General features: G+C 45.7%; 1 protein-coding gene and 1 pseudogene across 2 annotated transcripts; both read left to right on the forward strand.

The window, feature by feature from the left end:
- The first annotated feature begins 71,230 nt into the window (after positions 1-71,230).
- ZFPM1 (zinc finger protein, FOG family member 1) lies at positions 71,231-396,344 on the forward strand. Its single transcript, XM_078670312.1, has 10 exons — positions 71,231-71,793; positions 234,526-234,657; positions 244,407-244,502; positions 325,625-325,758; positions 365,145-365,247; positions 369,367-369,576; positions 375,298-375,522; positions 379,464-379,559; positions 382,336-382,485; positions 387,360-396,344. The coding sequence occupies exons 1-10, from the start codon at positions 71,754-71,756 to the stop codon at positions 389,798-389,800; spliced, it is 3,627 nt and encodes a 1,208-aa protein (XP_078526438.1). The 5' UTR covers positions 71,231-71,753; the 3' UTR covers positions 389,801-396,344.
- On the forward strand, positions 263,486-266,946 carry LOC144799116 (lysosome-associated membrane glycoprotein 1-like; annotated as a pseudogene). The gene is made up of 2 exons (XR_013603751.1): positions 263,486-264,153; positions 266,367-266,946. The product of XR_013603751.1 is annotated as a lysosome-associated membrane glycoprotein 1-like (transcript).
- Positions 396,345-576,716: the final 180,372 nt, after the last annotated feature.

Genomic DNA, 576,716 nt, shown 5'->3' on the forward strand with positions numbered 1-576,716 from the left:
ACTGGCTTCACCATTTAATATCTGAAATTGTGGCAAGGAGTGCAGACCCAAAACATGTAGGAAGGCAAACAGGAGATAGATGGAATCCTTAAAATAATTTCTGCCCTGGTATTTACCAAAGCCACGTTTCTGTCCATCAACCTTGGTTCTTTCCTAAAAGAAAAGTACATCCTGAACTGCTGAACTGATAAGTCCTCTGTACAGAAACACAAGCAATCACAGATCTGTTTCAACCCAAAACATGTATGCAAGAAACGTGTAATAATTTTTGTTAGGAAAACTTTTACCTATTTAATGTTGAGGGAGACCTCTTATTCTCAGCATTGAAAAAGAAAATACGTCTGTGTTAAACTTAAGAAGCATTTTCCTTTTCAAAATCAAAGTTAGATTTTTTTTGTTTTGCTGTAACGTTCTGCACACTGTGCTTGCTGACAACAAAGTTGCTGAGAGGAAAACAAAGTGAAAACCTACCACACCTTTTTCACTTTTGAAAAATGGAAAGGGGATTGACTCTGCCCCCGAGCACCACTCAACAGAGGAGAGGCAGTGATGGAAAGTGGATAATGTCCCCTTTACAGCAATGTCTCTCAGTGGTGGTTTCTGCATGAGGGTGGTGGGCATCACACCCCACACCCGCTGCGGGCCGTCCAGGAAAAAATAAAATGGCAATGAAAAGATTTCATCGCCATTTTCTTTTTACAGTTGTGAGCGCTGCAGCAGCCAGCCAACTCCGAGCCCAGAGGCGTGCAGGGTGGGTCCTCTGCTCCCGATTGTCAACAGAGGACAAGAGCAGTGGCTGACTTGATGCTCCAAAGTGCGCATGTTACTTTGGACAGCTGTCTTGTGGTGGCCAAAGTGACATGCGCACTTTGAAGCTCTCCACTCAGCTGTCTTAGCTAAGTGGACACTAAGCACAGGCCTACAGGGCATGAAGGAGCATCCTGACAGCCCACTCCATTCAATCCTGGTTCTGCTCTCATGCTGGCTACCAGGATTGATTAGGGGAATTGAGGAGAGAGAGCAGAACACAGCACAATTAGGACGTCGGAATCATATAGCAAACAAGGTAAGTACTTATTTTTTCTTTTTATTTACACTAACCTTGCTTGCATGCTCCTACCTATGATCGATTTGCCCCCCACATTTCACAAATGCCAGCCGCCGCTGCTTTCTCTCCCTGTTGGGACCCAGCTTGAAATCGCTTTCACCTTGAGATCCCTAAGCAGAGATCCACCCAACTAGACACCAGGGATTACTGTTTGGGGAGGAGCTGCACCCCCTGGAATGGGCCAGTGTTCCCTACTGGGCACAGACTTTTGAGGGTGTTTGGGATGGTTGTGGCATGGCTTACTTCTAGTTGGAAATACTTGTGTTCCATGAAAGTGGTGGGTTCGTCAGTGGAAGTGGTGATGGTGATGGTCTCTCTATGAATGATTGCGAGGCCTCTTCCTGGTTTGTGGTGCCTGTGTTGGCAGGCAATTGATGGTTGTGGCGATGGCTGGGGTGGATGACGGGTTGATGATCCTATTTCTGTGAAGAAATAGGATGTCAAGAGGGTGCATTTCGATGAGGTCTCAGACCAAGGAGAGCTTGCAGAGAGATCTGGTGCTTGCTTGTTTTACTTTGGTGAGGCGTGCATGGCGGGTGGATTAGAAGTGTTGCTGCAAGAGAAGTGCCATTGTGTTCGTGATGAAGGTCCTATGATGGAATGCGGTATGGCATGGAGGCAGCTTTCATGGCAGCATCCGGTGTGGAGTGCTTGCAGGTGAGAGGATGTGTAGGGGCGGAGGTGGATGAACCAGGGTTTGTGGCATTGGGCGCTAACAAGCACAGACGGGCTTGCCTTTGGCATGCTTTTAGCTGCCATTAAACAGGTCCTGGGAGGGGGAGGCGTGTGGAACGCAGGGTTAGGGAGGGGCAAGAAGGAGAAGGCATGAGGACGATGTGGGAGAAACAGGTAAGGAGAAGGGGAGGATGGAGGTGGAAAGCGCAGGAGGGGATAGAGGGGCATATTACCAACGATTAGCGATATTTATCGCTAACGATGCTTAGCAACAAATTTTTTAGCGCTAAGCATCACCGGAAATTATCGCAGAAATAACTTGCTATTAGCAAGGTTTATCTCAGAAGTGATAAAAATCCTCGCGCTAACTGCCAAATGAGAGATTATCGCTGGAAAACCAACGATAATCTCTCAAAGTTTGGTGTTAGCTTGATGATAGGGGCTCACAAACTTAGCCATTATATCCACCTTCCATAGGATATCATGGCTAAGTCAGGAAAATACCAGGTGTAAAAAAAGCAGTGCTAACCGCGGTTAGCGCTGCTTTTTTTATCACTAACAGGGTTAGCGAAATCCTTGATAATAGGAGAAATGTCGCTTAACAACATTTCTCCTATTATTTTTCTCTGGAACGCCCCCTTTGCATCTCATTAGAGATGCAAGGGGAAGCGTAGAGAAAAAGGGTGCTAACATGCGAATTTGCGTGTTAGCACCCTGTTACTGATAGGGAGATCAATTTATCTACGCTTTCTTGGCTTTTAAAGCCATAAAAGCAGAGATAAATCCCTTGATAATATGCCCCAGAGTTCCTGGAGAAAGGGGAAGAAACATGGGAGAAAAGAAGAGAAAAACAGTCACTGGTACACAAAGGAGTCGAAGCACAAATGAGTACGAAAACAAGGTGAAGCTCAAATAGGCACAAAAGTGAGGTGAAGCAAAACTGAGAGGAGCACAAGCGAGAGTGGAAAGAAGGTAGAATGGCGGCGTGTGCGAGATGAGGGTCAAAAAGGCCAAGAGTGAGTGATGCAGATTGGCTGAAGGTGAGAGCCCAAAGAAGGAGGCACAAAAGGTATGAGCATGAGTGGGCAACAGACCAGAAACCTAAGGCAAAGTGAAAAGGGTGAGAGAGGGGGAGTCAGAAGCAGGCACAGGAGAGAATGAGAAGAGGAGTGCAGTAAGGTGTGAGAGTGAAATTAGCAGAGCGGTGAGCAGGAGAGCAGAAAGACAGCAGAAGAGAGGGAAAAAGGAGGGACCTTGAGGCAGAAGGCCAGGTCTGAAAGGGCCTTAGACTGGTCAGAGTGTGGAAAAAGGGCGCAAGCAGGTCAGATCGATTACCCCTTTTCAACTATTGCCCGGCGATAGCCGCCTCTCACCCAACTCAAGGTTACCAAATGAAGAGGCAGGCGCTGGAGACTGGAAGGCGGGAAACAGGAGTTTATTCCGACGGAGCAGAACACGTCAAATCAGACAACAGGGTATCTTCTCGAGGTGCTCTAACCGCATCTCTGAGGCCTGGCCTCTTATACACAAGTTTTATGGCTTTATTACATTTATGACATCCGTGGTATTGCTTTGAAGTACGAAAAAGGCATCTTTGGAATCCCCGGTTCAGGCCCGTTCTCACACATATCTACAGTAGGGGTCCCCACCCAACTCTCAGCATGATGGCTATCGTGCAGCTGGACATTCCGCTGGGAACAGGAATGCGGGCGATCGGTCGGATCTAGTGGTGTGAAGGCATTGATTAATCCCCGCTCCTTTAATGTGAGGCGAGGTCCTACTGTAGGGGGCAATAAACTGTATCTGTTGGGCTAGGTGATGGCCTGGGATCAGGCCGGACAATCGGGCAGGGAGGAAGAGGTTATCAAAAAGGGCCTGTTCTATGAATGAGATGAAAGAGTGGGAGGGTTCAGCGCAGGATGTGGCTCGGAGGCAGGGTCGCGTTGGAGGTGCGTTTATGGCCCAGGCAGGAGAGACCGGGGGCTGTCGGGGCGCGGGGGATGCTTGCGAGGCCGGGGGGTGAGGGGGAGAGACGCGCTGGCTATTGGCAGTGGGCAGAGAGACCATGGTTTTCAAAAAGATGGCTGCTGTTGTAAGTGTATTTACAACAAGGGGTGGTGATGGACAGAGTCTCTGAATTAAGCAGAGTACTCTCACCCAGTCAAGAGATCAGGGCTAGATCCAACACCGTTTTTTAGCTCATTGCACCATCCCAGTTTCAGAACCTGGCTGTATGCAAATTAGTCTGTCCCTGGCCCAGTGCATCATGGGAACAGGGCAGACCAGACTACAAAAGCCAATTCTTACACTGGGAAGGAAACAAGCTTCCGGGGACCGGTTTCTGGCATTACAGCCGTCTTCGGCCCGGCTTGCTTGAATCCTGATGGTGCAATGAGCAAGGGACTCACAGCTGTTGTAAGTGAGCGTGAGTCTGAAAGGGGACAAGATGGCGCCGATAATGTTGACATCGCAAACCAGATTTTAACAGTCCTCCCTTTTCAACATATCTAGCCATTTGGTCTAGTCGATATCGATCTTCATTAAATCCTCAACCTCGACGTCGTACAATGCTCTCATGCGTTCCTTGTCAAAGTCCAGAGTCTTTGGGCAGATACAGTTTGCACATAGTGAGCACAAAGGCGGCAGGCATTGAATTCCTAGGCAGAACCCACATAACACAACAACGGGTATCAGTATAATTGTAAACAACCTCCACCCCCAGTTCTTTACAGTACTCCAGAACCATCCGCCAAGCGACCATTCTTCTTGTTCCTGGTGGACTTCTGAGGAAAGTCTGTGGAGATGTTCAATGGCTTTGTACACTGAGGGTGAATTGTCCGGTATATAGGTGCAGCAGCTAGACCCTATGATGCGGCATGCCTCTCCACGATCTGCTAGAACCACATCTAGAACAAGGCGGATCTGTAGGGCCACCAAGCGGACCGCTTGAAGCTCGGCCGTGTTATTTGTGAGGATGCCAGCTGTAATGTTCATGGTTGTTTCAACTGCCTGGGTCAAATGTCGGATGGCACGGCTGTTTGCCATTGGACCCCAGAGTGGAACAAGTCCCTTCATTGCGTCCAGGAACTGTGCTCCGGCAGAGTCGGCTTGTTCAATGTCTCTCTCTCGTTTTTGTCGGTGGTGGTTTGCAGATGCCACATAGGTCGGAGGAAGGATGAAGGCAATATAGCAGGTACCTCCCCAGCCTTTTGGGAGCCAGGTGTAGGCTTTCGTACCGCAGACAAAGTACATGTTTGGAGAAGTGACAAAATAGGGTGGGTCAGTAGTGTCCAAGGTTCTGGTGATGTTGCAGGCACTGTGACCTACAAATTGTGTCCCGAGGCCTTTGATGCATACAAGGCCCGAGATATTGACAACAGATAGGGCCACAGTCAGGGTGGCTGCTGTTCGTTTCCGGGAGGAGGTAGAGAAGGTAGGTCTGGCCGGGTTGTTGAACACCTGCATTTTGACACGCTCTTTGGCTGGGATGTCCAAGTGAACAGAGGTGTTGGACGTCAGTGGGCAAAAGGGTGCGGTCGTTTTTTTTGTTTCATTCAGCCAGACCCCTTGATAAAAGTGCGACATGGTTTCGCTGGAGATTGTCTTATCTTTGTAGCTCTCTTGCAGGAGAATCAACCAGGCGAGGCAGGAGCCATGAACAGAGAATGGTTGAGGGGATGAAAGGGATGGAATGACCAGTGGCATGCGGAAGCAACCCGCAGATCCAGCAGTTGGTGGCATTGGCGGCAAGGTTGTGCTGGTGCAAAAGTTGTACGAAGGAGTTATTCCAAAACTCATTACGTCTTTCTCGGAGTTGAGGTGAGAGAGAGATCAGGTGGTGTTCCTTCACGGTGACAGGTAGTACAGTGGCTAGAAGTGTCTCTTGTGCTGGTGAGGTTTCTTCCAAGATCCAGAGGGTGGTCATGAGGAGGAGACAGAAGAGAAGGGTAACGAAGAAGTCAAGTTTCTTTGAACTGTGCATTTTGTCAGTCTTTGGGTTTCTGTAGTGGGTCTTTGGATATCCGGTCGCTTCCACCATCTTCAAGTCGGGTGCTTCCATCATCTTCGTATCGGGCGCTTCCATCATCTTCAAGGGGGCTCGGTAGTGGGCAGAACCACAAACTTCGTTGGCTTCTCTCCTGGCGACCTTAGTAGCGTTAGGCCACCGCTCTGAGAATATAAATTTAGTCAGTGGTCTAATTTAGCCGAAGCTCCCTCCTTTCGTCGCAGGTTGTACCCTTCTCTGGATGGCACAGTGGGGTCGGGATATGTTGCCAGTTCTAGCGCGTCTGTTTCCGGGTAGCAGCTCAGGGATGGTCGATCTTTGTTCAGGAGCTCTTCTTGCGTGGTCACGCCTTCGGTTGTTGTCAGATTCGACGAGACCTTCTTGCAGTGGTGTGCGTGCAGCCAATTGCGCTTTCCCCCACTCGAAGAGCTGTTCGGGTGGTGATCAAAACTTGCCAGGGGCCCGTCCAGCGGGGTTCCAGACTCTTCTCCCGCGGGAATTTCCGAATTAGGACGAAATCTCGAGGCTGGATGGTATGTCCGGGGCCCCTGGAAGCATCGGGGATGGCCTGCAGCACCTGATGATGAATAACAGACAGCGTTTTAGTTAGGTTATACAGATAGTCAGACATTAGGACGTCCGGGATGTCGTGAATAGATGTCGGTTTGGGTGCAGACCAGATACTCATGGGTCGGCCAAAAACGACCTCGTAAGGGGTCAAGTGGTGTTTGGTGGGGGTGGACCCATTGACAGCAATGCCAGGGGAAGAGCGTCTGGCCATTTTAGTCCTGTGGTAGCCATTATTTTTGCCAGTTTTAGTTTCAATGTGGCGTTGTGTCGCTTGACCAGTCCAGCTGATTGGGGGTGAAAAACTGCGGGGAATTTCTGTCGTACCCCCAGCCCCTTCAGGATAAGCTGGATAACCTCGGCTACGAAATGGGGGCCATTGTCACTCCATAAAATACGACAAAGGCCGTAGCGAGGGAAGAACTCTTTCAGTAGTACTTTTGCAGTGGCCATGGCCGTGTTGTCACGCGTCGGGTAGGCTTCCACCCATTTGCTAAAAGCGCATACAACAACAAGTACATACTTCAGTCCTTGACATCTCTCTAATTGGATATAGTCCATCTGTAGGACTTCAAATGGATGGTTGGGACCCCAAACCCTCCCCGGGGTACGACAGTTCCTTTCCCAGGGTTGTGTTGCAGGCAGACTAGACATTGCTGGACTAATCGTTTGGCTGAGTCTGCAATTCTATCGTTATGCCAAACTCGGGAGACAAGTTCGGTCATAGGGGCAGATCCTATGTGTGCAGGGGAATGGGCCATAGTCAGTATGGGGATCAGATACGAGTTGGGTAGCAACCATTTGTTCGTGTCTTTTGTCCGCCAGCAGCCTTCATCGTCTTTTTTTTTCAGAACAAGATTTTATTGTGCTGTTGAAGAGTTACATAAAACATACAGCGTCCCGAGTCCGGGAGGCTGCGAGCATGAAGGCAAAAATCACATTGTGAGACAATTCAAACAGCCATTTAAACACAAACTCTAACCCTAAATCCCTCCCCCCAGCACCCCCCCTAGTTTCCCACCCGAAGACCCCCCAGCCCACCCCCTGCACAGCGTCCAATCAGTCCATATATAAAATACAATACAGTAGATGAAGTGTGGAACCCTCCTCACCCAGGGTGCATTGTCCAAGTGTCTTTCCCCCGGTTCATCACTTCCTGGCGGCTCCAGCCAGAGCCCCCTGTACTCAGCCCACCTTTTCCAAATTTTGTAGTGTTTCCTGGGGCAACCCTGGCTCAAATATCGGGCGTTCCAGGCCCATAGAATAGTCCAGCCCCTTCTTCCACACACCCAACAGGGGAGCTATGGGATCCTTCCAGGCACGGGCCACATCCCTCTTGGCCACCACAAGACCCAACAACAGTAAGTGGCGTTTATAAACATTCCCTCCCACCTGTTCCAGGACATGAAGAAGGCCTAGCTTTGTGTGCGAGGAAGGTCCCAGCCCAGTACCTCTGACAAACAATTCCACACACCCGTCCAAAACTTCCGCAGGCCATCACACGCCCAAACAGTATGTAGGAACGTACCTGCCTCTTTACCACACCTCAAGCAAACGGGGACGCAATCAAGCCCGCCTTCCAGAGCCGTTCCCTAGTATAGTATGCTCTGTGCAAGTATTTAAACTGTATAAATCTTAGCCTGACTGCAATGGCCGCACCTCTTGGAGCCTCCAGTGCCTCCCTCCAGTCTTCCTCCTCTAATGCTCCCAGATCACTTTCCCACTTGGTCCGCAGAGAGTCTAGGGAGGTCGAGCAATGGGAAACTAACGTTTGATATATAGACGAGATTTTTTTGGATTCTAATTCTCCCATGAAGACCTTTGCCTCCAGGGGGCTGAACTCGGGCAACGAGTCCAGACCCCGCAAGGCAGGGGCAATGGCGTGACGAAACTGCAGATATTTAAAGAATTGGGTCTGAGGCATGTCGTATTCCTGGCGGAGTTCCTGGAACGACTTAAGAGTCGTTCCCCGGACCACATGACCCACGGCAGAGATACCGATCGCATCCCAGCCACGGAAGCCCTGCAAAGACAGCAACTCGCAACTGCCCATTCTGCCACAACGGGGTCTCCCTCGTCAGTCTGTTCCACCACCCCATTCTACGAAGCGCGCCGCGCCATATGCGGAATACAGTTTGCGTGACGGCCGGGAGCCCCCTCCTTTTAACCGCTGAATACAGTATCGTATGCAGCGTGTCGGGATCCAACAGGAAGCGCTCTAGGGCGTAGGTAGGGTCACTCCGCTCCCCATACCACCATTCATTTAGCACCAAGAGGTGGGAAGCCTGGTAGTAGGACAGGACATCCGAAGTCGCTAGCCCACCGCAATACGTGGACAAAAAGCATGTGCGGAGCGCCACTCTCGCCGCCCCTCCCGCCCAGAGGAAAGTACCAAGTGTCGAGTTCACCAGTCTGAACCACCGTGGTGGTATAGGGTACGGATGATTTTGTAACTGATATAAAAGGCGCGGAAGGGCCACCATTTTAAAGATGGCCGAGCGGCCATAGATGTTCTGGGGCATGCGGGACCACGTAGTCATGTCAGATCGGACACGCTCCCATACCGGCACGACATTGCGAGCCCAGGCGACCCCCGGAATGTCTGTTAGAAAGATCCCCAGGTACATAAGGCCGCCTCTCGCTTCCTGCAGCGCCCCGGCCCAGGGCCCTAAGTCTCAGCGCTCCGCAAGCACCACAGCTTTGATTTGCGCAAATTCAGGTGGAGGCCCGACACCTCTCCGAAGACACGCATGATTTCAAGGACTCGTGGTCCAGACCTGTTGAGGTCTGTGAGAAAAAAGAGGACATCATCAGCGTATAGTGCAGGCCTGTCGGAAGGTCCCCCAGTCCACTCCACGCCCCGCATCTGTGCGTCTATGCGGACCCACGCCGCCATGGGCTCCATGGCCAGGGCAAAGAGATATGGTGAAAGGGGCAACCCTGTCTGGTGCCTCTACCTATGGGAAACGGAGCCGACACCGCCCCAGCCACTCTCACTGACGCCGTGAGATCTGTGTACAGCAGATGAACATAGGATAGGAAGCGGGGCCCTAGATTTCAATCGGGACAGAAGTGCACGGAGGTAAACCCAGCTCACTGAGTCGAAGGCCCTGTCTATGTCGGCCAGTAAAAGGGCCGCTGGTATCCCCGCTGTCCGGACCGCCTCCAGTACTACCTGCGCACGTCGAATATTGTGGCGTGTCGCCCTGTGAGGCATGAATCCAGCCTGATCTGGGTGCACGAGCGCCGTGATGTACGGGAGGAGGCGATTAGCTAACGCCTTTGCTAGAATTTTTGCTTCGGTATTTAATAACGATATCGGTCGATAGGATTCGGGTCGGTCCGGAGGTCTCCCTGGCTTGCAGAAGACCACTATTTCGGCATGCCGCCAGTCCCTCGGAAGCCGACCACAATCTCTGGCTTCTTCAGCGCTCTACCATAGTGGGAGCCCAGTTGAAGGTGAAATGTCTTAAAAAATTCACAGGGAAATCCGTTGGGCCCGGGGGCCTTGCCCGTATTTATTTCTCCGAGGGCCGTACCCAGCTCCTCCACCGATAAGGGGAGGTCGAGGGCATCTCGCTCCTCGTCCGAGAGCGATCGCGGCGGGAGATCGGCCAGGAACTTATCCACGTCGCTCGGCGAAAGGAGTTCCCGAGGGGCGTATTGGGTCTCATAATAATGCGCAAATGTGGCCGCCAGGGCCGACGGGGCTGTCATTGGCTCACGCGTTTCGTCTCGTAGACAAGGCAGAGACTGCCCGTGAAAAGTGCTTTGACATAATCTATAGAGCATCGAGCTGGATTTATCTCCCCACTGGTATATCCGACTCTGAGTCGCCAACCATAACTGACGAGCCTCGTCCAATTGCAGGGAGGCATAGGACTGTTGCAACAATAGAAGGCGTCTCACTTCTTCTGCACTCCCACCAGCACCGCATCTATGTTCTTGGTCCCTAACATGCTCGGCCGCTAGAGCCAAGTCCTCCCCACGCTGCCTGCGGGCAGCCGCACACCAAGCAATGTCCACACCGCGCAGCATGGGCTTCAAGGCCTCCCAGAGGGTCACGGCATCCATATCGGGGTGATAATTTTCGCTCCAATAGTGAGCAATTGCCTCTCTCATATGAGACCTATAGGGTTCTCGCTGCAGGTGCCACGTGGAAAGTCGCCACCTGAACGGCTGCTGCCGCCTGTCTAGGGAAAGGTCTAGTAAAACTGGGGAGTGATCTGATAAGCCCCGTGGTAAGATTTGCGTGTTATCGACCCTCCCGACCCAGGCCAGGGGAACGAACAGGTAATCGATCCTAGAAAAGGACTTGTGCACTGGTGAGACGTAGGTGTATTCGCGGTGTTGAGCATGCTGATGGCGCCACGTATCAACCCACCCCATGCCTCTTACCATACCATCCAGTTTAGTAGGTGTGTCCGATACCACCTCCCCTCCTAACCTGTGTCGGTCCACTCGAACATTCATCACGTCATTCCAGTCCCCGCCAATGACTGCCAGAACATTCGGGATCTCAGCCCACACTCCGAACAACTTTTCTATAAGGGCACATTGCAGCGGGGGAGGAGCATATACACTCCCAAAGACGATTCGTTCCGTCCCTATCGTGCCCTGGATAAAGACATACCTGCCCTGGGGGTCAGCCCACAGAGTTTCATGGGTGTAGGACAGCCTGCGATGCACTAGTATAGCCACCCCCCGGGAGCCTCTCACAAATCCCACATGAAACATTGGTGGTAGCCATATCTCTGAAGGCTAAGGGTCTTGGAGCCCATGAGGTGGGTCTCCTGTAAAAGCAAGACATCGGCCTTGTCCCTCTTCCCTTGGCGTAGGACCGCCCCCCTTTTAATTCTATCTAACATTCCCCGCACATTCCAGCTCACAACACGCAACAAAGCCCTCTGTTGGCTCATGTCGGGAGTTTCAGCCGCCATCTAGGGATAAGAAGTCAGGTAATTCATGCGGTAGAGGCCACACACATCCATCTCGTATTAACAGGATCCAGGAAAGCACTGTGCAGTTAAACGTGTCCCCCCTCCCAACCCCCCCTCGGAGCACCCACCCACCCACCCCGCAAGCCCACAAACCCCCACCAACATCCCCCCCACCCATCTTCTATGCTGCCCACAACTGTCCCCCCACCCTCCCACCCCATACCTCAGTAACATTGAAGTACCTGTCGCGGTATAGATAGTCACAAGCCCCCAACGGGAGGCCAATGTCCCACTATGCCAATGGATCCCAACCAACTATCCACCCAATCCCAACTAACCCTTAACCCAACTAGCTACTCTACTGTTCAGAGTGACGCCCGCCCACTTACGAGCATCCCCTAACCTGCGTTACATTCTCATAGTGTTGGCATGAGTCACGAAGCGTGTCGCCAGTCTCCTCGGTCAAACTGCACGATCGGCAGGAGCCAGAGAGTGGTGCAGCCATCCAGGGAGACATTTAGTGGAGCCAGGGCAGTAGGTATGGTCAGGGCCCCGGCGCCGGAACCTCGTCTGCAGCATTGCCCCCCGTCACTCCATCCCTGGGCGGGCGGTTTCTCTGTGAGCGCGCCCTCCAGTTGCTCCTACTGCGTGATCTTCTGGGGGTCCTCGGGGGACCGGTCGCCGTGGAGGAGTCAGAGTCTCGTCTCGGAGGGGTATGAACCTTGACCCTCACTGTCTCGTCAGTCCATTCAAAGACCTCCTCCGGGGTGTTGAAGAACTGTGTCTTAGATTGGAACACCACTCTCAGGCGGGCCGGGTAGAGCAAAGCATATTGAATTTTCAGTTCTCTCAGCCGTGCCTTAGCCGCAGTAAAGGATTGGCGCTGTTGCTGCACCAATTTAGTATAATCGGGGAAAATCAATATTTTGTAGTTGTCGTACATCACCGGCTCCTTGTCCCTCGCCTGTCTCAATATGACGTCGCGGTCATGATAGTTCAGGAGTTTGGCAATGACCGGACGGGGGCGAGCTCCTGTTGGAGGCTTCGGGAGAAGAGCGCGATGAGCCCGCTCAATAACGAAACACCTCGACAAAGAGTCCGGAGGGAGCCATCTCTCTAGCCACTGGGCGAGGAAGGCCTCCATATTGCCCTTCTCGCAGTCCTCCGGAAAGCCCACGAATCGCAGATTGTTTCTTCGCGCCCGTCCTTCAGCATCCTCGATCCGGCGCGCCATTCCCTTCTGTATCCCCTCCATAGCCGCCACTTTCCTCTTTAGGACCACCACATCGTCCTCTACATCTGTGATTCTAGCTTCAGTTTCGGTTATTCGGGCCACTGCGTTGCGTAGATCCTGACGGAGCAGCGTGACATCGGCCCCAACTGCCCCTATTTTTGCGTCCAGTGTATCTCGTGACTGTGTTATGGCCACCAGGAGAGCCGCGTTGTCCGGGGCGGTCACCGGTCCCGGGGGGGCCACCAGACGCTCCGGCCCCACCACTCGGTCCCGTGAATTTATCTATGGGGCCCTGTTTCGTGGCGCCTCCACTATTGCCGCCCGCGTCATTGTGGAGAATAGTCTGTGGCACAGTGTCCCAATAGCCGTGTGTATCTGCCCACCTTTGATGTAAAGCCTCCGGGAGACGGTATAGCGCCCAGGTGTGTAGCACCTCTTCCAGGTCACCAGGCGCAGCGGCGGGGCCCAATGTGTAGCAGTGGCAGGACGCACCAGGCGAAAAGTGTCTCAGCAAAGGGCCCCCCTCACACACACACCCTCCGAGCCTCGGCTTAGATGGACTATAGTCCTCGTGTATGACAGCAGCAGAGAGATCCGGGCGTTGGGGGTATTGCACAAGAGCCCCACGATCTCCCCTTCTGGTGCTGCCGCAGTTAGGCACGTAATGGCCGGCAATAGAAGGGGGGAGAGTCCCTCAAGTCGAGCGGTGCCACAGACAGAGGGGGGGGGAAGGGTCCGATCTGAGCCCAGCGGGCCCCAAGGGTCTGGGCCCCCTCGCGGTCCGAGCTGACCGCCGAGTGGGAGCCCTTTGTTGTCAAGGGAGGTCCCCCCCTCCGCACAACTGCCCAATGCCCAGCAGCCGCTCACCCCGTTATTTCGGCGAATCAGCAGGCAGGCCAGCCCCCGGGCTCCTCCGCCGTCCTCGGTGTCCCTGTGAGCCACCGGGGGCTAAGCCAGGATCAGCAGCGCCTCCACCAGTCGGGCTCCCACAGGACTCGGGGGCCCGGCTCCGGCGTATGGCGCAGGTCGCACTGAGACAGGGTCCGCCTCGCTGCAGCGCACACCCGCAGCTCCGTTACCGGATAATGTCCTCCACTACCAAGGGTGAAGCGCCGGGCCGGGGGGACCCCGCGCCCCAGGGTGCATCCGCCCCAGGCTCGGTCGCGATGGCCGGTCCAAGTCGCAGGGTGGCCCCCAGCGCCGTCGCACTTCCGGCCGGACCCCGCCGAACTCGTGGGCCCGGCTCCAGCGCGCGAAGAAGGCCCCACCGCTCCGGGTTGTGTTTCGCCCGTATTATAGGTCTGTGGTCGCCCAAATCGCCACCGGGGCTCACTCTCATGCAGCGGCCAAGGAGGGTTGAAGCTGGAAGTCCGCAGGTCAGGGCGATGCTGGAAAGAAGTGAAGGATATTAAGGCGGCGGGACGGAGCTCATTCAAGCCACGTCCGCCATGGTAGCCGCCTCGGCCACGCCCCCCCCTTCATCATCTTTTAATCCCACCCGTGCCCATTCAGTCAATTCGTGTGGTGAGCTGGCCATTTGGATGTCCCTAATAGTTACCCTAGTGTCCGTCCATTTTTCTGCTTGTGACCTAGTCACGTACATGTGAGTCGTCGTCCTATTCTCAGCTGTGGTTCGGGCAGTGATGTCGGCCAGTGCATTTCCCTGTCCAATGATGTCTGTCACCTTTTTGTGTGCTTGGCATTTGATTACGGCAAGTCGTTTGGGGAGGAGAACCGCTTCAGTCAGAGCGGAGACTAGATCTCCGTGCAGGATGGGTGTGCCATGAGATGTCAGAAATCCCCTCTCCTTCCATAAGAGCCCAAAATGATGAACCACCCCGAAGGCATACTGGCTGTCCGTGTAAATGTTTGCTGTCGTCCCCTTTGCTAGGATACATGCTCGCGTGAGGGCAATCAGTTCTGCCGCCTGTGCGGATCGTTGCGTGATGCGGGCGGTTTCGACTACAGTTCGGGCTGTGGTAACTGCATAGGCAGCTGAGGTGGTGCCGTCGGGGAGTTTAATGCAAGAGCCGTCTACCCATAGCTCTCCGTCAGGGTTTGGGAAGGCAGTGTCTCGGAGGTCAACTCTACTCCTAGTCTGTTCGTCCGTGAGGGTCACAAGGTCATGTATAGGGGGGACATTTGGGTCATTTTCGGGCAGAGGCAACAAGGTGGCTGGGTTCAGCGTGGTGCATCTTTTCAGCGTGATGTGGGGTGCAAGCAGAGTCAGTTCGTATCCAGTCAGTCGTGCGCTAGTCAGGTGTTGCGTCTTAGTTTGGTTCAGGAGGGTGTCAACAGCATGGGGCACTAATACCGTGAGGGAATTCGAGAGTACGATCCCCTCACTTTGTCGGATAGAGACAGCAGTGGCAGCTACGGCTCGAAGGCAGGCAGGCAAGGCTCTCGCTACGGGATCAAGAGTGGCAGAGAAATAGGCACATGGTCGTTGCTTGGGGCCGATGGTTTGAGTCAGGACAGACAAAGCGCATCCCTCCCTTTCGTGAGTGTAGAGAGAGAAGGGTTTGGTATAATCGGGGGTTCCTAGGACTGGTGCAGAACAAAGGGCGTCTCGAAGTTCTTTGAGAGAGGATTGGCATTCGGGGGTCCAAGGGAGCGGGAAGGGGACATCTTTAGCTAGTAGAGAAAGCAGTGGCTTTACAATGAGGCTGAAGTTTGGCAACCACTGCCGGCAGAAGGAGGTGAGGTCTACCAGGGAGCGGACTTGTTTCTGGGTCTTTGGGACAGGGGTTTCTAGAATGGCCTGAATTCGATCGGGTGTAAGCTTTCTCCTGTCTTTGGACAAGAGGTGGCCTAGGTAGGTGACCTGGGGTTGGCAGAATTGCAACTTCTTCTTGGAGACCTTGTGGCCATTTTCCGCAAGGAAGTGCAGGAGTTGGACAGTGGTAGTGACTGCAAGTGGGGTGGTGTCGGCCGCCAAAAGGATATCATCGACGTATTGTATTGTATTGCCATCCGGCAGCTGAACGGTGTCCAGCTGTCTCTTGAGGGCCTGGCTATAGATGCTGGGATTTTCAGTGTAACCTTGGGGAGCTCTACAAAATCTCAATGAGCGGGATTTTAACATGAAGCCGAAAAGGTAGCGGCTGTCTGGGTGGATGGGGATGGAGAAGAATGCATTCTTGAGATCGATTACAGTGAAGGTGGTGGCTGTGGAAGGAATCAGGGTCAGAATGGTGGTGATATCCGAGACTACGGGGTACTGAGGTACAACCACTTTGTTGACCCCTCGAAGGTCGATGATGAAGCGGTACGCTTTCTCATCTCCCTCACCCTGCTTCTTTACAATGGGTAGGATAGGGCTGTTGCAAATATTGCTGACTACTTCCTCTACCACTCCTGCCTCTACCAAGGACTGAATTATCTTTACCATTGCCTTCTCACCTTCGGGCGATATCCGATACTGTGGGAGTTTTGGGAGTATCGCATCTTGGCGAACAGTTATGTGCACAGGGTCAATCATCATGCGTCCTACGTCAGCGTCAGTTTTGGCCCACAGATACAGAGGTAGAGAGTCGAGTAAGGATGAGTCAGCGTCAGAGATGGAGAACATGTGTCGTAAGGGATAAGGCGTGAGCAGAGTCGGGTTATCGTACAGAATGACTCGAACACCGTCCTGTGAACACCTAATAGTAGCTCGGAAATGCTTCAGTAAGTCAAGTCCCATAATGGCATCGGGGGTGTTGGAGGAAAGCAGAAACGTCGTGTCAGTGGGGTTACTGTCCAAGTCGAAGGAGATCGGCACGGACAAGGGATTAGTGGAGGGCGTTCCATCAAAACCTATTGATGTTATGTGTAAGCCAGACAAGGGTGCCCTTGGAATCAGTCGTTTAGATAACGCACTACGTGTCGCGCCAGTGTCTACCAGAAATGGAGACTTCGTACCTAGGACCTTAGCGGTGACATAAGGACCTTGCTGGTCAACATAGAGCTCGACTGGATCCCTCCCTTGCCCTTGGCAGTCCTATGCGAAGTCGCGGGCATCGTCACAGTAAGCCTGCTGGCATTGGTTCTGTCGGGGGCGGTCAAAAGTGTTCGGTCTGCCTGGTTTGTCATTGCTAGTGTCGTTTGTGTGCCCTCGTCCCTGTCCTCTATTTTTCGGCCCATCCGCTACGTCTTTTGTGTCTCTATTTTTGTACATATCTAACAGGACCGGACACTGGGACTTCCAGTGCCCAAATCCCTTGCAGAACGCACACTGGTTGTCGTCAATGTCTGTCCGTCCAGCATAGGGCGCGGGGGTACGGTCTTTAGGGGGTGGATTTCTAGGGGCAGTCGAATGGTAGTGTCCTTTGTACGGTTCCCTACCTATCGTCGCTCCTTGCAATTGAGCGATCATTACTCGTTCTTTCAAGTCCTTTTTCTTTCTCTCAGTCGCTTTGTCGTTCTCATTCTTTTGTCGTTCGTAGTATTGAGCCATCTGAAGGATAGCCGTGGGTTTGGAGGCAGCCCAACTACTTTCACTAGTCTGCAGTTTCTGCGAGACTTCTGGAGTCAGGCCCTTTACGTAATTCTGGACGAATAAGTGATATCCGGTTGCAGAGGTCATGTCCTGGCCACTGTAATCGGAGAACACCGTTTCGAACCTGGAAAAGTATTCTGATACGTCTTCCTGGGGTTTCTGGCAGCAGGCCGTTACTATCGACCAGTCCACCTTCTTTTCTGGGACTATGGTTTTGAGTTTTTGTACGATTTTGTCTGGCAGGTCTAGAATTGATTTCAAAGGTTTCTGTCCGGGCTCTCATTGCTTGTCTATGCCATCGAGTTGTAACCAGGTATGTCCGAACAGCTCAAGGTGGTCGACTTTCCGGATTAGCTTCCACACATCAGCTGGTAGACACAGCCCGAAAAACAAGTCGATGCCCGGCAGGGTCATAATCGTCGACCCCAAGGCGGTACCTAATTCTGTGTAGAAGGCAGTGGGGTTCTTTCGTAGATCAGGCAAGGACTTTCGAACAGTCAGGATGTCTTGCCGATCCCAGGGTTGGTAGACTCAGTTGTACATTACCCTCCCCCTCGCATCTTGGTGGTTAATATCGTCGTGTGTTCCCTGTCCTCGTGAGGGGACCCAATAAGGAGCTGCTTCTCTTATCGGCATCATGGTGTTAGTTCCCTCGGTTTGAGGTACAGTCGCTACAGGGGTCGTAGTGCTAGCTTCTAATCTTTGTCCAGTGAGGTGGCGGGAGACTTCAAGCGTGCGCGTGAAGAGGTCCGCACATCACACTCACCTCCGTCTCCAATGTCGACTCTTCTATACAGAGTCGTTAGGCTTTCAGGACCTTTGGCTTGGTACCGATCTTCATAAGCATTAAGGGTGTGGTAACAGAAACGTGTAACAAAGTGTCGTTTGTGGTTATTGGCATACGAATTGCATATATCTGTTACGTAATCTTCGCTTTCTTTCCGTTCCACTAGCGTCTTTACGATTTTATCAATCCCTGCTCGTTCATTCTTACTCAATCGATTTAATCTACCGGAGTCTTTCTTCTCAGTGTCGGGGTCATCTACTGTTGCTGCTTGCGCTGCGCTGAGTACAAGGGGCTCGGCCGGTGCGGAGGCCGTGAGGACCGAGGCTCTGGTACCGCTCTCATCTGTGCTTGGGGGTTGCGTGCGTTGCACTAGGGGTTGGGAAGGGGCGTATGGAGGGGGCATGTAGATGATCGGGGGACCTAGCAGTAGATCATCGTTCGCTCGCTGCTTCGAAGGTAGCTCAGGGTAAAGCGTGGCGGGCATTCTAACGGGACACTGGCTTGATGTTTCAGATTCTTGTTTTAGTTTAGCTTCCTCTCTTTCTTTTATTTCTTCTTTCAACTTGTTCGCGGCTAAATGAGCTGCTTTTCGTAATTCTTTTTCTAGTCTGACTTCATTTCTTTTCTTTCGCTGTTCTGTTTCTTTACGCCACATGCCAAAACTATCAAGCATAGTGGGCGTTGTTTTATGGTTACGAAGGGCTGTTTCCAGCACGCTTCTTTTAGTATCATCGAAGGATCCTATCAGTGGCCACTGACTTTCCTGATCCTTTTTAGTATATTTATGTCATAACTTACTATAAGCTACGGCGACTAGTCCATACTTTAAAAACATATCCTTATTAGGGGTGCCTTCCAGAGGAGCCGGATGACCCACCTCTAATAAGCGGTCCGGGCTGAACCAACTACTGAACAATGGGGAGAAGATAGGCATGACGGGTTACAATGGGGACAAAAGTCTGCACTACCTATCCTTCACTACTTTGCGAAGACTAGGCAGAATATTTCTATTCTACAGTATTCGCAAATAGGGAATACCCAAAGAGAGAACTAATTCCAAACAGTCAATGTTCGGACAAACAATCAATCAATCAAATGAGGAATAAAATAGGCGCGACGGGTTACAACGGGGGCAAAAGCCTGCGCTACCTACCCTTCACTATCTGCAAAGAGAGAGGGAAATTCCTGTTCCTCCCCGTTTGTAGGCAGAGAAGATCCTTTCAAAGAACCAATTTCGAACAGTTAATGCTCGAACAAACAATCAATCAATGGAGAGGGAAGTAGGCGCGACGGGTTACTACGGGGGCAAAAGCCTGCGCTACCTACCCTTCACTATCTGCAAAGGGAGAATACTCCTATCCTTCCCCGTTTGTAGACAGAGAATCTCTCAGAACCAAACAATCAAATGCGTAATACTAGTATTTTCCAAGACAATCAAACAATCAATTCGCAATTCGTCGTCTTACACGACCTTACCCGGACCGCATGGATAGTTTCTCGTCTTCCGCTTCCAGCGCCTGATCGTCCTCTATTTTCCGTAATTGCTGTGGCACTCCTGATGGTTCCCAGTCAGGACCGTAGATCACTCGAGAGAGGTCTGCTCGGAACCGGTGAAGTTCGGATGATCGGCTGCCAGACGAGGGTCTATCGGGCAGGAGCTCTTTCCCGATCATTGCAGTCGTTCACACTGTCGTTGGGACCTCTCCCACTGGATCCACGTGTCACTGATGGGCCCCACGTTTGGGAAGCCAATTGTGGAAAAAGGGCGCAAGCAGGTCAGATCAATTACCCCTTTTCAACGTTTGCCCGGCGATAGCCGCCTCTCACCCAACTCAAGGTTACCAAATGAAGAGGCAGGCGCCAAAAGTTTATTCATATTTCATCCAGTGATACACTGGATGAAATATGAATAAACTTTTGGTGAAATTTGGATTAATGTTCTGCATCATTGTTATGCTTACACCATCGCTGTGCGCCTGATTTTGGGGTGAGAGGTCGCCCCATTCTTTTGATTTATTACATTTATGACATCCGTGGTATTGCTTTGAAGTACGAAAAAGGCATCTTTGGAATCCCCGGTTCAGGCCCGTTCTCACACATATCTACAGTAGGGGTCCCCACCCAACTCTCAGCATGATGGCTATCGTGCAGCTGGACATTCCGCTGGGAACAGGAATGCGGGCGATCGGTCGGATCTAGTGGTGTGAAGGCATTGATTAATCCCCGCTCCTTTAATGTGAGGCGAGGTCCTACTGTAGGGGGCAATAAACTGTATCTGTTGGGCTAGGTGATGGCCTGGGATCAGGCCGGACAATCGGGCAGGGAGGAAGAGGTTATCAAAAAGGGCCTGTTCTATGAATGAGATGAAAGAGTGGGAGGGTTCAGCGCGGGATGTGGCTCGGAGGCAGGGTATGTTGGAGGTGCGTTTATGGCCCAGGCAGGAGAGACCAGGGGCTGTCGGGGCGGGGGGATGCTTGCGAGGTCGGGGGGTGAGGGGGAGAGACACGCTGGCTATTGGCAGTGGGCAGAGAGACCATGGTTTTCAAAAAGATGGCTGCTGTTGTAAGTGAGCGTGAGTCTGAAAGGGGACAAGATGGCGCCGATAATGTTGACATCGCAAACCAGATTTTAACAAGAGGGCCAGTACAGGTAAGTGGGTGCTGGGGCCTAGGCAGACTCCTGAAAAGTGGAAGCTGGGTCCTAGGTAGAGTCTTGAAAATTAGCAAGCATAATTGAGGCTAAAGGACACTTCAGATCTATTAAAAATTACTTCCATATTTGATTATGGATTATATTCAAACACACAGTAGTATGCAGATATATAAAACAATAACACTGACGAATAGGAACATTGATTATGTTTCCACAGTCTCTACATAAATTACCATTTTAAGAATTCAGAATTTTGTCTAGTTTTTAAAAAATGTATCACTTTTTGGGTTTCTTACCTGTATCCACCGCAAACTGCAAATTGGTTCAAGCCATAACAATAAGAACAAGCATTGAAAATGCAATAGGTCTCGCAATAGAAGAGTTTGACATTTTTCGTTTTTCAAATGGATGAGTGGCGTTGCGTGGATGAGTGGCGTTGCGTGGATGAGTGGCGTTGCGTGGATGAGTGGCGTTGCGTGGATGAGTGGCATTGCATGGATGAGTGGCGTGTGTGAGTGGCGTTGCGTGTGTGAGTGGCGTTGCGTGTGTGAGTGGCGTTGCGTGTGTGAGTGGCGTTGCGTGTGTGAGTGGCGTTGCGTGTGTGAGTGGCGTTGCGTGTGTGAGATGTGTGTGTTTGTGTGTGCGGTTGTGTGTGTAGTTGTTTGAGTGGTTGTATGTGTGAGTGGTTGTTGTGTGGGTGGTTGTGTGGGTGGTTGTATGTGTGGGTGGTTGTATGTGTGGGTGGTTGTATGTGTGGGTGGTTGTATGTGTGAGTGGTTGTATGTGTGAGTGGTTGTATGTGTGAGTGGTTGTATGTGTGAGTGGTTGTATGTGTGAGTGGTTGTATGTGTGAGTGGTTGTATGTGTGAGTGGTTGTATGCGTGTATGGTGGTGGGGTAGGAAATTAAACAGCAATCGAGTTTTGCATGCGGTGAATGTTGCCATGTTTTCGCCGTGCCCTTGTTTATCCCCTTACCACATTTGCCCTGGAGTTTCGTTGGCTGTGCAATTTAAGGATATCCCTGCCTGTCTTGGCCCCCGGTAGCAGGGAGGAGAGCGCGCCGGACCAGTCGCGTGGCACTGCTATGGACCCCCGTGTTATTCTTCGAGAGCAGCGCTGCTGATTGCCTCAGCAGACGTCCGGGTAATTATCTGCAGGTGGCGTTGCCTAAAGCGCTGCCATTATTATAAAAATATAGACCCATGACAACATATGAAAAAGCCAACACACAGCACGGTACTAATAAAACATAGTTGAAACGCACTCACATGTGTGCGAGAGGCAGGCGATCATGTGGAGAAGCGTCCTCGGTTACAAACACCTCGTGTAACTAACAGCGGCAGCATTTTAAAACATTGTTTGCACTTTAAAACAAAGAGATTACGACAAACATATGTTTAGTTTAGAAGAAAGTGCCTGTATTTTAGCCCACCTTAACAGTACTACAACAGTGCGTTATAGAAGCCAAAGGAGGGTAGGGCTGGGGGAGAGTCAATGGCTGCAGCGCTACCCAGCATGAACCCAAACATCCCATGTACATTATAAACGCACCAAAGAAGACGCAGCCTTGGTTACAAACACCTCGTTTGACTAAGGCGAGAGGGGGAGGTGGGGGTGCAACTCTGTGTGGCTTGTGCTCTCCTGGCGCCTCTGGTCTGTTTACTGTTAACACATGGAATTCCAAAGCAATCATTAAGCCGGATGGCTCCGTCTATGTTGGGCACCACTGGCGCCTTTTGTCTGTTTCCAGCAGAGAGGAAGGAGCTGGAGAAGCAGGAAACTGAAAGTACGGCCGGCCACCGGCCAGCCATGAATGAACCCCTCGGTTGCCTGCACAAAAATACGGGCATCAGAAGCAAAAAAAAGACGCTGCGAGGCAAAGAGAGAAAGGGACGCGGGCTCATGTTTGTTTGAGGAAATCAGAGTTTAAAAACGAAAGGCACTAATCTCTTGCTCTTTAAGTTCTAGACATGGTCGTTTTTTATGTTTAAATCAAAAGAACTTTTGGCATGCTTGAGATACTGTAAAGAAACATACGGGCATCAGAAGCAAAAAAAAAGACGCTGCGAGGCAAAGAGAGAAAGGGACGCGGGACAGATAGAGAAAAGAAGAAACGGGTAAAACAAGACGGAGGGCATTGCTGTGGGGAGGGGGGAGGAGAAATGCGACACGGCGGGCAGGGGAGGGGGCGGAGCGGGGAGAGCGGCATGAGGGTGTGAAAGCAGCAGGGGCCTGGAGTGCGGCTAAGGGAACTGAAGAAACGCGACACGGCAGGCAGGGGAGGGGGCGGAGCGGGGGTGTGGGAGGAGTGCGGCTGAGGGAAAATACATGCAAGCAGGCGGCTGGGGGCATGTGCACGCGCTTTTAAGCTCAATGCACATGCGCATTAAGCTTGAATTTCACGGGCACTGCAAGGAATCGCCACGATTCCTTGCAAGTTGGTTAAAGACTGTTTAAGCCCCAATAGTCTCGCAAGCTCGATGCGCATGCGCATCGACAGGCGAGACCTAAAAATGGCCTAGCAGTTAGACAAATAAAAAACCTGTGGTAACAAAGTGTGTTTCTTTCAGTACTCTGCTTGTTCCTGAAATCTGGGAAGATGGGGATATTAGCACAGCAAACTTTGTGTTAATGCCACGTTAAGGGGAAAATAACATGCTTTCTTACCCCCCCATTTTACCAATAAACCCCCAAATATTGCTACATTTTAGGTATTTTCTCTATACCTCCAAGGGGAATCTGAAAATTCTGTGTTCCTTTAAAATCCCAAAGATGTGGAAAACAAGGACATAGATTTGTCCTAGATACCTTTTGTGGGGAAAATATTATGAAGGCTTAAGTTTGAAGTGCCACAAAACGTTAAAAAAGCCTCAGCATCAACAGAGTTACCAATGTCAGCCTGTCCAAAATACCAGCAATTACAAAATTGTTAGAATATGCACACTTTTTAGGGCTTGGGCTCATGCACTGCGCAGCAGTGATGGGCAGCGAGTCCTATTCCGGGCATTTTGAAAATGGACCTTCAAATTCCACACGCTCCTGCATGTGGATTTGCAAGGTCCAATTTCATAGGCCTTCGCGTGCGTGCTGCTTTTATACAGAACACGCAATAGGCCATAGGCGGTCGCGTAGCTCCGCCTATGGCCTAGTGGTGTCTGTTACGCGCACCAGAGGCCATATGTTTTGAATTATCGCAGCTTGACAGCCATGATAATTCAAAACATATGCTCGCAGTGGCGCCCGCGCGCGCACCACTGCAGGCTTTTTTTTACAATTGGATCGCTTTCGTGATCCGTTGAAGTGCCGCTTGTTTATTTTCTGTCTGGAGCAGGTGCACGCTAGCAAGGTTGTCTTTTGTAAATCAGAGTGATTCAAGTTATTGGTGGTCTTGCTAGGTGGCTGTCTTCCAATCAGTCCGCAGGAAAGAATACACAACGCTTCACTTTAATTACAAATACATAAATTCCCCAGTACACAACAAAGGAACAAAATGGGTGCAGCAGGACGGAAATTGCACGGCATATTTCATTCTGTACGGAATGGAAAGTTTTTCCAATGCTGTCTCCTTGCATTATCTCCCAGCGACTCATTAGTTCCTCTTATTAACCAAAGCACCATCTTAGAACAAGAACTGGAGGCTTCCAGGTAAGCTGTGGGTCCGAGCACAGGAGATGAAGCACGCTACTTGCATCTCAGTATGATACAGGTCCAGTAAAAAGCATTACCGTCTGCAGCATCTTAATGTCGTCTAAGGACTAGCACTGCTTCAGACATTTTCTTCTGCCAGAACTATGAAGAAAAAATATACTTTACAAAAATGTAAGCGCCGATAATTTCTTGTGCAAATTCATAAATTATTTTATTTTGACAACACGATTTTGCATTTTCTGAAGGATGTACCTTGCTTGAGCCTCTTGCCATCCGTATGAATTATCATCAAGGACATAAAATGCTTTCGCATGGAAGCTAACAGTTGCACCTGGAAGCTAACAGTTGCACCTGGAACCATATTACGTGAATGCCCAGGCAGCATTCTCCTCGGTTGCTTTCGTATTACAGATGGGCTGTAAATAAAAACGAAGCATTTATTGCACGGGAGCGCACGTGCACTACGCAAAATTAAGGGAGAACTGGCAAGCAAGTATGGACCCATGCAAAGGAAACTTCTTTGCCCCAGCGTCTGCTAAGTATTACAAAAGAAGGGCAAAGACACCCTTTGTAAACAGACACACTACCACCTCGTCTGCAGAGTGTAACACAAACGAGCTAGGATTTAGCCAATGCGTCTTTGCTGTACAAGCACTGTGCAGCTCAGCATAGCCACTGAAGCATGGAGAAAGATGTTCATTTTATTCATTAGTCAGGGTCAACCTATCCATTCAAGCCACAATATTGCAGTAATATATTTACTGGGTAGTGCCATGTAAGCATTCTTTCCTGTCTCCTTCTTCACTCCTAACTCTATATGTTGGTCGTTAGGTGTGCAGAGCCATTGGCGAGCAATATGAGAATTTGTTAGGTTATATATTAAATTATCAAACTCCATTTGTACATCTAAACTTAGCAGGATGGAGGTCTTCGATGTGGCCGTGGAGGATGATTTATTTAATGAAGTTTGATCAGACAAAGACACTTGCTGAATGATTTACAACCTTAAAAGGCACCAGTAATCCAAAGGGAACGCCAAGCTTGGCCAAAGAGAGTCCTTAAATGAATCAATAAAAATAATCAGAGTAGAAAAGCATGGTGATGAAATGAAACTAAAAATTCAAAAAGCTCTGTCCATACTCTCCCTGATAGTTATTTGCGCTGGGCCAAAATAACACATTTGGTGAAGCAGAAAGAGATAAATAAGACAGATAAATAGTTGAAGACAAAAAGAAAATGAGGACCAAAACAGAAACAAGACCAAATAAAGCAAACAAGGACACCGTAAAGGGAAAAACAAATTCGTCATTTTTGCCCCCAATATGACATTTACTTCTACCATTCTACATCTACTGGTGGGTGAGTGTAGTGTGATTTAGTCAAGATGGCTTCCACACTAATATCCTGCTGCTATATATGTGAGGTCCAATGAGTCAAAGAGTTCACACCTCTATTTTTATCGAAAATAGAAATGAGTCTCATAGGCCATCAGTGATTTTTAATATAAAAGCCCTCGCCACATGGTTAAAACCATGTTACAGTCTCAGACCACAGCGTAATAAACAGATGACAGGTTTCATTGTCAGTAAAAAAAAGTTTGGAAAATTCATCAGGGGTAGAGGACCAAACTGTACACCACACATAAAAAGAAGGGAAGGGTGAAACAAAAAGACAAGTAGGGTGGTCATTCTAGACACATGCTATTGGGAAAAGACCATCAGTGGGGATAAGAACCCCACATTCTTATATTTCCACATCACCACCAGGTGAAGGCCTACCAGTGGTCAATGGGTTCACTAGCTGGATCTATACAACAATGTTGAAGCACCAAAAGAAACAAGGTAACTTATTAAGGCATTATATTGAACCCGCACATTTGTACAAACTCATGATATTTGTAAAGTCAGAATTCCAAAGCAAGAGTCCTATGTAGCATAGTTTAGTGAAGTAACATAGTTTACAAGCACGTAACAGAGCAACCCTCAACCCATTAATAAATCCCATTAGGACCAATCAATAGAGTAGTTTGAGGTGAAGTGCTAAACCATAAAAATGCATAGAGACATGGTCATAGAGGCTTTAAAGGGGATGTGCACAATCTAGTACTCCTCTCATTGGGATAGTGACAGCAGAGTGAGAGTGACAGCAGAGTGAGAGTGACAGCATAAGTGACAGCAGAGTGAGAGTGAGAGTGACAGCATGAGTGACAGCAGAGTGTGAGTGACAGCATGAGGAGTGACAGCATGAGTAAGAGTGACAGGAGAGTGACATCAGAGTGAGAGTGACTGCAGAGTGAGAGTGACAGCATGAGTGACAGCAGAGTGAGAGTGACAGCATGAGTGAGAGTGACAGCAGAGTGAGAGTGACAGCATGAGTGACAGCAGAGTGAGAGTGACAGCATGAGTGACAGCAGAGTGAGAGTGACAGCATGAGTGAGAGTGACAGCAGAGTGAGAGTGACAGCATGAGTGAGAGTGACAGCAGAGTGAGAGTGACAGCATGAGTGACAGCAGAGTGAGAGTGACAGCATGAGTGACAGCAGAGTGAGAGTGACAGCATGAGTGATAGCAGAGTGAGAGTGACAGCAGAGTGAGAGTGACAGCAGAGTGAGAGTGACTGCACAGCAGAGTGAGAGTGACAGCAGAGGGAGAGTGACAGCAGAGTGACAGCAGAGTGAGAGTGACAGCATGAGTGACAGCAGAATGAGAGTGACAGCATGAGTGACCACAGAGTGAGAGTGACAGCATGAGTGACAGCATGAGTGAGAGTGACTTCAGAGTGAGAGGGACTGCAGAGTGAGAGTGACAGCAGAGTGAGAGTGACATCATGAGTGAGAGTGACAGCAGAGGGAGAGTGACTGCAGAGTGAGAGTGACAGCAGAGTGAGAGTGACATCATGAGTGAGAGTGACAGCAGAGTGAGAGTGACAGCGAGAGTGACAGCAGAGTGAGTAACAGCATGAGTCACAGCAGAGTGAGAGTGACAGCAGAGGGAGAGTGACAGCATGAGTGACAACAGAGTGAGAGGGACAGCAGAGTGAGAGTGACAGCAGAGTGAGAGTGACAGCATGAGTGACAGCAGAGTGAGAGTGACAGCATGAGTGACAGCCGAGTGAGAGTGGCAGCATGAGTGAGAGTGACAGCATGAGTGACAGCAGAGTGAGAGTGACAGCAAAAGTGACAGCGAGAGTGACAGCAGAGTGAGTAACAGCATGAGTGACAGCAGAGTGAGAGTGACAGCAGAGTGAGAGTGACAGCATGAGTGACAGCATAGTTTAGTGAAGTAACATAGTTTACAAGCACGGAACAGAGCAACCATCAACCCATTAATAAATCCCATTGGGACCAATCAATAGAGTAGTTTGAGGTGAAGTGCTAAACCATAAAAATACACAGAGACATGGTTATAGAGGCTTTAAAGAGGATGTGCACAATCTAGTACTCGTCTCATTAGGATAGTGACAGCAGAGTGAGAGTGACAGCAGAGTGAGAGTGACAGTATGAGTGACAGCAGAGTGAGAGTGACAGCATAACTGACAGCAGAGTGAGAGTGACAGCAGAGTGAGAGTGACAGCATGAGTGACAGCATGAGTGAGAGTGACGGGAGAGTGACATCATAGTGAGAGTGACTGCAGAGTGAGAGTGACTGCAGAGTTAGAGTGACTGCAGAGTGAGAGTGACAGCAGAGTGAGAGTGACAGCATGAGTGAGAGTGACAGCAGAGTGAGAGTGACAGCGAGAGTGACAGCAGAGTGAGAGTGACAGCATGAGTGACAGCAGAGTGAGAGTGACAGCAGAATGAGAGTGACAGCATGAGTGACAGCAGAGTGAGAGTGACAGCATGAGTGACAGCAGAGTGAGAGTGACTTCAGAGTGAGAGTGACTGCAGAGTGAGAGTGACAGCAGAGTGAGAGTGACATCATGAGTGAGAGTGACAGCAGAGGGAGAGTGACTGCAGAGTGAGAGTGACAGCAGAGTGAGAGTGACATCATGAGTGAGAGTGACAGCAGAGTGAGAGTGACAGCGAGAGTGACAGCAGAGTGAGTAACAGCATGAGTCACAGCAGAGTGAGAGTGACAGCAGAGGGAGAGTGACAGCATGAGTGACAACAGAGTGAGAGGGACAGCAGAGTGAGAGTGACAGCAGAGTGAGAGTGACAGCATGAGTGACAGCAGAGTGAGAATGACAGCATGAGTGACAGCCGAGTGAGAGTGGCAGCATGAGTGAGAGTGACAGCATGAGTGACAGCAGAGTGAGAGTGACAGCAAAAGTGACAGCGAGAGTGACAGCAGAGTGAGTAACAGCATGAGTGACAGCAGAGTGAGAGTGACAGCAGAGTGAGAGTGACAGCATGAGTGACAGCATAGTTTAGTGAAGTAACATAGTTTACAAGCACGGAACAGATCAACCATCAACCCATTAATAAATCCCATTGGGACCAATCAATAGAGTAGTTTGAGGTGAAGTGCTAAACCATAAAAATACACAGAGACATGGTTATAGAGGCTTTAAAGAGGATGTGCACAATCTAGTACTCGTCTCATTAGGATAGTGACAGCAGAGTGAGAGTGACAGCAGAGTGAGAGTGACAGTATGAGTGACAGCAGAGTGAGAGTGACAGCATAACTGACAGCAGAGTGAGAGTGACAGCAGAGTGAGAGTGACAGCATGAGTGACAGCATGAGTGAGAGTGATGGGAGAGTGACATCATAGTGAGAGTGACTGCAGAGTGAGAGTGACTGCAGAGTTAGAGTGACTGCAGAGTGAGAGTGACAGCATGAGTGACAGCAGAGTGAGAGTGACAGCATGAGTGAGAGTGACAGCAGAGTGAGAGTGACAGCGAGAGTGACAGCAGAGTGAGAGTGACAGCATGAGTGACAGCAGAGTGAGAGTGACAGCAGAATGAGAGTGACAGCATGAGTGACAGCAGAGTGAGAGTGACAGCATGAGTGACAGCAGAGTGAGAGTGACAGCAGAGTGAGAGTGACTGCAGATTGAGAGTGACTGCATGAGTGACAGCAGAGTGAGAGTACAGCAGAGTGAGAGAGACAGCATGAGTGACAGCAGAGTGAGAGTGACAGCATGAGTGACAGCAGAGTGAGAGTGACAGCAGAATGAGAGTGACAGCATGAGTGACAGCAGAGTGAGAGTGACAGCATGAGTGACAGCAGAGTGAGAGTGACAGCAGAGTGAGAGTGACTGCAGATTGAGAGTGACTGCATGAGTGACAGCAGAGTGAGAGTACAGCAGAGTGAGAGTGACAGTATGAGTGACAGCAGAGTGAGAGTGACAGCATAACTGACAGCAGAGTGAGAGTGACAGCAGAGTGAGAGTGACAGCATGAGTGACAGCATGAGGGGGAGTGACGGGAGAGTGACATCATAGTGAGAGTGACTGCAGAGTGAGAGTGACTGCAGAGTTAGAGTGACTGCAGAGTGAGAGTGACAGCAGAGTGAGAGTGACAGCATGAGTGAGAGTGACAGCAGAGTGAGAGTGACAGCGAGAGTGACAGCAGAGTGAGAGTGACAGCATGAGTGACAGCAGAGTGAGAGTGACAGCAGAATGAGAGTGACAGCATGAGTGACAGCAGAGTGAGAGTGACAGCATGAGTGACAGCAGAGTGAGAGTGACTTCAGAGTGAGAGTGACTGCAGAGTGAGAGTGACAGCAGAGTGAGAGTGACATCATGAGTGAGAGTGACAGCAGAGGGAGAGTGACTGCAGAGTGAGAGTGACAGCAGAGTGAGAGTGACATCATGAGTGAGAGTGACAGCAGAGTGAGAGTGACAGCGAGAGTGACAGCAGAGTGAGTAACAGCATGAGTCACAGCAGAGTGAGAGTGACAGCAGAGGGAGAGTGACAGCATGAGTGACAACAGAGTGAGAGGGACAGCAGAGTGAGAGTGACAGCAGAGTGAGAGTGACAGCATGAGTGACAGCAGAGTGAGAATGACAGCATGAGTGACAGCCGAGTGAGAGTGGCAGCATGAGTGAGAGTGACAGCATGAGTGACAGCAGAGTGAGAGTGACAGCAAAAGTGACAGCGAGAGTGACAGCAGAGTGAGTAACAGCATGAGTGACAGCAGAGTGAGAGTGACAGCAGAGTGAGAGTGACAGCATGAGTGACAGCATAGTTTAGTGAAGTAACATAGTTTACAAGCACGGAACAGAGCAACCATCAACCCATTAATAAATCCCATTGGGACCAATCAATAGAGTAGTTTGAGGTGAAGTGCTAAACCATAAAAATACACAGAGACATGGTTATAGAGGCTTTAAAGAGGATGTGCACAATCTAGTACTCGTCTCATTAGGATAGTGACAGCAGAGTGAGAGTGACAGCAGAGTGAGAGTGACAGTATGAGTGACAGCAGAGTGAGAGTGACAGCATAACTGACAGCAGAGTGAGAGTGACAGCAGAGTGAGAGTGACAGCATGAGTGACAGCATGAGTGAGAGTGATGGGAGAGTGACATCATAGTGAGAGTGACTGCAGAGTGAGAGTGACTGCAGAGTTAGAGTGACTGCAGAGTGAGAGTGACAGCATGAGTGACAGCAGAGTGAGAGTGACAGCATGAGTGAGAGTGACAGCAGAGTGAGAGTGACAGCGAGAGTGACAGCAGAGTGAGAGTGACAGCATGAGTGACAGCAGAGTGAGAGTGACAGCAGAATGAGAGTGACAGCATGAGTGACAGCAGAGTGAGAGTGACAGCATGAGTGACAGCAGAGTGAGAGTGACAGCAGAGTGAGAGTGACTGCAGATTGAGAGTGACTGCATGAGTGACAGCAGAGTGAGAGTACAGCAGAGTGAGAGAGACAGCATGAGTGACAGCAGAGTGAGAGTGACAGCAGAGTGAGAGTGTCAGCAGAGTGAGAGTGACAGCAGAGTGAGAGTGACTGCAGAGTGAGAGTGACAGCAAAGTGAGAGTTACTGCACAGCAGAGTGATAGTGGCAGCAGAGTGAGAGTGACAGCAGAGTGAGAGTGACAGCATGAGTGAGTGACTGCAGAATGATAGTGACAGCATTAGTGACAGCAGAGTGAGAGTGACAGCATGAGTGACAGCAGAGTGAGAGTGACAGCATGAGTGACAGCAGAGTGAGAGTGACAGCATGATTGACAGCAGAGTGAGAATGACAGCATGAGTGACAGCAGAGTGAGAGTGACAGCAGAGTGAGAGTGACCGCATGAGTGACAGCAGAGTGAGAGTGACAGCAGAGTGAGAGTGACAGCATGAGTGACAGCAGAGTGAGAGTGACAGCAGAGTGAGCGTGACTGCAGAGTGAGAGTGACTGCAGAGTGAGAGTGACAGCATGAGTGAAAGCAGAGTGAGAGTGACAGCAGAGTGAGAGTGACAGCAGAGTGAGAGTGACAGAAGAGTGAGAGTGACGGCATGAGTGGCAGCAGAGTAAGAGGGACAGCATGAGTGACAGTGGAGTGAGTGTGACAGCATGAGTGACAGCAGAGTGAGAGTGACAGCAGAGTGAGAGTGACAGCATGAGTGACAGCAGAGTGAGAGTGACAGCATGAGTGAGAGTGACAGCATGTGTGACAGTGGAGTGACAGTGACAGTGAGAGTGACAGCAGAGTGAGAGTGACAGCATGAGTGACAGCAGAGTGAGAGTGACAGCATGAGTGAGAGTGACTGCAGAGTGAGAGTGACTGCATTAGTGACAGCCGAGTGAGAGTGCCAGCAGAGTGAGAGTGATAGCATGAGTGACAGCAGTGTGAGAGTGACAGCAGAGTGAGCGTGAATGCAGAGTGAGAGTGACTGCAGAGTGAGAGTGACAGCATGAGTGACAGCAGAGTGACAGTGACAGTGAGAGTGACAGCAGAGTGAGAGTGAGAGTGACAGCATGAGTGACAGCAGAGTGAGAGTGACAGCATGAGTGAGAGTGACTGCAGAGTGAGAGTGACAGCATGAGTGAGAGTGACTGCAGAGTGAGAGTGACTGCATGAGTGACAGCCGAGTGAGAGTGTCAGCAGAGTGAGAGTGATATCATGAGTGAAAGCAGAGTGAGAGTGACAGCAGAGTGATAGTGACAGCACAGCAGAGTGAGAGTGACAGCAGAGTGAGAGTGACAACATGAGTGACAGCAGAGTGATAGTGACAGCATGAGTGACAGGAGAGTGACAGCATGAGTGACAGCAGAGTGAGAGTGCCTGCAGAGTGAGAGTGACTGCAGAGTGAGTTTGACTGCAGAGTGAGAGTGACTGCAGAGTGAGAGAGACTCAGCAGTGTGACTGTTCCAGAGAGAGCAGTGTAATCTTGTGCGCTTACACGGTGCACTGACACACAGGAGCTAAAACAAAGAACAGCTGAACACGGTGAGGGGAGCAGCAAGGAGGGGACGCTCCAACCAATCAAGCGCAACTACTCACAACCTACTGTACGATTACAACACAGGCCAAAGGGCAGAGCTAGGTCTTTTCGCATTACATAGGGTGAGCAGTGTGTGAGTGTGTAGGGTGCGCAGTGTGTAAGCGTGCAGGGTGAGCAGTGTGTGAGCATGCATGGTGAGCAGTGTGTGAGTATGCAGGGTTAACAGTGTGTGAGCGTGCAGGGTTAACAGTGTGTGAGCATGCAGGGTGAACATTGTGTGAGTGTGTAGGGTGAGCAGTGTGTGAGTGTGCAGGGTGAACATTGTGTGAGTGTGTAGGGTGAACAGTGTGTGAGTGTGTAGGGTGAGCAGTGTGAGAGTGTGTAGAGTGAGCAGTGTGTGTGTGTGTAAGGTGAGCAGTGTGTGAGTGCAGGGTGAACATTGTGTGAGTGTGCAGGGTGAACAGTGTGTGAGTGTGCAGGGTGAGCAGTGTGTGAGTGTGCAGGGTGAGCAGTGTGTGAGTGTGTAGGGGGAGCAGTGTGTGAGTGTGTAGGGGCAGTGTGTGAGTGTGCAGGCTACGAAAACCCAAACTAAGTCCACCACACAGACACACATAAGACCACACACATAAGACCACACACATAAGACCACACACACACCACACACACACCACCACACACACACTCTCACACCACACTCTCACCACCACACACTCACCACCACTCATCACCACACACTCACCACCACACACTCACCACCACACACGCAACCACACACACAACCACACACACACCACCACCAGCCGTCAGTGCACGCTTTCACTGGGCACAAACACCACCAGCCGACAGTGCACGCTTTCACCAGGCACAACCACCACCAGCCGTTAGTGCAGGCTTCCACCAGGCACACACCACCAGACGTCAGTGCACGCTTTCACTAAACACACACACACCACCAGCCATCAGTGCACACTTTCACCAGGCACACACAACACCAGCCGTCGGTGTGCGCTTTCACCAGGAACACACCACCAGCCGTCAGTGCACTCTTTCACCAGGCACACACACCACCAGCTGTCTGTACACGCTTTTACCAGGCACACACACCACCAGCCGTCAGTGCACGCTTCCACAAGGCACACACCTCCAGCCGGCTGTGCACGCTTCCACCAGGCACACACACCACCAGCCATCAGTGCACAATTTTTACAGGCACACACACCACCAGCCATCAGTGCACACATCAATTGTTAACACATCCACAATTAACTATTGTAGCAATTGCAGTATGGTGCACTTTACTCTTAAACATATTCATCTAAAGTGCAGCATGCCACCATTGCTACAATTCCAATCCAACCCACATAATTCCACTACACACCAAATGCATACACTCCATAACACATGGCTAAAAGACATTGCCATTTACAATGCCATTAGCTCTAACTCAAATAAATACGAGACCTATTGCATTTCCAATGCTTGTTCTGCCATGCTGTAGTCCATGTAAAATACCTCTTGGATTTCCTAAAAAAAATTGAATAGAAAGTTGTGGTAAGAGAGTGTAGAAATCTCCTTCAGATACACTCAGTTCTAGCAGGGAATTTTCATAATTGCGTGTGGCGCTCTGCTTCATTTTAAATAACGGTTCCCTTAATGGCGCTTCAGATGTTGATTTTGATTGTTCACTTACTCTTTATAGTAGTTTTTAGCTACTTCGCTTGGACTAACTGAAGTTTTAAATTTCATCATTTAAACTTTTTCAAATATGTATATTAAATTGTAGAGGTGTGCTTATAATTTTCGGACGTCACTTTGTAGCTAGCAAAACTGCTGATTAATGTGCTCTCATCTTGATTTGGTCTAAAAAGAAAAATGAACCACAAGTAGAAATGTTATTTTCTCATGATTTCTTTACAGCTTAGTTTGGCATGAATAATGATGTTTTGTTTTCCAAGTTAATCTAAGATACCCCACTACCCTAACATTATATTTTCGAGTATCTTTATTAGGTGGGACAAAAAGGCAGTAGGCACATAATTGTGTACTTTCATATAAACAGAACCCAACATCATAATCCCAATGGAGGAAACGCCGCCTTTAAGTAATTATGTTGCTGTTTCCAACTGGCCAACAGGCTTCTTGAGCCCACGGAAGCCATCTGGAATGACTGGCCAGTTTGACTTCCGGCCGCCGTAATCGCAATACGGCGGTCGGAAGTCAAATCAAGGATGACAGTTAGAGAGTGTCCGACCTATGGGGCCTATTAGGATGATGGGCGGACTTTGTCCGCCAGCCATCCTGTCGGACAACAGGACCATCAGCCATAAGGGCGGGGGTCCCGTCCTTGGAATTAGGATGCAACCGCCACAGTGGCGGGTGCATCCCGCATTTTTAACATTGCGGCAGGCGGTGCTGAAAGCACCGCCCGCTGCAATGCTAAAAAAGCATGTTGTGCGTTTCAAAGCACAACATGACAGGCACCGCGCGGTGCCTGCCATGTTGCACTTTGAAATGTGGGGGGTACCATAGGTACCCCCCATGTGCACCCCCCACCCCCCCAGAGTCCCAGGGGGCCTGCAACGGGCCCCCGCAGGGAGTCTCCGCATGCCTTTCCGTGGCGGCATTGCCGCCACAGAAAGGCATTCCCCAAAGCCCATCCTAATATGGCTGGCGGTGTCTGATAGACACCGCCACCATATTAGACCGAGGCAAGTCAAGGTGACCGAGGCGGAAAAGTGGAGGACGGTCTTTCCGTCCGCCGCGGACCCACCAGCCATCCTAATGTGGCGGGGGGTCATTTCTGTGTGGATGGCGGGCGGATTGCCCCCGCCAGGCCGGCGGTGGCTACCGCCAGCCTGGGGGGACAATCCGTCCGCCATCCAAATGGGCTCCTATGTTCGGAGGCTTTCTGACTGACTTCCTAATAAAGCCCTAAGTGCTCTATTTTATAAAAGGGAAAAGTTCTGCAGCTTGGGAGGCATTTGTTCTCTTGGAATTAAAGTACAGTTTCCAGAAAGTCCTCATTTTCAATGTGCTATGGAATGTCACATGTCTAATTTAGATTGAGTGTCCAATTAGAATCACCATTATCCACTAAATTATGATGAGTTCTTAATCCAAAAGATCATATGAGTATTTGGGGCTTCTGTAGCCTGATACTCTTACCACCAAAAGAAATTGGATGACTTCTCCAAAAACAAAATAACGGGATGAGGTGGGGGGTAATTTTCATTACAATAAAAAGTTTAACAGTGCCTGTTTTTTTAATGTTAAAAGTGAAACAATTATTGGGTCAGTGGAAAATAACGGACCAGGTGTCGTATTTTCAATGCCTGATATGTATATATATATATATGCATCTTATAAGAAGACATGTAATGCACCCGGTTTGGTGATTTAATGATCCTGGATTCTGGACTATACAGCATACTTCATATTATCTGCCATAGATGTATGCTTTCTACCTCATATATTTGTCAAACACTGGTTATGATTCCTTCCAGTTGGGGGTCATTTTTTGTGTAATTTAAAAAAGTGCTTATCTGAAGTCATATTATTTTAAGTTGTCCCAAAGTTTTAAGTGTGCTCCACAGCATAATAAAACCTGATATCGCCTACTCATACAGCAGATAGAAATATAGGGTATATTCTGATGAAACCATTGATTCGCAGAGAACATTTCAGATCTACGGCATTCATCCAGTCATTTGTAAAGGCCTGACCTGTAGTCTCTTACCTTGTCCGTTGGGGAAAACATCTGGGATCAATTGCCCTTCAAACATTTACCCTATACATGCATTAGCTGTCCTTTGCTTGTTTCATTGGATACATATGAATTCATTAATCTTTGAATTTATGAAAGACTGCTTTCATACATTTTGTACATGTCCAATTGCTGTGGCTTTAGAACTTTAATTTTAGTTTTTTGTTGTCTTCTGTATAAGAGTTATCAACATTCTCTTACAATAGTAAATTCATATTTTTATGTTTGTGTTTTATGTAATCAATAATTTGAAGTTTTCTTCATCATATATCCAAGTAGTTTCACATATTTATAATCTTTGGTTGGAATTCCATTAATGATGGTCCCATGTTTTTCATACACTATCGGTAAAGATTCTGTGTATCCCATGACAGCGAGATTTTAATTTAACACCTTGCATCCTGTTCTTTCATCAGTTCAAAGGGTAATGTATGTCTTTTAGTCTGTAAGCAAATTACTGTTTGAAAGGGGTTCACTGTTTATATGAGAACACTTTGATGCACACTTCTGATGGGTATGTTGTTCTTTGTGAATTAATGTAAACAATATTTGCTTGTTGGCCAATTATCTTTTAAACTTTACTGACTTTATGGGCTCAAATTGATAGATTTAAATGTATCCCTGAAATAATAAAAAACACCCAAACTAGTATTGAAAGGTGTCTGGATTTATCCATAGCACCCTCAAAACTGGTCTGTTCATTTACTGATCTCATGATGCATATAAAGGTGGCCCTTACCCATAAAAGTAACGGAAAGAGTCCTACCCAAAAGAGATGGTTCAACTCTACCTGTAGCAAAGCCAAGAAAGCCCTTACCATTACTCTTAAAACTCGGCCACGCGATCAAACCCAGATCGCCTTACTGCGTACCCAGTTTAAATTGGCTAGAAGAAAAAGGGAGAGAACACTAAGGGAGGAAATTTGGGAAAGGCTCGCTCAAGCTACTATGGCAGGTGATAGCAGAGAGTTTTGGGACATATTCAACTCACCATTTTTTAAGACCCATAGGGACCCTTCGTTGGATACAAACATTGGGGAGGAGGAGTGGATAGAACATTTTGTTAATATCTTCTCGCCCACTGACCCCCCTGCTCGTTCTTCATCTGTTCCTCTAAATAATAGGAAGGTAATCTTGTCATCATTCTCGCTCACTGTGGTTAGGAGGGCCCTATCGTTATGCAGTACAGGAAGAGCCCCAGGTCCAGATGGTGTCCCAATAGACCTCTTCCAGGACAACTACAATCTTTGGGTTCCTCTGTTGACCAATGTTTTTAATAACATAGCAATAGTAGCCCCCCCCTTTCATCGAAGACAAGTATAATAGTTCCTATCTATAAAAAGGGGGACAATAGTAGCCCTAAAAACTATAGGCCTATTTCACTTTCAGACACTACCGCAAAATTCATGGGCTGTCTGATTTTAGCCAGACTTGAGACTTGAGCAGATGATAAGAATATATTAATGCAAGCCCAGTATGGGTTTCAACAGGGCAGAGGAACTGTAGATCAGTGCCTCGATCTCTAATTGATCATTGACAAATATACAAGGGCTAAGGGTGGGAAAATCTATCTTGCCTTTATGGACCTTTCAGCAGCATTCAACTGTGTTTCCCACCCAAAGCTCTGGTATATCATGGTAGAGATGTGGATCGACCCTCCAATAATTGACTTCATTCGGCAACTGTACACGGAAGCATCAGCATCTGTTAGATACGGGAAATGTACCCGTCCTTTTAAGGTCCTTAGGGAGGTAAGACAGGGCTGTGTCCTCGCACCGTTCTTGTTTTTCCTTCTATACGAATGGTGTGGGGAATGCCCTTTTGGGTGTAACCCCTGATCTCCCCTTGTCTGAATCTATCCAGCTCCCAATTCTAGCATATGCAGATGACGCAGTCCTTACCGCCAGAACAGGAATAGGGCTGCGTCGCCTAATTACCACCTATGCCGCCTTCATGGACTCAATTGACATGAAGGTTAACCAGTCAAAATCTTTTGTTGTCATTGCCGGGGGGGTCACCGAGGAAGATTATCACACCTCCACACAGAATCAGGGAAAATCGAGGTGGTGGAGTCTTTTCCCTATCTTGGGGTACTCTTCGACAAGAATCAAACGTGGTCTTGATTAATCAATGCAAGGGCCATGGGACTGGAAAGGTGTTTGGGAGCATTAAAAGCATTTACCTCCAGGATGGGCATGAAGCCTTTGACCACTGTTAAGCAGATTTATCAAGCTAAAACAAAATCTGAGGCTTCATATGGAGCGGGTGTCTGGGGGCTGGCCCGCCACGAACAACTCCAAATTGTTGAAGATAAGTTTTTTAAATCCTTGATCTCCCTTCACAATCAACATCTAATTTTATACTCCATACTGAGTTGAGCCTACCCCAAATTACGGATTCAATTAGATTGGCTCCTCTGCTCCTGTGGTTTTCAATTTGGAGAAGAAAAACTCTCCCTTTTACTCACAGTATAATAAAAGACTGCCTGAGCCTTGAAAATTATGAGAGAATTAGATGGATTAATTACATCGAGCGAAAATTGATGGAGTTGGGGATGAAAGTATTGTTTGCAGACCCGATGTCTTGCAGGTCAATGCCCAAGCAAAGACTGGTCGACACCTTTATGCTGAAAGCCCAGTATACTCGTAGGGAGAATAACCACAGAAAGCAGTCTATCCTGGTTTACCAACCACATTTACCTATTTGGGAAGGTGATTGCCCTACCTAGAAGAGGTTACACTACCGCAACATAAATTTATATTACTTCGATTTCACGTAAATCTGATCCCACTAATGCTGGGGTTTCCATCAAAACTTATAACCATTCGGACTTGATTAAATGCCCTTGTGACAAGTCCTCTGCCCAAACAGATCTCCATATACTGTTCTTTTGTGGTCACTATCATAAAGAAAGGAAAAGGTATATTGTACCACTCCTAAAGAGCCATAACATTGTCCAATGCAGGGTTGCACTATTCTTCTTAAAATCATTACCAGACCATCTAGTTTGCTTCTCACTAGCCTCATTCCTTTGGGCGTGTAGTAAAAGGCGAAAGACCTTGGGGATATAAAACTTTTTAGGGAAATCTATTTGACTATATATACTCTGTATTTTAATTTTTATTTGACATGGCAGCTTTTAGTACTTATAAACTGAAATTTTATAAGAATGTTTTAACTCGTTTTTATCAGAATTCATATGAACTGGTCACCATATTTATTTATGAGAACTGTCTTTCTTTTTTTAGATGTATTGTTGTTCCTCTACTTTTATGATCGTACCTAAGAATGATCGAATAAAGTTGAAATTAAATTGACTTTAAGCTACAATATTAACAGTCAATTTGTACCATGCATCATTGATTTCTAATGACATTAGCTCTATTTGACTTATGGCTTGCACTAAGGAATTGAGCAAATATGTTATGACTTCCTCAGAACTTTTTTATTTTTTAATTCTTGCTATTGATAAAGCTGACTGCAAATCGCATTTTTCTCGGATTTGCACTTTTCCACACAGCATTTGGTGCCTTTAAATAAACCAATTGTAATTCTTTGTATGCATTTTGCTAGTTGTTTGCCATGGCAAATATGGTGCACAAGTGTGCATAATACATTAATAGGTATTTCTGGCAAGTGAAAATGATGTATATGCTTTAGCAGGCACTGTGATTTAAACAGGAGTGGCCTGTTAATTTAATCGTAGGACTGTTTGATCGTAGATGTATGTTGTTTTTTTATTTTGTCAGTAGTGAATGGCTTTAGAATAGATGATAAAAAAAAGAATAGTCTTCTAGAATACTGCAAATGAACTGCATTCTCTTGTGGTATGTGAGCTCTTGTTTACTGTTTTGTTCTTGTTGTTTTATTTCTTCCACAGTTCCAGGAGCATGAACTGTCTTAAGTTTACTCTATAGTCCCCGTCAGGTATATGAAGAAAGAGCACTGAAGTTCTGGTGATAAGTTTCTTCATCAAGATACAATTCCATTTGGTGGTGTTTAATTCTTCACCTCAGGTTGTTAGCAAGTAAGGCCCTTTTTAGCATCTGGCTAAAGACAGCTTTAGCTGCCTGTTGCAAACGCTAATAAGATCAGTATAGGGCCATTGCATATCATGGATGGGAGTCACTGACTTTCATTATGTTTTTGGTAAAGTGAATTTGTCATTTTCTAGTTCACAATTACACATACATATAATAATGGCACCAATTTGTGCCTACTGTGTGTATTACAGGCAATGTAAGCCATTTTATTCTTCACATGTGTGTTTTTGTAATATTTAATGGTGTATATAAAATATTTTAGGTTACTTGCAATTTAAGACGAAATACGCTTTTTCGGATTTTCAGATTTTACTGTGGTTGCTTGCCATTTTTTTTTATAATGTTTCTTCCCAATATTTTATTAATTTCTTTGTTATTTGTCTGTATTCATTTTTGTTCCCTCCTAATTATGTGTCCTTTGGTTGTGCAGGGTAACAGAGAGGTGTACAGTACACATTTTGCTGTTTGTGGTGACGACTAACGCCTTATATTTAATGGCATGTTTCTGTTTATTATTTGAAGTATCAATTGCTATTTTTAACATGTCATGAGTCTTTTTCTATAGTGTAAGTGTCCTGCTGTGGGCAGAAATGTTTGGGACACTAAAGGCTTAGTTTAATACTCATTTTTAATGTTTGACTCTAATGTGTACAGTTGAAGTGTTACAGTTGATATTCATAATGTGTAGTTTGCTTCTTCCAAGTTGGTAGGAAATATTCTATTTTTTAATTCTAGTTGTTGGGACGATTATGCATAATCACCTGTAAAGGTTTGAAACTATGGCTACGTATATTGGTATATGCTTGCATTATTTACTGTACGTAGTGGTGGAAAGCACTTTCTATGTCCTGTATTTTTTTTTACATTTGATGTGAGTTTGAGGTTAAATGAAGTATCAACTGTTTCTATCAACAAGGTGTATATTTTGGCATAGGAAATTGCTGATGAGGTGGTAATATATTTTGGAAGCACGAGTTTTGTAATTCTACAATGATGGTTGATAGTGGCTAACTATAGCGTGTATGAAGTATTAAGTTGTAAAAATGTATTTTTTATAGTAGGGTTAGTTTATACATATGTGTATTGTTTTTTTTCCCTTTATTAGTGCTTTTACATTTTTTGGGTATAAATTAGTGTAGTTTGCATTAACATTTTAGACATCTATTGTATAACTTTTGGGCACGTATTTTGCCATTTTTAGGTCTTACCTACCATACAGTGCAAGTTGTCTGGTGGTGAAAAACCTATTGCCAGCATACAGTGGACTTAGAGCCCATCCATTACTTAGCATTAGTTGAAATTGTTGTAATTCTCATTTGCCTGCTTGCTCTTCATTAGTTTTTGTGGGTTTTACTTTTTTGCTCTTGCATAGACAGCGCATGCGCTGTTTCTTCGAGACGTATTGTTTTCTTACAGTGGGATTAGAGCCTGCCCATTACATACCATTGGTTGACTTCATGGTCACTCTCATTTCCTTGCTTCTCGTTGTTCAGTACCTGAGGACACCATTTCCTCTTCGCATGTTTGTCACCCCCTTGAAGCATGGCTCAAGCACGGATTCATTGTTTCTTTATTCTCCTTATGCTACTGACACTCGATTGTGGTACTTTTCTCTTTTACTTGGCGTTTACCACTCCATGATAGTGTGTGCGCTTTTGCTGACTCCTTCATGCCCTTTTCTCATGCTGCATTCCTCATTGATCTTTGCCCCCTTGCTCTCTCCACGTTGCACTGGACATGCTCATGTGTGCTCTTCCCCTGCCCTCTATTTTGCCTCTGGCCTCTCAATCCCTCCCACCCTCTCCCTAGTTGCTTTATTTGTCTATTCTGTCTGTTTATTGCCGCCGCTCCATTTAATGTTACTTTCACTCATCATGGACTTGGTATTATGTAAGTCAGGTAATACAGATTGGCTTTGCCAATGCTTGTTATATGTAAGTTATGTATTTATCATATATATGTATAGCGTTTTGTTTGTACATTGACACATGCTTTGCCTCTTAATAAATCTAGATTGCATATATTTGGCCGTGTTCAAAAGCAAGTCCGCTGCAAGACGCTCCATTCAGCGGGGGTGGCGTGTGGTGTCTTGGGCGGACCCGACCAAACAAGTATGTTGCAAATGTTCAGAGTACAAAAAAAGACATACACACTCAGGAATGCATATAAACTCGTAGTTTATTTAAGAAAAAGGCACCAGCTTATGCAACCTGTTTCAGCCCCACGGCCTTGCTCACACATACATGTTCATGTGAAACACAATTTTTAAACAGTGGATAAGTGGTCAAAGAAAGAGGATTGCATACAAGTATAATACAGGGAGTGTAACAAAGTCACCATCTTGTATGCCTCAAATCACAGTAGCTGGCATTATGAAGCAGTTTGAAAACGTGCATATACAAACACAGGCTGGAATAAATAATGCAGCGATTAATGAAAATAATAGATTTTAAAAAATGTACACATAAATGTTATTCGGTCACTTCATAATCACAAATGAATAGTGCCATATAATCATGTCATACAGCATCAGCATTGGGCATATGGTTCAATCATATATCTAGCACATGGTTATGGCGTGCCAAATGACAGCAACAATGTCACCCCAGTGGGCTTAAAAAATGACAAATTTCAAATCACAAAAACAAGACTGAACATATAAAATAGTGCTAAAGTGGGCATGTTAGCAACTGTGTTAGTACCCAAGCGGGATTGGACTGCGCACATCTACTTGCTCAGATGTCAGAACTAAGCTATCATCATAGGAGTATTGAAAACATCTTGCAATCGGGTGAGTTACAGGTACACATGTACATCTAATTTTAGCCGTGTATTGCTACTACAACTCCAGGGTACACTCTCATGTGAAAAAATGTATGTAAATGTACTAAAGCTGATAGTGTCAAAGAACCATACCCTAAACACCACCCCAGTGGGCATACGAAAAAGGTTGACAAGTAAAGATCCAGCTGTCAAACATAGCAGTCTCATTCCATAAATCACAAGGTAAAAATAATAAGCATATTGGAAAAGTAAACTAGAAATCAAATCCTCCTCTTGTAATTCATCAATTCTCCTGCTGAAGAGTAGGGTAAGGTGCCCACACTGGGACAACCACTCCTCACCCAAGCAAAGCCAGGTTCAGAGAGTCACTTCAACGCCTCCTGAAAGATAATGAAAAAAAAGATACATTAAAAACATAGCTACCCACATTTGCTAGTCAAAGTTAAAATCATTTCACTCTAGCACCTGAAGGATGATCAAGCTTCACAAAACAAAAAGGCCAATTAGGTCAAATGAACATGTAGTTCTTCATCAGGGTGCAAACCATAGGGGGATTTGGTATTCGAATCAATTGTGCATCAGGATTCTCTCTTCCTGAGCTTCAGAATCCTATCACTCCCATGTAAATCCATCTTCACCTTCTTAATTCCAAAGAAAATCAGCAAATTGTGGCAACCGAAATGGAATTGCTCGAAATATCTCACCACTGGGTAGTGTTTTTAATGATTGGAGACAGCTCACATATGTTCTAACATGCTCTTGCTTGGAGGGTGGATTGTGCTACCAACATGTTTAAGTCCACACAGGCACTGTAACACATAGATAAAATAATATTACCAAATGTGATAAATTGTGAGATGTTCTTGCTTATCTTAATGTGGGGCACCCCCTAATCTTTTTGTGTTTGAGCAAGCCTTACAGTTGCCACAAACATAAAAATGTCAAACAAGTTCAAACTTATTTGATCAATCTCATTGGTAGCAGTAATTATATCAAACCGAATTAAGGTGTCCCACAGTGATCTGCTTCTCCGATATGTGAGGTCTATCCCCCACTAGGTCATCTATGATTGTGTCACACTTTAGCAAATTTCAATTCTCAGGATTATATTCAGGACGAAGTTCAAGACGTGCTGCACCATCCACAAAGGCCTTAACCAATTAGGACCTGAGTATTTGGCGAACAAATTTGTTCCCTATGTCCCCACTCGCGCCCTCAGATCCTGCCACCAAATGTTATTGGTTGTCCCTAAGATAACTAAGAGCAGGTTGGGTGGTAGGGCTTTATCTGTTGTGGGTCCCAAATTATGGAACTCACTTCCGCTGTCATTGAGGTTGTGTAAAGATCACCTTCAATTCAGAAAATATTTAAAAACCTTTCTGTTTGGTTTACTATAACTGGCCCTATGCTCACAGCATTTTTAATTATGTATTCTTTTCAGTTTCTGTACCGGCAGTCACAGCGCGGAGATACTCCTCTGGGAGTTTATTCATAGCGCTTTACAAGCCCATAAATAAATAAATATATTCACAGTGGTGGATTCACTATCAAAGGTAGTAATTAATCTGACAGAGCCCTACTCATCGGCTAGGGCCTTCTTACTGGGGCCAAACAATATTTCATTTCTTGACTTCATTTGAACTCTCTTGACAGCCCTGTTTAGGACCCACTCCGGATAGCCATGTTGCTTGAACCTCTCAATCATGGTGTTTTGTTCTGTTTGAAAGTCTTCCTCACTGCTACAGTTATGTTTGGCTCTGATCATATGTCCTTAAGATATACTCAACTTGAGATGGTTGGGGTGACTATTAAGAATGTTGCCCTAAGTGGGTTCTACGCAGGGCTGTCCAGAGTGTTAAGATGAAGTTGAGAAATTTAATTATGAAAATCTATAGACATCCAGCACAAGGGAATGCCTAATGAAAAATGTGAACTATTTTGTAACCAAATGCCGTCCCAAGAGATTTCCTAAAAGAGTTGCTCTCACTTGACAGATCAAACCAACAACCTTGATGCCAATACTGATGAAAATTCAAAACACTTTAATGAATGGCGCAAAGACAATCAAGCAATGCGGCTATAAGCTCATCAATAGCTTTTATTCCAATGTTGCAAATTGATTTTTTGTTTGCATATATCAAAAGGGGAACATACTAATACATACAAAACACAAAATATATATAAAAAACTGTTATAAACAAATGTCAATGACCCGTCATACTTCAAACTGCTTGCACACCACTTACAATCAAACTCTCTCATTCACTCCATCTTCATTTGATTACCACATTCACCACACACCACAATAGTCCTTTGGGCCAATATGACTCAATTCCACAGCCTGTGGAATGACCCTACCACCACCCAAACAAAGCAATGGTTAATTCTATTCTTCGTAGTGCACGTTATAAAATATTCACAACAATTTTACTTTTAAATAAAGAATTATATTGAATGTGTGCCAAAAAAACAAAAGTTGTTTCAAATGATAATTGTTTGGTGGTAAGCAACAACCGAGGTCTACGCGTTTCAAACCCCCTTGATGACGGGGTTCTCATCAGGACCAAACACCACTGTGGAGACAAAAGAAAAACAGAGCATTGGGGGATCCCTTGAGAGATGGTAACTGGGTGTGACAAAGGTCCAGGGAAGACATGGCTTGGCAGTTCGGGCTGGACTGTTCCCATGAGGCACAGGGTCAGACTGATTTGCATATGGCCATGTCTGAACTGGGGTGGCGGAGTGAGCTAAAGAACGGTGATGGATTAAACCCAGATCAGTTGACTGGGGGTGAGTGTTTGTATTGTCAACGCTCCGTCCATCACCACCTTTGGTTTTTCTGTGACAAAGGTTGGTCTACTTTCACAAGTTGAGAGTGGTTCTCAAGGTAAGATGTGAACCAATTCAACACTGTTCCTTTGAACCAGTGCAAGCTTTTATGGTGTGTTTGAAGATTTTGTTGTTGACAGCATTGAATGTCCCCAGGTCAGGAAGAATAAGAAGTCATGAGCTTGCCCTGGGCATGATTTCGTAGTGCATCATCAGTTATTTGTAGGATGGAGGTCTCCATACTTAAAATGTTCTTGAGACCAGGTTGGAACTCATCAGGTACATCGCTGTCCTTTATGAATTGGCTAAATTGCATGTTGACACAGGTTCAATGATTTTAGCTAGGAAGGGGAAACCTGAGATAGGCCAGGATTGGCACTCGAGCTCTTTAAAAGTGGGGATATTGGACCAATTTGCAGGCAGTCAGGAAAAATCCCCTCTTGCAAGGAGAGATTAATGAGGGTAGCCCAGTGAGGCAAGAGAGCATTCCACATTTCTTTAGCCTGTTCGGCGGGCAGACAGTCGAGGAAGTGACTAGAAGACGGAGCTTAGAAATTATTTTGCAGAGCTTACGTTGAGATGTCAGTTATTGGGGGATTTCCTGATGAGAATGCAAAGATTGGAGGGCATGCAAGGGAAGTGATGGTTTTGATACTGGAGTCACGAAATCAGGAACATTATTCCCAAGTCATGTATGGTTTGGATGTTTTCAAGGTCATCCTCGGTTTAGTGGCAGCTTTGACAATCTTTAAAATGTTGGTGAGTCTATTTTGGCAAGAGAAATCTGAGACCTGATAGATTGATTTGGGTCTTAAGATGTGTTTTTTGGATGGTCGTCTTGAGCAACAAAGGAGTTCAAGATTTCTCCAAGAAGGATTTTGTGCCAGGAATATTCAATAACTTAGTGTTACTTTCTTCATTAAGGGCTTAAGAATATCCTGAATGTATAGTTTTACTCTTAACTCGTTTCACTTTCAGGAGTGTTACATCATCCGTAATGGCCATTAGAGTGTTGTTAAAAAGGTGAATTGTAGAGTTTAAGTCCTTTTATTTTCTAGAAAAACGTTTGTATGTCAGGTATACCACTAGATCTTGTGATTAATGTTTCTAGTGTATTTGATCAGTATTTTAGTTCTATTACATTGATCACATGTAAAACTTCCCCCCAAACAGACTAACCACCTCCAAGACCCCCACCAAGACCAAGGCCCTTTATCCTCAGTGGCATGTATTCCATCATCGGCTTTAAGCCCTCAGATAGCGAGTGGGCTAACTCATACAACTGGAACAATGAGGCAGGGTCTTCTGTTAAACCAGCTGCTGTTGCAGCACCCAACCCCGAAATGCTTCCTGTTCCTTTGCCAGCCTGCAGTAAGAGAGAGCGTAAACGTCAGCGCAAACAAAGAAACAAATTAAGACTAAACCCAACAGTCGAACTACCTAAATTATTCCCACTGTTTTCAACCGCTGCTAATAAAAAAGCCTTAAGTGTCACACAACCACCACCAATATCAACAAGTTTCTGTGAAAACTCACCCATGATCGACTTAGCCTTAAATGCCAGTCAACAGACTTCTGCGCGTCGTCATGCCCAAAATGCTTTACCCGCGGAAATAGTGGCGCCAGAGCCACAGGTTGGTACTGAAAAAACTAGTGGTAAATTTAACGCACTGATCATAAGGAAGACGACAGATACGATAACTCAACTTCAACCAGCTTCCCCTTTAAGTCTTCTTCACACAGAAAAATCAAACACTGGATCCAATCCCTTAAAAGTAATTTTTAATAACATATCAATTCCACTCAAAGACACCCAGATATCTAGGCAAGGTTCATGAGATTCTCCCCAATTCCACCTGGGATCAGACTTAGGCTCCTTAACTGATGTAAGAAAGTGGATTATTAGTTATCGAGGATTCAAGTACTTCCCAAGTAATATTCCAAGATCTTGTCAGGTCCTGTATACAAATTAAATTAATAAACCAGAGCTCAGCCCCTTGTAGCTATGACACACAGCAGACCGGCTTAACTTAAGGAAAAATGTGTAAAGTGTTCAGCAATACCAATACAATTAATAAGTCAAAACTTAACACAATAAAAATCCCACAACTTATTTCTAAAAATAGAGAAACATGTAATTAGACAAATGACACAAAATTCTAAAAAATAATTTGAACTAAAAATATGATTTTTTAAATTTAGGGCAAAAAGCTCCCAAAAAAACGAACACGTCAATCTGAAGTCACAGTACATGGCTGACTGGAACCTAATTGCAATTTCAGGCGACCACGTTGGAGCAGAGGTTGAATACACCAAGCAGACTGTGCCGGTCAAAGATTTTACCTACTGACCGTATCTGAAAAGGAAGTCAAAAACCTCCAGTGGGGCAAGGTTGAAGGCTGTATCTAGTGAAGTCATTGGATGAGGTCCAGTTGAAGCTGTTAGTTTTAGTGGAGAAACTATATGTGGCAAAATTCAAATTTCACGGCCACACATGGTACAGGTCCTCCCTTCAGCTTTTCACACTAACCACAGACAGCAGACCCAGGTGTGCAAACATTTTCACTTTTGCATGACATCCTCTTTGCCTTACTGCAAACAATCCAACAGTGAACTATTGTGAGTGATCGCCAACATGGCGGAACCCATCATCCCTACAGGAGGCTGGTGGCCGTGTCAAGGATGTGTCTGGGGGAATGAGCTATTCCCTCATCCTCAACAACACCAAACTTGTTGATGGGACCAGCTCACCCTTTCACATGGGTGGTGTCAAGATAGCTTCGCTGTGCCCTGGGATCAAAAGGCCTCTTCTCCTCACGTATCTCTTTACACTTAACTATTAGTGGGTAAGCCTCGCCTAGGCCGCTTTTAAATTAATGAAGTTCCTGAACCCTCCCTAGCTGCCATTCCTGGTCTGAGATCCGTGACATACTTTGCATCCAACTCTTCCTGCCAAAAAGCCCAGTCGATTGTCTCTGTGAGCAGTTTTGATACCTCATTTTGAGGAAAGAACTGACATGAGGCAACTTCTGGCATGCTAATGCAACTACTTAAGAGACACTGGAGGTCTGAGGGGTCGACATGGGAATCTAGGAACTGTGACCTCTAAAAAGGGATGATTACATCATCACATTATCCCCAGAGGCCTCCAACGATGTCCATAAAGAATAGATAAGGTCTGGCTGAGATAAGGCATGAGGACCATCAAAGCAGGGGTGGAAGGCACCCAAGTCAAAGAAAAGAGCGCCCTGCTTCCATTCCTGAAAATGCTGTTCAGTATACAAAGTGCGAAGGAACCAGAGGAATGCCAAGGGAGAGGGATCTGGGTGCAAAAACTCCACAGCCAGATTTACAATATCTGAACTCCTTGACTGTCTTCATGCTTTTAAACAGAAACTAAGAGGAGAAATAAAAAGGGACATGGCACACAGCTTGCAAACGTTAAGACAGGATATTGGAGAGTTTAGAGAGTTAAGACAAGATATGTATGTAGTTGGCGATATATTGTAAATGTGGAATCAAAACTGGACAAAGTAGAAAATACACAAATGACATGGGCAGGCAGGCTGCAGCAGATGTAAGCTAAACCTTATTTGGCGCTGTTGAGAGCGGAGGAGTTGGAGAACTAAACCAGAATGGAAAACCTGCAAATATGGGACTTGAAGGAGGGAGTAGAGTGCTCCGACATTACGACTTTCATAGTGGATTTGTGTTCATTTCTGTTTGGGAAGGACCATCCAGAAGTTTGAATAGGCAGTGCATTGATCAGGTCCACACAAACAGCAGCATGATCAAAGTCCACAAGATGCGGTATTAAGAAAATATTGCTACTTGGAAAAAGAGGAGCTCTTCCAAGCATCCAAGCACAATACGGAGATTGTGTTCCATGGGGAGTCGTGTCTGATCCTTCAGGACATCTCTCAAGCTACACTGCAGCCATGTAGAGCCTTTTGCCCCATCACAGACAAATGAGAGGAAAGATAAAGTTAGATATCAATAAATGTACCCCTTTGGGCTGGCGTATGAAGTTGAGAGTAAGACCGGGCAGGTTGCACACATAAGGGAAGCGGTGCACAACTTGCAGCTGGAGCTGGAAGATGCAGAGGGAACATCCATGCTAATGCAGACCCTTAGGAGGCCTGGAAGATGATAGATGCGAATAGACAAGCAGCAGACTGAAGCGGCAGAGATGACACGATCGTGGCTACAAGACACAGAAACACAAATGCCAGTAATGGATGTTGTGCAAACTATTGGAAGACTGTTGTTGATGATGAACTTGAATATGATATCTCTAAGGGAAATTGGGCTAAAAAGTGGCGCTGATATCACCTAGTAAAGATTGCAAGTGGGGGTGGGAAAGAGGCAACTTTAATGTTTTAGAATGATAAGTAGAGCAGCAAACATGGCAAGGATGGCTGGGGTTGGAGGCGCCGAGAGCGACTGGAAAGTTTATCCATGATTCATCTACATCAGCTACCCGGTGGGATTGAGTTGCCTCAGGCTACACTGATGAGGATCAGAGCATGTCACTTAGTTACCAGTGGGCTGATCCACACGCACACAAATAGGGTACAAAGATGGGACATTAGGTTATCTGGTTCTAGGGACCTATTCCCAAACGTTTATTATATGTCGAGAATTCTGTTTGTTTCGGTGGAAGGGGGATGGTTGGAGGAGGGTGAAAAACAAGGGATAGACAACATTGTGAACGTGGATACGGGTTGTGAACTAGGAGTTGACCATCAGTTGTATGCTACTGGGGATAGACATGTAGAGGAGAGAAACAGTGGTGAACACCCCCATGACAATTTAAATATAAGTGAAGGCATCATCATTTAATGTGAAAGGGCTTACAGCTAGATTCATCATTATCCCGTTTTGCGAGTCCTTAATAGCGATTCATAAGGAATCGCTATTAAGGACTTGCAAAATGGGATTCATGTAGGAATTGCAAAAAATATTGCGATTCCTACATCTTCCTTATTTGCGATTAGCAAATTGCTAATCGCAATTAAGGAATAACTCCCCATTCATTCCTATGGGCCTACAGGCCCATAGGAATGAATGGGGAGTTATTCCTTATTTGCGATTAGCAATTTGCTAATCGCAAATAAGGATGCGATTTCAAGGGTGCCAGGGGTGTCCAAAGGACACCCTGTAGCACCCATGAAAAGCAAATTTACACAGGTGTTGCGCACACACATGTCCAAAGGACATGTGTGTGTGTAACATGCAACAGAGAAAAATGCACTAAAGTGCTTTTTTCTATTTTTTCGCTATTCTGACTTCGTGGTAAATAGCGGCCAAAAATTGCGAATTCGCTATTTAAAATTGGTTAATGAATTGCATTTAAGGAATCTCAAATAGAGATTCCTTAAATGCCATTCCTCGCAAATATGCAATTTTGCAATTAGCGATTTTTGCATTTGGGATGATGAATCCCAAATGCAAAAATTGCACTCGCAAAGGGCCAGATTCTCAGAATCTGGCCCTTTGCGAGCCGTTTTCGGCTTGATGAATCTAGCTGTTAATGCCATGGCGAAATGGGGTGTAGTATGGAAATATTTAAATGAGGCCCAGCCTGAGGTCCTCTCTCGTTAGGAGACTCGCCTACAGAAAGTTGATCAACATAGCTGATCAACAGGGTTCAAACTCCAGTGGGTGGCCATATTCGCAGGCTAGTCATTCTTATTAAATACTGGTATTTCATTTAATTTCATATTGGAGGAGAAAAAGGTAGACACACTAAAGGGACAGGTAATCACTATTGCTTTAATATGTATGATGAGCGCAATGCAGAATACATTTGTGAAAGAATGTTTAGATATTGTAGCTGGATTCAACAGAGGAGACATTATTATGGCAGGTGTCTCTGATTATTGCCCCATTTGGGACCCATACACAGAATATGAAGGACGCAACCTTTTGTCTTAAGAGAGACATTATTTCAAACAGAACTATGGCAACAGATAGAGGATATCTGTAACAGAGAGGTAGGGAAATTGGACATCTTTAAGGCTATGATTCAGACGAAATCTATTTCCCTCTCAGAACACCCGAGGAATCTTCAGGCTGAAATTGGAAGAGGAATTAAGGGAGGACGAAAACCAATATAAGGAACACCCCTTAATGCCCCTGGATTGGAAAATGAGGACAGTTAGAGGACAACTGTGGGATGTATACACAAACAGGGCTGACGCCACCTCTTACAGTTGAAACAAAAGGCAAATCTATCAGGTGATAAGATATGAACACCACTGGCGAGACTTTAAGGAGGGAAAAGGGAAAGAGATTATAATTACAGCAACTAATGGAATGGTATTGACATCAGAGGCCAAAAAATCAGATGAGTTCTGCAGATTGTGTGCCTCTATGTATATGAGGGGCACATGTAGTCCAAAACGTTCCCAGAAATATCTTAAAGAGGGCGAGGCTAGCCTACCTCAAATCACAAATCTTCAAAGGGAGAAACTGTGGGCACCCATAAGGCAGAAGGAAATAGAAAAGGCAAAAAAAAAACCTCAAGCCTAACAAAGCACCAGGTCCGGGTGGGCTTATTGGAACCTTCCAAAAGCTATATGCTGAGAGACTAATTCCAAGACTAACCAGCCTCTTTAACTGCTGTGGAGCTGAGGGAAGAATAACACCCTTGATGAAAGAGGTGACCATTGTGGTTCTTCCAAAATAACTTTTACTGTGTGCTGCATTTCGTTTTTGCTAGTGTTAGGACCCTGGGCACTTTACCACTGCTGACCAATACTAACGTGCAAGTGCTCCCTGGGTAAATTGTATTGGTGATTGGTTTATCCATGATTGGCAGATGTGATTTTCTTGAAAGTCTCTATTACAGTGCATGGTGAGAAATCGAATGCTACTAGTGGGCCTGCAGCACTGACTGTGCCACCCACATGAGTAGCCCTGCAAACATATCTCAGACCTTCCACTGCAGTTTCAGGGAGTGAAGTTTTCAACTGCCATTTTGACCTGGCAAGTACACCCACTTGCCAAGCCCAAACCATCCCTTTTACTACATGTAGGTCACCCCTACGAAAGGCCCACGGCAGCCCCATGGGCAAGGTGCATTGTATTTAAATATTTAAATATAGGACAGGTACTGTTGTGTTTTACATGTCCTAATAGTGAAATACCGCAAATTTCATTTTTTACTACTGCAAGGATTATCTCTCCCATATGGTAACATGGGATTGCCTTTAAATATATTTTAAGTGTAATTTCCCATTGGGAACAGATAGAGATTTGGAGTTTGGGGTCTCTGAACTCACACTTTAAAGGAGCATCTGTTGGTGAAGTTGGTTGTGTGTTTGAAGATGCCACATTTAGAAAGTGGGTCTTTTCTTGCTTAACCATTCTGCGCCTCTGCCTGTCTGTAGAATCCACGTCTGGGCAGGCTGACAGTTGGGCTTTTGTGCATTCACTCTAGATTGTCACACAAAGGGAGCTGAGGTGTGCCCTGCATATCCTGATGGACCATCACCAGGCTGATGAGCCTTCCTGTGTGTGGGGTTTCGGGAGGTTTCTCGAAGAGATTGACTGACACAGGTGCTAGGGGTAACGAGGCTTTTATTGCTTTGCACAGTCTACGTTTCTGAACCGGCACTCGGTAGAACGGGAGTGCTGTGTCTGGTTCTTCCGACGCGTTGGGTCCCGCTCCCGTCCTCCTTTCCCACTGCCTCCTGGGAGTTGTAGGCCGTCTCTCCGCCGTCTCGATGTCCTCTCGGTACCGGCAAGGAAAAAGAAACAAGTCTCAGTGATACTGTCCTGGTATGAGGACTCAGTGCAGGGAAAAAGGGGTGAGGACGTCACACGTGCACTTTCAATACCCTCTCCGAGTGTAGGGGTTCAGTGAGGGGGGGGGTATTAGTGCTATGGAGGGGCTTGGGGGTGTGCTCTCAGGGAGGCTTGCTCCGTCTAGTGCCTGCCCACCCGCTGAATCTTGACCGTACCTGGTCAAGCCACACTTCGCGGGAAGTGTGGCTGGGCGGAGCGTTTTCCCGTTGGCCTCCCGGCTTGATGGTGTAGCTGCCGTCTCGGTCTCCCGGTGTCTCTGGCCTCGGCACCTCCGCCCTTGGTTCCTCAGACCTCCGCTCCTCCTGCTGGCCCTCCTTGTCTGACCTCCGATCTTCCTGTTGCTCCTCCTCGTCCGACCTCCGTTCCTCCTGCTCACACGATAACCACTCTCCTCCGCTCTCGCTCCACTCTCGCCACCAGTCTCCTCCTGCTCCTCCGGGTGTCTCGCACACCTGTGTGGTTTTTGGGACGGGTTTTACCTCGGCGTAGGGGGTGTGTCCCAGGACTGGTTCCGCCCAGTTAAAGGTGCAGGGACGTAGTGTGGTCATCTCGGGCCGGCCGCTGATGACGTCAGGGGTTTTCCATGCCTCCGTGTGCTGAAGAAAGAGAGGAGACACATTACTAGGCAGGCCAGGGGGGCCCGCATCCGGGTCCCCCTCGTCACACTGTGCTATAGGGGTGGGAGAAGTCACTGACACCTAAATAGGGCTGTGCCTGTCATCACACACAGCAGTCTGCACCCGCCTATAGTGTGCCTGGAGCTAGGTATGGGAAACGCAGGGCCTTGTGCATTACAAAGACTTTCCTTTGAAGTTTTCCTACTTCAAAGGTAGAAAGGGGTATAAGTATTGACCTCTAACACTCCAAAATCAGAACACTTCTGGACTAAGGACATTCTGCCAGGAAGAAGAGCTGGATGTTGTCGGAGGGACTGCCACTCTGCCTGTTGCTTTGTTGTACTGGCCTGCTGCTTCTGTCTTGGGAGTGAAAGGAGTGGACTTTACTTTCTGTATCCTGCTTCCAAGGTTCTCCAAGAGCTTCTGTGTGCTTGCCTCCTGTTAAGAAGTCTCAGGGCCATCAAAGACTTCACCTGCATCTTGCTAACAGCACCTGGACTTCTCTGCTGGGAGTCCTGATTGCCAAGTGCTCCCGAATCCAGTTCCTGGGCCTTTGGAATCATGTAGCTGGTGCTGCAACTCAAGATAAGGAACATTGACCCTACCAGCAATGCCGCTGCCTGTACCGGAGTCGAGGGCACCTCTCCTGAAGAGTGTGATGTACCGCCCTGACATACACCACAGCCCTGGTGTTGCCAGCAACAGCGACTTATCAAAGTGGACTTCGTAATTCAGGCTGCTGAATGCACCAGAGGTGAGGGCACCGCTTGTGAAGTGCACGACGCACCGCCCCGACTTGCACCCCAGCTCCAATCTCCCCGACAGCACCCCACACTGACCCTGTGCCACCGCCTGCACCGAAGCAGAGGGTACCGCTCGTGAAGAGCACAATGCACTACCCTGACTTACACCGCAGCCCTGACACCTGGCAATGCCAGTGTCTCAAGCTCATCATTTCAGAGTCAATAACCGACATGGGTGACCTCCACAACTCCTCGACCCCGCACCATCATAAGGAACCGCCGCCTCACTTCATCACCTCCCCTGAACAGCAGTAACAAACCGACTCCACACCGGCACCAGCGACACCTCACATCCCCGATGCTGTGCAATGTATTTGTTTTCGTCGTTTTCAAGGTACTGTCACTGAGGGTTTTGTTTTATTCATATACATATTGGCTATTGTTCTAAACCGGTGTGGACTCCTTTAGTAATGTTTTTGCAGTGTTACTGTGTGTGTATGTACAAATGTTTTACACATTGTCTCTGAGAAAAGCCTGACTGCTCGTGTCAAGCTACCAAGGGTGTGAGCAGGGGTTATCTTAGCTGTGTGACTCCCTTACACTGACTACAGTGAGGGTCCCTACTAGGACACAGTGCAAACTACTGTCAACTAGAGTCCCCATTTTTAACAGATGGTATTACACCCCAAAGCGACTCAAAAGAATCTACCTGGGGTATTCCCATTGGTTAGAGAGGCTCTAGACCTCAGGGCACAATGCTGCACCAACAGTGGAAGGCCCAGCAGCAAAACCATTTAGGAGGAAGTGCTACATGCATTACAGAGGTCACTGGATAGGCCAATGCCACAGCACCATGCTGATCCCTTCAGAGGCGGTTGCTCCTCACGCTGCTCCCTGCTCTGCTTGGCGCTTGTGGTATCGTAGCGCTATAATTCCAGATTACTCTCTGCTAGCTCGCATTGCTCCCACAATCATTAGTGCCTGATTGCTTATTATATTTGTATCATAGCGCTATATTGCGAAAGTGCGCTTTCACGATCTTTCAATTGTGCTGTGCTGTGCTGCCATCGCCTTAATATTTCATTTGTGCCTGATTGTGCCGGTACCACTGCCATTTTCATTCATGTTAATTAAGAGTGTGCCCCAATCCTCTTTCGCTTTTGGCTTGCTGCCATTTTGTTGTTTGTTGTTGTGCCTCCCTGCCCGGCTCTCCACCCCGCTCCCGCCTCCCAGCTGCTCCTCCCTCCCACTGATAGTTTAGGCTCCACTCTCCCGTAGTAGCGCTGTGACCGTCCTGATCCCTTCAGAGGCGGTTGCTCCTCACGCTGCTCCCTGCTCTGCTTGGCGCTTGTGGTATCGTAGCGCTATAATTCCAGATTACTCCCTGCTAGCTCGCATTGCTCCCACAATCATTAGTGCCTGATTGCTTATTATATTTGTATCGTAGCGCTATATTGCGAAAGTGCACTTTCACGATCTTTCAATTGTGCTGTGCTGTGCTGCCTTTGCCTTAATATTTCATTTGTGCCTGATTGTGCCGGTGCCACTGCCATTTTCATCGCGTTAATTAAGAGTGTGCCCCAATCCTGTTTCGCTTTTGGCTTGCTGCCATTTTGTTGTTTGTTGTTGTGCCTCCCTGCCCGGCTCTCCACCCCGCTCCCGCCTCCCAGCTGCTCCTCCCTCCCACTGATAGTTTAGGCTTCGCTCTCCCGTAGTAGCGCTGTGACCGACCTGATCCCTTCAGAGGCGGTTGCTCCTCACGCTGCTCCCTGCTCTGCTTGGCGCTTGTGGTATCGTAGCGCTATAATTCCAGATTACTCTCTGCTAGCTCGCATTGCTCCCACAATCATTAGTGCCTGATTGCTTATTATATTTGTATCGTAGCGCTATATTGCGAAAGTGCACTTTCACGATCTTTCAATTGTGCTGTGCTGTGCTGCCTTTGCCTTAATATTTCATTTGTGCCTGATTGTGCCGGTGCCACTGCCATTTTCATCGCGTTAATTAAGAGTGTGCCCCAATCCTGTTTCGCTTTTGGCTTGCTGCCATTTTGTTGTTTGTTGTTGTGCCTCCCTGCCCGGCTCTCCACCCCGCTCCCGCCTCCCAGCTGCTCCTCCCTCCCACTGATAGTTTAGGCTTCGCTCTCCCGTAGTAGCGCTGTGACCGACCTGATCCCTTCAGAGGCGGTTGCTCCTCACGCTGCTCCCTGCTCTGCTTGGCGCTTGTGGTATCGTAGCGCTATAATTCCAGATTACTCTCTGCTAGCTCGCATTGCTCCCACAATCATTAGTGCCTGATTGCTTATTTTATTTGTATCGTAGCGCTATATTGCGAAAGTGCGCTTTCACGATCTTTCAATTGTGCTGTGCTGTGCTGCCTTTGCCTTAATATTTCATTTGTGCCTGATTGTGCCGGTGCCACTGCCATTTTCATCGCGTTAATTAAGAGTGTGCCCCAATCCTGTTTCGCTTTTGGCTTGCTGCCATTTTGTTGTTTGTTGTTGTGCCTCCCTGCCTGGCTCTCCACCCGCTCCCGCCTCCCAGCTGCTCCTCCCTCGCCCCTCCACCATCCACATATGACAGATGCCTTTGCGCGCAGCGGTCGCGCCCAATGCGCCAAAGGCGCGCCAAAGGTAAGCCCGTCTGCGCCTGGACCGCGCCCAGGGCCAGACCCCCTGGCCCCCGCAATATCCACTCCGCCCGCATAACGTACAACTACCCTCTCAGCCCTTAACCCCGGCCGCACACCACAATGCTACCAAGCCGCCCCAGGACACACCCATGGACCCTTCACCTGCCACACCTGCAAGTTCGACTGCATCAAGACCCACACCAAACCCACATACTCCAAACAGGGCTCCGACACTAACCACCTAAAGTGCATCTTGCTCAACACCCGCTCGGTCCACAGACACTCCATTGAACTCTGGAACCTACTCGACACTACATCGCCGGACATCGCCTTCCTTACAGAAACCTGGATGAACGCCTCATCAGCGCCCGACATCGCCATAGCAATCCCGGACGCCGACATGATCATCCGAAAGGATCGCACCAACCAAACAGAAGGAGGCATCGCCATCGTCCATAAGAACACCATCCGCATCACGACCAGTTCCGATGACAACCTCACAACCGCCGAACACCTTCACTTCCAGATCCACACTGACCCCAAGACCACACTCAGAGGTACCCTCATCTACAGGCCACCATGACCCCGCACACATTTCTGCGAAGACATCACTGATTTCATCAGCCCACACGCCCTCCCCTCCGAGGACTACATTCTACTGGGAGACCTCAACTTCCACCTGGAAAAGGAAAACGACAACAACACCACCACTCTTCTGGACAACCTGGCCAATCTCGGACTCAAACAACTTGTTGACACCCCCACCCACTCTGCCGGGCACACGCTCGACGCAATCTTCACCTCCAGCAAACACATCTCCTTCGATCACACCACAGCTCTCCATTGGACGGACCACAGCTGCGTTCACTTCAACTACAAAAAGACCACGACCCACAACACCCCACAACCTATTCCCCAAAGAAATTGGAACAAAATTACCACCGACCAGCTCTTCACATCGCTTCACCAAAACCCTCCTGCAAAATCATCGGACCCAAACCTAGCAGCCACCAACCTCACACAATGGATCACCCACAGCGCCGACGAACTAGCACCCTTGAAAAACCATCAAATCAAGCAAGGTAGCAAAAAAGCCCCCTGGTTCAACGATGACCTTAAGAAATCCAAGAAGTCCTGTCGTACCCTCGAGAAAGCCTGAAGAAAAAACCCAACCACTGACAACCTGGCCACCTTCAAGAACGCCACCCGCAAACACCACCAACTGATCCGATCCACCAAGAAATCAGCATTCAAGGATCGACTAGACAACAACGCCCATAACAGCAAGGAACTATTCAACATCATCAAAGAATTTACCAACCCCACCGCCGGCACCAACGACATCACTCCCTCCCAAGACCTCTGCGACTCTCTATCCACATTCTTCCACAACAAAATCGCCGACATACATAACAGCTTTGAAAACCAGTCCGAAGACCAGTCCACTCCACCCACCTCCGAACCAAAACCACACTCTAACAACCTTTGCGCGTGGAACCCAATCACCACCGAAGAAACCATCCGCCTGATGAACTCCATCCACTCAGGATCGCCAACCGACCCATGCCCCCACCACATTTTCAACAAAGCAGACTCCATCATCGCACCCCACCTCCGCGATGTCATCAACTGCTCCTTCAACTCCGCCACCTTCCTGGAAAGCTGGAAACATGTCGAACTCAGCGCCCTTCTGAAGAAACCCACAGCAGACCCCACTGAACTTAAGAACTAGCGCCCCATCTCACTCCTCCCATTCCCTGCCAAAGTCATTGAGAAAGCCGTCAATAGTCAGCTCGCCGCCTTCCTTGAATCCAACAAATCCCTCAACCCCTCACAGTCCGGCTTCCGAGCCAAACACAGCACCGAAACCGCACTCATCGCAGCAACAGACGACATTCGCACTCTACTGGACAACGGAGAAACAGCCGCCCTTATCCTACTTGACCTCTCCGCAGCCTTCGACACAGTCTGTCATAGCACCCTTATACAACACCTCAGCAACATCGGAATACAAGGAAAAGCATTGGACTGGATCATCTCGTTCCTCGCCGGAAGAACCCAAAGAGTCCGCCTCCCCCTTTTAGATCAGAGGCCACCGAAGTCATCTGTGGCGTACCACAAGGATCATCACTCAGTCCCACCCTCTTCAACGTATACATGAGTCCCCTCGCATCCATCGCGCGCCAACACAATCTCAACATCATCTCCTACGCAGACGACACCCAACTGATCCTCTCACTCACCAAAGACCCAAACACCGCCAAAACCAACCTACACGAAGGAATGAAAGAAGTAGCTGAGTGGATGAAGAACAGCCGTTTAAAACTAAACTCGGACAAAACAGAAGTTCTCATCTTAGGGTCATCCCCCTCTGCCTGGGATGACTCATGGTGGCCACCGGCCCTGGGAACCGCACCCATACCTATGGATCACGCACGTAACCTGGGCTTCATCCTGGACTCCTCCCTCTCGATGACCAGACAAGTCAACGCCGTCTCTTCATCATGCTTCAACATCCTACGCATGCTCAAAAAAATCTTCCGTTGGATCCCCACCGAAACAAGAAAGACGGTAACCCACGCTCTGGTCACAAGCCGTCTGGATTACGGAAACACCCTTTACGCCGGAACCACAACCAAACTACAGAAAAAACTCCAACGCATCCAAAACACCTCAGCCAGACTCATATTGGACATCCCTCGTCAAGCTCACATTTCCGGCCACCTGAAAGACCTCCACTGGCTCCCCGTCAACAAGAGAATAACGTTCCGTCTCCTCACCCACGCACACAAAGCCCTCTACGACCTAGGACCCGAATGCCTCAACACACGACTGTCCTTCTACACCCCCACCCGCCAACTACGATCGTCCTATCAAGCCCTCGCCGCAATTCCGCGCATCCATACATCCACCATGGGGGGGAAGATCCTTCTCCTACTTAGCGGCCAAAACCTGGAATTCTCTCCCCACCCAGCTCCGCCTTACACAGAACCACCTCTCCTTCAGAAAGCTTCTAAAAACTTGGATATTCGATAAGTAAAGCACCCCCCCTCCCTCAAGCGCCTTGAGACCCTCTGGGTGAGTAGTGCGCTATACAAATCTTTGAACTTGAACTTGAACACCTATCGGTTGTGGTAATGGGACTGAGACCATTGGGCTACAAATGCTTGGGCAACAAGTGAGATGTATAGTTCTCTAGTGCTTGGGGGCAGCAAAAAGGACCATTGCTTCATACTGGAAAACCATTGATATGCCTCTGGGAACACTGTGGTACTATAGCGTATGGTCACTATTGGCAGTGGGAATTCATCAAGGAATGTATGAAGATGGCTGAACAGTTTAAGTTTGCAAATCGTGATGTTGATGCAGTGTGCAGCAAATAATATGCTGTTACCGGGCGGCTTGTAGATGATGTTGAATTTTACTGCTTTAGTGATTAAAGACTTCATGTCTATTGTACGGCATTGGAAAGTAGTCCAAGAATCTGCTCCAGCCCATTTACAATGGATTAATGATTTGTGTACTATTTCAACTCTACTGCCAGTTTTTCCTTCCCTATGATCGGGAATTATATCATAGTTGGGGGGAATCAGAAGGTCTGTAACAGGTTGAGAAATACTGTTGAGCCAAGATTCTGTCAAAAACAAAGGTCCATGGCAATGATCTAGACAACGATCTCAGTCTTGTGTCGTATTGTCGGTCTATGGTTGTGGAGCATGCAATGACGGTTGGTGGTTGGTGAAGATATGTAAGGACCACTCCTTACATATCTTCGCCAACAGGAATTTCAAATAAATTGCTATAGTTAATTCCTCTAATAAGGTGAATGGTGAAAAATATGTACATTAAATTGCATATTACTGATCATGAAGTAGGAACGTTGAAATGTATGTTGTAGCACCCAGCAGTGGCTGCTCCATTATAGCAGAGGAGCACCGCCTCCTCGCCACCACCAGAAAATAAAACGATAAAAAAATGGGTTTCAAACCCGTTTTGCTATTGTTTTATTTTAATCCCAGTCGCGGCATGCATGGCTCACGGGGGGGGGGGTGAGGGGGTCATGCAGGCTGGGGGGATGGGCGAAGGGTCGTGTAAGGAGGGGGGTCTTGCGGGGTGGAGGGTTTCAATAATAAAAAAAATTACAATTAAAACCTACCTTACTGTTGGCCCGGGTCCCGCGTCTTCACTGCTCGGTCTGCTCCTACTCTCCTGCCTGCGGCAGGAACAGGAAGCAGGCAGCCTCCCTTTCCTCCCCTAAGCCAATCACAATGCTCCAGTGGAGCATTGTGATTGGTTGGCCCGCTGCCCAGCCAGGGGTTGTAGGGGATTGTATGTTCTCCATGTAGGCTGCAATGCAGCCTGCATAGAGAAGTGCGAATGCGCCTGAACCAGTCATACGTACTCGGAGTGGGCAAACCACTCCTGCCTTGCCTGGGCAGCAGCGCCCGCCAACCTGCAATGCAGAAAGAAATATTAAATGGTAATAAACAAAAGTTATTATCATTTTATGTTTAGGCTTTCTTGCACTGCGTGAAAGCCGTGAGGCGATGCTCCTCCGCCTTAGTGGGGGAGTCGCCCCTGTTTAATCCCCTGGACCCACCCCCGGGACTCTCATGAGTCTTGGGGGCGGTTACAGGGGATGACACTGCTGGTGGGGGAGTGGTGGGCACTCTCTTCATTGCGCATGAGGGTTTGACCGGCCGTTTCAGGCCGGCCGAACCCTTGTGCGCAGTGAAGCTGGGGCTGGAGAGAGCAGGCATAGGCTTCCAGTCTGCCTAGGAGTGCAAGTTGCTGGCGCTCAGGCCAAACCCGATGCTTTTTTCATGCAGTGTCAGGATTGGCTGCAGTGCATTCTGGGAGCCTGTGCCTAAAAGACGGAAGAGCACGATGCGGTGGGAGATAGCGGTGGCAATCGGGTACGTTTCTTTTTTTCATTTTTTGTTCCCGCACCCTCCCCACCTCCCCACCTTTCTCCTCACGCCCGGCCTGCCCCACCACTTTGGCAGGGGAAGGGCAACTACTGGTAGCACTCATAATTATTCATAGTTTATGTGGGCGAATGTGGTACTCAGGCTTGGAGTTTGTCCATGCTCTCTTTAGGTTACTATGTTAGTTGGTGTGTGTGTGTGCTTGTGTATCTTTTAAAAGGTTTGTGAGCATTAACATATGTGACTTATAACACCCATCAGGACTTTGTGTATGTCTATGTGTGGCTGTGTGAGAAGTGAATCTTGGGCCCATCAAGATGTGGGATATGTCCAAGCCAACAGTGGAAATGTGTGTATCTTGATGTATGTGATGTTCAGGGCTTATGGTGTATGTGTGTTTTATAGGTGTTTGTTAACATTACAAAATGTATGTTATATCACTCCATGGGACTTGCAGTGTGTATGTGTGAATGTTATGATGCTTATACTGTGAATTTGTGTGATTTTTGTCAATACATTGCGCATTTACGAGCGCCAGTACTTAATTTGTAAAGAAATCATTGCCAGGAGTCAGACCCTTTTCAAGAGACCATAGGAACTTGCACCACCCATTGCGCTACAAATGACAATTCAGACTTTTTATACATAAAAATTATTTTCACCTGCCACCCAAGCTATTTTTGTAGCTTTGGGTGGCAGACATTAGTCATTTTTTTGTTATGTATATTGTCACAAATGTGGAGAAACAGCGCCACCATGTGGATGGCTGTCATAAGCCCTGGTGTTGACAATGAAGTGCCCGTGCTGAGCACCAGAAACCACCTGCTCAAATTAAAAAAGGCTGAGCACCATGTTGCTTAGCCTGTAGCCATTTAGTATGCTCATGTTGAACCTAGCCGCTTGGCCTTTTTCTCTTTTAGTGGAACCTGCCTAACTTTCATGCCTGGAACAGCAAAGCGACAATTCATTGTTGAACTAGCTCAGTGTCTGGGAGCTCCTTTGCTCTTTTTCAAGGTATTTTGTACTCCTCTCGGGAGAAAGCCACACCTGTTAACACCACTACGGGGCAGATTCCGATACATCGGTCAGGAACTGTGACCGACCGTCCCACTGTCGTCGGTTACGGCCCTGCAAGTACGATGGTCATAATCCTATGTCACACAATGGGAGCATGCATTTCGGGCGGAATGCATGCTTGCATTGTGAAATGGAGGTGTGCAGTTCATCCCTGCACCCTGTGGCCGGCAACCCAGGGTGCCTGCCACCGGGTGCAGGGATCTACAGAGGGGCACCATAGGTGCCCCCAGGCTGCCATTCGGCTGCCTCGCATCCATGGGGGCCCTACTGGGGTTCCCAAAAGACAGTTTCCAACTGCCTTTTCGTGCCGGCAACACCGGCACAAAAAGGCAGTGAAAAACTGCCATCGTACTCCCTCGGTCATAAAGAGGCGGCCGGGGGAGTACTGAAGGATTTCCGGACGGCGAACGGGCTCTCTGAGCCTGTCGTAAGCCATCCGGAAATCCAAGTCGGATTCCTTTCTGACCGAGCCCATCTGAATGGCTCGGTCAGAAAGAAATCCGGCCGGCACATTCCGATGCAGGCAGAAGGGCTCTGAACGTCGTTCGGAGCCCTTCTGTCCAAAATCAGAATCGGCCCCTACGTTTTGGCTTCAGGCACGTGTGTCCTCTTTCCACTGACTATGTGCGGAACATGTATAAATGTTTGGGATATTTGTGGAGGAGTTATCATTAGATATTCACCTGCATCGGGGAGGAGAAGGGAGATCTGTGTCTCTTTGTTTATGCTTATCTTTTCATAATTGATGTTATAGACTTTAAATTAGACTTATAGACACTTTTCATCCATGATACCTGCTGGGGCATGAGCCTCATCTTGCTAGTGTTGTCTGTGTGTATTTGTTTTGATATCTGTAGTCCTTATTACTCATGATCAGTAAATATCCTGGAAAAAAAAGAACTCCTGCCTACTCGGTACACAGGCTTCGATACAACTATCCATACTTTGCAAACTTTTGTCCCTTGATTGCAAAGATTTATGGATATAAACAGCACTGGTGCATGCGCATTGGACATATAAACATTGCCTTATATCTCCAAAATAACGGGATGGAAATTCACCAAAACAAGAAAAAGCACAAAATGATGGAAGGGCTGCCATGCCACAAAAATGATGTGGACTTTCTGAGGTTTCATAAATTCTAGCAGGACAAATCACCTATGACAAAAATCTGGTTGCTTCAAAAAGTCACAGGTTTTGGGTCCTTCCTTCTCTACCGTCTGAACCATTTGACCAGTATGCACCAAATGTAACACGTTCAGAGTTTTAATTTTGAATGCAGTTTTAAAAACCAAGATTGTTAATTGTGTAAATATAAACAAGAATCTTTAACAAATATTCTCTGTGTATGTCCAAAGTTCATGGCAGAAAGGAAATATTGACTGAAAGAAATATTTATAAAAATGAACATTCGAACCTGCAGAGAAGCGGTAACCACTTTCTTAGGCAGTTCTTCAATCCCCCTAGCCTGCAGGGGGTAGAACTGTTAAACCTGACTTAAAAGAAATAGGACAAGTCTCTCCTGAACCCTAAATAGATTTTAGCACTTCAGAATAGTACAATAAATTGTAATAATGCAACAGTTCGTAAAAAGCTGAAGCACTTTTTTCAAGGACAAAGCACTTTATGGACAATAGAATTGAATCTGTTTATTAATTATCAAAAATGATTCACCATTGTAAATTTTTGATACCAGGTTCACCAAGGGATTTTATTATGATGTCTTATTTTAAGGTCAAAGCACTTCATGGATACTAAAATCTAATTCGTTTTTATCAAATGTCCAATAATGATCCATTGTTTTACATTTTTATAATAGGTTCATAAATGGATTCTACAATGATATTTTATGTATGTATGTGTGTTGTCTTGGTTAATGATTTTAAAGGACTGAACACCAGAATAAACTAAAATGAATGTAGTTTAGGAAATATTTGTCAAAGAGGGACAAAATGATCAGGGTGCAACAATGAGGCTACTCATGTGCTAAGGTGTCAACCTTCACTACAGAGATACTCTAGAATGGATAACACAGACAATAGCATCCGCTATCAGGCCGCAATGACTGGGGCTCAAGGACTTTTTCAATGACAAGTGAGCATAACCAGCGATCTGGTCATAACTCACGGATACCCGTTTTTGTTACATACTTTCTTCTGCAAACCACAACACCTAGGAATATTCACAAATAATTTGACTAGGCCGGTTCATGATTTTTAGGATGTTTTTGTTATTATTCCAAGATTTATATTAGCCTTTTTGAGAAATGCAACAAAGTATTCAAATGTTTGTTAAAAAAACTGTCTCCACATTTTCTGTGACATTTTTGGATTGAAATAAGGAATTAAAGTATGGATTGCTCCAAGAAACAACACTGAGTGTGCTAGATAAAAATATGTAGAGTGTGTGTGTGTGCACTGACAGAAGAACAAATGTTTGAACAAGCCTACAGCACAGGGAACTTTTGGGCTTGCTGGTGACGTCTATGGCTCCCCACTTCGGGGACACTGGGGTTGTGACCTGCAGTCAGTGCCTGGTGCCAAGGAGATGGACTGTCCATTGTCCAGCGCAGAGATTGCTGGAGTGTGGGCTGGGCCATCGTGTCCCGGGCTGCGGGTCAATGGGGATTTGGGGGGGGGGGGGGGGCGGCCGACCAGCGGTATGCCCGCCCCCACCGGGGAAGTTTGGGGCCAGTAGGGGAAAGGGGGGGGGGCACAAGGTAACAGCTTAGAGGCTGTTGGGCTGGTTGGGCTGGGGGTGGTACCATGGGCTCCTTTTGGGCTTGTTGGGCGGGGGGGGGGGTTTAAGAGCGGCCATTTTGTGTCACTGTCTACCATTTCAGTGGCAGTGACACAGCAGCTGGGCTAGGGACGGTTGGGGTTTTTAAATTTTCGGGCCGTGGAGCTTGGCTTGGGCGTCGCTCTGTGGTGCGAGTAGTGGGCGCATTTTGAGCGAGGAGGCTGTGGCGATAGCGTCGGCGTTTTTCTGGTACCTGGTGAAGGCGGCGGTGTTGCGGCATCACGGATTGCTGGCGAGGTGCGGCGGAGACAGAGCGGCAGGACCATGTCGGGGCTGGCAGATCCGCGTGTGCAAGAGATGTTGCGGCTCCTGGGGGAGGCGGGCCGCATGACCTGGTGCGGCCCGACATACAGGTGAGGCCGCCGCGGCGCGCTTCGAGCGGCGCCGCCGCGGCTGTGTTGGCCTGTGAGCCGTCACGGGTGCGGAAGGCTCAGGGCGGGGGGGGGGTGGGGGCAGGGGGGAGGAGGGAGGCGAGAGGCGGGGCCGGTAAGCGAAGTGGCAAGGCAGGAAGAAGCGGGTGCGGGGGGTAAGGGGGCCCGGGGATGCCCGGTTCTTGAGTTTGATGGCGGGGCCGGGGGGCGGGAGGGGGTGGTGAGGGAGACCCCCGGGGGCGCTGGCGTGGTTGCGGGGAATGCAAGCGAGGGCCGGGGGGAGTTGGAACGCATGTGCAGGGTGAGGGGGTAGGGGAGGGGAGGGGGAGGATGGGGGGAAGAGGGGGCGGGGTCCCCGTTACTGGTGGAGGAGCCTGATCTGGAGGGGGGGGAAGGGGTGGGGTTGGGGGACAATGAGAGTGGGGGAGCGAGCTGAACTGGGGGTCCTCCTCGGGGGAGGGGGCGAGCATGGTGGGCCCGAGCCGGTCGCCGTCGCCGGGGAGAGACTGTGGGGGAGCGGGGAGGGGGTGCTGGGGGAGCGGGCTGGGGGGCGGTGGGCATCAGGCGGCGCGGGTCCGAAGAGCATGGCAGTGGGTGGGGGTAGTGCGGTGGGGGAGGGGGTTGGGGGGTGTTCGGTGGGGGTTTGGGGGCGGGCTGGGGGAAAGGGGGTGGGGGGATGGCGGGGCTGCAGTGGTTGGGCCTGGGGGGAAGGGGTGGGGTGGGGGCAGGTGGTACGGATGGGGGGCAGGGGCACCCGGCGAGGCGGGGGGACACTCCGCGGGGTGGGGGAGGGGTGCCCAGCGGGGTTGGGGGGGTAGCATTTGGGGGGCGAATGGGGGGCATTTTTTCCCCGGCATGCTGGACTCCACTTGTTTCCCTTGGCAGGAGCTGATGGCACGGCGCTTAGGTAAGCAGCATGCGGCTCCAGTCCACCGAGGGGATGGGCCGGCTCTGCCTTGTACGGGCGGTCGCGCTCCAACACGGGACCTGGCAGGGGAGCACATTGGACGGCGGAGGGATGAGTCCCCGCCAGCCCCCCCGAAGGGTCGCGACGGTAGAGGGGTGCGCTTTGGCGCAGCGGAAGCGAGTTCTACTTTGTTCTCAGCTGCAGTGCGGGGGAGAGTGTGGATTTGGCTGATTTGATGTGCAGGTGTAGAGAGAAGGCGGGGTTGAGCCGGCTGGAGTCCCTTGGGGGCGGCCGGGAGGCAATGGATGTTGGTGTGCGGGAGTCAGAGGAGGAGGGAGAGATTAGGGAGGGGGAGGTGGGACGAGTAACCTTGTTGACAGTGTGTTGCAGGTACACACATGGCAGGACGTGCCCAGAGTGACGGCCCCCTCAGCTCCACTGGTTAGGCGGCGGGACCCGGCGCGGACGCCGACCTTAACGCCAGGTAAGGTTGGGGACGGAGCAGGGAGTGTTGCGGGCAAGTGGCGATGCGCGCAGGTGTCAGTGGGGACGGATGCTGGTGGAGAGGATTGGAGGCGGCTGGTGAAAGGTCGTTACGTCAAGGACACGGGGGTAGGCATGGACAGGGGGGCGTGGCTGTGGCTGGTGGGTCCGGAGATGGGTGAGGGGTGAGTGGGAAGCCGGCGGCGGGTGGCGCGAAGGCGGAGGAGCCCGCGGCCGGGGGGAAGGAGAGTTGTCTGGTGCCGGTGCGCAAGCTCCCATACATGGGGCTGACGAAGCCCCTAGGGGCTCACTTATCGCTGGCAACGAAGGAGAAAATATGAAAGGGGGAGTACATAGACATGTTGAAGCTGTTGCACAGGGAATTGACGTCAAAAGAGAGGTCCAAGGAGGAGGAACAGGAATTGGCGAGGCGCCCCAAGGTGCTCCTGACGATCGATAATTGGTCGGTGGCCTTCCTGATATACGCTAGCGTATATTGTGAAAAGTATCCGGATCGTTCCATCGCGTTGTTCAAGTACATGGACGTGGTGCGGAGGGCACAGGTGACATATGGGGGGTACGCCTGGTCCCACTATGATGAGGAGTTCCGGACGAGAATGGCGGCCGATCCAGAGGCGAAGTGGGGGGAGCTGGATTCTGACTTGTACCAGCAGACGATGGGCGGGGCGAAGTTTGGTCGCACCGTCTACACCGTCTACACAGCCAGCGGTTTGCCACTCGTGCTGACCCCCTTTTCGACCCCCCCACCCACGGGGGGGAGGGCAGGGGCAATCCACCGGGCAGACTACGGTCGGGGCATGCTGGGACTTTAACAAGGGGGCGTGTGGCCGGCAGGTGTGCCGTTTTCAGCACGAGTGCTCAAAATGCGGGCAGAGGCACCCAGTGGTACGCTGCTGGGGTGTCGGAGGTCTGCCAGGGCCTTGGGAAAAGGCTTGTACGCCGGTTAGGCTGGAGAGGATGGAACCTTGGCTGGCGGCATATCTGCGGGCGGACGATGCGGCCGTGTTTCGCCGGGGTTTCCGGGAGGGGTTCAGGTTGGGCTATGTGGGCCCACGGATTGCGCGCTGGGCGGACAATCTGAAGTCGGTAAATGCACACAAGGGAGTTGTGCGGGAGAAGTTACTCAAGGTGGTGAAGGAGGGCCGGATGGTGGGCCCCTTCGCCGAGCTTCCTTTGCCAGGTTTGATCATCTCCCAGATTGGGGTGGTGCCCAAAAAGGAGCCGGGGCAGTTCAGGCTCATACAGCACCTGTCGTAGCCAGAGGGGGAGTCGGTGAATGATTTTATCTCGGCTGACCTCGCATCCGTGACCTCGCATCCGTGTCGTACTCGTCCGTGGATGTGGCGCGGAAGCTTGTGGCGGCGGTGGGCACGGGCGCAATGATGGCGAAGTGTGACAATAAATCAGCCTTCCGCCTGCTCCCGGTGCACCCGGAGGATCACCAGTTGCTGGGGGGGTCGAAAGTCGCTTTCGAGTGGCGTTGTTTTCCTAGTTGAAATTTTGTGGCGGTGGTCAGTGCTTCCCCCCCCCCCCTACTGGTGGGCCCCAATGGGGATTTGGGTAGTGCGGCCGACCAGCGGGAGGCCTGCCCCCACCTGGGAAGTTTGGGGTCAGTAGGGGGAAGGGGGAGGGCACAAGATGTGGATAGCCTGCTATCTCACAGGGGAATACCAGGAAGGGTTCCCTAAGCAAGCGCCGGGAAACCCACTGCGGGTAGCTGTGCGCTATATAAGCTCAACTACATTTACATAACAGCTTAGAGGCTGTTTTTAAATTTTCTCACTCCCTCCTTTTGCTTTGGGGGTCACATGGTGTGAGGGGAATTTTGCTCTTCAGAGGGGTTTTCTTGGGAGCTGGTGCATCGGGGGATTGCTGTTTGTGGAGGGGCTAATTTTCGTGTCGCTGGAAGAGGTGCTGGTGTGCTGCGCTAGTGGTGGCGTTGTTTTCCTAGTTGAAAAGGGAGGGTACTGCAGGAGGCCTGGGCTGTTTGGCAGGTGATGGGGGACACTGAGGTCAAGTTATAAGTAATTAGGTAGTGGGCCTGTTACAATTGGGGATGTTGTGTTTATGTTGCAATTTTGGGGAACATTATTAGGGGTGGGGGTGGGGGGCTGTTAGGCATTTGAATATTTAGTGTGGTTTAGTTTTGTTTGGCACAGGCCAAGGTTGGGGTAAAAATGTTAGGGTGCACCTGCTTCCAATAAATCAGCCTTTGTCACACCAATTTTGTGTCTGTGGTCAGTGCTCCCCCCCCCCCCACTGATGAGCCCCAAATGGCATTGGTAGCAGACGTCTCTTCGGGTGACGTGATTCTCCTCACGAGGGCAGGAGGGTATGCTTCAGAGTACGTAAAGAGTACCATAGCTAGAGTTGTCTGGGTGGCGCTGTCCGTCTCACAGTGATCAAGGGCTGCCTGCCATTGGTTCTTTTAGATCTCTGTCTGAAGTGTCACAGATCCATGCCTGAATATTTCAAGCAGTCGATGTTTCAGTTGTGCATTGGGGAACTTGTCTGTATGTTAAAATGGAATACAGGACTACAAGTCCCACAATGCAAAGCAAAACCTGAAATGTTTGTGCTTTTCTACAATGACTCCGAGGACCTTATGGCCTCTATGTTTACATGTAGAACTAGCAATTCAAAATAATGTTTACATGTAGAACTAGCAATTCAAAAACCATGGATCCGTAGTGTGCTTCCATACCACTACCTTTGGGAAGACCTATCCCTCCTAGGCAGAACGTAGCTTTCTTCGGGTGGCAGATGTCTCTTCAGGCGGCAAAGCATTGCACTTTACAGACTAGAGAGACAAGCAATGCGTGGCCGTGCATTGGACTCTCTTCGAAGCCGAATTACACCTATTTTTCTCCAAATTAAATGAACCCTTTCAGACTTGAGCTACTGCAGCTATTTCCGGTAGGAGGGGCAATAATGCCAAAACCAACCAGCTGTCAGACCACGCCCCCACGCTCAAGGGCACGCCCCTTTGGAGTGTTCGCTCGAAAGTGTTTGATACATTTCAAGGTTCCATTGAGAAAGTAGCGGAGGAATCAAAGCGGCGGCGATCGCGGGGCTGGGAGCCGTGGGACTGGCATCGCGTGGGGGGATCGGAGCACCCGACAGGCGCGGAGGATCCCCTGGTTATTCGGCAGGAGGTGGGAGAGCGCGGGGTACCTTCCCTCTGCTGGACGAGGGGCAGCCGGGCTACTCTAGACTCGGAAATCCCCGGGAGTGGTATATCCATTGCCCAGGGCACCCCTGGAGATCACCAGAGCACCCTTTACCTGGCCTGCAGCCCCCCACCTTCAGAGACCCCGGGGGGCCCTCCGCCAGCCCTGCTGCGCCCCAGTGCTGCCCCTCAAGCTCTGGCGCGGGGGGGCGGACTCGGAGCACACCCTGCTCCGGGGAGTGGGTGCCACCCATGCCTCGCGGAGTTGCCTGACCCCCGCCCTGGGAATCCCTTCTGGAGGCTCCGCGAAGCCAAACTCCTCCGAACTGGCGGCAGCAGCAGCGACCCGGGCCGAGCGCAGAGAGATGTCCAGGAGGAAACAGAGCAACCCCCGGCAGATCAAGCGTGAGTACCTGCCTCCGTCGGGGGCGCCTGGGGCGGGGAGGGAGGGGGGCTGTCGGTGCGCCCTGTGCGCACGCACACCTTAGCTGCTCCTCACACCAGGGACCCCACGGCAGGTAGATTGGGAGTACCTACCCGAGGATGGGGTAAGAGAGGCTGTTGCATGGGGGGTCGTTGCGGGTGGAGCAAGAACCAATCTGTGGATTAGGGGGTCAAAGGTCATTGAAGGGGGTGGGTGTTCATGGAGTGGGGTCAGGAGGCCGGTGTATAGAGAGGGGGCAGATTGTATGTGTTGGGTGTCAGGAGACAGTGTGTGTGGGGGGCAGGTCGGTGCATGGGGTGGGGGAGGTCAATGTGTATATATAGCGTTGGTGTCAGGAGACGGTCCGTTGAGTGGGGGCATGGAGTGGGAACATGTCGGTGCGCTGGAGGGAACTAGTGTATCTGCTCTAAAGCTGCCAAAAGACACCCGATCGTATTATAACCGAAGCATGTTTTTGCTTTTCCTTTCATTTGTTATCTGTAACGTGTTTTTGAGAGGACATCTCTTCTGCGTTGGTGCGTTCATTGGTTTTTGGGAAAAGGTATCTCCTTTCTCTTGAACCGAGTGAACTATATCACAAGTTCCTGGGTTACATATAGTCGCGAACAACTTTTAAACTTTAATTTATTCATTCTGGTCAGATACTAATATTCAATACTCCCGCGTTGATATAGCACCCACATGCCACCGGAACTGCCTCGGTGTGCTGGAGCGCTTGTACAAACCCACGCCCTTTGTGCCTTATCGTGGCAACAGCCAAGCTTTGTAAACTAGGCGTGCTTCGGAAGCACAATGTGTTATTGTATGTTGTTTGTGAAGGAGGGCCCCCTCCTCGCTCCGCTGGGTAATGCCCCCCCCCCCCTCCTCCACCCTCGAGAGTATCTAGCAGACCTTGGCCCCCCCTCAGATCCCTGGCTGGATAGCAGGCCCTGATCAGCTGCCCTGATAGCGCTCACATATTCCATTAATGCAGCAGCGCTGATACGATCTCAGAGTCGGGACAGGGGGCCGGGGTGCTTATCTGGCAGCCCCGGCTCCCATTCATTGCATTAAACAGAGCGTCTGGCTGGGGGAGGAGGCTTGAAAAATGCGACGCTCAGTAATTTATCCCCCCCAGTCTCTCACAGCTGGCACGATGGTATCATGCCTCCCCCGAGATATTACATTTTATATTTTATTTTTCACATGGTGCCCGGGTCCCCATCCGAGCTGTGGTACGGGCCACTTCTCAACAGCAAGGGCTTGTTTTGAGGCGCTTGCCGCTTCTATGCGCTGTTAGTGACACAGCTGTTCTGAGGATAACACTAAAGTGGACGGCACGGTCCACCAACCCACCGAGATGTGAAAGAGACAATAATAGCTCTGCCGCAGGCGCACGAGTCCGCCAGGCTACCTAATACACTCCTGGAATTGGAGAAAGTTGGCTTCTGAAGCACGAGACGCGTAATGGGGGAACAGGTTTTTTTCCCCGGAAGGGGGTCGTGGCGTCAAGTGGCCCTTGCGTTGCAGAGGCATGGTGTGTCACCTACAGAGCAGGCACTAGTGAGGAACCTTCCCAAAGCAGGAACTGTGATGGGATATGTGCTCCCGCTACCCTCAACACCCCCCCCCCCCCCCCACACACACACACAACTTACTGAAACTGCAGGTCGCCGGCTCCCTGTGCCAGATTGTACACTGATAGGAAACAACAATTTGGAGACTGTAAAATCAGCGAGCGATAAAAACGAGAAAACCCGAGCCTTATCTGCCCAGGGATATAATTGCAATCCGCAAAAGTTTCTTATCTGGCTGTCTGAGGTGCCTGCATGGGGGGGGGGGGGGGGGGTGATGTGGAACGGACGCCCCTGAAAGGGAGGGGTGCGGGGCTCCCCCAACTCTATGTCTCGGTCTTCACGGCGGGGGTATTGATAAAGCCCCGAGCTGTAACCCGCGCCCAGGGACGAGGGGTGTAGCCGCTGCTTTGGGGAGTCAGTGTTAGCGCTTCTTCAGTGGGTGATGTGTTTTGGAACCTGAGCACGTGATCGGCCTCTTCGGACGAACCCCACTTGTGAAAAGAGGCGCAGAGACAAACATGCCGAAACAGAAGGATGCGCGAGGGTTTCTAAGGAAAATATGAAATTGCACGCACTCTCGTTACAGTGCTCGTGCGCTCTTCCCTTTTATAATTACTGCATCCGGGCCTTAAAGTGCCGGCACTCTGCTTGCCAAATAAAGTGTATTTACTCAGTACCTGTCCGGGTAAAGCGTAGCGGACATCTAAAAGGGAAACGAGGCGCTGATCGGATGTCTGTTAATAAGGAGGCCGCCACCGGGACGATTAGCGGGACTTCTGACCAGACATCACTCGGGACCAGAGCGCCCACTGAGGCAGCGGTTCCCGATCGAGCATACCTCTGTCACTTTGTATGAATACACATGGTCATCATCGAATAGACTACCGACAGCTACCATTTTCAGTAACAACTTACAATTATCTCTCAACAAAGTCCCATCCTCATCCTTCCTGGTCCAGTACCGGCTCATGAAATTTTCTTCCAATCGCACTTTCGCTACAGCGCGTCTTATTCATCAGGCCTTCCCACTGACCAATCTACCGACACCCTGACTGGGTTGGAATTATCACCAGTCGTGGGGGATTACCCACCTTGTCCATTGCGGATCTAGCCCTGATGATTTGGAGTGCACCCCACTCCAATGAAACACGTGTCGTTGGCGCAATAAATACAAATGCCAATACAGACTGCCCTTCTTCATTGCTTCGAACAACACTAAAAAAAATTAATTGTTGATATTGAGAATGTGTGTGCACAGGTTTTGTTTTCACAACTTGTATAAAGTGATGTCACGGTAGTCCGACTGTACCCTGTATATGTGCCAACGCTTGCTTGTGCAATACCTGTACCTCTGGATACTCGTATTAATGGTACCTAGAAACTTGCCAGTATGTATTTGTGAAAAATACATACCTGGTGGGTGTGTGTGTATGTATATATATATATATATATATATATATATATATATATATATATATATATATATATATATATATATATATATATATATATGTATATGTGTGTGTGTGTGTATATATATATATATATATATATATATATATATATATACAATACTTTTGGGATGCACATTATCTCTGGCTAGTGTAATAACGCACCTGTACGACCTAGTACCTATTTATATGGTAATGTATATTTTTGAAATACGAGCACCGGTAGATATCATGAATATCGCACCTGTGCCACCAGGTCCATATAGCTGTGCATGTGTTCACTTGTTAAATAAATGGACCCCATAGATAGTGTATCACACTTTATTCCAGGTGGTTCATCTTGCCATACAGACATGTGCTTAATGAATACATGTACCACTGCCAGATGTGACGTCACACATGTACCAAGAAGTCTTCTTGAGTAATTTCTACCTCTGTGTTGTGACTAACCATAGCAATTGTACCTGACAGGAGTACACCTGTGGAACACATGCACCACATAGATGTGCAGGTGTAGTATATAGATGTGCAGGTATACATACCTGTGGAACACATGCACCTCTGCGTAGTGTGTTACATTTGTTGTAGATGGCCACATAGATGTGCATGTGTAGTATATAGATGTGCAGGTATACATACCTGTGGAAAACATGCTCCTCTGCGTAGTGTGTTACCACAATTTAGTAGGTTGGACATGTAGATGTGTAGGTGTATTCTTGTGGAAGACATGCACCTGTGAGTAGTGTGTTACCACATTTATGGTAGGTTGGCCATGTAGATGTGCAGGTGTATTCTTGTGGAAGACATGCACATGTGAGTAGTGTGTTACCACATTTATGGTAGGTTGGCCATGTAGATGTGCAGGTGTATTCTTGTGGAAGACATGCACCTGTGAGTAGTGTGTTACCACATTTATGGTAGGTTGGCCATGTAGATGTGCAGGTGTATTCTTGTGGAAGACATGCACCTGTGAGTAGTGTGTTACCACATTTATGGTAGGTTGGCCATGTAGATGTGTAGGTGTATTCTTGTGGAAGACATGCACATGTGAGTAGTGTGTTACCACATTTATGGTAGGTTGGCCATGTAGATGTGCAGGTGTATTCTTGTGGAAGACATGCACCTGTGAGTAGTGTGTTACCACATTTATGGTAGGTTGGCCATGTAGATGTGCAGGTGTATTCTTGTGGAAGACATGCACCTGTGAGTAGTGTGTTACCACATTTATGGTAGGTTGGCCATGTAGATGTGCAGGTGTATTCTTGCGGAAGACATGCACCTGTGAGTAGTGTGTTACCACATTTATGGTAGGTTGGCCATGTAGATGTGCAGGTGTATTCTTGTGGAAGACATGCACATGTGAGTAGTGTGTTACCACATTTATGGTAGGTTGGCCATGTAGATGTGCAGGTGTATTCTTGTGGAAGACATGCACCTGTGAGTAGTGTGTTACCACATATATGGTAGGTTGGCCATGTAGATGTGGAACACATGCACTTCTGTCTTGTGTGTAACTACATTTATTCAAGGTGGGCCACGTAGACACTCAGGAGTATATGCGTGGAACACATGCCCCTCTGCGATGTGTATTATCACGTTCATATAAGATGCCTACATCCTGACGGAACTTGGAAAATGGCGGGTAGGGAGGCTCAGGAAGTGACGTTTTGAATAGGAAGTTACACCTTCGCTTCCCGAGTGCGTACCTCTGTGCGTCACGAGTGCCAAGGATGCTGCTCCCTGTCTTTGTCTCGCGTGAAGTGAATGAGTGTGTGTATTCGATGGATGAATAGACTGCAATAAAGTACAGCGCATCCACGTAGCATGGCTGTACCAATCTGGCCTTGTGCGCGTGACAGTTTTCAAGTCCAGTGTTGCACCACAGATTCACACGTGTCGCCACATCTGCCCCGATCACCCCGCGCTCGTGGCCTCCGTGCCCCGATCACCCCGCGCTCGTGGCCTCCGGCGTACCACTGCCTGCGCTGGAGCCTGTAAGTGACACCGAGTGCAGTGTTTGAAGGCGCCTTGTATCCGGAACCAGAAGTACTGATTCCGGTCTGGAGCCAGTCAGTGGGCGTGGCACTTTGACCTAGAGAGGAGTGCGCGTCATAATCCATGCCCTGGCTACATGTCTGTGCCCTGAGGCGGGAGATAAGCGCCGTGACAGAAACTCTTGGCCGAGGTGGAAAGGTCAGCCAGGCACCGAGCCCAGGGGCCCCTGAGGCAGTTGTGAAAGGATTCAGCCCGTCTGAAACATGCAAGTAGGAATGACGGGCTGGTCAAATAATGAGTACTTCAGTGAAATGTGCCTCTGCACTCCATGTCTGGTTATATGTGCATTAAATATGGGACCACGCACGTGCAACTGTGTGGTATCCAGTATCAAGCCGCATAGTTTTGTTGCATCATAGAGGCCGAGTCCACAGGCCAATTCTGGCACCATAGTAGGTGAAGCTACAACCGGGAGTGGCCCCAGGCCGACCCGGGCAGTATAGAGATGTTGGCCAATGGCTGATTCTGCCCTCACTGGAGGCCAGGCACCAGGCCTAGCCTGACTTCATTGGAGCCGAGACAGCAGGTCTGCCAAGCGCAGAGTATCGCGAGGCGCGCCCTTAGGACCCGGCACCTCTGGGCCCCGCCCCGCAGTTGTTATGGTTGGGTGGCCGGGCGGCCGGCCGCCCCTTCTACTTCCGGGTCACGGGCGGCGGCGCACATCCGGAGTGGTGGGGGGCGGAGACCTTTGGCCTATTTAGGGTCGGGCACCTGTGACCGGGGTCTCTGTTCCCTTCACCACTCCAAGACTGCGTGCTGCCCCGTTGCTGCCTTCTCCGCGAGGACCGGCCTTTGATTTTAACTCCCACCTACCCGTCCCTGAGATTAAAAATGTTTTGAGGGGGGGCGTTGTTGCGGAAATGTGACCTGCGAGCAGTAAACAGTGATTGATGGGAGGCCGATTGGCGGACTCCATAGGCCAGCTCTGAGGGGGGATATGGTAAGCTCTCCGCTGGGAGGAAGTCACCACCGGCTGGGGAGGCTAGGGCGACAGAATTCGAGCCTCCTGGGCGTCCCAGGGCAGCCGGGTGGTAGAGGGGTGGGCCCTGGTAATACCAGACAAGGACCAGGGGTGCGGGCCCACCACTCTAAGGGGCAGGTGCACGGCACCTGGCATAGGATACCCAGTGCAAGATGCGAGCCAGATGGGGCTCCTCCCTTAGGGCTGGGAATGTTAAGAGGAACATAAAATCTTTGGAAAATGTGATTATGAATATCAGATATGCATGTTATTTGCTTGTCATGTTTATTTAATGTGCTGATTAAACATGGCCTTTTTACCCCACAAGAATCTCTTGGTTATTGCAATGTGGGGAATACTGCATGTTTGTGTTCATGTCAAGGGGGAGGCGGGGGCAGAACTGGAGGGTACGGGTCCTATAGTCTGATGTCATTGGAAGCGAGGCACCAGGCCGAGTCTGATGTCATTGGAGGCGAGGCATCAGGCCGAGTCTGATGTCACTGGAGGCCAGGCACCAGGCCTAGCCTAACCTCATTGGAGGCGAGGCACCATGACGAATCTGATGTCACTGGAGGCCAAGCCTGACTTCATTGGAGCCGAGACAGCAGGCCGAATCTGACGTCATTGGAGTTGAGGCACCAGGCCGAGTCTGACGTCACTGGGAGCCAGCCAGCTGAAAATGATGTCATACAGGGCCAGTCGACATGCCATGGCTCTGAACTCCGTGGTAGCTGAATATAACATGATATTGTACGCTTATTGTTATTTGACCCTTTCTAGGAATACAATATGTGATCAACCAAAAGAGCTTTAAGAAGCACACCTTGGAGAGCGAGGCTTTGGCTACTCCCACATCTAAAAAAAAAAAAGTGCCTGTATTTACATTTTTGTCTTGTGGCAAGTTTATGCCGAATATAACCGGGCTGAGATGGTTACGGCGACATGCCAACGATCGAGGCTATACATCTGACCTGTTTATTATGAAAAGTTATGACAATGATACCAGGCTTGATATATTTATGGTAAAAAACATGATGTTAAAGCCAGTAAAAATGTAATCGTGTATTATTATCACAGTGTTTTAAAGCTTGTGGCCATCTATTGTGTTAGATGGACTCGCACAAATGAGTGCAGTAGGCAAGGGGTTTGATGTTGGACCCACCTGGCGATGACAAACCCTGTGTACAGAGGATATGCCGTTAGTTAATCCCCGTTAACCCGTCTAGGGTGTGGATATATGCTGGTTTGTCAACTCTAATTTTGCACATATTTGCAATTTTATGATTGGATGATGGTTGCTTTGTGGGAAAGTATGGCCTTTTTTGTTGTAGGCCTGGATTGGTTATGGTGACAAGCCAATGAGGAAGGCTATCTAGAGGCCTAGTTGGTTCATTGGCACAAGTTATTTCCGATGCAAAGGTAGTAGGCATGACATTTTCATAGGGAAAAACAGGTGTTGGAGCCAAAGGGTATTTTAGGGTGGATTAGGAGTATAGTGTGATTAAGCCTGTTGACCAGTATTCTGTAAAATGAGATGTCAGAGATAACAATAGTAGTCTTGGGTTTGGTGTAGTTTATCCCTCCCCTGACCAACCCTTTGGGGCTTCTGGAAATCATTGTTAGGCCCTTTTAATAGGGAGAATATCTTGATTTTGCAGACTGTAATTTTGTACATTTTTGCAATTTTACGATTGACTGATTTGTTGCTATGTGGGAAAGCTTATGCTCAGTTCTGTAGGCCCGAAGTTGTGTTGTGACAAGCTAACAAGGAAGGCTATTGGCTTGACTCGTTCATTGTGAAAAACTGTCTTTGTTATGTAAAGTTTAAAGAAAACCAGCAGACCTTATTTATTCTTTTATGAAAAGCATGGAATGTCTTAGATTACTCTAGTAAGTAAGGTGTTTGGCTACACTCTTATAAACCTTGGAGATTTAAGATTTTCAGTTTGTCCAACTTTGTTATGTACTCTTAAATGGGTAATTTATTGTTTTGACAACTTTAATTTTGTCGATTTACTGCGTTATGGTGATATGCTTGTTGCTTTTCTTGTGGGAAAGCTTGTACTTAATTCAGTAGGTTTCAGTTAGTTATGCTGATAAACTGATGACAGATACTACCGGCCTGATTGAGTCATTGTGGAAATGTTTTCAAGCTGCCCTGGGACTAATGTTTATTTTGCAAAGTTATGAAAAAAACAATAGGCCTCGCTTATTGTGAAAAAATATGTTATGGCCTATAGGTGTTTAAGGTAGATTTTTAGTACACCGTGTTAAGGGTCGTAGACAGATAATGTGGGTTGGGCAGGAAAGTACTACAGGCAGGGTATTGTGATGTCATAGCTTTACTGTTACTGGTAATAGTATTTCTCCAGTGTCACCATTGTGACAACAGCACATCCGTGATGTCATAGCAGCACTGTTCTCTCAGCTCGGAAGTGATCATTATGTTTCTGCTGTTGCAGCACCTTGGAGCATTCTAACGACATTATGAGAAACCACAAAGCCATTGGCTGAGAGGTTGCTGATGTCCTTCGTAGTCTTTTTCTTTAATGTTTGCAAACATTACATATTTACAGTTTATTTATTGTTTAACAATCCAATAAGGGGCTGTGGTGACGAGATAAACCTCAAAGCGAAAGTTTGTAAATACCACCAGAACCCAGACAAAGTATTTTTGGACCATAACACATGGTGGCCCTTTTTAGGTTTTGCCTGCACAGTGCTTGTGTTGTGCTTGTGAAATCTATTGTTTTCGATATACATCTTAAAAAGGGGCTTACATCCCACCCCCTTGCTTTACTGGCTTTTCATTAGTTCCTGTGCTTGCCACTTACTTTTTCCTTCCTTTCTACTAGCTGTAGCATATTTCCTGCATTTACCAATGCTTGTTCCTAGTCTGCTTCTCTTATCAGTTTCCCATAGCCGAAATATTGTTAACATCCGGTTCAGTGGAACCATTTTTTTTAATAAAGTTTTGCCTTTTTCAGTTTTTTCCTCTTGTGTGATACTTTAAAATTAAATTAACAGATTTATATAGCACAGTTTATCACCTGGAGAGATTAAGATATTTGCCCAGAATTTCGGGACATTGCTCCGCTGAGACTTGAACCGGGATCCCCAGCTGTACCCTGTCCTCTTCCATGATACCTGTCAGGGAGCTCTTTCCTTAGTCCCAACGTATTCTTTCATGAAGTTTTGCCTCTTTCTTCTTTTTTGGCTTGCGTGATACTTTAAATTAGCAGATATATATCACTTAGGCAAAAGCGATGCATTACCAATGCTTGTTTACCTTTGTTGATTGAGACTTTCCATTGGTTCACCTTTTGTAATTCATGGTAATATCAATCATGTGAATCACAGCTTTGAATCCTCATATGCTTTTGCCATGATAGTAACACGTCATATGTATTTTGTGTATCACTAGTGTTCTTTATGAAGAGTGTTCCCAAAACTTAAAGTTCACACAAAAATAAGCCAGTCCCATGAATCACACATTTTCCACCATTCGAACACCCTAAACATTCCCTAAAGCGCAGTATAAAAATGATGCAACAGGAATGTGTTCTGGTTCTGTAGCACACTTCATCTGAAGTATTTGTAATGTCTTGCTGTTCCTGCAATGTCTTATAGCCCTATGAAGTGTACACATTTTTGTGCTGGGTGATGTGCTATGGGCCTGTTCTACCGTTACTTGGTTTCTGGCGACCTTTATAAACCCCTACAAATGAGATCATTCAGTGGCACATAATGTCCAAAGGCATGTCCTATATTAGGCTCTCTCACACTAAATCTATTTTGTGACATTACCCTTAAAGAACTAATAGGGCAGTGGGATTATTATATTCCTTGGAACAGCCGGTCTGAAATGTTGATTATAACTTTGGACGTTTTTGTTTTATTTGCAGGGTGCTCTTCATCCTCTGTGCGTTAAATGCTGCACTAAATTGGAATTTGGGAACATTTATTTTTCTCATGAATTACCTTGCCTCTGATAAGGCTTTTATGCCATGGAAGGAGATACTCCCTCAAAAAAAATGTATTGCTCATTGGCATCTTGTTTTTCTTGGGGTGCAGATCTCCTTTGACAAAACAAAGTGGCACTACAAATGGTTATCTCATCCAGAAATATTACTTTTTTCTGATATCCCAAATCTCATTTTGGTTTGTCAATTCAGGATGTCTCACTTTAGGAAAATCACAGCTGTCGGGCCGTCCTGTATATCTTTTTTTTTTTCTTCTGCAGGGGTGGATCTCATCAGTGTGACCTTACACTAATGTAGAAAGAAACACCAAAACAAGGTTGCATGGCATTGTAGGAAAATCCAACGAGGAGTTTGCCAGCATGAAGAGGGCAGGATGGAATATGGGATGAACAGAGCTCTGATTCGATGCAAGATATATTATCCTCAAAGAAACACTGTATTGCTTCCATGATCTCTTCCTCATATGAACCCTTTCAAACTGATGCGGTGTGTAAGCTTTAAGACGGAATCAAAGTATTAATCCAACTGATGTAGACCTGTCCAAAGCTGTGAGTCTTTATTTCATGCAGTACTCATATCTGATATCCCATGGGGTGTCCCCCAGCCATGGAGATAGCACCTGCAAGTCTGAAAAGGCTGAAGCAACCAATAATCTACCATACATTTCTAGCCAATTACAAGCAAGTACATCCTGAATTTCCTAGGTCATGTAAAATCCTCCAGAGGTAAGTTGCAAAACCGCATCAGAGCTTTGTGAAACCTCCCAAACTCCTCTTAACCTGCAGTCATAGAATAAAGTAATGAGCAGGTGGAATCTGCTTTGTGCTACAGCTGAGAAGACCGTGTCATTATCCTTGACAAAACCAACTGGGCACCAATCTTCTCCTGAACCTCTTCCAGGAAGTGACCTAATCTAGCACATTCTGACTTAAAAGATTCAAACCTTGTGGCACTTTATTTCTTTCGAGTGAGCAATATTGCACCCAGTAAAAGACGATACCATGTTGGTTAGCACGTGTTGTATTATCTTAGTCCCACACCTCAGAATTGGGTATAACACAGTAAAACTCCATGTTTTTTCTGTACCAAGTTGCAGATCCCTGAATATTGTAATATTCGCCCTCACAAATTCCAACATAATTGACCATAGGGACTTAGGCATTGTTGGAGCTGGTTGGTAATTTCACAAGACCATGTTAGGTCCAGAGAAGAATCTAGTGGTGGAGTTAATCACGAGGGTAGCAGGGGACATTAATTTTTGATGATGGATTCTCCTCTTCTGGGTTTAGCATTTCCTCTAGAAATCTGACCACTTTCCATCAGCACTGAACTCTAAATCGGGCTACAAGACAAAATCCTCGTCCTCTTACGGAACAAAGCCTGGTACCAAATGTACCCAGACAGTAATTTGCCATGTGTCACTGGATGAGGAAATTATTAAATTGGTCTGATCCGCTCCGCCCTCCTCCTCTCGGCGTCTTAAGACCCTTAAAACCCTGATGTATTGATTGTTTGATACATGCAGAAGCGGGTAACATTCTGGGTCCCAGCTAGGTCTTTTGTTCTGGCAACGCTCAGCCTACCAGATTTCGAAATGCTTAAACACTGTGGTGGATCGTCAGGAGCACAAGGTCCACACTTCTAGAACACAGCCTCTCCATCCAGGAGGCAGGAGACTAACTCCCCAACCCTCTACTTAGATGACCCGGCAGAGCAGAGAGTAACACCAGTGGCTGGATTCTCCTTTGTGACATGCATTCGATTTGTGTCCATCTTTCCCTCTACTTCTGCTCTATTAATGACTCCTGTTCTTAACTTTAGCTTGCCTGTCACCGAACCTGTGCTTACCCGTCTTCTGCCTAGCTACTCTGGCCAACCTAACCTAACACGTGGCATGTAGCCACCAACCCACATCCACTGTCTTTTGTTCTAAGCCAAAAGAAAGCTCCGGTATAGATCTTAAAAGTTCCTTTTTTTTAAAAGGGAGAAAACTGCAGACTAGCTAATTGAAAGCCTCACTAATTAATGTAGCCATTCAAAAATATATCACATTTATAATTCTTATAAACTCTGAGGTCTTATGTGTCTTAGCAGTTTGACTAAATACATTTGGTAGAAATCCAGACCTCGAGTCCAGAAGTGTTCAAAAGTTGGTGGCTGTTCTTTTTTCACACCCTATTAGGAAATATTGAAGTGTAACATTGGACTAGCATTGCAGCATACTGTCCATGTGTTAGCATTTCACTTATAAACGTGTTTTGGGATTTATAGAAATACAATAACAGGAACATAGGACAGGGCCATTACTCTCCAGCCATGTCCACACCTGCATCTTACTTTACACTCCCAATTGTGTCCTTCCCTCTCGCTAATTTTATGCACATTGTGTAATAAACTCTTGTGTTTCATTGTTAGCTATTCAGTCTATTGCTGCTCCCAAACAAGGACAAGGTTTTCGGGGTGAACCTTCATGGACACCTGCCCAATGAAATTGCCATAATGTAATGTTATCTTTCACTATTCAGTTTTGATATTTCTGTTTCACTCATTTATAGACTATGGGCTATTTACAAACTCCATGTTTTATGTTTAGTAGTACTACTAGCATACTACAAGATGCTATTCACAAACCTATGTACGGAGACTTCTTCCTCGCCTATCTTTTCTGTGATGGGACCTCCAATCCAACTGCGGAGGTCACTGCACTAAAGTCTAGGATTTAATCGGAACAGGGTCAAGACTGATTTGCATATCAATGGGTCCAAACCGTGGTGGCATGGTGGGCAAAAAATACGATGGAATAGGATGTGGCCTGAGTGATTGCCATGGCAGAGAATAATTCAAGCTTTCCATTTATCACCTTGTTTTTGATACCCCAAAAATTGAATAGCAATAAAACAATATTATTTTATAGAATATTTTTATAACTTTTTTAAATTAAAAAATGTGGAAAACTTAATTCTGCACATCACTTTTATTGGTTTTTCATTATATATATAATCATTTTACTTTAGGTGGGAATTTTTAAATATATATTTAGAAAATGTAATTGAATACATTTTGATTAATTAAATGTTTATTGCAAAGAGAAGTAGTGTTGCACCATTTCTTATCTTGTTCCACATATCAATTAAATATACGACCTTATTTTACATGAATGTTGAACATTTCCTGTACTTTACTATGGGGAGATCTCCACCTTGGTGGTGAGGGCATATTCCTACGTGAGAAACGGTCCCAGTAGTAACTTTACACTTAACTCCGGCCCTATTTCCGGGGTGGAGGCATTTTAGTCTACACTTTGTGGTAAATGTGCACTAATGTAAGAGTAAATTTACAAGTGCTGGTTTACCCATATGTAACTTTATCTTGACAACAATCGTGTCGGCCAGTTGGCAGGACCTTTTATCACCTGTAGGAGGTGCCATATTTCCCGCAGAAGCACTAATAAGGCCCTGTTGATAAGGGAAGTGACGTAACAATGCGCTTGCCCCTCCGCTTGCGGTCGTGTGTTAGTTAAGCGTTTGTCGTCTGCTTTAACTTGGTGATTGTGGGAGAGGAAGGTGGAATTGGGAGAGACGGGTGACAGAGGGGATTCGTGCAATGGGGTGTAGAGGACTACATTTTGAGTGAGAATTTGTCTTAATGCCCCAAATGTCCGTTCTTTTGCCCCGACACTAATGCTTAATCGCTTTGAAGGGTCGAAGAGCTGACCTCCCCTGCTGTATATCTCTGAACTGACCTTCGTTGTGTCTGTAAGGTGCAAGAGTTGCCGTAAAATATACATTTATGGAGGTTTTTTTTTTAAGTGTATGTAAGGTCCAAGACTGCCCTGCGCAGTCTAGTGTTCACGCACGTAGTCGTGCGCCAGCGCGGACGTGGTACGTGGCGTCCGCGCGTACTATAAAATAAAGGAGGCGTGGTCTCGGAGTTAGTCCGGACCACGCGGAGAAGCAGCAAGGTGTCCGGAGTCCCTCTGTCCAGCGCAGCGTCACCGCGCTGCGCCAGCACTCACAGGGGGGGCCCCACAATGGCGACGAGGGCGAAGAGTGCCCACGCTGCGTGAGGAAAGGCTATCTCGCCTGCACCGCCGGTGCGCCCAGGCGTCCCCGACCTCCTGGGACAACACGTGTGTCTGCCGAGTGCGGAGCGGCCGGCCCTGCATCTCCTCGACGGCGCAGGCTGGCCTCAGTGCTTTCTGCCTCCCAGGGGACACTTCGAGTGCTTTCGGCTCTGGCACATGATGGGAGCAGGACTTGATCAACCCGAGGTACCAGCGCCGTGCATCTGCTCAGGGCCACAGCTACTCCTATGAGCCCCTCCCCCGCGCAATCCCAAGCAGTGCAGCCAGGGCTCCAGCATACTGCCCTCTTCTGGCCACTGAATTGATTTCTCACCTGGCATTAGTCACCTGGCTCGAGATCCGCGCCTAGGAGGCAGAGGATTCACACAACCCTCGCCCCACGTGCCAGTGAAGCGGAGGCTAGTCGCACTGCGTCATCATGGCGTCCATCCCCCCAATCGAGCCTTTTGTTGTTGACGGGGCCCCAGCATCCCTGGCCCCTCGCTGGAAAGACTGGGTTGAGAGGCTCCAGTTCTACTTTGAAGGAGCAGGGACGGGGCGCGACCGACGCAGGGCGCTCCTCTTGCACCTGGGAGGAAAAGATATCTACAGGATATACAAAACCCTGGTAGAGGCCACCCCTCGAACATATGTCACGCTCCTCAACGCGCTCAATGCCCATTTTGAGCCGATGCAGAGTAAGGACTACGAGCGCTTCATCTTCAGGCAAGCGCGTCAGGAAGCAGATGAATCCCTCGATGCCTTCCATGGTCGCCTGAAGGAACTCGCGAGCACGTGCGGATTCCAGGATGAACAAGAAGAAATCCGCGGCCAGATTATCCAGAACTGCTACTCCTCTGACCTGAGGGTAAAGATCCTCCAGGAGGACGGCAAGCCCCTGGCCGACATTCTAAAGCTAGGCCGTTCAAAGGAATTATCCCACGCAAGGGCGTCGCATATGGAGGCAGCGCTTCACAGACCAGCAAAGGCAGAGCAAGTTCACGTGGCAGAGCACGTCAACGTGGTGAGACCGAAGCAACGCCCGGCGGGGAGAGGAAGAACGCCAGAACGCCGGAAAGAGTGCGGATATTGCGGGGGCGCACCACATAGAGCACAAGACTGCCCGGCACGGGGGAGGAAGTGCGGGTCATGCGGGCGCATGAACCATTTCGCATCGGTGTGCAGATCATCTAAACCCAAGCCTGAAGCCGCCCATGCCATAAGGGAAGACCCTGAGAGCGAAGATATGGACGATGACGCTCACAACTATCCGGTGCACTATGTGTTCGCCATAGATCAGCCTTTGAGGAAAAAACGGCGACTCCCAAAGTGCAGGATAAAGGTACTAAACCAAGAAGTGAGAGCGACCATTGACACAGGGGCCTCGATAGAGCTGATGGCGGCAAACGTCTACAACCAACTGCGAGACAAACCACTCCTGAAACCAGCCAAGATCAGAGTCTTCGCCTATGGACAAAAGACACCAATACCGTTAATAGGGTGCTTCCAGACAGACATACAGCACCAAGAACTGAGGACGCCAGCCACCATCTACGTGACCAAAGAAGGTAGCGGGATGCTCCTGAGTGGCCAAGCAGCTGAAGACCTACACCTCATCTCGTTTGCCATGGCCGTCTGGGAAGAAGAGCTAGACACACTCCTGGAAGAATTCGAAGACACATTCAAAGGTATTGGATGCCTCCGAGGCAAAGAAGTCTCTCTACACATTGACAAATCCATACAGCCAGTAGCCCTCCGTCATCGACGGATAGCATTTCACCTAAGAAAGAAAGTGGAACAGGAGTTGGAGACCCTTGAAAAACAGGGGATAATCGAGAAGGTCAGCGGGCCCACCCCCTGGGTGTCGCCGATTGTGGTAGCGCGGAAGCCCAAACAACCAGGACAGGTCCGCATCTGCGTCGACATGCGCCTCCCTAACGCAGCGGTGAAGAGAGAAAGACACCTGACGCCTACCATAGACGACATTCTAGGAGAGTTAAACGGAGCGAAGTGGTTCTCCAAGATGGACCTGAGATCAGGATACCACCAGCTACCTCTGCACCCGGACTCCAGGTACATCACCACTTTCTCCACTCACGTTGGCCTCCGGCGCTATCGGCGACTCAATTTTGGAATATCAAGCGCTGCAGAGGTCTTCCAAAACACGATTCGAGAAGTATTGAGTGGGATCACAGGCGTCCTAAATGTCAGCGACGACTTGCTGCTATACGCCGATACAGTAGAAGAGCACCACAGAAGGCTCAGAAGCGTGCTACAAAGGATCAAAGACTCAGGCCTTACCCTACACAGAGAGAAGTGTCAGTTCCTGCAGAACACCATCAGCTTCTTTGGGTACACGTTCTCCGACAAGGGAGTAGCCCCTGACCCTGAAAAAGTGAAGGACGTGCAAACAGCCCCAGCGCCGAACAACACATCAGAAGTTCGAAGTTTCCTCGGGATGGTAAACTTCTGCGGGCGATTCATCCCCGACCTATCCAATCTCACCAGGCCACTAAGGGAGCTCACCAAGTCCACCACCCCATGGCAGTGGGGGGAAGAACAGGAGCGGGCGTTTCAGAACACCAAGGCAGCCCTGTCAGCCAACACGACCCTGTCGTACTTTGACCCTTCCAAGGCGACGAACGTAGCAGTGGACGCCAGTCCCTATGGACTCGGAGCAGTGCTGACACAAAGCCAAAACGGTGAAGACTGGGCACCCATAGCCTACGCCAGCAGGTCCCTGACAGAAACGGAACAACGCTACTCTCAGATTGAGAGGGAGGCCATTGCGATCCACTGGGCCTGCAGGCACTTCCACGTTTACGTCTATGGACATCCGTTCACTGTTTCCACGGATCACAAGCCCCTACTCCCCCTGTTCCGAGGGTCAGTCTCGAAGCCTCCCCCGAGAATCGAGAAGTGGATTCTACAACTCCAAGAGTATGACTACAAACTGGAATTTAAGCCCGGTGCGTCCAATCCGGCCGACTACCTCTCACGGCACCCCCGAGCGGCAACCACCCGAGAGAGAGAAGATGCCGAAGAGACAGAAGAGTATGTACAAGTCATCCTCGAAAGATCACGCCCGCTGCCCATGAACCTTGACATGATTGTGGACGCAACCCGCAAGGATGAAGTCTTGCAGCTAGTGAACACTGCCCTGAGAGACAACGACTGGAGAACACTCCAGGCCTCGCTGAGTCAGAGGACACCGGAAGCCAAGCGAGCCCTAGAGACCCTCTGCAGGGTAAAGGACGAACTGTCAGTAGACAGTCAAGGGTGCGTACTTAGAGGACCACGGATTGTGATGCCGGCGAGCCTGACTCAACAAGTGATCGAATTGGCACACCGCGGCCACCAGGGAGTGGTGAAGACAAAAAGTAGACTCCGAGCCAAAGTGTGGTTCCCGGACCTGGACATGAAGGTCGAACAAATGGTCAAGGAGTGCCACTGGTGCCAGGCCGCAGGTCCACCCGAACCGCCACCGCCGGTAATCACCGAGGAGAACCCCGAGAGACCCTGGGAACGAGTGAGCGCCGATTTTGGACACCTCCCGGACGGGCGGTACATGCTCGTTGTCATTGATGACCTGACCAAATACCCCGAGGTGGAGATAATACCTACACTCACAGCCAAGGAAGTAACGACGAAGTTCGAGAAACTCATCGCCACCCATGGCATATTCGACCTGGTCAAGACCGACAACGGGCCGCCATTCCAAAGCCAAGAATTTGCGGACTATCTCCAGGAGTGGGGCATCCAGCACAGGAAGGTCACCCCCAGGTGGCCACAAGCCAACGGGGAGGTAGAACGCTTCATGAGGACCCTCAATAAAGTGATTCGGATTGCTCATGCAGAGGAGACACCCCTGGAGAAAGCCATCTACACGTTCCTGAGGGAGTACAGGCTGACACCCCACCGTACCACTACAGCGGCCCCAGGGCCAGCCGCCATGGGGCGAATTGTCCGAGACACGATCCCCCACCACCACACCTGGACCCCGACGGAAGCAAACCCTCAGCAGACTTTGCTCAACAGAAAGCGATCAAACGAGTACGCGAGCGTCCGACGCCGAGCCAAGGAATCATACATTGGAGAAAGAGATCGAGTATACGTGCGAGACCGATATCCCGGAAGCAAATTCAGGCTCCCGTTCGAACCCAGGCCCTGGACTGTCACCCGCAGGACAGGCACGATGGTAACGGCTCAACGCGACGGAGAAACCGTCACCCGCAACGTGTCCTTCTTCAAGCGGGCTGCAGTCCCGCCCAACGGCATGCCCAGCAGAGACCCGGACAGAGCAACACCAAGCCCAACGACTCCAAGCACCAGATCCCCGGTGAGCGGGGACAACGACGCATCAGACCAGCCAGAGGCGAGCTCGCCAGAGTCTGAGAGGCCCGGCATAGCCAGTCGGTGTCCCTCCGGGGATGAGCTGTCTCCAACCCCAGCCCGGCAGGTCACCCCGAGGAGAACACTGTTTCGAGGTGAGGCCGCTGGCTATGGGCTAAGAAGAAATCCAGCCCCCTCATCACAGCTGGCGGACTTTGCTGTGGACTGAGACTGTGCACCATGAGCGTCAGACTGGTAACAGGCCTGCCGGCCACTTTGTTTGTTTTTCCACATGTTCACCATTGACTCTCAGTTTGCATATTGTTTTTTTTTCAATAAAGGTGGAAAGGAGTGTAAGGTCCAAGACTGCCCTGCGCAGTCTAGTGTTCACGCACGTAGTCGTGCGCCAGCGCGGACGTGGTACGTGGCGTCCGCGCGTACTATAAAATAAAGGAGGCGTGGTCTCGGAGTTAGTCCGGACCACGCGGAGAAGCAGCAAGGTGTCCGGAGTCCCTCTGTCCAGCGCAGCGTCACCGCGCTGCGCCAGCACTCACAGGGGGGCCCCACAGTGTACAAGTTTTCTAGTTAAACTTATGTGCAGCCAACTTTCCATGCTTTATAACGCTACTTTTATTTTAGGAATAGTTAGAATCATGGGCTACTTTGTCAATCGGTCTATAAACCTCTATAGCTGACATGGCAGTGCCTGAAATCCGCGAGAAAGCTCAGTAGATTAATGCGCCTGCTAGACAGATGTGTGCATTGAAAACTCGCAGGTCTCCGGTTTAAGTCCCAGAGGGGCCCAGTTTGCATTTCATCCATCCGAAACACCAACTCTTATGCATAACAGTAGTCTGTGCAATCTTTGTCAAGAGGCAATGCCAAGAAGAGGCATTATATAAGCAAGCTGCAGATTCGCCAACCGTCTTGATTAATGGCTGGCAATGATATCTTGTTCCCAGCCTCCAATGTCATACGTTGTCTCAAGCAGTGTTAAACTTTGTACACAAAAACAAGCCTCACGTCATCACAGCGAGATTTGAAAACAGCTTTGTTTACGTTTATTGGAGACCTGGAAAGCGCTGTGAAGTCACGGAGCATTGTTGTGCTGCACTTCCGGTGCCTTTCCTGTGCGCTTGTGGGGGCCCCAGGCAAATTCGAACAGGTGGCGCTGGAGCGTGCACAAGACGTGAGCCTCCCAGGTGGGGGTGTCAGGCAGCGACGAAAAAAGAGTCCTTGGGGCTTCTCTGATAGCCACTCTCTATATGAGAGATAACACTGACTGTACCTTGTTGTTTTGGGATTTTTTTGGCAGGAGGTGACGAGCCATACCAGTAGCGTCTGTATTCTAGGTTTTGCGCATGCGTCCTTGGCCACTGGCTATGCAGTGTTGGGCATCACTGTCGGAAAGCATCGAATCAGCGTAGCCCTAACACACCACGTGATTGGTGGGCTTCCATGCTTCCTGCTTAGTTTGTTGTTGCACAGAAGAGTCTTGACTTTGATGGGCACCTGAACTGGGAGATAAGGGGAAGTGTTTCCCATTGGTGTTTACTGATAACCAATTGTTTGCTTCTATACAGTTTAGGGAATGTCTTACTACTCCCTTAGTATGTCTGGTGTCCCTCATCCAGAAATCTTTAGCATGCAGACTCAATCAGTAATGAATAAATAAACGAGACATTTTCCAACACCTGTGGGTATGGGCGTCTTGTACCTGTAGGGGTTTCTTTGTGGCTTGTGAAATAGTTACCAGGAGCAAAGTCGCTGGAAAGCTTAGAAGAAAGTGGGTGCTTGTGCTATGGCCCACAGCTGAATGGACATTTACTCCCCTGCACCTTAGGGCTGCCTCATCGCTCTGGGAATTCAGGAAAGGACTCGAGACCTGGCTGTTCGAATAAACTAACTGCCAGATTCATCAAAGACCCGTTTTGCAAGTCTTTAATAGCGATTCATAAGGAATCGCTATTAAGGACTTGCACAGCGGGATTCATGTAGGAATTGCAAAAAATATTGCGATTCCTACATGTTCCTTATTTGCGATTAGCAATTTGCTAATCGCAAATAAGGATGCGATTTCAAGGGTGCAGGGGTGGCCAAAGGACACCCTGTAGCACCCCTGAAATGTAATCTACATTGGTGTTGCACACACACATGTCCAAAGGACATGTGTGTGTGTAACATGCAACTTAGAAAAATGCATTTAAATGCATTTTTCTAAGTTTTTGCTATTTACCACGAGGTCTGACCTCGCGGTAAATAGCGGCCCAAAATTGCGATTTCGCAATTTTAAAATGATTCATGAATTGCATTTAAGGAATCTCAAATAGAGATTCCTTAAATGCAATTCTTCGCAAATGTGCGAATTCTTTAATGGCGAATTTTGCATTTGGGATGATGAATCCCAAATGCAAAAATTGCACTCGCAAAAGGCAAGATTCTGAGAATCTTGCCATTTGCGAGTGCAATTTAGCTTGATGAATCTGGCTGTAAGAACCTTGAAGCAGCTAGCAACTCAGCGCCTTGAGACCCTCACAGGTGATTTGCCACGCTGTACAAATCCTGATTGATTGACTCCAGATGTGTAAGGATAGACCCATGAGGCCAGCTATAGTTTTTAAATATATTTTCACTATTTTTGAAAACGTTGCATAATGGCAAATAAAAATGTCTATAGATGCACTTACAAAAAAAAATGCAAATGCTCCTAGTTTTTGTCACACTTAAAATCTTGTGAATCAATTAAAAAGTGAAATAAAAAATCGCGAGCAGTGTGCAGTTCTGTGAATATAGACACATCGCAGAATCATAAGGTGACATAAAAATAAAAATACATCTTTGCACTCTAGACTTTAGAATTCTTCACTATGAAACGGTCAGGTCTATTGACTTTGCCCCCATCTGAAAATATGATCTGAGCGCTCAGCTTCCGAGTTAACACAAACCAGGGCCTGCTTCTAAGCCCTATCAGTATGGGAGATCTGTTTTTGTCTCTCTGAGATCAAGTCTGAGCATCTTGCTGGAAAAAAAGCAGAACAGAAAACTTGAAAAAAGCCTAAGATATGAATCTGCAGAGAGCTTTTTACAAGTTGGCTGAAGTGATACTCGCATACTTGTAAGATAATGGGGTCGCCTCTGTGTTAGAACTGGATAGTTTGGCCCTTGTTTTCACCCTACTTTTATGTTCCTCGTATATCAAACGAGGGCAGGGGCCTTCGTGCTGGTGCATGCTGGGAAGCACAGCTCTGACCGCTGGAAGCTGTTATCTGTTTTTGGCTATCTTCATCTGTTTGAGATCAGCAACAGCTCGGTTATCAGTTCTTTGCATCTCTGAATATAAAGGAAGGAGCCGGAGAAGCAAATAACAGGCTCCACCACCCCTCTTTCTGCAGTACAAGTCCCGCCCTGTCCAAGGCAGCTGGCAGAGCTCCACCCCTCACTCCCAGGCCTTGTGCACCTGGTAGACCCAGAACCCACCAGGTAAACTGGGAGTTACCCAGGGACACCTTATTCCCAGGGCCCATCATGGCTACTGGCAGCCCAAGCTCTTGCTCTAAGGCAGCTGGCATGCTCTGCCTACTCTGGGGCACATAATCCTGTGCCCGCCAGGGCTAAAGGCAGCCCCAGATCCCTCCACTGCACCTGGTGACTGTACCAACAGCATTCCAATCCCTACCTGCCTGCAGAAACTATCCTACTTCTGACCAGCCACATCCGATCAGCTAGCAACCACTGCACAAAAGCATCTCCCAGTTCAAACCAGCAACCACCGCACTGAAACAAGTTCCAGTCAAAAACACATAACCACTGCACTGAAAACAGCCGCTCCAACCAACATCCACTGCACTGAAGTAGGTTCCACTGCACTGAAAACAGCCGCTCCATCCAACATCCATTGCACTGAAGTAGGTTCCACTGCACTGAAAACAGCCGCTCCAACCAACATCCACTGCACTGAAGTAGGTTCCACTGCACTGAAAACAGCCGCTCCAACCAACATCCACTGCACTGAAGTAGGTTCCACTGCACTGAAAACAGCCGCTCCATCCAACATCCATTGCACTGAAGTAGGTTCCACTGCACTGAAAACAGCCGCTCCATCCAACATCCATTGCACTGAAGTAGGTTCCACTGCACTGAAAACAGCCGCTCCATCCAACATCCATTGCACTGAAGTAGGTTCCACTGCACTGAAAACAGCCTCTCCAACCAACATCCACTGCACTGAAGTAGGTTCCACTGCACTGAAAACAGCCGCTCCATCCAACATCCATTGCACTGAAGTAGGTTCCACTGCACTGAAAACAGCCGCTCCATCCAACATCCATTGCACTGAAGTAGGTTCCACTGCACTGAAAACAGCCGCTCCATCCAACATCCATTGCACTGAAGTAGGTTCCACTGCACTGGAAACAGCCGCTCCAACCAACATCAACTGCACTGAAGTAGGTTCCACGGCACTGGAAACAGCTGCTCCAACCAACATCCACTGCACTGAAGTAGGTTCCACTGCACTGGAAACAGCCGCTCTAACCAACATCCACTGCACTGAAGTAGGTTCCACTGCACTGAAAACAGCCGCTCCATCCAACATCCACTGCACTGAAGTAGGTTCCACGGCACTGGAAACAGCCGCTCCATCCAACATCCACTGCACTGAAGTAGGTTCCACTGCACTGAAAACAGCCGCCCCATCCAACATCCATTGCACTGAAGTAGGTTCCACTGCACTGAAAACAGCCTCTCCAACCAACATCCACTGCACTGAAGTAGGTTCCACTGCACTGAAAACAGCCGCTCCATCCAACATCCATTGCACTGAAGTAGGTTCCACTGCACTGAAAACAGCCGCTCCATCCAACATCCATTGCACTGAAGTAGGTTCCACTGCACTGAAAACAGCCGCTCCATCCAACATCCATTGCACTGAAGTAGGTTCCACTGCACTGGAAACAGCCGCTCCAACCAACATCAACTGCACTGAAGTAGGTTCCACGGCACTGGAAACAGCCGCTCCAACCAACATCCACTGCACTGAAGTAGGTTCCACTGCACTGGAAACAGCCGCTCCAACCAACATCAACTGCACTGAAGTAGGTTCCACTGCACTGGAAACAGCCGCTCCATCCAACATCCACTGCACTGAAGTAGGTTCCACTGCACTGGAAACAGCCGCTCTAACCAACATCCACTGCACTGAAAGAGGTTCCACTGCACTGGAAACAGCCGCTCCAACCAACATCCACTGCACTGAAGTAGGTTCCACTGCACTGGAAACAGCCGCTCCAACCAACATCCACTGCACTGAAAGAGGTTCCAGGTCGGAAACATAACCGCCCCACTGAAATCAGCCTGTACAACCAATATCCTCTGCACTGAAAGTGGTTCCAGGCAAGAAAGATAACCACTGCACTGAAAACAGCCTCTCCAAATAACATCCACTGCACTGAAAGAGGCTGCAGGTCAGAAACATAACCACTCCACTGAAACATACTGCTCCAACCAACATCCACTGCACTGAAAGAGGCTGCAGGCCAGAAACATAACCACTCCACTGAAACATACTGCTCCAACCAACATCCACTGCACTGAAAGAGGCTGCAGGCCAGAAACAAACGCACTGCACTGAAAACAGCTGCTCCAACCAACAACCACTGCACTGAAAGAGGCTCCAGGCCAGAAACATACCCACTGCACTGCCTCTCCAAGCAACATCCACTGAGCTCAAATGAGTTCCAGTTCAGCAATCGAAGCACCTTGCAGTGCAATAAAAAAAATACACATTTGATCACAACATCCCCATCTCTAGGCGACAACCACCTAATCACTCAAAGGAGCTCATCTGCTCAAGAGAAAAGGAAGGCACCGGAAACTGAGTCCGTCGTCATCACTCAGTCCTATTGGCAGCCAGTGAACCCAAGATTGGTCCAAGAGTAGTCCATTCCAAATTCTGCCTCCACGTTCATTGGGAAGCACATGAGTAAAACGCTCACTCAGAGCACCTCGAGTAGCCTCTTCGTGTCGATAGTGGCTGCAGCGGTCCTTCTTGCATGGACAACTGGTTATCAGAGGCATTGAGGACATCTCGTTGACATCCCCAACATCCTACCTCATCTTTAATTTTGATGGCTCCACCCCCCCCCCCCAACCTGTACAAACTTTGTTGCTACCACATCACTCATCATTGTTCTCATAGGTTTCCTGGCTAGCCCCGTGCCTGGCCCTGGACTAGGCCCGTGCCTGGCCCTCGACTAGGGATCTGTGCCTGGCCCTCGACTAGGGATCTGTGCCTGGGTCAGAATATAAAACCACTATCATTCCAGTATTCCTGAATGACTTGGTGTTGCAGGCATCGACCAAAACGTTTACCTAAGCCCCAACAGATCCTTGCCTCTGCCCCCAACACAACTTTTGTCTTGGCCCCTCCACATGCCCTTGCTTTGCCTCCCAAGTCAGAGACCCGTGGTGCCCAAAATATCCTACGGCGTCCCACAGAGAGGCAATGTTGTGACCCCTGATCGACCTTAGATGGACACCGCCCACCCATGCAGACTGCCATGTAGCCCCCAATCAACGCCTCATACAGAATGTGTCCAACCTTGTCATTGCCTCCCAAAAGCCCTTATCTTTAACCCCAGAAATCTGTCTCGCGCTTTCTCTTTTGCTCTCGCTCGCTCAACCTTACTCTGTGTCTCTGCTCCCTCGCCCTGTGTAAACACACCCCTGGATCCTGTAAGGTCCCCATCACCCCCGCAACTCATCATAACTTACTCACCTGGTGTGAGCGGAAGTTGGTGATGTGCCTCTGCTTCCAGGTGTGGTTGTATTTTCATGGTTGGCGGTTTGTGGGTCAGCCCACTCCCCTGAGAACACTGGGGGAGACCTGTACAGTACAATGGCAGCTGGCACCACGTGTGATCTGCGTTCAATGAGATGAAAAACCACAGCCAGGAGGCGAGAGCTCCCTCCGGTGCTAACTGCAGAGGGGAGCACACACGTGAGGTACTTCCTGCAGAGGGGAGCACACACGTGAGCACTTTTCCTGAGGTACTTACTGCAGAGTGGAGCACACACGTGAGCACTTTCCTTGAGGTACTTACTGCAGAGTCGAGCACACACGTGAGCACTTTCCCTGAGGTACTTCCTGCAGAGGGGAGCACACACTTGAGGACTTTCCCTGAGGTACTTACTGCAGAGTGGAGCACACACGTGAGCACTTTTCCTGAGGTACTTACTGCAGAGTGGAGCACACACGTGAGCACTTTCCCTGAGGTACTTCCTGCAGAGTGGAGCACACACACGTGAGCACTTTCTCTGAGGTACTTACTGCAGAGGGAAGCACACGCGTGAGCACTCTCCCTGTGGTACTTACTGCAGAGGGGAGCCCACACACGTGAGCACTTTCCCTGAGGTACTTACTGCAGAGGGGAGCACACACACGTGAGCACTTTCCCTGAGGTACTTACCGTAGATTGGAGCACACACACGTGAGCACTTTTCCTGAGGTACTTACTGCAGAGTGGAGCACACACGTGAGCACTTTCCCTGAGGTATTTACTGCAGAGGGGAGCACACACACGTGAGCACTTTCCCGGAGGTACTTACTGCAGAGGGGAGCACACACACGTGAGCACTTTCCCTGAGGTACTTACCGCAGATTGGAGCACACACACGTGAGCACTTTTCCTGAGGTACTTACTGCAGAGTGGAGCACACACGTGAGCACTTTCCCTGAGGTATTTACTGCAGAGGGGAGCACACACACGTGAGCACTTTCCCGGAGGTACTTACCGCAGATTTGAGCACACACACGTGAGCACTTTTCCTGAGGTACTTACTGCAGAGGGGAGCACACACACGTGAGCACTTTCCCTGAGGTACTTACTGCAGAGGGGAGCACACTGTGGGGACTTACTTCAGAGGATCACACTTGTCACTCTTTTCAGGTACAAAGCGGAGCACCCTTGTGAGCACTTTCTTATGTACACCCCAGAGGGGAAAACACTCGCCAGTGCTCTCGGATACTTACTCCAGAGTGGAGCATACTTGAGAGCACTCACTCAGACACTACAGAGGGATCACACTCGCAAGCACTTTTCCAGATACTTAGTCCAAAGTGGAGAACATTTGCAAGTTGTCTCCCAGACGCCTTCTCTAAAGGAGCGCCTACTCACAAGCGCACTCTCAAACACTTTCTCCTAAAGGGAGCACTCGTTCAGTTACCTTGTCCTAAAGGGAACACACTAGTGCGAACTCGCGCAGGTGCATACTCCAGGGGGGCGCGCACTCGTAAGCACTCTTTTAGATACTTAGGCCTACGATGACACACATGTACTTACTAGAGATGAGAGCACACTCACAAGCAGTCTTACAGATGTGAGTCCCAAGAGCAACACACGTGCGAGCAATCTCTGATACTTACTCCAGAGTAGGGATCACTCCTAAGCTTGCAGTCCAATATTTCAAAGAGAGCACACTCGTGAGTACTATTTCAGATATATACTCTAAGGGGGGGCACCTATGCGAACACACTGATACTTACTCCAAAGGCAGGCACTTTCACAAGCTTTTCCTCAGATACTTACTCCAAAGGGGAGCGCACTCTCGTAAAAATACTCCAAAGCAGAGTACATTTGCGAGCAGACACTCCAATACTCACTCAGGTGGAGCACTCAAGCAAGCACTCTCTGGTATCCCAAAGGGGGACACCCTTGCCACCGGACTTTCAGATACTTACTCTAAAGGGGAGCACCCTTGCGAGCCGACACTCCAAGACTTACTCAAGGGGAGCACTCTGATACTCCAAAGGGACACCCTTTCCCGCAGTCTCTTTGAGACTTAGTACAAAGGGAGCACCCTTGCGAGCAGACACTCCAATACTAATTCAAGGGGAGCACTCATGCGAGCAGACACTCTGATACTCCAAGAGATGCACCCTTACCAGCACTCTCTTAGAGACTTACTCTAAAGGGGAGCACCCTTGCGAGCCGACACTCCAATACTTACTCAAAGGGAGCACTCATGCGAGCACTCTGATACTCCAAGGGGGCACCCTTGCCAGCAGTCTCTTTGAGACTTAGTACAAAGGGAGCAGCCTTGCGAGCAGACACTCCAATACTTACTCAAGGGGAGCCCTCCCTGATACTCCAAGGGGGCACCCTTGCCCAGCGCGCACTCCAATCTTATTCAAGAAGAGCACTCAAACGAGCACTCTCAGATACTCCGCTGGGGGGCACCCTTGTTAGCAGTTTCTCAGATATTTACTACAATGAGGAGCACCCTTGCGAGCAGACACTCCAATACTAATTCAAGGGAGCACTCATGCGAGCAAGCACTCTGATACTCCAAGAGAGGCATGCTTACCAGCACTCTCTTGGAGACCTACTCTAAAGGGAGCACCCTTGCGAGCCGACACTCCAATACTAATTCAAGGGGAGCACTCATGCGAGCACTCTGATACTCCAAGAGAGGCACCCTTACCAGCACTCCAATACTCACTCAGGTGGAGCACTCAAGCAAGCACTCTCTGGTATCCCAAAGGGGGACACCCTTGCCACCGGACTTTCAGATACTTACTCTAAAGGGGAGCACCCTTGCGAGCCGACACTCCAAGACTTACTCAAGGGGAGCACTCTGATACTCCAAAGGGACACCCTTTCCCGCAGTCTCTTTGAGACTTAGTACAAAGGGAGCACCCTTGCGAGCAGACACTCCAATACTAATTCAAGGGGAGCACTCATGCGAGCAGGCACTCTGATACTCCAAGAGGGCACCCTTACCAGTACTCTCTTGGAGACTTACTCTAAAGGGGAGCACCCTTGCGAGCCGACACTCTAATACTTACTCAAGGGGAGCACTCATGCCAGCACTCTCTAATACTCCAAGGGGGCACCCTTGCCAGCAGTCTCTTTGACACTTAGTACAAAGGGGAGCACCCTTGCGAGCCGACACTCCAATACTTACTCAAAGGGAGCACTCATGCGAGCACTCTGATACTCCAAGGGGGCACCCATACCAGCACACACTCCAATACTTATTCAAGGGGAGCACTCTCTGATACTCCAAGGGGGCACCCTTACCAGCACACACTCCAATACTTATTCAAGGGGAGCACTCTCTGATACTCCAAGGGGGCACCCTTACCAGCACACACTCCAATACTTATTCAAGGGGAGCACTCTCTGATACTCCAAGGGGGCACCCTTACCAGCACACACTCCAATACTTATTCAAGGGGAGCACTCTCTGATACTCCAAGGGGGCACCCTTACCAGCACACACTCCAATACTTATTCAAGGGGAGCACTCTCTGATACTCCAAGGGGGCACCCTTACCAGCACACACTCCAATACTTATTCAAGGGGAGCACTCTCTGATACTCCAAGGGGGCACCCTTACAAGCACACACTCCAATACTTATTCAAGGGGAGCACTCTCTGATACTCCAAGAGGGCACCCTTACCAGTACTCTCTTGGAGACTTACTCTAAAGGGGAGCACCCTTGCGAGCCGACACTCTAATACTTACTCAAGGGGAGCACTCATGCCAGCACTCTCTAATACTCCAAGGGGGCACCCTTGCCAGCAGTCTCTTTGACACTTAGTACAAAGGGGAGCACCCTTGCGAGCCGACACTCCAATACTTACTCAAAGGGAGCACTCATGCGAGCACTCTGAAACTCCAAGGGGGCACCCATACCAGCACACACTCCAATACTTATTCAAGGGGAGCACTCTCTGATACTCCAAGGGGGCACCCTTACCAGCACACACTCCAATACTTATTCAAGGGGAGCACTCTCTGATACTCCAAGGGGGCACCCTTACCAGCACACACTCCAATACTTATTCAAGGGGAGCACTCTCTGATACTCCAAGGGGGCACCCTTACCAGCACACACTCCAATACTTATTCAAGGGGAGCACTCTCTGATACTCCAAGGGGGCACCCTTACCAGCACACACTCCAATACTTATTCAAGGGGAGCACTCTCTGATACTCCAAGGGGGCACCCTTACCAGCACACACTCCAATACTTATTCAAGGGGAGCACTCTCTGATACTCTAAGGGGGCACCCTTACCAGCACACACTCCAATACTTATTCAAGGGGAGCACTCTCTGATACTCCAAGGGGGCACCCTTGCCAGCAGTCTCCCATATACTTACTCCAGAGGGAGCACCCTTTGTGGAGCTTGTCTGCCAGCTGAAGTGAGATCCTCTCCTGTGTATCTCAGCTCTCTTTTGCCCAGTGGTAGATTATGGAAATTGATAATCTAATGAGTTTTGATTTCAATTGATGATGAAGCTTATACCTGACTCCCCCCCCCCCCCCCCCCCACCCCCCCCCAGTATTATCAAAGCCGAGAGAGCAGCCCCGGCCGCTGCAGCTGCCTGCCTGTCTCTTTGTTCTGCTTTTAGCGAGATGTGACGGGCTGATAAGGGCTGGGAGCGGATTCTGCAGAGATAGGGCCTGAGCACTTTTATTAACTTCAATCATGAGAGTTATGTGGAACTTGTTCAGCCGTTACCGTGGGCTCCGCCAGATAAGGGGGGCGGGTCCTGGGGGCAGCTCTGATGCGGGGACCATACTTTACACCCTATGCCCCCACCCCTCACTACATCTATAGAGCATCTCTGTTCATATCCAAGCAATTCAGCGGAAACCTATTTTTATTCATGGACATTTTAAAGCGCCAACTAGGCCCATAAGGCATCGGGGCGCTCTGCATGGGTAGGAATATTTCGTGAATAGGCAAGTTTGGCAGAAGGGTCATTCATTTAAATGTCGAATCAAAAACATAAAGTGATGAATGATGGTGAATTACCAGCCAGCACAGTTACACGTTTTACCGAGTGGAAATTTGCACCTGGTAACATCTTTCACTTTTCAGCACACATTTGGTACATATCTGTAAGATGTCTGCGGAAAACTGCCACGGGTGGTGTCAATTGCTTGCACTAAGGGCCCATTCATTCTTGGACTTGCCTGTTATTTCCCATTCTAGCCCAAAAACGTATGATTGGTGTTTAGTGGTGTTTGTGTACCGTCTCCAGTCGGTACCACTGGACTTAATACAGAGGGAGAGGTGTGGCGCCGCGGCCAGGGCGACTGACGCTGGAATCTGGGGATCAGGGTTCGATCCCCGGCTCCGGCGGCAGGTTAGCCCAGCACCATGTGACTCTGGGCAATAGCTTGCTTAATCTTCCCGACGGCCCCCAGCGCCTAGAGACCCTAACGGGTGATTGTGCGCTTTACAAATGTGGATTATTATTATTATTATTATTATTACCACCCCACGTTAGATCATCCTGTTAGAATGCGTATCATGGGCGGGGCCACTGGAATTGATTCTGTGGCCACAGCGATTTTTGCATAGCTATGGATTTGCCGCATTTGCCACATAATCCATCATCTGGTGCATAATTTGAAAATGTTAACAAAAAAATAGTTTCAAGTTCAAACTGATCAAAAGTTACTAAAAACGCGGCGACGCTTGTTGCTGTGCAGTGGATGGCAGTTCGCAAAAGTTTGACTGTTCACCCTTAAGTTTCATATACCTTTCAGTTGCATATTGCTGTATTTGGGTGTTAAACTAGTACTAATACGGTGAAGCCTTTGTCCATTGCTAACGTGCAAAAATGGCAAAATAATGAACTGATACAATCGCAAAATGTGCCGCACCATACCGAATAAATTGCATTTTTGTTTTGCGTCAATTAGTCGTACCTGCCGCATAACTTGGTCCTCCCATGCCGCATTATTCCAGTTGCATGTGTCCTCATATTAGGGTGCCAGAATTTTTAAGCCAAAAACGGGGACATTTCACGAAAATAGAAGAAGTACTACAATTTTACATCAAGCGATGAGAGCGCTCCTCGAGAATTACAGAACAGGCAGTAAGAACATACATAAAGTGCAATTTTTATACCCATTTGCTTGCCTGTTAATTAAATTGCTTTCTTGAAACAACTGCTAATTATCCCTGCTTTGTATAACATAAAAAAACACATCCCACCCTTTTCAGTCGACCCTCTTTAAAAACCGGGACATGGGCTAAATTTCTTCAAATGGTTAAAAACTGGGACCGTCCTGGCAAAACGGGGACATCTGGTCACCCTATCATACATGCAACCACATCCACACAGGGTTCACTCAGGAAGCCTTGCATCACACCTGGCCCCCAGCCCAGTGCCACGCGGTTCCTGTTGTGCGGGGACCTTTCCTCCACACACATGCACACAGGCAAACTGGAGTTGGAAAGTGGCGGTAGTCGCAGGAGCCGGGCTGCCCGCTCTTCCTCTGCTGTGCTCGCAGCTAGATGTCAGCTGCTGATAAGCGCCGGGCCCTGATCCCCATTCTGATAAAGATTGCCAAGCCCGATAAGCGCCGCTTATCTCTCCCCAGCAGGCCCGCGCTGGATTCCCTTACAATAACAAACACTGCAGATGACAACGCACAGGGCTCCCAACAATCTGTCCCACCGCTAATGTGATTAATGCCGCCGCTTTTTTTTTTTATTCCGTGTTGGGATGGATGGTGGGGTCAGGGCAGGGAGGGGCTGCTTACATTTGCACTTTTTTGCACACGCAAGCACTCTGAAAAATGTCACCAGAGAGTTATGAGAATGTTTTTTTTTTCTTGTCTTTTTTCTCATCAGGCCTCGGCTGGCTGCCTTTTTTTCAGATTCTTATCAACATTTCTGTTAATTTTTTTTTCAACAAATATGTATGAGAAAAACAAACTGAAGCCGAACCATGCTGCAGATATTGTTGAATGATATTAGATTGTGGAAGATAGGGCTTGCTGGATTCGGTTTGTCTTGTTCAGTAGAAGGTTGTTTTTCATGTTGCTGTAGTTTTTGTCTTTTTGTAACACTTGGTGGTGAAAGGGGGATTTGCGTGTGAACCAAGATTGCATATCTATTTTTTAAAAATGTATGCATGTGAACAGCATTATGAAGTAAAGCATGAAGAGAACCACAGCACATGCCTACATAAGAAGCATAGGGTGCTCACCTAGGTCAGATAAATGTATGTGGGGCCTGGAGGTCCCAGGTTTGTCTCCCAAAAGGGCTAATTCGGTTGCTATGTTCAGAGGTAGATACATTGGGTTGCATTTTGTTTGGTAATGATAATGGAAAAAAAAAATTCACAGTGCTGCGTAGCCGCAAGACTGGCAGCAAGCACTATTTAAATAGCGACCACTGCTAGAAATAACACTGTCCACCGGAACACACCGATTTTATATAAACAATGGTCCTGTCGGGTAAAAACGATTGCTTCAAGCTTTTAAAATTAATTCTCACAGTGATTTGTCGTGTTGCAATATTAATTGCTCTGTATAAATCAAATGCAAATCCAAAACAACAAGTGGGGTATAAACAAATTATTTTATGAATTCAGTTGCATTCATGAATACCCTGTTTCAATATATACATTACAAATTAAGTATATTTAATAAAACGGCGCATCAGACCAAAAGTGATCGTGATATTGAGTGTGCAGTGATCTATTGTGCAGTGGTGATATAAAATTAATGACATATACAAGTGAAGGGGAAAAGGGGCAGGATGTTGGCCAAAGCGATATTCAATTGAAGTTATTCCTCTGTGCCACAATACTCTCTGCTGGTCCAAGGGCTTTTGCCGTTGACGTTTCGACCCTAGTAACGCCCGATTCGCGGGTCAGAGCGGTCTTCATCAGGACTGGGGGGTGGGAAAAGAGTGATGTCACCTGTTGGGTTAATTAATATAGCATCAGGTAAGGATTTGCACAGTATGTAGGTTAAGAAGAAATGTGGCTCGTGATTCTAGACTCGCCTCTGGGGACCCAGAGGGGGTGCACCCGGGCTTGACTTGTGTGGATTCTTGACGATAGTACGCTTTGATTCCAGTGGAGATTGGATCTCTGAAAACATATATGGGCGTACCAATCAATAACCTATTTAAACCTTTTTATTATAATAGCCCAAAGCATGAATTGGACTCTTCACTTACCCTAATCCAAGGATACACTTGGACTACTTGGTCACTCAATTTCTTCTAATGCGTCTCCTCTGCACAGTAAAGGAAGGAAATGGGGGATATCCATTAGTTCAGTCCACCCATTCTGGTATTTGCCCAAAGTGTAAAAACATTTTATGCTAGAAATATTATTTAAATGTATTGCGCTAGATTTTAATGGCAAACCAAAGTTAAAGCAATGCCCTCTTTGTAATTTACTTCCAAAGCGCTTCTGTGCTCGTTTGGTGCGGTTCATAGTTAGGGCTCCCACTTTTCCGTTTCTACTGGTTTTTGCATAGAAATACATGTGGAAAATATCTGCACTTGTGAATTCGTGGATGTAATTACATTCAAATATATTTATGGGTATATATATTTGTGTATGTATATATATATATATATATATAATCACAAGTATCCACTCCGTCCACTTCCACCAAGAACCTCGGCGGCGAAGAAGGAGAAGCGAACCACTTCTTTTAGGCAAGATGTTTTATTATAACCTTTTCAGCAACCGCATTCGACAGATGACGCGTTTCGGGCTCAGGCGCCCTTGATCACAACATATATATATTTATTTATTTACTTTTTTTTATATTATCGAGAGACATTAGCTCTTCTGTTCATGATGTGGATCATGGATACCAGGCCAGTAGCTTGGCTTGTTTGAATTGGCAGAGATGGGTGCAGTATTGTGTGCCTGTTTCTTGATGTCGAAATGCCCGCTCACGGAATGGTGGGCTTCTTGGAGACCGTTTTCTTAAAGAAAAAGCCATTCAAAGATGCCGGTCTTTGTCTTGTCATCACCGTGGCCATATTGGAGTGGTCTTAATTGAAGGAAATGGATTCCAGGGAGATCGCTGGTGTATGTGTTATGATACACTGGTGACTGTTTTCAAATAATTGTTAACTTAAATATACCGTTCAAAGGTGGCTAATGACCATTTTCATATAGTAAATAAATGACCATTTTCATATAGTAAATAAAAAAAACAAAAGTATGAGCTAGCACCAAAATAAGCATGCGGCCCAGGAGCAGTATGAAGCAGCAGGGCCCTCATCAAAAATGATAAAGGGAAAAAACTGAATAATGGAGCATGGGGAGCAAACTATGAGCAAAAGTGGGGATATGAACAGAGAGAATGGGTGCCAGGAGCAGAAGAGCAATGATTAGGCAAGACGTGCAGTAAGACTTTGGGAGGCATGAGCAGAGCGGATGGGGCGCAAGAAAGCAATGGCCATCCAAGGTGCAAGAGAACAGAAACCAGATCAGAAATAGAGCATTGTACGACGTGCACTGCCATAGTGTGCTGACACTTGAATAACAATAGTTCCCTGATGTCTGCAGTGGATGGATACAAGGCAAGCCAACTAATTAGAAACATTGTAAAGAAAAAATAGGCGGGCCAGAGAACGAAAACCACAAAAGAAGCATAGAAATCTGATGGACAAGAAAGACATTCAATTAAGGGGAAGGGACTGCCTCCAAGACTTATATATGTATATATTTGAATGTGTTGGTCACAATAGGTTTCTGGCAACTGTAGGAGAGACCTAAAAAGGGGTAACATTTCTAAATGAAGTTTAAGTATCTGCAAATGTTCACACATGCTGGTGTGGCAGTACTAATGTTTTCAGGCGAGGCATTGTTTTATTGTATTGAAAAGTGTTACTTGAGCATGTACTCCTCCTTTTTTATGTCTAAATAAGCAAGAAAAAATCCCAATTCCTTTGTAAGAAGAGATGTTTTACATTTTTTTTTGTAAATTCTTTTCATAATCCACCTCAAAGAGTTACATCCTTGCTTTTCCAGATTTTCTTTTGATTGAATTACTAGAACTGCACCAGCCGACATGTGTTTCACCCTCAGTTGGACCAGGGCTTTCTCAAGGCTTCTTAATTCATTAGTACATATTGATTAATCCCTTTCAACATGTTTAAAATGTAATTCAGTCTTCAAATGCCCATCATTTGTATCGATATTTCTATTGTGTTTATGTAGTCAAAGTCCCGGGTCAATCCCTTATGTTGACGTTGTGGCGGTCTGACGTTGTTTGTTTTATTGTATATGGCTACCTAGCGCATTGAAATCCTCAGACAGAAGTGCAAGCGTACATTTATCATAAATATTTTTTAAAAGGGTACATATCTTAAAACCAGTGGCCTCACTTATTCTACAACATTACAAATTATGACAGAACCACAACACACGCCAACTAACCTTAAATGTGCCTTAAAGTGGCTATTACTGCTCCAGCAGTATTCCCCACCACCAATTGATATATAATATAGTATTTGTAGAAAAAAAGCAGTGTACATAGTTAACAAGTGAAAGGAGAGGTAGCTGTGTTGTGGACGCTTAATGGATTGTAACATAGTGCTCCTTAACCGCATGCGTGCGGCGGCCATTTTCGCGCTGTGCGTCATTTTTAAAAAAGCCGCGTTACATAACGAGCTGAGCTCGTCATGAGCATGCGAGCGGCGCAACTCATGACGAGCTGAGCTCGTCATGAGCGGGGAAGGGGTTAAAGAGGTGAACCTTTAACTCTTTCCTAAATTGGTGCAGAGTTGTGGTTGTCTTGATGGATACTGAGATGTTGTTCCAGATATTGGGTACGCAGATGGAAAGGGCAGACTGTCTTCTTTTTCTTTTTTAAGCTTCTTAGACTCTGATGGTGTCCTGTGTGCAGAGGGCCACCAGAAATGGTGGGCTTGTCTGAAAGACCATCTGAGAGGCTGGATATGATGGCTTTATAAATGAGGCAGCTGGTTTTGAGGATATTGCGGGTCGGCAAGGGGAAGTCAGCGGAATAGCATCAGGATGGTGGGGTGAAGTGATCATATTTGCTCAGGATCTGGGTAAGTTGTACTGCGTAATGTATGATGCCTTCAAAGAGTGCCAATCAAGAGCCTTATAGACCATGGAGCAGGGCGTTACCACCATCCGTATGCAAGTATATGAGAGTTTGAACAGCAGTTCTGTAGTCTTTTCGGAAGCAACAGTTTCACTTTCTTTAGACGAGAGAGCTGGTACCAGGCCATCTTTGTTTTTCTTTTTTTTGTCAAGGTGTTCTTGGAGTGTGAGGTTAGTGCCCTGGGTGAATCCAAGCGACTTGCCATTCAGTGAGAGGGGGTTCGATTATGTCAAAGTTCATGTCATGGAGGCAGGTTTGTACTATTTCTTGTTTGCTGTTGTTGTGTTCAGCCAAAAGTGATTGCTTACAGGTCAAACAAGCATTGGCAAGGGAAATAGGTCTGGCTTTAAAGGAATGCTGTATGGTAATGTGAAGAACTGTAGAATAATATCGGGCCAGGTTAAAAGGTCCGGTAACAGTTGCACTGGCAACGCAACCTAAAAATCCATGTCTCTCATCTGTGCTGCTGCCAGGGAAAAACAACATAAATCATCTAGTTATCTAAGACAGTTTAATATAATTCTGTATATAATATAATATAATTCTGAAGGCATGCGTGTGCCCCTGAAAGTTCAAGCTTAGGCAGCTGGATAAATAAACAAAATGATCACAGCTGTGTAGAAGGCAAACACTTTTTTGTGGAAGTTCACAACGTCTGCTCAATCAAACCATGTACTGATGGCTTTCAACATGTGGGTGAGTTGAAGCCCCTCTCTCGTGATGCTCACATACTTGTCTGGCAACAGCTGTGCTGTCAAGCCAGCCCATAAAACGTATTGAGGAAAGTTTGTTGCTGCCATTATCCTAAAAGTAGAACTTCTTTCATGAAGATTCTCTGCAGGAAAGAATTGAAAGATGACTCTTCATCCTGCAAGGAACTTACTCCGGGATATCAGGATCTTCCCATTACCTGTTGTGGGACCCCCTCCAGCCAAAAGCCTGGACAGTCTTCACTGGGCCAACAAAGCCTTCAGAGGAGTTAGTTCTGGCTCATTTACAACTTGGTTTGTTTAGCAGTCTTTGCCAACGTGCTCATGGACATTTCTAACGGGTCTAGGTTGTTCCTGCCCACAAAGAGATCTCTACTTCTCCCCAGAAGCTTGTGCGAGGGACCGTCTCAACCAAGAAACCTATTTTTCACTGGTCAGGGCTTGTGAATGAAGTACATAAAACACTGCTCCTTACCATGCCCGGACTGGCCATAGCGGGCACCGGGCAATCCCCAGGTGCGCTGCACGGGTGGGGGCCGGTTTTGGGCCCCTGGGGACCGATTTTGTTACAGGGCCCTGTACCAAAATCGTCCGAAAACCGCCCCGGCAAAGAGCTCGGGGGCACCTCCACCTCCGCCTGTACCCCTCCCTGCCCCCCCCCGCCCCCGAGTGGGGAGGGGGGGCGGCCGAGCACTTTGCCAGGGCCGGTTGTGGTTCCCAGTCTGACCCTGCTCCTTACCCATATGATAGAACCATTAACTTATGCTCTTGCCTTCTTTAATTATATTCTCTGCCAACTTGCTGTTCCTCTTGATCTAAAGATGAGTTGTTCAAATTACAGCAGGCCCAGTTGACCAGCTTATTATTTGTGTGACCCCTTCTGATCCAATATCGTGATCAAGCATTTTAGGTTTCAGGTTGGCTTCCATTTACCCAGAACAGGGGGTGCCCGGGTACTTTTTATTTTCAACGATAGAAACATTAAGTATCTTTCTTGAAACATTTAGTGACAATAGCTACATAACTGGATGTGTTTGAGAGGACACATATTAAAGGTGGTTGTCGGAGTTACTTGATGGTCCAAGATAGGGTCCCTAAGACCTTTCTGAAGAGATGTTTGACACTACCATTCTCATTACTGGCCCACTAATTAAGATGGACTGCTTGCTGCCCTTCAGTTTTCTGTTGACGGCATCCACATGTATTTTGTGACATTTTGTACAGAAGTGGAATGCATTATCTCCGGATTTATTTGGGTTAACCATGCTCCCAGGCTGTAATTACTAAAAAAATAGATGTTGCCATTGGAACTGGTGCAAGCACTAGTATGCAATATATATATATATATATATATATATATATATATATATATATATATATATATATATATATATATATATATATATATATATATATATCTTTTTTAGGGAATTTTATATAGCACAAACTTGATCCCAAGGTATCAGCACTTTACATAACACCAGTTGTGTTACATTAGGACACATTCATTTTTGTTAGGCAGGGGGGGGGGAGGGGATTTAGTGATTTGCCCAGAATCGCAGGATGTTCAGCGACTCAAATCCAGTTCCCCAGGTTCGAGGCTGACCGCCCCAGCCGTTAGGCCAACTAATGTTTGACTAAATACTTAGAAATCGGTAAGAAGGGATTTGGTGGTCATTTTCAAAAATAACCTTCTAATGATTGACCCCTCTTTTATTAATGGGGCAGAGGAGTTGTCACATTACTGGGTGGGTGATGGTACCAATTATTTTTAAATACATCTAGCTGTGAGCAAGGCGAAAATCAGCCTGAATGAATCATTTATGTGGAGAATAGCCTGCAAAATAGGTGGAACAGAAGTGACGTGCTCTTTTGAAGCATTTATAACTTTTGTCTTTGAAAAGGCATTGTAAGAAAAAAAAATACAATCCTGTTTTCTGGATACACACCACAGCCCATGTACCTTTGGGGAGAGTCTCTACAGAATCCTAGTACATTCAGAAGCTGTCAATATGTGAAATTCTGTCCAGCAGGGGTGGGGAGATGCAAACCAATTTTATATAATACTAGTATTTTTAATTTGTTTATGGATTTTTCTTTATTCCTTCTGGGTAGCAGTTTAAGGGGCCATTGGTGGCCCACCCAGCAGACTAGAACTCAATGCAAAGCTAACGTAACATAGTGTTATAAGAGATTATGGGATACAAGCAGCCAAGCAACCATCTCCCTTCAGGCAGGAGACATTCCTTGTGGCCTAAATTGTTTTTGTGTGCTTAATTTTTGTTCTCTTGATTTTCATCAATTTCCTTTTCTGTCAAATTACATACAGACTCATTTTACTTTGTTGTATTTTTTTTTAGATCTGGCTTCACAGTACAACTGTCTTTTTTTAAAATATTGGCACTAATTCCATAAAATAAACATAAAGTCATAAAGTGGGCTATTGGTCCGGCCAAATAAGTATATCTGTCTCACCTGCTGCTGTTGGCTGTTTGATGGATCATTCTGCTGACTGTGGAGTGCTTAGCCTGTAATACACAAAAGACACTTTTTTACATCTCGGAAGTACTATGAATCATCAGACGTTGAATTCTTTATCTCAATTCTTTATCTCAAATATGCATTGTATACGGAAAACAATCAGTTTTTTTTCTCTTTCTATTTTATTGACTCAAGCTTTTTAATCTCTTGGTCAGAACTCAAAATGCAAGTAAGCACGTTTGACTTGGACGGTGGTTCTTTTGTGATTTTATGACCGTTTTCTGGATTTTTCAGTTGAATATTTTGGCCAATTTCTTGCACCCTTTCAAACTTTAAATTTTTGTGCTAATTTTGAAAAAATCCCAGGTGGAATTTCCAATAATGGTGCTATGTTCTCAAGTGGAGGAGACCATGGGGAACATCCCATGGCTGATTCAGCATGTGTTAACCCTACTTCCGAAAGCAGCAAACTGGCAATAGATTTGTGTGCACCAAATACAACTTCCACTAAGTCCAACAAAGTGGGTAATCCTTGTGCTGGAATGAGAATTGCTATGGCTGTGCTTCTTGCAGGGAGAGCCTACACAATGTCCTTGTTGCAGTCATGCATGAAACAATCTGAACTAGGGGGGATCTCTCACCGCCCTATGCTAGGACCATGCTGGTCCTGCCAAAACTTTCTAGAGAACCATTTTGAAGGTTATTTCTTGGACTTATGAATTAAGGTAAACATACGTTATCCACTGTGGACGGGTTGCGTGAGCTACACTTGACCCAAATGCGAATTTCGTTAGGCAAAATGTGAGTTGAGGCACTTGTATTCAGCTGGATTGCAGTTTTTCCAAAGATGTAGCAATGGGCGTACTAGTGGATGCAGAGAGAAGGAAAAATGGGCACAAGTCAAGAGTTACCACCATTCACTTCTATCTCGAATAAATGTGTTTTCAGTCGCGCTACTAGCCAAGCTGTGGATGTAAATGGAAGGAACCAATTAGTTGTGTTTTCAAAGTATTATTTTTGGGCATTCTCTCTCTGTAGATCTCTGGTCATTCCTTTGGGGCACTTAAGACTGTTTCACAATCTCATCTATTTGTCTGTGTAGCTGGTTATGTATGTGTTTAGAGAAGCGTTTAAGCTTGTGCAGAGTTTATTTGGATCGTGTGGACTCCAGTTTATCATTAGAAGCAGGCCGCCTTACCAGGCTTTATCTAGATCTCCCACATTGGCGGGTTTACATGCAATCTGGAAAACCCGGACTGGATGAAGACACCTCACTGTTGGCAGTAGAAAATGTAGAAATAAAGGCGTGGCCCAGTAGCCAGGCACTCCAGGCATAGCACCGAAGTGGACTCCTTTCAGCCAGCGGTGCACATATGATCAGGCAATGCGCCATCACTCAAAGTCTAGATGATTGCAAAGAGAAACATCTCACAGAAAGGGGGGCCCTTAAAAGGAATGGTGTAATGACATGGGCTCTTACATGGAGGCTGGGAGAGTGCTATATAGCGGCAGAAGCTGCCCTCCCATACTTGAGAAGGTATAGAGTCCGGAAAGTAGATTCCACAATCTACTCTTGGTTTATTAGGACAGTAAAATTTGTACGTACATCTTCTCAAACCTGTCCTATAAACCAAGACCAGATCGTGGAATCTTCTGCACTGACTCTATACCTTCTCAAGTTTGTGAGGGCAGCTTCTGGGAGATGCCAGGCAAACCACAGTTTGTTTCCCCCCATAAACATAGGCGCAGTTGGATACCACCTATCACTCGTCTGGAGTATATATTAAAACATGGCTGCTTCAGAAGATGTTGAATGCTATTCCGCACCTTATGGGGGCACATTCATGAATTACATCTGACCGTATAGTGGTGTCGAAGCACTGTGCTCACTGACTCACGCCCCAATTCCAAATCTTGTTTACTTTTTTTTGTAAATGTAATCTGTGGTAGTAAGCGACTGATCTACTGCCACAAATTCTCTGTTCACAGACTCTGGATCATTGGACACGTAGCGTACAGATCAAAATTACAAAAATGCCTTCGTTCCATAAATAAGGTTGATAGTCCACATACAGAACTGTTAGCTCTGAGCTAGGAATGTGGGCATTCCAGCAAAGGGAGGAGAGAGATGTTTCCATGCAAACTGTCAATACCGAGGAACCCGAAAACTTGTGAATGTTCACAAATATTTTGCTTCTAGCTTCGTCTTCTGGTAAAGCACTTACATGTATGTCTGTTGATAGGGAGGAGCAGGGGCATTACCAGGGTGTAGAAGGAAAAAGTACACCCTGTATTTAATGGGAGTATAAGGAAAAGGAGCACTTTGCACTGAAAAAATCGTTTTCCTGTGCAGGAACTTTTTTCGAATTAAAATATGCATTTTGGGCATTCCCACTTTGAGTATAAAAGTGTGCTGTGTCGCAAATCCACTGGAGCATCCCAGGAGGACTAAGAGGCTGCACGAGTCTTAGATGTTTGTGTATTTATATCTGAATGCCTATAGAATTGTGTGTATCACATAAAATAGGAAAATCTGCTAGATTTATGTGTATAGATAGATTGATAGATATATAGTGTAGATTAAAGTATTCTGCAAATCAGTCTTAAATCTTTGTACTCTTAGTTTTCTCTCTTCAGACTTTCCTTTTTTCCCGCCTTTCTACCTCGTGTGCCAGACGGTACGATCCTGCTTCCGGATTCCTGTTTAGAGCTGCGAGCCTGCGACTGATCTAAACTGCAGAGTTTAAACAGGCGAAAGATCCTTCTCGCGAACAAAAGTAATCTCTCTTCCTGGCACCGCGTGAAATGCTACCGTATTGTCCCCCTCCAGCGCCCTGCGGTGTTCCTCGGTAATCTCCCCACAAGAATGTCAAGATTCGCACTTGACCCGGAGCTGCTCCTCGGCGTTCTGTCTCGTGCGCCGGATGTGCAGACCAAGCCATTGTTAGGAAGGAAAGAGGGTCAATGTAGTCCTACTGTGGCTGGAGCGAGGAGCTGCGTGTCGGGCCTCTCTAGATGCGACTGCCAGCCACACCTCTCGGACAGCCCTCCTGCTGTATCCCAATACACGTCCTTATTTTATTTTCTGCTTCAGTGGTAAGGAGTGGCGTGGCTTTGTTAGGCGAACCACCGGCGGTGCCCTGCCCCCAACATCTGTTCTCCGCATTTCAGGCCTATATTCGTAGCTGCCCTCTGTCGCCATGTCACTAGGGTCGGCTTTAGCGAGCTTTGGACTATTTACGCAGTATTCAAGGTACCCTATGCCATGAGTATGACTTTTTAATCCTGGTTTTTTTCTGTTACAGGTACTAAGCATGCTGGGGCTTGTAGTTTCACCATCCCTGTTATGCGTATGGTTCTGCCAGCACAAGCGCCGGAAACCAGGACCTTCACGAATTTGGAGAGGGGGGCATTTATGAAATATTGTTTGAGCTAGTAGCACTTTTAATTCTGGGAGTTGTAGTTTTACTTTTACCATTATAAGCCTGCATCTACAACTTCCAGCGTTCACAGTGGTAGTGGTGAATCTAAGTCTGGCTGTTGGCGATCCCATCCTATGGTATGCGGCCATTTGGCTGCAGTGTATAGCACATGGCCCATTTCTATTGTTTAATAAAATCATCTCTCTGTAACTGCTCTGTGAGCTAAATTGCATCTAGGCATGTTTATCTTTTTAGAAAAAACTGCCCAAAGTTCAGCCGGTGCTCCTCTCTCATCTGACATTAAACCTCAGGTGTCCCTTGCTGGCTTTCTCGCAGTCTTCATTAATCGAGTGGATCGAGCTTGCAATTGAATTTCACCTTCTAAGGGGATCACTTGGTGTTTCTAGAACATTTAAAAATCATTTTTCTTTGCCTGTCAAGCATAACTTTTTTTTTTTGTTGCTATCTGTGTGTTGCTCAGAAATAACTTTTCAGAGTCTGAATCTGGTGTTAGCAGTAGATGGACGTTCCTTAAAGACAATGTCCTGAGCACACTAAAAGATTTATTTGTGCCGGGTTGATCTACTGCAAACACAAGGAGACAATGGACGTCGCGCTGAAACTTTTCAGACATTCACCCCCAGTCACAGATCTGGGTTTAATACATCATCATTCTTTAGCTCACTTTGCCACACCAGTTCAGACCCAGCTATACGCAAATCCGTCTTGACCCTGTGCCTCATGGGAACACAATATGGACTACGGTACTAATCTAATGTAGTCCGCTCCTGAAAAGTTTAAAGTAGTTTATTGAACACTAAATGACTACTAGTGATTCCAAGAGTTTGGGGGCGTTTATTTCAGTGGGTGGCTGCCTGAACAGTCCAACCCGAACTGCAAAGCCAGGTCTTCACTGGACCGGAAACAAGCATCCTGGGACCGATTTCAGGGAAACACCCCTCATCAGCCTGGCTAGCCTGAATCCAGTGCCAAAGTGAGCAAGGGACCCACGTCTGGGCATATCCTGCCAACTTAGGGCGAACAAAGCAAACACAAGGAGACAATGGACAGAGTGCTGAAACTTTTTAGACACTCATCCCCAGTCACAGATCTAAGTTGAATCCATCATTGTTCTTTGGCTCACTTCGCCACCCCAGTTCAGACCCAGCCATATGCAAATCAGTCTTGGCCCTGTGCCTCATGGGAGCAGTCCAGCCCGAACTGCCAAGCCAGGTCTTCACTGGACCGGAAACAAGCATCCTGTGACCGGTTTCGGGGTAACACCCCTCATCAGCCAGGCTAGCTTGAATCCAGTGGCAAAGTGTGCAAGGGACCCACGGGATCCACTAAGCAAACAGTGTTCAAGAGACTGAGGCAAATAAATTGGGTGATTGTTAAGACTTTATGGTCCTGAGCGCCTGCCCAATGAGAGACCGCTATTGGCTAAGATCTTTATGGAAAGTTACTCATTGTCATTTTTACCCAATTTATGGGGGTGTAATTCAGGTGTCAAGGCTAAAAGTTCTACATCTGATCTTAGGTGCACCAGCTTTCACTATACAGCAGGTCTACACACAAATATATATATCCTTTTTAGAATTGAGGCAATTGGGAACTTTCTCCATTCGCCACCTTCCATACTCTCCTGCTGTGGGGTGTTGCAATCAAGAATATAGGTATTGGGTAATTAGTCCTCTTTCTGCTAAAGTCGATCTGGAAATGAGTAGATCATTTATATCATTGCTAATTAATGTTAATCTTTGATCTCACAGTTGACATATAAACTAGTCTATGGATATCATGTGTGCACAGGCAGGGCAGAGATTCCTGGGAAATCCATCACACTAATTCCTTTATCTGCAAACTTTAGAGTGAACTGTTACCCTAAAGTAACGCACAAAATTTGTTCTGATTCCAATGTAGCACACAAAAGTTGATGGGAAACTGCTTTCAATAAGTCTAACCACTGGCATTAGCTCTGGGTAGCACACCAACCCAACTTTCCTTTCCTCACCATGCCACCGCAGTTTGGGCCCAGCTATATGCAAATCAGTCTTGATCCTGTTTCTCCGTGGAAGAGTCCAGCCTGAACTGCCAAGCCTGGTCCTTCCATACCGGAGCAAAAGTAATCCAGGACCAGTCTTGCTCTAGTTATGGGCTCATCAGCCAGGTCCGCTCACAAGCAATCCAAGACCTGTCTTGCCCTAGTTATGGGGTCATCAGTCGTCAGCCCGGGACAGCTGGGTTCCAGTGAACCAGTGAGAATGGGACACATGTCTGGGCATACCTATGCCACTTAAGGTGCTACATGAAACACAGAAGCGGTGATGGGAGGCTGCTTGCAATAAGTCTAGCCACTGGCAATCGATCTAGGTAGAACTCCAGCCCATTGATCTTTTGCTCACCAGGCCCACCTCAGTTTGGGCCCAGCCGTATGCAAATCAGTCTTGACCCTGTTCATCATGGAACACTAACGACTAGAATACAAACCCAATGCAGTCTACTCCTAAAACTGTTAAAACCTGTGTCGGGTCGGGGACAATCGATATTTGCCCGGCGGTATTGCCTCTGTGACCCTCTAGTTATTTAATCAATGAAGAGGCAGGCGCTGGAGACTGGAAAGCAGGAAACAAGGTTTTTATTCTCTCCGGAGGAGAACACAACGAAACGGACAGAAGGTATCGTTCTGAGGTGCTCTAACTGCATCCCTGAGGCCTGGCCTCTTATACACACGTTTATGACTTTATTGTAGATTACACATTCATGTTAAAGCTTTGATGTATGGAAAAGACATTCCCGGAACTCCCCTTTGGGCCCGTTCCCACACACATTTACAGTTGAAGTCCCCACCCTAGTCACAACAGGTGATGAGTATCACGCAGCCGGATATTCCGCCGATTCACGGAATGTGGGGGGTTTGATCGGATCTCATGGAGTGGGGGCTTTGATCAACCCGGGGATCCTTTGATGGGGGAAGCTTTCTATTGTACGGGGAGGGGCAAGGAATGGTATCGGCAGAGCTGGGTGTCGGCCTGGGAACGGGGAAGACAAAACGGGCACACGGGGAAAAAGGGGGTTTGCATCTAAGGGCCGGAGATCATGAAAGGGAAGCAGGGAGGTGTCGCGCTGGGAACAGGATGAGGGCCTGGGGCAGAGCAGCGCCGAAGAGGGGTTTATGACTCAAGGCAGGTGCAAGCAGGGGGTGGTCAGCGTGCAGGCTTAGTGAAGGCGAAGGGCTATGCCAGGGGCCAGCGGCGTGCAAATGGGTTCGTTCTGCTCGGGGCATCTTAAAAAAATGGCGGGCGCGCACGACAAAAGTGTGGCATCAGGGGAAGAGGCAAGATGGCGCAGATAATGTTCACCAAAACGTACTAATTTTCAACAGTCCTCCCTTTAACATATTCAAGACATCTTGCTGGTTCATTTTCTACTCGGTTCTATTGTGATGGGCATGAGAAAGAAAACGGTAGGAACCCTAGAGGAAAAGAGTTGTAAACAATACATTTTAACATTTCTAGTTTTTAGGAGGTGGGCCTATTTGATAAACTTTGATCAATTTGTTTAGCAGGAAAGTCATAGGAATGCAATACAAAAACGATTCTGTAGCGAGAGCAGCAAGCATATTTCATACTGGCAGGTTATTACATATATATCAGGTTCGGACTGGAGCATGATCAATACAATGGCGGCTGGGAGAGAAATGAGGTCTAGCAGAAACGGCGATTGGGGATGTCAAATGTTCGAAGTTTAACGAGTTCTCATCATTCTTTGTTGCCTTTCGTTGGCGCTGTTGAGCACCGGCGGTGGAGCTACAAGTCCAGCTCTGTTCTAAGTTCTGTGTTGCAGGGCACGACCCTTTCCTCGCGTTTCTGGTCGGAAAGGTCCTTATCGCCCTGTGTCCTTTGAGGTGATTGTCAGAAAGTTCAGATGGAAGAAGAGCGTACAAAACAGTCCATAGGGTAGGTCAGAGGAAAAGGGGGATGGAGCAAGGCCAAATTAGGAACAAACTAGGGGAACGAGAGACTTCAAATAGGCGGGCGTGTGACCGAATTCAGAGAGCGGGGACTTGTCGACCAACACTGGACATCGAGCAGGGGCATCAGGTCGACCCTTTCTTCTCATGTTGTCGAAAACAGTGCCTCGTCCTGCAGCTCTTTTCTGTCGTGGTCTCGCCTTGGCTAATGTCGCAGGTGTTCCTTAGTCTGCAGTCAGGCCTCGTGCTCCCACATCCGGTCCTTCTCTCCTCCAACAGCAGTACCCTTAAACAAGTTTGAAAAGACAGTCTTTAGAGAATTTGCAGATGAAGATAATCAAAAAGTCTATTTCTCTCCCAGCTCCAGGCAAAGAATGAAAATGCCCGTTATATTAGTGTTCACAACTGGCATATGAATGACCGGTGACGGGCCTGTTGGATTTACTATGACTTTCCTTTACAATTATTTATTACAGTCATGACAGTTCATCTGATGGTGACCCACCTTCGTGAGACGAACCTGGCAAAGATATGCCGTTCTCTAGAGTTTTACATTTACAAAAGGGTACTGTGAGTCGTCAACATGGTACTACACAGGTATTTTGCTGAGAGACGAACATGGCTAAACATTTCCTTTCTATCGATGCATCCTGTTTTTCAACTACTACGGGGTTCATTTCGATGATTTCTTTACCTTGGACTAGTCTGTTAACCTTGTAAACATCATTCTGGATCCTACGTAACCTTTTACAGCCCGATTACTTAATTAGGAAGGACAGGGGTTTTATGGGAAACAACCAGGGACATAGGAAACTTGTGGTAAGGGCATAAATCGACCCATCTCTCACAACCGGAAATGAGGGGTAGTTTCATAATTCCAGTTTTTGTGCGACTGATACAGGGGAGGTAACAGGGGTGATCATTTTTCCGGTTTGGGTATTGCGACAATTCGGGGAGGGGAGGGTCGCGTATTCTGAGGTCCTTGTTTTATACCATAGGAGCCGTTGACATGTAGTTCCCTTATTTCGGGTCAGATTAGGGAACCTCTGTCGTCTTACCTGTCCTTTCCCTTACGGCCCAACCTCGGTTCATTGACTTCTAGCGGAAAAGGAGAGGTAATGACGCGGCCTCAGGGTGATTGTATTAAAGACAAGTTTTTGTGCAAATACTGACGGTATTTGAAGCCAATTAGGTGGTGTGCTAGGGGTGGCAGTCTGCCAATTTCGGGGCTAATCACTCGGAAGAGTGGGAGTGCAAAAAGAGAGAGAGAGAGAGAGAGAGAGAGAGAGAGAGAGAGAGAGAGAGAGAGAGAGAGAGAGAGAGAGAGAGAGAGCGCAACGGCAGGCTAAATAGTACACGTGCAACAGAGAGGGTGGCAGTGTATTCAAGAAAGGCTATTTAGTGCATTACACAGTAAAAGGCATTCACGGGTCTGCGTTAGAATCTTGTAATCATGCAGTTTGAGCATTAGACAGGGTAGAGGGGACGTGCCTTGAGAAAAAGGAAAGAAGAAAGGAGGTACCATTTTGTCGCACTTTCTCGCATTCTCGGTCCTTCGACATGTTGGGTCAACGCCTCAGTCACACACACACATTCCCTCATGGTTTCGCATCATACGTGACATGGGTTCATTCGTCCGGTCTGGTTTAAGGGTGATCACTTTTTATCAGGTTGTGCTAATTTTTCGGGTTTATTCGATACGTGAGTAGTTTGCAGGCGTGCTTAGACACCACCTTGCGGCGCTAGTCCGCTTCGTGTATTAGACATGGCAAGGCTTCAGATCTTCGCCACACCTCGGCTGTAATCTCTGATGTAACCTGCAGAGGGAGGAAAAAGGGGTGGGGGAGACAGCATTCGCGCATATTCAAATACATGGATTCATAAGTCCTTTACTTACCTCTTACTCGTCTTTCCTCCTCGGGGCAGGGTCCCCGGGGATATGGTTTCTGGAGTCGAGGGGGGGGTAGTGTGTCCATATAGGTCGTGTGCGGGGAAACGTAAAAAGGAAACCAGAGGTGCTTAGTGCGAGGTATCTAGTCAAAGGATGTATCTCACTATCGGGATCCTTAAACCTCTTTCAACGCTGTGGCGTTCTAAGGTTCTTCGGTTCTTGGGTCAGCTCCGTTCCTTGATACTTTGGAACGTTGTACTTTATAACATTTACATTATTTCATTTCACCCTCCCTTTACATTCCCTCATTTACACCGTTCGTTTTACCCATCCTTGGAAGTCAAGGTCTTCCTCTGCGCGAGAGTTCATGGGTCAGTCGCGCACTTTGAAGGCGGAGTGTCGTGTTGTCGATCCGATCCGTCCTCCAGGGCTGGGCAACCATCTTCTTTTAACCTCAAAGAGAGAGCAGAGTAGGGTGCACAGAAAAGAACTTTCCCACCGATCCCTCATTTTAAAAATAAAGCATGCAATACCCGTCCATAGTTTCAAAAACTTTATTTTGCAAAATCATTTCAGCATGTGGATTATGAGGGTGCGGTCGTATTTGGCCGGTCGTAGCAATGGCTAAAGTGCGTACAGTGGGGGGTGTCGTTTGCAGCAAAAAAAACATCGGAAAGTTTTACTCATTCATTTGTAAGAAACTAAAACGTCTACTAATTGGCTGGGGGTTCGGGGGCACTTATTTTCATAATTTAGAAGCATAATCATAATAGTTGTAATCAGATTTCCTATATGCATACCGTACGTGTGCGTCGTAAATGAGGTTTACATCAGTTATAAAAATATAATACATTGTACATTTGTAATCAACATTTGTAACGGGGATCCTTTCGTACTGTTCGTCGAGTGAGTTCTCCTTGTCTTTTCTAGCCAAGTGTACAAAGGATCATATAAAATCTCAGAACATCAAGTTTATATTAGTGCGAAGGAACACCACGAGGTGTTCGTAAGTTCCGATTGATACCAGCGCCATTTTGGGCGGGGCCGGCTCAGTCCGGAAGCAGCATCAGGGGGAAATGTTTCCCATTACTGGCAGTTTGGACCAGAGTCCTTTTCGGCAGTTCTAGAATTCATGCTAACAGAAGGAGTGGCAATGTCATGTTTGTTTCGTTGGCGATCAAGGCAGCCGTCCCTTACCGGAAGCCTGCAAAGGCCGAAGGTTCCGCCGGGGACCTTTGTAGGATCTTCAAGGCTGCGGAGATGCTGTCGGAGATGGGGGCTCGTGCTCCAGGGGGCAAATGTTCGAGTTATGTTGCTGGTCAAAGTTACTCTAGTGGCCGGGGCCCGCCTTCCAGCGGACCCAGACGCCATTTTGAGGCCCTACAGGGGCCACTCTCGTCGAGTTTGCAAGAGTGGGAGAGACCCTTCGGAGTGAAAGGAAGAGGGCTCTGTTTTGTGAGAGCGGGACGTTCGGCTGGGGTGCAGCTGTGATGCCCCCACCGGGGGGGGGGGGGCGAGGGAGACTCGTCCGCATCGTCTCCTTCTCCCGGTGCACTCCATGCCGCTCCTTTTCATCGCCCCGCATGAAGGTCTCTCCACATCCGGTGTTCCCCAAGTCCTGTGCTCAGTGCTGTGGGAGTATGGCCACCTGTGGCGCGCATTCGGCGCGGCACGAGTATCAGTGCAGTCATTGCAGGTTCGGTGTTCCGAAAATATGGCCACCATTGCACGTTCGGTGCTGCGCAAGTACTGGGGTGCCACCATGGTGTGTTCGGTGCTGTGGAAGTATCGGCACCATCGCCTGACTGGGGGTGTTCGGCGTCGGCCGGGGGCTGGGAGACCTCCTATCGGTGGAGGTGGGAGAGGCTCGTCCGCGTCGCCTCTCCCTCCCAGCCCAATTTGGACAAATTGTTGTGGAGGTACGTGCAGGACATCCCGCCGTCCAGAGCTGCTGCGGCTGTTACGGAAGAGAAAAGGAAGAGGTGCCTCGTTCTTCTCTGGACATGTGGCGGGACTACTTAAGTCTATCCAGGCCCGTTGCGGTTGGCCGAGGAGACATGTGGCGGGACTACCTACAACTGCCCGGGCTGCTGGCTCCTGCCTCTCCTCCGGCTCCCCCATACGTTAAGATTTCCTGACCAAGAGTTGGCGGCCGGGCCCGCCTTATATGGGTTGCCGTTGGTTGGGCGTAGCCGTAACCCTGCCCTACTTTGGAAGGTTCCAGAATGGGGGTGGCGAATGTTCTGTTTGACTTTCATTTTCTACAGTTTACCGTTATTATTCCTTGTTTGTTGTGCTAAATTAAAAGTTCAAGTTCATTAATGGTCTACGGATTTTGTTTTACCATTTCTTTCTTTCCAGGTTGCTTTTATGCTAAGTTTCTGCTAACAGAGGTTGAGTAACACGGAAACACGTGTAGAGGGATGACGCAGATTTGTACATTACATACACACAAACTCAGACGGGGGACAGTACAAGTACGACATACAAAGACCCAAGACGAATATAAAACAGTTATTGGTCATAATTATCTCTTTCCGTCTGTGAATTTGAAACGAGGCTGGGTTCCCGTCTTGACGTTGCCCGACCTAGGAGAACTTGAGCATGCCGCTGAAATTTTCCTGGCGAAATCTGTGCCATCGGGCATAATCAAACGTGGTGGTTCTGTCTAGTCTGTCTATGTAAGTCGGGTTCTTCTTTGTCTCGCGCTTTTTCTCGTACTGCCGGTCTGTCGTTCCTGTCGGCCCTTTGCCTTTACTCACGCTCAGTAGAGTCGGGCATTGGGCTTTCCAGTGTCCGACATACCTACAAAAAGCGCATTGGTCTGGCCCTAAGTCTGGTCGTCTTTTGCATAGTCTCGGGGGATAAGTTGTGGGTAGCGGTGTCCTGGGGTTGTCCTGTCGGTATATTTCTCTACTTGGTTTGTCCTCGTCTTTTCTCTGTCGTTGCATAGCCTCTCTGCGCCACATACCGAGACTGTCGAGCATAATTGGCGTTGTCTTATTATTTCGAAGGGCTATTTCTAACGTTTCTATTTTATCAAGGTCAAAGGATCCTGCCAGTGGCCACTGTTTGTCTTGACTCTCTTCGGTATACCTGTGCCACAATTTATTATAGGCTATGGTGACTAATCCATAGTTTATGAACATGTCCTTATTAGGGGTGCCTTCTAGTGGAGCTATATGGTCCACCTCTAATACACGGTCCGGGCTAAACAGGCTATTAATCAGTGGGGAGAAGACAGACATGACGGCTCGTAACGAGGGACTAAAAAGTCAGCACTGCCTATCTTATCACTAGGTGCAAAGACTGGACAGAATATTTCTATTCAACGTTGTTTGCAGGCAGTGAATACCTCATGGATCAAAAAATAACAAAAAAGACCAATAAATAACAATGGGGAGAATGAGTAGGTCCGCAAAGATCTGCGTTACCTACCCTTTTCACTATCTGCAAAAAGGGTGGTCTCTTCCCTGTTTGCAGACAGGGAATCTCCAGGAAACAATAGTTTTGCGAACAACAGTTCAGTTTCAAGTAATTATTGAGTGGGGGAGAAAAAATAAGCACGGCTGCTGCCCTACCTATCCTCCACTGGTTGCAAAGAGAGAGCCCGTTGTTTCTCCGTTTGTAGACAGTGAATCTCCAAATAAATAAAGAGCAATACTAGTATTTTTAAACAATCAAACAATTAAGCAATTATTTCGCAACTTGTCGTGATTACACGACCTTACCCGGACCATGTGGACAGTTTCTTGTCTTCCGAATCCAGCGCCCGATCGTCCTCTTTTTCTCGTATTTCTCACGGCACTCCTGATGGTCCCCAGTCAGGACCGTAGATCACTCGAGAGAGGTCTGTTCGGAACTAGTGAAGTTCGGATGATCGGCTGCCAGACGAGGGTCTATTGGGCAAGAGCTCTCCCGATCGTTGCAGTCGTTCACTCTGTCGTCGGGACCTCTCCCACTGGATCCACGAGTCGCTGATGGGCCCCACGCTTGGGACGCCAATTGTTAAAACCTGTGTCGGGTCGGGGACAATCGATATTTGCCCGGCGGTATTGCCTCTGTGACCCTCTAGTTATTTAATCAATGAAGAGGCAGGCGCTGGAGACTGGAAAGCAGGAAACAAGGTTTTTATTCTCTCCGGAGGAGAACACAACGAAACGGACAGAAGGTATCGTTCTGAGGTGCTCTAACTGCATCCCTGAGGCCTGGCCTCTTATACACACGTTTATGACTTTATTGTAGATTACACATTCATGTTAAAGCTTTGATGTATGGAAAAGACATTCCCGGAACTCCCCTTTGGGCCCGTTCCCACACACATTTACAGTTGAAGTCCCCACCCTAGTCACAACAGGTGATGAGTATCACGCAGCCGGATATTCCGCCGATTCACGGAATGTGGGGGGTTTGATCGGATCTCATGGAGTGGGGGCTTTGATCAACCCGGGGATCCTTTGATGGGGGAAGCTTTCTATTGTACGGGGAGGGGCAAGGAATGGTATCGGCAGAGCTGGGTGTCGGCCTGGGAACGGGGAAGACAAAACGGGCACACGGGGAAAAAGGGGGTTTGCATCTAAGGGCCGGAGATCATGAAAGGGAAGCAGGGAGGTGTCGCGCTGGGAACAGGATGAGGGCCTGGGGCAGAGCAGCGCCGAAGAGGGGTTTATGACTCAAGGCAGGTGCAAGCAGGGGGTGGTCAGCGTGCAGGCTTAGTGAAGGCGAAGGGCTATGCCAGGGGCCAGCGGCGTGCAAATGGGTTCGTTCTGCTCGGGGCATCTTAAAAAAATGGCGGGCGCGCACGACAAAAGTGTGGCAGCAGGGGAAGAGGCAAGATGGCGCAGATAATGTTCACCAAAACGTACTAATTTTCAACAAAACGTTTTTAAGTATTTTTTTGAACACTAAATGACTTCTAGTGATTCCAAGAGAGAGAGGGGAGTAGATTTCAGTGGGTGGATGTCTGCACTAAGACCATCCATCAGAGCCCGATGTTTGAACCTGGAAAAATGAAGAACAGTTGAAGTGTAAAACCTGTTCCAAGTGAGTCTTGGAACATGGGGACGCCAGTCCGTATTCAAAGCAAGAGGCATAGGGATTTGAAAACTCTTCTTTTGCATACCATGAGCAAGTGAATACAGACAATACGGTTGGTCATAGAGGCACTCTATTTTCTGTAAATATCACAAGAACAGAAAGATGGCCTGCCCGTACTATAATCAGTTCAAAATTTATTGTGTATTCCCCAGTATTTATAATATTTGGATTAGATAAAACTGTAAAACTGGTGTGTCTTGTCACATTGAGCTTGAATAGTGGGGATAACCTACATTTTAGTTCTTTGCTGAAATACATGATTACCTTAGAGTGATTCCTCAGGGAACACTGTTTTCTCAATGGCCTTGATGACCATGTTCTTTGGAATACAGGGCTCCCCTTGTTTTTGTTTAGACTATAATCAGGGCCACTGGAATTATATGGCAGGAGAGGATCAAACTATGTGGCAGGGTCAAACTAAATTATGCAACAAGAAAAGGCAAATTTTGCGGCGTAATGCGGCACATTTTGTGATGGTATTATTTAATTGTTTTGACATTTTTACACTTTTTAACAGTTTGGGCATAGGCTTCACTTCATTCATGTAAAGAAAGTATAGGGGGACCCCTTAGGTACAAATAGGGACCAGGGGAAATGACAGAAAAACGTATTGCAATGTCCCTACGTTGGAGGATGATCAAAAGATTGGGTACCTACTAGGTAGGCTACCCACTAAGCAAATTCCTTTACTGGACACAACCACTAGAGCTCAATTGCAAATAGGTAAGTTCTCATAACAACAAGCTTTTGTTTCAATCATGGACATATTAGCATATCAATGTATAAAAGATTTCATGTGACAAGAAGCACTCTAAGTCAATTATTTGGTATATATAAAAATAAACATAAGTTTATTATACGTTTGTCTTGAATTGTTTTAAAAAAACAGGTATATAGCCTCGTGTATCTACCAATAGTAAACGGGTTGTTATTTAAGGATTAACTAACACAATGCCAGCGTTTCCTACTGGAATTATCAGAATCCAGAACGCTGTAGACGGAGGTGCAGGGAGGCCAGCTCTTTTTGTTCAGGTAAGAAATACTGAATGGTCGAACAGCTAGGTGCTTAAAATGATGCTATTAAATTTAGAAAGTTACCGCGCCAGCATTAAATTAATGCATCTATAATGGTTACTTTAAGTCCTTGTTGCACGCGTTCCTCGTTAGTTTAAAAGTAAACTGGACGGCACCGCACTGCAAGAGTAATGTGTGTACGATTTGAATAGCAATGCGGTACCGGCATAATATTGCGCTGCAGTCCCACTAAAATACGGGGTTAGTTTAAAAGCAAACTGAACGGCACCGCATTGCAAGAGTAATGTGTGTTCGATTAGAATAGCAATGCGGTACCGGCATAATATCGCGCTGCAGTCCCACTAAAATACGGGGTTTGCACCTACTATCAAAATACTGGTTAAAATGTAACAGGCCCCACTTACAGAATAATGTGTAAGTTTATAATAGGGGGTGGTTAAACAGCTATGAGAGCCACACTGGGTAATTTAAAACCCCGATGACGCTGTCATAAACCGAAAGTATGGAGGGCAATCTCGAGCGCCCACTTCCAATTACATAAAGATCTCGCTGTGAAATCCGCTGGCTGTCTAAAGGGAAGAATAAAACAGAATAGGGAGCAAATAATACTATCTCTGTACAATAGATGGCAACAAACTTAAAGATATTTTATTAATTTACAGATGGAATTGAAATCGCGAGCATTATAAAAACAGCCTATGAAGTACATGTATCAAGCGGCTGTAGCGATTACGTAAGAATTGCCATCGGTAAGTTGTATTCCTAATAGGTGACAGGCTAAGTAGCCACGAAATAGCGGTAAAAAGAGGGAAAATCACCAATTAAAAACAATAAAAGAACTTGTTTCTCTTAACTTGCAGTGTATACTGATGCAATAGTGCACAAATCTCCTGGTGGCCCCTCTGATACAGCGATAAGTAATCAATACTCACAATTGAGGTATTTATGTCGCCCACTGATTGTTTATTTACTTTTTATTTACCTTTTGTGTATAAACATAAGTGGATATTCAACTTATCTTTGGTCTTTATCTGTACCTCTATAGTGAAAGGTTTTTATCTCATCCCGAATATATGGGACGTAACTATCTTCATATGTGGACCCAAACCAGGACACATCTAGGCTTTGTCATCACAAAAGCCGGTTACTGAATAAATTGCGTATTCAGTCACAAAAACTGAAGGTAAGACATCTTCATATGAGTGGCCGGTTTATTGTTATACCCGCCCAAGAAATGAATAAAGTAGATCTCTTATTCCGGAGACTCCCAGTAATATCATTATTTTTGTTACACTCCTTAAGCAAATTCAATGGTACAACCATTAGCATAAAAAAAGACTGTTCCACACAACAACACTGTTTCTCAAGTTGACATCTCTCGTAATTGTTCATGAGAGGACACTAGGATAGATCGCTGAAATGAAATGATGTGACATATTAGGTGACAGCTGCTTTATTGTTTTTTATGGATGTGCACATGTTTGTCATGATATTGTAGTAATATTGTGTTTCTTTTTAGAAACTGTCCTGATGAAGGTTTTTTAAACCGAAACGCCGCGTCGACCTGTGTTCCCTTGAACATTTTTAAAAAATTTTTGTTTAATCTTTATGTATTTGCTGTATTTGTTGTGTACAATATACCTGTTTTTTAAAACAATTCAAGACAAACGTATAATAAACTTATGTTTATTTTTATATATACCAAATAATTGACTTAGAGTGCTTCTTGTCACATGAAATCTTTTATACATTGATATGCTAATATGTCCATGATTGAAACAAAAGCTTGTTGTTATGAGAACTTACCTATTTGCAATTGAGCTCTAGTGGTTGTGTCCAGTAAAGGAATTTGCTTAGTGGGTAGCCTACCTAGTAGGTACCCAATCTTTTGATCATCCTCCAACGTAGGGACATTGCAATACGTTTCACTTCATTCATACCAGTCTAACACCCAACTAGTGCAATACGCATGACAAAGGTGACCAGTCAACCTTTGCAAAGGACCTTACACTGGGCAGATACACTTGTCACCATGTTCTACTAACTTTTATATACCAACATCTACAAATTACGCAGCAGACAATGGATTATGTGGCAAATGCGGCAAGTTCACAATTATCTGGAAAACAATGCAGCTGAAGAAAAGCACAACTCCAGTATCCCCGACCATAGTGCACTGGTAGGCATATGTGCACATTTACCTTTTTCAGGATTATCACCTGTTAAAAATCTATAATCTACTTAAATTACGTAACAATCACGGATTTGTAATCAGTTCTGTGAATTATGGGTTCAGAAAGCAAAGCAGCTTGTGAAATAATATTGTGTTATATGTATTCTAATATTTTCATACCAGTCTAACCGCCAACTAGTGCAATAAGCATCACAAAGGTGACCAGTCAACCTTTCCAAAGGGCCTTCCACTGGGCAGAGACAAGTATGACCATGTTTTAGTAACTTTTTTTTAATTAAATCTGCTAACCATGCAACATATGATGGATTATGTGGCAAATGTGGTAGGTTCATAGTGATCTGGAAATCAGTGCGGCAGCAGAATCGCACAATTCCTGTGTCCCTGACCATAATAAACTGGTTGACACGGCACCTTTACCATTTAAAGGATTATCTGCAAAAAAATTCTGTAATTCACATGAATGACGCAACATTCATGGATATTTCACCAGTTCTATGAATTACGGGTTCAGAAACCAAAGCCTCTTGTGCTATAATAACATTGTGTTATATTATATGTATTCTAATATAGAGCCTTGAAGCGTTTATATAGTGCTTCGATGGCGAGCAGATACCCCGGTGGCACCGTTGATGTGCATGTTTGGAAGAGCGCGTGTTTGTGAAAGTAGTGCAAGAGATGGGAGACACGCCCCTGCATGCTTGCACACTTGCGTCAGGAGGCTTGCGCATTGTACCGTCCTTTGCATCGGCTGTAAAGGAGTCCGCCCTTTTTTCGCACTATTCTGCGGAACAGGCGCACGCGCCGGCCGCCTCTCCCAGCAGTGCCGAGGCGCAGCCCTCATTGGCTCCCCCGCTGTCTCCCAGGCTGAGGCCTGCAGGTTTCAGCTCCCTGATAATGCGGAGAGTTGAACTGGCCCCATTACTGGGCTGCGATGGTGGGGCCGATAGCGCCCTGATAATGGCGGAGATACCCCGGCCCCGGTAGCCAATCGCCTTCCCTCCGCTCCCATTAACATTCCCCACCACCGATCGGCGCGGAGCCGGCTATCTGCGCTCTATTTCCACTCCTCCAGCAGATAAGAATGGAAATACTGACTTCATAGCTCACTGATTAAAGTGTCTGGGTTTCTTGATAATACACAGATAAATTATGTTTTTCAAAGAGAGGTAGGGAAGGGAGGGGGGCAAAAAAAGGAACAACCTCAGGCCAGCCCCCACCCCCGTCCTTTTGTGCCCCGTTTTTCATTTCATAAAGCTTTTTTTTGCTGGGATTATTTATAAAGCATTCGAAATGTTCCAACCGAAGCATTATTTCTGTGATAATATGGTGGAAGGCGAATCATTAATATTAACTTAATAATAAAGGGCCACAAGTTTGTGTTCGAAGTGCTGTAAATAATAGAAGTGTACATTCGAGGGCCTCGTTTTTTTAAATTATAGATTTAGGAAGAATTTTGTCAGTGGTCTAACGAGGGTGCCAGGGCTCCTGACGTAATCAAGAACAATGCCCCATCCCCCAACCCTCTGTGTGGAAAAACATCAATTTTTGGGAGTTCAAAGGTCCCTTCAGAGTTACTGGTGCCACTGCACCTGCTGTACCATTGATAGCTAAACCCCGGAGTGGGTTCCACCTCACTCAGGAGCCTAGCTAGAGTTTGTACATAGATCTCTGCTTACGGCACTCAACCTGCTGAGCTATGTAAGTAGCTACATTCTGCATGGGTCAGTGAGGTCTCATTCTGAGAGGGCCATATTATGTGCTCTGACCTTGGGCCATATTAGAGGAAGGACAGTTTAAGAAATCTCAGGTTATCAATAATGCAGGGCCTTCCTTGTTCTTTCATTTAACTCTTGTTGAATTGCTCAATCCTTGTGACTTTCACCTTCTTGGCCACTGTCGTAAGCGCACAGTGCCAAGTGTATTTGCTCATGGCGCTTCAATAATAGTTGTTATTCTCACCCAACTCAATGGCCCTCCTGTTTTTTCAACCTCAGGAGGATTAAACGCTGAGTCAGCTTGTGGGGTTCCAGCCTTTAGACAGGTGCTCAACTGAAAAAGCTATCCATCGGCTACAAACATTAAACATCAGAGGGATTTTGCGAAATATTAAATTTTGAACATCCGAAATAAACCTTTGTCTTTTAACCTTTTTTATGAATAAATGAATTGCATACAGCGGTTTGTGGCTGTGGCACTGTTCTGGGTTTGTAAAGGAGAACACTCATTTAAGTTTTGAATTTCAAACTCGATCTGCAAATTTTCATAGCGTTGGTTGATTTTTGGTGGTAATCCTTTAACACTATTTTTGTAAAAAAAAAAAGTTTTCAATTCTGGGTGCCTTTTTTTTAGTATGTGTATGTAATATGTCTTCCTGAACAGCTTAAATTAAAATCATGTTACGATGACGAGTCAAAAGCTAAAAATAATAATAATAATAATAAAAAATTGGAAGCATTAGTTAGCTACCTAACCATAACACCTCTTGTATACGCTCCTCATAATTTCACACATGATGTCACATTTGATGTCAACCATTGTCTCATCAATTACACCAATGCTGTGGTGTCACGTGATCATACATGCAGATGAAAGCCTGCAGTTCCACTGACAACCAATAGGGTTATCACAGGACTTATGTAGAAATATTGAAATTCCCATGACATCTGGCACATGCTCCCACTGACATTATATAGAAACAAAAGCTTCATTTCTACAGCCGCAGGCAGATCTTCATAGAGACTTCGCGAAGATTACATTCTGCAGTAGCACTGACCGCCATGGGATGGAGCCCACAGCTATGGGTGGTGAGAAGGCTGCATTTTCACTGTTAACCAACAGATGTTCTCACAGATACAACAAGCTTACAGAAAGCCGCCGTAAGTCCTAGAAGTGCTGTTATGTACCCCCAAAAGTGCTGATGTTTTGAACTAAGAGTGCTTTTCCATGCCACAAAAGTGGCATCATATTTCCAAACTGTGTTCATAATCCCCAAAGTGCCATTAAATGTCCAAGAAGTGTTGTTGCATGCCAAATAAATGGTGCTCATACCCACCAAAAAAGGAGAAAAAAACGTACTCTTTGAAAGTGCCAGCTTTTACTGGAAAAGGTTAGTCATATCCTTAGACACACTGATAAACCTACATTCCTACCAGTATCTGTCATCTTGCTTGACCCATCCTTCACCTGTAAAAAGAGATTTCACTCATGCAGCAAAGGAAGAGAAGGATGTAGTGCAGTGGTTCCCAACCTTTTGACTCCCGAGCACCCCCTTTGTGTCACTACTGGAAGCCAGGGACCCCCAGGCAATTTGTACGATTTAAATTTCAAACATTAAAACAGTAATTCGCAAAAAGTACACAAACGAGTGCATCAAACATTTACTCAATTACAAAAAATTGTATTATTTGATATTGAAAAACATTTTCAAAGATGAAAAAATGTTTCATGGGAAGGTTGGTGCTGCATCTCGAGGACTAACTTTTCAAGGTGTGGCTTTATTTCATGCTACTAGGCTCCTGTTCCTACCACACCGGCACGGGATTCCAAAGCAGCCCTGGCAAATGTTTTCCGACCAGCCCCCGTCGAGTGCATACCAAGTGCAGTGAGTGAACTCAACCACTACAAAGGGGGCTTTCGGGGGCTCTCCCCAAAGAAAATTTGGGTAAAGCGTAGTAAATGATCACCTTTCTGTGCACCTGGATGCAACAATCTTTGTTGCGGCTCTTCAATGATTCCCTCACTATCACCCTCCAACAGTGCCTCTCTTCTCTCCGTAGCCCATCTCTCACATGCATTTTATTTGTTTTATAGTGCCTTTCATACCAGTGTAGGGTATCAGAGTACTTTACATCAAACATATACAGAGATAATGAATCATAATGTTACATAAGGTAAAGGGGTCTAACAAGTTGTAGGATTCACATGTCATCCATACTGGTGGGCATTTTTGAGAGTGCTTGGCCAGAAGCACAGACAGACTCAGGATTCACAACATAACACAGTGGTTAGTGTTGACTTTGATAATAAGAATGCATTTCTACCCAAACAAACCTTTTTTTAGCAGCATCAGGATAATGAAAGACTGGAAATAAACATAACTCACTAACCTGTACCATGCAGTTTGCATGCAGCTCTTTGAAGGCAGTTCACAGCTCACTGTGCTAGATTACGATTGTAACTTATGAACTGCGGAGTAACCACAGAATCTCTGTGACAAAAGCAGTAACCCACTGAGTTAGGCACATAAAATGCTGTTTTTTGCAGTGCACGGTACATGTTCTTTGCAGCAGGTATATTAACCATCTGTGCTACCTTAGATGAGTCGATCATCTAGTTGACTTGACACGTTTATTGTTGCCTCAAAACTGCTGATTATACAAGGAATTTTGCAGTGCTTTTAAAACTGCTGCCTGCAGACCCACTGGGAATGTGTCACGGACCCCTGGGGTTCTGTGGACAAGTTTGTGAACCACAGTTGTAGTGCTCACCATAGCTCGGAGGATGGCCTATGACAGTGATCGAGATGGTGTCTCTAGCAAACACAGCGGAGGTCGGTGGACGGTGGTGATACCCAGAGAGAACATCCAACAGTAACAGCCTTCATCAAGGGGCGGACTCGGAAAGGAAGTTGTTGGTGATCAGAAGGAAGGAGAGAAAGAATGAAAATAACAGAAGCAATGAAGCCAAAGAATACAGAAAGGGACTACGGGCGCTCACCTCAGTTGAAGTGAGGAAATATGCAGGGTCCACGCAAGGAAAGCAAAATAGATGGTGACTGATGATTGTAAAACGCAATCACAAATAATGGACCTCTCCCAAGGACTGATCATGGCCCTGGGTCAGGTCTCTGGCCACGGTGTGGTCACCTACACTCAGGAGTTTCTATTATTATTATTATTATTATTATTATTATTAATAAAGGAAATTTCTATGCAGAGAGCGCAACTAAGCCCGGAGGCATCAAGGCGCTGAGGATGGAAACCAGAGAGCTCAAATATCAGCCAGGGGGGAATTAGAGATAGGCTTCTTGGAATAGCCAAGTCTTGAGTGACTTGCGGAAATGTATGTGGGAAGAGATCACCTTGAGGTCATTAGGGAGCGTATTCCAGAGTCTGGGCGCAAGGAAGCGGAAAGACCTTCCACCCCATCTGGCCTTGGCGATACGGGGGACAGTGAGTAGGTATTTGCTGGATGAACGGAGTGTTCTCCCGGGGACATAATGGGCCACAAGGGCACGAATAGCCTCCGGTCCAGATTGATTCAGGGCACGATGAGTAAGGCATAGAGCCTTAAAGTTGATCCTTGCCTGCATAGGGAGCCAGTGCAGGTCTTTTCTGATAGAAGTGCCCGAGGAACGTTTTAGGGGCACCTACAACAAACCAGGCAGCCGCATTCTGAACGGTCTGGAGGCGCTGGATAAGACCACTGCTAATGCCGAGATAAAGGGCATTGCAGTAGTCAAGTCTGGAGGCAATGACTGCTATTGCTACCTGTTTGCGTGCCCCAGGGGAGAGATAATGAGTGATCTTTCTCAGAATCCTCAGGGCATTGCAACAGGTGGACACAGTCCTACTAACCTGCTTGTCCAGAGAAAGGGAGGTGTCCAAAATGATCCCAAGGTTGCGGGCAGAAAACGTCGGCACAGGACAAGCCCCAAGTACAGACGGCCACCAATCCAAAGACCAGATCTCACTTTTGCCCCCAAAAACAAGGACCTCCGTTTTCTCGCCATTCAATTTAAGGAAGTTCTTGACCATCCATCCGGCGACCGCCTCCATGCAGTTTTTAAAATTATGCGCAGTGGAGCTCACAGATTGGGAGATGGAAGCCATAATCTGTGTGTCGTCGGCGTAGGAGAGAACTTCCAGCCCAAAGGATCTTATAAGCCTGGCGAGAGGAGCGACGTAAATGTTAAAAAGCGTCGGGCTCAGTGAGGAGCCCTGGGGGACCCCACACTTCACGGCCTTAACTGATGACATGTACTCGCCTAGCTTGACCCTTTGCTTCCGTTGGTCAAGAAAGGAGGCAAGAAGATTAAGTGCAGAACCTTTAACTCCCAGCTCACTGAGTCGGCTAACAAGAATGGAGGGGGACAGGGTGTCGAAAGCCGCCGTAAGGTCAAGTAACACCAGTAAGGTGGTATGACCGGTGTCGACCTTAGAGCGAATACTATCGACCACCACTGTAAGTGCCGACTCAGTGCTGTGGGTCCTCCGGAAGCCATGCTGAGAGGGGTCAAGAGAGTTGGTGCTGTCAAGGAACGCACTTAGATGGAGGTTGAGATGAGACTCCAGAAGTTTAGCAGGGGCAGGGAGAAGGGAGATGGGACGAAAGTTCTTTAATGTCCCGGGGTCCAGTGTAGGTTTTTTAAGTAGGGGCTTTACAGTGGCCAGTTTCCAGGAGAGGGGGTAAATCCCCTCTGAAATGGCCATGTTCATCACATCCATCAAAGGGGGAAGGATAGTGTGTCTACAGTCTTTGAGGACCTTTAGGGGACATGGGTCCAAAGGTGATCCGGACTTTAGCTTGTCCAGCAGAGAGTTCAAATGGGTAAGGGTGATAGCGGGGAACTGGGAGAAAGAGTAAGAGGGGGTAGGGACAGAGGTATCTGGTGGGGTCATAAAGGAGGCAGAGAGGGGACTGGAATTACGTGATTCCAAGTCTATGTAGATATTCATGATCTTCTCATGGAAGAAAATAGAAATCTGGTCACATAGAGCCTGTGAGGGTGTTATAGGGTCAGGCATCTGAATGAGGGAAAGGTTATCCACAATCTTAAATAGATCACTGGATGATTTAAGGGAGGACGTGAGCTTGGAATAGTGAGCCTGTTTATCTCTAAGTACAGCCGCTTTGTAGTCTTTGAGGAGAGCTCTATGTTTTTCCCTCTCTGTAGGGTCAAAATGTGTCCTCCAAAGCCTTTCCTGCCTTCTACAGCCTTGTCTAAGACTCCTAAGGGATTCGGAGTACCAGGGAGCAGAGGGCCGTTTTCTAGCAGAGTAGTGGAGGCTAGCCGGGGCGAGTGAGTTAACAGCCTCCGTCAGGGAATTGGAAAGGTCAAGAGCCATCGAGTGTACGTCACCGGTGGAAGAACGCTTGTGCGTGACCAGGAAAGGGGCAAGGGAGTTATTAGTAATATCCCCAAAATTCCTTCTCAAGACCCACTTGGTGTGATGGGGCTGGAGGCCACTGAGAGAAGGAGGGGAAAAACGAAAAGGAACTGCAAAATGGTCTGACCAAGAGAGAGGGAAGGGGGTACCAATAGAGAGTCGGGAATCGTTGCTAAAAATTCCATCTAGAGTGTGGCCAGCTAAATGAGTGGGCCCAGTCCCCAGCAGAGGTATGTCATAGGAGGATAAAGCATCCAACAAATGGGAAGTGTCCGGGGAGGTATGTTTTTCCAAATGGAAATTAAAGTCTCCCAAAATGGTTAGGGAGGGCCCATCAATATAGGGCTCTAGAATATTAAGGAGTTCAGAGCAGAACGCCGACCTAGGGCCAGGGGGTCTATAGACCAATATCCCGGTAAAGGAGATAGTGGGGGAGGGGGTAAGGGGGTAAGGGTAAAATGCATTGCCTGTAGGTGCTCAGATGGAGAGGACAGATGGACAGTCCGGCATTTTACAGAGCTGAGGTAAAGTATCCCCAGGCCACCTCCCACACGGCCTACTCTGTCCATCCAAACCAGTGAGTATCCATCAGGAATAGCATTTATCAGATCGGGCTGAGAAGATTCTGAAGCCCAAGTTTCAGTAATGAAGGCCCAGGTGGGCTTTTCCTGTGAAATAAGGTCTCTGAAGGAGATGTTATTTTTGACCAACGAGCGGGTGTTCAGAAGAAGACCCGTGTAGACAGTGAGAGAGGGGGATGGCTTAGCAGGGAAAGGGCGATGGATAACCTCATCCGGCCGGGTAGACATAATGTGTTTGTTCATACAGCCACATGCAGGGGTCTTGGCAAGAATTTCAGGAGTAAGGGAGTAATGACAGGGTAGCCTGGAGGGTTTTAAGGCTCGCAGGACAGAAGGAAGATGGTAAGAATCACCTGAGACATAATGGCTGGCCCCTGGCGCCTCCTTGTCGCTGACGGGCGCAGACGGGCTGGACTCTGGCTCGACTCCGGCGCGAATGCGGCGCGACCGCTGATCGCGTCCGCTGCGCGGAGTCATGACCAGTTGTTTAAGTACTGGCGACTAGAGCGCCTCAAGCAGGAGTGCCCAATCAAAGATGGCCGCTGCCAAAATGCGGCGCCCGGGAGCCTCGGCCCGTAAATCGGCCGATAGCCGCCCTGGGTGTTAGGCAGAAAAATTACAGTGATGCCACTGAAGCAAAGTGCAAAATCTGCAGAGTCCCTCACCACACACAAACAGGTGTTAAAGAATAAAAAGCGCCACGATAAACTTCGTGGACGCTAAGGAGGAGGGAGGGAGCGGACACAAAGGGCAGGGAGCAAAAAATACAATAAGGGAGGGCAAGTAAAATAGTTTAAAACGCTGTTTCAACAAAGCCTCCTGGCATCCGCCTAGGGAGATAAACGAGCAGCAATCTAGTGTAAGTCCATGGTCCTTAAATGGTACGACCAGTACCTACATTACAAGGAGCACAGCCTTTACTAGTTATATGCTCTCTGTGACCTTGTGAATGGTATAAAGCCTACAGCTATTGTACACTATCAATAAGGTTATTCTCTGGTCCCCGTAGAACTAAATGCCTGAGTTTAGTGTATGTAGTGAGTCTTATTTTAAAGGGCCGTCTAGTGAATATCACAATAGCTCACAAAAACCAAGCAGGCATCATAAAAAGAAGCATTCTGGAATGCTGATGGTTGGTGATTGTTAGAGATGCAGAACTAAGTAGCAAGAATTGTTCTATTATACATGGCTTACATAGACAGCCATTAGCTTGAATGACTGGATTTTAAATAAACTTTTTCATTTTTGTGACATATCAACTAGTAGGGCTCTCCGAGAGCCTGTGGGAGCAGCGCTGGAGAGCAGGCAGCACATGTTCTGCCGGAGAGGGAAGTTAATGCACAGACCGTGGTGGGAATGGGTGACAGGAGGCCATGTATGTTTTTTAATATTTTTATTTGGGACAAGGTGGAAAGACCATAATATGTAGTGCTCCCACATTACTCTCCTGCCTGTGCGTAGCAGTTGAAAGCTGGGGCAGATGATTCGGGGCCATACATAAAATTTTTAGATTAGTAAAAAGTGAAATAAAGTGATGTTATCCATTTTAGGGTTCCGAGTGACGTTCTAGACAACTCTAGCTGCCTTCTTGTTGTCTTTTTCATGTCACTCAGGACCCCCCCCGTAGAAAAACATTCTTGTAAATCCCCCCGACCCATCTGTTATTCTATATATTATCTACACTGGTTGCCAACCTTAATATCTGACTTAGTCTTCTCTCATCCTAATGTGTGAAGTCCCCAAAACCCTTCTTTCAAACAGAACCGGGGGCATATGCCATCGACCGGGCGAGACCCTGGGTAATCTCCAAACTGCAGCAACCGATGAAAACAGCTTCTACTTAGTCTCACTATCTACTTCTCACTGCAGTTAATTTATTTACACAAGAAAAGTCATCTGTGTCAGTGGACCTGCTGGGTTTCGAACCTGTGACCATGAAGTCGAACACAGGCCCTTACAGTGGACGCATTAGTCCACTAAGCCACCAGACCCGGCATGCGGTTATCAGTTGCTTTTATGTTTTGACTGTAGCCATGAGATTCCTTCAGTTATAACTGAAGTCAGTGTCTGGTCTAATTGGAGACCCACAATGACAGTTTCTTGTAAAATGCTTCAGTAAAATTCGTAATTTTTTAATGCTGTACATTTGTCCCCTGTTTGCCGTGCCTTGCAGGGACTGGAAGCATGAGGATGGCCTTCAGCAGAACTTGCTTATAGTACCCAGGCTTACAAGGCCTGCCAAATCTACCGACTGGCATCTAATCCAAAAGCTGTGGTAGCCACAGGGCATTGCCATTCATACTAAGCAGTGAGTGCAGGAAATGCTGTTACCCGTGCCCCGGTGCCCAGTACCCATGTGCTCATCTGCAATCCCAGGCCCTGAAGGTACTGGCTGATGGCATGGCCATGCCCTGTATCACTCCTAATTTTCATTCTGTCCACAGAGCCTAAAAGGGTACAGGGCATGCCCTGTCGGTAGTAAACACAGAAACACTGTGTGTCCCTGGCCCCTGTGTTTTTCTAGAAAGGCTGCAGACACAAATTGCCGTTTTTGGTTGCCCTTTGCCTTAAAGTGTGGCCTAAGTGCTGCGAACGGCCAACGTCTGTCGCAGCCCTGCCTACTCATTAGAACGCCCGCACCGCGGCGGCAGTTAAGGCGTTAACTACCATGCACCTGCAGGCCTTGTTGATCTTCTACAGACTCCAATCAAATATATTAACTTTTTTTTCACCTTCTTCCACCTCTCTGGAAGTGCCCTGGTTCCACCAGTAGGAGGCAGGTATGTTCATTCTGTCCCCAATTTCAGCAACAATCTTGCTTTTAAATTCGGGTCCACAAAACTCCATTCGGGCCTGCTAACATGTTCACTGCTTCTAGAGCAAAAAAATATTCGGCTCCTGGTAGCCAGTCAGATTCCTAGCTCGGTATCACGTTCTATAGTGACATATACTTTGCGTCAGTTGACTGTGACGCCCTTTTAAGGTACTGTTGGAACCAAATGTGATGTAAGATGTTGAATTCAGATCCATTGCATGCCCTACAGTTAGTGCAGTGGCACCGGGGTCCAGAGCCCTGAGGGTCCCATTAAACCCTGATAATTGTTGTATTGTACTACTCCCAACCGCAGTCAAAGGGGCTATTTTGCTTGCTTGCACCAGGGCTCGTGCTATCCTTGCTACACTACTGGTTGAATGCAACCCGCGGTGAAGAGATAATCTAGTCCTGTGCAAATCTGCGACACTGTGCCTTTCACGTTCAAATTCAGGATTTAAGTTCTGTTACACAAACCCTCCCTGTAGTCGAGACCTGGCCTAAAAGTGAGCACCCTTGTGTGGTGAGTGGATTTTAGGAAGTACATAATTAACTATGACTCCAGTATGGGAGTGAAGTGAGAGAACTATGTGCCCTGGGTAGAGGAGCTGTGGCCAGGCCATTGATGGGCAAGGAGAGGTGAGTAATGGAAAATATCTCGCCAGGTTGCTACCTACCCCTGCATCCCCTGGGCGCCCCAACCCTTCAGAGCCCCTGCCCTACAAGGCGCCCACAATCTGCCCACAGCCAATGAATATCTGTGGTATATGGGAGTTCCAGGGGCCACTCATATTATGCAGGGGGCAACCCATCAATTTGCCTTACCCCACTGGCACTTGAACGTAGGGATCTGCTGGCTCAAAATCAACATCTTTACAAAAAGACCCCCCCCCCCCCCCCCCCGTGCCTACGGCAGCTGTCACTGATATGACATTCTAAGAAATGGAGGCAAATCTAATGGGCAGGCAGCCACAGCCAAAAGTTCAGGACAACCAACAACAACACAACTTAACACACTTCAGAAAGGCATACTAAAGACCGGCAAAACAAGTTGCAAGACCCGCTTGTTACAAAATATATAATTTAGTAATTTTCCTTTGTGACATTAAAGAATTGGGGAAACCATGTTCTTGATAATAAATCCTCTATATTTGTAGTTTTTTATTTGGGCATCTTTTAAGCAGCAAACGTAGAGTTCGGCTCTTTAAAAAACCCATACAGAAAACAATGAAAGCCACAAAACAATACAGTGAAACAGCTAATCTTAGCTCTGTTTCAGTCCAAACTACCTAGCATTCTGCAACACCTCATGCCATGTTATTGAGCGTGTATGTTATTCTGAAAGGTTGATATTTTCTTTGGAGGCCATGTTGAAGTGGGATAGCTTTTCACCATCTTGCAGCTGCATTGTATTTAGGTGCATCAAGCTGAACAAGTTGGTCTTGATTCACAAAGATTTTCCTCCAAGTATGTTTGACTTTTTCTTGAGGTACATTAAGACTCAAAATGATGCCCCCCCCCCGCCCCCCCTGCAGAACGTGATGAAGGGCGGGACACAGAATCTCGCATATCTCACATAAATATCCATGGGCCTTGGAGTGAATTTATTTATTTGTTTATTTATTTATAGATGGATCCCCCACACACCTCCACCATCCGCAGGTTTGGTGGCCCTTTGAAAAGTTGTGTAAACTCCCCCTCCCTCCCCACCTACCCCCGCAGAATTCACCCACGCCTGAGGGCCCTGCGTGGAACCCCTGGCCAGACTAAGCCACAGCAGAATCTCTGTGAATCGGGCCACGTGAGCGTCCTGGCACAGCGTCATCCAGGAACCCCGGTGTGCTTCCACCAGACCTGGCCTGTGCACTTTGGCGCTTTTTTCCCGTTTCTCAAAGTCTGACAAAGAGCGTCACGTTTCCGAAACAGGGCTTTTCTTGTTGCAGCTTCAGCCCTCCTGTAATGGCGGCTAATCTTGGGAAAATCTGAAGGAGCAAGTTTCACCTAAATGGAAAACTCCAGGGTAAACAGTGTAAAGTTCAGTTTTAATGCGCTGGACCATTCCTGTTGGACTCTTTCAAAAAGAAAGAAAGAAAAAACAGGAACAGCGATAAAGAGCCGCGATAAGCAGGCACTGTTTTGTGTAGGAGGCCCTATCAATGTTATCTATCAGCGTTTTTCACTCTCACAGCAGAGCTGTTGTTTTTTACCCTTATCTCAGTCCTCCAAAATGCCAGGAACAAAAAAAGCAAGACAAAGCTGGCTTGATAATTACTGGACACGGTGATAAAATGTTAACATTAAATTAAATTAAAAAAAACTGAAGGTTTCTTTTGCAAATGAAGTCATCAAAACAGCAATAGTCGTGAAGGAAAATTCGAGAAGGACTGAAAAGATGAGGAATTAAAAGGACCAAAGATTGCTTTTTCTGTTCTGGTAATGAGATACGTGTGGCGTGAAGGCCTGTTACTTGAGGAGTTGTGTTACGAGGTAACCTTGTGTACCTCATCAGGTTAATTGTGGTTGTCGAAGGTAACCTGTGGCTTACCTTTCTGGGCGAGGAAGCTGGCGGCTAGGTCAGATTTGTATCCGAATTGGAAAGCTTTGTTTTCAGTGGCTGAGGCTAAAGAAAGACATGAAATGATTGGACAATCTCATCCAGGTTCACCTGGAATATAGCTAATGTATTTACTCCACCAGTAGGGTGCAACAGAAAGGACACCTGCCTGATCTTTGGTGTTCTTTATAAACTGTGTGGAAAGTTAACAATTGACTAATTATTCAAGATCGTGGCTTGTCCCTGTATGGTTCTTTGCTTATTTCGTCCAGGTGGTAGGTAGTACAGGCCAAAATAACATGCTGTGAATAGGAACAATGGTTGAAAGAAAGACCGCAAAGTCCCCCCGGCCCATCTAGGGTTATCATCCCGGGCACCTCTATAAAATTTGCTACTATGGCTCCTAACAATGCCTATTTCCTCATATCCTGAACGTGCAATACAGATTATTCGTTCCATTACCTTTAGGAGTTTGAAGATGTCCTCCAGCCTCCCCTTGTGGAATCTGTGATTTGAACCATACATTGGTTTAGTTGCTAGTCTCTGAACTGCCCCTGGACGGCCCTATAGGCTTATTTAGAAAAATGTCTCTAGATTGTGGTAATGTGTTAACTGGTTTCTTCAAGCTTCTGGTGTCTGCCACCCTCCCACCCTGAGAGTGCCGGTCCTTGGTCACAAGGATACTGGCACAGTGACCTGTCACAAAAGTTTAACCCTTTTCAAGCCAGACACTCGAGACATGGTACATTTTATTATCATCTAACATCCACTGCAGAAAGGTAACATTTTTAGATGAAGGACCATGTGGTTTCTTGCAACTTTGCTAGATCCGAGTGGCTCCAGATACTTTTGAACTAGATATTACATGCAACCATCTCTGTAAAGAGGTCAGTGGTGGGATAATTGGAGCAGTGATCAGCCTCAAAGCCCCCCACTCACAATAAAAATCTGGCCAAAACAAACAGAGTATGATCAGCTACTCTTTTTATTGAACATAACTTGGTTCCAAAAATTGTTTTTTTGGGAAGAGGGGAGGTTTCCATATTTTGGTCAGTAGTCAGTTCAATTAATTCGTCCCTTGGCAAATAAAGTGGTGCCTTTTGAAAATGTAAACAGCTGGGGTATATCCGAGCCATAGTTGTCTTCAACCATAACACTTAGTCAAAACGAATTTTAATAATTAGATATTGAGTATATCACAATAAGTTAACATGTTTTCTCTTTTGAACTGCTTCACAACAATTTTTAGTGCCATTTATTTTGTCTGTTTGATTTTTAGCGGAGGCTAAACTAAAAGATCAACTTTTCCATTGTCTTAGCTTAATCGACATCCAAATTGGCTCTTGGTGCTCTGGTGATGGCCTTAATTGTGGCCGAGTGTGTGCTTCTGCCATCCTGACAATGCCAACGTCTCGTGTTTGAGAGATTCCGAAGATGTGGCCTATGCTCCTCAAATAGAGTGGGAAGGGAGATGTATTTTTTACGTGAAGCTCCACATATCACAACAGAGAATTACACAATACAAAACCCCTGGGTGACGGGATGAAAGTGTGCATGTCTAAGGCAAGAAAGGACAGCCAGGCAACATCCACGCAAACACATAGAGTAGGTAGAAGGGCAAACTACTTTGAGAGTCGCCTTAAAAAGAGAAGACAAGAACAAACTGCTTTCAAGGTCTGTTTTTTAAGAGCAGGGGAGAGAACAAGCTGCATATGTTGGTCTCAGCACAAAGTGGGAGAGGATATACTTTTTCCAGGGTTGTTCTCAATCAGTAGATGGAGGATGAACAACCTGCTTCCAAGGTCATCCTCAACGATTGGTGTGTGAGGAACAAAGTGCTTCTTAGGTCACTTTAGCAGTAGATGGGAGGGAGAAAACATCTTCTGAGGTCTTCTTTATCAAACACAGAAGAGGAACCAGTTCCTTCAGAGGATGTACCCCACAGTAAACTGGAGAGGTCAAACTACTTCTGTGTTTGTCTTAAGAAAGAGATGAAAGATGAAGAATCGTCTTTGGAGGTCATCCTCAACACGTGGTCGGAGAAGAGGAAAATACTTTTGAGGCCATCCTTAGCAAGACGAAATACTGCTTCCAAAGCCATCCTCAAAGAGGAGGGAGACGAAGAGATTAACTCTCATTATACTCATAAGGGGCAGGTTGTCTTACAACATGGAAGTCAAACGTAAAACAACCCTCTGCACTTCAACCAAAGAGAATATGCACGAGGGGAGTTTCCCATTGGTCCAGGATGCCCGGATCTATGACCGATCTTCAGGATAACCATTTGTTATATAAATAAGCTCCTTTTTGGTCCATCACCCATACATTTATAATATCTGGGAATTCTGAAAGTCTAGCCCTCCTGAACCTGCATTGGATGGTCCACCATTTTTAAATGGTGGACGTGTGTCTGAAGTATAGTGTTTCCTTCCAGTCTTGTTTCTTTTGTAAAATAATTCCGATTCTTTCAAATCGGAGGACCTTCAGAATGTGTTTCTCAGATAGAGTTCTTCTGCGAACTCCTTTTCTCATCCTTCAGAAGCTTGTTTCTAAACAGGGAATGTCCTGCTGGCTCTTTCCAGAAACATTGCTCGAGTCCACCTATTGCATTGTTTGTGTCTTGAATAGTCCATGGGATCTAAACGGGCAGCGGCTAGGATAACAGATTATTTTCCCGGCTGTCATTTGTTGACCCTTCTTCTCCAAGCAATCTTGCTTTCCTTGCTTCAGTCACCCTATGTAGTGTCTCATCTGTATCTCTCTCTCTCTCTCTCTCGATTCAAGGCTATTGCTGGCAAACAATCCTCATGGTGCACTCCATTGATGTAAGATGGCTTTAGCTGGATCCCACAAGCCTATCCCTATTCCACAATTGTACAGGTTAACAGCCTGGGCCATATCTTTGTCCATTTGTAAACATTAATTGTACATCTATTCCAGAATAGCCAATGTAGCTAACAACCTGCCTTCTGCAATGGATCTGCATAAAGTTCACTTCGTAGCCTATTGTATTCCCGGCCTACACTGAACTTTGTGGTAGTTTCGCCTATGTTTGCAGGAAATTGTGACGAAAGAAAGGGAAAACATGCCACATAGAAAAATCAGTATGCTTCATGAATGGTCTACTCAGTTTGGCATTCCTGTAGAGAATGTTATTTTATACCTTCAAGTAGCTACTGAGGAGGTATATTTGTGGGCGCCGTAAGTGGCACAGGGCATCCCCGCTTACGGCTTATTTTTAGCCTGGTATCACATTTTTCTCTTTTGTTAAAATGAAATGTAAGCGGCAATTGCCAACATTTATTTTTGACTTAAATTGACCATATTCCTTAACTTCCTAGGGTTTTTTCTTTGGTTTTATCACTTAGGGAGTTACTTCCAATGTTAATAAAATGTTGCTGAAGATATTCGCTGCAACATCCCCCCATCTGTGATTTCCTTCTTGACTAATTTGAGCTAACAGGGTGCATCGTCCATTCAGGAGTCCGCCCTCGTCTTCCCACTACTTTGGAAAACTTCTGATCTTTCCTGACGCAGGAAGCTTCTTGGCAAGTTCGTGTGACTTTCTTCAAACCGTTTTTTGAAGAGTAAAATGTAAAAACACATTGACCGTCATACATGGGGACACTTCTGGTATGAGTAATCCAGTGAAAATGTTTTTTCCTTTTTTTTTTAAAACCATCTAAGAATCTTCTTCTGAGGACAAGATAAACGAGCATTGGCAAAGAGAATTGTCTGGATTGCATTTTGTGTACTCACAAAAACATTAAAAACAAGCTTTGGCAAAGCCAGATGACTGGCTTTCATATGCTAATGCATGCAATACTCTCATATTAAAGTGGGATGCATGGGAGGGAATCAATATGAATGGACATTAACATAACATGTATTTGTAAAGCGCACGTTCACCGTATCTTGGCGCTGAATAACAGATGTTTATTGTTACCCAACTCAACAGTATTCATTTAAATGACCTCAGATGGATGAAAGGCTGAGTGGACCCGCCGGGATTTGAACCTGTGACCATGAGGTCGAACACAGGCCCCTGCAGTGGATGCATTAGTCCACTGAGCCACCAGACACAGACATTGTGGTCTGTAGTTGTAAAGTTGACTTTCCTGCAGTTCAATGCTAGTACTTTAGTGGAGTTAAAGGATAAGCTCAAAAGAAAATACCATTAAGTGAGGGAAGCCTGTCACAGATGAATAAAGTCTCAATTCAAAAGCAACAAGAGGCTGGTCAAAGAAAGCCATTGGCTAAAGTGGGCAGACCCAAAGCCCACTCTATGGACTGTTAGCGATTGTTTTTTTGATAGCTTTGCTGTCAAACACTAGACCTAAAAACTGTCCTTAGCAGTAAAAATACAGAACAAAAAAACATAGTAATTTCCTCTATGCAATGTGCCTGTGAGCTAAATATTTGATTGTGTGATGATACAGTGTATATTTGAGATGGGAAATAGTCCCAGAGACATTTAAATAGAAGTACTCCATATTAAGTGTAATGATACATCAACCTGCCTATAGAATGAGGTTAAAAAGAAATGCTCTTCTGGACAGAGTCAAAACCCTCTCTTGGTATATTTCAAAGAATTGTTAACTATAGGTGATGCAGTCAGCTGCGTTGTCATGACAGATCTAAAACGCCTACTGTAGGTTGGGAGACATAGTGGAATGAGGTCAAATCATTTTATTTGTGGATTTAACTTTGTAGCGTTTCTTTAAAATGGTTTGTAACTGCATTTTCAGTCGCAAACTCATTCACTTGTAGAACTGCAAATCGCAATTAGGTGGGGAGGCCCCTTTCACACTCTCTTAATCGCAATTCACAATGATTTACAAAATGTCTTATGCGAAGGGCTACTTGGACTCACAAAAGGGATTTGGAATGTGGCCGAACATCTTGTTGCTGTTGCAAACTCTTGGATTTTGCAAATCACAGGGTTTGTGACAGCAAAGTGATTTAGTGCATCTGGACCGAAGTGCAGGGGTGTTAAAGATTTTCTTAGAAGCCCGTCGCTGGTGCCTGCAAATGCTGCGATTGGTGAATACGAGGGCTATTTACTCGACATTCCTCCTCATGCCTCTCTTTCACCACCCTACAACTCTTGTCTCTTCATCCCACACTTAATAATAATATAATAATAATCCACTTTTGTAAAGCGCACAATCACCCGTAAGGGTCTCTAGGCGCTGGGGGCCGTCGGGAAGATTAAGCAAACTTTTGCCCAGAGTCACATGGTGCTGGGCTAATCTGCCTCCGGTGCCGGGGATCGAACCGTGATCCCCAGATTCCGGAGTCGGTCGCCCTTGCCGCGGCGCCACACCTCTTCCTTGTGGGTTCTTTTTCTTCCATGCTTTCTCTCTTTGTCCCTGTTTTATTACCTTTTTCCTTGTTTCTTTCCTGATTTTCTCTGATTTGGGTACAGTTGCCTCCTCGCTGGTTTTAAATCAGCAAGACCAATTATTTTAATATGCTTGCCGGTACAAAAATGAGAAAAATCACCATAAGCTGGTATTTTCCCAACTCATCATTACATACTTGAAACAATAAATTGTAGAAGCAACACTTTAAAATGTGTTCTACAGTTTCCCTTATGACCCTTGACTGATAAAAAATAAAGACAGAAAGGGCTTGTTATAAATGAATACAGGTGACTTCGTATAACATTCTACTTAAAGAATCAGGTCTGTGCCCTGCAGAATCTTAAAAACGTGAACATCTGGCCAGTATTTTCCTGTGGGGAAGGTGGCAACCTTAGATTTGGGTCCAAGTATAATGGGCAAAAATGAGTCCCGTTCACCAACATTCAGTGCTGCTGATTTCCACATACAATCACCGGGAAACATCATTTACTACGAAGGAATTACCCCGCATAACATTTACCACGCGTCACTCACCACGCAAAGGTCTTTTCCACGCGTATGCCTTCAACGTCCGTCTTTACCACGCGAGTGGTATTCCTTCCTGTCGTTCTGCCTGTACGATCTGCGTGGGCTTGGGGGGGGGGGGATTTAGGGGCTGGGGGGGTACTAGGGGGGAGTTGGGGGGCAGGGGCTAGGGGGGGTTGGGGGGGATTCCCCCCCACAAAAAAAAACAAGCGGATAATAATAAATAAATAAGAATAAAAATTTATAAAAAAAACGCTCTACAATGCCTCAAAACGAACAAGGAAATAGCCTCACCAACAAGGAGACGTGTACGTCATAATTGAAGTCCTTTATCAATTTTGATAGACGTGTTTTGACGCTTGTTTCCGTGGTCGGTGGAAGAAAGGGCTGATGGGGAAAGACGTACAGGGGTCAGATAAGAATCTAAACTTTGTTAATTAAGGTATTATTTAAGCGCATTATGAAAAAAAGAAGAATAAAATGTAAGGGAATCTGTTGTTTTTAATTGTTTAAAACATCGATCTTTTCCTTCGTACTGCATGTAGCCTATCAGCATCGTTATGTAAATTTAAATGGGACGTGAGATGTTTCGTAACGTTATTTTTGCGGAGTAAAAACATGCGTTGTCAAATGCTGCGTGGTAAAGACACATGCGAACTAAAGTTCGCGTGGTAATGCCATGCGTGGAACTTGTCTTCGTGGAAAAATCATATATTCACCGTCACAACTCGTACACTAAATTCACCCCAAACACCGTATTCAATTGGCCGTTGGACAAAGCGAGCACGTGCAGCTTATTGCACATCAACACAGTGCGCATGGAATTTATTGAAGTTTATTAATTTATAAAGCTCAGAAGAACAGATTTAGCTTTTATACTAGGCTATTTCTCTTTCTCATTATTGTTTATCTGGTTTCTTTGTATGCACCTACAATAATTTTGCATAACAGCAAGGTGTATTTTCCATTTTATAACACACAAAACAAACTCGATTGTATTTTTCTGAATGTTATTTCCGAATTCTGTAGTGCTGATTTATCAACTTTTTGTGGGAGGGAGCGTCATTTGTCCAAATGAGGTAGGTAGCGACACTGTTCAAGTGAGGCAGGTACTCATATTCTTGCAATTGGGGTGAGTTGTTTAATGTGTCCAAGTACAGTAGGTAGCACTGATCTTCCAAGTGAGGTTGGTAGACTCATTTTCCAAGTGAGGTTGGTAGACTCATTTGTCCAAGAGAGGTAGGTAATGTAATTTTTTTAAGTAAGGCAGGTCGTGTTATTTGTCCACATGAGGTAGATAGCACTGATTATCAAAGTGAGGTAGGTAGTGTCATTTGCCCAAGTGAGGCAGGTTGACTCATTCATCCAAGTGAGGCAGGTTGACTCATTCGTCTGAGTGAGGTAGGTAGCATCATTTACCCAAGTGAGGCAGGTAGCACTGATCGAACGAGTGAGGTAGGTAGTGTAATTTGCCCAAGAGAGGCAGGTAGACTCATTCGTCCAAGTGAGGTAGGTAGCACTGATCGTCTGAGTGAGGTAGGTAGCGTCATTTGTCCACATGAGGCCTTTAGCGACCATCCTCTAGGGCCTCAGTCAATCTTGTAAGCGGCAAATGCACAGATGCCTTAAGCAAGAGAAGAGATCCTCTTCCAGAGATGTTAATGCCTCTGTGAGGATAGTGGGCTGGGGCATGGTCACTGTCTTTCGGGTACAGCCTACTAATTGCTGTCGATTTCAAACATTGCACACACTGCGTTTTCTCCTGAAACTAGGGTTCAAGACCTATGCCCGTCTTAATTCAGCCTAATTATACCTATTATCTAATACTCTAGATGCCTGGATTTGCGCCTCTATAAGTAAGTATACTTTGTATTCCTTTATTTTAAATAAATACAAATAAAACATGTTGAATTGAAAACGGTGCTAACCGCGGAATTGACAGTGGTATAAGAGGAGTTTAAGGGGCAGTGAAAAGGGAAAGGAATGCGGATAAGTAGGGGTAAAAAGTGAGAGAAATCTCAATATTTTGTAAAATAACCAACATTTTTAAAGACCTTCAAAACCGACAGAGGGAGAGAGAGTGTGTGTGTGTGTGCGTTTTTTGCCTGTGTTTATGTAAAAAGTCGTTGTGAAATCCGACACACCTCACACCTCACCATACACAACTCCAAATACCTGCACCAAACTGTTTACCAGAAAATACATGTATGGGGGGGTGGGGGGGATTTGGGGAAACAAGCCAAGCACCCCGCCCCACGATGCTACGCCCCTGGACATTGAGGCCTGCCACAGTATTAAGATGGACTTCCTGTGTGAGGTACTTGTAGCCTCGGAGCCAACGATGAGCCCAGCCAATCACATCAAATTTAACAGCAGGGGGAGGAGGCCATTCCGTTCCCCCTGATGCCTTATGAATGTCATGCAGGATGTCCCACCCTGCAACATGATACCTCCAACCACAAAAGTTATTTTAAAATATTCCTGAGGTTAACAAAAGGGGCTCAGAGAAGATGGGCCAGTTGGGATGGTGGTATAAATAATTTTGTGGAGTTCCCCTCAGTACGATCTCATTCCTGGTTTGGGATGAGTGTGCGTAATCAACAGACCGCTGTCCAATCCCAATCCCTTGTTGCAGGGTTCGATAAGTAGAGGTGCATGGGGCGCGTGTGACGGAAATGGTTGGTTAGCTGTGTATAAATTGAATTGAAAAGCTGGTTTAATCTATTTTGAATAGAAATTGTATTTGATTGTTTTAGTTATTACAAAGCCTTATCGTAAAACTGTAAAGGCATCTGTGACAAGACCCGCTCCTGTAGGCCATGAGGCAACATCCAATGGCCTTCGTGCACGTTCTCCATTCACAAAGCTTGAACGGTCTGTTTGTTTTCCAGATGGGATACGGCACAGGAGGGCTGTCCAGCTGCAGCTTTTTGACTGTGTAGAGGCAAACGGTCTATGAATCTGATTCGAGCTTCCTAACAGGACACCAGGGCACATTGAGCAGTAAGGAGATAGTTGATTGGTTAGTCAATTTTAGAATGTTAACAGGGAAATGGTTGAGTGAGAAAGTGTGCTGCGATTGGTCAGAATGCCAGTGGCAGACCATTGTAGCATGGATACAGTTACAATGTTGGGAGTACTTTTGGAATCTGATGCCCCCCTGTCCAAATCACACCAGGACAACCCAAACCAGAACCATCATGGTACAGTTCAGTCTGAGGCTCCTGCTGCTTTATGAAGAAGGGCCTCAAGCAATGCCTGTGCAGGTTATGGTGTTACCTAAACCATATTCTCCTCAAACTGGCCAAAAAGATTTGTGAGCGCCTTGTGACTAGATGGCTTGGATGGGAGGCTGCCGACAAGCATCAAGGCCCACGAAGGACAGTTTGCGAATGAGTGGCGAAGAAATGTTGAGGACCGCCAATTTAAGGAGCATATTTGTTGACGGTGATGCCTTCTGCTTCTCTGGCCCGGTAGGTGATTGATTGCTTTCACTCACAGTGAGTGCTTATTAGACACGTTCTCCTTTTCCTGGCAGCATATTTCTGGTTATGGTAATTGTTATCACTAAACTCTGCGTTTAGTGTTTTTGGGTTCATTCAAAACTTCATGGCCATGTGCTTCTGCTGCATTGGAAAGATCTGTGGTAAGTTTTGGCAAACTAATCAGTACCCAATTACAGGACTGTTAATGGGTGTCTTTTTGTGCTGAATGACTAGGGACCCTCTAGTATGCAATGACTTTGATTCTGCAAAGCAGAACACAATGATTGGTCAGCCCAGTTACCCGTTACTTGTTGCAAATTACATTTAACAAGTATTGCTCCTTGAACCCCGTACAGTGACGGCTGGCAGGGAACGGGGGGTGGGGGAGGCGGGCAGGGTAAGAAGGGGAGTGGGTCAGACAAAAAAAAAAAACACTTCCCTTTTGCTGGCTGCTGTCTCTCCTCCGCTTGGGTCCCTTCACACGACCCTTCTCCTCAGCTTCGGCGGAAACAGGAAGCACAAAGGCTCCATCCCCTAAGCCAATCACAAGGCTGCAATGAAGCGTTGTGATTGGTGTGAGCGCTGTGTTTCGGCACTCAGACGGGGAATGGGAGTCTGGGTATGTTCATCACCAGGGTGTGTAATACAGCCTGGTGGGGAACGTGCAAATTGCACATGACTGTTTGCACGGCCCTCTTGGGCTGGCCAAACAGTCATGCACACTTAGGGAGTGCAAACCACTCACTCCCCCCCAAACCCCCCATGTGACCCCAGCCTGCCCCATCCTTACCTAGCCACGTAGTGAAAAATAAAATAACGGGGTTATCATTTTTATTTTTTCTTTCTCCTGCTCTCAGAGCAGTAAGGCAACGCTCCTCTGCCGCAGCGCGCAGGAGCCGACGCTGACCCCGTATTCTCACCATCTCAAAATTAAAGTTGTCAGAGGTGGCCTTGGCGTTAGAAGACGTCTTTCTTCTGAAACTTTCTTGTGGTTTGTTTCTGAAACGCCTGAGAACTTGTACAATCTTGCCCAAGCTCTTAGCATGTTTTTTAGTATGCCTAAGTACCCAGTTCTATTATGCTGGTACGTTCATCCACAAAGCGGATTTGTCGTACTGGGGAAAAAAAATCTGAAGTGCCGTCCCATCCACAGACATTACCCATTAATGTACCTCGCGCGATGATTGGTGTCCAGGAGTTCCTTTTTTGCCAGGTAAGTTGACTAAGGCACCAACAGCCTCCAAAGTAGGCAACCTTTTGCCTAGACTACATCACTTTAAGCACAGTCCCTCTACCACTGTCTACTACAATACCACTATTCTAGCTTTGACAGAAATAGGACTTCAGTTGGGACATGTAGAGAGGCCATGGATTGAAGGGTCAAGGAATCAACTATTTATTCTCACCACAGGGCAGGTTTCGAGCTGTAACTGGTGGCGGGACACGTATTGTGGGACAGCTTGAAAACTCACTGTGGAAGACAGTTTTGGAAGCTGGTAATGGTATCTGTGAAAAATCTGGGTCAATTTGAGAAGTTAGCAAGAGAGAGCAGAGTAGGAAGCTCACCATAGCGGACAGTTCACTAAATGGCCACCTGTAGGCAGGGTGATAAGTCTGCTCTAGAAAGCAGTATGGGAAGCTTGACTTGGTGTGTGCGCAAAGATGGCAGATTGAGAGAACTGCCATATTGGTCACTGTAAGAATATGGCGCTAGTAAGTGTTGAGAGAAGCTTACGCATAGCAGCACTGTGTGAAGCTTGCACTAGGGGGCGTTTAACAGTCTGGCACATGCAGCTAGTGTGAGAAGCTGGCACTGGGGATCAGTGTCAGAAGCTAGCATCCCATTTGTGTGGAAGGCTCTGGATCAAGCAGTCACCGAGCAACTGTATACCCAACTGGTGCATTACCTTAGGCTTGTAGGACGGCAACTGGGAGAGGAGAGAATGAAAACTGACATTCCAGCCATGTTATTGTCGATAGATCTGTACACGGTTTCTAAAACCTGACCGTGATCTACTCCTGCAGAGACTGCAAGCTATGGCCTGGGTGTTGCACCCCTGGGGGACCGGTTCTCCTGTTGCGTTTTTGCTAGATTGCCCCAAGTGAAAAGTGTGATGACTGTCAGCATGGCCAGTCCTTTCTGGGGTCCTTCAGAGCTCTACTCTTCAACCCTTTTGTTGAATATATTCATCTACTTACTGCACCTGACACTGTGTGATCTTTGAGTGTCATTCCACATATGCAGGGAGTTCAATCGTCTCACTCCGTAAGGGATACAGACTCCCTTCCTTGACTTTAGTGTCGCAGGTTAACCCAGTCTGTGTATTGTGGCCTTGGTTTGGTTCCTCTGAATTCATTTGACTCATACGTCAGACCGCAGTTTTGTGGTGTGGAAAGTCCTGGGCTAAAAATGGTGTTGGCGATGACAGTAAGTGATATGGCCCCTCTATATAAGGATAACACCCAAATGGTCTTCCCATTAACAGGTGGGATGAAGTAAAATAAGGACATCAGAAGAGACATTTTTGGTTCTGTACAATAAGAGATGCTTGTCAGCTGTCTGTGACTGAGTTCCTGTTGTCTGTGACTGAGTTCCTGCTGTCTCAGTTTCACCATGTCCTGAAAGTAGCCCAGGGAACGCACAAACAAGTCGATCCAAATGAGGGAGTCAAAAAATCCCACTGCTAAGCAAAGGCGCCGGGGGTGTACTTTTTAATGAATAAGTGTCCTTCTAAGTTCAACTTGGTACTACAGTGGCTACCTCAAATTGTTATATTCAAATTATTTACTTCATGTACAGTTAATAAAATCATTACATCCATTAATAAAAAGCAATCTAACAAAAGCAAGAATTTACAAACTTTTTTCGAATCTCGTTAAAATCAAGCAAAGTTATCCATTTCCTTTTAAAAAAGGCATTAATTGGAGAGGAAGCATTGTTTACACTGCTTGGAGACTTTCCAATTTCTTTTCTGCTAAAGACATAAATTTAATGAATCCAAGGTTTAGATGTATCTTCTCAGCATTTAGACATTCGATCAAGGCTTGTCTGCAAGACGTATGCCCATTTGGCTCCTCACCAGAGGGGCCACAGCCAAATGAACACTATTTTTTTCATTGGTACAATCCTGGCAGACTACTTAGATCTCCATGCTGTTAAAAACTTAGGATCCACAGATTTCGGAAGACTAGATGGAGTGGGCGTTCCTTCTTGGTGGCCGCCGCCAAACTATGGAACACTCTGCTTACTTACATTTCTAAAGCAGATTATTTTATGTCCTTCAGAAAACATCTGAAAACATCTCTATTTTCATCCCAGAATCCTTGATTCTTGGCTCCTCTGCTCGTGTTGATGTACCTGTCCTGTTCCAGTACTTTGGCACATTTGGGTTTTAGTGCGCTCTATACATTTTATCCTATCCTATTTGGCTGAGTGGTTGTCTCAGCAGTACACTCTTTTTGTTTATTAATGTTGAGCATGTGCAGACATGAATGAAAGTTTTGGGGGCTTGGTTGCACAGTCTTCAGCTGTTACTCGGACACGGATTAGACCATGGTGGAATCAAGTCTAGTGCTTATTATATGGAACTGCTCGGGCAAGGCTGGCCTTGTTTTTACCCCCTTTGCTGCGGGGGGTAATTCCCCTGCTCTGCTGGGGGCACGCACAGCGCTCCCATGCTCATGACTGTCACGGCGCTCCGGTGCTCATGACTAGCTGAGCTCTTCACAGCTGCACCCGTTCCCGTGGAACGCTCAGCACAGCAGGGGAATTATGCCCGCGTGTGAGCGTTCCACGGCTCAGCTCGTCATGAGCACCGGAGCACCGTAGCACCGTGCCTCATGATGAGCTCAGCTCGTCTTGAGCATGGAAGGTGCTAGAGGTAGATGGTGTAGCGAAACATCCTGGCTGATCATTGGAGTTAACAAAGAAATCTGAAACATCCTAATGGACGGCAGTACTTGACAGAGTTACAAGATGCATGTCATTCAGAGCTTGCTTGTCCGAGTGATGGCTGGCTTTGCCCAAGGACAACATGTCTTCTGTCAGGACAGTTGTGCGCCGAATTGTGGAGCAGGATAGGGTGACATTCAAAGTTCTTACTCTGAAGTCCATAAGGGTTGGTGCCCCCAAATATCTAAAGATCTTGACTTACCCTATTGTTTAACACAAAGGGGAAGTCAAGCGGAAAAATCTTTTGACAAACCATGCAATTGCTCGGGGAAGGGTTTAAAGACTTCCCTACCCAGACATCCAAGCTATCTAATATGCCAGGGTCACCATGTACTATCAATTTAACCTATCCTCTTCAGGAAAGCACAGAAGATGCTGCTGGTCTCGGGACTGGACCTAGAGGCCTAAATCAGCCTGTATCAACCCTGGAAAGATGTACTAACGAGTCCCACCGTGCAGGAGGTTTGTGAATAGAATAGGTCCACAGTTGCATGGTTGGGGCATGGTAGTTCATATGCTCTGAAAGCCATCCTTGACTCTGCAGACCACAGGAAAAAGCCATAGAGGCAGGGTGGCCAGTCAGCCCTGCAACCATTGTAGGAAATAATGTGCTTTCCACACATCGAGCCATATCCGAAAGATCTGAATTCCGGAAATATCCTAAAACTTGGCTTGTTTAACACAGTTCGATCTTAGCTACTTCTTTCCCCCTTTTTTGCCTTTATTTCTTTCTTATTCCACTTTGTCTTCCCTTTTCTGATGTTTTAGCGCCTAGAAGCTCTCTTTGAGCATGTTGCGCTCTACAACTCACAATTACACTATACAACTACAATTTGCATGTTACCTATATGACTCGGCAAGATAGGTCGTCCTATGTAAAGTGCTGCTTGGACACCTCAGGACTGGGGCGCTATTCAATAGTCATTGTTAATGGAAAGCAGAGAGCCACCCTGCTTTATTGGCAAGTGTAAGAATATGGCACTAGTGGGCAGTGGGAAAGCTGGCACTATCAGGGGTGTTTGTTTGGTAGGCATTCTAGGTCATCCTGCTGTGGGGGGACACCAAACCCCAGAGATCTTATACCACCGGCATCAGGGCCGGCGCTAGGCATGGGAAGCCTGGGCAGCTGCCCAGGGCCCCGCACTCAGCCCACCAGCATGGGGCCACGCACTGGTGATGTGTCCTGACGGTTCCCTGGCGATCCATTTCAAAGAAAGGTGTCACCTTTGTTTGAAATGGAGGGGCCCCCCTCCCCGGCCCTCTCAGGGATGGTATCTGGATACATAAGGGAGGGAGACACTGCCTTCAATTGAAAAGAAACCAATTCACAGACACTGTGGGAGACCCATTGTCCACCATTTTGGCGCCCCCATAGTTTTAACTTTTAGCCCACAAGCAATTCTCACACCTATCGGACTGAAGGTGTGCGAAATGCTTGTGGGCTTAAAGTTAAAACTGTAGGGGGCGACAAAATGCTGGACAATAGGCCTCCCACAGTGTCTGTGAATGGTCTCTTGCAAGGGGCCACGTATCTACATTAGAGGGGCCTCGCACATTCCCTTTTAGTCCAGGGCCTCGCAAATCCTAGAACCGGCCCTGACCGGCATCTTTCCTCACCACCAAATTCAGGCCTTGAATGTGCTTAATTTTCTAGAGACACCTGTTTACAGCACATTTCCACATAAGATAACTCACAAGCCGCGGAGCCTGCTGGCCTTCGCTGTTTAACCTCTTTTTTTATAGCACATTAAATACCCATTTCTACCTGTTAACCAGAACCCTGTGCTCCTCTGCAAAGCTGCTCCCTCGCAGAACTTGATGAATGAGCGCCGCGGCGAGCCATAATTCAAAGTCTATTTTAGGTCATAAAAGTACCTTTTGCATACGCGCAAACATATATATGTATATTTTATATTAAATATAAATGCCCCGGCTCCGCCGTTCCCTCTTCTCGCCGCGGCTATCAGATGGAAAAGCCAAGCAGCGCCGCATTAAAAGCGCCTCGGCCTATGGGAAGCAATCCGTTTCTATCCATCTGATAGCGCGTCGGCAGGACGGGGGACGGGCTCCATTAGAATCTTTCCCTCTCTTAAAATCTATCAGCACCTTATCGCCCCCATCTGAAACCTAAAGTCACTTCACTGCCATTGTCTCTCCGCCTTGCCTCCGCCATTACGCGCGCGCCTGGCCCTCGGCCCCGCCCGCCGCGCGCCGTGACGCGGCCCCGCCATTGGTATTAGTAATTGCGTCCCCTGAAGTGAAACAATCTGCTGTAATCTATCAGTGCGCTATCGGGCCTATCTGAGAGCCGAGAATGGCCGGGCCTAGAGATGGCGCCAGCCTCGCTCGCCGATAAAGTTACAGAGTTCAGCCAGTGATGAATGTTAAGTAACTACACCCCGCTCAGATAGGATATGGACTTGGCAGAGGGAGCAGGGCCCGTCTGAAACCAATCTCGCAGATATCAGCAGAGCTGCTTTTTCTCAGGCTCTCCCTTCTGCCTTTCTCTATCTCCGTCTCTCCGGAGCCCCCCTCGTGCGCCCTGTGGACAAAGGACAGAAGCGCTGGGCGCTCCTTAGGGACCCAAATGGCGTGGGTGGGGGTGAGATGGAGTCCGCGTCTCCTGCCACCTTGTGTAGCCCGTAAGGCGCATGGAAGCACCGTTGAGGCCCCTTGACCCACCACAGAAGGCGGTAGCTATTGCCAGATTGTCATGACTGCTTGACACTGCGTGATAATGTAGATTTTTGAGTCAAAGATGGGCAACCACTAGCACCGTTTCCTTCCGCACCACTGAGGAAAAGTGTCTTCTTGCACCTGCCACAGTCAACCGCCTCCCTTACCTAGGGTGACCAGATTTTGAAAACCAGGAACCTGGACATGATGCAAAAATAGAAGTACTAATAATTTTCCATCAACCGAGGTTATACAGAATGACAGCTCTCATCAATATAGAAAGAGACAAGGGACCACATTGAATGCAGGTGTTCAAACCCAGTTTTATAGCCTTTCAATTAAATGGCTATATGAAAAGGATTGAAAACTAGGCCTGCCTTGGAACACACAAAAGATGCCTCCTACTGTTTTCAGTCGACCCTGTCTGAAAACCGGGTAAGTTTGCAGAAATTGCTGAGGCAGCTGGTAAAAAGGTGTGGCTGTCCCAGCAAATCCGGAATGCCTGGTCATCCTACCCTTACTCCATTTTTTTTCTCTCCATAAAATACCAAGCTCAGGCCTTGAGTAAGCATCAGCTCATTTGCAGGGTCTCCAGCGTGGCTGAAACAAAGTCAGATTTTCAGGATTACCACCACTGTTTGTGTAAATTCTATCTGGTTAATTCAGGAAACACTTGGTATACTCATTTTGAGCCCAGATAAACTGAGTGAGATTTAGAAATCTCCCTACGGGAAGACAGCAGTTTAGCAGACAAGTTTATTTTCCATTCAACAAGCTACAGAGAGCTTTGCATTCAAGGATGGACTCAAACTTGTTGTTCTCAAGTAATGTCTAACCAAACTTGTGGAAAAAGACTTGAAGTTACCAGCACTACGTGGTGGATTAGATTCCCAGTGCAACGTTAGAATATTCTACCTGCCACATGAAAACTAGGAGACCATTTTGCAAACTTTCCCCATAGGTAAATTTCTGGGGATCTGATGATATGGAGGCTTCTTTACAAATCTTTCATGTTTGTGTAGGGTTTTTTCTCAGTCTTGTGTTTGCTTGGATTGTATTGTGATTTTTATTTGTCCTATTTTACGCACTGTTTTTAGTTTTGTAAAATGTTGACTCCCCATTAAACTCTCTTTGAAGAGGGAGCGCACACACACAATTCTGAACAAAAAAGGAAGGCTCTGAGTAACTGCTGAAGACTTAGCAGTTGGTTTCTGTGTGCTAGTTCTTTCTTTCCATGGTTGGGGTTGTTGCTAAGATTTTTTAGTGGTTTGCCTGACGTTAAAGGTGGCACAGCACTGATGGGGAACCAGGAGAATGGCTTCAGAGGCTGGGTGATGAACTGTCATTGATGTCCTCTTTTTTTTCCAGACTCATTGTGGCATTCTGTATGGGTGTGTGGCATAGGTATTGGTTAGGCCGGTGTGGTTGTGAGTTACAGTAGTTGATGTCTCTTCTATTACAGATGGCCCTCTGTTTCTGGATTAGGTAGGGCTGGAATGGCGCAACCTCAGAATCTTAGATGTGTTTGTCTACAATGAGTACTAGACTTGTGAGGTTGGTGCTAGGCTGTGATTGACTCACCTAGGATTAATGGAGAGGGAGGCGTAGTAGGGAAATTGTGCTTTTAATGGATGGGCAGTAGATGTGCTTTGCAGCCGATAAGATTTGTGTTGCTTTTATTAGTGAAAAACAGTAATTAAGTTTGGAGCCGGTAGAGTCTGAAAGCTTACTGTGGTCCATCATTTCGTTCAGGGCGCGGAGCGGCTTACAGCTTTGTATTTATTTTTATTTATTTTTATGGATGGCAATATTTAGGTCCTGTGTTTCTGTTCACAATGGATGTGTCCTTGCGGTTCGAACTGGACCGTTCCTTTTGGATTTAGTTCGAGGCTCATTTGCAATGGTCCATCCCTGTCTGCTGTGGCATAGTATAAAAGAAGAAAAAACGATAGAATTGAATGAGGCCCACAGTGTTCAGTAGTGTTTTAAATTAATTCAAGCACCCACCAATCACTTTGTTGGCCTCTTCTGTAGGTAGAAATAGGTGTTGACATTTTAAGAAATGCACAAGTGTGTCAGTTGAGAGGCTCATGGAGATGTCAAAAGTAGATGAAAAGCAGCAGCACCAGGGTGGATATTTGAAAGCGTGAACATTAAATTTGGCAGGAGCTTCGCAGAACACGCAAGCTTCCTGTCTCCCTATGCTGTGACACACAGTGCAGTGTATACAGTCTGCATCTACCTTCCCCTAAATATGTCTGTAAGTGTGCCTGATTACACTAAGCAGGTGCTACAGATTGTTTATGAAAACTGGGTTTATGAACAGAGCCAGGCCTACTGGCTTTGACAATACATGTTTTTTTCCTTTGTCATAACAAAAAAACCTTTCACGTTTAATTTTTAGGTCTTAAACACACATAAAATATGGGAATGCCATTATTGGATTTTCTGTGTAAGTGTATTTTGGTGCATTGGCTTTGCTAGGGAATTGCTCTGTTTAATTTGCAGGCTGTACAACCAAGCTGTCTGCTCTCACTCAAGGTGCCTATGGACAAATAGTCCTCGACCCTGTTACATATATTTGTACGTGGGTTTCGTGAGTGAGCATGGAGAATATTGGAGTAAATATCAAGATTATCACCAGCTCCACACATGAAAACTTTACTCCCATTGGGACTAATGGTAGCCAAAAGAAATGTAGTTCACAATGGAGGACAAGTACATTTATGGATTTAGCCAGCTGGCAGGATAATATGGTCTGGTGTATGCTAGCTGAGAAGCGAGTAAATGAGGGGAGTGAGTGCCTGAAAAAATGGACAGAGATATAGCAAAAGTGACACAATTATAGAGAGATGTTGGAGGACACCTGAGTGTCTGGGGTAGGTGGAGATGAAAAGAAAACTGTGATAAGAAGAGAGTGGATATTGGACTGTTGAAAAATCCTCAGAAGAGATCTCATACCTTCAGTAAGACCAAGATGCTAAGACTTGAAGCAAACAATTGTAATAGTGATTGTGTCACTTGTAATTTCTTAATTGTTTAAAATAAATTAAATGTGTTGAAAATTGATCTCCCGATCTATTGGGTTTGTTGGACTCCTGCCTTTTCTTGTTTTTTCTGTTTCGATTTATTGTTCACAGTTATATCATCCATGGTGTGATGCTAGTCTTCATTGACATGGGTGCGTCCTAAGCGAGGACAACTGTTGTCACCATTTGTGCGTGTTTGAGTGTTGGTCGCCATTTGTGCGTGTTTGGGTGTTGGTCGCCATTTGTGTGTGTTTGGGTGTTGGTCATAATCTCCAAGTCTCCACAGTCAGGACGGCTTTAGTCACTGTATCAATGATTGTTTGTGAATTATGAGACTGCTCTCTGCCGGCCTCTCTAACTTTCTCAATATTTATTGACATAATTCTGTTGTTTTGCTTTCTTCCGAGTTTTTTGGCACCCACTGGGGAATTGCATGAGAACACTTAAATTTTAAATGTAGGCATGGCCAGATAATAAATGTCATTCCCAAATGAGGGAGAGGAATGGAATGACGAGCACAGTGAGATGAATGAACATGCAAAGGGACATGCAACATGACTGGTAGAAGGAACATTCAGTCATGCAAGGCCGCATCTGGAGTACACGCAGCATACCAGAGTATCCCATGCGTTTGGTGGCTGACATTCCTTCAGCAGCACGTGGGTATGCAGGTCGTTGGCACGCACACCTTTACCTTGCATGTTTAACAACATGCTGACCTTTACAATACACATTACCTTGTGGTACATTACCGGTGTGCGTGCTTGGTAATGTACCACAATGTAATACTTGTAAGGGTCAATGTGCTGTTTACATACAAGTATGTGTGTGCGTGGTGTGTGTGTGCGTGTGTGTAAATAAATTTATATATATATATATATATATATATATATATATATCTTCAACTCCTCCTCACTTCGGATTATTTCTGCCGCCTTCCAGAACAGCGGGTGTCTCGTCTCATAAAAGAACCTCCAAAGTCAGGTTCTTACCACACTGTTACCTCTTCAAGTAGTCGCCCACAAGATTGACGAGACTGTGTGCTGGTCAAAAGAAATTTATTTCAGTCAGCCCTCGGACGCGTTTCGCCTGACCTGCAGGCTTGTTCACCGAAGCTTCATTGCAAATTTCTCGCCATTTTAAACAACGTGTTTCACAAAACAATCATGTGATCCGAACTACTGACAGAGGCAAAAGTGAAGACAGACTCGTAGTTCTACATAGAGCTTATCCTATGCCATTGACTCGTGTCTAAAATTAATGATAGGATACTGAACAGGTTACACCTCGGTGTGAAGGCACAAATAACATGTAAGTGAATATTTAAATTCATTTTAAACATATAAATATTTTCGAATAAATTCTACGGCGGGCAATTATCATAAAATATGACAAGTAAACATACAGTGAAATATACGGCAGGTCTCAACATTGCCTTACGCCATGATTATATGCGCGCAGCGCGCCTTCACACTCTTTCATTTTTACGCTTTTTTACATATAGATTCTGCCCCAGTGGGCTATACAATCTGTGTACCTCGCTGTGTTCTTTTCTGAATTCTCTTAAACCCTGTTTGTAGAACTACCCAAGTGGGTGTCCAATCAACCCATACTGCCTCTAGTAGCCGACCATGATTTACGCAGACATAGTGCTCAGACATACTTGTGTTACAAAACCAAGTTGATATATTAAAAAATGAGGTTATTACTGCTCTCTCTACATTATTTACAACATCTATCTTCCGGCTTTTCAGTGTCCACTATTGTATGTGACCACCCATCTCCCTTCTACAGATGTGTGCTCAGATCCTCTTCAACATTTAACCCTCCCGGGACCTTCGAATTAAGCTCCAAAATGTATCGAGACTCCAGGCGTCTCAATTTCTTTAGCCTGTCCCCGCCTCTCACATTTCGTGGTACACAATCAATCACAAAATAGCAGAGCCCTGCCTCATTTTTGTTGTGTTCTTTTTCGAAATGGCGAGCCACTGGGTAGGTTTTGTCAGCATTGCGAATTGCCCTCATATGTTGCAAGATTCTTATGTGGACTGGATGGATCGTGCTTCCCACGTACTTCAGGCCACACGGGCACTGAAGCACATAGACCGCATGATCCGTCTTGCAGTTAAAGAAACCTCTTATTTGTTTGATTCTTTTAGACAGGCCTACTGCATAGGACTGCGTATTGACACCCAGCTTGCAGGCTTTGCACTTCGTACATTTTAAGAATCCGGGTTTCTTTTTTAGCCAGTCAGTCCCCCCTCCCTTAGGCTTTTGTTTAGGTGGAAGCATATTGGAGACAAGCATCTGTTTAAACGATCTCGCTTTTTTAAAGGTGATCTCTGGTCTCTTTTTGACTATTCCTTGTAGGATGGGGTCATTGGCTATCAGGTGCCAGTGCCTATTTAGAATTTTGCTCACCTCCTTGTGTTTTTTATTGTAAGAGGTGATCATTCTTACTTGATCGAATTCACCTTTCTTTTTATTCTTGTTGTTTGGGGGCTGATTTTTATTGAAAAGAATATCTTCTCTGCTGCAGAGAAGATATTCTTTTCAATAAAAATCAGCCCCCAAACAACAAGAATGATCACCTCTTACAATAAAAAACACAAGGAGGTGAGCAAAATTCTAAACCTGATAGCCAATATGCTTCCACCTAAACAAAAGCCTAAGGGAGGGGGGACTAACTGGCTAAAAAAGAAACCCGGATTCTTAAAATGTACGAAGTGCAAAGCCTGCAAGCTGGGTGTCAATACGCAGTCCTATGCAGTAGGCCTGTCTAAAAGAATCAAACAAATAAGAGGTTTCTTTAACTGCAAGACGGATCATGCGGTCTATGTGCTTCAGTGCCCGTGTGGCCTGAAGTACGTGGGAAGCACGATCCATCCAGTCCACATAAGAATCTTGCAACATATGAGGGCAATTCGCAATGCTGACAAAACCTACCCAGTGGCTCGCCATTTCGAAAAAGAACACAACAAAAATGAGGCAGGGCTCTGCTATTTTGTGATTGATTGTGTACCACGAAATGTGAGAGGCGGGGACAGGCTAAAGAAATTGAGACGCCTGGAGTCTCGATACATTTTGGAGCTTAATTCGAAGGTCCCGGGAGGGTTAAATGTTGAAGAGTGTTAGAACCGGGAGTCTCTGGTTGGCAAAGGTAAGTACCTTGGCCCAAGTAGGGACCCCTAGTTCCGGTCAGGGCAACGGAATAACCCTCTGAGATAACCCCTGCTCACCCTCTAGGTAGCATGGCGCGAGCAGTCTAGGCTAAACTCGGAGACAATGTGGATAACATTTGCACTTAACACAACAATAATTCCCAATCCACCACAAACTGAGACCACACAGGTAAGTATATATAAAATATAACTTTATCTAGTTTCAGCATGTAAATGAAGCAGTTGCATGATAATCACTTCTTTAGAACAGATAGCATTTCTAGTTTAAAGGTTGCACGTTAAACACTTCACCTAGAACAAGGTTGCACTTTATTCTTAATTGGTCTTTCTTAATCTCAGGAAGTTCTCAAAACAAATGTCTCTAGTCTCTTAAATCAGCACTCAAAGATATGGCCACTGATTTATGTTATCAAAAACGCTCTCCAAAATGATGAGTAAACAATGCCAATGTAGAACAACTATCCCCCAAGGGTCCCCTGGCTTCAGGGACCACAAGCGCTTCTTGCGCGGCTCACCCGGTATCCTGGGCGAGGGGGGACTTCTTTCCTTGTGCTTGTGGTGACGCGGGTCCCCCAGGGGCACCTCGCGGGTGCCGGCTCAGTGCTGCTCCCGCCCGGCCGGTCTCAGGACGCTCTCCGCCCGCTCTGGATCCTTCACAGAGCAGCGGGGAGCAGAGACGGCAGGCCAGGGGCTGGAGCACTCCCGGAGATCCCTCGGCGGGGTCAGGTCACGTCTTCCCGGGCCCGGCGGTGATCGCGCTGAGTCCTCGGCTTCGTCAGCTGCCTCAGCGAAGGCAGCCAATCCCCTCGCGGCTCCTCAGGCGAGCCCCCACAGCACCCGGGAGTCAGCCAATGGCAGGGCGGCTCCCGGGACAGTAAACGATGACGCTCCGCGACTCCGGCCAATCACGGCCCACTACTGCTGATGACGCTGCGCCGCACGGGCCAATCCCGTCGCGGCGTTAGTGAGGGGGCTCGGCTCCCTCAGCCAATGGGGTCGCGGCGGCTTCGTTCTTCGCCGCGGCCGCTCCTGGTCACGAACAGCCACTTCCAGGGGTGATCCTGGCCCCGGGCTGCGACGGTGATTTGGCGGCAAAGGGTTTTAGAGGGCGCTGGTCAGAACTAGACCCCCCTCTCGACCTTGCCGCCACCTGGGAGCAGATTTCACGAGGGGAGGCTCCACAAGCCTCCAACCCTCACGATTAATGTGCCGATGAGCACACCGATCTCCTCCTCACGCCCCGCAGTCCAGCACCACGCGTCCTGGGTCCCAACAGCACGACTTTGCAGCTGTTTCCTGGGATAGCTTTAGGAACCTTTAGCCCTGGGTTCCCAGCAGGAGGCCAGCTCTTCTCAGGCCCTTGGAGATTCAATTGTAGACACAGCTCACAGCAGAGTCTTGGCAGTTTCAAGTAGGCAGGGTCACAGCACTTCAGCAAAGTCCCTTTCTTCTCCCTAGCTTCCAGGTGGACAGCAGAACAAGTCAGCCCTTAGAGCACACAGCAAGGCAATCTTCCTTCAGTTCTCTAGCTGCCCTCCTTCCAGCGAGGGTTCCTTCTTGCTTGCAGAATTTCAGAATCTAACTTTCTGCAGACAGGGGTCCTTTCCTTATACCCCCAATGTCTTTGAAGTTCTTGGTGCATGGAGGCCCTGGGTCCAGTCTAAACCAGTTCTGGGGGTTGCGGAGCACTGAGGTGTCTCTGGCTTTCTTCTTCCTGTCAGCTTCGGGGCCAGGGGGGTCAGTTGACCACCAGGAGAGAGCGAATGTGGGGGAGGTAGGCAGGCACAGTCCAGCACTTATCTGGCATTCCTTCCTCCCTCCTCCCAAGCAGGCAGATGTGCCCTTTCATCCCCAGGATGGCTCCGACCCTCTCCTCTGGGGCTCTGCAGCCCCTTCCTGTCACATCCAGACCAGGCAGACATTCCACAAACCCAGGCACATAGAAAAAGGTTTAGACAAGAGAACAGCCACTTTCTAAAAGTGCTATTCTCCAACACAGGATTTAAAAACACCCTTCACTAAAAGATGTGTCATTAAATTCTGAGTCCAGGGATATCTCTCATGGATGTTCCATCTTGTTCCTATAGGGAGATAGGCTGGGATCCAATGGGACCAGCCTCCCCAGGCTACCCTAGGGAGCCCTACAGCCCTACAGCAGTGAGCACACAAAGTGGCTGCTGCTCTCTACCAGAGCATGTTACCTGCACTAGTACACGCTCTACCCTATCCATTCACTGCACCCTACCCAGGGGGGTACCTGGAGCCTTCCATAGGGGTGGCTGATGTGCACAGACAGGGGAGGGTTAAACCCAGCCAGTGGGGACACTGGCCAGGCTGACATGGCAGTCACTGACTGCACACAGGCTCCGCGCTGGCAGGCCTGAGTCACCATTTTAAAGCTACTCATGTGGGTGGCGCAATCCGCGCTGCAGGCCCACTAGTAGCATTTGTCATCACCGGCCCTGGCACACACAGTGCACTTTACTAGGGACTTCGTGGTGCTACAAATATGCCAATCAGGTATATTCAATCAATATCACAATTTACAGAGGGAGCACTTACACTCTGACACTGATCAGCAGTGGCAGAGTGTCCAAAACATCTAAATCAGCAAAAACGAAATCCAGCACAGCATCAAAACACATGAGTCAGAGGCAAAAAGATGGGGGAAGAACCACGCCAAAAGGTGTCAGGTCTAACACGTGTCCCCTCCAGCTGAAAGTGGGGAGAACTACCCAACCTCTTGGGAGTCCTCATCACTAAGGCGGAAGAATCTGGACAGACCGTCAGCGTTGGCGTGTTCTGTACCAGGGCGGTGCTCCACCGTAAAGTCCATCCCCTGTAGGGAAATGGACCACCTCAACAATTTTGGATTCTCACCCCTCATCTGCATTAACCATCTGAGGGGCCTGTGGTCGGTCTGAACGCGGAAGTGAGTCCCAAACAGGTAGGGCCTCAGCTTCTTCAGAGCCCAGACCACAGCGAAAGCTTCTCTTTCAATGGCACTCCATTTTTGTTCCCTGGGGATTAGCCTCCGGCTAATGAAAGCCACAGGTTGGTCTCCTCCCTCATCATTGATCTGTGAGAGCACTGCTCCCACGCCTTGCTCTGAAGCGTCAGTTTGCACAATGAACTCACTTGAAAAGTCAGGTGCCTTAAGCACCGGTGCTGTGCACATGGCAGTTTTGAGGGTGTCAAAAGCAGTTTGACAGGCCTCAGTCCAATTCACTTTCCTGGGCTGATTCCTAGATGTCAGCTCTGTCAAAGGGGCCACAATGGTGCCATAGCCTTTGACAAACCGTCTGTAATACCCGGTGAGACCTAGAAAGGCTCTCACCTCAGTCTGGGTCTTGGGGGGTTCCCAAGCCAGAATGGTATCAATTTTTGCCTGTAGGGGCGCCACCTTGCCGCTCCCCACCTGGTGTCCCAAGTACACCACAGATCCCTGCCCTATCTGGCATTTACTGGCCTTGATAGTGAGGCCTGCCTTCTGCAGAGCCTTCAACACTTCAGTGAGGTGTTGCAGGTGTTCCTCCCAAGTGGAGCTGAACACTGCAATGTCATCCAGGTAGGCTGCGCTGAATTGTTCCAGCCCTGCCAGTACCTGGTTGACCAATCTCTGAAATGTGGCGGGAGCATTTTTCAACCCAAAGGGCATGACACGAAACTGGAAGTGTCCTTCTGGCGTTGAAAATGCTGACCTCTCCTTTGCCCCGTCAGTTAAGGCAATCTGCCAGTACCCTGAAGTCAAATCAAAAGTACTCAGGTACTGGGCAGCTCCCAAACGATCCACCAGCTCATCAGCTCTGGGGATGGGGTGCGCGTCAGTCTTCGTGACCGCATTGAGCCCACGGTAGTCCACGCAGAACCGAAGTTCTGGGGGGCCACCGGGGGTAGCAGCTTTCTTAGGCACTAAGACCACGGGGCTAGCCCAGGGGCTGCTGGAGAGCTCAATAACCCCAAGCGCCAACATCTTGGAAACTTCTTCCTTGATGCTAGCTCTGACCTTGTCAGCCACCCTGTAAAACTTCTGTTTCACAGGCATGCTGTCTCCAGTGTCCACGTCGTGGACGCACCACTTGGTGACACCTGGGGTCAGGGAGAACAGTGGGGCGAACTGACCCAAGACTTGGCGACAGTCCTCCTGCTGTTCTGGGGTCAGGGTGGGGGAGAGGACCACACCATCCACCGACCCATCTTGCTCCTTGACTGCCAGGAGGTCAGGGAGAGGATCACTATCCTCCTCCCCTCCAACATCTGTAGCCATGAGCATAGTCACTTCAGTTCTCTCAAAGTGGGGTTTGAGGCGGTTCACATGTAGCACTCTCAGGGGCTGCCTGGGAGTCTTCAGGTTAACCAAATAGGTAACCTCGCTCTTGCGCTCCACCACCTCATATGGGCCAGACCACTTGTCACGGAGCGCACAAGGCTCCACTGGCGCCATCACCCACACCTTCTGTCCAGGTTGGAACTCAACCAGAGAAGTGTTCTGGTCATACCACCTCTTCATTTCCTCCTGGCTAGCCTCCAGGTTCTCTTGAGCGAGCTTCCTGAAGCGCTTGGTCTGGTTGCGAATGGCCAGCACATAGCTGAACACATCCTGAGGGGTTTTCCCACGGGATTTCTCCCACCCCTCCTTCACCAGAGCCAGAGGTCCTCTGACAGGGTGGCCATACAGCAACTCAAAGGGACTGAACCCTAATGATTTCTGAGGCACCTCCCTGTAGGCAAACAACAGGCATGGCAACAAGACATCCCATTTCCGCCTCATGGGCTCCTCCAGGCCCATGATCATGCCCTTCAATGTGCGGTTGAATCTCTCAACCAAACCATTTCCTTGAGGGTGGTAAGGAGTGGTGAATTTGTATGTCACCCCACACTCAATCCACAGGGACTTCATATATTTAGAAATGAAGTTTGTCCCGCGGTCCGAAACGACCTCCTTCGGAAATCCCACCCGGGAAAAGATCCCCATCAGGGCACGGCCCACCACTGGGGCGGTGACTGTCCTGAGCGGAAGGGCTTCCGGGTACCGAGTGGCATGGTCCACCAAGACCAGGATAAACCTGTTGCCTAGGGCTGTCTTGGGATCCAGGGGCCCCACGATGTCAATGCCCACCCGCTCAAAAGGGGTGCTCACCACGGGAAAGGGTTGGAGGGGTGCCACACGCTTCCCTCCACTCTTGCCACTGGCCTGACAAGTCTGACAAGACTTACAAAAGGCAGAGACGTGCGTCTTCATCTGGGGCCAGTAGAAATGGGTGACAAGCCTGTGATAGGTCTTGTCTTGCCCCAGATGTCCTGCGAGAGGCACGTCATGAGCCAGACCCAGTAGGAAGTTCCTGAAGCGCTCCGGTACCACCAGCACACGGGCTGCGCCGGGCTCAGCGAACTTAGGCTCACTATAAAGTAAGTCATCCTCCCAATAGATCAAATGCTCCTTGGACCCCAGGCCTGCGGCCTGGTCAGCAGCCTGCTGCCGCACACCAATGAGAGAAGGGCACTCCTTCTGAGCCTGGCAGAATTCCTCCCTGGAGGGACCACCCTCTTGCTGCCACTGGGACAGCTCAGGCAATTCCCCTAGTTCGGCCACTTGCTCCCCTGTAGGTTCCAGGGCATCCCCTTCCGGGTCTGCCTCCTCCTGGACCGTGGGAACAGTGGGGGCCGGTTTCCCGCGCCCTCTACCCCTTCCTCTCTTGGCAGGTCCCTGGGCCATTGTTCCAGGCTCCAGCTCTGTTAGACCGCCCTCTCTTGCTGTCATTGCACGGGTGGACACACAGATCCACGCAGGCAAACCCAACATCTCCAAGTGAGTCCGGTGCTCCACCTCTTTCCATGGGGAGCTCTCCAGGTCATTACCTAATAGACAATCTACAGGCAAGGCATCACTTACTACAATCTCCAAAATACCGGAGACTCCTCCCCATTCAAATGGAACTTTCGCCAGCCTGCAGTAGCGCACTGAACTGTCAGCCGCCACCACAGGCCGGAGTACCTGGGGAACAATTTGCTCTTCAGACACCCACTGACACCTAACAGATGTCACGCTGGCCCCTGTGTCTCTCAGAGCCTCCACCACCTGTCCATTGATGGTCACCTTCTGCCCGTATTTCTTAGTGTTTTGGGGCAGCAAGGTTTCCTGGGCCATCTCTCGGTCTCCTAAGGAGACAAGGGTCATCACTGCTAACCCTTCCTCCCCACTAGAGATCAAATCCCCTCCCAAAGCTACACTGGCCAATGCCGGTGCTGGAGCACCAGAAGGTGCTGGAGGTTTCTTTGGACATTTGGGAGCAATGTGCCCCATCTGCCCACATGTAAAGCAGGTAGGTGGGGGCCTGTTGTCCTGCTTGCCCTTACGGGGCCAGGACTTCTTAGCCTTGGGGGGTTGAGACACCTTCTCCTGGGAACCAGTTTGGGGCCCTTTAGAAGACTCCTTTTGATTACCCGTGTCCCCCCCACTCTTCTGCTGGGGACCCTGTCCACCCTTGGCTGGGGTACTTACCACCCCCTTGTGGACCCTGGTGCTAGTCCACCGGTCCGCCTCTTTAGCAAGCTCACTGGGATCAGTTAACTTACTATCCAAAAGATGCTGGCGCAGCTCTGGGACACACAAACTACTTAAGTGCTCCCTACTAATCAAGTGACACAACCCCACATAATCAGTAACTTTGCTGCCCTTCATCCAACCTTCCAGTGCACGCGTGTACATACTCACACACTCCACCCAAGTACTTGAATCAAGCTTCTTGAAGTTCCTAAACCTCTGGCGGTACTGTTCAGCAGTGAGCCCATACCTGAGGCACAAAGCCTCCTTCATGGCGGAGTAGGACAAAGCATCCTCTGCTTCTAAGGGTGCCAAAACATCCCTCCCAGAGGCCTCAAAATGCTTCCACAATCCTGCTCCCCAATTCTTCTCAGGCACTTCATTCATCCTTAGGGCTAGTTCATACGCTCTAAACCACGCATAAATATCATCACCCCTCTGATAATTCTGTACCAGATCCTTTGGTATGTATACCTTACCCGCCTGTACTGGTTGTGCGCTGCCACCATTAGAACTGGGCACCCTCTCTTTATATTTGATGGCCAATTCCTTCATGCCCCTCTCATGGGCCAACTCGAGCTTCTTCTCCTCCAAAGCGAGAGCATCCCTTCTCTCCTGCGCCGCTCGCTCCTGCGCCTGCCTCTCAATTTCCAGGCGCAGTCTCTTCTCATCGGCGTCCGCTCTGAGTTTCAAAAGCTCAATCTCATGGGCCCTAGTTCTCTGATTCTCCTCCACTTCCTCTGGAGAAATATTCCTACTGGAGTGGGTGCTGCCGGCCCTAGACGCTGGCTTCGCCACTGGCAATTCACTGGGCCAAAACCCAATCTCCTGTGCGCCACCCTCTTCCATAGGAGCTTCTGGGACACCATGTTTGGCCTCCCACCAGGCCCTTAGAGCTGTCTGTAGCTCTTCCTTATTTGCGCCGCCCCTCACTGGGCATTCAAGCTGTTTGCAGACTTTTCTCAGTTGCTCCTTGTTATAGGTTAACAACTTCTGGATTTCAAATTCCACCTCCACGTCTCCATTCACGCTTGGCGCTTTCCGAGACATGATGCTTCCTACCCTTTTTCAACTAAAAAGGTTTCACCAAAAAGAAAAAAATCCTGCGCAACCTGTTCCGCTATACTAGACTAGTGATGTACAAGAAATCACTGCTGGTCAAGTGCAATCATTAGTTCAATATCCCACCGCTGCCACCAATGTTAGAACCGGGAGTCTCTGGTTGGCAAAGGTAAGTACCTTGGCCCAAGTAGGGACCCCTAGTTCCGGTCAGGGCAACGGAATAACCCTCTGAGATAACCCCTGCTCACCCTCTAGGTAGCATGGCGCGAGCAGTCTAGGCTAAACTCGGAGACAATGTGGATAACATTTGCACTTAACACAACAATAATTCCCAATCCACCACAAACTGAGACCACACAGGTAAGTATATATAAAATATAACTTTATCTAGTTTCAGCATGTAAATGAAGCAGTTGCATGATAATCACTTCTTTAGAACAGATAGCATTTCTAGTTTAAAGGTTGCACGTTAAACACTTCACCTAGAACAAGGTTGCACTTTATTCTTAATTGGTCTTTCTTAATCTCAGGAAGTTCTCAAAACAAATGTCTCTAGTCTCTTAAATCAGCACTCAAAGATATGGCCACTGATTTATGTTATCAAAAACGCTCTCCAAAATGATGAGTAAACAATGCCAATGTAGAACAACTATCCCCCAAGGGTCCCCTGGCTTCAGGGACCACAAGCGCTTCTTGCGCGGCTCACCCGGTATCCTGGGCGAGGGGGGACTTCTTTCCTTGTGCTTGTGGTGACGCGGGTCCCCCAGGGGCACCTCGCGGGTGCCGGCTCAGTGCTGCTCCCGCCCGGCCGGTCTCAGGACGCTCTCCGCCCGCTCTGGATCCTTCACAGAGCAGCGGGGAGCAGAGACGGCAGGCCAGGGGCTGGAGCACTCCCGGAGATCCCTCGGCGGGGTCAGGTCACGTCTTCCCGGGCCCGGCGGTGATCGCGCTGAGTCCTCGGCTTCGTCAGCTGCCTCAGCGAAGGCAGCCAATCCCCTCGCGGCTCCTCAGGCGAGCCCCCACAGCACCCGGGAGTCAGCCAATGGCAGGGCGGCTCCCGGGACAGTAAACGATGACGCTCCGCGACTCCGGCCAATCACGGCCCACTACTGCTGATGACGCTGCGCCGCACGGGCCAATCCCGTCGCGGCGTTAGTGAGGGGGCTCGGCTCCCTCAGCCAATGGGGTCGCGGCGGCTTCGTTCTTCGCCGCGGCCGCTCCTGGTCACGAACAGCCACTTCCAGGGGTGATCCTGGCCCCGGGCTGCGACGGTGATTTGGCGGCAAAGGGTTTTAGAGGGCGCTGGTCAGAACTAGACCCCCCTCTCGACCTTGCCGCCACCTGGGAGCAGATTTCACGAGGGGAGGCTCCACAAGCCTCCAACCCTCACGATTAATGTGCCGATGAGCACACCGATCTCCTCCTCACGCCCCGCAGTCCAGCACCACGCGTCCTGGGTCCCAACAGCACGACTTTGCAGCTGTTTCCTGGGATAGCTTTAGGAACCTTTAGCCCTGGGTTCCCAGCAGGAGGCCAGCTCTTCTCAGGCCCTTGGAGATTCAATTGTAGACACAGCTCACAGCAGAGTCTTGGCAGTTTCAAGTAGGCAGGGTCACAGCACTTCAGCAAAGTCCCTTTCTTCTCCCTAGCTTCCAGGTGGACAGCAGAACAAGTCAGCCCTTAGAGCACACAGCAAGGCAATCTTCCTTCAGTTCTCTAGCTGCCCTCCTTCCAGCGAGGGTTCCTTCTTGCTTGCAGAATTTCAGAATCTAACTTTCTGCAGACAGGGGTCCTTTCCTTATACCCCCAATGTCTTTGAAGTTCTTGGTGCATGGAGGCCCTGGGTCCAGTCTAAACCAGTTCTGGGGGTTGCGGAGCACTGAGGTGTCTCTGGCTTTCTTCTTCCTGTCAGCTTCGGGGCCAGGGGGGTCAGTTGACCACCAGGAGAGAGCGAATGTGGGGGAGGTAGGCAGGCACAGTCCAGCACTTATCTGGCATTCCTTCCTCCCTCCTCCCAAGCAGGCAGATGTGCCCTTTCATCCCCAGGATGGCTCCGACCCTCTCCTCTGGGGCTCTGCAGCCCCTTCCTGTCACATCCAGACCAGGCAGACATTCCACAAACCCAGGCACATAGAAAAAGGTTTAGACAAGAGAACAGCCACTTTCTAAAAGTGCTATTCTCCAACACAGGATTTAAAAACACCCTTCACTAAAAGATGTGTCATTAAATTCTGAGTCCAGGGATATCTCTCATGGATGTTCCATCTTGTTCCTATAGGGAGATAGGCTGGGATCCAATGGGACCAGCCTCCCCAGGCTACCCTAGGGAGCCCTACAGCCCTACAGCAGTGAGCACACAAAGTGGCTGCTGCTCTCTACCAGAGCATGTTACCTGCACTAGTACACGCTCTACCCTATCCATTCACTGCACCCTACCCAGGGGGGTACCTGGAGCCTTCCATAGGGGTGGCTGATGTGCACAGACAGGGGAGGGTTAAACCCAGCCAGTGGGGACACTGGCCAGGCTGACATGGCAGTCACTGACTGCACACAGGCTCCGCGCTGGCAGGCCTGAGTCACCATTTTAAAGCTACTCATGTGGGTGGCGCAATCCGCGCTGCAGGCCCACTAGTAGCATTTGTCATCACCGGCCCTGGCACACACAGTGCACTTTACTAGGGACTTCGTGGTGCTACAAATATGCCAATCAGGTATATTCAATCAATATCACAATTTACAGAGGGAGCACTTACACTCTGACACTGATCAGCAGTGGCAGAGTGTCCAAAACATCTAAATCAGCAAAAACGAAATCCAGCACAGCATCAAAACACATGAGTCAGAGGCAAAAAGATGGGGGAAGAACCACGCCAAAAGGTGTCAGGTCTAACAAAGAGGATCTGAGCACACATCTGTAGAAGGGAGATGGGTGGTCACATACAATAGTGGACACTGAAAAGCCGGAAGATAGATGTTGTAAATAATGTAGAGAGAGCAGTAATAACCTCATTTTTTAATATATCAACTTGGTTTTGTAACACAAGTATGTCTGAGCACTATGTCTGCGTAAATCATGGTCGGCTACTAGAGGCAGTATGGGTTGATTGGACACCCACTTGGGTAGTTCTACAAACAGGGTTTAAGAGAATTCAGAAAAGAACACAGCGAGGTACACAGATTGTATAGCCCACTGGGGCAGAATCTATATGTAAAAAAGCGTAAAAATGAAAGAGTGTGAAGGCGCGCTGCGCGCATATAATCATGGCGTAAGGCAATGTTGAGACCTGCCGTATATTTCACTGTATGTTTACTTGTCATATTTTATGATAATTGCCCGCCGTAGAATTTATTCGAAAATATTTATATGTTTAAAATGAATTTAAATATTCACTTACATGTTATTTGTGCCTTCACACCGAGGTGTAACCTGTTCAGTATCCTATCATTAATTTTAGACACGAGTCAATGGCATAGGATAAGCTCTATGTAGAACTACGAGTCTGTCTTCACTTTTGCCTCTGTCAGTAGTTCGGATCACATGATTGTTTTGTGAAACACGTTGTTTAAAATGGCGAGAAATTTGCAATGAAGCTTCGGTGAACAAGCCTGCAGGTCAGGCGAAACGCGTCCGAGGGCTGACTGAAATAAATTTCTTTTGACCAGCACACAGTCTCGTCAATCTTGTGGGCGACTACTTGAAGAGGTAACAATATATTATATATATATATATATATATATATATATATATATATATATATATATATATATATATATATATATATATATAATAAGCCAAGAACGCTTGGTGGTTCTCAAGTTTAGGTGGGAAGCAGCTCCTGTATAGAGCACCCTCAACACCAGCGACACTCTAAATTTGCTCACCTCAGGTGTGTGTGTGTGCACACAGGTGTACTGAAAAAAACGACGGTTAAAGTCGCGTTCTGGTTAGGTCCCAATGTCAGTTGCAACATAACATTTTAAACAAAAAAAACCCACAAACTCACTAGTTAGTTACTTCAGGGGTCAAGTTATAGTTACTTCAGATAACTAGAACTAGTACCCCCACCACGAACAGTGTTATCATCAATGATGTAATTTGTGATGCCATATTAATATTATCCATGATGTCATAGAACATAATGTGATCGAATATGTCATGAATGATGTAATGTGTTAGGGTATAAGCGGAATATGGCTAGGGTGTGAGTTATAATAGTATCAGCTAATTAGAGCTGATGAAATTCATTTTTTTTTTCTAATTTACAGTCTTATGTTGCAGCTGACAATGTCACTTAACTACAACAGCTTTTTAACCTTAGTTTTGTAAGTGGATTTTTTTTTGTTTACGTGAGTCCCTGTCAATATATAAAAGGCAGGCCTACTAGTTTTGTCGAGGGGTCATTGCACTATCCGTCAAACATTTAAATAACACATTTACAGTCAAAACACTTTAAATGGATGTTATTCTTACACTCCTCAAGCCATATAATGCACAAATAAGACCAAGCACAAGGGGCCCCAGCATTCCCAAGCTGAAGAGCAAAAGCTTATACTCTGAAGAGCGAACACTAATAATATCTTCAGATTTTCCTAGGGTCATGTTCTATAGACCCAAGGAAATCTAGGTTTATTTTCTATTAAGGATTTCTAGGCAAGGATGAGGGAGGATGCTGCATGTCCTGCAGCCGCCCCATTCACTTTTATAACATCATGATGGTGACCCTGACTGGATTGGGGACCACAGAGGGCGAAAAAATATGCACATTTACCCTTCGAGGGTATAATGGGGTGCTCCCGTCTGGGAGCAGTGAATAATAAGTGAGCAGCTCTGGCCGTACATTTATTATTCTTCATTTTGCCTTTCATTTTTTTTATTAGTGGGTACCCCTATCCCACTCGACTGCACCCACAATGCCACCTTGTCCCCTACTAGCTCCCCAGCCAGCACCCATTGTGAATGCCAGTGAGAGCATGGCACTTTTTAATTGTGGGGGCTCTGGTCCACCTGTGGCGCCCACATTTCTCAAATATGTTGGGGCCGTGTAAGGAGGCCCAAGGCCTCATGCATCCCCTCTCCATTAAATTGGAATTGACCCTGGGATGAGGTCCCCAGGGCCCTGAAATGGCTCAGGGGGGGGGACGCTAGCCCTCTCCCCATAACTAATGTGTTTTTTTAACAATGGTATGAGCTCGCCTTCGCTCTCTCTTTTTTATTTTTTCAACAAATGCATATCCGTGTCCTAAAATGGCTGCTGCACATCTTTGTTGAATTTGTAGAAGCCAATCAGATCATATACGATCTGCAGGTCATCCGCACCCCACATGCATTTCTACACCTCAGTTTCTCAAAAACTACTGAATGGATCTACAGCAAATCACAAAAGCACACTTTCTTGGTAAATATCTAGTTTGCTGCCAAATTTGCTGTTATTCTGGTCAGCCGTTTTGGCTGTAGCAGTGTCTAGTTTTTCCTATTAGAAATTGTATAGGGAAAATGCATTTTGGGACCCACTTTTTCCCAGTCCCACTTGACGGATCACCTTGAAACTTTCCAGGAAATAGCTCAGGTGGATGATACTTCTTATTTTTGGGAAAGTTTTGTGAAGTTTCGCCAAATTGCGCCAAAGTTATAAGAAAACCCAAAAATACATTTCCTAAATGAAACGTGGTCTTAACTATAACTACCCGGTGCTAGCCGCCATATGTGTATGTGTGTATATGAGAGCGCTGGCTTTTGCCGGTGCTCAGCCTGAATACCGGAGCTGCTGCTTTCTGGCATCTTCACTTCGATGCCTCCTCATCAACTTCAGCTTTACAAATGTAGTAATGAGCGTCACCCTCATGTGGTGTCAAGAGAAATTGATTTAAGTTCTGCACCCCCAGTAAAGTGCGCCTCAATCCAGAAACTGCACTAATGGGGTTGCAATAGCTATATAAATATCTACAAGCTATAATGGAGAGATTTGTGTGAATTGGGTTATTTGTAGGTTGGTAATTTAGGGTTAGTCCACAAAAGATGTGATGGCATTCTTCTGAATGAGAAGAGAATTATTGATGGACGGAATGCTGAACAATGTCAAACATTCACTCCCAGTACAGAGATCTGGGCGTAAATCCATCCTTCTTTAGTTCACCACGCCATTCCAGTTTGGACCCAGCCATATGCAAATCAGTCTTGCCCCTGCTCCCCATGGAAACAGTCCAGCCCGAACTGCCAGGCCAGGTCCTCACTAGACCGGAAATGCGTATCCTGGGACTGGTTTCGGGGTATCAACGCTCATCAGCCAGGCTAACTTGATTCCATGGCATGTAGAGCATGTGGACCAACGTCGGAGCCTGACCGTCCCACTCAGGTGATATATACATAAAGAACAATTGATGGGCGGAATGCTGGACAATGTCAAACATTGAAAAGTTTTAACACTCCTTTCATCACTTTATTTCGTGATGTTGCTATGTGAGCCCTCAGTGGTTAAGAGTATGCCCAGACCTGGGTCCCTTGCTCGCTGTGCCACTGGGTTCAAACTAGCCTGGCTGATTAGGGGCAACTCTTTCCATGGGGAGCTGGGTCAAGACTGATTTGCGTATGGCTAAATCCAAACTGGGGTGACATGGCGAGCAAATTAACAATGTATTAAACCCAGATCTGTGGCTGTGTGTGAGTGATTGAAAAGTTTCAACACTCCGTCCAATATTTTATTTTGTAATGCTATTCTGAATGAGAGCAGAGAACTGACACAGGTTGAGTGTTTGACATGACAATATTTCGCCAAATTCATTGGGGAAGTGGAAATAACCCCACACCTAATGTAATCCCGTGATATAACAGGAAGTGACACCCCAACGCTTTTAACCCCTGATTGTAGTCCATTGCACCTACATTTTATGATCCTTATTGCCGACACGAGGCTACGGGATATTTATAACCCATGCATGATAACAAACACAAATTCACAGGCACTAAAACTATAAAAAATCTCAAGGCATGCTTACTTTTAAAACAATTTCAGACAGAGTGGTGAAATCCCAAGCTGCCTGCAACGTGGTGTAAGGATGGCCGCCAATGAGTGGCAGCCCTTTCCGCCAATGAGTGAGAGCCCTTTCCGCCAATGAGTGACAGCCCTGGCCAGAGGACTGGCTTGATAGAATTGAACGACTTTATTAATTGAGAGGTTGCAAAAGAAAGCACTTGCCTGGCCACCCATTTCAGTGAGAATTCGTAATCTAAAGGACAAAAAACTAATCTAGTGTGCCAAACCGGATACTCGAGTGTCTGAGAAAGAAGGCGTCGTGATAAAAATGTGTTTTTGTACATGAGTGTGCACAGGTCCACCATTCATTCTGCCTACCGGAAGAAGTGACTCGGTCTGTAGTACAGCTTGGTGAGCATGCCGCTTTTCTTGCCTGAAAGGCATGGCCCACTCAGCCTTTCAGCCTATGCAGTCCGATATTTGCCATTGAAATGGGACATTACAGGGATATCAAACTTAGATCCCTGAGGGTCGCTTCCGGGTTAGATGTTCACGCTTCCCATACAATGATTTATTTACATAGTGAGTGCTAATCCCGAAAAACTAACATGGACTCCACCCTCATGGCCCTAAGCGGAGCACCCCATGTCTATAATACATAAGGAACAATTTGCGTTTATGTAAATTATCACCATTATGTTGGTATTATAGTTAATAATTATTATTGCTTTTGTTATCCTTGTAATGTTTTCTTTATTATTATTGTTGTTTTCTAATTTTGGCTACTGATAACACGCGGAAGGTCTTTTCTGTATAATTTGTTATCAGCCTTGCTTCAAAAGTTTAGATTTTTGTTCACCATGGGGTGGAAGTCTTCCTTCCATTTCTAGACTTTTCGAATTTTGTTTTTTCAAACAAAATACCCCCATCACTCTGGACTGTTTGCGTCACCTATTCATGCCGAGCTGTTCTCACCTGTGACTCAAATTATTATCCATTAATTAGTCCAGGACACCTTATCTAGCTTCTGCATCTCCTCTTTCCCCTTTGTCCTTCCCTCCCGTCATCACCCCCCACCCACTTACCGTTTTAATCGCTAAAAATAATAATGCAAAGAGGGCATCCGCGTCGCCATGGAGACCAGAGGAAAAGGTCAGCCCGAGTTTATCTTATCATGATGGCGGAGGGATACTAATTAGAGATAGGTGCTCCTCGGCTTTTGGTGTCCGCCCGCCCAAACATTATCAGCAACTCACACCAGACAGATATTAAAATTATCTTGGAGGGGGAGGGTGTTGGGGATCTCCAAGGAAGCGTCTCAGCCAAGCTTGGTGCCCCTGCGATAGGGGGGCAGGGATTGGAGGGTGGGGGGAAGCCTTCCTCCCCTGGGAGCTCTCGAGAAACGAGTTCCATTCAGACCTCTCCCGACAGCCTGATTGAATGTGCCCATGCCATTAGCGAAGAAAAGAATACATTTCCTGGCAGCCAGGGCCCGGGCCCTTTCAGAGCTGGTGTGCATGTGAAGGACTCTGGCAGAGGGCACTTATCATGCCATAATGCCCACTTGTGCCAGTAGGACACCGCGAGTAGACCTGATTGTTTCTAAGCAAGAGTGCCTCTGCTCTTGCCATTCTCTCTTATTCCTTCGGTAGGTGCAAGTGACCTCACCATCTGTGCTGCACATAACAGTTCATTGTGTCTTATACAATAGTGATCTCTCTCTCTCACCTCTAAAGCTCCCGATTCAGTTCTTGTGGAAGGGGATGAACTGAAGGGTGCTAGCGGTGAAAGCTCTCAGCGACATTGCAGGCTTTTCTCTCTGTCCATGTGCACCAAGCACCCCAGAGTGGCTGTGTCCTGTCTCCTCACTGTCCGTCAGCGGCGGCTCCCCCTCAATGGCGGAGGAGCATCGCCTCACTGCCTGGCTCAGAGTCAGAAAAATTAAAAATAAACTATGTTCTAGCATCGTTTTATTTTTCATTTGCTGGCCCTGAACTAGAGAGGGGTGGGTCCGAGGCATAAGAGGAGGGAGGAGTAGGAATTCTAGGTGCACTCCCTAAGTGCGCATTTGTGTTTGGCCGGCTGTCTCGGGCAGGCCAAAACACAAATGCGCACTTAGGTTTCACCCGCCCAACTGGATTGAACAGCCGGGCTGGAGAAACCCCACAGACTTCCGGGTCGGGCGGAGCGTCTTTCCTGCCTGCTCAGGCCAATCCCTGCGCTGCTCTGCAGCACAGGGACCGGATGGAAGTCTGTCCCAGGGGCTGCTGGCATCAGGAAGAGGAGAGGAGGCACTACGCGACCGGCGGCTTCAGGTAAGTTCTTTTAAAAACAAATATTACTAACCCCCCCACCCCGCAACCCATCCTGCATTCCCTCCCTTCACCCGCCTCACCACCCTTTGTGGCGGTTGCCACTGCTGTCCATATGTCCTAAACTCACCAGGCTGTTGGGCCATGAGTCTTGAATGGCACCATGCCCCAAAATAGTCACTGTTCTTGTGCCATAATCTCTTCAACCCTCTTCATTGCGTGCACTTTCTATACACTAGTAGATTCTGCTAAAAGACAGGCTAAAGGAGGCTGCTGTGTAGCGTCCATGGTGGCTAGCAACATTAACATGCACTTCAATACCTGTAGTATTTTGTAGTCGTCTAGAAGTACACATTTATCAAACCCTATACTTTATCTTTTATAGAGATGCCTAGCTGTAATTTTGTAGTCTGTACAATACAAGGCGTTTCTAACAGTGGCTTTATGTTTCTTACACATAGTTTCTGCAGGGTAATCGATCAATAAAGCCTTTAGTCTGTCAAAATTAATTTTGACGCTTTTGTTTATACTTCGTGTAATTACTTTGACTTTCGAGCACGCTTTTGAGGTTCTATAGGAAACCATTTTAGGGTGTACTGGCGCATATTCCACAATATGTTCTTCCTAGTCTACTTTGTGTGCGAGATTGCACAATGCTCAACTTCAGTCCTCACCCCCAACTCTGCTCACAAAAATGGCTGAGCAAATTTCACGATACTTGCAGTTTGTCCAGTGCTTTGTAAGACTCCAAAAATGTAATTTAATCGGAAAAATTTTCAAGCATAATCTGTTCGAAATGGCGTCATCGGTTGATTTTTGTTTTCCCCAAGTCTTGATTCATTTCTGGAGGGCCACCTGACCCTTTTATGTTGCTTAGCTACACTTAGTACCTGTGAATGGTTTTTCCTCAGCATTATGTCTACACTCGGTTGTAATTGTCTGACTCTCGGCACATGTCCAACATACGGGAAACTGCACCTCAGTGAAAGAACTGGAAAATAAAATGTCTCCGGACGGGTAGACTTGACATTTAACTAAACTGAATGATTCTTTGAGGTTACTTAAAGTCCTACTAGATGACATGAGGCTGAAGGAGGGGACACCGTTTGATCGTACACATAAGGGTATAGACTTGCAAAGTTGTAGTGTATTTTCCAATTGTATAGTGTTCTTACTCCCCGCCCCCCCTCATGTAATACATCATGGGTTTAAAAGGCTCTGGCAATTCCTTGCTCGTTATTATCCAGGTGTATTCCTCATTTGAATGCATCATCCACTCGTTTTCTCAAAAGGATCCTAAAATGCAAAAATTCTCAACATAATGCAACTTTTAACTAAGCCTGTCTAAAACCTCGTACCCCTAGGGACTGAAGTCAGCAGTAAAGGTTGCGGAACAGGGAAATTCTCAAAGTTTTAGAGGAAAAAAAAACACCCGTACCTCCTTTTTTTTTTAACACTCAAATATTTCAGACTGATACAAAAACATCATTATTATGTATAAAAAAAAGAAGGGTGCCACGAAAACACAAATGCAAAACCGGTACTTATAATCAAAATAATTAATTTTGTCATATTATCCATTGTCCGTACAAAAAAAAAACATCACTCTAGTTAAATATCATTACAAATATCCACATCCCAAATTTGAGAGAAATGTAAGCATTTCATATGAGATACATTACAAAATCAATGTGTAGACTCAACCTCACACAATCCAAGATAAAATGATATCACTCCTCTCATACATATTCATACACACATATTAAAAAAATCAAAAGATGTTAAAGTGTCTATACAAAATGTCAATTTGCTTAGTATGCCCAATCAAAACATCTTATCTGTGGGCACTTCCTGTTTTAGGTTTTTGGTGCATCGCGGCCTTCTTCAGAATCTGGAAAAACAACATTAAAGGGAGAGGGGGTAGTCTACCTTGAAATAAATAACTCCTATGGTTGTGTAAATCGTGATAGCGGAATTTAGGCACACACTTCAACAATCGACTCCTTAATCTGGTTACATTTGGATCCTAATCTTTCCTTAAGTGCCAGCAAGCAGAAGGTAAGCTACTTCCTAGTTTATGTGTGCAGGTCAGGCATTTCATAACCGGTATTGATGCTAACTGTATACATGCAAGGGTCAGAGCCCCTATGTAATCACAGATACGTTTCCACAACAATTCTTCGTCAAGATTTCAGGAGGCGCAGAGCACTCTGTCACCACCTATCTTCCTGGTCAAATGAACGAAAAATGTATTTAATCAAACCAGGAAGCAAGAGGTTGCATTTGTGCAGCAAGACACTGAAGAGATATGTGGTGGCTATTAGAGGGTTGCTTCCATGTAAGTAATAAAATGTTTACAGTAGTACACAATGTTTTTCTCGTGTCACTTTTGTTGTACTGTGATAAACTTGTACTTGACCTTTGCACTGTAGTAGTGAATGTGTGTTATGTAGTAAATTTCTCTAAATCTGTGTTATTAGGCCACGTGGATTTTCACTTCCTGGTATGCATGCAGTTTTTTTTATTTTTAAATGATTTTTTTCTATTACATGAACCTGGTGAGACAGCTAAAGCCATCTCTAGACTGGACCCAAAAATGGGGACGAACCTCTATCATGAGATGTAGTCCCCACAGTCATTTAAAACATATCATAGCTCTACTGCGGCACCATGGCGGTTAAAGATCTTTGAAAGTGACGGGGTGTTTATCTGCGAGGAGTTTACCCTATTTATTTTTCAAAATTGGCCTCGAGAGTTCCCCTTATGTTAAGAATTGCCTTTATTCTGCTAATGCCATAATTTTGTTATGGGTACCCCCTTATGACCAGAATTGCATACAGTATTCCAGTATCAGAATGTTTCCATTGATATGTCCATATGCTATTGTCACCCGTATGACAGAAATGACAATCACTACTTCAGAACTAGCATTTTATCATGGGCTGCTTCCCCCAACTCACCCTTTCAGCCCCCTGTGCCAGGGTTGCATTCTCCGAAGCAGAGAGTTACCTCCAGTATGCCAGCACCAGCCTTTTGCCATAGGTGCCCACAAATGTCAAGTATTACTGCCAGTATTTTATGGTCCGCATTTTACCTTGCTTCCATTCTTTATGCCAAAAGTGACCGGCTATGTCCCAGTGCCAGAATTTATCCATGGGTGCCCCTTGCCAACAATTGTCTCCAGTATACAAGTACCAGCTTTTTTTTACCACAGGGGCCTCTATGCCAATAATTACTTATAGTATATCAGGGCCTTTATTTTACCATTGGTGCCCTTCTTTAAAGAAATTATTATTCCAAATATGCCAGCGCAGCATGGTACATTGGGGGGCGCCATAAGCCGGGCGTAGCTAGACATATTGCTGCCCGGGGCTGACCCTGAGTTTCTTGCCTGGTGCAGTTAAGAGCGGGGGGGGGGGGGTTCAACAGATGACTTGTTCCCGGGGAGTGGTGCTAGTCAATAGACAACATGCTAACCTCCACCACCCCTGATTGCTTACCCCCATAGCTACGACACAGACCATAAGCCCAGGACTAAATAAAGTATTCCATGGCCAGCGGCAGTCTTGCAACCATATTACACATAAGCAGACACACTCTTACTCACTCGCACTCTCTGATTTTTACTCATAGTCGCTCCCTCTCACATTTACTCTCTTCCTCCTTATTCTAATCACACTCCCTCACTCACTCCCACTCACCGTTACCCACACACAAACATACTCATTATGGGTTGTCACTCTCACAAACACACTAAAACACACACTTAACTGTTCACACGCATGACTCCGGGCCCTAGTTCAACTGCATTTGCTGCATCGTTGATAGCTTCACCCCAATTCACTTCCACTCCCTCACGCTCTCCATTTACTCACTCCTAACCCGCTCACACTCCTTTACTCACTCCCTCACACTGACTTTCACTTACACTCTCAAACTCAGATTCTGAAGGGTTATGAGAGAGTGGGGCTGGATGAGTGGAAACAACGTAACTGAGTCCTAGTGGTGACGTGCGTCATCAGTCTACGACAGGGATGTCCATCGTAGGTCCTTGAGGGCTGGATCAATACCAATGTCCAGGTTGTCGACACAAGACAAAGTCACAACAAATTACTGGGAATGGTTTAGATGATCTGTGGTGGTCATGAATAACTGGCAGGGATGTGGCTATCATGGACGTACCCTGTACCCCCTAGTCTGGTCCCATACTGATGACTCTATTTTTTTCTTTAATGGGCCTTGCAATTTGAACATGCCCCCTTAAGCACCATCTATTTTGTTATTGTACAGATTGGTTTGTGAGTGGGCATGTGCTTATAGCATCACTAGGAGCTTCATGGTGTGCCTAGCAGCAACACAAATATTCAATCATGCTTGCTCTTGGTATCTTTCTGTAGCTAGTGATTTTCCTCAAAGCATGTGTAATGTGTGACATCTTCTATAGTCTGCACCCTGAACCATGATTTGAAGGCTAACTAGGTGGTTCCAGCACTGTCTTTGAAAGTAGAGTGGATTATTGCTGTTTGGCGAGTGCGTCAAGTGGACTAATGCTTAATCTCAGGATTGTGCTGTTTCTGGCCTTTTGTAGCGATGCATTGGTAAATGCTGGCTTGTGCACTCGCAGACAGGTGGTGTCTACTCGTGGTCAGGGTGATTTTTACAGCGATTCTTTCAGCAACCAGCCCAGCCTCGTTTCCTTTAAACTTCCAGGTTACTTGCCAGAAGTGAGATTTGGCACATCTCAAATTGAGGTAGTTTCCATGGCAAAGGCAAGAGTTTGTGGTCTAACGTGTCCCAATAGATCTTCGTGCACGCATTGAAAAGAATCATAAGTCTACGAAAACTGCAGATAGGATGTGGCTGGGAAGTGTCACTGAGGAGAAGATGTGGTGAAACAGCCAGAGCTGCTATCTTAGGATCTGGGGATTCAGGTTGGAGTCCTGGTATCAGCTCAGCACCCTCTGGTTCTGGACAAATCACTTCATCTCCTGTGCATAAAAAAAACAAAAATCGAATCTGACCTTGTGTGATATAATCTGGTGCTCATGTAAAGCACTCTAATGACCTAGGGTCAGGTTTCAGCTGTATAAAATGCAAAAGAGAATAACAAATGAAATGAAGGCTACCCCAAAAGGGTTATTTGATGAGGATGGTAGGTCTTGAGGAAGCTTCAAGTGAGCGAATTTAAGGCTTCTTATACCAGGCGATCATATTATTGCTGAAAATCGCCTGAACTAATAGAATTGATACTTAAAAATTGGAGGTTCAAGTGCAGTCACTTGATGTGGTTTGTTGCCCTAGACTTTTGGCAGGGTCTTCTAGGTGCTTGTTAGTTAGACCCCTCCAGCCTCTGATATGTCACCAGCATGCACCCTTCTCGTGCTGGTCACCTCTGCATCCAAGAGTGCCCACCTGAGACCGGCGGAGAGGGACGAGGGATCTCCATATCATGGCATGGAGTCGATGCAGGAGAGCAGGACTTCGGAAATTATGGTCTAGGATCATTTGGAAGCCAGCCAAGGAAACTTGTATCTGACAGAGACAGCACAGAAAGTGTAAGGGGTTCTTGTAGCTTCAACTGGAAGGAAATCAGAGTAGGGATTACTGGGTAGTTTTAGAGGAAAATAAACTGCAGAAATTGAAGATGAAAACCCTGAGTCTGGAGATAACGAGAGCTACGGTAAAGAAGCAAATCTGTGACATAGCCAGACACCGGAATCTGCTGAATGCAGAGATCTGTGAGATGTGTGGAGGAAAAGACACCTCGCTTTGTCAATGAACACTTCAATGTTCTTAGCCGGCGCACTGGATTAGTCCAGTTGTGAGATTACGGGAGAAGGTATTATTGTCCAGGGCAGAGGTACTGGCACAAGCAGAAATACGAGGCCCTTTTCAGGTTAGGGGCTCAAGCCTTCGTCTCATCTAAATAGGCGATTTTGAAACTCCTCCTATAAAAATCTGGACATTCAAAACTGCAGGAGATTCAAGGGACTAGCCACACCCTACGTTTGAGTGTCCTTTTCAGTAGGGGTGGCAAACAATGTGGCTCCACCAGCAGAGTTAATAGAGTTTTTTCCACTCTGGGTTCCTCTTGAAACGCAGAGTTCTGGCGAAACTCCTCGAACAGCCTTGTGGATGAGTATTTTCTTGAGCGCGGCTCGCCAATGTTAAGTTGGCGAGCATGAGCGAGAATTGGCGTCAGGGCTGGACTGGGAACCAAAACCGGCCCTGGCAAAGTGCTCGGCCGGCCCCCCGCCCCCCGGGCGGGAGGGGGGCGATCGCTTTGCCAGGGCCGCTTTTCAGACAATTTTGTTACAGGGCTGATTTTGCAGCTATGCTGCAAAAACGGCTCTGCAACAAAAACGGCCCCCAGGGCCCAAAACCGGCCCCCACCCTTGCGACCGACCGGGGGATTGCCCGGTGCCCACAACGGCCAGTCCGGGCCTGATTGGCGTCCCCTTGTGTGATTTACAGGAGCTAGAGCGCCTGCCTGCGAGATTTCTCAACATGGTTGGTCACGACCATTCATGTTAAGAAAGCTGCGGCTCGAATAGAAAATCTACTTGAGTGGCAGAAAGAAGCAGCACCCAGGGCTGACTGTGAACCCAAAGCAGCCTGGCAAAGTTTATCATACCAACCCCCATACGATGCATAACTAATGCAACGAGTGAGCCTGACCACTACAGTGAGGCTGGGGGGGAGGGGAGGAGGGGAGTGGAAGGGGAAGTGGGGATCCTCCCCCTAAGCAAATTTGGCAAAAATGGTGCATTTTCCAACACATATTTCATTACAAATTCAATTTATTTGCTTTTGAAGCATAGTAAATGATGACCTTAAGAGTGCACCAGGAGTTAACAATCTTTGTTGGGGGCCTTGAATGATACTGTCACTGTCAACTTCCAACAGTGCCCCTCCTCTGTTCATAGCCCCTCTATCACATGTATTTTTTTTTTTTTAGCACCTCATTCAAGTGTAGGGTGTTGGGGCATTTTACTTCAAATAGATACAGAGACAATAAATCATACCTGTGTAATTCAGTGTATAAAATGTTAAATAAGACAAAGGGGACTAAAATGTTTAGGAATCATGCCATCCGTACTGGTTGGCTGTTTTAAAAGTGCTTGGTCTGTAGAAGCACACACTCAGGATTCAGAACCTAAAACAGTGGTAAGAGTTGGCTTTATAGGAATGTGTTTATACCCAAACAAACCCTTCTTAGCAACATTCGGATGATGAAAGACTCTGAGAAAAACATAACTGTCCAACCTGTGCTATGTAGTTTGCATGTTCTAGATTATGATTGTACCTTATTAATGGCAGTGACAAAAGGGTCTCTGTGACAAAAGCAGTAACCCACTAAACTATGCACATAAAATACTGTTCTGCGCTCTGCTACATGTCCTTTGCACCAGGCATGTTAACCCTCTGCACTACCTAAGATGAGTTACAACTGCCACTAGACAAAACTCGGATATCTCTCCAGCAGGTACATTAATCATCAAAGTTTTCTTGACACTTTTATTGTTGCCTGAAAACTAATGGACATTTAAGGTGCTCTGCAGTGGGTGTTTTTAAAAACTGCTGCACTGCCCCAAAAATAGACCCTAGTAACAAAACTGGCCCCATCCTTCCAGCCTTCGGGGAAATGCCCGCTGCGCAGCCTTCACAGGTAAGTCGTTTTTTTTAGATGACATAAGCACTCATTTGTGGATAATTAATATGAAGATGCATGTGTGTATAAATATAGAACGAAGGTGGGGTAAGGGTTTTTGGGGTTTGGGTAACGGTTTTTAGGGTTCAGGGGTAAGTAAGGGTAAACTGCAAGGTTTTTTTAACCCCTACTAAAGTTTGGGATGGATGGAGGTAATGGGTAGTAAAAGGTTTTTTTCGGGTTCAGGGCTTGGTAGGATTTGAGGGGTAGTCTGTATAGTACCAGCCCCTTTTGGTGGTAATAGTAGAATGATGTAATGTGTTTCATTGTAAAGGTCAATGTCTTGTATTATATGTATTGTAGTATACCACGTTGTAAAAGTCTGCTTGGTGCCGACTGATATTCACTCCTGACAGCTAAAAGCGGTCTGTAAGCGAAACAAAAAAAATGGCATTGATGACCTTATGTAATGGCATTTCAGGAAAGCTGGGCCAACACTGACATAATGGGTAAAATGTATTCAGAACAAATGCAATAAGGTTCTCTGAACGATTTTAGAAGCCATTCTGAAGTGGAAGTGTTTAAAAATAGGTTTTAGTGAGCCCCTAACCCTCTGTATAAACCATTGTCTTTTGGAAAGTCTCCTAATTTTCTTTAAAAAGCGGGCTGACCTTAATAACCAAGGCACTACTTCTGGTCCTGAGTTCGTCGTTGGACCAAATTGTGAGATCCTGGAGAAATCCCCTCCGACTTGCTCACAGAACATGGTAGTGATTCTACAAAATATAGTCGTATTCCTAAGATTTTTTTTAGAGTTCCTACTTTATTGCAATTCGCAAAAACGAATACAACGGTGCACCTAAATCCACAAAGGTCCTCTTATTTATCTGTGTAAACCATACCTCACTCTGGAAGATTTTCTTAAACTTGATGGTTTTCCTAAAATCTGCCAATTTACGTTTGCATTTAAGGTGCAAATACAACTTAAATTTCTTCCTTTTTTTTCTCCCTATAAAAATCTTTTCACATGTGGACTACTCCCTTTGCTTGCATTAAATGAAAATGTGGTTTGTCTTAACCTTTTTGAGCCTTGGAGAAGACCCACTAAATTATGACTTTATGGAATATGACTAGATTCCCAATGATCACTTCCCGGTCCCTCCCCTAAGAACACCAAACTCGACCCTAAATATACGACTCTGAAAATACACCCCATTTGGTGACTTTCTAACATCAATTAAATTTGTGAGCGTAAATATCCACAGACCTACAAATTGAGATCTTTTATTTCTTTTCCCATGTCACAATTAGTGCACACCCAAATGCAACCCTATGTCTCCCTGTGCCTCAGTTCATTTGTCGGTCAAAGTTTGGCGTGCTTAAAAGCAAAATATTATGCAGTATTCAAAACTGGGCATTGATTGTTTGCTATTTTGAATTGGACACTAAGGCTTAGTTCATTAGCATTTGTATAATGTCCTCTTATGTTTCGTTTTGTTATTATGTCACTAGAGCTTTGTTGATCTACATGCCATTATGATTGACCACCAGCCACTTATTAATCTCATATTGACAGGGGATTGGTGGAAAGAGCGAAAGTATCTTCCCTAAGTGTGTTCTCCTCATTGGATTGCTCCATGGTACTCCCATTACAGTTGCAAGCACCAATGAGAGATCAATGCTAGAGATTACTGACCTGTAGGAAGCCACCTCTTCTAGAGCTAATCTCCGATTGGCTGTTCGTACTGGTGTCCTGCTCTGAGCTCTGAAGTCTGCAGCGGATGCTGACGTCGCCCAGGCCACATTCTGGTGCTGATGAATTGCAGCTGTGCAAAGGACGGTTTTGTGGTTGGTATCTCTTCTGAGAGTTTGGGATGAGCAATACGCTTCTGCTACCCACAGGTTATCGCCAGAACATCCTCTTTTGTGGTACATGCATTTATCAGCTTCTGTACCCGACACTAGATATGGCAATAAAGGCTGATAGGGCTTTTAAGAGTGCGCTGCGCTGTTGCCTCCACCACGCCGCGAGTGATGACCCCTGATTGGAAGATTTGCAGTGCCTAGGAAGTGCCAGGGGCATCTGCAGTTCGATTTTAAACATTCCTGTAGGCTCTTCTGGACAGAATTGCCTCCCTTGAACCACCACAAACACTTGAACACACCAGCTCTTGAAAGATCCCACATGAGTGGCAGACATAATTTGATTAAAAATAAGGAGAACATTACACTACAACCCACTCGCATCTTCTGCGAGGGATTTGGGCGTTACAGGAAGGTGTCTTGGTTAATCATCATAGCTTGATCAAACATGTGTGATACTGGGCTAGTCTGGTTCTAAAAAGTAAACTAACAGTGCAACTAAAAGTAGCAGAATGCGTTCCTGGTCACTTCTTCCCCTCCTAATCTGCTGTAAAGCATCCTTACCAGTGATAGCCGTGGACCCCTGCCATGCTTTCTCCTTATATTTATTGTAGACCTTAGTATTTGTGTAAAATACTATTTATGTAGTAACTTTAAGGCGGTACATAGCAGCTATGTCCCAGGTAGTCACCCGCAGCTCGCATAATTAGGTTCATGGTGTAATTTTAAAGGGGCCTTTAAAGAGGACGCAGTGCACTGATCAAAGCTGATGAATAAACATTTTATCAAACAAAATCTCCATAAAAAACCAGGCTGGTTATGAAACCAACATGAGACGAGCAAGATAGATGTAAAAAATAGTGAAATGTATTATTTGTGATGGCAGAGGGAAGTGGCCAGAAGGAGATATCACGACTGTAATCATGTGGTCTGGTGTCAGTGACTCCATAGTGACAAGCTGGAGCAATGTAGTAAACCGTGCCACTGTTTTCTGTGTTTGGCCGGTTGTTCAAGAATTCGAATTTGAGAATGAGACAGTCTTTCATCCTTCATGGATCGATGCATTTGGTACCGGTAGGTTGGGGGACGTTTGCTGCACTGCTACTTAATGGCACATGTGTGGTAGAATGCATTACATAGAAAAGTTATTTTTATATAGCCAGATGTCAATTTTGTGGTTTGAGATTATGTAGTTGAAAGCACAACTTGCGACATTACTGCCCTACATATATTGTACTCATCTGTTCACCGTATAACACAGTATCATACATATGTTGTTGCAAAACTGGTGAGTATCTTTTTCTTGGGGCTTTGTTTAACTTACATTGTCTCAGTCTCACACAATGGGCCCTGTTTCACTCATGGGATGTATATTACGTTTCAGGGCAGTGTCACTCGCTCTTTAAGTCTGCATTTTGGTAAAGTATAGTCTTGGTTGTTGGGCATAAGTCTTCTTCTTAAGAGTGAAGTCTTGATTTTAGGGCGTAGATCTATAGCCGTAGGGCGTACTCTCACTCTGTGGGTGCATGCCTCACTCCTTGGAGCAGTGTCACGCATTTGGTGTGACTTGTTTGCCCTGGAGTACAGAGTCACTCATCTTTATGGAATCTCACCCCAGTGAATCTGATTTCTATGCTTCATTTCTCACCCCGTGGCCCAGGGCCATCATTTCTCCCTCACTTGGATCTTCCAAAGCCTTGAACCTTGGAATATCATAAAATCTTACTTTGGGGCATAAGTGGTAAATGAGGGAATGGATCCCGTCTCGTAGGCGTTTCGAGGGAGCTTCGTGGGGAACATCTGGCTGTTTTCTTTTTTTTTATTTAAATACATTTGAAGATGAATTCAGGGTCAGCGCGTGGATAAGAGGCTGAAGGGTGGAGAAAAGACAAAGAGAATGTTTATTATCAGTTTTTTATCAAGCACGGGAGCTTTGAGGGAGGACCGGCGCGCCTCGTCCATTCCAGAGGGTCCCTCCCACCTTCGAGGTTCAGACTCGGTGCGGACTGTACTATGCGTCTCAAGGAGACCTCCAGATGCCACAGCTGGGGGGTGCGTGGGGGTAGCTGGTCGGGCCAGTGCAGCCGGTTGCGTTTACTTTTCTCATTGCCTGTAAGGATGGACTTAAGACTTTAAGACTGGCGTTAATTCTGACTCAGTGAAACTACCCTTTATAAGATAGCACTCAGTGACGTCATTCCTGGAACACATCACCTAACCTTCACTGCACCTGGTCCTCGTGGCCACGAGGGCAGTGTCAGGACAGGAAGTAAACGAAACAATAAGCTTCCTGTGTACTTCTCCCTCTGCAACAGTCCAGCTGCCGGGGCTAAGAGTGGGGGAAGGGAGTCACCCCTGTCACATCAAATGTCAAAACCTGCGTGATGTCACTTATTCTACGCTTGTCATTTTGCTGAATTGAAGTACGAAGTATTACTAAATAAGAACATCTCTTAGTTTCCCTGAGAACAGCTAGGGCCTACAAGGCCTCGGGTGTTTGGAAAGAGGTAAACATTCTTCGACACCTTTTAAACTCTTTAATTGTATCTCATTTTCTAATCAGCGCTACTTTTCTCAGATAATGGAGTCGAGGGAAGGGCGAGGACGTGATTTACCCAGGATGACAAGATGAGACGCATTGGAGAATCCAAGATTAAAAGCCTTGGTCTCCTGTACTGATAGGTTGGTGCTGTGGCTGGCCTCTGTGCGTGGCTTTTCAGGACAGTTTTCTACTCAATTGACTGCGACTTTATATATTTTATTTTGTCAACCGATCGTTACAGAGGCGGTGAGGCGCTGGGATTCAAGAACATTTTTGCAAGTAAGCAAATGTAGGCGCAGAGAGGTGGAGTAGCTTGCCCAGTATGGCACAGTTTGGTCAAGTGGGGATGCCGGGATTATCAGTAAGATTTGCTGATTACACGGTGACCGATTTGGGGCTGCTTGATCACCTTCTGATCTCTTGCAGTCGTTTCCAGTGGTGTCTGACCTGGGCTCGCGGGGCTGGATCTTTGTAGGGATCCACTAACTTCAAGGATTACATTTAGATCCATTATATGCAAACGGCCCATGTGTAGATATCTTGATAATCTGCCACAAATCAGTCCCTCCTAAACCTACTTGGATACCCCTGGTCCATGCAGTCCATTTAAATCCAGACTCTGGTTAGTTGGAGTAAAAGCAATGCCTGGTGGGTTCCTGTGAGAGGGGTTTTTAAAGGTATAGAATCTCACAGGATGATATTGTACCTAAATCTGAGGTGTACTTGTTCGCTGGAGAGTTTGGTGTTGACGGCCTCACACTCACGTCTTCACTTACTCACCTCACTAGAACTGGAACCGTGGAAAGGAATATTAAACTGAACACAGACTCCCCTTTTCTTGTAGGGGGTATGAAGTGCCGGTACTCTCCCTTTCAGTTTTAAAGATCTCCGACATTCAGTACCTGCCCATTTCAAGCAGTTCTTACTGTAATATTTCTATAGCATGCAGAAGTGCTTGTTTTTTAATCAACTCATACTCTCCCTGAGAACGTTCTGTGCAGTAAATAGGGTTAACGTTGACCATGATTGTTGAACGTTTTTGCTACTTCTTTGATACTGACCGGCAAAGCCATATGTAAGGTGATGATGCTCATAGAATAGGACTGTGTCCTGGAATAAGGGTATCTATCCACCATGTGTACATACCCCGTATACCCAGATGAACTCCAGAGAAAGATCTACAACCTACGGTTGTAGAAGAGGGATGTGCGATTAATTTTTATCTAGGTGAGATTTGTAATATTCGTACAGAATATGTAAATTATTTCCACTTATCTATTAATTTATCATATGCGGTTATCATCAAAATCTAGCATGGAACTTGACCTACCTTTGGACTTGTCCAATATAAATTAAATGACGTAGTTTGCTGTGATCCGGACACGCTGGCATGGCTCTAGCACTTATGGACTCCCTCGATTAGCTGCCAGCACGCCTAGTATCATGATGGCCGCCTTCAGACGAGCGCTAAGCATGCTGGGACTTGCATGTTCATAAATGTATTTTATTTTAAAAGATATACCACCAGTTTCACCAGGCTCATGGTTTTTCTCTGAAAATACCGGAATGGGTAAAGTCACTGTGAAGACACGGGGCTGGGTGACAGCTATGCTTCTTTTCCAAATAATTGCTTGGATTCTTGAAGGTAAAAAGTGGGCGTTTCTTAGTCCGAATTTGCATACCCATCACTCCAATCTTTGCCCTCTTTCCGGGGGGGGGGGGGGGGATCCTATGATAGAAGAGTAGAGCAAAAATTGTTTAGGACCCTGTTACAAGTGAAACAGTAATGGAGGGGTGGCAAACCTTTTGATCAAGTATGGCCCCGTCTTTACCACACTGCTGTGGGTTAATGACCGGGAATGGGGAATAATGTGTCTGATGTGAAATGAATGTAAATGTACCTGCATGTTCTTCCTCATTACCAGGCATGAATTATAACTGCCTCTTGCAGGGGAACTGTTTCAGAGTTTTACCCTACTGATAATCGCGGTTGCTTGAAATTTGTTATAGGGGTACAGATGTAAACAGGAATTTGCAGATGGAACGCAAATATAATTTCATTTGCAATCCGGCCCTTAGTATTTATATTGTCATTGGATCTGCTAAATGTTAGAGGATTCATTTTACTATATTTTCTTTTTTTTTCTTACCAGAATATTTTTATCCTGCTATTGCAAGAGATTAATTTATTGCAAGAGATTAATTTAATTTTGCTTCATGAGAGCTAATTCCAGATGAGTGGACCCTACTTTATCTGTTTATTTATTTGTTTATGTATTTTTTTCAATCTCTAGCGATAAGTGCAGATCTGGACAATTTAAGCATCAGAGCCTTCTGCAACTGTACATTTTTAAAACTATTGTTAATAATTTGTCACCTATTGAATGCACCATTGAGGTACGATGCTCTTCAGATGCATACATTTAGCAAACGGTACAATACCTAACTGAAGAATGAGATGTGCATTACATAATAACCCTTATGGATACGGCACAGCTTCTGATCAAAAAATGATAACGTGTCTAGAGTTGCTTAGACAAGGGTGATATGCATTTCAGAGCCAGTCCTTAAATAATTGATGTATTATTCTACCTTGAAAGAGGTAATATAATTCAAATAGTAAGTAATTGGCAGGGATATGCATAATGATTAATGAAGCAGATACCGCACTAAGGTTGAATAGAGATAGTGCTGATCACATGCGATACAGATTTTCCATTCATTAAACTTGGCGGAGGTTGGCCATGTCTCGGATATATTCCCAAACTGTCGCGCCTGGCACTTACAGATTTAATTGCACGGCTAGTGCACGGAGCAAAATGTCCAGGTCAGACCCAAGGAAAGGGGTAATAGCTCTGTTCAAGCGGTGGTAAAGATGGAGACTGGGACCTGGGTGAAGACTCTTTGTGCAGGCTCTTTGTGAAGGTCTGGACAGCCACTGATTCTTTGTGAAAGACTGGATAGTCGACGCTTCTTTGTGAAGGTCTTTACAGCTGCCGGCTCTTTGTGAAGGTCTGGATAGCTGCCGCTTCTTTGTGAAGGTCTGTACAGCCGCCTCTTCTTTGTGAAGGTCTAGACAGCCGCCTCTTCTTTGTGAAGGTCTAGATAGCCGCCTCTTCTTTGTGAAGGTCTGGATAGCTGCCGCTTCAATGTGAAGGTCTGGACTGATGCCACTTCTATGTGAAGGTCTGGATAGCTGTTGCTTCTTTGTGAAGGTCTAGACAGCCGCCTCTTCTTTGTGAAGGTCTGGACAGATGTCACTTCTTTGTGAAAGTCTAGACAGCCGCCTCTTCTTTGTGAAGGTCTAGATAGCCGCCTCTTCTTTGTGAAGGTCTAGATAGCCGCCTCTTCTTTGTGAAGGTCTAGATGGCCGCCTCTTCTTTGTGAAGGTCTGGATAGCTGCTGCTTCAATGTGAAGGTCTGGACAGCCGCCTCTTCTTTGTGAAGGTCTGGATAGCTGTTGCTTCTTTGTGAAGGTCTAGACAGCCGCCTCTTCTTTGTGAAGGTCTAGACAGCCGCCTCCTCTTTGTGAAGGTCTAGATAGCCGCCTCTTCTTTGTCAAGGTCTGGATAGCTGCCGCTTCAATGTGAAGGTCTGGACTGATGCCTCTTCTTTGTGAAGGTCTGGATAGCTGTTGCTTCTTTGTGAAGGTCTAGACAGCCGCCTCTTCTTTGTGAAGGTCTGGACAGACGTCACTTCTTTGTGAAGGTCTGGACAGCCATTACTTCTTTGTGAAGGTCTAGACAGCCGCCTCTTCTTTGTGAAGGTCTTGATAGCCGCCGCTTCTTTGTGAAGGTCTGGATAGCTGCTGCTTCTTTATGAAGGTCTGGACAGCCATCACTTCTTTGTGAAGGTCTGAATAGCTGTTGCTTTTTTGTGAAGGCCCGGACAGGTGCCGATGTGCAGAACCGACAGACCGCCTGCCCTATCCCCATGCTAACCACCCCCTGCCAGAAGGTCTGGTTAGCTCAAGTTCTACAAGCCTTACAGGTCTGTTCTTTTGGCGTGGTAGTGCACTCGCTGTTCCTAAGGGTCAGTTCAGCTCTATCAGATTAGGTGCAACAGGCACCCTGCTCTTTCTCCTTGTTAACACAGCTCTTTTTCCTTACGGATTTGGGGAGGCCAGAGCAAAAAATATATTGTGGGTCCCTGTTTGGAACAACTTCTATTTTTTTCTGTCTTTCTGGCAGTTGAAGCCCCGTGATGCCATACAATATTGAAGTCTATGTTAAAGGTTGAAGTAGAGAAATGGGAATAAAAGAGACAAAGTTTCCTTCCCAGGCACCCATTTTAAAGTGGGGGTACGGGCACTGGGCAGTTGTCCACTTAGCTTATGCCTTGAATGAATGAAAATAAATGTATTAAGCACAACTTTACAAAAAGCGTCCTGGCACCACGGGAAACGTCTGTCTGACGATCTGTTCAGCTCTACCTGTACACACATCCTGCAGTTATCATATGCTAACTCAGCCATTTCTGAAAGTCTACTCCGCTGTCACTGCATAAAACGAATAGATACCCTGCTCTTTCTCCATGCCAACTTCCGCCCTCTCTAAAAGTCAGGTCAGACTCCGCTCAGTAGGCCCCATATGTGACTTGCTTTTTCCCAGGGCTAAAATCTTCTCTTCCCTGACGGTCTGTCCAGTCGCCACTGGTAGACCCACCCGGCTGACACCATGCTCTTTCTCCATGCTAACTTTGGCCAGTGCTTAATTTGAGCTAGTTCTTTCCGGAGCGCGGCACAGCACTTATTTGTCAACACAGGGATTGCAATAGTCTCCCACAAGGAGGCACTGTCTGGCTAATTTAGAAAGGACCACCATACCAGTTAATTATGAATTCAATATATATTAAAATTGACCACCCAACCCATTCTTATAGGTTTGGAGGCCTGAAATAGTGAACTGTCACACTTGTAGGTTTGTGTGTGTGTGTGTGTGTGATGGTTAGTAGATGGGTTGTTATCATAGGCAACATGGCGGTGGCAATGTGTATTGTAAGCTGCAGTGGCGTCCTGACGAGACCCCGGCATTTATTTTCTTTTTTTACACAAATCAAGCACTGACTTCCACCCATAAAGTCTAGTCAGCTTCGGCGATGTAGGCCCCATGAATGGCTTGCTCTTTCCACAGGCCAACCTCTGCTCTACCGGAAGTGCTCGTCAGCCAGCTGCTGCTGTGTAGGCCAGGCTAACAGCCTGCTCTCACTGCCTCTGGTAAATCCCGCCCTTTCCGCCGGTCTCGTGCCCGGCCGCCATGTTCCCTGCAGGTGGACTGGCGCGAGGCCGTACATGGCAGAGAGCGAGGCAGGACGGTGAGGACGGTCAGGCGCTCCCCTCGCGGCGCCGCCCCCTCCGCTCTTTAAGCTGGTGGGAAAGTCTGAATCTGTTGCTATTTTCTATCTGTTATCGACTCCCTTATCGCGCAGCCCTTGTCTGCATGCCTGCGCTCGGATAGTCCAGGGTCTCGCGCTTGGCAGCCAGACCTATTTTTTTCTTAATTTGCTGGATAAACCGGGAGGTTTAAGAAAGGGCTGTATTGTCCCGATGCTGAAAGAAGTTAATGTGGGTTTAATTTGAGTGAAATGATCAAATAATTACCTATCAAGCCCTTTTCTCCTGCACCGCGGCTTTGGTCTTTGAACCGATTGTTGTGGGGGCAGTCTGTGCCCTCCAGTGGGGGCCGACTCCTGGGCAGCAGACTGAACCGTGGTGCTTTTTTTGCGCTGGGGCTCGAGTCTTGGTATTTTCTGGGGAGAATGCACAGTTCTAGTTCCTTATGGTTCTATGGTGGTAACCAGGGGCGGCTGGTGACATTTGAAAGTGGTGAGGCGTAAACTAATTTGCATATTGCACCGCAGCGATCGAGCGCAGCGAGCGAGCCCGAACTACCTTGCATCCATCCATACATCATTCATGCATCCACCCATCTATCCACCCACCCACTCTGCATCATACATCATTCATGCATCCACCCATCCATCCATCCATCATGCATCCACCCATCATGCATGCATCCATCCATACATCATTCATACATCCACCCACCCATCCTGCATCCATACATCATTCATTCATGCACCTACCAATCCATCCATCCACCTACCAATCCATCCATCAATCATGCATCCACCCATCATGCATGCATCCATCCATACATCATTCATGCATCCATCCACCCATCCATCCATCATGCATCCACCCATCATGCATGCATCCATACATACATACATACATCATTCATGCATCCACCCATCCATCCACCCATCCTGCATCCACCCATCATTCATTCATGCATCCACCCATCCAACCACCCATCCATCCTGCATCCATCATTCATGCATCCATCCATCCACCCATCATGCATGCATCCATCCATGCACCCATCCACCCACCCATCCACCGAACAATCATTAATGCACCCACCCTGCATCCATCCATCATTCATGTATTTTATGACCATATAAAAATAAATTATGGACTCTAACAAGCCTTTAGGATCGATGTTGTAGGATGTGCCAGTTTACATATTACATCACCCCTACCTTTTTATGCTGGAAACCTTCTACCGCCCATGTATTTGCCATCCTGTAAGCCCTAGGTATGTACTATACAAATTCACATACAAACATACACCAACATGCATGCAATAATAAATGCATATATATCATGCTATTTATTCCGCCTCTACCGTTTGTTAACATTTTGAAATTTTATAACCTTAGTTCAAAGAGTACATTATATTTGTGGTGACAAAGTTGTTAACTCATTTTCTGGAAAATGTTTATAAAATGAAATCTGTTGAAGGCTGTTGTTGCAACTATCAAAATAGAAGTTCTGCCGTGAAATAAACGGGTGACCTGGAATAGACGCACACATTTCTGCAGCAGATGCTTTAACACACTGAACTATCTCAAGTCATTTGTGCAAGCTAGTTTACTGGCACACCGAAAAACACACACTCTTACCTTGCTGCCGGTCCCGGTCCGCGCCACCTCTGGGCTCTGCTCCCCACACGTCACAGGCTCACAGCGCCCCTGGCCAATCCTGGTGCCAGGGGCACAGGTACCCTCTCGCCCGCAGCACGCCCATTAGGGCTCCTGATGGGCATGCGCAACGCCGCAAAAACACAAGTGCGTATGCGTGGGCACGGGTAAAAATTCACCCTCCGTCCCCACGCATGCGTACTTTTGTTGCCGCCTGTAGAATCATGTCAATGAATCAACATGACGCCCGCCCGGCGGTCTGACGTCATGTTGATTCATTGACATGATTGTCATGAGGGAGCTGCGGGCGGCGTCGGGCAGGGGGGACTACGCCCCCACGCCCCAATGGACGAACCGCGCCTGGTGGTAACAGGTTCCGGCTATTTGTGAATTGCCAGCTGGGGCGTTATATGCGCTTGATGGCTGTAGGGCTTTGTATGGAGTGGAATGAAGCTCAAAACCGGTCCCAGGAACAGTTTGTCTATTTTAACATAACATTACATGTGCATTTGTAAATTGCACATTCACCCAAGGGTATCTTGGCGCTGAATAACCGATGTTTATTGTTACCCAGCTCAATGGTACTCATTTTATTGACCTCAGAAGGATAAAAGGCTGAGTGGACCCGCCAGGATTTGAACCTGTGACGATGAGGTTGAACACAGGACCCTACAGTGGCTGCATTAGTCCACTAAGCCGCCAGACCCGGCTTTTTTGACAATGCTGAAGCCCTGGTAATTGCCAGGAGCTGGCTTGGTCCCTGTTGCGCTTTGTGGTGAGAAGGGTTACCCATGGCTTTTTTGTCGAGAGTTTGTAGATTAGCATCTCCTTTCCTGGTGCAGTCCAGAGATCAGGCTCGTTAGTGGGTTGGTCGGATGGGGTCTAGCTCCTTTTCAATAAGGTATAAACATTGCCCTGGTATATTGTGGTGAGTGCGCTAGAGTTCTATGGCCCTTAGTGGCGGGGAGGTTGGGGCCACAACCAGAGTGCTGTGCATGCTGTAATTAGGCCAGACTCTGGATCTTTGCAAGAAGTAAGACGTGCTTTGTGTTAACCCCTTCCCTGCTCTTGACGGAACCATGCCGTCATGATCCACGGGCGACGCGTGCTGATGCCGGCGTGGTTCCGTCATGCTGCGGCCAGTCCGCCCACGCAACACTGATTCCCCGCCTGTGCGGGCGAATTAGTGAGTGGGCGGAGTCGTGACGGAACCACGCCGCCATGAGCACAACTCGCCCGTGGCTTATGCCGACGTGGTTCCGTCACAAGCATGGCAGCGCCGTGCTACCCCCGCGCCCCGGCGGAATTACCGCCGCAGCCAAGGGGTTGAGTACACCGGGCCCCTGCAGCCCTACTCGGAGAGCCCAATTAGTCTGTGGCTCTTTGTCATTAGTGAGCCTGCCCTAAACCCATGTGGGAGCACTCAGGAGTCGAAGATGGAGCGAAAGGATGCTTACACTTGTGGAAAGACGCCAGAGAGATTTCAGGATCCATGTGTACGTGGTCGCACCCTGCAACATCACTGGAGCAGTATTAATCTGATTTGTTTTGAGATGGCTTCTCTATTACTGGAGGTTAACAAATGTATTAATAAGGGTCTTCGTACACTGCGAACAGTGAACTGCATCGCCTCTAGGTATTTGGAAGAATTTAAGATGTGAATTTAGTGGCTAAGAAAGATGGCTGAACTAGAGCTATGAACCCATTCAGTTTTTGGCCTCTTATAGAGCTCCCCAAAAGGTGGTAGGTTTTGGAAATAAATATAGGGTATCTTAATCAGCATGTCATCCTTTGAATTTTAACCCCGGCTATTATTTGATGACAATAGGCCAAATCTAAGAGGAAAAGAGCCATGGGAATGTGTTGTTAAAGTGCCAGCGCGAGCCCTCTGCCCACTGATGTGTACATAATCTCACTGCCCTGCAGAAATAACAAACAAAAATGCTATCGGCACAGTGTGCACCAGAGTGTTTTGTCTCTCACATAACTTATAGTGATATACGTCACACTGTATGGTCTATGAGCATGGCTGTTATTGCTTATGATTTTTGGCTTTAGTTGTCTGGCTAGATTAGTGTAATCAAATAAAAACAAAATTGTAAATGAAAAATATGTCCTTTTAAACATAAATGCAGGGGCTTTAGGCCCGCCCCCTTGATGCATTGGTCTGTTCAACTGTCAGTCACATTAGGCTTTCTACTGTTGTGGCATGCAGCACAGAGCTGGGTCAACCCACTCCAGGCATTGGCTCTCTTGAACTGTGAGTGATGGCATTGTGCCTGATCTCATATGCACACCCACCTCAAAGAAGAGCACTTCAGTGCCACGGCTTGTGCTCTTAATTTGGCAACATTTGTTCCCTCTTTATATATTATTTTATTTAGTAATCATATTTTCTTTTAATGTACATGAAAACATTTGAATTACCTGCTTTAAGTACACCTGCATGCTATCTATCAAAATTATACAGCTTGGTTGTTTTTTTGTAATTCAAATTTTAGTTCAAGTATAGGACGTACGCGGTTTGGCGTGGACATGTTATGTTTATTCTTTCTATTTTTTTACATATGTCTGCAAAAAAATACCTATTGCTCACACTTGTCAATACCAGACCTAGTGACTTTTCTAGTGCTTGCTTTTCGAGTGCAGTGCTATCCATTTTTGTGTTTCACTCATAATCTGAAACTTTGGCTGCTTCTTGCTGAATAGTTTTTAGTGATACTGGTGCAGCATGTACACGCAAGTCCTAAATGTAAAATTATACCGCGATTATATGGTCAATAAACACCTTTCAGTGTGTGAAAGCTACCTCCACTTGTATATGCCTCGAATGAATTACCCATTTACTTTTAGATACCATATAATAGCCCGAGAATAACTAGCCAGGGTGCCAGAATACAGTAAAATAACCAGAATTTGTCAGTGGGCATTCGTTACCTGGGCCAGTCAATACAGTAAAGCAACCAGGGCTTTAAAAAATATTTCCCATGAAATTTTTTTGCGTGTGCATAACTTCCTCAACCCTTCTCCAAGTTAGGAAAAGGCTCACCCGCTTTGACAAACATGTCATCACAACACTGCAACAGCCCCTCCGCTCTCAAACCCAGCTACCCCCGCCTCTCTTTGACTGTATCTTTGCCTTTGATTATGTACAGCGCTCTGCTGACCTTTGGATTAGTATGAGCTATACAATTACCACATGCATACCCACAGTATAGTTGAAGATCATATTCTTACGAGGGCTCGTGAGTATCATGCAGGTTTTATGCACACCACCGATGAGGCTGGACTTCTGTACACCTCTTTATAGCATGCATTAGCCTGAACCTCTGTGTAACAGGTACTAACCAGGACCTCTGTGTAACAGGCATTAGCCAGGACCTCTGTGTAACAGGCATTAGCCAGGACCTCTGTGTAACAGGCATTAGCCAGGACCTCTGTGTAACAGGCATTAGCCAGGACCTCTGTGTAACAGGCATTACCAGGACCTCTGTGTAACAGGCATTAGCCAGGACCTCTGTGTAACAGGCATTAGCCAGGACCTCTGTGTAACAGGCATTAACCAGGACCTCTGTGTAACAGGCATTAGCCAGGACCTCGGTGTAACAGGCATTAGCCAGGACCTCGGTGTAACAGGCATTAGCCAGGACCTCTGTGTAACAGGCATTAACCATGACCTCTGTGTAACAGGCATTAGCCAGGACCTCTGTGTAACATGCAATAGCCAGAATCTCTGTATACCCTGAATTAGCCAGAACAGTACAACTGAATACCATGGGTTAGCCAGGACCTATGTATAGCATGTTTCCGCCGGGACGTCTGTAGCATGCTTTAACCAGGAGTTATAAACCCCATGAAAGAGCCAGGAATCGTGAATGGCTTTAGCAGCCAAGAGTTCGGCCTACCTTGCATTACCATGACCTGCATATTAAAAGTCCTATATAGGATTATGAATATCATAATTTAGACTGGCATTGTAGATGCATCAGCCAGGACACGTGGATCCTGTAAATTATCCACAACTCCTAAATATCACAAATGAACCATGTTTCTGCAGTCTTACCCCCGCCTCCAAGCCCCATTATGTGTCAACCATCTACACAGATGCATTTGTTTTCACCTGCACACGCCAGTAATGAAGACCATCACTTGTTAATACAAAGTACTTCATTACCACCCTTCCTCAGTTCTAAGCACAGTAAATAACGCCTACTTCAATCACACAATGTGATGGTCATCAATCTAGAAACCTTCACACTATTGACCTTGCTGGGATTCAGGCGTGTGACCTGCTCATCCCCTCGTCCTTCAACAGCGGGCGTTCAGCTCACTGAGTCACTCAAGCAGTTGCAGTGCTTGCATTTTGCTTCCATCAATCAATCAATCCAGACAGTAAAGCACAGCTACTCACCCGAATGGGTCTCAAGGCGCTGGGGGAGACTCTGCTCCTCGGTACTCATCCGGTGCTTCCATCATAGCATCTCACGTAGCAAACCCAGTACCTGGGGTCTCCTTCATCCTTCTCCCAGGCCTATAATGTGTATTACAGCCCCTTTCCCTCCCCCTCCATCTTCCCTGGTGCACCCTGAGCCTGTGTGCCCACTTGTCTCTGAGCTCTGTTCGTGGTCGTCCAGCATGGATGTATGCTGCCCAGACCGGCCCCACCGGGCAACCCAGAGACCTGCCAGTCATTGTTTGAATGTCTATCTGGATTGGAAGGATCAGCCTTTAAACCTTCCAAGGTCAGTGAGTACCACTGAGCTGGGTAATGACCCCTATTATTTAAGTACCTATAGTCAGTTGAGTGTTGGGCGCGTCATATAAATCCATAATTATTTTCATGATTGAACCCAGTCCTATGCCACCTGCTTTTGGATCAGATGAATACATTTCTGTGTGAACTCCTTGCGCTTGCAGGAGGTAGGACGGGAATCCAGAGGGGGATGCAAGCATTGGTCAGGAGTGCCTAGGGCCCAAATGTGTCCTCTCTCTTCCCCTGCTGCACATTGTTACAATTAGTATGCAGCCAGTGAGCTCTCACAAGAGCCGAGCTGGGGGCGCTGCATGTTAAGAGGCTGTCTCTTGAATATGCATGAGATGGCAGCTTGATATGCATCTCCCCTCCCCTGTACTACTGAGATCTCTGAGAGCATGCAAATTCTTCTAGTCCACTAGGAAGATGAGCAGGACATAGTGATTTAAAAAAAAAAAAAATTTTGTCGTGATGTGCAGGTAGTGTTTCTCATGTGCATACCCTATATTGGGGAGTGGGGTGTGGTTTCCATTCATGTCTAATATACTCCCAGAATCCCCCCAACAATTAAAGGAGGTTCCCTCCAGGAGGAGCTGGTAGTAAATCATTGCCCGCTGCATAGGCCTAGGCAAAGGGATTTCATCGTAAAGGTGGTGGCTGCAGTGACACTCTGCTGGGGAGCTCTTTACAGGAAGGAGCCTCTGCTTAACAACAGTAACAAAGAAGTAGCATCCCAGGAAGGCAAATATGGTGTGAAGGGAGCTTCCTTCCCTAGATGGGCAAAATTATCTTAATTTACTAATTTCCTGTGAGATGTAAATCAGTACTCCTCGCTGAAGGAGTGAGTAACTGCATAACCTGCAGAGCTTAATTAGTAGATCACATTTGGTTGGGACTTGTAAGGAGGTAAGAAATAGTTCTGTGGAGCTTACAACTACTCCATACTGTTTTTTTGGGTTCAAAGTTATTTGATGAATGATGTGATATAACATGTTCCACACCCCTCTCATCCTGTATATACTCAAAAATATTTATAATCACAATTAATAATAATTGATTTCACAAACTTTTACCTAGCACGTATGTTGCAAATAATCCTGGGTAAAGACCTACTGATGAGTAGCAGGACTTTATCCAACATGTTTCAACCCAATGTAGAAAGTGCCAATGTCCTTCTCCAGGAACCTCCATTAAATAGTTTATTTTGCAGGAAGCTTATTTTTTGTGGCAGTCCATGCTTTAAAATTGATGTGTTCCTTGTTTGTTTCCTCTATGGTCGGTGCTTTGCATGCTTTATTTCTATATTGGGCAATGTTTTTGCTTCATGTTTATTGCTGAAGCAGTGTGTCAGCCTGTAAGTTTCTGTTGCAGACTAGCTGGTCAGATGTGGGTTATCATATCTGCAAAAGCCTAGATAGCCACACTGGCATCCAGGGAAGAAGGCGCCCTACTTCACAATGTTGTGTTAACGACCCATTGCTGCTCCATCTCACTGCACTGTCGCAATACATGTGAACAGAGATCTCCCTAAAATGCCATACTAGGCCTATGATTTTCTGAAGTGTTTTCCACAAATCAATGTGTTTGTTTTCAATATTGGAACCACCTGAGCCTGGAAATACAGAGTGGCACTACATAAACATTGCATTGGAGCAAGAGAGAGGCTCAAAATAAGAGTGAGTCTCAGAGAGAGAGAAGAGACTTCTAGGAATAGAGACGGGTAGAGATGAGACTAGGTGGGATGGACTCAAGGGAGGGTCAGAACTCAGACTTGAGAGTGCGGGCGAGACTTAGCGAAAAAGTGTAGAGCCGAGGAGGAATGAAGGAAGAGAAGACCTGCAGCGAGAGAACTTAAGAATGAGTGGGAGTCGGGGAAGAGACTCTGGGTGAGAGAGGAACTGGTACTTAGGAGACCGCATGGATAAAATATTGGTAATCCAGCCGGCTAAAGCGGGAAGACAGTGGTCCGAGTTCTCATGGCTATGAACAGGGGCGTAATGTAGGCTACGTAGACTTGGGGTCCATGTGCGATTTGGGTGATTTGTATATATGTGAAGGGACCATACTAAGTTGAAATATTGTCAATTCACACCAAGCTTTATTTATTTATTTTACGGAGGTTTATATAGCGCAAAGTTGACCCGAGGTTTTGGGTATGCGAGCGCTTTACATAGCACCAGTTGCGTTACATAAGGACACATTCATTGTTGTTAGGCATGGGGAGATGATGTGAACTGCCCAGAATCGCAGGATGTTCCGCGCCATTGCCGAGACTTGAACCCAGTTCCCCAGATTCGAGGTCGACCGCCCTAGCCGTTAGGCCAACTCCTCTCCTCTACTGTGCAGTTGCATGATTTTTCATTGACTCCCTATTTATGTTCACGTCTGGTGCCTGGCTGTAACGGGTACAATTATCTGCTCTTGTCTTTGGAGGAAGACGTCATCAGACAAAAACAGCTCTGTCTTCCATTGGTTTTGCAAAGTCACCTGCAGATACTTTGTATTGTATTGTATTGTAGTATTTAAATTGTGTTTATTCGCCCCATGTGGGTGTTAAAATGCTTGCCTACCTGGGTAGGGTGTTTGGCTGCAAGGGTGATGTCTTTGTTTCGATCCTGTGTGATTAGTGTTTCCGTGTCAAGTGTAATGACCACTGATGTGCTGGTGGAACGCAGCATTTGCCAGTGTGATGGATGAACAAGTGTGAGAGCTAGGCACACAATTTGTGGTTTTCACGGTAAGCTGGCAGTTTTGATAAACTCTACAGGCCAGTTTACGGTATTTCTTATGATCACAGCCCACTAAGGCTATTACCACACATGGTTGTCCATTCTGAGATGTTTGTTTATGGTCCTGAATACGAATACGTTGGAGGGAGAGGCGGTCAGGAGATCTTCTGAGGATGGCTTGGTTAGAATCATCCCTTACATGACTTTCCTTGTCAGGTGCCAAGAAGTGACCATGATAGTACATAGTTATGTGGAACCAGCACTACATTAGAGTCCTCGCTTAGCTTGCATTACGCGGCAGATATATTTAGTTACTCCAGGCATGTCCATTTGATGATGGGTGATTTGTTGCTGTGGACTGGTCCTGTGCTGTGTCATAGACATGACCCACACCAGCTCTGTCTTATGTGAGTACAAGCGGGGCAAGCAGTTTGAGGGGTTTTTAGGCAGCTTGTTTGAGATGCAGCCTGCTACACGTCCAGCTGAGTGTTACAGTATTGGTGGGGTCTTGGAAGGTTTGGTGTAATTTCTCATTACAATACAATGCCCAGGCTAGACTCGGGCAAGCCATTCCCCCCCCCCCGCACCCCCCCCCCCAAAAAAAAATTATACATTTAAAAAATGATGTGTTTAGGCCAAAATATCTGTACTGAATGTTTGACACTGTTCAGCATTCTGCCCATCAATTGTTATTTTTGCATTCATAACTTACAAGCAGGTAATTTGTTTTAGTGTTGACCAACATGAGGAGAGTGTGCTGGTCGGGTTGTTCCATATCTGCCATTTCTAAAGTAAAGTGTGTGGGGAAAGAGCGTTTTGCAAGTTCAACTCCCCTGTGGGTGGTGGCTGACATACCTTCAGTAAACTATGGAGATTTATTGTCAGGCCAGTGCCTCTGGAAGCCTATGGAGGTGGGGCAGAATCACTGGTATGTCAGATTTGACTTATGCATGACTGACCCCGCCCCTGCCCACTTGCCTCTCAAGAAAACTCCTGCGTTAACTAGAATTCCATCTGCCACAGATGTGGGCACAGGGGCCCTAAAAGCAAACAGTTTAAGATCACAGGTAGCACACAAGCACCTTGCACCCTGTAACCTCTTTTAGAAATTACTGTCTAACAGGGCAGCAAATGGGCGCAGGCCGGCGGGCAATTCTTTTGACTTTTTTTCATAGATTTGCTAAAATCTGTTTTAAAATCCCAGTGCGAGGATTAGCGGCTGAAAGCGATATGTAGCCGATTACAATCTTCATGGTTGTCAAACTGGCATCTGACTGCGACATTCACCTAACAACAAAAATGATATGCACTTGTGATTTGCCCCCGTCTCTGTGTGCCCTACCCCTTCTTTGAACGCGGGAGTTGGGCTTAGTGAGCAGACCTGACCCCTAAGGGTTGTTGTCGAGGTGGAAACGCGTGAGCCTTCTGTGCTTTGAGTTTGTGTGTCGCGAGATAAGGGCCCTGGCTGGGTGTGCAGTCAGCAGCCGAGGCAGCGCTGCGGTTGTCATTCATCAGGTGATAAAGGCGGGGAGATGTGTAGATCTACACCGAAATAAAGGCGAGGGATGGGGTTTGATGGAAATTGTGATTCCAACTGGAACCGGCACCTGAGCTCACCTTCCATGATGACAGGCCTGTCTGAGTGCTTCCAACCTAGGGCTCTGTATTATATTGTATGCTCGTATCCCCGTACCCAGGGCCTCTGGAATTATGGGATTCTGTGGCCAAGGCTTTTTCACATAATTATAGATTTGCAGCATTTGCCATATAATCCATCATTTTCTGCATAATTTGAGCTAGAAAGAATTTTGGGGTTAAATTCTGCAAAGGGGTCAAAAGTTAATAAAAATGTAGCAACGGGTTTGTGCGCAGGGGAAAGTCCTTCACAACGGTTAACCGGTCATCTTTCAGTTGCTTATTTCTATATGCTGGTTGTTGGTACTGATATCGCAAAATGTATGCCCAGACTGTATTACCATGTGTAACTATTACAAAATAGTGAAGATATATTGTAAAAAAAAATGTGCTGCATAATTTACTTTTATCTTGCAGTATAATTGTTAACCCTGAGTGGAGTTGTGTGGCTCACTGGTTAGAGGCGGCAGACCCGGAAGCAGAGAATGGCCCGGGACCAGGGTTCAATTCCCGAATTCCCGACGCGGCTGGGTCGTGGACCAGGGTCAGCGGACTCGATAATTCTCACCTCGGTGCCTATTCTAACCAGGGATCACACTCGGCAACTCTGGGCAATAGATTGCCTCATCTCTACAATGGCCCCCCACATTCGCCGGGGATGCCTGGTTTCACCTTGGAGATACCTAGTAGGGACCATCTCACAGGGATAGCCAGGACGGGTTCCCCAGCGGTCTACAGCGCCACGACGCCTCAGGGGCAGCAGTGCGCTTTACAAGACACATACATTTACATTTGCTGCATTACTTGGTGCGTCCCTGCCACATAATTCCAGTGTGCCTGCCTATAGCAGATCAATGGAAATAGGCATTTGTGTGTGGGTTGTGTCATTACTATTGAGGTACGGACATTCTTTGGCTTGACTGATGGACTTCTTAAACATATGTTGCTACCGACACCTCTGGTAAGAGGTCGTCCTCCAGGGATGCAACACCAGCCTTTTGTTCAAATAGTATTCACCTAGTATAGGCTAGTGTGTCTAAACTGGTAGGATGACTCAATGAGGGTGACGTCTGGTGACACGTGCTGCAGTGCTGGCCCTAGGAATACCTGTGGTGTGGATTGAGTGTAGGATTTTCCCTGCAGATGGTACCCCAGTGGGATCCACAGGGAAAGGGAAGTCTTGAGACCAGATGTCCAAACTAATGTGGCATTGGTATAAGTTGGGGGTGTATCTGTGGGATTCCTCTAAGCAGAGCAGTTCTTCTGACCTCCACCTAACGCGAGTATGTTGTGCGAGGGGTGTGAAATGTGTAGGGTGTGGTATTAGGAGGTTTGTAGGTTATCCACACGTTTTGAATAGACTTTCCAGTGGAGACACCAAAAGCTTTTGAAAGGCAGGTGACAAAAAGTATCTATTTGTGAAGCCCATATTTTGTGTTACCCAGCCTGATGTAAATCTCCATGCTTATCAAAAGCTCACTTTGCCACAGACCGTGAATGAGACCTGGCCCTTGAGCATCTGGACTATTTACTTCTCCAGATGTTTCATAAGGAGTTCTTGTAGAGTTTATAGAAATGTTAACTATATTAATCATCATTCTCAAAATTCTTCTTCTAGTGATGTAGCTCCAAAAAGCAATTATCACCTCTTAAAGATGCTCTGTGACTCGGGCATGTTTACTAAACAACCACTGAGTTCTTTCTTAGGTTAAGCTTATGGTTTGAGAACAAAAAAGTAGTAATACCCTTTAGGTGGAAAGGCTCCCTGTTTTTTTCTGCTTTAGTCTGGTAGTTGCGATCTCTCTCCCCTTCTTGACGGGCAAAGCATTGCAGCCATTTTCCTACCAAGAATGCTTCAAAAAGGCATCCCGAGTCATTCCTGCTGAAGTGAAAGGTCCCAAATTGAGTCCGTATAGTATATATAAAGCAGGCGATTTTTAGGAATGGCCCATTCCTAGCTTCTTTCACCTCCTTTCCTGATACTGGAAGAAAGAAGGTGTCAAAGGGCTGAATTTATGTTCATGTCCAATGGGTCTGTTGACAGATTTCCCTTGAATCTACTGAAATGAAGAATGGCTTAATTGGCCCCTCTCCCCATCCACACAGGCGTGGGCCGCCAGACTACTGTATTGATATTGGATTTCCTCCATCCCTGACTGCAAAACTTCACACACTCCTTTGAAACCAACTTGCTTCCACATGTGTTTTTGATTAAAAAAAATCCTATAGTACCAAAGAGGTTCAACTTTTACTTTGCTATTTATAACTTTGAAAATAGTTATATATAGTTCTACTATTACTGCAATGAGAGAAAGAAACTTGAAATATTGCCTGTTTGCTGAGACTCACCTTTCATTACACAAAAATATGGTCCTCTCAATGCCCCCTTATTTCCTGGCTACATGTGTGTGTCAGATTTCCATTTGAACGAGGCGATACACCGGTGTGTTTTTAGGGCTCGGACTCCTCCCCCTGGGGGAGGAGTTAGAGAACTAATGTTAAAGGAGAAAAAAAAGAAGAAGAGGGCCTTGGAGAGAGAAATTCCAGACATTCCTTTGCGTTTTCTGGCATCTGGTCAGTGATTCGTCTTCCCTGTGCTGTGTATGTAGTAGCCTTGAAGTGATAGGCTGTAAGTAATGTACGCGTGCCCGATGTGGCATTTTGTGTGCGAGAGCGAGCATGGCAGAGTGATTAATCTTAATTACGAGCTGTCAGAGTGCCCGTGTAATGCAAGCCAGATGATGCGAACGCGTTCACAGCGGTGAGCGCGTTCAATGTTAAATGACGAGAGGCAGCAGGCGAGGCTCACAGAAGATGACTCATACATGCTCGTCCACAAGCTTCATCAAAACAATGTGGAACAAACGGCGAAAATACTGGTTATGTTTAGTGTCTTTGTGGCATATTTGTCAAAATCTAATTATACAACATGACCCCTCGTTAGCCATGCTGTTTCCTGGCAAAAAGCGTTAATTGTGTATTTCTTTGTCAGTTTCTGACAAGGTGCGTCCATCCTTCGCATCTTCCGAACACCCCCACCTGAACTGTTATTTATCTGTCTTTAAACCCCGCAGCCTGCTGCTCCCTGCAGAAAGCGCTGGCGGTGTTTAATGGGAAGCCAAGTGTCTGGCTGGCCCCAATTAACACCCCGTGATTAGCTGGCATTCCTCCGCAGCGTGTCAGACACCGAAAAGAGAATAAATTGCATTTAATTAATGCTTCTCGGTGACACTGATCGGAGGCTGGGTTTAAGGACCGTGTGGAAGGGGGCGCCCTCCCCCCAATGTTTGTTTTTTCCATCTTCGATTGCAGGACTGCCGTGATGGGATTGCAAGGGGGGGGGGGGGCGCTCGATGAGGAATCTGCTGCGACCCCCAATGTTTGTTTAATTCACCACCACACAATTTAATTTCAAGTGAGCCGTCCTGTGCCGCAATTAAACAATAGTGTGGCTTAGGTAACGGACGCACGTACCTGAGCTGCTTCAATTTGAAGATGTATATAGCGTGGCTTATCCCCGGTGAGGGCTTCCAGGCGCTGTACGTGGGCACAAGGAGGTAAAGTGAATTGCCCAGACTCTCAGGACGTTGCGAGATTCGAACCGGGACCCCAGCTCCCGAGTCGGCAGCTCTGGTCGCTGCGCCATACCCAGTTCCCGGTCGTAAACGGTGCGAGCGTCCTTATAGGGTTTGGGAAAGCCACTGCGGGTAACGTTTTGTTTATATTTTGTCTGTGGGGGGGTGGGGGGGATACAAATTCTATCCTTTAAATCGACATTTTTTTTTTAATATGCACGATGTCTTTCCGTTTTTTTCTAAAGATATCGCGATATCAATGCTCTGCACTGGCTGGAATGAGTGCTCGGTGGAAAGGCTTTTTCTTTTTCAAAAATCCAACTCCCTCTTAATCTGAAGGTTTTGCTTTTAACGGAAATGCTAGTATGACACTAAAAATCTGATATTTTCAATGGGCTGTTGTACTACCTTCAAAAAAAAAAAAAAAACATTAGGATGAATAGCTGTTTCGGCCCTGCTGGGCCACGATTCGGTGCCGATTCGGTGCCCTGAGGATTGCACACTGACCTCCGCAGCGCGCGCTCAGCCCACTGAGTCTCTGCAGGGGACCACTCTTGGTAGAAATTCGGGTCGCATCGTCTTTATGCTGCTACAACCTGTTCCCCAGGGACTATGCATGAGTTTGTGAAGCGTAATGAAAAGTAAACGATAATCAGTTACTTGACGGACTAAAATAACTAATGTTTTATTCACAGGCAAGGTGGAAAAATAAAATTAAATGACAGTGAAATTTACGCCTCTGACAGCTAGTTGGTGATATTGCGCAGACCTTACGTTGATCAACGACGCAGAGAGAATAATGTGCGCTATATCTCCAGGGTGACCATCATTTTAAAGCCAAAAACCGGGACATTTCCCAAGAATAGGACTACAATCTTACTTCAACCCAGCGCCCAGGATGACAGCGCTCCTGAGCCGAGAATCCCAGAAGACAGCACACATAAATAGCTTTATTTTTTTTGTTTAACCAAGTTACCAGTAGCACACATGTTCACAAAATTGCTTTCTCATAACAGTTGCTAACTATACCTATTTTGCAAAACATAAAAAGATACCTTCCCGCCGACCCTCACTCAAAACCGGGACAGGAGCTTCATTTCCTGAAATCTGCGGGGATAGCGGGCGAAGAACCTGGTCTGTCCGGGCAAACCCGGGACGCCTGGTCCCAATGACTACACCCCGCACCCGTGAGGCCCGAACACGGGAACATTGCGGGATCGGACGGCGGCCTGTGGAGCCGGAGTACCGCAGCGTTCCGCCTCGCCCCGCCCACACACACGAAGAAACGCAGCAGCTGACCCGGTCATTCTAAACCGGGTCAACCTGTTTAACTGCAAATTCGTCCTCTTAAAGGCACTACAAATAAGGGGTCGCAATGGAAGACCTAACCTCCCTACCCCCCAATCTAAAATATCTGAGATGGTGAGTAAATAACTGCTAACGTCACCGGTGTTTATGCCGAGTTTGATTTTGGCGACTTATTAACTCCGAGTTCAGGCTCCATGGAAGCCCCTGCCGGGGTACTGGGGTGCAGTAAATACGTTATCTACGTCACATCAGCGCCGACATCCTAAATAAGTATTTAAAAGCACTTCAGTGAGTGTACTTCGAGAGGGGAGACCAAGTAACACAGACCCCCCCCCCCAAAAAAAACTTCCCTGCTGTTTGGAAATGGCCAGCCCCGCCCAAGAAATCAAGCTCTACTCTGCTGAAATCACAGCGGCGCAGACTCTAAAATGTGTGTTCTTCGTTACAAACATAAGATTCGAAAGTTAACCCTCTGTTGGTAACGAAGAGCCACCGTTTTTTTTTCTTCTGCAAATACATTTGAAAAGAGATTGCGTTTTCCTCTCTCACGACCCTTGAGATGCCTCCACGCCTTCAAAAGGCTCCTCAGTGCCCGCGACCGCTTTTATTTTTTGAGGGCGGGGGCATGACGTGGGGTACGTAGTCCACCATAACAAAACACATGATGGCATGTCAGCATGATACGACATACCATAGCATCGCATGACACGACTTAGCAGGGCACATCAAGGCACGACCACAAAACATAGAAACACATGACATAGAAAAATAACACTGAGTATCATAACTTCAAACATTACAACAATAGTTAAAGTGACATAACAAAGCACAACATACCAGTACCACATAACACAGAACAGCATACTACCAGTGGCTGTGGGTGTCCAGGGGTGCAGCAGGTGCAGTGACACCGGGGCCTCGAGGGTCTCCCTTAACCCAGACAGTGCTGTATTTTACTACGAGTGGCGGTGGAAGTCCAGGGGTGCAGCAGGTGCAGTGACACCGGGGCCTCAAGGGTCTCACTTAATCCAGACAGTGCTGTATTTTACTACCAGTGGCTGTGAGGGTGCAGCAGGTGCAGTGACACCAGGGCCTCGAGGGTCTCCCTTAACCCAGACAGAGTAGTGAGTGCAGAGTAGTGAGTAGTGAGTAGTGAGTGTAGAGTAGTGAGTGCAGAGTAGTGAGTGCAGAGTAGTGAGTGCAGAGTAGTGAGTGCAGAGTAGTGAGTGCAGAGTAGTGAGTGCAGAGTAGTGAGTGCAGAGTAGTGAGTGCAGAGTAGTGAGTGCAGAGTAGTGAGTAGTGAGTAGAGTAGTGAGTAGAGTAGTGAGTAGTGAGTGTAATAGTGAGTAGTGAGTAGAGTAGTGAGTAGAGTAGTGAGTAGTGAGTGCAGAGTAGTGAGTAGTGAGTAGAGTAGAGTAGTGAGTAGGACATCACAGGCAGCAGCTGTGCAAGCTTCTTACACTCACAAGGAGACCACAGGCAGCTGAGTTGCAAGCTTCTCCCACTCACAAGAAGGACATCACAAACAGCAGCGGTGCAAGCTGCTCACACTCACTAGAGGGACATCACAAACAGCAGCGGTGCAAGCTTCTCAGACTCACAAGAACGACATCACAGGCAGCAGCAGTGCAAGCTTCTTACACTCACAAGGAGACCACAGGCAGCAGCGGTGCAAGCTTCTCACACTCACAAGAAGGAAATCACAGGCAGCAGCTGTGCAAGCTTCTTACACTCACAAGGAGACCACAGGCAGCTGAGGTGCAAGCTTCTCCCACTCACAAGAAGGACATCACAAGCAGCAGCGGTGCAAGCTTCTCACACTCACAAGAACGACATCACAGCCAGCAGCAGTGCAAGCTTCTTACACTCACAAGGAGACGACAGGCAGCAGAGGTGCAAGCTTCTCACACTCGCAAGAACGACATCACAAGCAGCAGTGGTGCAAGCTGCCCTTACACACTCACAGCAGGTCCGGTGCCAAGGCAGCAGCAGCAACAGAGCAAGAGTCCCTTACAAAGAACAGGCACAGCACAGAGATGCACAATGCAATCTTCTCATACTCCCAGGCAGCAGCGGTGCAAGCTTCTCACACTCACACGAAGGACATTACAGGCAGCAGCTGTGCAAGCTTCTTACACTCACAAGGATACCACAGGCAGCTGAGGCGCAAGCCTTTCCCACTCACAAGAAGGACATCACAAGCAGCAGCGGTGCAAACTTCTCACACTCACAAGAACGACATCACAGGCAGCAGCAGTGCAAGCTTCTTACACTCACAAGAAGGACATCACAGTCAGCAGCAGTGCAAGCTTCTTACACTCACAAGGAGACCACAGGCAGCAGAGGTGCAAGCTTCTCACACTCACAAGAAGGACATCACAGGCAGCAGCAGTGCAAGCTTCTTACACTCACAAGGAGACCACAGGCAGCAGAGGTGCAAGCTTCTCACACTCACAAGAAGGACATCACAGGCAGTAACGGTGCAATATTCTCACACTCACAAGGAGATCACTGGCAGTACACACCACATGAACACACTCCATAACACATAGCAACAATACATTGGCATTTACAATGCCATTAGCTCAAACTCAAATAAATCCGAGCCCGATTGCATTTCTAATGCTTGTTTATTCTAGTCTTTATATAGAATGGAAATGGAACATCATAATCTTGACTCCAGGCTGTGTTTACAGTTGGAGTGATCGTGACTTAAATGTAAAGGTGTTTTAAACTCTTGGTAACTTATAGTGGGGGAGAGCTGTGAAGGATCTAAACTCTGCTGCCTTGAAACCAGCACTCCGGTTAGATCCATTTTGCACAGGGTTCTTGCTGGTCCTCTGGCCTGTGAGGTTGCCTGGATTTCCAATCAGTTTGGATTCCATTTAAGAGTGGTGGTGACTACTATAGAACTGGGAGTGAGGAACACATTCGTTACTGCTATAAGGATATCTTTCACTGTGATAATGTTCTTCATAGATTCAAGTGATCACCATTTCCATCATTTTGCAGTGGTCCTTACATCTTTTTAAATGGAAACATTGAAAAATGAGGTGTATCAGTGCCATGTGGCATGACATTGATGCCTGCGCTAGAGAGGACATGGGCATCGGTGATTTTTTTCCTTCTTCTTCTGGTTTTGTTACCTCTTTCAAATGGTCCTTTAGTCCTACCAGTAGTAATCCTAATGATATAGCAAATTTCAAACACTGAAATGAGCATTGATATTCCAAAGTGTTATTACTCTGCTAAATGGTAGTCAAAGTCGATAGGCGGAGTGTGCCCTCAGTTTCAAGTGTTTGATCTGCAGTTAAAGCATTGATCCCTGCAGGGGGTGCTAAACTCACCCAGTTATCTCATCTGCTCCATTAAAGTGTGTGGATCCGTGGTGAGGACATATTACAAGGAATGTATAATTAGGAGGGGCGCAGTTAATTTGATTCAAGGGATTTCAGTATATTGCTAACACCCAAAGTCTAGCTATATTGCAAAAAATTACTTCCAATATTGTGCTGGTTTCCCTATATAGGTGATACCATTGGGGTGGAGGGGTACCACTGATGACCGCTTTGTCAATACCCGTGACAAAATCTTGAGGGGGTTGAGGACATCAAACATCTCAGTAACCAAAATAAATAAAGAAAATAAATTTCTGCCCAAAAATAAAACATAGCAAAAAGGCTACATTTGTTTGGCTTTTTTCTGCGTTTCGGTCTCACCCTGTGTTTCTTGCTACCCGTGATGATTAGATAGGGTTAAGCACTGTGACGGTATTTAAGATGAATGCAAATTTCCCCATCACGTGCACTTAATAAAAAAAAAATCCTTTCCGAGCTGTCAAAATAATACAAAAAAATATTTAATGTTCTAAGTGGAGTCTGTTGGAAGTGCGATTTTTGGGCGCATCCTTGCAGTGTGCAGCCAGACTCAGTAATTCCATTTTTAAAGCATGAAAAAAGGGAGTTGATGAAATTCCACTATCTGCACCGAACCAATATGCAAAATATCTCGTCCACAATCAAATAGCTATTATGTTTTCATTTCCATTTCGGCGTATTTGCTTAATGAAGAATAGACAGATCAGACTGGCAGAGGAGGCCTGCGCGAGATGATAACTCCACGGAGGCTCCCAGCAATCCGCGCGCACTGACGCTTCCAGTCCTGTCCTTTCTCGCATTTTTTTCGCTCTCCCCCTTGGCAGCGCATTTAACCCTTGAAACTGCGGGCAGTTGGATGCACTGCTAGGGCCGAAGGAGTCTGTTCGCATTATATGCACATTGCTGTTGATCTTTAGTATTCCTCTATTTTGTAGCGCTCGGTTTGCTACATTTGCGCTCTGTTTGCTACATTTGCGCTCTGTTTGCTGCATTAGCAACATTTGCGTTTTCTTTGCCACATTAGCAACGTTTGCGCTCTCTTTGCTACATTTTGCGCTCTCTTTGCTACATTTTGCGCTCTCTTTGCTACATTTGTGCACTGTTTGCAACATTTACGTTTTTCTACATTTACGTTTTTCTACATTTACGCTTTTCTACATTTGCGCTTTTCTACAGTTGCGCTTTTCTACATTTGCGCTCTGCTACATTTGCGCTCTGTTTGCAACCTTTGCGCTCTGTTTGCAACCTTTGCGCGTATGGAAATTTTAGCGGTTCAGCCTATTGCAGCTCTACCATACTTTGTCCATGATTTGATGTTGCCTTACTGCTGACTTGCGACACCTTGACATACTCCAGCTCGACTATGGCATCCCCTGCAGCACTGTGTTTTGGCGCCTTGATTCTGTCTCACCAGTGCAACTGCTCGTGACTCTGTTCATCTCACCGCATTCTGTCCTAGACGCTTGCAGACCCACATCCTTGTCATTATTTACCAACTTAGATTGTTGTCCTTTACCAGTCAGATCAGATAAAATGCCAACCCCGGAGACTTGGGCATCTGCGTACGATCTTCCGTGCCAATGATATAGAAAGTACTCTAGTCCATCTTTATCATCGCCCGCCCTGGCACATCTCATAGTGTACAATCGTGGATGATTTTTACAATAATGTGTTTCTCAATCTCACCTAATGTGCCATCAATTTATGTTCTGGGTGTGACGTCTTGTCATGCTGGACTTCACTGCTTACAATTCACATTTTTGACTTCAAATACATCTGATAGGTCTCCGCACATGCTCCCCAGCGGTCTCCTCCCTGTGGGACTTTGAAGTGAGGTTTGAAGTTAAGGATTTCAAATCAGTTGTAAGAATTTTTAATGCTTAAATTGGGCACAATGCGGTAGAGCCGCTATTGACCAGCAACAAACCTTGATGACTACAATAAAGAGACTCTTACCATCTTGGCTGTGCTTCTCATCGACAAAAGATGCAGCACAGAAGCCTCTGTACTAGATTAGCATCTCGGTTGGCCATTTCCCTACAAAAAGAAAGGCATCTGTGAAGCCGACTCCTTCATAAAAGCTGGAACATTAAGAAATCTCCTATCAGTGAAGAGACACCCAAGGTCACTAGAACTTAAGGAATAAAGACCTGACTCTTCCAAATCAAATAATACATAATCCTACTGACCACTAAACAGACAGTACCTCCTGGTACTCTTCTACTTACTATATTTGTTCTTGTTCTTCTTATCCTTTTATTACTTTTGTTATTATCATTTTGGTCATCGTGTTATTTTCCTTTATCTTCATTTTCCCATCCTTGTTCTTTCTCTTTGATCTCATTCCTTTTTCGCTCTTTCTGTTCATCGCCGTCTAATGCTACTTATCGTTTTGTTCTTTATGGCTGTTGTAGTTCTCATCTAATAATTTCTCCAGTTCTCCTCACATTAAACTGCATACATTCACATCATGGCTTGCTTAAAAGATCTGCCCATGAAAATGAAAACAAAAAAGGGACAATTTAACATAATGGTAACTGCAAATATTTTGTAAAACTCAGACCTGAACCATTTGGAGCTGGTGTAGACTTGTTAGGTTATACTGTGATTGTGTTTATTTAACTTTTTTTTGTAACATATCTTTAATGCATTTTTTAATAAAAACACAAATAATCATGGCAAGTTATCAAGTACCATTTATCAGGGTGGTACGAGGCAGGCTAGTATTTCAGTTACATCATCACAGAGATGTGCAGGTCAGCAGACAACACATGTCGCAGACATATACTTCAAGTCCACATTGTCAGTGACACACACAGGTGGCACGGGGGATCGTGGCTCCGTAACCCGCACAACTCTTGGAAATCTCTTCACATCACAGACCGTCGTCTAACATCGGCCCCTTATGCCAGGAATATAATCCTAATGTAGGCCACGGGCCTACAGCAGTTGATCATCCGACTTGTTCTACAATTTCTCAATAAAACAATCCCATTTATCGCATCTCCCTGCCGCCCCCCTCATTTGTTGCCATATGTTGGACCAGACAGTTACCTCCGCCTTGTCCCACTTCAGCAGGTTTGTTTCCATTTTTACAGTGGGGGCATCGCCATGGGGTTCCATGCCATGGCAATACTCTTGGCCAACCCCAGGTCCAGGTCCAGGTTCACAAAACCATTACTATGTTTACGCTTTATTGATGTTGGGGGCACTCCTAAGTAAGAACTGCAAAGGGTCAAGGAGAAGGCACCTGCTAATCAATTCCCTCACATAGCGCAACACTTCCTCCCAGTAATTAGTAATTACAGGGACCAGCTACAGCATATGTAGGAAGTCCGCTTCCAGAACAGCACATCAGGGGCAGGTAGAGAACGCCCGCGGGTACATGTGCCCCACCCTGTTAGTTGTCCGCTAAGTGTGGTGTATTATATTAAACTACGTGTATCGCAGCTTGGCATTCATTGACACCTGTTTTACAGACTTCCGGCATTGACTCCAGGTACTCTGCGGCAATTCATGGCCCAGTCTGGCGACTCACCAATTCTTCAACTGTTCCCCCAGGCTCTGCAGCTAGCTCTGTAGTGCACCGTAATGTGGGTGACTGCTTTACGTTGGTGGCCATGAATGAGCAACACTGATAGACCCCGGGGCCGGCTCTGGCCCCTCCAGTGGATGGCCCCTCCAGTGGATCCCCCCTACACACCTGTCTCCCAAGGGTGTACAGTGGCCCAAACACCAGAAATTATCTTGGGCTCAGTCTGCATGTTTCACACACATTATCAAATGTGCTCCATTGACCTTTCTTGGCCAAATCGCCCCAGCATGTCACCCTACCCTCCATCCAGTGCTCCGCCAGGTGCTGGAGTTTCAATTGCCTGGTCTGTGGATGGTCCAGATAGGTAGATCCAGCGAATATGGTGGTTGTCCCCCCACCCCTTAAAAGGATACATTTTATCCAGCATTTCTTGTCCACTTAATGTACGGTCTGTCTTGGTAGCCATTAATAGTCCAGGAGACCACCTCCTCCCAGTTCCCCCTACACATCTTACCCTCCTGCCACTCAGTCAGTGCGCAACCCATTGTAATTGGATTGAAGCATAATAGAGTTGACCGTTAGAACCTCCTAGTCCCCATCATCTAGTGGAGCATACAACTTCGACAGTGCCACTCTTCGTCTACCATTCCCCCAGATGAATGATATTAGTAGGGAGTTCAGGTCCCAAAAGAAGGTGCTGGGCAATACCACTGGTAGGGCAGGGAAAAGGTATAAGAGCCAGGTCGAGAGCAGCATTTTAGAGATTGCAATTCTCTCAATAGGTGACTGCGGTAGCTGGGTCCAGAACGGCAGTGAGTGCCATGCCTTCCCAATGACCCTCCCGAAATTGCCATCTATTAAGTCTCGGTCATTATGGTACATTGCAACACGCAGGTACTCAATGTGTCTGGGCTCCATTGAAGAGGACAGGTGGGGGTGCACTGTTCCAGCTGGGAACTTCAGCAAGGGGAACATGCATGATTTGTCCGAATTCACTTTGAGACCTGACATGGCCCCCAAACTCATCTAGGCGCTCAACCAACAGTGGTATATTAGTGCTGTCAGCCCATAAATAGATCAATGCATCATCTCCGTAGAAAGAAACTTGTTTGGTACCCTATGACAATTCCCCACTCTAGGCACTTGGAGCGCAAGAGGCCCACTAGGGGTTCCATGGCTAGAGCAAATATTACAGGAGAGAGCGGATAGCCCTGCCATGCAGCCCTGTGAATAGCTACGGGGTCCAAGATCTCCAAGCCCGTACGCACCTTGACCAGCGGGTCCTTGTACAGTAGCGAGACCCACCTTTGGAATTCCTCCCCTACTCCCAATCTGTAGGGCCAGCTCATCTTATTGAATGCTTTTTCAATGTCAAGCAATGCTACCCAACACTGACTGGAACCACACTTGACACAGTCCATAATGCGGTACAGCAGACAAAGGTCAAGGAATGTGCTACTGCCCAGAATAAACCCATCCTGGTCAGGGTGTATTATTGTGTGCACAACAGAAGGCAGCCTGAACACCAGTACATTTCCTTATAACCTGTAGGAACCCACAGCGAGGGTTTTTTTCTCCTGTTTTAGGGGGAGTCAATATCATTGCCTCTCTCATGGACGATGGTAGGGTTCCACATTCCAGGGCCCGTTGGTACAGATGGAGAGTGCACTGGCCCAATTCCGCAGTGTTTGCTCCAAAGAATACCGCAGAAAGCCATCAATCCCCGGGATCCTACACTGTGCTAAATAGCTGCCCTGATCTCCTGAATCAACAACGGGCCCTCCAGCTCCAGCCTCTGGATCTTGGCAGGGGCCGGCATGTCCACCCCAGCCTGGTACTGCATTAGGTCATGCTGGGGGACCTCTGAGGGAGCTTCGTCCAATTTACCATAGAAAGAGTGGAAGACCGCATTAATACTTTGTTGCGTGTTCATTAGTGGCCCATCAGGGGCACGTATGGTAGCGATCAGAGTCCTTGCTGTCTTTGATTTCAGCAGCCATGTAGGAATAGTGCTCGCTTTGCGCCCGTTGCATGCTGACTTGCGATATATTCCTTGTAGTCCCAAGTGCTGAGCTGCTAGAATGTCTTGCTGTGCTCTTTTCACAACTCCCTCAGGGTGTGCACTCCTTCACCTATCTCGTTACGGAGTTCCAGGTCTCCGAGGTTGTTCTCCATGTGCATGAGTTCCCTGTGGAGCACTTTCTTAGCACCCACCGCCTCTGAGAGGCAGATCCCATGGAGTACTTCTTTAAACACATCCCATTCCACTGCGGGGGTAAAAGCTGTGCCGTCATTATCAACAAAATTCCGTTGTATGGCCAACCCTATCGAGTCACGAGGTGCGGGATCAAGGGGCACTGCCGTAGGCAGGCGCCGTGTCAGAATTCTTGCATCTGGCCTCCCCCAGTTCAAGGTAATCTACAGTGGGTTATGGTCTGACATGGTACTCTCCAGATATTCTGCCCCCTCCAGCCTGGTGTATGCACTCCCTCATCCATCTCTTCACAGAGTTACAGGTCTCTGAGGTTACTCTTCATGTGCACGAGTCCCTGTGGAGCACGTTCTTAGTGCCCACCACCTCCGAGAGACCAATCCCATGAAGGATACTTTAAACGCATCCCATTCCACCCTGGGGGCAGAAGCTGTGCCATCATTATCAACAAAATTCCGTTGTATGGCCAACCCTGTTAGGTCATGAGATACAGGATCATGGGGCACTGGTCTAGGCAGGCACCATGTCAGAATTCTTGGGTGCGGCCTCCCCAGTTCAAGGTAATCAACAGTGGATTATGATCTGACATGTTACTCACCAGATATTCTGCCCCCACGAGCCTGACTCGTGCCTCCGTGGACCCAAAGGCCAAATCAATTCTAGTGTGAACCAAGAACACTCCAGAATAATGTGGAAAATCCCTATCAATAGGAAGATGAGCCCACCACAACTCCTTGACTTTTACCTGTGCTGTCCACTGTTGTAGCATTCGAGTGTTGGCTGACACCTGCATACCAGAATTCGGGGTGAGACCTATCCAACTACAGGTCCTGAAAACTAGATATAGCTGCCGCACCAGATAGTCTGAACCTGTAGTATGGTAAAATGGGCTGGGGTCATTGACTTAAAGAAAGGGGAGCAGTTGGAGTTGGGTGCATACAGCTCCACTAATGCCAGAGGGGCCCCATCCAAATCACCCTCCAGTACCACATATCGACCCTCTGGGTCTATCCTGGTATGCCTTGCACACCAGATGCTACCCAAATCAATACCCCTCTAACATAGCCCGAGTAAGTGGTGCCATAAACATTGCCACCCACTAACTTCTGCAGCTCCCCAGCCACCAGGTGCATTTCCTGTAGACCTGTGTAGTGTGCATCTGCGTTTAACGTATGTGTATATTTTGTAACGCTTTGCATGCATGGCCATACCACGGACTTTCCACCTCAGTAAGAGAATCTTGTCATTCTACATTCCACAGCAGTGTCCTTTCTTCTAGCAAGTACCCAACCTATCTCCGCCAAGCCTCCAGTTTTGCATACCATTACTTGCTTCAGATCGTCAAACATACAATTATACACTAACCCCACAAACACCCACCCTCAGGCTAAGTAAATAAAAAAAACCTTAGCCAAACAAACTGCATGCAAAATGTGCAAATGAATCATTCCACTTGGATCATGGGGCGACGTGGCACTATGTAACATTAAAAATCCCATCCAGTATGTCACCGCCCTTTCCCCAGTCCTCCAGCAGTCCCCCAACTCTGGATGGTGGCATTGAAAAAAGAAGGCCCCCAGTACAAGAGACTACATCTGGAAACACGCCGAAACCTCCTGACATGTTGCTGGGCTCACCAATTACATCAGGTTGTCTAATCGGTCGTCATGGAGGTGATGTCGAGGCCCACCCTCAGGGACTCCTCCAGTTTGTCAATGGAATCCCGATTCTGGGTCACTGCTGTCCCCACCTCAGTGTCTCGATCCTCGGACTCTGCTGGGTGCCCTCTTTCCATCTCATCTCTTTCTATCTAAGTGGCGACTGGCTCAATCATGCGCTGCCTGTACCTGAAATGGTTTGTGATGGGTCCTTCAGTTGAGACAACAATGAGTTCTCGCAGGGCACCATCCTCAACTGTTGCCCGGTGCCTATGTCAACAGCGCCACTCCCCTAAACTCCAGCCAGTCCCATGCCTCCTGCAGTGTCTGAAAGAGAGATTTTTTACCATCCTGTATACAAAGGCTTGCTGGGAATGACAAGGCATACTTGGTGATCAGTTATCGCAGCTGGCATTTAATCTCCTTGCACAATTCCCATTTCCGTTGCACATCTGGAGTAAAGACGGGGAACACTGTCTGTTCTCAACTTTCCTTGGAACCCTTAATATGTGCTATATGCATGCTATTGCTCCTGTTTTTGTAGTTCAGCATGCACGCCACCACTGGTCGGGCAGGGCACCTAGTGGAGGTCGTAGCCCATTGACCCTGTGGGCTCTCTCCACTGAAAAGAAGGTGGACATCTTCCCGCCCAGGACTGTTGGCTCCAACCAGTGTTACAAATACAGTTCCAAACTGGGGCCCTCCACCTGTTCGGGAAGACCCACCACCCAGATGTTTTTTATGTCGGGTATGTTTCTCCACGTCTTCAGCTTTCAATTGTAGCTGGTAGACCTCGTCCATCAAAGTTGTGATCTGGGTCTGAGCCTCCACTACAGAGGGGCAGATCATTGCCAGCACCGACTCCATTCTGTCCATGTGATCCTGAGTTTCCATTGGTCATCCCGAAGGATACTCGCCCCTATCACCAGTTTCTCTATCTTGGGACCCAGGGACGATTTAAGGTCCAGTACGGTCTGCAGTAACTCACAAAATGTATCAGAATGTTCTTGTAACCTTCTCTTTATGGCGCGGTGGGTAGAGGCATGGCCAGCCTTGGGTCCCTCCTCCCTGACTGCCAGAGTTTGGCTTCACTATCATCTTCCAGTGGGGGCTCCTCTAGAATCCCCTGAACCCCAGGCAATTCACTCCTCAGCACCAAAGTTTCAAGACCCCAGGCCCGCCTGCCACTAGGAATGCTGGGAACCCCACCCACTCCGTCTACAGTGGCATGGGGGCAAATGTGCAGCCACTTCCTTGGGCCCCCAGTCATGCCTGTTTCTCACGAGGGGGGGATTCATGGACACAGCCCTTTTCCGGGTGGGGGGCGGCAACCAGATTAGAGCCTCTCCTCCAGGCTGGAGCAGTCACAGTTGCCTGCAGGTCGCACCGGGGCCCCAGGCGCAGTCCATATCATACTGTACAGTCCCATGGCACAGCCATATGCTTATTTCAATTAAGATTTCCCAGCAAACACTTGCGGCTAGCTGCAATGCCTTCACCACCCCCGCAGTGCCTCAGTGGGCCCAACATTTCACTGCTCCTATGATTGGGAATTGCTGCCAGTAACCACAGGATCCAAAGGAAATCCGCAGTGTCAGCCTCAGCCCGCCTCACCACACTGGGCCCCTGTGGCTGGGATCAGCACAGCCACCATATTGGAGCTCTCCGGGCCGGCAAGCCCCTCCAGCTCTAGCCGCACACTCATCCCTGCATTGCCCTCTATAGACTGCTGCCATTTTGAAGGGGGAGAAACAGGATGACGCTGGGTTTTTACTGAGGTTGGGCAAAGAGCTCTGTGCTAACTTTCTGCACCCGGCGCCATCTTGGCCATACCATGATATTAGAGCACTCCAGTAAGTCCTTTAAAAGGCAACAATTTGGTACGGTAGCTAGGTGCATTATATTCTCCATTGTAAAACTATGTTTGTGACTTGCAGGTCATAGGTAAGAATCCTGGCTAGTGTGCCTTACTTATTTATATCTTCGAGGAGAAGAGCTATAGTATTTTTGGTTAAAGTACTTCTGTTATAACTCTCTGGCCCTCATTACGAGAGAGGCGAAAGTCATATAGAGATTCCCATCATCTGAAATTACCATCACCGGAAGGTATCTTCAATATGGATTTCCGCCTATTACAAGTTTGAAACTATAAAATCGGACATACTTGTGTGGACGCGGAATTATGATGCGGAATTCTACATAGTGTCCCCTATTCTGAAGGGTTTAATGCTTTCATTTACCACCCGCTGTGAATAGGTGGTGGATGGGAACAGTGGCTTTTCTGTGTGGTAGGGGTGGAGGAAGGTGGACTGGGAGAGTAGGGGAGGGAAAGAGAAGAATAGACTCCGAGGTTGCGCATTGCATACTACCCTCTTGCCGGAGAACAATATTGACGGGGACCGGGGGATGAAACTTGGTTTCTATTCACCAAAATACTCATTCAATTTTACTGGCTGAAATTTCTAGCCAGTAAATTCAGGCTTAGTGTTCCCGACCCTAGAATAATGGGTGTGGCCAACACTTGGCCATTCTTGATCAGGCAGAGCGGTACCCTACACAGGGATACTGCTCTGCTTGACGCATAATCAGGCTTTAAGATGAGGAAGCAAAGTAAGGAGAAAACAGCAGTAAGAAAAGTGGATAGCTATAAACAGCACTCCCAATACATGCAACACCAGCTACATTAAACAAACGCAGGAAATGGTGCATGGGGTCAACTGGACATGTTCTGTGCCATTTAACCACACCCAGCAACCCCGCCCAAGAGCCAATCTATGGAGATACAAACTGGTTTGGCACAGAGCTTTCAATCGATTAATTTTAAGTTGTTCCCCCAAAAAGTTATTGTGAGGAGAAAGGGCGATTCTTTCTCAATCCAAACGATTCATTCCATCCCGCCACTGGGAGGGCAAAGGGGGCTCATTGTAAATTATTTTATTGTTAGTGTTTTTAAGTCGCGGCTTTCCCATGACCCATAGGAAGGCTCTCTCTTAACTTTGCTAATCCTTCTCAAGTACCCTGAAGAGATTAACCCTTGCACAACGCACTTTATCTAACTTTTGGTCTTTCATCCTCTCCCCGGTGTCATTTTGAACAGGGCACCTGGTTTTAGCAACTTTTAGCAATTTTACGAATGGATAGGTGGCTTTTTTATCTTCACAACTTATGTATTTGTGAAGCAGCTGCTATTGATTTACTTGTTTGATTGTAAGTTGTTATGGTTTTTATTAACTAATACAATACATTTTATTAAAAACCATACAATGCGACTGCACCATCCATTCACAAATTGCCCATCTTGGTCTTCATACTTACTACATTGGGACAACCCATACAGCCCAAAGCTGTAGGATAAACCACAACCCAGAAAATTCTTAGCACCGAGAGGCCTGCACCAATAGCAGACATACGCTATAATAATCTTAACCACATAAGATTGTGTGCAATAAAAACTCTTTTGTATTTAAAATGTTGTGATATCTCATTTTTTTCTGTTACTAAGAAAATAAACCTTGAGTTCAAGAACAGCAAAAAAGGGGAAAAGATACAGAAAATGGGGAGAAAGGGATTAAAATAGAAGAAAAAAACATTAAAATAGAAGAAAAAAACAAGGTATACATCTTTTTTTCTGTCAAGAAGCAAATGGAGTTCTGATTGGAGCTTGGTTATGAGGAGGAGTCTAAGCCATGGAAGAAGGTGGTCACGCCTTGGGTGGACACAGGTATGGTTCTGTGTTCTGCAATGGCCCCGTGTCAGGCTCCTGACTGCACCTCGCGCAGTGCAGTGTCTGCACTAGCATTCATGTAGAAGATAGCAGCCCTGCTTTGGTGCCTCAGTCCTAAACTGTCAGACCTCCAGTGACCCCCCCCCCATGTCACAGCCCTGTAGTGGGTTCCTTAAATGGACCTTTAGAAGTGGCACGTCACCACCCTGCGGCAGATATCTGACAACCAGTCGCTGCACCCATGAAAAGGACTACGGTCTGGTAAATTATAAGCAACTAATCAAAGTTTTATTTTTTTACTGTCTTTAATTGATTAACATGTTTGTTCAATTTCGACGTTACAATTGCAGAGAAAGAAACCCATATCACGCTTTATTAGAGATAATCTCTAAAAATATAGTCTCCAAAGACTAAAATTAGAAAATACAGATAATAGAAAACAAAGGCCAAAAAGCAAGAGTTTTCTCACCGACTACAATGAGGAAGAAACTTATCTACAAAAATGGCCCTATTTAATTCATCCAGGTCTAGGATCCAGGTGAAACACTGGAGCGCAGCTCAGATGATTCCAGATTGTAAATGGCCATTGCCCGGTCCTCGGTCCTAATGACCAGATCTGCATTGCTTGTGCGTTTCGTTTATTCCGTTCTGTAAAGGGCTTATGTTGCCACGAAGCTGCTGTGAAGTGTTAACGGTGGAGGTTTGGGGGTTATGGATGGTGCATAAAACACTTTGGACCATGAGATGTTTGCAGGTCCATGTCTGACAAGGGAGAAGTTGCTGCATCCTGGCTGTGCTTCTGATTGCAAGTCTTAGGACTATATGAAGTAACAGAAGTATAGAGAACGAGCAATGAAATAGAGAGCATGAACGATGAACATTAGCAAGGACCTAGAGAGGATGCGCATTGACCAGGAGTGGATGCGCAGTTACTTGGAGAGGATGAACAGTGACTTGGAGAGGGATGCGCAGTGACTTGGAGAGGGATGCGCAGTGACTTGGAGAGGGATGCGCAGTGACTTGGAGAGGGATGCGCAGTGACCTGGAGAGGGATGCGCAGTGACCTGGAGAGGGATGCGCAGTGACTTGGAGAGGGATGCGCAGTGACTTGGAGAGGGATGCGCAGTGACTTGGAGAGGGATGCGCAGAGACTTGGAGAGGGATGCGCAGAGACTTGGAGAGGGATGCGCAGTGACTTGGAGAGGGATGCGCAGTGACTTGGAGAGGGATGCGCAGTGACTTGGAGAGGGATGTGCAGTGACTTGGAGAGGGATGTGCAGTGACTTGGAGAGGGATGCGCAGTGACTTGGAGAGGGATGCGCAGTGACTTGGAGAGGGATGCGCAGTGACTTGGAGAGGGATGCGCAGTGACTTGGAGAGGGATGCGCAGTGACTTGGAGAGGGATGCGCAGTGACTTGGAGAGGGATGCGCAGTGACCTGGAGAGGGATGCGCAGTGACTTGGAGAGGGATGCGCAGTGACTTGGAGAGGGATGCGCAGTGACCTGGAGAGGGATGCGCAGTGACCTGGAGAGGGATGCGCAGTGACCTGGAGGGGGATGCGCAGTGACCTGGAGAGGGATGCGCAGTGACCTGGAGAGGGATGCGCAGTGACTTGGAGAGGGATGCGCAGTCACTTGGAGAGGGATGCGCAGTGACTTGGAGAGGGATGCGCAGTGACTTGGAGAGGGATGCGCAGTGACTTGGAGAGGATGTGCAGTGACTTGGAGAGGGATGCGCAGTGACTTGGAGAGGGATGCGCAGTGACTTGGAGAGGGATGCGCAGTGACCTGGAGAGGGATGCGCAGTGACTTGGAGAGGGATGCGCAGTGACTTGGAGAGGGATGCGCAGTGACTTGGAGAGGGATGCGCAGTGACCTGGAGAGGGATGCGCAGTGACCTGGAGAGGGATGCGCAGTGACCTGGAGAGGGATGCGCAGTGACCTGGAGAGGGATGCGCAGTGACCTGGAGAGGGATGCGCAGTGACCTGGAGAGGGATGCGCAGTGACCTGGAGAGGGATGCGCAGTGACCTGGAGAGGGATGCGCAGTGACCTGGAGAGGGATGCGCAGTGACCTGGAGAGGGATGCGCAGTGACCTGGAGAGGGATGCGCAGTGACCTGGAGAGGGATGCGCAGTGACCTGGAGAGGGATGCGCAGTGACCTGGAGAGGGATGCGCAGTGACCTGGAGAGGGATGCGCAGTGACTTGGAGAGGGATGCGCAGTGACTTGGAGAGGGATGCGCAGTGACCTGGAGAGGGATGCGCAGTGACCTGGAGAGGGATGCGCAGTGACCTGGAGAGGGATGCGCAGTGACCTGGAGAGGGATGCGCAGTGACCTGGAGAGGGATGCGCAGTGACCTGGAGAGGGATGCGCAGTGACCTGGAGAGGGATGCGCAGTGACCTGGAGAGGGATGCGCAGTGACCTGGAGAGGGATGCGCAGTGACCTGGAGAGGGATGCGCAGTGACCTGGAGAGGGATGCGCAGTGACCTGGAGAGGGATGCGCAGTGACCTGGAGAGGGATGCGCAGTGACCTGGAGAGGGATGCGCAGTGACCTGGAGAGGGATGCGCAGTGACTTGGAGAGGGATGCGCAGTGACTTGGAGAGGGATGCGCAGTGACTTGGAGAGGGATGCGCAGTGACTTGGAGAGGGATGCGCAGTGACTTGGAGAGGGATGCGCAGTGACTTGGAGAGGGATGCGCAGTGACTTGGAGAGGGATGCGCAGTGACTTGGAGAGGGATGTGCAGTGACTTGGAGAGACAACAACAGACCTATAGCTGGAGCATCTTATTAATGGTTGTATCACCAATGAAGGGAGCCTGGTTCTTGACCTGGAAAACATGAACCATAATCTGAGGAGCATGAACAAAGGTCAGGAGAGACAAAACGATCAATCTCAGAGCATGAGCCATGACCTGGGAGCAGAAGCAACATATCAAGAACATGCACCATGTCCTGGAGAGCATTAGCAGTGATGCAAGACCATGGTGGGTGACCTGGAGTGTAAGAACCCTTACCTAGACATCCTATCCAGTGATCTGGAAACTCTTTTTAAAAAAAATCCTGATGGAAGATCAAGGCAATCCTAAATGGCAGAATAGGCCCTTTGGCATGTGTATGCCAAGGGGCATCTTTGCAGATGGTACAGGTGCAGACTGCCAGCTGAGTCTTATAAGAACAGCCTCATTGGGGAGCGAAGGAGCTCTAGCCACTGGTGCAGCAGCTGAAGGAGTAAAGCAGGGGAGGGTTAACTTTATCAGCCACCGCAGAGCTGTGCAGGCGTGAAGCAAGGAATTAGCCTAACGATGTTTCATTTACAAGGCGAGCGGGCGATTTGCTCGCCCACGATTGTTTCGGAATATTATCAGCCCCCGTTCTTAATTGTGCTGGAACTGAAATTAGCAGAATTAGAAAAATTGCCTTCCCCTCTCCGGCTGCCTTGTTATCCACGCTCATTGTTGGGGATGATGTATAGATGATGGGCGTCTTTGTTCTCCCCGCGTAAATATCCACGCCTGGAGTCACGCGCAGCCGCTGAGGTCGGACAACATTGTTCCTGGAGATTTCTTTTTTTGTTAATATTTTTTGTGTTTTTTTTTCTTTTTATAATAATCTTCCCCTCTGTTTTGCTCGCCTGCCTCCACTTTGCATATTTAGATGCAGAGCGGAGTAGTCACGTGGCTGCAGCTGTAGAAGGGGGTTGAAAGGGGAGGTTGCGCGTTCTGTGGGATGCTCGTGCTTGCAGGTGGAGGGGCATGAGTTGGCAGGGACATGCCTCTGACCTTGCAGTATAAGAGGGAGGCTTGTATCTTCGTCTCTGGCAATCCTTCCTTCTAAATTTAAAAGAACATTGAAGGTCTTATTGGTAAACTGCCTACCAGGAAAATGGGGACATATCTGAGTCTGGCAACTTGGCAGCAATGTCGCCTGGACTATGGCAGACTCAAGGGAATGACTGAGCTTTGCCCTGTCAGAGGGACTTTCTGAGGTCCCTCTAGCCCACTCCACCTCTAAGCCACCTGGATTTTCTTTATTCAGTGGGTAATTTGTAAAAAAAAATTAGTGCCGGGGCTCTCTTCAGGAGGCAGCTTGCACCAGCCTATTTCTCCTGCTAGCACTGCCTAAAACAGAACTAACTACTAACCATGAAAGTGTGGATGGGGGTATGGCGTAAAGGCCAGAGCCGCCGACTTTGGAGCTGGAGAACCAGGTTTGAGTCTCTGCGTCGGCTCAACATCCTGTGATTCTGGGTAAATCACTTAATCTTCCCGTGCCTACCATAGTCACTGGTGCTCATTAAAAGCTCTGGTGTTGATTAAGTGCCGGAGCTGAACACCTGAAACCGCAGACTCAAATTAAGGATTGAATTTGCTTTACCTTGCAGTAGCACACACTGCAGTTTGCATGCACGACTAGCCCGTCTGGCTCTGAAGAGCCAACATAGGTTACGGCAGATAAAGAATCTGGCTTGTGGCTGGTTCCCTGGCACCGAGGTCTTATAAATCTAAAGGTGCAAAGAAAAGCTGTTCTCTGCTACGGCACTGAATCCACATGCAGCATTCGCTTATTCTACTGTGTTATAGTTTTGGTAGACGTGAGTCCCTTGCTCACTTTGCCACTGGATTCAAGCAAGCCGGGCTGAAGACGGCTGTAATGCCAGAAACCGGTCCTCGGAAGCTTGTTTCCGGTCCAGGGAAGGCATGGCTTGGCTCTGAACTGGGGTGGCAGAGTGGGCTAAAGAACGGTGATGGATTAAACCCAGATCAGTTGACTGGGGGTGAGTGCTTGTATTGTCAACGCTCCGTCCATCACCACCTTTGGTTTAGCATAGTTTTGGTATAGTCACTTTAAGTCAACAGGGATGCTTAAACGCTAGAAACGACAAACAGATTTTTGTATTGAGGGATTGTTGTGTTGCAGAGATTTGTATAGCATGATTTGACGGCTTTGCAGTGCCATCTGAGTTCCATGTAGCTTCCCACTGGTGTGGGCTGGGAATATGAAGGCAGAATATTGACTGGTCACAATACCGTGACCAGAATATTGAAGGACAAAATGTCGAAAGGTAAGTTCATATACATTTTCTGTACATAACTCTACACATACATACCTACCTTGGTGGTATGGATATATTCATGTGTAGTAAAGAATAGCAAATCCATACTTACTCTGTGCACTTACCTTTTTTGATATTTTATACCTCGTTATTCTGGTCACGATACTGTCACCCGCGACATTTTGGCTTCGATTTTCCCTACCACAATCCTTCACACCCTTGTTCCGAGCAGTCCACTAAAGACTGGAATCTGACATCTTGTTTCTGTCGGATCATCATTCATGTGGGTGTGGCTACCGTGCTGCTGTCATTCATACCTGGTGTTTGTAGCCAGAGGCCTTTACCAATTAATTTACAATATCTGAGAGGATTGTTATGTGCACTGCTGGGCGTGAAATATTGCGGTAATTGTAGTTGTATTTATAAAGCGCTTACTACCCTTGATTAGCAATTGAAGTGCTTTATGTCGGGCAGCATACTGCTCAGGAACAAATGTTAGCGGATAGTCCAGTGTTATTGGTTATTGCTCGGTACTAGATTTAGTCTTGTGTGCCGAAGCAAACCATTCCATGCATTCACTTCGGTTTCTTTGTTGTAGATGAAAGTAACAGAAGTTATGTGTGATCATTAGTGGAAAGAGGGGGCATGTGAGAACATGTGTTAGTTTGTGTTAGGTTGCAATTGACAATATTTTGTATTAATGCTCCACCTTATCCTTTTAACTAGGCTAGTTATGGGGTCTTAGGTGGGTGTACATTTTGTGACAAAAACATATAACAGCTTCCTTTTCTTGTTTCAAGGCTCCCTCGGTGACATGGAGGATGGAGAAGAGAGAGGTCCTGAGGACAACAGCCAGTTGGAGAGAGACGGAACATGCTCTGAAGTGGACGGATCCGCAGAAGAGGAGAGCACCTCCCCTTCCAGCAGTGAGGGTACCCAACATTATATTATGATCTTTCCCTTCTGTCATATCCACTTGCTACCTTTTGTTCTCTTGCTTTTGCTCTCCTAAACCATCCTCTTCATTTTGCCCTCCGCTGTATGGCTTCAGCTTTCCCTAATTTTTTCTTCCTCTCTCCGCTATTCCTGTCGTTCTCACTCTCTTTACTTGTTTTCTCGCTCTGTGCTTCTTCCTGTTCATTACACATCCTTCGCTCTTCCTCTTTCCCATCTTCCCTTTATGCACCCCACACTGCTCCATTGTTTCTCCCTGCTTTTTCTTCTTTCTTCTATTCCTGGCCTTGCCTCTTCTTATTACCTTGTCTTTTTTGTTTATCTTTCTGTTATTCTCATCTTCACTACGTCTCTTCTATTCTTTCTAAGTAGCTCTTTCTCTTTTCCTCACTTTTAATCCACCCGTTCCTCTATCCCTCCCTGTTCCTCACACTCATGCCACCCAACCTGTTTGTATCTTTCCTTGCTCTTTCTCTCTTATGCTCCTTGTCTCTTCTGCTTTCCTTTTTCCTTTCCTTTGTTGTTTGCCTCCCAACCTATCGGTCTCTTCTATACCGTTTATCTCTCTGTATCCATCCTTTTTGTCTCATTATGTTCTTTTCTTCCTTCAATTCTTTTCTTGGGCTCTTAATGTTTTGAAGTTTCCCCCTTTTTTCTCTCTTTATACCCCTCTTCTCTAGTTTGTTGTCTCTTTTTTTCTCTGCCTAGATCTTTCCTTCTCATGTTTTATCATGCCCTCTTCTGCCTTTCTCATACTCTACTGTCTTCCTTCATAAGTATAGCTTTTCTGATGCCTTGTCTCCAGTGTCTCCTCCTATCATCATTTCCCACACTCGATCTGACAAGGCTCTTAGTCAGGTCGGCTTCTTACAAAACTAAAAAGGGATGTTTCGAAACCTATTTATTTATGTTTTCATTTGCTTACCATCTAGTTTTTGTGTTGCATGGTGAGTTTACTTTAGTTGTGTTAACTAATGCTCTTGGTTTTTCCACTTCTGTCCTATAAGACATTGTTGAGCAGGTTTTTAGGAAACATCTACTTTATGGTTTGTGAACCAATGGCAAAGAAAACTAGAATTAGGTAGGCCATGGTGATTAAACACAAAATTGCATAACCACCATGCATACAAGAAACCACATTAGTGAGATGCAGAAAGTTAAGAGATGCCCAAGGAATCTCAATGTGGGATGAATGTAAAACTTCAGGGTGTTTAATAGGTTCTAAGTCACAATATCAAGGTCCAGAATATCAACATAGACACATATTGACTCCACTATAACGACTACCAACATACTGTCAGCACACATATGGAAGCATGGCTTTACTTTTCTTAACTCCACATCTACTTAACTTTGATGAACTGTTGCTATCCAGTGGTAGCCAGTATTGTGAAGCCGATGCTGTGGAGTTCAAGCAAATCAAAATTGGTATAAATTACAGTAAATGGTACCACGGCAGTTATCGATTATACCACATGAGAAACTTGCCTGCAAAAAATACACATAGCATCACCCTACAATAGAGTTAGAAATGAGATGAGTTTGTAGTGATAGGAGAAATGCCTCTCCCAAACATAGGTTTAATCACCAAAAAGTTTTGAGGATCGCAAAATAAATAACTGTAGCCAAGAGGTAATCATGCTGGAATCTGAAGTTTCAAAGTTGATGTTAAGAGAAGCTCTACAATTTCTTGAAGCTTAAAGTCAGTCTATCTAAACGAAAAATCCCATCTAATGATTCCTCTCTTACCAAGACCATCCTTATTTTTCATAAATCTGGTCACCAATCCTCCAAGTTCTACCAGCTTTTAAAACCAAAGTCCTCAATCCTGTCCTCAAGAATACAAGCTAAATGGGACTCCCAAGAACCCGCTACGACAGAAACCTGGCACAAAGTATGGAAATCAGTAGTCTCATACAACATCTCCCCTCCCTTTCACAAACGAAATCTGTCTCTTACACAAGACCTTCTGGACGCCATGTTAGCCTTGGTCTGACCTAGGCTTTTTATGCATATATACACTAAGAAGAGGGCATAATTGCAAGAGACCTCTGGACTTGAAGACTTGAGTGCAGTGGTTTACCCGCTACAGGTTTAGGAAATCTGGAACAAGCCTGGGAGAGGTGGGCGTTCTTTTTCTGTGCAGACATTTGTTTCCTGCTTAATCGGGGAAAAAAGCTTGACTGGAAAAAGTTGGTCAAGAAGAACTGATAGTCTATTGCTGGCATACATACTGCTGGAGTCAGGCTAATTTCTGGAGACAGTCTGAATCTAATGGCTTTGAGAGTTAGTATTGTAAACTTTGGACTCCTTGTTTAATCTTCGCAAGATCTAACTTTTATGCTTGTAAAAAACAGGAAACCCAAGTATTGCAGGTGTCTATGCCAGATGCAGAAGTCGACCCTAAAAATTAAGGGGCAAGGCGGGAGTGTCCCTATTTAAATAAGAAGTCTTGCACCTGATTACGGTCTTGGCTTTTGGGGTCAGTAACTAGTGCTGTTCAGTGGCGGCTTCCCTGCAATGGCAGGGGAGCGTCGCCCCACTAGCTCAGAGCCAGCAACTGAAAAAAAATGATATTTTATTGTTTCATTTTTCAGCTGCTGGCTCAGCGAAGCATTTGCAGGGAAGGGCGGGACTGAGTAATGGGAGAGTTGTGGAGTGCATTTATAAGTGCGCATGTCAGTTTGGCTGCCGCCATAGGCCATCCAAACAGAAACGAGTAGATAGGTTTTTCCAACCGAGCTGTATTCCACAGCCGGGTGGAGAAACAGCACAGACTCCCAGTGCCTGAGCAAGTGTTGAACCAGTCCGCCCAGGCAAATCTCCCTGCTGCTCTCAGGTAGCATGCGAGCAGTGCGGGGATTGGGTGGGGAGTTTCTGATGGTGTCCCAGGGACTGCTAGGAGCAGGAAGCAGACTAGCACCAAAGTGCGAGGTGGGCAGTAGCATCAGGTACATTTAATTTTTTTTTTTTTTACATTTTTGTTTATTAATCCCCTCCCTGCAGCTGCCCCACCACTTTTTATTGCCAGTAGCAGAGACTTGTGTGGTGATATAATTTTCTAGAAGATCCTCACAAACCTTGGCCATGAAGACATTTATTAATGTTTTCTGGTTTTGCTGCAGAAAACTTAGAACAATGAGCTGATCTTCAGTGTGGTACTTATCCTACAGTGAGGCTGGAAGTCCGAAAGTTTTGACAGTCCGACTGTCCATGGGCAGGAGACTGGCAGCTATATTTGACAGATTGCGAAGGACAGTTACCAGGGGGCAATAGGAACAATGGTGCTGCTATTTGGCAGAGGCAAGTGGGCAACTAGCCAAGGGTGGATGGGAGCAAGCAGCTGCTAGTGGGCACAGTAAGACGGGCAGCTGCTGATGGTTAGAGGAAGACGGGCACATATTTCACAATAAAGAACAGGCAGAATCCACAATAGGTCTGTGGGAAGACGAAAAAAAGGTTAGTGACCGGTGGATGGACACGCATGGCTGCTCTTGGGCGTGCATTGATTGGTATCCGAGCCAAGACAGTTAGCGACATACACACGTATCCCCATGTAACCGATAATCCATTCCCATCATTAGAACATTGATCTTGAAAATTGATCCAGTGAAATATTTTAATCTTGTATTGTGCATTAAGTGGCTGACCCTTTAATCAAAATGTATCCCTGGGATTAAAAAGCCTTGCTCGTTCTCCAGCAGCCCTTCCGTCATATTAATCAAGCGATAACCCTGGCAATTAAGAATTTCCATAATTCCTGGGAGCATGTGAGCTTCAAGCCAGTGTTGAGGCTCATTTTCAGGAGACTAAACCTAGACTCGATTGGAGCTGTATGAGATCCTTGCTCGTCTTGTTTTCGGGTGGGATCCAGTGACTGGTGGTACTAATCGAGTTCACAACGCAGCAGCCATGCTTCTTCCGCCATTGTTAGAAGACTTTGCCCTCTTGCTTCGATAGGGAAGCAAGGCGTCCTTATCTGATCTGAGTTGCTGCTGGAAAGTGGGAACAGCGCCTGGGTAGCACCTGGTACCAGCCAGTTTGATAAAATTGATGAAGCGATAGCACACCCAACGCTAGCCGTGGCTCCCCAGCTGAATGGCAGCAGCCTTTTCCTACCGCTGTTTCTCTCTCTTTTGCTGGACGTGGATAAAAATCAATATGCCATCCACTTTGATTTATAACCAAAAATAATCAGACGTTTTCACCGCAGGGATGATTTATTCGATGTTAATCACACCACTATCGCCTCCATTAATAATCTGAAAATACGAATGACGTCACGCTGGGGCGTTATTTGTGGCGTTTATCGATTGTGTTGGGAATGGTTATCGGCCCTGGATGTAAAGGCAAACATGCACTTTGTGCTCCGATCTGCTGCACTGTCATATCCAGATAACCTTATCCACCCAATCTCCAACAGCCGTTAATGGAGAAAATAATGGTTATCAAGTTGCTATGAGTACACGACAAATAGAGCCCGCCTCTTGGACGATTGGACGTACAGCTGGAAGCAGGATCTTGCTGCAGAGTGGAGAGCTGAGGGTCAGCGGTTAGAAGGCAGAAATAGGGGTGCTTGAGTGGCTCAATCTTGGACCTGTTATGGCCATTGAATGTTAAGCCATTGATAATCTTCTGCCACCTTCAATCCTACCTGGGACCTTTTGTAAGTTTCCTTTAAATAGAGATTACTCTTATCTTACTTATAAACCTTGGAAGGAGTGGCCCATACACGATCCGGTCAACCACAGATTAGCTGGTTTGCATTCCAGATACTTTGTACGATTGGAAGCCAGTAGCTCCGTCCTAGTAGCCAAGTTGCCTTCTGTATTGTGATGCCTCCTGCCAGTCCTGGCTTTTTAGCTAACAACACATTGCACTCTGGGAGTTGTAGTTTTGTTTTTAATATTGTAAGTCTGGGCTCACCAATCCCAGCATGCTAAGTATTGTTGCCACAAAAGTCTGAACTTGCTGACGGTGTCCCACGGGACATTGGGCCTGTTAGCAGCTATGCTGTAGGGGTTGGTAGTTTGGGTGCTTTACGTTGGTCTGAGCCTCCCCAAGGAGCTGGCTTTTGGTGGAAATCTTTACGTTTCCTACAGTGTCCTCCCCTAGAGTAGGTTGGCATTTCGTAGGAAGGAATCAGAAAATCAGATGTCTAGTAAGTGCTTCCCTTTGCCCTCATTTTAGAATATGTTCAACACTTGGCTACACAGTCACTGCTGTGATCTTGTTCAAATTCTTGTACTCAACAATCTTTTGATCTTTGCCATGTATTCAAAAGTCCTAGCCTGTTTCTGAAAAAGGGCATTCCCCGCTCTAAGATTATTTGCACAGTCTAAAGAGCAGAAGGGAAGCAGTCATTTTATCACTAAAACATTCAGATGACAAGCACTTTCTAAACAAAAAAAGCCACGTAACAACAAACAGATGCTGTTGTTCCAGTGTAGTAAATGTAGCAACAACATACACTGGGCCAGAAGTTACATAGCAAAAGTCTATCTAAATGACCAATTGGTAAACCCATCAAGAAGAGAAAATTAATAGGAGAATGTAATAGGCCTTAGGGTCCTTTGTATTAATGATAACGTCTTGAAAGGCTGATAATGTTTTTGACTCTCTGTTTAGATGACAGTGAAGTGAAGGTGAGGCCTGTTGCTTCTAACTGGGGCCCTAGATTAATGACGGCACAGGTCTGCCCACTGCCTTTTTCTGGGGAACCCAGTTTAATGACATTGCAGGTCTGACCTGCTTTTATTATCTGGGATCCCCAGTTTTAATGACCTTAATATCTGTTCTGCAGCTATTGTCTGGTGCACTGATAATGGACTTAGTTGCAGTTTTTGGGTCTCCCAGCGCCTTTGTGGCTATGAGTTTTGTGTTGGACAAGAGTTACAACAGCAAAGGTTTCAAGTAATTTATCCACAAAGCAGTTCCCTGTTCCATTGTCCTATGCCTGTTTGTCTTGTTATTTATCCCTGTTTTTGTGGTATATTTATTCTTAGGGTTCTGTTGCACTATTGTTCTGCGTTGGAGCTGGTAGTACATTGATAGTCATATTTCGGCTCCGCCTTGCCTCTCTCTTGAGATTTTCAGCCTATTTAAGGTGCATTACTTTATATCTTCTTTTAAGTCTTACCTCACCAGGAACCCCCTTCCCACACAGTAATGTGGCATGTTCGCATTAGGATCATGTGCCGGTTGGTGACTCACTGCAAGGAAACGTAGGTTCACAATGACTGAAGGAATATAAGGTAGCACATTACCACTTAGAATGTGAGATTGCGCTAAGAGTACAAGCATGATATGGTTGCACAAGGAATGCATGGATAACATATAGTGTGATAATTGTGTGTTTAGGAACCACTGAGGGTTAGCCTGAGGTTTATGTCTGGTTTATAAGTATCCTGTTAAAACACTAGCACAGAAATGAATTTAACAGTCATTTTTTCCATTCTAGATTGATTCTATATCAAGGCCACTTTGTGTTCCTCCTTCATTTCCTTGTTTTTATTGAGGTGCACATTTTCATTCCATCACAGAGTGCCCTGAAGAAGGTGAGTGGTCTTTGATCACTAGCAGCGAAACATTCGTTAGCACCAGCACAAAAGCCTTGGGGACACCTTTTAAGAATTTAAACCTATACCAAGTCTTCAGTAATTGTACTTGGTGAAAAAAAAAACAAGCATTTGCAATGTAATAGGTCTTGCATTTGCAAGAGTTTGAGCTATTAGCATTATCATTTACAATGCTGTAGCTCAAACTCTTGTAAATGCGAGACCTATTGCATTGCAAATGCTCGTGTAGTAAACCCATTGTGGTACTAGCGCTTTAGCTTAATACATCTTAAGCTGAAGTGCTGGTGCCGCAATAGCTTACAATTTAAAGAAATGGACACCCACGCTTTAGCTTAAGATGTTTAAAGCTCTAAAGCACGGGTGCCTCCATTGCTACAAAAGTAAACGAATTGAAAACAAAAAAGCGGCAGCATGCTTTTTTCCCCATATTTATTTACTTTTTTTACAATGGCTGCACCTGCGCTTTAGCTTTAAACATCTTAAGCTAAAATGCAATCTATTTCTTTACTTTTGTAGCAATTGCAGCACCCGCACTTTAGCTGTAAGATCTTTAAAGCTAAAGAGTGGTCCCGCCACTGAAAAATAATAAAAAAAGAAATGCATGCGGCTGCGTTCGGCACCGCAAATATTAAAAGAAAGGCTCAGAATGCCGCACTACGAATATTTTTGATAAAAATGCATTGCTTTAGACTATTTAGGAAAAGAGTGCTCGGATGCTGTAATTAAAACCCACCAAGTAACAACACATGTAACAGGGGGTGTCCTTATGGGAGGTTATAAGACGGTACTAAAAAGGGACCACTAAGCCTATTGACCAATGAAAATTCAGCATTTACAGAGGACAGTGACAGGGGCCAATTGTAAATCTCAGCAGAAAGTGGGCGGAGTGTCATGTCCATATCATCAATACAGCATGTCTCAAAGAGACCGCGCAAGCACTCTACCCCAATGCACTCTACACTGCTCTACTATATACCCCTGTGCTCTTCTATAGTCCACTCTGCAGCACTGCACTCTCTGCAGCACTGCACTCTCTGCAGCACTGCACTCTCTGCGGCACTGCACTCTCTGCGGCACTGCACTCTCTGCGGCACTGCACTCTCTGCGGCACTGCACTCTCTACGGCACTGCACTCTCTACGGCACTGCACTCTCTACGGCACTGCACTCTCTACGGCACTGCACTCTCTACGGCACTGCACTCTCTACGGCACTGCACACTCTACGGCACTGCACACTCTACGGCACTGCACACTCTACGGCACTGCACACTCTACGGCACTGCACACTCTACGCCACTGCACACTCTACGCCACTGCACTCTACGCCACTGCACTCTGCAAGACTGCACTCTACGGCACTCCACTCTGCAAGACTGCACTCAACCACTAAACTGTACTCTACTCTGCAGCACTGCACTCTACTCTACAGTACTCAACTATACGCCACTCTACTGCACTCTATGCCAATGCACTATACGCCTCTCTAAACTACTCTACACCACTACACTCTGTGCCACTGCACTCTATACCTTTGCATTCTATCCTGCACCACTTCTCTTTGCCCTGCACCACTTCACTCTACCCTGAAACAATCTACTCTACACCACTGAACTCAACACCTCTCTACTCTGCACCACTGAACTCAACACCTCTCTACTCTGCACCACTTTTTCGTGCCCCACTCTATGCCATTGCACACTATGCCACTGCAATCTATGCTGCGCGACTTCACTCTGCACCACTATAATCTCGTCTCTGCACTCTTCACCACTTTTCTCAAACCTATGTACTTTATGCCACTGCACTCTACACCAATCTATTCTGCGCCACTGTACTTTATGCCACTGCACTCTAGGCCACTCTGACACTCCACCACGCTTCACTCTATGACTTTCTACTCCATTAAACCCTACTCCGCTCTGACACTCTGTGCCACTCCACTCTATGCCTCTCTACGACACTACTCCACTCTACACCACTCCTTCCATGCCACTTTATGCCACTTTACTTCACTCTATTCTATGACGCACTACTCCGCTCTACTCCACTCCTCCACTGTATACCACTCCATGCCACTTCACTCTACAACACTCTACGCCACTCCACTATATGCCATTCCACTCTACTCCAGTCTATGCCACTCCACGACCATCTACTTCACGCTATGCTTCTCTACAACACTCTACTCAACACACACTGTCTCTCCACGAGACTCTTTGCCACTCCAATCTGACACTCTACTCTCTCCACAACATGCCACAACAGTCCATGCTACTCAACTGTACTCTACACCATTCCACGCTTCTCTATGCCACTCCATAACACTTTACTTCACAACACTCTATTTTATGACACTCCAATCTCCTTTACACCATTAACTTTTAGCCATGCTGAACAGCAGCTACGCTTGTGTACAACATGGCTAAAAATTACTGGCAAAGACAATTGCTCTTGCATAGGTGAGACCTATTGACTTTGCTTGTTTTTACTTGTTACGTCCTCACCACATTTTCTTATCACACAGGTGGCCAATATCCCACAATCATGCTGGACAGCCGGATAAGGTTATTCACGCTTTGATAGTGTTTTTTTCAGTTTGGTCCAGAGACCGCTTTAGCCTTCTCGCTAGCCTCATGTTTTAGTACAATTTATAATAAAAATAAATACATATACACATAGAGGGGCTTTCAGTCAGCTCTATTTAACAGTAGTGTTCAAGTGTCACTCACATTTTGCTGTCGCCCACCATTGACTACAGTATGGGGCAAACGTCGGCCAACGTCAGCCATTGTTCTCTCACACTGTGAGTGACAGCATTTGTCATGCCTCAAAAATGAGAAGTTGCTTGACAACAGCCTTAAGTTACAAAGCCGGCTTCTGTGCATTTACTATCACTGCATGATTTTGAGAAGAGTACTGCCCTTCTCCTTTTTAGTGTCACTCCAGTAGCAAATTTTATTGGGCGTAAGATGTGTTTCGATATCTGGTGTCCGAATGTGATTTCTACTCGATAAGAGTATGTAAACTTCTTGGTGCTACTGAGATGCAATGTCAAAGACTGTAGGAAGGGCAAATGTGCTCTGGCGATGATCCTCTTTGAGCAAGCTCCTTAATGGTGTGGTCTTGTCTTGTCTTGTTTCAACTTCAGACTCTGAGTCCAATGAAGGTGCAGATAGTCCGAAGCCCCCTGAAAATGAAGCGACTGTCAATGGTGACCAGGAGACGGAGACGTGGAATGGGCCAGGTGAGTCACCGTGCAGTTGGTTATGGCATTTTAGTTCACATCACTTAGCTTGCTGGGATTTCTACAGTCATACTTTACTATATTAAAAGGGAAACTTCAAGAATGTAACCTCCTCTTGGCTAGCGGACACTTGGTAGCTATTATGCCTGGGCAGAGTTCGTGGAGTAGTGACCTAAAAACTCTTCTGCTCGGAGTTCCGCAAGCAGCAAAGTGCATTAGGTTGTGATGTTCGCACTGATTTTTAGTGCCGGGTGTTTGACCCATGGTGGAAAGTCAGTGGAAATGGCACCATCTACTCGAACAGCACTTGCCCAACACGAATAAAAGGTTTCTACTCGACTGGTAGCGATCATCCACTACTGCCCATGTTGAAAAATCTCACTGGGAAGTGGCCTGGCGCTGGATTTTCCTTGTCACATTCACCATTTTAACGTTGGCGAGCGCGAGCGAGGAAAAAAAAATAGTTTTTCGGAACTTGGAGGGCTCGGCCGGTGCGAAATACTCTGCAAACTCCACAAACGGAGCTGAGTTTACCACCCAGACCTAGTAGCTTTGCATCTGGGCCATTCTCACTAGTCACTGCCAGAGGCTGTGGAAGATTTTCATCTGTTGTTGCAGATCATCTTGTCCAATGATGGAATTAGATTGAGTGATCAGGAAATTGGGGTTTCTGGACCTTATTGGAGTTTTCAGAGAGTATTAAAAATCATTCCCCCCGTTACATGACATTTTGGGTTTTTATGGTAATTTGCATTCATCGAAATACATGATTTCTGGGCGAATGGGGGAACACACCCTCTAACACCACCTCTGGGGTGTGTTTATAACCACAACAAACTGAATGTGAATCACACACTTCACCTCTTTTAATGTGCAATGAGCGGAAGTAACGCACATACAGTCTCTCGGAAGTATACAGGTGTAACAGGACTGACCGAGACTGAGATTTGCTGTGCATTTTATAAAGCAGATTTGGAATTGGGAATTTAAGTTCATCCAAACATTTGATTTTAAATGTTAACAAAAAGTCCCAACTTTTTGCATTTATCTGTTTTGAAATGTCTGGGAAATGCCTGCGTCCATCATTACCAATACCAAAGAGTAAATATGACGGGTATTAGAGTTTTTGGGTAGAACAAAACGTAATATTATTTGTTTTTTTGTTAGATTCAAAATGCAGGTGGAAGGCAAACCACCTCCCATCAACCAGCTCTTATGTGGCTAAAATAACAATGTAAAGGTGAAGACACACTTGAGGGGTGTCCTTACTGAGGATTGTGGGGTGGTGGTAGAATTTCAAAGAATCTGGCAGCAGAGGCTGATCCATAAACATATAATTGGTAAGATGTGATTTGAAGGCCACAGTATCCTTTAATAACTCTCCAATAGGATTTCTTTGTTCTTTCTTCTAAAAAATGTTTTATAATGTCTTTTTTTAAATATACATGCTACTAGTGTTTTTTACAACACTCTCTAATGTATGGTAAATCCATTGTAAAAGGACTTTGTGTAACATAAGTTTCTTATCACCAGAACCTGAAAAGGACCACTTGAACACTTATTTAGCGAGTTGTTGCAGACGTGTGCAGGGCACGAAGCTTGGTGCAGAATGCTCTTAAAAATCTTTAAATAACTAATATCCTGTAGATTTTGCTTCTCGTGAATTCCAGGATTCATAGCCCAACGTGATATACCTTTATTTGGGCTCGAGTCGGGGTACCTCGTGGGTGGACCGTGTCCCCCCACTTATTTTACCGGGAGCTCGATAACTGGAGCAAATGGAGCCACACATTCACTCTTTGGCCTCTCTGGGGCGAGATTGAAGCTCATTCAGAATTCTGCTCACGCGCTGGCTTCTCTGATGCAATCGAATCTAAGGGGTGAGCGAGGGGAGGCAATGAGTCTGATGGTGCAAGCCACCTTTCATGACATCACTTCCTGTCGTGACGTCCCCGTCCTCCCCACTTTTTTTTTTAGGACTTGTGCCCTGCCTTTATTGGGCTCTTGGTGTTTCTATGTCTGGTATTTTGTTGGTCAGTGGTCTTATGCAGATGACCTTGTTTATGGTTTGCCAGAGCATTGGCTAGATCGCTTATGTAGTTCCATTTTCTTATATCCTAGAATAATTGTGATTATTGTTTATGAAAAATCCAGCATCTTTCAGACAATCGTGTAGGTTTGAAGAAGAACGGAAAGATTTAAAATATTATATTTCTGGTAAGATGATTTTTAAAATATTCTCCATACTGTCTGTGTGGTAGTAATGGGGAAATGTGAAAAGGGGCTTAAAATGGACCTTTTTAATAGCTGTAGCTAAAAGCTAAATGTTAAGCTGAAAATACTAGGGGAGTGCCAAATTCAAGTAAGTGGCTTCTGAAAAAATGACACTAAATTTCAGGAAAATTCTGCAAAACTATGCATAAAACGTTAAACCGGCATCTAGTGTTATATTTTAGTGCAAAATATGTTTTCAGCTAAAAAGAAGAAAAAACCCAGCAAAACACAAGTTCTGCGAAAAAGAACCAATTACGTTCTCGTCGATCTCTTTGTTACCACGCTATGATCTTAGCATAATTAACTCTCTCATATAATAGCGCGATTTTGAAAAATTTGCATAACAAACATAACATGAAATTGTTTAGGTGAAATTCACAAACTTATGCGCAATTAAAATTTCCCCGGGGCCTAGAAAACATATTGCATATGAAAGTGGTGGGCATCAGAGCAATGAAATGTCAAAATACTTACAAATTATAAACGTAAGAATCGGGGGTCTACTGTAGAATGAATAGGGACCAAGGAGGATGTTATGCTATGTTATGTTTATCTGTATAGTGCACCAATCACCCGTGAGGGTATCCAGGTGCTTGAACAGTTGCATTGGCGAGTGCACTCCAAGAAACAAATCTAACAGTATGGGTGTAATCTCTACCTGAATTGCCTTGTAGAGTTCTAGAGGGATTCTATCAGGACCTGCCCCTTTCCCTGAGGCCATAGAGTGGAGGGCCTGTAGAACCTCTTCGATTGTTATGTCCCTTTCTAACTCCTGCCTTGTCTCTTCGTCAACCCTCCGTTGATCCCCCATAATTCTCTCAATCTCGTCGGAAGTTATAGGTTCATGGTTGTCCCGCCGATATAGATCCTCATAGAATCTCTCAAAAGCCTTGATGATATCTTTTAAATCTGTAGCTTGCTGCCCATCATATCCTTTGATCCCAGTGATATTATGCCTGGCGGCCCCCTGTTTAGTACGTAGAGCCAGCAGTCTGCCCACTGACTCCCTGTATTCATAGCTCTCATTTTTATATGTTTAAAAACCTGTCGACCCCTTCCTACTAAAATAGCTGCTGATTTCAGCTTTTGTGACCGCTGTTTTCTGCCGTCATTTTAACTCAGCAGCTTCTTGTTTATTGCCTAATGGCTCTTTTACTAACGCCCCAGTATTTCAATCAGACCATTGATTTCCGCTTTTTCTTGTTTCCTGGCTTTTCCTACGAAAAAATTGTTTCTCCCCATAGTTCCGCCTTGAGGCTATCCCAAACCATGCCATGTGATGAGCTATACTGGTTCATCTCAAAATATAGTACCACCCACTGCCTAATATATTGGACATATACATTTTTAGTAATTCGTTTTCTGTCAAATGTCCATTTGAATTGGGCCTGAGTCCCCCCCCCCCCCCTTGTGACTCTAGCTCCATAATTTGCGGGTTATGATCGGACAATAATTTAGGTAGCTTCTTGATTCCTACTGCCCTCAGCATGGAGGAGGAGAACAGAAAGTAGTCCAACCTAACATACTTTTTATGAGGGCATGAAAAGTATGCATACCCTGGGTCACTGGGATATTTAGCGGCCCATACATTAGCCTGGTCATGACTACCCATTAAGGCAGACAGAGCCTTATACACTTGTGGCTTTCTTCCCAAATATTTTTGTTCTGTTACATCATCATCATTTGTTTCACACATTTTTGCACTTTTACACACTTTTTGCATTCTGGGGTTGCTCTTCCGCATGGTTCTGGGGTTCTGGGTTTTTTAGTACTGACTGTAGTGTTTGGCAGCAGTGGTGCGGAATGGCAGATAAGGTGTGCCTGATTTAAATTTTCAAGCTGCTGTTTTCTGGGGCCCTTGTCGGTTCTCAGTACCCTACATATCTCCGGTCCTCTACGTCTGTCTAAAGGGCCATTTCTCTGCACAAAATTGACGGAGCGCCAGTACCAGCCCTCTTGGGGACACCACTCATGAACCCATTCAACCGGGATGTTTCCACATAAAAACCGAAAAAGGCGGAGGGTGCACTAGAAAACTTTCCTCATTTGGGTACATAAATACCTTACGAGAACCCTGTACATCTATGGTTGTGTATTAAGACTGTCAGACCTATTTTGTAATCTCAAGATGGAGAAATAATGTTTGCACCAAATTTCTGCTCTTATAACAAGGAATGGATCAAATTGGGTGTAATTAACACTACAGTTTTGCACTGGGGCAAAACACTGATCAAACTTATTTCACCCTGTTTTTGTTGCATTTACTTAATTACCTTGGCCAAATAAGTTTTCAAATGGGAATTTTAGGACAAAAATTGTGGCAACGGCAGTTTGTTCTGTTTTCTGTACCGCAAGCAGCAGAAATAGTGCAAACTCAATTTGCTCTATTATTTTGACAGAGCCGACATGCACAGTAGTTACTCAAAAACACTTGTGACAGATTTCTCAAGCAGGCGATTTATCAATTTAAAAAACAATCTTTATCTTTCACAATTTGTTCCCTGAATTTTCATTGTGGTGCAAATCTTTTATGTAACGCTAAAGTGACAAAATATATTTGCTCCATAATCTTTTGTGCAAGAAGCTACAATCATTGACAATTAATGAAAATTGCTCTCTGAAAAGTTTTCTGTATTAGTTAATATGTTATGTATTGAATGTCTTGGGAAACAACATTCACATTATTTAAAAAAAAATAATAATAATCCTCCAAACGATAGCTAAAAACTTCGCTTTTAACGGGTTGTTTCAACCAATACGTGTATGAGGCATTGAATGGCTCTCCAGAATCATCCAGTTATTGTTTCCAAGGTAAAACGTTTTTGTTACTTTTTCCATCTTTCCAGCTATAAGATATTACTTGACTGCCACCATCTTTCTTTCCGGTAGAAAGGAGTTACATAGTACTCTGTTACTTTACGTGGATAAGTGTATGTGTGCATCACACAAAGTAAACATAAGTATCTCATGCCTTTTCAATGTTCATATTCCATCCATAGGCAAGGAAGGAGAAAAGTGGGGGGCTGTCAAGTGTTGAATTGCAAGTGTTGAACCTGGTCAAATGTGACATAACGCACATTGGAAACAAAGAAAATGACAGGAAGATTCTTGTATTTTGGGGCATCCATGATCATAAGAACATTTTGGGTGGAACGTCCCCTCTAAAGGAGAAACTGGTAGTTTTGGTGGGTCTTTTGTTTTTTTTCCATGCTGCTGCTGTTTTCTGGTACGCTTCTGGGTCGGCTTTCAGTATTTTGCATTTCTACCTTGCTGTACGTCTACAGGGCCATGTCTCTGCACAGGATCGACTGTCTGCCTGTACCAGCCCCGCTTGGTCTAGGTGGAGTAAGAAACCAAAGCTTTTGCCAGAAAAAAAATGGGTCATTTATAATGTTTGATAATGTTTTGTTTCTTTTCAATTAGGTTCTATTACTGTTTACAAATATTGGGTTAGTACTATCTAATCGTTTGTCAGACACATAGAAACACTGAAGTTAGACCCCTAACAGCACCCATAAGTGTCTGCCAGAATGACCCTCTTGAACTCGCGCAAATTCCTTTTTATTTACCATTTAAAGATGGCCGATGCCAATTGGATGAGTAAAGAAAAAAAGAAAATGTACTTGTGCTAAAGCACTTAATGCAAAGCAGCCTGGCAGCAAATAACTGTCGGGTCCTCCAAAAGAAGTAAAAGTAAAAAAATATTCATTAGAAAGACCATGAAGGGTGGGAAGCAACAGAGGGGCACCTTGGGGGAGGGTCAGGTACGGGTGGTGGGGGTGATGAAAGAGCAATGGAATCACTTGAAGCTGGGACCGTGGGTGGAAAAAAGAAATGAAGGGCCAGTAAGGGATGTGGAAAGCAATGAATGAGCATGGGGGCTAGAATAAGGGAGGAATATGGAACATAAAACCGCTAGGAACTTGATGTCTGAATGAAACCCACACAAACTTTGCTATATTACAAACATAAGATCTCTCTAATTCAAACACACCTTCTCTTTGTGTCAGAATTTAACCCACAAGATCTGTGCCAGAATAAAACCTACAAGGCATGTATTGGAATTAATTCCACTGAATATTGCTAGAATGAAATTCACAAGATGTGTCAAAATTAAACGGAGAAATTCTGTGTCTGAGTTGAACTTGCAAGATCTGCGTCAAAATGTAACCAGCAAGATCTGCCTAAGAATTGAACCTTCAAGATTTGTGCCTAATTAAACTCACAGGTTTACCCTATTGTATATCTGGGCAGAATTAAACCCTCAAAAACCTGTTTCTCAATTTAAAACACTAAAGCTGCATCAGAGTTAAACCGGTAAGATCTGTCTCCAAATTAAATCCACCCAATGTTTGTGAGAATTAAACCCAGAACTTTTGCACCATAATTAAACCCACACAATCTGTGTCCAAATTAATTCCTCAAAATCTGCCGCAGGATTGAGCCCTCAAAAGCTGTGCTCAGAGTAAACCCTCAAAGTTGTATATCAGAATTACCATGCAACATATGTGCCAGAATTAAATTCCTACGATCAGTAATACAATTAAACCCACACTATCTGGGTCAGATTTAACCCCACAACGTATGCATCAGAAATAACCCCACAAGGTTTATGTCAACGTTTTACTTACTTGGAATATTTTAGAAGGAAGCTCCCCAAGATGTTTATCAGAAGTAAGCCCAGAAGATCTGTGTCAGAAATAAACCTGCAAGGTCTCTGTCAGTATTAAATCATTAAACCAGCGAGATCTGTTTTACAGAATTAAACTAACAATATATGAGTGTCAGAATTAAAATCACATGATCACAGTGTCGGAGATGAACCTCAAAATCTGTCTCACTTAAACTCACTGGATCCTAAAGTCAGAACTAAACCCACACAATTTTTGTGTCTAAGTTAAACTCTTAGGTTCTCGGTGTCGGAAGCAAATCACTTTATCTCAGTACCAGAATTAAGCTCATAAGGACATTATAAGGATTCCAAAACCTATGTCAAAACGAAACCCCTACGGTCTTGGGGGACCAAATTACATCCACAGAATCTTCATGTTCAAATTAAGCCCACATGACCTGTGTCAAAGTTAAACCTAAAGTTTGTGTCTCAGGATTAAACCAACTTGATTCCAGTAACTGAATTAATGCAACAGGATCTCAATGTTTGGATTACATTTACATGGTCTGTATCCAAGAATTAAAACCAACAAATATTTATCCCAAATCTAAACACACTTGATCTTTGCTTTTTTTGTAACCCTCAACTTCCCTGCTCCATGTCCAGTGCCCTGAATGTCCACAAAGGATGTACATTGTGCCTCAGATTTCTGATCAAGCACAAGCCATGTGCCTGAAATCTCTGTGCCCTCCCCTCTAGTGATCCCCCCCCCCCCCCCCCCCCCCCCTCGGATCTTTGTTTTTTCTAGGAGCTGGTGTGACTTTCGAGAACCTCTTGCCTTTTTGCATACTGGGTGTATACAAGTCCTAGATGTACCTAAGCCCTCCTCTCCTTCTGTATCTCGACTCTTTGTATAATGACTGCAGAGGTGATATGAATATCTTGCAGGGCAGTCGGTTCACGGGTGATGTAAGATACAGGGATCAGTTAAGGCTTATTATAGCTCCGCTATGACCTTCAGAGGACAAGTCCTAGGAGTGTCAGCCCTCTGGTTGTTTCCTTGTAGGGAAGTCTCTTTTGCTGAGGTGGCCCAGCCGACAGGATTTCTAGAACGCTGGCCATTTGTGTGTATATACCTAGCATTTTCTAATGTCTTGATTCAGGGATACGTGACATAAACTTGCAATTGTAAAGTGCAAGGCCATTCAGGGTGTTTCTTGGTGCTGTATAGCAGGTGTTTACTGTTATGATACACATTTTATCAATCTATCAATATCTTTACTTCGGCCATTAGTCATAAAAGCACAAGTCATAGTACACACATAAAACAAAAGCATCTCAAGACATTTAAAAAGCCATCAACAGAATCAAGATGGTAACAGCAAACGGTTGACATTCAATCGTACTAAAGCAGGAGAATAAAATACTTTTAGAAAAACATGAATGTTACAAAAAACAATGCAATCCCACTAGGAAAGCATATTGGGCCAGATGTAGGTAATCCTATTTTACCGATTCTAAAATACCGAATTTTACCGAATCGGTATTTTAGAATCGGTAAATGGGATGTAGCAAATAATTTGGTAGAATGTACAGAATCTGTAAAAATTGGAATCTCCGATTCGGCATTTACCAATTCGGTATTTACCGAATCGGTAAATACCGATTTGGTAATTCCCATTTATACCTATGGGCCTCCAGGCCCATAGGAATGAACGGGAATTACTGAATCGGTATTTACCGATTCGGTAAATTCCGATTCGGTAAATTATCGACTCGTATTTACTGATTCGGTCTTTTTTGGGCTCCTACATCTCAAAAGCCCAATACCGGTCGGTAACGGCCGAAATTTGGTATTTTCGGCCGTTACCGATCGGTTTTTGGCTACCTACATCTGGCCCATTGTTCCTACAGTAGCAGCAATTGGGTCTCAATTAATCATGGTGTAGCTAAAATAAATAGATAAAACCATGCTGCATAAAAGCAATGATCTAGGCCCCTACAGAGTAAAATTGATCATTCATAACATGTCAGCCAGTTGCATATTACCTAGATAAAAAAGTATAAAAAATACAATACAATTCCTCCAACCTAATCTGTTGGTGGGGAGGTAACCCATTTCAGTCCGCACCTCCACACATGTAGTAGAAACCGGGAGGCGGCGAACACTATTGGGTGGGCTGTATTCGATCTTAAAATTCTTAGTGCAGATCTATGACCCCTAACACCCATGTTGCAATCCAAGACCTCATTTTAAGAAAACTCTGGATGATGAAAGGCTGAGTGAACTCAACTGGATTCACACTAAAGGTCATGTGGAGAAACACTGATCCCTGCAGTAGGTTCATTAGTCGATTGAGCCACCAGAAGCAGCCTGTCTCTCTTACTTAAAGTAGATGTCACAACACAATTCTGCATGGTTGTGATCCCTTGGTATCCGCTAACTGCGGGTTCTATTTTCTCCTTCCAGGACTAAACATTGGAAATTTGCGAGTGACTAAATAAACAAATAAATGAAGAACCTGTATAGTCGGGCAGGGCTCTGTGATTTAGATGCAGTCTATTAGAATTCAGAAGGGGTGAGTTTCCAGATATCTCTTTCAGGAGAGGTCCATCGAGAGCATGTGCCAAAGCCGGGTTTGTTGGACTGTGCAGCGCCTGCCTCCTTTTGAGCTGCCTGTTCTCTGGGTGTGAAGTAGGATATGGATGGATGAGTGTAAGGTGTGTCATGGGGCATGGTGTACCAGCTTGCTGATTGGGTATTTTGGGGGGAGGAGGGGGGGCTGCGTGGACATATTTGAGGGTAAGCAGTGGGCTCTCAAGTTCATCTTAGTGCAGGCTGATTGTCAGTGGCATTCCGGATGTGATGATGTCACCGTGCTTCCTTCCAGCAGCCAGCGTGCCTGCAGCAGTGGGGTGCTCTTTGCACCAGACAAATACTGTAGCCCAGGACTTACCTGTGCCAGTTATCTCCTCCTTCTGGTGGTATCATGCCCTGTAATTGAAAAGCCAGCAGCCCTGCTTGGACCCACAATCAAAGAATATGCACACTGTCCTACCTGGAGAGAGGGGCTGAACAATCTGGGGTTCACTCTAGTTAAGAGCCACAAAGCCAGCTGTGGCGAAAGGCTAGTGAATCAACTTTCCTTTTACCTTGAACAATGTCACCATGTCAAGGATAGAAGTATAGCATTTCCAATGATTTTTAAGTTCAGTGCACCTTGGTGCCTACCCGTGTTGTTTTTTTTTTATCGACACCTAAGGTTGCCTGTACTCAGACATTTTCTTAAATTGTCAATTTTCCACTAAACCTCGCTGTACATTTACCTCCTGTTGTTCCAGAGTCGCGGAAAGGGTTCACCGTCAACTTGTGTCGACAGGGCTGAATGTTTCCTTGAGGTGATAAAAGGCCTAGAGCTTGCACAGAGTTGCCTCTGATGCTGGTGTCTTCAGAGCTGCAATGCTCGTGTTTGGCTTCCCAACTCTACACTCTGTGCCCCAATCACACAAGGCCGCGTTCTCAATGGGTCAACATGGAGGTGAATTGGGGGCATCAGCAGTCATCCTGGAATATTCTTTAAAAAACATTACATTTACACATTCGAATGTGTGAGGTGGTTGCCATTTTGGCAAGGCCCATATACGGTAGTGGACTTTGCCAGAGCAAAGAAATGCAAACACTCTCTTCGAGTTGTAGGTCCAGCCAGAGGGTGCTTCACAGGAGGATTTTGCCTTTTAAAATGCCTAATTCGTAAAGTTAGCGCCAGGGCCCACATCGGGAGACCACTCCTGCTTGCAAAACTCATTGCCACAGTACAAACAGAACTACTAACCTTCACACTCCTACAGGTGTGCCAGTTCAGACTGTTCCAGGCCCCCACAGCTCTAAGAATGGCTCGGGAGCAGGTGTTAGTTGTTTTTAATATATATTAAATGAGAAAACAACTGTTGTTCTGCTTATCGTTAAATTACACAAACAACGCCACCATCTGGCAGCAGGCATAAGCGCCGGTGTAGGTAATTAAGTGCTGGTGCTGAGCGCCAGAAACCACTGTCTCAAATTAAGCACTGCTTCCACCAGTGTGCGTAACATATCCCCACTAGTGGGTTTCACAAATCTTGGTGGAGTAAAGGTTAGCCATTCTTGATGCGCACAGGAAGGTTGTACAACCTGTTAAAGCATTGGCACGTGTGTGTTTAATGCAGGTCAAGGAATAGCAGGATTGGTTGTAGATTTTCGAGTCAGACATTAACTGTTAATCGGCCCCATTAGGATTTATTGCATATTAATGCCCTTCATGTGAATGCCCTGAAAGTCAGACATACGTCTCGTCCTCCTGTGTCTACATTTGATTTCACTGGATTAGCTGGTATGATGTTAACATATTTGTAAAGTGCACTGTTACCCAAACCCAAAACAAGGGCATCCTGTAGCTACCAGTAACACTGCTACATGCCAAGGCTGTAGAGTGTTTCAATCCTAACAAACATGAGACTTGCGGCCACATGCATCAACGTTTTTTTCATTCGCAAACGGTGCGATTCGGAAAAATCGGCCGTTTGCGAATGCAAAATCCGTTTTTGGGTTGCATGAAACTGTTGTGCATAATTCGCTATTTTTAGCATTTCTAATAATTGCGAATGCATTTAAGGAATCGCATTTGTGCGATTCCTTAAATGCAATGCATCATTTTTTTTAAAATAGCGAATTTGAAAATTGGAAGTGCAAATTAACACGAGGTTGACCCTCGTGTTAATTTGCGAAAATTGTTAAAAAAGCAAAAAAATGCATTTTTCAAACTTACATGTTACAGACACACATGTCCATAGGACATGTGTGTGTGAAACAACCACTTAAAAATACATTTCAGGGGTGCAGGGGGGGGTCCTTTGGACCCCCCCATGCACCCATGGAATGCATGAAGATTGTGAAAATTGTAAATTGCGAATTCGCAATTTCCATTGATTCCTATGGGCCTTTTGGGCCATAGGAATCAATGGGAAATGCGAATTACCAAATTAGAAGTCGCATAATATTAGCGATTCGGTAAAAAATGCGAATTTTACAGAATCGCTAATATTATTAGAAATTAATCATGCATCCCGTTTTGCGAATTCTAAATTGCGTTTCGCTATTTTTCGCAATTTAGCATTCGCAAACGGCCGGGATGATGCATGTGGGGGTTGAAGCCATGTAATCTTTCTCTCTGCACTTAGTACCATCCCTCATTAAAGTGGTCAGAAACATCTTCTTTTGTTGAACAAAGTGCCTTGAGAACCTGGACAGCACACACTTGTTTGATCCCAGTAAACAATTTATTTGGAACACTTAAGAGTCCCTGAAATATGTTTCTTTTTCTGTAGTAAAAGCCATGGGAATTAGCAGGTGTATTTTTTCATTACCTCGCTCGCTTTGTATAGCAGTCCGAGTGCACAGCCTGGACCGGTGCACATTTCACCCATGATGCTTCTGCTTTGTTGAACGGCCTATTAAGACCAGCTGGATGATTGGATACCGTTTCCGAGCAATTGAGGTAGCCGATGCTAGCTACACCTCTGATGCAAAACGAAAAATACATCCTGATGAGTGTCGCGAAAAGCAAGAGGCATCATGGATCTGAATGTGTGTCTTGAGTGCAGTGCTTAATTTGTAAAATAATAAATGACAGTTCCCAAAAGCACTGCTCAGAAGCCAAGCTGGTAATATGAAATGCCAGGACTCTGAATACCAAGGCTGCATAGGCCGGAGTCCACCTCAGGCCTCTTTAATCCACTGCCAGACACTCCCTGCTCCTTTAACTCACTTTTACAGGCTTGCGCTTTCTCCTTTGGTGAACTTTTTTTTCCATCTTTGTCTTACTCCTCCTTCCTTCTTCGGTCTTTTTCTCTCTCTTCTCAGTTATTGTCTGGTGAGGAAAAATAAGTCCTGCTCCCCATAAATGGGTGGCGGTGGCCCCACCAGCTCAAATTAAGTACTGGTGATGGGGGGAAGAGAGCAAGTGTTCTGCTGCACGTTGTGGAGAAGTGAAGCCAGGCCAAAATAGGAAATGAGGCCATCTTGGGCATTACTCATTCATTGCCTCTTGAAGTCCATGTCAACTGTTCACTTGCTTCAGTTATCTGTCTTAGGGATTCTTCCAAAAGCCCGGTGGTTTAGTGTGTGGTGCCCCCAGGAGCATCCAGGAAATTACAGCCTATGCTCAAGGAATCCTGCTGGCTTGGTTTTCCATGTCAACAGTGTGGCACAGATGCTCCTGACATGAAGAACAGGTTGGCAACAGCAATCAGCTCTGCAAAAATATTCAGACCAGACCACATCTTAGGAATGAAGTCAGGGGGACAATGTTGGGTCATTCCAGCCCATCGTCTGAAAACAGCCCTTGTCCTGCACTTTACCAGTGAAATGTGGGAGTGGCTGTACAACAAATACACAAAAGGTGATGGGAGACTGCTTGCAAAAAGTCTAACCACTGGCAATCGCACAGGGTAGCATTCCAATCCATTGTTCCTTTGCCCACCATGTCATCTCAGTTTGGACCCAGCCGTATGCAAATAAGTCTTGACCCTGCTCCAGTGGGACTAGTCCAGGCCGAACTGACAGACAAGGTCCACTATGAACCGGAACACAAACAACCCATAGTGGGTTTCGTCCTGATTAGGGCTCTTCAGTCTGGTGTCACTTGGTTCCAGTGGCACAGTAAGCAGCATTTTGTGTTAACCTTTAGTTTATTGTTGTTTTGATAATTGCCCAGGCAACCAGGAAGTCTTTTCAGGGCACTAATGAAATAATATCACAAACATCTGAGATCTGTGCTTTCGGTGTTGAAGGAAGGGCAGCTTGAGATCGAACTGTTTCTGCATAGTGATTAATCAGTGCTTAATTTGAGCAAGTGGTTTCTGGTGCTCGGCACCTGCACTTAATTGTCAACACCGGCACATGTGACAGTCTGCACCGGGTGGTCTGTCTGGCTAGTTTAGAGATGACCACACCAACAGTTAATTATTAATTCAATATACATTAAAACTGACTGTTACCTGTCACCCAAGACCTTCTTATAGCTTTCGAGGCCTGGAATAGTACAAATTGTCACAGTTGTTGGAGTGTGATGGTTTGGAGTTGTACAGTGCTTCAGATATGCCCTTTGACCTGAGTCGCTTTACTCAAAATGACTGTAATGTGGCCAGGTACATTGGAATTCTGCATTTCTGCATCTGTTGCATTTTCTGCAAATTATGGATTCACTTTACTTGCCCAGCAGTTAACTATTTGCTAGATAACTTGCACATTTCAGCAAAAACATGTTTCTAGATTAAATGAATCAAAGGTCACTAAAAAAAAAAGTGCTGTGCACAGAAACCCCCAATGGCAATTTCTTTGCAGAAATTATCTGGTCACTTTTCATGTGTTACATGGGTTCTAATGAGGGCAACCTTTGCCCAGACATGTTAAATGTACAAAACATGAACTATTACTAACAGAATCACGCACATTATTCATATCATCCCCAGATCCGCAAGAAAGGGTGCCCAAATTAGTAAAGCGCTACGGTGACCCAATATTAAAAGAAAGCGCTACACAAATGCCAGTGATATATATTGCTTTATTTTTACTTTTTTGTTGGATACACAGCCTGAACTCGGACAAGGGGCCGTCGAGGGCCTCCCTCCAGTTTTTTTTCTTTTTATTTTCATCCTTAGGAGTTTGCCTGGTCTGCGTCCTCGCGTAAAGGATATTTCCCTATCGCCTGCCTGCAGCCCATCTCTATTCTGGTAATTGGAGTGATATTAATTTCTGTGTGGCTGGGAGGGGAGGGCAGCGGGGCGATGCTGCGGCGATAGGGTGTTCCTTTCACACAAACCGCGGCGATAGGCTTTCTATCAGCCTCCATGCAGACTCGCTGCTTATCGGGGAGAGAATTGGCGCAAGGGAAAAGGGGGGAGCAACTTGGTGGAGACTGGGTTTTCTAGTTTTATCTCCGAGATCCGCCCGTATGTCAGCGGTGGCCAGTGTGGCAGATGTAAGAGTGCAAGAATTGACGGGTGGATCCCTTTCCCAGCATGCCCTGCGTGCCGCAGAACTAGGGCTTTTCAGTGACTGAGCTATAAAGGTTCATTGAGTGACCTAGTGATAACTTGTGGTTTGTATAGTGCTTAAACTGAATGTCTGTCGTTTCTAAGCGCTGTAAATTACAGACGTTATTATTACTCAATTTAGTGGTGCTCTGAAACTGTTGTCTTCATCTCACCGCATTGACCAGCAGCGAGCGTCCAATGCACCGGGCCCTCCTAAGCCTTCTGTAGCCACAGGAGTTGGAATCCAGGATACAGGCCGTTTATGGCCCATGCAATGGCATAAGGGCCTCTGCTCTTTGAGAGGGGTGCCTCTATGCAGTCTTACGGTGCAAGGACCGAATTGTGGCATCACACTCCAGTAGGGCTGTTTGCATGTGCAGTCTCTGTATCCTGTAGCTAGCCCATCCACTAAATGGAGGGCTATGATGGTTGGCTTGTGGCGTCACTTCCTGTGACATCACTTTCTGTGCATTACCTGTGCTAAATACTCCCCTATTTACTTTTTGTAGGACTTGTGCACTGAATGTGATATTATTGACTGCAAAACATTAAATCCACGGACAGTGCTTTAAAGCGGCAGGTACTCGGCATCTGCCCTTGTTTATATTGAAATGGAGAGTACCTCACTTCTTAGCAGGGCCAAGTATTTTTAGTAGGAGAGTTCCTGCCCCTAACGGGCCCTCTGGGATGCTGAATACCTACGCTTTTATATTTCCATTTCAAGCATTGTCCATACATGGAGGGAACAGATCTCACAGGAACAGTTCGAAATACATGGCAGATGATGGATAATGGGTCACGCATCACAGCATGGTCTCCGTGGTTTGAGGGCTCATCTGGCCCTACCGACCATCCCTACTACAGTCCCTACGGTCGGACCATGCCTACTACAGTTCCTATGGTCGGACCATACCTACTACAGTTCCTATGATCGGACCATGCGTACTACAGCCACTGAACAAATCTAATTTGACCCTCGGTGATTGTGCCAGAAAATTGAAACTTTTTAAACCATCTTGTCAATTCTTAGTTGTATATATATTTTAGGGCTTAAACTATATGGAGTGACCCGTCTTGAAAATTATGGATTTCATAGTAGGCCGGTGTGGTAGTAGGAACTCGTTCATATGTCAGAAGTTTGACAACCCTTGAAAATTGGGTTTTGCTCATGCCAAAGTGAAGCAAAGCCTAGTGGTGGCTTTCCATTCTGAAATAACTGCTTATCCAAATGCAAAGCTGCTTGTGTCAGGGTACGAATGTGTTCTGAACAAATATAAAATACGTGTTCAGTCAAAAACTACCTCTCCCACCGGACTAATGCGTTGTGAAAAAAGGTAAAACAGAAATTAGAAAAATAAGTACGATTATTGCTACCTGTTCATTGTATTCTGTTAAAGTAATAATATACCGAAATTAAAACTAGCTTTATGAGTGCATGACATGGCCCTGGAAAACTAAGCCATAAATAAGATTAACAATTGTGTACTAAGAGGCACTGAAGAAAGACATAATCTAAGCCAGATGTTCTTGTAAACGAAAAATGCTTACTCAAATGTAGGACTTAAACATTGTATCAATGTGTTAGAAGAAACTCACTTGGCCAAATTCTTAAAAATCCATGCCATGCACTGATGCTTTTTAAACTGGCCAGCCAAATACATTGCGGAGCTTGCCCACACCCGGCAACTGTCAGAACCGCTGAACCAAAGAGTGCCATGTGTGATTGGAAGATGCCAACCCATCTTTTCCCAGGAATTTAATACCACACAAACTTTCAAAACACCAAGAGGTCATTGGATTAACAGAAGTGTTAAAGGCCCCTAAGACATTACCTTGTTGCTGTGTTCCTTTCCAGGCCACCTTGGAACAGGTGCCGAATAGGTGTGGACACTGGACCCGGTGTCATCCGGCACTTGGTTGTGGTTCTCCTGTGATTTTTATTGGTTGCTTGCTGGTAGGACTCCACCTGACAACTACATGGTCGGGTGCAATTCTGAGGTGGAATTGGGTCCCTATGCCCTGATGAAATTGACACAACGTTATTGGCAATGAAACATGTCGGCCGTTCAGGTTAAAATGGTCTAAACGTGATATGGTGGTTTTAAACGAGTATGGACACTAAAAATTATAATATGAGTAATGTGTTTCCGGAATTCCTTTGTAAAATGAGGGATCTGCAGGTTTCAAGTAGTGGTTTGATATTTCTTCTGTTGATACACCTTTTTCTTTAAATGACACTCCATTGGGAGTTTGGTCACGTTTCTTTTTGTATCAGGAAAAGTGCCAATGATGACACAGTGATCTAACTGGTGTGTACCTACCAGCTGCTCCCCTGGTGTAGTTTATGTGATGCAGTTTCGTGATCCACCTCACTTTTTTTATATCCGCTTAGATGTCAAAAGTTTTGTGGGTCTCCTATCTGCTTTGATTGGTTTTAAACACTAAATATGATATATATGGGGAGCATATGACTAGATAACAAACCCTGTCGCACCAATATTAGGAATGGTGTGACTTTCCCTTACAGGTTAAATTGTTTTATATGTAAACTTTAACCAGGCTTTTGTGTATTAAAACCATGGAAGAAAGCCAGGCAGAAAAGCGGTTCCTGACCCAGGAACTTTGCTCACATACAAAAGAAGGTATATATTTCAAACCAAGAAAGTACATAGATCGCCCTGGTACATAAGAGCCAGCACAACCTGCCCCTTTACCTCTGTGCTGCTGTCCTGCAGACCTCACATGGTCTGCGGTTCGGTTTTTTAGGCCTCGCTGGCGTTGCAGCGTGAAGCGCTGCCGCCAACGAGACTTATAGCTGCCGTGTTTGTCAGGGAGGCAGACCTGGAGACAGACCTGTGCACGAGCCGATTCTAGTATGGGCACGAGCTCAGGTCTGTCTCCAGGTCTGCCTCCCTGAACGCGCTTCAGGCTTTGAAGGGCCGCCACTGCCAGGAGCCGCAGGGAACGCTAATGTGCACGCTCACGGCGTCACGCTCATGCCCTCCCGCGTCCCGCTGTTCTCCGCTCCAGGCCGACTCCTTGACAGGCTCAGCAAACAGAGCGAGGTGAACTGAACTCACCCGCGCACAGGGCAGCACCATGGCGGCCGCGCACCTGGAGCAGCACGCATGGCGTCTCTCGTCTCTTCCACCAAGGCATGTAAAGGCGTGTAGTCAGGGGTTATGTTTCATTTTATTGCTTTGTTTACTCCAGGCAGGCAGGCACAGAGCTCAGAGTCGCAGGGGTCACGGGGAGGACAGGGGGATTCTGGCAGACTGTGGGTGCTTTTCTGCCAAGGCAGCAGCGTGTTCATATTTTTTGCATCACGTTTCACTTAAAGTGAAAGTGTGATGCAAATATAAACATGCTGCTGTTTGTTTAGGTACATTAGGTGGACGGCACCTTTAAGATAGCTTTGGGCACTTGTAATGAATATGGTTTGTTTACATAGCTGTGACGTTTTGACGCTCCATTGACGATCGGCTACCATCTTAAGGAACTCACGTTTTCGCGGGCTTTTGCATACTCGTATCCGGGTCTTTGTAGCACCTACAGACACCGTTTCAGGTAATTTCGCCTTGCTAGAGGGTCATGCCTCGGCTTTGATTTATAGGTTTTCTCAAAGGGGTAAAGCGGAGAGTGGTTGTGGTAATCTTTGAGAGAGTCGGGGCAATTCACTAAATTTAAAATTAGAGTCAGTGGGTAGCGAACTTTCGTTTTTCCCGTACGAGTTAATATAAGGAAGATGAGGCCCCGTTTCCAGTCACTGTTGCGATTGCGTTTTGACATCTAAGTCCCTCCCGTGACGTTACGCTCACATGATTCGATAACGCTGGTATAGATCAGAGACCGAGAAACTGAGGTCTCCCCTGTGCTTGCCCCATCTTGACAGCTTGCCTCGCAGGGGTAACTGTAGACCGCGCACGGCGGCAGAGTCTTCACCAACTGCCGTCTTATACATCTTTGCAACCCCGCGGGGCGCTTCTTACTCCGTGCATCTCCTTCTATGTCGCTCTACACTATCATGGCTCCGGGCGGGTCCTGGTGGCGGACGCTGCCTGCCTTATTGTTGCTTGGTTTTCTGCATACTTCCTCTGCTGTTTTATTTGATGTTAAAGATGGTAACAACAAAAGTTGCATCATGGCAGACTTATCGCTTAATTTTTCAGTGCAATATAAAGCTTCAGACAAACAGAGAATCAGTAGCTTCAGTCTTCCAGATAATGCTGTTGTGCACCATAATAGTACTTGTGGTAATGGAAGTGAGTCATCTCCCATTTTGGCTAATACATTTGGAGAGCAACACGTTCTAAGCCTGCACTTCAATAGAACTGCGACTGATTATTACGTTGTCGAGTTGAATGTTGTTTTCAACCAGTCTGACAGGGCAGTTTTCCCAAATGCATCTGACAAAGGATCTATTGAAGCATCCTCTCGGAAAACTGATATTGCTGCGCCGATCAACACAACATGTAGGTGTGTCAGTGATGACCAGCTTAACATGGGGGATGCTAATGTCACTCTTCATAACATTCGGATTGAGGCGTATCTCCTAATGAATAATTTCAGTGCTGAAGAAACTGTATGTAGTAAAGCTAAAACTCCCAGTCCACCCAGATGCCAATTACCAATTCAACAGCCAAGCCCACGGCACCAACACCACCACCTGCTCCAGTAGTTGGCACATATAATCAGACCCCCCCAGGATATAGCGGCATAGATTTTAAAATTTAGCGGCACAAAAATGGAGATTTAGAGGCACAAAAATGGAAATTTAGCGGCATTGTTGCGGCTCTTTATTTTACTCGTAATCATTCCTTTTCAGCCATAAATCAATGTAAACTGAATAAGCAGAGTATTCCACTGTGAAATAGGCATGTTTAAAGTGTCTGCGGCTCTACGGAGGCACAGCTCCAATCTGCACCTTGTGAGAGGGGGCACTACTTCTCCCTGGGGTGTTCTAGCAACCATGAATGCACCCCTGCCTGGGCACCTTTGCCACCTGGACCCGTCCAGAATGTGCCACGGGGTGTTACCACGGTAACGTATGTGTTCCTGTTGCCATTCCTGAACTCTGCTTATTAACTTTCTCTGAAGGGTAAAAGGTTGCCACACCCAGAGCTTTGCTGCAGGTGCATTCACCCCTCTGCTAGCCGTGCGATGCAATACATCAATGATCAAGAAGGAGGCAGCCTAAAATAAAGAAATAAGTACCCACATTACCGCCTGGTATGATTTTCATCCCTAATTAATGACAAAGTGAAGCTGCTGCGCCTCACAGATGCACCCAGTTATTTTCCAAAAGTTGAAATAGACCCTCCCCCTTGCGATTTCCTGTTTTAGCTTTTTTTCTGCGGTTTTTATATAGTGCGAACTCGGCCCGAAGGTATTGGAGGGGTTTACATGAACACCCGTTATGTTACACTAGAACAAATTCATTTTTAGTAGGCCCGGGATATTAAGTGATTTGCCCAGAACCATAGTATAGTGGACGGCAGGCTCGAACCTGGTTCCACAGCTCCAAGGTCAGCACCTTTGGCCCTTAGGCATAGTATACAGTTGGCCTGTCTCTAGCAGGACGGAGGGAGGGGTTTCATTAATTATGTTGAAAATGTGCTGGGAGTAATGCAATTACCAGTAACGAATTGAAGCATTGGTAGATGCAACCGAATACTGAATGGATACAGGTGAGATGTAAGGGGATGCAGCAGGAATGTACCTTTGCATAAAATGCACCGCCACTGAATGTCAGAGTACCAGTGTCCGATTGGTTGTTATTGACTGGTTTGCGCCTAGTGAACTGACAAGCATTTACTTCTAAAAGGTAAGAATGAAAAAAGGTGAACAGGGGAGTGCACAGCATGCAACTTTTGAAAACGAGAGTATGCACAAAATCAGAAAAAACGAATCTAAAGGCAAACTCGAGCGCAAGATTTTTTTATGTAGATATAGTACTGAATATTACTTAATATGTCGAAAAAAATAGTGTATGGGCCCAAAGGTTTTCTTGGGAGCTGGCCACCGCTGCTGAGAAGCCAAAGCAGCCAAATATCAGAGCTGCCTCCTGTTGACGCCACTCAACACTTCCTGTGTATCTGCTGTTGCCGGTTCTTACTTTATCCCAGCTTTTTCCCCCCCCTTTGTCACTGTTCCCCTAGCTTGAAGTATGGTAATGTTGATCGGCCCTATAGCTCTCACACTTTCGAAAGGCCACTCTAAAGCACCATAGGAAAATTAGATGCATAAAAAGAAAGGCGCTACAGATAAAGCGCCATGAGACAGGAAAGAGTGGGGCGGGGGGAGGGAGGAAGCGACTTTTTGGTTGAAGAAAAGGGAGAGCCCCCTTCAAATGCAGAAATGGCAAATATGCCCCCAGAGTATCCGCTTCTCCTGTCTTCCACGCACTTCCAAGCTTGCAACCCCTCATTATAAAGGTCACCACTAAAGTTTCCAAATGGAGTTGTATGCCCTCCTTATTAAAGCCGGGCCTCATGGCGCGCTGAAAGCTTTATTTCGCTACGACAGACCTGTACTGGGTGTTGGGATTGAAGCGGAAGACGTCCTGGGAAGGAGAGATCCGGTGTATCTGTCATCGCGTCTCTCTGAAACGTTCGCCCCGACCGAGTTCCCGAGGAACAGAACGATGAGGCCACACGTAAAGATTATGCAGTTAATGCTGCGCACTTCTCCTCTCACAGCTTGGCCAGGAGGAATCCGATATTGGACGGTGCCACATAGTGACGTTTGCGCGCATAGCCAATAAAAGGGCATTGTTTGTTTTGGTGTCTCCCGGTAGACACTTTTTGTAAATATCGCGGCCAATATTGCAAATATCGCGGCCATCGCGCTAGTTAGCCGATTTCGCGATTATTTCGCGAATCGCGAAATGCTGGAGGGTCTGTATAATGTCTGATGGGAATGGAACTTGCTTACTGATTTCTTCAGGCTTGCAGCTCAACATCACCTATCAAACCAAAAACAATGACTGCGGTAGATGTATTTGCCTTGGATCCCTTACAGGTGACCCCCACAGGGAATTGTACCCCTTCACCAACTATTAGTCTTATTATGAAGCAAACTGTTCTTTCTTTGACATTTGTGAAGAATTCCTCTTCCAATGTGTTTTACCTTGGGTCGGTTTCTGTGAACACATCTGTACCTGATGATGCACAAGCTTTGAATTTTGCCACTACAAATGGATCAACTTTCTACCTAAAAGCTGCTCTTGGACACTCCTACAAGTGTGAAACTGAAGAGACCCTTAAGATCTCAAAGGAATTTTCAAGTAATACTGTCAACCTTCAAGTCCAGGCATACAACATTGATTGCTGAAAATGTAGAGCAGTGGGAGAATGCCAGTTGGATGAAAACAGCATGTTGGTACCCATCGTTGTTGGCGCTGCTCTAGCAGGACTAGTTTTGATCGTGCTAATTGCGTATTTGATTGGCAGAAAGAGAAGCCATGCCGGGTATCAAAAAATGTAATTATTCCAATGCCTCTGATCCTCAGTCACAACTGAACATCTTCAAAGCAAGAATTCAATAACGTTTGCCTGTTGAGTTCAGATTGAGTGTTTTAAGGAAGAAGTGTTTTTCAGGTTTTTTGCTTCTTGTGAAACCATCTCAAAACATTGTTGGTTATGCACAGGCCCACAATTCCCAATATAGAATAAATTATTTTACTGAGTGGGTATCACAAAAAGTCAGAAACCCTGCTAATATTAAATAGTGCTTTAAAAACAAGTAGCTGAATTTGGTGTTGGATAAATCCCTTTTTTAATGGCTGGTGTAGTACTTCTCTCAATATAGTTATTTCTCTACAAAACGTAATATTTATTTCCATTCCATTCTGTGGTCTGACTACATTTTGCAGATAATTGCACTAACTTTGTGGGCTTTTTTAATGTTAAATTAGAGTAATCTCTGAATTATTGCATTAAACTCCGAACAGCAAATTATCTTTGTTCGGTGTGTGACTTATTTTCGAAATTAAGCTAAAAGCACCAGAGATTGCCTGGTACTTGTAAGTTACTAATGCAATACTGCAATCCTATAGGAAATGTTACTTAACTTTAATACTGAGTTCAGATGTATGCATTGCCTTAACAGTGCTAATAAAAAATACATCCAATTCAATGGTACCAGGCTTGTATTTAACAAAGTTTTTTTTCACTGTTAGTTTTGTTACTACATTGGATGCCTGCGCTTAAACGAGGGTTTTTAGAGCTGGTTTCATCACATATCCACAGAAGTGAAATTTGGTAACCTTGTGATTAGGTGAGTGGGTCCAGCTATATGGGAGACTTTGTTCATTAGATTTAGCAAAAGAGGTTTGCACTTGATTTAGCATGTTTTCGTTGTGTATCTTTTCAGGTGGCGGTACATTCAGGAAAAGGTACCCAGTTGACAGTGATTACCATTTTAGTCTGGTCATGACATTGATTCATTATGTATTAATTAGGCTTTTTCCAGCCGGATTCACCCCATATACACTGAAGTGAATTTCGGCCACCTAGCAAATAGGTGAGTGACTTCAGACATAAGGGATGTTTTGATCATTAGACTTAGCGTAATAGGGGCAGATTTACACGCCCCTTGTGCCACTTTTGCGTCACTTTTAACATGGGACAAGTGACGCAAAAGTGACACAAGGGGCTTGTAAATCTGTCCCATAGTCTTTTACATGATCCAGCGTTTTTTATTATGCATCTTTATATCACACTCAGATGTTCATACATACAGAACAGATAGTCTAGTTGGATAGAGACATCAATTCCAGAAGTTTCGCCTGGTTATTCTTGGAAACTGGTGAGTGTGGTTAGATTAGAGGGACACACGCTCTTGCCCCATGTTCAATGCTCTGTATTTCTCTGTTTTTCCAGGACAGTTTGTAGTCCTCGGACTACGCCCATACGTGGTACCCCTCGTCTGTTGTAAATGTAGTCCAGCTTCTCTTTCAATTTGGTGAGTTTCCCCATATTAGCGGGATACTTACATTTTTTGCAAATAATAGAATCTTGTCTTAAGTTTTTTTATTCTTTTCAGCCTGAACAGAACACTTTGGTTTCTTGTATGATTTTACTTAAAGCCTATCGCTACTGGTTTCTATTGGAGTGTAGCACTGTCACACCTAAGAATGTTCACGGTGAGTGTCACCATGGTAGCAGTTCAAAACCGAGTGGATTTTTGCTGACTTTAATTCTAATGCCTCGCATTTCATTTTCAGTCCACATGGAACATTTCCTGTCCATTGTTGCCATCCGTTGCGCTGCATGTATCCGGGATTAATTTTGTATTGATTTTCTACATGCGCTTCTAAGGTAGGAAAGCACTTCAAATATTGGTGTGACTGGAGTACCACTTTCAGGAATGTTCACTTGCGTTAAAGCTCATATGAGTTTGCACTTTTGCCACTAAATAAAACCATACAACCTTCTGCTGTTTTACCTCCCAATTTTAAGTGTAGCATTTGGTAATTAGGGGTGCGAGTTTCAAAAAGTAATACTTCCCTCCCGAGAGACCATACCGCCTCCTGCTGTTTTACCTTCCAATTTTAAGTGTGGCATGCGGTAATTAGGGATAACATGCAGGAACAGCTTTACCACATTGCAAAATACTTTTTCATCGCATTTTCGAAACTTTGACCTAATGGTGTTATAAGAGACAATGCCTTTTATTATTGCAGGTTTTTTTAAACATATAAATGAAAGGCATTGTCATTTACCATGCCAATAGCTCAAAATATCGCAAATGCGAGACCTATTGCATTGCAAATGCTTGTCCTCTTTTGTTATGATGCTAACCTCTCCCGAGTAAAGTCTCTTTTGAGGTAGATACTATACGAAAGCCCTAAGTAAAGCTTACTTTAGCTAGCTTGTATGTTAAACTGTGCAAACTTTAGGGAAAACATGCTTAACTTAAAAACCATTCTGAAAATTGAAAACAATGTGTTTGACTTAGGATAAGTGTGCAAGGTTTAGCAAAACTGTGCTGGGCTTTAGAAGGCCAGTTGCCTTGAGTCGAGCCCCCACTTCGCTGAGTAGAGCCCTGCTGCCTTTTGTAGAGTCCTGCTGCATTTAATAAAGCTGTGTTTGGGTCTGTAAAATTGAGCTGCGTTTATCAAAAATAGCCTCGGTTTTGTGAAATCGCTGGGTTTGGTAAAACTGTGCTGGATTTGGAAAAACTCTGATCAGTTTGGGGCAAAATTTGTTGGATTGCAGAAGTAAGGCCACATGAAGCCAGCAATGGTTGTTAAAAAAAAAAAAAAAAAAAAAAAAGGCTGTTTTGTGTTTAGGGACAAACCATTCTGGGTTTATGAAAAAAAAAATGTGTGTGAAAAAACTGCCTGGGGTGTAGGGAAGGCTGTCCTACGTTGTATGAAAAACAAGCATTTACAATGCAATGGTTTTGCCTTTGTTAAAGTTTGAGCTATTGGCATTGCTCTTGACAATATTTGTATTTATGTTTTTTTTAACATAAATAAATGGCATTGTCATTTACAATGCCACTAGCTTTATCTCTCGCAAATGACACACACAAACACCCACAGAGAGCCCCCCCAACACACACTCAGAGGCCTCCCCACACACACACCCACACAGAGCCCCCCACACACACACCCACACAGAGCCCCCCACACACAGCCATACAAAGCACCCCCACACACCCACAGAGCCCCCTACACACTGCGAGCCCCCCTACACACTGCGAGCCCCCCCACACACTGTGAGCCCCCCCACACACTGCGAGCCCCCCCCACACACTGCGAGCCCCCCCACACACTGCGAGCCCCCCCCACACACTGCGAGCCCCCCCACACACTGCAAGCCCCCCAACACACTGCAAGCCCCCAACACACTGCAAGCCCCCAACACACTGCAAGCCCCCACACACACTGCAAGCCCCCACACACACTGCAAGCCCCCCAACACACTGCAAGCCCCCCCACACACTGCGAGCCCCCCCACACACTGCGAGCCCCCCCACACTGCGAGCCCCCCCCACACACTGCGAGCCCCCCCCACACACTGCGAGCCCCCCCCACACACTGCAAGCCCCCCAACACACTGCAAGCCCCCACACACACTGCAAGCCCCCAACACACTGCAAGCCCCCACACACACTGCAAGCCCGAGCCCAAGCGTAGTTACAGGCAAATAGAAGGGGGTAACGTAAATGAAAAGGACGAGAGTTCGTAATGATACGTGTATTAAGCACACAAACGCACTGGAGAATGAATAAAGGCAGTTACGCAGGTGACACTGGGGAGTGGTAGGAGAAGGTAATATAGTGTCATATAGTGACATGTAAGAAGCTCAAGTAGTGCATGGTCTAAAAACAGTCTCTGGGAGAGACCTTAGTCGAGTCTACATAGAAAGAGGATATTAATATCGTGTGTCAATAACATAAGAAGAACCCCACAAAGGTATACAAGTCACAGAGGAGGGCGGGGGGTGGGGGGGAAATCATGGAAGAACCGCTAGTCGGAAGGAATATGAAATGATTCACGTTTCACCTGCTGCGCTCTGTGGATGTCCAGGTGCTCTTCGGAAGACTAAAGAAAAGAAAAAAAGTACGGGGTGATTATCAGAGGACGAGAGTGCGAGCGGCGTGATGACTGACAGTGGCAGGGGGTCTTACCGTGGTGGTGACTACTGGATACAAAGTCGGCCACGTGGTAAAAAGTACAGTAAACGACCAGGGCACCCCGTGCCAAAGGTGGGAGTACTGTACTGGACGGGTGCGTCCAGAACTATTCGAGGCGACCTGGGAGGGAAAATAAGAATGAGGTCAGAGAGAGATAATAAGGGGCTACTGCGGTCAGCATCGGGTGGACGGGATGGCTCTCACCTGAGTCAGAAGGTCAGAAGACGCATCCGGTCCGCGCGTCCATGTAGCGAGTTCCGGGTAATGGACGTGTCCCGGCACCACTCCCTTCTCTGCGGCCGCACTCACCGGTACTTGGACGCTGCAGCTCTTCCTCACCCGGTCCCGCTTCTTGGGGCCGGGTGCTCTCACGGGCGGCGGCGGGGCTCCTCTTCCACCATGGAGCCCTGCCGGTGGGTGCAGCTGCTTCTCCTTGTCCGCGCTGGGGGAGCGGGACTTCCGGGTCGCCCCCTCAGCTTCCTGGTCGTCGCGGGCAGCGCGGTGGCCCGTCTCAGCTACTGCAGGCGGGGAGTGAATTCACCGAGGGGTAGGCTCCCTCGAGGTGAAAATAAACAATAGCGGCAAGGTCCCTGGGCGCCTGCCAGGGGACAATTTAATTACAAAAAAGCGAGGTGAGCACTCGCTAGGGCAGAAAAGCGCTATGAAGCGCTCTGGGTGTTTTTCACGAAACTCCCCGGCCCCGAGCAGGAAGGCGGGTGCCGGCAATGCCGGACCAGATTCGGGGGCGTTCCTGGCTTTTGGCTGACGTAGCGTGACGTAGCCAAAGCCAAAAATTCTCGGGAACGCCCCCGAATCTGGTCCGGCATTGACGGACAGGCCCGTCTTCCAATGGCTAGCCTCCATTTATGGAGCTAGCCAATGGAAGACGGGGGCCGTTCCTGTCTCCCCTACTATACTCATTAGGTTTTCGCCTGCGCGAAAAAGCTGCGCAGAGCGCAGCTTTCGCCAGGCAAAACCTAAAAAAATGAATGAATGAATGCTGTGTACGGTGTACAAGAGCTGTGCTGCATAACTTTTTTTTTAATTAAATAAAAAAGCTGTTTTGTGAGGAATAGTAGGGAATGAGGGGCTGCTGGGTTATGAAAAATGTAACTTTTCTTTAAAGTTGTGCTGAGTTTATGGAAAGTGTGCCCTGGTATATGTTAATGATTGGTCATGTTGCACTCACGCCAGCGTCAGCAGTGTCAACACCACCATTGACTGAAAGTAACAAAAAAAAGCCCTGTCTCTCTGAGGGACTACTAGATCTACACACTATGCCTGACCTTCGGTTGCTTATTGTTATGTCTGTGTGGGCGGAGTTTGTTCCAGAGCGAGGCTCTGTAAATGATAACCCCTCCGGCCTGCCGTGATTCACCAGGGGGCTGACACAACCAGGCCGCAGGCGAACCTGTGTTTCTAGCTGGAATGTATGGTGAAAACTTGTGACTCTGAAGATCCTGGCCAGCCTTCTTGAGGGGCCCACGGGAATCTCCACATGGCCTATTAATTGTACCATGGTCCAGGCAGGGGGCACAATGTGCTGGGGTTATGGTTCCTCTCAATTTTGGACTCTCCAAAAATCTGGTTCCGCCTTTATGGAAAGTCTGGAACATAGATGAAAAGTTGGAAGTGGTGGCTGTGCGCACACTCCAGCCCTCGGTAAGAAGGCTCGTCCAGTTAAACACTTGCTTACTTACATCTGTAGTGATCTGCAGGTTACAAGCACGAATACCTGCAGGGCCAAATCAGCCCTTCATCCTACTCCATGGCACATGTCCTTCGAAAAATAGAGGGGATGGGGGAGGTGGTTGGGGGGGGGGATAAGTAGCATATGCAAGTGATGGGAAGTTACATCACAATCTGTAATGTCATATTATATTCCACACTCAAAATTGGATTGGCCTATTTTACAATGAAGTTAACAACGCAGAAATGTGAAAATATATTTTGATTTATTTTGCTTTTTATTAATCACATATAGTTTTTATACATATCGATGTTGAATTAAACTGAAAAATAACTCAAAGGGAGAGGTTTTGAACACACTTGTGAAACTTGGAAGAAACTTCCTTAGACGTTGTTTCGAGCTTAAACAATATGTGCTGGGTTTATGTTTTGAACATTAAAACTTGGTGCTATACAGGTTTGTTTTCTGCTGGTGCCCTTTATCCAGCTTCAAGGCACATTTGCAGTTCTTTAGGCGTTAGACGCTTTTTGTCCGCTATTTAAATTCCTCTAACACGCAAAGCATGTTCATCGGCCCACCAGGGCAAAACTGCTTATTAAAGTGGATTCCTCAGCCTGGCTAGTATGCCAACAACATCTAAGTTCTCCCTTAAGGAAGTGTGCTTATCTGATTGGTATTTTAAGGACATCTTGAGTCTCTTCGCTTCCGGCATAATAGGCACCTACCTGTAAGATCACAGTTTACACTTGCCCCATGGCATGAGGGTGACACTGAGCCAATTCTTTCGTATTTTGTTCCAGCCACCTGCTCTAAGCATACTGAGATTTGTAGTCCCATTCTTAGAATCAGGAAAGAGACCGCCCAACTTGTAAGTACAGTTGGTGACCACCAAGACACCTTGGACGTTGTAAGGTGGTTAATCTTCAATAGGGGCGTGACAGCTCCTTGTTTCCAACACCCCACCCGCCCCCTTCTCAGCCGTGCTTGCTTGGAGCAAGTACTTGGCTGCAGGACTAGGATTTAGGAAATTTGTATAGTAATCATTCCTGTGCCAAATTTAGGCGTCGCTGTTGTATCAGGTGTACCTTGTGTGTCTCTTAGGACGAATAGTTTTTTGGGTGAATAGTTTTTGTGCTCGGCGTGTGATGTGTACCTGTGTGTCTTTGGTGTGCTTGTATATTTTAGTGCTATTTCATGTATGTTGTGTAGTTGGCAGTGACTCCAGTTATAGTTACAAAGGCAGGCCTATTCCTAAGGATGTTCCAGGGCCAGTGAGTGGCCTTTCACCATATCTGTAAAGCTGTCGGCAGGACTTTAAGTGGCCTGAGTCTTCTGGGGCCTGGCTTTGAAACAGGCCCACTCTGGGCTCTTTAATCCGGTCTTTAACTTTACTGGCAAAAGACTGATCGATTTCTCAACTAAGTTATTCCATGTTAACGGTGCAACCTCGTTTACGTTTCAAATGTTTTACTTCATCTTACATTTCCTAATAATGTTTTTTCCACAGACGATGTGTTTCTCTTTATTCATTGTCACATAAGACTCTTGTATAGAGCATACTTTGAAGTAAGTCACCTTCAGGTGTCTAAATCCAGGTTGTGGGTGGGTGTTCGTGATGGCACACATTTGAAATGTACGAAGTTGAGGCAAGGTTTCTCACTGTGCCTGTCAGTGGGTCGCAGAGGTGTGCAGACTACATGACCATCCAATCTTTGGCCTCTTTGTTAAGCGCACCGATGAAAATTGTGGGAAAGTGTGAGATATGCAGATGGAGAATTTAGTTTTAAGTGGTGTAAGTGTTTAACACATTGAAGACTGTGGAAGAAAGTGTGTTGTGAAGGTTAGAACTGGAGTATCTGACACTGAATGGGCGCTATCCCTTACCCGGACCTTAGTAAATGTAAATTGATACTTGTATAGCACACTACTCACCCGCAAGGGTCTCAGGCGCTTGTACGAATACCGCTGTGGAACCCATCCTGGCTTTCCCTGTGAGGTGTCCACTCCTGGGCACCCCCAAGGTGGAGGCCAGGCATCCTTAGCGTTGTGGAGGCCGTTGTGGAGATTAAGCAAGCTATTGCCCAGAGTTGCAGAGTGGGACTCCATGATTGGAATAGGCACCGAGGCGAGAATTATCAGGTCCGTGGAATTTTGAGCCCAAGACCCGCCGAGGCGGGGAATTGAACCCTGGTCCCGGGCTAGACCTCTGCATCAGGGTCTGCCACTCTAACCATTGAGCCACACTTCTCCACTAATGTTTAATTTACTGTCTCCTATTTTCAGAATTGAAGTATTTTTAATTCTAATTAAATTATTGTTGTTAATCATGAATATGATTAAGATAACAAGTAGTGGCAAAGCCAAAATGTCTGGCTTGCCTTAGGTACATGTGTTTGTTGTTGTGTGACATGTCTGGATTCAAAATGCGAAAACAAAAAGAGAGAGGCGCCCAACTACTGGTCTGGTCACACCCAGTGTGAAGCACAGGATTTTGGTTTCCATGTTTTAAGCCACCCCCTTAATTACATAGGCCACACGTCTTGGAAATAATTCTCAGTTACGCTTCTAGGTCTACACCCTTTTTCTCGCCACTTAAAGCACTGGCTGGAGGGATCACCTAGCAGTAGGCAAAGGCAAGACTGCGCTTAACCCCTGCTGACCCAAACTCGAGGTACTTTGTCTTACATGAAAGGTGACTGTATCTATGCACACTTTCTCGCACAGTAGAAGTTCGTCGGTGGGTGGGACCTGATCTCTGTCGTGTATTCCATATCACACTAAGATAGGAAACAATAACACCATATAAGGAAAGACTTTATGTTGCTTTGTAGATTGCAGGTTTCTTTGTTGCATTTTCTTGAGGAAGTTACCTGGGCTAAAGGTTTGTCGATTGTCTCCTTACAGTGGAACCAAGAATTAGGATGAGTTTAGGGAAAAGGGCTACTCTGGTGCAGCCTTGTAAACTCCCCATGTCTACAAATTACCTACTGGCTCTGGTATTTGACGCGAATCGGGTCCCTGTTTTACCAGAAACAAATGTAAAGTTATTGACCTTCCACAGAGGGCATTGCCAAGTAAAGCCTGGCCGTCGTCGATTTCCTGATTTGGGAAGACGCCCCCTCCCTCCATTCGACTGGATGTGGGGAAACTACGTCTAAGGTCGGGAGGGAACGTTCCGGAAGGCCCCCGGTGTAATCTCCCATGCATGTGACACGGCATGCAATCAGAATCTGAAACTTATCTGCGAAATGACCTTGTTCGCTGGAGGGGGCCGAGTGCTTAAAATTCTGATATGCAAATAACTGATAACCATAATCTGTAATCCTGAACGACGGAGCGTTTGCAGACGCAATATGTGACTTCTCGGGTCTCATGCCGTCCTTTGTGCAGGGAAACAGCAGACGTTCACGCGCACAGTTCACACGCTCACCTGTTCGCCCCCGCTTGTGGCTCACCCATAACAAAACATTCTGTTCTGCCGCCATCTTGTTTTCGTAGACTTGTTATCTTGTCCCACTACCGCACTTGTGTGTGCTTCTTCACGTGAGTTAGCCCAAGTTTGTGCTGTATCTTTACAGAACATCATGTGTGGGTCCACGTATTTTCTTGTATGGCTTAAGTTACTCCACTTGTACATTTGCATTTTATGTGATTTTGCTTTTTCGGTGTTCATTTTGTGTTATGCTTACTTGTCTGAGCTTTTTTTTTTTTTGTTTAACTCTTGCTCCCTCCTTGTGCAAGTTGTGTTTCTGATATGTTCTTATGCTTTTTAAGTATGCCTGTTCATGTGTGCACATTTCTTATTGCTCACAAGGTTCTTGTGCATATGAGGTGAGTGCACGGCCTGCCATTGGTTTCACATTGCATTACATTACATGTCATTGCACGTCAGAACTTCAGCGTCCTCCTCACCAAATACGTGTGATATTGTCAAAAAAGTAGCACACTGACAGCTTCATCGCATCCCACCCACTCCTTTCTAAAGCCTGCCTCTCCCTGTCTTTGTTAACTGCAGCCAATTAATCTACACGAAAAAATATTTCAGATCTGGTGTCAGAGCAGTGCACTGCCCTGATAAAGGGCAACAGCTTGAAGAATGTCTCCCACCCACACACACAAAAAAAATTTTGAAATGGGAAAAATGAGAAAAAAAAGGAATAACACACAAGAAGTCTAATCTGGGCCATCGCTCCCGCCCTGTCCATCAGAACATGGCGTCCCGCCTCGGATGGCCGGCCTGCTCTCCCTGATAATCAACCTTGAGGTTTTAACACACAAAAAACGGGCCATGCAAGATTACTGAAAACAGGAGTCTCGGGAGAGATAACACCTTAACGGAAACAAGCCTTCGTCGCGGCAAACGGGGCGTTCTCGGTAGTGGACTCTGGGGAAGCGTCAGGGAACACGGGCCTCTGTACTCCGGGGGAAAGTGCTTAAAAGCTCCGGTACACAGGCCACGGGGCCTCTACAGGCTAGGCTCCAAGCTGGAATTGCGAAACGTCTATGCAAGGCTGTGAGTGTGTGTGAGGGGGAGGTGGGGGCTTTAGGGAGGTGGCTTGCGGGAGAAAGAGTAGAACATTGCAGAACGACTCAGTAGGAGGAAAGAAGATATGAGAGGACATTGAACAGTGTCTCAGCAGGCAGAAAGAACATTCTGGAATGCCTCAGCAGACCCAGAGCTAATATTTGGAACGTCTCAGTAAAACCCAAACAAACCGAAGGGAATGCCCCATTCGCCCAGATAGAACGATGTCAAACGCCTCATTAGGTCCAGTGAGAACATTAGGGACCCTCTAAGAAGGCACAGAGCGAACACTTGGAACATTTCAGTAAGCCGTGAGAGAACTTTCTGGAAGTTCTCAGTCAGCGGAGAGATTGCGTTCTGGAACATCTCAGCAGGCCAAGAGGGAAATCAAATCAAATACAAGCTTTTGTGTTGGGAAGCACTTTCGCCCCTAGGAGTATCTGGGCGCTGAACGTTCTGGAACGTTTCAGTAAGTCATTGCAGCATGGCTTTTCGAGGAAAGGGGTGTTCCAAGCGAAAGTTCTAGAATGTTCCAGTAGGTCCGACAAAGCTTTGCTGGCAAGACTTTAAAAGGAAGTATCATCGCAGGTCCAACTGGGTAAGGCGTGTGGTGGGTGGCCTCAACTAAACAAGGTTTCACTAAGCACAAGGGCAAGTTGTTGCCTGAGGAGGGGTGGGGGTGGGGGGGTTCAGGGAAAGTGACAGTGGGAACTTTGTAGTATAGTACACCAGCAGCGGCTCCTCCGCTGTGGTGGTGGAGCATCGCCTCCCACTCCCCCCCCACCCGCGCCAGGTGCCTCATAACGGGAGGAAAAAGAAACTGATACTAAACATGTTTCATTATAGTTTTATTTTTTCTTTCCTGCCGAGTCTTTGGGGGCGGGGCCATGGGGTGACAGGCTGCAGGAGGAGTGGTAAGTGCACTTTGATCACTGCTCATGATGGTTTGGCCGGACGTCTCAGGCCGGCCAAACCGTCATGCGCACTGAAACTGTCTCCAACCCGAGCTGCATTGACGGGTTGGAGACAGCAGGCACAGGCTCCCAGTCTCACTGGGAGTGCAAATTCAGAGCACTCAGACCAATAATGATGCTGATTCCTGCAGCATGAAAGCAGCGCCAGGATTGTCCGCAGAGGAGAGGAGCAGGAGAATGTGATGCAGCTAGCTGCAGATAAGTGTTTTTTGTTTCTTTATTTTGATTTTTGTCATTTGTTGCCCGACGTCCCCCAAACCCTTCCCCTAACCCCGCCACTCTTTGAGAACACCAACCTTTACTGCAGTACACTCTTCCACCCCACTTTGACCAAACATCACCTCCTTTTTGACAGATTCAATAGTGTGAAAAAGGACTGAAAGGGCTGTGGGCTTGAGCACCATAATTAGGAAAGGATTTGAGACTTTGCAAATATCTAAATGCAACCAGCAGGGCTAATAAGGAGTCTCCATTAAGGGGGTGGTCAGAGGAAGTTTAGTGTCATATTTAGCTAACAATATCCATTGGCAGCGGCGGCTCGCCAAGGAAGTGCTGCGGTGCGGTGAGGCAGGATGGGGGGGGGGGTAGTTGAGTCCGACACACGACGGACAGGAGTAAGGTAAGTAATTAAATAAATAAAACAATTTACCTTGCACGCGCTGCATCGCCAAATTAGCGTTGCAGCTTGCGCAAGGTAATCTGTTTTATTGTCCATTGGGTGAGGGTGGGGGGCGGGAGTAATAAAAGGCCATCAATAGTGTTAACAAGGCATGTCCATCAGACCGACCCCGCCCACCTGTGGTCAAGTGGTTTGACAAGCTTAGCCTCCCACCCCAAAATCTGTTATCCTCCCGATAGAGGGCTATCAAAAGTGAGGCGTACTGAGGCAGTGGCTATTGCCTGCTAGCTAAGAGGCTATCTGTGGTTCTGTTCACTAGCAGCAAAAGCTGCAGAACTAGCAGCTCTGACAAGCGGATTAACTAAAGGCACCCCAGCCTTCTTCATTTGGGTGCAGCATGATCCTAGACCGCAGAACCCAAAAATGGAGGCAGCGAAAGGGCCTGTATTGTTTCTTGCCAGAGACATTCAAAGACTGATGGAGCCTAGGCCTCTCTTCTACGGAAAGGCACGACTCAGCAGCACTGTCCTACAAACCTACAAGCTGCTGCAAAGATCTTCTTTCTATGGCAGGGTGCTATAATTCACCTCTAGAAACACTACCCGCCCAACGCCTTAAGTAAAAGGAGATTGGGATCTCTGTAATTACCTATTAATAATCTTTATGCTTCCCATCTGCACATAAGTATATTGTACAAGTTTAATGTCCTAAAATCCTTTTATGCATGGAATATTGCAGAAGACCTCTAATAAACCACAGTGAAGCTGTTGTAAAAGAAGGGAAATTATTATTATGCACGTTTTTACAGCATCTTCTCCGCTTTCCAATTAATTTGATATGTGTTTGGGAAGAAGCAGTAACTTTAGTTTTCTGGAAAGCTTTCGTGGACTTTTTGTGACTAAGAAGTGGAGAAGCAAATAGGTAGATTAAAATGTGAACTTGGAGACTCGATATGGCACTAAATGATGGAATAGTTTATACACAAGTCGCTCATGAATACATGTAATAATTAATTGGTGTTTTGACTAAAATGTGATGAGTGCACACATGCATCACTCACTGAATAAAGGAGTGAGAAGTTTGCAGTAACAAAGTTGTGGGAAAATACATTTTCCAAATAAGTAGTTTACTCACAATTAATTTAATAACTTTTTCGAACTTTAAAAAAATTATATTCGAGTAGGTGTTTTAATGAAAGTTACTTTTGCACAATAAAAATAAAAAATGAAAATAAAATCATTTACTTTAAATACATTAGCGTTATTTTAATGGCTAGGAGAAAGGATTGGGTAATGGTAATGGTATTGTTATGGTGATAAAGACTGAAGGTTAGCACTAGGGCAAGCTTACAGAGTTAGTGATAGGGTTAACCCCTTGCATGCTGCCGCGATTCTGCGCCTGTGCGGCAAAATCGCAAGTGGGCGGGTTTATGACGGCCCCCAGCCGTCATCCGCACACAAGCACCGCAGTGCATGACGGACGGGGGCCATCATCAGCATGCAAGGGGTTAAAGAGTAGGGTAAGAGTTAGATATGGGAGAGCCTATGGGTTGTGCTTTCCGATGTGTTTAAGGGATGGCAGTGGGTGGGCAGGGGCATAGATTTAGGAATGGGTTTAGGTGTGGGATAGGGGCTTGGTAGGGGATAGGGAGGAGTAAAGATAAGGGGAAGGGTGTGAGCTGCTGGAAGGGTTGGTTCTAGAGTAAGAGATAGAGTAAGCCTTATAGTGTGGATCCGAGCTGCGGACAGGGGTAAGATGAAAGGGTTAGGGTTTGGTGAAGGTTAAAGGGAAGGGCTACATTTTTGCCAAGGTACATAGGTGGTATATTGGACTTTTTACCACTACAATTTTTACTATAACTTTTCTGTGCGGCTGTTTACTTGCATACTATTAAAGTTACTTAAAGAGTGAAATGTGAATGAATTCAAACTCAAAAACGTAACATGCTCAAAGAAGTAGCACACGTAAGAAATCAGCACCTAAGAGGAGGAAGCGTACACAGAACCCTCTCCCCCCAAAAAATAGAAGCACACAATAAATGATTGAGCTGGTGAACCTGCATAAACAAGCACCACACAGTCGTGCGCTCACAAGACCTATGGACACTAATGGACCCATTAGCATGGCGGGCGGATCGCCACTGCCCGACCGGTGGTGGCAATCCGCCTACCAAAACACCCCACCGGACGGCCATTTACCCCCTGCCACATGAGCATGGTTGTGGGGGGTACCGCGGCGGATGGAAAGACCGTCTGCCGCTTTTCCACCAGTAGGCAAACGTTACAATTACCTATAGGGCGGAAAAGGCCCATAATATGGTGGCGGTGCCTTGCAGGTGCACCGCCATCCATATTAGTAAGTGGAATTTTCCATGCCTTTCCATGGCGGAGACTCCGCCTTGGAAAAGCATGCAGATTTTGCTTCGGGCCCGTTGTGGGCCATCAGGGGGGTGGGGGGCTGCACTTAGGGGGTACCTATGGTACACCCCAACATTGGCATGCACAAGGTTGCAGGCACCGCACAGTGCCTGTCACGTTGTGCATGCCAATGCACAACATGCATTTTCAACATTGTGCAGGTGCTGCTTACAGCACCGCCCGCCACAATGTTGAATATGCGGGATGCGACCACCAGGGTGGCGGTCGCATCCTAATCTGCGGTGCGGACCGCCGCACCCCTGGCGGCTGGTCCCAGTACTGCCATCCTATTGGGGCCATAAGGGCGAATTCACAACTTAATGCGTACGAGGAGTAGTACTACAGGAGTACTCTTTTACATACTCTTACATGCCTATGTGAGTGGGCCTGACTCATGCAAAGAGGGGGCAGTCCTATCTATCTGCACTGACTCTGTATGGAGACACCCATTTTAGATTTTTTTGAGCCATTTCACAAAGGCATGTAAGATTAAATAATACTACAAGAGTAATATTTTAAATACTCCAAAATGCCTTTATGAATAGTAATACTTTAAGTTCTCCAAAAATACCCTTGTGACTAGGCCTTAGCGTCATTAATAAAGGCACAGCCCATGGAGCAGCACCATCTCGTTTCAAGGCAGATTTGGCCCTGGCACAAATAGGTATGGTCCCACCTGTTAATTGTTCAATGTGTGCACAATATGCTGAGTGCAGTGATGTCCAGTGTATATTCTGCTTACAGCATGGCATAAACACGATTGTCTGTTGCCTCTCAAATACTAGCGGCTTCGTCCTGAGTTACACAATGCATTTGAAATAGGGTGCAGTAGCGTTTGCACCACTATGTAAATTGCTGTAGGACCTATGTTTAGTTTCTTACTCCACTTTCTCCACGTAGATGCTGTTGGGCCTATGTTTAGTTTCTTACTCCACTTTCTCCACTTGGAGGTAATTGCACTTTCAATACACCGTGAAATGGGGGAACTGTAGGAGTAACACAGTGTGTAAGGACATTATCAGTATTATTTCTCGTTGCATAGGAGAGAGCTCAATATTAGATGCAGAAATTGTCCGCGGGTGCCTGATCCAATAAAAAGCCCTAATTCTATTTCTTCCGGGCAGGATTGACACCTTATTTTTCCTTTTAGCTTGGAGAGTACCCACAAATGCGATTGTCATCATTTTCAGTGGGACTCAATTTATCGACCTCGTAGGATGGAAGGCTCGGGTTGCCCTGCACGGGTTGAAACCTAGGATTTGAACCTTGCGTGCCTTTACAACGCGGTTCCAACCACGAATACGTCATAATCACGCATTCCTTTACCACGCATGCCTTTCCCATGCAACTTTGTTGCAAAAGACATGATTGGGAAAGCCCCCTACCAAAACTAACCTGACTCCAGCTCTGAGCCCTAAAATGTACCCCTCTGCTGCCCTTAAAACTACCACTACTCCTTCTCCTGCCCTGAGGTCTAAAACTGCCCTCTTTAAAAAAAAAAAAAAAACTACCCCGACGCCAGGAACCCTAAAGCATACCCCCACCCCTAAAAACTACCATCCAGCCCTTAAAACTACCCCCACCCTGAGTCCTAAAACCATGCCCACCCTCCAAAAACTGCCCTGAGCCCTAAATCCAACCCCTACCCCTGAAAACTACCCTCCACAAACCCGCCCCAGCTCTTAAAACTACCCCACCCCCACCCTGAGCCCTAAAACTGCCCCACCCCTAAAAACTATCACCCAACCAGCCCCACTAACCTTCTTCCTCTCCCCGCCCATCCGGACACTAGAGCGCTATCTGCTTAAACCACAGATATGCATTGTTCAGGCAACCGTGGTTACGCTTGCGGGGGAAACGGAACGCGTGGCTCAGCCCTCGTTGTAAAGGCTGTTTCCCACTATCCTAAGGGCTATGTGCATAGTACATGCTTGAAATGTGATGGCCTACTCTAGCTGAGCTGGAGAAGTTACAGTATATCTGTGTTTAACAAATCAAATTATTTGGTTACTGTCGAGGACACTTCTTTCTCGTTTTCACCCTTTTCCTGCCCGCTTGCTCCCTTGCTTGTCTCATTCTCTCCCCATTTTCACCCCTGCTAACCCCTTCTCTTTCTGTCTTGTCTTTCCCCGTCTACTTGTCTTATTTATCCCTTTTCACTTCATTTCATATTCATGTAGTGCCTTATTCTCCATCCTTTCCTCCTTTCCCTGTGTCTTGTTAATTGAACTAACATACCAGTCAGGGGAACCAGGTGAGCTTCAGAGGTACCAGCCATAAAGGATAAGGTGACCTATTAGCAAAGCAATTTCCGTCTGTAAACGTACACTTACGGTCGGAAATCTCCCCATTTACTCCGGACAGTTGTCACAAAATGTTGGCTGTCACTAGAAAATGGTTTTACTACTGCAGTACTGTACTATATAACTTCATATCTTTATATAGTATACCCCTAGCAAGTGGTGGGGAGCGGGCGCCTATGGGATGGTTTGCCTTGATTCTGCATTCCCCCAAACTCTGGAGTAAGTAGGGGTTCACAGACTCCTCTCTGACCCTTTCTCGCAGTGCAGATTGTCAGAGATTCACACAATCAAAGGGTGGAGGAACACCCCTTTTAATTTTCTCTACTTCTCCCATCTGTCCCTAGTACTGTGTATCCTTTTCTTTAAGCTCTTTCGTTCTCCCTTCATTTCTTCTTTCCACTATTGCCATATTCTTTCACTCTTTTTTCTCCCATTCCTCTCATTTCAATTTTCTGTTATATCTACTTTGCATTTCTCATTCTTCTCCCTTCTCTCTTCCCTATCAACTTCTTGCCTTTTCCTTTATCCACTCCTGTTCCGTTTGATAAATGTTTCACTCTTTTGCTTATCCAGTTTCTCTGCTCTTTATTTCGTTCCATCTCTTCCTTTTTTTCCTCTTCTTTCCCGCTTCCCTTCACTCTGTCTTTCCTATTCTTTTTTTGAACTTTCTCTACTCTGTTCTCTATCAGTTTTCTTCCCTCTGCCCCCCCCCCCCCCCCCACCCCCCGCACTTCTGAACATTGGCTGATATGAAAGCTGACAGCGTGAAGTAACATTTTTCACAGCCGTCTTGCGCTATCAGTGCTCCGGTGACATCATGCACGCGCTTCCCCCTTTCCGGCACCGGAGATCACGGCGAGGCACCGTATCTGGGAGGGTGCTTAATCGCGCTCCCTCTGCTTCCTGCTCCGGCCTCCACTTCCTGGGAAGAGGGCGAGGATCCCTGCCAGGCCAACGTGCGGCCCTGCGCGTAGCTCGCGCCCTCCCTGCTGCATGAGACACTTTGTATGACTCCCGCCCTCGCCAGCGGCCTAGCAGAGACCCCGTGCGTGACACCTGCCCTCCTGCCTGCATGAGACCCTTTTGTATGACTCCCGCCCTCGCCAGCGGCCTAGCAGAGACCCCGTGCGTGACACCTGCCCTCCTGCCTGCATGAGACCCTTTTGTATGACTTCCGCCCTTGCTAGCAACCCAACAGAGACCCTGTGCGTGACACCCGCCTCCCGCCTGCATGAGACCCTTTTGTACTATGACTTGCTCCCTCGGTAGCTGCCTAGTGGAGACCTTGTGCGTAACACCCGCCCTCCCTGCTGCTTGAGACCCTTTGTATGACTCCTACCCTCACTAGCAGCCCAACAGAGACCCTGTGCGTGACACCTGCTGTCCTTGCTGCATGAGACACTTTGTATGACACCTACCTTCACTAGTAGCCTAGCAGAGATCATGTGCGTGACACCTGCCCTCTCTGGCAGCCTGGTGTATGTTGCTTTGTGCATACCATCATCATATTATGTCACACCGGCCATGGAGCCTCTTCGCTGACTCCCAATACCCCCAGCATTCAGATTATTTCCCCCATTTTCTTAAAGCGGGTCACTTGCTCTACAACACAGGACGCACTCCATGCTACAAAGAGGCCAGAAAGTGATTGGGTGTGTTATAAAAAGTGTCACAACCAAATAGACAAAATGAATGAACATATGTAAAAAGCGATTCTGTGCATCATATTGCCACATGGATGGCTCTGAAAGAGATTCACTGTCTCCTCTCTGGTTACAAATCATCCCTGTGATTCATTTGAGATGTATGGCTAATAAAATCCAATCGATATTAGTGATGCGGTAATAATTATTTGTAAATTAACAAAAGCGCAGTGGCGTTGCTAGAAGGGCCAGATGGGGTCCGTGCCCCATCTCTAGTTGCTCTGGCCCTCCTTGTGCCCCATTACCGAAACTTTTGAATGTGTCAAAAGGCAGCACAGAAAACAAGCACTGGCAAAACCAATAGGTTTTGTCTATACTAGAGCTATTCACTTTGCCAATGTGCTTAGCCATGTTGTACACCAGCATGGCTGCTATTCAGCATGGCTAATTGTGGCATAGAGGAGAGTGAAGTGGCATAGAGTGTCGTGGAGTGCCATAGAGGGGAGTGGCGTAGAGTGGAGTAAAGTAGCATTGTGTGTAGTGCAGTGATTCATGTGATATGTGCCAGCTCAAAGCTGCTCTCTCTATGGGTGTTGAATAAAACCAAAATCCAGCCATGTGTGTGTTTTTTTTAAATTTAAGTTAGTGAGACTCAAATTGTCTCAAAGATGAGAGAGACTGGATGGCAAAACTAAACCAGCCCAGCTGCCGCTTACCATTGAACACAAATGAAGTGAGAGTAACAAAGACCCCAACCAATGATAAGCAATGGGTGTGCTCTAAGCCCTTTTTAGGTTTGTTTAAGATACACTAGATCTCGAAGAGACAGGGCTAGTGTGCTGGCTCAGACGAGACTTAAAAACGACACTGAACCTCGCCACACACATTTGTCCATCTACCTTTCACCGTAAAGCAGGGTTTGAGGCCCAAGAAGAGCCTAAATATTTGCTTAAAAATTGTTATCCTGATTTTTTTTTTTTAATTGTTATCCTGACTTTCTTTGTATGTGTATGTAATGTGTATCTATATATACACACATATATATATATATATATATATATATATATATATATATATATATATATATAATCTCCACTCCTGAATTCTCCCATATGAAACAGGTACTGACACCGTGGGATCAGGAACAAGTTTTTATTTGGCCAAATGAAAAAGTTGACGCGTTTCGACGGCTATACCGTCTTGATCACAACAAAGAAATGGAGTAAGTGGTGATGCTTTTAAACATTGCTCAGTGCTCATTGGTCAGTGTGTCTGCATCGGTATCGTCATAGCGACCATTATTTCATGGCCACTGAAAAGTTACAATGTTACTTTCAACAAACATTTCACGCTGCACATTGTATTCACTTTAGCATTTTTCAAAGAAAATTATTAAATTAAATTAAATTTGATTACAATTCTAAATTCATTGTATCTCTGCAGAGTTACATATCGTTTGTGTGTTGGCACTTGTGAATAGATACAAATTGCTAATTATTTAATTAGCTTTGTTTTGTTATGGCATTATATATACTACTAATGTGTTTACATTTTTAAACCTTCGTAAACAATTTTCTAATGCATTTTGTTTGTATTTCATTTGCAGTAAGAAGCGATCATGAATATAGGGTCTAGTGCCCTTATTTATATATATATATTTGTGTATATATGTATTTATGCATATGTAGTATATACATGTGCGTGTTTATATATGTATTTGCACATGTCTGTATATATATATATATATATATATATATATATATATATACACACACACACACATCCATACAAAGTCAGATTTAAACATTTTAAGAAAACATATACACGCACACACACATGCATACTCACATGCACACTCCTTACCACTGCCCTTTTCAGGTCGCCACATTTGTATTATTTGTGGTTCAGTAGCAAGAAACTCAGTCCTTGAAGATGGATACATTATGGGAGCAGCAAATGAGAGCAGCAGGATCTGCAAATATAATATGAGGAATCCCACAGGACTCCCTTCTTTCCTCAGTCTTGTTCAAGACTCATGGGGCCATTTTATACATTAGGGCGCACTGTCCCTGTTTGCGCCTGGTGCACTTTGAGAGGGTGCGCAATCAGAGAAAGTGCACCCTATCACATAGAATGTGCTGCCCCCAGGGCAGCCGCTAACTCGTGCTGCTGTGGAGGGCAGCGCATTCCTGTGAAAAACTGACCTGCTTTGAAGCCTCTCCATGTTTTCACAGTGGAGGCGGCAAACCGCCTGCACTTAGAAGGGGGATTTTTTTTTTTTGCAGAGTTTTATATAGCGCGAACTAGACCCGAACCGAATCAGGTATCAGAGCGCGTTTACATATTTTCCAGTTACGTTACATGAGGACACACTTTCATTTTAGGCACGGGGCGATTAAGTGATTTGCCCAGAATCACAGGAGGTTTTGGCGTCGTTACCGAGACTCGAACCCAGATCCCCAGGTCCGAGGTCGAGCGCCTTAGCCGTTAGGCCAACTCCTCTCCTCCTCTCACCCGATTAGTGATGTCCTTGCAGGCGGGTGCAGTCAGTGACCGCACCTGTCTGCACAGAGATGTCTGGAGGGTCCAATGACCCCATTTACCCCTTGCAGAGGGCTGCTCTCAGGGGGCGCACTGATAGTGCGCCACCTGACAGCTTCTTTGCCCCTGCACCCACGTCAATAATACGGCACGGGTGCAGAGGCAAAGGATTTCCCTCATTTGCATGGGCCACACCCCCACGCAAATGGGGGAACGCCCCCTGCAGATAGTGCTGGTGCTTTATGTGCGCTTGTGCAGCCCCTTCTGTAATACCAAAGTGCCCTGGAGTACACAAAGCGGGCACAAACACCTATTGTGCCCCAGGACACTCTCTGTAATACAGCCCCTGTTAGGCATACATACCAAGCTAGGCACTGCTCCACTTTACTTAGCTTGAATGCGACTCCCCAGGGATTTAAATGGAAATATAGAAGTGTTGGTATTCCCTATCCAGAGTACCTGTTTTTTCTGGTGAAGTATGGATGCTCTTCCATTATATGTATTGCAGCAGTGCTGAGAAGTACAGGTACTGTCCCTGTCACATGAAAGACGGTCAGGTACTCTGTATCAGACAGTACCTGCCTTCCGCCCACTGTAGCGTACAGCTTGGGTTATAGGATCAGCCCATGTCAGCCATTGGCTATCTTCACTGTCAGGGATGTCGTTCTGCTCTTTCACAAAGAGAACATCTGCAAACAAAACCTAAAAATAATTATTTTCTTTCTTTCTTCTTTTTTTTTTATTAATAGCGGGGAGTGCCCAGCGGCTTCCTCGCCAATGCAGTTTGTCAAAAGCCTTGACGAAACAAAAAAAAGCACGGACATAGCAAAAAGGTTGTCAGCCAATGCCAGTCCATTTGGCTTTGCCATTGCTTGGTATTATATAATATTTGTATCTGAATGTTCTAGTCTAGTCCGTATCCAGGCTTCAAGGTGGGCAGTGTTGCTTAAATCAGTGAGCAGTAGCGGTCGGTGGTAGGAGTAGCTGCCGGGCAGAGACGTGGGGAGGGGGAGGGGCATGGTGGGGGGTAGTAATGTATTGATTACGGAGGATTACAGGTAAGTAAACCTATAAATAAGTAAAACTAATTTTGTTGCGCACACTGCATCCCCAAATGCGATGCAGTGCACGCAACGAAATTCATTTTATTCATTTATATGTTTACTTGCCTCTAATCCTCCGTAATCCATAGATTACTACCCCTCACCCTGCCCCTCCCCCCCCGCCCCCACGTCACCGCCCGGCAGCTACTCCCACCACCGACCGCTACTGTCAGTGAGGTATCAAGTGGGATAAAGCAGCAAATGCAGATGTTGTGTTAACCTATATACATGGGTTCAAATGTTGGCATGGCCAATTCAGCTTCTCACCCTTCTGATGATAATAATATAAGGTATATCATTCAGCTTGGTAATTATTGCCCTTCCTACCAGTGGCCAGAAGCCATTCAGCGTGGCTTGTTATGTGCACTTTAAGATGTCCGGGCTCTGCATACCCAAGGAAGAAATGTGTCCACGTGAGAGCCAGGAACTTCAGAACAGAAAACAACCTCCAACCTCCTCCCCTCTCCCTAGAATCTACAGGGGAGGCCGATCCTTGTCTGTTGCTGGCTCGGTTTTAGGAATATTTTGTTTTACAGCCAGCATCTCTCTGCCAGCAAGAAACACCCACAAATGGGTTCACTACCATTACCTTGTAAATTGTAATTGCATTTATATAGCGTGTACTACCCCATACAAGGCGTTAAAGCACTTTTTCGGCAAGTAGCATGCTACTCCGGCACCCAAAAAGGATTAGTGGTGAATTAGCTTAGGGAATTATGAAATTAATCTGAGCGGTGGGCAGGTTAGTGTGTGCACTTGTATAGCGCCTAAACATCAAGGCGTATTAGCAGATGTGTAGCACGCTAGAGTGAACAGATCCTGCCTCCATTAGACGGTGGAAGAGCTGGGCCCCGTGTCAGTCTTTGCAGCTATGCAATATATTGCTCCGCCATTGCACGCCCAGTGTTGAACTGGCCCTACTGGGGCACCTGGTCACCGCCAGATGAGCTGGCTTGAAAGCGCCAGTGCGTGGGTCGGATTTGTGGTCCTTTTGGCTGCGACGGCATTAAATAAATACTAATCCTTTTGACTGGACTCATCTGAAATTACCAAGGAGACAAGCTGCTTGACAAGCCAGTCCATCAATGCACCTCCCCGTGTCTCATCTCCTTTTATCTGCCAAGGGACAAGGTGCGCAGAAAGAATCCAGACTAATGGTGATAGACACCAGGAGAAGCAGGCCAATGAGGGTAAACTAGGACAGATGACAAGTGCAAGATGGTTGTTGATGAAAATAGCTCACACTGGTGCAAAATGTGAGGTGCTTGCACTGATGGATAGTGAAAGGAGCTCTTGCTTGTGAACTTGAAGGAAACTGTGGGCCTTGTGAGAACCTTGCACTAAAAAGTGCAAGAGAAGACGGCACAAGAAGGCAGTGTAGGAGATTAATACAGATGAGTAGTGCAAGAAGATAAGAAGATGCACTATTCGTGATTTTGAAGAACTCACACTGTTGAAAAATGTGAGGAGAGTGCATGGGTGAAAAGTGAGGAGTTTTCACTTTACGACAGTGTTAGGAGCTCACACTGGTGAAGTCAAAGGAGTCATTTTCTGGCCTGTCAGAGTACTTTCACTGCAGTGGCACTAAAAGGCACGAGTCCTGGCAGGAGAGGATGGAGTAAGAAGCTGGTCCAATTAGGCAGTGAAACACATCTGGGCATTGTGTGGCTCTAGCGGGCAGTGTGAGAAGCTCACATTTAGGCACTGCGAGAAACTTTCACTGGTGGCAGTGTGAAAAGCTGACATATAGTGCGAGTAGCTGCCAAGAGTAGGTATTGTGAGTGACTGGCACTGGTGGGCAGCGTAGAACCTGGCACAGTGTGAAAAACTCACATGTGAGCAATACAAGATGGTGACCAAAAGTGGGGAAAGGTTGAAACACACAAGTGGGCACAAACAGAAACTGGCACTGAAGGGCTGTGTGATGAGTAGATATATTACACAGTGGCAGTCACTGCGGTGTAGTTATGGTTAAGCCTCACGTCCTATTGAAAAGGCATTTTTTGATTTGCCTATAACTTTGACCTCCATCGAAAGATTTGCGCCAAATTTGGCATTCGCCTAGTGACAAAAATCCAGCACGCCAACATCTGTGCAGCTCTATACAGAGGAGAAAGGTAAGAGGAGGATAAAAAAAATGTGATTTCCTAATTTAACTCTTGGAAATTTTGCAACTAGCAGCCTCTTCTTGAGTAGGTCAAGGGCCCTTGGAGGCAATACACAGAGAAATGTACTAGGAAACATAAAAAAAAGCAAGATGGAACAGCTGGTGCGAACACCTGGGGGTCCTCTTGGCCCCCCATACAATCATGAATTGTAGAATGAATGGAACAGTAAATTATGGGGCCCCATAATTGGAGTCGCAGGTTTGCATCCAGGCAAAATCAATCAGAATTTTCGAAGTCAAATTAAAAATGAGACTAGCAGGGAATGGGTTGGTTGCTATTAAGTTTGAGTTAAATTGTATTGTATTGCAACATTTATATGTGGGGTGCTGAAGCGCGCGCCCACACGGTTAGCTCAGCTACTCTGCATATGCTTTGTGGGAAGTATTTCCAAGTATGCTTGTGGCAAAAGTGAGTGTACCTTTAATATCCCCGTCAGTTTTGTTCTGACGGAGACAAGTCTCTGGCTCCATTTTCTCTCACGGGGCTAGGGAACAACTACACCTTGTAAAAGCAAGCAGCTGTGGCCACCCTCTTTCCTCCTCAGCTTGTGTGCGGGGTTACCAAGCAGCATGCTGCAAGGGCAGCTGGGAAAAACCAGTCTCTTCTGCCTGCCTGGAGGCGCCGAGGATTTTTCTCCTGAAAAATCGGCCCGTTTGTTGCTCGTGGCAGGTAATATCAGCGCTATTAGCCGAGGTTAAGGTTCGCACCGATAAACCCTTTACTTCCGTGCTGCGTCATAATAGCAAAACGAAAAAAAAAATCAATGCATCTGAATGGAAGTTCTCAGTGAGACGGAGGACGCCGATAAGCAGATGAGCGCGTGGTATGCAGTTTGGGACCGGCGCTTATGGGTGTCCAGGGTCCGCACCAGGTCCGGACTGGGAACCAAAACCGGCCCTGGCAAAGTGCTCGGCCAGCCCCCCTGCCCTCCTCCCCCTCTGGGGGGTTGTGGGTGCCACCGAGCCAGGCCCAGACTGGCCTTTGCGGACAGCGGGCAATCCCCTGGTGCGCCGCATGGGTGGGGGCTGGTTTGGGGCCCCAGGGGGCCGTTTTTGTTACAGGGCCGTGTAACCAAATCACCCGAAAACTAGCTCAGCCGCAACCCTGGACCCCCCCCCCGGCCAAGCACTTTGCCAGGGCCGGTTTTGGTTCCCAGTCCGGCCCTGCGCCGAGCTCTTTGCCAGGGCCTGTTTTCGGCCGATGTTGTTACAGGGCCGAGCTGCAAAAACGGCCCGAAACTAAAACGGCCCCCAAGGGCCCCACCGGGGTATTGCCGGGTGCCCGCTACGGCCAGTCCGGCCTTGGTCCGCACCCCGAACGTGCTGGACAGAACCGAGACGTGCACACGTTTCGGAACATAATATCGCAGTCTACAACGCATGCACAATTAAGTAGCAACCAAAGGCCTGTGTTTCAAAGATGTGGTCTCTGTTGCTTATGCCCTAACCAGTGCTTGAAATGGAAAAATAGAAGTGCAGGGAGAGTACCTGCTAGTTTCTGAGAAGTGCTGTTACTCTTCAACTAAAAGTGTTACGTCTCACTTGAGAAGTGGAGGTACTCTGTCTCTCAAAATAAAAATGTGCCGTTACTCATACCGGGCAGTACCGTCCCATTTAAAGCACTGACCCTAACCTGCGGAGCAACTGAATTAGCTCATACGTATCTAGACAGCCTTCATTCATTACAGGCGCACAGTCTGAATTCGGCCCAGAGTTCGAAACTTTGGGCCAGATGTACAACCCTTCCGTTTTGCGGGTCGCAAATTGGAATTTTTTGGTGATTCGCAAAACGGAATGTACTCGTATAGCGATTCCCAATGGGGGTCACACATGAACGGCCTCGTCCATATTCACGAGGCATGTTGCAATTTGCGACCTTTTGGTGATGGCCAGCACTCGCAGGCATGGTGGCCTACTGGGGTCCGCATACCAGCGTGTCTGTGACGGCTTTTTAAATAAAGCAGTTTTAAAGTAAAAAATGCAGCCTCTTTTCATTAACCCCTCCCAGACTTGTGATGGAACCGCTCCGTCACGCCCCTCGGGTGGGCTGTGCTGGTGACGGAATGGTTCCGTATCGGCCGGCTCGCCGCACCTGCGCGGCGCGTTCTATTGAGCGGGCGGGGCCGTGACGGAACTGTTCCGTCACAAGCACAGCTCACCTGAGGGCCGTGACGGAGCGGTTCCGTCACCAGCGTCGGAGCACCGCGCAGCCCCCCTCCACCCCTTAGCACTGCGGCGGAATAGCTGCCGCAGCAAAAGGGTTAAAGGTAAACAGCATCCATTTAAAGAATTTTATTTTTTAAGAGTAGGCAGAGGTTTGTAGGCCCACTGCCAACTTGTAAAAAACGTTTTCCCAGCCAGTCACAAAGGGGAAGGGGGTTCACTGGGGACCCCTTCCTGTTTGCTACTGGCATACCATCTAGTTAAAGTAGGTGGTAAATTGCGTTTGTTTTGCGACTGGATTTGCGGTCACAAAACAATCGAACATGGCTTTGCAACTTGCTCTTAGGAAGAGACGCCCTTGGCACGCCCCTTCCTAATAGCAACTCGCAAACCCAATTCTGCAAGTCATTAACAGGTTACCGAATTGCAAAATAGAGTTTGTACATGCTAAAACCCTTTTTAGCGGTAGCAAATGGCCCAATATTCCTCTTGCGACCGCTAAAAACAATCGTACATCTGGCCCTCTGTTACAAGTTGCCCACGGAAATTGAGCACCCCAAATAATTAGTAAAATGGGCTAAAATAATTAGCGGATGCACAATTTTCTCCTGATTTTTAAGTTGTAGACCTTAGCATGGAGTAGTGCTTGAATTGCAAAGACTTTCACCCAGTCTGAAAATCATCTTTAGGTGCAATTTGCGTGCTTGCTTATTGCTCCCTCGTACCAGGCAAAATCGGGAGGGGAAAACACACACAGGATGTGCAATCTATAACTGTCTTGTAATGCAGTTTTGGTCACAAACAGGAATTTTCCATAAAAGAGGATTACTGGCCTACTTGTTTTCAGGGCCTTGGTGTGCAGGTGCATTAGAGCGTAAAAGGCCCCTGCACTGCTCCCCTCTTTGCACAATTTGCGTGTACTGATAGATGCTGACAATGGAAGAGTGACTATTGTAAGTATTCCTACTTTTTGCAGACGGATGATGCTTTCTACTTTCTCCATTCTTACAACAGACCTTCTCATCAAAACATGAATTTGGAGACCACCGTCACTTCCTAAGGGTGATTTAAGGGATTGCAAAGGCATTGTTTCCCCAGCTTTGGATCCTAACTTTAGAGAAACCTGGCAGAGTACGAGCCCTAAAGCAGATTCATCTGAATAGAAAGAAGGAGTTATTTTTGACTAACTGCCATGCCTGAAAGACCGCTCACACTAGGGCAAATTAACTGGCAAATCGAGCGTGCGTTATGTGGCCAACTCTACCACAGTTTTAGAGCCCTTTTTGGGATTGACCATTTTCTTCTGTAAAATTGTGTCCGGAAGGAACTCCATCCAGTTATATTGTTTTGGTCCATACTCAAACTTTGCTGGGCAACCATGCATGGCGTATTTCTAAAGAGAAGGCCCCATGGTATTGGTAGAGGGGAAGGGAGCATGATGTCTTCAGTAGTCTTCTTCAGATCACAATCAAACAAGTATTGTTTAGTGATTTACTAGGGGCATACACCAAATGCCAGCTACAAAATATTGTGTGGACTCTATTCGAGCTAGACGCTGGCTGTGTTTTTAAGTGATGCACATATTATTCCCCCGCAGCGCTGGGGGCGAGGGGGGCGCGCACAGCGCCCGCACGCTCATGACGAGCTGAGCTCGTCATGAGGCACGGCGCTCCTGTGCTCATGACGAGCTCAGCTCGTCACAGGTGCATTACCTGCCGTGGAACGCTCGCACAGGAGGGGAATTATCCCCGCATGCGAGCGTTCCACGGCTCATGACGAGCTGAGCTCGTCATGAGCACCGGAGCGCCGTGGCTCATGACGAGCTCAGCTAGTCATGAGCATGGGAGGGGTTAAGGTGGAGTCCTAAACAGTAATGGTAATTCTGTCTTGACTGAGGGATTTTCATGGGGTGAACTACATGAGTGAAGGTCAAAGGTAGTTCAGATGTTGAATCTCAGTCTATGGAGATAAATGTGATGTGCTGTGGGCCCTTTTGCTAGTTTGTGTGCTCATTCTTTAACCCGTGTCTTGTATTTCATTGCCCAAATGTAATGCACTTTCAGGCAAGGCAGTTGACTGGACATGGAAGCCCTCAGAGCATGCACTCATACCAGGCCTTGTCATGATGCATGTGTCATTGTCCCGGTTTTAAGTGGGAGGTTGTTAGTTTGTCTTACACGTAAGATCCCCAGGTCCTGGAGAGTCACTTGCAATACAAAGTTCCTTGACTTTAAGGAGATTTCGAACAAAGGGGCCAGAGGTGTTTTTGGAGAAAGACTACATGCCTTGTGAGTGTGAGGGCCTCACCTCTTTTTTGACCACACTGCAGGCATAGCCTAATTCCACTATCCATCCCAATTTTTTGTGCATATCTTGGATCACTGCACAGAGTTGCTGTGATAGATCGTCTGCTGTGGTACAGTGAGAAGGTGAGGGCTGGGTCGGTGTCAAACAAAGTTGCCTCTTCGCCCTTCCCAATGGAAGAAGAGGAGGAGACATGCTTGACATCTGGAATGACGTAGGTGTCCCAGCCCAACCAATAAAGAGCAGACACGAGACCAGCCTGAGGTCAGCACACACAATGAAAGGCACACAAATATGAAACTGACTCTGGGGTAACCATGAAGGTCTAAGGAAGGTCCTTCCAGCAATGCATGCAAGGCAGGTGAGGTGCCATGTCTCACTGACACCGTGCATCTGCAGGGATGTTTACCTGAGTGTGTGTGTATGTAAGTGGTTCTTGTATAGTAAAAATCTAGGCAAAAGGCACTTTATGTTTGTGTAGATCTGAAGAGATCAATATGAAAAGCATGTCATAAAGGAGATATGGGGTGTTCGAGGGGAATGCTTTAGCATTAACTTTACTCTCCTGAGATTTGGAAACACGAAGGAGATATACTGTATTACATGGTAGAAAATGTATGAAGGAAAGATGCAAACATTTTCTGAAGATGTTTTGTTTCAACTTTGTTGTGATCTCATGTCTCCTTGCAGAGAGCGCCAAATATGCTCCTCCCATCCCCACCCAAAGTAAAACGTGGTGCTGATAAGGAGTCGTGAACTGAAGGAACCCCGGGCGAAGCACACACTGATCAGATACAGTTGATGTTACTCACCTAGGGGACTGTTGCGTGTTTAGCTGCTGCCTTGGGCAGGGGAATAAGCGCTTGTGAAAGAGTTCTCTAGATGTCAGTGCGTTTTGATGGTCGGTCCCCCAAGAGTGTGTTTGTCACCTTTTGTGGCTTGAAAAAAGAAGCAACATATTCTTGTGCAGTCCTTGGTTTGGATTGTCCTCCAAGGGACAAGCTCACGCAGATCCATGCCTGGGAGTAGGCAGCATTTGCATGGACATTTTTGTCTCATTTTTATGCCACATCTGTCATGCAATGTTCTGCTGCATTATTTTCAGCTGTGTGTTCATTTCAGTGGTACCAGGGGTATTTCTTGAGGGAATAGAAAACACATGGACTGTGCGATCACAAATTCATAGCTGCAGGGTGATTATATAGTTTAGAAAATGTTGTGGAATTTACATGATTGTCAATGGATCTCTCCAGGAGAGTACTGTACTGATGAGCCCAAACTGTAAAGTCCTGACCGCCAACTCTCTTAATCCTGAATTGTGAAAGTGGCAACCAAATGTCCAAGGTGTTCTAGGCTGTTGAGCACAGTAAAACAGAGACTGAGAACTGTGTTGAGTTCTTGTCTGTTTTGCACTTAACTGGCTTGGTGTTTGAAGAAAATATTGAGTTGTCAATGTTGGGAGACAAAAATTTCGGATATAAAATATGATAGAGAAATATTGTGATGCAGAAATATTGTAGACAAGAATATTGTTTTTTGAGGTAAGTAACATCGTTTTAAATATTGATGTTTGTAATATGGTTTAAGTGTACCATGTAATTTTTTGTGATTTAGAATTTTAATTATTTTTTAATAGTAATGTATAGTGTTGTAGTGGGTTTTTGGGCTTGTAGGGGGTTCGGATGGGAAGTTAATTAAGTCATTAATTAGGAATTATTTAAAGCCGTTAATTTAACTATAGGTGGTATTTATAATGCAAATTATGTACTACTTTTTAGTTTTTATATATTTAATTTGCAGGCTGTTAGGATTGTATAGGTATAGGATAGGAAGCTGGTTAAACAAATAATTGTTAGTTTATTATTTTATTGATTTTAAATTATGGAATATATGGAATACTTATATTTTAGTTGCTGGATGCTAGGTTTGTAGGGAATATGGTGGCAGTTAATAAAGTAATAATTAACTATTAAATATTTGTAAATTAATTATTTAATTGAATTTCAAATATGTAAATTATGAAATACTTATTTTAATTATATTTTAGTTGTGGACTGCTAGGTTTGTAGGGGTAAAAGATGGGAAGTTAATTAAAAATGTAATAACCATTATTTATGAGAATGATTGAATTGTAATTGTCAACTGATTAATTTGTTTTATTGTAAATGTATACTTTTTATATAAAGAATTTAATTTTATTTGTTCATTTATGGGTTTATTTATAAAGGTAATATATTTGAAGTGAAGTACTTTCCTTACTCTTGCTTAGATTGGAGTGGGAGCTATACATTTAACCCCTGTGAAGTCCAGCACTTTCCCTACTGTTGCGCGGTTTGGGGTGGGAATAGTAAATTTCACCCCTTCGAAATTCAGCATTTTCCCTACTGTGACACAGACTGGAGTGGAAATAGTAAATTATACCCCTTCAAACACTAACACTTTCCCTACTGTTGGGGTCACTGGAGGGTGGAATAGTAAATGTAGCACATCCAAATGTCAAACACTTTCCCTACTGTGGTTTTGACTGAAGTGGGAATAGTTAATTTCACCCCTCTGAAGTCTAATGCGTTCCCTGCTGTTGCTTAGACGGCGTGGGATTTGTAAATGTAACTCCTTGGAAGTCCAACACTTTCCTTACTGTTGCACTGATTGGAGTAGAAGTAGTAAATCTAACTCTTCTGAAGTCCAGCACTTTCCCTACAATTGTAGTGTCTGAAGTAGGAATAGTAAAACTAACTTCTCTGATGTCAAACATTTTCCCTACGGTTGCATAAACTAGAGTGGGAATAATATATTTAATATTTTTAGACTCCAGTAGTTTTAATATCATTGATTAAATCATTTTTAGAACAATAGTTGTTTTTTAAAATGTTTTATACCACTTATTTTTATCTTTAAATATTTGTAAATGTTTATAGTATTTTTAGGGGTTTTAACATTTTTATATTTTGTTTGTGGCTTAAATTAATTATTAATTATATTTGTTGTTATTAAATTATTTATATTTTTATGGTTTTGTTTATATATGTGTGTATATAAATCTGTCTTCTGAGAGGCTGGAATGTTTTGGGGACCGGAGGAAGCTGTTTTTAGATTCAATCACGGGATGTAGACATTTAAGCACGTCGCGATTTGCCTGCATTCCCGCCCAACGACTTGGTGATGTCACATGCAGCACTTACCAGAGAAAGGGATTCTGGGACTCGCAGTTTTCATCTACAGCGAGTGGTGAGCACATAACTTAATTAGGGGCAGGACGGGCTCTGACTAATAGGAGAATGAGCAGGACATTTAAATGCGAGTGGTCAAGTCGCCCGAACATTGCAAGGCATCATGCCGCATATCGAATTAAAGAGCTTCCAAACGTCTCCCCTGTGTGGCTTCTGCTTCTTCGTTGTTGGAGGAGGTGAGGATATATATATATATATATATATATATATATATATATATTTGCGTGTGCTTCGATAGTAATACAGTTAAAATATTTGATAAAGTAAAATAAATGGTTATTAATGGTTATTCCATATATTTATTTATAGAAACGCAAACACATGTTTGTGTGTTTATATAAATATGTATATTAAATTATTTAACATTCACTACTTTCAACTGTATTTATACTAAAAATTTGATATTTTTGTATCTTTTTGGTTGATATTAGTGTCAGCGATATTTTGCTTTCAATATTTCTGTACTTACCATTATAAGTATAGGAGCACAATACTGTGGTAAACGATATTTTTGACACAATATTTTTGTTAACGATATTGTGTCCGGGATCCACTGCCATGGTGCATCTTTCCTGACCTTAGTTTTTTAACCACTTCGGCGCTGATGACGAGCTCAGCTGGTCATCAGTTGCGCCGTTCGCACGCTGATGACGAGCTGAGCTCGTCATGTAACGCACGTTTTTAAAAAACGCCGCGTACAGCGGGAAAAGCCGCCGCCGCGCGCATGCGGTTAATGCAGACCACACATAAGGACATAACCTTGCCAGAGCAAAGATGTTTTCAAGTGGTTTGCCTCATGAAGTGGATTGTAAATGTTATGAACCACAGTTGGGAAATTAATCTCTATCCAGCAAATAACTAAGCAAGAGTCTGGACTTCAGGCGACCTCTCCCTTAAAATCATTGTAGTATGCCTTCTGCTGCTCATTTGAGTATTTGAAGTTAGAGAATTTGTATTGAGCTAATCCCAGTTAAACCATCATAGGGTATTCTAAACAATCTGAGTTTTTCCATTCTTTTTCGTTTGTTTTCTCAATTTGTTTTTAAGTCATCTGTCCATTTGAATGTTCACAGAGACGTTCATTCATTTGGGCCTTGGCCTCTTTCCGTAAGACGCGGTCCAACCTTGCCTCGAGGGGAGTGGTTAAATTGTGAATGAAGCATAAAAATATACTTTGGCAGCTGTCCCTTCTTGAGTTTGTATAGGACCAGGGGCCAGATCAAAAACCCATTGTGAGAAAGGAAGGACTCAGAAGTAAGTTTCATAATTCATTCTATCAACATGGAGAGGATAGTAAGTGGAACTGCTGCTGGTCGCGAAGCAGAACTCCCAATTAACTTCTCATCTTATTCTCAAAAGTTAGGGAGTTGTCACCTTTCCTCTCTGAAAGAACCAACAGATCGGCTTGCATCAGTGGGCTGTACATGTGTGAGAGCCAGTTTTACGTTTAACACCTAAAACAGTTGTAGTCATCTCTTCCAGCTCCTACAATGGCAAAGCCGATATGGGTTGCCCATATCAACTGATTCCCACAGAGAACATGTTGTGCTCATTCCCTCTCTCACTGCTCGCAGCTTGGACTCCATCTTTGCCTGTCCTTCATCACTCTTTGCTTGTTATATGGATCTCTCCATTTTTCATATCTCATGGCTTTGGGTCTTGATCTGTTCATCATCTGTCGCACTCGTAATATTTCATCTCTGTTCTTTTTTTCTATTGTACATGAGCCATTTGTCATTCTCTACAATACTTTTTCACTGCGTGAATGTATCTCCCCTACCTGTATTCCTTGTTTCCTTTCTCCATCCTCCTACTGCTGTTCCTCGCCACTTCTACCATAGCTTGCTCTTTCTTGTTCATGCAACACTTAGCTTCTCTATTATTCTTGCTTTTACTTTTGCTTTAAATGTCACTGCCATTTTTCTCAGTTTTTTCTCTTAGGTTAATTTTCTACCTCCCCTCTTGTCTCCTGTCTCTTCACTATGCACTTTCTGTGCTTGCCTCCTTTTTGATTTCCTTCTTCCTTGTTCCTTTTGTACTTCCTTCATTGCTTCTTCTGGGCTTCCTTCCTTGCACCTTTCCGTTATTACTTCATTTCTCTGATTCCTTCCTTCCATCCTCTGCTTCCTTATGTTCTCTTCTTCCATTCTGTGCTTTCAAAGAGTGTCTGTAAAAACACAAGTGGTTGGTATTTGTCTGAATAGTCAGAGGAAGGTCCTGACAGTGGGTGGCAGCTTGCACCCAATAGGAGCATCATCCAGATTGATTTTACTTATCTTATTTTTGGATTGGTAAAGCACTCTGTTACCCAAAGAAATCGGTGTACTGGTGCTAGGAGCTAAAAAAAAAAGTGCTAAGGAACATAGTGAAGAGTAAGTTTCTGCAGATCGCATGAACCGTGGACAAAAAAAGAGCTCTAGCAGAGACAAAGAGCCTTAAAGATTGTGTGTCTTGCCAAAGGAAGCCAGTGAAGGGAACTGATATGGTGAGAAGCGTAATGGCAGACCCACGATAAGCCAGGCAGCTGAATTGTGCACCAAATGTAGCTGATGCTGTAAATATGAAGTAACGCCTAATTAAAGAGAATTACAGTAATGTGACTAAGATAAACTGGACAATAATTGTGCAGCAACGTGCAGGGAGACGGTGAAGAATCTCATGTAGTACTCACAGATTGAAGAAGCAGGAGGAAACTACATTGGCGACCAGACTAGCGAATTACAAGTTGCCATTACATATTATCCTTAAGTTTGGAGCAGTAGACATTGGCAGTGCGGCTGAGCAGAGCATGTTTGGTCAATAATGGAAGTGGCCCACCTAAGGTGCTTGAATTTCGAAATGTGAAAATGAGCTTGGACCTTAAGGAGCGAAAAAGTCTAGATGGTTTAAGACTGCTCGGTGTACAGAACAAAGATTTGAAAATAATACCTTTTCTGACTGGAAGCCAGTATAGGCTGACAGACGGGAGCTAACTGAGGCTTGCAGAAGAAGAATCCGCAGCAGGCGGACTGCAGCATTCTGAATGTTCTGACGTCTGTATAGTAGATATTCTCAAATACGTAAGAAAATGGCATTGCTGTATTTCAGGAGGTTTGATATTCTTGCCTGGAGCACCATCTTTCTGCCAGCAGGAAGGTGGCGGGGTAAGAAAGGTGATTATTATTTATTATTTTATTCTTTTAGGTCTTGCCCACAGACACCGTCAGCTATCTTCCATTCAGTAAACATGGAGTGAGTGGCTTGGATTTTTCCTTCGCTCATGATTGGGTGCTTTCCCGGTCTATCTCAGTTGCCTGCTCCTTATTTGACGGCTGTCCTCATTATTACTGTGCACATCTAATTCCTCAAGAAGAGTTTCCTCTTTATAGTGTTGGTTTACTTGTATCCTCCCACTTCTGTTGTCCGACTGCTATGTTTTTATTTGGGTTTTACTGGTCTGTGGTAGACCACCAAGTTCTTCACTCTCTACCCTCATAGCTACCTTTATGTTTTTGTTGGTTAAGTACTTTTTGCAAGGACCTGGCCGCTGCACAACGCTACTGGTTAGTTCACTACTCCCCATTTGCTCCATCTCTGTTCATAAACCTGTGCTATTTCTTTATTTTGTTTTACATTTTTTTTAAATATATATTTTTGCAAAGGCTTGGCAGCTGCATGCTGGTCCTAGGACATATGCTTCTGGCCATTTACTCCCTCGCCCGTCAATCTCACTCCAGCTGCCTATTCCCCACATTATTTCTTTTTATTTTATTTTTTAAAACATTCTCATTGCAAGGGCATTCCATTTGCACACTGGAATCAGACCTCTCCCTTGTGCTCATTTGCAGTTGCTGACATGCATACACAAGATTAACTGTTTTTATTTACTGTTAGAAAATAGGCGTGGGCTATCTTGGAATAGTAAATGAAGAATAAAGTATAATACAAATTACAAGATGCTCTCTCTCAGTGAGCATACATGTGCATTCTCCGGCGGCCAACTTTCAATTTTGTCTTTTTCTAAACTTAAACAAACAAATACCAAGATAGTCGCCTTTGCACCTGCAAGTGGGTGCATGCACAGATGGCCATCTTGGAACATTTTGGCTATACTGTAAGCCAAGGTAGCAAACATTGACAAAGCCAATTGGCGTGCACCCTCGTATTAAAGGTAAGACCTACTGACTTAGCAAATGCTTGTTTTAGACTTTCCAACAGAGGGAAAAATAAAAGAGCAGTACCTCTGATGGGCAGAATAAATGAACCTGATGTGTCTTCTCCAAGAGTTAGAGTGTAAGGCTACCAAGTAGACTATTAATATCCAATAGAAGGATCTTGGAGTTAGTTGTCTGGCTTATAATTTGAAGAATTGTCCACCATCCAAGAATCAACAGACCCCTTTCATGATTGAAAATAGCTGATGATTTAAGGGACATTACCATAATGTTTAATCAGAAGTTGACTGTCGCCCATCTAAGTGTAGCATTCAAAACTGAAATGTTGGGTCCATGCCACATGAGTTGCCACGTAGGTATTAAAAAGAGTGTGACTCAAGGACGCGCCTTGGTGCTCACCGCAGTTTAGCTCTCCAAAGGATAACCCGAAAGCACTCAAGGAAGCCGTCTGATGTCTCTTGGTCAGAAATTATCTATGGTAGCAGTTCTTAACCCGTGGTCTGGGGACCCTACTCGGGGTTGCGACTACTTAGAAAATTAAATTATATTAACAGAATATTGTATAGAAATAAAGAAGGAAAATGTAACATGAACATTTAAAATGCTCTGTAAATATGAATAATAAACAAACAAAGTGCAAATGCCGCTACTATGTTAACCTAAAGACTTATCTCAAAACATCCGAATCAAACGCAATGTTTTTGTGTTTCTTATTTTCTTTTATTTTATTGACTTCATCATTTTATATTTTAAACTTTTCTATTTAGTATTTTCATTTTTTCAATTTTATATTTGTTAAGACCTTATGTACACAACAAAAAAACAAATCACCACAATTACTATTTACAACAGTACATTTCAAAAATTCATCATTCAGACTTTCAGACATACATCTCTCATACCATTATTGTTTGTAATGGTATGAGAGATGTATGTCTGAAAGTCTGAATGATGAATTTTTGAAATCTACTGTTGTAAATAGTAATTGTGGTGATTTGTTTTTTTGCTGTGTACATAAGGTCTTAACAAATATAAAATTGAAAAAATGAAAATACTAAATAGAAAAGTTTAAAATATAAAATGATGAAGTCAATAAAATAAAATAAGAAACAAAAACATTGCGTTTGATTCGGATGTTTTGAGATAAGTCTTTAGGTTAACATAGTAGCGGCATTTGCACTTTTTTTGTTTATTATAAGCTTGTGGCAAGCTGTGCCGTTGGGAGCCCTGACCCATTGGTGGTTTCTTCTGTAAATATGAAGACACCTGAAATTGGAGGTTGAAAATTAAGTTGCTGCTCTCATATTGGTTTATGGGAGCATTGCAGTACAAGTGCAGCAGAATATAATATGGATAATGGGTGGCCTCAATTGAAGTTAGAAAAGCTCCAACCTTCACATTTAAATTAAAAGCTTGATTCTTTTATATTTGTGACTTAAATAAAATATTATTTTTTGTATTTAATGAATTCTTGTTTCTGTATTTTTGTGTATTTGTTTTGCAGGTCGAATCATCAAAATGGCTTAGGTCTAGGTCCCCTGCTTTAAGTAATAATTCAGTGAGTGGCCCTGGGTTCTAGTAATGATTAAGTGGGGGTCCACAGAAGACAAACGATCAAGAATCCCTAATCTAGGTCATCCCAGAGCAAAACTGAGTTCTTTCTCATGATGTCTGTTGAGCAAGATGCGATGGTCCAAAGCATCGAAGGACACGGAAAGATCTAAGAGTATCTAGACAGAGATATTCCCTCTATTCAAGATGTTTCTGATGTTTTCTCTAGTTCGCAACAAGACTCCTCTCATGTCCCTTGTGTTCCCCCTTTTCTCACTTCTTCTCGATTCTTTTTTTGTCCATGTCTCCTCTCTTTTTTTCCCTCGCATTCTGCTTGTCTTCGCCCGTTCTCTACCAAGTTTAGTCGGCTTCACTTGTTATCTAATTTCTCCGGGTTTTTTTCTGCCTTCACCCATTTAGCTTGCTTTCTCTTTTCACCTGTCTTCATTTGTCTTCTTTTACTTTTTGTCGCATTTCATCTCTATTTGATTACCCTTCTCTGTGCTTGTTCCCCTCTTTGCTTATCGCCCTGTTCTCCCTCTCTTTGCTCATCATTCGTTTCTCCCCTTGTCCTCACTGCTAATTATCCTTATATTTTCCTATTTGTGCTCTCTCTCATCTTTACCTCTGTTTTTCCAGTTACCTTCTTTGTCTCTTTATTCTTTCGCTTTATTCTTTCCTTCCCTCTCTGCCTATCTTCCCTCATTCTGACCGCCTCTGCCCACCACCTGTCAGACTCCCTGGGCCAGATGTACAGCCATATCATTTTGCGACTCGTAAATTGCTCCAAATTGTGACTCGCAATTTGCGAGTCGCAGAATTCTATGTACAACAGTGTCTGAGACACTTTGCGATTCCCAATGGGGTTGCAAATTGTATGCCTCATGAATATTAATGAGGCTGTTGCAATTTGCGACCCCATTGGGAATGGCTAGCTTTCCCAGGGATGGTCGCTTGCTGGGGTCAGCAGACCACCATGTCTCGGACTGCTTTTAATTAAAGCAGGTTTTTAAATGCAGCCCGTTTTCCTCAAAGGAAAATTGGATGCATTTAAAAAATAAAGATGAAACTTTTCCGTTTCATTTTTAAAGGGCAGGAAGTGGTCTTTGGGACCACTGCCTGCCCTTAAAAAATGTTTGCGGGTGCTTGACCGTGGTAAAGTGCGAGTGTTTTGCGACAGTAATTGCGGTTGTGAAACATTCATACAGAGCTTTTGGAGTTGCTATTAGTAAGGGAGGCCCTTGGAACAACCCTTCCTAATAGCGAGTCCCTAACCCTATTTTGCGAGTCTTAAATTGTTTGCGACTCGCAAAATAGGGTTGGTAGATGGGCAACATGTTTTTGGGGTCGCATCTGGCCCCCGATTGTACTCCCTCTCTCTGTTGGTCTTCACCCTGTCTGCTAGCCCATCCTCTTTTCTTGCCTCAGGTGTATTCTCTCTGTCTTGCTCTGCCTGTCCTTCCTTCCAGTGTCCGTCCTCTCTTTCTATGCCTGTCCTTAGTCTCTCTTCTTGCTCCCTTCCCTTGCCCCAGCTCCCACCTCCCTACATTCTCCCTGCCTGAGCCCTATGCAAACAAGGTGCCTCCAGCTGTCCCTGCACTTTCTAACCCCGCACTGAGCAGATAAGAACAAAGCGCGGAATTCTTAAAAACAGAAGCCAGAAGCAGTCGCTTCACAGTCCTTTTTCGATATTTTGTACTTTTCCACGTGCATAACTTTTCTGTAAAATCGCCAGAGGAGCGTGTCTGACCTCACCTCTCTGGGCTACCCTTTTCTAATGGAAGCTGTAATTTCTTAGTTTTTTTTATCACCACACTTGCTCCTTCAAAAAATGTTTGTCTGAGCCATGGCGGCGATCAAGGCGTGCACTAGTGCGCGTTGTTTCCATGCTGCTCATTACTGTCTCCTTACCGCCCTTGCTGCGAGTACTGTTGTCGCCTGAATGTTCATACAGACCTTAGGTCGGTGCTATAAGTGGCTTCTAAATTACGGGCAGAGACGCGTAGCTTCCTTAACTTCCTGCCTCTTGTGCCCAGTCTGAGCGAGACAAGGCAAGATGGCGACGGGATGATGAGAGTTCTCAGGCCAGCCCTGTCTGCCTCCACCACACTGGGCACTTTAGGGTAGAGGATGTAGCCTAATGGCTAGAGCTGTCGACTTTGGAGCTGGGGAACCAGGTTTGAGTCTCAGCGTCGCTTCAATACAACATCCTGTGATTCTGGGCAAATCACTTAATCTCCCCGTGCCTACCAAAAAAATGAACATGTCCTTGTGTAATGTAACTGGTGCTCATGTAAAGAGCTCCAATACCTTTGAGTCAAGTTTGCGCTATATAAAACCGAAGAAGAAATTTAAAAAAAGAACGCAAGCCGTGTGTGAGTGGTAAGGTGCTTTACATGGATATTGGAGGAACATTCTTGTAACCAGAGCATCCCTGTGAAAACAAAGTCCTGAACAAGGCCTTCATGACAGTCCAAGATGTGTCCTGTTACGTGCCAGAAATGCATAGACACCAATCAGGTTGGTTGTCTTGCAAAAACAGGGCATAGTACAAGATTCTGCGCCTGGCATATATGGTAGAGCCACTGTACCCTTCCCAGCTGGTCACTCACTACCTAGGTTCAGCCAGTCTTCACCTTCTTAAAGTACCAATACATCTGTGCAGTCCTCAAAGAGACACACCTTTTGAACTACATGGTACTCCTTCAAATGCCCTGCGCTTTCTTAAAAGCTCAAAGTCCATAACCCTGTGTTTAATAGCAATCGCAAACCCTACTTACTTAATCTTGAAAGAACATACCTTTGAACACCTCATCCCACCCCACCTGCCACACCGCTGTGGAACAGGTAAAAAAGCGGATACTGTAGATATTGGGTGCCTCCCAGCAGCGACTCATAATAGCTACATCCGTCTTACGACTTGAATCTTAATATACTGCTAACCTATTTATTAGCGACCAGCCCAATGCAGGGGCGGCTCTAGGCTCATGGTGGCCCTGGGCAGGGAGCATAGGTAGGGGGCCCCCGGAAGAGGGGGACCGGGCGGGGCGGAGTCCCCCGGAGCTCAGGAATGTGGAACAGAGCCGGAGGCCATCAAATCCCTGCCAGGGGCCGCCACGCAAATATGAATCCATCCTCAGAGGATTACAGGGCACAAGTCCTAAAAAAAAGAAGTGGGGGGGACGCGGTCACCAGAAGTGACTTCACGACAGGAAGTGACATCACGAAAGGTGGATTGCAAAATTGAGATCGCCTCCCCGTGTGTTTCCAAACCCGATAGAACCACCCCCTCCCCACACCGCCTCACCTCACGCCAATGAGCGCAGCCGTGCTGTGCCAGTGATCGCACGAACATAGGGAGGGGGGGGGTTTCACATCCCTAACTTAAAAGCCCTCCGCCCCTTCCCCAGAACACCTTGGCATCTTCCTTGCGCTGAAGAGAACGGGACTCTGCCTTTACCCCGTTTTCTGTTTCTGGCTCCCTTAACCCTAGTCCCCCCCCCCCTTTCTCCACCCCACCTCTCCCCTCCGCTTCTCTCTATTCTTCCAACTTCTCCAGTCCTGTATCTGTTGCTCAGCCGGCGGCTTCTTGCGTCCACCGTCCGCAGATCTCACCGCCCCCTCGATTGTCCACAATGTGCAGATCTTATACACCTCCCCACCTCCCTTCAAATGCCCATCTGCTCGTGTAATGTGCCCGCCTTACCGTTGCGTCCTCTCTGGGACGAGATCGGAGCTCACTGTAAGCTCCGATCTCGTCCCAGAGAGACCAAACAGTGAAGTCCAGCTGTTTAGCAGGGGGGACGGCGTCCCCCCGGTAAAATAAGTGGGGGGACGCCGTCCACCCGCGTGGTACCCCGACTCGAGCCCTGGAGGATTATTAAATTAAGGATATATAATGGCGTGGTGGCCCCTGGGGTTTGGAGGCCCTGTGCAGGTGCACAGCTTGCACATGCCTAAGGCCGCCCCTGCCCAATGTGATAATGTTACTGTGTGCAGGATGGCACCGTGTGCAACTCTACTTTAAGAAGGGCTGCTCCTGCCCTAAAAAATACAAGTACAAAGTATAGATGTAGGAGAGAGGCGTGTCGAGCAGGGTCCTCCACGGCTTCAGTAACATCAGATGTTCTGGATGTTCAGAGATGGTCAGTGGTTCTTGTCCAAAGTCAACGCAGGTAGGGTTCAGCATATAGAAATCAAACATCATTTATAGGATCGTTGGATGGACTCGGGTACCTTGTATGTGCTCTATTCATAGTCTTGTTCTAGATTTCCGTAAAAAAAAATGTGAATTTGGTTCCTCCGTGTGGCAAAATGATGTGCAATCAACAAGCCTTGTGAGGCAGGAGATTTTAGAAACCTGTGAAAAGAAATGGTTTAAGTTGTTGTCTGAATTGCTCATGGAGGGATCTAGTCTGATGGGCTAGTGCCATTGTCTGGGTGTAAAATTGCCAAGGGCTTATTTATTGGCCTTTTACTGACAGTGACTTCCAGTCTGGCAAGGGATTGGTGCAGAGTTGAGTGGCAAGAGTTGCCAGATAGCTATAGCTTTGTTTCTGGACTTCCAGGTTCTGTGACCCGGTACATGCCGCCCGACATTCTGGAAACCAATTTCTTGGCTATTGGGTGCCTTATACTGTCATAATGGAAATAAGCATCACCAGCACCTACTAAATGATTTGAAATAATATATGGTGACAAGCCAAGCCGATTTCGCGTAAATACATGCTGGCCAGCCACGTAGTAAGAAAGGTGACATAACCATTTCACCAGGAGACGGTATCTCGTGACCTAGGCAATAGTTTTGTATGACCAGCACTCCATAATTCGCAGACAAGCGGGGCATTCAAGTCGTTTCGGTCTGAACTCTTACTTTCAGGGAAGGTCTTATTCCACCCACTACTACACTCATAGGTTCCCCATCCCCTGCTTTCCGGATTCCCCTCTCCGAAACAACCTTTTGCTTCATATAAAAGGCTGATACCAGCTCTCAGGAGACCATTCTCAAAGGATTTGCACTGATACAGCGGATATTGCTCCACCTGTAGCAGGCCCTGAAGTCACCGTAAGGTGACATGCTAGCGTTTCATAAAACTCCTGTACAAAATAAATTATAAATGCTTAAGCTATCTACCATATATTCTACAGCTTTAGCGTTTAATTTTGAATACCTCATACGTGACACAGTTTACGAGATGCTCTTAGTTTCTTATCCTAATATTTGGTTACCTGCCACTTGATGCCAGGGTATCCAGCCCACCCATTATTTATTGTTGTGCTCCTTAAGCTGTCCCATGCAGCTTTGTCTCTGTTACTTTGTTCCTTGTGCTGCCATATGCTACCAGATGTTGTGCAGCCTTTGTCTCTTGGATTTGGGCACAGACAGGTTTTTGGCAGCCCTATGTCTGAGCTACTGGAGGTCTTACATTGTCAGATGATGCTTGTTTTTCTGCACCTTTGCCACGTAGGCTTTCAGTATCTCCTCTACTGACTCATGCTGCCAGGTATTCTCCCAATACTAGAGGCTTTTTTGGGGGAAAAGCGACTCAGTTGTGATACCCACTGACCTTGGATTTTTTTGCAGGTCTAGTATCAAACAGGCAGCTTTGAACCAGTTCTCTGTCAGACAGCAGTCTGACCTTAGCAGGCAAGCCCTTTGGTTTCCTCAAGTGCTTCAAAGTAAGGTCTTTTTGAAGGTGAGAGGAGTTAAACCCTAGACATCACTGAATAGTTGTAGGGTGAAGGAAAGTGAGCTGCCATATTGAGATATTGTTGCGTACGCTCAGGTGCAGCAGTATTGAACGTTTTTTTCTGGAAGAAGAAAAGGAACTGGAGGCAGATTGTGCCTTCCCACTAACTTTATCACAAACAAACAAGACCTGATACCTGCACAATTTGGTTAATGATCCCGGAGATAAACATTATTCCGATAATTCTGAGGCCAGCTGGCTGGCGGGAGCCAATGGGATGCTGTCTTGCCTGGAGGCCGATGGGAAGATTAGATAGGGGGTGATTGCATGAGCAGGCTGTGGGGCTGAGAAGCGCCTGTGCCATTGATACACAGATAGGCCGCGGACTTTGCTACCTCTGATAATCAGCATAGATTGGCCTTCAACTATTAGCCGCCTGTGCTGCTGTTAATAATAGATGGGTGCGGCGAGGAGGGGCAGTGGGGGACTAGATGTTTCCTTAACCATATTTACCTGCAAGGTTTTTAGACTCATGTACATTTGGCTACAGATTTTGTGACAAATTTCAGGGTAGTCCTTCATAACATTTATATCATTAGCTATAAATAATGCAGTCCACATTTTGCACAATGTCATTTCCTGAAATGAGATCATGTTTCACGGGCAGTTGCATATTTTCCAGAGTTTTTTGGGGTGCCTCGAAAGAATGAAGGACACAACCGGTGTTGGGAGGATCTCAACTCAAGGCCATACACACCAGCTCTGTTACAGACATGCTCCCCCATTTCTACTCGAGGCCTAATGAGTATCCCATATATTTTTTTTAACAAAACATTCATTTAAAGATTGGCTTTTTTTACATTGTGCTACATGTGACAAAACGGGAAGCACCCCTGGCTGCTCTGTTGGCGGGTGCATATCTGCTCGTTGAGTGCCTTTTGAGTTCTGCTTCTCTTCTATAGGATAAGCCTTGATTTTTAGAAATGATGGTGCTGATAGAGAAATTAATTTTAACCATCTGTATCCTCTAGGCTTGAAATAGTCTTTCTGATGGATACTTCTACTTGCAGATTCTTCACCTGTAGAACATTCTCAGGTAACAGACTGGATCCAGATACTTCAAAGCTTCCAGGTCGCCAGCAGAGGCCACTGGACTCGGTCTGCACCAAAAGGGATTTCAGGTGATGCCACCGAGCCCCCATAGCACGTGTCCTGGCATACCAAAGTCAGTTCCCTTTTTTTATCACGCCTTCAACGTGGATCCGGAGCTTCTTTTCTGATAAATTCTTCCTTACAAATTCTACGTACTAGACACAGTACCTTTTCTAAAATAATGTCTCCCCTGAAAAGTCAGAATTTAAGCCTTGCAAGGACTGTGAAGGACAAATGTCCATCACAGATTCGCAAGCAATTTGTCTAAGGTGTCTAGATTTCGACCACAACACTAAAGTGTGCTCTTCATGCCTCAGCATTAATCCCAAGACCAGTCAGGAGTTTGAGGCCAAAGTGTTTATGACTCGGACAAAGGCCGATTGATGTCACCGAAACCGGTCTCGCTGCTCCCGGTAAGAAAAAGGATGAGAAGCCACCTAGAGGTGGGTTTCCTCGACATTCTCCCTCTCCAACACGACCCTCATCCTTGGAGCTGATCAGTATTCCTACGGAGGATCCCCTGCTCAGCCCTGCTTCTCCTTAGGAACCAGTTCTGGACTAACCTCCATCCCCGATTCATGTACCTCCCTTGGTGCCAGTACCGGCACTTCCCGGCTTCCCAGCACCCAGTGCGGATCCTGCTGTATTACTTAACGTCATGTAATTCATTTTCATAAAAGCGTAGATGCCGTTCAGCGCTCCTTTGGGCTCAACAAAGCCGCATGGCTCCCCGCTATTCATGCCCTTAAAGGAGGTTCCTGCAGAAAATCGATACTTAATACCTTTCAATATTTTGTTCTCGATATTCTATCTTTGATACTCACAAGGCATACCAACTGCTACAATAATTAGCGTAACGAAACTTGAGGACCCCCCGGGGGCCCTACTCAGGAGCTCTCAGGCCAGGGTACTGTGATAAGGGGGCCCCCTGGTGCTTGGGTCCCCCCCTTACTGTGGAGGTCTTTGTTACGTCCCTGGTTCACTACATCCTCCTACACCTTGGAGCTAGGTCTGTTGTACATATGTGCTTTGGTCGATCAAAACCGCAAGATTGCGGTTGCATTAATTTTTAAGCATACGCATGTGCGTGACTTGTGTGTGCCCTAAAAATAATGCAGCAGCATCTTTGCACCTCTGTTTTTTTTTTTCACAGCATCAGCAAATAGCATTGGAAAAGCCAAAAGGTCCTAAAGGGGAGACTTACTAGCTTTCTCAATGCTTGCTTTGATTGTTATTTTCAAATCGAGTAGGGTGGTGGGCGGGACTGTAACTAACTGTGTCAAGCAAAAAGGACAAATATTCAGTTCAAGGGTTTTGTTGTGAACCTTTCTAAATTTTGGAATAGTTGCTTATCGGAGAAGATTCTGAAAAGAATCTTTGTTAATTTAAGAAGTGGCATGTTCCATGTTAAAATGACAAGTTTGTGCATTTTAGTCAATTTTCTGACTCGCACCTGAGCTGTTCCACTGTGGATAGCTGGACTAGAAAAACCTACATTTTGCGGTGGAGTTGGGTCTCTAGATGCATCCACACTGTTCATTTCGCTGATCACGCTGGCAGCAGGGCCCGACTGGGAACCACAACCAGCCCTGGCAAAGTGCTCGGCCGGCCCCACCTCCCACGGGTGGGGGCTGGTTTTGGGCCCCCAGGGGCCCAAAACCAGCCCCCACCCCTGCGGCGCACCGGTGGATTGCCCGGTGCCTGCTATGGCCCGTCCGAGCCTGGCTGGCAGTACTGTCCCTGTGGGGTACCCAGCGTTAGCCTTGGTTAGTTGTTAGGGCTGCTCCCCTATCTTCTAATAGTTCTGTTACTGATTTTGCGATGGTTTCCAGCTATGTGACTTTGTTCAAGCAGGACTTGTAGTGAGTGCATATCAGATTAGCACTTATTGAAGGAATCTCAAATATACTTTCCTTCACAGCCTTGCAGGGGGTCTTTAGTGAATTCTTTATCTGAGTTGCTGCTGTCTGTGCTTTACATTGTGTTCAACTTTATGTCAGTGTCCACTTTTTCTGTATAGCACTCAACTTTCTGTTAACTCGTCTCTTAGCATTCTTAATTTTGTAGGCATCTGCGGTGCAGGAAGATAATTAAATTTACCAGGATTGAGTATCTAATATTTCCTAACCTTTAATGCTCCCTTGGGTGGGCAGTGGATTCCCAACCCAGTGGCGAAGCCATGGTGGAGAGAGATGACCTGTACTTCTCACTCTACCCATGCAGGTGGACTCTTTCCTGCTGTCCTGGCTTCTTCTATTCAGGAGAACATAGGGCCACACGAGGGGAATGTCTCTCTGGGTCATGGAAGGCTGCGGGATGTCCTCTCATGGAAAGAAGCACATTAATGACGGTAGGTGTTCACTTATTTGTACAGCCATGCTCCCATCCAAGGAAGACCGTGCCTTTCTGTTACCATAGATGGTCCAGGCTACTGCTGGTGGGAAAGTTACTGCTCTTTACCATAACATTGTTCCGTAATTGGCAGTAGTTCCTGATTCGTGGGCTCAAAGGAAAGTCACAGCCCTTTTCACATAATATGGTCGACAGTGGTGAGGAAGCTGCCATTGGACTTCTAATGGGCTAACAATTGATGGTTTTACCATAAGCCATGTGCTCTTCTGTGGTCCCACGGTCAGTTCCTTGTAGCTTGCATATCCATGCACCAGGTTGTTCTGTTTTCCTTCTATCTCCTTCAAGACCCTTCTTTACTCTGTTTCTCCGCTTAGAGTGCTTGATCTATTATTGGACAAGCCGCGAACAAGCATGAGCGAATTGCACACTGATGAATTGCAGCCTGACCAGCATTTTGCGATGCATCCGATGTATTAAATCGTAGCATGGAAATGGATACATGGATATTTGCAGTAGGTTACACAATTTCCTGCCTCGTGAATATTGAGCAGGAGGAATTTTGCAGCTTCCTGTGAATGCAGAAAATAAGTAGTTCGGGGCAGCAGACCTCCATGCTAGAGTCGCATCACTTTATTGTGTAGTTATTTTTTTAGATTTTTATTTTTAAGTTTCCTATTTCGCAAATGCCATTTTGTGAGTTGGAAACCCTTATCCGACTACCAAAAAGACTTTTGTACATTGCACAAAGATCCTTTGCAGTCTCGAACACTTATGTGTTAGACAACGTTATACCTTTGAACATAAAGCTCCCGGTGGCCTATAGGAAGCATCTCCGTGCACCCTCCCGATCCAAGTTCCCTGTTACCCATATCTTCACGCACCGCTCACGACCAGCAGAGGATGCCCGATAGAATGTGAGCGCTAAGCGTCTCGAGATGAAGGCGCGACGTCACACGTCTCGGAGGACTGCACCGCTGCCCGGAGATGCTTGCATTGAATCTTATCCAAGCATTGCAAACACTGTTTAGCGCAGTCTTGTTTGAACGCAGATTCTTCCAAATAAAACCTGTAGGGCTTTAGCTTGTTAATGATTTCTTTCTCACAAGGGACTGTGTACACAGTGGGTCATTACCGTCCCTGGCCCCTGCTCCATAGGCCATTGAGCCAGAAGCAAGGCCCTTTCTCGCTTAGGGACCTCATAGCGTCATAAGACGTTTTCGTCTAAGACACTGGCTAGCGTAAGGCCTGTAACCCACTGGCCTGTTGGGAAACGATGATATTGTGTGACAGACTACTGCCTCGGAAAGTACACCAGGGCTGGGGTCGAGTCAGTCATTTTTGGGGAAATTTACGGACATTTGTGTGTTAGGGTTCTTCGACGTAATTTACACAGTTCTAGTCCTATAGGGATTCCAGAGGAACTGGGCCATGAAGGCAATATTGCATCCTATATACAGGACCTCGGTGTCTGCTATTATGCCATACTGGGACCAACCACATTTTCCGCAGGATTATGAATTCATACATTTGCCGCCCCACCTGCTGCATACTTAGTTTGAAACAAAGAAAAGCCTTTTTAGTTCGATCGAATTAAATGTTACTTTAAAAAAAGTGCTTCACTTGTCATTGTCTATAAAAAAAATTATCCGTAACATGTCATGTTACGTCATGTCAAGTTCTGTGTATTGTGCATTTGTGTGGTGCACTAATCACGGGTGAGGGTATCCTCGAGTTTATGATCTGATGAGGGGATACCTGAAATAAAACTGAAATCAGTTTCACCAGCTCATAAAACAAAAACATGAGTTAATGTTGCTCTTATAATAGCAAACCATTGGATAAAGTAGCAATTAGGTGAAGCATGTAACATTTCAAAACATCCAATTTTGTGGCACTTCTTAAGGGCACAGACCTTTTGAGTTTAACTGGATACCTTTCAGTTTCTGATTTGCTTAGTTGATTGTAATCTGCCATACACCAGACACTTGCCCAGAAAGTTGTAACATGTGTTATAATGACAAATCGGCAACATAAAAATTATGCCGTAGATTTTCCTTTTCTTGCCACATAATTCATTCACTTCAGCAGCGTAATTCGGTTCTCCATTGCCACATAATTCCAGTCGCCTCGCTCGCGCTCTGAATTATCTCACAGGCAGCAGCGAGATGCCAGCACCACAGCTGGGAGATGTCTCCCGAATGGCGGGTTCAGGGAGCAGGCGAGTTTCTTAAGCTCTGAACAGATTGTCTCCAAGCTGCCCTTCCTGAGGAGGGCGGGTTCAACGGCCTCAGCTTTGAAAAATGAATTACTACCGAGTGGAGCACTACTGGGCCTTCCTGACATCAGGGGGGGGGGGGGGGGGGGAGAGAGAGTTCTGGGAAAGAGATATCTCTCGAAGAGAAATTCTAGAAGCCAGAAGAGTGGGGATTCGTGGATGGGCTGAAGGCAAGGCCGTGGGTGGCCGGCGGTGCAGTGTCCTTAACCCCAGGCCCTGCCGCTCTCGAGCAGGCCAAGATATGTATTAGCACGCATTTTAAGCTGCGCCACACACATCTAGTCCTAATTTGGTGAATTTGGCAATTTTGTTTAGGGATGCCTGTTTCTGGAATGTTCTGGAATGAAGCATAGTGGACTGAGCGGTGTGCAGTTTCTAATTTGTAAACAGTGAATAAGTAAGTAGGCCGTGTGGGCCACATGGCTACCAAGGTTGCTTCGTTTTCTTTCCATCTCGTGCCTCTTTCTCCCCCTGCTCTACACTTCCTGATTCATTTTCTCACGCTTCAGCTGCACCTCTGCCCGTTTTAGCATACCTGGAATGCAAGGGACACATAGATCTCAGGGGTCTGAGTGCCACTGCACCTGCTGCAGTAATGATGGTTATGCTCCTGAGGTATTGGTCTGCATCTTTGCAAAGGATTTCCTTCGCAAACTTTTATTGGATTTCTTTAAAACCCGCAAGGTTTGTAAAGTTCCAACAGGCATCGGGAAATAATTAGGGTTGGGCGAAAAATTCAGTTTCGCTGGCAGTTTTCAGAGTTTGCCCACTCTGTGCTCCGCTTGGAGTGCGGAGTTCTTGCAAAACTCCACCAACCGCTGTGTGGCAGAGTTTTCCCCGCACACACGGCTCACCAATGCTAAGATGGCCAGCGTGAGCAAGAATTCACTCCGCGGAGCAAGTTCCGGGCGCTAAAAAGTAAGCCTGAGCAGCGCAACATGCCAACATTCAGCTGTTTGTGGAATCTCGCAGAGTTTTTAGGTAACTCGCGGAATTTTGCAGAGTGAAACTCCACGAGTTCCGCCCACCCCTTGAAATAATCCTCACAAATGCACATTTTAAGACGTCTTTTTTTAGCCAATTTTTTTGTGGGGAAAATGATTCTGCTGAGAAGATTTCGGTTGGGGAATTTTCATTCAGGGGAGAAGGTTGGCAGAAGTGCCAAACTGCAGGCTTGTGAATTTACAAGTTTGTCACTTTTGCAGAGTCATAATTTAGCACATCCGTTGTTCTAACACTGTGATTGGATACCTGGGAGGAGGAGCGGTATATGAGGTGGTTGAACAAGATCACAAGCCATGACTAAGTGTTAACACAGCTCGCTGTTTCAATGCCAACCAAAGACTGTAGAAGATTTGAAGACTCACTTTGAATGGGTACAGTGACTGCTCCTTACACTAGTCCGCGTGTGTGTGTAAGTCTTGGGGATACAACCATGTGGCAGGGTTGTGGATTACAGATATTAAGATTTGGGCTGGTTGTAAGATGAAAGATGGCATGTGGCATGCAGGTGGACACTATAGGTAGGAACAGCTTAATGCTGCTTCCCAAGCCACAGCGGCAAGCCTCAGCCTCATGTATATGGTTTTCAGAAGGGGGTACATTGTTGAATTTGGAGGGGCATGGACCCTGCTATCCCCTCAGCAGCACTGCTTCGGAGTTCAGCCTCAGCAGGGTGCTGAACTTTTTGGGGTTAAAAAAAGTCAGCATTGAAGATATCATCAGTGAACCCCTGAAGAGATTACACAAGCGGCTAAATAAACAAACATTGGCAAAGCCAATAGGCCTTGCCTTTGAGACCGATTGGCTTTGTCGGTGGTTTTTAGACATCATCAACAGTATCTTCACTCCTATGCAGCATGGCCAAACAAGAAAAAAGGCTGGTTGGGTCATTTTGAAAGCTCATGCTCCATTCAGGCAAGGTCCAACAAAATGACCCAGACACTTTTTATTTTTACTTGCCGGTCTGAATTGGATCATCTTTATATAAAAAGAAAAAATCCTCAAAAGCATTATTTTGAATTGAGGTGTTGGGGGCGTGGGGAGAAGCAACATGGAGGGTGTATGTGGGAGGGCTGAGCCGGACTTTCTCATCCCTCATCTTCTTTTGCTCCCTCCTCGCTCTCTGTCCTCTCCTTCTCTCTCCTGCATCCCTCATCCCTTCCACACACCTGCTAAAATTACCTTGGGAGGCTGCAGAAAGTGACGGAGGTGCTAACCGTGACCCCTGCCTTAAAAAACGACTCCAGCCCACCAGGGAAATGCCTGTGGGGGGGGAAGCAATATGTGGGGTGCAGGTGGGGCTACATGGAGTGCACGGGTGGGGATGCAACGTGGACAGTGGGGAGAAAAAGCAATGGGCGACAGAGCAAGGGGGTGCTGGTAGGGGGAAGCAAGCCTGAGGAAAGGGAGAGAGAAACAACATGGAGGGATAGGATTGGGAGGAGAAGCTATGGGTGGTAGAGGAAAACAGGAGGGTGAAGCATTACAGATGTTAGAGGTGGGTATGAGAAGCAATGGAAAAGAGAACAACATGGAGCAGGTGTAGGGAACACACACAGGCAAGAAAGCAATGGTGAGCAGAATATGAAGGGTGCAGAGAGAAACACACGGGTGACAAACAGCAGCACAGAGTGCAAGGGGAGAGAAATACACAAGAGAGACAGCTGGAAAGCACATGTCCTCTCTTGTATTGCTTAACCAGAAAGAAAAAGTAGTGCTTGAAAAGCAAGCAGTGGACGTATATAAGCTAGCCAATCAAAGAAATAGTAAAGAGGTTATGCACCATGGGAGGGAAAAACACAAGATTGACAAGCTGGGACTCAAATAAGAAGCAGGCAAATTAAAGTGACAGGAAAGTCATCCAATGGCAAGCGATGCATGGGCCACAATATGTCTTTTGCAACCAGACAGCTGTGCTTTCTGTTCGGCTTGACCTAAAAATGGTGTATGAGATTTACCCAGCTGAAAAGTCACTTAGTTAATCTCATCACCGACTGCCCTAGGTTACCTGCAGTTTAACCAAGATCTTTGTTTAATGAACCTGAAAAGAAATGTATAATGCCAATAACATTTGCTGAATGTTATATGCAGTTATCTGCAAAGTACTTGGCTATGCTATGCAATAAAACGTGATAAGGGTGTGCTATACTACTGTATGGTGTCAGGGACTTTTTAGTGCTGTATTGAGAAATCTGTCAGGATGCATAACTGTTCTAGTAAGTAGCGCTGACGTTGGGAAGGCTGTTTCAGGATTGCAGGTAAACTTCCTTTGAGTGGGTGAGCAGTGTGGTTTAACCAGGCAATGGAGGTGGGCAGCTTCAGCGAGAATTCAACGTTGTGAGATATTGTGTCATTTCCAGTTCCTGCTAACAATGAAGGCGACTGGGGTCACAATCTGCAATGAATAGAAGAGTAGGGTTCTTGATCCGCCCTTTGTTTTCCACCTGCCCCACCCCTTGTGTTTTCTTCTCCCACCCCGGGAGGGCAAGCATCATGAGCCTTGGTCACCATCTTTTATCCCACTCATTAATTTAATTAGCTGGTCACGAGTAGTATTGTTCAACTTCAATGAATCGTCCTCATTGTCGTGGTTGTTTGTGCAAGTCACTGTAGGTTGGGTGAACATGTTGTTTGGAATCTTTTAACTTTGAACCTTGCAATTTCTGGTAGACACAGACTAAAATGTGTGTAATTCTTCAGTGGGAGTGGGTCGGGGGATTTGTAGTCCGTAGAATGGGAGAGGGCATGTTGCCTTCACTATAGTAACTGGCTGGGTACAATGCGGATGGTTTTGGTGAACCCTTCTGGGACCAGGCATCAAACTATTAGTATACCACGGGTATTCCCTAAACAAGGTTGTCCTCCGGTCTAGGAGTGGTTCATCTGTCGGTTTTACTTGCAGCATGTTTTAAATGAAATAGACTCTTAAAAAAAATACTCCTTGCCACAATTACGTAAAAGTGTGTAACTGTCCTCAACTTCTTGTTGTTAGGCAGTACTTTGTAGTCTGGGCGTGGGGAAGTGCTGCTGCTCCTCATGGTCTTTGATCTGGTGCAGGATCCTGCACTTTGGCAGAGTAGCCAGGATTTCATTTTGGTGGGACTTCTGCATTCTGGACGGTGGAGGTTCCGAGTACTAACTATAAACCACCATAGAAAGTATTGACTGATCGGAAGGTAAGTGAGTAGGTAGACGTTGTGCCTCTTTGGGGTGGGTGGAATGTGTTTGTTTTGGGGGTTCAAAGGTAATGTGAGGTGTTGATGGGAAACATGAGGTGAGGTGGACAGGTGGCAGGTCTTGGCCAGCGGTGGAATGCTTGTGGTTGAGTGGGTTGCTCGCATTAGTATTAAACCCAGGGTCCATGCCAGTTGCACTGCGCCTCCATGCTGGGAGATGTACAGTGGCCGACACCTGAAGTGCTATTTGGCAGAGTAAGTACTTGTACTTGATCTGAGGAGTTACAGCCTCATGGCCTGTGGGCGTGAGGACGCTTTTGTTGTCATTCAAAGGAAATTTCTCATAGCATGACCCCTAAAGTACGTAGGGCCAGATGTATTTAGGAACCGTTTTGCGATTCCCTAGTTGCAAATCCTTGTGTTTCACAATTAGGAAATTGCAAAATGGAAGGTACGAGAGTGTGTTGAACACTTTCTGCGATTCTATATGACGTACCTCATGAATATTAATGAAGTAGGACGCAATTTGCGACTCCCTAGGAATCGCTAAAATCACAGGGATGGCGGCCTGCCGGGGTCAGCAGACCACCATGTCCGCGAGTGCTTTTAAATAAAGCAAAAAAAATGTCATCAATGCAGCCCATTTTCCTTCAAGGAAAACAGGTTGCATTTAAAAAAGAAGAATTAAAAGTTTTCTTTTCATTTTCTAAGAGCAGGCATGGTCCGTGGACCACTGCCTGCTCTGAAAAAACGTTTTCGCTGCCATTCCCAAAGGGGAAGGGGTCCCTTGGGGACCCATTCTCATTTGCAAATGGGTTACCACCTACTAAAAGTAAGAGGTAAAATGTGAATGTTTTGCGACCGCATTCACGGTCACAAAACATTTATACATATCATTAGGATTTGCTATTTGGAAGGGACGCCATGCAAATAGCAAATCGCAAACCCATATTGTGATTCGTAACGGGTTACTGAATCACAAAATAGGGTTTGATACATATGGAAAGAAAATTTTTTGCGTTCGCAAAGGGCCGATTCAGCGAATCGGCTAGTTTGTGAACACAAAAGTGCTTGATACATGTGGTCCATGTCCCGAAATCCTAGTGGGACAGATAATGTGAAAAATGCTGACTTTCCTGTGATGCTGTTTGATGGAGTGGAAAAGTAAGCGAGTGATGTGAGGGGCTGAAAGTATGTGTGTACTAAATAAAAGTTTCCTGCCGAGCAAAATATATCTATAGAGTAATTCCTCTTCCATACAATAGGATTTCAGAAAATCAAATGTTGTCCAGTAATCAGTAAGACACTTGAACCCATCAATTTCACAATAGTCTTTATATTCAGATCAGTCTTGTGAAAAGAGCATCCAATATAATTTTTCACAGTCATATAAGTGGATCAGCCAACACGTGTTTCGTTGTAACAACAACTTCATCAGGGCTGTAATCCAAAGGAAACAAAGTATAAACCAAAAGTAATAGTAAAAGATTATAACATTATGTTAGAGAGAATTATTCTTATTCGTTCTAACACCTCCTAAGTGACAGTAAAACACAAAGTTCCCAAATACAACAGTGTATATGAAACATAATAAGTGTGGATCCCAGTGTCAAAATAACAGCGCACATCTAAAACATCTGGGTCTATTACCTATAACACATTCCTCTTATGCCACAGATCAAAACATCATATAACAATGGAATAAAGTATTAATTCAAAAAATACCACTTAAGAAATGGTGTGAGGTAGCCTCTCACTCCGTCCTGACTGTCCTCACCAATCAAAATATTCAAATGAGGTTATTTTATCCTAATATACAATAAATCGCTTTGCGATAATTCCTAAAATAAATATTATGTATTACTAGATTACCTTTTTAATAATAAACGTTATCCATAACCATATCCATAACATCCCAGTTCTTTCTAACTGGTTGAGTGGTCTAAGACTCTTCTTATATCTGAAAAAAGAATACACATTTCTATGTAGCTACTTTCAAGGTCTCTAAAATTGTAAAGTAAGAGCCTACAGATTGTGTTGCTTACCATTCTGTAATAAGGGTCTTGCTAGTTGGCTATATGTAGACGATAGTATCTTGCAATCAGCGTGATGTTTACGTTTCTCAATTAATCTATAAGGTTAAGGTTCAGAAGTTCACACACGGTAGATCTTATGTCTTTATACATAGTGCCACCATATTCAGTAACCACAATGCGCTCACCTTCAAAGAAAAAGTATCTCAAAACACGGAAAAACATAAATTCCTATACCATGGTATTGAATACGTGGCACCAGATAGGCGAGGAGGAAATAGGCTACTTAAACTGAGAAGAAAAGAGGCACGATGGATTATGGTCCTTAGAGCAGTTGAAGACGGGCTTAATATAGATTCAGAGCTTCAATATTACCTAGGAGAAAACTAAGTAAATGAAAATTAAATATCAGCAATTTAGAAACATGTTAACCAAATTACGATTGTGTTATATACTATTTATGTGATGTTTTTTGAATTTGCTGATTTAAGATGTATTTTCTGCATTTGCCTTTTTAACCCCGCTTCTGTTATATCTGATAATTTTCTGTAATCTACAATTATAGCAGAATGGTGTGGGGTGCCAGTAACTTTGACACTGACAGTCATCACCAACTAAGAACTTGGATTTACTAATGAACAACCTACTTAGGTGCGCGTAATAATATGCAGCCTAGAGAGAAAGTTGCAGCCACGGAGAGTATATAATTTGAGTCTACTGAATAGTAAGATTTCTAGTATAGTGGCCACCTTAAGATGGCGGTCACGCTAGACGCTGACAATACAGATAACGTTAGCGCATTGTTCGCTTTAATGCAGATCTCTGACTTAAGAAGTGCTGATCTCTGACTTAAGAAGTGCTTAATAAGGGAATCCTTAGTGAGACTTAACTTACAAAAGATGGCGCTCACATACTTCTTGACTCAACGCGCGAGATTCAACTTACAAAAGATGGCGCTCACGTTAGACGCTGATAATACAGCCATTGTTTGCGCATCGTTCCCTATAAATTCGTTTAAAACGCGGAATGAGCTTAATAGATAAATCGCAAGACAGTTGTTTAATTTACAAAGTTTAAAACGACATTTAGTAATGTACTCCTTACCTAAGATGGCGCTCATGAAGGCCATCTTCCGGATCATACATACATAATATGGCGCTCATGATAGACGCCGATTACAAAGAATGAGACTAGGAGTTGGAGGAGATAGAACTCTAACGAGGTAAACGCTATACTTACTTTAAAACTCGTTTTTTGCAGAGGATTTAATTGGAGTGTAGATCCTTAATGGTCCTTTATATCTACTTTCAGAATTTGATAACTGGGACCGGATTAGATATTACAATTGAGGAATTGAGATACTTTTTCTTTGAAGGTGAGCGCATTGTGGTTACTGAATATGGTGGCACTATGTATAAAGACATAAGATCTACCGTGTGTGAACTTCTGAACCTTAACCTTATAGATTAATTGAGAAACGTAAACATCACGCTGATTGCAAGATACTATCGTCTACATATAGCCAACTAGCAAGACCCTTATTACAGAATGGTAAGCAACACAATCTGTAGGCTCTTACTTTACAATTTTAGAGACCTTGAAAGTAGCTACATAGAAATGTGTATTCTTTTTTCAGATATAAGAAGAGTCTTAGACCACTCAACCAGTTAGAAAGAACTGGGATGTTATGGATATGGTTATGGATAACGTTTATTATTAAAAAGGTAATCTAGTAATACATAATATTTATTTTAGGAATTATCGCAAAGCGATTTATTGTATATTAGGATAAAATAACCTCATTTGAATATTTTGATTGGTGAGGACAGTCAGGACGGAGTGAGAGGCTACCTCACACCATTTCTTAAGTGGTATTTTTTGAATTAATACTTTATTCCATTGTTATATGATGTTTTGATCTGTGGCATAAGAGGAATGTGTTATAGGTAATAGACCCAGATGTTTTAGATGTGCGCTGTTATTTTGACACTGGGATCCACACTTATTATGTTTCATATACACTGTTGTATTTGGGAACTTTGTGTTTTACTGTCACTTAGGAGGTGTTAGAACGAATAAGAATAATTCTCTCTAACATAATGTTATAATCTTTTACTATTACTTTTGGTTTATACTTTGTTTCCTTTGGATTACAGCCCTGATGAAGTTGTTGTTACAACGAAACACGTGTTGGCTGATCCACTTATATGACTGTGAAAAATTATATTGGATGCTCTTTTCACAAGACTGATCTGAATATAAAGACTATTGTGAAATTGATGGGTTCAAGTGTCTTACTGATTACTGGACAACATTTGATTTTCTGAAATCCTATTGTATGGAAGAGGAATTACTCTATAGATATATTTTGCTCGGCAGGAAACTTTTATTTAGTGTTCTCCTGAAATCAGGGGACTTGTAAGGAAGTTAGGTAACCTTTCCTTTCTGCCTAGTAGCATTAAATTTAATCAAGAATTATACATAGCCGAAATTATTAGCTGAGCGCCCATTTTTCCTGTTACCTATACTTTGTATTGAAAGTATGTGTGAGTGGGCAGGTTGGAGAGTTTGGGTAGAGTGGGTGAGCTGGGTAGAGTTGGTGAGCTGGGTGGGGACTTGGATGGATGAGTCAGTAGATGAATCTCGGTCTTTAATCCGAGTCAGATGTGGGCAAGCTTCATTAATTGCAAAGCTAGTAATGTCCATATGTTTTTGATTAATAAAGTGTGTTTGATAACGTACTCAGCGGCTTTACACAGACTTGAACACCTCAAGGAGCTTCTCCTTGCTTTTATAAAAAAAGGGGGCATCTTGGGTAATCATTTTCAAATGATAGTGGTGCCCACCATGAACTGTCCCCCGATCCACAAACATGAACACATTGGTACATTTGTAATCAGTATGCAAGATGCCTCCCTCTAGACAATTAGAAAGTTCCTTCTATACAGAGGTGCACTGACAGCCTTCTAGGGGATGCCAGATTTCCTCCACAGGTCTGTGCCTCTTAAGAGTGCTCTGAGCCTTGGAATAAACACTGCCAGAAAGTGTACACATTCTTGGGATGTGGCACGGGTACACCGCAACATTTCACTAAATATATATGCACCGAGACCCACATATGTGTTGTTAATTATTATTTATTATCTGCTCTGTATAGGCATGTAGAAGTGGACAGGCCTCTGCGTTAATATAGATTTCAACAGTGCATGTATATATCATAAAACATAAATGATCAGTGTGTTTCACTAATTTCACAGTTACTTATTTGGAACTGTAACTTCCAGGTTCAAGTTTTTCTATGGTTATTTTTTTTTGTATCCTTGGTAAATTGTTTTGAGTGTTTCTGGTGTTGGTTGGCCCATTTGCTTCAAGTCTTGCCAGTATGCTACTTTGGATTTTATTCAGCTGCAACGGAATACATGACTCAGTACTTTTTTTCTCTTTTTCTCACAGACGAACTCGAGCTGGTTACACTGGAGGGAGAAAGCAAGGTGCGGGCCAGGTGGGACCTTCTAAAGGGACTCTCCTGGGGCCCTTACAAAGGGAACTTCCAAACCACGCCCGGCTCTCCTGGACCTTCGGAAATGGTAAGAAGATCTTGCAACCGCGCGAGGTCCTCGAAGTGTCGCAGTAAGTCCAGTTGTCTCCATGTTTGAGTTTGGACAGCTTTGGAGTGTGTGACATACCCTGCCACTGGCCTTCATGCTTAGAGACGTTCACTACAAGTGTCAAAGGTGTTCTCCCGCTTTCTCCTGTAATCTCTGATAGGTCCCCGCTGAAACAACATTGGGAGCTGTCTGTCACATGTTTGATGGATACCCCAGTGATCTGGTAGCAGTCCATCACAAGTGTGGGAGGAATACCAGCAAGTCTGGGAGAGGTCAGTCCCTAGTCTGGGAGAGGTCAGTCCCTAATTTGGAAGAGGTCAGTCCCTAGTCTGTGAGAGGTCAGTCCCTAGTCTGTGAGAGGTCAGTCCCTAGTCTGTGAGAGGTCAGTCCCTAGTCTGTGAGAGGTCAGTCCCTAGTCTGTGAGAGGTCAGTCCCTAGTCTGTGAGAGGTCAGTCCCTAGTCTGTGAGAGGTCAGTCCCTAGTCTGGGCGAGGTCAGTCCCTAGTCTGGGCGAGGTCAGTCCCTAGTCTGGGCGAGGTCAGTCCCTAGTCTGGGCGAGGTCAGTCCCTAGTCTGGGCGAGGTCTGTCCCTAGTCTGGGCGAGGTCTGTCCCTAGTCTGGGCGAGGTCTGTCCCTAGTCTGGGCGAGGTCTGTCCCTAGTCTGGGCGAGGTCTGTCCCTAGTCTGGGCGAGGTCTGTCCCTGGTCTGGGCGAGGTCTGTCCCTGGTCTGGGCGAGGTCAGTCCCTAGTCTGTGAGAGGTCAGTCCCTAGTCTGGGCGAGGTCTTTCCTTAGTCTGGGCGAGGTCTGTCCCTAGTCTGGGCGAGGTCTGTCCCTAGTCTGGGCGAGGTCTGTCCCTAGTCTGGGCGAGGTCTTTCCTTAGTCTGGGCGAGGTCTGTCCTTGGTCTGGGCGAGGTCTGTCCTTAGTCTGGGCGAGGTCTGTCTCTAGTCTGGGCGAGGTCTGTCTCTAGTCTGGGCGAGGTCTTTCCTTAGTCTGGGCGAGGTCTGTCTCTAGTCTGGGCGAGGTCTGTCCTTAGTCTGGGCGAGGTCTGTCTCTAGTCTGGGCGAGGTCTGTCCTTAGTCTGGGCGAGGTCTGTCCCTAGTCTGGGCGAGGTCTGTCTCTAGTCTGGGCGAGGTCTGTCCTTAGTCTGGGCGAGGTCTGTCTCTAGTCTGGGCGAGGTCTGTCCTTAGTCTGGGCGAGGTCTGTCCCTAGTCTGGGCGAGGTCTGGGCGAGGTCTGTCCCTAGTCTGGGCGATGTCTGTCCCTAGTCTGGGCGATGTCTGTCCCTAGTCTGGGCGAGGTCTGTCCCTAGTCTGGGCGAGGTCTGTCCCTAGTCTGGGCGAGGTCTGTCCCTAGTCTGGGCGAGGTCTGTCCCTAGTCTGGGCGAGGTCTGTCACATGTCTGGGGGTGGTCTGTCACATGTCTGGGCAATGTCTGTCACATGTCTGGGGGTGGTCTGTCACATGTCTGGGGGTGGTCTGTTACATGTCTGGGGGTGGTCTGTCGCATGTCTGGTGACGTCTGTCACATGTCTGGGCAAAGTCTGTCCCTAGTCTGGGCGAGGTCTGTCCCTAGTCTGGGCGAGGTCTGTCCCTAGTCTGGGCGAGGTCTGTCCCTAGTCTGGGCGAGGTCTGTCCCTAGTCTGGGCGAGGTCTGTCCCTAGTCTGGGCGAGGTCTGTCCCTAGTCTGGGCGAGGTCTGTCCCTAGTCTGGACGAGGTCTGTCCTTAATCTGGGCGAGGTCTGTCCCTAGTCTGGGCGAGGTCTGTCCCTAGTCTGGGCGAGGTCTGTCCCTAGTCTGGGCGAGGTCTGTCCCTAGTCTGGGCGAGGTCTGTCCCTAGTCTGGGCGAGGTCTGTCCCTGGTCTGGGCGAGGTCTGTCACATGTCTGGGCGAGGTCTGTCACATGTCTGGGCGAGGTCTGTCCCTAGTCTGGGCGAGGTCTGTCCCTGGTCTGGGCGAGGTCTGTCCCTGGTCTGGGCGAGGTCTGTCCCTAGTCTGGGCGAGGTCTGTCCCTAGTCTGGGCGAGGTCTGTCCCTAGTCTGGGCGAGGTCTGTCCCTAGTCTGGGCGAGGTCTGTCCCTAGTCTGGGCGAGGTCTGTCGCATGTCTGGTGACGTCTGTCACATGTCTGGGCGAGGTCTGTCTCTAGTCTGGGCGAGGTCTGTCCCTGGTCTGGGCGAGGTCTGTCCCTGGTCTGGGCGAGGTCTGTCCCTGGTCTGGGCGAGGTCTGTCCCTGGTCTGGGCGAGGTCTGTCACATGCCTTGGCGATGTCTGTCGCATGCCTGGGTGAGGCCTGTCGCTAGTCTGGGCGAGGCCTGTCGCTAGTCTGGGCGAGGCCTGTCGCTAGTCTGGGCGAGGTCTGCGGGAGGTCTGTCACTAGTCTGCGGGAGGTCTGTCACTAATCTGGGGGAGGGCTGTCACTAGTCTAGGAGGAGTCCCCACAGGTGTGGAAGCTTTTTGTTACTGTTATAAGTGTGTAAGGAATCGTCACCAGACTGGGAGCTGTTTGTTAAATACCTGGCTGGTATCACAAGTCTGGGCGGAATCCACACCAATCTGAGAGAGACCTTTTGTAACTCTGGGTGAATCCCCACAACTCAATGATTGTCCTAAGTGGTCTTGTTGGAATCCCCATAAGCGTGGTAGTTGTTCTTCATAGGTCTTGCAAGACTGCCCACAATTTTGCGGTCTGTCTACCACAAGTCTGCAAGCACCGCCGGGGATTTGGGGACTGTTGCATTCCCCCCTTTGAAACTGAGAGGACTCTAGCACAATGATGGGGGCTGCCCGCCTCTTCCTTAATGTACCACCCACTTCCTCGCCCACCCTTGGTCCTTCAATTCTTTGTTCCTTCAACCCATCCCCTCTTGTTTCTGCTGACTCCTGTTTCAGCCACTTCATCTGCCACCCTCACTTTCTCAGAATCTTAGGCCCTCCTCCTGCTTCTACGACCGCCTGCTTTGATTCACGTCCTCTTGTTATCACGTCATCCCTGCTACCGTCTACTTCTCATGGTTCCGTCCTCTTCCTCCCACTTTTTTATGCTCCTTCCCATTCATTTCCTCTTGCTGCACACCATTTCCTCCAATTCCTTCCAGTGATTTCTTCTATTTCCACCCATTGCTTCCCCCACTCCAGCTAGAATCGTTCTTTCACTACCTTTTCCTCATCCTCGTTCCACTCATCCCGTTACTTCCACTTCCTTTCCATTACTGTCCACTTACCGCCATCTGCTTCCTCCTGCACCCACCCACCTCTTCCATACATACATAACCACACATGTTCTTCCGTCGCCACAGTCCTATTCTTATCTCTCCCTACTATGAGCTTTCCACAAACTCTACAGCTCATTGTCTTGGCTATCATCTCCCTTCTCTCATTACCACCTACTTTACAGGCAGCTTTCCACTTACTTCATTCTTGCTCAGTATAATTCCATATAAAGGAGAGTTTCTATGTCCAGAACATGAAAACATGAGACACAAATACTTTTGATTGAAACAATACAAAGCAAAACCTGCATGGTCACTTGTGACCCTACAGCTCACACAGGGCCGGACTGGGAACTTGAAACAGCCCTGGCAAAAAATTATTAATTCAGCCCCCATTTGCACCGAGTGAGTGACCCCGAACCTTTGCTGAGTATTATTTTTCCAAGATAATTTTGGAAAAATCAAACTGAAAGGTGCCTGCTGAAAGGTTTCAATTATATACGCTAGTTTTGCTGGTAGTTCAGAAGGGGATTTAATTAACTATTCAAGTACGTAAGAGTTTAGCACAGTTGCGCTATTCTACAGTTTCTAATCATGCATGCACCTGTGCAAGAATAATTAGTCTTTTAAAGGGGCTTGTGAATCTTAGAGAGGCCGCCGGGATCCGATTGCGTAACGTGCATCACAACTCCTGGGTACGCAACCGGCCTCCAGGTGTCAAAACCGGCCTCCTGGGGCTCCAGCCTTCCGGGGTATTGCCCGCTTGCCCGGCTGGCCAGTCCGGCCCTGAGCTCACAAGTGAAAATAAAAAAATACTAACATGTGAAATAGGTTTACAAGTGTCCTCTGTGCGTGCATCAGACAAATAAACATTGCAAGGCAACCTAACTAAAATGACTTTTAAAGAAATTAAGATATTTGTTAGCAAATATTTTAGTACGATTTTAAAGGAATCAATTCAGAAACATATTACAAATGTAGATGTATAAGAGTTGGATCACATTATTACACATTTCAATATCAGAAAATAGAAGAATGTAATCACTCTGTTATGAAATGTAAATAAAATGAACCTATCACAATAATAAATGTCTCTATGTATTGATTAAAAAGTAACACTGTACAAAGACTTCAAACCAAAAGTCTACTTAGTGATGTAAGGACTTTATGTTGGTACATGGGAGGAAATTGTCAACGTTGTCAGTGGATCCATGGAGCTGTTCCATTAGTTGTCATTTGTGGTTTCATTGTTGGTTTGCTTTAACCTCTTCGATTCTCGTGACGGAACCATGCCGTCATGAGTCACGGTTGGGCTGTGTTGATGACGGCATGGTTCCGTCACGACCACGCCCTCGATTGGAATGTCCAGTACCGGGCTGGAATTTCTGTCACAGGCAAGGTGTTAATACTTCAATGGCTAATAGAGTTTAACGGGCATGTTGATAGATGGTGATAGAGTAGGGAGTTAGATGGGTGTGACTGTAGTTTTTGCCAGGATGATTGGATGCTGTCTTGTTGCTTTGGCTTGGCCATTGCTCAGGATGTTGATTTGCAGGTGTGTTGACTGGAGTTAGTAGGGTCTTGGGTAGTCTGATAGTCACCTACTGGCCTATCTGTGCTAAGGTGAGGGGGTGCAACAAGTTCTGATTAGCATGTCCTATTGTTGTTTGCCATTGTTGTACCGAACCATATGGCGTGTTTGTACTGTATACGTATTTTACAGTAGGTGCGTGCTTTAGACCGCGGGACTGGCTGATGTTCAGGGTTGGCAGTAGTTGGCTGTAGTGATCAGTTTTTGGAGTGGTCCCTTTGGAGGAGGTGGAGTTTGTGAGGGCTTGTGGGTGCTAAAGTTCAGGTTTAGTCTACTGCAGGGTACACCGGGCCAAGGAAGCTGTGGGGTCAGAATCTGGATGCTCACCGGGAGGTTTGTGTAAAGCTAAGTAGGTTTTACTGGCAGATCATAGGCTTCTAAAGAGGGAGTACTAAGGTAGGATCTCTGCGGGATAAAGAGAGGAAGATTCATGTTTTAATTCAGTAATCTATATAAAACTTTATAAATAAAAAAATCAGGGTGAACAGTGTGTATTTAGCCAATTATTTCACCTAAAAACAACCAACTAGCTGTACATATTGTGTGTCTTTGTTTTTCTAATCCCTGTTTCTCAGTACTATTCTAATTAATATTCTTAATAATATTATTGTTTTAATTATTTATTGATAGGCTTTTTGTAATTATTTTTACTGTCATCTTTGTAATTGCTGTTATTGATCCACTCATCTCAATTCTAAATTGTGACGTCACTGCTCACCTGCACAGTGACGTGGGGCCGGAATGAGGGAGCAAAGGGGGCATTAGTCCCCAGGCCTCTCACTTGTTTGTGAACCATCTCTCGTGCAGCAGTATCTAACTCTACATTTTAGTACAAGTCTGCTCTGTGTATTAATAACGCTGCAGTTAATTTGCCAGATATCACTAGATGGAACCAGATTCTGGCTCTGATTTGTTTTCCTCTTAACCCCGAAGGACACATGTTGCGGCTTGAAAAGGTCTTCGCCTATGAGGGGACTGGCTGAAGTTGACCATGAGTAAATAGTGCTCAACAATGTGGCTATGCCACCACTAGTGTGCACTTCTCTAGACTTCTTTGCAGGACTGCTAATAACAAATAATCTTTCTCCTCTACTGTATCAGTTACCCATGTCTCTTGTATACATATTGGACCTTATTATGATGTCAGGTGACACCATTGAGAAAAGGAACAGCCCAACTTTAGGTCAGCCGGTTCTGACAGCACTATTATGATGTGACCCACCCATAGGGCGGTCACAAACATCCATTTCACAATGGAAGCTTGTGCAGTGGGCGGAAAAGGCCTGCAGCACAAGCTTCCATTGAAAAATGTATGTTTTGAAACCTCCCTGCACTGCGTGGCAGACACCTCACGTTGCTCGTGAACATCCCTGCACCATGTGGCAGCACACGGTGCAGGGATGCTTGACCCAAATGCAGGGGCCATGGGGAGAGGGGTCCCTGCTAGGATTCCCCAATTTCGCTTCCCGACAGCCTTTCCATGTCAGAAAGGCCGACATGGAATGTCTGTCAGAAACCGACATCATAATCCCAATGGCGGAGCCGCCGTCATTAGGGATTATGCAGACATTACAACGGACCGAAGGACCCCTTGAGCCCGTTGGTACCACTTCGGAATCCCCCCCGCAGGGTTAAACTCTGACTGCCATCATCCTAATACAGTGATCGGACTTTAAACCTACCATGTCGGGCGGAAAGCCTCGGACTGCTGGTGGGAGGCTTTGCTCCTGACATCGTAATCAGGCCCATAATGTCTGGGTTTAATGGGCCATGGTTCAAACTTTTCTCAATACTTTTGGGGCAGCCCTCTAAGTTCCAAGACAGAATATTAGTTTGATTGCTAAATAGATTGACTACATGGGTTAGCCTAGAACCCCTACCATCATTTGCCACTGCAGCGGGTTGTAATCATGCAGCTCGGAGATTGATTTCTGCTTCACAGGGGATACCCTTCTACTCCCCATTGTGCAAGAAACTGCAGTTAACTTCGCATTGCACTCCAGCTCCTCAGATTGTCATTCTCTATATAGTTATTTACTGTAGATCTACAAGATCTTGGGAGGTGCGGTGCTATAACAACCCCATTCAAAATGTTAAAAATCACAAGTTTCCATTATTAGATTCGCAATTATGGATGAATAGAAGGTAATCCTGGTCTTTTTCTCACTGTGAACATTTAATGATTCAACTAGTTTTACGTCATTGCGCTTTAACATCTTCAGCTGGCTATTTGAGCCAAAAGATACAGCAAATCTACTTAGTGCAAAATCTTCATCCTCAGAAAATAGCACAATAAAATCAAGAGTCTTTGTCGTCACAGTGACCTCTTTGCCTTTTTTGGTAGCTGGGAGAATTTCCCTGGTTAATCATACAAGAATCCCAATCCTTGGTAAATGACGTACACAGAACATGCACTGCAGTAAGCGTATAGCACGTTAGCTCATTGTCTTTCAAGTCTTCCCAGGGCAGTGGTGCATGTTTTTGTATCTAGCCTGCTGTGAGAGGCAAAAGAATGGTTTTTTGGTCTCTGCTGTTTCTGGTTGTTCACCGCTATTAAGGCAGAGTTTTATCACCTCCATATTTCTTAATAGTCTCTGTTTTGTCCCAGAGCATAGTTCCGCAATTGTCGTGAAGGCATGGGTGGAGGTTAAGAGGGGGAATCTCTGGGCTCCACACCCCACTCTGCCCCCAAACCATTTGCAGCCTTGCACTATTTTGATTTGATCCAGGGCTCGAGTCGGTGGTACACGCAGGTACACGGTGTCCCCCCACTCTTTTCACAGGGTGGACGCCGTCCCCCCTGCCAAGAAGCTCGGCCCCACAGAAATATGCTGAACGTGTCCCGGTGTAATTTTCAGACACCGGGACATGTTCAGCACCTGACGTCATGAGGTCATTTGCATCTTGTCAGTCCCCCCACTTCTTTTTATAGAACTTGTGTCCTGATTTGACCTGTGTGGGACTGTACGAATCACGCAGATTGAATATAGTGCCTGTACTTCTAATTCCAGTCCAATCAGATATTTTTTAACAGTTATAGGTCAGCCTCCATAAAGCTGTCGAACTCTAGTTTGTTGTGAAGGTGTGATAGTTTTACACTGTCCCACCCACATTAGTTATTTTCTAAACTTTCAAACTGTACAAAGTTAAAAAAAAGTTTCCTCTGCCGCGTAAAAACGTCTTTGCTGCCATGAGGGGCAGTGGGTGGCCGGGTGCCAGTGATGTCGAGGCAGTTGCTGAGTATCCCCTGACAAGGCCTTTGAGCCCCTCACCGCTACATTAGTTACTTTGTCAGTCCCTTCTTTCCATACACCATACCTATAAGTGCTAGCACAGCAGTCAATACCCACTTCTTTGCCCTCTATCTGCCCCTCTGCACCATGCGTTTTGTGCTGGCTATATTCGATCAAATTTAGGACCACAGGAATTATGCGGCAGTGTAGGACTAAATTATGTGGCACGTGTGAAAATTCTGCGGCCAGGCCAGGCAAATTATGCAGTGTAATGCAGCATAGTTTGAAGCATTATTCGCTATTTTGACATGGTAACATTGTATTAGCAAAGGTTTCAGGCCATTAATATCAGTTTAACATAGGTACAGCAATCAGCAACAGAAAAGTGATCTGCCTCTGCGCGGCAAAAGGCCTGACCATGCACTATTAAACATGAGGTCGCGTTTTTAGTAACTTTTGACCTGTGTGAGAACTAAATAATGGTTTTTTTTTTTCTTTTCAAATTATGCACACGATGTATTATGTGTCAAGTGCAGCAAATCCGTAATTATGTGCAAAAGGCCATGGCCTAAGATTTGCATACTTCCAGTGACCCTGGTCATACTGCAGGCTGGAAAAACCACTCCATTGTGTCACAAGCGAGGACTCTTCCCCTGCCTTCTGCAACATGTAATTGTTTACTATCATTGTCTCGCGCAAGACACTGCAGTTGGCCCCTGTGGTTTGTTTTAGGTTCCAGAGAGATTACTCTTCATCAGTGCTTGCAATGGAACCTTAGAAGTGCTGGCACTCACTACCCAAAGTACCTGTTTTTTTCCTTCGAAGAGCTGGTACTCTCACTTTAAATGTATTGCAGCTGTAATGAGACGGGTATGTACTCTTCCTTTCAAATTTAAGAGGTGGGGGTGCTCAGTCCTGGACAGTACTTACCCTTGTGAAGTAGTGCTTGCCCTAGAATGTGTTACTCTAGGGGTTTGGGCTGGCTGGTGAGGCTGCTGCGCGGCAGTAGGCATAAGATGGGGTGCCCCCCCCCCCCAACGCTTGTGATGGGCAGTTCACAGGCCAACATGGCGCTCAACTGGAAATTGATCCCCGTTCCTCCTCTAATAGTGTGCATCCGCGCCTCGCGCTGGATTTCAGTGTGTGCTTCCGTGCCTCCTCTGTGTGTGCTTCCGTGCCTCCTCTGTGTGTGCATCTGCGCCTCGCGCCTGCTCTCAGTGTGTGCTTCCGCGCCTCCTCTGTGTGTACTTCCGCGCCTCGCGCTTGCTTTCAGTGTGTGCATCCGCGCCTTGCTTGATTTTAGTGTGTGCATCCGCGCCTCGCTTGCTTTCAGTGTATGCATCCGCGCCTCCTATGTGTGTGCTTCACCGCCTCGCGCCTGCTTTCAGTGTGTGCATCCGCGCCTTGCTTGATTTAGTGTGTGCATCCGCGCCTCGCTTGCTTTCAGTGTATGCATCCGCGCCACCTCTGTGTGTGCATCCGCGCCTCCTATGTGTGTGCTTCACCGCCTCGCGCCTGCTTTCAGTGTGTGCATCCGAGCACGCTCTTCTCCCAGCTCTAAGGTTGATCCAAGACACTGGAAGGAAAGAAAAACAGTCCGTGCCATTCATGGAGCGCCCTACTATCTGTTCAGAATGAAATCCTTGATTAACCCCTTATCATCCCCGTTTTTGGCCTTTATCTCCTCTTCGGCGCCATGCGTCCAGACACCGAGGCCTGGATGATTGATTCCTGAAAGATAGGCCCTGCTTTCCGATACTTCATTTATTGTCTAAATATTTTCGCGAACGTTTCAGCAGTTCCCTTATCGAGCGTCGGCCTGGTGGTGTCCAACCCGCCCTTCCTATCTCTGGACCGCCGAGCGCAGGCAGGAATCTTGACTTCTCTCCAAGATAGCCTTCGGTGTGCTCTCTTAAATGTTCTGCAGAAGTGTGGGGCTTTGCCACCCTTTGGCTGCCACTTACCCACAGGCCTGGGGGGCCTTGCAAGGGGGTGGGCGGAGGACTCGCTTACTGGCAGGACCACAGATAAGGGTCCTTTTCGCTGGCATTTCAGCAGAGCAACAGGGTATGCTTGGCTGGAATTGCTAACGACACACAGATGATGGACTGAATACAGAGCAAATCAAACATTCACCCCCGCCAAGAGATCTGGGTTCAATCCATCCTTCTTTTGCTCACCATGCCACCCCAGTTTAGACGTAGCCATATGCAAATCAGTCTTGACCCTGTGCCTCATGGGAGCAGTCCAGCCCGAACTGCCAATGCTTCCTGGACCGGCAACAAGCATCCTGGGACCGGTTTCTGGGCATCACCCCTCATCAGCCAGGATAAATTGCTGGCAGAGTCGCAAAGGGGTTTCTGGTGGGACATACAGATGGAAGCATTGAGAGTGGACGCAGCTCTTCAGCCTTTGGTTAAGCATTGACCAAGTTCCACTTCTCCCCGTGCCCACTTTGACTTTCAGTCATATTATTCAGCCAGTCATGCTGGCTTGAACGCCCCTGGGCGCACCACGCTGACCTTGGGTGCAATGGCTGTGCCCTCTACAAAGCCCTCCTGCTCTCTTTCCTTTAACCCATCTGCAGTCTCTCTGTTAATGTTTCTGTTTGTCAGTCTAAGTTTGTTTTTGCTCAAATGTCAATATTGGTTTGTATACCTCGACTGCTGCTTGGCTGACCAGGATCTGATACACTGGTTCAGAAATTGTGTTGAAATCTACTTTCTTCTTGAGGAAAGCAACAAACATTTTCACATCTCAAAGAAAGTCCTTGGCCAAAGCATAAAAAATGAAAAAAATAGGATAACATTGATGAACTAGGCCACCCTTTTTACAAACCTAATAATTATCTCCAATGCAAATTTGGGGTGTATTTTTTACTGCTGATTTTAAGTGTCTATTATTAGATACCAGTGCTTAAAGTGAACTTTAGGTCAGCCCATTGCTCCCCATCGCTTGACTTTCTGTCAATCTCATTTGCTTGCTGCTTGTTTGATGACTCTTTTTCTTTTTTATTTCTTTTTTTAGGGAGTTTTATACAGCGCGAACTTGACCTGAAGGTATTGGGTATCAGAGCGCTTTACACGAGCACCTGTTGCATTACATGAGTACACATTCATTTTTGTTAGGCGCGGGGAGATTATTTGATTTGCCCAGAATCACAGGATGTTGTGCGTCCCTGCTGAGACTCCAACCTGGTTCTCCAGCTCCGAGGTCGACCGCCCTAGCCGTTAGGCCAACTCCTCTCCTTCCTCTTCTTGCTTTTGTCCCTCCCACGGAGCGTAGCTTCTTTACTGTCCTTCTGATTTAATTACTGGAATCCTTCCACGGCTGCACAACTTCACGTACTTTCTTCTAGTTTTCATTACTCCATACGAATGCTGCGTTTTCTTGCTCTCTTCCTCTTGGGCTCCTTACTAATTCATATCCCCATTTCTATGCCCTCCCCACCCAGCTCCTCTGTTACTCATCCACACGGCACAAGCCCTAAGAAAAGAAGTGGGGGGACGCTGTCACCGGAAGTGATGTCACAACCTGAATCTCATGGGTATTCATATGCCTTTGGATGAAAGGTGGTCTGCACCCTGCCTCGCGGGGGCTGCCGGTGCCTGCGTTTAATCCCCCCCGCAGTGAATACAGGTATACAGACGTTCTGAATGAGCTCCTACCTCGATCCAGAGCGGCCAAAGAGTGAAGTCCAGCTTTTGAGCAGGGGGGACGGGGTCCACCCCGCAAAAACCCAGTAAAATAAGTGGGGGACGCCACCCACCCGCGTGGTACCCCGACTCGAGCCCTGCTCATCCAGCCCTTCTTGCTTCCGTCTTTCAGAGGCGTTTACGTGCTCTCCCATCTCACTGCGTGCCCATTGCTCCCCGGCACCCCTCTCATCACACTGTTTCTTTCCTGGTCTACAGCTGCACCTTGCTGATGGGTTGCTTCTTTCTAAATACTGTGCTTCTGCTAACTTTCATATATTTTTTTTTAATTTACTACTTCAAGATGGGTGTCTACCATTTTTGAATGTTAAATTAAAAAGAAAAAAAATGGCCGCTGCAGCATCATTTGCATGCATGATGATGCTTTCGCACATACGTCATCAGCGAGGGCTGCTGCACTTTTTCAAAACCTCAACAGTAGTTTGCGGCAAAATTTTAAGTAAACTTGACCTGTGTTTTGTCCTGTATTGTGCTGGGTGGGGATGGGTGTTATCAAAGGTTAGATACAAGTTTTTTGTAGTATGATGTGTGTTTTTCAGTGACTACATTGACGTACTTTAGTACCTTTGAAACTTTATCTCTTTTATACAGGTCTAATACTCATGCATTGACCCGTTCACATGTCCGTGAAACCTCACGCACAAGTCCGTGCACATGCCTGTGTATCGATACGCACACGCCTGTGCATCCTCATGCACACGCCCATGCATAGTCAAGCATGCACCCATTCACATGTCCGTGAAAACTTATGCACATGCCCATGCATCCTTATGCTTCCACGCCTGTGCATCCTTATACTCACGCCTGCGCATCCTTATACTCACGCCTGCGCATCCTCCTGCAGAGGCCCGCGCATCCTCATGCAGAGGCCCGCGCATCCTCATGCACAGGCCCGCGCAAGCTCATGCACAGGTGCATCCTTATGCTTCCACGCCTGTGCATCCTTAAACTCACGCCTGCGCATCCTTATACTCACGCCTGCGCATCCTCATGCAGAGGCCCGCGCATCCTCATGCAGAGGCCCGCGCATCCTCATGCAGAGGCCCGCGCATCCTCATGCAGAGGCCCGCGCATCCTCATGCAGAGGCCCGCGCAAGCTCATGCACAGGCCCGCGCTTCCTCATGCATAGGCCCGCGCTTCCTCATGCACAGGCCCGCGCTTCCTCATGCACAGGCCCGCTCTTCCTCATGCACAGGCCCGCTCTTCCTCATGCACAGGCCCGCTCTTCCTCATGCACAGGCCCGCTCTTCCTCATGCACAGGCCCGCTCTTCCTCATGCACAGGCCCGCTCTTCCTCATGCACAGGCCCGCTCTTCCTCATGCACAGGCCCGCGCATCCTCATGCACACATCTGCGCATCCTCATGCACACATCTGCGCATCCTAATTCACACATCTGCACATCCTAATTCACACATATGCACATTCTCATTCACATGCCCATGCATACGCCCATTCACATGTCTGTGAAATCTCATGCTTACGCCCATCTATCCTCATGCACAAGCCTGTGCATTCTTATGCACACACCCATGCCTTCACTTTGTTCATGTAAATCCCATCCCATGACTTTTCAGAATCACAATTGTAAGAGTTGTGTATGTACCATTAATTATCTTTGGGTAGAATTAGTCCACCGTGTTTTTAATCGTATGGGGACGCCGGTAAAACTATTTTGTCCTCCAGAAAGTGTTTTTAACTGCTTCCCTCTGTATTTATATTAGAAGAGAGAACCTTCTTCCCCCCCCCGCCCCCAACCAATCATTTGTCTCCTTGTTTTTCCAACTCAAGAACGCCCCGCTTTAGCAGGGGTGCAGCCACTGTTAATGTGAGGAGGAGCCCTATGATGGAGCATGCCACCTTTGGGTGGGTGAGAACTTCAATCCTTCAAGATAAACTTCCTAGGAGGAAACGGTATTGTCGCTCCTCCTTTAATTTTCTTCACTTCTTGGGTACTCTGGTAGCAGTGCTTTAAATGGGCAGGCACTAAGAACCTGCACTTCTTTCATTTGAAAGGGGGAGTATCAGAACTTCTCAGCACTTCTACCATCCAGTTTAATAGGAGAGTAGCAGCACTTCTCAGCACTACTGCCATCCATTTCAAAGGAAGAGTGTCCGCACTTCTCAGAACTGCTGCCATTCATTTAAATTGGAGAGTGTCCGCACTTCTCAGCACTGCTGCCATCCATTTTAAAGAGAAAGTGTTGGCACTTCTCAGCACTGCTGCCATCCATTTCAAAGGGAGAGTGTCGGCACTTCTCAGCACTGCTGCCATCCATTTCAAAGGGAGAGTGTTGGCACTTCTCAACACTGCTTCCATTCATTTCAAAGGGAGAGTAGCAGCAGTTCTCAACACTGCTTCCATTCATTTCAAAGGGAGAGTAGCTCAGTGGCAGCACTTCTCAGGAGCAAACTGGTACTCTAAATAGTAAGTACCTGCACTTCTGTATTTCCATTTAAAGTACTGCTTGGTGGGTTAATAATATGAAAGGTGCATTTGCGAACACAGACGTTGCATCAACAAGGTCGAAATTCTACATTCCCAGATATGGTGTTTGGGTGGAGGTTTGGGAATCTTTGCGTCCACCTCGCTGCACATCTTATACATTCGTTGGCATTCAGTTTTCCTCTTGCAGGCGGTTTGTGACCATGGAAATGTACCTACCTGGAATCCCTCAAAGGCTGGAGTAAATATCTTGCAGGGATTTATAAAGGGAGGGAACACTCCCATGGTTGATGGGAGTGTAAATGAAGAGGTTACTCCACGATAGAAAAACAAAAAAAACTATGAATATTCAAAGGCATATTTGTGGCCTGTACAATTTTACACTAGTGAAATTGTGCATACAATTTGTACTCTTGGATTTGCTTAAGGAAAATATTGCTGTTCTAGAATTTGTAACATACACGTGAAATTCTTGTGAATCCCACTAGAGCCGGAAATGTGCTTGAAACCCATGGGAACTCTTAACAAAAGTAGATTCCAACTTTCATAGGCAGGGCTTTGTGACTCGGCCGCTCAGACTGACCTGCGCTCACGTGCTCATCCATCCGGTTACTTGTGCGGGCACCTGCACCCTCGCGCTACTCAAACGTTCTCTGCCCCTCACGCTTGCATCTCAATTACGTCGTGCGTTCGCACTCCTGCCGCACACACGCGTCCCTCCCTTTCCAAGAGTCACCAGCCCTTTGGAGCCCCACACGTGCCCCCAGAGACCCCCTCCCCGCCTGCCTCCCCCGAGCCCCTCCCCCAGCGGTCAGCCATGACCCCCGCTACACTTGTTGATGGCGGCGAGTGGATGTCCAGCCGTCCGCCTGCTCCGGATGTAGCGCAGATGATGTTTCTGATGACAATCGCAAAGTCCAGGAGGCAGACACTGACCTCTTTGTTACACGACAAAAATGCCTCGTTTGGAAAATAGGACAGGCTGTTAAAGAAACACTGCAGTCTCTTCCCGAGCTGCTTAGATAGGCCAGTGGGTTTGGAGCCTGCTGCTCAGCTGGGATGTGCGTGCAAGTGTTCGGTTCTAGGATAGCTCCGCTCCACTTTTCCATGTAGGGGGACAAAATGCGACCTCTATGTCGTCATGTCTCCCTGAAACGTTCTTAACCCCCCCCCCCCAAACACACACACCTCACCATACCCCAACCCACACCCCCCCCCCCCCCCCCCCCCCCACACCGGCCCGGGTCCCTCTAGCTGCTGAGCCCTTTAACCTGCCCGGCCCCTCTGCTAAACTAATTTCCACCGAAACGGAGGTCTAATTTAAACCCGTGCGTTCAGGACCGCCGCTCCTAGTGACGCAAGACCAAAGCAAACGATAAAGAGCTCAGTCCCGTCGGGACTAAACAGAAGTATACAGAAATCGGGTGGTTTGTTGGGTGTGTATTCCTGCTGTCAGTCACACCACCAGGAAAGTTGATGACCCCTTGACAGTTCATGATGGTTAAAAAAAAGAGGTACAGCTTCTCAATGTATATCACTAATATCGCAGGCGTCACAAGTTAGTGCCACAATGCTGTTGAAGTGTGGCTCAATCAATGGTTAGAGTGGCAGACCCTGATGCAGGAGTCTGGCCGGGACCAGGGTTCAATTCCCACCTCGGCGGGTCTCGGGCTCAATTTCCTCGGACCTGATAATTCTCGCCTCGGTGCCTAATCTAATCATGAGTCCCACTCTGCACCTCTGGGCAATAGCTTGCTTAATCTCTACAACGGCCCCAACAACGCTGAGGATGCCTGGCCTCACCTTGGGGGTGCCCAGAAGTGGGCTCCTCACAGGGAAAGGGCAAGAAGGGTTCCTCGGGGGTATTCGTATAAGCGCTGAGATGCCTACGGGTAGTCGTGCGCTATACAAGTGCGTAATCATTTCATTTCATTTCTTTTAGGCGGGTGCATTGTTATATTGTATATTGCTACTTAGCGCACTAAAACGACAGAAACGGTGTGTGCATTTACTAGCCAGACGCGTGGAAATATATACTTGTTACAGTTTACAATTTGCACCTGTCAAGAAAGGTATGGATACGTTTTAATAAGATGAGGAATGTAAAGAGTAATACAGACCGAAAAGTCCAAAAAATAATAGCGTGCTTAAAATTGTGATGTTGGGCTCAGGAAATGTGAAAAAAGAATGTCAAACCGAGACGTCACCCTTTATCATCACCCACCACGCCCTCTCCGTGAGTGCCACCCATTGCTGCCCAGTCTGCAATATTTAACCATCCGCCAAGTTGATAAAGGTTACCAATACCTCAATAAATGAATAGTTGCAGGCCGGTTCCATGTCTTCAGAGACACAGGTATTCAGGCCTGGCTTTTTATCCCACAGTCATTTGTAGGCCTACAGCTGGCAAGACTACAAATCCCAGAATTCTAAATGTTTGCTAAAACTTAGCACTGGAAATCGGCGATCATCGGGGCCTATAGCAAGCTAATCAAAAAGTCACACCTGCACAGTATCCGTGAGAAACAATTCTATTAATTAGCCTCCCTCGTGCACGAGCAATTGCTAATTAGTGAATTGACTGCCAGAGGAGGTATTTTACAAGATATGCTGAGAGGAGCACCCTTGTCTCCCAGACTAAGAACTACAACTTTTTGCACTGAAAAGTTAATGTTTTTTGGGACCCAATATAAACTTTCAGAACTGTCACAGCAGCCAAAAGGGGTCTGGCTTATTTTACATTCCGCCTTGTATTCGGGCCATTTTACCTCCAGATGCAGGCATGCAGGTAGCAAGTTCGAATAATAGCAGGAATAAGACCACTCTTACATCCTTGATAGGCCAATCAATTGACTAGCGCGTATTTAGGCCAGGCAATGTCGCCATCTAGTGGTTGACTTTGGCTCTTTGTACAGCATTTCTGTCGGATTTATCATTTTATGTACGGGTGTACGTACATAAGTCCCAGAGTGCAAACCACTCTTGGCTAAAAAGCCATGGCTGGGTAAAAGGAGCACACACATGCCAAGGAGCCGCTTGGAAGCTCTGCCAATGGGACTGCAGCAGCCAGTCACGTGTTGTGGGGTCTGGAAGCAGGTGCTATGTATTAAACATAATGTTAGCCAACACTTTTTGATTTTATCAGAGCCTTATGTAGCATACTTACATGTGAGGTCTTTCAGCTGCCCCATTGCACCATGCAGAATGGGTAGGGGCAGCCCACTACAGTGATTGGTCAATATCACTACGAAACACCCTTTCACACAGAGCACATCCGCAGACAAAGTAGTTCCCGTGAGTGCCTCAAACTACCAAGACAATGTGCGCTCTTTGATACTTATATGTGTTTTACTTTTAACCAAACGCTTTTATATATATATTGGCACGGCGCCCGCAGCTCCTTAGCAACAAAGGTTTACAAAAAAACAGAATAAAACATGCATTGGTATAGCCAAAAGGCGATATTGGCTATGCCAGTGCTTGTTTTTTTGGGAAGCAGTCGGGGTTAAGGGAGGTTATTTGTCAGTCTTGCTCCATCCACCATTGATTCCATTTCTCTGATACCACCCACTCATTGGGTTCCTCTTTGGCAATCTCATGAATAAGAGACCGCATTTGAGGGCCCCACATGATAAAAACAATCAGCAATTCGAGCTTGCAAATGCTTGGACGGTGGGATGTCGAGCAGTCTGCCCAGGATCACACTAGGCGAATCTATAAATATATTTGCAAATGTGGGTCGAATTTACAGGTGCAAATAGTTTGTTTGTGGCTGTACAGCCACGTGTGACATTCAGAACACACCACACAAGAAGTTTCACGTGGGTAAACCTACTACCAGTGGTAGGCGGATGTATGACGGTACAACACGTGGTATTACCACAGGGTACCGTTACAACGCAGGTTTTTCAATGCAAGTCGTTACAACGACTTGCGTTGGGGGGCGCTGGATAGTGAATAGTTTAATTTACTATTCCAACTCCAGTTCCCGTGGATAGTAGGGAAGGTGTTGGATAGTAAATTAAACTATTCCCTATCCTAGAGCGCCCTCCAGCGAAAGTCGTAATGACTTTCGTTCTAAAACCTGCGTTGTAATGGTACCGCGTTGTTAGGGTTTCGTTGTAAAGGTTGTTCCCCGTGGTAGGCAGTTGTCATTGTGTTTGTATTGGGCATTGTTTCGGGCTTATTACTGTCAAGGACAGGAGTAAATCTCCTTTCCAGGTTGTGAATGTGCAGAGAACACACGAAGAATTGGTGGGGGTATAGAGGGATGGGGTTTCTCCACAGGAAAGAGGCTTGTTCGCCTTGTAGAAGAAATAAGTTGGCCAGTGCACTTGCATGGGGATTTTCTCTTGAGCAAACTCTCAACTCGCAGGAAATGAAATCCACAAAAGGATTTGAGGAGCGGCATCGGGTGATCTCCCTGCTCCTCTCTGACAATAAAGAGTGCAGATCTTCGCTCTACATACGAGAAGGTGAGTACGTTGTGTAGCACATTTTACTAAGCTGCAGGCTCTTTGCGCTTAGAAGCTGACAAGCTGACAAGCCAGCCTAGCTCTTCTCTACCTCTCACCTGACCTACTCCTTCAACTTATATTTCCTTTCTGCTTCTTTCCTACCTTGAGAAGTGAAGGATCATGGCTACCAGTGTGTCTTCAGGATGCATTTTTTTTCACAGTTCTATGTGTTTTTATAAAGGAGACAACCTGACCCATCTGAAAATCTCACAAGTCCCCAAAAGCAGGGGCGGCTGGTGACATTTTACAGTGGTGAGGAGCAAACTGATTTGCGAGTGCGGGCCCCAGGCCACTCAGGCTGGCGGCGACCCCCCCGGCCCACATACACAACACTCAAAGAAATGTATTCACACACTCACACACACAAACACATCCATTCACAACACTCTCCACCAAACATTCTTGCATACACGCACGCTTGCACCAAACACTTTAAAATAAAAGAAAAACACACACTCTTACCTTGCTGCCGGTCCCGGTCCGCCACACCTCTGGGCTCTGCTCCCCACACGTCACAGGCTCACAGCGCCCCTGGCTAATCCTGGCGCCAGGGGCACAGGTACCTTCTCGCCTGCAGCACGCCCATTAGGGCTCCTAATGGGCATGCGCAATGCCGCAAAAACACAAGTGCGCATGCGTGGGCACGGGTAAAAATTCACCCTCCGTCCCCACTCATGCGCACTTGTGTTGCCGCCTGTACAATCATGTCAATCAATCAACATGACGCCCGCCCGGCGGTCTGACGTCATGTTGATTCATTGTCATGATTGTCACAGTCTTAACTCAAAAACGCCGAGGGAGCTGCGGGCGGCGCTTCGGGCAGGGGGGGCCACGCCCCAATGGATGAACCACGCCTGTCCAAAAGCCCTTCAGAGTCTTCGGAAAAGGCTCAGTGAGTGATGCGATTATCCCTAGCCATGGAGCAAATTTGAAACCTTTTGACATAAAGTATTCTAGTATTATTCAAAGTTGCAAGTATTTCAGATTGTACATTTGTGGCAGGTGCGCTTTTTTCGCATGCAGCAATGTGGAACAAAATTGCTAGTCTACATGCAGGCTTTTTTTTCTTTCTTCACTGGAATTTTGTTTTTGCCCTGGAAAAAATGCTTTCCCCGGACCCTCACCATTTCTTAAGGTTTGCCCTGCTCTTGTAACACATCTAACTTGCGCTATATCACATTCTAAATAAATAAATAAATATAATTTACTTTTAGCTTTGGAAGGAGTATATCTGCAAGTGTTTTCAGGGTGAATTATTGGTGGTTGTGCACAAACGGATGAGTTTGTGGGTCTTCATTTTCTATAGATGGACCACCCAGTAAAGCCCACAATCCCTTCCCATTTAACAAATATTCCGCCACACTGATGTGGAATTTCTGTGCACGCTCTCCATTTGTAGTTAAAATCCCATTTTTATGCTGTTCTGTGAGTCCGGAATGAGAGTTGCTCTTGTAAATTGCCTTTTTTTATTTTATTTTTTAAATATATTTTTATTGATTTGTCCATTTGTAGCATCAACGATTAGTACATTATATTTTAACATTCAGTAGTATCAACCTTTTTACATCATTACATCAGTAGTGATTACAACATCACAAATGCTTGACCAGTAGGCATGGCTGCGTGTTGGTGCTCTTAAGTTTCACATGTCTAGACTTGTATTACCTGTCTGAGGCAATGAGTTTGTTGTTCAAGTGTATCATACACTGAGTAATATATGAGGATCAATGCTGCTCAGGTGATCCCTATGAAAAGTGTGTTTGACAACTGGGGGATAGGGCTTAAATATTTGGGGCTGAGTTAGATTATCTTGTGCGTCTGTTTGTGTGTGTGTGTGTGCGTGCGTCGCCTATTGCACCTACGCCTGTTGCTCGGCCAGCTGGGCCCTGGCAAATACGTGCCCCTGGGAGTCGTCGTGTGGCTGGTGGTGACTGGTCGAGTGTCTTAGGCCCCGGATCCCCCAGCATGCTCCACACCCGCCTCCCCACCGAAACAAGCACTTGGGAACTGGTGGGTTTAAAAAGGCCATGTTTAATTACACTTCATAAACATGACATGTAAATCGTTTATACATTTCTCAAATTATGAGCAACATCCCTCCTTTATTATCAACTCTTCTTCATCAACTTTATTATCCGTCTCAGCTTGCATTTCTTTTGCTCATAACTTCTTGCTTCCCCCAGCACCAAGGGGCCTTCAGGTTCGCATCCCCCAAGTAAAGATGCCCGCGCCAGGTGCAACCCACCTGCGCCCCCCGAGCGATGGGCCCCAGCCCTCGGGTCCTTGTCCGCCATTTCCAGGGCCCCACCTCTCATCCACCATGCTGCTAGGAGGCTCGTACCTGACGCCCTTGCCTCCCCAGCCGGTGGTCTCCATCCCCCTGCGGAGAGCTTACCCTCTCTCCCCTCAGTGCTGGCGTAGGGAGTGCGCAAGGCGGACTCCACTCCATTTTTCCAGTCTATCAGTGTTCAAATGTCTCTTTTCCGCAACACACACCTCCAAATCACTGCCTTAAGGGACGGGTGGGTGGGAGATTAAAACTAGTTGACTAACGGACAGGGAGTGGGCGAGCAGGTCCGGCGCAGGCGGGGAAAGAGGCCGAGTTGACCGTGACCCAGACCTAAATAGGTCATGGCCTCTGCCCCACGCCCCCACCGGACGTGCGTCACCCCCCCCCTGACCCGGAAGTACTCCCCAGGCTGGCTGCCCATAGGGCAGCCTCCTGGGACCTAAGGCCAATAGCGGCGTGGTGTGGGCCGGGGGGCCGGGCCCTAAAGGCGGGCTCGTCTAGCCTCGCCCTTGGTATAGGCCCCGGATCCCCCAGCATGCTCCACACCCGCCTCCCCACCGAAACAAGCACTTGGGAACTGGTGGGTTTAAAAAGGCCATGTTTAATTACACTTCATAAACATGACATGTAAATCGTTTATACATTTCTCAAATTATGAGCAACATCCCTCCTTTATTATCAACTCTTCTTCATCAACTTTATTATCCGTCTCAGCTTGCATTTCTTTTGCTCATAACTTCTAGCTTCCCCCAGCACCAAGGGGCCTTCAGGTTCGCATCCCCCAAGTAAAGATGCCCGCGCCAGGTGCAACCCACCTGCGCCCCCCGAGCGATGGGCCCCAGCCCTCGGGTCCTTGTCCGCCATTTCCAGGGCCCCCCCTCTCATCCACCATGCTGCTAGGAGGCTCGTACCTGACGCCCTTGCCTCCCCAGCCGGTGGTCTCCATCCCCCTGCGGAGAGCTTACCCTCTCTCCCCTCAGTGCTGGCGTAGGGAGTGCGCAAGGCGGACTCCACTCCATTTTTCCAGTCTATCAGTGTTCAAATGTCTCTTTTCCGCCACAAGGGAGACTAGGGCCCTCAGGTCCGTCGCCCTTCCCCCCTGCCGCCAAGTTCAGCACAAATGACCAAATGCCTTGAATCCAAGTATCCATACCAATGTCCGACAAATGCACCCCATCCTGGTGAAACATTTCAGCTCCCGAGATCATCCTGTGCGGGAGATGTAGCAAGCGGCCCTTTCCTGAGCACATCTTTGCCAATTCTCCGTTGAGACGCCTCACAGACACGTTCACCGGGTACGGCCGGATCCCATTGCCCCACCATCGTCGCGGGATCATGCATGACCATGCTATCCTGGCCTGGGGGAAGGTTCGCCCCAGCCAAGCAAATTCTGTAAGCAGTGCCTCCTTGACTGCGAGGCGGCCCCTGTCGACCATGTCGTTGCCGCCCAAGTGGATGATGACCAATGCGGGAGACTGCCTCTCGCGCCCCTTGATGTCTTCCACAAGCCGCCGCAGGTGCCGGATCCGCATTCCTCCCACACCATGCCACAAAAACTCCGTCCCTTCCAGCCCGGGTGGCTTCCGCACTCGCCGCTGCCGCAGTCGCACCGCTGCCCGTCGAACGAACGAGTGTCCCAATACCCACACCACCTTCCCTGGCATACTAGTAATCGGAGAGGAAATAGAAAAGTCAGACATGGGCAAGGCATTACATGACGTCATAGCAATTCGGGCCTCACATATCGTTTAAAGCAGTCAGACGACCAACGGCCCACCTTCTTCACAGCCTTGGAAGAAAACCCTGCCCCTGCCGCCAATGTGGCAGCACCTATCCTGAATGAATGGGACGAATAACCAGAATCCCCGAGGCCCAGGTCACCCAGAGCCACCCGAAGTACAGCCTTAAATTGGTATTGCGAGACACACTCCCCCCCCTCATGAATGAACAAGGCCTGACTCTTCTCCCCAGGGCGGATGGCCAGGTATGCCTGCATACAGGCTACCGGGCACACAGGCACATCTGGCGCTGGGCACAACTGGATCCAGGCCCCTTTTCCCAGCTGGTCGGTCTTAGACTTTCTGAGGAATACCTCCATGGTCCCTGCTCTAAAAATGAGATCCCTGAACTGCAGCCCCCCATTATGATCATTGCGAGAGGACCCCACGATCTCCCCCAGGCGAAACGCTCCATAAAAGGCTAACGAGAAGACTGCAGAGAATAAAGTGCTCTCAAAGGCAGAGGTGCACCGTCTAGGGAGGGCGTCTAGCATACTCTTCAAAGTCCCCACATCCAAGGGCCGTCTACTGTCTCGCTTAGGGCCTTCCCTCCTAGCCCACCCAGTTAATGCTCTCTTGACTACATAAGACATCCCTGGATCATACAAGCCCGCCAATCTGGCAAAGAATCCCACAGAAGTGACGTGCGTTCTGGCATAAGAGAGTGACCTGCCCTGGTCACAGATGTGCTGAAGGAAGTGAAACATAGCTTGATCAGAATGCCAACATGAGAAACCCGCCTCTTGCACCAATGTCCTGTAATACAAAAAACTCTGCTGATACGTTTTCCGAGTGCGGTCACTCAATGAGGCACCTACCAGCCCCGCTAAAGCGGGGCTCCAATCCTCCACAGTGATGGTGGGAACACCGTCCTCTGATCCTCCGCTCCAGGATGGAACCTCCGAAACTCCTGCAGCTTGGAACGAGACAAAGCATCAGCAGCATGATTGTCGACCCCTGGAATGTGTGCTGCCTTAAACGTTAAATTCAACCTCAAACATGCCAACACCAACTGTTTCAACAATCTCAGCACATTCTTACACGTGGCCCCCTGTCGGTTAATGGCTTCAACCACAGACATGTTGTCTGACCAAAATATCACTGATCTGTTCCTGAAGTGCTCCGCCCAGACGGACACCGCCACCAGTATGGGGAACAACTCCAAAAAGGCTACATTTCTTGTCAAACCTGTTTTGTGCCACTCTTCCGGCCACTCCGCCCCGCACCACTTAGGCCCGAGGATAGCCCCAAAGCCGACGCTGCCTGCCGCATCCGTGAATAATCCCAACTCTGAGTTGGACACCGGGACGGACGGCCAGACAACTGTGCCATTGAAATTCGCTAAGAAATCTCGCCACACTCTCAAATCTCCCTTCACCTCAGCCCGTAGGCGCACTCTGTGGTGCTTCTGAGTTAGGCCCACCATCGCCCTGGCAATAGATCTAGAAAAGGGGCGACCCATGGGGATGATCCTGAGGGCGAAGTTTAGCTGTCCAACCACGACCTGAAGCTGGTGTAAAGTCACCTTTGTACAAGCCAAGACCGCATCAATGGCCTGGGAAAAAGCCTTCACTTTGTCGTGTGGTAACCTGCATTCCCCCGCCACCGTGTCAATTTCAATTCCCAGAAAAGTCATGCATGTATCGGGGCCCACTGTCTTGCCCGGGGCCAACGGAATATTAAATTCCCTGAACAAGGCCACCAGTTGGTCCAACGCCTGATTACAAGCTGTTGAGGCGGCTGGTCCCATGACCATGAAGTCATCCAAATAATGCACAACCTCCCTGCACCCTGTCTTATGCGAAAACAACCATTGGAGCATGCAACTAAAGGTCTCAAAATACTTGCAGGAGACAGCACAACCCATGGGCATACACTTATCATAGTAAAACTGTTGGTTCAGTTGGAATCCCAACAGGTGATAATCCTCCGGGTGAACAGGCAACAGGCGAAAAGCGGATTCTATGTCTGTCTTGGCCATGATGGCGCCAGGCCCTAGTGACCTCACTTTATTCAAAGCTACGTCGAAAGACGAGTAAGACACTGAACACAAAGCTGGGTCGATAGCATCGTTCACAGACTCTCCCTTGGGGGCAGACAAGTTATGGATCATCCTGAATTGCCCCGGTCTCTTCTTCGGTACTACCCCCAGAGGTGAGCAGACAAAGCCTGGGAGCGGGGGGGCCCCGAACGGGCCCGCTACACGCCCCACACTAAGCTCCTTCCTTACCTTCAACTCAACCACCGCAGGCTTCGCCCTTGCAGATAAAAGGTTATTGCAAAACTTAACCGGGGGGACCCCAAGTGCTGGAATTCGAAACCCCTCTGAGAACCCTGAGTACAAGAGTTTGGCTGCTGACCGGTCTGGATACTGATTCAGCCAAAAAACCAGTTTCCCAATGTCCACCGGGGTGGGCAGCTTATGGCTGGGAGGGCTTAACCTCTTTGCCCCCCCCTCCCCGTTCCTTGGATTTTTTAATGCACTTGAATTCGGGATGTGAGGGGTGCCCGCAAAAGGAGCATGCGTGCTTGAACTTGCACTTGTCCGGCGGCCAGGTGCACACCTTCCTGTTAAATTGCCAACAAGTCCCCCGCTTCTCCCCAGGTCCCCCCTGGGATGTCCGAAAGGGCTGTCTATTGTTTTGCGACCCACATGCTTTAGCATTCACGCTTTCTAACCATACATTGACCTCCACCTGGTCCCAACCCATGTCTGGGTCCTGCACTTTCTCCCATCTGAAATCCCTATCATAGTCCAGCCAGGCTGTCCCTCCATGCGTCGTGTGCGCCTTCAAAATCCTATGCATATAGTACACCAACGGCCCCGCCAACTCTGGCTTCTTCTCAATAACTACTGTTATAAACACCTGGAAACCAAAGAGCCAATTCGTGATAGATTCTTCCACCCTAGGTCTCCTATCCTTAGAGGAGTTATCCTTACCCTCCTTGTCCTTACTCTCAACTTCCATTCTCTTGGGCCTAATCAATGCAAATATATCCACGAATTCACCCTTCCAAATTTTTTCCTTCATTTCGGGAGATACATGCGTAGCCAGGCGGCCTGGTTTAGACAAGACATATCCCTGGCCACCCCCCGCCATCGCTCCCCCGCCGGGCTCCAGGCCCTTCATCTCAGGCTTACCTCCTGAAGTACTAGGGGCGCAAGCAGGGGCCGCCACCACCGATGGTGTCACAGGGGCGTTCAAAGACTGAGCCCTAGCCAACAGCGCCAATTGTTCCTTGATCTCGCCCAGGGGGCCCTCATCCCTATTCCCCGGGGCCCAAGGCGTGACTGCCGGTACCAAGGTCGGTGCCACGGCTATTGGAGGAGGAGGGGGCGCTGAACCCGGAGCTCGGGTGAGAGCCCTCAGGGCAGTTAAAATTTCCCCCAAAGCGCCACCAGTCCCAGCGCCCTCGGATTGGGGCGGGGCGGAAGGGCTTACCACCACAGGCGGGGGCACTGCCACCTTCTCAGGGAGCACCGGGGCAGATCCCAACGCCGCTATTGCACCCAAGATTTCTTTCAAGATGCCATCTGTAGGCTCAGAGGCCGGGGGTATCGCCGGAGCACCTGGTGCCGCTGGAGGAACCACAGGCGCTTGTGGCGCAGGTAGAGGGGCCCCTGGCGCTTGTGGTGCAGGCGAAGGAGTTACAGGCGCTTGTGGCGCAGAAAAAGGAATTGCTGGAGCTAGAGGCGCCGCCAAAGGAGTTACTGGCGCCTGGGGCGCAGGAAGAGGAGCTACTGGTGCATGCGGCGCCAATGGGGGGGCAATCGTTACTACCGGTTCTAAAGGAACCCTCGGAGGGGGGGGCGGCCCGAGCCCCCACCGCTCCCTTTCTTTTTCTGTACGCGTTTGCCCCTAGGATTCTGTGCCCTCGGTTTCTTGGGCAGGGGAGGGAACGCTGCTTTGGGCGGGACCCCCTGCCTGCGTGGGCGCTCAACAATGTTCGGGGGCTCCCCCTCTGGGTCGGAATGGGGCCCATCGGTCTCTCCTTCACTGCTCTCGTCGTCCCTGTTAAACTTTTGAAGGAGCAAGGCCAGTAACTGCGCAATCTCAGGGTCTTTGCCCTTGCGCTTATGGCTCTGCCCCCTGGACGCCATGGTATCTCTTTGTACCGCTAACTACAGCTCCGGTTCCCGCTAACCCCTCTCCCTCGCCCCTCGCCTACCCTGCCGCCAGGCGACGGCGCCGGAGCTCTGCTGCCCTTCTCTAAGGCAGCTGCAGGCGAGCACGGGCCCGCACCACGCTCTCTGCTCCCAACACCTCACAAAGGATGCAGCAGGAGGAAGCGACAAACCAGTCCCGGACCCGTGCCCGCCCCCAGCCTCGGCTAACCCCGGCACCTCACCTGGCGACCCGGTCGGCGCTCTCTCCTCCGCCGCCCGTCGAGATTCGTCAGCACCCCGTCTTTGTCCTTCTTCGGGGGGTCAGACTATGGGGCGGGGAAGCTACTGGGCCACCTAAGTTTTAGATTAAAACTAGTTGACTAACGGACAGGGAGTGGGCGAGCAGGTCCGGCGCAGGCGGGGAAAGAGGCCGAGTTGACCGTGACCCAGACCTAAATAGGTCATGGCCTCTGCCCCACGCCCCCACCGGACGTGCGTCACCCCCCCCCCCCTGACCCGGAAGTACTCCCCAGGCTGGCTGCCCATAGGGCAGCCTCCTGGGACCTAAGGCCAATAGCGGCGTGGTGTGGGCCGGGGGGCCGGGCCCTAAAGGCGGGCTCGTCTAGCCTCGCCCTTGGTATTGGGTGGCTTGGAGGCACAGGTCGCATGCGTGGTGTCACTCAGTCGGATCAGGTGTCTGTGGAGTTTAGTCTGGCTGGTCTGCGCTCTGCTGTAGCGCTGTCAGAATTGCTTCCCAGTTTGCGAATATAGGTATTTTCCTAAGACCCATGAGTTCTTTGCACCCGCTCACTATATTTTCTACCCTAGCCCATGCAAGTGTGGAGCGTCTCCATGCTTGTATGTGTGTGGGGGGGGGGGGGGGGGGGGGTTGAGCGCCTTCCACTTTTTCGCGATTAGTCTTTTGGCCGCCACTATGCCTAGGTCTAAAAATCTGGAGGTTACCTTAGTGTTTCGTGTTCTATGGAATTTATGTATCAGGTATGTCGGCCAGTCAAAGGGTAGGTCTCTCTCGGTGTAGGTGTGAGTACGTCCGCCACCGCCCTCCAATATGCGCTGAGGCTGCTGCAACTCCAGAGCATATGCACGAGATCGGCATCTGGGGCGGCACATCTAGGACAGGCGGAGTTGGTGCAGTGGAAATATCTTATGAATTTAGCAGGCGTGAAATACGCTCTTTGTGTAATGTAATACTGTATTTGTCTGAATCTAATATTCCTGGGGATCTGTACTGCGCTGGCCAGTACTTGCGCCCATTCTTTGTCTGAGAAGTGCAGGCCCAGGTCTCGTTCCCACTTGTGCAGAAGGGGATCTAGACTTATCGCTGTGTGTTGTCTCAGTGAGGCTGCGAACCATCTCGTAAGGTCCCTACCTTGTCCCACAACATGCAAGTATTACACAGTGAGATGCATTTGCGGCTCAGCGGTAAGGTCGGCCCATTCCACCTTGAGCGTAGTTATCCGTGCTCTATGCAGGAGGAATTGACCTGCGGGGAGCCCCTCAACTTCTATTAGTTTTGCATAGGGAACAAGCGAGCCATCGCGATATAAGTCACCTAAAGTCTGAATTCCCGCCTCGTGCCAGTGTTGCAACTCAGCAGCTGTGACTACTACCTTGCCCCTAGGAGCTCCTTCTAATGGGAGCGCAGGGGCATAGGGCGTTATGTTTCGGGTTATATAGAGGCTTCTTCGATAGCATCTGTATGCCACGTTCAACATCAGGGGTTCCGGAGACCGCATTCGTGCACCAGGATGGAAAAGCTAGAGGAGCTGGGGTAACGTATATGGCGGGCGTGCAGTCGCCGTGTCGTCTCGTTGACGGTCTGCCATCCACCTGGCGATCCACTGAAGTTGGGCTGCCAGTTAATAGTGTTCGAAACAGGGTGCTGCTAGGCCCTCCTGGTCTGTAGGTAGATATAGTTTCTGGTCTGTAGGTAGATATAGTTTCTTTCCGCCACTCTGTGCCGACTGGGGCCCCATATGAAGTCCCTGGCCATCTTCTCTAGAGTGGTGAAGAAGGAGGTGGGTATATAGATGGGCAGGTTGGCAAAGTAGCAGTAAATTCCCTATTCTATGCTCACAAGTTTAACTTAAGTGGACAAACCTTTTAAGAATTAGCCAGTGAGTGGATTGGTTTCTTTTGTGTTTGCCTATTGGCACTTGTATGGTTTTTTTTTTTTTACTTTTGTGTGTGACTCTTTTACATACCTTGTAGGTGGTAGCTTTGTGGTGATTAGAGTGGCTATTGGATTTTATTTCCAGCAAGCGATATAAAACGGCAAATTAGTCATTAGAAGTTACTGTTAATACATTCTATTTTTAATACTTGGGCATGAACCAGTGCAAGCTTTGAAGTGATTTACCTAGCAAAAAGAACACTGTGGGGACCGGTCCTCATAGCGTGGGTAAATCTCTCTTTCTCACTCACCCCCTTTTAGGCTGATCTGTGGTAGGTCATGTGACGGTTCATAGTAGTCTTAAGTTAACATACATAACTTTTACTCGCATATTTATTTGACATTTTCTCTGTAGCGCTACATGCTTATTTTGTGCAAACTGCCGACTAAATGTGCTCTTGGCGTGTCATGACGGATGTTATTATTTCCCAGTTTGGTGGTACTTCTTTTCTGGGGTTCAGAAGGATGAAAGTTGAGTAGGCCCTGCAAACTGGGTCCACTTCCTGGTTCCATTGTGGTCACTTTTAAACTTCTCACTCCCAGGCCACTCTGCATGCTGGTTTAGAGGCCTTCTATTATATCAAAGCGCTGGGTGCTTACACCTTCTTTTCCAAGTTTGTGACGTAATTATTAGTGCTACATACATGTGATGCTCATTTATCGAGCTCCGAAGCATTGAAGACTGAGGCAGCCCTACCGGGATTTTGAACACATGTTCGCACATTAGCCTCTTGAGACATGTTATTGGATGTAATAGATGACTGGGAGTGATGTCGGAGAGGTGAACATTTTGTGATGGACTAGAGGCCTGCCCACTGCTACCAACCGTTGAAGGAATGTCCGGCTCGCTCTGCTGCCAAGGCCTGGTAATACACCCTGCATATTGTTGCATTAACATTTGGGGTGTAATGGGAGGAAGGTACGGTGGCTGTGTAGTCTTGGAAGGTTTGGGTGGGTGGGTAATCAACTCAGTCTGCCATCCTTCTGGTCGAAGCAGCTTAGAACTAAAGGCAACTTGAACTGCTCAGGTCTGCAGGGTGCCACCCTGGGTGCCCCCACAATCCAAAGCGTGCTGTTTTATTGCCATTTCGAGTTAAGTCGCCCACTCGTGCGTCTTATAGGGCCGACCTAGGTTTCAAATTGTCGACTGCAGACCCGGAGAACCTCAAATCTTGTCTTCTCCGGACCCAAAACTGTGTGGTCTTGGGCTTATCCTTTCGTCGTCTGCTGTCCCAGTTTCATCACCTTCCAAAACCGACAGCGCTTAGAAACCGGACGATCTTCGATATGAAGCGCTATATTAAAAGACGCAGAAGCAACGCCCGCCCTGCTGCCCCTGCGTGACGCGCATCTCTCAAGCAAGGAAGGTAACTGGTGAGGTGGGGGCACGTGCGCCGCAGGTTATCTCCGCGGGGCCGTCATGTTTTTTTTTTTGTTTAGAGGAGCCGGGCCCCCAGCCCCCCGCTGGATAGTGAGGCGGATTTCTGCGCAGTCAGCAGAGGGCTCGCGAGCCTTTATCACGCTGCGAACACTCTGGCCCTCGGAGTGATAAGCGTGAACTGACGGAGGCTGTCATCCCCAGTTTGAGGGCTTTAAAAAATATTGGGATGGAATAATTAGATTTCCTATCGTTACGGCTGCAGCCATCGAAAGGATCAACCAGATTAATTTTCCCTCTTGCTGCTCATTAATATTCATTAGAGACGAATAAAAGGCGAAAAAATCCAGTGTCGGAGAGGGGGGGGGGGGGTGCGGGGGTCTCGCGGAGGAGCCAAAGCGCGAGGAGTCGAGAGGGCATGCCAGGTGCCACCGGCATCTGAAGACTGTCCACGTCCATCTATACTGAGATAGTGCTATAACGAACTAGGGGTGTCGTAGCACTATATATATAGCACTAAGAGGTAATAATCGCCCAAGTAAACTTTTTTGTTTGCCTAGCGCACACTGTTTGTTGAATCAGCTCTTTAGTGCCTTCCAAGGCTGTGGCGATAATGCCCTACGTGGCATTGCGAACTGCCCTCTGTCCTTGGGCAGAGAGCTGTTCTGGAGGGTGAGAGCTGCGCCGTCCGCACTTCTTCTCTGTCTGAGGTGTCCAGTGTAGGTCCAGGAGTCCATGTTCACGTAGAATCTCCAGGATGACCAGGATGACCCTTGACTATGTAAATCAGTCCCATTGGGAGCCATTTTATGTTTCATCACGTGCAGAGTTCCTGAACACTGGTGGCTTTCTGGTTTTTATGGACAACCATTGGAAACCCTGCCTATGCCCACCGATGTTGGTCAGGGGAGACGAGGAATGCTGGGAGGTATACGTCAGGACTGTGCCAGCTTTAGAGGTATCCTCTCCTGGGCACCTCTAAAACTTAATAGAAGGGGGGGCAGGACTCTAGTCGGGGTACCACGCGGGTGGACGGCGTCCCCCCACTTATTTTACAGGGTGGACGCCGTCCCCCCTGCCAAACAGCTGGACTTCACCTTTTTGGCCTTTCTGGGACGAGTTCGGAGTCACCTTTCATGTCGTTACTTCCTGTCGTGACGTCACTTCCAGTGACAGCGTCCCCCCACTTCTTTTTTAGGACTTGTGCCCTGGGGGGGAGGGAAGCGTTCTGTGGAGGGCATGGGGGTAATCCTGGAAAGTTTGGTAAGGGATGTATATTGTCTAAGACAGTGGTTTTTAACCTTTTGACTTCTGTGGACCCTCCAGTTTATCATTACTAGAATCTGGAGACCCCCACTCAGTCATTATTGGAAGGTGGGGAGAACCCACAGCCTAAGCAGTTTTAATGATTGGACCTCAAAACAATCCACACAAATACAAACACAAATCTGCACCAAAGAAATGTTCATATGTTGGAATATTTAGTGTAATCCACAATCAAATCTAGAAAATGTTTTCAAATGTTTAATTTCCCTTCCTTATTTGTATATACTTTATGAATTTTAAATGATGCATTTTAATATTTAATTGGGTAGAACAGTTGCAGGACCCTCTGATTATACTTCCTGGAACTCCCCATGGGTCCTCAGACCAAATGTTCTTAACCACTGGTCTATGAGTTTCCTTTAAATTCAGTTCAGGGTGAGGAAGTTTTGATTATAGTGCCTGACTGGGTCCAAATCACCAATGTCCATATGGGGTATCATCAATGGCCTCTGCCCGTATCCTATATTAAGAGCATCAGCGTGGTTAAGTGAATAATGATTCAACACATTGACTATGATCTTGTCCCGCTTTTGTTTTTCTTTGTTTTTTTCCATTAAAAAATCAATTTCTACTCACAGCTTAACTTGTATAGTAATACGGATGTGCTTTGTGGATATTGCAAAATCTATTCCATAGCGATGACCTCCTCCCTATACAATTGGCATACCTCAACAGGGTTTCAAGGTCATCGACATCCCTCCCATCGCACTAAAGTGCCTCAAAGATGATTAAACTTATTAGGCCTTCTTCATCTTTCCTGACCATTCGGCTTTTCCAGCACAATCTGCATCTTTTAGGGGAATCTGGGTCTGCCAGAAAAGGTCAGCATGCAAGTGGTACAACTCTTCCAAAGCCATCACCAACTTCGGAGGCCATGAGCATCTTCCAAGGTCAGCAGTGTCGTCAATGGAGATCAGCATCTTAGATGAGGATCAGACAATTTGAAGGGATTCAAAATGTCCCCAGACAATATAACCTAACTTTTCAAAATGTACTTAAAACAAATCTAAAACATATATATTTTTTGATCCCTTAACGTTTTGAGCTAGTTTTTCTATCTCAACGATGACAATTCCTTGCCGGAAGTTTATTATTTGTGTCAGATGACATTATGCACCGCATAGGAGGCCCACCGATCCATTATACATGGGAGAGTGGAGTGGCCATTCTTTGTGCTTGTGACATCCGAAGATGGGTCTCAAGTTGGCGACCTCATGGTCTTCATTCAGTAGTGAGATGAGCTACACTTGCTCTCCCTCTTTTCAACACTTAGCGTTCATGATGAAATGCATCTTTCAAAGCCCTACCTACCACTGGAGAGCAAGATACTGCACAGCAAGTGTAGCCACAAACACTGTTGTTACTGGCAAGCGACCTTTTCCCTTTCCAATTGTGCATTTTGTGCACACGTAAAAATGTGACCTTGGTGCAAAAAACATCTTCTGTGGAATATTGAACAATATCACTATTTATGAGGAGCCAGAAACAGAAACGTTTGTTAGGATTTCGTTGGAAATGCAATCTGGGGGTCAATTTATTGAGAGCGATTTTGACTCACTTACTCTAGAATGTTGAGAGATTACCACAATCTTGCTGCTGCTGTATTTCCTGCAAAGGCATGTGTGACCTTTAACGCGTGGGTGTCCTGACGCAGGTGCATGACGTTACGAACGTGTCTTGACGCAAGTGCATGACACTATGAGCGTGCCCTGATACACGTGCATGACGCTATGAGCTTGGGTTATGATATACATGGAAATCACAATCTGCAATTGGTAATTCAATATTTTTGGATTTTGCGGTGCAATGAGTACAAATCGACATTCTTTTCACACGCTATTGAGAATTATTTTTATTTGCATCCTGCACAATACAGATGCTGAAGGTAAACAGCCCTTATTACGAATCCATCACACCACATGCAATTACAATGTGCTCGTTACAACGCCTTGCGGAAGGGGGAGAAGGTGTTGGATTAAAAATCTAACACCTTCCCTACTGTCCGCACAAATTGGAGTTGGAATAGTAAATTATACTATTCCAACATCCACTGCCCTCCTCCGCAAGTCATTGTTACGACTTGCGGGGTAATGGTATGCGTTGTAACAACGCGGTCATTGTAACAACTGCGTTGTAACAACATGCGGGGTGACGGCAAGCGTAATAAAGAGGCATATTAGATGCTGAAACATTATCTGTGTGAACGGTTCACTCGCAAAAATATTTTTTGTCCATCTCAGCTCATCTGTACTTTAGCCTATTGAGTAATTCACGCAGTCACCCCGCACCTTCCTTGTAAATAGTTCAGTGTTTGTGAGGCCGGAAAGAGTGTGCTGTGCGTTCAACAAAAAATAATACAGATTATGGAAGCGATTTAATAAAGTGTGCTTTGCTATTTGACTGTTTCAGGTGGAGAACCCTTGTTCTGGCAATTATAAAAATAAAAAAAGTTTCTGATGGTCATTCCCATCATAGCAAGTGCTTTTAAGTGAGACTGACAAGTCACCGGTCACAGGGCAACGTAGGCCTGACGTGCTTGAAGACTTGAAGTGTCCTTTTCTGGCCATTCACACACTGACTTTTACTCGGCACTCAACGAAAAATCGCTTCGACGCCTCGTCCGGGGTAGTAAGCGCTATATAAATGCAATTACAATGACGTGTTCTTTGTGGGTTGGTTGAGCAGAGACCCGATGTGGTTTCTCAGATCGATGAACTTCTTGTGCCATCTAGCGGTAAACGAAAATACTACAAGTATTTAAATTAATGCCGACCTGTGAGTGTAGTATCTTGAACCTGAGGATGCGATGCCTGTTTGTACAGTAATTCTTTCGTATATCTAAACGCACTGCTTACCGTTTTTTCAAGACCTCTCTTTGCTGAAATCCTGCAACAAACATCTCTTAAAATATAAAAAGGTCTCTTGAAAATAGCTTTTATTTGTGGTTTGAAAAGAGACAATATAAACGTGTTTTTAAATAAATAATTTCGGCAGTGAAAATTAGAAGATCAACATATAATTTTTTTTGTTTACAATAAATGTCCACCCTGAGCACAAATTCCTGTAAGTTAAAGCCAGTCATATAAGACTGAGCAATCTCTGATAAAACCATTCATTGCATTCTATTCTGACACTGCGGCAAAGTGCATTGGTACAAAATATATACATTAATGTCCTTTGTGAGGTGAATTAATTTGGTTTAAAACAACCATACTGCTGTGAATGTACCCACCTTATATCTTAACAATATTCCTATTTGAACACAAGGAGATGATGGATGGAGTGCTAAAACTTCTCAGATTCTCACTCCCAATCACAGATCTGGGTTGAATCCATCATCGTTCTTTAGCTCACTTCACCACCCCAGTTCAGACCCAGCTATATGCAAATCAGTCTTGACCCTTTGCCTTATGGCAACAGTCCACCCGAACTGCCAAGCCTGGTCTTCCCTGGACCGAAAACAAGCATCCATACTGCATTCTGTCCATCAATTGTTCTTTTTGCATTTGTCACCCTGTGTGGGACGGGTATGCCCAGATGTGGGTCCCCTGCTCTCCATGCCACTGGAGTTAAGTCATCCTGGCTGATGAGGGGTGAAACCCTGAAACCGGTCCTAGGATGCTTGATTCCGGTCCAGCGAGGACCTGGCCTGGCAGTTCGAGCTGGACTGTTCCCATGAGACACAGGGTCAAGACTGATTTGCATATGGCTGGGTTCAAACTGGCATGGCCCGGTGAGCAATAAAACAATAGATACTAGGGTGAATGTATAACATTGTTCTGCATTCTATCCATCAATTGTACTTTTAACAATATTCCTACCCCAGTTCCCTCAACACCCCCCCACCCCTACAAGGAAGGACACAGGCAAAAATCATAAAATTGAAATGTGAGCACGTACAAATTACTTTTGGGCATGTATTAGTGGCACAATTTGCAATGCAAACGTGCAAAAAAAAAGGTGTTTGGTGCAACCATCTAATGTAAAACTCATACACCGAATGCATTGGCACTAGCACAAAAAGGAAACTGACCTGATGCAAACATCAAATTAGCAAAATTCCACATCAGTACTAATATATTTGAGCACCTACACAGCCTAAATATGTGGAGTTCATGAAAATAATACCAAGTCCACTTTCCATGCAGTAGAAGATTATTAAGATTTACATGCACACATTACATGCGCCTTTTGGCGATACTTCCTCTGGTGGGCGCATAAGAAAGATTGTTATTGAGATCACTGGCATGAAGTCAGTAAATGTGGTCTTTCATTTGACCTTTTTATTAATTATTACAGAAACCATCCAAGTCTCCCATTCTTATCTAAAGAGAACCAGAGACAAAGTTATTATAGTTTGGCTCAACTTCCATTGATGTCAAGGACAGACTATGCATCAGACACTATTCATGCTCAGTCCATTCATGCTCAGTCCATTCATGTCCTGTCCTGAAATCACCAGATGGCCTTATTTCACTTGTTGAATTGATGTTGGAGAATTTCCATTCATGCCGTGACACCATCTTTTGACGCCATCAGATGTTTTCTGGAGACAGGGGATCAATTTTATACACACACAAACAGAGGCTATATTGGCTAATATGATGAAAAACGTGCTGCTCCTGCTTTACATGTCTCAAATAGGATTCCTTCCCTAATACCCCGTGGAGAACCAAGGACCTTTTTAGCATCCAATGACAGACAGCTTTTTATGTCTAGTGAGTTCTCATGTAATATATTCAGGGCCATGACATTTCACGGATGATACATTGTGCCATTGAATTGCACTATGGTTTGGTAAGGTCCAGTGCTTAATTTGTAAAACAATAAGTGCAGGTACCCAAACGTTTCTTGGAAGTTGCCGTCTCCTCTGCCGAAGGTCTTTGTATGGAATATCAAGGCTGCATAATATTCATTCCACCTCATGCATCTTCAGTCCATCAGCAGACGCTCCCTGCCTGTCTCAAGTCTACATGTTGTTTTGTGTCCCAGCTTTCTCCCGTTTGTCACTGGTTTTCCTGCATTCTCTTCCTGCTCCTTTTCCCTTTTTATGTTTTTTTCTCTCTTCTTCATGGTTTGTCTTAATGAGGAAAAACAAGTGCCGGTGCCCAACAGGAGGCCGATGGGCTCCACCTGCTACCACTGTCTTAAATTAAGCATTGGTAGCAGCAAAATAGTTTTTTTACTGTCCATATAGTCAACATAGAACTGTAAATTGTAGAACCAGCTTCCACATACCTGGAAGGAGCCTTCCACCAGAGGCTTACAACTCTAGTAATTGCACCCACCCAGCTCCCGCCCACTGAAGGTGCTACATCTCTTCACACATAGCAATCCTCATGTTTTAGCTTTGCCAGTGCTTGTTCTGCAGTTCTACAACTGATGCTATCATGTAGGTGATATCAGATGTTTAAGCAAATCCAACCACCATGTTCCTCATTAGTATACTCGTTTCTCACTCTGACCTACTAGAAGGTAGAAGTTGCATCCTATGGTGGCTCCTGGGGCGGTCTTGTCCAACTACTTCACCCTGGAGCCAGTACCACCAAAACGAGTTTGAGGTTCTTGCGGTGGCTTGAACTTCTATCCTAATGGCTAACACCGAGGAGTCATTGGTTGAAGGAGCATATTTCTGCATTATTATGGAGCAAACCATCATCTTCTGAAATCCCACTAGCACCCCTATGTGCCTCGCAGTTATGTACCAATTACCACCTTATTCCTCGTTTGCAAAATCCTGGGGACCTGATTATTTATTTCAACCACACTTGGTGTAGGATACACCGCCCTCTGCCCACTCCTTTTTTTAGGCGTACATTTGTACATCTTCATTTTTAAATGGTACAAGGAATGTTGGCCCATCCTGATGTGTAAAGGCATAGATAGGTTCTTGAGGGGCTGGTTCCAGAGCAGACAGAATAAAATAAGTATGGCGTTTGCATTGCTAGAAAGAGGTATCCAACCCTGTATTCAATAGGAGCTGTATTTTTTTTTTTTATAAAACATGGCTTTAAAATAGGATTGTTATTCAAAGAAAAATTGCAGGCCCCTCTACACAAGCATATTTGCATTATGCTAGGTGATTCTACTCGGACATACATGCTTCAGTTCACTATTCTTCATTGGATGGCACAGACCGTTCGCAAAAGGAATAGAAATAAGCATTGGCAAAGCCAATAGCTCTTGGCTACAAGCGGACAAATAAAAAGCAATCAAATGACAATGCTAATAAAGCCGACCAATGGTAAGCAGGGGGCAGGTTCTAAGCCCCACTATAAGCTGACTGTAGGTCTATTTGCTAGCAGACAACTTACACTCTCTGGTTCGTGAAACCTAAGAAGCAGTCCTCTAAGGTAAGCAGTGGAAGGATTCAACTCATCCACTCAGAACACTGTGAGACAGAAATTGAGGGTGGGACAAACACATATAAGCTAGAAAACCATTGATACAGGATAGCAGAACTGACATAGACAACAATGCCATCCATTCATGAGCAACGAGCTGGCCCAAAGTCCACTCTGAGCATCTTGGAAACAATACAACAGACAACTATCTATAGCTTAAATAGTAACCCAAAGTATAGGAGCAGGAAAGAAGCTCAACCACTGCACAAAACATGGGAGCAAGGTGACAGCTGGGAGGGGGACAAAAAACAAAAATGGAAACGAGTAGCATCGCTGATCTGGAGTGCTGGGTTCTACCTCCATGCTGTTCATGGTCTCTGCAAATTCTTAAGAAAATGATGATGTAACCAAAGATGTTCATTTATTCAAGATCAGACAATAGGGAAATGGCTACAGTCCAACGCTTCCAAGACTGAAGCAATGATGTTGGGACTAGAGCCCAGCTCCTGTCAGATGCCCATTTCCCTATTACACCCTTGGCTCAACATTTGGACTTCAGACTTGACTCAAGAAGTACCTTTATACATTTTAATTGGGATTTATATAGCACAAACCTAGCCAGGAAGCAATGGATCATTATGTGGGTGACAGAAGGGACAAGGATAATTCAAAAGTGTGTGCCTAGTAGCAAGATGGAGAAGTTGGTGAATAATTGATGGGGCGCGTATCCATGTGGGTCCATATCCGAGGTTTTTGACGTGCTCCTAGAAGAAATGATTTCATAGCTCCTTTCCGAATTGTATCACAATGGAGTCAAGTCTGGCATGTGGAAGAGTGTTATTCCAGAGCCTAGAAACATAAATCGAGGAAAGATATTTCCTGGTTCTTTTTAGCACCTCTTGTGTTCAAACTTGGTGACGTTCTGGTTTCCTGTGGGGCATTGAACTCCTGAGCAGATGCATATTTTGGGCAGTTATTCAGGGGTGCCTATAGATATTGCTTTAGTTCTATAGGTGTTTACAGTCATTAATGGCTCACAACTGCACACCAATTGGATGCAGTTCTATGCAGCATAACTTCCCAGAGCAGTGTATAGCAGTGTATATTCCCTCTTGGCTTTCATTTCTGCTGGGGTGGAAGGTTTCAGAAGGACACAAATGTAGTGGTGCAGATGTCATAACTTAGTGGTTCAGAGAACATTTTGATTAACCCTTTCTTTTCTTTTCTCTCTTTCTGGCAGGGCCCACGGGTGACCTTGGTTCTCGAGGACAAACAGTGCTGGCTGGCGAAGCTTCCTTTAGTGTCCAGCGAGTTGGAAGCAAATTCAGTGATATACAGGAAAGGTGTGTATCCATCCCACTGCCGTAGCACAATCTGTAGAGGAAATATAACTCTACGCGCTTCCTCTTGAGTTTATCAGCTCTCGATTTCCTTTGTGGGGTATGAATGTGTGTGGTGGTGGTGATTTGAGTTGGTTTGCTTTTGGAGATATGGTTTTGTAAGTGGAGTGTGATTAGTTGAAGAGTGGAGGCAGTAGAGATTGGGAGCATGGATGCCAGTTAGGGACACGCAGGAATAGCAGCTGATATACACTGCTTGTTAACCCAGTTCTGTGTTCATGAAGGTATCAGGAGGATCAAAATGTAAACCGGACACCTTGACCTTCTGTAAGTCCCCTGCAGTGAGTAGGTGGCTGAGTAGACCAAGGTTGGGATAATAGGTCGCCCCCTGTGATGTCCTAGGTAGACCTGCGGCGTGTGTTGTCAATTGCACTCCACCGCCTATTTTGACCAGTAGATGTTCATGATGGGAGTGGTCTGTGACAGTGGGAAAACCAGAGGGCATCAGTCTTAGTCAGCTGTTTGTCAGTAACAATAAGCAGCAACAAGCCTCTAACAGTAGGACCACATGATTTATAACAGAGCATAACATGTGTATTTGTAAAGCGCACAATCACCCAAGGGTATCTTGGTACTGAATAACAGATGTTTATTGTTACCCAACTCAATGGTGCTCATTTTATCGACCCCAGAAGGATGAAAAGCTGAGTGAACCTGCTGGGATTTGAACCTGTGACCATGAGGTCGAACGCATGCCCCTACAGTGGATGCATTAGTTCACTGAGCCACCAGACCCGGCTTTAAGTGTTAGTTCAGCTTAGTGCTCCAGCTCAGAGCCCAGCATTGGTTCCTGCAGCTTTGGTCAGCGAGCCTGATCTTAGAGGAAGGTAGAAGCTAATTTTTCTTACTCCTTCTTGAGAACAGGAGCAGCAGCCTCTTGCCCTAACAGCCTTAAGGCCACCTCGACCCTTAGGTTTGCCCTTTGACCTAATGAAGGGCGTGTGCTTCCCCGCTGGCCCATTTTTTACCAGGAGTGCAGTTGTGCTGTCCTTGTCATAGGCGAGCTAGTCACCAGGGATTGGAAGGTTAACCGTAGTGGCCTTAAAAGAGAGCCATTGGTGCCGGTGGCTGCACACTGCCTCTTCCTCCTTGCGGAGCGAGGAGTTGACTCACCAGCCCGGGGAACGGGAAGAGGTGTGGGGAAGACCTGCATGCTTTTATCTTCTACTGCATCCAATGGAGCCCCTGCCAGGATCTGCCTGCACCATTTGCCTAACCGCTGCCACAGGAGTCGAGAAAGGTAAAGAATGGGAACTTGTGGGTGGAAGACTCCCAGCAGCATGTCCAACTCGGGATGTCTCACCCTCAGATCAATGGCTCATGACATGTCTCCAGTAATAATCATTACTTGGTCTCATACGTGGCGTTTCTGCGATTGTCTCTTTGGCATCTATCCCAGTTCTCTAGGGTAGGTGATCCAGAATTTAATGCTTCAGCTGTCGTCTGTATTCATCGACAAAAAGCGAGAGCATTGTGAGAGGACAGCAATTGCATCAGTGTTCCATGAGTGACTTTTAACATAAGTGGGAAATTATTTCAGTACACAACTTTGTGTGCTTGCAGTATTTTATCAGGAGGTTTTTTTCTTCATATTTACTAATTGTGAGGTCCGATGTCCCATATTTGAACAAAATGTCCACATCTAGGAAACCGTAGACTGTGGTGTCCATTGCGCAATGCACAGTGTGCTATGGCTTCTGGTAGAAGGACCTCGCTCGGGCCCTCAATACGAGTGGCTTGCAGTGGTATCCACATGGAACAGTGCTCCAGATAATCGCATCTCATGGGCGGAAGCTGTGCTGCCCTCCTCGTTCTGTCCTCACCAGATCTCCCCTTCCTAGCTCTTCCCTCCCCCACCCACACCAGGAGCCCCTGAAAAACCTCTACAATCATTTGCCACCTGCTTCAAACAGGTAGTAAATGGACTCGGATTTTGGCATGGTAATCGCCCCGCCTAATCAAATGGACCCTCACGGGTGACAAGAAGCGCTCTACAAATGTACTGATTGATTGATTGATTGATTGATCGTTTGAAGAGGAGAAAGCACAGAGATTTGGAGCTAGTGTTCCCGGGTCTGCATGTTATTACCTATTCCGTGGGAAAGTAACTTTTGATCCCCAGATTTAGGTATTTAGGTGCATTGTAGGGTTAATGACTAGAATTGGTGGGAAACATCCTTTACAACGCAACTTTTTCCACGCAGTGCCTTTACGACGCAACTTTTACAACGCAAACCATTACAACGCATTGCGCTGGGGGGCGCTCTAGGATAGGGAATAGGTTTAATTTACTATCCAACACCTTCCCTACTATCCACCGGGACTGGAGTTGGAATAGTAAATTAAACTATTCACTATCCAGCGCCCCAAAGCACTATGCGTTGTAAAGGCATGCGTTGTAAAAACCGCGTTGTACAGGCATGCATGGTAAAAGCATGCGTTGTAATGTCTTACATCCAGAATTGGTGAATCCGGTCCTGGTTCCCCCCTCACCCTAAACTGGGAAATCTGTAATGAAACCCTATGAGGGTAAACCAACAAATCTAGTCTATCTCTTTAAGGACCAGGATGTCACTGCCTGGCCATCAGCAGTGATCAGTCACGCAGGGCATCTTTCCTTCCACTCAAGGCTCTTATTTTCTCTCGAGCCGCAGGTCAGTGTTGCACAGCGACTGATAAGGGGACACACTCGGAGATTATTTGTGATTTTTGGCAGCAGGGGGAAGGGATGTGTTGAGGCACGCTGCCCTTCGACCTTTGGAGGTGTTTTGGCTTTGTGCAACCACTCAGCAGCTCGCATCCTGTTTCCAGAGGGCAGAGGTTAACCAGACAGGAAGTCCAACCTGCATCCTCCTTTCCTGTAGGAGATTTGTGCAAAGCACCACGTGTTGCGTCACAATACAGAAAGTGTTCCTGTGAGTTGATTGAAGGACTAGCTAGTGCTTTGTAGAGAGCCAGCGAGGCCTTAACAGCAGATAGTAATCCGCTCAGGCATTACAGACAAATGGTCAAAATACCAAGTTACCAATCTAAGAAGGCTCTACTGCAAGAATTGTCCCATGCAGGGCCCTCAACTGGATGATTGCGTCATCACCACAATGCTAATATTTTGGGGTTTGATTGTGCTTCTTAACTACTCACAAAAACGAAATTTTATTTTTGCAGCTATTATTTTAGCTCAAGTTATGTCCATATAGCCATTTAAACATTTGCCATGCATCTAACTACCACCATCACCTTCTATTAAAATGCTTTGGAATTGGGAAACTTGGTGTGATAGGCGGGGAGATGGTTTCATGTCACCTGATGTCTAGTGACTGAAGCACAAGCAACCTTGTAATGGGAGCAAAGACAGCAGACTGTCAGGAAGGGGACTTAACATTTCAAGAAACCAGGCAATTTCTACAGTTGGAGGTGGGGGGTGATGCACACTTAGGGGGCATATGTGTGTGCCTTAGGTGTATCCTTAGCTGATGAACTCTTAGTATATATTTACTAGAAGCAAAGTAGGCTTTTGGGCATTACGTTTTTATAGAATAGAAGCTAGCCCAGATATGACATACATTTATCTCCATGCTTACCTCCTCTTAAATAGGAGATGATTCATTTTTAAACTAACCCAAGTTTCGCAAACTGAATAGGCTTCACGCAATTTTATCTCTGTAGACTTGTGTATTTTTTGTCTGCATCCAATGTATGGGTCAAAGCTTCTCATTAGGCAGCCAAACAAACCCTTTATACACAGTTACAACAAAGTGCTAGCCTGTAGCAACGTTGAGAGCGATTCTAAAAGCTGTGTCGAAAAGATGGCTGCGTGGTGTAACTTACGTCTTTGGGACAATCCCTTTGGATTATGGGCCATGGTGAAAATTGATCATTTGAGTCTTCCTTTTTAAATGTCTCGGGACGTCCTATAACCACCTTAATGTGCGAGAGATTATGAACTGTGGTATTTTACATGACTGGACATCTGAGCTTAATTTTCTGGCACCCATGCCTCCTCTTCAGTTTTCATCCAGTCCGCTGACTGTAACAGTTGTTTCTTTGTGTTTTGGTGTGCAGGTGAAGAGATCTGGTACAGGACCACCACAGCCATCACCGAAAATGAGCTGATCAGCACTTTCCTGATGGTCGAGCCCCAGGCTATCCCAAACTACGGGGTGAAATTGGAGCCGGAGGACCTCCCCTACCCCGCCGCGCTGCACTCTGGGATTCAGCTGCTCCCCCAGCAGGCCGGCATGGCGGCCATATTGGCCACAGCCGTTGTAAACAGTGAGGAAAACTTCCTACATTGTTTGTCTGAAGATTGTATACACTTTGTCATGTGATACATCCACAGTCCTGTCATTCCACTTTGTTCGCCAATTGCACACACTGCTCCTGAGTGTTCCATCTCATGTGTCTAGTTCTCCCTTCTTTTCTAGGTTTCCTTACAGATTGGCTTACCCTCATTGTTGCCTCCTATTGAAATGCTCATTCCCATGCTAAATGTTGTTGTTATTGTTATAGCTATTTGTAGAGCGCAGTTGCTACCCCAAGGTGTCCAGGCGCTGTATGAACTCGTGCTGAGGTTTGTCGCTGGTAGGACCTGACAATGAAAGTTAATTATTGAAGAGCCATGTTTTTAAAGCTTTTCTAAAGGCCAGTAGATAGTCATATTCCTAAGGTGAACTGGAAGCCCGTTCCATGCCTTAGCCGCATTGGTTACAAAGCTTCTGCTTCCCCAACTAGCTTTTTTTGCCAGTTGCACCGTTGCCAGTTTCCCACCGGATGATCTGAATGCTCTGTTCGGAGTGTACCAGCGTATTTGTTCCCTATCCGTAATCCTTTTTCCTAAACCTAGAGTTTCAACCTTCAGTCACCTTTATGTATGAGGGATGTCTGAGTAGACTTGGACAGGTAATAGGTTTTCATGTTATCAGACCACCTCAGAGTATTGTCACAGTATATCTTTCTGACCACTACACGAGATTCCTGCGTAAGTCAGACTGCAGCACACTTCAACCCGAGCGGTTCCTCAGCCAGATATTCGTCCTGAGTAGTCCAACTTACTGCCACTTCTGGTTTGACTGCAGCACAAAGGTGTGTTTTTTAGGTCTCGCCTACAGACAGATCTTAGCTCTCTCTTGTCGCAGATATTTTGTGAGCAATGCCGGTACTTTCAGTGGACTTTGGGGCAGCCCACTGCTTACCATCTCATTTTCTTGTTTCTCATTTGATTGCTTTCAGTTCTTCCACCAAATCGCAGCTTCTTGACCGTCCTCTTGACTGAATGACTGGCATCTTTCCACTGCTTATATTCACGGTCCTACCTTTTCTTTTAACACTTCACACAAGTTTGTTTTCTTGCTCTCTTCCTTTAGTTCTGCTGCCGCTGAAATAAAAGCTCTTCCTCCCCTCCCAGCTCATTTGTTACTTTTCCCGCCATTCTGTGTCACACTCTGGTTCCACACTTTTTTTTTGCAATTATTTTTTCATCCCAGTCACCCAGCTCCTCTTCATCGTTCAGACCAGCCCCACTCTTTCCACCATTACGTCCCTCTCCATCACATCTCTGTCACATTTAACATGTTAGGAGCAACGTTACATCAGCATCATCATTACTGGCAAATAGGCGTTTAGAAACCTTCTCTCTCTCTTGGCACTCATAGGTCTGGTTCTGGCGTCTGTCATCCTGTAAAGGGGACTGGCTTAAGAAGCAAGATGTCTTCTTGGAGGAGATGGTGGTGATGAGTTTGTGTTCTTTTTCTGAACACATCTTGCACCTAAGGAAGCTCCTCCTTTGCTTCTGCAGTGATGCATTCTTCTTTCCACTTGCGGTGCGATTTAGTGGGACTTGTGATTGCCTCCACCACTGTACCACAAATAAGAAGTGCTTTGTCCTATGGGTGGCTGATGGCACATCAGGGCATCCTGGGTCATCTCCACTGCTAGAGTTTTACCAGCTTCATTGACCATGTTTCTCTGCTTAAGAAGGCAGATTATGACAGCCTGTTTCACAATGAAACCCATCTTAGTGGTGGTCCACTGGGCTATTTCTTGGCAATCACAGCATATTTAGGACTCGTGCACTTGAGCACATTGCCTGGATGGTTTTCTTTTATTCTCGTTTTCTCAGCAGTCCCACTACATTCTTGTTGTATAGATCAATACACTGCAATATAAATAAAATATATTACTTCACGTCAATGACTGACGGCTGTTTTGGCAATCTGGCCTTGATTGTGTTGAACTTATTCGCAGACATGCTTCCACCCTCCCCCTTTGCGAGAGACTCATGATTGCTGTCTCATACGCATACCACCACAGCGAATAATACCGGGGAACATCGTTTACAACTAAACTTTTACACGCACTACCATTACAACGCAGGGATTACAACGAAAGTCGTTACAACGACTTTCGCTGGAGGGCGCTGTTGGATAGGTAATAGTTTAATTTTCTATCCAACACCTTCCTTACTATCCACGGGGACTGGAGTTGGAATAGAAAATTAAACTTTTCCACTATCCAGCGCCCCACAACGCAAGTCGTTGTAACGACTTGCGTGGTAATACCTGCGTTGTAAAGGCATGCATGGTAAAAGCAGGCGTTGAAACGTCATACATCCATAATACCCAGACGATTGAGGATAAAATTGGCAACCACTCCCACCCTACGCAGGCCATCAAATATAGCGCAATCACAGCATAAAATGTTCAAAATGATACACATGGGGGAGTGCCCACTCATACAGAGCCCATCACATCCTTCCCACATCCTCCAAGAAGGGAAACGTGAAGCATGTGCCTCTAGGCCCACCATAAGCAAAAACTTAAAATAACCAAGCCCTGGCCCACATGCACTCAGCAGCGGCCCTCAAAAACATACCAGACTACAGGTTAAAGGGCAGTGCCCGTTCTCTCGAATACCCTCTAATATACCACTAACATAATGCCCCAAAGCCTAAGATAATGCTGGGATAAATCCCCCCACCCCTTTGCACACGCCTCTTCTTATAGCAGTGAAGAAATATCAAATCTTGAGGGTAAATCTGGGGCAAGTCTTGAATGCCCCACCATACTTCAGCTACTGACACCACGAATTGCTTGAAATTCGAGGATTGGCTCTCCCCGACTCCATCCCTTCGCAGGCTGGTACCACTGAAAGGGGAAATGGATAAAAACAGGGTTAAATCTGAAGCCACCCACCAGCCACAATCATAACATTGGAATGTCAAAATGGGGTGTCCCACACCAACTCCTTGATTCTGCATCAATTGTACCGAAGAGGCAGCTGAAGGGCCCCCAAACGCTCTGTACGCACATACAAGTAAAGTACAGCACAATTTATTCTAAGAAGCACTGGCCTAGCCACTCCCCACCCCCCAAAAAAGTAGCAATAAAATTGTTGTATGCCACAGTAAGTGTAGTTGCACGATTTTCCAAGTACCACTAGAGGACGGTGCACACAAACGATACTCTTGCTCTGTGTTCCTTGTTTCTATACTAGACAATGTCCATTTCAAAAGTGATCAGGCACGACAGAATAAAAAAACAAGCATTTGCAATGCAATAGATCTCTCATTTGTGAGACTTTAAGCTACTGGAATTGTAAATTACAATTTATTTATGTCTTTTGAAAACCAATACAAAACCTCTTCCATGCGTCGGACGGCCCCCGACGTGTGCGTCGGACGGCTTGGGGCCGTCCGTTTTGCGCACGCGTGGAATTTGCCCGCACAGCGGGGAAATGTGCGCGCTTTAAAGCTGTTAAATAGAAGGTATTGTCATATATTTTGGCAATAGCTCAAACTATCGCAAAAGCGAGACCACTTTATTTGTGGCTACACCCCTTTCTTTAGACGCTACTTGCCGTATTAAGCTTATAGTGAGCTGCGCCTAAAGAAAGGGTGCGACCGCCATTAAAGTGAAAGCACAACACGGGAAGCTTTTACAAATAAAATCCATTTGTTTGTGATGTTCACAAACAAATGTTTATTTTCATACTGTTGGAGGAGCCATAGAGTGTGAGGTCTATGACGTTGCTTTGCAACTTTTAACTTTGTGTTTGTGAAGCATTCACTTGGGGAACAGGTATGAGACAATTGTTACTAGTGAGGAAATGCCTTTTCTAGCTATTAGGAATCGATGAGGTCATAGGTCGTAGAGCCGATGGCAAGCTGCCTACATTATGTCGCCGTTTGCGGCGGATCTGTTTCTTTCATCGGCCTGTTTGGAGGATGTGCACACGTAGAGACTGTGAACAACTTCCAAAGAGCCGCTTCCTGCCCAGCTGCCAGGAAGCGGAAGTGCACGCGTTTTGTTGTGTTAGGAAAAAGGGGGCGGGTCGTTTCCTCCTACGAGCCACTGCTGCCTCTGCGGCCTCAGCGGATGAGCTGTCTGGGGGTTACTTACTTGTTATTATTTCTTAGGGACCAATTCTGTCCAGAGTGACACTTCGGTGTGAGCCGCGCCCCGGCTTTAATATCACTTAGGAAACCAGTGCTGTCTGTGCCGGAAACCTGCAGCTGCGCGCATTAAAGCACATATATCATTGTCAATGTTTCACTGTGGAGCGCGGGGATGTTTAAGCATGTTTTGCAGAACTCTATCTACACTTGAGTAAACATGTTTGCTATGAAAATAGCGACTACATTTTCCCCCCAATTGATATATAATTTGTCAGGTGTTTTATTTCTGCCAAAGTCTCGTGCTCCCTAGATGTACCCCCAAGAAGTCCCAGACCCCCAGTTTGGAATGTCTTGTGTTGTATTGTATTGTGTATTTGTAGAGCGCAGCTATCGCTCCGAAAGGAGCATCCTGGCGCTAGATAAACAGTATGCAAGAGTTATGATTAGGAAACTAGATAACAGCCATTACATAATCATCTGGGAGGGTATAGATCCATGTTTTAAGTTGTCTTCCCCTTAGCCAGATGCTCTTTTAGGACTTCCGTCACTTTTGGGCTCATATCGCATGTTTGTGACTTTAAAAGAAGAAACGCCGCAGTATTACAGGAGATCTGAGTCGAATCTGCATGGTTTTCCTGGGCTACCGTGTCCAGCTGTATCCGCTGACAGGTTTGCTCGACCTTTGAGCTTATTGTTAACACTTTGCTATTGGACACAGATGAAGCTGTCCCAGGGGAAGGGCTGCTCTCCAGCATCTCTCGCTTGTAGTTTTTCGTCTCCATTTTAACTCTATTGTGTCTGGTATTTACCCTTAACTTCTATCCATTGCTCTTGGAGTATTCTCTTATTTTATACATTTGTTTACTTTTATTTAAATACCATTTTGCGGCCCCCATTTTTAAAAGTGAAAGCTGCCATGCAGGTGGGAGGCAGAGGATGTTGACTGAACAAGATGCTAAAGTCCATAGGGCTCGCCATGTGAGGGACAGGCATATGGAAGGAGAGGGGAAGGAAGGGACACACATGTGCACTCACATGTCTATACCATTAACTTGTGTCTGTGAATATGAAATAATGGAGAGGACACTGCATGCATGTATGCATGTGTAGCAGGCTCTGCACGTGTGGAAGGGGATAGGCAGAAACGTATGCATGATTGTATAAGTGTATGTACACAAGACATTTCTCTGTGTATGGCACACATCTGAGAGGGAACATATGGAATGCACACACTTACACCACGTGTAAACCAGACATCACATATTTCGGGCAGCAATGTGTCTTGGTTTGTCTTTGGATGTTTTGATGACGTTCAATGTCTCATCCATCCGCAAATGTTGCCAAAGACATTTTGGATGGGTAAACCATTGAACTTCATCAAAACTTCCGAAGACAGACACTTTAAATAAGTTCTAGAGTACCCAACAAAATTAAGTAGTATTACCTCTAAATTGTTTTTAAGAAAACTGCAGCATGTTTGTGCACACCACCGACAAAACATCCTTATATCGTGCCTTGCATTTTGCTTTTTGATTGTTTTTGTTTTTATATGCTCTCTGCATTTACTCTGTCTCTAAAGTGCTGAATTTTTCTTTTCTCAGAGGATGTCTTCCCGTGCAAGGACTGCGGGATTTGGTACCGAAGCGAGCGGAATCTCCAGGCCCACCTCATGTACTACTGTGCCAGCCGGCAGAACCCCAGCTCTCCATCCGTGGAAGAGAAGCCCAAGGAGACGTACACATATGAGCGCGTCTGCCCCTTCCCGCAGTGCAAGAAGAGCTGCCCAAGCGCCAGCTCCTTGGAGATCCACATGCGCAGTCACAGCGGTAAGGGTGATCTTTGTTCAGCACCTTTCTAATCCTGAGCCATCACGGCTATGGTATATATGAAACCAGAGCAAGAAAAGCCTTTACACCTCAATGTTTGATGCTGGTGGTGTTCAGTGCTTTAAGCGGAAATCTAGAAGTGGAAGTACTCACTATTTAGGGTACCAATTAGCTCCAGAGAAGTGCCAGTACTCTCCCATTAAAGATACTGCTGTAGTGCTGAGAAGTGCAGGTACTCTCCCTTTCAAATTGAAGAAGTGCAGGTACTCTGTACCGGACAGTACCTTCCCATTTAAAGCGCTAGCGGTGTTGGAATTTGGTGTACTATTCATATCAGAAATGTAATTCATTTTTTCACCGGGAGGGTCTCGTACAAATTTAGGGAATGCAATATGTATGTATATATAGATTTTGGAGAGCGCAAACCTAGGTGGATAGCAATGCTGTGCTGAACAAAAGATGGGAGGCCTGAGTTATGATTCAGGGTTGCTTACAGTGAGGCAGAATTTTTGTGGGTAGTGAATCCTCTTGTGTGGAGATGTAGAGTTCCCTGAATAGGGGGGTCTCCAGCTCCTTTATCCAATCTAAGAGGGTTTTGGGCAGCTCTGTTGTCGATGAGCATGTTGTTGCTGGTCCTGGGATCATAGATGGAGATGGCTTGTCTATTGGCTTTCACCTTATGGCTTTGTGCAGTTTTTTTTATTTGCACTCTGGTGATGCTCAGGCTTACTTGTTGGGGTGCTGTCCTCATGTGACAGCTAAATTCCCTGCAAGTGTGGTGGACGGCCTCTTCTGGTCGCCTTGTACATGTGCTGCAATATGTGGCCTGCCTAGTTCTGTTAGCATGTCTCGCTGTTGTCGTGAACCTGACGGATGGAGCATGTAGAGGTGTAAATAGATGCCCTGGCTTGGTACCCATCACACTGAGGTCTTGCCATATACATCATCTGCAGTATGTACGCACGTAGGCTTTGACTGCTGGTACTTTCTCACCACTTTAAACTGCCGACCTTGGTTTCTCCTATACAAAATACATGATGTGATATGATCTGGGGTCTTATGAAATTACTCCTCGATCAAAACCGTTGGTCTTTAATTGTCTTATGTCTGTAACCTTTCAGTGTATTCCGCTACTCCTGAGCTAAAAATTAAAAGATAAACTTTAATATAAAATTCCATTAGAAGGGGTCTTATAGCTGCAGCAAAAAAAAACACTGACATTCTACCATTGTAGTCAGCTGTGCAGCCCGAACGCATAGCCTTATGTACTTTTCTAACATTACGACTCCAACTACATTTTCCATGACATGAAAGGTGCAATAGTTTGACATCACATGTCACAGGAATCCCAGCAGGACACTCCAACCATTTTCAATACTTAAATGACCTTGGAAAGGTTATTGATAGAAATTCTACTTGATTTTCCATATTGGATATCCTTGCAAAAAATATATACAGGTAAGCATTGGCAAAGTCAATAAGTGTAGCATTGGCTGCCAGCCTTTTTGGCTTTGTGAATGCTTGTTTATTTTTGTCATGAAATGAGTAAAATTCAGTTTTTGAGGATCTGCTGGGCCGTCACTAATATAAAAAATAAACATTGGCTAAAAGCAACAAAAAAAATGTTTTGATTTTGGTCTCACAAAGCACAATTTGCCATTGCAGTTGCTGGCTCTGAAGGGAACTATCTTGCATGTCCTAGAATGTTTTCTGGAGATAGCCAGTGCCTGCAGTGGTTTGACACACTTTCCTGTGCAGTACACTGTAGTGGGAGCAAGAAAAATGTGAGTGACACAACAACAGACCAATGGATAAAAAGCGAAGGCTGAAGGCCCCTTTAAGCAAAATATATATTTAATTTTAGTGAAATCAAAAGGACTCTGCTTATACGTCAGCAAACAGATTTGCAAAAATAAAATGATTGTAGTAGCAGGATGACATAGAGAATGTATTGGTGAAGTCCTATTTAGTGTCACCGGCGATTATTGTCAATGATAATATGTATGATGCCATTGGTGAGGTCAAAAGAAGTATATTGGGACAATTATGGCTGCATACCTAAACATTATGAGGGAATTTATCAACAGCTGTATGCCTACTCCTGTAACCACTTACCATGGCTTCCACTGTGTGCTTAAGGGTACAGGTCATATACTATGGCATATGCTGCACTCTGTGTCCAATACTGGGTACTGACAAGGGGTTGTGAATTTGTCCATGCCCTGTGCCTATTACCACATCCCCTATAACTATACGTGACGTTCAGTTGCCTTTAGCAAACACCTTCCTGTGCCCCTCAGGGCATGGCCTGTGGTCATCCTCTGCGGACTCCGGGCACAATATGTGCCCTACATTCATCCACATTTCAATCACTCTCCCTCAGGCAGCAACGGGGCAGAGCTTTTAGCCTTACCCTGCACACTGTGGTAATAAGATGCCTTGCACCGACTCCATCTTTGCCCATTGGCATAGGGTATGACCCACTTTCCCTTGTCCCAGAGTCTGTTGATCATGACCTTTGACTGTGGTCTATGTTTTTGCTGAAAACCATTGATTCCAAGCTTGGATTCAAATTCTAGTTTATGAAGCGGTTTGCAAACCCATTACCCTCACACCTCCACATTTTAATTTTTTTCATTTTCTCAAAACCTACAGAATGGATTTTCACCAAGCAAAGCAAAGTAACCCCTGGGGCTTGCACACTATCTGAATGGAAGGTTTAGTGTAATTCTGTTGACCGTATTTTGACGTAGTGGAGAGCCGACATCTGATTGGGAAATGCAACTTTTGGGACTTTACCTTGACTGCACTCCCTTAACTAATATGCAACAATCTTTAATAAGTCAGACTTGTGTGCAATTTTACCTGTGTTTGGAAACTGAACCTGGTTATTTGGAGGGTCAAAGTTATTTGATATAAAAATGTATTATTATGGACTAACGGTGGACGTGTGTTTTTACACATATATGAAAAATGCTCCGCATGACCAACATTTTACTAAGCTTTCTAGACTCTCAGTTTAGTTCTGCTTGGTACGATCTAATATTAAGTAAAATTAGGGCTGAATGTTCTGGTATGTTGTTTAATTGAATTAAGGAAAAGGGGAGAGGGGTTGGCCTAACGGCTAAGGCGATCGACCTCGGACCTGGGGATCTGGGATCGAGTCTCGGTAACGACGCCAAAAACCCCCTGTGATTCTGGGCAAATCACTTAATCTCCCCGTGCCTAAAATGAAAGTGTGTCCTCATGTAACGTAACTGGTTCTATGTAAAGCGCTCTGATAACTGATTGGGTTCGGTTCTAGTTCGCGCTATATAATTTTTTTTTTTTTTAAACTCTGCAAAAAAAGGAAACCTATGCCAATTTATCCTCTCCCATCCTTCAAACCCTAAAGCAAACTTGCCAAAAGTAAAAAAAAATTATTAAAGAAAATTGCAACTTGAATGAGTTCATGAAACACATGAATGTCACCTGAATATATGAGTGAAATTTAATATTTTCACAACCCTACAATAGACTAGAGAAGTAAATTAATCATGCACCCCTTGGTTAAACCGCAATATTTATCTTTGAGTCCCCGAAAGTATTAAAAAAACACATTGGAGGTGCCTCGTTATTAGCAAGGGGTGCTGCATGTGGAAGGAGCTAGAATTAAGGTGTAATTCCTTCAGAGTGTTTTCTTAATTTCTCCAATTTATAGCGTTCATTTTTCTAAATTTACACTAACTTAAGTTGTTTTCGGCATTTATTTGATAGGCTTTAAGAACAAACACATGCATCTAAGTCTTGCAATCAACACATAGAGCAAGTTCAAGTGCCAAGAACGTCTCTAATCATCCACATATTGCCCTTTGTAAATCATCGCTGCTCAGTTACATGGGAGTGGGCATGAATGGGATGCTGTGGACAAGTCATAACTTTCTTTGTCTTTTTTTCGCTAGGCGAGCGGCCATTTGTCTGCTCCATCTGCCACTCCGCCTTCACCACAAAGGCAAACTGTGAACGGCACTTGAAGGTGCACACGGATCATCTGAATGGTAAGTACACACTGATTCATGAATTGGGAAGGGCGGGTGTCTTTAGCGTGTGCCAAAGGAAGAGTCCATATTTTTATAATGTGGAATTTATCTTTTGTGAGTTAAGGGAATTTAAAAGAAAGGAAGGGAAGTCCCTATTTTCCACAGCTTGGGAATATCATGATCGTACCCTCTTTAGTGAACACTCAAACCCATAAATATAAAAACCACAATGTTTACAAACACTTTCAATTAGATGAGATACTCAAAACACAATATCTGATAGTGATGGTTCAAAACAATTGTACAATTTATTCAGTATAAAACTCATACATTCAATAACAATTTTAAGTGCCTTTACAATACAGTGTTAAAGATATAGTTTTTTTTAAAATTCACATGAAGAGCAGGTTAAAAACTTGTTTGTTAAAAAGATGTCGACGCAGCGTTTCGGTTTTATTATTACACCTTCATCAGGACAAAGCTCTGGTCAAAAAAGAAACATACAATTAGAATCATACAGTGATTTGCTTATTATTTTTTGACATTTTTACTCCACTATACATGTTATACCATCAAGGGATTATTTACATTTAACACAAAACATTCGGGGCACTGTGTATATATAATCCAAAACATGTGGTTTTTTGGGGTTGCATCGTCACAAAAGGGGATATTATCACTAGAACTAGGCTAGAAGAGAAAGTGGTTAGAGATTGCACAACCAAGTATCACTAAATGTTGTACTTGCATACCTTAAGATTTAAGGGAATGAATTATCGTCCTCTGTATTCAATTTCGAGGTGATTTTCATCGTGGTACCATTCGTCATGAAAATCGTGTCACTAGCTTGAGCTTAGTGCAATACATTTTTTTCTAAGGATTAAGAAGGGTCACAGATTAGAATATCCTGGGACTCCTATTAATTGCGGAATTAACACATCACTGGCTATGTGACTGTTGCTCGGGGGGTCCCATAAATCTTACTCACCCAAATCAGATTTGGAGGAATTAATTACTCCGAATCCCATAGAGACGGATGGAACAAAACTCGAAATTGAAAAAAAACTGCAATTCATAACGCTGTTGTCAAGAGCATCTAGTCAGATGTTGCTACGTTTATCCACATTTAAGGGTGAGTAAGATTTATGGACCCCCCGAGCAACAGTCACATAGCCAGTGCACGTTTAGAATCAAATAGTAAATGTTTTTTTACCCCTTTTTTTGGATCAGAAGTGTTATTCTAGCACCAATAAGAAAATGGTGGCTCCCTCAACTCTCAGATGCAAGAATAGATCTAGACTTAAAGGTAACAACAGTTTATCCTGTGATGTGTTAATTCCGCAATTAATAGGAGTCCCAGGATATTCTAATCTGTGACCCTTCTTAATCCTTAGAATTTTATTATTGCACTAAGCTCAAGCTAGTGACACGATTTTCATGACAAATGGTACCACGATGAAAATCACCTCGAAATTGAATACAGAGGCCGATAATTCATTCCCTTAAATCTTAAGGTATGCAAGTACAACATTTAGAGATACTTGGTTGTGCAATCTCTAAGCACTTTCTCTTCTAGCCTAGTTCTAGTGATAATATCCCCTTTTGTGACGATGCAACCCCAGAAAACCACATGTTTTGGATTATATATACACAGTGCCCCAAATGTTTTGTGTTAAATGTAAATAATCCCTTGATGGTATAACATGTATAGTGGAGTAATAATGTCAAAAAATAATAAGCAAATGACTGTATGATTCTAATTGTATGTTTCTTTTTTGACCAGAGCTTTGTCCTGATGAAGGTGTAATAATAAAACCGAAACGCTGCGTCAACATCTTTTTAACAAACAAGTTTTTAACCTGCTCTTCATGTGAATTAAAAAAAAAACTATATTTTTAACACTGTATTGTAAAGGCACTTAAAATTGTTATTGAATGTATGAGTTTTATATTGAATAAATTGTACAATTGTTTTGAACCATCACTATCAGATATTGTTTTTTGAGTATCTCATCTAATTGAAAGTGTTTGTAAACATTGTGGTTTTTATATTTATGGGTTTGAGTGTTCACTAAAGTGGGTACGATCATGATATTCCCAAGCTGTGGAAAATAGGGACTTCCCTTCCTTTCTTTAGATATTTCTCCTTGTCCCTGAATAAATCTGTAAGGAGACCTCCTTTACTTCTTTTGACAGTTAAGGGAATTTGCCATTATTTATACTTAAATATATATATTTACAATATGTCATGTTTATGTACACTTGATTTTTATATATTTTATATTTATGATCGAGGACTATCATCTTCATATATACATCTTATTGCATGTATATTCGTAATTGTTTTAAAAATCTTGTATATTCATTAAAACAGGCTTTATTTTCAGTTAAGTTACTATATTCTGTTCCTCAGAGAAGTGCAAATACATGAGTAATTTGAAAATTGGCATACATGTATTGGGATCCAATTTTGCAGAGGATATGTCGAAACAAGTATAATTAACACAGGTTTTTGTACACGTCAAAAGTCGAGCCTTGACTCTTCCACAGTCACACACAAATATAAATAGCATTTGTGCAATTACATTTTGTGATTCAGTTTATTTAAACATCTACCTCACATTGACTGTGTGCCTATGTATTCACACGAGGCCGGCGTTCTGGGATGATCCGTAAGATAGACTGTGGAACTCCTCAGTGTATACTTGCGTGCAATCACATTTTCATTCACCTTCTCTTGTATGTACACAATATTGCCAACATTTACTCATGTTTTTGTACTATTGTGTTTGTAGGAATTTGCCATGGCTGCGGGTTTACCTCCGCCACCAGAGACATCTTGTACAGTCACCTGGTAACCAATCACATGATCTGCCAGCCAGGTTCAAAGGGTGAGGTGTATTCACCTGGACCAGGGATCCCTGTGGTCAATCCGTTGACTCAAGGTAATTATGATTGTCCCCTTGAAAGCCCTTTACCATTGTTTTTACTGCCTGTAATGACTGAATAAATCAATGTGTACTTTATCAAGATTTCTTCTACGGATTGTGAGGCTGTCCCGTACATATAACACGAATAAGAAGGTTGATTCGCAAAAGCATTTGATAGTGGGTGTAGTATTACAGAAGTACTTTTTTGTGTACTCATAAATGCCTTTGTGAATTAGCCCCAAAACATCCAACTCCCTATTAGAAAAAATGTAAAGGTGACATAGACCTTCTATTTAGGCTGACTGTACATGAATATTCCTTAATACTCCCATGTTATGCGCATTTTAGATGTTTTAGAGCTAGTTGACAAAGGCACCTAAACGTATATACATAAGTGCTCCTGGGGTAGTAATTCATGTTCTCCAAATTACCTTTTCTAAACAAGCCACAAAGAGAGATGCAGAAATTAATGTAGGTTCTCATATGAATTCCTCCTTTGATCCCATAATTATTACTGTATTCTCGGATGGCTTTTGGGTTGTTATTTAGAACCCAATAAGAACCTATTGATGGTGAGGCTGGTTCAATCCAACCAATACTGGTCTTTCGAAGGCTCTAATATTGTGATTTTGCCGTGGCCCAAAATGCCTCTGTGTTTCCCTGGGGATTGTAAACTTTTACCTCTGATGACGTGGGCTCTAACATCAGAACTAAAAGACCTGCTTATGGTCTACCAATGGCTGCATGTTCAACATGTCCTGCATTGTACATGAGCAATATCGGGATTAAAATGTATTCGGAGCCACAACGAGGCATAATATCTTCAAATCATAGAATCCACCTAGTTAGACATCATGGTTTATAATTTCCTTTAGTCCGTCGTGTGACAGCCACCCTCTTTCCGAAGGTCCAGATTTTCACAGATGTGAATTATTCCTGTATTCAAACGGGTACCTCTCTCTCTGCAGTTCTCAACTTCTGTGGCAGCTCTTATATATAAGTGCTATAGTTGCCCTTCATTTCGCATGCACTATAATGGACCCAAAAAAAAGAAAACGGTGAACTCTCAAAACTTTTCATAATAAACTTTTCATACACTTTCTTACTTATTCCTGTTCCATGCATATTCATTAGGTCAGACAGTCTGGTGCAGTATGCCTCTCCATCAAACATATTTGTACAACCCCTCAGAATATGGGACCATTCTCTTCCCATCCCAGGAAAAGCAGTTCTGCCTTTTGCAGGAGTAGTATTTTGTGTGCTTGAAGGGTGGTAAATGCCATTCAGATTGTCTGAGGGTGTTTGTGACATTTTCTCAACCTCTCATCTTTTTAATGCACCTCTGCTGTCCCAATCCTACACTTTGCTTTTAAGACAATTGGATATAGTAACAGATTATCCCTAGGGGTAGCATACATCTGTGGGTGCAAATGTCTACAAATCTTGATAACTTTTGTACATTGGTATGTAAAATAGATTGTAAATCATGCCTTCAGATCTGCAGCACTTCGTGTATTTAAGCAGTCACTCCCAGGTCAACCTTTACCAAACCAAGAATTGCTTTGGTACTGTCTAGAGAGGTTCTGCTGTAGGTTCTTTGCAAATGAACACTCTTCAAACTGTGCTTCTCCGACTGACTGTGCTTCTAGACCCCCTCTTAAGTATTGCATCTTGTGTACTTTTGCTGATACAATCCTTAAAAAAAATGGTTTGCATTTGCTAGTAAATAAGACCAAGATTTCAGTGTTGTATGTTGTTCTGTAGGACAAAAAATGTTCATAGTAATATCAGACTTTAAATCAAGGGCTGCGAGAAGAGATAACAGAAAAAAAATAATCTGTCATTTACAACTGCAAATAAGCCATATCGGTGACCATTGGCCACTTCCAAAACACCTACTTAAATAAATATCTTGGGATAATTTTGGAAAATGTAACAATATAAGATCCTAAGACAGTTTAGATATTCAGTGAAATTTTACTCGGGGAGTTTTTTTCCAGTGAAATCTGAATTTTGTTGGATAAAGTGGGATTACTAGACTCTCCGGATGTTCTTCGGCATAGTGCAATAATATAACCTGAAGGATTTAGGATAACACAATATCAAATCATAGAACTCTTTTGGGATAAAGTGAGATTATTATGGCCTGTGGACGTTTTGGAATGAACTGAAGTTAAACCCTGGGAATATCTTGAAATCAAAGTAAGATTGGCATACTGTTAGCAATTTTTTGGGGACTTCAGGAGTTTATCATTTACTGGGACAATTTATGGATAAAGCAAGATTATTGTGCCTTGGTAACTATTTGGCAATAACTGATATTATCTTTATTTTACTTGGGAATCAAAGTATTTTTGTCATACCTCAAAAATGTTGCTGTTAAAGTATGAGTTTTCTACCTTTGGAACATGTATTGATAAGGCAAGATTCTCATATCCTTTAAATATTGTAGGAAAAGGCAAGATTATCATACCAAGGGAATGTTTGTGAAAGTAGTGTTATCATAAAATGGAAGTTCTTTTGCATAAATGAATTTATGATACCCAGGCAATATTTTATATCAAGCATGACATCACACCGTGAGGGTGATTTGGAATCAGGCAAGTTTGCAGTGAGATTGACATACCATCATAATTTATTTTCCAGAAGTTGAAGTTATACACTGGACATGGAATCGTTTTGGAGAAAGTCAGATTTTCATTTTTGGGTTTAATTAGGGATGCCACAAGATTATCATACCTGGGAATGTTTTGTAATTACAGAGTTATGCTCTTAGATTATTTATGGATGAGGCAAATCTATTATTTTGCGATCAGTCAAAAGTGTACCCAAGGAATGTTTTTGAATAAAAGCAAGTCATGCCAAGGTAATAATTTTGTTGAAATTTTATGAGATAGAGATTTGCTTTCAAACTCAACTTTATTCGGCAACAAATGCTATGCAAGTTAGAACACAAAACAATAAAACGTAATAAAATGTATCCATTTCAAAATTATAAAAAACATTCTGCCAACAAGTGCCTGAGTTAAAATATAGCAATGAATTATTACTGAATTTTCTTTTCACCGATGTATTGGGATTATCAAAAGGTGTGGTACATAGTAAACATGGTTATCTCTTATCCATGCTACAATAACAATGCTGGGGTAAAACCAAGATACAGGTTCGACCAAGATACAGGTTCGACAGTACCACTTTCTAATATAGTAGGCACAACTTTGCATCCCCTTACATATGGTATAGAGTAAAATGGGCAATCTCTACAAAAAGTGTGAAAAGAAATAGCGCAGAGTTACAAAGCCTTTGCACAATAGTATTAGTCTAACTGATACATACTTAAATACTAAAAATCACAGTTAAAAACCAACGTGTATGTCCAAACACCCATTTAGCTTTTCCCCTCCGGCAACCATTTTGACATTTCTATAGTCTGTATACCATCCCATAAGCTAAAAACTGTCATGGTTCGCAACGCCCGGTCATCAACCGTAATCTCCTTTTAAAACCCATTGTGTACAAGATAAAAAGATCAAAGTTAAATCCGCAGCAGGGTTATAAATGAATTGAATTAGTCCCTCGCTTGCATGCAGCACGTAGAGACTCATGCTGTTAACTTTACATCTGGGTTAGCAAAGCTTATAGTCCACATCCTTCCCAAGAAATTGGCAACGGATCATGAATGGGGAGGTCTAGAATCTTATCTTAATATTCTTAAGGCTAATTAGATCGAGATTTGATTAGATCATTGGGATTTCTCGTTATTGAGCAATATGATCAATCTTTGAGAATGTTCTGTGATACAATGCGTTTGTCATTCCCTGGTAATATTTAGTGTAGGGTGAGGTTTTGAGGCTATGTGAATGCCTTGGAATTCATTCGTTTTATTCTGGGAATATTTTGGTGAAATCAAGATTATCATAGCCTCTAAGTGTTATTGGGTGATGGTATAATACCCTAGAAATGTTTTGGATTAATATCTAATACTACCCTGGAAATTGTGTGGGATAAACTGGGCCCTGTTTTGAGATAAGAAACAATTATTAAACCCTGGGAATTTTGAAAAAAGGTGAGATTACAGTTTTGGGCATTGCTTTGGGAATAATTAATATGGATGTGTTTAGGAGTATAGAGATTACTGTTTCCCACAAATGTTTAGTGGGAAGGGGAAGGCTACATTATAATGTACTGTTAAAACTTTGAAAAAAGTGAAATGATCACTCATTAGAAATGATATTAGAAAATGAACAATTATTATCTTTCTGTTTGCTTTTGTAAAAAGTGAGTTTATTGTATATTGGGAAAATTTTGTTAGAAAGTTAAATATCGAAATCATGGGAGTGTATGAACCATTGGAAACTCCACGGCAAATTGGATTTTTATACACTCGATTTATGGAAAAATTAGAATTATCATTCCTCCAAAATGTTCGTAAACTGGGAAAAATTATTATGAAGAATGTTCCTCATGGATTAGCATGCAGTGAAAATCATTTGGTGCACCCTACAGAAGCTGTCAATAACCCTCCATGCCTCCAACCATTTTCCTTAAAATGAAAGGTTTACAGTGAAGATCACTGCATATAATGGTGTTTCCCAGAAGAGTGGTAAGTGTATGGCTCCCAAGCATATCCAGATAGCAGCATCTTTCCCCATTTGGCATCTGTAGGTAAACGCAAAGATGTAAGCAAGCCTGGTTGGGCATGATCTTGCCTTCTGAGACAATCCTGGTGGCTGTCAAGTTCCCTATAACTCAAAGCTACACTGATAATGTAATGATTCGGATCAAGAAATATCAGACTAGGGCTCTGAATGTTTCAATTTGAATATGCTGTAAGGATACTTGTGTAATTTAGAGAAATAATATTATCAATTTCTTTTTTGCACCTACAGGTTTGACTGCAATAAATTCATCCTCAATAATCAAGTGCACCTTGTGTGGATTTGTTGCCGATGGACTTGCCGGCCTCCAGCAGCACGCACTAGCTCACATGCAACCGTGTGCCCTGCCTAGCACACATCAAAGCCCTGACAGAATCCCAACACCAGCGGTGTCCCCGTCCGGCTCAGATCTAACCATCAAGAAACGACAGCAAGATCACATGGCAAATGGGGAAGCAGAGACACCCGCTGACACCCCCTGCTCATCCATTAATGAGACTGTTCTGCAAGTAAGAATTAAGGAAGAGCCAGATGAGAATCACTGTGGGGAGGCTGATTCCGCGTGTGCTCAGTTGGGGCAAGGCGCCTCCAGGATGGATGGAAACCCTTCCTCCCAGGACCCATCCCATCCAAGTCGGGAGATGGTGAAGGTCAAGACAGAAGTAGTGAGTCCAAAGCCTGGATCTAGCCCCGTCCCTACCCCAGTCCAAAATGAGATGAGCGCATTACCTGCTGGGGGAACTGTGTTCATGCCTCAGTACGTGTTCGGACATGAAGCTACAGTTGTTCCCCAGGCATCAGAAATCCTGGCTAAGATGTCTGAGTTGGTGCACAGCCGTCTCAAGCAGGGCCACGGTGGGGTGCCGGCTTTGTATGCTGGGGCACCAATTCAGAAAGGGGCAACCTGTTTTGAATGTGAAATCACCTTCAACAATATCAATAACTACTATGTGCACAAACGCCTTTACTGCTCTGGCCGCCATCTGCCTGATGACAGCCCACCCAGTGTTCGTAAACTGAAAGCCACTACAGCAAAGATCACAACTACGCCTGCACCACTCAGGATCTCTCAAACCACTACAGTTGTGGCTCCTGTGGACTCTAGCACGCCAGTGGATGTCAAGGTTGAGGCCAATGCTCCAGCAATAGAAAATAAAGTTTCAGTGGTCAAATCAGAGGATGCCCTAGCGAAGGACACCTCTTCTGAAGGAGACAGCACCAGCAGGTTGAGTGATGACAGCCAGAGTCCCAACAGCTCAGTGGATGACCAGGAAGAAGACCCCACAAGGACGGTGTGTGAAGCTTGCAACATCCGCTTTAGCCGGCATGAAACCTACATGGTGCACAAGCGCTACTACTGTGCTTCACGCCATGATCCACCCTCACGTAGGACTAGCGCAGGACGGACACCATTTATTCCACAAGTAGTGCGAACGAGAAAACGGAGGAAGTTGTTTGAAATTCATGCTGCCACTAACCCTGTCCCACTTCCTGTTCTCCAGTTGTCAGAGGTGTCTCCTCCACAGTCTACTTTGGCCCAGGTGGCAAACATGGCTGTTTCTGGCCCCATAGACTCTCTAGTGGGCGTCTCGCGTTCTGATGCTCTCCCTGGAATTCCTGGTTTGATCACAGTGACTAAATCTGCTGCCATCCCGTCTCCGAGCTCCAGTCCAGATACGGATGGTCCAATTGACCTCAGCAAGAAGCCCCGCCTTCAATCTGAAGTAATACCCACCACAGCAGTGGTGCCTCTGACAGACTACCATGCATGCACGGCTTGCCGCATCAGCTTCAGTAGCTTGGGGAGCTATTTGGAACACAAGAAATATTATTGCCCAGCAACCGCAATTCAACAGCAGTTGCCAAAAATTCAAGGCCCTCGGCAGGTTGGTGTGAGTAAGCATGGCATGGTCAATGCAACAGAGAGCATGGATGTTAGAGGAGAAGATATGAGGAAAGTCAAGGTGGAAAGGCAGTCATCTCACAGTCCAGGCACAGCGGCTGTTTCTGCTAAATCCCTCAGCCTGACAGCAGCGTATGCATGTGTTGCTGACATGGACTCTGTCCCACGCTATGGGGGCTCAGCTAAAGTTGTTCCAACCCCAGCCTCTGTCCAGGCAGCAATTTGTCCCTTCTGCCCACTCAACGCTGCAATCAGGGGAGATCTGATTGAGCATTTTAAGCACGTACATGGGTTGCTAGTTGCCAAGCCAGCACCGGGGCATTCTATACAGGTCAATTTCATGGATGAGATGATTGCCACCAGAACACAGGTCAGCAGCACTTCAGAGAACAGCCCACCGGGATCTGCCGGAAGAGCCGCCATCTCCCCCCAGCAGCTCGGTTCACTCTCCAGAGGCGACATACCCAATGGCAAGGAGATCGCCCCCGTGTCTTCATCCGCAGGAAGCCCTATACAGAACAGCAGCCCTAGACCTCTCCTTCCTGCTTCTCCTACTCTTCCTTTGAACAACTCACCAGTGCCAGAAGCTCCCGCTCCACCCATGCACACGGACAAATCTGTACAGACTCCTAAGGGCCTGCTGACCCCGCTGCCGAATGGCAATCATAGGTACTGCCGCCTCTGCAACATCCGGTTCAGCAGCTTGTCCACCTTTATAGCCCACAAGAAGTACTACTGCTCTTCCCATGCTGCTGAACATGTCAAGTGACCGGATCTTTTTTTTTTGCCAGCCTACACTACAGTGAGAGCTATTCTTCATGTGAAGGACTGCGCGGGTGCTGCATTGGCCATTCTCAGGACCCAGTACCCTCGTACAGAATAAGCACATAAGTTGCTATGTTGTTGACTTTTCCCCCAAAGGGTCTATATGCAACAGGACCAGGTGGCAGCACTCTAGACAGACTGAATACGCAAATTTGTGAGAAAAAAAAATTAATTACCTGAAAAGGACACTCTGAAGTTTGAGGCATGTCGAATATGCACTTGATGTCGCAAACAGGGCAAAAAGTAATTGCTGAACCCCTAAAACTAAGCACAAAAAGGTCACACGTCAACGCGGCATGTTACGGACACACTTTGGTGTAGAAAGGCCAGCGCTGGCGAAGGATGGGGAAACACTGTTGTTTAATAAATTATTTTTAATCTATATTTATAAAAGCAAAAAAGCAAGTGAAGGGTTCTCATGTTAATATTTATGTGTAAGAAAGATCTCCCACCTAAGAGAGTTGGAATGGAAATGATGGCAGTTGTAGGTTTTTGAGGTGAGAATGTACCTGTGGATTGTGAGTTTTTGGGGGGCCTTTCTATGCTGGAAATGATTGTTACGGGATGACACAATGGTTGTCTGCCTGCTTCATGTCATGGCTGGGTATTCTCATTCACTGTCAGTTCAGGGATTCCTTTATTCCAAGGTTCAGTGCAGTCTGCTACAGGTGTAGGCTGCATTATCCTACTGGCTTCACACCATGCATTGCTATAGGGGTGAAAAACCTCTGATGGTAACTTTTTGAAAAGTTTAAGATAGGGAGGAGAGTGCAAAGGAGAAAGGTAGATGCTGAGAGAGTGCTGAAATATCTCAAATTGTGGTCATACCACCGGCGAGTGCTTTTTTTACTACAGGGATAGTAGCAACTGGTTCGCCTAAAATAAACTGTGCCAGCGAGCCATGCCAGGCATTGATATATGCTTGAACTCTGCGATAGTATCTCTCAGCACTTGCAATAGCCACAATGCGGATCATTTTCAATTACACTATTCCTCGCCAACAGTGTGCCACGGCCAGAGTAGAGCAGGACACACCTGGTATTCTTTCAGCTTGCTTTTCCAGGGCATACTGCCAGGTAACTACTGAGCACTGAGAGATGTGGTCTAGCCATTATGTCGCAAGAAATCGCAGTTCTGTTCCAGCTTTCCCATGTCTCTAAACTGTGTGATCCTGGGCAGTTATTTTAACCTTGCTCCGCCAAGAAAGCATTTTGAAGCATGCTGTTCAGTAGTATTAAGTTTTACATAAAGCTGAACAGCTATGTTTACATTCCTTTGGCAAAGAGTGTACCATCTTCGTTTGATGTGGGAAGAGTCCGGGGATGGGTGGAGGGACCCACGTGCCTTCTGATGCGACCAGGCATGTTTTCTCTGTCGGGTATCTTTGCTCAGACTTTTGCGTGGTATCATTTGGCAGGCGTTACATTAGGTACCTGATCCTACAGGTATGACATTTGAACCTCAATTCCTTCTGATCTTAATGCCGTTATTTAAGATCCAATCACTGATGCGTTTAGTTGGATGAAAATTAAGAGCCTCTTGCAATTGCGTCTGACCGCTGGGAAAATGTCAGCCATTTTGATTTGATGCTATTGGCCGTTGTTATAGGTCAACTTGTGCCACATAACTATTCTTTTCGAAGCATGAATCCTTTTCTGGATTCACATGCTGTGCATTATTCTGCCATCTAGTGGTGGGGTCCAGAATCTGGTACTTTTATAGTAAAGGAAAGAAACTGTTGGAAAGAAAAAGTTCACCATCTTTACAACTTATTTTGATTTTGTGTGTTTATTCCTGTGTAGACCTGTAGACGAGGGGTAGACTGTGCTGCACAGAATCGGGGAGGGGTTTACCTACCGGGTAGCAATCTGCTACGTGCCAGGTTCTGGTTGGCATGTAGTCCAGTCTGACCAGTACTGACTGGCCACACAGTCATGCAATCCTCTTTCAGAAATCTTCCCATTACCTTGTAGATTACTCTGCCTCTGCTGTTAAGGTCTCCAGAATTCCTTGGTGGTGCCATCAGGAATGCATTTTAGTTGAACCTTTATCAAATGGTGTCTGCTGGATCTCGAGGAGGCATATTGGTTTCGAACATTTGACTTTGTACGACTACAAGTAGAAAGACTGCATTTATTACAGATTTTGTGCAAACTTTGCAACTCATTATTAGGTGTGGAAGCATCAATAAAATCGACATTGCAAATGCAGGATGTAATTAGAATTGCTCCTGTGTGCGAGTCCTTTCTCAAGCCATATTATTTCTGCTGAACATTTCGCATAATAAAGCAGAAGGCTATTCTGTTACAGTTGTTTATAGTGGATTTATGTTTCTACTTGTAGAGTAGGAACGTCGGCCATCTTGTGTAACGTCCAAGTGCCTTTGTTTCTTGTGGGGCACAAATTTTTAGCACTGACCACCACAAAGCCTGTTTAAGGAGCTAGGTTTCTGAAGGTGGTTAGTCTAGGCTGTAAAGAGCACTTACTCAGAAAAAAATTATCAGGTGGGATAAACTGACCCCCTGCTTTGCTCTTCCATTCTGCCCCACCCTCTTTGAAGAACATGACAGACAGGAGAATTTATTTTGCCCATGGTGCAAATCATGACTTATACATTGTCCTACAGCAAGCCCTCGCCTTAAACGTCTATGGAACTTCATAATTATTTTATAATTAAAGCGTTTTTAGGCAATTCTTGTTTAGAAAAGGGACTGGAATAATAACTCAAAATGGCCGCCTCATCTGGCCATCAGTTACCTGCTGAAAATTAAAATGGTCCCTGATCGGTTCCTTTCAATAGGGGGTCAGCTTTGACATGCTGACACCCCCACCCCCCCATCTTGCCAAGCAAGGCCAGCTGTCTGATGTCAGAGTTGGGCTACCAGGTTTTAGATGTGTTTTGCTTTTGCTGTAGGAAGTGCATAGTGGTCACAGAGGTTAACATTTCTCCAGGCCTCCTTGTTGATTCCATTAGAGGCTGGAAACCATCGGAGGCAATTAAGACTGGGAAGAAGTCGGTAGATGCCACTTAAATGCGATTGACTCTTCCCCGCCCCTTCCGACTTTTCAGCAACAGTAGCCTGCCCACGCCTGGTTGCATGCTTCAACAGAATCTTTTTGTTTTTGCATGGAAATCTAAAGGGTTATCCAAAGCCCAGTCCCTAAATATACAGCACTTTATCGTTCAATCTATTGGTCCCTTCTGGTTTTAAAACATAATTAATTAATACTTGTGGCAAAAAAATAATATTAGTATTCTGTTTAGTCGAGGCATTCTCATTAACTTCCCAATCGACTACTGAAATGTTTGTTCACACATACGAGAGTTCCATGCTGTCTGTTCCCATATATTTGCCTCTTCTGCCACCTAGTGGCAATATGTACTGGTACATACAGTCTTCAGCATTATAGCCATTTAAGCATTATTACAAATAAACGTAAAGCACTTTCCCAATTTTTCAACACTGGTGTATTTATGAAAATATTAGACTGAAAAAAAGCGAACTAAATATGAAATAAAATGCTGAATCTGGTATCTCAAGAGAATCCTCCACCTGAAACAAAGTAGAGGTGGTTGAGTCGAGCCAGGGCCTGACTTGGCACATGCCGTGCACGAGCCGAGCCATGAACATGTGCGTCGTAAATCGTGCAACAAACATATCAAAATATCTTAAAGCCTCTTCAAAATTAAAAAAGAATATATTGCCTTAACCCACAGAAGTGTTTCGCATTAGTACTTCAGATTATTTCACTGCATTGAGAGGCATTTATTAAAAGTGATAGTTTTTAAACATGAGCTTAGAAGCATGCCATCAGTGAGCTAAGAGGCCATTCAGTTGTCATGTGCATCCTGTATGTGTCCTAGATTCTTATTATAGATTGACCGGGTTTCACCGCTGTGGACGCAAGCCATTTTTCCATTGCTTAGCAGAAGTGTTGCCGGGCATGCCAGCGGAAGGTACGATGTGGCCCCCACTTGACTTTTTTTACTCCTAATTTTAAAATTGTAGTCCTAGGTGGAATTTTGACAGTCTACTGGTATTTGATGCTTTTTAATTCTAATGTGCACTTTGCTGCTCTGTGCATCAAGAATTGACACTTTGCTCAGCATTATAGTGAACACTGTGTTTGCAACCCTTGGCTTTTCAGTTACAAATCATTGCTGTTAGGTGTCCTAGCCTAATGATTTCCATAATCACAAACCAAGACAATACCTGATATGCATTAGGTTGTGGTACAAAAACCCAGGGATGTAAACACAGTGGGTACGTTTATGGAGTGAGACGACCACCATATGTGCATCCTTTAGATTCATTTGGTTGAGGGGTTCTGTGTGTTGCACACCTCTGATTGAATGCCTTCTTTCAACAGTACGTCATACTGAAGGTTACCAGGAACCTCCATTACTTATAATGGTATATACATAACTTTGTATATCAGGAAGTTTGTGTACTTTTCTCAGCTATTGGTGGGATCTCTAAACCCCCCCCTAAAATAAATGCCAGTGGCCAGTATAATTTAGCCATAAAAACTTTTTTTATAGGAGGATTCATTATTGCAATCAATGGCCTTCTCAGACCTGCTTATAATGCACAGATTAAGGAATGTGCTAAAATGCCACTCAAATGATGGTTGGTTCTATATAAAAATAAAAAACACAACATTTTGAAGTAGGGTAAAATGAAAAAGACATCTTGAAGTAGGGTTTGATTCGATCGTTTTCAGCCAAAATGTTCACCATTATTTAAAAAAATACTTTGCCCACTTTATTACATTAGCGAAATTAACATAGTCAAAGAAAAGTTGCCTCGCTTTTTGTTCATCTCCATTTCCTCAGTAACCTTCAACGTGTGCCCGTTACCTTGCCTCCTACCTTTACCCCAGTGCAGTTTACAACACTACCTCATTGCAATTACATTAAGTACAAAAAAAGCAAGTGTAAGAGGATGAGGTAAAAGCATTAGCAATGTGATGCAATCGAAGTAATGGTAATGTATATATCAATGCCTGTGGAGTGGTGAAGCTGAAAGTAGCGGTTAGCAACATAGTCGCATACTCTGATAACACGTTTCAGCCAAGTTGACCGAACAGTGGTCATCTCCAGTGGTGAACAAAGCTTTATATCTTTTTTTCGTGTATCCTATGTAAATTTTGTGTGCCATAGAAAAACCCATGATTCTCAAGAGGGAGGCTGTCTGCTTGCAAGTTAAGACATATGCAGTGTTTCTCATTGTACCATTCACATTTTCTTTATCAGTCCGCAAGTATAAATTATCCTGTCAATATTTTCTTGGGCCTGTCCAGTTTCTGTAAGTCACACAGTGAGCTTTGCTAGCACAGTACATGAGGCACACCTCCAATTTTAGTAACAAATACTGCTCAAATTAATTTTCTAGCAACAGAGAGCCACACTACCAGTGTAGGCCTAATGAAATATGGGCATGGAATGAGCTATGATTAACCCTATTATCAAAACTATGCAAAATTGCATTGAGATAGTAAAAATGACTCACAGGCCCAGGTCTTTCACTCGATCTCCAAAAGTCCTTTATTTAAAAAAATGAATCTTTTTCTTTAGGGAAGTTACAGTAAGTTTGAGGAGTTGGTGGACATTGTGAAGAAGAACCACTCTTTGTTTCACATTTTGTATGTATGTATCTACGTGTATTATATAATGACTTCCTGAACCTCAATAGCCATTTAATTTTTCCAACCATTTTCCAAAAGGTAGAGGAACCTAAAAAAATGGAAAAGTACATTGGTGGAAGTTTTGGAGAGTAGTTAAAATAACCACCACTTTTAAAATGATGGAGTCATGTTTTCAGCTGTCTGTCATGACTAGCAAATGTTATTAACCTAGACAAATGTATTTTCCTCTTTATCCCAGTTCCCGCATCCCCCAAAACTTGGAAGCACTTTGAAACAGAGTAACCACAATTACAAGTATTATATTACAGAAAAGTACATTTCCATTTACTTACCCTTTCTTCAAAATCAATTTTGTTCAATGCACTTCAATTTGAAGTTGGGAATCTCTCCCTTTTTTATTATATAATCGAAAATTAGGAGGCGAGCTTTGTGAAATAAATCAAGGTGTGGTTGGATGAAACGGGCATATGAATCTCTTTAGCTGAATAGGCAAACACAATGCAAATGGAAAATATGGATTGCAAATTCTTGAATGAACATTTATAGACCTTTATGATGTGGCTATTCTGCAAGGGATGGAGATGTCCTTTAGATACATAACTGCTTTTTATGTTGACCTTTCAGATGAGAGAATGGGGGTGTACTCAGGCTTTGTTTCTCACCCCCATGTCCTCAATCACTTTTTTATGTACAGGAAATGATGCAAACTGGAAGACGTGAGTTCCAATGACCCATATTATATATATAAACTTGTGAACAGCACTGAAAAATATAACACACATACCATGTTGGGAACACGTGTGTAAAAACTATGTAAATAAATACTTGTGTACAGAAAACCTGCACGTCTCATGTTTCTGTTTGTTGGGTTTTGTACAATGTTAGTAGCATTTGAAAAGCTTCATCCTGTAGATTTTTAAAATGCCCGAACGAGGGAATTCATGCTTTTATAGGAGACTGATGTCATGGCATCGTCAGATACCCAAACCACTGTTTAACTGCCAATATCCACATATTTCTCCATAAATATATGCATCTTAAGCCTGTGTGGCAAAGGATGGTTAGGGAAAGTATTGGATTTCATGGGGGGGGGTACATAATACTGTACAATGGCCTGTGCTGCCGTAGATACACATGCTCTGGATACTCCTGCCATCTAGTGTTGGGATCAGATGCTGCAAGTTGTTTTTCTTCGAAGAAGTCTTTCGAGTCATGAGGTATACTTTCCATTGCTGGCAATGTGTATGGACATTAACTCAATGTAGATAGTTTTTCCCTCCATCGGTTTTAGACGTGTATGGACAAGGCTCCGTGTTCTGTGACTTATTGTGCTTTCCTTTGGGCCCATTCAGTCATTTTAACTCTGGTAGCACCAGAATGACTTCTACTTAGTGGTAGTGCTTAACTTTGATTTATTTGCCAGATGAAGTTCAGTGGACATCAGCCTCCTCTCAACGCTCACCAATGGTGCCTCAGGCCTTGGACATTTTGCCCCTAGCTTCAAGAACTTGATGTCAAGAATGCGTGCACAGTAATGGAAAGGAAGCCCTTCCAGCACTGCCCCTAATGTTACTCCAAATGTCCGTTCACCGACTACCACCTGACTGCAGTCTCTGCCTCACCCCAACATCTTCGAGCAACACAGTATCGCGTCTGAGTAATAAGCTGGTTCTTTGGGGACATAGATCCAATCATCTCCCACCTCTGAGGTGGCATTTACCTCCAAGTGTAAGAAGGAAGAAGTTGAGGACCCAGGTGCCTCACGCCCACAAATGAAGAATCCTACTATGAGGACTATTGTAACTCCTTCCCTGATGAGGCCAGCACAGTGGCTCAGAGTTGAGGCAGAGCATCACACGACCGGGTCAGGTGTCCATTCCGGTGCCTAAAAAATAATATCCTAGGCCACCACTGCCTTTGTGCCCTGGTTGAACAGACCGGAGCTCACTTTTGAGGAGGAAATCACCTTAGAGCCCCACTCCAAATCCTAAGCACAACAGGTATAAGGACTGGGGCACCAGGCCTCTCAGTTTTCTACCACCACCTCATCCTTCTTCTCCACCACCACATATCTCTCCCCTCCATATTCAGCAAAAGGTTCACCCACCTCATCTTACAGGAAAGGCATCCCACTTCACCGTGCCAACCCCTATGATGCACCGTATGACCCAGTCCCTACTGACATCCCCTGGGACAACTACAGTGTTTATCCCCCAGGCGATACAGACTCTGATCCACACCCAGCTAGGTCATCCCCCAAGATGACACTACAGCGTCCCACAAGGGGTGATAAAAAGGGCAGCCACATATCAAAGGTAGATTTGCACATCGTCCAGAAAGATGATGACCCGGTCTTAAGACCCAACGCTCAGTTCCTCCCTATTCTCAAGGGTATGCTTAAAACTACCACAGATCCCTTTGAAGAGTCTGTAAAGGCAAGGTTAGTTATACCCAGGGTGCATGAAAAAATACAAGCCCTCTCCCAACGACCCACTCTACATACGTGGGCAAGTACCACCGGATACCTTGGTGGTCTACCCTGTACAGGTGCAAATGCCCTGGCCACAGGAGATGCAGTGCTGGTAGCCATCCACTGCAGGATTGCTAACTCTGTTCGCCTTCTCTTCTGATATGACGAGTGCATTAGGACAAGATGCAGGACCTTCTAAAGCATCTCCCTGAGGAGTACAGGCAAAGGGGAGATGAGTTGATGGCAAAGGGAAAGACCATCTCCAATACCGCCATCAGCGAGCGAGCTGGGCTTTAGTCCACGCCCACTCTGACGAGGCCACGCCCCCTCCGCCTACTTAATCGAGCTGACAACAAGCTCACGTAGATCACACACTCCTGAGGCACAGCCGGGAGCTCTGTTTGGCGAGATTGAATTTTTTAAAATTGTTGTTCTAATTTCTGCTTTTAAAACTTACCAGTCTCCCTGTTTTGGAACTCTGTAGGGGCACTTGTTTGCAGCCCATAACACCCGCGCAGCCGAGATAAACGCTGCCGCGGGATTAATATTTACATTTGCCGCTATCAGCGAGCGAGCTGGCCTTTAGGCCACGCCCACTCTGATGAGGCCACGCCCCCTCCGCCTACTTAATCGAGCTGACAACAAGCTCACGTAGATCACACACTCCTGAGGCACAGCCGGGAGCTCTGTTTAGCGAGATTGAATTTTTTAAAATTGTTGTTCTAATTTCTGCTTTTAAAACTTACCAGTCTCCCTGTTTTGGAACTCTGTTGGGGCACTTGTTTGCAGCCCATAACACCCGCGCAGCCGAGATAAACGCTGCCGCGGGATTAATATTTACATTTGCCGCCATCAGCGAGCGAGCTGGGCTTTAGGCCACGCTCACTCTGACGAGGCCACGCCCCCTCCGCCTACTTAATCGAGCTGACAACAAGCTCACGTAGATCGCACACTCCTGAGGCACAGCCGGGAGCTCTGTTTAGCGAGATTGAATTTTAAAAAATTGTTGTTCTAATTTCTGCTTTTAAAACTTACCAGTCTCCCTGTTTTGGAACTCTGTAGGGGCACTTGTTTGCAGCCCATAACACCCGTGCAGCCGAGATAAACGCTGCCGCGGGATTAATATTTACATTTGCCGCCATCAGCGAGCGAGCTGGGCTTTAGGCCACGCCCACTCTGACGAGGCCACGCCCTATCCCTCTATAGAAAGATGTGCATTTCACGTACGCGCAGCGGACGGGCGCAGCGGGCGCGCCAAAGGCGCGCCTAAGGCAAGCCCGTCTGGGCCCGTCTGGGCCCAGCCGGACCCAGGCCCAGTCACTCTGCCCGTATCTCCCGACGATCGACTGGTCTACACGAGAGATAGACTCCATGCACTCAACCCGCTGAAAAACCTTGAGTGCAGTTACATCCACTCGGGAGGTAACCCCTTCATTAACTGTGGCCTATGTAATCCGACCTCTACCATCTTAGGGAACCATGGCCTACAGCTAGGCCTCCTTGGCTCACTCCCTGGTCGGACTCTGATATTATCAACGCTCTACCTCAAGGCTATCAAATCCTACGTCAAAATAGACCCCTCGGCAGAGGAGGCGGCCTTGCAATAATCTATAAAGAACAATTCTTATGTAGAGCAAACGATGGGAATATCGACGACTGTGAAAGCTGCCACTTTGCGTTACAAATTTCTCCTGCACACTCCCTTTCGGGGCTGTTGATATACCGTCCGCCAGGAACTCCAGGGAAATTCTCTAACGTTCTGGTGGACACTGTCACTCAGATAGCGACTTCCTCTCCCAATTTTCTCATCGTGGGAGACCTCAACCTCCATTTATCGGATCCCAAGGACCTTATTGCGCATGAACTTCTTCTGGACCTTATGTCTCTCGACATCCGACTAATTAATTTAGAACCCACCCATGACAAAGGACACCTTTTGGACCCCGTCTTTACCAACATCACGGACCTTACCACTGGCACTCCCCTCCCTCTTCCTTGGACAGACCATTTTTTAATACCCATCTCATGGCACCTTTTCATTCCACCTATCCAACAGGCCAAAATTCGGGTCACTGACCGACGCTGGCACAAACTATCGCCAGATGAATGGGACTCCATTCTCAAAGCCTCGCCCCCGCCTCCAGTCTTTGATCCAGCCAGTGCTGATGATCAGTTTAACTCCTGGCTTACTACCTCATTGGATAAACTTCTCCCTAAAACCACTACCCTCAGGCGAATCAAAAGAATGAGCCCTGCCCCCTGGTACAAGGAGTGTAAAAGAATGGAGCGCTACTGGCGGAAGGATAAATCGGTGGTCAAGAAAGAATCCTACTGTACCTCTTTAACAAATTACAAGCTAGCCCTCCGCAAGACTAAGAGCTCATTTCTTTCAGGAAAGGATAGAAAACTCCTCCTGTTCCACCAAGGAAACTTACACCATTCTAAAAGAATTACTTAAAACATCAGAACCCGTACCAAAGAACGCGCCAGACCCCAAGGCCACTGAAGAGAAATGCCTTAAACTGGCTAAATTCTTTGAGGAGAAGATTAAAAAAATTCTGGCGTCACTCCCACCCACTGACATCAGTGAGGAAGGTTACATTAATTCAACCCCCCCACTCCCTGTTTAATCTCTCTCGGACCAGTCACCGAAGAAGAGGTGCTTCACACTATCAAAAGTGGATCCCCTAGGGACCCGGTTCCACTACGCATCCTCAAGAAAGTAGCCCCCACTATTGTTCCCCCACTCACTCAGCTCATCAACGCCTCCTTGCTCCAGGGAAAAGTTCCCCCAAGCTGGAAAGCGGCCGTGGTCAAAGCACTACTAAAAAAACCCTCTCTGGACCCCTCAGACTTGGCCAACTATAGGCCAATTTCTCTTCTTCCCGGAACCAGCAAAATCGCCGAAAAGCTAGTGAATAAAAAGCTTTCGCAGTTTCTGGAGACTAACATGCTGCTCAGAAGCTCGCAAACTGGATTCCGCCCAGGGCAGGGCACTGACATCGCCCTTCTGGCTGCAGTGGCGGAGGCCAGAACCCTGCTGGATGCAAGAGGATCAGTGGCAGTGATCCTCCTGGACCTCAGTGCGGCCTTCGACACTGTCAACCATCGGGTTCTAATCCAGAGACTCAAGAACATCGGCGTGGAGGGAACCGCCCTGAGTTGGTTCAAATCATTTCTTGGCCACCGCTCCTTTCAGGTTTGGGAGAATGACATCCGCTCCCCGACACCCCCCTCCAGTGTGTCGTGCCTCAGGGCTCATCTCTAAGCCCGACATTATTCAATGTCTACATGTCCCCACTGGAGGAGGTTGTCAACCCGTTCGGTGTGAAAATTATCAGCTATGCTGATGACACCCAATTAGTGGTGTCTCTATCTCACCCTGACCAAGATCCATCGGACCTCTACAACTGTCTGGCTGAAATTCAAGGATGGATGAATAGCTCGTCATTAAAACTTAATGGATCTAAGACAGACATTCTCCTCCTTGGCCAGAAGGGGCTCTCCCTCCCTCAGAATATCTGGCCCCCCTGCCTGGGTGAACCCCCTGCTCCCAAATCTGAGATTAAGAGCCTGGGAATTTGGCTTGAAAAAGATCTGTCTTTCAAGACTCAAGCCAATAAAATAGCCGGGACTTGCTTTGGGCTCCTGAAATCTATCAGGAAGATTCTGCCCTTACTCCCTCCGGTCTCCCAGAAACTGTTAATCCAAGGCCTCATCTTATCAAGGCTAGATTACAGCAATACCATCTATTTGGGAGCCCCTGAGGCAACCCTAAACAAACTGCAAAGAATCCAGAACGCCGCGGCCCGGATCCTTACAAACACCCCGGTTAGATCTTCAGCCAAACCAGCTCTGAAACATCTCCACTGGCTCCCAGTGAGAGAGCGAGTGAAGTTCAAAGCTTTCGGTTTGTCACACAAGCTCCTTCAGGACAAAGGCCCCTCCATCTTAAAAAAATTCATCAGGCCCTACAAAGCCTTAAGATCCCTCCGATCTGACCATGAACACCTCATCACTGTTCCCAGAGTGAAGAGGGTGCGCACGGGTGGACGGCGTTTCTCGGTCAATGCCGCCCGCCTTTGGAATTCCCTCCCCCGGGATCTTAGGACAGAACCAGATTACCTCCGATTCAGGAAGCGACTGAAAACTCACCTGTTCCCCTAATCTCCTGTCTCCTTTCTCTCTCCCTCTGCCACCCTCAGGTTGTTTGGATCTTAGCGCTGGGATACTTACGGGTGACTACGCACTCTACAAAACCTAATAATAATACCACCATCCGCTGCGCCCTGTATGCCATGAAAACTGATGCCGAGGGACTAACACCAGGGTCCTTCTAAGACTCCACACCTGGTTTCTTATCTCAGGTTTCAAACCGGAGGTACAACATCTGCTCAACCTGCCCTTTGATGACGAACACCTCTTCAGTCTGCAGGTTTACCAGATGTTGGAAAAACGTAAACATTACACGAATACCACTATGGTTATGGGTGCCCCAAGGGCATCCTTTTCGTAGGAGCAGTATAGGGCAGGCAGCAAGGCCACTTCTGTAAGTACTCCCTTCTATCAGAACCAGCAATAGGCCCACCACCACCAGTCACCACTTGGCTGCTCCGGGGTGGCCTACAGAAACAATAATAGTATTAGGGGCACAGGAGACTCTTGCAAAGTGGTTTCCACCTCTAAAATGTGACTCCCCACACCTCTCCCCGATTACAACACACCCATCCGTGGAAGGATTCAGGATTTCCTCTCCAGAGGACATGAAACCACATCAGACAAATGGAGACTAGTAGTTATTCAGCGTGGCTAATGCTTAGAACTTGACACACCTCCACCCAACATTTGCCCCCACAAGTACCTTCTCAGCACAGAACATCTCCACCTATCAGAGGAAGAGGCCCAAGCACTCTGTCAAAGGGGTGCCATTGACCCAGTGCCCCTGCACCAATGAGGCATGTTGTGTACTCACTCTATTTCCTAATCCCAAAGAAGGACGGCTCCCTCAGACCTATTCTGGACCTCATGCAAAAAGAACTATTGATGGACAGAATGCAGAACAATGCCATACATTCACCCCAGTACAGAGATCTGGGCCTAAATCCATCGTTTTTTTGCTCACCATGCCCTTCCAGTTTGGACCCAGCCATATGCAAATCAGTCTTGACCCTGCGCCCAATGGGAACAAACCAGCCCGAATTGCCAGGTCAGGTCCTCCCTAGACTGGAATCAAGCATCCTAGGACTGGTTTCAGGGTTTCACCCCTCTTCAGCCAGGATACCTTGATTCCGGTGGCATGGAGAGCACAGGACTCACGTCTGAGCATACCCGTCCCGCTCGGGGTGACAAATGCAAAAAGAACTATTGATGGACAGAATGCAGAACAATGTCATACATTCACCCCAGTATAGAGATCTGGACCTAAATCCATCGTTTTTGTGCTCCCCATGCCATTCCAGTTTGGACCCAGCCATATGCAAATCAGTCTTGATTCTGGACCTCGGGCCCATCAGCAAATATGTTCTCTCCGAACACTTACATATGGTAACTCTGAAGGACGCAATACCTCTGCTTCAGCAAGGTGACTACATGGTGGTAGTAGACTTCAAGGATGACTACTTCCACATCCCCATCCATTCTTCCTACCAACACTACCTGTGTTTCATTTTAAGTGGCCAGCACTATCAGGTCAAAGTTTCCTTCCACATCACCACTGCTCCAAGAGTCTTGACAAAGTTCCTGACTGTGGCTGATGCCCACTTAAGGAGAGGGGGGCATCAACGTTTTCCAAATTGTGACGAATGGATGATCAAGAGTGCAAGCGGCCAGCAGTGCCTCTAGCAGATGCAGGTGACTCACCTCATCTCACTTCTTCACAACCTCTGGATCATCGTAAATGTGATCAGGTGCCATCTACAACCTCTCCAAAGACCACCCTTTCTATGGGTGGTGCTGAACTCTGTCACCAGCAGAGCCCCCAAAGGGTCACCACGTTCAACTGGCTTGTACCACTTTTTATCCACAGCACCATCTCTCAATCACAACAGTAATGCATTTGTTGAGTATGATCTCCTTCATCACTATTGTACCCCAAACGCCGGCTGTACATGCGGCCACTGCAGCAGTGCCTTTCAGCACAATAGTCACAGACAGAGGCTCAGATGGCAGATCTAGTTTTGGCATTGTCCATCGCTCTTTGTAGTGGCGAATCAGCAACAACTTGTTGCTAGACAGGCCTTTCCTAAACCCCTTCTACAAGTTGCCATTACCACAGACTCCTCTCAATTCAGGTGGTGAGCTCATCTCGATTATAACACAAAGCAGGGATACCACCTAAATTACCTCTAGCTTCTGATAAAACGCATACTCCTAAATCTGGGCAAAGTGGTCCTGGTCAGGACAATCAACATGACCGGCATGTAATTCTTTCAAAAGTAGGGGAGCTCTACCTTTCCCTGCTAGCTCAGCTAATCCGGCATTGGGTGCTCCACCACAACATCCACAGAATGGTGGAGAACCTCCCGGGTGTGGACAAAGACTTCGTTAAAACCTGCTATGCATTACGCATCAACAAGTCCAGAGTAGGAACTCCAACCACACGTCCTTCACCATTAATTGCAGCACTGGGGCACTCCTAATGTGTTCACCACCCTCGTGCACACAAAATGCCCACATTTTGTTTCCTGGTACCCATGCCCTGGGCCTGTGGGCAATGTACAATGGATCAAATGGTCAGGGACCTTTGTTTAATATTTTCTGCCTCTTGCGCTCCTTCCAATGAAGGTGAGGAAGATGCGGCAAACATCAAACACTCATCCTGGTGGGCCACTACTTGTGCCAACTAGCACTGGTATTTGGCCCTGCTGGAGATGTCTATCACCTTCCACATGAAGCTCCTCAACAGGCTGAAACTCCAACCAGGAATCAAGGACCGATCAGATAACCAGATGCAAAGCAACTCAATCTAACAATCTGGCACCTGAGGTTCTAGAAGGTGACTACAAAAGTCTTCCCCATGACTGCATGATCATACCGCAGGAGTCCCGTAGCCCTAGAACGATGGAATGTTATGCAGCAACGTGGAAAGGATTTTTCTACTAATGCATCAGTAAGAAACTAGATCCTCATCAGCCTGCAATTATGGATATTATTATTACCTACCTCCTCCACTTCCAGAAGTCAAATCTAGCCTACATTTTGATATGGCTTCATTTAGCAGCTGTTTGTGCATACATGCAAATCAGAGAAAATCCCTCCCTCTTCCGCATGCCAGTAATCAAGGCATTCATGGAATGCCTTAAGAATCATTCCTCTTTGGGTTCTACCTGCACAAGCATGGAACCTTAATATCACCCCTAGTGGGCTCCCCAGCCCCTCAGCTTGAGCCCTTACCTTCTTGAGTGTTACAGTACATTTCCTGAAATGTAGCCCTCCTGGTTGCAATCACTTCTTTCCATCACATTAGTGAGTTGCAAGCCCTCACACTGCAAGAACCATTCATCCAGGCGTACAAGGACAGGGTAGTGCTCAGGACAAACCCCAACTACTTCTTAACTTCCCCTTTCCATATCAACCAGACTATAGAGCTTCCAGTCTTCTTTCTTAATCCGTTCTGTGCTCATGACGCGCCCCCCAGCACAGCGGGGGAAATTACTCCCCTCATACAAGGGGTTAACCAGACTCAGTAGCACAGAAGATATTTCATACCCTAGATGTAAAGTGTGTTCTCATGAACTACATAGACTGATCCAAATCCTTATGCAAGGCAGATCATCTCGGCTGTTTGTGGCCGTTACAAAGCCTCACAAGGGTTAAGCTATGTCGTAAGCAAGAATTGCCAGATGGATAATCAAGTGTATACAGACTTCGTATCAAAAGGCAAAAGGAGCCTTCCATGTCATTCCTAGGGCTCACTCTACTTGCAAAAAGGCTGCATCCATGGCTGCCTTAGGGAACATTGCCCTGGCAGACATTTGTATGGCAGTTACATGGCCTACTCAACACATGCTTATTAAACACTATTGTGTTGATGCCCTAGCCAGACAACAGGCTATGTTTGGCTAAACTGTCTTAAGGACCTTAGTTCATACATTTGCATCATCTACATGCTAGTTATCGCTTATAGGAGGGTAGTGCTTTACATTCTATGCAGAGCATGCGTATCTCCAGCCACACATGCTGTGAACGGAAACTGGTAGTTACCCTGTAAGCACCTCTTCACAGTGTGTAATGCTGTAGATTCACATACTCCCAAAATCTTTTCAACTCATTATCTTTTCTTTGTGTAGTACACATGTGCATCATGGTGTTTACTCACCAATTTATACTACTCATACTCGCTGTGCGAATAAACATCTGACATGGAGTTGATTCCCACGCGCATTGCCAGTTCAGAGACTCGTCACTATTCCTTATGACTCTAAAGACTTATTAGAAGAAAAACAACTTGCAAACATCCAAGCAAAACACCAGATGGCAGAAGTGTTCAGAGCATGGAAATCTACAACACAACACACTATGAACAGATGATTTCCTCTGCTTGAGAGTCTGCGAAGTTGCCCAGTTTTTCTTTTGTTCTACCCATTACGCGCCCAAAAACCCCAGGAATTACCTGTGGTACACAAGATCTGTATCGTTCAATATGTGAAAAAAGGTACACATAGCAGGTACTTGTCTACAAAAAACGTTTGAGTTACTTAAATAGACTTGTGGCTAGAGAAAAAGATGTTATGTTATAACAATTTTTTGTGCTCACTACTATGCAGCACACATCTAGTTTCAGAGCTCATGTGAGACATTGCTGATCCCTAAAAAAGGCTCACGAAAGAAGACAATGTGATTGGCGCAGAGAAACTGGAAGCCACACTTTCTATGGGTAGTCCTAAAAAGTAGATCTAGATAAGACTGCATGTGCTTAATATAATACAGCCACCTGTACGATTAGTATTGTGTTCAGATAAATGAGAAATTAATTAACCTGTTTTGTATTTGTACCAAGAGCACAAACCTAGCTGGGGTGCCATGTGCTGTACACAGCAGGTTAGAGGATACAGGTGCTATGTTGAAAATTGATAAGAGAACATTTCATGACTATGTACAAGGGGGAAAGGACATTCCTGCTGACCGGACAGGAGCATGTGACGTTTCTGAGGGTCTAAATCACCTTGGTTCCTCTGTCAATGAAATGAGTAGGTCATTTGGACAAAAACCCCATGATTTCATTTGTATACTTAACCTCTTATGGTGCTTAATCTCGCCTCAGAGTTTTTATAATTGTCTGACATGAAGCCCATCTCCGCTGTTTAACTAAAAGATGTTATATCATTATTTGACCTTCATAAACCTGAAGACTGCAGGTGACAAGACAGCATAATAAATATTTATATATGTAAAGGCTCAGAGGTTTCAAAAGCAAAGTCTTAATTGAAAAGTCCAAAATGCTGTGTCTAGTTGGCTTAATTTGTATCCAGAATACCCTTAGTGATTTCTAAACAAGTGTGCTACATCTTAGCCAGAGCCAATGGAATTATGCGATTCTGTGGCCATGGCTTTTTATTTTTGCATATTTATGGATTTGTCACATAATCCATCTTTTGGTGCATAATCTGCAGAATTTAACAAAAATTGATTGTTTCTAGCTCAAATGGATCAAAAGTTACGAAAAACACTGTGACAATGAAAGGACCTTCAAAGAGTGTGTCTGGTCACCTTTCATTTCCTTATTTCTATATTTGATTGTTAAACTGGCACTAATGAGGTGAAACCTTTGACCAGATAATATTACCATGTGTAAAAGTGGCAAAATGTATTCATTCAGACTATCAAAAAATGTGTCTCAGTATGTCGCATGATTTGGCTTTTCTTGCCACATACATTAGTCAAACTTGCCGCATAATTTGGTGCTCCCCGCCACATAATTTCAGTGGCCCTGATTTTAGCGACAACACCAATCAATCAATCAATCAAGCTTTATTCGACGATTGTCATAAAAGCATATTCCACATATAAAAAAATACATGCATAAAATGAATAAAACTAAGTTAAAATTCCAGATCATAAAATTCATAAAATACATAAGATACAGTCAATTCATAACCAATACAGGTATGGACGATACTATTGTACAATGGTTTAGCGAAGATACTTGGCTTACATGATTCTGATTATTCTTTCAACAATCGGCCTCTAATTGACCATGCCAAGCCTAAAAATTTCGCCACCGCTATATACACAGTCATGTTTGGGCAGGTACGAATAATCCTAATTGCAACTAGTCCACTACTAGTGCCCAGTAGCCTACACATCGGGCGTAGCCACTTCCGACGAGGCGCCGCGTACACTGGGCACTCAAACAGGAGGTGGCCAATAGTTTCGGGAATATCCAGACAAGCTGGACAGGCAAACTTACCCCCGCTAGTCCACCTATTAGAAAACGCCCTTACTGGTAAGCTTCCTACTCTTAATTGAAAGTAGAGCTTACGGTCAAGGGGCTTCGTGATGGTATCCCAAAATTCCTCAAATTTAGGCCGCTCTTTAATTTCCAAGAACAATCCAGTGAGAGAGTGGGAAGGAGTGCTACTAAAGGCTTTTGAGGCCACATGGTTCCAATATAAGTTCTTAAGTACCTTCTGTGGTGGGAACCTAGCATTTGATGGGTCTTCCCACAGTTCTCCTAGGCCTAAATCAAAAAGAACACTCCGAATATGTCCTAGCCACTTGATTTTCCGGGAACCGTCACTTTTAATTACATCCATCAACCCCCTGGTGTATGTGACCAGTTCAGGCGTAATCCAAATCCGCCTCCAATATAAAATTGGGCGGAAGGATGCAATTAAAGCCATTGGCGATAGGCCCAAATCATAAAATAGGGGGCTCAGTGGAGTACTCTGGGGTAGCTTTATTAATTTCCTGAGAAATGAATTTTCTGAGGCTAATATCCCCCTTAAATTCTCATTTCCCCACAATTCTACACCATACAAAGTAGAACTAACCACTTTGCCATTGTAAACCGATAGCACTGGTGATATTGGCTTGGTCAAGGACCTGGAGTGTTATAGGCACAAAGCTCCGGAGACCTGTTTCAAAGAAGCCAGCTCAATCTGCTGCCTCCAGGATAAATCCTTTTGGATGCAGACACCCAGGTAACTAAATGCCTGTACCTTCTCCAGGGGTCCATTGCTCATTCGTACATTACCCTTATATGTATTGGGTGCATTAAAAGACATGTACTTTGATTTAAGAACATTAACCTCCAGACCACGGGCAACGCAGAAATCTTCAAAAATTAATAGAGCCTTCTGCAACCCGCTCGGTGTTTTCGATACTATAAGACAGTCGTCGGCAAACATTAAAATAGGGATTTTGTCTCCTGCGACAACACAGTTAGTACAATAGCTCCACATTTCCATACTAATGCACAAGGAGGGAACATGCCTATTATGTTTGTTTTAAATAACACTGGAAGCACTTTTCAAAAAAGCAAATTGACTTGTGAGAAAAGAGGCTGTGGCTTGTGAAGGGAGAAGCTTGACGGCTGCTTGTAGCTGCATGGAGGTATGGAGTTACATCGGTGTGTAAGAATTGTCTAAAGTGGTATCACATGATCCTCATGCTGTTACTCTGGATGACTGAAGTAACTGTGGGAGTAGAGAAATGCAGGAGAAACAATTGCAAGAATACTCATGATCACTTTGATAAAAGAGAACCAGAAGAGAGTTTATTTGCAGCATGTGTTGTAGAATGTAGGTGACATACTGTGCACTATCCTTCCATCTTGTGTTGGATTTGGAATATTACAAGTGGTTTACTTTCAGATAAAAGTGTAGTGTTAATAGTGACTTTTCAGTTTCAAAATGACTTGTAATCACATAGCCAAAATCCGCAATGCCTCAGTATGCAGACTCCACCTTAAACTTTCTTTCGCCCGCCATCTGTTTTGGAGTGAAGTTGGGTGCTCTCTTCAAACTCAATTGTGACCAGAAAAACATTGCATCTGGCATGAAAACGAACTATGAATCGACACATGAAAGGCCATCGAATCCGGCATACTAATCAGATTGGTCATACAAGAATGACTACTTAAGGAATAGGAGATGGAAAATACGCCATTTTGATTGTGTCCTTGGTGTCATACAAAGTTGGCTTATCCGATTGGTATCGGGGTTAGGACTGAGCGTTGTTGCACTCGTCCTACCACCAAACCTCCCATCTTAATGCAGGTAGCCCATAACCATACACCCACTCAGCTTGATCACATGATGGGGAGAATTTACTTTAAGAGTTTGCAGCAGTGGGGAAAAGCATCATGAACATATAGCAGGGGGCTCAAGGAAAAGCTAGCATAATACAAGGAACTAGCAACCCCTGTCAAGTAAGTTCTGCCTTTACATTGCAGGTCACTTGGAGGTTAACACCCTCTCCATCACACTCCCAACCTTACATCTGACACTAATTATTAATTGGGCAAAGGCCTACAAAAATGCACAACCTCAAAAATACAGCGTCTCAAAGTTCCTCAGCACAACATTTTACTTGCGAAGACTTTTCCTTTTGACTAGACATGCATTTTGCTTTCCTGTCTGGCTTCGTAGGCAGTTATATTCTGACCTGGTTCCAGTTCTTTTCTCATTTTCCTTCCTTCATTTGGAGAGTTTCCTTGGTTCCTGTTTATCCCCACTTTGTACCTTTTTGCTGACCTCTCCTGTTTTTACTCTTTCGACTCCTGATCCAGGGAAGCTATCCATTAGGGGGCAGAGGCGAGTTGTTTCTAACTCAACTCAACTCAATTGTACTTGTGTCTTCTTCCTATCATTCCCTCTAGAGGGATTTATCAAGGTTCCTCTGCAGTTGCTGTTGGGGATTCAGATTATCAGCAGCAGTGCATTCTGGAAAAGGTAGTCCACTTGGGAAGTCTGGCAGTTGCTAGGGGGTAAATTATGTAAAACATACACTCAAATACTACCAAAATGATATAATTTTTACCAGTGACTCCTTTCAGCTGTTTTGGTGCCACTGCTGTCTGTGTCTCTAACCCCAGGAGAGGCTGGACTCCTGTTTAGTCCGAGGTACCAGACGCCCGTGGTTCCTCAAGAGGTTGGGGAACCACCGCTTCGGATCCACAACTAGGGCTACCTACGTCTCCAGCCGCCAGGGCTTTAAGTGGGCCGGGTCTCACTGGGTCTGAGCATCGGCAGTTTTTTAAGGAGGCCTTGAAACGGGTCTCTATCGGGCTCTGTTTTTTGCCAGGGCACAGGAGGTCCATTTTTTTCGAGCGTTATAGGGAAAAGGGAAATCCTTTAAAGAGAGTCCTTTTCTCTCTGGATTTCTCTTCTGGGAACTAAGGAGCAGCAACATTGTTGTGGTGTCACCAGGGCTTTATGTGGAAGCTTTTTCAATATTATATACAAGCCATAGTTGCTGCCTATTTATCGCATGCAACTAACAGCCATTGACAAAGCCAATAGTCCTGACTTGTTGTAAGTATGATGTTACTTGTTGTATCATATATCTGGATGCAATGACATAAACAACAAGATACCAGTCGGGCGGCACACTATGCTAAGCACAAACTTTTAGCTTACGTGTTTTAAGCCACGCCCCTTAATTACATTGGCTACGCCCCCTTGGGAGTCCCCCCAGTTTTTTCATCCCACTTAAAGCCCTGCCAGCCGCCAAACCAGACACATTGCTGATACCTAGTTTACCCTCATGAGTGTCAATGGAAGAATGCTTCAAAAACTTTGGCACAGGCCCTAAATAATTTGCGTTCATATGTAGCAGCCTCTTAGCAAGAAACCACGACACTGTCACAGATTATTAATCCTAGAAACCAAGGAAAAGAAAATATTTAAAAGAGGAATGGTGTGGTGGGCCCCTTCATCCAGGGCACCATACAGTCTTATTGTCCCCCCTCCCCCCAGAAAACCGTCTGATAATGGACTATGTGGAAAATGCAGCAAATCAATAATTAAGAGGAAAAACTCCACAGCCGCTAAATTGCTTAATTCTAGTGGCTCTGATTTTAGGGCATTTATTACACTCATCGCTTTTATGTGTTTTTTGTGGTGGCAAGGTCAGGCCGTTGTTTGCCGTTTGCTTAATGTGGCACCAGCTCTACTCCAGGATGTGTTACCCTACAAACAAATGGTTCCAGAAACTTAATGTAGCAGCGCCTTTGCTCCCGGCTGCAGGATGTTTAACACTACAAACACCTGATTTCAGAAGCTTAATGTAACAGCAACTGGGCTCCAACTACAAGATGTTTAACCCTGCAAACACATGATTTCAGAAGCTGAATTTACCATCGCCTCTGCTCCCTGTTGAAGAAAGTTTAACCCTACAATCACTTGATTCCAGAAGCTTAATGTAGCAGCAGCTCTGCCCCAGCTGCAGGATGTTTAACCCTACAAACACTAGGGGGCAGATTTACTCTCCTGGCGCATCCCTGCAAATCAGTAGGGATGCACCAGGAAACTTGCGACCCGCAAAACCACTCGTGGCAACCACTGATGCCCCGCATTTACAATGCAGCCTACCGTGGTGCACGGATGGGCAGATGCGTGTCACATCCCCCCGGCGGAAATGCGGCACATCGCTGGTCTCGCGGCGCCAGCGCGACACGGCTCCAGCAAGGCTCGGGGGTGCCCTATGCCTAACATGCAGCGTCAATACTCACACCTGCTTCAAGCAGGCGCAGGGTTTTGACGCAGCATGGCTGTAAAAGTGACTTTGTGAAATCTTGTAGATTTCACTGCGTCCCTTTTATGAGGCGTACCTGCGAGGGAAATGTAAATGTAAATGTAAATGTAAATGTACATGGATTTGTATAGCGCAAATCACCACTGGTTTCTAAGCGCTTGCTTAGGAAACCCGTCCTGGTATTCCCCTGAGAGATACCCCGGCAGGGTATCCGCAAGGTGAAAGCCAGGCATCCCGCCGCGAGGGGCCGTTGTGGAGATTGAGCAATCTATTGCCCAGAGTCGCAGAGTGTGAACCCATGAATCAATTAGGCACCGGAGCGAGAATTGTCGAGTCCATGGACATTTTAGGACTCAAGACCCCGCCGAGCCGGGAATTGAACCCTGGTCCCGGGCTGACCTCTGCTTCCAGGTCTGCCTCCTCTAACCAGTGAGCCACACTTCTCCACTGCCCACCCTGCCCACCCTGCGCTGGAACGCCCACATGAAACCAGCAGCTCTGCTCCCTGATGAATGATGTTTAACCCTATAAACACATGACTATAGAAACTTAGGGCCCCATTAGGATGGCGGGCAGATTGCCCCCGTCAGGCCGGCGGTAGTCACTGCCGGCCCGGCAGGGGCGATCCGCCCACCATCCCCGCAGAAAAGACCCCCGCATTAGCACAATGGCTGGGGCGTCCGTCCGCCGTCCGCTGGGGGGTCCGTCTGCTGGGGGGGGTCCGTCCGCCGCTTTTGACATGTCGATCGGGCGGAAAAGGGTTCAATATGGTGGCTGAACATGCCTTTCCGTGGCAGCATTGCTGCCACGGAAAGGCATTCAGGGTCTGCTTGGGGGTCCGTTGCGGGCCCCCAGGGACTCCGGGGGGGGTGGACAAGGGGGGTACCATAGTGCCTTTCAATGAACAACGTGGCAGGCACCGCGCGGTGCCTGTCACGTTGTGCACAACCTGCCTCTGTGGCATTGCGGCGATCGGTGCTCTCTGCACCACCCGCCGCAATGTTGCAGATGCCCAATGCAAATTGGGAGTGCGGGACCATACTAATGGGGCCCTTAATGTAGCACTGCCTCTTGTCGCGGCTTCAGGATGTTTAACTCCGCTCACGGCTGCAGTATGCTTAACCTTACAAACACATCATTCTAGAGCTTAACGTAGCTCCGCATCTGCTCCCTGATGAAGAATGTTTAACTCTACAAACACATGGTTTCAGAAGCTTACTATAGCAGCAACTTGGATGCTGGATGTTTAACACTACAAGCACATTGTTCCAGAAGCTTAATGTAGCAACACAGACAAGAGTGGTGGTGGGGGGGGGATCTTGGAGGGTAAAAAGCAAGATGGTCGAGGTTGGGGGATTGGAGGGTAAGAAGCATCATGGACAAGGGTGGGGGATTGGAGGGTAAGAAGCAACGTGAATAAGGGTGTGACATGGGAGCTTAATGAGCAAAACAGACAATGGATGGGGATGAAGCAGCACGGATTGGAAGCATAAAAAAACCCAGCATTTGTAATGCAATAGGTCTCGCATTTGCAAGACTTAAAGCTATTAGGATGTTAAACTTAAAATTGGGCGCCATGCTGAAACAAAGCGCGGCGCCCGTGTTGCAAACATGAAAGGGTCGTTGTGCTGAAACAAAGCACGGTGCCCATCTATATAAAAGTTATGCGCATGGCAGCCAACAGGAAAGTGTGTAAAAAAAAGGTATGTGCATGGCAGGCTGTGAAGGGGGCGCCGTGGTGAAAGATTAGCAGGAAATAAAACAAGTTGTCCCTAAAGGAACATATAACCTTCCACTGCGTACGTAAATTGTAGGTGGCTGGTGCTGCTCGGCATGAAACAGAAATTATGTATTGGGAGCACTAACCAATAAGAAGCCAGGAAAGAAGAGCAATGCAGGGGGGATCCAATAACAAGCAGTAGGTGGGACTCCACTCCATACAGTGATCACAACATGGAAAATGAAAAAGGAGTGCAAAACAGATGTAAGAGATCATACTGAAAGTATATAATATAAAAATATGATCAGAAATATGAAAACATGTTTTGGAGATTTAAAGGCAACCAAATATAAGAGGCACAAAGGAACAACAAGACTAACATCAATGGAGAGATCAGAAGGCAAAAAAGGAAGAGAGTTAGGCGAAGGGTTACTGAACAAAAAGAAAACCTGAAAATTACACAGTTATGTAGATGTTCAGATATTGCCAATGTGATTTAGTGTGCCACACAGGTCAACAGGGACTATGAATCACTGGTACGTCTATTTCCCATCTTATCTCTGAAAGCTTTGTGGTAGTGGCCCCAATCTGGCAAGTCTAAGCAAGTGCTTCAAACAGTCAACATGGCATGACTATCATCCATAAAGATGGAGTAACTTAGTCAAGTGGTTTTAGTTTTCTAGGTGTTTTGCCAGGTGCATCCAACATCAAAGTCGCAGGTATTAATATTGTATACCCTACTGTGATGCCTTATTTACATTGTGTTAATTGTAGTGCTAATTTTAAATAAACTAAGCTTTTTGCCATGAGAACTCCCACGTACTGTATGCAGTTAGGCAAAGTATGCGGGGGCAAGTTCCAAATGCAGAAAAAATAATATACTTATAAAATGCAATGGACAGCATATCATCATTACACGAAATGCAAACAATGTACTATTAAACTCAAGTAATTCATTTTTTTTCTATAACTGAAGTATACCTTTTCTTCACAGTAAGATATGACCATGAGATTGGTGTTCCATGCACCGGCCAAACCCGTCCTATAGTGCTTAGTTTCATTTGTGATTATTGACATTTTTTAAGCATTCTTAAGATTTATAAAAGCAAAATCTGTTTTTTGGACATCACAAAACAACAGAGCACACCAAGTGGATAATAATCAGAAATTCTAATTATTAGTTCTGCTGAGAGACTTGAGGGTGAAACCATTTCTGCCCTAGCCTGTTACGCTGAAAATCACACTCTGTTAAAACATTAACTGAAGCCTTTGGAAGACAATCCATCAGATAATTCTTAAAGTAATACAACACATTTAACTGTAGGCCAAATATCTCCTGACTCTCTACTAACCCTGTATGAAAAGGCAACATTCAATCAGAAATTACAATTAGTCAATGAACTGCGACTTTCCAGACAACACACATGCCGAGTCGTAATCTGCATCTATGAAGGAAAAAATAAACATGCAATGGTGCTGGCATTCTACATCTCCAGAACTAACAGAATGTACTGCTGAAGTTCTTTCTAGACTAAGTGAAGTAGGAAAGCAGCGCATATTGATATATTTAATGGCGTTAAAGACTTCAGCCCACAAGATTCTGAAAAAGGCTCAGGATGAGCTTCTCACATTGACAGCACATGCAGAACAAGCATTTGCAATGCAATAGGTCTCACATTTGCGAGAGTCTTTGCTATTGGTATTGTAAATGACAATGTCTTTTATTTATGTGTTTTGAAAGACTGCCAGCAGTGCGTAAACCCACACTTTGTACTAATAGTAGATGCTTACTAGAAGCAAGGCTGGCAGTAACTGCGCCTCTTTTACTGCCAGCCTTGTTTCTTGTAAGCAAGGATTATAAGAACAAAGTGCGTGTTTACACACCGCTTGCAGGTTTTCAAAACACTTAATTAAAAGGCATTGTCATTTACAATGCCAATAGCTCAAACTCTCCCAAATGCACGACCTATTGCATTGCAAATGCTTGTTTAATGACTGTCTTTTAAAAGTATACACTTCACATTTTAGCTGGCAGCTCCTTTATAATACCTCTCAAAAATAATATTCCAGTGGGATCACCAGCCAGCAGTCCTGACTTCACCTCTGGTAGTCAATGGTTCAGGGATATCACAATATCGTGAGGGATAATTTTGTTTCATTTATACATGAGGCTATTCTAAATATTCGAGGGTGTCGGTATTTCCGTTGCATAAGTCTGTCAACCTGATTACAATTCAGGCATTACAACACAATGCCTTTACAACTCAGTCAATAAAACGCAAGTTCCATTACAACGCATACCATTACACGCATATCCTTCACTGACCAGCACCTTCCCTGAGGTAAGGACCCAGCGGTGTTAAATAGTCATTTACGTTGTAATGGAACATGCGTTATAATGGCTTGTGTTGTAATGACATGCGTTGTAATGAAAGTTGCATTGTAAAAACTGTGTTGTAAAGGTATGCATTGTAATAGTTTGCGTTGTAGTGTATACATCCATTTATCTTCCTTATGAATTTTGTAAATCTTGGTTCTGTATATTTTTATACATGACCCTATTTCATTGACTGAGTATCATCATCATGCATTTACCTTCTTTTGTTCTACCCTATAGATTTACTCTTTCCGTTCTACCTCCTTTGATTCTCTCCTTATAGATTTACTTTTGAAACCTAAAAATCCATTGATAATTGTGCCTGGAAAATGTATTGTTTAAGTTGTTTGTCATAATTTAGGGATTTCTGAATGCATATGTGAACCTCTCTCTCTTACTTGCAAAGGTGACTAATCATTGAATAATATTGCTGTCTTTTAAATTACTGCGTATTCGTATGTGCTTGACTTCATGGTCACGGGCATTGCACAGTGCTCTGACACCAGGCAGCAATGCTTACTTAATCTGTGCCAGTATTCGGTAGGGGAAACAGCCATTACAATGCATCTGTTACAGCGCATCGCCTTTACCGCACAGTTTTTACAATGTGTGTACCGTTTAACCCTGGGCGAAGTACTACGCTACTCTCGCGTAGTTTGCAAAGTTTGCGCTATTTCGCACTACACGAATTGGATGTAGCACAGTGCAAACACACGTTGCGGTCATTTTTTGCTTGCTCATGATCCTCAACGTCATGTTGGCGACTGCGAGTGAGCAAAATGACATCCCGGCGAGAGTTTTTCCTCATTCGCGATCAACAACATCAAGTTGCCGATCCCCAGCGTGGAAAAGGAACCTCCCGGTGAGATTCTCAATGCAGGGAGGTCAGGATTCTCATTGGGAGTGGTCACATATGCTCGCGACCGCTCGCGATGAGAAACTACCACTCCGCGTTGAGAAAGCTACTCGAGCGGCAGAAAACGACCACTTGCACTGTGCAAGATGCTGTTCGCACTGATTGCACAGTGCGGACAAGCATCCGGCACTGTGCAATCAGTGCGAACAGAATTTTGCACAGTGCACTATGCAGTTCGCGTAGCTACACGTAGCTCGCGTAGTGCGAAGTGCACTTCGCATAGCTACGCGTAGCATTACTATGCAATCTATGCCCAGGGTTAGTACGGTTACCACGAATAGCCTTTACCAGGAGTGATTTTACATTGCATATGCATTTACCAAGCATGCCTTCACAAGGAATTATGTTGTAACGGTATAAATGGTAGGGCATATGCGTGGTAGCGGTGGTAAAGGCATATGTGTGGCAATCAGCGTCATTATAGGAGTGAAGAGATCCTTCCACTTTAGGGAAAAAATGACCTGCGTGGCAGCCTTGAAGAGCTGCCTCATCGTGAAGTAAGGGGAATTGCACCAGAGGGCGTGCAGTGGGAGTCTTTTCAATGCTGTGTCCGGCTTTAGGGCTTTGGGCTGGGGGTGTTTTTTTTTTTCAAGGGCTGGGGACTGGGGACTGGGGGGAGGGTTGCGCCAGTGGCCTGTTTTAGGGCTTTGGATTGGGACCAGCTTTTTTGTTTTTGTAAGGGCAGGGATCCAAGGAGGTTTTGCTAGGTTTATGGCTCAGGGCTGGGGCCGGGTATTTTTTAAAAGTCTTTGGAGCCACGGGGGCTTGCACCGGGCTCCAGGCTCAGGGCTTGGGACTTTTTTTTTTTTAAAGAGCTGGAGGCCAGGGGGGGTTGCGTTATAGGTCCGGTTTTAGGGCTCAGGACTGGGTGTTTTTTGAAAGGGCTAAGGACCAGAGGGGGTTGCACCTGAGTCCAGTTTTAGGGATGAGGACTGGGGCCAGGTATTTTTGAAGATCTGGGGGGAATGGGGGTGTTGCACCGTGGCCTGCTTTAGGGCTCAAGGCTGGGATCAGTGAAAACCTTTACCACACATATGCCTTTAACATTCATGCTTTTACAATGAAATTCGTTTTAAAGGCATGCATGGTAAAGGCATAATCGTTGTTAAAATATTAGTGGTAAAGGTTTAGCAGGGTAATGGCATTTGCGTACTAATGCATGTGTTGTAACAGCATGCATTACAACAGAATGCATTGTTCCGTTTTACATCCACTAGGTATTAGCACTTAACACCCGCACTTACTTATGCCAATCTACCACATGGTGGTGCTGTCTGTCTGTTTTCGTATGGCGCACATCACATAAATATACCTCTAAAAAATAATTCTAGATCATCCAGACTATTCTTATTGCTTTGGTGGCTTGAAATTGTCAGAAATGTCACATTTATAGGTTTGTGATCTGTAGGAGGGAGCGTTTGAGCTGGCACATGGCAGTGATGGCAGTTCCAGTCAGTAGCATAACCTTGAGTGGCCTCATGAGCAATCCCTTGGGCCCTGGCACTTATTTGTTTATAAATTAAGCAGTGCCTTGCTGGGTGGAGTTTGCACTGTGGAGAACATATCCAAATACATTAAGCACCTATAAATCTATAGCACTTTCTACTGAAGCTTTTCCCTATGTACCACTTTGAATACCATTTGCTTCATAATGTAATGGAGACCATAATGAAAATAGATGAATGGATTAGTCTATATCAATTCAATTTCAACTTTATTCGATCATTATTAGGTATGATCAGAAAAGCACTGGTGTCAGACAAACAACCAGTAGCGGTCGGCAGTAGGAGTTCCTGCAGGGCGGTGACGTAGGGAGGGGGAGGGGCAGTGTGGGGGGTAGTAATGTATGGATTACGGAGTTTAACAGGTAAGTAAACATTTAAATAAATAAAACGAATTCCGTTGGGCGCACTGCATCACATTTGATGATGCAGTGCGCGCAACGAAGTTCGTTTTATTTTTTAAATGTTTACTTACCTGTTAAACTCCGTAATCCATTCATTATTAACCCCCACCCTGCCCCTCCCCCTGCCCACGTGCCGACCGCTACTGCAAACAACGTACTGTTTTTTTTATTACGGAAGGGGACACGAGGATCGTGGAGCAGGATGTAGAGTGCCAGGCAAGGGAGCAGGCAGACAACATGTAAATGTCTTCTTTTCTACATTTTTAAAGACTTTGGGAGGTGGGAGGGAGCGGCTAACTCCGCTCTGCCACGGAGGTGTTTTTTTTTGCCTACTCCGTGTTCGCCACGGAGCGCAGAGTAGGCAAATCTCCGCAAACTCCGCTGGTTGAGCGGAGTTACCCGCCCAGGGTTTATTTATTTTTATTTAGTGTATTTTGATATAGCGCACAGATACCCCAACGGGGTGTCCCGGCGCTTCTGTGTGATCTTATGCTGGCTAAGGTGTTATTTAGAAGAGAGATGGTTAACAGAACAGATACATTTTTAGGGCTCTCCGGAAGGGTAGTTCTTCCTGAATCGACCGGATGGAATTTGGTAACTTATTCCAGAGGGCCGAGGTTAACACTTGGAAGGTTTTTCCACCTGAGCGAGTTTTCCTAAATCTGGGAATAGTGAGGAGATTTTTTGAAGAGGAACGAAGAGTCCTGGTATTGTTGTAAGGGATCAGACAGGTGGAAAAATAGGCGGAACCCTTGCCTCTCAATGCACGGTAAGCCAGTACCAGTGCCTTGAATTCTGCCCTTTTTTGTATCGGTAGCCAATGAAGTCTACGACGGTGGGGCGAGATGTGCTCACGTAAGGGAATACCACCAACTAGTCGGACTGCAGCATTCTGGAGGCGATGACAGAGACCCGCAGACAAGCCAGTATACAAGCCGTTGGCGTAGTCCAGGTGCGAGGTAATCAACGCCTGGACTATCATCTTCCTGGTGTTACTGGGCAGGAGATTGATAAACTTTCTTACCATTCTGATCTTGGCGAAGCATGCAGCGACGACTGTGTGGACTTGATGATGTAGTGTGAGGTTGGAGTCCCATCTTAACCCTAAATTTTTCACAGAGTCTTTGGGCAGAGGTGGAGTTCTCCAACCCCAGCACTGGCACCAACGACATCACTCCGTCACAAGACCTCTGCGACTCCCTCGCCTCGTTCTTCCACCGCAAGATCGCCGACATCCACAACAGCTTCGGCGCACCATCCACGCACCCAACCATCGAACCAACGCCCCCCACCGCCACCCTTCGCACCTGGACCACGGTGACCACCGAAGACACAGCCCGCACGATGAACACCATCCACTCCTGATCACCGACCGACCCCTGCCCACACCACGTGTTCAATAAGGCCGACTCCACCATCGCACCCCAACTCCGGAACATCATCAACACCTCCTTCAACACCGCCACCTTCCCGGAGAGCTGGAAGCACGCCGAGCTCAGCGCCCTTCTGAAGAAACCTACAGCGGACCCCACCGACCTCAAAAACTTCCGCCCCATCTCGCTCCTCCCTTTTCCTGCTAAAGTCATCGAGAAGATCGTCAACAGACAGCTGACCGCCTTCCTCGAGACGAACGGATCCCTCGACCCCTCGCAGTCCGGCTTCAGAGCCAACCACAGCACCGAGACCACCCTCATCGCAGCCACCGATGACATCTGGACCCTGCTCGACAAGGGAGAAACAGTGGCCCTCATCCTCCTGGACCTTTCCGCTGCGTTCGACACTGTCTGCCACCGCACCCTAGTCCAGCGCCTCAGCAACATCGGTATCCAAGAGAAGGCACTGGAGTGGATCACCTCGTTCCTCGCCGGAAGAACACAAAGAGTCCGCCTCCCCCCGTTTCGCTCCGAGGCCACCAAAGTTATCTGCGGCGTCCCGCAAGGATCTTCACTCAGCCCCACCCTCTTCAACATCTACATGAAACCTCTCGCAGCCATCGCACAACCTCAACATCATCTCTTACGCCGACGACACCCAGCTGATCCTCTCCCTCACCAGAGACCCCGACACCGCCAGAACCTGCCTACACGAAGGGATGAAAGACGTCGCCGAGTGGATGAAGGACAGCCGCCTGAAACTGAACTCGGACAAGACGGAAGTCCTCATCCTGGGATCTTCGCCCTCTGCCTGGGACGACTCCAGCCCTGGGCACCGCACCCAAGCCAACCGACCACGCACGCAACCTAGGCTTCATCCTGGACTCCTCCCTCTCCATGACTGGACAAGTCAACGCCGTCTCCTCATCGTGCTTCAACACCCTGCGTATGCTTCGCAAGATCTTCCGCTGGATCCCGACCGAGACTAGGAAGACTGTCACCCAAGCACTCGTCACCAGCCGACTGGACTACGGAAACGCCCTCTACGCCGGAACTACAGCCAAGCTACAGAAAAGACTCCAGCGCATCCAGAACGCCTCCGCCCGACTCATCCTGGATGTCCCCCGACGCAGCCACATCTCCAGCCACCTGAGGAACCTGCACTGGCTCCCCGTCGACAAGAGGATCACGTTCCGGCTCCTTACCCACGCACACAAGTCTCTCCACGACCTGGGCCCCCAGTACCTCAACGACCGCCTGACCTTCTACACGCCCACCCGCCAGCTACGGTCCACCAGCCTCGCCCTCGCAGCCGTACCACGCATCCGAAGAGCCACCGCCGGAGGAAGATCCTTCTCTTACCTGGCTGCCAAGACATGGAACTCCCTCCCCATCCACCTTCGGCTGACCCAGGACCATCTCGCCTTCAGGAAACAACTCAAGACCTGGCTGTTCGAGCAGTAGCATACCCCTTCCCCAAGCGCCTTGAGACCCTCCCGGGTGAGTAGTGCGCTATACAAATGGTATGATTGATTGATTGATTGAGTACTCAAATCAAGAGGCCACCAGATGTTAGGATCAAGAGGAGACGGCTGGTGAAAGAAAAGTACCTCCGTTTTCCCTGCGTTTAGCCTTAAAAAGTTGTTGTCCATCCACCGGGCGATTGTACGGAGGCAGTTTTTTAGAGGATCAAAAGTTGTTGGGGTAATGCTGTTAAATGAAAACAAAAGTTGGATATCATCGGCATAAGAGGTGGCCTTTATGCCAGTTTGGGCGATGATATCAAAGAGGGGTGAAAAATAAACATTAAATAGGAGGGGACTCAGCGAGGAGCCCTGGGGGACTCCCCACCGAAGAGGGCAGCTGTCTGAAGTGAATGGGGGAGTGAACACTGCCTGCGTACGGTTGGACAAAAAAGAAGCAATCCACTTTAAGGCCGTACCCTGAATACCTTTGGATTGGAGACGATCTAGGAGGAGGGGGTGGGAGATGGTGTCGAATGCTGCTGACAAGTCCAGCAGCACCAACACCGCTCTTGATCCCTCGTCCATCCTCCAGCGTACTGCATCTGCCATCTCGAATAGTGCTGACTCAGAGCTATACCCTGGCCTGAAGCCGTGCTGAGAGGCATGGTAAGCACTTGATGTTTCTAAAAAATCCGCTAGTTGTTGCTGAGCGAGTCTTTCGAGCACTTTAGCGGGAGCTGGCAGAAGAGAAATTGGCCTATAGTTGGTAGGTTCACTCGGGTCAGCGTTGGCTTTCTTAATTATGGGGACTAATCGCGCATGCTTCCAGGAATCAGGAAATACTCCCGTTTGTAGCGAGTCATTCCAGATCCCATTCAGGGTATGATTAAGAATGGGTGCCAGGGACTTGTATTGCTTAGCAGGCCAAGGGTCAAGAGGAGAACCGGATTTACTTTTAAGAAGTTCCATAAGAGATTGATCAAAAGTAATCTCTGCAAAGTTGGAGAACATACACCCAGGTCCAGTGATGATAAAGCTGGTGGTACTTTTGTTTACGAGGGTATTACTGGGAAAGGAATTGTAAATGGTAACTATTTTGTTCTCAAAAAAATCAGAGAGTCTATTACAAAGGGTCTGCGACACCACAGGTGGGCGTTTTAAAGCCAGGGGATCGGTGAAAGATCTGACTGTTTCAAATATTTCCCTAGATGAGCCTTGTGAACGGTTGATTTTTTCTTCTAGAAAAGTTCTTTTATGTTCAATGATCTTTTTCCTATATTTTTTTAAGGCAGACTTGTAGAGAAATTTGCGATCAGGTGAGTAGGTTATTCTCCAGCGTCTCTCAAGGCGTTTGCATTCTGATTTGAGATTTCGGAGGTCATTAGAGTACCACGGGGCTGATGGAGCAGAGTGGTAGCTTTTGATGGGCCTGATAGGGGCGAGGTGGTCGATTGCGGAAGAAATCCGGCCATTAAAGTTGGTCAAACAAGTATCTAGGTCAGAAGTCGTGTCTAAGGGATCAATAGATTGGAGATGGGCAGCAAGGCTGTCAGGGGAAATCTTGCTCCAATTTCTGCCATGTAGTTTGGCCGGGCGAATATGGCGATCTTGACGGTGCCAGGGGAACGAGAAAGGAAGGAGCAAATGGTCCGACCAGATCACCGGAATGGGGTCACAAATTGCCAGACCATCCAGGTTGGTACAGATCAGATCAAGGGTATGGCCCGCTTTGTGTGTAGGGCAACTAATAAGTTGATTTAGCCCTCCATCTGATAAGGTAGACAAAAAGTTAAGGGAGGTAGAGTCCGAGGTGTTGTCAACGTGGAGATTAATATCACCAAGGAGAGTGAAGTTAGCATATCGAGATGTGACTTGTAAAACATAGTCTAGGAATACGGGAAGATGAGATGTTTTAGAGTTAGGGGGACGGTAAACCAGAAGACCAGAGAAAGTAAAATTGGGCGCTATTTTAATACTAAAAGGAAGTGCTTCGATGCGTTCCAATTGATTGTAAGGAAAAGAGGATATAGTCCAATGTGATCTGTATATAATAGCAACACCGCCTCCAGGGTGTGAGCCCTGTCTATTGGCACACAATATACTATAGCCGAAGGGAATGGCTAAGTGTAACGCAGGATTAGTATCATCTCCTAACCAAGTCTCGGTTAAAAATAAAAGATCCCATTTATCCTCTTCCAAGGTCTGGGCGATATCAAGGGAATGTTTGACTAGAGAATGGCAATTTCAATTACTAACTGGGTGCAACCAATGCCCAAACAGTTTTGCCAAGTTTAAAAATTACCCAAATAATTAGGTAATACTATTACAAAATGTGTTGCATAATGCCACATAATTTGACTTTTCTTGCCAGGTGATTTACTCAACCCTGCCGCATAATTTGGCCCTCTCTTGCAGTATATTCCCAGTGGCCCTGACCATGAGAAATTGCTGCACATGAACCCGCAGCGCAGGGCTGGAGTGACTTGGTCTTCTGACCAGCACAGAAAACCTCTGAAATGCCAGGCTGGAGCTGATCCGTCCTATCACACACTAACAGGCACACATAGTGTAATAATACATTATTTGTTCGGGATTTGGCTCCTTAAAAGAATCCCTTGAAAGATGTAGATCCTGGAGTTATAGTCATTACGCATTGTAAATTAGTAACATGTTTGAAACCCCAGAATGGAGGTATTCCTTCCACAGTGATGACAAACGAATCTACTGTCACTACAACTTCTGTTAGAAATATAAATTACGTGGATTCTATATCTGCAGTCACAGGAATAAAACACGACTCTAGAGGAAATGAATTTAGCTTTGAATTTTGCATAAAAAGAGAAAATAAACAACTCAGCGCTTTGAATTTTTACAGAGGATGCAAACCAGAAGCCGAACACTTTTGAATTCAGGATTGAAAGAGGATTGAAAGTTATTGCTTCATGCATTTAAAATAGAATGCTACAGATGTACAGAAATGCAATGATTGCAAAGGTGAATTCATTTCGTTTCTGTCACGAAGCAGAGTTGAAAGCTCCTGGGATCTAAAGACGCAAAGTAAACTTCCACTAATTGTGGGGCTGAGGTTCTGCTTACCTAGTGTAATGATGCTCCCGAGGGAATCATTCTGTCATTTCATCCCTCCACTCTCTGCCCATTACAGAATAATCCATAACCTCTGACCTCCACACTCGCTGGGCTTAACCCCTTCACTGCCTCGGTTGTCATAAAAGGAAATGGATTAAGTGAGTGGAATACTGGCCGTATTCAGATTCAGGAGAGTGGGACATTGTTAGAAATGGGGGTCTCTAGTTGGCAGCGGTAGGTACCTTTGTCCAAGTAGGGATCCTTCTTCCTAGTCAGGGTAAGGAGGATACACTTCTAAAATAACCCCTGATCACCCCCTTGGTAGCTTGGCACGAGCAGACAGGCTTATCTCTGAGGCAGGGTGTAAAGCATTTGCACATAACCATCACTAATACAGTGAAGACACTACAAAAGGACACCGCATCAGTTTAGAAAAATATCCAATATTATTATATACTAGCAGCCCGTCCCGACGTTGTCCGGGAGCAATTAGGCTTCAGGGCCCCCGCCCGCCCCGACGTTGTCCGTGGGTCCCCTGGAGCCTTCCTCCATATATTGCAGTATTATACCGCTATATTTACTTTGTACGCTTTTGTAACCTACACACGTAACTTTTTCCTCCTGTAATGCACCGTTTGGCTCCCTTTTTAATGCTCCGTTTGCTTCCTCTTGCTACCTGCACACGTCAGTTTTTCCTCCTATACCTCTACGTTTACTTTCTACGCTTTTGTAACCTGCACACGTAACTTTTTCCTCCTGTAATGCACCGTTTCGCTCACTTTTGTAACGCTCCGTTTGCTTCCTCTTGCTCACGATGTACGCTTTTGTAACCTGCACACGTAACTTTTTCCTCCAGTAATGCAGCGTTTGTAATGCTCCGTTTGCTTCCTCTTGCTCACGATTTTCATTTTTGCTTAATTTTTCCGCCGCTCCTAAATAAATAAAAAATAACCTACCTCATCCGCCGCTCACTGCTCCTTCCCGCCTGTCCGCCGCTCCTCACCGCCTGTCCGCCGCTCCTCACCGCTCTTCCCCGCGCCATGTCCGCCGGTCCTCCTCGCGCTCCTGGACGCCACTCCTCACGTTGGGCACACACGTCGCGGCCGGCGCTTCTTCCAAGGGACTACTTTTTTTTCGGTAAATTTTTTAAATAACGTATATTTATTAAGTTTATATAGCCTATGTCCATCTGCACACCCTGACGATTACAACGATGTATCGGGTGTGTGGTTTGGCGCTGTGGTTCCCGAGTTTACCCGCCTCAAAGGTTCAAAGTTCTTCCTTTATAATAGTAGTATAGATCATGCAAGACCAAAACGATAAGAATCCACCATACAGTACTTAAAAATATCTACTTTGCAAAATATCCTTAAAATTGCAGAAGTACCTCAAAAACACAAGTCGTACGAGTCGGATACTCTGTCCAGGGCTACCTCGATAATGAAAACAGAGACTAACAGCTCCAGATGACCACGTCAGTATGGGCCAGCGAAAGCATGGACAGACTTGGTAACAATACCTTTCTCGTTGCGGCTGACACGTTGGTGTGAGTTGGTCATGGCAACCGTCATGGTTGCATTGCAAATGTAAGTGATGCAGGTCGCCGTGCCCTCTCGATGCCGTGCAGGCAGCGGCTCGGTGACGATCATCCAGACGGCTTAGTTGAGACCAAGGCTTACGGTGCAGGGCGAGGTGGTGCTCGATGCGGTGTTGACAGGTTGTGTTGCAAGTGACAGAGCTGGTTAGCGGGAGCTGGCGTCGGTTAGAACAGACTGCTGTGTGGGACAAGGCGGTGCATCGTGAAACTTACGAGCGGTGCTTCCAGCCATGATGCGGTCACAGGTGTCGGAGTCAGCAGCAGCGGCGTCGGTGAAACCAGGATGGCAAAGTGAAGCAAGGAAGTGCGGAGTGCGGTGCCTACGGTTCACGGTGCAAGCAGCGACTCGGCGGCGGCGGTGGGGCAAAATGCTGACGGTGCCTTCAGGATACAGGGCCAGCGACGGAGTTGGTGACGGAGTCAGTTGCATTTTCCTTCTCTGTGGAAACTGAAACAGCGGTTCCCGAAGCGGTACCTAGAGGTTGGTGAAGTCTTTGCAGTCCCTGAGACTGCAGGACAGGAGGCAAGCCCTACTCCTTGGAAATACTCAGCACGACCAAGGAAAGTCCAGTCCTTTCACTGCCCAAGGTAGAAGCAGCGACTGCAGGCCAACCCAGCAAAGCAAAGGGGCAGTACTCCTCTTGGCAGCTCTTCCAGCTCTTCTTCTTGGCAGATTCCTTGATTCCAGCGAGTTTTAAAATTCTGGAGTCTGGGCCCCAATATGTATACTCAAAATCCCTTTGTTCTCTCAGGCAGAGCGTGTCTGGCTTAGTCCAAACTAGTTTGGTCCTCTCTAGGCCAGCTTCTCAACAGGAGGTGGAGACAGCATTGTATTAGGCAGACCAGGCCAAATCCAGGTGCAAGGAAATCTCCTCCAACTACTCTAAATGCAGCCATATCTATTCAACACCGCCCTGACTCATCCAGACTCTCTGGAGCCACTGTACATCCCTAGCCCCTGTCCCTCCAAAGCCAGACCGTCAATCCACAAACCCAGCAGCGGCACAGAGGATGGTTAAGCAAGAAAACACCTACTTTCAAAAAGTGGTATTTTCTAACCCAGAGCACAAAAATCATCCTTACTAAAAGATGCATGTTTACATTCTGAATCCAGGCATACTGAACTCCATTTCTCAATCTTGTCCCAAAGGGAAGTTCTGCTTATAAGATGTTGTTAGTAAAACTCCCATTCTTTCCTACGGGACAGATAGCCTTACAGTGGTGATAAACGAAATACACTGTAATTCACCACTAGAACATGTCACACACTCACCAGTATATGTCTTACTTTTAACATACACAGCACCCTGCCCACAGGGGTACCTTAGGCTTCCCTTAGGGGTGACTTATATGTAAGAAAAGGGAATGTTGGGGCCTGGGAAGTTGGTGCACTTGCAATCTCGACATGGCAGTTACAAACTGCGCGCAGACCCTGCAGCGGCAAGTCTACCTTTTCAGGGCTACTCATGTCGGCGGCACAATCAGTGCTGCAGGCCCACAAGTAGCATTTGGTTTACAGGCCATGGCACACTCAGTGCACTTTACTAGGAACCTACCAGTAAGTAAAATATGCCAATCATGGAAACACCAATCCATAATAACAGTTTACAACAGGAGCACTTGCACTTTAACGCTAAACAGCAGTGAAAAAGTACGGAGAGACACTAAACCAGCAAAAACAGAGTCAAAACTGGGAGGTCAGAAAGCAAAAAGACAGGGGAAACATGTCAAAAGATGCCAAGTCCAGCAGATGTTCACCCGGCAGTGGTGGATGTCACTTTCACCGCATTTAGAGTACCATTCAGATCAATACACTCTTGAGACGGTGAACCAGACATCCAAACCTTTTGGCTGACATCATGCATCCACCAGCTCTAAACAAGGCGCTATGTATATGTCTGCAAGTTTAATGTCAGCATGGGTGTGCACCTGGAAGAGAAGTCGGTGACTCTGCCCAGGGTGTGTCTATCCTGTCTCCTAATGTCAAATGTCAAAGGTTCTTATATAGCGCCTTATCACCGCAAGGTCTCAAGGCACTTGCTTTGGGAACCCATCCTGGCTTTTTCCCTGTGAGATAACCCATACTGGGCATTCCCAAGGTGAAAGCCAGGCATCCCGCCGCGGGGGGCCGTAGTGGAGATTAAGCAAGCTATTGCCCAGAGTTGCAGAGTGTGAACCCGTGATTTGAGTAGGCACCGAAGCGAGAATTATCGAGTCCGTGGACATTTGGGCTCAAGACCCTGCTGTGTCGGGAATTGAACCCTGGTCCCGGGTCTGACCTCTGCTTCAGGGTCTGCCTCCTCTAACCAGTGAGCCACACTTCTCCACTAATGTGTGGTGATTCTTATCACAAAACCATGAAAGCGAGTTGTATTGGCGACATTAACTCAAAAAGGCATAAGCCTCAGCCCCCTTTTCATGTGCCCCTATGCTATAGATTACTGCACGCTTCTCTTATGGATGGGCTCTAAACCTGTTGAGTGTTGTTCATTGGCTGTACACTCTCACCCTGTGCAGCCTTAACCATGAAACGTGATATCAAAATGGTTGCCACTTCAACCAATCTGACACCAGCTTGACCTTTTTCGATGTCGCCCTCTTACATTTAATTATAGCCTCCGCAATTGTAGTTCACAAGTTTTTTTTATTAGTTTGCTTTCAGACTGACTGATGATTTTTGTAAGTCTTTGATTAAGACACAAGTACAATTAAGGGTAGGAAAAGTTGTGACATTGGGCGAGCAAAATAAAAATAAAAACTTTGCAAGTTTCACAAACTACGTCCAATTTCCCACCCTTGGACAAACTCTTGAGTCCAGTACCCCACATTGTCCTTTGCTAACCATTACACCCCATGCTGCGGACACTCTCAACTCCTCAATCCCCCCAAACAAGCTGCCTTTGGAGAGGTAACACCCCCTCCCTTCCAGCTCCATAGACTGCCTAGTCTTCTTCCCCAAATCATGTACCTGTACAGTGAGGTTTTCAAGCTGCCATATTATTTCTGGTCATGAGGTACCTCACATCCTGCCACAGAGAAGGGCGTGTTTAGCTTCACCATGGCGAAAGTCTGACAAGTTCTTCCTCCTTTGCACTATAGTTGTTTTCTTTCAAGATGTGTTTGGGCAGTGCCTTACCACATGTTAGTCACCACACACTCTCCATAGTATGCATTGTTTACTTTATGACTTTCATTTTTATATAGCCACATTTTATTTATATTGTTTCCTTCGTCAGTAACAGGTACAAAGCACGTTTCATGGCCAGCTAAGCCCCGGGTTCCCTTGACAATGCGGTGTGGCCTTTCCATAGTTGCAGAAATAAACATAAGAACAACCAATGTGAGAAGTGAGATAGGAAAAGTTGAGAGATCTCAAGTATTTGGTACCGCTGGGTATGTTTTCTGTTACTGCAACCAGACATATCCCAAAACAAGTGCATTCACTCAAAACTAGGCAGATGTATGGTTTTTACCAAAGCCAGTTATCACTAATTTTTATACAATAACACAAACGTGAATAACAAAAGCGATATGGTAGTGAATAGTTAGAAATAGTAATATATAATTTCAGAAAATATAAAGTTCGGAAAATATAATATCATAGAAGAGGGAGTGTCCTTCTCTCTTTCACTTCATTTTCCTCTGCGATCCCCCCATCTGCTTACGTCACTTATACTCGTTTCTCCACTCTCTTTTCTTTAGTTGATCTATCTTTGAATCTCACATTAAATCTCCTTCATATTAATCAGTCTTTTTTCTATTGTTTTCTCCATGTAATTCTTTTGTTTTCTCCACACCATCATCCACACATACACAAACAGAAAAACAAACTGACTTTGGTGGAGCCTATGTAAGTACAGTTTTAAAAAAAGCGTTTTTTACAATGATATTGATTGTATAATATAATTTAGTTTTAGATTAGATGTGGAGTGCTTTTTTATGTTCTATATTTGAATAATTTGTAATTTAATTGCTTTTATTTTGGTTACATTTTAATAGAGCTTTAAATGATAACATACATTTTTGTTTTTGGTTGTGTGGTTTATATTGCGAATTTTTGGGGAATGTTTTTGTAAGTTATATATTAGTTCATGTTAATTGTGTTAATTGCTAATTGTTATTTTTGTTTAAATGATTAAAGTTTAATTTCTACTTATTTCGTACATTTTCATCAGGATAGTGGAATATATATGGGTTTGAGTGGGTAGCATTTAAATTCAAAATGCATATATTATTATTACTTAGTTAATGTATTAATTATAAAAGTATTTTTGAATATTATTTTTAGAAAAGTTTAATTTTAATGTATAACCTATTTTTTTTAGGAATTCTCTTATTTATTCGTTTATGAATTATGGGGTATATTATGGGTTAGTGTGTACTGGGTTTTTAAAGTTTATATTAAATAGTGTTAATTATTTTATGTTAATTTATGAAGGTTTGAAATTGTTGTTGTTTTTTTGTTACAAGTCTTAATGTTTTAAGATTATTTACCTATTCCAATTGAGGAATGTGGGATATACCTGGGCGTAATGATGAGCTGTATAAAAGGTTAGAGTAGTAAATCTGTCCCAGATGCATGTTGTTTTTCCTCCAATGTCTGTTAGGCTGGAGCTGCTATAGTATATTAGCCCACTCCTCCCCCTGCCACCAGGTTTGCACTTTCCCCAATATTAGTCGGACTGGAGTTAGATTGGTAATTAGTCCCAGGAATGTTTGCATTTTCCTCAATCTCGTGGACTGGAATACTACATTTAACCCAAAGAAAATTGTCTTAAGAAATAGGGATACACATGCCATTCTAAATTAAGAACAAGCATTTACAATGCAACGGTTTCGCCCTTGGAAAAGTTTGAGCTATTGGCATTGTGAATGACAAACTTTTTATTTATGTGTTGGCTTTGAAAACAGATAAATAAATGGCATTGTCATTTACAATGGCAATAGCTTAATCTCTCGCAAATGCGATTTGTATTGCAACTATTTCAGTTAGCATTTTGCACTACGATAAAAACTGGCTTGTGCATTTACTCCTGCAGAAGAGTATCAAGAGGAGGGTCAGCAGGCGTCCCTGTAGGAGGTAGTGTATTCAAGACTGTACGCTAGTAAAAATACTCAAAGAAAGGCACTGATATGTAGACAATATTTCAGAAAAGCCCTTTCGAACTGTACACTGTACTCAAGATGTACCCCTGCCGGTGATCTGTAGGTACATCGTACAGGTGAAACACAGCCTCCCTGTCCTGCTGATTTTATTTACCTCGTATGCAGCATGTGTTCTGTATGTATGAAGGAAAGCTTGCATTGCTGCTGCTGCCACCTGTGATGTGACGATTATATGCGTTGCAAAAGCCAAGGTGCTGCTCTCCATAATGTACCTTGAGTTGTGTGTGCCCGAGTGAAGCTTTGCATTTTCTTTTCATTATACAAAAAGACAAAATTACTGGCTTCATCAATGAATGTGTAAGCCTATTTCTTATGCATTCTGCCTCTACTACCACCATAACATAACACAACATGTGTATTTGTAAAGCGCAAGTTCACCCCAACGGGGTATCTTGGCGTTACCCAACGGTACTCATTTTATCGACCTCAGAATGCATGAGAGGCTGAGTGGACCCGCCGGGATTTGAACCTGTGACCATGAGGTAAAACACAGGCCCCTGCAGTGGATGCATTAGTCCACTAATCGACCAGACCACTTGAAGTGTGTTTCCTATAGTACCACACTTTTTCATGGAAAGAGCATTCTTAGGTCACTCCTGGTCCTTCCGATATGTTTTATGCCATAACACCTTGTCCTAGAGCGACACCGTGACCTAACACAGTATGATCATCCTCTTGACTATATGCATAACCCGGATGTATTTACATGTCGGTGGCCTATGCCACCGTTCGGTTTATATCGACAAAGTACTTGAACCACCATGGCTCTTCCTGCTTTAACGAGGCAACTTCTCTGTGGTATTTAAAGGTCTCTCCCATACATCTCTCCTTGCTCTTCAGTATGTTTACACGTGAAACCCTTGCACCTCCCACCACGAGTATTCTGATGCAGTCCCCGCCCCCACCACCATCCCCCCAGCTCCCCTTTCACTCCAATTAGTCACAGATGAAGCTCTGGCATGTGAAAAATCAGGCCTGCAGGGGTCTAGCAAAGCAGCGGCATTTCTCTTGTATACATATGAAAGCAATCCCAGATCTTCGTTTCACATCGGGATTGCTACTGCAGAGGGCAAGGGGAGCCACAACCACTCTAAAGGTGTACGTTCCTTTCTTTAAAATGTAGTTGCCGCTGGCCACTCACGCCCACAAATGCCTCCAAAGTTAGATAGAGTGTGTCCTGCGTGGGCTGATCTTTAATGTGTGCAGTGAGAGCTGTCCAGAACAGCAGAGTGAACCAGATCTGGAATGCGATGTATAGTGAGTGCTGTGCAGGAACCGTGGCGCCTGTGCGCTGTATGGATAGGGAAACGGAGGCACATTTTGCATTAGGGTGCACGTTTGAATGTGTTCTCGCCTCATCACTGAAGCTGATTTGCAAATAACATACAAGTTGTACGAGTTATAAATCTGCAATCCTACCTAATAAAATCGAAAACGGGTTTTCAAAATATAGCTATTGACCTATTTCAAGTTTTTAGAATGATACAGACAACTGGGGTTTCGTTTATAAATCGAACTGTATTTCGTAGTTTGATTGGCCTTATCCGACTCCCCATCACTATAACCACTGCCCCCCTTAACGAGTGTTTGGAGGCGCACAAGTGAGGAACCTGTACCAAATGCGACAGCGGGGGGGGTCGGGCAGGCACACGGACAGCGGGGGGGGTCGGGCAGGCACACGGACAGCGGGAGGGGGTGAGGGCGTGCATACGGACAGCGGGAGGGGGGGCGGGCAGGCAACATAAGACGGGATACACAATACGAGCTGGAAAAGGCACGGACAGCGGGAGGGGGAGGCGGGCAGGCAACATAAGACGGGAAACATACAAAGTGAAAACACATTTATAAACAAAATGCTCCTTACCTGATCGCTTCGCGGGAACTCAAATCTTGCAGCCAACTTCAACAACAAACACTTGTAAAAAGAAGAAAACAGGCCGACTCGAAAAAAAAAATAACACACACCCACCGCCGCGATGACGATCAGAAGTGGGCGAAGAGGGAAAAAATCGCGGGAACGCCCCCGAATCTGGTCCGGCCTTGACGGACAGATCCGGCTCCCAATGGCTAGCCTCCATTTATGGAGCTAGCCAATGGGAGCCGGGGGACGTTCCTGAAGCCAATATTGTAAACAATAGATTTTGCCTGCGCGAACTGCTTGCGCAGATCGCCAGGTCGAAACCTAAAAATGTGTAAAGTGTAAAACAAGAACTCCTCTCACTTGGAATAACTTAAAAGTTGCTCAATCATTTCTTAGAAAGGGAGCATTGTATTTGCTTATAGAGTTAATGATGTGAAAATAAGGCTCAGTGGGAACCTGTTTCAATATCAGTTTTTAGGTCGAGCATCAGTGCGCATGCGCTGTCTGCAAGACCTGCTGTAATCACTCACCAGGAGTGAAATTACCGCTGCTGCTTACCATTGGCTGTCAACTCCAGCGCTGCTCCTTATTGGCCAGTGCTCCCGATACATCACCTCTGTTTTTAAACCAGGAGCACCGGCCAATTACAGTTTTCTTACACCTTAAGCTATTTGTAGACTATTTTTTTCTTTCGTACAAGAGCCTCATTCTTATTTGTCTTTTTTATTTATTTTATTTAGGTGCGGTTTCCTCTCGTTTTCATTCCATTCTGCTTCACATTATCAGACCACCTTTTGCCAGTTCGGTGTTTTTTTCTTGTTGCAATGTTGCCTTGGCCCTCTGTGCTTTCATCTGTGTACAGCTTCTTGCCTAAATATCTTTCGGCACGCATTTGGTATCGATGTCCCTTCACCCACCTCTCAATCCACAGTCTTGCTATATTGACTGCTTTTGTATGGATGGATGCGAGGTTGTGCGGCTTTGCATGTCTTTATGTGATTAACGCTGAGGCGCCATCAGAACAATAAACGACTGGGTTAAGAAAGGCAAGCAGACGGACACTCTAACTCTCCCGAGGTAGCCCCCTCCACGAATTTATATTTTTATTTCATGACTCTTGTGAGATCCCTGGCTTCCCTGCTTGTTGCTTAAGCATTCCATGGGAGTGTTTTTGTTTTCCAGCTGTCTCACTCGTGTGCCCCCCACCCACCCCCACACTCCATCTTACTCTCTCCCGCTCATGTTATGTTTATCCCACGTGTTCTTTTTTGCTCGCACCTGTGTTCCCCATTTGCCCCATGCTATTCTCTCTCAGGTGCATCTCATCCTGCCTTGCTAGTTGCACCCTCCCTTGTGTACTTCCTTTCCTTTTCTGCCAACCTATACACACTTTTTTATTGGAGGGCCAGGTGGCAAAATGTGGCCAACCCTTCAGCATTATTAATAAAAACATTTTCACCCTACTGTGTGTGTGTGTATTAACTGTTCCATATCAGATCAGTAAATAAATTAAAAAAGGCTTATTGTGACACACATGTGCAGGGCTAGTGAATGACACAGCCTTGTCATCATTTGCCCATTCTGTATAGCGTCCACATTTTTGCTGATGCTGTATAGTAGGATCAAACGGAACTGGCAGAGCCAATAGTTCTCAAAGGTGCTACCTATTGGGATTGCCAGTGCTTGTTTTAAATTGGAGTTAGTGTGAGGAGTGCATGCTTTCCTAGTCTATTAGCAAACCTGAGCAGACGCTTTGTTGGGGAGAGCTGCAAGGCGCTTTAGATGCCTGTCGACCTGGACTCGTGATTATCACAGGTCAGAGCCAGCATCTCTACCTGGACTCGTCACTACCATGAGTCACAGGTTTGAGTCAGCATCTTTACCTGGACTGGTCACTACCATGAGTCACAGGTTTGAGTCCGCATCTCTACCTGGACTGGTCACTACCATGAGTCACAGGTTTGAGTCCGCATCTTTACCTGGACTCGTCACTACCATGAGTCACAGGTTTGAGTCCGCATCTCTACCTGGACTGGTCACTACCATGAGTCACAGGTTTGAGTCAGCATCTTTACCTGGACTGGTCACTACCATGAGTCACAGGTTTGAGTCCGCATCTCTACCTGGACTGGTCACTACCATGAGTCACAGGTTTGAGTCAGCATCTCTACCTGGACTCGTCACTACCATGAGTAACAGGTCTGAGTCAGCATCTTTACCTGGACTGGTCACTACCATGAGTAGCAGGTCTGAGTCAGCATCCCTTCAGTGTGCGCGGGTGGATGACCGTCATCGAACCTCTGCAGCATCCTTCTCATCTGACGAGACCCTCCTACCTCTGTCCAGAGGGAGGGGTACCAAGCCATAGCATCACCTCTCACCCATGGCTCACATGCACTTCAACTCTTCATTTCAAAATGGACCTAGGTGTTTTAGCTGATGCGTACCACCTGGAGAAATTGGAGTTAAAAGCTTCACATAGATCATAACTCAGTCCATTTCCAAAGCTGCACATTGACTGACTAAACTGAAAGAGCTCCGCAGGTGAGCTTTAGTCCATTGCATTGGGGGAAATGTGCCACAGTATTTGTAATTTCCCCTTCAGTTTCTCTGGGCATTTTAGTTTTTGCCCTGCAAAGTTTATTTAATATGGAAAACTCTTTGGTCTGATATTTAAAAAGTGGGTTGTAATACTAAGACGGCTCTGATACTATATTCATTTTGGAGATACATTTCCGAGCACTAGAAATGGTAGATGTTTATCTGTTTTGTAAGCCTCATGCAAATAAACAAAATATTAAAAACTCTCTCTCTCTACTTCGTCAGGCATCTTCATCGCTTGGTCTCTTCATCTGTTATTCACATGTGTCTTTCATCCACTACATCATAGGGCTCATTTACCGCTGGATGCAACATTTCACAACTTTAGTTGACAAGCATGAGAATTGTGACAAGTTAGTGACACCACTGTTGAGTGTTTCATGCAGCTTGTTGGGGTTGGTTTGGGGCCTGCTCCACATTACACCCACTTGTGGGTTTTAATTAAATGGGTTTTTTAGGTCGAGCCTGGGCAGCACATGTGCTGCTCTGCAAGGCATGCTCTATTATAGTATGTGCTTGAAGCCCCGCCCACTCTCTGTCCATATATTTTACTGCCTTGTTTCATTGTCCTTTGTAAATGCTGGCTTCTGATTCATCAATAGTCTTGTTAGTCCCTCCTTAGTGCCGCAGTGTCCTTATTTGTAACCGTCCATGAGGACAGGCCCTTTTACTTCTGCTGTTACACAGTATGTCTTATTTAGTTTGTAGGCACTATTTTCTTTAATAAGTTTCTCCTACTGCAGGCACAATATGTTTTCCTGCAACATTCAGCTCGCCATGAGCGCCTTCACTTTCTAAGCAGCCGAGGACAATAGCTTGAATAAGTCTTGAATTTACAAGAATTTGAGCTATTGGCACTGTAAACGACAATGCCTTTTATTCATGTGTTAATTATCAAAAGAAATAAATGAAAGGCATTGTCATTTACAATGCCAATAGCTTAAACTATCGCAAATGGGAGACCTATTGCATTGCAAATGTTTGTTTGTTACTGCAGGCGCTGAGCACTGGAAGGATCTGCCCCAACTAAAGCCTTGAGAGCAGCAGATCATTTGAAAACCATCCGAGGATGCAGTGGAAGCAAAATACAGTACAAATCACGCCTGTATGCAGAGACTCTGAGTACAAATACGTCCGTCTCAGGGACTTAAAATGATGGCAAAGCCGTCCACTGAACAAAGGATAATACATATCAATCAATTTTCGTAGTTAGGGAGCACTCGGCTGGAGCCCCTTGGGGTACCACAGTGTCCCCGAGATTAGGAGCTACAGTATAAAGCGGCAACAAAGGTGGAGAGCACGGTTAAGAAAAAAGAGAGAGAGCTGGTGTGTAGTCCTGCTCAGCTGAGGGGCTATTCACGAATGTCCCGTGAGGCTGCAGTGATGCCAGAATGTTTCTTTTGCTGATGGTGATGGGTGCTTTTTTATAAAACTTCCGCCTGCATCCCTTACCAAAAAATTTAGGGGCATATTACCCAGGACCGGTGTTAAAATTATCGCCGTTTTATCGGCAGGAAACTGCCGATAAAACGGCGATAATTATTATTTTTTTTTTTATTTATTGAAGTTTTGTATAGCGCTGGCTGGACCCGAGGGTATCAGAGCACTTCACAGCAAATAGGGAAATGCAACAGGAGAGATAAACATAGAAAACAGGAATCAGGAACAACAGGTAGGAGTTAGAGTCTGTAAAACAACAGCTTCGGCGCAAAATGGAGATCAAGAGCGAAACAATCGGTTCTCGATCAAGAGAGATATCGGAATTCACCAACAGGCGGAGTTCTCGTTAAACAGAGGAGCGTTCCAGGAAGAGGGCTTTGAGTAGCGATTTGAATTGCGTGAAGGAGGCGGTCATTCTGATGTGGGGGGATGGCGTTCCAGATCCTGGGAGCATTCCCCGCAAAGGATTTATTTGAGATATTGCGTTTCTGTGATTTCAGAGGGATGAGTAGTAGTGTGTTGGAGCTTCTGAGGTTCCTGGATTGACCCGCCCTTTTGAGTTTGGAGGCCAGGTATTCTGGTTTGCCTGTATGCAGGGCTTTATGTGTGAGGCAGGCTGTGCGGAAGTTGGCTCGTTGGTCGATTGGGAGCCATTTCAGTTCTTTGAGTGCCGGAGAGATGTGGTCATATTTCTTTGTTCCTGTGACCATTCTTGCTGCTGCGTTGAGGGTGGAGGAGAGAGGGCCCAAGAGCGACTTGGCTGTTCCGGTCAGTACAGTGATGCCATAGTCAATTCTGGAGAGCACAAGTGCCTGTGTGGCCTGTTTCAGATCTTTGGGGGTGAGGAAGGGTTTAATTTTATAGAGAAGTTTCAGGTTCATGAACGCGCTTTTGGCAGTTTTAGAGATGTGTTTAATCAAGACCAGTTTCGGGTCGAGAGTAATTCCTAGGGATTTTGCGGAGTCCGTTGGCGTTATAGAGACATTGAGAGCATTTAAGGCTTTGAGCCATTCCACTATTTGTGGGTTTTCATCCTTGTTCGAGATTAGGAGTACTTCCGTTTTCTCTTCGTTCAGTTTGAGGTGGTTGGCTGAGAGCCAGTGTTGGACCTCCAGGAGTGTAGCATTTAATCTGTGGATGTCTGTGATGGAAGTGGTTTCTAAATAGAGTTGAGTGTTATCCGCGTAGAGGTGGAAGGGGATGTTTGATTTCCTGAGAAGTGAGGTGAGGGGTTCCATGTAAATGTTGAAGAGTTGTGGGGAGAGTACTGATCCTTGAGGAACTCCTCTGCTGAGGCGGAGAGGGTCTGATTCGAAGCTGTTGATCTTTATTTGAGTGCGGTTGTTAAGAAAGGAGGAGAACCATTTTAGGACTGTCTTTTCGATGCCCGCTCTCTCTCGGAGGACATTAAGTAGGAGGGTATGATCTACTGTGTCGAACGCAGCCGAGAGATCAAGGAGAATGAGAAGGCTACAGTGGTTGGAGTCGAGTGACATGTGCAGATCGTCAAGAACATTTAGGATTGCGGTTTCAGTGCTGCAGCCTTTCCTGAACCCTGATTGGAGAGGATCCAGTAGGTTAGAATTCTCAAGATGTTGGTTTAATTGTGAGAGTACACATCTTTCCAGGATTTTGGCTAGGAACGGAAGGTTCGAGACTGGCCTGAAGTTGTTCATGTCCATGGGGTCAAGGCCAGGTTTTTTCAACAGAGGTGTGACTTGTCCTAGTTTAAGACAGTCCGGGATGTGGCCCTCGCTCAAGGAGCTATTGATGATCTTGCTCCAGATTGGGGCTAGAGTGAGCTTCAAATCCTTGGTCAGTCTCAAGGGAAGTTGATCGAGGGAGTGAGATGAGGGTTTTGCAGTGGCGATAAGATTGCTTATCATTTCTTCCTTGACCGGCTGGAAGGAAGACCAGCGGATAGACGGGGTTGTTCTGGTGTTAACATGGGCTTCTATGGAAATTAACAAGGGCGTATTATCAAGCCCATTATCACCGTTTTATCGGCAGTTTCCTGCCGATAAAACGGCGATAATTTTAACACCGGTCCTTGATATGCCCCTTAGTTCCAATTATAATTATACCTGAATGAAAAAAAAAGTGCAGTAGATATGAGCACAGTTATATAACCATATCCAGAGCACGAGAACCTGCATTATCGCTCTGAGATATAATGATGATTCTCCAATTATTGTCTAAAGAGAATCTAGATTTTATTAGAGACTCAGAGGCTCATTCTATGCATAAACACATTTTGTTCCCACTTCTGCAGCCTTTTTAAATATTCTAAACACCTCACAATAATAAAGAACTCTATATTGAAGCTTCCATCAACCACAAATAAATCTCATAATCATCTTCCTCTTTAAAATGCTGCTTAGAACCTGAATGTTCCAGCAAATCCACGAAGAAACGCCAGTTCATGAATTCAGCTCCTATAACTTCTTTTCTGATGAGCCTAACGTTTGTTTTTCTAAAACGCCAAATCTAAAGTTATGTACAAATTATCCCAAAGAGTGAATTAAAGGGAGCACATACGAACATCTTTTCAAGAAAACCTCTGTACAGTGTCATCAATCAATCTTCCCATTTTCCCTTTTCTTGCTTGTTTTCTTTTTTATTACAATTAAATCTTAAAGGGTGCAGGTGTGGAATAATGGCAGCCACCATACCTTTAATAATATCTAGATTCTCTAGGAATTATAATTTGAGGCTCACCCTTTTATTACAAGATCAGAGGCTAGCAATATGCATGTTCAAAGCCACCCAAAGCTGTACCAGCCCCATGATCTACTGACTGAATTTCACAAACACACTCCCATTTGAACACATTCAAAGCTTCTTCCAGATTTCCACCTGACCAAAAAACCTTACTAGCCATTCTGCCTCTTGATAAATAAGCCTTAAATATGCTCATATCCACACCAGCTTCACTCATTACAGCTCTCACCCACTTTGCAACAGAAGCAAAAGAAACCACTATAAAGGGCCTCACATAAGGAATCAGCAATTGATCCACACCTCAACCTCTGTGCTCTTGCATACTACGTTCACACTTTTGATTACATTCTACTAGACACAATTACCTACAATGATCAAACCTAGGATACAACACTGACTCAGACACAGGCTCAGTTCTTCTCTGAATTGCAAAAAACACACAATTATCCCACAAATCTGATACATATCCAAAACTCTAACATCAGAAACTCCTCTGAAACAAACCAAACATAGTAGAGTAGCCTGATACTGAGTCAGCTCACTTGATGACAAAAAGCCTATTTCCTGGTCAAGACACAACTCGAAAATCTAATTTTAATTCCAAAGTGAATTATATCGCTCTCTTGGAGGCTTTCTAAGGTGAATAACTTTCAGCATCCTACATAGTAACACGTCTTTACCTCGTGCCTTACAATTAACCAAAGATTGACCTGCAGATATAATAGATCTATAATGGTTCATGGTCGTAAACAAGCAAACATGAGATTCCTTGTTGAGGAACTAAGCTGCTGGTATTTTCTACAGTGTCCCATGCTGTGAACCGCCGTCACTGTGCTTTTGAATACTCAGATTGACGAATGGAGAAGTCTATAGACTTCACAATTACAGGACCCTGATATATTATTGTGCTGTGTGGTAGGTTTAGTGACCTGGAGTAAAGGTAATTAAGTCCTAATGCTTAGGGACCAGTACAATTCAAAGAAAGCCTTATTTCCTGAGGAGGGACTCTTGAGGAGGGACTCTTGTACGCCTACATAGTGAGACTGAAATGTTGATACTAGATATTTCTGTTTCTTGAAATTGTGTACCACTCCTACCTAAATTAACACATGTAGGTAGATACAGTAGGATACTTATTTTTAGATTGCAGAACTTCTCATCACACCTGTTTATGTAACCTATCTGTTAATTTTGCAACATTATGTATGTGTGGGTTTTTGCCCTTGTTGTCTATACATAAAAGTAAGTATATATATATATATATATATATATATATATATATATATATATATATATATATATGTGTGTGTATATATATATATATATATATATATATATATATATATATATATATATATATATATATATATATGAATAAAATTAGACTATCTTTGGAAAATCTAATTTCCAGGCCATTTTACATTCCATTTTACATTAACTGTAATTAAGCTCCTCTGGAAGCACCTGGTTTAGATTTACCTGTAGTATCCCAACTTTCTCCCTTAAATTTAGTAAGTTGTCCAGTGCTTAATTTGACACACTAACATTTAATAGCACTGCCTATGGGCTTCCAAGCCATGCTCTGGCACTTATTATTTTACAAATTAAGCACTGGAGTTGCCCTAATATGAGAGAGCTCAAAAAACCGTGTGTCACTAGTTTAGACCTTGGAGGCTCTACTCTGCTTTCATCCTTTATGGCTGTTCTGTCATGGTTTTATTCAATAAAAGTACACTATATTTGTAAGTTAGAAAATCGTACAACCAAATGTCGACACTATCAAGCTTTTCTTCTACATTTCTACCAGATGCGGCTCCTCCACTAAGGCAGAAGACCATTGCCCCACTGCTTCAACTGCAAGCTGAATGCAAAAAAGACAATGATTATATTGTTTGTTATTATCATTTTGTTTTTTTGTATTCATCTTGCAGCTGAAGCCAGGCATGTGAGGTTTGTCTCTCCACGTCACATGGGGAGGAGTGTTGGCAGCACCTAAAGTGTGCATGATGGTTTGGCCGCCCAAACTGTCATGCACACTCTGCATGATCTCCACCCAGGCCTCATTACAGCCTGGGTGGAGAACATGCACATCCTGCCAGCCTATGTCTGAGCATCGAACCACGGTGCTCAAATCAATCACAACTCTGCTGTAAGACAGCATTTTGATTGGTCAGGGGATTCTGGGAGGCTGTGTGCTTCCTGCGAGTGCAGACAGGAATACGGAGGAAACTGAGGCGAAGCCGGCAGCAGGCAGTCAGCGGTATAAAGGTAAATGTGACTTTTCCCTCATTATTTCCCACCACTTCCCTCGCCCCACCACCCCCCGTTCAGTAGCTGCCGCTACTGATTTCTACTGCACAAAATCATTTTCGATGGAGCAGCATTCACATGTGTTGTCACATAATGTGTACAGCTGTAACACCTTCACAAATGCAGTTAATATCTTTCCTGTTTTCAGCCCTTTCGCCTTTTGGTAATAACAGTTCTTTCTGGGGCTTAGATGACCTGCTTCTTGTAGGAGCCTCTGTGTGAGCGGGGTCCATTTGAAGGTCAAATGTACTCATGGCAGGTGACTATTCCCACCCTTAGCTTTTTTTTCTAAAAGGCTTCCCTATCAATTCTAACAGAAGTTATCAGTCTTGGAAGCTAGGAGAAATCAAATTCCTATTGGCTGAGGAGTTTCTTTGCTGGGCACTACCTGCCCAGCTCATCCCCTTACCTCCTAGAGAGCAGTTGTTATTGTCCCCTTTTCTCTCAGGGCCTTCCTGTTTTTAGGTCGAGTCTAGGCAGCACATGCGCTGTCCCGCGACCTTCTGTATTTTGTCAAGGGGCTTGCAGCCTGCCTCCAGCTTCTAATTGACTTTTGTCAATATCCTTTAAAAAAGTGTTGCTTCTAATTGGATAATGCTTGTTGTGTGTCGCACCTTTTTTGTTGTTTGTTCCCTCCCATGGATCACCCCAATTACTTGTGACATTCCACTTATCCCATTGTAGTTACTGGCTTTTTTATTTAGTCTGAAAGAGCACTGAATGCAAGCGTTGTGTTTCCTTTCCCTTATTTAGCGCAGCGCCACTTCACGGATACTAGGCTTCATCTTTCACACAAGACCACTTTATTTTTCAACCAAATTTCCAATTAGCATGCACATGGGTACATGTGACAATGCGCCAGTCCTTCCATATTAAGCATTTAAAATGGAGGTTTTCCTTGCATTACGACCGAAATAAACACGGAGAGAACAGAGAATTTTGAATTTGCGAGAGCTGACTCTGCTGTGCTGCTCCACGACGTGCCACCACTCTACCCCAAATGTTAACTGTGGCCACTGCATGATCAATCAATCAATCAATACATTTGTAGCTCCTACAACTCACCCAGGAGGGTCTCAAGGTGCTGGGGGGAAGGGGGGTGGGGGGGGGGTGGGGGTGCTGCTCCTGCTCGAACAGCCAGGTCTTGAGGAGTCTCCTGATGGCCAGCAGGTCCTGGGTCTGTCTTAGACGTATCGGGAGGGTGTTTCAGGTTTTTGTAGCGAGGTGGGAGAACGATCTGCCGCCAGCGGTCGCTCGACGGATGCGGAGGACGGTGGCATGGGCGAGGTCAGCGGAGCGAAGCTGGCGGTTCGGGGTGTAGAAGGTGAGTCGTTCGTTGAGGTACGCTGGTCCGGTGTTATGGAGAGCTTTGTGAGCATAGGTGAGGAGCTTGAAGGTGATGTCGGTAACAAACAGCAGAACCACTTCTCCTTTAACCGCAGCGAGTATGCGCTGCTTCATTGGCCATAGCTGGGGCTTCAATCATCATGGAATTATTTGCATAATGTTAGAAGTCTCCTTTTTTTACAGGTAGATGTCTTCACAGTAATGAATCAATCCACAAAACAGTGACATGTCAATCTTTAAAGCCATATTTCTGACTCTTTATTCTGAAAGCTGTTTAAGCTGGGTCGCTGCAATTCCACAATCCTGGTTTCTGTCTCCCAGGTGCCAGGGTGTGTGCCAAGCCTCCAATGCCTACCAAGGCCCACGTAATCGGGTTGGATTCAGAAAACGTATTATTTGTGAGGTGTTATCTGATGGCAAGAAAGCTTTGCCTTTTTAAAAATGTAAATGTCTTCTTCTTTCCACAGTGCCTAATACCAATATTTAGCGGGTTCCCCAGCACGTCCACTTTCTATCTGATTAAGGATCTCTGGAAAGCGACTAACTTTCCTAAAGATCGCACTTTGATACAGTGGCTGAGCTGTAATTGTAACCATAAGAATATTGGCTTCAGTCTGAAACTTGGTGACAGACCATAGAAACCCTCATCTGCCCCAGCTGCAAATAATAACTTACTCCATACTAGAATTACGTCAAGTGGATCAAGGCTTTAAGTTTGTGCTTCACAGAATAAGTTACTCTACATCAAGATCAATTATGCTGTTACATATCTGATGAAAACCGTGCTCTTCATTTGCAGACCGGGCCACAGTGAAAAATTAAACAACCAACGATTCCAAGTAAAACATTAAAATATAGCCAATGCACGTTCAAACTTAGATTTTTTCCCTTTGGGCAAAGCAAAGCGCGATGTGCGACACATACCTCTGCCAATTCAACATTTTTAAGTATTGGCAACGCTTTTTACAACTTTTTACTAGATTTTCATATACATAGTAAGTTCAGAACAGAAGAATAAACTGGCAACAACTCTGAACAATCTCCCGCACCTCTCTCCTACTCAACCCGTGCCCTTAAAAACAGTCAATATTGCAAAGAAGGCAGTAGGTTTTAGATAGCGCTTAGAATTTTCTCAAACGTGGAGTGAAGTCTGGGCTCTGCCTACATGTCTTTTTTTTTCTTTCTTGACAGAGACGGACGCACTGTGAAGGCGGAAGATTGACAGCACCCGTGGGGCTCTGCGAAAGTCATGATTGTGTTTCTCCTCTACAGTTACTTTCGGAACATTGGAGTTCATCAGGGCCCAAACAGATTTGAATATTAAGTATTTAATTTCACTGCCCCAAGACGTGATTTCCAGCAGTGTGGAACCCTCAAGATTTATGCCAATTGCCATCTTTCCGCTCTCTCATTTTGGGGCCAAAGGGCCCGCCTACAATCTTTCCACCATCAAGTTAAGGCTGGCGCATGGTGCCACATATTCAGTCCTGAGGAAGACCCAATCGTAAGGACCTAAGCAGCCTACTTTATTTTGGGGTCGAAACGTCATCATTGTCTCCATTGTGTGCCAGTTTGGTCAACATTGATTTTTTGCTGTGCTGTAACAAACAATTACTATGTTTTCGTTATCTGTTAACTGTGAGGCTGAGAAAAGCTGGTTTTACTGTAAATAATGGTGTGATGGATGTATTATCACTACCTTTCCTTTTCACTTCTTCAACCCTCACTTGATGCACGCTACCTTCTCCCTTTCTTCCCCTTTTTTACGTGGGGCACTTGCTTGGTACAAAAATGTATTTTATGTTGATATATGTGCATCTGTTCAATGTGATTAAATAACGTTGAACTATGAACTATGGAATACTAGCATATTAATGCCTATTGGGTTCTAAGTGTGTGCGCTATTTAGAATTGTTCTACTGGGACCAGCTTACCTACTGTACTATATAGCATGTCTGGCCCAGTTATTTTTGGGATACTCCTGATGAAATTATTTCTGCGAATCCCCAATTATTGCCCTTCCAGAGTGCAATTGCAATATCTGTGAGCTGCACCTCACTTCGCCACTGCTTATATAAAATGAAAGACCTCATGGTATCTGGCTTTTGCAAGAGCTTGAGAGCTCTAGAATATTAGGAGAAGGTGCCTAGGACCGGTTTCTGGCATTTCAGCCGTCTTCAGCCAGGCTTGCTTGAATCCAGTGGCAAAGTGAGCAAGGGACTCACGTCTGAGCATACCCTGCCAACTTATGGCAAACAAAGCGGTACAAAAGGGGGTGGTGTTTCCGGTCCAGGGAAGGCATGGCTTGGCAGTTCGGGCTGGACTGTTCCCATGAGGCACAGGGTCAGACTTATTTGCATATGGCCATGTCTGAACTGGGGTGGCAGAGTGGGCTAAAGAACTTTGATGGATTAAACCCAGATCTGTTGACTGGGTGTGAGTGTTTGATTGGTTCAGATGCTCCGTCCATCACCACCCCCTTTTGTACCGCTTTGTTCGCCATAAGTTGGAAGGGTATGCTCAGACGTGAGTCCCTTGCTCAGTTTGCGACTGGATTCAAGCAAGCCTGGCTGGAGACGGCTGAAATGCCAGAAACCGGTCCTAGGAAGCTTGTTTCCGGTCCAGGGAAGACATGGCTTGGCAGTTCGGGCTGGACTGTTCCCATGAGGCACAGGGTCAGACTGATTTGCATATGGCCATGTCTGAACTGGGGTGGCAGAGTGGGCTAAAGAACGGTGATGGATTAAACCCAGATCTGTTGATTGGGTGTGAGTGTTTGATTGGTTCAGATGCTCCGTCCATCACCACCCCCTTTTGTACCGCTAGGTTAGGAATAAAGCATCTGCAGTAGGTTGCCATTCCAACGAAGCTGTGGATTTTTGTTGGGCTCTAGGGAACAGGTGCATTTTGGATGTCCATGGCCGTCTTCGGGTCCACACGTAGGCAGTCCTTGGAGAATATGTATTCAAAGAACTCTATGGAGTCCATGTACAGCAAGCATTTGTTTTAATTTAGTGTCAGACCATTGTCAGCCAGGCGGTGAAGTGTATCCCTCAGACGAATGTGGTATTCCTCTAGCAATATTCTGCCACTAAGCATACGCCGCAATTTAGCCTTTTGTAACATCAGAGCCCAATGTGCGTAGAGAACATTGTGATGTACCGACTCTCCGGGGCAAGCTCCAGCTGATGATAACCACTTGGCTCCATTTAGATTGTCCATCATGGTCGTTATGTGGCGCTCCCACTTAAAGGTGTGGTTTGGGAGCCTCAAGTCCACGCATAGCCATATTGCGCCTGGCTGCTTGGGTGAAATGACTAGTGGCAACACCCAGAGAGTAGGGCCTGTTACCTTTTCAATAACCCCTAGGTCTTCAAGTGTTTGCAGTTGTAGCTCTACTTGAGGCCTCAGATGAAATGGAACCCTTCAGTGTCTTAGGGCAGTGGGCTTGACGGAGGAGTGTATGTGTACCTTAACCTGTTTGTGCTTCAGTTTTCTGAACCCCTTGAATAATTGCTGGAACTCTGCTAGTAGAGAGTCGGTGTGGGACTCCTGTACCTGGTTTGCAAAGAACACTAGTTCCAAATCTTCTGCAGTATGGCAACTCAACAGCCTTTTCTTCCTTCCACGACCTAAAACTTCCGCTGGTCGTGGAACGTCCACGTGCTCATCAGCTTCCTCCGGTGAGCGATGAACAGGTCTATGGATTCTGTGTCCGTCTGCAGGGCCTGTCACAGTTTAAAATGCTCAAAGTCAGGGTTAATTTGTGGGTACAAATGCCTGTTTAGTGCTCTTTTCGCAGCATTAAAATCATCTTCGTACCCAGTGCATGGCAGAATTTCAAAAAGTTCATATAGCGCCACCCCTCCAGAGTGCATGAGTAGTGACCTTTTGACTGTGCCATATGCTTCTTTGGTGCCACAGTAGTGGTGGTTCAGCCGCCATAGCCATGAACGCCACCTGGGTTTCGCTGTTGTCGGGTCAGCCAGCTCTCCGAAAGGTGGTAGTGGCGATACTGCTGCATGGACAACTGTACCGGCTGAGCTGGAGCCTTCCTTAGGCCAGTGTTGCTCATTTTAGCTGGTCAGGATTCCTTGACAGAGAATATGTGTGTATCTTCTCCCCTAGGCTGGGAAGGGCTTGTAGTAGGTTTGGGGCTTCTGTTGATTCCACCGTGATTCAGTGTGTTGTATTCCTTCTTGTTAATGCCCTTGCATGCTTTCCTTGTCTGTGGTTTTATTCTTTGTTCTTTCTTTCCTTCTTTTTTTTGGGGGGGGTTTCTGGTTCACTTTGTGATTGCCCCCACCTTCTTTCAGAGGGAGTCTCATGAGCACACAGGGATGGCTTGTGTATCTCCCGAGGACGGTTTGGAGCCACCTGTGCTGGCACTCCATCGACAGGGTTTCACCAGGGCAGCGCTGCAGAGCCAAGGTGGGCATCACATCTTGACCTCCACCCACTGCTTCACAGGCCAACTTCTTCAGCCTCACTTGCTGTGGTGTCCTCGCCCCGGCCAACTGGTAGCACTGATGCAGTCTGGTCAAATATAAGCTCTTAGGGAAGACGCCATTGAGGACTCAGGTGGGTATACGCTTCCTCACAACGGAGTGATGAGGCTGTGGGCAAGGCACTGCTGGGGATTGCCGGAACACAGTGCCACAGGATGCCACTGTGATGTGGAAGGTGGTGTGAGACAGGTGCCAATATCTTAGTAGCTGGGCAGGGCTGGCACTCACCCCCTGTCTTTGCTCATGTGCTGTGGCTGTGCACAGTGTTTTTGGCTCATGTGCGGGGGCCGGAACGGTAACCACCGCCGGCCCAGCAGGGGATGCGTGTCCATACCGGACTCTTCGCCAGTGTAGAAGGGCAGTTGACCTTGTTTTCTCATGGAGGCCTCTTGACTACAATGAACACACACACTAGATAATGGTATTGGCTAAGGTCACAAGCGACCTTACGTGCTTTTATTTAACTCCTCTGGCCGTGCCTTGCCTTGGCCTGGGAGTGACAAAAGTGAATACTTATTGAAGTAGAGGCCCGGTGGCTCTCTGCAGCACTGAAAAATGAGAAAATTTAAATAAACAAGCTGATACTTTTTATTTGGTTTAAACATGATGTCGCTTAAAAATGCCATCACAGTTTAGCAAACAAGAGAGACATGCTGCCTCTTAATTCACCAGAAAGTGTGTGCGAATAGAAAAGTAGCAACTTTTTCTCTCATTTGCTAAACTGCTACAGTATTTTCATTCTACATCATGTTTGTGGTTTTAAATCAGTTAGCCTACTTATTGTTTGATAATCCTAAACCTCAAACAATAATATTTCGAACTACTCATGCATTTTAAAGAATGATCTTTGCTTCTCCGTCCCTTTTGATGAGTCTTGCGGTCCCCTTTGTGCACTGCACATCCGGGAGATTGGAGCTATGAGCTACGTAAAGCCTCAGAGAAGAACCCAAGTAAGGCAACACCTGATATACTACCATTGTAAGAGTGGGTGACATCATGCCTTAAATCACCATTTTCTAATTCTTTGGGCATTTGATGGTGCCCACGGCAATACTAGCTGGGAATACTAAGATGTAAAAATGTACATTTCAAGAAGCATGATGGTCCCCGCTTGCAACACGATTTTTGGTTGCTTAATTCAAAAGATCATCATTTGGAAAATTTCTCCACATAACATGAAAGTTCGTTTTGGAATTTTTTTGAACAACTATTGAGTGTTTCACAGTTCTGAGCCCTGAGGAGAACCCCTTAAGTGGTGTGGGTTCGAAACACGTTGGGTTTGAACCATTACCAAGGAGTTCTTAAGAGAATCTATTTTGATGCACAGGGAAGTCAGAATAATATTTTCATAGCTCGATCCCTGGTCATCGTAATTTGGGTGAAAAGAGACCTTTTTGCACTGTATGGTTATGGCCCATTGAGCAGGAGCCTTTGAATTGCAAAAAGACATTACAGCTCATGTTTGGAGTTATTTTCCAGAACTGAAAGTGTTGTGTGTATGGATGTTTTAATTTTTTTGTTGAGTTTGTTATATAATTTGTGCATTTTGCAATTGATGTATCAATGTTTATTGTGGGTTGCTATTTGAAATGTTGTCAGTTTATTTATGTAATGCAAATTTATGTTTATATGTGGGGGTCATTATTTGTGATTGCTGTATCATGTTTGCAATGTGTTTGGGATTTGATGTTGAATAAAACAGTGATCGCGATAATTCATTTGGGCGCCACAGAGCTAAACATTTGGGGGCATATTACCAAGGGCAATATCGCCGCTTTAGCGGGAAAAATTCCCGCTAAAGCGGCAATAATTTTATCGTCCTATTCCCTAGCTGTCGCTAACACCAGTTAGCGACAGCTAATAGGCGATAGCGGGCATTTAGGGGCCCACCCTGCATGTCAGTGATGATTATCGCTAATGACATGCAGAGTGGGCGTGCCAAGATGTTAGCGACTGGAAACAGTCGCTAACATCGCTATCCCCTATTACCAACTTTTGGAAATAATCGCGCTAAGCGCGATTATCTCCCAAAGCTAACGCCTGCCCAGAGCAGTTCTTAGCCATGTTATCCAATGGTAGGTGGATAACATGGCTAAGAGTTTTTGCTCGCTAATGCATGAATATCGCTGACTTTTCAGCGATGTTCATGCATTTCGGCCGATTTTTATCGCTTAGGAGATAAACCTTGATAATATCAAGGCTCCTAAGCGATAAAAATCGTCGGAGTGCGGCGATATTTAAATGCTCGCTAACCAAGCTTAGCGATAATTATCGCTATAGCTTGGTAATATGCCCCTTGGTTTGTAAAAAAAAAAAAAAAAAAAAGTCGTCAGTGTTGGAATTTTGTGTTCATCTATCTCTGGAGGAGCAGCTGCGGTTTCCCCTAGCTGCCCCGAATTAACTTCAATGCCCTCACCACTGCACTTTAACCTACTCCCTTGACTGCTTACCCCCTACAATTACCTTTGACTCACTCCCATCCAATCCCCTGCTTTTCATTCTCCCGCTGCCCCCATTTGAGCTCTCCTTCCCACTCCCGCCCTTGCCTCTCATCCTGTTCTCTCTTATCTCTTAATATCCTTTTATCTCTAATTGCCTACTTTATCTTTTCATTGATCGGCAAAGTTAAAAATCTACATAAATCAAACATAGGCCACGATGTGACGAGAAATGCATGTTACTCAGAAACGGAAGGAAAGTTGTTTGATTTATCTATTGGAGAGAAAAAATACCTTTGATTTAACATAAAAACGTTCCGATGGGACTGCAGCATTAAAGTACGCCGATTTCAAAGCAGATTTCTCTCTGCGGGTTTGTCGAGGGTGTTCTGAGATCGTTACAATTGGACAAAATAATGTTATTTATCTGAACCTGGAAAAAACGAATGTACATGAAAAGCCGATCTACCGTTTGGTGCAGTTTCTATTAAATCCACCAGGGGGAGACACGCTCCATATTTTACTATGATGAACTCCCATCGGTGCCAAGATGATGGTATTGTTAAGATTGATCGAAGCCTAAATGGAAGCCAGGGCCGGAATTAGTTGCTAATGAGAATGAGCATGGAGTGTTCATCAGGGGAGGGCTGTTCGATGACTGAGACCATTGTTTAAACACGGAGGCGTTTGGAAGCGGAAACAAACGTGTGCACCTGTCAAAAATGCGACACATCGATGTGTAACTATTTATACCTCACGAAATAAGAGAAATCAATCTTGCACTGGAGTCAGGAGACCCTCTAATGCAATGTAACATGGTGACGTCTCTGTGTTCTATCCATTATTGTGGAATAACCAGAAATGGAGCAAGATTAATCAAAATGTTGCAATTTGACATCTGAATGAATGTTTGAAGGTCAGTGTGGGAATTTAGTTTATTTGAACTTTGGTTAAACACTTCATACCACCTTGCAGGCGCCTCTAAGCGCTTTGTGACAGGGTTGCATTCAGGAATGTGTCAATGATCAGTTTACAACACTGGTGGTCGCAGATGGATGAGTCAGGAGTGCAACCTGTGAAGCTGTAGTCCACGATAAGGCAGTATCAGTCCTTGGCAATTTCTCCAGTGACTCCGAATGTAAGGGAGGAATCAAGAGGCAAGATGTACGACCATTCCATTTTGCGAGGACAAATTGCGAAGATTTGCCGTTCGCAATTTGCGACTCGCAAAATGAAATGTACAACAGTGTCTCAGACTCTGTTTGCGGTTCCTAATGGGGTCGCTAAAGACCCACCTCATTAATATTAATGAGGCAGATTGCAATTTGCGACCCCTTAGGAATCTCACATATCACAGGTATGGTGGCCTGTTGGGGACAGCAGACCACCATGTCTGTTTTTGCTTTTTTAAATAAAGCAACTTTATTTTTTCTTATACAGCCTGTTTTTCTTAAAGGAACGCGGGATGCGTTTAAAAGAAAGAATTGAAAAGTTTTCCTTTCATTTTTAAGGGCAGGCAGTGGTCATTGGTACCACTGCCTGCTCTTAAAAAATATTTTTGCAAGCATTCACAAAGGGGAAGGGGCCCTTGGGAACCCCTTCCCATTGCTATTGGCTTACCACCTACCTAAAGTAGGTGGTAACTGTGAATTGTTTTTGCAACTGAATTTGCAGTTGCAAAATTATTGTACATATCAGTGCGACTAGCTATTAAGAAAGGAAGCCCTTGGAACACCCCTTCCTAATAGTGACTTGCAAACCCTATTTAGTGAGTCGGTAATAGGTTACCAACTCACAAAATTAGGTTTGTTCATACACACAACCCTTTTTAGCAGTCACAAATGGGCTGATTTCCAGTTTGCAACCGCAAAAAAGCGCAAAAAAGGGTCGCTCATCTATCCCTTAGTCACAGGCCTAAAAGAGGTGGCTTTCAAGCTCCTTCATAATGTGAATGACCCCTTCAGTGAATAGTGTCACAGTATGTCTCAAAGCAGGCTTCTCCAAAGAGTATCTCGTGAACTACTGATAGCTTTCCAGCTACTTGTAAGAATCCATCCCGTGTGCAGCCCAGCCTACTAAATACGATGCCTTTGCTTTGCCGAATTTAAATATGTATATCACAATTGAAAAACGTGTATTCGAGATAAAAATATGTGTATTTTCAAAACTCATATGCTGATGTTTGAAGAAAAAAAGGTTGACTTTCTAAAATACATATAAAGCTGCTATTTGAGTGATAAATCATTTCATCTGGGGGAGTTATTACAAATATTATTACCTTGGTACCAGGGATTTTACAGCTGTGGCTGTTATTTATTACCCATGTAGAGACGTTCCAAATTGATAACGTTTTTTTTACATTACTGGTTATTACCCTCTCTGCAGCACTGAGGTGATCGCTGCTGCTAATCTTGCATGGGGTGCCACTAATGTAATGTTATCTGATATGCTGACTATCACAACAGTAATAACAGAAGCTATAGATGATATTCATTGAACAAAAGTAGATTTTATTACAGAAAAGATTGTAGAGCCCAGTCTCAAAGCGACAGCAGACGTCACCAAACAAAGCAACATTCTAAAGTGCCTTTTGTTGAAGATTGTTGGAGTTGCAGTACAGGGAAGAATACAGTTTTATTTCACCACATTTCCTGGCCCCTCATACAGTGGGGTAAGGTTATAGCCCTGAAACCGGTTCCAGGATACTTGTTTCCAGGCCGGGGAAATCCTGGCTTGGCAGTTCTGGCTGGAATGTTCCCCTGAAGAACAGGGTCAAGACTGATTTGCATATGGCTGGGTCTGAACTGGGGTGGTGAAGTGAGCTAAAGAACGATGATGGATTCAACCCAGATCTGTGACTGGGGATGAGTGTCTGAAAAGTTTCAAATCTCCGTCCATCATCTCCTTGTATTTGCTTTATGCACGGGAAGTTGGCAGGGTATGCCCAGACGTGGTTCCCTTGCTGACTTTGCCCCTGAATCTATGCTAGCACGGCTGATGAGGGGCGTTACCCCGAAACTGGTCCGAGGATGCTTGTTTCAGGCCTAGGGAAGACCTGGCATGGCAGTTCAGGCTGGACTGCTTTTTTTTTTTTTTTTGCAGAGTTTTATATAGCGCGAACTAGACCCGAACCGAATCAGGTATCAGAGCGCTTTACATATTTTTCCAGTTACGTTACATTTTACGTTTCCAGTTACTTTCATTTTAGGCACGGGGAGATTAAGTCATTTGCCCAGAATCACAGGAGGTTTTGGCGTCGTTACCGAGACTCGAACCCAGATCCCCAGGTCCGAGGTCGAGCGCCTTAGCCGTTAGGCCAACTCCTCTCCCCATGAGGACTGATTTGCATATAGCTGAGTCTGAACTAGGGTGTCATGTTGAGCAAAATAATGATGGATTGACTGAGGGTGAGTGTCTGAAAAGTTTCAGTACTCTGTCCATGTTCTTCTTCTGTTTGCTACGGTTGTAGCCCACCATTTGGAGTAGGCAAAATACAACAAAATTACAAAAAGTGGCATTATTCCAATTAGTAAAAGAGAAGCACTTCAGCAACAAAATTGTATTTTGCCTGGAGAACTAAACATACTCGCACGGTTCCAATGGAGCGGTGGGATGTGCCACAGTCAGAAACCTGAGTTTGTTTAGATTTGCCAATAATACCCAATTGTGAATCAGGTAGATCGAAATCAACATATGAAATTTTGCTCCACCTGATTCACAGTGGATAGATCTGTCCACGCCCGTTAATTCTGGATGTGGGAGAATACAACCAATTATTCCAGTCAATAATTCTGTCTGGAAATATTGTATGTAGCTGTGGCTGAAGCAGCAGCAAAGCCTCATTCACACTTTTCTTTATGGGGATGGGGGTATACGATTTTCCCCCCTGCCTGGAAAAAATCCTTTCTCCTTTCATCCTTACTCTCCTAAGCTCCTCAATCACCCCCAACAAACTCACAGGTTTTTACCTAAAGTTACCATCTGTGTAGAGCAAGTGGCACATTTATGCATTAAAAGGCAGTAGAATTGGGAATTCTGTGTGGTTTTATAAGCGGAAAAATTGGTGTCGTGATGATTTCCCTTCCCCTGGGATTTTACTTGCAACTGCACAGTACGGGTGCTGATTCACCGCATGGTAATGGTAAAATCGCATGCTATTTTACCATTACCTCAATATAGTGCCACTGGTAATCAGGATCCTAATCTATTGTAATAGGTCAGCTGTTTGGAGAATAGAAATATATTTGCTCACCATTTTCTTCTAATTGTCTGCTACCAATGAACAGATTATTACCTTGATTTATTTTCCATAGTTGTCGGATATAACCTCATTCCTATCAATTATGAATTTAAACCATTGAGAAACACAGGGCATTAGCTACTCAGCCTGATTTACTTCCAACCAGTTATGACACCGCATTTAGTTCATTAATGAAACAAAAAACAATATTGAAATTAATCGATCATCTATTTAATCAGCATGGTCTTTATGAAACTTAAAAAAACCTGAAGTGGAGAAGTGTGGCTCAATGGTTAGAGCGGCAGACCCTGATGCAGAGGTCTAGCCCGGTACCAGGGTTCAATTCCCCGCCTCGGCGGGTCTTGGGCTCAAAATTCCACGGACCTGATAATTCTCGCCTCGGTGCCTATTCCAATCATGGAGTTCCACTCTGCAACTCTGGGCAATAGCTTGCTTAATCTCCACAACGGCCCCCACAATGCTAAGGAGGCCTGGCCTCCACCTTGGGGGTGCCCAGGAGTGGACACCTCACAGGGAAAGCCAGGATGGGTTCCACAGCGGTATTCGTACAAGCGCCTTGAGTCCTTTGCGGGTGAGTAGTGCGCTATACAAGTATCAATTAACGTTCTCTGTGGAGTCAGAGGCTATAGCTATTTGAACATTGTGCAGGGCTACAGCAAAATCCTCCAATTCTACAGGTAAAATGTGCCTTATTTTCTAGAAGCTTTATTACAGTAAATCACACAGTATTGTACAATGATTAATGAGTACACTTGTCATACAAACCCATCCAAATTAAGTATATAATATAAAAAGATACATAATAGATCATGTGTGCTCTGGTATAAATAAACAATTTCAGCGTTCTGGTGACATTTACAAACCACTTGAAATTTGCGCTCTCGTTTTTATGTCATCAGAACCTCTCAGTGCCATTACTCATAGTAGATCGTTAAACTAATATTTATTTTTTACATTTGATATTTAATTAGCTTTGTCCATGAACTTCTACCCTCACACAGTACTTCACTCATGACATGGTCAATGGCTGCATTCATAACTCACCTAATGACATCTCAAATGACATCATTGATAGCAACACTGTCATGGCAAGGGCACGAGGTGATAGTTACTTGAAATAACTATAACTGGTGAATTTCAGTGGTTTTGTTAGTTTAAAATGTTAGGTTTTAGCTGAAATTTTCGCCTAACTATAACATCTCTTTAAGATTTGTTTTTTGTGTGAATTTTTATGTTTTTTCTTTAATATCAAGAGGGATATTATTGCTAGACCTAACTATAAGGTCGCTTTCGCCTTTGTTTTTTCAGTGAATTTGTATGCTTTTTTAATGTAAAGTAAGATGTCCATGCACCGTGTGGGGTTGACACACAGAGCTTGGCCTGTGACCAGACCCTGAGTCTAATGGCCTTGAGCAGCCAGCCACCTGCAGAGCATGTCAAAAAGGCATGGGGTTGGACACAGACAACCAACCCCTTTTTTTACATTTTTTGTTGAGCCATGGATTTGCAGATTTGCTGCGATTCTACAGATGCCGCACTGGGGCATGCAGTGGATCCATGGTACCTTCCTAAAACATATATATATATTTTTATTTGGACCCAGGGTGAGCCCCACCTGGCCCAGGTCGTCCTGGTACCCCCTACCCTGCCACCTTAGATGTTATTTCTTTCTTTTGTAGGACTCGAAAACCGAGTTTCCAAGACCTTAGGTGGCAGTCACAACTTTTCCTTCAGAATGCGGACAGCCATGACAGCGCACACATGAGATCTCAGTGGAACCACACATTGAAATATTCATACATTTGGAGCCCTAATTTCTCAGAAACATCTGAATGGATTTGCACCAAATCACAAAAAGCACCCTTTCTATATGAGGTGTTTTTGCGTATCTCTGTTCAATTTTCCTATGAAAAATTGCATAAGAAAATGTATTTTGGGACCTCTCGTTTCTCAGACCCTGCTTGATGGATCACCCCAAAACTTTCCAGGCAGAAACCGATGTGGATGAGAATTTGTTCTGGAAAGTTTCATGAAGATTCGTCATACCGCAGTAAAGTTATAAGTGAACCAAAAAAATCCTGTTCCTATGGAAATGTTTTCTTCGGTTTGATATCTATATAAATATGTACTTCTTTTCTGAGAAGCTCCCATTGCTTGTGTATAATGTCTCTCTTTCATTTGTTCCCAGTTTGTCACATGGAACCATATTGTGTGGAAGGTAGCTGTCTTAAGTGCTGTGTAGATCTAGGTAATAACACCTTTGGAGCCAGTTAAACCTGAGATCAAAATTTTGAATGGTGCTATCTCACGTGAATGCTTCCTTCATCCGCAGATGTAAAGCCTAATGTTTCAGTTGAGCATGCCATACTTCTGTACTTGTTGATTTAATTTCTTTTCCCTCACATAGATCACTAATCACCCCTCTTGTTTTCTGAAACTAGTTTTTGTTGGCTTTATGACTCTGTGCACTTTACCACTGCTAAACAGTGCTAAAATGCTTGTGCTCACTCCTTGAACATGATAAAATTGACCTACAACTGATTGGCACATTTAATTTACTTATAAGTTCATAGTAAAGTGGTACTACGTGTACCGAGGGACTATAAATTAAATGGTACTAGTTGGCCTGCAACACTCATTGATGCCTAAGAATGCCGAACTCCCAGGCTAGGGATTGCCTTATGGTGAAAATCCCTGAGAAAAGCCCCCCATCAAACCACCACCACCACCACGGGAATCTGAAAGCTACAATCTTGTGACCCTCCAGGGCCATTCGGATGTGATCGCCGAAAGAGATGAAGCCTTCCACTCTAACGAGCAAATCAAAAAAGACTACAACCAATGGAATCCTAGTAAGATTGCACGGTTGAACTGCTAAAAAGCAGCTGAGAGGAGACGGTTCGGGATCACGCTTCCAGTGTTAATCCACAGCCATCACCTACCTTTCGGACACTGCCACTGTTACTCTGCATCCCGCTACAACTGCTTCTCCGTGGCAAAAACAAAAAGTGAAACCTGGATTACCTTTGAGGTGGTGGCCCATGTACATTTCCCATAGTGACTGCCTTGGTGCCCGAGATGTTTTCCCCTTATTTATTGGTCAACTGTATGTTGTTGTTTTACATTCACCCCTATCCTATGTATTTAAATCTACACATATGTAACTTGTGCAACTATTATGTTCCCATCTATGTAAAGCGCTCTGATACCTACGGGTCAAGTTAGTGCTATATAAAACTCTAAAATAAAATAAATAAATTGGAGCCTTTAAAACATGTATCAGGTCTGCCACTGAAGCCTGTACTTCAGTTTTAAACTGCCAATTTGATCTCACAAAATAAACCCTTTGCCAGGCCTAAATCTTCCTTTATACTACATATAAGTTGCTACTGAGGTAGGCCCTAAACAGCTCATAGGGCAGGGTGCAGTGTTTCTAAAAAGTCTGACATGTACTTTTACATGTCCTGATTGTTCTTCTGGCACGTTTTAGGAGTTTTTACAGACAGGTGACTGAAACTTACATGCTAGTCAATCCTCCCAAGGTACTTCGCTGCTTGACTTCACAGTAGCTCCCACCACGCTATTCTCCTCAGCAGAAAACTTGATGGGATGTAGTGGTGACGGTATCTGACCTCGCGGATCCCACTCCGTATGTAACCTGCAGGTTCATCCCACTGGAGGTTTTTGACCTTCAAAAAGTGACAAAGTCCAAAGGTAAAATGCTTCACCTGCTCAACTGCAACACGCTCTCTATCGACAACAATGACCTCTTCAGCCTAGAAATACAGCTTCTACTTCTTTGAACTTTTTTCCGCTATCATCAATGGCTTCATGGAGACTTTGTCCAGTGCCCCCTCCCTGCGATGACGACGACACCTCGGCCAGAGCCTTGCCACACTGAACTCTTCCTTCTTCTCATGTAGCCAAACCATGCTTCATCGAGGTCAGCCTTAACTTTTGATCTTGCCCCAGTCTTGTGCGATGAGATACCTGTGGTTGGTGCTTTGATGTTTTAAGCGCTAGATTTCTCTAAAAACCTTCTAAAAATCATAACTCTACTGACTGGATTTAATTTGTTTTGGTGGCAATTTATCTATTACATTTTTCTCTATTTATCTAAATGAGTATGTTTTTTTTTCTTGTGTTGCTTTTTCACTTTATTACCGTTTGTGTGCTGCATAAATACTTAACATATTGCCTCTGAGTTAGACTTGCCTGCTTCTGTGCCAAGATACCAAAGGGTGAAGCACAGGTTAATTTAGTGGCTTTTGTGGTTCACCCTGACAAGGATTGTAGTTGTTGCTTGAGAAGCGGTTCACTTCCCTCAACCAATCACTAAATTCCTTACAACTAAGATTCCATTTTAGCCAATATATGTGTGCTTACCAGGAATAGTACCCTGTCCTTGTAGGTTGTACAGTGCTACTAAGTGGTCCATTGTGATGTGGGACACTTCTAGCCAATTCTTAATCCATCCGCACTTCATATGCTGGATTTGCTGGGTTTTGCATGTTCATAGATAGTACAGGAAAATGAAACTATCAGACCCGAAATGGAAAGTGCTGTTGGGTAAATATCCAGAACCGGTTAAAAGTTTCATACATTACATAGAATCACTTAGCAGCTATATTTGTTGGAGTGAACAATCCTATTCACACAATGAACCAAAAAAACAGCCCTAATACCGACATTAAACAATGTTTAAAGGCGGGAAACATTTACATAGGCTAAGCAATTGGATGTCTTCTTTCAGCAGTAGACATGCAGAAAGGCTGTAATTTGTATGTCTGGTTTAGGGGCAGCAAGCTGCATCTCCAAACCTTTGTAAATAATACATAATGTACATATAGAAGGCCTTTGGGTCAGGTCACTTCAGCTAAGGCTTGCCTGAAATGTCATTCATATGGTGGATCAGCCACAGAGCAGCATGCATAGAATGGAGCAATGGGTCAACCTCTTTCAGCTATTGCAGCATTGGAATTGTCATTTATATTTTTAGGGGTCATCAGGCCAGGCAATCATTGACTAGGGTGGGAGTTATTATGAGTGACAGGATGTTGCCTCTTTGTGCTGAGTATGCATTGGGTGCATTGGGCACTGAGAGGCAAAATAGCCTGCCTCATTTGCATCGTTGATAAGGGTGGAAGATGGGGAGGAAGAGTGGAGTGATGGTAAGTTCACATGTGCTACTGAAGTGCTTTAATGCCCACTCCCTCCAAGGGACTGCAGTTCTGTGGCTGAGACATGGAGCAAACTGGGGCAGAACTTAGTTTCTGCTGTTAACAGGTGCATCACTGTCTTTCTCACGCAATTAGGAGACACCGGTATCGGCAGTGGAAGCTTCCCTTACACAGAGAATAGGTCCAACACAGATATCAGCAAGGCAAGCTTGATACACAGACCCACTCCATGCACTTTGCAGGGGGCCCCCTCAAGTTCCTTTACGCCACTGTGGAGTATGTGCATAGAGACATCTGGTGTGCTAGGTTTCTTCACATCCAGTAAAGGTACAGTGCAAGCATCTGTACTGCCCACTCCCTTAGTACACACTGAGAAGGAGATATAGAGGCACCCACAGTCCATGCATCTCCCACACATGCAGCCATTAGAGTACACATGTCTGCTATAGTAGTTTCTCTTCTGCACACCAAGTGGAGTACCAGCTTCCCTAGCCTTACACACAGAACAAGCACAACAATGACAACATAAATCTGCCTTTCATCGTGCAAACAGACTGGGTACAGCACTGACAACAGAATGGCAATCTCCACTCACACAGAGGAATTAGATTTTAGTCATCCAAATTGTTAGCTTCTCTCGTGCAATAGCAGGCTCAGTACAGACATCTTCAGTTCACATTTCACTCAATAATAGGTGCAGTACAACCATCTGCCATGCAAGGCTCCATAACACACAGAGCAGGTACAATATAGGTAATCACTTTTTAAACTTCCATCCTCTAAAGTACAGGGTGAGTATATGCAGCCATAGTGTGAATATCCCTAACATAGAGAGCAGCGACAGTACCACGCCCCTCACACACATAACAGATACAGGATGCAAATGAGTTTACCGGGGACAGTACTAACTTCCCTGGCACATAGGACAGGTGCAGTATGGCACGCTTCCAGTTCCCTCACTGAGCATAGCACTGGCACCAGCAGCACAGGCTGTCCTCACACACATAACATGTACAGTGCAAGTATTTGCAATGCAAGTTTCACTTGGATTACACTCAGAACATGTAAAGCAAATACAGCAGTATAAGTTTCCATTACACAAGCAGACTGAATACAGCACTTGCAAAAGAAGGGCCCAATACTATAACACAAAGCAGGTACAATACAGGCATCTGTAGTGCAATCATACCTCATACAGAGAACATGTAAATGTAAATGCCATGGTACTTATAGAGCGCACTGTCACTAGACGGTCACCTTGCGGTGTCGCCTATTCGGCTTCCTGGCGCTGATACTCATACCGCTGTGGAACCCCTCCTGGCTTTCCCTGTGAAGTGTCCACTCCTGGGCACCCCCAGGGTGAAGCCAGGCATCCTTAGCGCTGTTGGGGCCGGTGTGGAGGCTAAGCAAGCTATTGCCCAGAGTTGCAGCGTGGGGCCCGTGATTAAAATAGGCACCCAGCGAGAATTAACAGGTCCGAGGAAATTGAGCCCAAGACCCCGCCGAGGCGGGAATCGAACCCTGGTCCCTGGCCAGAACTCTGCATCAGGGTCTGCCGCTCTAACCATTGAGCCACACTCCTCCATACCTGTATGTGCATTCATGGTGCAAAACTCCCTAACACACAGCAGGCACGGTAGTACATTTCTCACAAAAAGTAGGTGGAGTACACACATTCAGAGTACAATCATTCCTCGTACAGCACACGTACAGGGCATTTATGCTTATCCTGGGGGAAAGCATCCACAGTTTAAGCATCACTCATGAGCAGTAGGTGCAGTATGTGCACCTGTAGTTTACACTTCCCATATAAACAGGTACAGTACAATCATCCACAGTGCAAGATTCTGTACCACACAGAGGAAGGGCAAGTTGGACGTCTGTAGTGCAAGTTTCCCTCATACACACAGCAGATAAAGTGGAGGCTCCTGGAGTGATAGCTTCTCTAACCTCACACAGAGCAATTACAGTAGCAAGATTCATACACACAAGAGATACATGATGTGTATGCTAGTCCCGAAAACAAGCATTTACTCTCCTATATATGCTCATACAGACAACTGGTACAGTAGGTTATTGCACTCTTGGATAGAGAACAGAGAGAACATACTATGGTGGGTTGTACAATGCTTGTCCCTATGGCTTGCTTTTCTGCAACTCCTGGGTGGACCTGCTCAGGCCACACTTGTTTTACAATGCAAATTCCGGTGGGCCTGTTGTATAATGTCCATTCCTATCCATTGCTCCTCTTCTGCCCCTAGGTAGGTTCCTCAGAGGCTAAACCACAGCTCATTGTATAGGCACTTAATCAGAGGATTTGCTGTGCTGTCACTCAACAGCTGACTCATCAGAGCATATTCTGTGGTTAATTTTGTAATGCCAATTTCTATGGGTTAGCTCTGCTTCACCTGGACTCCTGACATATGCTAGGTAGTGTAAAGTATTCTCAACTGTCTCGCCAAGGTGAACTCATCAGACCATATATCATGGCTGATGGGCATCCTCTTCAGGTTCTCCTTTCCACACCTCTGGCCCAGCGCCTTGAGACCCTCACTGGTGAGTAGTGCGCTTTACCAACCCTTGATTGATTGATTGATCTGGCACAATTTGCCTCGTAGTATAATGGATGCTAATCTTTGTTCATGGTCAATCCATTGGGCCATAATATAAGACTGGCTGAATAATGGCTTTTCATATAGGTTTCTCCTTACAGCTTCTGGGTGGACTCTTCAGAACATGTACCACGGCTGGTTGCACATCTGTTGCACAATGTCCATTCCAATAGGTTGTTCTTCCCCTACTCCTATGTGACTCTGGAGCACACACAATAGTGGATGGAAGATTGCACCTTTCAAAGGTAAAATCCTTTACCTCTGGGCACTACATTTGCACCATGTTCTTGGCATAGAAACACACACCTAAGGAAAATCCTGTTGCTGGCACATTAAAGGTTAGTCTTGGGTACACTTGGCAAAATCCTGGTGCTGGCGACTGGGGGCAATTCATGGTATTGGCAAAATACTGGCACTATCGTATCGTATCTATACTTATAAAGCGCTACTGTCACCCTACGGGTATCCTGGCGCTTTTAGATATCCAGACACTTGGTCAGCTGGCTGGTGAAGAGAGAGAATGGGACATAGATCAGAGTTTTGGGAAAAGCCAGGTTTTCAGGCTTTTCCTAAATTCGATTAATGAGACACTCTGTCTAATCATTTGTGGTACCTTGTTCCATAACTGTGCCCCTACCACACTAAAAGCCCGCCCCCCCATCCGGGAGCGTTTACATTTCCTGACTGTCAACAAGCCGGTACCCGAGGATCGGAGCTGTCTCTGAGGGAGATACCAGGAGAATCTTTCCTGTAATGGGACTGGGCCCATCTCATGTGAGGCCCTAAACACCTGGCAGAGTGACTTAAAAAGAACCCTTTCCCTGATTGGTAGCCAGTGGAGCTGCCTCAGTGCAGAGGTGGAAGAAGAGTCACGTCGCAACCCCAATTTTGCCGCCGCAGACTGGACTCTTTGCAGCCCCTGAAAGATGTACTGGGAGGCTCCTAAATATAGGGAGTTACAATAGTCCAGTCTGCTCAGCACTGTGCTACTTACTACCATAGCGCGCAGTTCTCTTGGTAGCATGGGGAGTATTCGACGAAGCAGGCGCAGCAAACCAAAGCAAACGTTAGCTGTCTTGGTTGCCTGCGACTCCATCTGGAGGTTTTTGTCTATTAGGACCCCCAGGTTCGGCACCGTATTGGCCGGGGTCAGTAGGTCTTCCTCCGGAGTAAGTCTAAACTCCAATGGGGAGTAGATGGTCGGCCTTGCAGGGGAACAGTAGAGCACTTCAGTTTTTCCGCCATTGAACTGCAAAGAGTTCCTCCGCAGGCAATCCGCGGTGTGGCACATACACTCTTGGAAGTGCTCCAAGGAAACTGCCTGTTCTCCTTCTAAAGAAAATGCCAGCTGCGTATCGTCCGCATAGTTGACCAAGTCAACCCGAGCGATTTGATGATGGAAAATAGCGGCTGTAAATAGGCATTAGAGAGAACAGGGCTAATAGCAGAACCCTGAGTCACTCCGTGAGTGATCGGCATCTTGCAGGAGGTGAAAGGTACCATATAAACTGTCTGTTCTTTTTCTGTCAGATAGGAACCAAGCCATTGCAAGGCTTTGCCCCTGAACCCCATCTTTTCCAGTCTCTCTAAATATACTTCTTGGCACAACAGGCGTCCTTATCAAAATGCTGGTCCACACATATTAGAGGTTATTCCTGGGATAAGAGATGCCCATGGCAAAATGCTGGCACTGACTTTCTAGTAGTCATTCTTGGCATAAGAAGCACTCATTGAAAAATGCTGTCACTAGCACGTTAGAGTAATTCTTGTAATATGGGACACAGTTTTCCCTTCCTGCTCAAAAACAATCCTGCCTGCAACCATGACTCAAGGGTGCCTGCATTGGTGCTAGGCAGTCAAAGGAGCACCAGCACTAGGGAAGGACAGAAATGTGCCATATAATTGTAATGCAGTTAATTCCTGCCCTTTCACCCAGCGCATCAAGGGGACTTGCTGTATTGCAATGCATGCATGAGTTTTTGATAAATATGTCCCTACATGTTTTTTTTCTGAACATTGAGACTAGGCCTGGCCAGAATTTAAATTACATCTATGAAATCAGAGCAATTTCTGTGATTCTGCTTTACGCTTTGATGCAGGATTACATATAATTATGCTATTACTACTTCTCGTGTAATGAAGAATAATTTGGCAGGAAAAAATCCTATAATTTCTCTTGCTATTCGTATTGTGCTGTATTTAGCGCTGCTTCTTAGCACAAAATGCATGTGTATCGATTTTGGATGCAAGAGTTCTTTTTTGCATTAAGAAAATAGTGCTAAATGCTGGTAGTAAGTACCTACCCCAAGAGCACATTTAGTGAGCGCTAGCAGCTGCTCCTGCTTGCTATATGTATTCTGTTGCATTTAGTGCTCGCATCTATTTTGGACACGAGGGGCCATTTTTGCGCTAAACATAAGCGCTAAATGCAGAATTACTCTTTTTGCACAATTCTGCATAACATTGCTGATGTCTTAGAAAATTCCACGTGATTGCCCTACACGGAATTACACAAGTTAGGCCGACCCCTAATTGAGACCTCTGAGATTCCACGTCACTATTATGAGGTTGTATTTGTGATTATCATACATCTTTCATTGTGAACCAGATACATGCATGCGTCGGTGGTACATCAGACCTTGCTGTACACTTTTCAGGAGGTTTTCATAGCTTAGTATTATGGTAAACACCACCCAGTAGTCTCTACGATACTCCCCTATCCGCCACCTATGCAGCTTACCCCAGCTGTCAGTAAAGTAAAACCCTCCCGCTACCACCTAACATAAGATAACTGTTGAACTTGGCCCTTTTTGCAGGGTCATCCCTAACCTTTTTGCCTTTCTCCTAGCCTTTTTCCTGGCATGGTGTTGGTACTTTTAGGACTCTGGGCACTTTAGCACTGCTGTCCAGTGTAAAGTGTGTGTGCTCTCTGTGTTACATATGGTAAGATTGGTCTACACCTGTTTGGCCTATTTAATCTACCTGTCAGTCCCTTGTAAAGTGGTATCTCATATACCCAGGGCTGGTAAATTAAATGCTACTGGTGGGCTTGCAGAGCTGATTGCGCCACCCACCAAAGTAGCCTTTCAAACCTATCTCAGGCCTCTGCCTTTGCAGGGCCTGTGCGAGCAGTGTTACTGCCGCTGTGACAGTGCACCTAAAGTGTGTTCCATGTCTGTGACCCCCCTTTTGCTGCATGTCAGTCACCCCTAAGATAGGCCCTAGCTAGCCTTATGGGCACGGTGCATTGTAGGCAAAAGGTAGGACATGTACCTTAAGTGTGTGACATGTCCTGGTAGTGATAAGCAGCCATTTTGGTTTCTCACTACTGTGAGGCTGCCCTCCCATAGGAATGCACTGGGGATACCCTGATAAGTGTTTCAGTGGTAATTCCTGATATGAGAGGAGCAGCGTGGTCAAGTTTAGTATATTTGGAATGGTTATAATAAATGCTGTGCAATGGTGTGCGCAGATTCTTTGAACTATTTTAGAAATACCACTTTTAGAAATTGGCATTTCTGAGTGCTATGTGTATGCCACCCTGATGTGAATTGCATATCTGGCTTTGAGTGGCAGGGGCTGGTGAGGTGTGTGTGTTGCTCCACGAAGGGCAGGGTGAGTCAGCACTAGGCTGAATGGGACATCTACACTTGGAGAAGTGGGAGTAGTAGTCCCCTGACCCTGAATAGGATTGTGCCTGCCCTATACATTGCTGGTTCAGCCCCCATGTGGTGTGTCTGATGACGAGCCCCCACCTGACAAAGGGGAAGAGGAGCCTAGTAAACAGAGTGCTCCAATTCTCCCCATAACCAGTTTTTGCTGGTTCCCCCAAGCCCTGTGCCAGGGCAGACAAAACCTAGAGGAAATATAAATATAAGAGCTGTGACTCCATGAGTGGTATGCTCGGTGCGGCTGTTGCTGGGCTCCAGTATGAACCGCCCCAAAGGACTGCCTTCCTGCTGGAGGGCCCTGTGTGCTGGCCTGCCTGGGCCTAGCCTTGTGGCCCCTGAAATTTGTCTTGCACCTTGCGCCTCGTGGAGTGCTTCTGTTGGCTTTGCTCAATAAACAATGGGGTGACCCTGTGTCACTCAGAACCTGGGTATAGTTATGCAAAAAGTACAGTGGTTCTGTCTGGTATAACCACAATATTTCTTATTATTACAATTAAATTTCAAGAACAAGTTATTTCCTGCCATGGTTTAATGTGAAGACGTTTAGATGGAACACACAACAAGAATGAAGAGAATTCAATCAAATCAATTTTGATTGAATTCTGTTGGCTTTGCAGTGCTGGGCTGCACCTTGGAGATTCACCTACACAGCATATGGAGCGGGAGCCCGCCCTGCATTTTGCAGCTTTCGTGGATAACCACTCCACTGTTATGCTTATTTAGGAAGTGGGAGCCCACCCCGAATTTTGCAGCTTTCGCTGGTGTCCACCCCACATTTATGCTTATTTAGGAAGCGGGTGCCCACCACGCATTTTCCGTGTCTTCTGGTGAGAGCCCACCCCACATTTGGTGTTATACGCCAGGAGCCCACCCCGCACTTGCTGCAAAAGACAGGAGCTTCCGCTCCGGGAACGACCCGGAAGCCAGGCGGCCTTGCCTGATTGTGGGCGGGGCCTCTGTTGCCGAGGGCAGGGAGGAAGTGGAGCCAGAAATGAGGGCTCCCTGTGTGGGGCTTCCGTGAGGAGAGGGAGAGCCCCATGCCTTCACTGGAGTCCTCAGGGGTCCAGAGAGGCCCAGGAAGATCGTCCGGCCCGGAAATGGTGTCAGTGCCTGGGACCAGCTGCGAGAAGGAGACAGAGCCTCGCAGGCTTCCCCCGCCCCCAGTAATCACCTCCTTCTTGGTGATGCGAGGGGTCGGAAGAGTCCCAGTGAGCCCCTCTGAGTGGGGGCTGAGTACGGAGGTGACCACCAGAGAGCCCGGTGAGTGAGGGCTTTTCTGGGCACATTGTTGGTGCGGTCGAGGCCCATTGTTGGTGCCTGAGCGGTCCTACAGGAAAGCAGGCCGCATCAACGATAGGGCACAATATTCTCAGGGCCCCAGTGGGGGTCCAGAGGGCACAGCAAGTGCCAGTGCCTTTTTATTTCCTCAGTTGCGCCGCAGTAGCGGGCAACTACAACGTTGGGCTCATTTGTTGCAAAGCCCCAATGGGAGCTCAGTAGGCACCATATGCCAGCACCATTTTTCCCTTCAGGGTACAGTGAGTGCCAGTGCCTACCATTATTTTCACAGCTGCACCACAGTTAGCAGTAACTGCAACGTTTAGGCCAGAGCATGTTTAGGAGTCCCCATAGGGACCCAGGAGGCACAGTGGTGCCAGCGCCATTCTCCTATCCCTGTTCCGCCGCGGGAAGTCCCGTTTGATGCAGAGGGAAAACCGGGTAATTCAAAACCTTTCAGTCGACATAGCCGCCATCTTAGGACTGGTGGGACTGGTGGGGGCGCTCTCTAGCAGACTCGACTTCCGGGCTAAGAGCCTACTTAGACAGGACTCGGCCGGAGGCTCAGCACTAGACGGAAGCCATCAGAGCAGTTAGCGCATTTTACCTATCAGGTCTAGCCCTTAACCAGTTGCTGCTTGAATTCATTTTTAAAATCGTGATTACTACGTTTTATTAAATTGTTTGTTTTAACTATAGCGCACCTTGCACAATTGATTGGAAAATTGTACTCTGCACAGCCTGCCTTAAAAGAAGCGCATCTCTCTACACAATTGACTAAAAAATTGTATTTGTACCTACCTGATACCCTATCCCTGTTCCGCCGCGGGAAGTCCCGTTTGATGCAGAGGGAAAACCGGGTAATTCAAAACCTTTCAGTCCACATAGCCGCCATCTTATGACTGGTGGGACTGGTGGGGATGCGCTCTAGCAGACTCGACTTCCGGGCTAAGAGCCTATTTAGCCCTAACCTCAGCCGGACGCGCAGCGGACGCGTAGAGCGGGCGTGCCGGCGGCGCGCTGAAGGCGTGCCAAAGGCAAGCCCGTCTGCGCTCGTCCGTGCCGGACCCGCGCCCAGCGCCCTACCCCCTGCCCATTCTCCCAAAATAACCTACTCAAAAGACGAACTGGCAAAGCTAAACCCAAATACATGTTCCCATATGACAGTTTCACATGACAAGGGCATGCTGAAAACTCGCAGGTGTACGTCCTGTGGGTTTATGTTACAGGGAATATCACTGACCTCTCCCTCAAACCTGCAGCATTCGACTATAGTTGCAAGCAAATCTAACACACAAAGCCTTGGCACGGGCAATCAATGTAATAGTAACATCAGAATTTTAAAGAACATCTTCATAAACGTCAGATCAATGCCCAAACACAAGGATGAAATAGAAGCTCTAGTTACCGATAATTCGGCGGACCTTGTCTTCTTGACAGAAACCTGGGCCTCAGAAGCATCGGGGCCCGACTGGAACACAGCAGTACCTATGGGCTACTCCGTAGCACATGCTGACAGACCAGGCTCGATGGGCGGTGGAATAGCAATTATTCACCGCTCATATCTTAAAATAAGCATCCTACCACAAGCTGGATTGGAGGCAGAAAACATATCCTTGACTGTGAAATTCAGTAACCAAATAATATTCTCAGGTCTTCTGCTCTATAGACCCCCGGGGCCCAGAGCTCCTTTTATTAATGCCCTCCTTACGTATCTGGAATCCACCTTAGATCAAGCCACATTCACAGTTCTAGGAGACTTTAATTTCCATCTAGAGGAAAATAACTCCACCGAAACGTCCACCCTAATAGAGAATTTCCAAAGTTGTGGGATGGACCAACTAGTCTCTAAACCCACACACACAGCGGGCCATACGCTTGATGCTGTCTTTACGAATAATAAGCATTTAAAGATAACCTCGATCCTGCCTGTCCCTTGGTCTGATCACACAGCTATTCACTTCTACCGTCATACAAATCTCTCAACTACCAGGCGGAGAGATCAGGCTCTCCCAGTAAAAATCCGCCCGTGGAAGAAGCTTGAAGCTGCTAAACTCTCCTCTGCTCTATCCAGGGATCCCCCCTCACTTGAAACATGTGACAGTAATAATGGAGCCAGCCACTTTAACACATGGCTTAGCCAAGCAGTGAATGAGTTGGCTCCAGAGGAAATCAAGAAGCCGAGAAAGCGCTCAGCTACAGCACAGTGGTATACCCCTGATCAGAAATTAATCAAACATAAATGCCGGCGCTATGAAAGGATATGGCGATCCGACTATAGTTTACAAACCAGGAAAGAATATACCGCAGTCCTACAAGAATACAAGGTAAAGATAGAACAAGCAAAGTCGGCCTTCTATACACAAAAAAATTCTAGAATCCTCAAACTCCTCGAAGGAACTGTTCAAAACTGTTGCGCATCTAGCCAAGAGCCCTCGGGACACCATTTTTGTCCTGGACCAGAATTTAGTGGAAAACATAGCGCAATTTTTCCAACAAAAGGTCCAGGCGGTCTAAGATAACCTCCACACCTCACATATCAGAACGTTAAACACTCACAGTACTGACTTGGCACCTAACATCACCAATCTCTCCCAATTTTCGGTATTAGGCGAATTTCAGGTTGCCTCTCTGCTTATTCAGACCAAATCGGGATCTCCTTTGGACCCATGTCCTCCCTACATACTCCATCAAATCCCTGAAACAATCAGCCCAGTCCTAACCCGGTTGCTTAACAGAGTCATTAGCTCTGGCCTCTTCCCTCGTAGCTGGAAGAAAGCTTGTGTCAGGCCCATTCTCAAAAAAGTGACACTGGATCCCATAGAATCCAAGCACTATCAGCCAATATCCTGCCTCCCTCTACCAGCCAAGATCATGGAGAGAGCCATAAACCAGGAGCTTACGAAATACATAGACCACAACCACCTCCTAGACCCTACGCAACACGGATTCAGGGCATGCCATTCCACCGAATCCGCCTTGATCATAGCAACAGAAGACATCCGCAGGACCATGGATGAGGGGGGAAGAGCTGCCTTGATCCTATTGGATCTAACGGCGGCTTTCGACACCGTTAACCATGGGGTCCTGTGGAACAGACTTAGGACGCGGGGCATCACAGATTCGGCCTTCGCTCTTCTCGAGTCCTCCTTGGACGCCCGCATACAGCAAATCCACTGGGGAGGTCTCCAGTCAGAAGAATTCTATCTCCCATGTGGTGTGCCCCAGGGGTCTGCCCTATCACCCACCCTATTCAACCTGTACGTCACTCCCCTCGCGACACTAAGAAAATCTCACGGTCTACATCTAGTGTCGTATGCCGACAACACTCAATTACTAGTGTCACTCTCCCAGACGGTGGAAGCCACTGCTGCTAGCTTTAGGGAATGTCTCTCTGACGTAAAAAATTGGATTAACGACCACTTCTTAAAGCTTAACACCGAAAAGACCGAAGTGATCGAGTTTGGCCAAAAACCATCTATTTGGAGTGACCTATGGTGGTCTCCAGAGGCAGGCATATGCCCTGTACCAGCCAAAAAGGTCAGAAATCTTGGCTTTATGATCCATAAGGATCTTACTTGCACTGCACAAATAAGTCAGGTAACCTCGGCTTGTTTCTACACAATAAAGGTGCTTCAGAAAATTCTTCCCTACATACCATTCACTCTTAGGAAAACAGTGGTGGGAGCTTTAATAATGTCTAGGGTAGACTATTGTAATGCACTATACATAGGAGCGGGGGAAAAACAGCTTGCTAAGCTCCAGTCTATTCAAAATACAGCCGCTTGACTTTTACTCAACTTCCCGAAAAGACACCCCACTTCAAAAGCCATATGGGAACTTCACTGGCTCCCAGTCAGGTGCAGAATTCCTTTTAAGGCCCTATGTCTGGTCCATAAATCTCTTTACGGGGGCACATCTGAGGAGCTCACCAACCTTTTCCCTCGTTATGTGCCTGCGCACATGCTAAGATCTTGCAGTCAAGACCTAATCCAACCACCCAGAATAAAGAGAACCCGATAGGGCGGAAAATCTTTTTCTTACCGAGCATCCAAGCTGTGGAGCAGCATGCTCATCGCACTGCGCTCTGAATAAAATAGAGTCGGCTTCAGGAGGGCCCTAAAAACCTGGCTTTTCACTATGTCCTAACCACCTCTGCACTCCCTTCTGTTCTACAGCGCCAAGACGCCTCGGCATAAGAGCGCTTAAAAATAATTCAGTCAGTCAGTTAGCGCAATTGCGCACTTTCATTCTGCTGCATTGGCAGTCCAGCCCTGACATTTGGGACATAGGGCATTTGAGCCCTCTGAGAAGGCCAGTTGGCCAGGGGGTCAGTGTTAGGTTGGTAGATCACCAGACCCTAGTGTGATTTGTGTGGTGCCAATGATAAATTTGATTTATGCACCCTGATTTATGCCTCTAATGTGATTTATGCTGCTGAGGTTATTGCATAATGTGTTTATGCTCATGAGGTTATTGCATTCTGTGTTTATGCTGGTGAGGTTTATTGCATAATGTGTTTTACGCCTAATGTGATGCTGATTGCATAGTAGGATTTATGTACAGTGTTTTGCCAGTAGTTACTGGAGGTGTTCTACATTTACTATTTGTGCTTTGTGATGGTTCTGACAGTGGGCCAACAAGCCCTGTGAATATTGCCTAGTGCCAGTTGGCACAGTGTAAATGTGTGATTATGTTTCTAATGTGTTTATGATAATACAAAGGCTAGTTTTTATATAACCTTGTGTGGAGTTCCTTTTGTGGTGTGCCTAGTGTGTTGCTGCTGTGTGTGTGTTGCACAAACGCGTTACACATTGATTCTGGGATGAGCCTGACTGCTCGTGTTAAGCTACCAAGGGGGTGAGCAGGGGTTATCTTCAGCGTGTAACTCCCTTGCCCTGACTAGAGTGGTGGTTTCGGCCTGGCTTAGGCGCAGGCCCTAGCCAACCAGAAATCCCATTTCTAACAATAACCAACCAAATCATTAAAATTAAAGGTTGAGTTATGCGCAGGAGGTGGAGCATCACAGGCTGCAGATCTACTACTAAAACAGTGATGGCCACAACTCTGAAATCCATTGCCCATATTAGACTAACATGTCAGGTCTGGTGTGTTGCTGTTACAAATACAATCTCAGAATTATAACTAACATCTGCTGGTCAGCAATATTGTCATTCACTCATGTATAACTTCAATATCAGCCACATGGCCAAACATGCAGTCATAATGTAGAAGGTAATAGACATGGACAATGATCAGTACCTTTTAAAGAAGCACAAGTAACAGTAGTCTCATCACATCTGTATAGGTTTCATCCAGAGGCAGTCTATAAAAGCTTAGATCTTATTGTTATTGAACATTTTCCTGCATAGGGTTGATGAAAATGCACACTTTCACACCCTCATTAACTCTTAGGTGAGCATGGTAGAGCATACTGTATTCCATATTAAAAGATTGCAACTATTTTTAACTGCGAGAATCAGTTTTCTTGCATTTTTAACCTGTAAGGTGAAATCCGGGTATAAGGATATTTCAGTGCCTGAGTAACCAAGGTTGTGTTTCTCCCTTGCTTCACACAGAGCCACATCTTAATCTCTAAAGTTGATAAGATTGGTTGAGATCTGGATCCAAGACAAGTTTGGGCACCAGCCAGTGGTAGACTCGCTTCACAACAAATATTTCTGAGAAGCTATAATGACTGAGGGCCTCATTTATGAAAACTGTTGCATCACCGGGGAAAACCAGCGATGCAGCACTTTTCATTGTGCCATCCTTGCAACACCATGGATGTGCCATATTTACTCTATGGTGCTCCATGTTGCAAGGGTTGCAGGGATACGTCGGGAATCCTGACGTATCTGGTGGCGCAGTAATGACGCATTGCTGTTGTGTGTTGGAAACTAACGCAACTGCAGCAATGTGTCACATATGGGGCGAGTCCCATGTAAATGGTCCTGCGTCACTCTTTACGCCTGCTTGAAGGAGGCGTAAGCATTGTGACAGAGTCAAGTCATAGGAGTGAAGAACTGTAATCTTCAATCTCAGGGGTCTCACTAATACAAAGAACTTGGCACAGAAGCTGAAATATGAAAATACATCTTTATTAAACTTAATTAAGTGAGACTACGTCACACAGGAGCCTTAGCAACTGAATGAGGCAGTCTAAAGAGTACAGAACACAGAGGCCTTTATATGCTTAGGGTTACAAACTCAGCACACAAGTAAGGGGCAGTCCTAGCTTTTGCAAGCATGCAAAATACCTAATATGGACATACAAGTTCTGCAAAATATTAGCCAATAGGAAAACATTCAAAACAAGGCAACATGTAACCAGAACGTCCCCCTTAAGTTGTGTTTCTGCTCAACCCATAAGTCAATCAACTACAGCACCTATAGGTCAATCAGTAATGGCAGAACATGTCTGTATGCAGTTAGGCCAGCTGGTGTCTGAGGTTGGTTTTCAAAACAAGGGCAGAGGGGGTTTTCAACACGTTGTAGTCCAAAGGGCAGAGACACTTCATGAATAGAGCAGCCTGTGTAAAGGCAACACAAAATAACGACAAATGTAAGATGGAGTCAAAATTAAAGAACCTCAGACCCTCCTTTTGCCATTACACAGGCAAATCCTAATTCATTGCTAGGTGAGCATTCTACTCATTTATTAAAAACAGGAATATGTAAGCTATCAGCAGGAATACAAAGAGAACAAAGCATTTAACATTTAGATAGCAGAAGAAAGTAATGACCACTATTACAAACAGGTTTATCATTTTTTTCACAACCCTAGGCAAAAGCAAATTCTAAAATTATTTAGCAAACTTTTTCAGGGCTCCTAGTTATTTCAGCGACTATTGACAATGCCAGTAAAACAATAAGAATCAGTCTATAAACACCCATTCTATGCAATCGCACGGGAAATACCCAGAGTCCGTCCAAGCCTCTCTGGCAGGCTTCTATTGTCCATCAAATCAGCTTCTGTTGTTTTCTTCCGCATGGGCCTCTTCATTCAGGCTTTTCATGAAAATGGTGCTTCTCAGTATCCGTTGGAGTGCCCTCCTGGCAAACACTCACAGCTCACTTGAAAGTCTCAATGTCTCAATGCAGTGCACCAATATTTCCTGTGCTGGAGGCACTACAGATATTGTGCTCTTCGTTAGTCATGGGCACAGATCATCTCATGCAGACCCAAGTACTATTAATCGGGAAAGAGCAACAGACTTTCACACTCAGCAACACTTTCAGGCTCCAACACTCTCTATTCAGTGTCAGAGGATGCTCGGGCTGCTCTTTCACTTAATCATAGGTACCACAATGTAGTGCCTTTTGCCAATCTTGGATCCTCCGGTGCACTGCCTTTCCGTTGGAGAAAAGAAAAGGGGGTGTGTGGCCAAAACTCAGGCCAAGGGGCTCAAGGGACTGCACACTGTCAGAGGTTACCAGCACATGACAGGTGGAAAACTGAAGCCTCAAAACCACAGGGATCCTTCTCTTTTGCTCTTTTGCACTGAAACTGGTTCTGTGGCAAAACCAGCTCCTCCTCCTTCTTTTCTGATGATCAACGCCTTCTGATGAAGCAAGCACAATACTTTGGAGATACCACTGATGGCACGCTGGCGACCGCTGTCCAGTCTTGCTACTTTTCTGGGTGCTGGGACTTTTCATCTATAGCTGTCACTGATGGGATTGTGGGTGAGTTCCGCAGGTTATTATGACTTAATCCCGCAGAACCTAGTGACGTAGGAAATGTGATACAGTTGTTAGTTTCCTTCAATTTAGTACAAAAACAGCTTATTGTTTTTAACAAGGGGATTGCAAGCAGGTGGCCTGCAATCTGCGAGGGAGTGGCCATACGCCATGGGACAATTCTGGTCTAGAACACACTGTCATTCTCAAAGGCAATACGTCTAATCTCTTCAATTGAGTATCCTTCATTATCCACTGCCATCTAAGGGTAGATAGTTACATGGGAATTCTGATGTGATGTGATGTGAAAAGTATTTGTAAAGCGCAACGTACACTATACAGTTTCTTGGCGCTGGTATAGAAAGGACAGAAGGCACCGCCTGGGCAGGGCGCGGGGGTGCATAGCAGCAACAGGAAAGAAGAAAAGAAGAATAAATAAATAAATAAATAAATAAAGAGGGCCAAAGGAAAGAAAACGTTTTAATTGTACGCAGTGCGGAACAGATGGGTCTTAAGAAGGGATCTGAAATGGGTGTAGGGAGAGGCAAGCCTAATGTCCAAAGGGAGGGCATTCCAAAACGATGGAGCAAGGAATGAGAACCGTAAACCTCCCCATTTCTTGACTCGTGGGACTGTGAGTAAAGCCGAGCGAGCCGAGCGAAGATTGCGAGAGGGGATATAAGGATGAATGAGGGAGGAGATAAAGGTAGGGCCTGTGCCTGCCAGAGATTTAAAGACAAGGCAGCCCAGCTTAAACTTGCAGCGTTCAGAGACAGGGAGCCAGTGCAGAGACCTTAGTAGGGGGCGGACATGGTGGTGCCTCGGTTGATGGAAGATGAGGCGTGCCGACTGGTTCTGGACAAGCTGCAGACGTTTAAGTTGATAGTCTGGGATGCCGACGTACAAGGAATTGGCGTAGTCAATCCTAGGGATGACTAACGCTAGAAGGGCTAAAGTAAGTGCCTCGGTGGTGAGAAAGCGCGCAATTTTCCGAATTTTGCTCAGTTGGAAAAAGCAAGAAGAGACAGTAGCATTTATCTGGGGCTTCATCGAAAGATCTTTACTGATGATAACCACCAGACTTTTGGCTGAGTCAACTGGACGAGGGGGGAGACCCAAGCTAGCAGGACAGAAATTGGAGTTCCAAGGGTTGGAAGGCCCCCCGACAAGAACCAATTCGGTCTTGTCGGGGTTGAGCTTAAGGTGGTTTGCCCCCATCCAGTTGCTAATGTGACAGAGGGTAGTTTGAAAATCTGAAACCGACTGGTCCGAGGGGTCGATGTTGAAGACCAGCTGGATGTCATCCGCGTAATGAAACGCGGTAACATTCCTATCTCGGAGAGACCGGATCAGGGGGGTAAGGTATAAATTAAAAAGAAGCGGGGATAAGGAAGAGCCCTGCGGCACGCCACAGGTCAGCCCCACCCTGTCGGCGGAGAACTGGGATAGCCGGACCGCCTGTTGGCGGCTGGTAAGAAACGAGCGGACCCAGTCCAGGGCAGTGCCCCTGATGCCAGCCTGCCTGACACGGTCGACCAGAATGGCATGGTCAACCGTGTCAAAGGCGGCCGACAAGTCCAGGAGCACCAGGGCCTGACTGATGTTAGAGTCGGCCCCCCTACGCAGTTCTTCCATGAAAGAGAGTATGACCATCTCTGTGGAGTGGGCGGGTCTGAACCCGGCCTGTTGAGAGTCAAGGAAATGAGGTTGCTCAACAAACGAGCTCAAGATGTTAGTGACGTGAGATTCGAGCACCTTGCTGAGATAGGAAAGGAGGGAGATAGGGCGGAAGTTACTCATGATCGTGGGGTCGGCTGTAGGTTTCTTTAAGATAGGAACTACCTCGGCTGCCTTAAAAGAGCTAGGGACTAGGCCAAGAGAGAGGGAATTATTCAGGAGTGACGGTGGGGGGCTGGACAAGCAGTGAAGGCCTCACGTAGGATTTTGGGAGGGCAGCAATCAGTGGGAGACCCTGCAGTGACTTTGCTTAGAAGGGCGGAAAAGTCCGCCTCCAAAATGAGGGGGATCTGAGTGAGAGAGTGGAGGTTGACAGGGTCAGTGAGGGGCCCGGGTGAGTCAGAAAAGGGCAATACCGAGATGCTGTTCTTGATTTTTTCAATCTTTTCGACAAAGAAGTGATTGAGAGAATCGCAAAGCCCCTGTGAAGGGAGAGGTTTAATGGAGACCCTGTCGGGGTGAGACAGTTCCTCCACGATCGAAAAAATATCCTTAGCTTTATTAGCTGACTCCAAAATGTTGTTGGAAAAGTATAGGGATTTGGCTGACACAATGGAAGCCTTGTACCCTTGGAGTAGAGTTGAGTACTATAGCCTAGCTTCAGGGGTATAATTTCTACGCCAACGGCGCTCAGCAGGTTAAGTCAAAATCTTGAGTGTCTATAGAGTCGGATTTGGGGGGAATGGAGGTGCTGAGTAGGTCAACAAATTGGCTGATGTCAGCTCTGTTCCAATTCCGGGCCGAGAGGTTCGCCTCCAGAGGCCTATTAGGGCAAATAGGGGTTTTAATAGTAAAAGAGATAAGGGAATGATCAGACCATACACACGGCAATATAAGGGGGGCCGAGCTCTCTAGGTTAGAGGTCCAGACCTGTTCCAGTATGTGGCCTTTTGTGTGCGTGGCAGAGTTGATATGTTGACAACAATTCAGGCCACATAAGAGATCAGAGAAGGCCGCAGAGCAAGCACTCTCCTTCTCGTCTAGGGGCCAGTAGTTGAAGTCTCCAAGGACTAAGATTTTAGAGTTATTGATAACAACCTGAGACAATAGGTCTCCGAACATAGTCGGAAAGTCAGGCATGGGCTGAGGAGGGCGGTAAACTAAGACACAAATAAGGGGTGACACAGAGGATTCCAACCTGAGTGCTAAGCAGTCAACCTGAGGAATACAGGGTATGGTAAGAATGGAGAATCTGGTTGGAAGCTTAATGACGGCTGCCACTCCCCCTCCGGATTTGCCAGAGGCCCTATTGGCTTGAATGATATAATAGCCAGGCGGAATGGCTGCCAGGATGTCAGGAGAGGATCCGTCGTGCAGCCAGGTTTCTGTTATAAACAATATATCGGGACTATCGGTCTCTAGAAGATGAAAAATTTCCGTCTGATGTTTTGCCAGTGAGCGAGTATTGAGATAGCTCACTTTAAGCTCACGGTTGGGGTGTGGTGTGGTTAGAGGGGAGTGAATGATGGGCCGGTGAGGGGGGGAAGCCAAGCAAGCATCAAGCTCAGATAAGACATTTCGAACGTGTCCCAAACCCAGTTGATCAAGCTGCGACCGGGTAGTCGAGGCGAGAGGCCAGGGGGCATGCAGTTTGAGCAAATCGGTAGAGGAGTATTGAATAGAATGGGCAGAGTGAAATGCCCCTTGCCCCGGTCGGCCGCGGGCGGACATTCTATCTGAATGGATGTCCTCACACATAGTGGCATCGTCTAATGGGGTAAACACATTTTTTTTCTCTAAATGATTACATATAGGTGTTCCTAAATTCCTTATCTCGAACACCTCAAAAGAGAAATCACATATTACAAATTATCAGGGACATGTAGATACCTCCCTTTAATAATTGGGCATCAGGTGGACTATACAATACAAAAGCTAATGATCAAAATGTGGAAACAAAAAACAAGAACTAGAGAGTCCTAGTATTTCCATGATTAGAACATATCTGATCCACCAAAAATTAAAGCAGCAGAAAAAAAGGAACTAAAAACCAAATTAGAATAGGCATTGAATTTGTCATATTCAAACAAACGTAAGGTGTCTCCTATTGAGGTGGAAAACTTGTCTTACTATAGTATTGAGTCAGTTAACCAGTCTATCACTACCCTGACAGTCAGACTGGAAAACATCGAAGTAGGCCTAAAGAAAATTCTTGAAAACCAGTCTGGTAATACAAAAAGAATAAATGAGCTGACTGGTGAAAAAAATACGAAAAAGGGAAATGTGAGTAGGACACAGCTAAAATCTCCAATAACTAGGCACAATGCAACATCAGTCAGGGGAGAAGCGGCAAAAGAAAAATCTATAGGAAGAACAACATTTTTTTTGTCAAGTCAAGTTTGTGACATAATACCAAGAGTATGGGTGATGCACAAAAGTCAAAATAATACACAAATTTTAACTCTAACGCTGGCCCCTACACCATATACAGTAATCTCAGCTAATGTTCCAGTTCCTTTTTCAGGGAAAAAATGAAAAGTTTAGGTCACCTTTAGCAAGAGCCACAAATCTATAATTTCATCCTAAGGTCCAATCAAGGAAACATAAATCTAGGGCTGCCTGTTCCTTAAGGGAAGAGGACAGTATCGTGACTAATTGCAGGTGACACACTTTGATCCTGTATATCTCTTTTATTTTACTTCAATACTATATATCCAAATTTGACATACACTGGTGAAGTGTTGTCTGTCTTGTTCACAGCATGAAAAATCATATCTGTGAAATTTAGTATCAGCGCAAATTCCCCCAACTGTTGTGCAGCGATATACATCGTCATGTAGAACCCTTCACAACACAGGTGAAATTGTAATAGTATCTAAAGCAGCAACATAAAACAAAAACATGCATAAAATTAAAAAAAACACACACACATGCCAAGCCATCAGATATACGCGCTGTATATCAAGCACAAAAAGCATAGACAAAGTACAATAGCATATGTAAATAAGCGGTGACACACAACACCATTGTATGCACTTTATGCACTGTGAACCTGCAGCCCAAAACCCAATATTCAGGCCGGCTTAATTTGTCAGGTTTTAAAATCAAAATTACACTTTTTTCCTTTCCTTACCCTCCTTTTGACAGCTGGTCACCAGTTAGTGGCGATCGGTTGTCAATACAATCTACTGTGTCACTTCTGACATACAGGACCAGCAAGAACAATTCATGATAGGACCAAATACACAAACATAAAAAAAACACACAAACATTTCTTTCCAAAGGAATTACGCAAAAACACATCTCTTTTCAACCAACCAAACTCACTTGTCTTGTCAGCCTTAAAATCACCCAGAACAATCCATGAATGATCTGAGGGCAGAAGCAAAAAAAATACACAACACACAAAAGAGATACATTTCTCATAACAAACAAATATCCTTTATAACTTTTAATCAGAAGACAAAACATGATACACATTAATAAACACAAAAATACATTTCCATTACTTAACTGTTACCATCTTGTCAGTCAGCTTGCAACATTAAGCCATTTTAACTTTCTAAAAGTAAAATTGTTTCACTGACACTCCATGTTAGCTTTGTGCCACAATTTCCATTGTGAAAAATAATTCTTAATTGGCAAATCGTTCTCACTTAGGCATGTAGCCTTCAACATTTTAATAAAGAGCTTCGTCTTATTTTCTGTCTAAGACTTAATGCAATACCTCATTTTTTTGTCAAATAAAAGCAACTAGCGGACATTATTTTTTAGAGCAGAGATACAAATGTATCATTTCTGCAGAGCATTTAGCATGATGTTGGGACTTTCAAAGAAACCCTTTTTTCATATTTTCCCTTTGGAATTAAGTTTTTTAATGTATTGAGAACAAATGCTTGTTGCAATGGTACTTATTTCATCAACCTTAAATAGATGAAGGTCTCAGTAGGTCCAGCTAAAGTTAAAACCTTCCACCCTGATATTAAACTCAAACCTCTGCACCGGGCACATTGGCTCACTGAGCCATTTAAAAGCAAACCCAAATGGGAACAACCTGCAAATTTGTATTATACCTAAATGTATGCATTTACTGAAGCCTAAAGCACTTTAAACCTATTGTAAATGGCTAGAATGACCACATTTTACCCAAATTCGACTTTGATATTTGGGGCACTTACAAATAAAGATCCTACAATTGCATTACTTATTAATCATCCTCAGAATGTTCTTTAAAGATTGCAGAGATTAGACATTAGACATATCTCATGTAATTCCTTAGAAAAATTAGTTTTTCACGCCTGCGCCAAGTGAAATTCTATATGCTAATGTCCTCATTATGCAGTATAACATAACTTAAATTAAATTATAATGCTAGGAGGTCACAGTATAAGTATTAAGCTACATGAATAATGAAAAAGAATTTTGAAGCACTTATTTTTAATAATTATTTTGCTTAATTAATAATTATTTTTAATAAACCCAATCATTTTTGATAATTCCACATATTAAGGTTCTGTAATTCCTCGAATCTGACTTCATTTTCTTTTTTTTTTTTTGCTCTGTGCCACGTAGGCCTGCAAAGGTAGCCTGGCGAACAAGGTGGCCTGGCCTCCCCAGTTCATGTACACATTAACTAGGTTTACTCTGAAATTAACTGTAAGAAACTGACCTCTTCACCTGAAACTGACTCCGCAAAGCCAATTTCCCTGATTGATCTTTATCTGAGATTGCCAATCAATGTTCAGGACATCGTTAACTTTTCAGTTTCCTTGCCCATGCCTTATCTTGTTCAGCCTCTGTTACTGTTTCTTTTTTTTAAAAAATGTTTCTTCATTACATAGGTTAGTTAATATTTAGCAACAGAACCAAGAATATGCTTACAGAAATGCTTAAAAAGAGGAAAACCCTTAATTGAAATGTCTTCCTATAATACAAAATAATGAACCTTAGTTTTGGAACCTTTTTAAAACAACATTCTGAAATACAAAGATTCACCCGTGCAACTGAGGGCGAAGTCCTGGCTTGAGTAAATATTCCTGTCTATTTAGCTTGTCTCTCAATGTTTGTAACATGAGCACGGTGGCTGTCTATTTAAAACTAAAACTAAGACATTTCAAGTTTCAAAATGCGTGTGCAATACAGCAAAATCCAATGTATTCAGATAATGTGTTTGCCTGTTAATATCTAATACAATGTATCTAAGGAAAATGCTGTAAGTTTATTTATTTTTTGCAAAACACCCAATTTCGTTTTTGGGGGCTTTTTTTATTCCTAGTGAATGTGAATTTAAATGTTAGTTTTTAAGCATTTAGACATTTTGCTTAATAGACTGAAAACATCAAGAAAAACCACGAACAGACATTGAGCTCATTTTAGACATAAACAGAAGGAGGTCAAACACTCAGAACACACAATACGGCGCGCTTTAGCCATTTATTTCGTGAATAGCGCCCTCGCTATTCACTTACAGTAGTTGCACTAATGGGAAAACCACATAGACATTTAAACACACATTTAACCCACAAATCAATACTCAGTACAGAAACAAAGGACAGCCCACAGACTGCACTTAAACCAAACCATTTGTAAATACTAGTTGTAAGTCATATTTACAAGAAGCGCTTCTCAATTGTGTTCCAAAAGACTGCAAAAACAGCCCAACAGACTGATGTGTGTCCAAGAAGCGAAAATACACTCAATTCACTAGCTTTGGCTAGCAGAACACCAAAAATCGCTCTGCATATCTTCATTCATAAAATTGCACAGAACAAAAAATCCTTGTATGTATTATGTCCATATTTTAATTCCCTGGGGATACAGAATCACCAAGGAAGAAATATGTTTGTATACCTAAACCTATTTAGGTATTCCTTCTAGGAGAGCCGGCTAATTAATTTCACATCACACTATGGTACCGCCAAGAAAAAGCAACACATTCTTCGATGTGAGCTTTGAAAACAGGCATGCCAAAAATACTACAGAATATACAAGTATTATAATCAAAGTAGTGCTTAATGTACTTTTCGTATGTGCACCGTTCAACAAAACCAAATAGAGAAAAATCTCCTCATTACCTGTCTACACAAATTACAATTTGCATATCAAATCCATATCCAAAGTTGGCCCACACAAATTCCAAAATTCCAAAGCTACAGTAAGCGTTACTAAACTACCTTACTTTTACCAATCAAAATATTGTCCAATTTCTAACTGCCAAGTTCTAAATGACCTAACGGTCCTTTTTTAGAATACTCACGCCAAAAAGGTTCTCAGTCAGGAGTGACATCATGTGGAGGATCAAAATCAGGAAGATCAGAAATATACTGGGCTGCAGAGACAGATAATCCCCAGAATCCCTGTGCACAGAGTACTTTCGTAGTAGAATCCTGTCATGACCTCCTCAGTAGATTTCAGTCTCCTGACAAGATCACTCCTTCAAAAAGTCACTTCTCTGATGAAGCCCACGTTGGCCGCGCCATTTGAAGAACTGTAATCTTCAATCTCAGGGGTCTCACTAATACAAAGAACTTGGCACAGAAGCTGAAATATGAAAAGACATCTTTATTAAACTTAATTAAGTGAGACTACGTCACACAGGAGCCTTAGCAACTGAATGAGGCAGTCTAAAGAGTACAGAACAAAGAGGCCTTTATATGCTTAGGGTTACAAACTCAGCACAAAAGTAAGGGGCAGTCCTAGCTTTTGCAAGCATGCAAAATACCTAATATGGACATACAAGATCTGCAAAATATTAGCCAATAGGAAAACATTCAAAACAAGGCATCATGTAATCAGAACGTTCCCCTTAAGTCGTGTTTCTGCCCAACCCATAAGTCAATCAATTACAGCACCTATAGGTCAATCAGTAATGGCAGAACATGTCTGTATGCAGTTAGGCCAGCTGGTGTCTGAGATTAGTTTTCAAAACAAGGACAGAGGGGGTTTTCAACACGTTGCAGTCCAAAGGGCAGAGACACTTCATGAATAGAGCAGCCTGTGTAAAGGCAACACAAAATGACGACAAATGTAAGATGGAGTCAAAATTAAAGAACCTCAGGAGCTGTGCAGGGAAATCTCTTAAATTTCACTGGACCACTTCTACACGCTTTTTTATGTGCGAACGCCCACGTGCATACATTATACCTGACGCAGGTATAATGCAGCGCAGAGCTTTGCAAAGTGATGCATCTACCTAGATGCGTCACTTTGTAAATAGGGCGCAGTGTGACTCAAGCCCTCATGAATAAGGGCCTGAATAGTTATAGTGGGAGTTGCTCTATGAAGATTTCCATTGAGCCAGACAAGATTGATTCAGGAACTCCCATAATCCTAATATTGTTCCATTGTGATCAGCCCTCCAAATTCTTATTTTTGCCCCTAATCGCAGTTAGTTCCTTCTCTATTTTGCCTTGTGCCTCTCTGCTGGCCACTGTGTTGTCCTCCGTATCAGATATTCTCCTCTCTGCCATATCGAGCCAAGTGGTATGTTTCTCTAGTCTCCCAGATATTTGGTCCATATGATAGGTGTGGGAGTACATTTTCCTGTCTAATATTTGGGGACTTTGGTGCATGTTTTGAATTATAGCTTGAAGATCAGTATTAGCAGGATCACTGAGGTGATACAAATGCGGGATCTTTGTAATCGAGCTGCCTGGTAGACGTCTTTGTATTAAAGTTCAGTTTTGGCTGTCTGCCTGTTGGGCTTTCCCATAGAGATCTGAGGAGTATCTCCACAGCAACCCAGAGGGCAATTGCAAAGAAACGTGGGCCCAGCCTCCATGTCTGTTCTCAGAAGGGGGTGGCTCCACATGCACCCCCTGCACTGCATACAATTTGTGAAGGGGGCAGCTCTGTACTGGCCTCTCCTCCAGCACCGCCTCCACCAGTGTCTAACCATAGACCAATGGATGCCCTCAGGCCCATCACAGCATCTTTCTTTGAGACCTTCAGCCCGTGCCTCACCCCCTATCTCACACAGCCATCTGTAGCACTCTCTATGCAAGCCACTGCAGCCGGCGCAAACAGCCTCACCAGGCATGCCCATTCTCCATAACTGGGGGGCCCACACTCAGGATCCACTCAGTAAGCTGCATAGGTTCATGGTGCTGCATTCTCTCCAGAACCCTCCAGAGCATGGTCGTCGGTGCAGTGGATTTATGCCTCCCTTGTTTATGGTGTCTGTGGACCTGGCAACATATTGTTTTTTTGGCAGCACCAGTAGTCAATTGTCATGTTTTATTTTAACCTGATTATTGGTGTGCAGAAGGAGCTGAATTACAGTGCAGCCTTCATCCAGCCTGGCAAGGTCTGCCCCATTCGAGCATCAATTCTAAGTGAGAATTTTTTGTGATTCTAATTACATTGTTAGTACTTGCCAGTAATTAGAAAGATCTTTTAAATCTGAATCCACTTTTTTAAATTCAAGAAGTTGTGGACAGTTACTTATTTGAGAAACAATTGAAAGACTATAATCCAACCTACCAGTTTTTAAGAATTTGGGGTAGATTCAATCCAAATGTTTTTTCTACCAGGGGTAGACAGGTATGGATCTCAAAGATCATCAGAAAATACCAACAAAGGACGAATTTTTTAAATGTATGTGTTGTGACGTTCATATAATTTATTTAAATGCACCTACTCTTCACCCTTAATTATAATTAAAAAACTGTTCTAAATCTTAATCTACCACTTCAACAACTGTTTCCATCGACACCATCTGCATCTTGCCCAACCTTCTCCCTAAATCCCTCAAAACCCACAAAGCTAAACTGTACTGAACTAATCTACCACCCTCCCCAACTGTTCCCACCCACACCACCTAAAACAAACCTTCCACTGTCCCTAAGTATGCCCTCTTAAAACTTCCAGATGTTTTAAAATGTCTCTCTGGCCTTCCTTTATTTTTCAATTCCTTTAAAGGCCTCATGGAGGAGTACCTTTTTGTTTAAGGGGGTGAGTGAGTGGTGGTGTCTGCTGCAAGCAATGGCAACACAGCCACCTGCAATGGCTGGGGCAATGATGCCTTACCCTTGGTTCTCCCCACTGGATATTTTTTGTAATTAGTCTTATATAGTGTGAACTCAACCCAAAGGTATCAGAGTGTTTTACTTGAGCACCAGTTTCGTTACAGACAGACACATTCATTTATTTAGACACAGGGAGATTACATGATTTACCCAGAATCACAGGATGCTGAGAGTCCCCAGCTTCGAGGTCAACTGATCTAGAGGTTAGGCCACATCCTCTCCCCCTATTGAACATTCTACCGCCTCCTCCTCCTCCTCCAGGATCACCAGCTGGTGATCGGACACTACGATCGCCAACATTTTCTGAAGGTGCAGCCCAGTGACCCCTTCCCGCCAGAACTTGTCCTACTTGGTGGTACTGGAGCTCTGGCTTGGCCACCTAAAGGAATAGCAGGATCTTATTGTGAGGAAAGCAGAAAAGAGCATGAATTGTAGCACTCATTGCAATCATATTTGTATAGCCAGCCATATGTTTTTTTTATGACCAAGTTTATTGAACGTTTTGCGGCAAACCACAGCATAACACAGTACAAGATTTCATCAATGTACAAGCACAGCATGACAGCAAGCTCAAACATCAATAATATATAACGGTACATTGTCATATTGATAGACCATAATAGTGCCAGCCACATGGTTTTGCTGATTCCCTAGGGCTGCTGGAATTCTTTTTTGTGATTATATGTCCCTGTGATTTACACAGTAGTCACACAATTGCCATTTGAAGTACTTTGCATTAATTAATCCACCACAAGCCCCTGCATTATATATATCAAAGTAATACCCATTTAGGCTTAGAGTGGTGCTTACATTATGCAAAAAGAAGCACAGAATTCTGGTTAGTTCCCAAGTTTAGGGGGAGGGCAGCTCCTCTATACTATATAGAGCACCCCACAAAACCAGTGACAACTGTTGTGCTTGTCGTGCACTTGACCATGGATGCGCAGGGGCTGAGCACTTCCGACATAAAGCCGTCCTCCCTCGGAGGAAGATTGCTTCACATTCTAGTTGTCGTGTCTGCAATTTTCTGCTGTGGGGTCACTCACCTTTAAAATTGCAGTCTTTCGTCTCCTCTGTTGTGCCGTAGCTGTTGCAGTGCTATACGCCGCCCACCCGATACCCGTACGACGCTACTCGCAGTAGTAGCCCTGCCCCCACTCCCATACGTCACGCGTTAGACAAGCGTCAGCACCAGCCGAGTGCAGCGCCGAAGCCAACGCGGACGAAGTTGGATGCAGAAGCAGAAGGGGAGAAGCAAAAACAGTGAGCTGAGCCGGGTGGTAGTGGCCGAAGAGCACTAATCGAGACGATTGCTACAGTCCACCGTGATCCGGTGAGACAGGGGCGCGGGGTTAGGGCATGGAGGCAGCTTCAGCGCATGCACAACAGAGGTAAGTGGTGAGGCAGAGAGAGGCTGTGAAAGCCTTACTGTCAGTGTGAGCTGGGACTATTAATTAAACGGTGGACGATCCCACTAAATACCCATAAAGCATAAATCTAACACAGTAAACGCGGAGACTGGCGTCCCCAATCTGAGCCTAAAAGAGACTGGGGAATTGCTCATCTGGGTCCATTGATTCAGCAGTTGCAGATCGCTCTCTCCCTTAACAGGGTAAAAGTGTAACCTGTGCAAAAACAACAATTTATGGACAGAATGCAGAACAATATCATACATTTACCCCAGTACAGAGATCTGGTCCTAAATCCATCGTTTTTTTGCACTCCACACCACCCCAGGTCAGACATGGCTATATGCAAATCAGCCTTGACCCTGTGCCTCATGGGAACAGTCCAGCCCGAACTGCCAAGCCATGTCTTTCCCGGACCGGAATCAAGCAACCAAGCCTTCATCAGCCTGGATAGCTTGACTCCAGTGGTGTGGAGAGCATGGGACTCACGTCTGAGCATACCCATCCCACTCGGGGTGACAAATGCAAAAACAACAATTGATGGACAGAATGCAAATCAGCCTTGACCCTATGCCTCATGGGAACAGTGTAACCTAGCATCGGACTCCAGAGATGGCCCCAAAGAAAGTTAAAAACACTCCAGAACATAATATGAGTCCAAGACTAAATCCAGCAAACCCAGTAAAATCGGGCATTTTGGAAAAAAGCAGAGGGAGTCCAGAGCCGACACCTGTGAAAGCAAAGAAGAAAGGAGCAAAAAGGAACATACCGGTAAATAAAAACCCGGTTAGCTCTGCCTCAAAATCAATAAAGGAATTTGTGGGGAAACATTTCAAAAAAGTCCCCCCACTTGCAAAAGATCAAGACATTGAGATAATTGAGTCAGCACCGCAAAATGTGAGTTTCGAGAGGGAAGAGAACGGGTATACCTCCCTACCCTTGGAAGTACATACAACCGAATCCTTAAATATGGCTAACCAGTCTTTGCAGTTGCTACTGGAGCATAGGGGCCTAGCGTCACCACGGTTGTCATCTTCACCACGAGGTCTTTTCTCCTATGACCCGTAGAGAGGACCCCAGGATAGCCCAATCTCAAAAGAGGACACAGGGAGTGAAGGAGGAAGTACAAGTCCGGCTGAAATTTGGAACGGCAGTTTAGAACAATGGGCAGAACTGAATTTAACCCCTGAGACAAACGAGGAACTCTCGGCAATGTCTGCATAATCAATGCTGGATCTAACTTTAATACTACAAAGAACCCTTCAAGGTCTACTAGAAGTGACATTGTCAAATAATGTCATCTTAAAAACTCAAAAAATGTACCTAGCTAAAATAGAGGGGGAGCTGCAGGGGATTAGATGCCACATGCCATCTATGGTGAGACAAATCCCTGAACCCGACCCTCAGCCCCGGGTAAAGGTACTGGTGGAAACCGCCGAACCACCCAAAGAAAGTCATGAGGTGTATATCTCAAAGTGGCCAATGAGGGTAATAAGAAGAGGAGAATTGACTAGACGTGGGCAAACAAATAGAGCGAGATGTGTAGGTAGGAAATCACTAAAGGAAGGGAGTGAAATTATAGAGAAAGGGCCAAGGGTGGAGATGGTGATTGGTGAAAGGGGGTATGAAATAAAGTTACCCATCCCTTCTATGAGTACAATAAAGGAGAAAACCTCAAAAAAGCAGGAAAAAAACGTGTACCCACAAAACATCGCAGCATCTCAGAAGAAACACGCTATTAATAAAATCATATCACAGCCCAAGGAGTCTGAGAGACAGTTAGGAGGAAGTCTACAGCCATGGATCACCCAGGAGGTGCGAGGTAGCAGGCCTAACACGCAGATAAATAAGGCCTATACGACAGAACCCCTGACACTATGTGGAAAATTAGTACGATTTGGTAAACATTATCTGCGCCATCTTGCCTTTTCCCCTGATGCCACACTTTTTGTCATACGCACCCGCCATTTTAGGTGCCTCGATCAGAACCACCCTCTGCACGCCACTGGCCCCCAGCACAGCCCTTCGCCCTCACAAGCCCCCATGCACTGGCCACCCCCCCCCGCTCTCACATGCCTTGGGTCATAAACCCCTCTTCAGCGCAGCTCTGCCTCGGAACCCCATCCTGTTCCCAGCGCAACACCTCCCTTCACTCCTTTCATGGTCCCAGGCCCTTTTGATACAAACCCCCTTTCCTGCGTGCCCGTTTGTCTTCCTCGTTCCCAGGCCGCCACCTGGCCCTGCGGATACTGTTTATTGCCCCCCCGTACAGTAGGAAGCTTCCCCCATTAAAGGGCCCTCGAATTGATCAAAGCCCCCACCCTATGATATCCGATCAACCCCACACATTCCGTGAATCGGCGGAATGTCCAGCTGCGCGATAATCATCACCTATTGTGACCGGGGTGGGGATTTCAACTGTAAATGTGTGTGGGAACGGGCCTGAAGGGGAGATTCCGAGGATGTCCTTTCATACTTCAAAGCATTGCAAGAATGTGTTACCTGCAATAAAATTCATAAACCTGTGTATAAGAGGCCAGGCCTCAGAGATGCGGTTAGAGCACCTCGTGACGATACTGGCTGTCCGAACTGATGTGTTCTCCTCCGGAGAGAATAAACCTTGTTTCCTGCCTTCCAGTCTCCAGCGCCTGCCTCTTCATTGATTAATATTTTGTGGGTTAAAGAGGCGATACCGCCGGGCAAATATTGGTTGTCCTAGACCTGGTTTTTACAATTGGCGTCCCAAGCGTGGGGCCCATCAGCGACACGTGGATCCAGTGGGAGAGGTCCTGACGACAGAGTGAACGACTGCAACGATCGGGAGAGCTCTTGCCCAATAGACCCTCGTCTGGCAGCCGATCATCCGAACTTCACTGGTTCCGAACAGACCTCTCTCGAGTGATCTACGGTCCTGACTGGGAACCATCAGGAGTGCCGCGAGGAATACGAGGAAAAGAGGACGATCGGGCGCTGGATTCGGAAGATAAGAAACTGTCCATACGGTCCGGGTAAGGTCGTGTAAACACGACGAATTGCGAAATGATTGTTTGATTGTTCGGAAAATACTAGTATTACTCTTTGTTGACTTGTTTGGAGATTCACTATCTGCAAACGGAGAAACAACAGGCTCTCTCTCTTTGCAAACAGTGAAGGATAGGTAACGCAGCCATCGTGCCTATCTTTCTCCCCCACTGATTGATTGTTTGAACTCTCGGGAGATTTCCCTCTCCCACACTGATTAATTGTTTTTGACCCCGAACTACTGTTCGCGGATTGTTTTCTGGAGATTCTCTGTCTGCAAACAGGAAAGAACAGGTTCCTCTTTGCAGATAGTGAAAAGGTAGAGGACGCAGACCTTTTGCGGGCCTACTTATTCTCCCCACTGATTGTTTATTGACTGTTTGATATTGGTTCATGAGGTATTCACTGCCTGCAAACAACGTAGAATAGAAATATTCTGTCTAGTCTTTGCACGCAGTGATAAGATAGGCAGTGCTGACTTTTGTCCTCGTTGTGAGCCGTCATGTCTGTCTTCTCCCCACTGATTGGTAGTTGGTTCAGCCCGGACCGTTTATTAGAGGTGGACCATCTAGCTCCGCTGGAAGGCACCCCTAATAAAGACATGTTCACAAAGTATGGATTAGTTACCATAGCCTATAGTAAGCTGTGGCACAGGTATACCAAAGAAAATCAAGAGAAACAGTGGCCACTGATAGGATCCTTCGATCTTGATAAAATAAAAACGTTAGAAATAGCCCTTTGTAGTAATAAGACAACGCCTATTATGCTCGACAGTCTCGGTATGTGGCGCAAAGAAGCAATGCAACGAAAGAAAAGAGACGAAGTCAGAGTAGGTAAAGAAACGCGACAGACAACCTTCCAAGCATCTGGTAGGCAAAAGGAAGGGATAGCGGCAACACGGTTCCAAGGAGTAAACGCAGGAAGGGAACGGTGTAAAGGGATATATCGACAGGACAACCCTAAGACACAACGACCCGAAAGTAATCCCCCGACACTACGCGCAGGACGACCAGACTTAGGGCAAAACCAATGTGCTTTTTGTAAATATTCCGGGCACTGGAAAGTCCAATGCCCGACTCTACTGAACGAGGGTAAGAGCAGAGGGCCGACAGAAATAACAGGCCGGCAGAAAGGGAAAAGGCGTGAGACAAAGATGAATCAGACTGACACGGACAGGCCAGATAGAACCACCACGTTTGATTATGCCCGATGGCACAGATTTCGCCAGACCGATTTCAGCGACATGTTTGAGTCCTCATAGATCGACCAACGTTAAGACGGGAAACCCAGTCTAGCTCTAAGTTACCCGGTGACGAAGCCCGTACTACCGCTACTGTTCCCTAACACAAAAAAAGCCCCCCTTTTCGGATAACCTACAGAAACAATACACAGAGTAGTCTCGGACAGATTAGTATACATTCCATTAATGAACTCAAACTTTGAGTGCAATGGGACTGATTACTCTCTGCTGCCCCCCCCACTCTGTAAAAAAAGGAGCAATTACAGGCCTGCATAGACAACCCCCATTACCCAGACATGCCTGTCCAAACAAAATACCTACCCCCACTCCGGAAGTTCCCGAAATGCCACAGGTCACCGGTCACGCCCATCCGGAAGGTGAAACACACAGCACGTGTGGGGCGGAGCCTGCTGACAGCCATCGATCGAAAAGATCGCCAGTGGGATGTCCAGGAGGCACCACGGGCCCGGCATGAAATGGCCTTCCCATCCCCTTCTTCCTGGGGTGGCGTCCCCCGGGCCATGAGTAGGGAGGGGGCGGATGCAGATGACCCCCTCCCTCGTATCTCCTGGTCCGGCCATCACAAATACCTCCGCTGAAACTGGTACAGGGTGGGCTGGGAGGGAGAGGCGGCGCGAACGAGCCTCTCCCACCTCCTCGGATAGGAGGTTTCCCAGCCCCGACCCGGCGCCGAAGTCCTCCAGCCGGGCGGCGCCCATACTTGCGCAGCACAGGACATGCAATGGCGGCGCCCATACTTGCGCAGCACAGGACATGCAACGGTGGCGCCCATACTTCCGCAGCACAGGACATGCACCGCAGGCGGCCATACTTGCGCAGCACAAGACATACGATGGCCCTCAAGTGTACTTGTGGAGCACGGGATGTGAGGTGGCCATCCTGTATGCCCGTGAGAAGGGGCGTGGGGTGCACTGGGAGAGGGAGACGGCGCGAACGAGTCTCCCTCGCCCCCCCAGGTGGGGGCACCACAGCTGCACCCTAGCCGAATGTCCTGCTCCTACGGCACGGTGTTCCATTTTTTTCACCCCAAAGGGCCTCTTCCACTCTTGCAGACTCGACGAAGGGCGGCTGCTGCAGGGCCTCAAAATGGCGTCTGGGCCCCCTGGAAGGTGGGTCTAGGCCGCTAAAGTAACTCTGACCAGCAGTGTAACTCGGACGCTTGCCCACCGGGGCACGAGCCCCCACCTCCGACAGCATCCCCACAGCCTTGAAGATTCTACAAAAGTCCCCGGAGCCCTTGGCCCCTACAGGCTTCCGATGAGGAACAACTGCCTTGATCGCTAACGAAATAACCACGACATAGCCACCCCTTCTGTTAGCACGAGTTTTTTTGAACTGCCGAAAAGGACTCTGGTCCAACCGCCGGTTGTGGGAAACATTTTGTCCCTGATGCTACTTCCGGACTAACCCGGCCCCGCCCAAAATGGCGCCGGTGTCAATGAGAACTTACGAACACCTCGTGGTGTTTTTAGCTAATAAGACTTGATGTTCTGAGATATGTATATGATCCTTTGTACACTTGACGAAAAAGAGGGAGGGTTCACTCGACGAACATGTAAAAGGACCCTGTTAATAATGTAGGTTTCAATGTACGATTTATTATGATATAATTGTAACTGATACATAACCTCGCTTGTGACACACGTCCACGGTATGCATTTAGGGAATTTGATTGCAACTAGTCTGACTGTGCTTCCAATTATGAAATGAATGCCCCTTGATCCCTCACCTATTGATAGACCTTTTTAGTTTCCTGCAAAATGACTAAATAAACCCTTTTAAATGCTTTTAATACTGCAAAATAGCCCCCCCTTACTGTACGTGCTTCAGCCATCGCCGTGTGCGGTCAAATACGATTGCACTCTCATATCTACATGCTGAACGATTGTGCAAATAAAAGTTTTCCAAACTACGAACAGGTATTGCATGCTTTTTTTAAAAAAAATGTGGGATCAGCGGGAGAGTTTTTCTGTGCACCCTGCTTTGTTCTCTTTTTAAGGTTATTAGAAGATGGTTGCTCAGCCCCGGATGGAGGATCGAATCTAAGACACGATACTCTGCCTCCAAGTATGCGACTGGCTCAGGAACTAACGCATGGAGAAGGACCTCGACTTCCGAGGACGGGTAAAGTGAAGCGGTGTAAATGATAGAATGTTATAAAGGTACGGCACTCAAAGGTACTAGGGAACAGAGTTGGCCGAAGAGCTGATATGCCTTAAAACATCACAGCGTTGGAAAAGATTTAAGGACCCCGATAGCTAGGTACATCTACCAACTAGATACCTCGCACTAAGTGCCTCTGATTTTTTTAACGTTTCCCTACACACGGCCTATAAGGACACACCCCCCCCTGGCTTCAGAAACCAAGACCCCAGGGATTCCATCCCGAGGAGATAAGACGAGTATGTGGTAAGTAAAGGACTTTCGTGCCCATGCATTTGATATGCTCGAATGTTGTCCCCCCCCTTCCCCTCTTTTCCTCCCTCTACAGGTTACATTGGAATCACGACTGAGGTATGGTGAAGATCTGAAGCCTTGCCATGTCTGTTACATGAAGCGGACTAACGCTGCAGGGTGGCACCTAAGCACATCCACAAACTGCTCTTGTAACGAAAGAGCCAATAAGTTGTATGATATGAGGAAACACGATCACCCCTAATCCGTGTTGCGTGAATGGGCACATGTCACATATGTCTGAAACTATGAGAAAATGTTTTTATGCGACTGAAGCGTTGACTTAACTAGTCAAAGGACCGAGAGTGCGAGAAGTGCGACACAATGGTGCCTTTTACTCAATGCATGCCCCCTGTACCCGGCCTAATGCTCATCCGTCCCAAACTGCATGCTTTCGAAATTCTAACACAGACTCGTAATGTCTCATGTTGTGTAATGCGCTGAATAGCCTATCTTAATACACGGCCACTCCCCATGTCGCACGTGTACTATTTAGCCTATTGTTGCACATCTCTCTCTCTCTCTCTCTCTCTCTCTCTCTCTCTCTCTCTCTCTCTCTCTCTCTCTCTCTCTCTCTCTCTCTCTCTCTCTCTCTCTCTCTCTCTCTCTCTCTCTCTCTCTCTCTCTCCCCTCCACACTCTCACTCTTCTGAACGACTAGCACCTAATTGGCAAACCGCCACCCCTGGTGCACCACCCAATTGGCTCCAACTACCGCAAGTATTTGCACAAATTTGTCTCCAATAAAATCACCCTGATGCCGTGTCACTACCTCTCCTTTCTGCTAAATATTGATGAAACCTAGAATTGGCCAAAAGGAAAGGACAGGTAAGACGACTGAGGTTCCCTAATCTGACCCGTAATAAGGGAACTACATGTCAGTGGCTTCTATGAAAAAAAAAAAATGCCTCAGATGACGCGACCTTCCCCGTCCCGAATTGTCTCAATACCCAAACAGTAAAAGTGATCGAAACATCCCCATCTTCCCAGAACACCCCCAGTTTTGTATCAGCTGCCCCGGACGAGAGTTTTAAAAAAATGTCCCTCACCCCCGGTTGTAAGAGATGGGTCGACTTACGACTAACACAGGCCAGCCGCTGTTCCTAGAAATGATTTGTTGATGAGCAAGCTACAGAGTTTAGAATTCGAGAAATGTCACTGAACGCTTACCAACTGAACTGTGGCCCTCTGCTAGATAACGCCCTCATGACACAAAGCAAGACGATAGTCCCTCACCACAGTTTGCTATGTTCCTAGTTGTTTTCCATAAGACCCCGGTCACCCCAAGGAATGAGTCGGATAGTTATCGCAAGCCCCCGGGTTTTTTAATGAAGTAGTCAGGTTGTAAGAGACTATGTAAGAATTAGAATGATGGTTGCAAAGTTAAGATTAGACCGAAATGAAGAAATTGTTGCAATAAACCCTGTTAAAAGTAAAATGTTTAGCTGAAAGGTAGGATGCATTGATAGAATGGAAAATTGTTTAACCTATGTTCGTTCCTCAGAAAGATACCTATCAGACCATGGTGATAGCACGTTGCACTTTTTTGTAAAATATAAAGCCCTGGAGAACGGTATAGCTTCGTAAGGCTCGTACTAGGAAAGTGGGTCTCTGCCAGAAGAACTGACGTAACTGTAATAAACAAAATGCAATGAATAAGTACCAGATCTCGTACCACGACAATGAATGTAACACCAACAAACACCAAAGAAATAGTTACGAAATAAATTTATAGGAAATCCAGCAAGCCCATCATCAATTATTTATATGTTGGTTGTGAACCCCAATGTAACGGATGTTTCTCATTTGCTTGGAGCTGGGAGAGAAATAGACTTATGGGATTACCTTCCTCTGCCAATTCTCTAAAGACTGTCTTTTCAAACTCATTTAAGGGTACCACTGTCGGAGGAGAGAGAGACCGGATGTGGGAGCACGCGGCCTGACTACAGATCGTGGAACATCTGCGACATTGGCCAAGGCGAGACCGCAACAGAAAGGAGTCGCAGGACGAGGCACTGTTTCCGACAAAATGAGAGGAAAGGGCTGACCTAATGCCCCTGCTCGATGATCAACATGTGCCGAAAAGTCCCCGCTCTCTGAACTCGGTCATGGGCCCACCTACCTAAAATTTTCCGTCCCCCTGGTCTGTTCCCGATCTGACCCTGCTCCATCCCCCTTTTCCTCCGACCTACCCTAAGGACTACTCACACACCCCCCTTCTTCCACATGAACTCTTTGACAATCGACTCAAAAGGACACAGGGCGAAAAGGACCTTTTTGACCAGGAAAGCGAGGAAAAGGTCATGCCCTGCAACGCGGGACCTAGAATAGAGCTGGACACATAGCTCCACCGCCGGTGCTCCACAGTGCCAACAGAAGACGACAAAGAATGCTGAGAACTCACTAATAATGGTCCATGACAATAGGACTTCCCCTTCGAACAATGACACCTCTGATTATCGTTTTTACTACGTCTCATTTCTCTCCCAGCCACCATTGTATTGATTATACTCCAACCGAATACAAAAAGAACTCACATATGTAATAACCTATCCGCTCATATTCCGAATGACTATAAGCATCTATGAAATGTACCCAACGCTCTCACTACAGAATCGTTTTTGTCCGATATTGCATTACTATGACTTTCCTGCAAACGAGCTTATCGATAGGCCCGCCTCCTAAGACGAAAGATTTTAAATGTAATGTTTATAGCTCCTTCACCTGGGTTCCTACTTCTTTACTTATGACCGCCACAGTAGACATGGATAGGAAATAGGCCAGCAAGATGTCTTGGAAATGTTAAAGGGAGGACTGTGGAAAATTAGTACGATTTGGTAAACATTATCTGCGCCATCTTGCCTTTTCCCCTGATGCCACACTTTTTGTCATACGCACCCGCCATTTTAGGTGCCTCGATCAGAACCACCCTCTGCACGCCACTGGCCCCCAGCACAGCCCTTCGCCCTCACAAGCCCCCACGCACTGGCCACCCCCCCCGCTCTCACATGCCTTGGGTCATAAACCCCTCTTCAGCGCAGCTCTGCCTCGGAACCCCATCCTGTTCCCAGCGCAACACCTCCCTTCACTCCTTTCATGGTCCCAGGCCCTTTTGATACAAACCCCCTTTCCTGCGTGCCCGTTTGTCTTCCTCGTTCCCAGGCCGCCACCTGGCCCTGCGGATACTGTTTATTGCCCCCCCGTACAGTAGGAAGCTTCCCCCATTAAAGGGCCCTCGAATTGATCAAAGCCCCCACCCTATGATATCCGATCAACCCCACACATTCCGTGAATCGGCGGAATGTCCAGCTGCGCGATAATCATCACCTATTGTGACCGGGGTGGGGATTTCAACTGTAAATGTGTGTGGGAACGGGCCTGAAGGGGAGATTCCGAGGATGTCCTTTCATACTTCAAAGCATTGCAAGAATGTGTTACCTGCAATAAAATTCATAAACCTGTGTATAAGAGGCCAGGCCTCAGAGATGCGGTTAGAGCACCTCGTGACGATACTGGCTGTCCGAACTGATGTGTTCTCCTCCGGAGAGAATAAACCTTGTTTCCTGCCTTCCAGTCTCCAGCGCCTGCCTCTTCATTGATTAATATTTTGTGGGTAAAAGAGGCGATACCGCCGGGCAAATATTGGTTGTCCTAGACCTGGTTTTTACAACTAAACGGGGTAATAAAAGAGGGGAGCGAGAATATGAGGCTATATTTTGAACTAATCCCATTAAGGAATGGGGGTAAGAAGTTAGGAAAGAGATTGCCCCTAAATAGGTCACAAATTCTGCAAGGGTGTGCCAAATGCCATAATCTGAAAGATATAGGATCAAATGACCTAAGACAAGTAGGCTTTAGGCAAAATAAAGAAGGGAAGGAGGTGACCAGAGTAATGTTGTACTCAAATCTGGTAAAAAGTATGATTGAGAAAGCAGCAAATGAGCCACAGAAAGAGGGAATACGACTACTAGCCGAAGATGAGGTACGATTAGAAGTAGAAGGGAAGGGGTGGCAAGGAAATAATTTCCTAAGATGTCATGCAGGTTTAGGAAAGAGACAGGTAAGGATAAGTGACCCAGAAGAAGAAGATGGAGCCCCCCTGAGAAATATTAAAATAGTAGCAAACAATTCAAATGCGGAAAATTGGTGGGGAAACTGGAGTAAGGATACTGGCCACGCAGGTCCCTTAACTAGAGTCTCTGAAGGGCATGGGGAGGACGGCTGGTTAGATGACGTTGAATAGGTAAAAGGTACGCCACATAGCATAAGATTTGCCTCTTGGAATATAAATGGCCTAGGAGATGAAGCCAAACAAAAAAACATAAGGGAATTAGGAGAAAATACAGAGATTATGTGTATCCAGGAGACTTGGACATGTGGCAAGAACCCCGACATTCGATGGCTTCTCCCAGCTAAACCGATTAGCAAAGAAACATAGATTTGTTCGCCCAGCTGGGGGAATAATGACTCTGGTGTTCTCAAAAATAGCGAAGAAGGTGACAGAAATAACCATAAAGTGTAAATGGCTGCTTGCTTGTAGAATAATGTAATCTGATTTTGCAAAAACGAACATGATAATGCTTATAAATGTATATATGCAATGGGATACCACAGAGGAATATACAGCAGAAATTGTTTTTTTTTAAAGAAAACATGGATACAATTTGTGAAAAGTATAGCATGGATTTGATTATGTTAATGGGTGATTTTAATCATAAATTACACCCCAAGAAAGTAGACTGCTGGTTTCAAGACATATTAGAGGCCTATGAGATAACACAAGCCACTTTCCCAGAATGTATAACAACTGCTAGGGACACCCAGTTGGGAAACTTTTTGGGAACCAAAAACCTCTTTTGTCTAAATGGAAGATCCTTCTTAGGTTGCCCAGCAAAGAAAACGTTTAAGCTAGATTCCCAAAACAGTCCTATCGACTATGTTTTCACGACTCCCTGGAGATTCCAACTAATTACAGGATTTAGGATATTAAATAGAGAAGGGAGTGACCATAACATTTAGTTTAGTTCTGGAGCTCCCTGATGTACATTTAAACCCCCGTACCCAAGTCATTGAACAACAGGTGGAATACCCCAGGTGACGTACAACTAGGTTAACGGAAGAATATGTGGCCAGGTTAGTAAAGTTAGAACAGAATTTAGAACTGGGCTCAGTAAGTGGCCAGGGATTAGATTGGTACGTGGGAAAAATTGAAGAAGTGGTCCAAACCCTTAGTGATGGACTGAGAAACTGTCAAAAAAATGTTGAACCACTCAAAGTCGGAGTCACAAGGACGATGGTTCACAAAGGAATGCCTGGAAAAGAAGAGAGAAGTGAGGAGAATGGCACGTCACCAATTCATAAAGGGTGGGCAGGGTAGTAGAAATGCCCTCGTGACTCTAAAAAGAGAATATAATATGTTAATTAGGAGGGCAAAAAGAGAATACAAAGAAGGCTCTTGGTTAAAATTACTTGAGGCAATGGAGGCAAGGAACCTACGCCAGTTCTGGAAATTAGTTCATTCGGCAGAAGATCGCCAGATGGCCGCAATGAACTGTGTAGTGGAAGAAGCAACTTGGGAGGAATATTTGCATGACTTGTATAACCCTGGGGGAAACCGAGAAGAGAATCAGCACCCAAATTGGAGCGGTCTGGTAGCAGATATAAAACATGACTTCTCGGCCCCTGAAATGAAAAGCACGAAAAGAGCCTGAATTTAACAAGAGCAGCGGGCCCAGATAACCTCCCGGCTCTGATAATTAAAATCCAGACAGACTGGTGGGCTGAATTTTTTGCCAAAATGTTCTGTGTTATTTTAGACACTGGTAGGTTCCCCAACAACTGGAAAGGGGCCATAATAAGGCCCATACACAAGAAAGGTGATATGCACACCCCAAAAAACTACAGATTAATCAATCTGTTAGATACTGGGGAGAATATATTTGCAAAAATAGTGTTGGGCAAACTAAAAAATTGGGTAGAAGAGAATTCAATTGTCCCAGTAGAACAGGGGGCATTTAAAGAAGGGCACTCCACAGTGGACCATTGCTATGCCCTTTGGGCACTTGCCCGGAAGTCGATAGAACAAAAGAGGAAAATTTACTGTTGTTTTGTCAACTTCCGGGCGGCTTTTGATTTGGTGGACCGCAGGAGTTTATGGGAGTGCTTGATTAAATATGATATCCCAGTAGGACTACTGGCAATCCTAAAAGAATTGCACAGAGGAAACTGGGCCCAAGTAAATAAAGACACTCAAGGGGCACTGACAAAGAAAATAGCCATAGGAAATGGGCTAAGAAAGGGCTGCGTCTTGGCCCCTCTCCTCTTTTCATTTTTTTTAGCAGTCCTACCAGCAACACTTGAAGTTGAAAGAAGTGCGAGCCCCAGAATGAGCGGCAGAAAAGTAGCAAGCCTGCTATATGCGGACGACCTCGTGATAATTGATCAGACGGAGCTAGGGCTACAGAGAAAATTAAATGCTTTTAGTGACTAATGTGAGGCCAAACTTTTAGTGGTAAATATGGACAAAATAAAGATTCTGTGCTTTGGTAAAAGGTCCAAAAGTTTTAGCTGGTATCTAGGTCAAACAAAACTGGAAATTGTAAAGGAATATAAATACCTATGCCTATGGTTTGAAAGCTCCTTAAAATGGGGTATACATTTGGAAGCCCAAAGAGCAAAAGCATCGTCCTCCATCTGTGGACTGAAAAAATGTAATAAAGTCTATGGGGACATGTCATATAAACCAATGCTAAAATCTTTTGAAGTGATGATCCCGCCCCATGTATTGTATGGTGTAGAAGTTCTCCTACTCAGTGGCAAAGGAGAGTGGGAATCGGGAGGAAGGTAAGGCCCTAAACATGCTATTGTCCCTACCTAATTCAGCTATGATACAGGCAATTAGACTAGAGATAGGAATAATAGCATGGAATTGTCAGGCCCAAATGGCCCTGACAAGATTTTGGAAGCGTCAGTCCCAAGGGGGCGCACAGAAGGTTTCACATTGGTGCAGTGAGGAAATGCGGCATAGCAGCCTAAAATGGCAAAGGAAGCTTGAAGGAAATTAAAGACGATAACTGGGAGTCTAAAGGTGAGAACAAACCAGAATCCCTTAGACGTAGCTTTTACTAATAGTTTACTTAGGGCCCAAGGTATGGAGCAATCAAGGAATCAGGACCTAGAATACCTGAGAAAGAAAAAATCGGTGCAATCTATATCTTCTGTACTAATATAATAAAGAGAGAGCCCAAACCTTTGAGGCGGGTAATCTCAGGAACCATAGCACCAATCACAACACCCAATACAGTGTTGAAAAGAACAGTTGCAGCAGAAGGACATAGGCTATGCAGACGCCCACCATATACATTTAAAAGGTAAAAGATCCGTGCCAGCAAAGTAGTCCCTTGTGGGCGTGTCTGCTGTCAGGGCCGGACTGGGAACCAAAACCGGCCCTGGCAAAGTGCTCGGCCGGCCCCACCCTCCCCACTCGGGGGGGTTGGAGGTGCCGCCGAGCGCTTTGCTAGGTCCGGTTTTCGGCCGATTTTGTTGCAGGGCCGATTTTGCAGCTATGCTGCAAAAACGTCCCTGTAACAAAATCGGCCCCCAGGGCCCCAAAAACGGTCCCCACCCTTGCGGCGCACCGGGGGATTGCCCGGTGCCCGCTATGGCCAGTCCGGGCCTGTCTGCTGTGGGCGTGTGCTGGGGGCGTGACAAAAGCTGGGGGCGTGTGGTACCTTCCGCCTTCATGCCATGTCCATTATTGTGTGCTAATCCCACCCTGCTCCCTTTAAATACCCCTGCACCCCATAATCATCATAACCCACCCTTACTCCTTAAAATACCCCAACACCCTTAAACACGAACCCATCTTAACCCTATAAATATACCCTGTACCCCAAAACACAAACCTATCCCTAAACCCTAAAAAGACCCCTGTACCCCAACACCCAAACCTAGCCCTGAACCCTATAAACACCCCTGTACCTCAAACCCCAAACCTACCCCTGAACCCTAAAAATACCCCTGTACCCCCAAAACCCAAACCTAGCCCTGAACCCTAAAAATACCACTGTACCCCAAAACCACCCCTGAACCCTAAAATACCCCTGTACCCCAAAACCCAAACCTAGCCCTGAACCCTTAAAATACCCCTGTACCCCAAAACCCAAACCTACCCCTAAACCCTAAAAATACCCCTGTACCCCAAAACCCAAACCTAGCCCTGAACCCTAATAATAACCCTGTACCCCAAAACCCAAACCTACCACTGAACCCTAAAATACCCCTGTACCCCAAAACCCAAACCTAGCCCTGAACCCTAAAAATACCTTGTACCCCAAAACCCAAACCTAGCCCTGAACCCTTAAAATACCCCTGTACTCCAAAATCCAAACCTACCCATGAACCCTAAAAATACCCCTATACCCCAAAACCCAAACCTAGCCCTGAACCCTAAAAATACCCCTGTACCCCAAAACCCATACCTATCCCTAAACCCTAAAACTACCCCTGTACCCCATAACCCAAAACTATATCTGAACCCTTAAAATACCCATTCACCCCAAAACATATACCTCAGTACCGCAAAACATATACCCCTATACCCATACTTACCTTATCCAAACTTTTTTTTTAAAAATATGCTTTTACCATTCATGCATTTACAACTAATTTCGTTGTAAATGTATGTGTGGTAAAAGCATATAAAATGTAATGTCATGCGTTATAATGGCATTGGGGAGTCATGGTACTTTCGTAATGAAAGTATGCGGAAAGAAAGTTGCGGAATAATGGGTGTTTACCCTCCCCGGTAAGTACATTGGTGGCATGGCCGCCCACATCTCCAGCAACATACTCATATTTTTCTACCACCCATTTGAAAAATGCACAGGTCTCTCTCATTTTGGCCAGCACCCACATACACTTTTAGACACACCTCCCGCCACAAGTTCTAGAATTGCAAACTTTAGAGCTGGGGAGCTTCGTTCGAATCTCGGCATCAGCTCAACATCCTGTGATTCCAGGCAAATCGCTTTGTCTCCCCGTGTCTACCACAAATGAATGTGTTCTTCTGTAATGGAAATTGTGCTCATGCCATGTTGTCGAGTTTGCGCTATATAATATTGCAAGGAAAAATAAAGTAGGGAAACTCGAGTTCACACACTACTGAACGTGCACTCTTAAGTGCATCAGCAGTGCACTGTGAATCGGAGCGTTTCACAGGCCTGTTACAGATAAGAAATGCTATCAAAACGAAATCCTACAAAACAATATACAACTGGCCGGCAGAAATTCATACCCGAACAACGTCCGGACGGGCTGCTAGTGTATGATAAAAGCGTGGAAAAATGATGCTTGGTACCCGTATCTAGAAACTTTGCCAAATTATGGATTTATATGCGAAATCTTGAAGATACGAATTGGCACTAACCCATGGCTAATGGAGGGGAGACTAAAGGCAGAAATGCTATATCCCGATGGACTATGCAAATGTGGGCTGGGGACCAAGAGTGAGATATTGCACATATTGTTAGATTGCCTTATGATTCTAGAGGTGAGAAAACGCTTTCTACGGCCACTATTTATAAAATACGGTACAAGGTCACGAGCTCAATCCATTGCATTACTGATAGAAATGGAAAATCTGGAAATTGCAATTGCATTAGGAAATTTTATGAGAGGTGTAAACTCTTATGCTAGGGAAAAACTTAAGCAAGGACTGTGATTCCTTTATTTTTAAACCTTCCCATTCAGTAGATAAAGGCTTAAGACCGACGTAATTTTAGTCCAAATGGTTTTAATTTACCGCTGCTAATGAACAATGATGTGTGTAAAGAACCTTTTAATCTTAGGATCTATGTATTTATCGTTTTATTACGTTTTATGAGGTTTTTAACTTTTTACCTGAGTGTATACATTTGGAAAAATAGAGGTTGTAAGGGGCGATGGTAGATACGGTTTTACTACAGATGTATTAAGCAAAGCTGCCGGAAGTAACTGTGCAATTTTAAATGTTATTGTTCTTGTTATTGACCGGTATTGTATAGTTTTTATATTTATAAGGTTTTGGAGTTTAAAGACTACGGTCTTAATAAACAGAGTTCTCTCTCTCTCACTCACCTTTCTTTTTCCAGGGCACTAGCACATCAAATTCTTCGCTTCCAGCAAGGTTAGTGCTCAACGTCCTTTCCCTCAGACACAGACACTGATTCTCCTGTTTTCTTTTTTATATGCAGGAGATATATGGAGAATTCAGGGGATCCCATACTGATTTACTTTGCCTACTTGAGACCGTGTTTTTTCTCTTCCCTTCCCCTCTTCTCTCATTCCACCTCGATTAGCTTTGACTTATGTTGGGCCCTGCTAACTAAAACTGCTGAATTTCTGTGTTTTTTTAGTTCAAAACCTTACTGTTGTCACTGAGAAATGCACCTAACTATAACATTATTTATAACATTAACCTTTGTTTTTTTCCCCATTGAATTTCTAAGATTTAAAAAAAAGAGCTTTTTAACAGACCTAACTATAGCGTTATTTGGTGAATTTCTATGTTTTTATGAAAGTAAAATTTCTTTTAACTGTATGTATGGTAGAAAAATTTAATAGCAGATCCTGTGTGCAGACATTATTCTGAAATGGAATTGCTTTTCGCATTGTAGCTTAACAGGAAAGGGTGCATACTTTACAAAATGTTTCTGAAAAATTATGTTTGATTATAAAAGAGAGTAATACAACAATATTTATGTTGAGATTGTCTAATTCCTCAGTTCTTCTGACTATCACATTTTCCAGAAAGTTCATTAATGTAGCAATAGCATACTTTTCATAGCCTTTGTATGTGTTTTTACATTAAAGTCGTAATTATAATTCAGAGAGTAAACCATTTTTAGGTCTCGACTATTATAATCGCAAGGGATAAATAGACGAGAGTATAGTGGGCAAACCAAGTTCTTAAACCATTGCGGATTTCGGACAGTTCGTGTGGTGCACTCGTGCGGAAAGCGCATATACATCAAAGCCATCAGCCTCCCTCCCACAAGCATCTGTTGCTTCCCCAGCGTGCGCAGTGCATGCTCGGCCTCACTTCTCCTCCTCCCTAATTACATCCCTGCTTTCACTTTCACGGCCGCGAGGCCGTGAGCTTCACTTCAAAGGGATCCGCTCCCCCGCCCCTGCTTTACAGTACAAAGGAATGCGCATTTCCCGGCCGCTTTTCATTGTTTCCGGCCGCTTTTCATTATTTCTTTCGGCGATGTTCTTGTTTATATTGCTCGTGTCTTTAGGGACGCTTCTATGACGATACCTGCTGACAAAGTAAAAGCAAACCATGGTGGCACTTCGGTCTGCATAGAGGTTGTAAACTCGTTTTTTGCGCCTCTCTGCCCTCTGTTAGACTCGTTTTTGTGTCTTTCTGCCCTCTGTTAGACTCGTTTTTTTGTGCCTTTCTGTCCTCTGTTAGACTCGTTTTTCCCTTGTTTTCTGCCCTTATGCCCTCTGTTCGACTCGTTTTTTGTGCCTTTCTGCCCCCTGTTAGACTCGTTTTTTGTGCCCTTCTGCCCTCTGTTAGACTCGTTTTTCCCTTGTTTTTGTGCCCATCTGCCCTCTGTTAGACTCGTTTTTTGTGCCCTTCTGCCCTCTGTTAGACTCGTTTTTCCCTTGTTTTTCTGCCCTTCTGCCCTCTGTTAGACTCGTTTTTCTGCCCTTCTGCCCTCTGTTAGACTCGCTTTTTGTGCCTTTCTGCCCCCTGTTAGACTTGTTTTTTGTGCCCTTCTGCCCTCTGTTAGACTCGTTTTTCCCTTGTTTTTGTGCCCATCTGCCCTCTGTTAGACTCATTTTTTGTGCCCTTCTGCCCTCTGTTAGACTCGTTTTTCCCTTGTTTTTCTGCCCATCTGCCCTCTGTTAGACTCGCATTTTGTGCCTTTCTGCCCTCTGCATCACCACATCATCACTCAGCGCTATCCCAGCATCACTCAGCACCACCACATTATCACTCGGCACCACCACATTATCACTCAGCACCACCACATTATCACTCAGCACCACCAAAGCATCACTCAGCACCACCACAGCACCACTCAGCACCACCACAGCATCACTCAGCACCACCACAGCACCACTCAGCACCACCACAGCACCACTCAGCACCACCACAGCACCACTCAGCGCCACCACAGCATCACTCAGCACCACCACAGCATCACTCAGCACCACCACATTATCACTCAGCACCATCACAGCACCACTCAGCACCACCACAGTACCACTCAGCACCACCATAGCATCACTCAGCACCACCACAGCATCATTCAGCACCACCACAGCACCACTCAGCACCACCCCAGCATCACTCAGCACCACCCCAGTATCATTCAGCACCACTCAGCATCACCACAGCACCCCTCAGCACCACCACAGCACCACTCAGCACCACCACAGCATCACTCAGCGCCACCCCAGCATCAATCTGCGCAACCATTCAACAACAACTGGTTCAAATATGTTCTCTCAATGTTTCAAGCTTTATTACAAATGTCACAAAAAGACGTTAATATTTCACTTCTGTTCTTGGATTTTCGTCACAATAAAATACACTGAACATAATCTTCACAAAAGTTATTTACAAAGTTTAAGCTATTGCCATTATAAATTACAATCACTTTTATTTAAGTATTCATTATTTGAAAAAATTAAAAGCCATTGTAATTTGTAATGTCAATACATCTAAGTCATGTAAATACAAAACATGTTGCATTACAAATGCTATAGGTGTCACATTTGCGAAAGTTATAACTATTGGCATTGTAAATGACAAAGCTATTAATTTAGCTATTTTCAAAACCAACACATAAATAAAAAAAATTGTCATTTACAAGACCAATAGCTCAAACTTTCCTAATGCGAGACCTATTGCATTGCAAATGCTTGTTTATATTGCATAGCATTGTTTCATTTTTTAAATCTATTTTTTAAGCATTTCATTACTCTCACAAGCCACTCACAAGATTGGAGAGTTCTCTATTTTGTTTTATTCTACTGTCCAGAGTTCTTTTTCATATTGCAGTTTTTATTATTTGATGTTAATCTGTAAAAAGAGAGTCATTAAAACATGGTTGTAATATTCATTTTTGCTTTTAAAAGGGGGAGACTTGCAGCATGCTCGTCGGAGTCAAACACACAATCCCTTTCATGTATTCTGAGGTGGATGTACTTCATGGTCAGTTCTCGTGACCCTCTCGCAAGATCATACATTTGGGATTAAGTTAAGAACAGTGTTCTCCTTTAATTCTGAACAAAGTAACATATTACAAATGTTGATAATATTAGTAAACTTAATTATGATTTGTTCTTTTGAATATATAAAGCAATAATATTTTTACGATCTCACAAGAAGCTCACAGGAGTCTAACACACAATCCCATGCATGGACTGCGGGTGGGCTGTACTTCCTGTTCAGCTCTCGCGATCTACCCGGGAGATCATGAATTTGCAATTAGGTTAATAAAATTGTTTTCTTGTAATTCTGAACAAATGAAGACTTAAGAGATGTTGATTAGCTTGGAAAAATTGATTGTGAATTTTTTCATGAAATATATAATGCAATAATATTTTCACAATCTCGTGGAATGCTTGCAGGAAACCACGAGAGGTCCGGTAGAGGAGTGACACCTTAAGGAAGGCTTGCAATTGGTTCATATGGATGCCTTTATTTAGAAAAAGAAGGTACTATCCTTTTAGCCTTATTTCCCTACTGGATTTTGATGAGAGTAGATAAATCTGGCTTGCTCTCCTTTCCTGTTTCACTACCTACAGAAAGATGTCTTCATCAGATTCTGATGAACAGCCAGGGGCAGCTGTACCTGCTCAGCCACCTCAGCCCCCAAAGAAATCCTTGGTGTGGAGTTCTTTGAAATGCTCCCAGGTGACAAGAAAGTTTCTGCAAAATACATCATCTGTAAACTTTGCAAGAAGGAGTTCATCCGGGGGCAGAAATAACCAGCATAGTATGAGTACCACACGCATGTGGTGGCACCTCAGATCTATGCATCCACAAAGGCTTTTTTTTAAAGTCCTCATTTGCCACAAATGGTGGGAGCTTGGGGGAGGAGTCACCACGGAATTAGTGCTGACACTCCCTATATGTGCTTCCTCCAAGTTATTGACCACATCCAACATTCCGAAGGGGTCTTGAGATGATCCTAATGCCTCCTTCCTTGTTTACTTATAGGTCATAAACATTGGACAGCAGAACCTGGGTATATATTAGACAAAACTACAATGGTTCCGTTGCAGAATTAATCAAAAATGGTTGCTTGGTATATAACATAAATGTAACAATCCTTTATATTCTCTAGAGCATACAACTTCAGAAAAGATGGAACGCCAAGAAAATAATAATACGCAGTACTCTTTAGTAGATGCATGTAGCAGCATTGTATTCAAAAGAACTGAAGTTCCCATGGATATTTACAACCATATACAGGGCTGTCAAAGCCAGAAAAAAGGTAATTGCAGTGAGAAGTGATATAGTGACATTACGTGCTAAGTGATCGTGGTGCAGTTAATATATACAAAGTGAAACAATATATATACAATTGGTCGGAGGAAACACAATATCCATGGTAGTTAGCGTAATTGCTTAGTGATTTGGACCAAGAGATTTGTTAAGACTAAACCAAGAAAAGCAGTTGACTTTTCGACCCAGACTACGCTTAGTTAAGAAGTCATACGAGGTATTTTTCGGGACAAAGGAGGGTGACAGCCCAACATGGGGGTGGGCTCCCTTAGGGGTCCCTCTCTGAATGAAGGCGGCCAAAAACCTATCAGGTTGGGGAGGCTCTGGTTACATACTGTGAGTTGATTGTCATATCATCTATAAGGCTGAGTAGAAGCCTAAATGTAGTAAATCAGTATGGCAGTGAGGAGGTGCACTGTAAATGTGGTTGAGTCACAAGTCAGTTCCTACTCCTGTCAGCACACCTCAGAGAGTATATGTATATGTATGTAAATATCCATGGGAACTTCAATTATTTTTAATACAATACTGCTACATGCATCTACTACAGAGTACTGCGTATTATTATTTTCTTGGTGTTCCTTCTTTTCTGAATTTGTATGCTCTAGAGAATCTAAAGGATTGTTTCGTTTATGTTATATACCAAGCAACCACCTTTGATTAATTCTGCATTGTAAATATATTCTTGCTCTAACTCCGATGGAACCATTGTAGTTTTGTCTGAACTGGACCCAAAGCCTACAGGTTCCGAGTATTCAATCTGATCTTCTTAGAAAGCCACGGATGGCCGAAGTTATATAAAAGATGTGTGTCCCCATACAGCACATTTTTTACCAAGGCTTTAAACAGTTGAGTTATCTGCTGGGGCCCTCCTGTTAGGAACATTTTTATATTTCTCATATCAAAAGCCAAACAGAAGAACTTAAATTCTATAACTGCTAGACCACCCTCATATTTGTTCCTCCGAAGAGTTTTTTGTGCAAGCATCACTCCTATCGATGAACAGATAAAGCTATGTATTACCCCTCTAGTTTTTGGAGCCATTCACCTCTAAAAGTGAACAGAATCCTGTTAAAGATAAAAGTACATTTTGGGAGATTCTCCATTTTTACTATATTGGTCCTCCCAATAATTGTAAGACGGAGACATCGCCATGCTCTTAAAAGTTTATTGGACTCTGTCATGAGCTTATTCAAATGAACTTGGGACATTCTCTCCAACTCCTGTACAATCTGGATTCCCAAATACCTTATCTCCTTCTTTACTGAGGGACTATCCCAATGAGTGTTCCAAGTCATTGACTGTTTTTTGTTGATTTATCAATATCCGAAGACCCTCCCGAAATCTCCCAGCGAATGGCCATGAATAAGCCTGTGGCATCTTAAGTATAAATCATCTAGTCATCTGCATATAGCGCAACTTTCTTCACTCAAAGGAAGCGATATCCTGGTGTTCCCTAATTTTCCTTGCTACGGGCTCAGTATACAGATTAAAAAGCAGGGAGGCCAATGAGCGTGCCTGCTGCTTCCCTCTTCCAGTAGTGATATGGTTAGACAGATTCCCATTTACAACAATTCTAGCCACCGGCGCTTTGCAAATTGACCTTACAAATCTTGAAAACTCCTCACCCAGGTTGATTTGCTCTATCACACCATATAAAATGCCAACTCAATATGCCAAAGGTCTTAGTGGCATCAAAATACAACTGTTAATGGGATTCTTTCTTCTATTGCCATATCAGTCACTCCCACCTAATCATGTTTCAGCTCATGGAGCTGTATCCCCTTGATAAAACCCATTTGTTCTTCGTGGACTAAGGCCCCTATCACCTTTTCCATTCTTTTTGCTAACAAATGTGTATAAATCTTATAATCGGAGTTTAGCAATGAGATCAGTCTACATGATACGCAGAATCTAGGGTCCTTATTAATGCTAATATTATGCTCAAGCACCGCCTGTGTAGGATATTAAGACTAGAGAGTCAAGAGTGGAACTAGCAGACTTTCTGGAAGGAATTTTGCTGGAAAAATGGGAGGTCAGCCAGCTTGCTCACTGCGAGTATGGGGATGGTTGTGGGAAGTTACTAGCCTAGAAAACCAAGGCAGGGCAGGTAAGATATAATATTAAAGGAATCGAAATTAAACACTCGGGCAAATTGTGTGTAGATGATTTAGAGATAGAGCAGGCCTTTACAAGCTTTTTTCAGGTGCTATATACAGATGATCGAAAAACTTCTGAAGATCAGGTAAAAAGCTGGTTGGAGACTGCCGCCTTACCTACACTTGAGCCATAATTAGAAATTCTAAATAAGGAAATGAGTCGGAAGAAATGAGTGGGGAAATCAAGGCTTTACAGAGAGGGAAAGCACCAGGCCCAGTTGGCTTTCCTAATGAGTTATATACCGCCCTAAAGGATGAGCTAGCGCCAATATTAAATAATCTACTAGCAGGCATTTTGTTAGAGGGCCACCCTACCTCGATCCTGGGAGAAAGCTACAATTAGAATAATTTTAAAAACCTAATAAGGATCCACAAAGGCTTGGCTTGGGCAGAGTTAGCTCATGCTGTGGAGCTAGACAACTTTTCTGGGGCTTCCACATCATTTGCTCCATAAGATACTGTACCTGTGCAGGTACTAAGTGCAGTAGCAGACACTAACCCTACTTATCTGAATAAAGCTCTATTTTGCTGCTTGTGTAAGCAGATCGTTATTTCATCAGAGACAAGCAGGCCTGACCAGGAGAAGCTTGTCCAAAGTCACAAATGCCCCTTAGGCAGTCGTTTTTTTAGCATTTTTCTCCAAATGTTCTTGTTTTTGGTTTTGAGGTGTTGTTGTGTGTGTTTGTTTCACACTTCAAAGTGTATGTTTTTGTCCTACCCTATGAATTTCTTTAAAATACGAAACAATATAAACAACGTTAGCAAACTGTTTGTTTATAGTTGTTGTGAGCTGTTAACAAAAATGTCTCTTTTCAGAGCTACCCTATAATGTCATGATCTATGTTGTTTGTACTGTTTAACTTTTTTTTCCATTCTCAAAATCTCTCGCACCAGAAAAGCCCACCATAATTAGTGGTTCTCTCGAGCCTGAAGAAGCTTGTTAATGATTCACACGAGACTCACGCAGGATCGTAGCACAATTTGAAAATCACTCACTAGAAACCTCCTCCTATTTAACAAGTAACTGGCCACCAAAAAACAACGATTGATCACAACCCAACCTACCTTCCTAACAGCCAAAAATGTACCAATGAATTTCTTTTTTTTCCTCCCTCCCGTTTTTTCTCTTTTCTTGTAAGTCTATATTCCTTCTGAAACTCACTCATTCTGAGCACTCCTCTTATGACTGACATCTCCATACTGTACCTTGGTTTGCAGCTGGATTTTGTGACACAGCTTCTTCCACTGGGCTAGAGAATTTGCCAGTGATTGTGGTATTAACAAGAATCTTGAATTTCCAAAGTTGGCCATAGAGGTATGAAGTGGTATCAATTTTTACCAATGGTTGAGAGCATTTTGGATTGTGAGCACCCATACCTGATGATAGTGCACTGTGGTGGCATTGACATAGGCACAATCGCAGGGTTGAATTTCAAATCCAAATGAAGGAGACCTTTTCACAATTGATGCCTCTCTTTCCTCACACTGCCTTTGTATAGTCTAATATATGTCAAAGGCAAAAATGGCAGTTATCCAAATACTTTTGTCCTAAGATTGGTACGTCCTGGAGGCATGTTAATAAAACAATTTCTGCACTTCTTTTTGATCATGGCATGGGCTCTATATAGATCATGAAGAAGTGCAGAAATTGACCTCCCTCTGGTCTAACAGGAGTCAATAGTAGGGTATGGAGAGATACTAGCCTGTCTGCTGAGACTTCTCTCTGGGATGACGGGTGCGAGTAGTAGAGAATGTGGACAGGCTGGCTTCACCTCTGAGACCTCTGAGCGGTGAACATAGTACAATTTATGGAGGGACTGGCCTCTTTGTTGAGACCCCTCTCTTGAAAGACTGATGTTTATAGGAGAGTGTGGGGAGTGAATGGCTTCTACACTGACATCTGTGCTCATACCTCTCTCCACAGTGACAGGTATACATAGTTGGGTGTTTGGAGAAGCTGGGCCCTTTGCTGAGACCTCTCTCTTGGATGATGGGTGTTAATAGTAATTGGTGAGGAGGGAATTACCTGTGTGCTCACACTTCTCCCCAGGGTGGAAGATGTATAACTGGGGGTGGAGACGAATTTACCTCTATGCTGAAAAGTCTGTGGATGACAAGTATAGAGACTAGGGTATAGAGAGAGCCTGCTATGTCAGATCAGACTTCTTCTCAGAGTAACACATGTAGTAGATTGTGAATAGAGACTGCTTTCTCTCCTCTTACCTCTCTTTTTGGTGATGAATGTGCATAGTAGGGTATACAAGTGGACTGTGCTCTCTGCTGAGAACTGTGTCTTGGTTGATTGGTGTGGATAGTTGAATGTGGGGGGACACTCACCTCTCCCTCTGACCTTTCCCTATGGAGGCAGGCATGCATAGTGGGGTGTATACAGGGACAGCGTTCTCAGCTGAAAACTTCTCTCCAGAGTAACAAGCATATATAGTAACATGCAAAAGAACTGCCCTCTCCACTATCTCATCTCTACCAGTTGATAGGAGTTCATAGTAGAGTATTAGGATGCCTCTGTGCTGCCAAAACCTCTAGCTTGTATGAAAGGTCTGTGTACTATAGTTTGGACAAAGTCTGATCTCTCTACTAAGACTTCACTGCTGTATGACAAGTCACTATAGTTGGTTATTCAAATAACTGGCTTCTCCATTAAAAGGTCTCTGTAGCATAAAAGATATGCATAGTAAGGTATAGATATATATATATATGCAAAAGCACTTATCCAGTCCTTGAAGATGGAACTGACAGTTTAAGTCAACATTTCAAAACTATAATAATATTCAAATTTTTAATAACTATTAAGCAATCAAATCAGTAGAAACTTTAAACTTGTTTATTGCAAACAAAACAATTTAACAACATTACAAAATTGCAACACCTATATTAGCAAACTATTTCAACAACTATAAAACAAATAAAACAAACAAAACAACCAACGTTACTAATTTATAATGTTTTAATGTGGCTCTGATGAGCAGCCACTAAAGACTCCATCCTTTTTTCTTCATTTGTCTACCGGATTTGATGTGGGTAGATCTTTTTTCCATTGCTCTCTTTGAGCCACCTTGCCTGCCAGAGAATCTTCATTTTGCTAATTCTGTTCATATCAAGCTAGGTGGTGAAATAGTCACAGCAACGTTTCTCATGTGCAAACTTTGTAAAAAGCAGTTCAGCCGGGGAAGTGGCAAGAAGCATCATTTATAATCCATACATTTAAAGCCTAGTTCAGGCTGAGTTAGCTCATACTACCAAAGTAGACATCTTTTCTGGTGTTTCCATATCCTTTCAATAGTGAGATAAAGTGCCTCCACAGGCACTTACTGCTGAAGGAGACACCAACCATGCTTTCCTACATAAAGCCTGTTTTTGCGGCTTATGTAATCAGATAATTTTCTCATCAGAAACAACTAGAGTTATAAAAAGCAAGACAACAACCCCCCTCCCCCCTCTTGGCAGTGGGAATATAGTCAATTTTGCAATACATTTTTCCCCACTTTCCACACAGTTACTGTTTCCTGTTTCTTCCAAAATGAATACGTTTTGTTTTCCTCCTCCATATATTATGTGACATGGAACTTTTCTTTTCCAGAACTTCTGTTTCTTATTTTCTACCTAAAAACAGACAAAAAAATCAAAAAATTAAAATTATATACTGATCAATAATTGATAACAGTGGTACATCACTATATTCTCTAAACGTTTCAACATTTTTCACCCACAATCACATATTTATATGTAGTGCACCACTAACTTGCTATTCCTTTCTCCTGAAAAACTTTACACCCTCAATTAAAGTATAACATGCCATCAACCCTGGTTTCATAAAAGTTTATAAAGTAACCCACTACTCCTGACACACCTTTCCTAACAGTGAGCACAGTGTTTCACACTTGAAATAGCAATATCACAGCTCAAACACTAACACAGGGTTAAAGTATATGTACGGTGACGTTCATAAAAACACTACGGCTTGTATTAACACATTGCACAATTCTCTGTTTTATAGTTTTATAGAAGAGCTGCTTCCTTTATTTAAAAATACATACAGTTTGAACACTCCATTTTTTAACACAATCTGCAATATTTCCTGTTATCTCTCTACAGTCTAATGTCTACCTCTCAAATACTATATTTTGAAATCTACACCTCTACAAACAGCTTTTCACTCAGTAAACCTTGCGTAGAATAAGGTTACCAACATTTGTGCAATTATTGACACTTCCGAACAACCTGCATAAAGTATACTGTTAAATACCTGAACTTGGAGCTCTTAAATGCAACTGAAGATACCAGTCCTTTTCAGTTCCAAAGAAAATCACACCTACTGAGACAAAGAGACTTCCTTCTCCCCCAAACCACAAAGCAAAACCTGAGCTATCTTTGGTTCTGCACCCAATCACATCACAGCATTTCTTCAACCATTTGATAAGAATGTTAACTAATGGTGGAATCTTGGTACTTTTTGTCTACTTCTCCTAATACGATCTTGTGAGATTCTCTGGCCTCTCATTTCAGACCTCTCTATCAGATGACAGATGTGTGTTATAGTATGTGGGGATGGACTACCATCTCCGGACAGACCTCTCTCTCAGATGACAGGTGTGCGTAATAGAGTTGTGAATGGACTGGCTTTTCCTTTTAGACCTCTGTCTCATATGACAAGTGTGTGTAGTATGATAAATGGATAGACTGGCCCCTCGTTTCAGATCTCTCTCTCAGATTATGGGTGTGCGTAATAAGGTGTAGGGAGGGACTGGCCTCTCCTTTCAAACCTCTCTCTCAGATGACAAGTGTGCATAGTACAGTGTATGGGGTGTGACTAGCCTCTCCTTTCAGATCCTTCTCTCAGATGATGGGTGGGTGTAGTAATGTGTGTGGAGGCACTGGCCTTTCCTATCAGACCTGAATTTCAGATGACGGGTGTGCACAGTAAGGTGTGTGGTGAGTGACAGACCTCTCCTGTCAGACCTCTCTCTCAGATGACGGGTGTATGCATAGTGCGGCTTCTGCATAGACTGACCTCTCCTTTCAGACCTCTCTGTCAGATGACGGGTGAGCATAGTAGTGAGTAGGGAAGGACTGGCCTCTCCTTTCAGACCTCTCTCTCAGATGACAGTTGTGCGTATTCGGGTGTGTAGATGGACCGGCCTCTCCTTTCACACCTCTCTCTCAGAATGAATGTGTGTAGTTGCATGTGTGAATGCACTGGCCTATCCTTTCAGATCTCTCTCGCAGATGACAGCTGTGCATGTTAAGGGGAGCAACAGACCTCTCCTATCAGACCTCAATCAATCAATCAGGATTGGTAAAGTGCAGCTACTCACCCTTGAGTGTCTCAAGGTGTTGGGGGGCGACTCCGTTGAGAGCTGGGGTCATCCGAATAGCCAGATCTTGAGGGCTTTCCTTTACTGGGGCAATGTGAGAGCTTGCCAGAGGGGAAGGTCATTCCAGGCCTTGGCTGTGAGGAAGGAGAAGTATGTTCCTCCCATTCTGGTCTTGTAGGTGCTTGGGACGTTGGCCAGGGAGAGATCAACTGATCAGAGCTGTCTTTTGGGTGCGTGGAAGGAGAGGCGGTTGTTCAGGTATGTGGGTCCAGTGTTGTGAATGGCCTTGTATGTGTGGGTGAGGAGTTTGAAGACTATTCTTCTTTTGACTGGGAGCCAGTGGAGATCGTGGAGGTGTTGGGTGATGTGACTGGGACAAGGGATGTCGAGAATCAGTCTGGCTGGGGCCTTTTGGACGGTCTGGAATTTGCAAAGGAGTTTCTTGTTGATTCCGGCACAGAGCAGGTGTAGAAGCAGGCCGAAGATACAGCGTTAATCTGGCAGTTCATTGTGAGCGATGAGTCAAGTATGATGACAGGGTTTCATGCATGGTCAGTCGAGGTGGGGGATTTCCGAGGGTGGAGGACCACCAGGAGTCGTTCCATGTAGAGGGGGGTGGAGCCAAGGATGAGGACTTCTGTTTTCTAAGAGTTGAGTTTCAGGCAGTTGTTCTTTATCCACTTGGTGATGGCTTTCATCCCTTCCTGGAAGTTGTGTTTGGTGGTGTTGGGTGCATTGCTGAGGGAGAGGATAGGCTGGCTGTCATGGGCGTAGAAGACGATGTTGAGCCCCTGGTTCCTGATGATGGTTGTGAGGGTGGCCATGTTGATGTTGAAGAGGGTGGGGCTGAGGGAGGAGCCCTGTTGGTCTCTGTTGGTTCCAAGAGGAAGGGGGAGTCTGACCCGCTGAGTTCTGCCAGTGAGGAAGGATCATATCCCGTCGAAGGCCTTGCTGCAGATGCCGGTGTCATGGAGTCTGGTCGCCTGGGTGCGGTGGGAGACGGTGTTGAAGGCAACGACATGTCCAGAAGTATGAGGGCTGCCATTTCACCCTGGTCAAGGAGGTAGCGGATGTCGTAGGTGGCAGCGCATAGGGTGGTCTCGTGCTGTGGTTGCTGCGGAATCCAGATTGGGTGATGTCCAGGCCGTTGTTAGCTTCGATGAAGTTTGCTAGCTGGGTGTTGGTGACCTTTTCGATGACCTTGGCTGCGAATGGAAGTAGGGAGATGGGACTGAAGTTTTTTAGGTCTGTCGTGTCTGTGGAGGGTTTCTCCAGGAGGGGATTGACTTCAGCGTGTTTCCAGTCATCAGGGAAGGTGGTGGTCTCAAAGGAGCAGTTGATGATTCAATGTAGTTTGGGTGCGATGGCCGAGGCGGCTCAGTGGAAGCTGTGATGTAGGCAGGGGTCTGAAGGTGCTCAGGAGTGGACGCTTTTCATGTTCTTCAGGGTGTCCTCTGTTGTGAGTGGGGTCCATTTGAGCAGGGTGTGTTGGGCTGTTTCGCATGGAGGGGGGCTGGAGCAGCAAGGAGGTCTTGGCTGTCAAAGTTGTCATAGATCATCTCAATCTTAAGGTGGAAGAAGTTGCTGAGTCTGTTGCCGAGGTCTTGGAAGGGTGATATGTCTGTTGTTTAACTGCAGGGTTTGACAAATCCCTTGATGATGGAGAAGAATTCTTTGGTATTGTGAGCATTGGTGAGGATTCTTTCTTGGAGTGATTTCTTCCTTGTGGATTAGATGAGATGGTGGTGTGCAGTGGTGGCTGCTTTGCAGGCGGGACGTGTTTCCGTTTTTTTTTTTGTCCTTCTATGTCTTTTCGAAGTGTCTGCAGGAAGCGTCTGGATTCTTGGAGTGCAGGGGTGAACCAGCATGATTTCTTGGTGTGTCTTCCTGTGGCTTTTTTGAGGGGGCAAGTGTGATGTCGCAGCTCATGATCCAGCAGTGGAGATTGCGTGCTGTTGTGTTTGCGTCGGCGTAGTCGGTGGTGGGGTAATGATGAGGCTGAAGGTGAGCTGGTCTTTGGTGACTTTGTTCCAGCTTTGCAAAATTTCTGCCTACCTGCCTACCCCCTTAGCTACCCCCCCCGTCGCACCTCACAGGGACTGAAGATTTGATTTACCCACACTCTACTGCGATCTGTAGACCTTGCTGTCATTATTGGCTTGACTTTGTCTCTCGCTCGTTCCACGGTTCCATCAATGTCTGCCTCTCTCTTTCTGTTCATATCTCGATTTATCTACCGTCTCCCTGTCGCAGCCTTAGATATACCTGTGTCTCTCTTCTCTCTGTTCCCTCCACTACTCTCCTCTCTATGTTCCCTCCACTGTCCTTCATTCTCACTACCTGCCTCCTCCTATGCCATGCTTTTGTTCACCCCCCCTCAGTGCTCCCACTCACTTAGCATGCCTCACAAACACATCCACTCACAATGGCTAAAAGAAACCTGTTGTACTTCAGCGCAGGGGGCTTCACATGGGAGAGCACACACACTTACTGGAAATGCTGGACTTCTGAGGGAGAGATAGTCTGGGGCGTGCTGATGACCAAGAGGCACAAAGCGGAACGAGGAACATTTTCCATTGAAACAAGATAGAAGTTCTTGCTGCAGTGCTGAAAAGAGAAGAGTTCTTGCTGCAATGCACAAGCATTCTCCTTGCTCCCTGACCTGACTCTTCTACTTTACCACATTACAGTAGTACTGTCTCAAAAAATAAATATTACTCTTTAAACCAGTCTATCTACTTCTCAATGGGCACTTGCTTCCCAATCATAGAAGAACAAGCTTTTGCAATGCAATTGGTCTCGCATTAGTGAAAGTTTGAGGTATTGGCATTACAAATGATAATGTTTGTTAGATTTATTTTTTGGTCAAAAAATATCCCTGCAATAGCATAAGTAGTAAAAGAAATTCCACATATCAAAGAAAGGGTGCAGTGCCACACACTGTTACTAGGCGTCCCTGTGGAGTTGTAAAGGGACTTCTACTAGCTACATAAGGTACTGCACCCTTAGTGCAATTAATTTGCAATGCCAATATCTCAAACTTTCACGAATGCGAGTCCTATTGCATTGCAAATGCTTCTTTGCTTCATGTCCAGAACAACTCCAATCTTTCACAGTAAACAGTAATGGTGGCCATTTCATTTCTCAAATTCCAACAGCCAGCCAATCAGAGCGCTCATTCTCTCGAGTCCTCCGCGAGAGCGTGAAGGCTCACAGGGGAAAACAGTCCTCTCAACCAATCTCAGAGCTCCATTTTTTTATCTTGAGCTCTATCTGGATGCTCATGAGACTCTTGTGAACCCAAATGCCAAAATATAAAACTATTTTTACTCTTAATATCTCAAAAACTACTGAACAGATTTACACCAAATCACAAAAAGCAGAACCTACAGACAAAGATCTAGCTTCCTGCCGAACTTGGTGCAATTCCGTTCAGCAGTTTTTGCTATAATCTGTTTTAAAGAAGTCTATGGAAAATGCATGGGGGTTTTACATTTTGGGGACCCCTTTTTTCTGAACCCCTGATTGACATATCACCCAGAAAATTACCAGGAAGAAGCTGAGGTGGATGAACTTTTGGTTTTGGAAACTTTCCCGAAGATACGTCAAACAGGACCAAAGTTATTAGCAAACAAAATATAAGCTCCATCTATAGAAAAGCAGACTTTACTATAACTACCTAGTGGTAGTATAATGGGCAGATCCCGTACGGAGCGGCGTCTACGAGTGGATCCCCGTCCTCACCTATACATAAACCAAGCTGCTGTTCGCGTGCTACTCAAAGGTGGACACCTTCGAGCATTGATTTATACGCGGCCGTCCAGCCGCGGAGTATGCACCACCCCGGTACCCTGGGGGTCACTAAAGTGAAGCAGCAGTCGTACTTGGAATCGAGGACGGCCCACTTGTGGAGTCCATACAGGACTTGATTGTGTGCTTCCCGGACCACACTTCCCAGAATGCACAGTCTCATTTGAGCCTCACATCGGTGGGTGTGTTATATATAAAATGGGGAAGTGGGTCGGCGGTTGCGCACACCGCTTCCGTTAAAGCCCCTGAAGAGAAGCATATGGAGCTTCGAAACGCGTTGGGCAGATACCGTACGGAGCGGCGTCTACGAGTGGATCCCCGTCCTCACCTATACCTAAACCAAGCTGCTGTTCACGTGCTACTCAAAGGTGGACACCTTCGAGCATTGATATATATATATATATATATATATATATATATATATATATATATATATATATATATATATATATATATATATATATATATATCAGGAAACAGTCGCCTCCACCAGGAAGACAACGAGGAACTCAGCGGGCAGTGGAAGGTAATTGTGAACAGAGATTCGTAAGGCATGACGCGTTTCGGGATTCGTCACTCTTCAGATGCCTGTGCTCCCCTCCTGACTCCTTGCTGCAGTCCCTTTTGAATGTTGAATGCATCCTCATTGGGGGAAAGATGGTGGACTGCAATTACCAGCATCCCTGGTGGTGGGATGTTTGGACAGGCTGCCAGGATTCGGAAAAGTTCCGCTTGGGGCTGTAACAATTCACCCCCACTGCCCAACGCCTTCTGCAGCCTCCGTTGCGGGCAAATACGGTGAGTCCGTGGCAATACTCCGGGCTACACCGCGAAGTCACGGTCCCAACTGGGCCCAGTATACGTCCTCCCGTGGCTTGCAGCGCTCCAAGCACACCATCGCTACCGCGATACTCCTCCAGTGTGCCACAAAAGGTACTTGGCTTGTTATATATATATTTGCTTCATCATGTGTTTGTAATTAGGAGTGCATGTGATTGGGTATGTAGTCCAAAGAGTATAGGGGTGCATGTAAGGAGGGGACTGGACATGAACTGGGAGCGGATGCCAACTGAGTCATACTGGCCAGTGTTGGGGTTGTTTTGTGGTCCATGGTGAGTGGAGGTCATTAACGAATAGATAGTAAGCAGATAGCATGAGAGCCAGGTATGCTTTGGTGTAAGTTGATGGGCAGAAATGAAAGAGGACAGCCCAATCGCAAAGGTGGTTGGTCTTCTTTGACTGATCTATTGCTGCAAGGTTCTCCCTCTGTGTGAAGTGCATTGAAAATGTGTGAAATACTAGTCGATAGGTTAATTGTGGCAGAGGCAAACATACTATGTAGAAGAGCATAATTAATTGTAATTAATCATTTGTAGGACCGGGAACTATATAGGATGGAGGTTCAAGGGGAAATAGTATTGGTTACTGAAGCAGTACATGTCTTTGTGTAAATAATTAAAGGTACTTTAATATAATACTTTCCACTCCTAGACATTTTTCCCATTATAAAAAATGAGCTTTATACCATTGAACAGTTCGCTATTTATATTTAAAATGTAAAAGAAAAACGTTCAAAATGATACTTTAGTGAGAAATGTTTTCAAATTCCTTAGGTGTTGGTTTTTAACTTCTGTGAATACTGTGGTTGGTTGTGTAATATTACTTAGTGTCCTGTTTTTTCCTAGCACCGCCCCTGGAGGAGGTCCAGGAGCACCATCCTATCGTGGGGGCAACGGGGCATGAGGCTCCAGGAACAAATTATGGTTTTAAGTACATTTCTATACTCAATAACAACTATGGTATTTGTTAAGTTATTCCTTCCTTGCTTAACCTCTTTGCCGTAGGGCTAATTCCCCCGCGGCGCGGGGGGGAGTAGGGCCGCTCGCGGAGCCGCGGTGCTCATGACGAGCTCGGCTAGTCATGCAGCACGGTTGCGGTGTGCGAGCACGCCCGTTCCAATGGAAAGCCCAGCACAGCAGGGGAATTATCCCCGCGTGGGTGTTCCGTAACGGTCATGACGAGCTGAGCTTGTCATCAGCACAGCGCCAGTGTGCTGCATGACGAGCTGAGCTCATCATGAGCACGCAAGAGGTTAAGCCTGGTACCAAGCCTATTTTAAATTATCCACCTTCTGATTTGTTTATTTTTCCCTAGGTGTCAATTACATTAATGGGTGGAAGAATAGTTGTGGCACCAAAAGTGCACAGCCCGGTGCCTGTCCATATCAACACCACTTTCCAGCCCAGATCCTCCTGGCTCCTGCCACGTGTCTCCCACAGCTGCTCCCTAAGTTTGTTTTTAGGTTGAGCATGTGCTGCTCTTCGACGTATTCTGTATTAGAATATGGACTTGAAGCCCAATTCACTGTCTGCTCATATTTTTCATTGGCTTGCATCATTGTCCTTCGTAAACGCTGGCTTTTGATTTGTTAATAGACTGGTTAGTCCCTCCTTAGTACCTCCTTGTCTTCATTTGAAACCTCCCATGAGGACACCCTGGTTTACATGTGTTGTTGCTCGGTAGGCTTTCATTACAGCCTCTGAGCACTATTTTGTGTAATGGGTTTCTCCCACCTGCAGCAGGCAGGAAGCTCTCTCGCAACGCTTTTCTATTTTTTTACATAGCACGACATGCAATTTGTTTTTTTTTAATTGACCCATGCTGTACTTAAACTTTAATGTCAGCCACGCCCCTTTCCTTAGACGAGCCATTGTAAAGAAAGTGAAAGCGCGTTATGGGGTGCTTTTACAAAAGAAGGCATTTGTTTGTCGACTTGTAAAGCAACTGCTTTTTTTGTAAAAGGACCCCATACTGCGCTTTCACTTTAATAGCGGCCATTCCACTTTCTTTAGACACAATTAGTCTTAAGAAAGAGGCGTGGCCGACATTAAAGTTAAAGTGCCGCATGGGCATATTTACAAACTAGCATTTGTAATGCAATAGGTGTCGCATTTACAAAACTCTCGTAAATGCGAGCCCTATTGCATTGCAAATGCTTGTTCTCCTTTGCCATTCTTCACACTGGCCTGTCTTCTACCTTCTATTAATGGTGATGTATGTGAGTCATGTCACGTGACCCAACTTGTCCAAGGCCAAACCTGAAACTATCACAAGAACTGATGTTTTAAATAATCAGACCTTACCTAACACTCACTAGCGAGTAACAAGTTGCTGAGTTATGCGGCTTCGGGAGTTGGTTGTTGTGTTTATTAGATATTAGGCACGGGGAGATTAAGGGGCAGATTTACAAGCCCCTTGCACCACGTTTACGCCGCTGTTGCATCACGCAAGGCGGCGTAAACGTGGCGCATCCCTACGAGGCATTTACAACGTGACGCATCTATGGAGATGCGTCACGGTGTAAGGCCCTGCGCCACATGAAACCTGCGTCAGGTTTCATGTAGGCGTTCCTGTGCAGGGGGGGGGCGTTCCGTCGGGGGGGCGTTCCGTCACAGGAACGCCCCTGAAAAGTGATTCAGTGAAATCTACAAGATTTCACTGAGTCACTTTCCCAACGCTGATGCGTCAAAACCCTGCGCCTGCTTGAAGCAGGCGTAAGGCTTGACGCACCACGTTAAAGATAGGGCAAGTTGGAAAATTGCTGGAGTTGCGTGCCGCACGCAACTTCAGCACTGCGCCAACTTTACGCCCAAGATGCGATACGCATCTGTTTATTCCTGCGCCATGGATGCGCCGCATTGTAAATGCGGCGCATCATGGGTGGCGCAAGGATGAACTTGCGTGCCGTATCTTTCCTTGCGCATCTCTGCCGATTTGCAGAGATGCGTCAGGCAACGTAAATCTGCCTCATAGTGATTTGCCCAGAATCACAGGATGTTCAGCGTCATTGCCAAGACTCGAACCCAGTTCCCCAGATTCGAGGTCGACCGCCCTAGCCGTTAGGCCAACTCCTCTACCTCTATGGGCCACATTCTAGTCTATTGTTCTTTTACCCACCATACCTCCTCATATAGGAACCAGACATATGCAAATTAGTCTTACTCCTGCTCCGTTAGGAGCAGTACAGCCCAAACAATTAAGCATGGCTCCCTCTAAACAACAACACAAGTAACCCCAATTTAGTGAAGACCCAAAGACGTGTCCTCTTTAAAGAACACAACATGATGACACTGTCATCCGTCGATTTCTGCTCTCAAAACCACAAGCTACCCCAACAGCTGCTCGCTGACTAATTTAGCTTTGACCCTGAGCAGCGCTCAGCTCCCTCATGGTCAGGTTTTGTTCTATACAAATTCCGCATAGATACATACAGGAAAAGACTGAGTCAGGCTGTTGACAACTGAGTGACCGGCTCTGACCTAGTCTTGTCAGTCTTTCAGCACCACTAGCCTATTGGAGAAGACAGCTGAGGCACGCAAGCGTCTTCAAGCACGAGGCACAGGAAGACGCAATGTCCAGGCACAGGCAAGAGAGTCAGCAAGAGTGCGTCACGCTTGTCCTTTTGACGCTGTTTAAGCAAAAAACGACGCATCACAGGTTAGCATTTAGAAGACGCCCGATGTGTAGGGAACAGACATGTGTTACTGGATTTAATATACGCTTTTATCATGGAATAACTTAGATATAACGATGCTCTAATCTTCGAACGGAAGATAACGCTCAGAACGAGTCATGGGCTCACGAGAAGGTGTTCAACGAACATGCGTGTGATGAGTCACATATGTTTGAACTATGAATAAAGCTGCAGCAATCTGGTTCATTTCTATTCTGCGATCGTGAGTCAGGCCTCGGAAGCATCGCTTCTGAGCTGCCCACACGGTGATTAAAAGCACAGCACTGGGAGCTGGCGGCCATTCGAGAACAGAGGTCGGCTGCCCTTAATTCCAACTCCGACAGACGAAAACAGCAATTAACAATTCAACGGGTGAATTATCTTTTTTGTGCACTCTTGTGGCCTGCTGAGATAAACAAGGAACTGGAATAGGAAGGAATGTGATAAAACTGTGAACGGGGAAACACGTTTAAAATACTTAATACTACAAAATACGATAGCTTAACGCAGCACAACATAGCAGAAACATACATGATAGTGTAGCGTAACATAACACAATACAACATAGCATAATGCAACATTCTATTTGTGCTTTTATGGATTTTTGGGAATCCGAATAAAGTTGAACTTGAACTTGAGCAACATTCTATTAGCCTAAAACAACATAATATAGCACAATTAAGCACCGCATATTGTAGCATGGCCAATGCTTAATTTAAAAAAACAAAAAAAAGTGTCCTCGCCAGGAAGGCACCACCGCTTGCACCACTCATTGCCCCTGCCAGCGCTGCCAATGACAGTACCAGCACTATTACTGACCATCACACTGCTACAACATTTAAGAATGTTCAAGGTCCCCAAAACTAGAAGAATGGCTCGGGTGGCTAGTATTCGTTTTTTTTGTATATATATATATATATATATATATATATATATATATATATATATATATATATATATATATATATATATATATATATATATATATATATATATATATATATATATATATATAATATATATATATATATATATATATATATATATATGTGTGTTTTTAGAGTTTTATATAGCGCAAACTTGACCCGAAGGTATCGGGTGTCAGAGCACTTTACAAGAGCACCAGTTGCGTTACATGAGGACACATTCATTTTTGTTAGGCAGGGGGAGAATAAGTGTTTTGCCTAGAATCACAGGATGTTGCGCGTTCCTGCCGAGACTTGAACCTGGTTCCGTGCTCCACGGTCGACCGTCCTACCCTCTGCTCATCTTTTAATTGCAAAAACAGCACCACCATGTGGCAGCATCATAAGCGCAGGTGTTGACAATAAGGTGCTGGTGCCAAGCACCGAAAACTACTGGCTCATATACAACATAGCGGTACAAAAGGGGGTCAGACTGATTTGCATATGGCCATGTCTGAACTGGGGTGGCAGAGTGGGCTAAAGAACGGTGATGGATTAAACCCAGATCTTTTGACTGGGTGTGAGTGTTTGATTGGTTCAGATGCTCCGTCCATCACCACCCCCTTTTGTACCGCTTCATATACAACATGACACAGAATAGCATGCTAAACAGATAACCCAACACAAAATATAACACATGCCATCACACAGTAAAATATAAAATTATACAATATAACGAAACATTTTAGTGCATTTAACTAACCACATATTATATACAGCATGATATATATTTATATATATTACCTACTGGCGATAGCCAGTGGGTATATATAGTTAGGATTTTTTCTCTATGGGATTTCTGAAAATTCTATGTCTAATAACTTTGGCGTTTGTGGACGGAATTGGCTGAAATTTTCAGGAAAATGGCACATTTTGTTTCTGAGCAGCCCCTGAAAATTTGGGGGGGGGTTTCGTCAAGGGGGGGCCGAGAAAAAAGGGGGGTCCCAAAACGCGTTTTTCCCATTCATTTTTCCATAGGGCGGTTGGACTCACTTTTAGCTCGAACGGCTGAATAGATTTACATGAAACTTGGCAAAATTGTAGATATGGTTTGCCCGACGTGCCTTTGCTATGTCTCAATATATGTGCTCCAGTGGATTTTGAGAAATTAGCGTTTAAAAAAATATATATATCTGTGACAGCGCTCCGGTTAGCGCCCCGGTTCGCGTACCTGACGCGTAACGGAACTTCGCGAAGCGAAGCTGATTGGCTCTCCGGTGTCTGTCAACATTCTAAACAGTCCGGAGCGGCCGCCATCTTGTCTCTCGGTACGATCGAGAGACAAGATGTGGTGAAAAACGGAGGGGGAAATGAAGGAAAGGGGGCAAGGTAGACCACTCCTGACCCCCTAGGATTGATGAGGGGGATATTAAAGTGCCCCGCGGGGCAAAAAATAAATTTTTTTTTTTTTTGTGATTTTATGCCGTAGAGGCGCGTCCCGGTACGCGAACCGGGCAGCTCACCGGGCAGCTCACCGGGCAGCTAACCGGGCAGCTAACCAGCAGCGTAGCTGTCAACATTGTAAACAGTCCGGAGCGGCCGCCATCTTGTCTCTCGGTAGGTTCGAGAGACAAGATGTGGTGAAAAAAGAAGGGGGAAATGAAGGAAAGGGGGCAAGGTAAACCCCTCCTGACCCCCTAGGATTGATGAGGGGGATATTAAAGTCCCCCGCGATTTTTCGCGGTAGAGGCGCTTCCCGGTACGCGAAACGGGCAGCTAACCGGCAGCGTAACGGGAGTCAGCCATCTTGTGTTTTTGGAGCGTCCGGTTCGCGTACCGGGTAGCGTCCCGGTAAGCGTAACAAGGGGAAAACCAAGAGAAACAGTAAAAAAAAAATTAAGGGAATAGATTTCCAGCAAACTTGGCAAAATTGTAGGGACTGTTTGTTTGATGTGCCTTTGCAAGGCCTCAAGATATGTGCACGTGTGGATTTTGTCTAATTAAGGTTAAAAAAAATATATATATCTGTAAGCGTGCTCCGGCACGCTTACGTTACGGGTTTTGTTTGCGCTGCAGAGCCGATACGTCACGGTTATGCGACGCGTCATGAGGCGTCTCACGTGGCTACGTGATACGTCACGTAATAAAGAATATATTTTACAGCTATAGATATTAGCTTTTAAAAAACCAATGAAATTCACTGAAAAAACCATAGGTTATAGACCATATATAGTTAGGAATTTGCATTTACAAAACCTTGAAAATTCACTGAAAAAACCATAGGTTAGAGACCATATATAGTTAGCTGGACATTTTATTGACATAAAACCAATGAAATTCCATATATAGTTAGTTGCACTAACTATATATCGCGCACCCGCAATCCACTGCTGATGATGTCACATATTACATCATTCATGACATGGTCAGTGACATCACTGATGACATCACTGATGACATCTCAAATGACATCACTGATGACATCACTGATGACATCTCAAATGACATCACTGATGACATCATGACACACCAATACCAGTTACTACATACGCACTCACTGATTCCTACGTCTACACACACATTCACTCATTCACCCATACAATCACTCATACATACAGTCACTCATTATTACAACACTATCATATGCACTCATACACCTATGCAGACACTCACACACTGCCACTCATCCATGGAGTTACTCACACACCTAGTCAGTCCTGTAAAGAATCAATCACACTTCCATTTCCTCATCTATACAGTTAAACACAGAACACCATACTTCAGTGACATCACTGATGACATCACTGATGACATCTCAAATGACATCACTGATGACATCTCAAATGACATCCCTGATGACATCATGACACACCAATACCAGTTACTACATACGCACTCACTGATTCCTACGTCTACACACACATTCACTCATTCACCCATACAATCACTCATACATACAGTCACTCATTATTACAACACTATCATATGCACTCATACACCTAGTCAGTCCTGTGAAGAATCAATCACACTTCGATTTCCTCATCTATACAGTTAAACACAGAACACCATACTTTTCACACATATACTAACACATACTTACTCTCTTATACAATCACTGATACAAGTACACATTGATATGCACAGAGTCACACACCTCCCAGCCAGCCACACACACACTCAGTCTTCCATACATCCACTCATTCTTCAATATGTAAAACATATTTAAACTTTACAAAAACACACAGACACTAGATGATGTCATCAGTGATGTCATTTGAGATGTCATCAGTGATGTCATCAGTGATGTCATTTGAGATGTCATCAGTGATGTCATCAGTGATGTCACTGACCATGTCATGAATGATGTAATATGTGACATCATCAGCAGTGGATTGCGGGTGCGCGATATATAGTTAGTGCAACTAACTATATATGGAATTTCATTGGTTTTATGTCAATAAAATGTCCAGCTAACTATATATGGTCTCTAACCTATGGTTTTTTCAGTGAATTTTCAAGGTTTTGTAAATGCAAATTCCTAACTATATATGGTCTATAACCTATGGTTTTTTCAGTGAATATATATATATATAAAACTTAAACCTAAAGTTGCTTATTTATCTATTTAATTAATTATTTAATTATCAAAGTGCTTTACAAGAGAACATTTACAAATGAATCACAGTGCATTAGAGATACAAACTCCCATGGGGAGTAAGTGGAGGAAAGGTTGTACAGGAGTGCAGATCAAAGCAAGCAGAGCAGGAGTGCAATTGAGACCCAACTTTGGAAAAATTAAAGCAGACATTCAAGAATGAGAAGTAACAGCATTTTAGCCTAAGAATCTTTCAAAGAGAAGAACTTTTAGATCATTTTTGAGGGTTGCATGGCATGTGCTCATACCAGTGCTCAATTTGAGCCGCTGGTTTCTGGTGCTAGGCACTGGCACCTAATTGTTAACACCAGCGAATATGGCTGTCTGCCATGTGGTGGCGCCGTTTTTCAAATTCATAGATGAGCACAGAAACAGTTCTTTATTAATACAATATACATTAACCCCTTCCATGCTGTGGAGCTGTGCTGTGGAGCTGTGGAGCTGTGCTCATGACGAGCTGAGCTCGTCATAACTGCAGCGGCCCTCCCATGCGCGGCTAATTCCCCGCCTGTGCGGGCGTTCTATTGGAGTGCGCGGAGTCATGACGAGTCCAGCTTGTCATGAGCACAGCTCCACTGTGCAGGATGACGAGCTGGACTCGTCATGAGCACCGCGGCGCTGGACACGGCCCCTCCCCCCGCACCACAGGGGAATTAGCCCCACGTGGAAGCGGTTAAAAATGGCAAGTACCTGCCGCCCAAGCAATTCATATATCTTTGGGGGACTGGAATAGTCTGAATTGACACACTTGTAGGAGTGTGTTATGGTTAGTAGTTGTGTTGGTACTGCCAGTGATGTAGCTAGGCACTTAGCCGCCCATGGCGGTCTCTACCTCTACCGACCCGCGATGGGCGTGCTGAAGAGACAGGGGGGGTGCTGGTGATGATGCCTGCGTTTGTCACCCCGCAGCAAACTCATGTAAGATTTGGGGGCTGGATGAGGCCAACGCTCCTAAAACTCATGCCGCTAAGGGCGAACGACCACCTCCTTGCTACGCCACTGGGTACTGCCATTGACAACGCAGGCTTGGACAATGGGTACTGCAAGCTTCTGTGGCCTCCTGATGAGGGCCCTAGCCCTTATGTTTTAGTTTTAGTTTTTTTAATTAAGCACTGGGCCATACGGAGGGTCGAAGGGGGGGTATTCCAAATTCATGTGGCGTGTCTGGAGAATGTTTCATGAATCGCTCTCATTGGAAGGAGGGGGGCTCCAGGGGAAGGGAATGAGCATCTCTTGAACCCCGTTGTGCTGAGGTTATGAAGTACAGTCTACCTCCAAAGGGAGCAGGAAGCAGTACGAAAACAGTAAAACAAGCTTTTCTTTTTAAACATCACTTTGATGGAGAAATGTAATGCAATACATTTGCAGACATAAATAGAAAGAATAGCTGAGAAATAAAAAGCCACTTGAAATAGAATCTATTGGGAGCGCTCTGAAGAGGCAGGGGATTTCATAGCGGAGGACAAACAGCAGCGAACGCAATACCTTAATACTTCCTGAACCGGAACGCAGGAATTTCCAACCTCCCCAGAGATTTACTATTTGTCCAAGCGGTGTGCGAATTTCTAACGTTGGATTTTGCGAACGTCAATACGTTTTTAATAACAATTTCTCGAGAGCCTTATTAAACATACTTTTTATCTCATAATATTTTTATTGAAGTAAATTTGACATATACAAAGATAAAAACAACTTTTTAAAAAATAATTCTCTCATACCATTTTCTGGCTATACCTCCCTCAAACACATGCTTTGCAGGACAGAGTTTTGGAATGGTGACAAACATCAGTATTATAATATGAAAAGGAATGGTTCTTCATAATAAAAACATAGGGATTGATATCAATTCATATTTTAATAAACTATAGTGAATCAGTGGTGATATTCAATAAATGATTCCTTAGGCACTCAAGCATGCAGCTTCCCTCGAAAGTAAGAAACATATAACTTACATATTCTCAAAGCATGCAACATTCAAAAATAATGAAAACTAGTTTGGTATGGAGACCTTCATTGAGAAAACCCAAGGACCTGATTTGGTGTTCAGCGGATGGTTACTCTGTCACAAACGTGTCTGCCTTGTTTGTGGCGGAGTCACCCGTCCACCAAACTTACATCAGGCCCTAAGTGACAACCAGTCACAGGTTCCAGTAATTCTTGGCTACTTAAGCACAGGGCAGGCAAAACCATCACTGTCTGAATAATAATAAGAAACACAATTCAAACTTAAACACATATGCTATCAAAATTAACATTTTGCATGCTCCTGCCTACATCTGGACAACGCATGCCCTTATCCTAGACAAAACCTTAAGCAAACTGATTTTGTGCTTTATGAGGCCCATGGAGATCTCGTTAACAGTAGTCCAACATATGGTGCAAATTGTCCCGCTTCAGTTTGTTTCCCACCTGGGTACAGTGGCATTTTTTAATGGGATTTTTAGCGTGGGGCACGCAGGAGGCCACAGATAAAACTGGCAGGGTCACTCTATGGTCTGTGAAAGGAGAAAGGCCTTCGGAGTATCTTAATCACCTACATTTTCCTCTTTATATCACGCTCTTCTTCAGTCTCTTTGTTAAACATTCACATTCTTTTTCTCCTCTTTCTGAAATACTCAATCTGCATAGCTCGCACCTCATCTCTTTCACCTCTCTTACATGTACTTCCTTGCACCTCCTTTACTTTACCAATCCCCCCACACAACATGCCCACTCACCTGCATGCACTGCATTTTCTTTCCCTTTCACCCTGTCAATGTTTTGACTGCTTTGTGCCTCCTTCACACACTTTTGCATTAAAATTAGTTACAATTGCCACACCTGACCGTTGCTCTGTAGAGAGGCCAAGGATTGGATGAGGCAAGCGCCCTTATGATCCACTGATAGACGAATATCTGACGTTACAACGCAAACAATTACAATGCATGCTTTTACAACGTGGCTTTTACATCGCAACTACCATTACATCACATGATTTAACTAGGCATGCCATTACAACACATTTTTAAAAACTACCCTTACAACACATGTCATTACAACGCATGCCATTACAACGCATAATACTTTTAGGGCAGCAGTAGGGTAAGTGTTAGATAGTGTAGGGGTAAAAAGTACTATTCCCATCTACCCCAAAACCCATACTCACACTAAAACTTAAAAATCTCCATTACTTACCTTATAATGCGTTGTAATGGCATGCGTTGTATTGGTATGCGTTGTAATGACATGTGTTGTAGTGACATGCATTGTAATTGCATGTGTTGTAATGTCATGCAATGTAAAGGCAGTTGCGTTGTAACAGTTGCATTGTAAAAGCAGTGCGATATAATGACTGCGTTGTAATGGATGTTTCTCCTGAAGACACCCTTGGGCCTGAATAACCCAGCTGTCAATCATGGCACACCCACAACCTAAACTCACACAGCTGCATAGAAGCGACTCTTTTTCAAACTATGCACTATAAACAAATGTTGCATGACAAACTACAGACAAAAAGCTGTTAAAAGGAAATACTCTAAGGGATTTCAAGAGTAAGTATTACACCTGGCATCCGTGGCATGGTTTCCTTGAACTTTTTGCCCTCAGACCTCTTGTTTTCACTGATTTTGTTTTTACTGGCCTTAGATTCTGAGCACTTTTCCATTGCTGACCAGTGCTAAGGTGCTTGTGCTCTTTCCCTAAAACACGGTTTTAGAAATGGGGGTCTCTAGTTGGCAGAGGTAGGTACCTTTGTCCAAATAGGGACCCTTGCTTTTAGTTAGGGTAAGGGGGATGCACACTTTAGATAACTCCTGATCATCCCCTTGGTAGCTTGGCACGAGCAGGCAGGCTTATCCCAAAGACAATGTGTAAAGTATATGTACCAGCACTCACAGTACCACAGTGATAACACCACAAATGTACACCACAATGGTTTAGAAAAATAAAGTATCTTTATCTAAACTTAACAAGACCAAAATGACAAAAATCCAACATACAAGTATTAAGAAAAATTACTTTCAAACGGTTTTAGCAACTGAGTCCATAGAAAACTATGGATGCGTGATTTGTTGCAAAGTACCTGTTGTTGCGACAAAATTTACCAAGCCAAACAGATGCAGTGATGAGAAGCGTCAAAAAAGAAAGAAATGCGTTGATTCCTGAGATCTTTGTGGATTCGGTGCAACAGCTCCGCTGGACACAGGGGAGCAGTGCGTAAAGTCCGGTCTGTAGGTGGAAGCGGTGCGCTGATTCTGATATGACTCCGATCCGTGGGTGATGCGTTGGGGAAAATTTACCACACAGGGATGATGCATGGAAATCCGGGATGATTAGGTGAACAATACAGCTGTGTCGAGGGGCACTGCTCGATTTCTTCAGCCATGATCCCTCGATGCGTCAATTCTTGCAGCGGCGACAGGCGCAGTGTCGGTTTCAGCAGCAGCGGGGCGGTGCGGGGAGATTCTTCTCGCACCACGCCGTTGCATCAGAAAAACAGTCGCAAAAAGAGCGATGCATCAATTTTCTTGTATTTGCATTGCTTTCCAGCTCCCAGTAGAAGAAACATCCCTAGAGGCCACACACAACCACAGGCACTCCTGGCAGGTCAGAACTCCCAGCAGGGAACTTCAGGGGAGCTGGGGGTGAAGTCTTTGTGTTCCTGAGACTTCAAAACAGGAGGCAAGCTGTACTTAAGCCCTTGGAGACTTTCCTCAAGCAGGGGACACAGCACACAACAAAGTCATTCTCCTTTCCATGGCAGAAACAGCAAATGCAGGCCAACCCCAGACACACAGCAAGGGCAGTACTTCTCTTCAGTTTCTCCTGCTCTTCTCCTTGGCAAAGGTTCCTCTTGATTCCAGAAGTAGTCTAAAGTTCAGCGGTTTCAGGTCTAATACTCATACCCCAAAATATCTTTGTTCTCTTTGTGCAAGGGTCTCTGAGTCCAGTCCAAACCAGTTCTGTCCTCTTCGGTGCAGCTGAGCGGCAGGAGGTGGAGACAGCATTGTGTAAAGCAGATAGGCCCTATTCAGGTGCTCGTGAGAACTCCTCCCCTACTCTGAATGCCGCCCAGGTCTATTCAGCCCAGCCCTGACTCATTCAGGAAAGGCCGGACACACATCAACCCCCCGTGGCTGTCTGAGAGAATGCACCTACATATCCCCTGTCACTTTAAAAACAGACAGTCAATACACAAACAGGCAGAGGCGCACAGAATGGGTAAACAAGAAAATGCCTACTTTCTAAAAGTGGCATTTTCAAACACACAATTTAAAAACCATTTTTAGTAAAATATGTGTTATTAAATTCTGAGTTCAGAGAACCTACACGTTACACTTCCATCTTATCCCTATAAGAAGATATGCTTGTAAAATGTTACAAAACATTCCCCATTCTGTCCTATAGGGCAAGATAGCCTTTCAATAGTGAAAACGAGATTGGCAGTATTTCACTATCAGGACATGTTACACACATCAGTACATTTCCTACCTTTCACATACACTGCACCCTGCCCAGGGAGGTACCTTGAGCCTACCATAGAGGTGTCCTATATGTAAGAAAAGGGAAGATTAGGGCCTGGCAAGTAGGTGCACTTGCCAAGTCGACATGGCAGTTAGCAAACTACATACAGGCACTGCAGTGGCAGGCCTGAGACATCCTTTCAGGGATACTCATTTGGGTGACACAATCAGTGTTGCAGGCCCACTAGTAGCATTTGGATCACAAGCCCTGGCACACTTAGTGCACTTTACTAGGGACCTACTAGTAAATCAAATATGCCAATCAGGGAAAACAATCATAATAACAATTTACACAGAGAGCATATGCACTTTAGCACTGATCAGCAGTGGTGAAGTGCCCAGAGTCCTTAAACCAACAAACACAGGTTAGGAAAAAATAGAATGAAGAAGAAACACGTTTGGGGATAACCCTGCAAAAAGGGCCAAGTCCAACATATGGTAACATTGTCTTATTCACAATTGGCATATTTAATTTACTTATAAGTTCTATTAAAGTGCATTACATGTGCCTGCCAATTAAATACCACTAGTGGGCCACCAGCACTGATGTGATACCCACTTAAGTAGGCCTTTAAACATGTCTCAGGCTTGCTATTGCAAAGCCTGTGTGTTGAGTTTTAAATTGCCATTCCACCTAGCAAGTTAAACCTCTTGCCAGGTCCAAACCTTCTATTTTAAATCATATAAGTCACCCCTATGGTAGGCCCTGGACAGCCCAAGGGCAGAGTGCAGTGTATTTAAAAAGTTTGACATTGAAAAAGTTTTATATTTCCTAGTCATGAAAAACTCTCAAATTATTACATTTTTAAGTGTAGTTTCCAGTTGGGAAGAGATAAGACCCCTAAGGTGAAGACAGATTTTTAACTGTAATTCTGAAAATACCAGTTTTCGAAAGTTGTCCTTTTCTTGCGTTAGCCATTTGGTGCCTGCTGCCTGTCTCTGATCACTTTTCTGAGGTGGATCACAGGTGGGCTTATGTATTCCCCTTAGACAGCCACACACAATGGGAGCTTAGGTGTGACCTGATTGGCCGTTCTGGCAAAATGGTAGGGAGGAGCTGGACCCAGCCTCAAACCTGAATAGGCGATGTCCTGTCCCCACACATAGCCCTGCCTACCGCCTATAGTGAGTCTGACGCCAGGGCTAAAAGGGCAGGCCATCTGTGCACTGCAAAGGCATCTCTTTGAAGTCTCCCCACTTCAAAAGCACCACAGCTTATAAAAACTGGACCTAAGACACCACCACTTCAGTACACTTCTGGACATGTGGATACACTGCCAGGAAGGGGGCAGCTTTGCTGCTGAAAGGACTGCCACTCTGCTGGACTGCTACTCTGCTGGACTCATGCCTTGCTGTGCTGACCTGCTGCCTGCTTGCTTGAGAGTGAGAAAGACTGGACCTGCATCTCTCCACCCCAGAGTGACTCCAAGGGCATACTGGCTGGCCTCCTGATCTGAAATCTCAGGGACATAAAAGATTTCCAACTTACCTGCTTCTGCATCTGGACTCTGCCAACTGTAAGTCTGCCCTGCCAAGTGGTACCACCCCAGTCCTGGACCCTTGGAAGTAAAGCCTCAGGTACTTGTTTCAGCAAAACCCAAGCATCCTTTCTCAAACTGGCTCATTAATGCAATTGTGTGGATCAGAACCTGTGCAACACTCCTGTTGCATGACTAGAACCTGCACATCACCTCTGCTGCTTTGATCAGACTTGAGCCATCACCTTCAGAACCACCACTGCGTGGTGCTCTACCTGGCGCAAGGTTTTTGCATCTGCATCAACAGCAGCCTCGATGACGATGCTAAGAACTCCACATCGCAGCCCCTACACTCATTGAAACCAATGCATCACTGCTACTGCCCGGTTCAGGACCCAAGCATCACCGCCATTGTGTGGACCGACATCGATGCATTGTTTCGATTGCACCACACATCCCTCAAAATCGACACATCCAGGATCAAGGTACTTTTGTTGAGCAGGTCAACCCTTTTGTTGAGCAGGCCAAACCTGGTCCCTGTAGCTGGCTTATGCTCCATCACTCCATCACAGGAGGCAAATGCATTGCAGTATTAAGCACAAAGGCTTGGAACCAACTCCCTTCTAACCTCCACTTCATCCAGTCAGAAACCCTTTTTAAGAAGTCCCTAAAAATCAGGGGGCATATTAACAAGCTGAAGTATCGCCGCTTTCTCGGCACAATTCGCCGAGAAAGCGGCGATACTTCCAGCGCCCTATTAACAAGGGCATTGCAACGCCTGCCTCAAGCCCACTTTGCATGTCAGTGAGAAACATCGCTAATGACATGCAAAGTGGGCGTTCCCGCATCCAACCACATGTAAAATGTGGTTGGAGGTGGGAACACCCTATCACCAAGGCAGGCATTGGGAGGAAAAGACCTGCGATAAACTAGTTTATCGCAGGTCTCCCAACGCCTGCTCTGACCAGGCGTTAGGCATTGTTATCATGGGGGTGTGGATCATAAAGCTGAATCCACCCCCTCATAATATCAAGGCACACATTATCGCGTGAAAACAACGCTTGTTTTCACGCGCTAATGTTCACTATTGCCGGCTATCGCAGGATTTACTATCGCCTACGTGTTGCGCGTTGATAATAACGCGCTAAGGCGGCAAAAAAATCCGGCGATAGCTGGCGATAGTGAAATGTGTGATGTGTGTTTATTAACGCACATCTTGTTAATATGCCCCCTGGATTTTCACCTCTTTGGATGCCCAATGTAGAGCTTTGATCTAACTCTTTCAATCCTGTTTCTCAGTAGCTGATGCACCATAACTGCAACTCAATCATCTATAGTGCCATGATGCGGCGCTCTATACATACCACCTAACATAACATAACTGTTGGTCTGAACTTTTGTCTTTGTCCCAGTCCAACGCAGCCAGATATACTGAGTGAGCTCGTATTGCTTCTAAGTGGTATTTTACAGTTTAATCTTTAAAAATCAATATCTCAAGTTCTTCTTATTGGATTTTTGTCATTTTGGTCTTGTTTTATTTTTTAAAATATTCTCCGTTGTATTTTTTAACTAGAGTGGGATCTTTTTGTGCGGTGTTATCACTGTTTCGATCGTTTGAAGTGTTGCACAAATACACATTGCTGTCAAGTTAAGCCTGATTGCCTTGTGACAAGCTACCAAAGGGTGAGCACAGGTTAGTGTGGGATTGCTGGTGCCTTACCCGTACTAAGATTGTTGTTTCTGTTTGACCAGGGCTCTCACCGCAGTCAACAAGGAACCCAATTTCTAACAGTAAGTATAACATGAAATGCAAACAAGAATAACCTTGCTGTTTGCAGGAAAAGAGGGAAGTGCCTATTTTGCTGGAAATGGCAGCCGTCAATGGTGGGGCACAAGGGGACCAGGACATTTACAGGTGGAGCACCCACCCCATCAGGCCCCTCACAAGCAACATCACTATCTGGGTATGTTTCACCAGGGGTGATGTGACACACATTGAGAAACAGAGTTTTCTAGTCTATTGGACCAATCTGCATTGTGTTAGTGCCTTGAAAGTAATGCATGTCATAGGCGCTGGAATAGGGTGCTGCAGCACCACCAACATACTTATGTTAGGGTTCAGAAGATGAATGAGCGATACAGATGCCTTTAAATTTTATTTGAAACTTGTCACATTATGGGGTCGATTCCGATTTGGGAAAAAAAACGTCCGTACGATTTGTATCCGGAGCCCTCTCCGTACGAATCGTACCCATCCATCCGAGTCGTGAAGTACGATCCGTATTCCGTGAATCCGTCCGAATCGTCGTGATCCGTACGTATTGCAAGGCTGAAACCGTGAACCGTACGACTCGTACACATACAGTACGACTCGTACACATGCCGTACGACCCGATGAGTACGATCCGGACCGGGGTATGAGGACGCGATTCATACGGTCCACGTCAGGTAAGGGCGAGTCGTGCGGAAAAGCACACAAACCCATACACACCGTACGGTCCGTACCCCCATAATCGCAGGGGTACGCACCGTACCCCTGCGACCATGGGGTGTACGAGCCGTACCCCCATTGTACGATCGGTGTACGAGCCGTACCCCATTGTACGATCGGTGTATGAGCCGTACCCCCATTGTACGATCGGTGTACGAGCCGTACACCCATCGTACAATGGGGGTATGGCTCGTACACCGATCGTACAATGGGGGTACGGCTCGTACACCGATCGTACAATGGGGGTACAGCTCGTACACCGATCGTACATGGGGTACGGCTCGTACACCGATCGTACAATGGGGTTTACGGCTCGTACACCGATCGTACAATGGGGGTACGGCTCGTATACCTCATGATCGCAGGGGTACGGTGCGTACCCCTGTGATCATAGGGGATATGCACCGTACCCGGGGGGGGGGGCGTTCCGTACCTGTTTCGGCACGAACTCTGCTTTTACGGCTGTTTTCAGCTCCCGTAGAAAAAGGGTTGTACGGTGCGTACCCGACACGTATCGTACTTGCTGGGTCATAAAAAACAGCCGCAAACCGTACAGATGTCGCGTACAGTTGGTTCAGAGGTAGAATCGTACGGAGATTAGAGTCGTACGGTGTCTTGTACGACTCGTACGGAGTACGGCTCCTGTTACGAATCGTACTTCGTCGTACGTACGGGGACATTTACAGGTACAATTCGTACGAGGAAAAAACGCTCCGTACGACGATTCGGAGCGCTTTTTACCGGATCGGAATCGACCCCTTAGTGTCCCTTCAAAGAGAAGTCAAATGTCAGACTATGTCTTCTGACAAATTGCTGTTTATTCTTTTAACACAGAGACAGATTTTTAGCTTAACTGCTACTAGTGGGCCTGCAGCACTCATGGTGCCACCCTCTAAGATAAGTAAGGCATGTCTTAGTCCTGCCACTGCAGCCCGTAATGCAGTTTTAAACTGCCATTTCGACCTGGGCAAATAATTGTTTTGCCAGGTCTAAACCTTACTTTTTAAGATATATATGTCACTCCTAACGTAGGCCCTAAAGGCTCATAGTGCAGGGTGCAATGTATTTCAAAACATAAGACATATGGGTTTACGTTTTACATGTGCTAACTGGAAAATCTCCTATAGTCGTTTTTCACAGTGGTAAGGCCTATCTCTGCCATTGACTAACACTGGCTTACTTACTGCATTTAATAAGTGATAACTTTGGATTGGGAGCAGATAGAGATAAGATGTTTACAGTCACAAGAGTTGTATTTAGAAATCTTCTTTATTGAAGAAGTTAGATTTTAAGTCACAATTCTGAAAATGCCACTTTAAGAGAGTTGTCAGTTTCTTGTCCTCACCATTTTTGCCTTCTGCCAGTGTTCTGGGTAACATGATTGTAAATGGTTCTGCTGATGGGTCTTGTGTGTTCTCATCCAGACACAGACACAAAGGGAGCTTAGGCAGGGCTTAATTTGAACTGGTGGTTGCCGATGAGGGCCACTGGTACTTATTTTTAGGGACCAGCACTTATTTGTCCACTCCGTATATTTACAGAGAGCGCCTAATATAAAAACACACAATGGTGAAAGACGGAGGAAGAGAAAGATGGAAAAACTGTCACAAAGGGAGAACCCGGGGAACCTTCAAGAATGAGATAAAGGTGCAGGGAATGTATGATAGAGTATGGAAGAAGCCTGGATGCTTTTAAGACTGTCAGCCTTTGTTTTCAGTACACCGATGTTTAATTGCAACAACCGTGACCTTCTGAGAAGAGCTTCAGACTCCGGCGCCCATTTTTAGGTTGAGCATTCGAGACCTCTTGTATATACTTTCGTATATACTTATATACTTTAGTATATATTTATATGTGTATGTACTTTGTGGGCTCTGGAGATCAGCCCTAGGACTTGTCTGCTTTCGCTTAGGGACTTTTTTTCTGTTCAACTGCCTCTATTTAACTGTCTTGATAAAAAACAACCAGTAGAGGTCAGTAAAATCCCAGAATTGCTTTCTGCTGAGGGACTTTCTTTTTTAAATTTTTCTGGCAACTGACTATTTAATTTTTGTGATAAGAAACGACCAGCAGAGGTCAGTACAATACAAGAGCCACCTTAGCATTCTCTAGATTCCAGTCCATAGAAATTGTCTTTCACGAGCACCCGTAGACAATAATATTTTTTTCAAATCATGTTTTTTCAGTGATATGACCACCGAAGGCCCTGATTTTATATTAAAAAGATTTGGACTATACCATTTCCCGCTGAAAGGCAATATTTCTCTCCATGTGTTTCTATACCTGGCGTGTCCCGCAGTTTGGTGCTTACTCTCCCTCCATGTTAAAGAACAGTAGATGATCAGCACCCAGGCTAATATGCTGCATAGCTAAATACATATAAGGTTCCAAAGGCGAGACTGATTGCATTGCAAATGCTTATTTTACAAACTAAGCAATGGGCTTCGGTGTGGACAGGATAGGCCACCCTGGCAGGATAACTGCCCCACTTGCACTTCCAAGGACTTACACACATGCACGTACACACACACATGAAAACACACACACACACACAATGTGGGGGTAGTATAGGGAATCGCAGTACTTTAAAGGTTGGTATCAGGTATAAATATTGGCCCTCCAGAGCCACCCATCAGAAGAACTCCTGGACCTGTGGACATTACAGAAGAAGGACTGCCCTGTTGTTGCTAGAGACCTGCCCTGCTGCTTGAGGACTGACTTGCTCTCTGAGAAGGAAGATTGGACCTACTTACCTTCATCCCAGACTAACCTCAGCGACTCCAAGGGTCAGTTGGCTGACCTCCTTTTTGAGCTACAGGAACATAACAAGCTTCAGAGGACCCACAGACTTGATGCACTGGACTTGCATTGACCTGCAAGTGGACCTGCCTTACCTCTGCTGAACTCTCCTGGAGTGAGCTCCTGATCCCAAAGAGGTGCCTTCTCGGGTCCTGAACCCTTGGCTGGCATCAGTTGCCCTCCTAAGAAGAAAGGTGAACTCCTGAAATGTTGAGCTATTTGTGAATGCAAACATGCCTGTTTGTGCCGAGTCTCTACTGCTTGCGATGACTGCTAATGCGAAAATCTGATGAACCAGAGTCTTTATGCTAAAGCAAATTCCAGCTTCAACCGGCAACACAAGATCTGCACTGCGCTTCACAGCAACAACAGCCCACATTGACCACCAACATGAAGAAACGACTGTCTGTGACGCCTGACCAAATCTTTGCACTACAGTGACGACCAGCATCACTGATGAAATTGAGAATAAAACTGAAAAAGAAACCATAACTTGGTGCACAAAATAGAGGAGATGTGATCACATTTCTTGTGCATTCCACCGTTGTGCAGTTCTATTAGACAGCAATCTTAAAATAGTGACCACACAAAATTTAGAGCGAAGACAAAATATGGTTAATCTGACAAAGTAAATGCCTTGGAAAGTGACAGGACTGAGCCAACTATGAAAGTGGAGCTTTTAAAGACAGTGGAGAGTCCAAAACAAACTAATAGGAATGTCAGGGATGGTCAGGGTGCAAAGAACAGATACTTAAGCTTGAACAGATCATGAAGCAGAGGCTGAAAAAAAAGATGTTCCAGTTGAGGAGGCTTTTATTTTTTATAGAAAAAAGCATCTGTCTTAGGCGGTGGACATCAGTCAGTGAGGACAACTCAAAAAGGAGCTGAGTATCATCAGAATAATGATGGATGGAGCTCCTGGGGTGGTATTATAGAAAGTGCACTAATCGGTGCAGCAAACCTGTGTGCTCAATTCTTAAGCCCCCTAAGGGCACTTTGACACTACATTAGGGGATGCAGACGCTTACACCTGCCTCTTCTGTAATAGAGATCATGCTGGTGCTACGTGTGCATCAGTGTAATCTCCAGGGAATGTTCTGTCATTTTCACTGAGCTGTGGCTTCACCCAAACGAGGAAATCCATACCTCTGTGCCAGTGTCATATACAGCTGTGGGCGCAGAGACAAAGAGGGCGGCAGGAGATTCTCTGACTGTGTGCCATATACAAGCGGCACACACTTAGTGCGCCCCTTGGAAGGTATAAAAGATGGTTCCATGGACCCGGCAGCTGCACAGATATACCTCTGGAGGTGGCTGCAGTCACTCACTGCATGCATCTGGTAGGAGATCACTGCCTCCTTATAAAGTTTATGTGCTGTAAAAACACGGGTTAACCCAATAAGTCGCTGGGACCTGGGTGAATAATTGATACAGACATGCCGATGAGTGATTAACTGAACCCCCGTTTAAGCACGTGATTACTTCTCTAGCAGACTCTTCACCTGTGTGTGTGGCAACTCAACTACGAAACTGCAGCAAACATCCCCTATTATGACGGCGTGTGCCGATTAGTGCTGATGAATTGGACCCCCCGTAGAAGCCTGCGATTCTCTCTTTTACAGATTCGTTATCTACATGTGTGGCTACCCTACCCTGACATTCTAGATCCACGCAGCCCTGTTTAAAGAAGCCGGACTCCCCTTTTGGCTGTAATCATCATCTATCCAGATCTCTCCAGTATAAAACAGTGTTTTGAACACGTCAGAACCAGCCGTACTGCACTTTTGAAGAGAGTAATCACTTAGGAACCCCGTGTGCCATACTGCCTTAATAACCTAAGGACCTTGATCCACTTGTAGGATCCCCTTTCCATCTCTGATTAAGTCTCCCATACCAGATTTACTGCCCCCCTCCGTGTCCTTGTCCTGATGAAGACCCTCTAGCAAGGTTTCAATTCATGCCTGCATTTGTTTGGGTCGAAACGTCAACACTCCTTCTTGTGTTCAGCCTCTGTCCTGATTTATCATTTGTGATTTTGTTTTTTAGGGCATGTTTTGATTGTAATTAATTAATGAATTGTACTTTCCAATGTTAATTTTGTTTGGTTTATTGAGGTCTTAGTGACCACTGTTATATTACCCATTCAGTACCTTCACTATCCCAACACTACCCTTCCCTATCCATTTCCTTAGGGGCATCAAATGTGATTAATTATGAACTCATTTTATGAATAACTTTTTATGGTACACGTTGTGAATAAAAACAATGTTGTTATAAAATTATTTTGTATTCATTCAAGAGATATATGGTTTATTCGTTCTAGTATCTGGGACCACTTTGTCTCCTTATAAAGTTTAGCCAGTTTTTGCCTGCACACTGGAAGGAGGGCCAGTGGCTTCAAACAGCTGGTCGATTTTTCACCAATGTGTTCTTCCTAGTGCATGTGAGGATTCACCGCTGCATTGGGAACAGCACATTTGCAGTGATATGTTGCACTGTTCTAGTCTGTGCCATGCCTACAAATTTAGGTGTCCCCGATAGTGCAGATTTGGGCAGTGCCCCCATATACATAATATGGCCCAAGGTCTCCCATGTTATATGTGGTCCACATCTATCATTATATAGCATAACGTACACACAGAAGAGCCATAGCACATAATGGATCAACATTATCTGCGCAACACTATGTACTTATTCTATTTTTTTTTATTTGAGTTTTATATAGCGCGAACTTGACCCAAAGGTATCGGAGAGCTTTACATGGGCACCAGTTGCGTTACATAAGCACACAATCATTTTTGTTAGGCAGAGGGAGATTAAATGATTTGCCCAGGATCACAGGATGTTGAGCGTCGTTGCCGAGACTTGAACCTGGTTCCCCAGATTTGAGGTCCACTGCCCTAGCCGTTAGGCCACATCCTCACCTCAAACTTATAAAAACCACACCTTTCCAACAATAGTGTGCACAAAGAGAGAATTATTTTTTAAGCATTCAGCATTTATTAAATATGCAACTAGCCTCTTACTAAATCACCCACCCTTAAATGCCCCGCAAGTTACTTATTTCAAGATGATTCTGTCTCGCAATGGGGATGTGTACTAAAGGTACATACATTGCTTTGGTATCACACAGGCCCTGACCACAGAGTCTGGGTTTAAATATGTGCGCACATTGGCCAGTTTTGGAAGAGGCTACCCATTGTGTTAGAGCTCTAAGGGGGTAGATTCTGTGACGACTGACAGCATCCTTTAGGTTCTTCAGAGGACTCTTTATGCCCACTATTAAATGCACTCATGTGAACAAGCTATTGGTTCACTCCTTCATAGATAGCGCATCCTTTGTGACCCTGTTTGTCTTGCGTCTTTAAAGGAAGCTTGCACAGGTGCTGATTTGTAACAGGCCCAAACTCTTTCAGATGAGGTGACATTACTCTTAGGTTACATGAGCACTTGACCTATTTCCGCATATTTCATATTTTATAATGGACTATATACAAGCACACTTGCATAGACATTTGAGTTAATATGAATATGTGAGTCTTGCAGTAAAAACAATACAAAGTGCCATTTATGTAAGGATCACATACTTTGTATTGTGGTCCCATATAGCTTGATCTATAAAAATAACATCTTTAGTTCACTACTAGCAACGCATAGTATTCTATACTGTATGCCATAACCCACACCACTGGAAATATGCGATTTTGAGGACGTGGCTTTTTTCGGCTAATTATAGATATGGCTCATACGGCATATAATCCATCATCTGCTACATAATGTGCAGATTTTAACAAAGAAAAACTGCTTCTAGCTCAATTGGATCAAACGTTAGTATAAACCTTTCACTCTTACTGGAAGATGCTTTAAAAAGGCTAACTGGTCCTCTTTCAGTTGCCTATTTCTGTATTTGGTTGTTAAACTGGTACTAATGAGGTGACTTTTTTTGCCCATACAGTATTACCATATGTAATACAAATGAATGAAGTAATAATATTTAAAAATGTGCTGCTTTATGCCACATGATGTGCCTTTTCTTGCCGCATAATTCTGTCAACCCTGCCACATAATTTGGTGCTCCCCCGACGCATAATGCCAGTGGGCCTGGCCATAACATAACTTTTTGCATTTACAACAATATATAAAAAACACCTGACACATGAAGCATGAAATTACCTTGGAGATGTGATAGGCTGCTCCTGTTTTGGAGGATGTGCTGGTTTTGAGTTCATATGTTTTCTTCAGAATCTTTGGCTGTACCATGAATGCTCTGTGTAAACTTGCTGGTTTGAATGTATGACAAAATATAGAAAGACAAAATATCGACCTACAAAAATATCGGAGCAATAATATCGATGTCAAAAATATCGACATCCTATCTACAAAAAGGTAAGTACAAAAATATCGAGAAAAAAAATATTGATGTCAAAAATATTGTTTTTTTTAAAATATCGTTTTTTTAATTAAAAGAATGTGAAAAATTAATTAAAAAAAATACCTAAAAATATAATAAACATAGTACAAAATATATTATATTATTTAAAATTAATAAGTAATATACATGATTTAATAAAAAAATAATTAAACATATTCATATAATATATAATATATATACTTAATAATCAGTCGTAATATTTATTGTAATAACTTATAAATAATTAAACATATTATATATTACAAATTCATCTCTACACATAACATATTAACATAAATAAAAATTAAATCAATATGCAAAACAAATTAAACATTTTTTTTTTGTTTTAATATTTTTTAAATTAATTATATACTACATTAACTAAAACAATACAAAAAATATTAAGTAACAAAGGAATAAAATACTATTCCAACTCCCAAAAAAACAACAGTAAGGAAAATGTTGGATAGCGTAGGGGTAAAAATGACTATTCTCACTCCAGAGAGTGCAACAGTAGGGAAAGTGTTGGATAGCGTAGGGGTAAAAATTACTATTCCAACTCCAGAGAGTGCAACAGTAGGGAAACTGTTGGATAGCGTAGGGGTAAAAATTACTATTCCAACTCCAGAGAGTGCAACAGTAGGGAAAGTGTTGGATAGCGGAGGGGTAAAAATTACTATTCCAACTCCAGAGAGTGCAACAGTAGGGAAAGTGTTGAATAGCGTAGGGGTAAAAATTACTATTCCCACTCCAGAGAGTGCAACAGTAGGGAAAGTGTTGGATAGCTTAGGGGTAATAATTACTATTCCCACTCCAGAGAGTGCAACAGTAGGAAAAGTGTTGGATAGCATAGAAGCTAAAAATAACATACTTATAAATAAACTAATATTTTAAAATATAAACAAAAATATTTATTAAATTAATCTAAACTATTTACAAATACCAATAAATAATTATTAAAAAAATAATTACCAATTAATAATTAATATCCAATACATTAATTATCAATACCCAACTATAAATGTAATACCTACTTAATTACATATCAATTAATTTACACACTATTAACGCACAACAAACGCCAATGATAAAATAATACACTTAACATAATTATCAATTAATCAATTAATAAAAATTAATTACCAATTAATTACAATTAATTTATCATTCCTAAAAAATTAATAATTAAATTAGTATAATTAAATTACTTCCCACCCTATTCCCCTATAAACCCACAACCCGCTACGGTACTAAAATACAACATTTACTTAAATTAAATTTAAAAAACAATTATACATATTAAATACATAATAATGTACATAAAAATCACATAAAAATCAATATTAGTAATATCGATATTACTTACATCGATATTAACCCCTCCCATGCTAGTGACGGAACCGCTCCGTCACCAGCCACGGACGCGCTGTGCTGATGATGGAGCGGTTTCGTCACGGCCCGCTCGGCGCGCCTGCACGGCGCGGATTCCGTGCCTGAGCTGGACGTTCTGTTGAGCGGGCGGGGCCGTGACGGAACCGCTCCGTCATCTGCACAGCGCACCCGAGGCTCGTGACGGAGCGGTTCCGTCACGAGGATGGGAGCGCTGCGCGGCACCCCCACACCTCTAGCGCTGCGGCAGAATTTCCACCGCAGCAAAGGGGTTAACAAAATCGATATTACTTACCTCCGAAATTCTGTCCCTTCGATATTAAAAAAATCGATATTACTTACCTTTTATATTCTGTCCCTTTGATATTAAAGCATCGATATTATGGTAGGTCGATATTAAAAAATTTATATTTTGCCTGCCTACCCTACTTGTTATCTCCCATACATTGACTCACTGGAGGAGCTTCACCTTTGCATGCATTAAATGGCACGTTCACCACAAACTGACAGCGGACATGTGAGTGGTCCCTCTGGAATTACAGAAAAAAACTGCTTTGAAAAAATCACCATAATAGCTGAAGCCCCGCTGATTCATCTACGCCATCTTGCTTGTTATATTGTGCCTTTGTTATACACATAGCCTATTCTGGACCCTCACTCCTGACATTTCATCCTCACTCTCGTGCTTGTCACTGTCAAACGAGGACTTTGAAATGACCAGCTGAGCGCCTTGAAGTTTGCATTTCTTTTGTCTTTTTCATGGTCCTTTTTTTCTTTCTTCTCGTGAGAAAGCTGTGCACCTGTCAATCTAAGTTTCTGTGTCTGTCACACACGTAGAAATGTATTAAAAAATCCTGTAAAAGTCATGAGATTTGCAGAGAGTTTAGCATTAGATGGCCACTACGATTCACGGAGAAATATTATTTTGTTTTGCGAAGCATTGGTGCATTTTTGCTTGTTTCGCTGAATACACTTGTGCAGACTTTCTCCAACACCTCGGAATTCCGTGTTCCTCCCTCTCACCAGGAATGCTAGGCCACTGCCTGGTACAATGCGAGCAATTTCAAATTTCAGGATATGATATTTAACTTCCACCATGACCTCAGTGTGGTGCTCCAGAAATTAATGTAATCCGTTCCGGATTACCAAATAGGCAAAGTAGGCACCAGCCTATGGACCCAACTCCTTTTAGGGGCCAGGCGACAACGGAACAAAATAATATTGATTTGATCTTGAAAGAAAATTACAATAAAGCTTTCTTTAATTGTTTCCAATTAATTTTTGCTTAATAGCATTCATAATTGTTAATGTTCAGTTTTGTGTAATAAAATCGGTTTATAAAAATTGTTGGTTGGTAAAATTAAAAACGTATTAGGAGATAATTTGCGTGGGGTGGAGGGGGAAATTTAGACTGTCCAGGGGCTTCCACGTGGTTTAATTCGGTACTGAATGTGATCAATGTTTGGATTGCTTAAAGTAATCCGAATGACTCATCTCCTCTTCTTCATTCCATTAATTTCAAAATGAGACATTTTGCAATTTGTTTAAAGCCCCTGGCTTTCTACACTTTCTGTCTTTTGTGTTACTCCTCTACGTGGTATGGGTCCACCCCCACAACTCATAATATCCAGTGAACAGAGAGACTCTTCCTGCAACACAACCAGGAACATGTCACAATTGGCAAAGGCAGGCAGAAGGCAAGCCCAGGATGGACTGAGGAAGACGATATGAGGCATAGTGAGGATTATCCTGGAGTGAGATATGACAAGGAGCACATGCCCTGAGTTCAGGCCTTTGAGAAGTTAGTGCGAGGCCTTGGAGCAAAATGTAATGCGGGCCCTCTGGCTGCTTCTTCCGTTTGGGCTACATGAGTTACGCATCTCTCTCTCCTGAAACCCCTCTTGCTGCCACGTTGTGCCAACCGACCCCTTCATGTCTTTGTCAAAAGAGAATTGTAAGTTCAAATGCTGCATTGCCTTAGAAAACAATAAACAGACTGTTTATTTACTGTTTTTTTTTACACTTCTGGGATATTTGGGCTTATATTTTTCCTTTGGTAAGGAAAGGGAACAGCTGGCAAAAAGTAACAGCTGGAGAAGGTTCTGCAGAGACAGCTGTTGCTGGGATGCCAGAGGAGCAGTTGTCCATCCCCTCCACGGTAAGGTGAACTCGACATGTGGAGAAAAGGTGGATGGAAATTGCCTTATCCTAGAGGGCAATGATGACAAGTGCGGGCAATAACACTTAAATATTGACCTACACTTACATCAGCTCCACAATATCAAATACCAACATCTTCTCAAGGTAAGTGATGAGAAGCTGAGAATAGTAAATATAAGATTCTCTCTGTCTACATACATTAACAACATGCATATAGTCCATTCTGTGGTTTCAATATATGTGCAGGTCAATATTCTTGACATCGATATTGTCACCAACAAACCATGCCATCCTTTCAACATCAAGATCATACTGGATAGTTGCAGGTGGCAGCCCTGCCCTAAACTTGAAACATAGCACAAAATGAAGCAAAGGCAGCGGACCAAAAAGGCTGCACCTGACCTGTTGTTCCAAATAGTATTGTTAAGCATGCATATGTATAAATGTGTGCACACACTACAAGTACCTGCTGCTAGGGTGCATGAACCAAGAGATGGATACAAATTGCACTAAGAAACGTAGAGATGCACCACAACAATAACTAACAATCAAAATTGTGATTCTTGTCTTTATTTTCTTTTTTCTTTTTTTTAAATAAAGTTTCACGTATAAGCAGTGAAGACAGCCAATGCGTTTCATCCATGAAATGGACTTCTTCAGGGCGAATGTGAACACAGAAGAGTCTTAGCCTATTAGAGACATTGCGGTGCCGATTAAAATTAGACCCCGCAGTGGTATACACCGTATTCAAGATTTTAAGTCACAACCACTATTCAAACATTGCCGTCCACAACATGGCCGAGTATGTGCTTCAATGATAACAACCCAAGTGGAGTCGTGCCAACAAGAGAATGTAAAGGGGGGCCAGTAAAAGCCACTCTGATTGGGGCTTGGGCCGCCAACGTCAATCACGTTGGCTGTCTTCACTGCGTATAGGTGAAACTTTATTAAAAAAAGAAAGAGAAAAAGGAATATAAAGACAAGAATCACAATTTTGATTGTTGGTTATTATTGTGGTGCCTCTCTACGTTTCATATCTAAACTTGAAACATATCTGCTCTATTATCTCAGGATTGAAATTCCCCACTGTGAAAAATCACTAGATTGCATGAATAGGGAGTATGTGCACAAAGTGCTTTTAATGTTTGTCCTGGGCCATTACTAACTTAAAATCGATTATTATTTTTAAATCCAGTCCCCAAGGATCTGCATAAATGGGTTTTCTTCTGTATTACTACTCGCCCCTGCACAAAGCGTTGGTGCAGAGCCACTGGCTGCTTTGCTTCTACCACGTTGAAGACAGGGTGCTTAGGACTGTGGTTCTACTCTCTGCAGATGGCATAGCCCTGTTTGCCCAAGGCCCTGACTATAACGTGCTCCTTTTAATCCTGATATTTGTGAGCCCCGGGAGCTATCGCACCTCAATATCAACTAGGGGGAGTCTGAGCTTTTTCTGCTAACTGGAAAAGGTGCGTGACTGATAGCGGCACCCAATATTATACTTACACTTACCTCAATAAGTAGGTGCTGCCATTGTAATAATCTCCTGATCAGTGAGAATGATGGCACATGATCAAAGATCTCAAGAGGAGGCTTGAAAGAATGATCTGGTTTCTGGGGCCCTTGGTTGGTAGGGATCATGTTTAAAATGATAATCCTCCTGATATTTTCAGACCTATTTCAAGTGCTACCAATATTTCTCTGTGGAGCCTTCTATTGAAGGATGTGTAGCTTCCTTGGCAGCCTGGGTTGAGTTGCATTAGTTTCAAATAAGGATTTACGCTATGGGTTCCATTCCCATCCCTGTTCTGAAACTTTATCACATGAGACAGAGGGGCCTTCTTGCAATGGATCTGTCTCCTTATAAGGAGGGGTGGGCAGAACTCGTGGAATTTTACAGAGTTACATAAAAACTCTGCAAAATTCCACTGAGTTAAAACAATGGGCAGAAATTAGTACATTGCGCTATCCGTGCCGGGAGCGTGCTCTGCACAGAAAAATAAGTGCAAATCGCATCATGTGGTGTGCGAAAGGTCACACTACTTGAGTTTCTTTTGCTGCCAGCCAGCAGATTTTCTACTCAAGTGGCAGCCTTCGGTCCGCAAACTTTCGCGACCGCCTATGTCAGAAAAATGTTGTCGGATGTCCTCCTAGCACCCTGAAATCGCTCTATGGGATGCTAAATCTCCATCACCGACTCACCTTCCTAAAGCCGCATGCGAGAAGAAATTACGCCACCTGACAATTGGCAGAATTTGCTCGCAATGCCACAATACAGGAGTAAGGGTGAGTCGCCAAAATTCTGCCAATTCCGCAAGCACAACAGAATATTTCACCCACTCCTACTTTTATTTTTTTTTAAATATCTTTATTTGCATTTTGTCAAACAAACAGGTTACCATTGAATGAGAAAGTGGAAGAAAAGGGGGAGGGAGGGGAAAGAAGAGGTGAGGCGGTAGGGGGGAAAGAGCTTGGGTGAGATGGAGAACAATTAGTCATTACAAGTGCAATAAAGAGTTCGACAAGTACTGTCGGGATATTTGCAAACTGTGATAAACATTCATTCTGTACAGCAGGTAACTGACCACAGATTATATTCTTGTTGTATTACATGCGTATTGGTTATCAAATGGATCGCACTTTAATGTCCAGATGGATATAAGGAGAATATTCATCCGTTCTCAGCTGTACATATGAATGTCTGTACCTGGTTATCCAGATCGGCATCAGTATTGCAGCAAAAGCAGATACAATATATATGTCTACAATCAAACAGAAAAAAAGAAAAAAAGCAAACGAAGAAAACTATCGTCATATCGTCATGCCTGGGTCGGGATATGTATAGGAAATGTGTCGCCATCTCAGTCGTCCAGCATTAGATATATCACCCGGTCGTCCTGGTTATTGAAGGAAGCAGTGGCTGGTTCTCCTCCTCCCTAACTTGTGCATGTCCCAAGAGTTACCACCTCATCCACTTCAGTCCTCAGCTTCACGCGATCCAGGAGAGCCATGTTCCTGGGAGCCAGTGTCTGTGTCTCGTTCTCTAACCTCTTGTGGAGGGCTATTCCCCGCTTCTCCAACTGTACGTGTCAAGTCTCCAAGTAGGGAAACGGCCACTACAACGAGGCCGTTTCAACGAAAACCATAACCACGCATGCATTACAACGCATGCGTGGTTACAACGACAGCTTTTACCACGCATACTTTTACTACGATGTACGTAGTAAAGGCATGTGTGGTAAAGGGTAAAAATTAAAAAGGGGGGCGTGGGGGGGCTTGCCCCCCCAATAATAAACCACTAACCTTTAGAGGAGATGTGCAGGAAATCGGCGGCGCAGGTGAAGGAAACGGCCGTTTTTTTTTCTATTTATGACGTCACCACGGAAAAAACGTGGAGAAGGAAAAGCGTGAAAATAGTATTCCGTTGTAACGCATGCGTGGTAAAGGCATGCGTTACAACGGAGTTCGTTGTAAGATCATACAACCCTCCAAGTATAGTGTCCCATAACTGTGTGATAGGGTATTTACATAATCCTGCTATTTCCTCCCTGAGCAATGACGTACATTCCACACTTGCCTATACCAGAAGTGAGTTTTTCCAGCTGGTTACTGCGGGAGGGTCGGCAGGCTTCCATCTTTTGGTGATCAGCCTTTTAGCTACAATGAGGCCCAGGTCAATAAACCTGGACGTGACCCTCACCCACCCCTACTTGTATAACTGGTTGGAGCAGCTCAGATAAGGAGTTGCTTGGTACTAATAAGGGCTTAGGTTATGTATTTAATTGAAATCCCTGTTTTATAACTTTATGACATGATAAAATAAGCACACATTTAATCACTGTGCATTAAAATGGAGCCTCCATACGTGGACATAGAATAGGACTTTATCTATCCGTATTTGTAATTTGTAAAGCGCAACCTACTCACCCTTACTGGTCTCAAGGCGATGGGGGCCGTCGTGGAATTTAAGTGAGCTATTGCCCATCTATCCACCATTTCTGACCACCAGACCTTGCTGGGATCTCTTTACTTGTCCCCGGCATAAGTCCATTTCGCTCAACTATAAGAGCTTGGGCCCTATATAAGAATAAGACGTTTGGCTTGGGATTGAAGTTAATAAATGTGCCACCCTGTTTCCTGACCTTGTATTTCTTTCTGGAGAGCTGGTATGGGATCAATAATAGGCTATATATTTAACAGATATTTACGAAAAATGTGCAGAAAATATTAACTTCATTCTCCTTTGCAGCTGAGGATGAAAAAATGTGCGGAAAAATTGCACTTTACTGGACACTAACATGGTGTTTTTTACTTTCAAGCACAGTGTGCTATTTGTCTTACCACATTCAGTGGCGGCTGACAACTCTGAGAGAGGTGGATGTGGCAAATTGGTGGGGGGTGGGAGCATTCACAAGCACTAGATGAAAGGTGCCTAGGAAATAAAATACAAATAGCTTACATTGCTTGCTGCAGCCTGAACAATGACACGTGCTCCTGCTCCGGTCCTCATCTTCTCTCCTCGAGGCTCCCGTAACTCCCTTAACCAATCCTGGTGCTGATCTCATGCTTTTAACCTGCATAAGAGCAGCAATAGGATTGGATAGAGCGGGCTCTCTCAGCACTCCTAAGAGCACAGGAGGCCTGTGCTTTCTCTAACCCAGCTGTATAAGACAGCTGGGTTAGAGAGGTTTAAAATGCGCATGTCTGGCTGGCTGTCGCAAGACGCCCGGCCAAAGAGACATGCGCACTTTAAACCTAACGTGCCCTGCCCATCACTGCTCTCTGCTGCTGCCAGTCAGCAGTGACCCGGCCCCTGTTCTGATGCTAGGCTTGGGACGGGGTTATTGAAAAATAAAATGGTAAGAAATGAACTTTATTAACATTTTATTTTTCATCTCTTGGGGTATTTTAGTTAGTGGGGCGATGGTCCTCCTCTCTAATGGATGAGTGTTACATCCAATGAAGACAGGTTCAACGAAGTAAGTTGAAAGGTGATTTATTCTCAGGAATAAGTACAGCACTCAAACTGCCAGAGTGTCAATCTGTCAAGCTCCAGACTTCAATTGACCAGCAGGAGCCCCAACATTCCAACATTGCTAAGCAACTAGAACATAGTTAACAAATGCATAAAGCAATAGTTCTTGAAGGACATAAACATTTGCAATAACCAAGATATACAGTAAAGCAAATAAACTAAAATAAATAAACTAAATCATAGGATATAACACACCTCCTCTCCTGTAAAAACAAAACAAAAATTAAGTCACATAGATATTAAGATACTTAGGAGTAGCTTTCAACCTGGAACTAACTCTAATGGAAGAGTCATTTGAGACAAGTTCAGAACAACCTGAAACATCATTAGGAACTATTAAATCATTATTTTCTGATAAATCACTCCCTGTAGAACAAATAAAATCATTTGAACCTGTACCATAAAAACCCTCATCAGAGTGCAACATTAGATCAGATTCAATTGAAGTTCCCATCTTACCATTTGCCACTTTAGCAACACGCCTGTTGCTCCACCATTTCCCACCTGATACCATGACAGAATGTTTACCTATTTTAATAATGGTGGTCTCAGGATAAAATCTTGACCCTTTTGCTTTACATGGTCTCCTTATCCTAACTTTATCTCCAACACTAAACCATTCTTTCTTCACATGTTTATTCTCATCATATCTGATTTTTGACTGAATTTTAGATTTTTCTACTCTGCTTCTGACTTGATCCAAATTGAGTGTATTTCCTTCGCATCTGGTTTTACTGACCACCCATTCAGGAGACAATTCATTGAAAGATTCTCTCCCTCGCAACATGGCAAACGGAGTGACTCCCGTTGTGGAGTGAGGAGTGATATTATATGACCACACTCTATCACTCACCACATCTTGTACCAGTTGACCTGAGGAAATGGCTAATTGCACAGAATCTTTTAAAATGCGATTCTCCCTTTCCACTAAACCATTACCCTGTGGGCTATATAAAGCAGTGGTCAGATGTTTGGTTCCAAGATTACTTAAAAAATCCATCATGTTGTGAGAGACAAATTGCACACCATTGTCTGAAATAAGGTAACCAGGGACACCCTCAGACCTGAAAAGTTTTGTCAAGAATTTGATTACATTTTCAGTATTGGGATCCCTCATGAATTTAAAAGACACCCATTTAGAGTGGTAATCCACAACAGTTAAAATACAACTAAAACCTTGGTTCAAACCACCAATCGGCCCCAAAAAGTCTATTCCAAGTTTTTCCCAGGGATTTTTTGGAAATTTAACTGGAGATAAAGGAGAATTAGCTGTGCGTAATGATTTTTCAGCATGAGAACACTCAATGAAATTGTTCAATAATGTTTCAACAGAAATATCCATACCAGGCCACCAGTAATGCAACCTTAGTCTTTTCTTTGTACTAGTAATTCCCCCATGCCCCTTGTGAGCCAAAGCAATTACTTTATTTCTAATGGACATAGGAGTAATAAGTAAGGATCCCCTCATGACAGGATTTTCTTCAAGACTCAATTCATCCTTGATTTGTGAAAAAGGAATCATTTCCTTGTCAATTTGACTTACTCTTGGCCACCCATCAGATACAAATTTCTTCAACAATACTTGAGAAGTATCATTTGCCGAAGCTTGTAACCAATCTGATTTACAGATGACCCCTTCCGTTAACCTTAGACCTTCAACCAAGCTTACTATGACTTCTTTATCATCAAGAATGGTATCACCTTCTGAAACATTTAAAGGACACCTTGATAAAAAATCTGCTTTAAAGTTTTTTCCTCCAGGAATATGTCTCATTATAAAATTGAAATCATATAGTTTTGAGAATAGGCGAACCAATCTAGGACTGGCGTTTCTTAGACCTTTATCATTCCAAATAAAGATAAGAGGCTTGTGATCAGAAATAAGTATAAACTCTCTACCCCATACATAAGTAGAAACATGTTTAACACCCCATACACAAGCCAGAGCTTCTTTCTCTATAGTACTGTCGTTTTTTTCTGAGGAAGAAAGCTGTCTAGACGCAAAAGCAACAATATTTTCATTGCCATTATCCATTTGACTAAGTATAGCACCCAGTCCAGCGTTACTGGCATCTACAGTAATGTAGGAGGTAAGAGCTTCATTAAAAGGCTTAAGTGCGGGAGCACTTATGATCAAATCTTTTAATTTTTCAAAGGCTGTATTTTGTTCATTTTCCCACACAAATTTAACTTTGTTCCTTGTTTAAAGTCTTAAAGGTTCACTGACAAGGGCAAAGTTCTGGACAAACCTTGAATAAAACTCGCTCAACCCTAAAAATGACCTCATTTGATCCTTGTTGGAGGGTTGAGCACACTCTCGAATGGCCTTAAGTAGATCTTGTTTAGGACTGATGCCTTCCTGTGAAATAACATGACCTAAATATTCCACCTGATCAAGTAAAAATGTGCATTTTTGTTTCTTGACAGTCATGCCATATTTGTTCAAAATGCCTAATACCTAATCCAACTTGACAAGATGTTCTTGAACAGTATTGGTGGAAATTAATATATTGTCTTGGTAAGCCAACACATCCTTAACATTACCAAAAAGTTGAGACATCAATTTTTGAAAAACTGAGGCCGCTGAGGCCAGACCAAAGGGTAGTCTTAAAATTCTAAAAGGACCAAATGGAGTATTAAAAGCGGTTAGATCCCTAGACTCATCATTCAGCTCAATTTGATGGTACGCCGCTCTTAAATCTATCGTTGAAAAAACTTTCGTACCTTTAAGTTGAGCAGGAATAAGTACAGCACTCAAACTGCCAGAGTGTCAATCTGTCAAGCTCCAGACTTCAATTGACCAGCAGGAGCCCCAACATTCCAACATTGCTAATCAACTAGAACATAGTTAACAAATGCATAAAGCAATAGTTCTTGAAGGACATAAACATTTGCAATAACCAAGATAAACAGTAAAGCAAGTGAACTAAAATAAATAAACTAAATCATAGGATATAACAATGAGCCACCCCATGCATTACAAAATGCAATAGGTGTGACCTTTCCCGACCATCCCTCGAAAGCAAAGACGTACCCATTTTGATTTCAGAGGGAACGTATGCTGGACAATCCCGTTCTTCTCTGAGGCTTTAAGGCTTCCTTGCAGGTAGGCTTGATGGAGAGAGGTGCCACTAGACGTGCAGGATGTTGTTTATGATCATCAGGCCCTCCCTTAAAGCCTAGGAAAGATGGTTTTGAAGAGAGGATTGAGTCAGCATGTAAACAATCATATACATGCTGCAGAAACACCTGGTACTCTCTCCTAGTCACCCCTGGTTTAGCATGATGCCTGTCTAGCAAATGTATATGTAGACACACAAATGTACACTACTAGGGACGGACTGACTGTAGTGGGCATCAGGCGTTTCCCTGGGAGACTGGACGGGTGGGGTCGGTTTTGGAGCGGTGGGTGCCAGTTTTGTTACGGGGCTGGTTTTGCAGTGGTGCTGCGATATAGGCCCCCCAGTAACAAAAGCGGCGGTGCTTCACACTTGCACCCTCTACCCATACTCACCCTGCCCGGTTGCGGGGGGGGGGGGGGGGGAGGGGGGAGGTGCTGTTCAACAAAATTGCCAGGGGTGCTTTGAGTTCCCAGTCTGGCCCTGTACACGCAGATTGACAGACACACACACTATAATCCTGCTTATGCGGCAGAGAAAAGTGTAGAAGCAGCAGAAAGTGGGCAAACTAATGACAGGGGAAGCGGAGGTCGTTCCATAGCCGGACTGGGGAACCATACGCAGCCCTGGCAATAATGCTCAAACAAGCCCAGCTCCATTCTTTTTCTAGCGCAATCTCGCTCTTTCCATCCACCCTTTCTTTCTCTCCCTTCTCCCTCTCTGACCGTTTCTCCCTACCCCCCTCCCCACTCTTACTCCCTCTGTTTCTCTTGAAAGACCCCCGTGCCTGTTGCAAATAATGTCGGGGAGCTGAGGAAAGTGACAGAGGCATCTGGAGTGGCCCTGGGCTTTCAGAATTAGCCTTTAAGGGCTCCTGCCCACCAGGAAACCACATGCACACACAGCACAGCTTTCTCACAAACAGACACACAGCACAGCTTCCATACACACAGCACGGCTTCCATACACACAGCACAGCTTCCTAACAAGCATACACACACAGCACAGCTTTCTCACAAACAGACACAAAGCACAGCTTCCTAACACATGCACTCACAACACCACTTTCTCACAGACACACAGCACAGATTCCTCACATGCACGCACAGCTCCGCTTCCTAACAAAAACACAGTTTCCTAACACACACACACACACACACAGGAAAGCTTCCTAACACACCTTCACACACATCCCAACTTTCTCACAAACAGATGCACAACACAGCTTCCTCACTAACACACACAGCACCGCTTCCTAACACACACACACACACACACAGCACAGCTTCCAAACACATATGCACACACACCACACCTTTCCCACAAGCACACAGCACTGCTTCCTCACTAACACACACAGCACCACTTCCTAACGCACACACGCACCACAGCACAGCTTCCTAATACACATGCACACACAGCACAGCTTTCTCACAGACACACAGCACAGCTTCCTCACAAACATACACTAACGCGTGGCTTCCAAACACACACAGCACAGCTTCTTAACACACATGCACACACAGCACAGCCTTCTCACAAACAGTCAAACTCCACAGCCTCCTCACACACACAGCACAACTTCCACACACACCACAACTTCCTCACAAACAGGCACACACTGATCACTCCTGTAAAATAGACTGACTGTGTGCAGTGAGTGTGCAGGGAGAGGTGCATGACAGTGGGTGAGAGGGAAGCAGTTCAAAAACAAATATGTCCCTACAAAAACCCTCATACAGGTACTGAGTATCAACAACAGAGCATCACACCAATAAAATAATGCAATGTAAAATGCAAAGTACGTCAGTAAAACACAGAGCATGAGTCAAACAAACTAACTGATACCATTAAAATGTATTCTAATCATTAGTACAGTATACATATTAAAAACAATTCACAATCACATCAGAGAACGGAGGTCGAGAGAAGGAAGCAGACACTCATCACCTTCCTTTTAAGTGCAGTCCTGAGCAGGGAAGAAGGAGACAAGTGCCGTGAGAGATAGACAGACCACAGCTTCCTGTAACGTGATTAGACTGTTGTCTGACAGCAGAAGTATCCTGTGGTTACACAGATCTTACAGGCTGTGACAGCAAAGCTACTTCTGGGGTGCAGAGATCAGCCTGTGTCAGACCTCTGACAGAAGTGCTGGCCTTCAAGTACCCGTCTGAGGAAATATCTGATCTCTGGGTTGAAAGAAGTGCCTTTTTGAAACAGAGGCCTCAGGGATGGACTGTGGAATAGCATTAAGAATGTCAAATTTGTAAAGGGAACAGCAAATGTGTCACAATGCAACATTTTAATTCCCAAGATATGCATGTTCCATACGTTTGAAGAAGCTGTTATAAGAGATGCGGGCATCAACTAACACCTTAATGGGCATGTTGGACTCCCTCTGATAAATAAAACATAGTAAGGCGATAATCAGCTTTTATGTAAAACTCTTCAGAGAATATGATGGACTACATACATGCGGTTTAGGTGGTTAAATAAATCAAGTTCAAGTCTGGCAGAGGTGTTTAAGAACCAGCAAAGGTTCTGATGGCTGCAAGAGGGTCCCTGAGGGCTTGTCGGTGGCAGACCGAGGTACTCAGATTTGAGGAAGGGGTTATTGCAGTGGTCGATGTACATTAAAACAAGCATTTGCATAGCTAATAGGGCTCGCCTTTGGGATCTTATTGGCTTTGGTAATGTCTTTAAGCTATGTTGTAGAGCATTGCAACTGCTGTGCAGCACATTAAAAAGTTATTTTAAAAAAAGTGTTATAAGCCTTTTTGTTACCTTATAAATAACCAAGAAGACATTATGCACAACTGAATGAACCGATTGAAAAATGAATTAACATACACCATTTCTTCGTTTTTTTTGTCCTTTCAATGCTGGCAACTTCTTCCTGCCTGTTCTAATGCTTGTTTATTATTGCTTTTTTTTGTTAAATGACAATACGAGCAGTGGACAAACTCTAGGGTAGAATCAACAGATGACAGACTTATAGAACAGACAGAGGTCGTGCTAAGTGATGCTGAGGTGTTGCTGAGGTGGTGGTGTGCTGGTGCAGAGATGATGCTCAGGTGATCTCGAGTGATGCTGAGGTGGTGCAGAGTGATGCTTTGTTGCTGAGTCATGCTGAAGTGGTGGTGTTGCACTGGTGTTCAGTTGGTCCTGAGTTGGTGCTGTGCTGAGGTGATGCTACACTGAAGCAGAGGTGATGCTGCACTGATGTGGAGGTGGTGCTGCCTTGATGCTAAAGTGGTGCTGAACTGCTACTGAGGTGGGGTTGCACTGGTGCTGAAGTGGTGCTGCTCTGATGCTGAGTTGGTGCTGCGCTGATGAAGATGTACTGATGAGGAGGTGGTGCTTTGCTGAGGCTGAGATGGTGCAGTGCTGATGTTGAGGTGGTGCTGTGGTGGTGCTCAGCTTATCCTTAGTGATGGTGGTACTGAGTGACACTGAGGTGGTATTGAGTGATGCTGAGGTGGTGCTGAGTGATGTTTACTTGGTGCTGTGCTGAGGTGATACTGCGCTGATGCTGAAGTGTCGCTGTGGAAATATCAACCCGCCGCAAGGTATACCGCTGGTGAGTCCCCCTAATCCGGTGGTCAACATCTCTAATTACCAACTTTCCGAGGATGAGCTGCAAGTATTGGGCAAGGGACTTTCATATGTACCGACCAACATCCCTGACCAATTTACTATTAGATCGGAACTTTGTAAGTTCTTCAGGAAAGTTCGACTTAGATATTTTTTCCAAAACAGACCAACGTATCAATGCAAATCACACACTTGTCTACGGATTCCATCCACCTTTGTGCCACCTGCCAGCTCTATGTCACACAAAATTTTGGCATATGAGTCTGTGGTTCTACGTGACGTCAACCAAATCCTGGATAAACGCCGTTACCATCCGTTTAACATCAACAGGAATGAGAAAAAGGCCCTTCAATCCCTTGGGAACAACAAAGAAATAATAATCAAGCCGGCGGACAAGGGCGGTGCCATTGTGGTTCAGGACACTAAGAACTATAAGAATGAAATCTACAAACAGCTTAATGATGGTGTCAGTTACAGAAGACTCAACACTGATCCCTCGATAGCGCTTGCTTCTGACATCCTACATTTGACCACTTTGGGCCTTGAAGAAGGATTCCTCACTGAGTTGGAATTCAATTATCTAAACCAGGGGTACTCATAGTACGGCCCGCGGGCCAGTGGCGGCCCGGCAAGCCTGCCCTGGCGGCCCGCGGACCTCGCAGACATCATACCCGTGTTTTAAAGAACACATTTTTTTATTAAAGAATGTCTGCAAACAGCAGCGACACTCGGAGAGACTCTGCTGCTCTGTGGGGGCCGGGTGATTCATTCCAGTGATAGGCCGAGCAGCAGAGTCTCTCGCACACACGCAGCTGCACCCGAGCACTTTGACAGGTCTTTAAAAAAGACCATTTGCATGTTAGTGGAGCTTTGTTGATTTCATCTCTTCTTAGGCCCCTGCAGCTCCGCTCTGCCTATCACTGGAATTAATCACCCGGCCCCCACAGAGCGGAGCTGCAGGGGCCTAAGAAGAGGTGAAATCAACAAAGCTCCACTAACATGCAAATGGTCTTTCTAAATACCTGTGAAGTGCTCGGGTGCGTCTGGAAGCGGGAAGCGGTCTCAGCCCTGGCAGACACAGTCATGTTAGCAGTCTACTCAAGGTGACATTTTACTACAGAGATGCACTGCTCTAAATGTAATGCATCTAGTTCCTTCAGTATCGAGTCAAAGGCAGTTTAAATTTGAATATTTGAGTTTGAATTTGAATAAATAAATAAAATAAATAAATAAGTTTCCGATATGGTGGTGGGGGTCATGCGCTTCTTCATCCTGCTTGGGAGTGCCGAAGAAGAGCATTTATCTATGCTGCTTTTGGAGAAGCATTAGAATATAATGCATCATAGTGTGGCAAGGGTCTCGGAACACCTCAGGGTTCACAAGGTTGGTGGCACTCTGTCTGGAGTGAGGGCTCGTAAGAGATGCTACTTCCAGAAAGTAAAGTGAATCAAGATTAGCCACTGCTAAGAATTAGTCCTATTGAATAGGAGTTCATGGGGCAAGAGCATTCTGAAGGTAGTGAAACTCTTTACGTCGAGGGAGGTAGAGGGAGACAGAGGGAGAGGGAGAGGGAGGGAGGGAGAGGGAGGGAGGGAAACAGAGGGAGAGGGAGGGAAAAGGAGGGAGGAAGACCAAGAAATGGAGACATAGAAATGGAGACAAAGGGAGGGAGGCGGAGGAGGGAAGCAGAAGTGAGGGAGTGAGGGGAGTGAGGGAGGGAGGCGGAAGTGAGAGAGTGAGGGGAGGGGAGGGGAGTGAGGGGAAGGAGAGAGGGAAGGGGAGTGGGGAAGGGAAGGGGAGTGGGGAAGGGGAGAGAGATGGAAGGGGAGTGGGGGCGAGAGGGAAAGGGAGTGGGGAGGGACAGAGGGAAGGGGAGCAGGGGAGTGAGGGAAGGGGAGTGAGGGGAGGGAAAGAGGGAAGGGGAGTGGGGAAGGGGAGGGATCGAGGGAAGGGGAGTGGGGGCGAGAGGGAAAGGGAGTGGGGAGGGACAGAGGGAAGGGGAGCGGGGGAGGAAGAGGGGGAAGGGGAGTGGGGGCGAGAGGGAAAGGGAGTGGGGAGGGACAGAGGGAAGGGGAGCAGGGGAGTGAGGGTAGGGGAGTGAGGGAAGGGGAGTGAGGGAAGGGGAGTGAGGGGAGGGAAAGAGGGCAGGGGAGTGAGGGGAGGGAAAGAGGGAAGGGGAGTGGGGAAGGGGAGGGAGAGAGGGAAGGGGAGTGGGGAAGGGGAGGGAGAGAGGGAAGGGGAGTGGGGGAGAGAGGGAAGGGGAGTGGGGGAGAGAGGGAGGGGAGTGGGGAGGGACAGAGGGAAGGGGAGCGGGGTAGGGGAGGGAGAGAGGGAAGGGGAGTGGGGAGACAGGAAAGGGGAGTGGGAAGGGACAGAGGAAAGGGGAGCAGGGGAGTGAGGGAAGGGGAGTGAGGGGAGGGAAAGAGGGAAGGGGAGTGGGGAAGGGGAGGGGAGGGAGAGAGGGAAGGGGAGTGGGGGAGACAGGAAAGGGGAGTGGGAAGGGACAGAGGGAAGGGGAGCGGGGTAGGGGAGGGAGAGAGGGAGTGGGGGAGAGAGGGGAGTGGGGAGGGACAGAGGGAAGGGGAGCGGGGTAGGGGAGTGAGGGAAGGGGATTGAGGGAAGGGGAGTGAGGGAAGGGGAGTGAGGGAAGGGAGAGCGGGTGAAGGGCATTGAGGGAGGGAGTAAGGGAAGGGGAGTGACGGATGGAGTGAGGGAAGGGGAGTGAGGGAGGGAGAGAGGGAAGGGTAGAGAGGGAGAGGGAAGGGGAGCGAGGGAGAGAGGGAAGGGGAGTGAGGGAGGGAGAGGAGGAAGGAGAGTGAGGGAGAGGGGAGGAAAGAGGGAAGGAGAGAGAGGGAGACAGAGAGAGGGAGTGAGACAGTCAGAGTGAGGGAGAGAGAGTCAGAGTGGGTGAGACAGAGGGTGACAAGGAGAAAGGGAGAGAGAGGGATGGAGGGAGGGAGACAGAGAGAGAGAGATAGAGAGAGAGATAAAGATAAAGAGAGATGTGTGTATGCCGGGTCTGGTGGCTCAGTGGACGAAAGCGTCCGCTGCAGGGACCTGTGTTCAACCTCGTGGTCACAGTTTTTTGTTGTTGCTGTAGCCCCGCCCCTCACCCACTGACCCCGCCCCCACCGGTGCGGCCCTCGGACCCAAACCACAATGTAAATTTGGCCCCCGAGAGAAAGTTTGTGAGTACCCATGATCTAAACCAACAGACCCCTAGGTTACCAACAATATATACTTTACCCAAAATACATAAGAGCCTGAGTGAGCCACCTGGTAGACCCATTGTATCGGGCTGTGGCTCTATGTTGGAACCATTGGGTCGGTATATTGATTTCTTCCTTAAACCTCTAGCGGAGGCAACACCTACATATCTACGTGATACCATGCATACAATAGGCATAGTAGATGGCCTTCCTTATGACATGCAGAAAGAGATGTTGGTCACCTGCGATATAACCTCGCTGTATACCAGTATCCCGCAAGAGGAGGCCCTGACAATCATGACACGGTACCTGAACCAAAGAACTGCCCCAGTACCAGTACCCACAGGATTCATCATAGGACTTCTGCGGCTGGCCATGATGCGCAAATTCTTCATGTTTCAGGACCACTTCTACTTACAAACGAAGGGAGTGGCTATGGGGGCGACATTTGCCCCAGACCTGGCCATTCTGAACATGGCGGCATTTGAGGAAGATATTATCCTCAATGAGTGGAATCCATTCAAACACCATCTAAGAGTTTGGGTCTGTTATATAGACGATATCCTACTCATCTGGAACGGAACTATTACGGAACTTTCTGCTTTTCAAACCTGGTTGGATTTACAATCTGCAGACATCAAATTCACTTTCAAATCTGACTCGTCCCGTGTTGATTTCCTGGATCTTTCGATCTATGATGATGGTGGGATCCTAAAAACGACTCTCTTCCGCAAACCTACTGAGCGGAACTCGCTCCTCCAGTATGGTAGTCACCATCCCAGATACCTTAGGGATAATCTGCCCATTGGGCAATTTCTGAGAATCCGCAGAAATTGCTCGGACAAACTACATTATATGGAGCAAGCGGACGACCTGATGAACAGACTGATACAGAGAGGTTATCCCAGGCGACTGGTCAAGAGGGCCAAAAAATGAGCCTGGTACAATCCTAGAGAATGTCTATTAATACCAAAACAACGTGATGAGGACCAGAATACACGAATGGTCTGTGTGACCACTTTCACTACTGAGAGCAACAGGATCAAAAAGATTGTGAATAAACATTGGCCGCTAATTTCCGATGATAATGGATATCCAACTTTGCCTCTGCATGCTTTCAAAAGAGGCAAAAACATCAGAGACCATGTTGTCCGATCATTTCTCGCACCAATAGAACCGGCAACCGTCCTATCATTGTGGAATCTTCCGCCTGTTACAGGTCACCATAGGTGCACTAAGTGCAAAGCTTGTGATAATACAATTCAGACAAAGGTTTTTGAATACAAGCAACACAAAATCGCACTGAAATCACTGACAAATTGCAACACCCAGAATGTAATCTATGCCATCTTATGTGAATGCGATTTAATTTACATTGGCCAGACCCAGCAGAGGGCAAAAGTCAGGATTCTGCAACACACAAGTAGAATTAGGTGTGAGGTAGTGGGAGCCCCGCTAGTTGATCATTTTAAATCCAAACAACACTCACCAGAGAGTCTAAGATGGGTTATTCTTGAGAAGGTTACATTGGGTGCCTGGGGAGGAAGCATCTCAAGTATCTTGAACACTCGCGAAGCGAAATGGATGTTCCTCTTTGATTCAGTCAAAACAGGTCTCAATGAAAATGAGAGCACTTTTGCACAAATGGCCAATCTATAAATTGTGATTATGATTTACTGTATCGCTAATATCAATTTACTAAATGCTCATGATCAAATGTGTCTTTACTTTAAGGGCCTTTACCATCATGTCCGATAGGTACGTCCGGATTTGTAGAATATTGTGAATCCCTTTTTTTATAATAATAATTTTTCCATGAAATTGCCCCCCCCGCTCCCCCCTTTTTTCCATCAAAACGGCCTTTACCATCGTGGTCGATAGGTACGCCGTAATAGGGATAATTCATCTACATCATTGATATAATCTGGTGCTAGTATGATTGATAATATTATTGACATGCACCTATGAATGTGAATTCAGATTTTTGCTGCACTATATATTATTTCAATTTATGAAAATGATTATGCAGCCAATTTTGTGACTATATTATTTGTTGAAATCATTAGTCACTCTCAAAATGTGTGTCCGTCATGAAGTTTTACTTTCGTTATATGGAAGCTGTTCAAATAAGACTCAGAAAACGATATACGGAATTGGTGATAATGAACCTTTGTTTCCAAGTCCCCTTTCTTTCACCATGAACATCCTTGGTCACGTGATCTGAACCCGGTAGGAAGTTGTTGAATTAGCTGCTTCCGCTGTTGTCCGCTGTTATTCCGTGTTACTAAGGATCCTATGAGTGGTTCGCGACTTTCTTCGGCACTCGGTATGTTTCATTAATATTTTTGTACCGTATACTCTCAGTGCTTTTTAAGGTTGTCGACACTGGTATTAATCTATTGCCCGAATATTCGGCAGATTTCGACCAGAACTCGACACGAACCCAAGAATTAGAAAGTGGGCGTTGGTCCATCCACCACTGTTAACGCTTCGTGATACCGTCACCAGGTATGTTACCATGCACGGTATTAACCTTTGCATGTATACTAGCGTCACAATACTGAATAAATTGTCCAATTCTACAGATTTTGGACCTTGAATATCTCGATACTATAACCCACGGTGATTACCTTATGCCGATATCGACAATTCCAGCTGAACTTTTTCTACTCGAGTCCTGCTCCTGGCAGGTATGTCAATTTGAAGGCGTTCTTTGAACTAAGGCGTCATGTGAGGCTTTCAAGTGCTTCTGAGTTTAGGCATTAATCTTCTGCCTCATTACTGTTTAGATGCTGTGTCCAACCATATCCTTTCGGCAACATGACTAGACAATAATCGCAACCTCTATATATGTTGTCACCGATACTCACGAACATGTAAGTGGGTGTATCTGATTTCTATTTGGTATCAACTGTCTAAATCTCAAACATCTGGAAGAGATACCATGACTAAAATACTATAACTGTTACCAACTCATTAATACCTGCAATACAGAGTACCCACTTAGTCCTAACTCTGTTTGTTTAAAGTTAATGTACCCTTTATGGTTCACACCCATTTCGGTAACACTATTGCCCTAATCTATAGATGTTCAGGTTGATATGATCTGAAAAACTAATTTTGTTTTTTAGATATAACCTTACTTCTAAGAATCTACAATCAAATTTCCATCCGGTAGATCACAAACCCATTATAAGGTATGTCTTTACCTGTTTCACTTGTGCGTAATTTTCTTACTGTTAGACAATGTTTGACTTATAATTGGATCCTACTTCGGGGCTACATATACGATGTGCCAACCATGGCGTGAGAGTATCTATTGAGAGTGTCTCATTAAGGGGACTAACTAATATATCCGTGAGGCTCTTTTCCTCATTCTACTTGCCTCACTGAGTTTCCAACTTACCTGCTTTATTAAGTATCCATCTGGGTCCCCCCCCTCTTTCGTGTTATTCACGTTGTAATTTTTGATGTATTCCATTTTTCTCCTCTAGACCTTTTATTTATTTTTATGAGCTTGATAGGGATCCTATGTGACCCATGATAAAATAATATATTTATTAATTTCTTATACAGAATCATTGCCCCATTTCCTACAATCCCAGTCCTGATGAAGACCCTCTAGCAAGGTTTATACTACGCCTGCATCAACTTGGGTCGAAACGTCGACACTCCCTCCTTTGTTCAGCCTCTTCCCTGATTTATCATTTGTGGTTTATGTGAGGCATGATTTCTTAATCAATTGATGAATTATTGACTTTTTTTGTATTAATTCAGTATGAATTTGTGGTATTTGTTTCCTTTGTGATGTGTTGTTATTCTCTTTACTTTCACCATCCCAACACTACCCTTCCCTCTTCCTAACTTCAGGGGCTCTATATATTTTAGATATTGTGTGTATCTTTTTTGTAATGAATATACGATACACGTTGTGATTAAAAACAATGTTGTTATGAATTCTTGGTGTATATAATTTATTGATGTCATAGTTGAGTTAACTATATATTCAGCTGGGACCACCTTGTTTACATTAACCATCTGCCCAGGTCCCAGTGACTCCTTGGGTTAACCCGTGTTTTACAGCACGAAGTGGCACTGTGGTGCAGAATTGCTGCTGAGCTGGTGTTACACTGGTGCTGAGATGGGGCGGTGCTTGTAGTGGTGCACTGATGTGGAGGTGGTGGTGTACTGAGATGTTGGTGTGCTAATGTTAAGTTGGTGCGATGCTGCACTGGTGGTGGTGCACAGATAAGGTGGTGCTGTGCTGATGAGGTGTTGCTGCACTGGTGGTGGTGCACTTATGAGGAGGTGGTGCTGTGCTGATGCTCAGATTGTGCTGTGCTGATGCTGAGATGGTGCTGTGGTGGTGTTGCGCTGAAGCTGAGGTGATGTTGCACTGATGCTGAGGTGATTTTGCACTGATGCTGTGCTGATGTTGCACTGGTGCTGAGGTGGTGCTGTGTGATGCTGAGGAGATGCAGAGTGATACTGAGGTGGTGCTAGGGTAGTGGTGTGCTTGCGTAGAGGTGGTGCTGAGTGACAGTCAGGTGGTGCTCTGTGATGCTGAGGTGGTACTGAGTGATGCTTTGGTGGTGCAAGTTTCACATCACAAAATGTCCCAAAAATGCTTAAAAGTGGAATTACAAGGCATTTGTTTCGGAGCCACGCAGTTTCTGTCATCAGCACCTCTCCTCCCTTCTGCCAAAAGAGCAGTTCAAAATATGAATGGCAAAATATCCTAGTTTGTAAATGATTTCCACATAATTAGGGCTGTGCCATAGGTGCCGCATAATCCACCATCTGCTGCATAATCTGACAATTTTATCAAAAAATTGTTTGTAGCTCAACTGGATTAAACATGACTGAAAAATGTAATGTCAGGACTCCACAAGTCTTACCTGTTACTCGTGGAGCTATCTTGCAGGGATCACGTGAGCAACCTCCACCGTCCCCCTCCCTATCTGATCAATGGTGAATGTCCAGACCTAGGCAAGGATGGGACCAGGGGAAGTTGTCATGATGTTGGGAAGGGATGTCGTCATTGAAGACCAGGTGGAAGTCCTACTAGATAGAGGGCACTCTTTTGGGTATCGCCAGCTGGATAAGGAACAAGCAAGCGGTTAGTGAGTCTACTGCCCTTCTGCCTAGGTCATACACATACAACAGCCATACAGTATCACAAGAGTTGAATCAAGGAATACAGTCACCTGGATTTGAAGGCGTGTGCTCCTGACAGGAGGTCTCCCAGGAGTAGTGCTATAGATTAGACAGGCAGGGTCAACTTCAGCTGCTACCAAGTCAGAAGAGGATGGTGCCTATACTCCCACAGTCTGTGCCAGGAAACAAAAGAAACGTTGCTTGTACTAGCGTGGTAGCAGGGCAGGAGTCATAAACCAGGGTGCTCCGACGTGGTAAAAAGTGCAAAGAAAAGAAACCGCTATCACGCTTCCCTGTGCGTGATACGGATATGCAAGAGAAAAAGGTGCTCCTGTGCCGTGACATAGCAGTGAAGACGCGACCATGCTTTCCTGTGCGTGTCGCGGTTCTAGGGCACAAGGCACTCCTGCGCCATAAAAACAAAGCAGAAGGAACTCGATCACGGTTCCCTGTGTGTGTTGGTTCCGGGACAACAGGCGCTCCTGCGCAGTGAAAGGCAAAGACAGCGAGTACGCGACCATGCTTCCCTGTGTGTGTTGCGGTTCTGGGACAACAGGCGCTGCTGCGCAGTGAAAGGCAAAGACAGCGAGTACGTGACCACGCTTCCCTGTGCGTGTCGCGGTTCTAGGGGATAAGGTGCTCTTGCGCCGTGAAAACAAAAAGGTCACGACCACGCTTCCTTGTGCATGTTGCGTGAAAGATGCCAGCACGGTACACCGGCAGGGGGAGCAGCGGTCCAGGAAGACGCCTCGGCACGTCTTTGAAGGTCAAGGGATCCGGGAGGTCGCTGGTGGGTGCGGGTTCAAGGTGTAAGCAGCCAGCATCAGGAAATATCCAGTACTAGAAGCATGGACGGGTTTGAGTGCCGCAACTGTATACGGTCTTACCTAGAAGTGCTTCTCGTCTGCTTATGGTACACTTCCTGTTCTGAATGCTAGACTGATGACTTATCTAGCGGTGTTTAACTCACTTACAGTACTGGAACCCGTCACACGCATACCGTTAGTTCCCAGGGACAGAACCATGACATGTAATTTGTGTTGCAAAGTGGAGGTCCCTTTGTAAAAGTTGACTGGTCACCTTTCTCATTGCTGCATTTCTATGTTACACTGATACAAATGAGGTGAAATGTTTGCAGAGATTGTTAGTATGTATAAAAATTTAAAAATAATACAGTATAAGAAAATGTACCACATTACGCTGCAACCTTTTTTTTTTTGCTGCATAATTTAGTCAACAACTCCATTGCTGCATAATTCCAGTTGGTCCAAAGCAGGCACCACATGTTAAAAGTGCTTTTGCATGAGGCAGAGAGACCGTGAAATGTGCTAACTTAGGGCCAGATGTACGACTATTTTTTGCACACGGGAAATCGACCTGTTTACAACTGCAAAAAAAGGTAGTGCAATGTACAAACGCTATTTTACGAGTCAGCGTTTTGCAAAATACAATTTGCGAGTTGAAATTAGGAAGGGGCATGCCAAGGCCATCCCTTCCCAATACCGCACTACACTCGAAGTTTACCACCTAATTCAAGTTGGTGGTAAGGCACTCACCCACTGGAAGGAGACCCCAGAGGACCCCTTCCCCTTTGTGAATGGGTGTACAGATAATTTTTAAGAGCAGGCAGTGGTCCCAAGGACCAATGCGTCCCCTTAAAAAATGAAAAGAATACTTTTTATATTATTCTTTTAAATGCATTCCATTTTCCTTATGGAAAACGGGCTACATTTGAAAAAAAAAGTAGTTTTATTTACGAAACAAACACAGACATTGGGGTCTGCTGTCCCCACCATCCCTGTGTATGCAGGCCATTCCTAATGGGGTCGCAAATTGCGATCTGCCTCATGAATATTAATGAGGCAGGCCATTTGCGAGCCTGTTAGGAATCGCATACAGTGTCTCAGACACTGTTTTACATTCCACTTGGCATGTAGCAAAACTTCACAGTTTGCGACTCTCAAAATGGAAGGGTCGTCATCTGGCCCTTTGTTTGATGTGTGTGCAAATCCATCATTGCCAATCCCTAGTGAGTTGCAGCTCATACTGCTGAAACAAGGCCAATGGAGGTACCAATGGGTGAGGCAAACTGACCTCAAGGTTCCTGTGGCCTCAGTGACAGAGCCACTGTTGCACTAGGGTGTGCTGCTTCATAGGCCTGCCCGCAATACTGGAGGTGAACTTCAGTATGGATTGTGGTGGACAGGCCTTCAAGGTTAACCTACACTTGACACCAATAGTATCCAACTACTTGTGCTAAGACACCAGGGCTTCTAAGGCCTAGTGAGGCTTTCTAAGGTGTCAAGCATGGGAATGTGCTCCCTCAGGAGAGTGGTCTAGTGTACTGGTCATGAAGGCTAAACCTTGGTTTCCAGTTCCAAATTCGGCAGCTCTGGCCATAGTGCCACATTCTTTCTCTCCCCCACTGAACACCATACTGCCCCACGGAGAGAAACTTGTACTGACTTTAACTATAACTATGTTGTGCCTCGTCCCTCCTTCCAAGAAGCTCGAAGGTCTTGGAGACTCTGGTAAACAAGCAAGTAACAGGATATCTAGAACAGCATGGTTTACTCGACCCCTCGCAATCAGGATTCCGTGCAGCCCACGGCACGGAAGCGGCATTGGTGGTAGTCATGGACACTATCAGGATGTCACTCGATAGAGGGATCTCCACTATGCTGGGGCTCCTGGATCTCTCAGCAGCCTTCAACACCATGTCCCACAGTGTCTTGTTAGACAGGCTGCGGGAGATTGGTGTCGAAGGCCGAGCCTGGACCTGGCTGCAAAGCTTTCTTAACAACAGAACTCAGTGTGTCCAGTTAGACTCATTTGTCCCTCACACCACAGCAGTGTATAAGGGGGTCCAGCAGGGCTCCATTTTCAGTCCCACCGTATTCAACATCTATGTGACTCTGCTGGCCACCATCATCAGATCTTGTAGCTTTGAGACAATCTCATATGCGGATGACACGCAGGTGATAATCCCCATCGAGACGAACCCAGAGGAAACAAGAGCCAAATTTAAGGCCTGTGTGCTGAAAATCGCTACTTGGATGAGCGAGAATTTCCTTCAGTTAAACTCCAATAAAACAGAGATCCTCCTATTTGGAAAGGCTACGGAGATCTGGTCTTCTGACTGGTGGCCATCTGAACTAGGGGAGGCACCCAACCCAACCACAAAAGCTTGGAACTTGTGTATCTGGATTGATAACAAGCTCTGGTTGGAGGAACACGTGAAATTAGTATTAGGAACATGTTTTGGCATCCTGCAGATGCTGAGGAAGATCTTCCCCTGGATCCTGGTGGAGGTCATAAAGACCTTAATACAGGCCCTACTAGTCAGTAGACTAGATTACGGCAATGCGCTACTAGTAGGAATCAGGGAGGACCTTGCGGCGAGGCTACAAGTAGTGCAAAATACGGCGGCACAACTGGTTCTCAACAAACCATTGCGTACCCCCTCTCGCCCTCTTTTGCCACAGCTGCATTGGCTACCTAAAGGAAGAGGGCAGTGTTTAAGCTTCTGGTAATGGTGTTTAGAGCTCGGCAGGGTACGGCCCACTCTATCTAAGGAGGAAAATAATAGCTAATACACCTGCACGCTTACTAAGATCCAGCAACCAGAATCTGCTCCTTCCATGTAAAATCAGGAAAGCCAAAATGGTAGGACGAGCATTCTCGCATTTAGCCCCTCTTCATTGGAACCGTCTTCCTGAAGAGCTTCGCACCTGCTCCAGTCCGGAACAGTTCTAGAAGCGGTTAAAAATCTGGCTGTTCTAAAGTCGTTACTCTGTCTTTGCCGTTAGTACTGTCCTGCCACAAGCTCCGAGAGATCCCTGCTGGGATGATTCTTTGCACGATACAAATCCTAATAATAATAATAATAATAATAAACCATTGGATGTGACTCAGTTCAAAGGCTCTAGACAATATGCAGACTGGAAAAAGCAAACACTCATAGGGGATGCAAGATTAAGTAAAGCATGTGAAATGTAAGCAGGAACAACATGGTTACCTTAACGCATTTACACTCATTAAAAAAATCAATTAGTGTTTTTGCCTGAAAAGTTAAGGACATGACTACACGGGCCAGAAGGGACCCCTTGAATGTCCATGGCTTATATCGTTATAAAACATAATCAGTTTGGTTTAAAAAGACCAACACAGAGCCATGATACACATTTTATGAACTAAAATAAGGAAAACAGCTGATAAGGATCACATTAACTTCAAGCAGGTATTTCAGTACCTACAGGAATGGTGCACTTCCCCACCAGGGGAAAACAATGCTGTTCAAAGAAATACGAGAAAACAAAAGTGCTCTTCACTGGCAAAATATATAAAGTGGCTATTGTGTTTGGGTATGAATTAAACCAACTTGCCACTCTGCTTGCTACCAATCCGTCTTGCTTTATTTAGTTATCTAACTACTTTTCTTATTTTTAACTTTTTTTTCTCTCTGTCTCGAGGCTGCATTTTACAGTAGAAAAATGTCAGAAAAAGTTGACCTTTCCAATAAAAGTGTTTCTTCTATTTTTGGATCCATTTCACAGGGGAACCAATAAATGAAAGGAGAGGAAAGAGAGAGACAGAGCCGTTTCTGGAAGTATCCGTTATCAGCAAGTGAGAAGGAGCGAGACAAAGACAGAAAGAGAGGGAATAAGAGGAAGAAAGAGAAGGGGGACAACTGACAGCAGCTGAGCAGGAGACGTGGGCACTGTCCTTGTCTTCTCTGGCAGGAAGGAAGAGACAGGGTCCTTTCCCTTCTCTGTGTACCTCGCCCGTCCCTGAATGGACCAAAACAGCCGAGCCTTATCTATAGGCCTTGGCTATTTCTGCTGTCCTGGGACAAATTTTCACAATGAAAACGTAGTGGCTTGCCGTGCCCTGCCGATCCCGCCCCCTTCGACTGCTGCTTGCGCCGTGCTATTTTGCTTGTAAACTGGTTTCCCTCCCTTTGGTAATAATCACGTGTTGACTGATGAACAGGCAGCAGCACACTGTCATACTTTTCTAACTACACATATACAGTTCAAATATTTTACATAAACCATCAGCGTAATTTGTACGGTTATCAGCACTTGAAATTCAGCTTTAAGTGTCAGTTATCGGGATTAATCTTCTTCTCTTCCCCCAGCGATGAGAAATGAAGTCTGAAAGAATGTTCTTTAACTGTGCAGCATGTGTTGACTGGGCTGATTCGTTATCTGCCAAAGTGTGTTTCCTGGCTTCTGTCTCATCCTGAGATCTCTGGCACCCCAAACCATTGATCAAAGGGTGCTATTCTAATCCCACAAGGGTCCAGCAATCACTAAAGCTTGTTTCCCCCTCACAACAGCTGTTTATTTAAACTGTGGCATCAAGATGACAGTACGAAATCGAGTTCGCTCAGTTCAGCAAGCATAAAAGGAAAGCCACTTTCAGCGTGCTCAAGCCATTATCAAAAGATACAGGGCCTTATTTATGAAGGCCTTGCGCTGCCGGTGCGTCACTTTTTCCCATGTTAAAAATGACGCACCGGCGGCGCAAGGCTTTCATAAATCTGCCCCACAGGGTGTACCGCAGTGGAGGGATGGTGTGTTGGTGGCGCACAGAGTGTGTCCTGGGTGAGAGGGATGGTGTTGGTCTCTTTGGGAACAGTGTGCCTAAAGAGGCACGCAGGGACTCCAAGCACGAGTGCTCGTGTTCAGTCCCAAAATGCATGTTAAAAAGGAGTGCAACGCAAGTAGGAAATGCCTGGAGCGAAATGACCCTTGTAACAGGGCCAGTCGCCATGGGCGTCACAAACACACCCAAAAAGAAGGGTCAAATGTCAAATTTCACCACACAAAAGAGAAGCAGTTAGACAGGCACGGGAAAGAACCAATCAAAAATGGCAGGCGTCGCCAAACTGCTCATACCGAATACAGCGTGCCTCACAGAGCAGCGCATGCGTGCTGACTCTAGGCTCCACCTAAAAAGTATGGGTACTATGTTGCTGTGTGCAAAGTGAGCGCAATGAGTGAGAGTAGGGGCGGGTAAAAGGTGGGGCTAAAACAAAAAACTATTCTATAACTTTTTTGGTCTTTCACCTTCAAGTAACTAAGTAGAATATAAGGCACATCTTAAATGAAAAATAATTGCAATTTGAGTTAATCAATGGGAAATGCACTATTGTGCATTAAGAAACCTCTATTAGTGAAAGTGCTGAAGGGGATTGTGTCTGAAGCCAGAGAGCTGCTTAGTTTAATCCTGGTTGGAACAGAGGAGAGTAGGGACTTGTGTATGTTTAGAGCTATGAGGTCTCAGTTTGTGACTGACAGCACTGTGAACATGTAAATCATTATTTTAAGCTTGCATTACACAAAGTATAAGATAGGCTGCTACAAAATGCACAAAAAGGTTTAAGATAAAAAAAGTGTTCCCCTGTATGGATTCTAGTAATATCCATATTGTACATAGTTTAAGT

Source organism: Lissotriton helveticus, chromosome 12 (assembly GCF_964261635.1).
Source record: "Lissotriton helveticus chromosome 12, aLisHel1.1, whole genome shotgun sequence".
Taxonomy (NCBI): Eukaryota; Metazoa; Chordata; class Amphibia; order Caudata; family Salamandridae; genus Lissotriton; species Lissotriton helveticus.

What these genes read in the sequence shown, in the direction of transcription:
- ZFPM1 (XM_078670312.1), top strand. Translation starts at nt 71,754, where the DNA reads ATGTCCAGGAGGAAACAGAGCAACCCCCGGCAGATCAAGC. An exon ending in CTCCTGGACCTTCGGAAATG is followed by an intron (nt 325,759 to 365,144) that starts GTAAGAAGATCT and finishes TCTTTCTGGCAG; the next exon opens with GGCCCACGGGTGACCTTGGT. An exon ending in TTCAGTGATATACAGGAAAG is followed by an intron (nt 365,248 to 369,366) that starts GTGTGTATCCAT and finishes TTTGGTGTGCAG; the next exon opens with GTGAAGAGATCTGGTACAGG.